The sequence below is a fragment of the Apostichopus japonicus genome, chromosome 23, assembly GCF_037975245.1.
Source record: "Apostichopus japonicus isolate 1M-3 chromosome 23, ASM3797524v1, whole genome shotgun sequence".
Classification (NCBI taxonomy): Eukaryota; Metazoa; Echinodermata; class Holothuroidea; order Aspidochirotida; family Stichopodidae; genus Apostichopus; species Apostichopus japonicus.
Window position 1 is genome coordinate 4,854,175 of NC_092583.1, and position 562,068 is coordinate 5,416,242.

Consider the following 562,068-nt stretch of genomic DNA (forward strand, 5'->3'; position numbering starts at 1 on the left):
AGAGTAAAGGATGCAGTGAATTTACACTATAGTTCTTGTGACGAAGCTGCAACGTCTATTGTTTAGTTTTAACCCCCCAGCCCCCCCCCCCAAAAAAACGAGAGAATTAGAGCATTGGTGAAATAAAAACCTCAATAAAAAAACTGCCACTCGAACTACTTGAGTATGAAATCTGCCTAGAGATCAATATTCTGGTCACATTGCTTTAACATTTACATGGCAGAACAAAATTAAGTTTAATAATAGCTCTTCTTATTACCATCCTAATGTCTTCTTCATGACTAGAGATATCAGTGCTTAAAGTGTAACTGTTTTTTCCCATTCTTTCAACATGTTTAAACTTTCCTTTATAATCTTGCTGACAGTGGTAACTTGAAATGTGAAATATTTGGAAGTGTTTGCTTGAGAACTACCAAGCTTCATCAGAATCCCACCTTTCTGTTTTTTTTTTTGGGCTCTTTTCTGCTTTTTTTGCTTTTTAATATGATGGGATATTATGTGGATAAGCTTGTAAAGTTTTCACTAAATGAGGAAATGAGAAAGCATTCTCAATTCGATTGCTATGATGTATCACTCACTGTGCACGTTGCCATATACATTATTTCATTTCACCAGATTTTAATTTATATTCATGCCTTTTTCAGTAGTCGCTTGTCCAGTTTATCGACATTGCTTCCATGTTAAAGGATGACGTTAGGAAGAATTTAAGTGTAGATATGTCAAAGTCCAAGAAGAGAGTAAACTTTGGGTGCTAGTTTAAAATGTTTCCATAGCTATTCTGGTTTTCAATATATTCACCTATACGAATACGCAACACACCTGGAAAGCTCCTTTAAGGTTAAATCAAGGATGACATTCGCTCCTCAGTGCAATGTTTAATATGTTCTAATTACTCAACCAAATCATGTTCTGTTAACTTCATAATAAACAATGTTGTCCTTGACGAGCCTGTGTAATGCATTGGAAATGTTTTATTCGAGGCCATAAAAGTTGTTTTTTAATCTATTAAGTTTAGTGTTGCATCTAAATCACTGACCAAGTGTGTCAGACTAAGTAGTTTAGATGAGGGTCAGATATTTAAAGGTTCATTCCTCAAAAAATAATACAGAGGTGAAGAAACACAACCTAGACTGATAGCAGTGTGTTAATAATGATCTAGTAATTTATGTGCCTACAGTCATCATTTAATTTATCATAATGTGGAAAAAATGTGTCCGATTTGATTCTGCATGTGTTTAAGGCTTATAGAATGATAAATTATACACAATCATTTTTAAAATGTCATTATGTAAGGTAATCTTGGAGGAAGTCTTAGTTGGTTGATAACAGATAAATTAATAATTAAGGGGTAAGCAGAGCCTGAAATTGGTTATTTATTTTAATTATGGTCAAGTAAGACTATATTCATCATGCAACTGATGCAAAGCTGCTGTACTCTTTTGATCACATGACGTCGACATTTCAAACATTTACTGTAATCATATTGCCAAGGTATGTGTCTTGAGAAAAGATTTTAAATCCCAGTCTTCATCCCCCCCTCCCCACCCCCTTCTTCCTGGCCTTCAACACACTCCCGTGCATTAGATTGTATATGTATCTTCATGGAATCTTTCCACACATTTGTTTGTAAATGGTCACAACACCTTGAAGTAACATCTCTCTCCAGCTCTCCCAACCCCAGACCATCTCTCTACCGGCCATCCTTACCTGTTGGTATAAATACACATGACATTGGGTACATCAACAGTTTCCATCTGCAGTCATCGAGTGTATTGATCAAGTGTTAATGATCAGAACATTGTATGTGTATACAAGGCCTCCATAAGTATTTAAGAGAGACCATTAACCAACTACCGCTGCTCTCCTACACTCTTAAAAAACAGTGCTAGTAGAATGAGTAAGCACAATGTTACCACATGAGTTTAGTATTTTGTTAACTGCTGCAATATAACCGTTATATTCTGTAAAAAGTTTTGTACAAGCACTCGATGGAACGTTCGGGTGCCTTGAGAACGGGGGAGGGGCACCTGATAAGTGCTTGCATTCCTAAATATTAGAATAGAGAGAAAGTGTAGCTTACTGGGGCCCAATGTAGCCCTGTCAAAACAGTCCTCACTTTTTATTTCACCTTGTCATTAGCATAGCACCGATATCATTTAACATTACATGTAAAATTGTGCACTTGTGTTGAATCTTTAGCTCGAAAGAAAGAGAACGAAACGACTATTATCATATTTTGCTTGAGTTTTCTTCTTTCTCATCTTTACGGTCCCGTTTCGCTCTCCTCCAGTTTCAAGAAACACTTTGAAAATGTTATTTTTCAAAGAAATATTATCTTTGAGCTATTTAAGTTACACCCCTTTCAAGCGTTTCTGGCATGCATGGCACATTTTGCATAGAGGAACCAGAGCAAAAATAGTGGTAATTAGCTGGTACGGCTCATTACAAACTCGATGTTTTAGGGAGAATGCATACTTGCACAAGTTAATGCACAAGTTACATTCTACAGTTAATCAGGATGGAAGGTCTCACAGTGGAGAGATGGTTTATCACGTGACTAGATAATAGTATAGGCTATATCAGTGATGATAGGTTCTTCTAAAGAAAAATCATGCAAGATGGATCCTGCAGGCACGAAACCAAACGACCCACCAGATCCACTCTCACGCCAGTCCCCATGAATCGAGACAGTGAATGTGTGATAGGATAATTGGTTTTAACTGAAGGCAGGAGTTGCATGAACTCCAGATTTGACTGCAACTAGGTTTTGCACCAAAACAGTAATCGCAACATGACCACCCCCTCAGTGACCCCCTCAGACTTATCCCCCCCCCCCCGTATAATGAATGACAGGTGTACAGGGTTATATGAACTATTAGGCTACACCTTATTCATAGGTTCATTGCGTGCTGACTCTAAGCCAAATACATCATATATGATAATGTTCATGGAGTAGATGATCTTGCTTCGAAAAAACTGATCGGTAAAAAGTCCATTGTGTTGGTTGTATAAATGTTTGGAACACAGCAATCTGGAGCGTAAATTGGGGATGTGCCCCAAAAGTCCCCCAAGAAAGGCCCCCAAACACTGACTGACAATGAGAAGTGGCCCCCTTTGAACACATCAAAGATTACACCACTCCATACATAACTTGCTCAAAAATGTGAAAAAAGAAGATAAAAAGAAGAGATACATGGTAAAGAAACGAAATGAAGTACAAGTAACTCCTCGCTCAGAAATGTATTCTTGTGCTTGAGTGATAGCTACAAAAAGAAGTAACAGTGGTAGAAAATGTTGCAGCTTCTGGGGTCTTAGGGTGACATACTCCTATTAGAGGAAAAGTGCCAAACAGCATCACGAGAATGTCTTTTTTTAATATTTTATCAATCAGGATCTGGTTTTCTGTGGCTTGCATGTTGAAGAGCATGAAGAACATGCGGTGCAATGAAGTACAGGTGGTGCAATATTTGTGTAAATTGAGGTAATGTCAGACCCCTCTAGGCCTCCTAAGAGCAGGGTACCAAAATTGTTTACTACTGAGTAAAGAGGATTGTTTACAAGTGACGAAAACCTCAGGCTCTCATAGCAATAAAATCTGCATGGTCATGATACAGAAAACTGATGGTGCCATGAATGGCCAACTTGTCAGCTATCCAGTGATGGTTAGGGTTTAGCTAGTGAGAACTTCTATCTAGAATTAGAGACCACATCACTTTTATGATTTAGTTTGTAAGTCAATGGGGATTTTACCAGGCATATGCTACCTTAAACCCCTGTATACCAACCAGGACTGTTTTGTTTCACACTTACTTTTCAAAACCTTATTTAGCAAGACATTGCAGTCGGTCTCAGCAAAGCTGATCGGTATCGAATCGATCTACAACCCATATAGTTATGAGTAATATTGTAGATTATTTATGCATTAAAATAGTTCATAGCTAATTTATTCATATTAGTCATTTTTCTAATTATCCGTTGTCGTTTGAAGTCCAAAAAATATTTCAAAATATTGACAGTCTAAATGTGACACTTATAAAACTCCTATCAATGCTTAATACACATAATATAGTTCTATATAAGTATAAAAGTATTAATATCATGCATAATTGTAAATTCTTTATACTGTACTAATTCACGGACCTAACAATGCCAAACATATAGTCCTATATAAGTATAAAAGTATGAATATCATGCATAATTGTAAATTCTATATACATATTAACGGACCTAAAAATGCCAAAACATCTGCCTTTCGAGGGAGAATATACATATTTTTTTCGGTGTTAGTGTGGAATAGTCTACGACTTATATAGTTTTATGCTTACAGTGACATTCGTTGTTGGATTGTAACGATGTAACACTCTTACCAAATTGTACAGCACGCATACATATCCCTGATGTCCCTACACCAAACGAAGAAAATCAATGACATTTGGCTGTACCTTTATGACGATATCCGTTTAAATACAACACAGGATGTCACTAAATTAGACTAAAATTAGGCCTACCTATGATAAGTGTGCAAAGTTTTACAACTTGCTCAAAAAAAATTGCCCTTTATCATCGGTTGTGAGAAAATCAGTAATACCTTACCTTCAAGGAATGCCATATGGGACTTTATAGAACTTAACATAGTAAACTTTGTTATAAACTTCATACTATAAACTGAAATTAATAATATAAAATAGGCTTCTTCAATTAAAATCACAATATGGAGGTAGAGAAGTTAACATGATTAGTTACTCGACACACAGTTAGCACACAAAACTAAGATGGTGCCCGGGTCATTTTGTCTGGTCCATGATAGAGTGAGGTACGAAGTAGGGTGGTCGTATCTTCTCTCCTGTATTCATCTTGCTGTTCTTGGCCAGCATGGCTACGCCGTCACGGACTCGCTCAAAGTCGTCCCAATCGTTCCATACATGGCAGGAGATTCGACACCAGGTTTCTTCACCGATGCTACTGACTCGCACGGACACCCCCGCCTTCATGAGGTCGTGGTACAGATCCACCGGGGTATTATTCACGTACGCCTCCGTTAGGTCCTTTGGAAGTCCGATCACGGCCATATGAGGTGCCCGTACATCTCGAGTCACTTCAAGGTGGGGAGTGCCCCATGCTTCGGATAGCATCGCAGCCGCCTCTGTTACCATCTTGGCGTTTCTCGCTGCGATAGCCTCCTGGAAAATGGTGCAATTGTGATACAAACGTTAAAGGCGCAAATGAGAAGAACGTCAAGTAAATTTCAATTTGAACAATTATAGTGAAGAACAAAAAAGAATGTTTGTAAGGATTTGATATCTCAGCAATGAAGTTATTATGTTATTAAACCCATTGTCGTATCATGATTGAAATGAATATACGCATGATGAAGTATAAATTTCAATCCTCCCATAATTCATCATTCCCATTCTTATATTTGTACAACATCTTTGAGAACATTGTCCCCCTTTTTACAATGTGATCAACTAATACAGAAGTGTTCTACTGTCCGTATCGGTTAGGCTAACAGCCTACCATGTTATTATGACTATTTTCTAACAACGTTGGAAATTGATTAGTTGTTATTTCAAATGTTCACAATAAATACTTGCTGTATTGCTGTATTCGAATACGAACAACAACATTTTTTGAATGCAATTTTAAATTCAGAAGAGAACATTCAATGTCATGAATGTCTTAACAGGTTCCTTACATTATTGCTGAGTGTGTCTACGGAGAAGGTAGTGTGAGGGGTGGTGTGGGGTGACGGGTGGGGAGGGTTGCGGGCTGGTATACTGCATTAAACTTCTGACAAACTTCAGATTCATATGTTCAAACTCACAACATTTTGGCATCAAACACCATGATACCAGATATAATGATTTCATTAACAACTTTTCAACACATACAGATAGCGATATACACTGACTGACATGACATGCAAAATGAAACATTTAACCAGCGATGAAACATAAAGGCATTTTCACTTTACACTGCATGTGTGTGATGGTATCAGATGGATTATCCTTGCCAGATGTATACATAAATACAAACTTAATTTTTTTTATATAATCGCAAATAAAATTTCTATTATCTAATTTCGTATAGCACCTAGTGTTGTGCTTACCAGGCCTCCTAGTTCCTCGTAAAACTCAATTGCGTCCTTCACCAAGATGTGACAAATACGGTCTTTCGTCATGGGTGGGTAAAAACGGTCTCTAAAATGGGCGGCATAGACCGTATGAGAGGTCACCAAGGGCTTGGTTTCATCTTGATGTTTTGGATGCACCCACAGAAAGGCAGCATTCTGAGGGATCATCATCCATTTACAAAGATTACCTGAATTGGAGAATAACAAAAGCCTCATGCATTTCATTATAAAGACAACCTAACCGATCCCTGACAACAACTACAAAATCATAACGATGTACTTGCTTCAATACGCAGTATTATTATTATTGATGACTGTAGGCAATATTTGGTTTCCCAAACTGGAAAACTATGGAGCCACTCTTAAACCGACCTTGAAAAAATTGTGAGGGGGACTGTGGATTGCAAAGAAGGCACTCACATATTTTTTGTTTCTGTTCTCATTCGACAACACAAAAAACTATATTATATGCCAACCTTATATATTACGTGGAGGAACCCTGTGACAAATCTAACTTGGTACAGGTAGGACCTTTGCAATGTCACCTGCAAGTTAATCAGGTCACACATCAGGTGTCTATGCATGCTAAGTTCTTCAATACCGCCCTCATTCTCTTTTCGGAAACATTTCATACTGTAGTTTTCATTGTTAATTATGTCCTTCAAACCACTCGTTCTGCTACTGAAACGTTTTTTAAGAGACAGGTTGAGACCGGAAGTGTTAAAATCCTTCGGCCAGTGACCGCAGACCGTCATTTCTCAGAATGGTTGCTATTTCTAAAATGGTGGGGTCTGTACTCTTTGTCTATGTTAGAAGAAAACATTCAACAGGTGGAATAAAAATTATCAAAGGAACATTAAAAATGTACAAGTTGGTACAATTAACTTTGTAAATGTTGATAATATTATGTAGTCAACATGTCTTTAAGTGTTAAAATATGTTGCATTTGATACAGAATTTGGTAACCCCCTATACAATAGTCCATGTACTTTGGTTAGTAGCATTATTTGATAGGGGGTCACGTAAGTTGGCTTTTAAATACCAACAAAAATGGAAATATATCTATAATGATAATAACTGCTTGCACGACAGAAGACGTATAAGGAACACACATAATATTTATGTATTCTGAAAATAAAGTTCTCATTCGAATACTCATAAATGTATTTTACATGCCTACCTTACGAGTAGAACCCCTGTGACAAATCTTATGCGGTACAAATGAATCAGGTCAGACATACGCAGTCGATGCATGCTAAGTTCTTCAATGCCGCCCTCATTCCCTTTCGGGGCAACATTTTTATACAGTGTAGTTTTGATTTAGTCTATTTTTGTACACAAACAGGAATGGCTTTGTTTTAATTTTTCATTCGCATTATCTCTGCGGATGGTCATGATTATAAGTAACAACAAGAGATTCATTAGACCGTCAAGAATGCAGAATTAGGCATAAAAATATTTACTTCATACAATCTATAGTCTGCACTGATATGTTGCAAAGTGGTTTGATTAGTAATCAAAAGAATTTTATCTCGAAGGTGAATGGGGTTTGATGGTAAGGGTGGGTGGGCGTGATGGTGGGTAGGGGTGGGTGGGCGTGATGGTGGGTGGGGTGTGTGTAGGGTTTGTGTGGCTTATAGACCTCTAGAACTCACCGACATAATAATCCGCTCCATAATCTTCAAGAGTTAGCTTGATCTGTCCAGGTGTGTGGGCGCCATCTATAACTGCCATGACATCATGTTTGTGACACAGATCGACCAGTGCTTTAATGGGGAAGAGTATCGCTGTATCACTGGAAATGTGATCTATCACGGTTATCTTGATGCCTGGATGTTCCTCCAGTGCCTTACTGTACGCATTTATGATGTCATCTTCGCCTTTTATTGGGAACGGAATTTCAAATAGGACTAGTTCCACACCTGCATATTTATCGATAGGAAAAGTAAAATTCTAAAAATTTAAGAAAAGATAGAAACATTAAAGAGGACATAAACCCAACTATCATATATGGATATTTGTGATACAGGCAAGTGTCATAAATATCTTCTTCCCATAGCTAAGAGATCGCAAATGTTGTCTGATGATCGCTCAAACGCATGAAACTCTGAGTAACAACTACCAGTGTTCCACTGTCTCAACTAAGTCTCGCCTATACTTCGCTGTCCACCGGACATAGAGCACTCTGCGCCAAGATAGACACCAACCAACCAATTGGTAATGTCTATATTTGATTACAGTGTTTATTATCTGTAATGGAGATAACTTTTACAAATGTTGAATCTACAATATTGAAGCTAACTAATGATCATATCATTTGTAACACTTAATTAACACTAGACTGCTAGCGACGCAAGCGATCTCTGCAAACTGTTAGCATTTTTCTTCCTCTGAAAGCCTTTGGAAGACGAGAGTGATCTTAGCCCGTGCACTTGAGTTTATTTAAGAAGTTCTGTACCATGTTACCGCAATTCACACAATTGTAACAAAGAAAAGCAGGGCTTATGTCTTTATATTGGTCGGATAGCCTCTACTCGAACACGCCAAATTGTACCCTGCTTTTGTAGGTGACATTGGGTTTGTGTCCTCTTCAGTAACAGGAAATATCGATACAAATGGTTGAACGCAGTAAATTCATTGTAACAGCGCATTCTTTGACTCTGTCTCGAGTAAGAAGTTGAATATTTGATTAGCAAACACCACAAGCTGCTTTCGGAAATCACATGAGAAAAACACCAAAAATATTTCAATTGGTTAAACTAAACAAATCAAATTCTAAAAAAAGAAAACATTTCAGCAAAGAGTATGTTTCAACACCTCCTTACTCAATCTGGGAGTGACTCGATTAATGTATGTCGTCCAGTTACAGAGTTGTTGACTATAAACAATTCATAATCACGGATGTTAAATATGAATGTAAGAGACTGACTTCGGTCAGCTTGCGGCTTTGATAAGCCGATGAGGCTTCTTCCCGAGTTCCTGCTTGCAGGAGGATCTAAAATACATACATACATACCTTACTCAATACACTCATAATGTAAATACACTGGCCAGTCATGAAGTCCTTACCTGGATTCCCTTGAACCACAGCCTCTGCTTGTTTGATCACCGCTGGATATGCAAAACTACACAGTAAAATCTTATCTCCCGGTGAGTATTTCTGGGATTTGAGAGCAACATTCGTTCCTACGAAATGAAAAACATCAAATCAAGGTTGTAAGAAAGGAAACAATGGTGCACGGCCTGCATTTCAAACGTATTCGTCTTTCGCTACACAAGTACATGAACATACTGTATGGTATAATGTTTGGTTCCAGTAACATATATATGACAGTCACAACAGATGATTGAAACATGTAGGAAAAACAAATATAAAACAGTGGTCTACTCTACTGTAGAACAACACTTCCTTTATTACTCCTCAGCAGGGGCGGACTGGGTCTTAAAACTGGCCGGGGCATTGTTCACCTAGACGGCCCATTATTCATTGATATGTTACTTACATAGTGTTCGCCGTCCAGCTGGGGGAGGGGGTCATTGATATTAAATTGAAGTTAAGGAATGCCTAGATGCAAAATGGTGCTATATTTTTCAATTTTGTAGATTACAATAAATCCTTTATAAAAGACCCAAAAATTATTTTCCAGCAGCACGAACACTTGATTAAACTGAGAAAAGTTAAAAACGTAAACAAAAAAATGAGCTGATTCCCATAGATAAAAATATATTTCTACACAGCCCCTCTGTATTCTATTAACTACTGTGAAAATGGGCTGTAATTTTTACCAGGCTCCCCAGCCCACCGGGCATTGCCCAAATGCCTGTGTGGCCAGTCTGCCACTGCTCCTCAGTCTAGCCTTTCTTTGAATAAAGGTAGACAACTTTCTTAGAAAGGAAAAATCCATAGTGACCCAATCACTATGCCAACAGAATAACATACTGTATATGTATCAACTTTTCTCACTGCCTTTTCCCTGTATTGGTAAAGCTTCTCTCTTTGAAACACAGTTGGCTTTTCTGATTCCTTGCCATACAGTTTGCTCAAAATTCAAATTGACTATCTGACTAATGTAGGGCAGGTGAGTTAAATTTGTCCATGAATTATAAGTGAACCAGAAAAGATCAGAGATTTCTAGCTTATTTGTAACACTCCCTTAAGTGGCATCAACCATTTCACTGGTAAGTGTTTTACAGTATAGAGTTTTTTAATCAAAGTTTTTCAATATCCTGAAGCGACAGTCTGCCTATGTGAAATATTGACACATAGGTGTAAGAATAATGGACATTTTCTTTTACCAATTGTGAGCCAGCAAATAAGCCCTGCCACCTTGCAACCATCCCTTTAATAATTGTTACTGATGAATGAGGGTGCTACATGACATTGTTAATAATGAGAAATATTTGCACAACTGACTGCCAAAGCAATTGGCATCTAGTATATTAACATAGAGACAATGGCCAATTGACCATTGGAAATAACCTGTTGATCCCTTGAAGCTCAGGGTGTGAAAACTGATAAACGGCCACTTGAGTCAGTTTAAAGCTTCCAACACAAGAATATCAATAATTTAAAAGCATATTTCATTTCCTGGATGACAATATATCAGTGGGTGAAAACAGATAAGGGCCTGCCTGAGTGTGTTAAAGCAAGACTATTGATTATTTAAAGCAGCACTTCCTGGATGACTGTATGTTTTGTTGAAGTCTTATAGAGCCTCTTCACAAAACTAAACTGAACTGACTTTGACCTACTGTAACTATGTTCACCAAAAGAAAATCATAGTATTGGAGGATTCTCAGGTCAATTGTAGCTTTAATTTTGAAGTTCTCATGCTGAACAGTTTTTCAAACTTTGACTTCTAAAGCATAGGATTAGCATAAAAAACTCACAATCAATGCTAAAAGCTGCTTAGGTGCCTAAGATGATCACAACAACTGCTATACCTGTGCTTGTATTATCAATTATGGCGATATTTTCCACCTTGGCTCCAACAAATTCAGCCAATAATTCATGTGACTCCCATATCAGGTTTGGTTCTGTCTCTATTGCCCATAGCTGGTTGTTCTTCTCCCGTTGTCGAATTAGTCTGAGAAAACAAAGAGAAAAAATGTATTCAGCTGATTTGGTCAGACACAGGAGAAATAAAATGGCCAAGGATAGTTACCATTCTCAGAGGTCATATTAAAGGGTGTGAAGACTCGCGCACAAAGCAACGTCTCATGCCGGTAATCTGACCTACTGTAGTTTCGAATGAGGTGTAACAGAAGTGTTAGACACCACCATCGATCCCAGAAAATACACACAAAGCTTGCTATGGTCGGTAATGAGACACTAGTGTACAGTCAATACATACAGCTACGGTCAATACCCACAAGTTCACAACACAGTGTACATAGCAGCGATGGACATCTCAGGTCTAGATAAAAGATAACAAGGTATCACGCAGGCTTGGGGTAATCGTAATCAGTAATCGTAATCGATTACAATCGATTACATTTTTTGAAGTAATCGTAATTGTAATCGATTACTTTTGTGAAAATTACAAAGTAATCGTAATCGTAATCGATTACAAGGGCAAAGTAATCGTAATCGTATTACATTTATGATTACAGTGAAATTTGAATGAGAAGGGCAAAATCAGTAGAAATGATTAAAACTAATTCTTACTATTGGCTTTTAGTGTGACCAAAGAAGTGTTCCTTGCTTCTAGAATTCTCTAGCACAATAAACTTACACTAAGAAGTACTGGGGATTTGATCACCATATTCAAGGATTTTTTATCACCTGAATTATTCTGTTCAATGCTGCCTCTCAGCGTTCACATTCCTTTTGCATACACAACTGGTTGACATTAGTTGACATGGTGTGCTGATTATAGAAAATTATTTCATTAGTATATTAAACACTTAACAAACAATAACAGTCAGGCTGACAAAATACACCCTTTAAATTCATTTAAGTAAGGATATTTGATAAATAATTCCATTTGCCATGTTCAGTGGGCCTTAAGGCTCAGGTGTAGCAGCTATTGAAAGCACATTGCTATTTATGTCAGTCTATTGTTCTCATTACCAGAGTTGACCACTTTTTGATGAAAATAATTTACTTTTACTTTGGCCTTCCATGTCCCATGTACTGTGGAATCATTGGAATGCCCCATTTCAAAGCTGTTTAGTTTTATTGGTGTTATAATGTAAAAGAGTTTTTAGTTTTGCTGCTATGCAGAAATTATTAGTTTACAAAATATAGTGTTGCATGAAAATCTTCATTTGTTTTACTTTAGTATTTGTCTGTTTACTCTTTGTCTGTTTAAATTGTATTTTTTACTGGACTTAATGGGTTACACATCTTAAACGTGTTAAGGCATAAATGTGTAATGCCTGGTAGGAATTGTAGATATACTTCCACAATTTTGTCCATATATACTGTAAATGCCCTTCCTTTGCCCTATTTCATTGCCCTATTTCCCGGCAGAGAGTTACAGTATATTAAACAGATATGCAGAGGATTGTGCAAGTAACCACAATGTAATCATGATTGTAATCACGATTACATTACAATGTAATCGTAATCGTAATCGATTACTTCAACTTTAGGCTGTAATCGTAATCGTAATCATACATTCTCAAGTAATCGTAATCGATTACATTCAGATGTAATCGCCCCAAGCCTGGTATCACGTTTCATTACTGTCTGCATTTTGTAGCGACAAGAAGAAAACGTCATTTGCAAGCAACGGAAAGTTAAATTTTTCAGAGCACATTGTCAAATATTTTGCACCCTACAGGTTCACTTACTGAATTCGAAGAGGGTTGATTCAAAGAGTATAGCGTAATGGTGAGAGTAGCCTCCATACAGAAGATGAGGCTACTCCAGGTTTAGGTTACGGATGTCAATTTGAGGAGGGAGAGTGGTATCATGAGAATAAAGGGCATTGATCAATGACCGAAGAGGTTCGCATATAGAGGCGCACAGTGTTGAAAGGTTACCGGTTTGTTCTAGGAACGGTAGAACAAAAGTGCAGTTATTTCTGACTAAACTACAGTAGATACAAATGACATTTAAAAACAGCATCTTAAACCTGTTCCAATTAAGTATAGTGAGAGCATGGGTGTACAGTATATCAAGATAGTACAAGCAATGATATACTACCCAGACAGGGTGTAAATGTTCGGGAATTTACTAATTACGTTCTTAAAAGCACAAATCATTCTCAATTTCATAACAACAATATCAATTAAGTCTGACCAAGTATGTGCTTGTCTGTACACCATGGCCTTGCACAAAATGTCATGCTGAAACCAAAAGCTTATTACTGACCACATCCGTAACTAAAAAGAAAGGTTTTCAGAAATTAAATTCTGCTCTCCTGACACAACCCTTGACTTGAAAGTCTTGAAGCAAATTCAAAGTCTCTCTTGAAAACAAATTTATTCAGCTTAGTGCTTTTAAGGTTTTTTAAATTCCCACTTGTTGCACTCAAATGACCTTTGACCATCATAAAGAATTATTGGGCTCTTGTACTGATTATAGGAAAGTCATATGCCAATATGACATCCGATCAAACTGCCTATCATTTGAAGTCATGTTTAAATTTCCAGAATATCATCTCTGCTGAACCCAAACAATATGTACCATCCACCAAAACAATAGGGTTTTTGTACTCATTATAGAGAAGACATAGCCTTACATAGCAGCTACTGCAGTTTTCTAGCAGTGTTCAAGTTTTCACACCTGATGACCTTAAATGAACTCTGACCTAAATCAAATTGTGTATTTAAGCTATACAATACACAATGCTATCATACCATTGATATATCTCCTTTCATTTTCTTGTTCTGGAGATATAGCACGTTTGATTCATGTTTTGCCCTTTGCTGACCCCAAATAACCTTTGACCTCCACCACAAACAATAGGGTTCGCTGAACTAATTACAGGAAATCTACACGCCACATATAAGAACTGAACAGGCTATCTTCGATCCATCAGATATCATGTTTACAAGATTTGTCACACTTTTTTCACAATTATCACAATTTGACCCCTGGTGACCCCAAATGACCTTTGACCTCTAAAACAATAGGCTTCTCCTACTCAATGTGGTACTCCTACACACGTTATATTAGATTGTTCCAAGCTTCCCTTGAGATATCGTGTATACAAGCAAGGCGTCACACACGAACGCACACCCACATCCGCCTGTATGACTACAATTTATACAAAGATTACGATTATCACTGAAATAAAAAACATGTACATGCTAAAGCATCACGCACGTTCACACATTGATGACACACACACAGCCGTTCAGTTACTGTACTTCCCTGCGTATGAACTCGGAATAACCGGATAGGCTGCAGAACTTGACTGCAGTCCTGTTGTAACCACTAACATGTCAATAGTTCCCCAGCATGACTTTTGACATTCTAATTGAAGTTGGCTTTGTATGATATACAACCAATCCAACAACTCAACTGTAACAAGCTCACTAAATAGGTAAAGTCTGTAGATGTTGTGTTTCTGGATTTCCAGAAGGCCTTTGATAAAGTTCCCCACCAGCGTCTTTTACTTAGGCTGAAGAGTATGGGTGTCAATGGGAATTTACTGTCTTGGATCGAGAATTTGCTTGGTAATAGGAAACAGAGGGTGGTAATTAAAGGCTGTGCTTCTTCTTGGCAGAACGTTACTAGTGGGGTTCCACAAGGGTCTGTTTTGGATCCCTTGTTGTTTGTTGCCTATATAAATGACATTGACAGTGATATTTTGTGTACACAGCTAAGAAGTTTGCTGATGACACCAAACTGTATTCTGAGGTTACTTCCAAAGCGATTCTGAGAAATTTCAAACTGACTTGGATTAGGTTTTACCTGGTCTCATGGATGGCAAATGCTTTCTTAATATTGATAAATGCAAGGTGATGCATATTGGTAGTAGTATACAGTAGTAACCAAAACTATACCTACAATCTTAATGGTGAGGAGTTACAGGTCTTTGTTGAAAGAGACCTCGGTATCTACAATGATTCATCTCTGCAAACTTCTAAACATTGTCTCAAAGCTGCTAAAAGAGGTAATAGGGTTTAAGGAATGAATAAGAGGAACTTTAGTTTTCGGAATGAGGACATACTTGTTAGGCTTTATATGCAGTTGGTTAGGCCTCATCTGGAGTATGCTGTGCAGGCTTGGAACCCATATTTTGCTAAAAGGGTAAGGAAGTACTTGAAAAGGTCCAGAGGAGGGCTACTAGGATGATTAGTTCCTTAAAATGTGTTCCTTATAATAGGCGGTTACAACTGTTGAATCTCACCACACTGGAGCTTAGGAGGTTACATGGGGACTTGATTCAGGTTTTCAAGATTGTGTATGGTTTTGACAATTTATCCTTCACCGACTTTTTCATGTTTGCTAATAGTAGTTGTACCAGAGGTCATTGTCTTAAACTCCAAAAGTCACAAAGTAGGATTAATATTTGGCATTACTTTTTTTCTAGTAGGGTTGTAAATGAGTGGAACGGCCGTTTGTCTGAGAAAGTTGTACTTGCAAGTAGTGTGAATGGGTTAAAGAATGCTTTGGACAATCCTATAGGGTCCTTGATGGGGACTTGAGTGTCCCTCCTGATCCTTTTTTTCTACTTAAGTAAACTAACTCCCAAACACAAAAATACAACGCACGCGTTCTCTGTATTAACTTTACAAATACCTACTCTGTTTGTCGATCGATGAATCTTCGCGGTACACAGGACCACGAACCGCTATTACAAAATGAACATCCTTCATCCAGATCAAATTCTTCTTCTCGTAATTGTTTCCCGACTTTATCAATTCCTCTGCATTGAGATTTTCTCCTTTTCAATATGAACTTCACCAAAGGAATGGAAAGAACAAATACTAGACCTACGGAAGAACATATAACAGCTGATAAACGCACGTTGTCCGGCATTTTGAAGCAAGCATTTCCACATGTAATTGTATACAGTATTGTACCGGACTCTTTGAATCTGAATATTGGTTCGAAGTCCGTTCACAGTCTACCTGCATAAGTTATCATAGTACGTCATCATACTTCAACTTCTATGGCTTACGTGCTGTAACCACTGAACTTTAGAGGTCAGTGGCAGTAACACATCGTATTTCTGAAGGTACGTAATGAATGCAGCATATACAATACTGAATGAATTGTCTTGTAAAATTGTTTCCGCCAGTAGGCTGGGAAAAGAACTTAGCAGGAAAAATTAAAGATTCAGGAGACTGTGATTTTGAAGTTGTTGAAGTTATGGAGGCTGTATAAGCTGGAGAACGTGCTAAGGCGAAAATGTATAGAACGCGAAAAGTATGGAACGCGAAAAAGGGAAACTAATATCGTTGTCTAAACTAAGTTTGCTGTTGCATTGCTACTGTTTTTACCATATTGTTGCTCTGACTCATGTTGATGTGTAAGCTTGAATGCAATCTGAACTTACGTTGTTGTCTAAACTCACGTTGGTGTCTAAACTTTTATTATGTCTAAACATTCTTTGCTATCTAAAGTTACGGTGTTGTCTAAACTTACTTTAATATCTAACCTCACGTTCATATCTAAACGCACGTTGGTGTATAAAGTCACGTTGGTGTCTTAACTCACGTCGATGTCTAAACTCACGTTGATGTCTAAATTCACGTTGATGTCTAAAACTAACGTTGATGCTTAAACTTACGTTGATGTCTAAACCTACGTTGTTGTCGAAACGTTCGGTGCTATCTTAATATCTGTTGTTGTCTAAAACTTACGTTGATGCCTTAACTTTCCTTGCTATGGGCGGCCATTACCTCCAAAAATAATAATAATAATAATTCTGTTTAAATTTCACCAAAAATTACATGAGAATAAATAAATTCCTTCATCAAAAATAAATTTACTAAATCACATAAAAAATTAATTTACTCCAGTAAAGAAACATATTTTCTTCATCAAAAAGTTCACCCCCCACATATTAAATCTACCCGTCCGATAAGTCCAAAATACTGCAAAAATGTTTAATAATTCGAGTACATACTTTGTTTGTCGATTGATGAATCTTTGCGGTACACATCAGGACCACGAACCGCTATTACAAAAGGAACATCCTTCATCCAGATCAAATTCTTCCTCTTGTGGTTGTTTCCCTTAGTTAATCGATTCTAAAAGTGCATACCGGTATTTAGATTTGCCCATCAAACCGTATTTCGTCTGGCAGCAACTTACAATAGTTGATAAATTTGATCAATAACCCATTGCAGTTGTAATTGGCGGTTTAGGGAGGTTGCCCATGATATATTTGCTCCTATACTCAGGGGTGTCACTAAAGGGGTGTACTCCCCCCCCCCCCCAACCCCAGAAATATTTGCCAGGGCGACAGCTGTTGGGCAAACTTTGCGGTTTGTCAGAAAATCATGATGTTTTTCACCGGGAAAGTAGTCTGTTTGTCGGGAAGAAATTGTGAAAGTCGGGTGAATACCAAATAACTAACCAGAATGCAAAATGCATTGAGGTTTCGATGACTTCATTGCACTAGGCGTTTGCTTGTTTGTAACCAGAACTAGCTGTACGATAGAAATGGCCCGAACCAATAGTTTGATACAATTACATAAAGGCATAATAAACACATGTAAGTCTACTGTACGTGGCAATGCACAACTCTACAAACACAATACGGGTGTACTCAATGATATGTATACACACACCAAGTACGAGAAGTACCCACGATTCCCATCGTTGGATATCATGTAAAAGGATTTTCATAGTGAGACCTCTGGTGACCTCAAATGAGATTGGACCTCACAAGCAACAGGATCACAGTACTCAATACGGCAAATCCATACATCATGTACGAAAGGTATCCATGATTTCTACCATGAGAAGTCATGTTTTCAAGGTATTCAGGCCTAGACAAATATTTTTAAAAGTACTCGCTATTTGGGGACCGTGACTACAAATCTATTTGCCAAATTTCACTCGCCACTGGGACTGCACTTAAGCAGATACATGATGCTACGTAATTGCACATTGGAAAATTATGTTTCTGTGCTGTATGACATTTAAACTTTTTTCACCAAAAGTATAAGTGTTGAACAAAGACAAACAAATGTCGTAGAATCATAAATAAGCAGTTATGCCTACTGTAATGTCTCAAACAATTAAAAATAAAACATCTGCAAGAATTCCTCAGTGCGATGCTCGAGTGTATCCGGGAGGTAATGAGCCTGTTCGATACCGGTCTGGCCAAAGTAAGGTGGCATGCTCATCCATGAGAAATCCACCGGTTTGCCGTGAAATGCTCAAACTTGAAAAGAGAAAAACAATTCAAAATGAGCTAAACCTCTAAATTGGTTATTACCAACCGACGTGACTAGTGTTTAAGGTACAAGGCATTCGGCTTCTCCGTCATGTGTGGAGCCGATTATTATTAAACGTTACATATACCACCCCCCCCCCCCATTTCCAACAACGTATATCAAGTAGTAACAACTAAAACATATTGTAACGACACGTCAAAGCTCATTGTTTGTCGTTAGCGTTAACAAGTATTTTCTCCCATCAAATGTTTTAACTTGGGTTGATTCTTTACATTATTAGACGCTTTACGGGAATTGTTTGTTAGATAAAATCTTATAAGGGGGTGTCACTTGCTTGATTTATGAACAACTGTTAAGGGGGAACTCTCTCTTGTTGACCGATTTTGGAGGTCACTGAGTAGGACTTCTAGTTTACGCTCCGGGGGGCCAAAAATGTTAGGTCTGGGTAAATCTTAACCAGCACGCATGTCGTATTTAATTGTGTGTTATTGGTTGATGGTTGTAAACTGGGCGTGGTTTATGTTTCTAATAGGGTTAAGTGCAAGTTTACACATTGTAGGTATAGGAAGTAGTTTCTGCTTAAAAGCAACTGCGGGCTCGGACGAGGGGCGGTTCCCGGCTCGGAATAGGAGGGGTAGAACGATTCTGACCATGAGTTAGGAGACGAATGAGTCATCTATTGACAAAAACAGTGGTGGAACAGCCCAGGAAGTCGGATCGGACGACGAGTACAATAACCTAGAAGACCAGGTTCAACACTTCGGTTCGACTGCGCCGCAGTTCACCAATCCGCCAACTGCGCCGCCGATCACCAATCCGCCGACTGCGCCGCAGTTCACCAATCCGCCAACTGCGCCGCCGATCACCAATCCGCCAACTGCGCCGCCGATCACCAATCCGCCAACTGCTCCGCCGATCACCAATCCGCCAACTGCGCCGCTGTTCACCATTCCGCCAACTGCGCCGCAGTTCACCAATCCGCCAACTGCGCCGCCGTTCACCAATCCGCCAACTGCGCCGCTGTTCACCATTCCGCCAACTGCGCCGCAGTTCATCAATCCGCCAACTGCGCCGCCGTTCACCATAGCCCAATCTTCAGCGCCGAAGTCTATCGTTCTGCCCTCCGTGTCGAGACCCGCCATTAGTAATGTACTGTGTTGTATTTAACTTCATCGACTGTCACATTAGAATAGCATCATTTCGTTAATTTGTATTTGTATGACAGAAGAAGTCAATCTGTCAGCTGTTTATTTTAGAAAGTTTTTTTTTCAGTAACTTTTACTTTAGTCAATCCTGGTTGTTGTTGTTGTTGGAGAGTAGTATCCAGGGATGTAGGACAATTTACACAAACCCTAATCCCTCTATTCACTACAAAAATACAAGGTAGCATAATTGAGTATATATACAAAAGAAACATCACCAGGCCAGGGCATAGTTATATAGTACAAATGTACAGGGTAGCATAGCATAGCTAGTGCACACAAAAGAAACACTACCAGGGCAGGGAATAGTCAAGATGACAATGTATTGTATTGCCAAGTTATGCAAATTGATGCACTAGTAATTATGTGTGACATCACATCCAGCCAGTGAAGTGAGTGTTGGATAAGATTTTTATTCACTCTCCAAAATACCATCATCGGATTGAGTCCTGCTATATCTCTTAGCTGAAAAAGACGGAGCTACAGTAGTGTGATTTTCATATCATGGGGCACAGGATCCTCTATATAGGATACCTGTATTGAAGCCTGGGCTAGTATATTGTAATTTATAACTGGCATTTAACTGTGAAATCTGAAAACACAATTATTTCCTGGAGACTCCAGATTCACTCAATATGTAGTGTTCTGGATAGGGCAGCTTGTCGGCAGAGTTGGGATGGAAGTACATCACCTGACCGGATAAAATATAGCTGTATTGCAGAGCTCGTCTGACAGGTTAAGAACTGGAACCATTGTAAGTAGAAACTTGTTATATTAATCTGTTCTGTATATGTAATATTTGGGATGCAGCCACTTTAAAATTTGTATACTTTTGGAGGTGCACAAAAGTCATTTTAATTTTGTGTAGTAATTTTTCATTATGTTGGATAGTAAAAGTCACGCCTTAATTGACTTTCCTTAAGAAAGTGGATGTTTGCTATGATTGTAATAGTGATGGTGACTTTTATAGCACTACAAATTATTTCAAACTAATTTTGGCAGAGAGTGGTTATATGTTTAGTGTAGTGAACATGAGGTTAGCGCGCATAAAGGAAAGTTATGATGTGCTCACCATAGCTTTGGAGTAGGAATGTATATATGTTTGAGTTTAACCAATTTTTTGTTTGTATGTGGAACAAGCTAAACTTTGTTCAAGATTCATATATGGGTTATTGTTACAAATTTTTTATTATAAATTTATGCAACATATTTAGTATAGTGTGTTTGGACAAAGTATTATAAGAGAATTTGATTGTGTATTTTGTTCCGATACAGTGCCACTCTCCTCACATTGGGTCGAAGACCGGAAGCTTTTGAGGATAGTTTTTTCACCGACTATAACACCTACCACAACCTGATATCAGCAACCACGTGTCAACAAGTATTGTCAACATCTTTAGGCAATATTCGTCATAGTGACAACTCTGAACTCATTTTTTTTAAGATAAATGTTAAATCAGAATTTCATGATGGAAAGGGGGGAAAGCTCTTCAGACTAGAAGAGGTAATCTCATTCTTTTATAGAGAAAAGAATATCCAATTAATATATATTAAGACTAAATTTATACGTACCAGTTTGCTCTCTCGCAATTGAAAAAGATCCAGGGGTATCAAAACTTTGGAAAGTCTCAAACTTTTCAGTAGTCAAGCTAAATCTAGTATATGTCATCCTCTGGTAAAGATTGCGACAAAGCAATCCGTTATCTCTAAGTAGTCAGTAGTCATATGTGTCCTTAAGCAATATTACAGAACGTTGTAACCTTTATTTTCCATATTCTTCTTTTTATTATTTTAAGGAGAAAGTTCCTCCTCGATAAATACATATTCACTTAAGAAGTTGAATTTATAAAACTCGTTTGTATCATTAGTTGGTTGGAGTAATTCTTTTTTGCATTGCATAATGATTTTGGATAGCCGCTAGGCGAATGTGTCGCATTGCCACTTGCATTCTTTTAGGGGGTGACATCGACTTCTGAGCATGTGTTAAAACTTGGTTTCGTATTTAATAATTGCCTCTGTAATGCACGACCACTGTGCACCATCTTGACATGTATATAGATCGTAAATAAACGGGTAAACTTTAATATCTCCTGTCGACAGCCTCATTCCTGTGTTCCCGCATTTCCACTCTTCCTTGCGCTCACCACCGAGGACGGCGCGTTACAATATTTACTTCTTTTTTTTTCTGTATCAACCGGTGTTTCCATTTAACTGCAATAAATCGAGTTAATTCAATTTTCGATATCTCAAATATGTTTTAATTTTTGATATCTGGAAATGAATTAAAGATATCTGGAAATGAATACGATATTTCTGAAAATGAATTAGAGATTTCTGAAAATGAATTAGGGATATCTGTAATTATTGAATAAAATGGCGTTCCATACTGATATATTCACCTCTGTGCTGCGTGCACTGACCTCTACCACCAGGTCAGTGGCTGCGAGCCTGTATTTAGCACCACTGTATTCATTCACTGTTGTATATATCTGTTTAGTGTTTACGCCGCGACAGGAGCAAATTTAAATCATGGCGAATGAAGAAGTGACCATATTTTCCACTGGTGTTTTTGTTATTGCTGTTTATCTGATAAAACTTGTCTTACTTATGAAGAAGGACACCACGTCTAGAAAGGAACCAGAATTAGGGAAGCCGTTAAGAGAGCGTGAATTTGACTTGGACGAGCAATCTGTGTTCTGCAACAGCGGAACTTATAGTTGTGTACCGAGAAGGCTGGTTCACCGACAAATTCAGTGAGTTGACTTTGACCAGTTGAGTTGTGTACCACAGACATTTAAACATGCATAGAACAGTACGCTTTGTAGCTATTTGAAGGGTCGTTCGCGCCATCTTGGTACACTGACTCGCGCAAAGGGTGCCTACGTTATATTTTAACGAGGTTTCAACGAAATCCTGATTTTATCGTCAAAATGTCTTCATTTTTTCATATATAGAACTACTTGATGCACCAGATAAGCTCGAATTTTGTGGGAAATGATATACCAATTGAAATGAGTTACAAATCTGTGGTATTAAGGCCTGGCTTACAAATTGTTCGTACTTTTGATAAAACAAAATCCTAGCAAAGTTCGCAAATGTTGTACAATCTAACTTGTCAGAATATTACCCTGTGCAGGTAAACAATCCCTTGAAGGCTGTCAGTCTCGAATAACGAGTCTTAGAGGGATTTGCATCGGAAATTGGAATAGAAATTCTATACTCAGGGGCGTCGGAAGCTATTTGGGATTGGTACGGCAGATCAGAGTGTGGCCATCTATCATAATTATCGTGGGACGTTTGGTAGGTCAAACTACGCAACGTGCCACCATGGTTGGCGCGTAGCGTAATGGAGAAAATTTTGAAAAAATGCCTCCCAGATTGCAGGAAATGGCACTTCCCGAGCTTGAAAGCAAGACCCCTGCCATGCCAGAGAAGTCACATTTAGCCTACTTGCTTGTTTCATTTTGGTTCTTTATTTTTTTGCCATTTTTTTTTCTTAGTCATACTTTTTTTTTTTCTTTTTTTTTGCGCCGTGAATATTGGTCCGGCGTTCGCCGGACCTGCCGTACCGGCTCCGACGCCCCTGATACTGCAAAATTCTTATCAGGGAATTAAATGGTTAATACGGTTTGTTTGTGGAAAATTAACTTGAGTCCGGCCAAACATCATGTTAGCGTTATTTTGGTCGTATTTTAATGGCCTTCCATAGTAGCTGAAATTGTTGACCCCTCCCCCTCCCCCATAGATTTAAACCATTTCATGTTGTTCAGTCCGACTCAAGATTGCATATGGGCCTACACATCGGTAAAAACATTGGAATTCGTTTAACATTATCCTTCCGTATGTATTGTTCATCTAATAGACCCCAATTCCGTCACATTGCAAACCCACACCATTCCTATCAATATATATGTGGTTAATTGTCAAAAAATAACAGCAAATTCGTATTTGTCGGTTTCCACCCGATTTGGCCACTAATTTGGCTGGTTACGTCACAGCCTGAGAAGCCTGCTTGGGGGCCCGGGTGGCGAAGCTCGCGGAAGCATTTCGTTAGCTTATAATATGACTTTAATGTTGGAAATGTATACATATTTGTACTGTTATCAGTTTTCGATTGGGGCGTTCTGTACATCCGGGGTCTCTGACAAGGTTTTCCTCTGTTTGTCTTCACTGCAATATAATGTGCCAAAACCACACTGTTTAGTTCGCTGCAGCTATTCTTGGATCAAGATATGGCAGTGCTTTAAGCGACTTCTGTCTGTTCATAAACAAAAGGAAGCCCTACCCCAAACTTACAGTTATATTCTTCGTATGTTCCTCCCAATCTGCCCGCTCCCCATGTTGGTTCCCACAAACTAAAGACATTTGTTTTTACAAAATTTCGGATCGTTTAATATTTGTTTCCCCATGCTCATATACACATCCCCATATTGCTCCCTATAATTCTCTATCCAACAAGGGGGTAGGAACGGGGGGGCCGGGGGCGCCAGCCCCCAGTGAAAAATATGGTGGGGCGGAAGTATCATTCCGCCCCCCGCTTCGCAAGTCACAAAACCCCTTTTTCATTTCCAAATGAGAAAAAAATCTCATTTGGAGCACCAAATTGCATCTAAGGCCAGGTGAAAATGCAAAATTATTTACAAAATGGAGTGGGTGTTGAAGTGTGCTATATTGCACCAAATTGCATCTGAGGCCACCTGGAAATGCAAAAAAATTCCAAAGGGGAGGGGGACATCCCCCTCCCCTTAGACCCCTCCCCCAGGCCGGCCATCAGTCTTCAGGCCCCCCACTCAAAAGTACATTCCTACGCCACTGCTATCCAATGATACCGACATTGAGCTTCATATATAGGGTTCTGCCGAATAAACTAAAATTTACAATCAAGGATAATCAGCAGAATTCAGCAGCTTCATACCTCGTGATAAGAACAAGTTGCTGGTATAGGCGTATGCTGCATTATTTTTGTTACTCATGAAGTGACCGTGTTAAGGTTTCTAATGTTTTCTGTTTGTTTTTATGTTTTTAGTTTTTTGTTTTTATTTACGCCGTTCCTTTCTTACCTGTCTCCAGTCTACCTATGCACTTTCCTTTACTACAGTAATTGTTATGTCAAACACTTATAGTGTCGTGAACCCTCATGTTTATTTAATATATGCAGATTTATGTAAATACTCTGTTAACCTTTCCATTAAAAGATTTCCAGGAAATAATCATAATATAGAGTGTGATTGGCTGCTGCTGTCTTGTGACAGAAACGTAAAGTTATGATTGGAGGAAAGTATCATGTCTTTTACCTCGTGTTTGGCAGTTTAGTGTAAGCCAATTCAGTCTTACTGTATACCTCTACCGTGTAAGGTCTCCGTGTGTGAAAGGCACGTTAAACATATTATTACTACTGATCATATAGGGTTCAACGTAATAAGTCTAATCAATCCTGCAAATAAATAGAACGAAATCATTAAATATCTCTGTGGACTGATAATTTTACGTTATTCATGTCGTCCCCGCCACGCGACCATCGAAATCTGCCTTACCGTACCGGGACGGACGCGACACTAACCTATTAACTTGGTAACATTTTGCCACTGCTCCTCATGTAGCAAGGTTCATGTAACATTTTATCACGTGTATCAAACTTCAACAGCACAGTAGTTGCATTAGAAACGAGAAAGGCGGTGGAATTTGCTTCATATTGTAATTAAAACTAAATGAATATTTTATAGTAACTTTTGTGTAATTTATTGTAGATTGATCAAGGAACGCGAATGGAATCCTTTTCGATGGTACAAAACTACACACCATCAATTATTGGAGGGATCCTTGAATGCAGTCGCTCAGCTGGTTGGTGCCAAGAAGGAGAATTTAACGTTAATCGATAATACAACTACAGGTTCGAAATAAAAATAAAATATATAACCTATTAACCGGCATAAGCTCTGACCATAACAAATATTGAGATACTTCTTCAAAGATCACGAAGGGAGTGGGGTGGGGGGGGGGGGGGTGGGGTGGAAGAATGGGTTAGGTGGATTGCATAACTTGCTTTTCCATAAATTTTCGATTGTAACTGTATAAAACCCCATCCCAAGAAGTTGACCAATCACGTTATGACTATGAAATTAACATTCCTTTCACTCAATCAAAGTCTGTCAGCTCCCTAAAGTAAACCCCGTAGACCCTCTGCCAAGCCCACATGGATGTTAGCTCAACCGTCGTTACATAACAAGCGAGCTGAATTTCCGTCATGAAAATTAATAATTCTAGAAATTATTCCTTCATTCTCTGTGTACCCGGGAAGCCTTGCAGCTATCCAGATAAGAGTATGCAAAAGGTAACATTATAAACTTAATTGATTAAAGGACTATTCTAATGTAAAACAGGTTGGATCTGCACCCAACGACAAAAATAATTTCTTACGGTATATTGGCATATTCTGTCTTCAAATACGATCTGACATTATTATATTTTCTAATGTTGTCAAGTCAGTATGTTTGTGTTAAATATATATATATATTTTTTTTAATTGGCAGCAACAAACGTCATCTTAAAAAACCATAAATATTTCCCTGGAGATAAGTTTCTTGTGGTCAATCAACATACGTATCCTGCTGTCTGGAAACAAGTTGAGGTCGTTGCTAGGGAAACCCCAGGTATGGTTCAAGCTATTTATATAAACCAGGGTTGTCCAACCTACGGCCCGCGGGCCACAGTCCGGCCCGCCGCATGGTTGCGTCCGGCCCGCCAGCAAGTTTTGAGCAAATTTATTGATAACAATTTTAAGCTATATAATCAATCATTCGAACCTTCTGGGTCCAAAAAACTGCATACAGGTCAGTTTGTGTGACACTCTCTCAGCGGGGGGGGGGGGGGGGGTCGGCTGGACTTTATTCATGTTTTATCAGGAAGGAAAATAAAACAGTGCGCTCCGCACGCAGTGCTCATATCTTGTTGCCTTTGGGCTTCGGGCAAAAATCGAAAAATCGAGCGTAGAGTTCATGCGGCCCCCTCCTTCATCATAATCATTCCATGCGGCCCTCCTCTGCAAAAGGTTGGACAACACTGATATAAACCGATATGTATAATATTGCTAATAAACACATTATTACTTAAATATTCTTATATTGTGTATTCTTAGAATGTGGGAAGCTTTGAAGTGTACCATTTACAATTGAGCAAGTGCTAATAATGATGTTACATATACGAAGTATAAAGATACCCACCATATTGTTAATCCCCTAATTACCATCGTTTTAACGTATAGACAATTTTCTATAACCATGGAAGTTTATGTTAATCTTGAATACAGAGAATGTAAGACTAAACGGTCTAACATATACACAATTTTATAGTTAATGATGTAACGGATATCTGGGGTTTAGTCTCAGACTCGTCTCCAGCCAATATTCAACTCCAACCCCCCACCCACCCCTAAGCCCCCATGTTTTACTTTTAAAAAAGTTTCTTTTTTCAATAGGCCTACTTTGACCAAACGTATATAGCCTAGTGCATGGTTCTTATTTCCTCAGGAGTGGGAATTGTTGATATTGACATACCATTCCCCATAAGAAGTAAAGATGACATCATTGGGCCCTACGCTAAGGCTCTGAAGGAGAACCCGGGGATTAAGATAGCAATCGTGGACCACATAACCAGTAATACTGTCACACAAATGCCATTACAGGAGTTAATAGATCTATGTCACCTTCATGACGTCATTGTAGTGGTGGATGGTGCGCATGCTCCCGGACAATTACAATTGAGGGTAGAGGAATACGGAGCTGACTATTACGTAGGTTAGTTATTTCTTTCTTTGTCAGCGACAATTAAAAGAAAACAAAATCGAAAAGTGTTGGCCGAGTGAGAAAAAAAATGGGGCGATATTTTCGGGAATGATATGGTTAACTGGGTGTTCCTATAAGCTATCGGTTGTTCCTATCTTGTCGCCGTTTTAAAAAAAAAACTTTCCTAACATAAGTAAGGAAAAAAGAATGGTTATCATTCACATAAGCACATGCTCGCAATTTTTTTTCAATCAAACGAACATTAATTACAAAGAAACTGCTTTTTAAAAAAAGAAAAGATAGAGCCGCGGAGAACGAGAACTAAAGCTCTCAACTCTAAGTCGAATAATAACAACTCCATTCGAAACGGAATAAACACTATATGTTCTTCAACAACTCTTCATACTGGTAGTCACATGCAAAGCGGAATGTATAAATGATGAAAATGTCAAGATTTTGCTAAATGGACATATTTTTCCTGTCAAAGTTTCCTGAAATGACGAATTTGAACTGAAATCTTAATTTTCAGTTTTTTTTAAGTTAACTCCCATAAGAGTTATAACTTAACCGCCGATTACTATAAAGAATGTCGCTGTTTTGATTATATTTTTTTCAGGTAATTTATGCAAATGGCTGATGACTCCAAGAAGCGTGGCGTTTCTCTGGGTCCATCCAAAGCACCAGTCAACTCTTCGTCCTTTAGTGACGTCACACATGGAGTATATGGACAACTTCAGAGAGCGCTTTTACTCTTTCATGACAAGAGATTTGATTCCTCATTTCTTGGTCAAAGATGCTATCGAGTTTCATAAAGAGCTTGGTGGAATTGTAAGTAGCAACCCCAGCCTTTCACGTTCACCCCCCCCCCCCACCCTCACGAACAGCCATCATGCACCACATACAAAAACATATCGTTTGAGGTAAATCATTTGTACAGCATTTGTGCTAGTAAGTATATGATGTGCATGCTGCCTACCGTATATCACTGACTGAAATACTGTAGCAGGTACTTTGTCTATACAGAAAGTGTTTCAACACTATCCTACCACACCTTCAGAAGTAGAATTACCAAGCCTAACCTGCTAAGTATTCAAATATTGCACATTTATGTACGTTTAAGACTCTGTTGGAAGGGAAATCTGGATTATGGACCCTCAGACAGCTGTTTGAAGTGAAACCATATATTGCTGGAACTCACAAGATTGAATATGAAACGAGAAACCAACTTTTGAAGATACTTCTGCTGAAATTAATATTCAAATTAAAAAAAAATAGAGTCATGCAAATATACAGCATCGCTATAAAAGGAATTAACATCTTTACCGTATTTAATAGATCATTTGAAGTCACCCGTTTAATTTCAACTTGTATTATACATATTTTAATATTTAGCCGTATAAAATTAGATGGAGATCAAAGGATCCAAATGTTATGTTTCATCATAAAGTGATATTTCTCTGACTAAAAACACAAAGGTATAGCAAGTTATACTTCTAAGTTTTCATTACAAAGCGTTATCGATAAACCTTACACTTGCACACCTGCCACTGAAGGAAAATAATATATTTCAAAGTTACAAGTGAATGACTAATGTGATTTTTTGCCAAAACCATGCACTTTACTGCTGCCACCACAAATAATGAAGTAAATATTGCCCTCCTGCAGTGCAACACGTGACTGTGCTAAAGCAATTTCCATCCAAATTGGTCACTTGATTGAAAGCTGTGTTGTTTTCATTCTTATGTGGCAAATAATCATATATGGAAGGGCTTCCACTCTGGTTTCAGTATTTATTCATATCATTGGCTGACATCGTGTTCCCTTGAGAATTGGTACACGACATACACAATGCCGTGTACACACTCTGTGCGCGCCTCCATTATCCTGATGTCGGTTTGAGACGGCTTTACATAGTCATTACGGTGAGTGATCGGATATTTGTCCAAAAGGACAATTCATGAAACTATATTCTAATGTTCAAACAGATTACAACAACAAAAATTCAAGAACGATAACTTTCTTTTCAGGACGTCATAGTGCCACGCAGTTCTGGCATATTAACGAAGGCTGTTGACATGCTTTCAAAATCTTGGCAAACTAGAGAATTAGGAATATGTCCAGAATTAAGAGCGCCCTGCATGAGAATGCTCGCCTTCCCATCGGAACTGAATGAGATCTACAAATATTCTGATCCAGGATTTTGCCGCGAGCTTTCCGAGGATTTATGCGAAGAAGGAATTCACGTGAAGTGCTTCTACTTCGATGGAAAGATTTGGTGTAGAATCTCTTGTAACGTATGGAACGATATGGATGATTTCGAGAAAGTTAGAGACGTCATTTTAAAGTTCGTCCGTGAAAAGAAAGAAAGGATTAAGAAAAGGACTTTGACGCAATAGTTTCATGTAAATTGTCAACAAAAAAAAAAGAGCAAAAACTAAGGGAAAAAGAAGAAAATATTTTGCTGCGTGTATTTTCTTTGCAAATTGCAACGTTTTGGCAATTGCGCAGTGAATTTCAGCCGTCCGTGATTTTTTTTTTCAAGTCGTGAATAACCTGCCACCCATCATCATGCACCTGGGAAGAATAAAACTCTGTAAAATGGTGCCTTAAAATATCACTTATTATATATTACACAATATGAAGAAACTTAAAGATTTATAAGGCGTTATCAATGTAAGAGGTAACATTTTTCGTTACAATGTTATATTTCTCTCCGAATAAAATTATTTTATTATATCAGAACAGTTATACATATAGAGATAATTTATTGTTACTGTTAGCTCGCTGAGTAAAAACACCTGTTGTTGCAAGACAAATGTTTCTAACGAAAATGATGAAACTTAATGATAGTTTTAGAACGTGCCGTTTTTGCTATGGAAACAGTTGGAAACACATCGATGCAGAAATTTAATGATAGGAAGTTTTGTTATAATTAAATGCTGTCATTTGAATATTGAAGTAATCAGGAGCTCAGAAATGTGTAGAAATGGGGGAGGGACAAGGGTGCAGCATTTTCATCCAATTCTTGTTTCATTGCTAATTGTATTAATAAATTGTATGTAATCCCCTTGAAGAGTTCAAGTTAGGCGATTCATGCGAGGTAGGCCACAGCATAATTATCATGATTTGTGATATCTGATGCTATTGTACTATCTCAGTTCGTCATATATCGTACGGTAAGTGGCTCAGCAAGCCATGGCCACCTTGTATCATATATGCCTTGGAAAGATCTAATCGTTTCAGTCTAATTAAAATAAACATTCATGTCAAAGTGGTATCCATTGAAATATTCTATATTATATTATGTCACGTCACGACGTCACGTCATGTTGTCTGATGTCGTGTCGCCTGGCGTTAGTTATATCAGTTAGGGAAATGGCGGGATTACAATTTAGTACCGTGTTGACATTCGGATTTAAACCCTATAATCAACTTACAGAATAACCTACATAAGGATGCACAATCTGAATACCTGTAAAATATGCCATGGAGTTTTCGAGCATTCAATATCAAAAGTTTTGATATTTCTTGATATGAACTTGCTTCCATTTTAAGTGTCCATATTTTCTAGCTACTGTATTTATCAATCATTGACTGTACATACTATAGAGTTTATGATTTAGTTTTGCATAATTATATATTCAATTCGAAAGGAAATACCGTGTCTTTATTTCTCATCATTCAGTGCATTCCGCTTTCCTTGCGATTAAAGGGTGTGAAGACTCGCGCATAAAGAAACGTCTCATACCGGTAATCTGACCTAGTTTCGAATGAGGTGTAACAGAAGTGTTAGACACCACCATCGATCCCAGAAAGTATACACACAGCTTGCTACCGTCGGTAATTAGACACTAGTGTACAGTCAATACATACTGCTACGGCAATACCCACAACACAGTGCAGTGGCGTAGGAAGTTACTTTTGAGTGGGGGGGGGGGCTGAAGACTGATGGCCGGCCTGGGGGAGGGGTCTAAGGGGAGGGGGTGCCCCCTCCCCTTTTGGATTTTTTTGCATTTGCAGGTGGCCTCAGATGCAATTTGGTGAAATATAGCACACTTCAACACCCACTCCATTTTGTAAACTAAATTTTGTATTTTCACCTGGCCTTAGATGCAATTTGGTGCTCCAAATGAGATTTTTTTTCTCATTTGGAAATGAAAAAGGGGTTTTTTGACTTGCGAAGTGGGGGGGCGGAATGATACTTCAGCCCCTCCACATTTTTCACTGGGGGGGCTGGCGCCCCCAGCCCCCCGGTTCCTACGCCCTTGACACAGTGTACATACAGCAGCGATGGACATCTCAGGTCTAGATAAAAGATAACAAGGTATCACGTTTCATTACTGTCTGCATTTTGTAGCGACAAGCAGAAAACTTCACTTGCAAGCAACGGAAAGTTAACTTTTTTTTTTCAGAGCGTGGCACTCGGTTTGGGGCGAGTGCAATTTTTAGGCCCTTTGTCTATTTTCACATGATTAATTCCTGTGTGGGCAATTGGGCCTTTGAGGTTGCTACATGGGCCCCGTTACAGTTAAAAACTGAATTCGTTGGTATTTTTGAATAGCGCAATGTCCAATAGAGCCAACACCTTTAAAAGAGTTATCCTGCTTTAAATCATGTGTGGGCCATTGGCCCTTTATGGCTGTTGTGTGGGGCCCGGTAAAGATAAAAGTCGTCGATGGTATTTTTTGGCACTAAGGCATCAACGTGGTCCCTTTGGCTTGAATAACTTATTTCCTTCTCTCAACATGCTGACACAAGTTTTGGACATTCTCATATAAATCTCGACATACTGATACAGTTTTGGGCATTAACGAAACGTTGGCGCGCGCCGATGTTCCAAAATTATAGAACGATGTCAATATTGTATCTAGCAAGCAATGTTGACATGACCAGTGTAGTACGTGTCATGCTGTTACAAGTTTTCGACATGCTGATGTTGAATTTGACATGTTGATAGACGCAATGAAATATTGTATTTTGTTTCGACATGTTCATATGGAATTGTAACATGTTGATATCGAATTGTAACATGTTGATATCGTTTTGGACACTTCACTTTCTTTTTCGACATTTATGGAACGTTTGGCTCTCCGTACGAGTCTTCAGTGCAGAGGTATTGTGAATTAACTGGGCATCAAAGCTTTTTGCTTAGCACGCGTGAACTCTTGCCATCTTATACATTGTATCTTTATTACATTATATTCGTGCTAGCCTCTCACAGAATGGGCAAGTCAAACCGGTTTGGCCAAATTCACGGTAGGACAGTGACACTGAGGTGGAAGGTAGCGCGGATGGGTGTTTTCGTAAAGTTAAAGAGTGACTCCTTACGATTTGATAATTTGCTACTGTGGTTATCAAGATATTAAACTTGTAAAATATACTAATTCTCTGGATTACTCCTTCACGACTAACTTGATTTTATTTGTTTATTTATCAATCGTAAAAACTCGACGAAAACTTCTTCTTTTAACTTACATATCAGAGCCTGAAGTTTTCGTCACTTGTAAACAAATGTCTCCACTCAGTAGTAAACAATTTTCGTACGCTGCTCCTGGGAGGCCTAAAAGGGTCTAGCATTGCCTCAGTTGACCCAATGTTTGCAGCACATATGTACTTCCATTCATGCTCTTCACATTCACGCGACAAAACACCAAATCCTGATTGATAACTTATCCCAAAAGATGTCCTCCTACTGCATTTTGGCACTTTTCCTGCAGAGATTGGAGAACATCCGGGCGGATTGATACGAGTATGTCACCGCATAATCATTCCACAGCGAAAACTAAAAAAATTCTGTTCCACATGCATTAGCTATGATGGCAAAATCCTGTATTGAATGTTGGCCACCCCAAATTAAAACCGATCTGCGCGAAAGCGGCATGCCCATGTGGCTAACATGCCAAAGGTTGCGTACGGATTGCGTTATATTGTACTAACGTTGTAACTGACCTGTTATAGTGTTACAATCCTAACGTAGGGTATTCAGCTTTGCCTAGGCTACAGTGGGCTACATTGTGAAGTGCCTTCTCTCTTCTCGTCAGCTCTTATCCTCTACTGTGTAAGTATTAAGGGCTTAAATCGTCTATACTGACAATCAAATTCCATTTGCTTGTATCAGTGACACTCACTGGTAATGTCCGCCCCGTATCCTAAGAATAACACTGCTTAGCCCACATAAGCCCAGGTCTGTGGTACTACTGGTTAGGCCTAACAATATTTTAATGAACATAGTCTAGCGATAGGCCTAACTTATGCCCGAGTTAGGCCTTCAAGTACTAGTTATGCGAAATTTGGATAGTTTTTTTTTATCAAGAACTCTGCAAATCAAGATTAAATAGGCCCAGCCTGTACATGAAGAAATGGCCTAGCCTTAACTTCTGAAGAGTGAAGGGGTGGGAACGGTGGTGATTGAGTTTGCTAGGTCTAAAATATGGCCTAACAGTAACATTAACAAGTTACACTTACAACTTAGTTACAGTAGCCCTAGGGCTTAGCTGCAGAATACCCCGCAACACAAAGTAGCCACACTGTAGCCACACTGTAGCTACACTGTAGCTTGCTACACCGTTGCATAAAACTAGGTAACCAAATTATCCTTCTGAAATTTCTGATTCACAAAACAGCAAAATAAAAATAAGAAAGAATCTGATTACATTTTGAGTAATAAAATCACAAACGGGCCATAGTATTAATAATTATATGATGTAGGCCTAATGTTGGTCATACTTAAATGGAATGGCAAAAACTGAACTGTCCCAAGGGTGTTAGATGGTGTAGCCACGACAGCATAATACATTGAACTACTTAAGTTTATTTTTGGCACTTTTCTTTATATGAACTCCCTATGCTCCGCAAAATGTAGATGGAAAAGTACACATTTTTTAAATATAACTTCGAAAAAAAAATCCAGAAGGATTGTTTCTAGCATAACAGTTATCCATGTAAGCTTGCACGGTTTCATGAAAACTATAAACAGTTTTTTTTTCTAGCCAAAAAACGAATCTGGCTCAAAAACCGTTTTTTTCCCTCCCGAAGTGCATTGAAAACATCCAAATTTTTGACGGAGGTGTCGCGATCTCTAAGATGTGTATTTTTGAAGCTTTACCAACAGCTGTCCAAGTCTAGTTCGTTCACAGTAAAGGGTAAAATATAAGGAGAATAAATTCAAGAAATGTTACTGTCTTCATGACTCTCTTTTAATTACCCTCTTTAACTTAACTGAAGTAAAAATGTTGAAAAGAAATGTGTTAGTGGAATGTTTTCTTAAAGTTTTAACATCACGTACACGTGTCGTTTTGTCTTGTGTTTACTATACTTCACGAAGTTCAAGTTTGTGTTCAGAACAATAATCACGGTCATCCAAATCACCCGATGGTCTCGTGAGCTAGAAAACTACTCCGATAATCAGGCGCGTATACAGGGGGCGGGTAAGGAAAAGAGGAGAGAAAAAAGGGAAGAAAAAAGGGAAAAAGAGGGGGGAAAAAAGAAAAGGAGGAAAGGAAGGAAGGGAAAAGAAAAAGAAGAAAGAGAGAAAAAGGAGAAAAAGAGGGAGTAGAAGATAAACGCCAAGACCTCGGGAAGAGAAAGAGGAACAGTCATAATTACAGCGCTGATCCCTATTATATACACAGGGTAGCCAGTGACAGATCGAGGATTACGGAGGGGGCGTGCGCCTCACCCTACCTCTTACACCGACAACTCCATTTTTGACGTTCCATTTTTCCTCTCTCACTAATGTATCTGTATATATGGTCTATCATAACGTGTGTGTGTGTATGGACGCCTTAAACAATTGTACAATTGTGCTATAGAACCAACTGTGGCTGGTCTTGAACTCGACCGAGGCGTCGGGGGACATGACGCATTTCGGGAAGGGGGCGACCGCCCCCCCCCCTTAGCAAATTTTCTTTATGATATCGCTAGTAATTTCAAAATAGACAATAATTAGATGCAACTTACAAGGCATGGGAAGTGTCATTTCCAGCGAACTGGGAGGCATTTTCGGCCAAATTTTCTTGTACGCTTCGCGCCAACTCATGGTGGCGCTACGCTTAGTTTGCCTACAGGCTTCGCCCCTCCCTTGGCAAATTACTCGCTACACGCCAGTTCGAATTTGTAAAGCAAAGAGCAGATATCACATCATATCAGTGAGCATGAAAATGCATGTTCCAGGATGAACAGCCTCAAAAATGTCTATTTGTGTAGTCAAAGGCGTAGGAGCCCAATTGGATTTGGGGGCTGTAACGACTTGCCCGAAAAATATTACCAAAATTTTTCGCGCGCGTTCAACATGTTAATGTCAATATCATATAAGCAAGCACTGGTTATTACATCGCATGGCGTCGTGTGCCGTACGGTCCGTGAAAGTTGCGCAGTATACCGCCGGATGCTAATGTAAACAACGAAATGTCTTATGTAGATGGAGAAAAAGCATACAGGTCCAATTATGGATACGCCCCTGATAATGACAGTACAAGGAAATATTACTTACAATCGTCTAAGAATTTCTGTTAACTAAGGAAGGGTTTGCTCGGTCGGTTGCTTACTGTTTAACCTGCTTATGATGATTAAATAGAATTTGTTGATTAACACAAAAGTTTTTTTAGATATTAACATTGTGGCTGCATCCAAGAAGAAACTTAAAGCATCCATATTTAATGCTGTGGCAATTAAGGTAGCTTGCCAAGTAGTTTTAATGTGTTATGGTGCAGATTTGTCTCGTAAATTCTGTTGCTTCACAAAGTGCCCTCCATTTCATTTCATTGCAGAATATCATGCCACCTAAGAAGAAGGCAGAGGAGTCAAAACCTATTCTGTTTGGTCGTCTTGGAACATCACTTAGAATAGGCATTGTGGGTCTTCCAAATGTTGGGTTAGTTCAAACAACTTTTCGTTATTACATTAAACTGAAACCTCATTTTACAATTGTGTTTTTGTTTGGCTTCTAAGGTTCTATCTTTCCATATTAGTAAATATTAGTTATTTTAAAAAACTGAATGATCAATTGTTATGAGTCTAGGTATCTGTAATAATTGTTACCTTTAAAACATTGTATGCTGCTTCCATGTTTATATCAATAGCCCACTTAATGTTGTACCTCATGCATGTAGAGGAAAAAACAAAGATTTTTAGAAAAAATTAAATCTATCCAACTAGTTTAATTTTGCTCTTTACTCAAATTTATTAATGTAAAAGAAAAAACATATGGGACATTCATCAGGTTAATTTTCACACCATACATTACCTCAGTGTGGTCCTCTTTCATCTTACTATATACTTTATTTTATGTGCCTTAACTCTGCAGCAAATCAACTTTCTTCAATGTCTTAACCAAGAGTCAAGCATCTGCAGAAAACTTCCCGTTCTGTACCATCGGTATGTCTATATTTACCTTTATGTGTAGTTGTAGCAGACCAGTGGAGTACGTGAAGACAGGTTTAATGCTCTCTGCCTTCAAGTTGGTCTTCAGTGCGACAGCTAGGTGGATGGCCACCTAGACTTGTAGTAAAATTATTTCTTGAAGCAAATGATAAAAAGACTGTCTAGCAAATTATAAAGTTATGAACACTTTTTAAGAAGTAGATTTAGAAAATATTTGACAAAAACATTCATGTTAATGTTGTTATAATGCAACCATCTTTGTGAACTGATACAGGACAATAGTCAGGTGCTTTCTCTTCATGTATGTACACCATCTGGTTTCAGGTTAACCTAAAGTACCCTTAATATATGATCATCAGATTAGTCTATGGTTATATACGCATATTATCAATAGAACGACTCACATGCAGTGAAGTAGTAAGTACTTGGCACAATTTTAAGAAGTTTCTTCTCAGGTGAGGAGGGTAACAGCATCAAGAACTCATTACAAAACAGTAATGAATCAGTTAGCACTTTGAAACCTGCTGTGAAATTGTTCAAGTGTTATCATGACCTCAGTAGGCTCAGTGCCTTCTTCAGTTCTGTTGGCAAAGTTAAATTTACCAGAGCAACTCTTTTATTGTCATATACCACTGTAAAAATGAGTCACGAGCAAGCATTTGAAATACATTTTGAATAGAACTGAATTGACAGCAAGGGGGGAGGGGGTTGTCTTGTTTTGTGTGTATTATATGACCTTTTCAAAGCAATTCCTTACTTTGTGACCTTTGTACAATTTTGGTGATACATATGATGCAATATTTATATTTTCCTAAATATTCTGATAATTTCTCTTTACCTTTTCTTTCTATGCTTCACTGTGCTTCCTACCAACTTCCAGACCCTAATGAAAATAAGTATTTTTTTATTTGCATTGTTTTTATTTTGTAGTGTTTAAATTAAAGAGATGAATAATAGATTTAAGAAGAAAAGTACAAAATTGATAGAAGATTTTGTTTATGTTTTGTAGGTACGCCGTGTACTAGCTTAAGAATGGTTTATTGAAATTTAGTCTGTAACTTTGTATTTACAATACCTTTAGATACATACGTTTTTATTTGCAAAGATCCAGCTGTTTACCCCCAATTAACAGTTAATAAGTAATATTAATGAAATGTAGTTTAATTAGTTGACAAGAAATTATTACATCATACTTCTGCAAATTGACCATTGAAAACAGGAATAGTACCATACCCACTTCTTCCAAGACCACATGAATTTTTATTTTTTTTATGATTGAATATGCTTAAACATGATATTGGAGGGAAAGTACTACTTAGTAAAGAGTAAAAAAACTTTCAGCTTGGAATAGTTTCTGTAGTGTTGTGTGACAGGTCATCATGTTCATCCACAATTGCAGTTTGATTGATGAAAGATGTTTTTGTTTTTTTGTAGATACGTCGAGTACCAGTACCGGATGAGAGGTTTGACTTCCTGTGTGATTATTTCAAACCAGCAAGGTGAGAAGCACCTAACTTTGAGTTCTCCTAAAACCAGTGCTAGTTTGTTAGGCTTTTAATAGTATGCAGGGATGTGCCCAGGATTTCCTGAGTGCCGGGTATACTGATCGCCGTCCTGGGGGAGGGTTTAAGAGGGAGGGGAGTGCCCCCCTCCCCTTTGAGAAATTTTTCAATTTTTGAAGGTGCTCAGATGCCAAATGCTGGCACTTGTGTAGCTTTTTAAGCACATACACAAGTACTAGTTTTGCTAACAATTGACATTTTGTTTTTAGTGAAATATATTACGTACCTGCCTGGTAAAAGTTATTAGTTGGTTTCAAAGAGATTTTAAGGGACCGATTCAGAGCAGTAAGTAATGTTTCTTGCATGCGTAATTGATGCATTATTAGTCTGTATGGTTTTGGCATATGCTAGGCCCAATTTATGTTGAATGTATTGTCAGGAATGTCGGGATTTAAGATGAAAATAGTGCTGGGCGTTTGTTGTTTTGTGCGACAAGCCTTGAGGCATGCTGGTCATTTAAGGTAATGAAATTGTGTGTGCAAACTACTTCTTTTGAAAGTATATATATATTTCTAAGACATTTTTGTTTTATATACACAGCAAAGTTCCAGCATTCCTTAATGTCACAGACATAGCTGGCTTGGTACAAGGTGCCCATGAAGGGGCAGGACTGGGCAATGCCTTCTTATCTCACATCAGAGCCTGTGATGCCCTTTTCCACCTGATGAGTAAGTACATCTTTCCAGACGTTTTCCAATTTGTTGATAATGGCACATCATTGCTTTTCAGATTTCCAGGGTATATTTTATTGTTAGGCACTTTAAGGATGGGCATCGTTTAAATTCATTCATTCACATCTGCAGTTTGTTGTTTCTTTTCACTTCCATGTTACAATTATGTTTGAGGTAAACACTTCCTTCCAGACCACATTCCAATGGATAAACATTGGTACAGAGGCAGAACGGAATCTATGGGATGGTGATGGCATGTGTTTGTGTGTGTATGTTACACTTCTATGTGACACTCAAAAAGTTCAAGGTGGATTAACTTCATGCTTAGTATGTGGATCCCTCTTATTGAGCACAAGAACCCTATTGGTCATTTGGGGTCAACAGATGTCAAAGTCTGAAAACTTTGTAAACTTCATAACTCAAAAAGTACTTCTTTGGTTAACTTCACACATGGTATGTAGATCCAGCTTGGTGAGTACAAGAACCCAATTGCAATTGGTGGAGGTCAAAGGTCATTCGCAGTCAGCATTTCAAGTCAAAGTCTGAAAATCTTGTAAACATGATAACTCAAGAAGAAGTATATCTTTCTTGAACTTCATACTTAGTATGTAGATCCAGCTTGGTGATTGCATGACCCCTATTGAAATTGGTAACTCTAGGTCAAAGATCAAGTGAGGTCAAAAGAGATCAAAGGCTGAAAACCTTTTAAACATGATAACTCCAAAATTAAAGATACAATTAATCTGTGAATTTTTAATGCTATGGTTGTCTTTTGGTAAACATAGTTTGGTCAAGTCCAATATTAGTTTTGTGAAGGGGCTCTATATATCTTCAACAATAAATTGAGTCATGCAGTTGTGAAATCTGCCTCAACGAGTTGATAGTCTTGCTTTAACACACTTACGGGCCCTTCTCAGTTTTCACCTCTCAAATGGTGAAAAATTGGCTCAGGGGGTCAATAGGTTATCTCAAATAGTGGGAAAATTGGCCATTTTCTCCATGATTTATATTCAAGGACTTTTGCTCTGGCAGTAAGTTGTGCAGATATTTCAGTGTATAAACAATGTCATGTACAACTCACATTCATTAATAACAATTAAGGAATGGTTGCAAGGTGGCAGAGCTGATTTGCTAGCTCACAATTGGTAACAGAAAATGTCTCTTTATTCATACATCCATGTGTCTGTATTTCACCTAGGAAGACTATATTCTTTCTGGATATTGAAACATTTTGGAATAAAAATTCTATGTATACATTCAAATCCTTACCAATGGATTAAATGGTTGATGGCCCACAAGGGAGTGTTACGAATGAGAGCTGAAAATCTCTGATCTTTTCTGGTTTTCACTTTAATCCTTGGACAGATTTGACTCACCTGCTACAGTAGTCAGATACTTATTTTTAGTTTTGAGCAAATTGTATAAGCAAGGAATCACAAAGCCAACTGGCTCTGTGTTTGATTTACAAAGCAATTTCAGTTTTATGCACACTCAAAGGTACAGTGGGGATGAGGGAGTTGGGTTTTTTGTCAGAATATGTCATCTGCTAAGATGAGCATGCAGTGTGTGTCAAATTGACCATTTCTAACGATAAATTTTATATTATTATAATATAAATTTATTTATATTTTATAAATTAATATAAATTTATATTGAAAACTCATATTTCTCTTAGTTTGGATTCTAATCCCAAATGCAAAAATGCTGCATTTTAGCCGCTTTGGTTGTAGTTTGATCTGCTTGTCAAATCCTTAACCACTAGAGATAATAAACAAATAGAAAAACCTTTTTTGCAAGTCCTATTCTTGCTTTAGTTTGGGTAAACCTAGAAAAGTGGAAGTTAGCTTGTTTTTGAATGTGCCAACAGTACTCATTCTTTCGGTTAAAAAAAGCATTTGGCGAGGAGCAGGCAAAGTGTACGTAATTTGAACTCAAATTACCGTACATTCAGGTCTGTTTAATATTATTTTGTGTTAATATTTCCTAATTAGCTGTGGTTTTTTACTATGTTGCTTTTTTGTGATGATAGCAAGAAGTTTTAAAGTTAAAATTGACTTACTTTTTCACCATACCGCTATGTTTCATGGTTTTACTCCAGGAGCTTTCACCGACGGCGACGTCACTCACGTGGAGGGAGAGGTCGATCCGGTCCGCGATCTTGACATCATTTTTGATGAGTTGAGACTCAAAGATATCAACTACTTGGAGAAACAGATCAACGACATCGAGAAGAAGGTCGTGCGAGGCGGAGACAAGAAGGTCAAACCCGAATTTGTGAGTACAATAGCCAAAGTGACCCATCCGGAGGCTCTCACTTTGATTACAAAACCCAAGTCATTTTTCATGGTGATTTAAATTGTAGATATGTGATTTATACACTTGTTGGACATTACTTTTAGGTAAGCTTAGTCTGGTGATCCTCCTCATGGTTAGAAAGCACAGCATCTTGAAACTCAACCCAAGTGATGAATTTTTTCGTAATATAAAGCTTTTTCTTTGCGACAGTTATTAATCTGTAATGTGAGGTATGTGCATCATATTAGCTGCTACTTTTACTCTTCTGAGGGTGCCTCAGTGTCTTGCTGGTCATGATCTTGAGTGCTGTGAGGGGGGAGGGGAGGGAGGGAGGAGAAGTTTTTTTCAACATCAATGCAGTGCAGTAACAACTTCCTACATCTCATTTCTTCAGCAGAATGGTGTGCATAGTTGGAACTGCAGCACACGGTTAGAATTCTTTCTTGAAGAATTGAGAATTAGTAGCCGTCACTTCAAGTTTCAAGTTTATTTTCCACTTTCCATATATATAAACAGTAACAGAGTCAATGAGTAATTTACTCACACTATGATGAAATAACAATAAATAAAGTTCAAAATATGCTATAATGGAAGTGGAGGAACCAGAAGTAAGTAGAGACTTTTCGACTCTGGACCCTTAACAAACAAAAGAAAATTTCAAAATCACATAAGTACAGAGCGAGTAAAGAGATAAGGAAAAACAGAGAAAAAAAATAAGGAGGAAGCGAAGAAAGGTTAAAGCAAATCCATACAAAGAGAAAATGTAACAACTCAGTGTGGGTGGTGTGTACTATTATTTAAAAGGTAATGCTTGAGTTTTCTTTTAAATGAGTTAAGAGTATTTGAGTTTTTGATATCTTGATCAAGTGAGTTCCAGATGTATATACACCAGTACTTCGTACTTGGGTTTGACTGTGGATAGTTTTGGAATATGGTTGACTTAAAGAGTGTTCATTCATACTTAGTAAAGATTCCTAAATCCTATTGGTCCATTCAGGTCAGCTGACCGTGGTTAATCCTGTGAGTAACGCACGGTAAAATTACGGGGCATCACTTTAATAAATCTTTGGTTATATGTAACCAAAAATGTTTTGTTTCATGATTTTTCCCCCACACAAATGGTAGTGTATGAATGAACGGGGTTAATCAACGGTCTAGCGTGTGTTACTCACATTATTAATGCACTCCGGGTGTGATGCAAGCGATGCACTCGGCTCTGCTACGCTCTGCCCTTGTGCATCGCTTGCATTATCCCCGATCGTGCATTAATCCTGTGAGTAACGCACACTAGACCGTTGATTAACCCCTCATTTATAACAATTGTTAAAGGTATGATATTCTGAGTTACTACAACAGAAATTATTGAAAGCTACTGGGAGCGTACCTTTGTGAAATTTATATAAAAAAATCCCAAGTTGATAATGATTTAGGTCAAAGAGAGTAAGAATTTTAAGCTCTTTAAAGTGAGGTGGAGTATTACACCTAAAATGTGTATTACAAATATTACGAATGACACGTTTTTGTAGTCTAACCTTTCAAGTGTTGTTCTGTGAGTACATCCCCACAAAAGGAGACAATAGTTCAAATGAGGGAGCACAAGTGTGTTATACAATGTTAAAAGTGCACTCCGGGGTAAAATGGTTTTTAGTCTATTTATGATGCCATTATATTTTGAAATTTTAATACAGATATTATGAACGTGTTCTTTCCAATTTAAATTTTCATCAATTGTTATTCCTAGAAAATTTGTATGAGGTGATGCTTTTATCTGTTGACCATCTAGTACAACCATTATATTACTTGTGTCATGAATTTTATTGTCAAATATCATAAGTTTTGTTTTCAGTATATTGAGAGATAATTTGTTTCAATTCAGCCAGTTAGATATATGATGAAATTCACATTCGACATCCATTAGAGTATCATTAAGATTTTTATTTTGATAAAACACAGTAGTATCGCCCGCAAATAAGATAAAGTTAGATTTTCTGGACGAATAGTGAATGTCATTCATGTATAGAATAAACAACAAAGGTCCTAAAATGGATCCTTGTGGCACACCAATGTTACAAGTCAAGATTTGGGAGGAACTACTGCCAAACTGGACATAATTGATGATGCTCTCTTCCAGCTTCCTCAGATGATGGCAAAATGATTACTAAGTCCATCTCAGACTTCTGACCTTATCATGGGCCATTTTTTTTGCCATTCTATTTTCAATCAACTTATTTCAAGTCCTGTAGAAGCTTTAAGCCACACTTTTGAGGATTGTGTCCACTCAGCCTTTACCTAAGCCTTAACGTTATGCTAGCTATATTTCTTTGCAAGGTTTAGAATCGGTCAGTTTTACAAATAGTGTATTGTGTTCTCTATTACAGGATTTTCTTCAAAGGATTCATAAGTACTTAACAGAGGAAAAGAAGCCACTCAGACATCAAGAGTACAATGCCGTTGAAGTAAGTTTAACTTTGGACTAGATAAGCACACTTTTCTTCTGTCCCCCCTCCTTCTCCCCTTGTCCCCCCCCCATCATACCTCTTCTCATAGCTCTCTTCCACCCTTTTTTCTCCACACCTTTCTGCCTTTGTCCTTCTCCAGTTAATTCCCTACCCACTTCCCTTAATCCTCTCTTTGCCCTCCACTGTTTATCTCCTACCTCTCCTCTTCCCCTGTTGGTTTCTTTCTTTCTTCTCTCCATCCCTTGTCTACTAATCCCCTTACATCTATCTCTTTGTGTTCACCATGCTCATTTACCTGTCTGTATTCTGTGCATGTCTTTGTCCCTTCTGTTACTGTTACTTGTCATTTAGCTTTGAAGAAGATCCTGCTAGGATCGAAACGTCAGGCCAACTTACTTTTACACATTCTCTTACACAGGCTGGATTAGCAGTTGGCTAACAGTTTTATTTTATTTAGATAAACACATGTATGTACATTCATGTCTGTGTATAGTCCTGTAGAAGCAGGCCAGGTTTACCAAGCTACAGTATGCCTGTGTACAATTTGACAGATATAACAGAATATTCACTGGATATTCTTAAATATTTGATAAGATTTGCCAAAATATAAAATGCAGAAGATTGTGTATTCCAATAAACCATCGCTTGTACATGGTATCAGTTTTTTTTTTACAAAGGAATGACCTTATGGTGACCTTAGGGAACATGAGTGTTTGGTGATCGGTTGGGGCTAAGTCTGTATCCTGTTATAATTATGGGAAAACCAGTAACCAAGAAGTCAGACCCTGAAGTATTAAGGATATTTTACCAGCAGACAAACAAAACAACATCTGTAGAACTGAACTTTTTTTTACTTTATCATTAAGTGAGAAGATTCTGAGATCAGATGAGGTTTTAATGTGTAACTTGATTAATCCTAAGTGGCACCTAGGCTACTCACCATAACACATTCCATGAGATTAGCTTATGTGCATGGGATTACTGCCAGTCGTTAGTTTAATAACTGCTCTATATAGCATCTAGAGAAAATTATACCCTTCATTTATTATAGCCTTAGCTTGAACTCATGACAGGGATTTTCTTGGTAATAAACAATAGGAAACTTATATTGAAGAGAAATATATTCCACACTGCTAGTTGAAATCTCCCATCTCAATACCTTGCCCCTGACTCGAAATATGGTTCATTGAATGTAGTTATCATTTCTGACTGGCTAAACCTTTCAACTATGGCAGGAAGTTGGATCACAGTGGGGGGTCTGTGATTTCATCTGGTCAAATGCTCTTTAAAAGCACTACTAAGGCTATTATTATCTTCTTGTTGATTTATTCTTGAAACCTGATACATTTGGAAGGTTGCATATTTGTCTGTACTAAGAATTTTATCAAATTTTTTTTTTGGTAGAAATATTCCTTTTCCCATGGATAAATGATTGCCAAACAAAGATATTTTCAGCTGAATTGTCCTGATGACATCATCCATTCTACTGTTGCCAGATGCATTATGTGTTAACAATCAACTTCAGCCACCAGAAAATCCTTTGTAATCCCATGCACTTTGTCTGTTAACTGTATCTTTGGGACACATAGGCAAAACAAAGCAAGCTGGAATACTATGTTAACAACTCGTAATAGAAATTTTGCTGTGTAAAGGTACACTTTGATTGTAAAAGACCACTAGTTTAATGTGATGTAATGGTACAAATTAATTTTAAAAACATTTCTTTTTGGACCAACAGATTGAAGTTTTAAACAAGCATCTCCTAATTACAGCCAAACCTATCATTTACCTTGTTAACTTATCAGAGAAAGCTTACATCAAAAAGAAAAATAAGTGGTGAGTTTACAGACTTTACAAAAGTGGTTCTCAACTTTTCTTCAGATGTTCATAACTAAAGTGAATAGTTAAGTGAATAATTAATTAATTAATAGTGATTGTATCCTAACTTCCAATACAGTTGTTGGTTAAGTGCTGGTAAAGGTGGGCATAGATGTTATGATATTGGGTGATGACATATAACACTTTAATATTCTACTAAGTAAGGAATGATAGTGTCCGTTGAGCTCTTGATTTAATATGCAGTCATATGTAATGAAAAAGTGTCTGAAAGAATAGCATGGTGTCATAACATATGTATTGATTAATGCTATTGTTGTTGAATTGTGTTGAAGGGTGGGTGCCTTAGCTATATCAATTGCAATCTTATTTTTGGAATTACTCAAAATGTTTGCTAAAATGACTGAATATTGGCCAACAGACTGACAAAGCTGATTAAGATATTTATGAATAAAGATTAAAATGATGATAAGATTACCCCAAAATCCTCTTTATTTTAATTAATTTTTTAAACTTTATAAACTCTTTCAAATGTGTTAAATGGAGATTTGTCTTCCATATTTTCATTGAGCTTGACAGAATTCAAGTAAAGAAAAGGTGTTTGTTTGATAAAGTTGCTAGGTTAGTGCAGCGTATGCCTCTTAATGAGGTTCATGAAACTCAATGGTCCATAAACTTTGCACTTTGCAGAATAAGTCCTTTCTTCTAGCCTGCCAGAAGCCTTATTACACTACAGAATGGAACCACTGGATGAGAAAGAAAAAAAATCATTTTTGTTGTTCCGTATGAATGCTGGTATTTTCATTGTACCAGTCCATTACGATATAACTATTGCTGTATTTCTAGTGTGCAAAGTATGCTATGGCTGGCTGGGTACATTTTATTGTGGTTAATGTAATTGGTTCTCCAGGATAAGCCTAGATGGGTTTTTGAAAAAAAATAGTTCTTGGTGTAAGCAAAAACCAGGTAAATTCGACCTTATACACAGCCCATGTATAGGTGGGACAGTACAAAGTTGCTGCTGACAAAAGTCTCTCGCTGGGCATGTGCCTGGCAAGTAATGCATCGCTTAATGGAAATTAATGTAGGTTAGCTTATGATGATGATGATGACATAACAGCTAATAATGTTAATAGTCCAGGCATCTCAGTAACATCACCCATCCCATCTTTGCTTACATGAGGAGAAGAAGAAAAAAAATAGATGAGATACCGTGATGCTAGTTGAAAGAGATTAATACAGTACTTGTTGTGTATTTTGATAAAAAGGTTACCGAAGATCAAAGAATGGGTGGACGCCAACGATCCCGGCTCTATGATTATACCATTCAGTGCTTCTTTAGAACTAAAACTCTTTGAGATGGAGACTGATGAGGAGAGGAAGAAATACCTGGAGGAGGCCAGCACTGTCAGGTAAGGTCACATGACACATACTTTTGTCTGTTGAAGCTGCCTCTAATGTGTGATTCAATAGCGAAAATGTTTGTTGGTGGGGAAGCAGTAGGTTTTAGAGATGTAAAGCTCAAAAATAATTACAAAACAATTTTTTGGTATCTTCTGAGATGGAATTCGTTGGAAGTTCATATATAGAAGTCCCTCCCCCCTCAATGTAGAGTACAGGACCCAGGGGCGGACTGGGTCTTAAAACCGGCTGGGCATTTTCCACCTAGACCAGTCCATTATTCAATGATATGCTACTTACATAGTGATCGCCGTCCTGGGGGAGGGGTCTAAGGGGTGTGGGTGTCCCCCTCCCCAGTGAGATCTTTACGAAGTTAAGGAATCCCTAGATGGAAAATGGTGCTATATTTCTCAATTGTGTAGGTTACAATAATCCGTTAAAAATGACCCAAAAATAATTTTCCAGAAGCAACACTTGATTAAACTGAGGAAAGTTAAAAACGTTAACAAAAATAGACAAAAATAAATGTTTCAGACTGGATTTTATTTCGTTTTCCAAGCATTTTGTGAAAACATGCTTGAAAAAAATGGAAAAAACCTAAATAAAATCCATTAGCACGGACAGGTTGCCAATAGCACGTTCTTTTGTTACGAAGTAACATTGTGATTTCATGAGCTGATTCCCACAGAAAATGGGCTGTAATTTTTCCTGGCTCCCCAGCCCACCGGGCATTGCCCAAATGCCAGTGTGGCCAGTCCGCCACTGACAAGACCTCCCCCCCCCTCCTCCCCAATGTTGACTACAGGATGATAGGTGAAAAGTAGAATGTGTTTGTTAAAATTTGGCAAGTGTGATCTACATTTTGGTACTCAGTGTTGAATATACTACTCAGTCTTGGTTATACTGAATTACCTTAGAGTATTGTAGCTTTTTCAATACTCTGTATGTAGGAATAAAATGAAGTAGGAACTGTATCTTCAGAGAGAATGTGTTTTGCTTTTTTGTAGAGAATAACAACTGTAATTGCAGGAATGTACTTTTGTGTTTTTTTTACCAGCAATCTGGACAAAATCATCACGAATGGCTTCAAAGCTCTTTATCTGGAATATTTCTTCACCTCTGGGGAAGATGAAGTTAAAGCATGGACCATACAGGTAAGTATTATTAATTCTATATGTTGAGTGAAAACTGTGGAGAGCTCGGGAATCCCTACATTACTATGGAATACCATTTTTGGAACAAGATGCCAAAAATTAAAGCCTGCAGTCACAGCGCATCCAGTTTAAGATCCTACTTCTCACCTACAAAGCGATCAACGGGCTTGCCCCTCAATATTTCACTGACCTTCTTACTCCTTTGCGTTGGTCAACTTCAGTTATGCTTCGCTCTTCCAATCATGCACATTTGCAATTAACTTCTGGTACACGTACCAGCACTCATTATGGCGATTATGCCTTTTTTTGTTGCTGCGCCTTGTCTTTGGAACAAACTCCCATTTCAAGTTCGTGACTCTCCCTCCCATTGTACTTTCAAGAGACAACTTAAAACATTGCTGTTTGATTCCTAGTTTCTTTTTTTACCCTTGGTTTCCTTTGTCTCTTTCCTACTTTGTAAAGCGCTTTGAAATGCTGTATTAAGCGCTATAGAAGTGTAATTTATTATGATTACAGAGAATTGAGAAAGATTACAGGTGATCGTGGGATTAAATGGGAGTCGAGAGGGATACAAAGGAATGACTTTGGCATTAAAACCAGCAGCGATTTTAGGTGGTAGTAAAATGGATAAAGGCTTTGAGATAAAAGATATCCAATGTCTTTTGTAACTAGAAGCATTGGCTTATGTAGTGTGTTCTGGGCTAACGTAGTTTGTTCTGGGCTAACGTAGTCTGTTCTGGGCTAACGTAGTTTGTTCTGGGCTAACGTAGTTTGTTCTGGGCTAACGTAGTTTGTTCTGGGCTAACGTAGTTTGTTCTGGCCTAGTAAAACATCAAAATCATTCTTTCATTGCACCATTTTCTTCAGAGAGATTCACATGATGTTACAGAAACAATGTTGTAAAATGGCTGTCAGTCATGCATATAGCCGGGCTGGGGGGGGGGGGGGAGGGTGTCAAAAGAACCATCTGTCCACAGCTTCAGGTAGAACCTGTTGGATATAACGTGCTTCTTAAGCACCGGCCAAGAAAAAGAATATGGCTTGCGAAAATGGATTCACAATTATAACCCATTGAACAGGGAAAGTGGTATCACTACTTGCACAAACAACAAACACAAAGAAACGCGAGCTGCAGTATATTATGGTGCATCTGTTAATCCTTAGCCTTATCAAAGAGCTGCAGTATATAATGTACATCTGTTAATTCTTAGCCTTTGTGTGAATTTTTGTTGAACAGAAAGGCACCAAGGCACCCCAAGCAGCTGGAAGGATCCACACAGACTTTGAGAAGGGTTTCATCATGGCAGAGGTCATGAAATTTGATGACTTCAAAGAATTAGGAAGTGAGGGCGCTGTTAAGGTAGGTGGGAGGGGAAAGGGCTTAACATGCTAATTGACTTTTAGAGAATGAAAAGGATTGTCTTTCATTCTGTTCATTTTGTAGAGTTACCTACGAGTGGTGCAATTTGCCAGTCTTCTTACTCGTCAAGCTGTTGTACATCAGTGTGTCATACATCTGAATTTAAGCCAAAGGAAATTACATTGCTTTTGCCCCCCCCCCCCCAATTTATCCGAACCTCATTGTGGTCATTAAAAGTCCTGAAAGGTGTAAGTGAGGTTTTTTAACCATTTCTAACTGTCAAATCCGTTTTTATAGTACTAAACAACCAAGAAACATAACAGAGGAGAAATGCTTTAGGTACATGTTGGGGTTTAGTTTTGAAATTTCTACACTAGATTCTTGATAGTTTGTGGGTTTGTCACAGAGAGTGGGTTTAGCAATTGCTCCTGCAGCATGGAATGGTAGATGGATAGCTAATAGACACAAGTGAGGGGATGGTAGATGGGGAGGGTAGGTGGAGGGGGGGATGACTAGAAGGATACATGTGTATTGTTCATCACATTGGATACTGTTATGCTTTGTTAGATTTGTTTCGTTTAGGCTGAAAATCTAAGGTTGAAAGAGCATCTATCTTTCACTTGCAACCAGTGTTAAGTGAAAATCTTTGCCAAAATCCTAGCAGCAATAACAACAAACTTGTCCCAAAACTCCTTAAATTGTTGTATATTTTGCCAATTATGAGATTCGTCCACGACTCCCTTCTTGAGATATCGTGTTTACAAGGTTTTCACATTTTGACCCCTGGTGACCCAAAATGAATTTGACCTCCTCTAAAAGCAATAGGTTTCTTCTACTCAATGCGGTACACCGACTCACCAATGTGAGATTGGTCCAAGCTTCCATGCTTGAGATATTGTGTTTACAAGCGAGGCGTCACACACACACACACTCATCCACCAGCATGACTGCATAGGTTACGATCATCATCGGTAACTTCTTTGATCAAAAGTTAAACATATTTTGTTTTTGTTTATTTAGTCTGCAGGTAAATATCGACAGCAAGGACGTAACTACACAGTAGAGGATGGAGACATCATCCTGTTCAAGTTCAATGCAGGCGCTGGTCTACAGGACAAAAAGAAATAATCTTAAAAGCATGGCACAGTTTCAGGGATTTCATTTTGTTTGCATGGCTTGAATAATTAACTGACGATGGTTTGAAATTTGATTAATCTTGTGTACATTCTTCGATATCGAAGGGTTCCTGTGGCCTAGTACTACGTCTGCAGAACCACTGTGTCGGTATTAGGATGGAATTCGTCAGCTTGGTACATGGTGTGAACCTTATTAATATGGTTGATCATTGCTGATCAGACATAGTTATGTAACACATATCATGGGATAAAAGTCTTGTATTTTATAATCACTTAATAACATTTGGAATGAATGTACTCCACGAATGCATGGTGGTTGTAAAGTAACAGATACAATTCACTGTTGCTTCTTCTCAATGCTTAGCAAATGCAAAGAATTGAAGTAGTAGCTTCAGGAAAAGCAATATGCAATTTCTTTAGAAGTCTAAAAAGGTAAGCTATGAGCTCACCTTCAATCTGGCCACAAAAAGCCAGAATAATAGTGAATATTTCAAAATAAAACAATACCTATTGATGCAGATGGTTTCCGAAACAATGTTTATAAATCAGTCAGTACTGTTTGAACTTTCTGTATCTGGAGCACCAGCAACTCTTTAAATGTTTCAGTGTTGAATTAGCAAAAAGAATTCCTCAATTCTGTTGATATTATGAACTGGGCAAATTTTAGTCATCAGTTAGACATTTATTTATATTGTTTTATAGGCTACGTTAACACTTTTACATTATTACATCAACTTTGCCATTTCTTTGGGTTCTGTTCATCTTGGTGATGGCGAAACAATGCTTTTTAAACACTTTTATTAAGACTTATCTAAGATGTTGAGAACATGAAAGTACTACATGTACGGTCTTATTTCAATTCAATACCTTGTTTATTTGGGAATAGGATACTAAATTACAAGAATGTTATATTTTTTTCATTTTAGTTCAGTGTGTCGATTTCAATGATTTAAACTGAAGGATGCAATATGTTGGAGGTATGTTGGTGGGTTGGTTTCAAAAGTCTGTTTATCTTCGACTTTGTTGTCAGTTTATCAGGGATGAGCCTGGGGTAAAAAAAAATCACGGAATTTTGCAAAAATTGCGGTATAGGCTCCAGTTTGCGTATGCTACAGTGTGTTAGGATAATAGTTTTTGTCCCCGAGGTAGAAAAGAAATCACGGAAAAAGCTAATGCCTGGTACATGAGTGAAGTACAGTGTCAGCATAGAAAAGACAGTCAGTATTGCAAGGGCTGAAGAAGAAGATTGCCCATGTGAAATGATGAGACTCAAGCTGGTCTGCAAAAGCCAGATGTCTTGTTTCTTTGTTATGATTGGGTTAAATTACATATAGGACATATTGGTTAGCTGGGCTTATGATAAGATTTGGTAAGATGCAGACAGGAATTGCTAGTGTAGGTGTGAGCTGTGTTGTCAGTCTCAGATATGGACAGCTTGATTTGGGAATTGTGGTATGACACAAATATAAATTAATGGTATGACTGACGATTTCTGTAAGATGCAGTATTGGTCTCAGAAACACAGATGTGGCCTGGTTCATTGAAGTGATTTGTTCAGGCATGGTATTATGTAAACTAACATGTATGGTATGATGTGGTATTGGTTTACTGTGCTCTGTGAGATGTGGTTTGACACACACACACACACAGAGGAATTATTCATCTGAATGAGGTAATACCATGGTGTGTGGTATGATGCTGTTTTGATCTGCGAAACACAGGTTTTACAATCTCTGTGAGATGTGGCATTACAGGCTTGGATCATGTGGTAACACATACACTATTTTTGAGTAACATGTGATAAGATGTGATGTCTCTCTCAGAAATACAAATACAAAAAAGTACAAATAATATACATTGTTGTGCATGATGGATTTCCAGACTTCAATGAGTTGTGGTGTGAGATGTGAACCTTCAGTCAATGTAAGATTACTCTCTGCCCTGTACTATGTTGTCACAGTATCATTAAACATGATGTTTGAGATGGTGAGGTTATCATATGATTATTACCTTTATAGAACATGTTTAATTTCACATAGTAGTTTCACATATCCTATGAAATGTGGTGTGACTTGCACATGAATTGTATAATTGGATGCTGTGTGTCACTTTATACAGAGATGCTGAAGTCACACACATAATTAGTTATCTGGAATAGAGCCAGAATGAACTTGTAGCAGGCCAGGTTCACCCTGCTTACTGATGTGATAAAATCACTAGACGAATTGTGATATCTCTGCAAAGGGTTTTACTTGCTTTTTGAGATATGGTGTGATAAACAAACACACAACAGTGGCTAATTGTTCAAAATTTGTATTCCTAATTGGTTATTTGCTGTAGCACATGAATCTGGTTTCGGGATTAGATGCCTTGTCACCTTCACAGGACCAAGAGGGAATACTGTCTCATGTTTTGTTCATTCTTTGCAGAAATTCTATTGATAACATACAATATATCTGCTTACCTCTGAAGATACAATACCAATCTATCACAGGTATGTGAGGTTATTTCATAGTAAATGTCTCGTGACAGTGAAACATGTTAAAAAAATATGGTACTTCACATTCAAAAAGGGCCCATAACTGTTGTTAAAGGCTTTTTTGAGTAGTAAAATCTATTCTGCAGTGTTTATCTTCACGTACACATTTAACCCGCAGACGAGCTGAAATTTAAAAAACCAGTGAGGCATGTTCAATTTCGTTTCGGAAATTAACTGCCCTTAATGAGTACGGTATACCTGATGGGTGAAGTAAACTGCTGATATCTTTAAATGCTCTTTTTCATATTTGATTATGTTCTTTCTATTATGTAAGGTACATTAACGCAAGACGGATAATAAAGATGGAAAGTGACAACAACATTGTATGATTGTCTTTTAGTTCATACATCAGCTGTATCCCCCAAATGTTAGCTTGCTAAATTTACTTACGTTTCTAAATTAGCTTGTCACGACCTTCTACCCCGCTAAATTCTTCGACGACTTTGAAATGGGTCAACTTGAACAAGTAAATAAGCAGGGAGGGAAACTACTTAGAGGGTTGCAGTAAAATGATACCCTCTACCCTACCTACACCCTTCTCCTTAACCTAGACCCCCCTCCCTAACCCTTCTCTACAACTTTACCCCTTTCTACACCCCTTTCCCAAATCCTTACCCTTCTTCCATTCAACACCACCCATCCCAACCTTTCCCAATGAACTCACCCACACAGTTCTTTGGTCCACTTTTTTAATGTTAATCGTGGTTGTTTGAAAAACAACCCAAAAACAAACCTGCAAATGTTGTAGTGAAAATGTAAATATGTGAAAATTAACTCAGACATTTTCGTTTAAGAAATGCTTATGAGGCAAGAACCTCTAGTGTTCTTACTATAGGAAACGCTGGGGGAAATCACTAAATGACAAACTATTAAAGCCACATGCATGAACAATTTTGTTAAGGTACCTTTCAACACCTTGGTACCTTGTAACTCTCATAATGGTGGGATTGAGAAGTGGTATTTCGTAGTATGTAACATCCATTCAGTAACCGAGTTTACCTAGTAGTACGTACTGTAGGTTTGAACTTTAGGGTGTATATCAATCCGCCCGAGTGTTCTTCTATCTCATGAAAAGTGCCAAAAAGGCATGTTATCAATCAGGATCTGGGATTTTGTGGCTTGCATGTTGAAGAGCATGAACTGAAGTACATGTGGTGCAAAAACTGGGTCACTTGAGGTAATTTTAGACCCCTTCAGGCCTCCCAGGAGCAGCATATGAAAATTGTTTACTACTGAGTAAAGAAAAATAAAATAAAAGTGTTAGCAAACTGCGTGTCCACTAAAGAACTTGTGTAAAAGAATGTGTTAAATTAAGTGGGCCTGACGTTTCGATCCTAGCAGGATCTTCTTCAGTTGCTGAATGACAAGTGAGTAAATAGGTAATTTACAAGTGACGAAAACTTCAGGCTCTAATGGCAAAAAACTTCTGCAAGTTCATTAATCCGCAAGTATACGGATAATTGATGTTGCCATGGATGGCCAACTTGTCAGCTATCCAGTGATGGGTAGCGCTTAGCTAGTGAGAACTTCTATTCTAGACTAAAGTGACCACATTACCATGTGATTTAGTTTGTAAGCTAATGGGGCATGTAATAGGCATATGCTACCCCAAGCCCAGAAGAGGAAATTTAGGTAAGTTTTGGTGTCGTAAAGGCCATATGGAATAAATGTAGAAATTTCAAAACGGGAATCCCTGTCCCACACGCCACACCTATTCTTTTCTATATGAAAGATACTGGCAGCAACTCGCCACTACAATTTCTTCATATGTTACCCTTAGACACCTGCTACAGTGGCCCCTGTATATAACATATCAACATATAACCTTTCTCATTCGAGAATATGAATAAGAAAAAGGTGGTTTGGACATGTCAAGCCTGCATACATTTTCATCATTCGTAGCTGAACAACGTACACGATGTTTCATGTGATCATTGCTTCATTTTGTTATAACGGTCCCTCGATGCAGTTTTTCATATTTAATTGCCACGGGAGCTAAAATCCGCCGATAACCACACCCACACGTTCCGCCCTTTTGCCTTTCCGGCGAAAGAGGACAGTGACCCTTGTTGTGATTGCCACACCCTTTCATCTTGCCCCACCCCTGGCCCCACCCTCTACTAGAGGTGGTATAAACATTTCACATCTCAGTCTTTCACCTACTTCTAGAGCATTGAAGTGGGGCTTAATATTACGACCACTGCACTAATAAATAATCAACCTAGATGACATAGTTTTTCTTCAGCGAGAAACATACGTATTTTTAACTTGCAAAAGTATAATGAATATTTTGCTGATACTCGAACGTAGGACAACTTGACAAGATCAAGTAGCTTTTGCAATGCCACGTAAGATTACCGAAAACAAAAAAGTTGTGCCTCGATCTTTAACTGTTGCGGTTATTTACATATTTTCCCATTATGCTTACAAAATATATGTATGACTATGTAATAAAGCAGTAATAGCAATGTTTATTTCGCAATTGCTTCTTCCATCGTAAAGCAGAATTCGCTGCATAGGTACCTGCCAATCACAACAGATAAAAGGAGCCGCCCGCGAAGTTAGTAATTACATACAATGTTATGACACAAAATAAAGTAGATCGTAGGTGAACGCTTTGTATCTTTGTCAATTTTGAGAATCCTTGACAATAAATGAAAAGCTATGTTTTGCTTGAAGAAAGGTTCATTAATTTTGCGAGAGGCTACCTTACGGATACATGTTAACTATTTTAGTTGACATGTTTCTGGAGGTTGCGAATGAATATACCATTGACGTCAGAACGTTCCCTTTCCTTTTGTTGACGCCCTTTCGTAACAGAAACGCATGTGGGAAGAGATACACTCATTTATACATACAACGTAGGAAGCTAGTATCTGGACTCGTGTACGTAAGGGTTTGTAATGTAGTTCGTTTGGCGTCGAGTTCTTTCTCAACGCTGGCTTGTTATGCAGCCTGGAAACTTATGAACGTTTCTTCCCAGATGTAGGGACGATTGTTGGAAATGTCGAAAACAGATGAAAGTAAATCCAGCGGAACGTCTCAGGTAAGATTTTGTTTCTTTTATGTGAAATTTGTGAAGAAATATGGCAAGTATTTGTGTGGCCTGATTTGCGAAGCTCGGCCCCTTTCAACACCCCCAACAGTAACAACCCGCCCATTACCCGAAGGCCTAACTGGATAATCGTCTTTATTGTTTACATTGACAGGGACAAGAAAATAGTGGCTCGCAACCTTCACCATTAGCCCTCCTCGCAGCTACTTGCAGTAAAATAGGATCACCGTCGAAACCAGCAAAAACGCAAGGCAATCAATCCAATCAAGCACAAGCTGTCCAAGTATTGAATCAAGCCCAAAGCCAGGCTATCCTAACAGCTACTGGACAGCCAGGTATAACACTACAACAACAACCTATACAATTACCATCGCTTCCCATACAGCTGGGGTCTTTGGGTGGCACTGTACAGGTACAACTAGACGCTAACACCCTGGCAAGTATACAACAACAGCTGCAACAGCAGCAGTTGGCAACTCCTAAAACTCAGCAGCAACAACAACAACAAGGGGGCCAAAACACATTAGTAACTAACTTGAATCAAACTCCTCAAGTTCTCCAACCTGCACAAATCTTTCAATCGAATGGAATCCAATATAATGTTGTCCCACAGTTAGTAGTGGACGCTGATGGTAATATTATACCACAGAATGCTGGAAATCAAGCAACTTCCACTGCTCAACAACAGGTTGTTCAACAAACCGGGCAATTTACCCAAGCCCAAACTAGTACTGGTAACCAGGTCGTGAATATCCCTGGCTTTGGGAATGTTCTAATACCAACTGGTGGTCAAGTTTTGCAAGGAAACCAAATTGTTCAAAATGTTGGTACTCCAACAAGGTTGTCAATTGGCAATCCACCTATTGCTCTTCAAGTCGCAAACAACTATTCAGGAGTGGTGCCAGTTAGTTCAGCTCAAGTTGTCAGTGGAGGACAACAGTTCACTCTTGGAAATGTATCAAGTCAGAACACTGCCGTGGGGACAACCCAAAAAGGACAACAGAATCTTCAACCAAAGACCATGGTAGATTCAAAGTCATCAGATGTGACGTCAGTGGTCCAGACTCCGCATAAAACATCCAACGTGGTGGGTAGTTTAGGTACCACCGCCAACCCAACAGTATCTTCGCAACAAGTTCAAGTGTTGCCTCAGGTGAGAGTCATTTGTAAGCAATGTCTTGCGACAGTACAAAAGTACAGCAACATTATTACTCAATGGAATCAAGATGTATCTTAACTGATGCAATCATTTCTGTGTTTGTCATGCTATTAAAACTTAACACAAGTCCATCAAATGCATGTAGTTTATGCACCAGTTTATGTGATTGGATAGGTCTGGTAGTGTTTAAAACTGAAAGTAGCCTATGTTGTTCACATTTCTAAACTGCAATTTATACTTTTATGAGTGCCATCGGCAAAGATTACTCTAGTGCAACAAAGTGATCAGGAAAAAAACTTATATGTACAGCTGTTTGTTGTTTAAAGTTGCACGTGAACTGTAGGACTAGGTCATGTACAAAGAGCAAGGGAAACTTGCATGCTACAAGTTTAACTTCCTCCATTTAATACTCCATCACTTGAAAACTGTCATTCATCTTGAGTGCTTCTGGTTAAAATTCACCCCATGTCTTCAACAGAATAAATAAAGCAACATATATACATCCTAATTAAATAGAACTAGATCTTTTTGGACATAATGTCAATGCATTGATCTTTATGTACTCTGGTGTAATTGGGAGCCTACATAATTATACAAGTTCTATCATTGCAATGCCAGACTTTTGGATGTACTTTTGTGCTCTTAAAATCTAAGCAAATTTTATAAGAAAATTAAGGTAACTGTTTAGTAATTATTCATCAACAATGTTACAGAATATTCTACAATGCAGTTTTTGCGATATAAAGTAGTAAATATTGAGTGCTCTATGTCAATGCTCAGCATAACAGTGATGTTCTGTTTGGTCCTAAGACTAGTTCCTTTTACTTCTGATCAAAGAGGGTGGCATATACTTGTGAGTTTTTTTTTGTTCGAAGGACCTGCCATGGCACCATGACAAATTTAATTGGATGCATCTTTTGTGCCTATTGTGCATTGTATCTATCTTGAAAATTTCATGCTACTTAAATAGAAGAAAAGTGTGTCAGACATGTCAGAGCGCTCCTCCCAGTAAAACAAAATCTATTGTGGACTTTAAAAAGAATGGAGTTAGATTTTTGAGATTTTGGTTGTCGTCACATTCAGGGATTGATGTCATGTAATCCAATGAGAGACATATATATTTAAGTTACAGTTTATATTCTGTTGAGGAGATGATAAATAGCTAGTCTGCTAACCATTGTACATTACTCAACAGTGTTTATTGCAACTAGCCCATGCTCAAACAAATTGAGTCAAGGTTAATATAAATTTTTCCTGTATGCCAGATTTGAGACTACGTTCTCAGGTCAACCCACACTGTAGAACAATGTTATAATATAGGTAAAGTAACAATTATTATTATGATTATTATTATCATTTTTCTCTGTAGATTGTAAACAATCAGCAGTTTGTCCAGGTACAATCCCAGAACACACAAAAGCATATACAGAATGTGTTAAACCAGTTACATCAGCAGGTACAGAGTACAGCTAACAACCTACAGACATCACAGAGCAATCAGACACAGCAAGTTACAACAGCACAGCAACAGAATGTGGTTAGCAGTCAGGCTACTCCTGTCACATCCACCGCCACTTCAAAGGTCCAAACGTCCACCGCAGGAACTCAACTTCAAGGACAGACCATACAGTTCGGTCAACAAAATTTACAGATTCAGCAGCTGCCAAATGGACAGATAACGTTGACTCCACAGCCAACCCAACAGCAGGGCATCGTCCTGCAGGCCATTCAGCAGCCGCAGACAATAACGTTACAGACGCTCGGAAACATTCAGGGTGTACCCCAGACAATTACCATACCGATTCAAAGTCAGACAGTTGGACAGCAGTTGGCGGGGGCTAACATTTTTATACAGACACCGCAAGGCCTGCAAGCAGTGCAGCCGGGTCAAGCTCTCTACCAGAATCCTGTCTTCTTAGGAGGTAATAATGGAGGAGTGCAAACATTACAGATACAAGGGCTTAATGTAGCCGGTCAACAGCAGCAGCAGACGGCTACTTCCAATGCCATCACGGCCGTACCGTATGCTACGACTATCGGTGGACAACAGGTACAGATCAGTCAGATGCAAGCAGCAACACTTGGCAACAAAGGTCAAATTGGTGAGTCACCATTTGTGTTACGCAATTTGAGTCATTTTTTAGGACTTTTCAAAAAATGTCTAGTACTAAGAAGTGTAGTCGTGGAGAGGTTTAAGTAAGGATGTGTCGAAGGATGTAATTATCCATTCAAAAGTTAGATCTTGGAAGTAGTATGAAGGAAATGGGTTAACTTTTTGTAGCACTACCACCCTGCATGGAATGTTTTTTTTTGTATTGGTGTACTTCTACCAAAATCATCCTTTTGAGTGTTGGGGGGGGGGGGGTTGTGAGGGGTAGGGGCGGGTAATGTTGCAAATGCTCAAAATATATCTTTGTAGCCGCCACAAACTTTTCAAATTGAACCGTTAAGTTGATGCCAATTATAGAGTATTCAAATGGTTTCAACTGACAGGACACCTTTGCTGAAAACAATAAGAAGATTCCGCTTGTATCAGAACATTGGCCACTCTAAAATGCATAATTTACCTTCACAGGCACTTTGTGCAGTTGGTTCACAGGCATTTTCTCTCTTCCTTTCTTCTTTGCAAGTAGTTACACAAAACAACAGCAATGGGATCACCTTGCCAACCAAATCATGGACTAATCAACAGGCTGTTACCAATACTACACAGTCATCTAATCTGCTCACACCCCAGCAGGTGGTTACTGGGTCCGCCCAATTTATATCTCTGCCTGGTGATGGAGAGATCCCAGATGGGAGCTCTCAAAGGGTCAAGAAGGTGGTCAAGAGAATGGCATGTACCTGTCCGAATTGTTCAGATTCTGAAAAGTGAGTGAGTTGTGTTTATGAAGGCATGTTTGGACGTACAGTGTTTTACTGAAGATCAATGTTAGTGAGGGTACTCATGGTATGATGTTTTAAGGCTATCGGTCCTAATAATGCATCAATACTTTTATTGAAAGGTGCTTTTTAGCTGCATGACACAGAAATTACATTCACCTTATTCCCATGTTTCAGAGAAAGCCAATGTCAATTTAGGGAACAGCATACCCCTCCTCCCCACCCTGACCACCCCTCCCTGCCCTCCTCCAGGAAATTTCAGAAATAGAATACTACTATGTCATGTTCTGGTTTACAGGGTTGTTTACAAAGTTTCCATACCGAATTAACCCAACTGCTATTACACAGATAAATGTACACTACCTCTCAAAATAGTGCAAAACAGGTGCGTTAAGACCTCTGCTTAATATTAACAGTATGCAAGAAAGGTGCTTAGTGAATTACAGGTGCACTCTTAAAAATTTCAGGTAGAGATAAGTCAGTAAATGGGGATAGTTATGGTTATAGCACATGTAATGTTTTTCACATGATGCAGTTAGTGAGATTGTTGATTTGATTAATATTGGCAAGTATTACAACTGTGTGTTGTTGCTTAAAGCAGCATTTTGCATCCTTTTCTATGATTTTTCTCAACCTCACTGATTCCACTTTGCCATAACGACATACATAACTAGCTAATCTATTTATATTTTACTTCAAATGGTGGCATAAAAGTCGAAAAATTTGCAACTTTCAACTTTGTTGTTCTCCAAGATATTTTCCGTTGGGAACCCAATAAACCTCGCCCATAATATGAATATTTAAACACTACGAACGTCATTGACAAATACGTAATATAACACCACGCTTGATTTGTGTACAATCTATATGGCAGTTGTATCAGGGAGTTGCATAACAACTCCCTGGTTCATGTGGTTGTACCAACGCAAAGTCTTGAATCTATTTTTAGCAATGGCTCATAACTAAACCTGCATCTGATTGGTTGCATTCAAACTAGTGGGTTTGGCGGAATTGTATACGATTAATTTTAACTGTGGAATTTGTCGAGGACACTCTTCTCATTATCGACATAAATCGTTAATTACTCGCTAATTAATGATCTTGGCAGGGTGAAACTTGGATGGTATCTAAGTTTGCTGTTTTATGATTGATACATGTAAAAAAATCGATGCACATGATAAAAAGGTGGAAAAAAGTGACCCAACGCAAAATGCTGCTTTAAGTGTGGTATTGATGCTCGTACTGATGTCTAAGATATGTATATGTATCCATTTTAACATAGGATGGGATTCCTGTTTTATTTGACATTGCCTTGCCTTGCATTTGATAGTTTGTGTTGTTTTGACCTTAATTGTAGACATTTTCACTATTTACAATTTTCAAAGGTTTTGGGTGAATGTCACAAGTCAAATGTCTGCATCCAGCAGTAGGACTTCCACATACCATTTATGAACATCTACAGTGATATATATGAGGTTGTGTACAGTGCAGTAGGTAAAGCTGAAATATTTATTATCTATATACACCTAGTGGTAATTGTTTGGTCTCTACATTGCAGGAATCACAGTGGATCTGGTAAAAAGAAGCAGCATATCTGTCACATAGCTGGTTGCAAGAAGGTTTATGGGAAAACTTCACATCTCAGGGCCCACTTGAGGTGGCACACTGGTGAAAGGCCTTTCGTTTGTGACTGGATCTTCTGTGGCAAGAGATTCACACGGTCAGATGAACTTCAGAGACACAAAAGAACACACACAGGTAAACTATGGCGGAGTTAAATGTGGCGGTTAAAATGAAGTTTTTGTTTTATGGATATACTTAGTTGAACACACACAGGTAAAGTCTAATAGAGTAAAATGTGGCGGTTAAAATGAAGTTTGTGTTTTATGGATATACTTAGTTGAACACACACAGGTAAAGTCTAATAGAGTAAAATGTGGCGGTTAAAATGAAGTTTGTGTTTTATGGATATACTTAGTTGAACACACACAGGTAAAGTCTAATAGAGATAAATGTGGCGGTTAAAATGAAGTTTGTGTTTTATGGATATTTAGTTGTTTTAATTTTTAATGTTTACTTGAACGTTGACATCAGTTGGATTTTGCCTACAAGCACTATCACCAAAAACACTGATAAGAACAGATTACAAGCTATGGTAGTTAGTACTGCTATATATACAAAGCATAGCGTATTCCATAGAATGTTCAATGTGTACCTGCTTCGAATTTTACAAGTTTAGCCAATGCCCCCCTCCCCCCCACCCCCATATGAATATATAAATACATGCCAGTGGTTAAGGAGCCTTTTGGGGTAACATCAAGTTCTCACTGGTATTTTCCGGAATTTACAACCCACAATAGTTTACTGCATGTAGGCTTTTGAGAGCAGCTCAATAAAACAACATTTGCTGATAATAAGCAGTAACACAGGGTTTATGATATCAGGGCGTACAGAAATCAAGCCAATTCTTTGACTGATGATTGTTTACTGAATTTATATCGTATATTTAAATTTGTGGTCTCTACTGGCAGAAAATGATCTGACTTGTATACACAACAGGAAGCAAATTCATACTTTTCAGGGGATAAGTGGTTTCTATTTTGTGGAGAAAATATGTAAATTAAGTATCGGCACAAGAAATTAAATTGACATCACTAATGATCTCTCATTATCACTGGTGAATTAACACAAGCTGCCAAACAAGTTAACTATGAGGAGAGTCACTTAGTGTTATGTGCAATAGCTTACAAGTATTAAGATCGTTCATGGGGTCATGACCTTGGGTTTGCCGAGTCGAATTCATTGTTAAGAGATATTGCAGGAGAAATGGACAGAAACATTTAAGAGCCTGTGTTCATGAAGACATATACTCATTAAATTGTTAGTGTGGAAATTTATGCTTGTATATTTCATGAAATCGACGTACACTTCTGAAATCGCATGGCAGTTCTTGAAACAGAATGAAACATCAAGTTTTGCTGATGCTGTCCATGAAATTTTAAAAATCCAATTTGATCACTGTCCATGTATGTACTTAAACATATGTATGTATGTATGTATGTATGAATGTGACACCTTGACTTGTAAAGTCAAAATTGCATAATGGATTAATTTCACACCTGGTACATGGATTCATGTTAGTGCTTACAAGAACACTATTGGTTTGCAGAGAGGTCAAATGTCATGTGGGACCACCAGAGGTGAAAATGTGAACTATAAGATGATAACTCCCCTAAGTAAAGTTTTCATGAGATTCATACTTATTGTAGGTCCACCTTGGTGTGTAGAGCATTTTTCAATTTGTTGTTGTTTTTGTTGCTATTCTTTGCAGGAGAGAAGAAATTTGAGTGCACTGAGTGTGGTAAACGTTTCATGAGAAGTGATCACCTGACGAAACACGTCAGAACTCACATAAATAAACAAAGGAGCAAAGATTCGCCAGATGTTAAACCTGGAGATATGGAGATGGGTGGCATGGAAGCATCCCCTTCAATGGTAGAAGGAGAGGGTCTTCAAAGGACAATAGTCACACCAGCAATGGATTCATCTATGATTACCATGAACAGCAACATTCAAGCCACTCAAGGTATGGTTGGGAAACCTATGGAAGGTACTAACATGGTTGAAGATGGGGAGAATATCACACTTAACTGAGAAACAGCAAGAGGCTGCACCATTGGCAGATGTGTGAATCTGATGGTCATTTACAGAGCGCACCAGCCAAGTCAACCACACCAGACCAGTACTGTTAGAGTTGTCTCTGATGGCCATTAACAGTGTACCAGCCAAGTCAAATATTGGAGGTATAAAAACGGAGTACCTACAACAGTTGAAGGTCTTATCTGATGATCAAAAACCGAGCATACCAGCCAATCAAATGTATTTGAGGTAAAGCTATGGAAGATGCTACATGTGGGAGAATATCAAACAAACTAGGAAACAAGGAAACCAAGCTCAAAAACTAAACTCAAACAAGGAAACTAAGCTCAAGATGTACATCCATTTGGTGGTTGATTCTGCACTGGTTTATACCTACAATACAGTACTCAAGTACCTACAGTGTACCTACATGTACCTACTGTGGCTTTACAGGAAAATCCTGCTCCTACACAAGTCACTTGAAAAACATAAAATCTGCTCCTACTTTGAGTATTCCTTGGACTAGGGAATATGATATAAGTATGTTGATAGCTTGGACAGTAATAAATGCTATTTGCTACCAGGGAGTAAACATGAAGGTAAAGAGGGTGAACTGGTTGCATGTATGGAGGTTGTTTTCTAGATTATTTAGCACTGGTTCATTCTGCGCTGGTAAGGGCATTTAGCACTGGTAAGTGGATGCTACTACAAACAAGTTGCATAGAACTTCCCCACTTAGGTAGCAGATTGGTGTAATATTAGTCTGTTCGTACAAAGTGTCTTCATTATTTCTTTATCTTCATTATTTCTTTATGAATTAGTATGTCGGTCAACATCATTGCCTGCAGTCCTTGCAATCAGGTAAACTTAATACTTGGTTATTGGAAACTGGTTTTTAATTTGTTTCAACATAACTGTATTGCTTTTACTCCGCTGACAGAAATCCAGCAGAGAATGTTTGGTCAGCTGCGTACATACCTGTTGGATCCTCATAGAAAGTGGAGGAAAGCTACATCATACATAATATTGCATCAGCTTAGTGTCAGTAGTGCTGTTTCCAAGTTACCGAAAGTAAATTAATTTTATTTAGCACACTCTCTACGGTAGGTGTACAAGTTTCACTATCGTTAATTTTAAGTTGGATTTTCAAAGCAGGGAACTAAGTTTTAATATCGATGTGGAGCAGGTGGTGTGGGAGAAATACCTCTTCCCACAGCAACATTGCCTGTGCAGTAGAAACTGGTTTCAAATATAAAAAATTATTCCACCATCATACAGTTTTGTTACGTTTCTGATCAATATCCATTCTGAGGCAAACTGGAAGTGCTTTGAAATTATTTTGCAACGATTCTACAATCGTTTACAAAAGGCGGGTGATATCCATCTCTTCTCATCGGATCTTTCGTTTACTGAGACTTTAAAACTTTTACAAACTTTTAATACTGTTGTTGCATCAAAGACAATTTTCTGAAATATTTTAGAGACTTAAAGCGAAAGGTGTTTAAGGGTGTACATACTTTATGAAGGCAGATGCTCAAATTGTTTAAATTTGTTTGTATATTCAGTAAAGTTAAAGACGTGTCTGCATTCATTGTCGTGAAGCAGTTTCATTAATCATGACCATATATCAATTGAAACAGAAAACTGTCATAGGAAGTTCAGGGACACTTGTCAAGTTGATGGGAAAGTATTTTGTACTCATACTGTGAATAAGAATAAATAAATAAAAGGATATCAAACTGAATTGAATGTTTGTTATTTTTCATTATGTATTGGTATTATCAAATTCTTCATGATGTTGGACATCACAAATCAAAGCCTTTTTGTGGTTATTGAAATTTCTGGATAATGAAAGTCCATCCATCCTGGCATGTGCGCATCCATTAAAGTCGGCATTGGCAGTTTTCTCTGCCATGTCATAATTTTCACCAATAGTTTTCACAATTTCGACAATTTTCACCATAGTTTTCACCAAACAAATTGTTCAGTTTCATGGGAGGGTTCCAGACACCAGTCTTTCATCCATGACTACTTGTCAAATTAATGACTCTTTTATACCTAAGTAAGGTACTTAGTAATCTTTTGATTCCTAAGTAATATTACTATTGTTTTATCCAGAGTTTTATCCAGAGTTGTATCCAAAAGATAAGTTTTATTCAAAAACTCTAAAACATTCCACAATTAGTTGATCCAAACAATTTGTTAACTCCCTCAACTAGATTGTCACTGTTACTGCAGTCACAGGTAACTCCAGTCCCGAGGGTCACAATTCACAAACACTACATATTGGTCAAGACACTTGTTTTTCTTCCCAGGAATGATCAATATAGTGGCATGGGATGTGGGCAACAAAAAGTTTTCTTTACTCCATGTGCTGTTCTCAGGTGTAGGACCTCCACCATAGCTCAAAAATCTCCCTTTTGATCTGAAAGAAAAATTGGATCTTTATGAATTGTGGTGCAGCACTGATGTTGATAAACATCAATTCATGAACACTCGACATTAGTTTATTGGTAGTCATTCCACATGGTGCCCAGCAGTGGAGACATGAAGGTAAGGTGTTTTGGATGTTTTCACCGCAAACTATTCCTACCAATTACAAAAAACAAACTAAAATAGTTTTACAGTCTAACAAACATTGCCCAGGGAAATTGATCCCATCTCTCACCGCTCATTGCTAGTCGTTTTTCTTGCCATCCTTTCTCCATTCCAGTCACAAACTGCTCCAATACCTCAATGCTTTGCATCAAGCTAGTCTTCTTGTAGTCTGCAAAGGAGAGAAGATACATTACAGACTCAGATATCAATTAGCTTTAGTAAATTGCAACAGAAATATTAACTGATCAAACATATCAATGCATAAAATATGACTGTCAAAATAATGGCTTGTATTACCAGATTGGTGACTAGCGTTACACTGTTGTAATACTTGGACATAATAATATTGGTAGGTTACCTAAAAATGCACTGTATCTGTGATGGTTACAGTATCTTACATGCAGTTGTATCAGAAAGTAATGTCACATGAGACATGTCTCATGACACAAAGAGATGGAGAGTGTAAACTAACAGGTCTTTGTTCAGCTGTGTCTAATAAAGATCTGTTCATTAACAGGGTATGCGAGACAGATGAGTCTTTAAAGACGAAGGCCTGTTACTTACTAACAATGGCTACTGTCCTAACCTACTGCCTTTTGGACTATTCCAAATCGTTACTAGGGGGTGTATCTTGTACCAAGTATACTTATCATTACAGTTACCTTTCATTCTCCTCTTTGGAGGTGTTGGTTGGTCACCTTCTATGACTTCTGGCTTATTCTTCTTGTCATACTCATCAATTTCCGTACACAATTGACTGCACGGAAAGAAATAACCACAGACAATAAAACACTTACAATTAATACTATGTTAATCATGGACATTTAAACAGGAATTCATCTCAACTTAAAAGTGATTACTGTGAGCATTTGCTATTCAAGGGTTGCTTAAGAAGTTATCATATAGACAATATAAAAGAAATGATCAACTTCAAATAAAAAAGTAGCAAGCTTTCTACAACTATACAATACATGGCCAACTTCCTCTGTACAGCCTCGGTTAACATCTTCTGCATGCCTCTATACAATTTGGATTTGGGACTTAATAACAGACACAACTACAAAGTTAATTCATACCTGATGTCTGGTACAGTGAAAGGATCAAATCTGTCAACATCTTTCACACTGATAGGGACACAGACCTTGCCAGTTTTCGGATGCACGCAGAATGGACTCTTAAGAAGATGGTTGATTCCTTTACTAACGTTCACGTCAAGGCGAGGGTAGCAGTACTGTAGACCGATCTCCTTGCAACAATGGCGAGACTTTCGAATGTTTGCCTGAAATGATCATAAAGTAACAGAGGTTTAACTTTAATTCTTTGTCTAGGTAAGGGTGATAGTTTAATCCTTTGACTTTTAATCCAGTGGATGCTTAATCCTTTCCTCGGGCAAAGTGACATCAATAAGCTCACAAGATTGAAACCAACCTAAGACTTTTGATGGACAAATTGTTAAAAATGTCAATGGCCTGTGTCTTTATTTGAATGTTGTACAGCTTTGGAATATAAATATGTGCAATACAGAATTCCAGAAACAAACATTTGATTGGTGCAATAAGAACTAGGCAAATGCACAAAACTCTCATAATAATATTATAAGGAATTATTATAAAGAATAATTATCCAAGAGGTGTGATGAAACAGGTGTTCATCCACAGCCACCATATATCGTGGGCAGACAGCATAAGTATCACTTCCTACCATGGGGGTGAAGTGGTTGCTATGGATAATTGATTTAATGTCAAGAAACACCTAGATAATGTCACAAATTTACTTACATCACCATCAACTAAGCTCATGTGTCTCATCCTAAATGACTCCCAACGATCTTTAGAGTTCTTTTCCTTCTCCATGAGTTTGAGAACATCCTCCCGTAAATCTGTGCGATTTGTCAAAGAAATCTCTTAAAATCAGACATAAATATGGTGAAAAAATGTATAGTTATTGTTAATAACAACATGAAGTAAGTACACGAGAGAAAACTTGAATAAAAAAAGTGTGTTTTAGTATAGAGGCATTCTAAACCTCCTTCCCCCAGAACCACTCCCCTTCCTGAGCTGAGAGATCAACAGACCTTCAAACAAACATTGCTGATATGTTAACACAATTGTGAAGACAGCAAAAAAAAACCCCCCAAAAACCCAATACCTTAAATGCTAAGTCATAGAGAGAACTTTTGGTCACTGAGCAGTGAAACGTCCAGTGCTGGACATTTTAGCTTTACCCTTCTTGCATACCATATAGCTTTACGCTTATTGCATACAATCAAGATTACAAACTTAATTGTCAGAGTATGCTGGGTAATATCTTGTGACATTGCATGACCTCTAACCCATGCTTTTATTGAAGCCCTAAGCATGCAATGCATTGTACATTCAAGTACTTAAATCTGTCAAAAGCTGTTTTCAGCCTATCAGATTGCTGGACAAATCACAATTGTCAGTTGCTCTTAAGATCTAAAAACATGAAGAACCATTCATCAGTGTGAAAATATTTGAATGTTTTCTTGAAAAGGATACTATCATCAGGAATTATCGCTAGGGCTTTCTGCCAAGACTCCTTGTCGCCGAGGATGTCCTGCTTATCTAGAGCATAGTCGTCGAAATAATCATTGATGATACCAATGGCTCGTCTGTGAATACCAAAAAGAAACTGAATAACTCTTATAGATTCATTTAGAAAAAGGAAAACTATGTATAATCTTAATGCTGTATAGTCAATAATATATTAATTTAAATCTCTCAAGGAAACATATGGAAACTCTTTCACCAAAGTAGAAGATAAAACTATCAAACAAAATCTCGCTTTAGCTATGTAGAGTAATGATCTTTTCTTTTGACTGAGCACACTCTTACATAGATGCCAAAGATGTAAACTAGAATAAGACAAGATCGGTGGAGTCATAATACACAAGTTAATTTTCATTACGAGCAATCTGTTTAGTTGTATTAGCAATAAAACGACTACTGCCAACTTCCATGTCAAGAAAGATCTTATCGTTTGAATACAAAAACAACCACAAGCAGTTGCAAATGTAGTTGTATAATTCTTAACTCACTCTATAGATGGATGGATGTTTTCTGGCAAATGAACTTTCCTCACATTGTTTTCACCTCCCTAGCAACAGAGAGTAAAAATAAAAGATACATATAATCAAACTAAAAGCTGCATTGGCTGAAATTATTATATTTTACTCAAAATTGTTGTACAGTCAGTTTCACTGACCGCTGTAAGGCTGTATTATTCACAGAATTTTGAAAAGGAAATTTTCTCAAGACTTTCAGATTAAAATGCAGTTCTTCCAATTAAGTAGAAATTAGTAGAGGTGTGATGTTAGTCATTAGACATGTGTAACTGTCTATTGGTATCTCAGAATACACTATCAAAATACATGCCAGCTAATATCAGTGTCTGAAGTATACAATCAGAAAATAATGGTGTATCAGAGTATACTAGTATCTAAGAGTTTTACTATCAGACTACATCTCAAAGTAAACTGGTATCTCAAGTATACTATCTGAGCATACTGGTGTCTCAGAGTATACTAATATCTAAGAGTTTACTATCAGACTACACCTCAAAGTAAACTGGTATCTCAAGTATACTATCTGAGCATACTGGTGTCTCAGAGTATACTAATATCTAAGAGTTTACTATCAGACTACATCTCAAAGTAAACTGGTATCTCAAGTATACTATCTGAGCATACTGGTGTCTCAGAGTATACTAGTTTCTAAGAGTTTTACTATCAGACTACATCTCAAAGTAAACTGGTATCTCAAGTATACTATCTGAGCATACTGGTGTCTCAGAGTATACTAATATCTAAGAGTTTACTATCAGACTACATCTCAAAGTAAACTGGTATCTCTAGTATACTATCTGAGCATAGTGGTGTCTTAGAGTATACAAGTATCTAAGAGTTTATTTTCAGATAACATCTCAAGGTAAAGTGGTATCTCAAGTATACTATCTGAGTATACTGGTGTCTCAGAGTATACTAGTATATAAGAGTTTGCTATCAGACTACATTTCAGAGTAAACTGGTAATGTATTGTCTCTGGCAATAGATATTGCATTAGATGTCAACAAGATGACAGAGATCATCTGGTTCATTAGTTAATTAACTAATTAATGAACTTAAGTTACATTTGGAGGTGACGCTGCTGCCCTTTGTATACACTTTACTGCCTCAACATGTCTAACAATAAATAAGCCAAGATGCAAAGGATCATGGGAGCTTAATGTGGAAGAGACAGGGAGAATGATCAAAGTGGACAAGAAGATAGTTGTACCTTCACGAGACTGAGATATTCAGCGACGGCTCCTCTCGCATTTTGAGACAGCTTCCTTGCTGCCTCATCTGCTATCCAGCAATGGACGCCACGACGACCAGAATATACCCACAGTCGATGATCAAAACCAAAGTCCTCTGCAGATAAAGGAATATGAGGATCATTGAAATAATCGGAAGTAGAATCCATACTGAGGCAAATACCCAAAGTTAATAAGATGTCCATGTCTGATGACAAAAAATTGATAAGAATCCCTCCTTGGTACTGAATAGAGCAAAGGGACAAATAAACAGAAGATAGTTTAATATGTGAGTATATTGTGCACTACAGAGATCACTTTTACAATGACATTCACCCTTAATAATATCATAAGTAATATTTATATAGCACATAATCAGCAAAGCTGCTCAAAGAGCTTTACAAATGTAAAACCTAAAAACAAATAGTAACAAAAACCAAAATATATAGAACCAATAAGGCATAAAAATGAGTTATCCTGAGAATGAGTCATCAATGAGTTATAAAATTTATCGTATAAGGCAGCGGTTAGTGTCCACCTCACAATTCGTAGGTTACCGGATCAAAATTCCGCCAGGAGCCAGATTCTCTTGACCTATTCAAAAATCACAGCAGTGCAGTGGTGATGTGCGGAATCTTCCGTGGATCTGGTATTTCTGGTTTGTGAACTTGGGAAAAGGGGTTTGCTTCTGTTCTTCACTTGGTTTTGAAACAACTTTGTTCGTCATGGCTGCACTGCAATTATATTGAATGGGCTGCCTTTGCCTTCCTTGAGCAGTGTTTGAGAAAGTGGTCAGATGGGGTATACACTCTCATCCATCAGATGGAGACGTTAAATGTCGGTCAAGGAAGCAGGGAAGGGAGTGAATTCACACCCCTGCCTCGTTATCTTCTGAACACTTATCGAAAAGAGAAGGCTTGAAATAAGCCGGTGTTCATCCCCGATCTAACACGGTTAGGGTCTCAAAATAAGCTACTGTAAGGCCTTCGGTCTCTAAACTAAATTAAACTATATTTACCATCTAAAGCTCTGTCAACAATTTTTATAGCCATCTTCATCAAAGGCCAGCATTTTGGGCAAATGTCAGCTCCTCTGTTGAAAAACAAACCGAGGAGAAATTAAGTAGCTAAGACCACAAACAGCACCACTGTAAAATGATCGAAAACTAGAAAACATAGGTTGAGGTTGAATGGTTTAACATTACTTAATTTAGTCTCAGAGTGCAAAAGTCCACACTTTCAGGTTATGACCAAACAGCTTCATGGAGACCAGACTTGCATTGCTGTTCTAGTTAGCAGGCTCCTTTATGTGATTTCAGCTCATCTTACTTTTCAATCAGACTTTTCCAGTTGATTCTAAGATTTTCCAAGCAACATAATCTATCTAATTTCAATTTTGTACTCAGTTCTGAAGACATACTTACTTAGCACTACCAAGCAATTAGCAATGATGCGAATAGCTCATATTTGAAAATAGACCCACTATACACTTTGCAAAATCAGTAGCCAATATTGGCTATTTATGGTTCTCGTCTTAAAACCAATTTTGTAGGAGTAATTTGTTCATCAAGTTAATTTGAAATCTTTCTTATGTGTAAGAATGATTTCATGTTGTGACTTGTACCATTTATTCAGCCTACAGTAATAAAGACAACTTTGCTATCAGTTCACATGCCATAAACTAACTTCACTAACTCTCACAGACCAAAAAGAAAAAAAATATGAATTATGGCATAAAAACAGACTGCAAAATATGGACCACCATTTAGAATGCAATAAAGTGATATAAGTTTGGTTTCTACACTGAAACTGACAGCTGACAGGAACTGACAGGACTGACAGGACTGACAGGAACTGACAGCTGAGTAGGTAGAGCACACAGATTGTACTTCCTACATGCATATTTACTTAATAGGCTAGATCTAGAACATCAACAGGTCCCTTAATTATATTGTGCATGCTATTCATGGACTCTGTATGCAAGTTTATATATAAGTTTATTATTTTTGACATGCTTCTACACAATCATATATTACTGCTTTGTTTATATATATATGTTGTTTGTATATATTTAATGTTTTTCAGCCTGACCCTTGACCCTTTGATACTCACTGACAACAGCTTCTGACATCATCGTAATCTGTCATATCTATATCAAAGACCAACTCCTTCTCCAAAGCCTGAAATGCTGTTGGCTTCACTGTCTTGTGTTCCTTTGGCTAAAAATAGAATACAAATTATTAAAATGAATATAACCAAAACCACAAATTTGCCGACAAAATGAAGACAGCATAGCCACAGAATTCTGTTTCTCTTCTTGTTTTTTTTTTTAAATGATAGGACAAACACTGCACCATTTCCATCCTTCTTAACATTTGCTGACCTACTCCTCAAAAGCATGAACATTTTGGACTAAGTGCTCCATTAACATTACAAACCTAATTGCAGTACTGGGTAAGTCCAAAGAATTAGAGAATCACCAGAAGGCAACAGACTTATTGCTTACTTACAATATTTTAATAACAATATTATACTTTCAAATGGGGTGTTACTAAAACGAATGACAATTGCGTTACACATAACGAATGACAATATGTTGTACACACTAAAAACTTGCGTTGACTAAAACGAATGACAGTAATGACAGTACAGACATTTGCTTCAACCGGATATCACAGTTCAGACTTCGTGGGTATATTAAAGCCACGCAAACCGAGTGGACGCGAAGTGCGTGGCTTACAGATCTAGTAAGGTACGGACAAGATATTAACGCACCTTATAGTAAGCGAAATTGTAAGTCTGATTTTAAAAAGTAAATTTAACGTCATTTTTCCGATATTAATTGTTAGAAACTAACAATACTATCATCCTGAAACGGCTTCAGTTATCTTTCTATATACATCTACAGAGGTAAATGTCAAAAGCACAGCACTCAAGCGCATTCTCACAAAAAAAAAAACTTTCCCTGTGGTTTCTATTCGTAAATTACACCAAAACCCTGCAACCACGTAACATGCGATTTTCCTCAAATCATTTTTGCGCAGAAAACCAGTAACCGCATTTACTCCACCCACTCATTCTATCTCTCCTCACCACTGTCCTTCGTTGTCATTCGTTGTCATATTCGTTGTCATTCGTTGTCATTTGTTGACATTCGTTGTCGTTCGCTGTCATTCGCTGTCATTCGCGAATGATATTTAACCCTGTACAAAGTCAATTGTCATTCGGTCATTCGCTGTCATTCGTTTTAGTTTGTCCCTTTCAAATGTAATACTGCACACAATATTTTCCAGTTCTGGCAATTTACTGACAGCAAATTGTGTTTTACAGACAATGACCAATGTTGAACTTGTATGACCTTTAAGCTCCAGCAAAAACATAGGGCTCTTGTACTCACTGAAGTGTATTTATATAGAATGTCTGGAGTTCATTCAAAACTTTTTTGAGTAAATTGAGTTTACAAAGTTTTCAGACTTATTTTCACCAAAAATGACCTTTTCCCAAACACTACAGTTCTTTTATGTTAACAACAAGGTGAATAATAATAATACTCAGGCAGTTATTTTTACGTTGCTTAAGGGACCACGAATGTGCGAGAAGCCCGCAAGAGCTTGTGGATTACAACTTTCGTGTAGGGTGGCTTCCAATTCAACATTATATCTCAAATTTGGAATCTTTTTAATGAAGAGAACCATTTTAGATGCAAAACCGTAGGTTGCTCTTGGATGAGAAACCCACCTTACTATCACCCGGCAGGGAATCACTTTTGGAATTGCCATGCCTACAAATTACATGGTTTCATATTTTATTTAAGTAGCGCTAATGCGCTAGCTTTACAATTGACCCCATCATTCACCCGTTGTCCTAGAGTCTCGTACCTTATGAGAATATACTGCTCCAATGTCAATCTTGTATGGACATTGTCTCTGAATTTGTTTCTCCATCTCTTGCTGATCAGAAAACGACTGGTAACGGATATAGACATCGTCTTTCAGGGTGAAAGAGAACTCTCTGTTGGTAAAGTAGTTCTTCTGGACTGAATTGAAGATAATGAAAGCAAAATAGAATGTAAGATAAGTTAAATTAGTATCATTGTGATGACACTGTAGATCACTCTCATGACCAACATGAAAATGAAGTTGACTGTTCTCTACAAAGATTTTTAACTTGTAGGACAGTTGTAACTTTATGAAGTCAAATGGCAGCTAACAAACAAAGTATTTGCTTAGCATGATTTAAAGACAAATTATTTGCTAAGCATGATTTAAAGACACATTTGTGTCAAGATTGAAAAACAAATTTACGTTTCTTAATGGCAAAATAAATTTGAGCATCAGAAACCATACATCACAGAAAGAGTCTGATTAAAATTGCATCTCTGCAAGTTTTTGTGGCGATGTTTATCTTTTTTTTCTTTTGATAGGCTTAGCCCAAATCTCCAGTAGGCTAGTTCAAGTAGTAGTAGCCTACTGCTGTAGACCTAACCCTAATTGGCTTTTGGCCTAGGAACAAGTCATATGGCTCAGGTTTCTCCAACACAATTGTTCAAAATACAAAAGAAAGTAAAGCCCTCACTTCACTATATAGCTTAAGTGGGCACGGCACTACTGTAGGATTGGTCTTAATACTCTTATACTTAGGCTTAGCCATCTGACACTGTAGCCTTCTACTTTTGTAGGCACCACTATGAGTGATAGAAATTTTACTTCCTCCACCAAATACTTACCACCTCCATAATTCAACCATCTGAAGTACAGACTGTATGGAAATAGCCGTTTATAGTACACTGGTAGGTACTCAGGTAACTCATCCGGTGAGTATGTTGGTTTTGACTTTTCACTTTCAGTCATCCTGATAGTGCTGACTCCTTGAGAATCAAAAAGCAAATTAGTCTAATTGTTGGTACTAAGTTGTGCAAGTTCCAATTCCAACAATAGTGGGAATGGAAGTACAATAACTCGAACGTTATGTGTCTAGCGATCAGACCTACTGCACTGTTGCAGTACCGCAGTGTACCTACACTAACAGTTAACAGTTACACAGTGTTAGTACTACTAGTAGTACTAGTGTACAATTACTATAGTACAAAATAAATGTAATAATGTTACTCGTTTGACAGGAATTCAGGAGTAACACTAACAGCTATAATAGATCAGACTAGGCGGCCAATGACATTTCATAATGCATACTCGATAAGGTCCGCATAGGAGAATCAGTCGTATTATCCTATCAGCACACTTCACTAGCTTTACGCATTTTGTTTTTGATTTTCGCACGTCAGTTTCCCGCGGTTCCAAATTTGATGCATATTCATCATTTCCATGTCAACGAATGTATTTACACATTGCGCCCTCGATCAACTAATGACTGATTGGTTCCGCGAATTGTAAACTTGTGCTTCATCGGTTGAAGACTTCGACTGGACTAGGCCCAGATGGAAGTTTATCTTGCAGAGAACACCTAGCAATTACAGTAATGTTACAACTATTATTACGCCAAGTCAACCTCAGCTGTCTGAAGTTCCTGGTTTTAATGCATATAACTAGCTCATTAAAATTTCAAAGTTGAAATTCCTAGCCTAGAAATAGCATTGCCCGAAAAAATTACCATGATACTGTACATCACATGTATGCTATTCAAAGTTTTCTTTGTTTTTATGGGAACTTCAGTCTGTTTAAAAAATTTGAAAGAATTACAGTATTTACCGTAGGCAGAACTTACGATTTGCAATGGTACCCATAATAGTTAAGACCAAACTGATTGGCTTTAGTCAGCTTGATATAGTTTTGATTAATTTTTTTTTTTTCAGTTTATGGAAAGTATATATATGTATATAAGTTATTGTATCATCGGTATTAAAGTTATGTATATTTGATCTCCATTTTCACTGAGATTTTGTTTACAAAAAAGAGATCAAAACCTTGTAAAGTGAGGAATTGAGGACTCTGTGGAATTTGTACTGCCTACTTTGTACTGCATATTTCTTTAAACAGGCTTTAAATTTCTTAGAACAGTATCATACCAATTTTTATTATCTTTCTTTTGAAGCAACAAAACCAACATAATCATAATAAGTTATCTTCAGAAATTTCTTATTGAAAGAAAGCTCTTTACTTTCATAATCTAAGAATTTCATATCACATCAGTTAGATAGTATGATAGACACTATCTTCACAAACTGGTTGACTGCTGTATCTCTGACATAATCATTTCTAATCATGTTACAATTTAATAATCAATCCTCAGTATTTCCCGAAACACTTTTATTTTATTTGACCTGAAACACTGACTGTGAATCAATGATGTCATTAAGTGAGATAGATTTTTGTTCCTTTGTTACCCCTGTATAACTTCATAAGATTTCATGACTGCTTTGATATGGCCAAATCAACTTCGTACTAATCAGTTGTCTATCTGATTTGGTGGTTAATTATGCCATTTCTGATGGATTTGGCCAGATGAATCATATTTTTATTAATATTTTTCAATACTGATCAATGATTCATAAAACCAGATTAAAGTTTCTGTACTCTAACCTCATTTGTTTTAAATCACTCCAACAACTTGAAATGTATTATAATCAGATAGTCAGTAATTTGATGGTATTCTGTTATAACGATAACTTAAAGGTTTATAAGGAGCTCGACATGGCCAGATAAATCTTTATTTCCACATCTGGTTTGCCTACAGATCAAGGTATATCTAATGTGATACAGAGGAAGGCTAGAAATGGCCAGATGAGAGCACGTACATTGTAAGTTTTAGTAAATAAAGGAAATCACAGATTGCATTTTCGTACTTCCAACAGAACATTGTAACAATGAGCAGTGACATATCTTCTCTCTCCGATGGTAACAACAGAGATCAGGCTGTTCTTGTCAAGAACCGCAACATAGTCCGAGCTGTAACCCCGGACAGTGTGGTCGAAGAAGAAGTGCATTTTCCAGAGGTCACTGTTAAATGTAGAAAGTGCAAGAGCCCTGTGGCAGTGAAGTACCTGCAAGCGCACCGTGCTTATCACAATGCTCTGTCTACGATGGAATATTCATCAAAGAAAGTACCGAAGACTACCGCTCTCTTACTGAAAAGACGAAATGCACTCGTGCAGAAATTGAAGAAAGAAGTAGCGGAGAGTGCGACCGCTTCCAGTCGCCTGCAGGCCATTGATGAAGCTTTTGAGTTGCTTAAGTCCTACATTGAAGATACTCACGATGAAAGATTTATAGGTAAAAACAACGTGGACCTCGACTGCAGAGCGGTCGGCTTGAGCAGCAGTTCTCCCTGTATTTCATCCGTTGGAATTTGCTGGAGTGAAAATTCAAGATGGAAACCCACCATGGAAGATACCCGAGTTTTTCAAGATTATTTTGGTAACGATATGAATAAATGTTTCTTCGCCATCTACGACGGTCACAACGGGCGGTTTGCAGCCGATATGGCAGCCAACGACTTGCATCACCATCTGCTACAAGAGATGTCACAATTCGACCCGTTGACTAAATGTACATGTGCAGTGAACTTAGCAGGAATGAACGATTTGTCCTGCTACCAAATCGAGAGAGTTCGACCGGTGGTGAGGAAGGACAGTATCAGACACATTCTTCACGCAGAGAGTGTCAACATACTTCAGCAGATTATGCACACTTGTTCTGGTCACGTCGAAGATCTAAAAATGGAGAAAGCCGCTGCAGAGAGAGACCGTTCAAAATGTCGAGATCCTTACGCGGAGAACATGAGCCGTGCGTTTAGAAAGACCTTCATGCTGACCGATCACATCTTGTCCTTTGGTGTTCAGGAACAGTCGAGGGTTAGGTGGAGTGGTTGCTCCGCCTTGGCGTGTGTTGTGAAAAGTTCAGGTGTCGACGAGGATCCACATACAGACGCAGGTGAGAGGATGCGAGGAACGCAAACAGAGCCACAAGATGAAACCATAGGGGAGGAGGAGAATAAAGATGAAAACACAGTAACAGAACTTGGAGCAATTTATATCGCAAATGCAGGTGAGATGAATGTTGGCAAGAGAACTGTCCTGTGGGATACTGTTAGAAATGTAACAATCCAAGGACATTTTCAGTATTAGAGAAAGAAAATAAGGGGTTTTAGTTAGTAGCTATGTTGTTCTAAAATATCTATGCAAAGATCATAATACTACAGAGTAAATAATGTTTTAATACTAAGGAGTTGGCATACATTACACAATACTAACCAAATACAAATACTGTAGCAGCTTTAATCGATGTCTTATTAATCAATGTCTTATTAATCAATGTCTTATTAATCGATGTCTTATTAGTTAATGTCTTATTAATTAATTTATCTTTGGTTTTCCAGGTAATGTCCACGCTGTGCTTTCCAGAGGTGGTCAGGTTCATCAACTTACCAGAGATCACTCGCCAGCTAATAACACCGAGAAGCAGAGATTAATAAAGGCCGGTGTCGCCATTCATGCGGGAGGATCTAAGGGTAAAGCTAACGGCGTGCTGGAGGCAACCAGAGGACTAGGTAACCACGGCGATCCCGTCCTGAAAAGTGCCATTTTGTGCGAACCTTACACCATGAGTACGAAGATAGATCAGTTTGCAGAGTTTTTAATCCTAGCCACGAATGGACTCTGGGAAGTAGTCACAAATGAAGAGGCTGTCGAACTAGTACAACAGGTAATTCACGACGAACAGCAGAACAAGGAAGTGGAAGATCGAATACAGCAGAGACGCGACGACTTTGATGAGCTGGTCATTTCTCAGGTAAACATCACTGCTGAGGATGACTTGGATAATTCTTCTCTCCGTGATGGACAAGTGACCTTTAGAAGCCAGGATGATAGTTTGGCGGGAGATGAGATAGTCTGGAGGGAAGATGATGTTATGAGCCAAAGAACAGACTTTGAGAGCATGATCTCCGCTCTTCTCGAAAACGACGACGGAAACGAAGCCGATATAGAGACGGTTACTGAAATGCACACAATCTATGCCAAATCCCAGCTGTCAGAGAAACCCTCTGAAGAAGAGAGGGTGCGTTCCTTGGCCGAGACGGCTAGTAAGAGACTGGTACAGGCAGCCATCTTGGCAGGGGCAAAGGATAATATAACAGTAATGGTCATTCTATTACCTGGCTTTAGCTCTGACAGTACTGATTAAATTCATGTATTGATTTAATTGATATTGTGTCATGTAACTTGAAAAGGTAAATACATGGATTATGATGATTGGAACAATCAGTGAAATAAGAAATTTTGTAGACAGACAATTTCCAAAATAAGAATTCATTAAGAATTTTTCAATAATTTAAACAATATTTATAAGATTTTATCTGCTCTGAACAGTGGACAAGTCACCTGAACATGAAACCCTCTGACTTTAATAACCAAAGTTTTTTTTCCTACTGTACTTGCTGGAATTGTAGATAACAACCAGATTTGTTAACTAATACCTCACAGGTTTGAATTAGATCAGGTTTTAGTCTGTTGATGGTTACTATTAGCCATGGCTCTAGTGCATGAGGATGTGGTGATGACTGGAATTGTGAATTTTATACTAATAAGGAGAGGGGGTGGTGGGGCAGGGGCCTGGGGGATATTCCTGACTAATTTTGTCGTTTGATATTTTATTCCTTGCTGAAGATAATGGCATATGTAGCTGTGTGTGTTTGGAAACTTTGTAATTTGGTTCCACCTCAGTGAAAACAAGAACCCTTGAATGTGGAAAATAAATTTGGGCAAAAGTTTCACTGAGCATTTTGACTTTCTGGTGTCATCATAGTTTATATAAAGTATACATGGGTGATACTGAATGCAAAGCCTCAAGTCCTTTTGTTTGTATTATGTAACAGTTGCTGCCATGTCAATATGTTCTATACAGTATAGGCTTTCAGACCTCAAGTTGTACGCTATCAAACAAGTGATGCATGAATTTGAAACGGATAACTGTCGGTTACAATATAGAGTGTTGGAACAAAATATTTATATAATAAATATATAATATTGGGGTCACAAAACTACTTTTCTTAGTACAAACAAATTTTTGGATAAAAAAATTGCTCAGAATTTTTTCTTTTTGTTGGAACATATCGATGTCAGAACATAGAGATGTAACCGTAAATTCAGCTTTTGGTAGGGTAACATTATCTCTGCATTCTGCTAACCTATGACAACAGCCTGCTGTAGACATCACAATCAAAGAAACCAGCACAGAAGTAGCCCTTTACCTATTGTTTTATTTGGATTTTTTTTCTGGGGTCCACACAGACCCCATATGAACATCTTTAATAGCCAGACCAACTTCAATACATGATTCATTATACTTATAAATTATTACACATGTATAATACAGAGTATTTTCAGGGGAAAATGTTACCTTTGTACAACCTTTTCTGGGCATGTTAACAATAAGTGCTTAGCAAATTGTGCACGCAACACTGCAATGATCAAGAAACGATTAGACCGATGGATAGGATTATTTTACCTTGTTATGAACTCAACCGAGAAAAAAACAAAACAAAAATAAACCACGCAGCTTCTGTGACGTGTTGAACAATTGGCTTAGGGAAGAAGAAAGGTCTTGATGTATAATATAAAGCGGTTAATGGCAAAAGTGTCCTTTATGAAAGAAAAAATTATCTATCTTCACACACATTTACAAATTCACCTTTGATCTGAACAAGGGATTTCTTGATAGTTCTCATTCATTAATCAAAGAATTTGATGCATTAAAGCTATGGGCTCAAAGGATGTATCTACAAAGAAAGTGCTTTTTCTAAAAAAAAAATTCAAAAGCTCCACAGGGAAATGGCAACTGGGTACAGCGAACAAAGGAAAGATTTTTAAGCGGGTAACGATTATGGTTTTGCAACAATTCACCAAGATAACAAACTTATAAGACTTTTGTAACATTCTTAAAATTGTCTGATTAGAAGCAATTGTTACTATTACTCCACACATAAATGCACAGAGAAAGAAGTATGCTGCATATAAATTAAACCTCCAGAACAAGCCATTCCATTTCAAATTGGCTTATCTATGCTTTTCCCTAATCAACATTCCATGAGTGGCACCTTTAAACTGCTTTTAGTCATTCCTTCATGCACTTTGTTACCACCAATTTCATGCCTTATGTTTACTATTTATCTGTAACTAACTTCATACTGCGGTGTAAAGAAGGTAGTAAGCTCTGGATTATGACACATGACATGGTGCTAACAGCCTCAAACTCATACTTGTAAATTAGACGAAGCTATTAATGCTAAAAAATATGAATTTTTAAGGGAAAACATAATTACTTCATCTACATGGATATTATTTTGGTTCAATGTTCATCTTGCCCTCTCCATGGTACATCACTGGTCACTTAAGCCTCGTTAGAGCAGTTTAAAAGATAAATACTAGAACATCACAGGGATTCCTGTAAGATTTGGACAGACAAAAGTCAACACACGATACACAGATCTGAGTTGTAATTTCTTTAATAACAGCAAAACCATGATTACTGAAATTTCAAGTGTACAGTCTTTTCCATTCAATTAATGCTTGTCAATGTTAGAAAACACAACATGTGTTATTCAAAAGTGGCATAGTAAAGTTGGCTCAAAGAAATGTGCAAAGAAGCTTTAAAGTTAGCTAATGGTACACTCAAACTCCTGTACTCAAACTGGACAGATTGATGCAACAGTGAAAATTTTTACATTTTTTTTTCACAGATCATAGCAGTATGATAGGCATGCCTGTGTAAAACCAGAACCAAGAGTACAGGTTTGTACAGGAATAGAGACAGAAAAACCTCTTGAGAAGCTTGAAAAATGTCTCGGCAGATATTTATACCGTGTCTATTTACATTGTGTAGCTATCATTTCATTGCACAGTACCAATTTACAGGGTTCCTGTACAGTGTGTGAGCAACTTGTATGGTCAAGTTTGTCCAACTTTCCTACCAACCTTACCCAGTTAAAATGTGAATACCAGAAGAGATTGCATCTCTTTGCCAGCGGTTCTACAAACTTCACAAACCAATATCTTAAGTGTGCTTTGATTTACCATGCAAACAAGAAAGGTGACATCACCATCCAATTTAAATTTCAAGTTACTGCTACACAGCTTTTGTTGAATTAGGAACATGGGTGAATAATATCAGTAGTTTGCAAATTAGCATAGCATACGAACTACTTCATATAACCAAACAATTCGGCATCACACTAAAATCCACCAAGTGAAATATTAACACAGTCCCTCGTAATAGGGTGTCACATCGATTAAACATTGGTCCTACCAGCTGATCTGCAGACATAAGTAAAAGTTCCTCCTTCACAATATCGTGAAGGAATATATTTCTGGAATCTTCATGTTCCAATAAAGAGGTATTTCCATATTATAGTTTCCCTGTGTAAGTATTACTTCTCACGACCACAACTTTCTTTTTCTCTGTTAAATGAATAAATGATTTTTACTTTACTTTGTTTAAGTATGATACACGGTATACAAAGGAATAATGTTACATTATTTTCGAAGGAGGAGAAAACTGGGCGTTGCACCTACCAGCAGCGTTACTTTGTAAAATACTAAACAATGCAAAAGGAAACAAAAAAGTGAAAATGGAAATGTCATCAACATGAACAGAGTGCCTTGGCAGATCTAGTCCGATATTACAAGGGTTTTAATACCTATTGTCTTATTACTCTATGACCTCTGACATGTAAGGGGGGGTTCTGTAACAAACATATCTTAACAAATAAGTACAACTACTGTATGTCCATGAAACCTGCTACTTGTCATCTTAAAATATTACCATATCCTTGTTACATGATGTACTTATTAAAGTATTCTACCAATATTGCAAGTGTCTCCCATAACACTAGTACAACCATTGTGCCAGCACTAACTGACCTTGAGTTTACTCCATTCAGCAAGGTATGACCCTCTTTTCTGCTGACATGGAACTTAGTGATAACAAACAAATAACTAACATTTGGCTGAAAAGCCTTTATAAAGAAAAGTCACGTTTGCTGCAAGTAGCAAATGTCCTGACATCGTACCACAAAAAATAAGAACCTGTATCGTTTCGTTTTCACCATTTGCGGAATGTATGAAAAATGAAACGAGCTGGTAATGCTTTTCTTCTCAAATCTGGTTGCAATTTGTATCAGGATTATCTGCTAGGTTACAGTATTTATTATGATTTCAATATTTTATATATATGTATTTAAATACTTAATAGCAAACATGTGCTTCCTGACCTTGTACAATAGGATGAAGGATACTTCCTACATATGGTACTCCCTTGTTGTTCAGAATTGTTAACGTTATAGGTCTGTGTTGAAAATGTGACATTACATGGATATAAAAGCACTTGTTGTTGCTTCTTTCAACACTCATCAGAATGTCCAAACCTACGCAACAACGACATGTACAGCCACCTACTATCCTACCCCTTCCCCAATTTGGAAATGCATCAGTTGAATCAAAGTACATCAGAGACAGTTAGGACAGCACATGTTTCTCATTTGTTTACAACGTAACAAGTGGATATGCGGTTAAGGATCACTCCATACACATCTTCAAATTAAGTTAAAAACTCTCAAATCTAATGTCACTTGTATAGTGTGAAAAAATTGAGCCCAGGGGTTAGTTACTGGTTTATAAAAAAAAAACAGGGAAAAAAAAATTAATGATTATCCCTGCTGGCATATTGATTTCATTTATCATCTAATAAGTTAATGATTTAAAGAGGAACTACTTTGTTAGTTACAAATGCAAACACAGAACTATGTAACTGTAAATGTCAATTCATTCGCGATAACTGTTATCCATACCAGTCAGTGGTAAACTGATGTCCGTATCTTTAACGGAAAGCTACATATGACCATCCATGAATCCATGAATCTGCACTTGTCACCAATCCATCTACTGGTAAAATTTGGGTCCTCCTAGTGTTACAGACATGGTCCCCTTCTCTGTCAATCTGTACAACTGGTTTTTCCTCGTATCTCTGCACCAGAACCACAGAAATTAATGTCAGCTTTAAAATACAATTTGTTTAAATTGACCTCTTAGAATAGAAAGTTTTTAAGACCAGGGATTGCAATAGAGTTTGGTTGCCCAGTGGATGTGGAAAACAATGTAAGGCTGAGCATTCTCTGACCTCACTTACAGCAGCTACCACTCTTTTTCTCATCCTGAGCTGGGTCCACTAGTGTATGGCCGCTTCCTCCTTCACCTGATGGCTGTTTCTCATTTCTGGGTAATCTTTTTGCTGAGAGTGAATGAAACATATAATTTACATAAATATACACTGACACAAAAGAAAGTAAACTTTCCAAAAAGAGGTACTATGCTCTGAAATACTTGTAGGCAGAAAGACAGGCTTCAAGATCACATACATCTCTTAACCCTCTCCCTTCCACACACAAACAGCCTGTGTCTCGACAACATCAACAGTTCCTGGATTAATTGATCTAATGCACATGAATGCTGGAAATTAACATATATAATGTCAACCAAATACTTCATCGTTTCATACAGAATCAAAGGTTTTATAACAAACTGCAAGGAAATTGATTTTAAAACCAGCAAACAGCTGCAAATCCTCAAATGCAAAAAAACAATGGCAGTTAAACTTATAGGAATAAAAATACGTAAGGGAACAGCTTCTAGTACATCATCAAAGAAGACACAACTTCCCAGTTTAAAAAGTTACTGAAATTTAATGACAAATGGCACAGTAAGGCATTAATGACAATTGGCCAGTTCACCTGTTTTCAAATACATTTGTAAGTATTTCGTTTGAAGGCTATATTTCACTTCATATGCATTATGCAGCTGTATTAATGTAACACTCCAAATTAATAAAAACATACAATTATGTCAAAATGAATCTTACATTAATACTCACCAATTGCTAAGAATAGATCATTGACATTCATGGCAGTCTTTGCAGATGTTTCCATAAATAGTATGCTTTTCTCTTCAGCATAAGCTTTAGCTTCCTGTAAGATTAAGCATTTCAAACAAGTTAGATGTAGTTACAGACTGTGTACATCTAAAGATGAAATCATATCAATGGCAATGTCCAACATACCACCAACAAGGACCAACTAACCAACTACCTTACCAAGTAGTATTTCATAATCTAAAACTGAAATTCAAATACCACATTGAGGACGTGCCAGTAACAAATGTCATTGGTGCATTATGTAAAATGATATTAATATTAACATGACAGCTTCATGACACCAACATGCATGTATAGATTTGGTAACTGGTTGTTGTTGTTGTTGCAGTAACTACATCAGTGTGTAGCAAGTATTTTGCAAACAAACTTAACATGGCTTGAACCAAGAAGAACATCTTTAGTCATCTGTTTACAAGCAAGGGGTATATCACAGCCACCAATAATTTGCATGGATCATGAGGACCATCAAATCATATTCATGTTACTGTACCTGCTACAGGTAATTTCCGACACCAATGTTTGGTTGACCTTCCTCTCAACAGTGAAATCTATGGGCCTACTTACCTCGGCTTCTACCATTCGTCTGTTTGCCATATCTGCTTTGTTACCAGCCAAAGCTATAACAAGGTTAGGACTCCCTGCTTTCTCTAATTCTCTAACCCATGTCTTTGCTCTTGCAAATGTATCCTGTGAGAGAAAAATGTCAATAGCACTAATAAGTAAACCAGTTGTTCACTTTTAAAATACTTCTCCCTTCATTACTAAACAATGCATACAGCTACGGTATGGATAATAACATTTCTAACACATTTGGGTAACCAACTTCTGAACAAAAGTATCAGCCATCTTTTTCTGAAGTTGTGTTCTTCACACTATTCATTAAGAAATGTCTTTTGGTAGCATTGAAGTTTGTGTGTGTCGTTTCATGACACAAGTCTTTCATATTTAATAATTGGTATTTAGTTCTCCTATTTTTTTAATTTCTCTTTTTGTTCTACTGGTACAACAATGGTAAGGCAAGAGAGGGCAAAGGATTCTTTCAACTGAATGAATCAGTTTACCACGAATATGAGGAAAAACGATTTTATATATCTTCACATCTCTTGAGCTGTTGAGAAAAGCACATATGTAACATGCCAACTGTGCTGCATCGGTACAACAGGGAAGGACATTGGTAATAGATTTTGTTGTTCATAGGATCTTTATGATTACAATAAAAACAAATTTAAGTGAACAAGCAACAGTGCAGGGCTCCAGATGGCAGTGCAGAAAAATATACAGGAAACAGGGGAGTTAACAATAACAAAGGAATATTTAAAGCAGCATGTGAAACAGGATTACTGTGATGGACACAAAATATTAAAGTCAAAGGAGATGGTACCCTATATGAAAACAGAGAACCTTGTAGCACTGTCAGTTACTAGGATTCTAGTCAAAATGGGTGAAATTTTGTGAATGTCTACAACACAAATAGAGGCATCACAAGGACGGCCCACCAGGTTTTAAAATAGTATACTCAAAATGAACGCATGCATGTAAATGAAACTGGTTGCCAACAGGAAGTCTGAGAACCCTACAAGACTTGTAAGGATATCAGGGTTGGAGGAAATTAACATGTTTGTGACATAGGGATCACAGGAGAAGAGATCGAATTGACTATGAACACACCCGGTTCTCTTGCTCCCATTCTACCATTGCAATGTTGGTATCTGCCTTGCTTCCCGGTTCAAACTTACAGAAGGTCAGAAAGTCGAATATTTGATGACAAGTATTGTCAAAGGAGAGTTGTCTTAAAATTGTGTTGATCAGGTTTTCAGCATTTGACCTCTGTTGACCTTGAGCCTCCAGCAAATTTCAGTGGGTTCTTGTACCAATGACTCTGGATGTACAAAATGAAGCTAAACTACATCTAAGTTTCACTTTCAGTTACTGTGTTAACAAAGTTATCAGACTCTGATCTCTGTTTGATTCAAATGATCTTTGACCTAAGTTGCAAAGCTTTAAGCTGTTACAAATTGCGTGACAATATTTCAGCGGTAAAGGAATGGCTTTTTCTCTCTTTTCGTCAACAAAGTTTTAAAGGAAAGCACATTACTTTTAAAGCGAGTTAAAAGATATTTCCCTTCGTTGCAGGAATGTATAAGAGTATTATAACAAAGATGAGAGGAGGTGACAGGCAATTTGGAGCTCCGGTGAAGGATATAGCATTTGCATAGTTCAAGTGCTGATAACTCTAGCTTTTACAATCTTTTGTTACCCTGCCTCGGAGCATCTTCCCAGGCAAGCATCTGTGAGTCTCACTCTTCAAAATCGGATGCACATTCACTTGCTACTTTCAAACAGTCAATCTTCATGCTATAGAGCAATGCACTGTAGGAGTGTGGTATATGTACAGAACAGGATTTCACACAAACCATCCTGCAACGTCTGGTACTGTGAGGTGGGATTTGTCAGTAGTGTTAGTTTGCCACACAAAGAGCAAATCCTTTGGCAGCAACCTACTGCCAACATCCAAGGTGTGACTCAAAATGCTCCATCATAACAAACAAGGTATATTCTAAAGATCCCCAGCAAACTCCTCAAGGGGATGAGCAAGTACTTGCAGCAAATGAGAGAGTGCAAAACTTTCCTAGCTGAATGATCTATGATTTTTCAATTTCATGTTTTGACAGCTACAATGTAAGATGACTCCATCAAAATGACATAGTTCTTTTATGACTGGACCACAGATGTAACTGTTAGAGAAGCTCACACACCGTGTCAAGTCTCAGCCAAACAAATGTGACATTTTGACTTTCTGATTCAGTCAGCTTCAATCAGTGGTATTTAATCTTTGTCATCTCTAACAAAATATTCACGACTACATTTTAATAGCCCCCCCCCCCCCTGCTTCAAGTTAAACCAACCCCAAGCAGACTAAAAAGGAAGTTTCCCTGGTTGTAGTGTCCTCCAGAGCTTGTATATGTTGAAAAAACTGAGGATTGAGTTGTGGACTAATTTTGTAAGGCAAGCCTGAAGTCAGGCCATGATAGCATTTCAAATCAAAGAAATCACTTATATGCTAATACAGCAACAAAGTTCAACAATGATTTGAGAAAAAAAAAAACTCACTTGATTTGTGATGTCATAAACTACAACAGCAGCTTGAGATCCTCTGTAGTACATGGGAGCCAGACTGTGATATCTCTCTTGGCCCGCGGTGTCCCAAATTTCAAATTTAAGCGTTGTGTCGTCTAAAACAACTGTTTGTGTTAGGAATGCAGCTGTAGAATTAATCGTGAAGAGATAACAGAATTATGCCTCAAAAAGAGTCCATTACATGTAAGTAATTACAGTTATTTCCTCATATATGTCACACTTCCCATAACATAAGAATTAAAGGTAATACAAATAACCTCTTAATGGCCATTGATTTCAGATTACTACAAAAAACCCAGATAGTCCAGCATCAACGGGTGGTCATAAACTTTGCTGGTATAAGCCAAAACTCTTTTTGGAAAAACTCTGTCTCCATTATCAGTATAAACATTCTAGAGAATACACCTGATGACTTGGACTTACATTGTACATGTGTTGTAAAGAATGACTGTGTTCAGGGATGCTCTATATACCAACACACTTGACTACTTCTGAACATTTTCAAAGTATTTGATGTTAAGGAATACATCACCAACATGAAATATAGAACTTTAACTTAAAACCAGCTTTATGTCAATGACAAGAGAGGTTAGGTCAATGGTATTTTACTTACCTCCAATTGTACTCTCCTGAAACTCATGAAATTGACCTTTAACAAAACGAAGAACTAGACTAGACTTTCCAACTGCTGATTCTCCCAACAGAACCAATTTAAACTGACACATTCCACCAGCTCCAGCTCCATTCAATCTCGGAGGACCTCGACCAGTCATGATTGTCTCTGATTTTGTTTACTTTGTTTTCTACTTATCGTTCCAAATCATGCACCCAAATGTGCAATGAATAACACAATCCGTCTCTGACAGGGAAGCACCTCATTCACCACCTCCGATAAAAATCCTCTCCATAGACCAATAGCAGATCTACTTGGATACCATCACTTTTGACCAACGTAAAACTGTAAAGAAAGTAGTATATGATAGTATGATAGTGGTTGTAAGCTATTAGGCTGCAAGATTTGGTGACTGACAGTAAAGAAGCAGGTATAACCTACTTGATAATGGCTTTCAATGAATACTTCAAAAGGTGGGTTGACTAAAGATACGAAAGAGGCAAGGGAACAAATTTACTGGTGTCAGCCAACTTCATAGGGTAACTTTTGAACAAATCACAAAGTCATCTTGGACAAAGGCCTGTTAAAATTCAACCTTGTAGATACTCTTGTGAGTCTGAAATGCATTATAACAAATCTGTTGATTCAGCCCTGGCACCTTTTCCAAGAGGTACTTCAGGGGGGTAATCTTGGCACCAGATCTGGTTGAAGGAAGTCACAATAGTACACAAATAAATACAGATATCCTGAGGAAATGCTACGGAGACCTACAGGAAATTGCCTTTTAAAGGTTTTGTTGAAATTTCTAATTCACATATGAAGCCACACCAACTATCTATGTTTGGATACAAGTGTTGAGGGGATGCGGGTTTTGCCATAGCTGGGAGAACCTTAACTTGTGGATTCAGAGAAAAGCAATGCTATAAAATACTGAAATATTTCTGTGTGTCACATTGCCAAACACTGGCACCAGCAAGTAAAACAAATGACAATTGAGTGAAATAACATATAATAAGGTGGGCCTAACGTTTATCTGATCAGTGTGTACTGTCTTACAATGCACTCCAGAATACATTCAGAACATTCCAGACAAACCATCCAAGGTAAGGGATGACAAACAGAAAATGGTATTGACGAGGCCGCAAACTTTATCCACTGTGAAGTTTTGCATAGTGTACTCTATATGCCTTGATTTGCAGTTTGGTTTCTTAGTGCTATACAACCAAGGATTCTCTTGTTACTATTACCTTGTTACATCATTAAGGGCTAGTGATTTGTTGAAATTTTCTGGGTTTAATTGCAGAATACATGCAACACAAAGCTACATGCTGTAGCTGGCTACACCATCGCACTCCTGACGGTGAAGCCACAAGAGTATAATACATCAAGCTTAGTTTATTTTGGGCATTTCTCCTCATATTGAACTTCCCTATGCATAATTTGTAGCCACAACAGTATAATACATTGAATTGAGTTAAGCATTTCTCTGTGCATTACTAGACTCTCAAGGCTATACGCACACCAAAGCCACTGTGTTAAGAGTGTTGCTTCTAAGTTGCGGGGTATTCTGCAAAAACTCCATTTTCCATATGTAACAAATGCTTTAGAAACTTCTGCAACCACAACAAAAGATAGTTTCTTTATCTCGCACTGATGATAGGCTTGTATATATGTTGGGTCAGAAAATAGCACTAGGCTAAGTATTACTATTAGGCCTAACTAGTACTAGGGACCCCCACCCTAACTCTTTATGCCTAGCCTAATACAAATCAATACCAGCATTAACATAACAAAAATAACAATAAATATGTGACATTAGTCTAGTAGGCCTAGGCGGGTCAAGTTTAACTTGGAAAAAACTCTTAGCATTAACACTAGGTTAGATATGACTAAGCAGTCGGCCTAACTTGGGCTAGGCTAGACCTAACCCAAGTTAGCCATTGCTCCTAACCACGGCCCACAGAAATGTTGATATTGTCTTATCCTTGGCTGCAGGGAGGTCAAAAGTCTTGTTAAAACATAGTCTGGTCAAAATTGCATACGATTCTTCATTTCGTAAATGTATTTCTACTGAAGTGAACCTAGGTATGGAGTGGGCAGTATTGGCCTATCCCAAGATACTGTGTCAAAGGCTAGGCTAACTTAACGTTACAATACTTTGTGTAGCACTATGAAAGCAGGCAATGAGAAAGCACTACTTCCTATCGCTCTCCTGTAGCCTAAAGTGCAACGTAATACAACCACTAACAATAATGGCGAGCCTATCATTACGTTATTGGATATTACAATATGATATTCGACAAACTTTATGTATACGAAATGCTCGGGATGATGCATGGAAAGTGCATACATTCGCTCACTTGCTACGAAAGAAGGAGGACGGTAGTTTGTTACAGAACAATAATATCTTGGAATCTATGTTTTGATCAAAATTGAATTACGGAAGATCGCACAGTAGCCCTTACGTTCAGCCTGAGAAACCCGACAGATATGACATCATGGGGGAGGATCCATCAATCCTTACTTCGGAGTTCCCCACAGTAGTTTGCAGGAATCAATGTCGTAGTGAACTTTGAACCACGTACTGTAATTGTTATGAGTGTATTCTTTTTCTCAATTTATTAAAAAATTTCGATTGATAAAATCTTCAAATGAATTTTTATTTAAAGTTTTAAAAATATTTCCATATTTTTATATAGTTTTACAGAGTTTCTTGTTATTTTTCTGTACTATTTGATCTTTCAGCATTGAACCCTTAGCAACCGTACAGCTGGTAAACAATTTCACGAAAGTACGATATTACTAGATGGCGCTGGTATTGGATGCGCTATATATATGATACAGATCCGAAAGTTTGAAATGTAATGAATGATACCTTGTGTATTACTATATTCACCGACTAAACTAAGAAGCTACCTTCGTGTTTAAGTCTCACGCAGTAACGTATGCTAGTCGCAAATTGTTCATTGACCAAATCCCACTTCAGATAGCATATCGTATAAAGCCTAAGGTAACCAAGGCTTAAGTTAAGCTAGTTAGGTTAGGCCCTACCCCTTTGGCAAACAAACCCTGCCCTAGGCCAAGTTAGGTCTGTCCTAAAAAGTATCGTCATCTTTTGTTTAACAGTTAGCCTTATCATACTTCAAGATGACAGAAATTATGTCAAATTCAAAGAATACAGCCTCTTCAGATGGTTCATCATCTCCCAACATTGCAAGTAACTATGGAAAGTACCGTGATCGAAATCAAGATATGGTAGCGGTGAGTAGCCTAACTTAGTAACATAAGGCATGAGTTACATCCTTGACTTGGCTTCTTTCTACTATCCTAATACATTTCTTGGCTATACGTTATGCTGATTGATATTTGCTTCGTTTAACATAGACCTGCTGATGCAATATGATGGTAGGGGCCTAGGCTTATACGTTAAATTCTCGATAGTACGGGCATTAAATTAATGTTCATTTAAAGGATAGGCCTCGGCCTTGCGGTAATTACAATTGAATTTAGTGTCTACCACCATGGTGGATTGGCTCGAAACCTATGGCGGTATCCACCGAATTTTGAAGTCATTCATGCAAAGATAATGATTAATGTTATCTGTTTTTTATAAATGTTGCAAAGGGAAAAACCGGTGTAACTAAAACGAATGACAATTGCGTTACACATAACGAATGACAATATGTTGTACACACTAAAAAAATGCTTTGACTAAAACGAATGACAGTACGTAATGACAACACAGACATTTTGCTTCAACCGGATATCACAGTTCAGACTTCGTGGGTATCTAGATCTAGTAAAGTACGGACAAGATAAAAACGCACCTTATAGTCTGATTTTGAAAAGTAAATTTAGCGTCATTTTTCCGATATTAATTGTTAGAAACTAACAATACTATATATAATCAATTGAAACGGCGTTATATTTAGTTATCTTTCTTTATAAATCTAAAGAGGTAAAAAGCACAGCACTCAAGCGCATTCTCACACAAAACTTTCCCTGTGGTTTCTATCCGTAAATTACACCAAAACCCTGCAACCACGTTATATGCGATTTTCCTCATATCATTTTTGCCCAGAAACCAATTGGTAACCGCATTTACTCCACTCCGTTAATCATTCTATCTCTTCTCAATACTGTCCTTCGTTGTCATTCGGTGTCATTCGCTGTCATTCGCAAATGATAATTAACCCTGTACAAAGTCAATTGTCATTCGGTCATTCGCTGTCATTCGTTTTAGTTTGTCCCGGGAAAAACATGGGATACATTTTGCCCCTAACTCGGGCAACAGGGTTTCAGAGGAATTCAAAGTCATTAACACACTGCAGATATTTTATTTTTGTGTTCAATACATACTATAAATGTCGTAAAAGGAAAACATCGGGTACATTTTACACATAACTCAGGCAAACAAGGCTTCGGAGGAATTTTAAAGCTATCCCCACAGATATTTTATTAATGTAATCAACATATGTTTTAAATGTTGCTAATGGAAAAACATGGGTAACATTTTACATTTATATTTCTAACCTACATACTAACTTTACTCCTTCCCACAATTATGTGCTTTTTCCGCCATAGAATTTTGAAAAAGTACTTTACCACCATGGGAGTAACATAGCGAAAGTTACTCTTTCTATGCCGAAAGAGCACATTATTTATGGCAGAAAATACCGATGGTAGTTCTATACTAAAGCTATTTGACTGTATCATTCAGCTAAATGGGTGAATAACTCACAAAAATTTCTCAAAAGACAAAATCCTTGTTTCACTGTGGAAATTTGGACCTTTCTAAATAAGGTTTTGTAGCTTCAAATTGCATTTGAAATTATGGTTTACAGTTTGACTTACGAACACAGCAACAGTGTCTATTAAGTATTTAGTGCAGTTCTACATATGTATGCCTCGGGGACACGCAAAGTTAACGCATCCCAGCCTTTATCTGTCGGACACCAATTTCTGAGTGTGTGTTAAAACTACATCACAATTATATGTTTTTTTTTCCCCATTTTCTCATCACTAAAACATGGACATGTTTTGAAAGATCTCTTATCCTTGCTTATAATGCTATATAATTACGGATGAACTTGTTTGTCCTATAGGCTAGACCTTTAGTTAGGCAGTAGGATTAGTGGATTACAATTTTGTTACAATTAAGTTACAATTTTGGCATTAAATGTGCAAATATATCATTCCCTTTGTTAGTCGTAATAATCACTATTAGTCTTTGTTTTATATGTATATACGATATGTTTTACAAATTTTATGAAGAGAATTTTCTTTGCAGCCTTGGTAGTCCTAGAACTTACATTAATGTTTGTTTTCATTATGTTCCAGGCCGGTAAATTGATTACAATGCCAGGGGAAACTGCAAGAGACTGTTTGAATGTGCCAAGGGTAAGCATGCAGATGTACATGTATTCATTTGTGTAATATTCTGTTAAATTATCATTTATTTTAAGTAAAGTGTAAAGTGGGCAAAGAAATCTTTAGACTGCTTCAGACTGAAAGCCTTTCAAAAACTTGAACATTTCCATTGTAGGGTAACTTTTAAGCAAACTGTGTACATTTCCATGTCTTAACGTCCTTTGTTATTATTTCTCTTTCTTTAGGTACAGACACCTGATGTTGTGAAGAAGTTTAGAAATTTCACCCAGTCAGAACCCCAGGAGAGAAGAGTCTTTTACGGCCGAGCTGCAGACCCAGATGTAGCTTCTTCTATCTTACATGGAGTCACCACTACTAGTTCACAAAATGTTAGTAATAACTAAGTTTGATGTGTTTATTCGAGCTTTCCTTCTTAGTTCCCAGGTCTTGTGTAAAAGCACACGTCTTTGTAAGAAAAGGCCTTTAGCACCATGTGGCTCAAGGCAAAGCAAACCTTGACTGACTACCATCATTAATTTCATATTTGTTATAGAGCTGAGAAATACAGCTATACATTTTAGAGATATTAAATTTATAGCTTTATTTATTAAGAAAATGAGAATGGAAAAGCAAAGGTGATTACCCTAAAAGATTTGTTTAACCCTGTGACAATGTGTATATATTGGCAGCACTATGATATAACTATCATAGTACTACTGTGGTATTACCCTGTGACAATGTATATATTGACAGCACTATGATATGTTTATCATACTACCACTATATTCCAAAATGGATCCAGGGTTTCCTTAACTTTGTAACTTTTGTTTGTCACAACCATCAGAGTTAAATTAGGTAAATATAATTTGTAAAGGTTGTATACAGGCAAGTATGTCCTTATTTCCTTGTACATGACTCAGTCGAGATGCATTATCACTGAAGCACAAAGGTGTGAAAGCACTCACCGACAGATAATTTTTTATTATTTTCAAGGTTAGGTGTATGAAGTATCATCTTGTTTTTCTTGCAGTTGCTGAACTTAGACGACCTTTTTAATTAAATAGCAATTTCCATTGAGCTATTTCCACTTTAAGCATAGTGTTTAGTCAGGGATGAAGTGAAATTGTTAATCTGTGATAAGTGAATGTCCTGCAAACCTGAAAACATAGTGACCTGATGATAAATGTAGTTTGTAACATCAAATCTTGAACACAAATTTGCATGTGAAATCATTAACAAGTTTGAAAGAGAAAAACACAAACAAGTTAAACCATGCACAATAACTATGATGTCTTTTCATTTCCAAAAAGTTCCATAATTTAATAATTTAATAAAGCCTGTGCAATACAATTGGCTCAGGATGTTCTTATGTAATATAATGAAACCATGCCTTGCTACTTTTGTTTTGACTATTAGGCTGGTGACCTAGTCAATCCTGAACCAAAGTCATTATTCAAGCAAAAGTTAGAAGACAAGAAGGAAGAGAACCTATATGCCAGTAAGAAGAAAGCACCGTTGGGGTCGTCGCACGACCAACGAATTGGTCTCCCTGAGGGAATGGACCCAACAACCACGACTCTTGGAACGAAAAATGTATTTGGTAAGTTTATTTGAACAAAAGTCTGGCTGGCTGCCTAAGTTGCCATATATTGTGTAATTAAAAGTGTCCTGCACATTAATGTAATTGTATGTGTTATTACAAATTTCTCAGGTAATCAGGAAAGTTTATCATCAATGTCCTTTGTCACACTTGCCATAATAGGTTTTTTCATGTAGAAAATGTGTGGAAACCCCAGAAAAATACAGGTTGGCACAACTTTGACACAGGAGGAATCTGTGACAACATGTGGCAAGAAATATGATATGTTAAAATATGAGACACAGAAATTCAAAGATATATGTCTTTTTTTATTCTTTAGTGTCGGTTATGCTGGATTGTCATCTGATTTTCCACAAGTTAGAAAATGCACATTATCAAACTTTGCAACACAGTCCACAGGTTTCACACATTTTCACATGTTTTAGACCAAAGTGAAAACATATGAAAACAAGTGGGTTTACCTGTGAAATTTGGTTATACAAAAAACACTGGTTTACCATGCATGTTTATGTATAATTTTCAGTTGGAAAGTCTATACAGTTAAACATCATAAGATCACAATGTTATCGAGTTATTTAATAATGGTAATTATTCATATTTTATCCATTATAACACCATCATTACATCAATCTGGCAGATTGCACAGCTGGAGAACTGGTCAGTCCACCTAAGACTTATACCGATGTCATGAGAGAAGATCAAGAAGGAAAAGACCTCTATAAATTTACACATCATGAATTTGAAGTAGGAGAGTCATTAGACAGAAACTATGACTGGACCAGATACCCAAAGGATATGGTCTATGGAATACCCACCCCACATAACAATGACGGCAAGCATGTCGCAAAGAGCCTTACATGGTTAAGAAATAATGATCTGTGAGTACATGTACTGCATTATTATCAATCCATCTACACTTTCTCATATTGTATGTATTTTAGATCCTCCTGCAAGCAGGAACTCGCGAAGAAGCCATCGTTGGCTTATCAAAGCCACAAGCTGACTGAAGTCAGTCTCTTAGATTCATATTTAACGTCCATGATTAAGAATTGTCAATTGTCAACAACTCTGTAACTGGACGACATACATTAATCTTGAAGTGACTCGGACCTTATGATTGAAAGGCACCGGCGTTAACCACTGAGCTGACACTCCTCAAGTGTTTTTTTTTTAAATTTTTATTTCCAATATTTTTCCAATATTTCCAATCAATATTTGATCAACATGTAAAGTGGTAACATTCCATGGCATTGCATTCCATTGCTTGATCAGCAGAAGATGAAGAACAGTTGAAATATTATGTCTTAAAGTATACAGAGTAATGCCATGCTGTATATAAATATGTAATCTGGGATCTGAATTGGATCTGATTATGCACTGTAAATATTTGATTAAGCAATGAGAATTATGCCATCATCTTGAGATTATATTATAAAATGTAATAATATGTATGCATTTAAAAAAATTCACAGAGACAAAGGCACCAAGGTGGTCTCCAAGCGGGTGGATGATTTCAGAGAAAGAACCCAGCCACAACTTGGTACAGTCCATGATCCCATCAGGGATACAATGAATGTTACTCCGGATCATTCGTTTGGGATCCTGATCCGCCCCGATGAGTATGGAGCAGGTGACCTGATCCATAGCAGGCTCCCAGGAGAGTATCTCAGAGGCAAGGACCGCCAGAGGGGTCTGTTAGCCGCGGTCAGACAACAGCTCAAGAAGGCTAATTATCATAACTTCAACAACCTACAGGCTGCCTTTAAACATTATGATAAGGTAAAGTCCCAATTGATCTCAATCTGTGGTCATGATTGTCCTATTTACACGGAAACTATGCAATTTTGTTTTGATGTTCTGCCACAAGTTTTTTCTTTTGAAAATGATTTCCACAGTAGTGTATAGATAACACGTTGTAAACATGTGTCATCAGGAACTGTTGTTCAGGGGGTTAACTTTAACAAGGACGTGACGGTCTCTTCCTTGTATACCAAGAGTGCAATTGAGTGTAACAAGTACAAAACTGCATACTATTTCACACCACGTAGGCTACTGTCAATGTCAAATACAATTAGTTTCCCACGTACCACTGTGTAAGCTTTTCCATTATTGTAGTAGTTATTTATAGAACTGAATGTGACAAACAAGGTGATGTCATCAAACATGCGACTGGAAGCAAATAATATGCCCCATTGCTTAGTCCATGACCTTAAATTAACTTATCTTAGTTTGGCTAGTAAACTTTGAACAAATTAGCCAATCTGTAGGTTTTCTAATGCCATTTTCATTCATTTTGAAAGAGTAAACAAAATCACTGTTCAGCTATTAGACAAATATATTAATAGTTACATATCAGTGAGTACACAACCCTACTGTTTTTCAGAGGTCAAACGTCAATAGAGGGCAATACCACATTCATATTTGTATATGTCAAAGGTCATCTGATGTATGGAAATCTTCCAAACACAACTCCAAAAGTAAAGCTTTCTATGAACCACATACTTAATATGTGGTACTGCGGTAAAATATACAGGAATCCTCATGATTTTTGTGCAGGTCCAAATTATAAAAATCTTGTGAGCTTGATTATTTCAAAAGTAAACCTTGGATGAACTCTGTGCTGATATGCATGTATGTATGTATGTATGTATGTATGTATGTATGTATGTATGTATTTTATATCCTCCTGCAAGCAGGAACTCGCAAAGAAGCCTTGTTGGCTTATCAAAGCCGAAAGCTGACCGAAGTCAGTCTCTTACATTCATATTTACATACATTTATTTACATAGGTACAAGAAGTTTGTTGTGTTCTATGGAGATCATAAGTCATTTGAGGTCAAGCAAAGTCAAAAATATATAAACCTTGTAAACAGTTCAACATGAGGGCAAACACTGTACATGCTGATATTATGAATTCAGCAAAAGTCAAAACTTTAAATCTTGTAAGCAATGTTACATTAAATATTCTTCAAAATAAAATAAAACTGTTAGCAAACTGCTTATCCACTAGAGAGCCTGTGTAGGAGAATGTGTAAAAGTAAGTTGGCCTGACGTTTCGATCCTAGCAGGATCTTCTTCAAAGGCTGCATGACAAGTCAAATATTCTTGTAAATATTCTTGTATGAAATGCTGCTTCTGGTTTGAGACAGCATATGCAGTGTTGGAAATAATTCTAAAGTTTGATTTTGAACCTAGCTACAGTTCTCTGGGGCAGCTAAATTTGCATGTGGTGACCAGATTCCAGCATATTTTACCCATTTATTTTTTATTACAAAATATAATATTGCAACTGATCAAACTATGACACCCTCCTAGATTTTATCACTTTGCACAATTTTTTTTGTCACAAGGATGATGAAATAATGATATAATGAAATCTAAATTTGAAAATGTTTCCACTTGTATCATATCATAATGGTATATTATTTTAAGTGAAAATACAAAATTACAGTTGTGATATTAAAAAACATAAAAAATACCTTCTTGAATTAAAGCCTCCATGGGTGAGCATGTCAACTGCATTGTTGTTGGATATTATGTAAAAAAAAATAGGAAAAAAATGGAAAATGTAAAAAAAACAAGCAGTGCAAAGAGTTGCATTTACGGTAGCTTTATATCGTATACTTTTTGTCCATCTTTTACAAAACAGAATGGTGACGGTAAAATTGATGTGATGGAGCTTCGAGAATGCTGTTTACAGTTTAATCTTCCGGTGGAAACAGAATTACTGGAAGAATTAATTCACTACTGTGATGAGAAAGGCGAAGGTGCCATCGATTATACAGAGTTTGCTAACTTCTTAAATTGGAAGGATAAAATGGTTCAGAATCCAGGCTCAGCTGATGGGGCCAATAAATCTGAGGTGGGAACCCCAGAGAGACTTAATAAACAGATTGATGGAGCCGTCGGGCAACATCGGACTTCCTCATCACGCATCAGCGCGGTGGTTGGAGGAGTGTCGACTAAAGGTGTGTATGCCTACAGAATATTTACTCACAAATAACTAGTTTAGAGATGTTAGTCCCATGTAACCAGTCCAGAATTTTGGAGGTACAAACACAACGTCTTGTGTCGTGAACAGTACCTGCATCACAGAAATCCATTACTCTCTCTCACTGAAGTCTGGGAGACTAATTACTTTTCCCTGTGTAATCTGAGAAGACTTGCCATTGAATTGTTTTTTAAGTTATTGTCGTGAAGACATAGGGATGTACGTAATGTTGTATGAACAAGTCAAAATATGTATTATTAATGTGCAATGTGGAGTCAGGTACAAAACTGTACAACACCCAACAATATAGGGTGCACAGTGTTACCCTCAGGTACAAAACTGTGAAACACTAAAACATTATAGGGTGCACAGTGTTACCCTCAGGTACAAAACTGTAACACACCCTACATTGTAGGGTACACAGTGTTACCCTCGGGTACAAAACTGTAAAACACCCAACATTATAGGGTGCACTGTGTTACCCTTAGGTACAAAACTAAATACCCAACATTATAGGGTGCACAGTGTTACCCTCAGGTACAAAAATTGTAAAACACCCTACATTATAGGGTGCACAGTGTTACCCTCAGGTACAAAACTGTATAACACCCTACATTATAGGGTGCACAGTGTTACCCTCAGGTACAAAACTGTACAACACCCTACATTATAGGGTGCACAGTGTTACCCTCAGGTGCAAAACTGTAAAACACCCTACAGTATAGGTGCACACTGCACAGTGTTACCCTCAGGTACAAAAATGTAAAAAAAAACCTACATTATAGGTGCACAGTGTTACCCTCAGGTACAAAACTGTAAAACACCCAACATTATAGGGTGCACAGTGTTACCCTCAGGTACAAAACTAGACACCCAACATTATAGGGTGCACAGTGTTACCCTCAGGTACAAAACTGTACAACACCCTACATTATAGGGTGCACAGTTTTACCCTCAGGTGAAAACTGTAAAACACCCTACAGTATAGGTGCACACTGCACAGTGTTACCCTCAGGTACAAAACTGTATAAAAAACCTACATTATAGGTGCACAGTGTTACCCTCAGGTACAAAACTGTAAAACACCCAACATTATAGGGTGCACAGTGTTACCCTCAGGTACAAAACTAGACACCCAACATTATAGGGTGCACAGTGTTACCCTCAGGTACAAAACTGTAAAACACCCAACATTATAGGTACACAGTGTTACCCTTTAGTATTTTATTTCCCAAATCAAACTTCAATACAAACACTTTTACAAAATGGTGTGTGGGTGTGATTGTCCCTTTCACCATGTCGCTTTCTTTCAAATGCTCTGCAGACTTTCGCAAATATGGAACCCCAACCATTCGCTCTGACCTACCAGCACCAAGGATAAAGAGGATCAGTGACCTCACCAATTATGGAGATGAAGCAGATGCATTAGGTCTTATCAATCCTTCTATTTACAGCAACAGAGGAGTTTATGAGAAAGATTTTTTCCAGCCAAGATCTCAAGAACAGGTAAAGTGCTTTAAAGTATCAGAGGATTAATCAAACAAACCATGGTTTTAAAGGAGATTATTAATTTATGTTAAAGTGATATTAACTGTCATGAAGAACTTCCTCCCCAAACAGCAAAGACAAATATCTTATTCCATCCGAGAGATATTAAATGTTTCTTCACACGCTGATGACTTGAGCACGTCTATCTATGAAATCAATCGACGTGTTCTTCCGTTTGGTTTCCACAGCGTTTATCTTCTGTATAATTGTGATTGGTTTTGTGATTGCTGAATCTAAAATAATTGAAGCTGGTTGCATGAACTAATTACGATGTCGGTTTTAAGGGTAAAAACTATTAACATTCCACCATGAAAATATGAGAAAAGAAAGAGAAGGTTAAAAGGTTTCAGGTGCTATTAGCACTATGACATCACAGATATACATATTGAAATCTCCCAGAGACGGCACTAGGATATCTCCCAAACGGAACAATGTGTTTGTGGGAGTTTTCTACACAAAACATCCCTGTCATATCAGCCAAAGATGATGGCTGGGTTTGTGTCCCTTTTAACCCTTTGAAATGGACCTGCTTGCAGAGTAACTGGGTAACTAAGGTTTCAAATGGTTTCAACTCCTTTACTGGCTGGAATACACAGATAGGATGTCTTACATATTTAGAGCTTTTCTTGGCAATAATGAAGATTTGATGGTCAAGTTGCATTAAAAGTAAGTTACGCTTAGAGAAATTTCTAACTTTACAACCCTGACACTGTTGAATGTTATTTATGACTTTTTGAATGAACTTTTCAAATCTACACTCTTGATGTAATTCCATTTTTATTTTCTGCTTCTTCTTCTTCTGATTCTTCTTTTGAACAGATTCAAACAATTTTCAAGAATGTTGGCACGGAAATGGACAATGAAACATTTCAGAAGATTTGGCAGCTTGCGGCTGAGAATGGCGATGGAAATGTCAGTGTTGAGAGTTTCAGAAATGTCCTTGATGACATCCAAGGTCAAAGATTGGCTGATATGGCATGATTTATTGCAAAATAATCAGTATTTAAAAATGGATTGTTTCATAATATAAAAATATAAAATGCAATAACAGAAGAAGAGAACTAAAACCCTTCCTTTTTTCAATTCTCTCGATTCACCGTTCATATGTTTTACTTGTTTCTGTGGAAGAGTTAAAACAGAAATCACACACAGCATTCAGCCAAACAAATTATGGTTCTATAGATAAATATGATTTTTGGATGAAATAAATGAAACATTTCCATTGGAAATGTTCTTGTTTGCTAAAATCTGTAAATGGTGTTCAAAGTAGTTCAAATTGATCTTGTTGGATCTACTTAAAATTGTCAATTTTAAAATTTTATAATTTCAATTTTTTTTAATTTGATCAAATTAATCCTGATATTGTTGCAGTTAATAACTAACCTGAACAAAACTGCTGTTTCTTCTACAATATTACAAAACCACACATGAATAAAGTGCTTCCAGCTTCAGAGTTTAATATATATACTTCCATTCAGATTTAATTTTTCAATCCCCTTCCACACAAACAATGGTGTCTCTTGTATCTAGCTAGTATTCTATGTTATTATGCATCTATGCCTATATAGCAAAGCACAATACATAATACCTTTGAAAGTCGACATATACATCAAAGAATAAGTTGGCTTGTTTTGTAAAGCATTCTTTTTACCTCACAAAACCTTTGCACATTTTGTAATTTTAGTTCCGTCCAGTTTTTTAGTTAGTACTTTTTTTAAATGTTTTCCAAGAGTATAAGTAATGGTGCAAACTACTATGCTAATGTTACTTCCATCTATTTCTAAATCAGTATAGTGTTTATGCATTTACATTTAATGGTGCAAAAGGTGTAAAGTTTAATTATTGAGTATGACTCCATGTTGGGAGGGGAATGTCGGGGAGGGAAATGTTGGGAGGAGGTATGTTGGGAGGGGTGTTGGGAGGGGGTGTTAGATGGGGGAAGGGTGGTGCACAAACTGAAGAATCATAACTTCCAATAAATGACCCTACCAGCAGTCCAATGTTGAGCCAATGTTGAGATTTTTAACTGGAAAAACTAGAGATTCTTTCCAAACATCATTTTCAAACTCTCCTTAGAGCCTCGTCAAAAGTTTCATGTTATGGTGGGGGGTGCTATCTAATGTAAAAACCTACCTGACCTATAAAATAACACATCGAGAGAGTAACAAAAATAGAAACCGCATGATTGAATTAAAAAAGAAAACATGTTATTCTTGTTCGCTCCTACTTGGCTTACATTCCACTTACATGTACAGTAAAAACCTGGTTTATCCTTGCTTTAATATCAGGACTGGAGATTTTTGTAATTGAGCTTGGTAAGCATTCTTTGACATATAATACATGTAATATCTGCGTATGTGTACACTAACATAACGTAAAACATGATACATGAATTGATCATACAGTATAACACAATTACAAATAGTTGCATGTAAGAATTTTGTAATTGAGCTTGGTAACTGTTCTTTGACATATAATACATGTAATATCTGCATATGTGTACACTAACATAACTTAAAACATGATACATGAATTGATCATACAGTATAACACAATTACAAATAGTTGCATATAAGATGGACAGTCCATCAGCTAGATGGCAGAGGTCCCCATATACCAGGTTAAACTTTCAATTTCATTGTTCTATAGTTTGGCTGAAGTGTTAATATCTATCAACTACACGTTTTATAAATTAAAAAAAGACTACCACTTAATTATTGTTTTAATAAGTTTGAAAAGAAACAAGTCTTTTAATATCTTGATAATTAAAACTGTTAAATAAGTAACGTTGTAATATGTAATTATATCACCTATTTTGTTATTGCTATTAATAGCACCACAGAAGTAAAGTTACTTAAATGACATATTTAAATGTTCTGTATATATACAATAGATGAAGATAATACAGAAAATGTCTAAACCAATCATTTGTCTAAAGATTTATATATATATATATTTTATAACAATAAAATCAGAGATGGTTCTCTCCTTTTTAACAAAAGACATTGGGAGAGCTTTAATATTCTTGTCTATGAAAGAAGAGTTACATATTCCACATCTAACGTTTCAAGAGTGCTTTTATAATTTTACAAATCATTCTTGTGAAGACAAATGCAAAACTTTTGATTTTGTCTTGACTTAGCAGGTCAAATGCATCACAGGGGCACAACCATTGATACTTCTAGGGAGGGGGACCTCGGCTGCCCCAGGAAAGAGAAATGGGGCTCAGCCCCACCCCGCCCAACCCCACCAACAGAGAGAATTTTACTAATAAAATTGTAGTGTACAGTATATAAACAACTACATTAAATGTACAGTACAACCTGAAAGGGGGAAACTTCAATGTTGTTTCAATCCTTCCAAAATATAGCAACATGTTGCAAATTATAGCATCATCCATTTTACCAAAATGTCTCCCTTAGACCATCCCACCATAATACATATTTCAATATATGTTATCCCCAGCCCCCAGCCTCCCCTCCCACCCATTACAAAAAATGTTGGTTGTGCCCCTGATGTATGACTACTTTTCCTTGTGATGTAAAGTTAGTGCCATTCTACAAGAATATACATATAAGTTCCAATGCCCCATTATACCAACACAGTGACCTTTGCACTTTGTTTAATTCTTAGAGCGATATAAATTACAGAACAACATCAGAATACAAACAGAAAACCAAGCATAAAATTATATGGAATGGTTAGCCATTGTTGGACATGTTAGCAGAAATCTGGGTATGATGCAGCTCTCAGAATCACTACAAGTAACTTTGCAACCATGATGGTTATTCACATAACATTGTGTTCTTTCCAGTGACCGAAACAAAGTGAAAAGTTGGAAAGCAAAGTGACAAATTGAAATTTCAGTTGAAGCACTTTCACTAAATTTACACAATGAATCTTGTTTCAAACAAAATAGAACATTTATAATATTTCAGTTGGCATAATACTAATCAGTTACTAATAACCATAGATGAGAAACCATGACGTTAGCTACCTAACTCAACACTGACCAGCTGGGTTGGTATAAACTGTTACATTGGCCTTATTAAACCTTACCACTGCCTCATCACAAATTAAAAGCACATCATCTGCAAGCTGAAGTGAATCCACATGTTACATTTTACCAGATGCTATGTGTAAACCATAAAGATGACCATGTTTCACCACTGAGTTTAGCACAAAACAAAACACATCTTTCATCACGTTTTCATTTTAAATTATTTTTCTATCGTTTTTGCTTTTGCTTCAAAAATTCATTCTATTAAATACACTTGTACACAAATTACTTACATATCTGTATATTCATGGATTTAAAATACAACATTAAGTTTAATACTGGAAAATATAAAAGAAGATGCAGCCAGGTCAAATAAGTTAAGAAATTTAGCAGATTGATAAAAAAACACCTTGGCAAGTTTGTGGCAGAAATTCTAGCAACTACTTTAAAAAAAGCTAACACTTCACACTCTACAGCTGTTAAGATCATTCTATTATTTAAATAATGGTGCTGTAAAACTAGGCCTATAAGCATTACTGTTAACAACCTCCAGCTCAGCTGATTGCTAAGATATAATTTTTCATTTAGTAAACACAATTAGTGGTGATGCCTGTTATTTGTCCCGGGGGGGGGGGGTGTGAGGTGGTAGTGAACAGTAACATCGGGGTAAGAAGTAAAAGCACGCTAAACATTCTCCTGTAAATAAGAATAAATACGAGGGCAATGCATGACTGTATCCTTCTTGAAGTGAGGGTGGGTAGGGTATCGCGGATGGCAAGAGAACCCACTTTTTCATCTCCCAACCCATGGCTCCCCCAAATGATGCACAATGCAATGTTCACCAACAGTATCAATTATATTTCATGCTGAAAATATGTATACTGCAAGGTTTGTAAAACTAGGATGGGTTGTGACTGAAGTTGAGCGTTTAAGTTACTATTTGCAATTTGGTCACTGACTGATTTGGCATGTTGCAATTATCGATTCAAATATGACTACATTTAAATAAACTATTCAGACACCTTGCTATAAACCGATCGTTTCCAATAATATGTCCTAAATATCAAAATAATTAACAGTTCTGTTTGATTCAGACTAATATCACCGCCTGATCAGACACTGTATGAACCATTGGTCTGAATTATAATTACATAAAAGCCCAAACAGGAAATGGCTCATATTTTGAGAGTATGTATGTATAGTGATCTTCCCGCAAGCAGGAACTCGCGAAAGAAGCCATGGAGGCTTATAGACTCGCAAGCTGACCGTAGCCAATCTCTCGGCACACATCCATTTAACTTCCATGTCGGGAAGTTGTTATTGAACAACACCCTTGCCAGACGACACACATTGCTGTTGGCGGGGAATCGAACCGGGGATCTCATGACTGGGAGACGCCGGCGTTAACCACTAGGCGATACACTCCGCCTATAAGTAGCGTTAACCACTAGGCTATACACTCCGCCTATAAGTAGCGTTAACCACTTGGCTATACACTCCGCCTATAAGAGTATAAAGTAGTAGAGTTAAGTTACTGACCTGCACTGGATATGGACTACAGACGAGAAAGTTTGGATGTTTGGATGTCAAATGGTACAGCTACTAAACGTTTACATCTGACTACTTCAATGATATTGACGGGACTACCTTAGTTTAAATAAACTTGACAGATTATTGCATCGCCCTTAAAACAGTTGAAGCAGATATATCGTCCTAGTTGCACCATTTAGTAATGCCTTCCTCACTTATGCAATTTATCTTTCCTTTTCACCCACTAATGCTTTAAATATAAAAATTCAGAATGATAAAAGTACAGAGGCAAGTAAGTGAAACCAAGGAAACCATGAAAGGTTCTTAGTCAACCATTGCCATCCACCCCTCTCTCTCTCTCTCTCTTCCAGAGGTAATCACATGTTTTTAAATTGACTTATATCCCAAATGCATCACCATGTGAACTGGATTGCCACTACTGTGTTTAAGTACAAAACTTTGCTTGGTAAACATCGGTTTTTAAGTTATTTTCAAGAACCATGATAGTCTTTTCCAAGGCCAGTCCACCTGTCGGGGACAAGAACAAAGTACTTATCCATGGCTTCACAGAACCGACTCCTATAGAGCTCCGGAGAAAGAATTGTGGGTGTTTTACCTGGAGAGAGATGCAGATGGTAGTTCAATGTTACACAAAGACCATGAAAAATACCAAAATAATGTTAGAGGTATAACTTTGACGTAACTTTCTCATACGGTGCAAAAATGTCCATGTTCTGTAAAAAACGGATAATTTCTCGAAGAGAAACGAAACAATGTGAACGATATCGAATGAGAAACTACATGACAAGAAGGGCTTAAAGAACAGGAACACAACACCTATAATATAACCTGGCAAGTATTTAAATATAAGAACAGATGTTTTCTATTGAAAATGGAACTGAGAGGAATGATAGCATGACACTACAGAGAGAGAGAGAGAGTTGGAAAGGAAGATATGTATGTATGTAATTTAGATCCTTCTGCAAGCAGGAACTCGCGAAGAAGCCTCATTGGCTTATCAAAGCCGCAAGCTGACCAAAGTCAGTCTCTCAGATTCATATTTTAACGTCCATGATTATGAAATATCAATTGTTAACAACTCTGTAACTGGACGACATACATTAATCTTGGAGTGACTCGAACTCGGAACCTTATGATTGAAAGGCACCGGCGTTAACCACTGAGCTAACACTCCCTGCTAACACTCCCATATATCATATCATGGACTTTGTAACAGGCAACCTTCATACTTTAAGGTTGGAAAGTTATCATCTTTAAGAAAGATTTCAGATTATTACTTCTGGTGACCTAAAATGACCTTTGACCTCCACAGAAAATAATACAGTTCTGGTACTCATTATTGGGGATCTGTATACAAAGTACACACAAAGTTCAACCAAGCTTTATTATTTAGAGCTATCCTGTTTACAAGGTTTTCAATCTTTTGACCTGTGGCGACCTCAAATTACAATGACCTCCATAACAACAAAAACATTGCATATCAAGTATGAATTATATCCAGGCTTTTATTTTAAGAAGTTATTGTATTTTGGAACTGTTTACACAACTGACTACAAATAGAACTTACCATGTCCTCCTACAATACCAGAAGCCTTCACGATCATTTCTAGCTTCTTGTCAAATGTAAACTTGCGAATAAAATCTGCGAAAGGGACAATAAAAATCTATGGACCGCACATTCACAGTTACAGCAATAATCTGTAAGGTTGCTGATAAACTTGTTTCAGATTAAGCTTCTGTACCATATTTGAAACGTATATAACAGTCTGGCAAATAACAGGAGTAAACTTTAACAAAGGACATTTTTTTTGAGATGTGACAACAATATTTCAAGCTGTTTTGAATATATTAACAGTGACATTAGAGCATTCCATGCATTGTGATTTCATCTCTGATGTTCTAAAATTGTCATGTCACAAAAAATTTCATACAAAGTATATTGCCAGATACCTTATTGCTGTCTACAACACATTAACTTGTTATAAAGTATTGAAAACATGAAGAGGTCCCTTAAATAGCTTCCGTTTAAACAACATCATAACGAAAAACAGCCAAGCAACTTTTGTTGCAAAGTAAAGAAATGCATTAAGAATGTAATGTTCTTTGTTATGTTTTTCTACATATATAATATTATTTTACTATGTATTATTATTGTGTTATTACATTTCTCATATAACCTGGAAGATTGTGACTACTATCATATCTTAGAAAGTGCATATGATTAGAAAATGGGGCTTTAATTGCCAGGTGAAATATACGTTGATCTACAAACAAATGGATTATATTTACAGAGGCAACATCAACATGTGGTGTTGTCTAATCCTAGTGTCAGCCTTTTAAATGATGTTAACATCAAACTCACCGATGACTCCAACCACAAGCTCGTCGTGTTCTTCGTCGATTCCTACAAGTAACGAATAATCCATCACAAAGTGGTGAGCCAGGAGGCCGGTGTCACCCTCCAGTGCGTGTGTGAGAACAGATTTACTGTGTAATGGGATGTACAGCGGGGACTTCACCATTTCTAATGGGTAGGGAGAAGGTCATTTATTTGATGTCAGGTAACTTATGTTTGATGAGATAATTAATGACTTGATGTGTGATTGTATGCAGAACAGAGGCATCATCATTCATAAAGGGGGTGGGGGGAGGGTGGGGGATAGGCATACAGTCATTTCTAGATGGGTAGGGGAGAGGGGTTTCTGTGTGGGGAGAGAAGGAAACCTTAATTATTGCATGTTAGTTACGACATCGTTAAATTTTGTAGGGCCATTAAAAATTCCAAAAGGTGCATATATTTCCTACTTTGTTGCACAAAAATTGTCAAAGATTAAAATTAACTTTTCTGCATAATGTTGCATAAGTTATTGGAACATTTTATGCTGCATGTTACAAACCTTTGATGAGATTTTCATCCATAAGTACATGGGTGTTCCGAGTTTCATCACCGGAGGTTTTGACATGTCTGTTTCTGATGGAGCCCTTTAGGTCAAATATTTTGGAAATCTGTCTTTTGTAGAAGAGGTTTTCCATGACGATGACATGTTGTTTTTGGGCAGTGTTTGTAACTGGGTTCTTGCATCCAATTGCATAAAAGCCCAGAATTTTAGTAAGAACAGTTGGTTGCTATGGGCACAAAAAAAAGTAAATGCCACATTTAAATGAAACTTAAACACAGTAGAAAATAACTTGAAAGGATATATATTAATACTAGACAGTTTAAGATTTAAGAAATCTTAGTAGGTTATAATCACTTTTATTTCCAGTTAGCATATTTTAAGTTGATTTTGATTAAAACAAATTGACACTTTCTGACATTCAGATATTTTCCCATTCCACAGCAGCTCATTGATTGAAAAGTCAAAAATCATTTCATATATTGATGAAACTGATGAAACTTCTGAATTTGTTATATGTATGTAAAGTTAATTCTCATGTATACAATATTAACACACTAAACTGTCCGCAAGGCAACATGTTTAATTTTAACCCTTATCAATGTTCATTTCATGAACTAATCTTTAGAACAGGATATTGTAGTTTGATCATTTGGAATCTTTTCCTTAGTGGTAATCAGAAAATCTTATTTTGAAAAGTACTCGGAAAGAAAATATAATGTTCTGTGATAGGTAGCTATTGAAGTGAAACACAAAAATTGCCTTAAATTGCCCTAAAATGCTGGAGTGAGATATGCAATGTACCCAGGAGTCTCACAGGTAATTCAATACTGAACCTCTGCTAAGTAGGGTGGAGTCACAGTGCTACATACATAGCAGAAATTATGTGTCAGGATGTAACCTGGCATCATTCTGACACAGCAATGTAACATGCACGCATGATTTATACAATACCAATCATGGTTACAAACATTCGCCTCCTCCATGTATTGAACATTTTTGTGTCCCACAACTTTACGGTATATTGTGGTAACTATTCCATCTGCAAATTTAAAAAGTCTTTTGAGGATTTACACCTTAATATATTTGTGGCACAATTTTGATCATTTGTGATCATTTAAAATAATTTGTGATCAGTTTAGATCATTTTAGATAATTTGTGATCATTTTATATCATTTGTGATCATTTTAAATAATTTGTGATCATTTTGGATCATTTTAGATAATTTGTGATTATTTTAGATAATTTTAGATAATTTGTGATCATTTTAGATCATTTGTGAACATTTTAGATAATTTGTGATCATTTTAGATCATTTGTGATCATTTTAGATCATTTGTGATCATTTTATATCATTTGTGATCATTTTATATCATTTGTGATCATTTTATATCATTTGTGATCATTTTATATCATTTGTGATCATTTTATATCATTTGTGATCATTTTATATCATTTGTGATCATTTAGATCATTTGTGATCATTTTATATCATTTGTGATCATTTTATATCATTTGTGATCATTTTATATCATTTGTGATCATTTAGATCATTGTGATCATTTGTGATAATTTTAGAACATTTTAGATTTTGAAAGATTGAAGTTACAGATTAGGTTTTCACGTAAATTCCACTTTAAGTTTTTTTTAAATGATGGAGTAGGCACCACATGATTCGGGAAAATGAAACAAAAAATACAAGTTTATATTTGACAGGAATGTACAGGAAACATCATAACCTACATTTGTGAGAGCAGCCTTCTCCATGTACTTAATGTAGTGAGGAGCAAATTGAAGGAATGAATGTGACTCTATGCGCTGAATCTCCTTGAGTACAAACCGATCATCTGTGAATAAAGACAAAAGGAACAGTGAGCAGCTTGGCTTCAGGTTTTGTGATGTTAATGGTTTTAGTACATTTTGAAATGACTAGGAAGAATTAATCCTATGAAAGATTACTAGAGTCATACATAATTATAGGCGGTTACAACTGTTGAATCTCACCACACTGGAGCTTAGGAGGTTACATGGGGACTTGATTCGGGTTTTCAAGATTGTGTATGTGTATGGTTTTGACAATTTATCCTTTACCGACTTTTTCATGTTTGTTAATAGTTGTAGTTGTACCAGAGGTCATTGTCTTAAACTCCAAAAGTCACAAAGTAGCATTAATATTCGGCATAACTTTTTTTCTAATAGAGTTGTGAATGAGTGGAACGGCCGTTTGTCTGAGAAAGTTGTACTTGCAAGTAGTGTCAATGGGTTTAAGAATGCTTTGGACAAGAACTTTAAGCATTGTAATCGGGTCTGAGTGTTTGTGTCTTCAGGTTTTGTTCCTTTCCTATAGGGTCCTTGATGGGGACTTAAGTGTCCCTCCTGATCCTTTTTTTCTACTAAACTAACTATTAAGAGATACATGGACTGCAATTGTTTGTAAACTGGCACAGTATTTGGGGAACGCCTCAGTGGGATCTAGAACAGAAACACTTTGTGCAAGATAGATGGGGACAAAGCAAATTATCCTGTACCTTTGGTTTTTGAGAATTTTGAGCCAGATTTGCCACCAGTCGCCTTCCAATTCTTACATCTCGCAAGAGATCTGATGAAAACGTCTTCCCCAGACGGGAACAAGAGCTGGCGCAGATGGGCAAACTCAGAGGGGAAGTAAACCTGGCACCAGAACTGAGAGTTGCTGGGATCTGTAAACTCTGAAAGGAAAAGAGAAAAACCACAGGCTAATTAAGCTATTTTTTACCAATTCACTTGCCAACACAACACTGCAATGAAGCCATTGAAGATGAAACTGGATATCATGTATGTGCTTATATGTATGATGTTGCTTGTTCATATAATTATGTTAAAGAATTTGGTAGGAAAAACAAGAAACCAAAAGTGGCCATAAACTTGTTGGAGGTTCTCCTTGCTCTTGAAGAAAAAATGTTACTCACGGTAAAGAATGGACGGTGCATTATCGGAATCCTTTACTGACTTAGGCAAGTCCAGATCTCCTTCTTCTGAAAGGAACAGAACATAAAAATCAGTGGCATAGGAAGGTACTTTTGAGTGGGGGGGCTGAAGACTTATGGCAGTCCTGGGGGAGGGGTCTAAGGGGAGGGGGTCTCCCCCTCCCATTTGGAATTTTTTGCATTTCCAGGTAGCCTCAGATGCAATTTGGTGCAATATAGCACACTTCAACAACGACTCCATTTTGTAAACTTAATTTTGTATTTTCACCTGGCCTTAGATGCAATTTGGTGCTCCAAATGAGATTTTTTTCTCTCATTTGGAAATGAAAAAAGGGGTTTTCTGACTTGCGAAGCGGGGGGCGGAATGATACTTCCGCCCCTACACATTTTTCACAGGGGGGGCTGGCGCCCCCAGCCCCCCCCAGTTCCTACGCCCTTGATAAAAATGATCTCAACAGTGAAAAAAAAAGGTAAATAAAATTTTAATAGAGTTTAACAAAATGTATGCCAGATGGATTGTAGGTATATCAAACAAACAGTATCGAGATGGAAAAGTTTGACAGAGAACGTACGCCAAACGGCCAGTAGAAAAGAATCCGAAATGTGGGAACGGTCAATAGCACTCAACTGACAGGTTACCATCTTAATAGTAACAAAACTGGTCAAACGGACGTAGGAATAATCAAGAATGTTTCAGACAAACTCTCTTGGATATGTCTTCCGTTCATTCATTTCTTCTTTTAAGATCATATTTTATACACTAGAGATTTCTGTCTTCAGATGAAGAGATTGTCAGAATATTTTCAAATCACATTATATATCTTTTTATTCTACAATGGATTACGTCTAGAATTGATATAAAAATACTGACATTTTATTTCCAAATGTCTCAACCTATATTTCAATATATCTACAGTTATAATTTAAGTATTATGATATTTTTAATACTTCCTGTAGTTATTGGTATGAAGATATAAACATATAAAGAAATGGGCGCTTGTCCAGTTTTACATCGTTTGTGAAATTGTGCTGTGTGAATGTGTATGTTGGTGCCGTATGTTTTGGCCAGCTGGTTTGTGACGTGTCAAAACAATCAATTTTTCTTACCACCTGCTTTTGATTTAACTTTAATAGGACAATGACACTCATAGAGACCTATCTACACATTTCTTGTTTAAATCACCTTTACTCTCGATGGATTGGCTTTGTCCAAACTCAGTTTCCACCTCTCCTCCCTCATCAGTGACTTCGTCAAGTTTCACCGAGGGAACCGAGGAGCTTCCTTTATTCCAAAGGAAATTCAAAACCCTCTTGCTGTTTTCTTTGGTGAGGAGAAAAAGGATGTGAAAGTTTTCATGTGAGGGTGAGCGATGCAGGCTGAACGTAACCTCTTTATCCTGTCATCGTCAGGCAACGCTTGAATGTTAGCAGCGAAGCAAGACCTAATCATCGGATTAGTTAGAAATAGTTATATCTGGAAATTAAACCCTGAATATGTTGAGTGTACGTTGCTTTCTACCAGTGACATCAAGGATTGCAATTCCTACCAAACTGAGCTATCCCATCTGCAATTGATGCCTAGTATATTTCTTTGCTATCGGTACCATCTCTCAAACATGTCAAATGATTTAGTTTTGTTGCCACCTACAAAAAGCCCAGCTAAAATTGCAAAACATGTAACTGAGGGTAAATTTTGAAATTCCTTGGTCTTTGTGTGATCCAAAGTTGCTTGTGTGATAATAAATGATTCATACACCTGTAAGCACAAGTAGAAATAAAACAAGAGGTAAAACGGAGACAGCTGTTCTTTGCCAATACTGTAGATGCTAAACAAAACAATTATTTTTTTAAATGGAAAGATATTTTAGCTCTTCCACAGTGCCTTTTCCAAAGAATTTTTTAAAGAAGGATTCATATCTCGCTTTTACTGGTGTGTGTACGACAGCTGATGAAACTAGGAACACCAGCACAGAGTGCAAAGAGCATCTTTGAAAGGGACACAAAATGTCAGAATATGAAAGCAACAAGTTATACAATACACTTAGGTGCATTTTCAGTGACAAAAAGAACAAAAAACATGTCAATTTTGCTCAGCTTAAAGGAAATATGGAAAGTTGCATAATTAAAGCTGTTCCCCCCAAAATCTGCTGAAATACTCAAGACTTACTTTCCTTCATATTGGGGATATTTATAACATAGCAATGTATGGGAAAGAAGAAAATAAGAAAGGAGGCATCACTAAAGTTTGGTTTCGTGTCTTACATTGCAGATACAAAAGATAGAAAACCGAGTTGTGACATTTCCATGTTTTATCAGAACTATAAATAGCATTGCCAAATCTTGGTGTAAACGGACTAAAAATGTGCAAAAGAAGGGGGAAATATTGATTTATATAATGAAGGAATCATCATACAACAAATTCAGTTTCTTCAGAGAGCTTAACCATGCTATCGTATATAAATATAGAAAAACGAAAGGATGCCAAAATACGTCATTAAAATTCTATTGGGTGTTTTTTTTATCTGACTAATACTTTAATAGTTTTTACTCACTAATCTTAGAACTCTTGGTTTTTGTACTGTCATTCACAGTTTTTTCCGGCCCTTTGCTGGTAGTCGCTGGACTGGTTCTACCGGACGATGCTTTACTGTTGTAGGATGACACTGACTGAGATCGTCTCTCCTCCTCCATTATCACAAGCTTGTTTTTGTATTCATCGGTACTGAGGATTAAAATCATTCCATACTTAATTAGTATATAAGATATAGAAATGGGTGCACAGGAAATAAGATGGGACACGAGCACATATTACACTGTACATACTGTGAAATATACCATGGAAATGGGTGCACAGGAAATATTAAGAGAGGACACAAGCATGTATTACACTGTACACACTGTACAATATACCATGGAAATGAGTGGACAGGAAATAAGAGAGGGCACAAGCATGTATTACACTGTACACACTGTACAATATACCATAGAAGTGGGTGCACAGGAAATAAGATAGTACTTAAGAGGACTGCCATTCTAACTTCTTGTGTATGATTACACGTTTGATCTGATTTCACATCATTGCGGATATTAGTGCCTTTTACTCTTTACTTCCATATGTCGTGCATTGGAGAGATACAAGCGATCTCGTAACACAATAATAGATGAGTATTTCATGCTTTGTTCAGAACAGTTATCGTAAATAGAGCCTGAGTACGAAAATGAAACAAGTGTCGAGTAGTGCTCTCATATTGGGACGTTAAACTTGTGAACATTATGTTGTTGGTTCTCTGCAATATTAAACGGCCCTTGAAAACTGACATTACACACAATGTTATCCAAGGGACGAGTATTTTGTTAATCTCATTTCACAATTCACTTTTGTAATAGTTCAGTTGCATTTATTCTTGAGCTTGTGTTGAATATCGTCAGTTTAAGTGAGGAATAGCAAGACAGTGCTATAAACTATACAGGGATGAGCCTGGGGTAAAAAAACAAAATCACAGAACTTTGCAAAAATTGCGGTATAGGCTCCAGTTTGCGTATGCTACAGTGTGTTAGGATAATAATTTTTGTCCCCCTGCAGGTTAGATATCCATAGGTAATGAAAAAACATGAGTACGACGGATCAAAGGTTACAACGCTGTTGTTAGAAATTCACCGAAATTGAGCGGTGTAAATGTCGGAGGTAGATATTCCACGAATTCGCGGAAAAACTCATGCCTGACTATAAGCATCTGGAAAGGACAGCCAATAAAAATCAATTTAAATATTGATTTGTGGAATATCAGCAGCATCTCAGAGGAAGACGTCACTGACCGAAGCTGACTGGTTACCCATTGCCATAGCATCAGGAATGTCAGCTATCGAAATCAACTGGAAAACTGAACGAATTGTTATTAACCAAATATGAAAGGTGTGATAAGTAAGAAACATAGGACGGTCTTCAATCCAGTAAGAATGGAGAAGTATTAGTTTATAATCAACTAACTTTCTGAAGTTGAATTAATTTAACTAATTTATACTCTACCTGAGAGTGTACGATATGATAGAGCTTGGTTCCTTATCGAATATAACAATAGAGGAAATATTACATGGAGGCAACATGTAGTGCTGGTCAGGTGGGCTGAAAAGGAATAAAACCAAAGAATGTTATTGCATTACATTATCTGTGTAATGATTTAATTATGTTACACATGATAAATGTAATCATGTAATTATGTCACATTATATATGTAATGATTTAAGCCACATTATAATACATAGGAAATAGCACATACAATTGCACTGAAACATTAAAACATTCCCTTTCTCTGTGGTTCAGTCCATGGTAAGAGACTTCAAAACTAGACAATGATATTCACAGCTCTTGAGTTCAAGTGAACACTATTGTTTCTAGCCAGACGAATTGGTGATGACACTTATCAACATGAAGCACTCAGACTTCAACAGCAAGACGTACTCTATACAAGTAAGTGTCATTATGCAAATAAATTGCTCCTTTAGAAAGAGAGACCTTTTACTCACAAAGGCATATCGAGTTTAATCGGTGCGGTTTGTTCCGTCATGAGACTGTTCCACATGGTTCGAACCCTGCTGTAGGCGGGACGGTTGTCTGTTGAAGAAATACCAAAGTCAGCATTTGTTTGCATACTGAATTGGTCTGGAAATATAAAAAGAATAGACAAAATATTTATTATGCCAGTAAAAATTTCCACACGGACACGGCTGCGAGGCATTTCAACAAATCAAATTCTGGATGCTTTCAAGGCAAAATCATTGTTTAACCGCTTATTATGAAACTGACACACTGATAAGGACGTAATGTTAAGCTACCTATAATAGGCCTAACAATTGTAAGGACAGCGTACATCCAAATTTGACTAATCCAGTAAAAAAGTGCTCGTTTGCCAAAGAGGAAATCTTTTATACATACTCATGAAAGTATGCAGTGCTAAGATAAAGATTTTAAACACTTTTCCAGACCTAACTTCAAAATTCAAATATTTTAAGACCCAGAATACATATTTTTTATTTCCCCTTCTTTTTCCTGACTTTACTGATATTCCAGACTGCACAGGTACTATGACTTTAGATTATTTGGAGTCAAAGATGGGTGTGGGAGGGGTTGGAGGTGGGGTGGTCAGAGGAGAAGTGTAGGCAGCCATTATTGATATGGCTTTTAGTACTGTACCTACCACAGTGACATTACTGTACTGGCCAATGTTTAATATTTTGCTACATTTTTTGGTACAACCAAGTTCACTGTTTGTACAACCAAAATGTATGGCCTGGTCACCCAAGGGACAACCAGAGAAAATCCTTTAAATTTTGCATCGGTGGTTATATCGAGGAAGCCAATTTTGTAAATGCTTAGTTGATACAAGAACATGGCCTGCTTTCTTGTAGATCCTAATGGATTTACATGAAGTTTGAAGTGATTAGAAATAAAGCAAGTTAAAGTACCACTATTATTTTACCTGTTTGATCGAACCCAATCTGTTCCCCTGAGGCAGTTGACGATACTGAGATATTGTCCTTAGAGGTTTGGTCATTACTGACGCCTGGAACCAGACTCTGGGAAGAGGTCTTTGTACTTTTGACATCATTGTTCTCCTCTCCTAGAGCAGAAAACAAGATGTCATCAAGAATAAGTAAAGCAAAAGGAAACAAACATTACAGTTTACATGAAAATCAAGCTAATTTTTTGCAATGTACACTAGTTAAGTCATTTGTTATTATGTAATTGTGGTTGATCCATTGTCATTAAATGTATCTGTAACAGTTGTTAACTCAAGAAACAGGACATGAAAGCAACATTTTGAAGGCAAAACAAAACAAACACATACACATACACTATAAAAAAACTACTAAACACGTACACTACGAACATTAAACACATACACTATAAAAAAATTATTAAACACATATGCTACAAACATTTTAAAACATATTCACTATAAACAAATGATCAAACACATACACTATAAAAAAATTATTAAACACATACACTATAAACATTTTTAAACATATACACTATAAACAAATGATCAAACACTTACACTATAAACAAATTACTAAACACATACACTATAAACAAATTATTAAACACATACACTATAAACAAATTATTAAACACATACGCTATAAAACATTTTAAAACATATACACTATAAACAAATGATCAAACACATACACTATAAACAAATTATTAAACACATAAGCTATAAACATTTTTAAACATATACACTATAAACAAATGATCAAACACTTACACTATAAACAAATTACTAAACACATAAGCTATAAACATTTTAAAACATATACACTATAAACAAATTATTAAACACATACACTATAAACAAATTATTAAACACATAAGCTATAAACATTTTTAAACATATACACTATAAACAAATGATCAAACACTTACACTATAAACAAATTACTAAACACATAAGCTATAAACATTTTAAAACATATACACTATAAACAAATTATTAAACACATACACTATAAACAAATTATTAAACACATACCCTATAAAACATTTTAAAACATATACACTATAAACAAATGATCAAACACATACACTATAAACAAATTATTAAACACATACACTATAAACAAATGATTAAATACATACACTATAAACAAATGATCAAACACGTATGCTAAAAATTATTAAACACATACGCTATAAACATTTAAAACATATACACTATAAAAAAATGATCAAACACATACACTATAAACAAATTATTAAACAGATACACTATAAATAAAAATTAAACATGAGTACACAAAGAGCTACATGGTGATGACTAAATTTTCCGCTTAAAGAGCTATTACCAGAAAAGATTGTTCCATTTGAAAGGGAAGGAACTTTAAAACATTGTTTCACACTAACAATTTGATTAACATGTTGTTTGAAAGGTTGCACATGACACTCAGTAATTGTGGGGATTTTCCCTTTGATTTTCTTTTAACATGGTCATGGTAAATGTACATATGAAAGTCACTCAAATCAATTCACTTTTATTGGTTAAATTTTGACATGTAGACAATGATATCTTAAATAATTCTGTCCGAGAAAAACATGACTTTGTGCTTTTGAATGGGATAGAACATAGAATTTAACCAGGTTTTGATACAGTGAAACCATTGTTTTCAAGGACAGTGACAGTTGTCACTTTGATAAACAGATATTAATTGTAAAACCGGCTGACGTAAAAAGCATACCTCCTGTATTTGTCTGCTGTCTGATCTCTGTGAAGACAGTTTCTGTTAATCCTGTGCTGGATTCAACCGTTAACTGAGGAGGCTTTACTAGTGAGTTGCTACTGCTAACAGACACAGGATGCTGCATAGTAGATGGAGGCTCCTGGTACAAATAAACAAACTTCTGAGGATTCACTAATATCATTGACAGAGAAGTTGATCTATATAAAGGCTGATAATAGGATCAAGGGGTAGTTAATACCACAGACAAAGCAATGACAGAGTAGAATATGGATTCATGAGACATGCTGGGTACATATATATATATGTATATTTATATATATATATATATATATATATCTATATAGATATATATATATATATGTAGGTTGCATGGATTTGAAAGAATGCAGATAACCCAGTTCTATATAACATAGTCTCTCTTCCAGTGTAATTGGTTTTGTGTTGCAAATGTCCACTTGGGGCAAATCCAGGATATTAATAAGGATGTGGGAGGAGGGAGGAGGGGGGAGGGGGGCTGACGTTGTCGAAGCCAATTCCAATGTAGATGGTTGGGGGGGGGGTCATACCCCAGGAAAACATTTAAAAATTTATATTAAAATATTAAGGCTGTATTTAGATTTACGCTCAAAGTTTTGCTAATAACTGCTTTTTGTGTGTGGTTGAAAAGGATGTGGTGTAACCCCACATTGTTTATTTGTAATGGGATATGGGATATTTGTAAATAGTTCACATTACTTACATCTTCATGACTTGTTGATAATCTGAACTTTGGACTAGCCGAGCCATCCTCACCAGCTTTCCTCTTACCCTGCTCTCGCCTCTTCCTTTCTTTCTCTTGGTAAAAAAAATCCTGAAACCTTCGATAGACAAATGGAAAACACCGTTTAGATACAGATACACGCTGGAGGTGAATGATAAAAGGATCAAAGGTAACTTAAAAGTATGTATTTGTGTTATGTGATAAATAATAACTGCCAAGATATGTCTGTCAGAGCCTCTACAGATATCTCATCAATTGACCCTTCCTACGGGATAACGAAAGCATACCAGACACAAAGTGACAGACAGACAGACTGGCTTAATGACTGACTGACAGACTCGCTTAATGACTGACTGATTGACTTAATGACTGACTGACTGGCTTAATGACTGACTGACTGACTGGCTTAATGACTGACTGACTGACTGGCTTATTGACTAACTGACTGACTTAAGGACTGACTGACTGGCTTCATGACTGACTGACTGGCTTTATGACTGACTGACTGACTGACTGGAACATTATCAACAAATATTGGAAGAATAAAACATACTAAAGGATAAACATTGTTACATCTTTGTAACTTTAAAGATGGAGAGTGTGCATTTTACCATAACTGCGAGGATTAAAATATATATTCAAATTAAATCTTCATCAGGAGTCCATAATTATCATCAGTACAGAAAGAAAACTAGATGTAAATCCCTTAACGATATTTGTTTGTTGGTAAGAAATTGTCTCAATGAAAATGGGTCTGCAAATTTAACTATGGCATTTCTTTTCAAAGAGAGACTATATTGCGATATTTTCAACACAAGATATTAGGTATCTGAAGATGGAGGGAGGGATAAACTTGTTGGATTAGTTTGTACTTTACTTATTATAATCTTAATCAAACCTCTCGCTCCAGGCCATTCCAATTTGAGCTAATGCACGTCTAGCACTCACAAAGGCGTCCTGCAATGTTAGAGTCTTGGTTTCCGTTTCTGAGGAAAGAATGTTACTTTCAGAGTCCAAAATACTTCCATAATACAGACTATCTCGATGTTAGCTACTCCTAGTGAAGATGTTGGTCATGTAACATTATCTAAAATGATTGCAGTTTATGGAATAGTGATTGAAATCAATGGTAAGGGAACCCATACAGCAGTTCTATATAGAGGAACCATATAATGAACTACAGGCAGGCATCTCTTGGTAGAATCAAACTTCAGAGAGGAACAATGCTGGTCAGTCTTTATCGCTATGACAACATACAAACTATATGCAAATAACCACCACATGTGTCAATACTGTATCCCTTTCACTGTAACTGACAATTCGAGGATACCTTTCACTATATCTGACAATCCAAGGATCAATTCATAAAGTTTCTTTCCAAGACAAAAATCAGACATCAGAAAGCATCCTGGGACTGATGTGAGGTAGGCACTCCAACTGCAGAAACCAGGGCCTAGAATTTAACTTCACCATCATTTGTCCCTACCTGCCCATACCCCCACCCCCTCCCCATCCCTACCTGACCATCTCTCAAAACATTGTGACATATGCATTCAGATCTTATTGAGCAATTAGCTCATATAAGTGAGTTTTCAAGCTTTAAAGCAGCATTTTGCGTTGATTCTCGAGATTTTCCAATACTATATACTATATCCGATACTATACCAATGACGTAAACTAAGCTAACTGTAAAGTTTCAACTCAAACTATTCCCGAAAAGTGCAAAAATATGACATTTTCTGGTTTTCGTATTTTGAATCTTTGACTTCGATAGACTCCTCCCATATAAAGGAACCTTGTGAATATGTATAACGGAAAAGGTACTTTGAATAGCAAGGTAAACAGTAAACAAAAATCAGTTGAGGAGATGTACGTATTGCGCGAAGGGACAGTTACGGCATATCTCATTGCATACGATGCCCAAAAAACCCAAGAAAATTCGTCGCTCCGCGAAAATAAAACCAGCTTTGTAGCAAGGATACATAAGAGAGAAAGTCATTGAACCAGCAAGAACTCGATCGGTACGTAACATTCTCTAGAACGATATTGTATCACTCTACTCGGTGTTACATAGGCTAGTTACTGTAGTACAATCAGACCTATTAGTGTGTGACTTACACTGGTTAGGCCTGAAGAACGTTATGTACACGCTGTGAATTTTGCACTAAAAGCAATGTAGCTACGAGTGTATCGCAATGGGGGCCTTTTTTTCCGGATCTCTTGAAAAACGTTAGCTTCCTCCTCGTACAACATGGGAGAAAATAACGTTTTTCAGGAGATGAAAGTAACGTTTCTTATAAGGGAATGCAATAAGGCATACTGGCTAGGCCATGTGGAGATTTAAGTAGTGCTTTGTAGCAAGCGCTTTGCAAAACTGTAGTAATTGCCTTGATGATTTAGGCGATTTTTATGATTATGTGTGAGTGTAGTAAGTAACCTTTTTTTTAAGTTTCAATCAACAAGCATATTAGTTTCCTAACCTGAATGCGATACTTTACTACCTTGATGTAGGGGAGGAAAGTAACGTATTTAGTAGAGGAAACTAAAATTTTCAGGGGAGGAACTAACGGGTCGGGAAACTGAAACCTAGGGCAACATGCAATGTCTGCTGTTCTATAAATTTTATAGTAAAGTGTACAACCATTCCATGAAAGTGATAAATAGCATCTTGTCATATGTCACCAGTAAATGAGAGCAATACATTTTAGCAACGGATCCAAAGACATGTTTATAATTTGAAACCTTTTGCTACCTTCTTAGCAACCATCTGGTGATGAAACACCAAGGAGGGCTGGCAGAAGTAGAGGACGGAGAGGTTAGCTCCTGTGTAACACCAGACAACGGGACAACCCGGCTAACAGCAGCTGCAGCTAGGAGGCAGGTAGAAAAACGCCAACAGGAGTGAATGGGAAATATTAGGGTACGTTTCAATATGCAAAATTGTGGGATCTGCAAAGTAACAGCTGGTAATTCTTTAAACAGTTAAACTCAGTGTAATAACAGAATGGCTTGCTCAATTAAAGAATACTAGCAACATAAGTAGCTGGCTAGATTGTCATACTGAAAATAGTTATTTTTAAGTGACATCAATTATCAAAGGGTTATATTTGCTAATCCTTTTTGGAAGCAAAATACTGTTTGTCTGAAAGCAAGTTTTGAAAAACAGAGCACTTCGTAGTACTTGGTGTAGTGTTCAATATATTTTATGTCTATCTTCTTATATCACATGTATATTAAACACCCAAAGCAACACAATCGATAAGTGCTGTCTATCATCAAAAGCAATGATATTATTACTTAAGCAAAATAAATGATACTCTTTTTTCTTCATTTTTCTTCTTAGGCAATGGTTGGTAATGTAGATGTTCAACTTGCTTGAAACCCATCCGGCACTCTTTTTGGATATATGTACACACAACATCTCAAGAAGTAAAAGTTGCTTGAATTCAAACTTGGTATATAGATAGTCTTTGAAGAGTAGATGATCCTTATTGTTTTGCATCAAGTTTAAAGGTCATTTGAGGTCAACATTTGAAATCTGTGTAAAAACAGTATCTCAAGAAGTGCTAGTTGGTTTGACATCCAACTTGCTATATAGATAGCACTTGGTAAGTAGATGAACCCTATTATTTTTCATGGAGGTTAAAGGTCATTTTAGGTCAAGAGATGTTCAACTCTTGAAAACTTATAAACAATATCAAGAAGTGAAAGTTGGTTGAACTTCAAACTAGCTATATAGGTGGCCCTTGGTGAGAAGGTAAAACATTTTGTTAACCATGAAGGTCATTTTGAGGACAATAGTTCATATCCCAAGAAGTGAAAGTTGGTTTCATGGCAAATGTTGATAACACTCGGTGGGTAGATAATCCCATTGTTTTGCTTATGGCCATGAGTGCTAATGCTAATCTCAAGAAGAGAAGTTGGTTAACTGTTACATATGTAGCCCTTGGAGAGTAATTGATTGCTATTGTTTTCCATAAGTCAAAGTGATCTTGGGTCAAAGATATTCTCCATTTCCTTGACTTAATCATTCACTTGTATTCAGTTCTTTATTTCTTGATCAGTTGTATTCCTTGCCAAATATAGACTTGTTTTCACTATCATCTAAGATTATAGACATGTTATTAGTATTACATTTTCTTTTTGTGAAAGATGTGATCATGGGTTTTCTCTATTTTTCTGTGTTCCTTAACTTTACCATTCAGGGCTTTGAATAAACACACAGTTTCTTTCACTGCTGTTCTTACTTCAATCTGAAAAATCTTCCAATTTAACGTGTTAATTTATTCTGAAACATGGACATTAATAAGATTCAATACACATAACAAGTTCAATTAAGTGTTCATTTTTTATTGATGAATGTGCTTAGAATAAGTCTGCTGATCTTTACAACAACAAAAATTGAAAAAAAAAGGAATAGTTCTTCGAGTCCAAACCTGATTCCAAACTAGTACATGCATAATGTTTTAGATCAATTGGCATGACTGATGACTATGAGAAAAGAAGCCCCCAACCCCTGCCACTTTTTAAATTACTGCAAAGTTGTAGGAGACATGCAGGTTGCAATCACTCCAACCTCCACCCACCCCCAAATAATATTACTTGCTGAAGCGAGGAAGATTAATAGATTTGACTTATTACAAAGTAGAACTAGGCCCCATGCTGCTCTGATGGCTTGCAACAAGCTGTGCAACAACTCCATCCCACCCCCCCCCCCCCACCCAAAAAAAATGATATCACTTGCTGATGCAAGGAAGACTTATAGATTTCACTCATTACAACAGTAGAACTTGGTCCCATCCTGCTATGATGGCTTGCAAGAAGCTGTAAAACTGATGGAGGTTGGCTAGGGCGAATTGTACCAGAGATGTGCCTTGAGTCATCCTCAGCAAGAACAACAGGACAACACCTCCTAGTTGAGAATTGTCATCATCAAGCCTCCGTCTAAATATGTCCTTCATCAGTTGCGGAATGTACTTGTAACTATTCTTTTCCATAACAGGAACACAGGTCCATCTGCCTGCAGACTTTGAGAAATTTCTTGTAAACCTGAAAGTAGAATCACAAAAATAAACTATCACTCAGGGAGGAAAGTACTGTTTCTCAGGGGAGGAATTCAAGCAGGAAGACATTTGGCTAGGCTTCGTAGAAAGAGTTAGGTACTGAAGTAACTGTAATTTTTGATTTAGGAGAGAAAATAACGATTTCAATCAAAGAAACATTTTTCAAGGGAATCAAATTGGCTAGGTTATATGGGAAAAGATATTTGTAGAAAAGGTAGAAATGAAAAGAAATTCCTACAGTTATTCCACTTAGGCCCTAGACCGACTAAATTTATTCTTTCCACATAGCCTAGCCAATATGCTTTCATCAGCTTCCTCCCTGGAAAAACGATAATTTCCTCCCCATGATTGAGGAGGTACAGAAGTAAGAAACGTTTTTAGGGGAGGAAACAAACATTATTTAGGGCATGAAACTAACGGGAACCGCCAGAACGTAGGCCTCGTGATTTCGGCTACTGCATATGCAATCACTGCCATCATAGCCCATGCCTTGTAAAGTCTAGTGTAAAGTATCTATGCGTCGGCGTGAACGTTAGTTAGCACTGTATCAAGAACAAAAACTTGTTGCAATTTGATAAGACTATGACTGTGAAGAAAGAGTAAGAAAAGTAAGAGCGTTTAGCCTAACTGGCCTAGGTTGTGCTAGTAAATAATAGGCTAAGTACACTATACTACTAGTACTTGTAGTACTATAGACTTAGTATAGGCCCCTATACTGGCCTAGGCTAAACTAGATACTGTAGTAATAATAGTGGAGGCAGAGGTTCGGTCTCAGTTTCTCTCACCGATAATGAGAAGTAACGTTAAATCATGTAAACAAAAATTGTAACGAACAATTCTATCCTTTGCTTACCTGTCGAGTACAAGTCGAGTGACTTCTGTATCACTCTTCAGATGTACCTCTTCACTTCGCTCCATCTTTCCCATTGATTCCCGAAAGGGACACGGTGTCGTGACACTTTTTCTTCTGGGCTTTCCGCCATTTTCTCTTTTCAGGTGAAGTAAGGTTCTTCAAAAATTTATATTTCCCATTTGAGCGCTTCTCCATTGTTTTATTCTTTTGTCACTTCGTCACCAGGTTATAGTATTGTGTGCATGTAGCAATTATACGACACTAAATACTTTGCTAAGTACTACGTACAGTAGGCTTACGTGCGTGTACACTTTACTCACGGTAAAGACGCTGAGGGATTACCATGCCAATGACTGAGTCTATTTTAAGCTCCAAGTCATACATAAACATCTCTTCACTGATTGGTTGAATTTGAATAGGCGGTTTGTAGAGATGCATGTGATAAATACTAATGTCGATTGTGTCTGGGAGACACAATTCTCAGAATCATATAATATCCTTAATTACTTGCTAATTAACGTTCGATGTGGGGAAAAAAGTATGAGAAAGTCTTAGTTGTGTCTTTTGTGATCGTATTATGATAAAAACTCGATAGACACGGAAAAATTCTGGACAAACGCAAAATGCTGCTTTAAGATTCCAGAAATGTACACTATAATCTCCTAACAGTAACTTTGATGACAAAGAGGTATGAATAAATAAATACACCATAAGACTGTGATTCTTAATCATAAAATCTTTCTTCATATTAGAGTTGATGTAATGACATTTACCTTCAATACTTCCATTTCTCAAATCTGCGATCCTCTCCTGAAGTCCAACCAAATGATTCTTAAAGAGCATTTGATGGTCCTATAGTAAACAAAGATTAAAATATTACAATTCTATGAATTTCTTGGTAATTAAAGGGTAGTTAGCATTCATAATCTACTAGTAACTAAGTATCACTAACACATAAATATAGCTTACAGTTTATTGTGCACTCACCAAGTATAGAGTAGTTAGCATTCATATTCTACTTGTAACTTAGTATCACTAACACATAAATATAGCTTACAGTTTATAGTGCACTCACCAAGTATAGAGTCGTTAGCATTCATATTATACTAGTAACTTAGTATCACTAACACATAAATAAAGCTTACAGTTTATAGTGCACTCACCAAGTATAGTGTAGTTAGCATTCATATTCTAATTGTAACTATGTATCACTAACACATAAATATGTCAGGGTGAGAAAATGTTGACCATCAAATGAAGCTGATCAATGAATCATTCTTAAATGTTCGCTTAGATGACAAATGTTGTCTGCGAGTCATACATCAAATTTTGCAATCTTAAAGTTAAGTAACTCTCAGTTCACTCAATAAAATTGATGGGAAAACACAAAAGATTGCTTTATAAAACACCCAACCTGTTTATTATTATTAAAAGTCTTAACACCAGCTTGAACATAATATGAGTAAAGTGTTAAATTTACAAAAAAAGGTTGGGGTCAAATGGCTGAGCCAATGGGATATAAGGATTACAGGTTCAAGTCCTGGCCAGACCATTACATTGTGTCCTTTCGCATGGCACATAATCTCCAATGCCTCTCTCCACCCAGTTATATAACAAGGGGCCTGTGAGGTGACTTTTAAATAGTTAAGTGCACCGGGTACATGCACCAGGGGACACATGGATGTCGTGCACTTTAATGCCTCAGAAGCAACTGTTTGAATTATGCTTACTTTAGTGTGTGCATGGTTGTGACAGGTTACCAATGACCAGGGGTTAACTGTTTTCAAGTCATGTGCAGGGATGAGACTGAGCCAGGGAAAAAAAATCTGAAATTTATCGATCGCCGTCCTGGGGGAGGGGTTTAAGGGAGGGGGTGTCCCCCTCCCCTTTAGAATTTTTTTGTCAGGTAAGGAGGGCTTAGATGCAAAATGGTGGACTCTAGGTGGAATCTATCACATCACGCAACTCGCCAAAAAAGTGTGGAATTTCTGCTTGTATAATTTATCCATTAGCATTTTTTAACCAAAAAAAGGCTTTTTTGCTTGCTTTGTGCTACTTGATTCCACCACTGGTCAAATTCGGTGTTCCTTCCCTTCACAGTCCAGCATGTTCGGCAAAAAAAAAATAAATAAAAAAAAAATAAAATAAAATAAAAAAATAATATAAAAAAATAAAAAACGCGAATTACAAGAAAAAACGCGAAAATGAAAAAAAATCGGAAATCCGCGTTTCCGCGGAAGAGTCTCATGCCTGCATGTGAGAAGGCCTTGTTCTTAAAGACTGTCAAAGAATTAACTTTACCATAGTCATCTGTGTTCACAAACAACCGACTACATTAGCATAATATGTACAGTTTTGAGTTGGATTTAAATATTATATTTTTGACGTTAATATGTTACAGACTTAAACAAGTAACAATTCTAGACCAAATCATGTTTACCATGTTCTTAAAGCTTAAATTAATTGGTAGTTGTGTGCCAATTTTCACTTTACCTCATACATGCCACAATAATCAGCTCTTTTATCTTCTAGGTAGGTACAAGCCTCCTCCGTCTCTGTTAATATTGTAATGTTTTGTAAGATACTACTCAACAAATTAGTCCCTCTGGAAAATACAAAAAAATACAAAACATTTATATAGAGAAATATGTAGCAAGCAAAATACATAAACAATATATATAGCAAAATATGCAGCGAGCAAAATACATAAACAATATATAGAGCAAAATATGTAGCAAGCAAAATACATAAACACAATAAATATATATAGAGTGGGCAATCACATGCTGTATATGCTGCCACTAAGCTTTTCAAAACTTTACAATGACAATGATGAAACAGATGAATTACAAAATATTTTGGGAATAAAATATGACAATTTTACAGATTGGAACGATTTTGAAACTTTTCAGTCTATTTATGACCAGCCCAACTATTAAGTTAAAACAACATTAAATTAAACCACAGGGATATAAAACAGGTTTATACTGAAGTTGCATATAACTGTCAATTGACAGAAAGGAATAATATAAAAGATGAAAAATATTTTTTTCATAATAGCCATAATATTTCAGAAATATGGAGACTTGTATATTCAGCCTTTCAAATCATGGCACCCATTAAATATTTAGCATTGTTTATAGAAGTATTTCAGATAACTGCTGATACCTGACTGGGAACAGCTTTTAACAAGTTTACCTTTAAGTTGTTCTGTAACATCGAACACAGCCATCATTTTGTGGTTGTCTCTTCAATGTTACTACATTTTCGACATGAACATACTTTGATATATCTTTTGATGTTTCTTAGGTTTACGTTGAAGCTTTAATAGCATCTTGAACAATTCTCTCTTCCATAAGCCTAGAAAATTTACTTTGTGACCGAAAAATGAAAAAAACATTGTTTACTTGTCGTCTATGTTTGTATATTCTTTGTCTGGATCTGGAAACATCAGGAAAGGTTTTTGGTCCGGGAGTGGTAAGAGAGGAAGCACAACCTCTCTTACGTTGATAGGATGATATCTGCAAAAGATGTAGAAAAAACAGATGTTGGCTTCAGAGGAGGCAGGCATTTTATGATTCCATAACATCACTTTATCATGTACACAACATTAACTCTCATCATAATAGCCTGTTGGAAACTAATACCAACAAAAGTCTGCCATCAAGATTTTATTGGAAATTACTTCTGCTTTCTCCGTCGACTATGTGTATAATAAAACGGTAGACATTATGCTGCAAAGGCTTCTACCGATGGTAAAATGATCGAACGTTAAACATCTTGTTGCAAATTTCTAGGAAGATTGAACATATGAACAAGCTATGACATGAATGATTTACTAGAAGAACAAGATGTAACCATCAACATAAAACTTAAAACCGTTCAGTCATCTACAAGCCCAGGCTAATCAAATTCCTGTCTGCAATGTCTGTTACCTAATACACGTACACCTTCGACGGTTCAGCAAGACTACATGCTAATTGAAACACAATCTGTAATGCCTCAGAGTTTCTGTCTATGTAAAAATTACTGTACATGTCTTTAAAAATATAGCAGCATGGAAAGGGTATTAATTTAAAATCTTTTGGCCTAACTGGGGGGGGGGGTGTCAAATTATTTGCACAAATATGAATCAGGCAGGAAAAGAGGTGATTTTTTTTTAAATTTTCTACACTTGAATGTAATAATGATGCTTACTAGTGATGTAATGACATTTCTACAATACTCCAGAAACTAAATAATAGATGGATGGTTTCTGAAATGCTTATTAAACAGACCTTGCTCAAGAGAATAGGAAAAAACACTTACTTGAGAGTAGCAACTATTTTACCACGACTGAAGTACTGGTTGTGTTGCATATGCAGAGAGTGACCGCATTTGGATTGGTTTACCCTGGATTTATAATCTCTGGCGAGGAACCTCAACTCCAAGAATTTACTGAAAGACATTTGCCATGTCTCCTTGGATAATTTCTGATAGGGCAATACCTGGAGGGTCAAAATAAATCGTTGAAATATTTGAGTTTAAATTTCGCATCTTTAATGTGTGACTGATTCCTGGAGATGTTTAAATGACTATTGCCACAAATATGATCCAATATATTACTTTATTGTACAAAAGAGAGATAAAACCAACGTTGGATACCTGGTTCAATAAAATAATAGTTTCTCTAGATCCCCATTATTAATCTTGCTTTTTTACTTTTCTTAGTTGGAATTCTTGATGTCTTTTCAATGTTGTTTATCTGATCATTAACAAAGACAATAAAAATTTGTAATTCCATGAAACAAGAAATGTAAATTTACATCTGGTGTTTAGGGTTTCCCAACTCCCAAAACGATACCAAATTGCTGGCATAAACAATGAGAATTACAAGAATTGGTTATATATCTGAATTTGTAGAAAGTTAACTTAGAATCCCATGTGAAAAAATATATAGTGATTGATAAACCAATCCAATGCATCACCAATTTCTATAAATATATTCTCAGAATTTATTACTATAAATATATTATCACAAAAACATTTAAAAAATGGTTAATTAATGAGAAGATTACATGGGCAACTCAGGTAGCATTCTATAACTTTAGACCTGGAATATGTGACATTTGGCACAGTTTAAAACTATAAATGGAGAGAAATCGATCAAATTGTTAGAAATGAACAGATGCACTGAGGTACTAAGGTACAAACTAAGTTCATGGCTTCTACAAAACATTGAACACATTAGTTTTGCTTACACTCCAAAGGGTTGTACAATTTTTAGTAGAAATCTTGCAAAAATAGCATTTGAAATGCAACTTCACAATACCCTTCTGACTCAGTCTCATGTAATCATGTCTTGCTATACAGACTCTTCAATCAGCATAAAATGTAAGTTAATACAAAATTCTTACTAAGTTACTATGCCAGTTAAGGAAATCACAAAACCGTTTATCAAAGCATGAGATATCGGAACAGGGCAATGGTGCCAAAAATTACTGTTTCAACGTCGTCAATCTTTCTGCCACCAAACTGTTCAATGCAATTATAACACATGTAGAGAGATATGGTATAACTCTTATATATAATAAGATATTATAATTATTATATACTATATATTATGAGATGTACCTCTTGACATCTACGCTGTTCAATGCAATTATAAAACATGTAGAGAGATATGGTATACCTCTTATATATCATAAGATATATATTATAATGATTATATACTTTATATTATAAGATAAACCTCTTGACATCTACGCTGTTCAATGCAATTATAAAACATGTAGAGAGATATGGTATATCTCTTATATATAATAAGATATATATTATAATATTATACTTTATATTATAAGATATACCTCTTGACATCTACGCTGTTCAATGCAATTATAAAACATGTAGAGAGATATGGTATACCTCTTATATATAATAAGATATATATTATAATGATTATATACTATATATTATAAGACATACCTCTTGACATCTACGGCACCAGCTCCAGACGATGATGTCTCCCCAGTTGTCTATGATCGGTTTCTCCATGACACGGAGGATGATCTCTACACAGCCATGACCGTGTACGAATCTACGTATATGCTGCAACATCAGAGTTTCACAGGTTTTACTTCTGCATGTGTAAAGTGTGCTTAATAATGGAAAAGAACGATTTAAAGTGAAAAATGCCAAATTAATGAACCTTTAAGATACATGAAATCAAAGATTGCAACAATAAATGGAAACTATAAAATGATCTCAAATAGGACAAAAACTTGAAATCTGAAGTGATCACATTCTAAAAGAAGTCACACAGTTGGAAGCTTAAGGGAATTCATAGGATAGATAGGTGAGGGGGGGGGGGGGTAGCAGGTTGATCTGGCTAGCAAACTGTAAGGTACCAATAAACTATCACAGAGCTAAAGGTACCTAATAAACTGTCAATCCGGCCAGGAAAATAGCTGTGGACTATCTCTAAACTTGTAGATACTTATCAAACAAACGTATCAAACAAAATATTATGACGTTGAAACTTATAACTGAAACACATTATACAAGTAAATGAATACTGGAAACCTGTTATGGAAAACCCCGTAGGTCGCTGGTTTGAAGAATCCCGTTCCAGCCACAAATTTCTGTGCTCTTTTCCAACTTAAACAGATAAGAAACTTAACTGGTGGAAAATGTCAACAAAATTTAAGAGAAGCAAAGAAATTATGGACTTAAAAGCAGGATTCAAACCTGTTTTAAGTCCCAAAGGTGGTCTATTTAAGGGGTTTAGGACTTACTCGAAACAGAATTTGTCCAAGAAGTGTCCGAGGGTTACATCATGCTTGCCATAATGTTCCATATGGATGGTCCGTGGATGGATGCAGTAGTTTGGCGCGTTGTCTGACATCGCAGAGAAGCTGCTGAACTGCATTTTAAGCTTCTGATGGAAGTACGGATCCAAACAGTCAACCTGATCGTGGTTACCATCGTTGAGATCCTCACTCGAGGTTTGATGACCCGCCACGGTTTCAATCTCTGCACCGTCTCCTCGATAGACTCTGTCCTCACCCTGATCATCGTTGAATTGACTAGGCAGTGTCTGACTTCCCGACGGCGATGTAGAGGGGTTGCTCTGCGTCTTGGAAGGGTTAGCTCCGAGAACCTCTAAGGATTTATGATGTTTGGGAGGTCTGGACACCAAGCGGCCACCTCTGGCCCTAAAGTCAGATACGAGAGCGGGTAGATCGTCCTCATCGGAGAGATGAGGAAAATCTACGAAAGGATGAGGACTCTTGAAGTGTACCAATCTCGACGGCTTTGTGCTCCGGTCGAGACTTCTGTAAAAGAGAGTGTCGCGTTCAATTTCACGTTTGGTAGCACTGGCGTTCACATCGGTCGAAGGTCCTTCTTTACTGGTCCCGTCGGAAAGTTTCGGCGATGAGAATAACTTGTCGCCAAAGAACTTCTTCGAGCTGGACTCTTTGCCTTTGTCAGTCTCAAAGAATGGTGGATTGAGGGTTAAATGTGGAGAAGAAGACAGCTGTACCTTCTTGAGGATATTACTGAAGTGGTTGACTTTGATCGGTGTAGCTAATGGAAGCATACCCGAGGCAGCTAAACTGGCTCCACTGGGTGCCATCAATGCTGTGAATGGAATGATTTTACTTTCAATGGCCATTACATCCAGAGAGATATTCGCACAGCTCACTTTCTCTCGTGAGGCAATTGTTCGGTTATTCTCCTCGGCACTTGGTGCTTCCGTTTCATCATGTTCATCTACCTGGACATCATGACCAGTTAATGCTTCACTTTGGCCATATTCCTCCGAAATATTATCCTCTTGTGAGGCCTCCTTTTCCATATCATTTGTGCTGTTGATACCTGCTCCAAATGTTTCCCCAGCTTCTACCCCTTTCGTATCCTTGGTGGTATGATTTTTCATTAACTTCTGCATGGCACTTCTGATGGATTCCGTGACAGATTTCTGGTTGTCATGGAACCCGTCCTTACTTTGACTTTTCATCGATTGTGTCATTCCTTCGAAGAAACTGCTACTGAGACCTTGAGAGTCGTCGAGACCGGGTGATGCTAAGCACTCCTGATCGTCTACCAGAGGCAGCGCATAGGAATCGCACAGATAGGACGCTTCCAAGAAAGAATGGTAGAGGGAGTGAACCATAAACTGAAGGCAACGCTTAACCTATGGGGAAAAGTATAGCACACACCACAATTAATATACAAATACATAACAAATCTCTGAATAATGTTGTTAAAATTGTAGACAGGGAACGGTTAAATTGTGATTCATAGTATGCCATTCCGTAAGTAGATATTTTTAAGTGGAATATTATTATTATTATAACTAGGATAATAAATCAAGCAATCAGTACACACCGGTTCAAACCTGTGTAAGGTGCACTTTCGGGTAGTGTCATGTGACACTAACAGAAGCACATATCACATCTGCTGAACACACCAGGCGCATAGCCAGGGGGGGGGGCAAAGGGGGCGACCACCCACCCCCTTGAGCATATTTTTTCTTTATGTTTTTATTATATCGCTAGTAATTTCAAAATAGAAAATGCTTAGATGCAACTTACAAGGCCTGGGAAGTGCCATTTCCAGCGATCTGGGAGGCATTTTTGGCCAAAATTTTCTTGTACGCTTCGCGCCAACTAATGGTGGCCCTACACTTCCAATGCCATATCTACGGCTGTGATAGTTTGCCTACAGATCCGCCCCTCCCTTGGCAAATTCCTGGCTACGCGCCTGGACCACACTCAGTAAAAAAAAAGAGAGGGCGCAAGAGGAAACTGATATTTGGTTTCTCAGTTTCAGTGACTGATCTGCCTCTTTTCATATCACCGTTTTGTAGTGAAAGATATCTCTGACTGTGTAATTATTATGTTTCAAAAATAAGGAGAGATTTAACAAAGCTTGTAACAATTTGCTGAAGGTACAGGCGATCAAGTTGCTAGTAAAGCTCATTGTGAACTCACTTTTCGACATAAGTGGCTAGAATTTTGAAATCCCCTTGCACATATCATCTTAAATCTATTCACAAGATACAAAACCTTTATCTTGTTTTTGTGTGGAAGTACTGCAGTGGCTGCATCTTCCATATCACATTTCTTCCGCATGGACATTAAGCACTTGAGTGCTTTGTTCTTTAATTGCCCTAATACTTATCTCGAGACATTCGGAGTGACAAATACTCAGTGCAAAGCACAATGTTAAGATAAACATTGCAATATGAGTCAATGTTTACTTTCTCAACACTTAAAGTCATAAAGAAAACTTGTAGTCAATAAAAGTTTTCCTCAAATTCACTATTAAACTGACATATCAAATGTATATTACATAAATAGACTGCAGTTAACTCCATTTGATGTTAACATTTTATTACTTGCACTTGATGGGAAAATTGTTTGTAATATAATAAACTAAATGAATATTTATCATACAGTTCTTGTCATATTTCTTTTACGGTATTATTTAAAATCTCTAGTTCATGCTACTATTCAAACAGGTTTTCAGTGAAAATAGTATCCACCTCAGAAGGCCTCCATGGAAAGATATACCCCAATTCATCATTATATGCTGTTTACTTAATATCAAATTTGGTGACCTTTGACCTCCTACCATAGCAACATCTACACTGAGGGTGTTCACCTGCCATTAAACCACTGACCTCTTACTATGGGAAGACCATGATGGAGGATCTGGCAGAATTTAACAAGACCAGACAAACTTGGCCATTTCATTAAAATTGTTGATGCATAGAATCCCATTTCAATAAATTAAGTAATGCTTTGGATCAAAACGTTAAGTTTTGTAGACCTTAACAAAACAGAGAAAATTAGCACAGAAGATTAAAATAATCAATCAAACCGAAGAGTGGTTACCTAGGTGATAGGAATGACCAGGAGGATGAGATGAATCCCATCAGTGGGCTGAGGGAGGAGGCAGGGGAGGAGGGGCAGGAGGGGACAAGGGGGAGGAGGAGGAGGCGGGGGAGGAGGAGGAGGCAGGGGAGGAGGGGGAGGAGGGAGAAGCAGCACTTTCAACGACACAACAACATCAGTGATGACACATGCCAGATTATGTTTGGCGTTGCAATATGCCTCTTTCATAGGAGAACTCTAATAGTACAGCCAGTGCTGGAAGCAATGGAACAAACACGTGTGTGACCTGATATTAGTAATTACCTTCTTCAGCTCGATTAGAGAACCTCCTCTGAGTAAGACAGAACATCCAAGCCTCGGAGGGCATCCCGTGATAAACATTAATGTTTTGCTATATCCTGTAGAAGTAGGTCAAGGAATTTATAAACAATCAAACACATATTCCTGTGAAATGTATTAGCCACGTTCTGATTAACTCTTGAAGTTAGTGAATCCATCGGGTAACGTCTCACTTGGTCAGTTATCAAAGATTACAAAACTAATTCTAATCGTGCCTTTATGAAAAATACCCAATATTAACAATGTCTCAGATGGAAACCTTATCAACCAAGGACATCCTAACGACCGAAGAAGATATTAGTCTATGCATCTATCTGTGAGTTATATTTTTGCTTCAAGTCCACTGAGACTTACCATGCCAGAGGTGTTTTTATGTCCTCAAGACAAGCTACAACCCATTGTTCTATTATTATATCTATCTTCTACAGCAATTAAAAACTTGAAGACAACTGAATCTTTTACTAATGATTAAAGAAACACATGTTGATAAGGAATTAAAGACCAATGTATTGTCACTGATTCATGGTCTCCATGTAGAGTAGACTTATTCATATCATATTCAAACTGCTGTATCCATAGCAACCCTGTCTATTAATCCTTTAACACTTTTATGATATTTATGAAGGTTCATCTGCATTTGTAGTGCAATCCTTTTTGAGTGATTTCTTTATTTGGGGGGGGGGGGGGGGTTGGAGGTTGGGTGCTTGGGTTAGAAGTTCTTAGAATTGTGCCTGCGTGTAACTAATAATAAGTCAATTCTAAAATATCTGAAAATGAAATTCCAGGCTACTGTCTCTTGCTAATCTCAGTTTTTGACAATTTGTAGGATTTCTCTATTTTTAAAACTAATTTGTAGGGGTTTCTTCTAACAACATCTTCTTCCAAAGACTTCTTTTGTACCATACAAAATGCTAACATTTATATGAAAATGTTGAATGAATTTTAAATAAACACATACTTATTGTCATTTGCAATGCATGAATAAATCCATGGTGATCAAATCATGAAAAACTTTTCCTACAATAGTAATTTCTCAAAAACAATTTTCTACCCCTTCTCACCCCCCCCCACTCCACCCACCCCCAACCCTTCAAACTCACCTCCTGGGAAATGATAGACTTTAAGGTAAAACTGGTAACAAGAGCCAAAGGTAGCCTGAGCAGCTTGTTCAATTGATTCTTCCAAGCTAGCCCCAGTAGATCTCTTTATCCTCGCCATTACAAGCTGAAAATCAAATCGAAATGCATAACCTAAATGGATGGTTTAGATCAAATTTATCGACCTGTAAAAAGAGGAAAATTGATCCAAACATCCTGGTTTAATTTGATTTCAATCCTTCCAATCGTTGCAAAAAGACGACCCCCCCCCCCCCAAAAAAAAGAAGAAAAAAATGTCAATGTTGTATGATTGGCATTGCACTTGTTTGCTTCAAGTTCACTTCTAGTATATAATCAACAACTTTGAAGGCCAAGTCTCCACACTAAGGAACCTTCAACCAGGACATTAACATTATGAATTTTTTTTTACATTCAATTCTCCTTGATGTTTCATAAAAGTGGCAGATTAACCACAAGGAAGTTTTATAAACATTAAAACCAAGTTCAGCATAATTAAAAATTGAATGTAATATCTACCTGTATAAAGACATATAAACTAAGGTCCGGACAGTTTGATTAACCTCAGCAAAGTATTAAACCATCGATGACATTTGAAATGACACGATTTGATGATAACTGTTGTAAAATCCTGCTTCAGCTATTCGTTAATTAAGTTGGGAACATGTTTTCAGCTACTATTTCAATTCATCAATAGTTAATGTTGATTTTATTTTTATTCTTTGTTTTTTGTGACAGTGATTCCTGGATACAGCCACTTGTGAGACACAAAAGCTTCTACTTGTTCTGTCTCTATTTAATTATTAACTATTAATTAATAACTATTTAATTATTAACTATTGATGCACATCCTTAATGTTTGGTTCTTTGGCCATGATACAGAGAAGAATATCAATGTTTGAGACAGTTCTGTTGAATCAAAACTTTGTATGTACTGCAGTGGTCGTAAATATGTATCACATGCCATGTCAGAAAGTTTGTAATAGTGTTGTGTGCATCATGCAACTTGACAAGACCTCAAGTAAATGTGTAAGTTAGAGAACCTGATATTTCCATCCTAGCCGGAACTTCTTCAAAAGAAAATCCTGCTAGGATGGATATGTGCGGCTCTCTAACTTATGTATTTACCTACACAGTGTTTCTGCAGTAGATAAGGATTGCCTTCTCTTGGAAGACCTCAAGTAAACAGTGAATTGCTGTTAAGAAACACTGATGACAAAAGGTAACTGTAAACAGATGTTTTGCCAAAGACAAGGTAACAATAGACAAAGTATGTAAATTCTTTCTTTGTTAATTCTCTCTTTGAGGTGTTTTTTCCTGATTGTTTCTCCTGCAATCCTTTCATCTATCTTTCTTCTCATTTCCATTGACGTCTGTCCTTCTGTTATCTGACATTTTCCATTGACCTCTGTTTTTGTTATCTGCCATTTTCCATTGACCTCTGTCCTTAATATCTGACATGTCCATTGACCTATTGAATCAATCATGAAACTCCATAGCCTGACTAAACTTTTCATCTCAAGAAACGCTGATCCAACGAATGATAATTTCTAAGAGAGTTATTAACTATATCCAATTTCCCTGAATAGCTATGTACCTCATGGACAGTATAAGCAAACAAATATTGATATAAATCAACTTCAAAATGATCAGCTCTATACACTTCTTTACTGCAATTAAGTGCTTACCAATTGAGATAAAATTCTACCCAATATAAATTTTGTTTTAAATACAAACTACATATTTTCCTTCTCTCTATCTCTGATATCCACATTTTAACACATGAGACCACTACAATTCACTCATATTGACTAATTAAGAAGTGATAGATACTGTGCTGGCTTCTGTGATTGTTGATATCCCAAAAGACATTGCCATGAATCAATTTGCAGAATATTAATATGAGGCACTACTCGTAAACCCTGTAGAAAATTATATCTTTCCCAAAAATCAACGAAAAAACACTGAAGGAGATATTTTTATTCACTGCTATTGTTAATAATATTATATACTGAATTGGATACAACCAGAATAATTGTTGTTGAAATCATCAAATTTGTTACATTTCTTTTATTTTATCATTAAGCTATGTAATCAAAGAAGGTTTGGCAATTTCACACCACCTGAATAATATATTGCCCCTGGGATACGAGAGGTCAGTGGTTTCCGATGCAGTTTATGATACAAATACAAAACACCATGACATTGGCAAATTTCAAAAGCGTTCAGTTCTTGCAAACTGCCCAATTGAATCATCACATCTCAGTGGATATTGAATTGAAGCTTGCAGAATGAAAACACCTTCTTGCCAGATAATTAATAACTTAAAAATCATTCAGTTTTCCCTGGAATACCGACGAGGTCAAAATACTCCCGAGCGTTACTTTGCTAGCAATACCATTGCTTGCTGATGTGTTTTCTTATAACGATATACCAGTCTCTGAGTTCCTTTAATTGAATACTTTTTTGGGGATTATAGTTAAATGTTGAGTAAGGAAATTGGTGGATGTTAGATATCTCATATCTACTTAAGAATGTTTGTTCAGCCATAACTGCTGACCTCATTTATAGTGTACTCAATCATATACATAAACATAAATATAATTAAAATGTAAAATGAAATGTATAAATTGGACTTTAACAATGTCAATGTCTCATACTCTAATTTGCATAAATTAACCGTCCCTGCCTCAAAAACTCACCGGTTTCGTGTTTGATACTAAAGTAATTCCGTGAGCTAGCAGAAATTCTTGAGCTACTCTGGCAACTGACTTCTCAACTATCAGAACATCAGGTTTCTTGGCAATCAACTTGGATACACAATTCTTCAGAAATTCCCTTTCCTGGAAAAAAAGGGGCATGGATGATAAATTCATTTTATTATCAGCAAAGATTGTACTGCAATAATATCTGCACACATGACTCATGGAGGTTTAATATCAATATGTCCTCAAATGCAGAAATACACAATGTTCAGAACGGGACTCTCTGGACACCCTATTACCAACTAGGCTATGGGTGCTGATGACATGTCCAGAGATTCGAAACCGGTAAGGAAGGTTGTAATTTCACTGTAGGAGTTTGCCACCTGTATCGAACAATTATGTCATATTGGTCCTTATGCGCATAATCTGTACTGTTTAATGATCTCTAAATTGCAAAAAAATTATCACATGAAAGCACTCCCAAGCTGCAAAGAGGCCTAATGAATTTGCATACTGACTGGGCTGGTTAATTTACTAGTTGACTAATTGACTAGGTTGATTGACTTTAGTTGACGGTCCCACTCGTGAAGATTTGGCAAATGACAAAAACAGCTGTAGAAAACACAAGGTGCTGAAAACCAGTTAGCTTGAACTTGAAACTTTGGAAATATGGTTCAAAACATCTCTTCTTCAATCATTATAAACAACATTGTAAATATACTGCTATTGATCAACCCAAGGTAATGCTATATGCTCTGCAGTCAAAGAGTGCAGCTCGTCAAAGTTTCGCAGAACTGGATAAGACTGATATGAGAGCGCCCTCTGTTGATATTTGGTTTGGCTGGAGAGTCTTAATGTCCACTAAGAAGATATAATAAATTCATGAGATAATTGATTGGACTACGTACTGTACATGTACTGTACATGTACTGTACATGTACTGTAAATGTGCTGTACATGTACTGTACATGTACTGTACATGTGCTGTACATGTACTGTACATGTACTGTAAATGTGCTGTACATGTGCTGTACATGTACTGTACATGTGCTGTACATGTGCTGTACATGTACTGTACATGTGCTGTACATGTACTGTACATGTGCTGTACATGTACTGTACATGTACTGTACATGGTTGCTCTACTATTCAGACTATATAGAGTACTTGGAGTATTTTAGTGTTGTTTTTACATTCTCTACTAAAGTCCTTGGAATATTTTTTTAAATATAAATTAAAATGGAGTTAGAAACTTTTTATCTCTACAAATCAAGCAGATAATCGTCATTGGGTAACATTAATTGCAAAAATTGTTCAATTGTGGCCTAACTGTTTGAACTGCTAGGCTTCATTAGTTGTTGAACTCACTGAAATATGCATAATGCAATTCAGATCAGATTAGCTGGCAATATAAGTGCTTACAGCATCTCAATATCACAGATATAATAAATGAGGACAATTTTATTTGAAGGGTAAGTGGTATCCAAACCGGTTTGATTATTGAAAAGGAAAACATAGTGTAAGCTTAATATTGATTTTGAAAGTACCTAGATGATGAGATGAATTTTGGAAATGTTTCTTTCGACAAAGTAAGGCTTTGGAACTATCTACTGAACCTTTCAAATTAAAATAGTTCCTGTTTTGAAAAGTCGATACAAATTGAGCCAAACCTGAAGCACCACTGGTTCCAGAGAGACAAATTTGTTTTCAACACGCTGATGCTCTACAGCTGCTGCCAAGAGCAGAATGTTTGGATGCGTCAGGTCACTATCCATCTAGGGAGCAAACAGAAGAAGAAGTGAGATTAAATTTATAGATTCCAATTACTTCTGAGAAATACGACACTAATATAGACAGACAGTCATGTAGGTTAACTGGCACTCAGCCACTCTTCAACTTCAAAAGTTATTGCAATACAAGATGGCTATTTGGACAAGCCAAATAATCAAAAAGTTCACCTCTTCCACCACGAAAAAAAAAAGAAAAAGCCAAAACTAGCAATGGTATTCTACATAGAGAATGGAATAGTCATTATACTAAAAGTGTATTGGATTTCAATGATGGTTACATCATTTGCAATTATATAGTTTCAATTGCATTACACTGAATGCATTATATACTGAGAGTTGCATACTTAACAACATATAGATATGTTTCATAACCTCACTTATGTGCTATATAAACTTCATACAAGAACTATTTGTCAATGTGGCCAACTTCATTAAGCATAAACCATTTGACTGTATTATACTTGGGCTGGAATTTGCATATTGTTATATTATAAATATGCCATAATATATGTACATATGTTATAACTTTCACAGTTGGTAAGTTCTTGACACAACAAGGAGATTTATTACACCTTCGATGACTAAAAAAAAAGAAGTGTACTCTGCTTCATCAGTATACAAGACTTTTGCATCATAGAAAATGTCATGTCTCTTTTGTCTCACTCAACCTCCCCCTACCCCCATCAGCCCCCCATCACCCCCCCCATCGCCCCCCATCACCCCCCCCCCATCCACATCCATCTCTAAGACCCTAAATTGTGAATCAGCAAGTACCCCACAACTATTTGCCATTACTGTACTCCCAAATTGCATTGCGACATTAAATTGTTTTGCATCCATTAATTGATCTTTTACAAAGATGCAGAGAATGTCACCTGTCATTTATAAAAACATAAAATTACGACCTTATCAGTTTACATTTTTATTTAGCGTTCAAGACAAATAAAACATAAGATCACTACTGCCGTACCTTCTTGTTTGTGATGTTCTTAGTACAGACTGTTCCGTGAATAATTTCACATTCTTGTCGGCTCCCTCCCGGAAGCTTCTTGATGTGAACATACTGACGAATATCCATCAAGTCTTTCTCAAAAACATCAACCTTCACCTGATTAATGAAAAAATCATTTCAAATTATTATAAGTCATAACTATGATTTCCATTATCCTGTTTCAAATGATTTCTCTTCTAAAAGTGGTTGATATAAATGTTTCCATGAATTTATTAGAGCATCAAACCGTTAACAGTTTTGGTGCCATAAAGTGGGCTCTTTGCTCATTTCCCTGTTTCTACCTAATGATAATTTGACAAACAACCTCTTATCCGACAATGCAAATTCAAATCCCTTTTCCAAGATGTTTGAAGAACATAATTGGACTCATGGGAGACTAGATTATATTACTGGGAATGCATCATTAGTAAAGACTGTTGCTTTTAGTGCATTTTGCTGATGTTATGAGCAGCTTGGTTTCCCATTGAAGACAGTTTCAATTCCACAAAAGACAGCTTTGGTCACTGAGAGGTCACAACATGTATTGACTTTTTAAGATTTTTGTACAAATGACGTCTTCTTTCTGTATGGGTGGTAAAAATACAGCATACAGCAAATAGAACAACTTCCTGTACCAAAGCAATTGCTCAATGACAAGACGCACATATGACACACATATGACGCACATATGGCGCACATATGACGCACATATGATGCATATATGACACACATATGACGCACATATGACACACATATGATGCATATATGATGCATATATATGACGCACATATGACACACATATGACAAACATATATGACAAACATATATGACACACATATGGCACACATATGACACACATATGCCACACATATGATGCATATATGAAACACATACGACACACAAATGACACACATGATACACTTATGACACACATATGATGCATATATGACAAACACATGATGCAAATATGACACACATGACGCACATATGACGCACTTATGACGCACATATGGCGCACATATGATGCACATATGATGCATATATGACACACATATGACGCACATATGACACACATATGACACACATATGATGCATATATGATGCATATATATGACGCACATATGACACACATATGACAAACATATATGACAAACATATATGACACACATATGACACACATATGACACACATGCCACACATATGATGCATATATGAAACACATACGACACACAAATGACACACATGATACACTTATGACACACATATGATGCAAATATGACACACATGACGCACATATGACGCACTTATGACACATATGACGCACATATGATGCAGATATGATGCACATATGAGGCACATATGATGCAGATATGATGCACATATGAGGCACATATGAAGCACATATGACGCACATATGATGCATATATATGACACACATATGATGCACATATGACACACATATGACACACATATGATGCATATATGATGCATATATATGACGCACATATGACACACATATGACAAACATATATGACAAACATATATGACACACATATGACACACATATGACACACATATGACACACATATGATGCATATATGAAACACATACGACACACAAATGACACACATGATACACTTCTGACACACATATGATGCATATATGACAAACACATGATGCAAATATGACACACATGACGCACATATGACGCACTTATGAAACACATATGACGCACATATGATGCACATATGATGCACATATGACGCACATATGATGCAGATATGATGCACATATGACGCACATATGAAGCACATATGACGCACATATGATGCATATATATGACACACACATGATGCACATATGACACACATATGACACACATATGATGCATATATGATGCATATATATGACGCACATATGACACACATATGACAAACATATATGACACACATATGACACACATATGACACACATATGACACACATATGATGCATATATGAAACACATACGACACACAAATGACACACATGATACACTTATGACACACATATGATGCATATATGACAAACACATGATGCAAATATGACGCACATATGAAGCACATATGACGCACATATGATGCATATATATGACACACACATGATGCACATATGACGCACATATGACGCACTTATGACACACATATGACGCACATATGATGCAGATATGATGCACATATGAGGCACATATGAAGCACATATGACGCACATATGATGCATATATATGACACACATATGATGCACATATGACACACATATGATGCATATATGACACACAAATGACACACACATGACGCACATATGACACACTTATGACACACATATGACACACATATGACACACATATGAAGCACACGACAAAGATATGACACACACGACGCATATGACACATATGACGCACTTATGACACACATATGACACACATATGACACAAGTATGTCAATTAAGCAACACATCTCACAAATCTTGAAGAACATTTTGTTGGGTGACCCATTTAACCTTGGCAGGCTGAAAATGTAAGGGCATTTGGTAAATTCAATGACAGAAAAAAATTTCCAAACAGTGATCAGTTATGGCTTACATAAGTCGATAGCGTAACGATGCATATATCAAATGATTTGGTAATGACCATTACTCTTAGCCCAATTGGGAAAAAAAGAATTTTAGTATGGAAACTAAGAACTCTTTGTGCCTTGTATAGTTCAGTAACAGTGTTTGGGCAAGAAATACAGTCTTGTTTGCTCTAGGCCAGCCAAGAACCTGCAACATTCTCATAAAAGACTCTTTTTTTAATGAGTTTTTTTTTTATTGTTGCAAAGTAATTTTAAAATAGTTGGTATCATAAAGAAAATGGCAAGGCTATGCATATCTATAACAATTAAGGAGTTTGAGATGGTTACATTGCAACTCGACCAATTAGTTTTAGATTTAAGTATTACTTCTCTATCTTAATTCACATGAACCAAATGCTTGGATCTTGGTGCACAGCTCTATGAGACTATGTGACGGGGGAGGGGCATGGGGATGGGGGAAAGGGTGGGGCAGAGAAGAGGATGGTAATGTTTGGGGTAGGGATTAGAGGAAAGGGATGGGATAGTGGCTGGGTTAAGGATCTGTGGAAAGGGATTAACACTTTCTAGGTTATTCATTATTATCTTACCTGATCACATATTGTCTTTGCCAAATTTAAAATGATATCAAACCAGGCTATATCCAGGTTATCTTGCTCCAGGAGCTGAGACAGCATAACCTTGAGATGGTTAAGACTGCTATAGCGGAACTGCTGCTTCCAATCTGCTGCCCTCCTCTCTGACCCGTCCTCTATTATTTCCCCTTGTTTGTCTGGACCGATTGGTATAGCACTGGGTAACAGACCTGGTACCTTTGGAATACTGGAAGGAGGCATCAAACCTGTTGAAAGAAAAACCAGTGACCTTGAAACATCAGCAGGGGGAGAGTGTAGAGGTAGAAGGCACAGAGATGAATCTGTTTGATGTTATAGTGTGAAAGGGCATATATGGAGGGGTACCTTTATCAAGGGCATAGGCATAGGAGCCCAATTTGATTTGGGGGGGGGCTGTAACAACTTGCCCAAAAAATATAAACAAATTTTTTTGCACGCTCCGCACGCGTTCAGTATGTTAATTTACATATCATATAGGCATGCATCGGTTATTACGTTGAATGACAATTACATACAATCATTTGCCGTATTATTACCATTCCATATTGGTTATAATTTTTGGAGTTGTTACAATCATAATGATAATAATAATTATGTTTAACCATTGAAAAACATAATGAAATTTATGTTTCTTTCAGTAGGTGCTGGAAAAATTCTCAGCATATTGCCCGAATTTTCTCAAAAATATTTGGTTGGGGGCTGCAGCCCCCCCCCCCAGCCCCCCGCGTCCTATGCCTCCGATCAAGGGGATGTAGAAAGGAGCAGCAGCAGTAGAAGTAGTCCCATCTGTTAGCTGTATATTAAAAAGTATGTGAAATGTAGACCAAAGGAGCAAAAACAAAAACTACTCTTAATGAGTACTATATGGTTTAAAGGTACAGTCAGTAAGGAAATATTGTTAAAAAATTGTTTAAGTCTTATAAACATATATTTAGCCAGCCTCAATCATTTTTGGCACAAAACAGCTTTGCATAATTGGGGTTATCGATTTAAAGTATTTGATAAGTACTGTAATCATACATGTATTATTCTTGTATTGATTCTGTTACAGTAAACTTGTGAGCATTATAATGATTGTACAAATAGATATCATACTAACTGAATGAACACTTGAAGAATCTAGATTAAATCTTCACTTAATCGATTTAAGCTACTGGCCTAATTAAACCAAATCAATTGTACTTTATGCAGGTTAGGAATAGAAACATGCCATTTTCTCCAAAAAATATTACAATGTGCATAGCAAATTTTGGCCCCTAGAAAATCTGGGGCAAAAGTTAGCCAAGCTAGGTGACACCCAATATCCCTCTCATATCTCCCACTCTGGCACCTGACTGTCACAGTTAATTATTTGATTTTCTCCCTGCTGACCACAAGATTAAATTCCCAGAGCTAAATCTGCTTAGATCTATTGTGTGGAATGGATGAAGAGTACATTAATCGTGACACCTAATTGTGCAACTAACTGGCCTCTCAGCATCTTGATGTATTCCAGTGGAATGTACACGCAGGCCAAACCAAATGTGAAATCATGAATATAAAGGGCGTATCAAGTGAGCTAAGCCTGGCAGGGCCAAAACTTTGTATGTAGCCTACTGCAGTGGTCATAGATCAAACTTTGTAAGTAGCCTACTGCAGTGGTCGTAGATCAAACTTTGTAAGTAGCCTACTGCAGTGGTTGTAGATCAAACTTTGTATGTAGCCTACTGCGGTGGTCGTAGATATGTATCACATACCATGTCAGAAAGTTTGTAATAGTGTTGTGTGTATTATGCAACTTGACAAGACCTCAAGTAAAAGTGTTAGAGAAGTTTGGGAACCTGATATTTCCATCCTAGCCAGAACTTCTTCAAAATAAAATCCTGCTAGCATGGAAATGTGAGGCTCTCTAACTTATACATTTACCTACAAAGCCTTTCTGCAGTAGATAAGGATTGCTTTCTCTTGGAAGATCTCAAGTAAACAGTGAACTGCTGTTCAGAACACTGATGACAAATGGTAACTGTATACAGAGGTTTTGCCAAAGACAAGGTAACAATAGACCAAGTATTCTTTGTAAATTCTTTCTTTGTTAATTCTTTCTTTGTTAATTCTCTCTTTGTTAATTCTCTCTTTGAGGTGTTTTTTCCTGATGGTGTCTCATACAGTCCTTTCACCTTTCTTTCTTCTCACTTTTCATTGACAAATGTCCTTCTGTTGTCTGCCAAAAATTATTCAGAGATTGTATCTAATATGTCAGAACCCGACTGCTAAGGTATATGTGATCGGGTTGGACGGATGCATCATTACTGCAGGGCAAGAAAATACGCTATGTGTATCATAACTTTTGCAAGAAGTTGCTCATGTTAATTATTAATAAAACGGTCTTGACAAATGAGGACATACAAGAGACTGTCAAGGGAAATATAGCATAGAAATGATTTGTATGAATATTATATCCCATAATGATAGATTTATGTTGACGTCGTTGTTACTTTCATCTCAATAAATGCAGTAAAACTCAAAAGGTTTGAAAATGTTTGATTAGCTTCATGCTTTATACTGCTAAATCAAAAAAGTGCCAGGGGATTGAAAAAATAATTGGGTCAGTAACTAATAAATCCCCAAAACATACATTTAGTGAAAAAATATTAAAATTTTAAAGGATGATGTTTAAAACGGTAGTTTGATCAAGTATATGTAACTTTACTTTGAGAATAATTCTTTAAGTTTGCTAGCAGAGACAGCCAAATGTAACCAATAACTTTAAAATGTCTCCATTTGGAAGAATTGATAGTACCTTTGTTTTCAAAAATCAAACTTGTAAACAGAATGTTATATATTTCCCAAAATAAAAATAGAAAGAAAAACACTACAAAGATATTGTATTTCAGGAATCCATTAGAGCTCTGTTTAATTTGATCAGGAGGAGATCAATACAATTTTAATTTCAACTGTCACTATTTATATCTTACAAACACAAATAAATCAAAATGGAAGAATATATGGCACTAAACTTGTTTTCTCATCAGTGATGAGAAGTAACTTTCTTTTTTTTTAATGTTTGTTTTTCTTTTTCCTTTCTGAAAATTGCAAGTTTATGCCTCATGGGTTTAGTTGATTCCTTAGGAAAGCATTATTTGATTTTATTAATTTTATTAATTCAAAGACAATTGAAAAGATCAAAGGAATTTTCGGCTTACAGTGCTCAAGGGGATTCGAACCATGACCTAAGGATTGTTTTGTGGCTATATCGGTAAGCAGTAACTGCCCCCCTCTAGAGGCTGGACACAAGCATATGCAGGGCTAATTGTAATCCTCAATGTTACCCGTTCAAATCGCATTCTAGCCCCTGAAAGGTCTTTGCTTTTAATTTTTTAATTTTTCACATTTGCTTAAAATTTACCAATCAGTTTTGAATGATAATCTGCATATGAACATTGCAAGGTTAAGAGCAATTAAAATTATGCATATCTGTGTTCACTTTCACACATATATGCAATATGCCATACTATACTGGACTAAAGGGAACCTTCATTTGTTTCATTTCACAGTTTTGATCACAAACAACAAACTGTAGACAGCACTTTCGCATACGAACTATCGCATATAGCGTGTGTAGGAATAAGGCGGGAAAACTAGCGTAACTAAGGGTAAACAATACGCGGAATTGCTATAACCGCACTAGTGTTTGCACAGAAAACACGGAGCAAATTCCGCTACACCAAAACAGCCCTAAAAACCTGTCTAATAATAAGAAAATGATACTTATCGGGTTGCAAACTACTTCAAACTCTTCCAAAAACAGTGGATGGGAAAAACTCCTATCCTGGGAATCCAAAAGTGGACGAAATCCGATGGAAAAAATACGCTCGAAAATAACGATCTAGACACTTTGGATGGTAGAATGAGATGGAAGGGCAGTGACTGGAGGAGCCAGTTGTAGAGGGTGCACAGTGTTAAAAGGTTACCAGGACATTCTACAGTAGGCACGGTAGAATGAGGGTGCTAAGGTTGTGGGGAGACAGGTAAGCGAGGAACAAAGTAAATTTCAAATTACCTTCTTTGTTAAATTGCAAACTTCATTGGAAATTAACCTCTCCTTACTGTATTTCCCATCTAACATCTATTAATATAGTAGGAATAAACAGTGCTTAACAATCATTAAGAAAATTATTATAATAACTCAAAGATAGCAATATACAGAATTAATATCAAATAATATACAAGAGTCCAGTGATACTCTGCTATTTCTTTAACATTCTTACTATTTTTTTGTTAACTTAGTAACACCTTTACTATTAGCATTGTTATTTGATTTAAAAAAAAAATATTTCTTGCTTCTTATTTCTTTTTACTGCATTCCAATCCAAACTAACATATACAAAGGTGTTCTCAAAGGTCAAACTTGTCTTCCCGAGACTTTTAAAGACCACTCAAAAACCACCAGTGTTATAATTAGACACGACTAGCTGGTCATGAATAACAACAGGTACTGTAGCCGATATTTACCAGCTTCCTGGTTACACTCTGGTCACAATTAAGTGCAAGGGAACTCATTAATAAATTGCTAGCTGTCCAGGAGTCGGCCATAAATGTCTCTCTCTCTGCAGTTGGTTTCAATCTGCAGGCTGTGATGTTTATGTAATTAAGCTGAGACCGCAGAATTGCAAACACAATAATCCTCTCTTTGATCACATCGGTAATGAATACTAAAGTGTCAGTTTTTGACAGACAGTTAGATAAACACTGTGTTTAATTATAACACTGGATTTAGTTAATGTACATAAGAAGTGATTGCAAAACTTGACGAGATCTTAATACGAGCAATGAAAAGTCAATACAATATTTAATGTTATTTCATGTATGACATAAGTTAAATTTAATATGCTACTGAATAAACGAGGCTTTTGGCAGCCATTAGGTATTATCAAAGTAGCCATCATATAATGAAGTTGACTTTACAATATTTTGATTCAATATGGAGTAATCACATCATGGTTCACTTTATTAGTTTTAATGTCAAGTTTATACATTCCAAAATCATTTAGAACAAATCTGATTTTGAATATGTTTTATATCAATGTAAAAAAGGTTTGTTTATTGGCATTAATATTCAAACAGAACCATTTATTTATAACTTCATATTGGTTTCGGTGAAAATGATCTAATATATTATCTGTGATGATTCCTCTCTATAATTTGGAATAATTCTCTGTAGATTTGCAAATTGGTGACCAAATGTCGTTTTGTGTTGTGACGGTATCTCCCAAACAGAGATCAATTATTGAAGGGGCTCATCAGGATCATATATGGCCACAGTCTCAATGTGGCCAGGGGACCAGTGTGGCCAGGTGAACAGGGCTGTGGATGGATCAGTTAAGTCGTTTGGCTTTCTTGACCAGCTTCTAGCTTGGGTGACTTTTCTATATATTACTTTATATTCTCATCTGTTTTGAGTTAGGTACATGATGTCCAGTTGAAGAAGCATCTTTATCAGATTGATTGTATGTGCTGATGATTGGCATTGCTTCTCTCTATAATATATGGAATACTTCCAAAGCTAGAGGCAGTCCTTAGTCACTGTTTACAACTTACGACTTGTCATAACGACATACCGGTCATAACATTACTTGTGTAGCTTTCACCCGAATGTTCCCTCAAAGATAGCGATACTAAACTCCATATGCAAACTGAAATATCTATTATCATACACAAACACATAATTAATGAGACATTATAGAAGATTATTGGATTGTCACCAGCTTGTCACCAGATTGTCACCTTGCTGGCAGAAATTCATTTTCTAAAAATATATATTAAAATATATATTAAAAAATAGTTCACTGTTTGAAAATATCACTAACTTTTTTTGGGTTTCATTTTTCTCTGATGCTATCACATTTCTATGTCATTTTCTTCCCTTTGATGAAAGCAAATGATGTTTTACTGCTAATGTAAGGTATTAACTACTGTAACCAATTAGGCATAACATAAAAGAGGCTATTGAGAATGCTTTTAACGTTTATCTTATAAATGTAATTGAACACATAGACTTATCTTATTAAAGCAACCTTGAAATGGTCAGCTCTTTCATGATACTGACTAATACATTAATAATGACACTGTGTGACAACTAATTAATTGATTTTCTGTCTCTGAAGATGGATAGAAATCTACTGACCGAGAGACGAAGTACGAGCGCTTCGACCGTTCAGAAGAAATATCTTCAAGCTGAGGTGAAAGCAAACTGATAGCTTTTTAGGTAAAAAAAAAAACTAACTTTAACCTCAAATTTTTTATAAACTCAAAATTCTGCCCCAAAATTCATAATGCAAATTAATTTCGCCTTCTCTGTTTGAACAAATCTTAGAACAAATCTCTGAAAAATATTTGAAAATAATCCACAAATTATTTTGATGTGTATATGATCACATCTAAGTGCTAAAAGCTTAGTAAACACTGTTTCATTGTGCAGGGGTCACATCTATTTATAGTGACATTGCTGACCAAGGAAGGGATGAGTATAGATGCTCTTAAACTTCCGGAAGAATTCTTGGACAGAACGTCTTCATGCTAGGAGTTAGTTTTAAGCTGTCATATGTACTTCCTCTTTTGCTTTCTAAAATTAATTTTGCAAATTCACTAATTAATATACTTATATATTTGAATAAAAATACAGCAATCCATATATATGAAGAAATGAAATGACATACTGTATATTATTAAACGTTATGGTTTGGTACCAATTTTACAAAATTTGTTTAATTTATTTTGTCTATAGCTATAGTTTACTATCATTTTAAGAGAGTTTTGATATTATTCTATATAATCAAAGTGTATATAAGAACATTAGGTTATAAAAATGACTTGTGAGTAATACATGGTATGATTTCACCAGCAGATAAAGATATGATTAAATGTGGCTGAGATGAAATATTGCTAGGAACAGGAAAGGGTGTAGAGGTATTTAAGTGGTGGAACATGAGTGTCCACTTGGTTGCAGAGCAATTGATATTTACTTGGATATCTTACAAATTCAGAGCCCATGAAGTACAATTCTTAATCAATAAATAATACAACATTATTGACATCTGGACGCATGATTTATGAGCTAAGCTTCAACCACTTTAGTAAGGAATTGTTCGTTTTTGTTGCCTGTTATCATAACGATAAAATTAATATTTATGTTTTATGATTTGTTTCTACTTCTGATAAAACAAAAGTTGATCTTAAATCTACTGATGAAAGAGTTTCCTATCTTCACCTCAAATATGAACAACTTTTCTTTAGTAAACTGCAAGTCACAAGTATTCTGCCATGAATAAATAATCAATTTACAATTATAGCTTCAATGTCTCAATGATAATATGATGTTATAAGGGCCATCTGATGTTTTATTCCTAGCAGAATTTTCTTCAAAGGCAAACTGATAATTTGTAAAGTGACAGCATTATGCAAAACACAGTTCCTTAATTAACTACATTTTTATCACATTTGTGATACTTTCCAATTTTAGTGTACTCAAACCAGGTACTTGTTATAGCAAGATGGATTTACACCAACTTTCACCAAGAATTCACTAAGCTTCTCTTCAAAGATAAGTTGTCATAAAGTCATTTAGTTTTTAATCAACTTCAAGTCTCAACAGCTGTTTAATCTTACGTCGGAAGTTTCTGTTGAGGCCGGCGTAGATGAAGGGATTCAGACAAGAGTTGGTGTAGATCAACAAGAAGCAGTAATGATACACCCACGATGCGACCGGTGAATTCCGATTGACGAGGTGGACTATGCAGAGAGGTGTCCAACATATGGTGAACGTACAGTAGACCAGAGCCGAGACCATCGTGTACCTCAGCTCGGCCTTCTTACAGGTTTGTCTGGACCTTTCGTTCGTCTGGTGAGCCAGACTCGCATTGTTGTCGGTGATTCCTGGTCTCACTACGAGATGATTTATCACCTTCCGCTTACTCCTCTTAGCGAAGGCAAAAGTGAGAAAATAAAACAGAGGAATCGCTAAATAGCAGAGGAAAAATGAGACACAAACCAGGAGAGTCCAAAGAAGCCAAGACATTGGGTCTCCTGGTTCCATCAAACAGGTATGGAGGGGTGGTACGGGTACGACGTTACCAAAGCCCATCTCTGGTAGGAGAATGACAAACGTATTCAATACCCAGAGGACCGCCACCGTGACCGCTGTGGCCTTGGCGTTGAAGAGCTTCCGATAGACTGAAATCTTTTTGGTGACGAGACAATAGCGATTGAGAGCGATCACGTTTAACATGACGGCCGATTGGCTGCTGAAGATGGAGGCCAGATAGAACTGGATCTTACAGAGATGCAAGCTCTTAAAGAGATAGTCATTACCCAGCAAGGCTGGGATGAACGTCGGGAAGCAGATGGCACAGTTACCTAGATCGGTGAATGCTAAATGAGCTACTAGAAAATTGGTGGCAGTCTTCAATCGGCTGGTTTGCATGATGGATAACCAGATGAGGATGTTGCCGACGGCACCCACGGTGGTAGCCACGATGGAATAACCGGTGAGGAGGAACGCGACCGAACTGGGAAAGGGGTACGGAAGGATAATGTGGTCGTAGTCATATCTGGAAGAATTATACATCTTAGAAGGAGTCTTGACCACATGTCCAATCAGCGACAGAAATTACTAGTTCTTACAAATGTTCAGTTGCAATGTAACGGCATGAAATGTCTATCAAAAACGACACAAACTATAGCGTCTCTATAGTTCATACAGCTTCTACCACTTTATTATCAGAAATATGGTCCGCTTTCTTTTCTCTGTTTCTTTCAGTTAAGAAATTAAAGTAAATTCTTGTCAATGTCCCAATTATCACTCTATAAACCTGTTTTGATAAATGTTGAAGCACTGATGAATTCTGTCAAAACAAAACCCTTATTCAGTCAGTTAATCCAATAAATTGAAAATGATGTTTCATCAAATATACACCACGGCTCACAGAAGTATGTACACATCTTTCCAGAGTTTCATTGTAATAGCATAACCGTAGAAAAATTCAAATCGTAACTGTTAACATCATCACAACTAAAAACATTTTGCATTGGTTTATGGAAGCAACGTATAGCTGTGATAGATGGCTAAGTTGCATACATCCATTAATTCTCGCAAGATCTTTAGACAGCCGCAGTTAAAATACCTTCTGGTCGGTTAAGTCACAGTAACAAAATAAATACTAAAAGAGTAAAACTGTGTAATACACAAGAAAGCATGAAATTTAAATGAAGTGGGAACCACCATCATATATCATAATCACAGAAAAACAACAAAAATTGCTAAATTCCAAGTCAAAATAATCAATGGTAGATTTCAACATCCAGTCGAAATAAGGAAAGTAGAACTGTAGTTCCATTCATATAGCTGTAGATTCAGTTAAGTAACGGTGCAGTTGTTGTGTGGAGACAGAGAAGTAAGACATCAAGTGAAGTAAGCGTTTCAGCCAAGTACCGGCCGTAAAAATAAATAGTCAGGCACAAGATGACTTTTCAGAAGGAAAATTGATCCTGCAGTTTGTTCAAGCAAGAATAAGTCAGAACCTGGACTTCCCTCAATATTCAATTGCAGAGAAGTAACAAATCTCGCGATTTCGCACAATTCGTGGGAATGTTAGAAAACAATGAGAATTACAATATTGCAAGGTAGTTACTCTCAAGACACAGTGTGTGTATTTAGTAGTTGTCTTGTTATCAGATCTTTGCAGTAGATTTGATCGTTTACGTGCACACTTTGCCGGTTATTCCGTAGAAACGATAGTCTTGATGCAGAAGACTCATATTGGAGATCTAAGATACTTTTAAAATTGAAATATTATTTAAACTGAAAAAACAATAAAAGCAATCAAGCTAAGCAATTTAATAAACGTGGAGAGTTATTTGCACTGCAATTCAAGATTTTCGAAAAATTATTGATAAACTTAAAGGCTAATGAGGCCCCGAAGATAAAAGTCAAGAAATGATTGGGTTCTATTTCCAACAAAGCCGCTATCATCAGGAAATTAATATTAATATTTAACTGTAAATTATAATACAGAAGTGTTGGTGCCAAACGCACGCAAGGCAAAATGTCTTCAAGATTCTTACTAAATTATGGTCCTACTACAATGCATATAAAGTGTATGTGAGTCAAAGGATGAGTTTTGGCAACAAGTTTAAAACTGATATATTATAGTCAGATAGAAAGGAAAAAAGGCTATTTCGACTATTAAAATATGCAACCTTTACAATCTGATTAAACGTGTTAATTGCTATAAAGTGCTTTCATGTTAAACCAATGAGATTGTCAGCAGAATATCTTCAGTCTTAACATCTAATCTTTAGTCTTCAATCAATGATTTATCATTTCTAATAAACCCCCAAAAAAGTGTTCTTTAAATAGCTCAAGTCAAATGAACAACAGGGTACCAATATATAACTAACAATTACCAACACCATATTTGGTTCTTGACAAATTTGTTGCAAAATGAAATGTAGCATTTTGTTATTTGAATTAAGCCATATAACTACTGTTTTCCTTTTTCAAGTTTTGTATTGCTAAATTCTGAGGAGCTGAGCTAATAGACTAGGTATTCCAGTCACTTTGACTGATCAGCCTCTGATGATAAATAGATCTGTGGTATTCAAAATGAGGGACGCTACCCCCCTTTTATGATAGCCAAAATGTTTTTGAGGGTTGCAACTACAAACAAGGAGAAGAAATAAGAAAAAATTTCGAATTAACATTTCTAAAAAAGTTGCAAAATATAACACCATTTTGCAACTACTGTATTAAAGCACCAAAATTTATATGAAAATTTCTCAATTGTGAGGGGCATACCACTTCCCTAGCTTACTCAGGCTACAATATTTCCACTACAGGATCTCTAAAAAATGGTAAAAATTGATGAAAATCAAGCAAAAAAGTTTGAATACCGAGGCTTTAGATGAGCATTCAGACTTTTACTCATTACAATTTCAAGTTTTAAAAAAGGCACTTTTTTTTTCATTTTAAGAATATTAACAGAATATTATTGTAATTAATTTTAATGTCGCTATCAATTTTCACCAGGTATGATGAAAAGCAGACAATGTTTAGACTTGGAAAACTCCAAATGAAAGTACAAAGCATGTAGTACATTAAACTAAAGGACTTATTGTCTATAGAAAGCAAATTGTCACTTAATTATTAAAAGCCGTCATGGTATGGTTGTAACCTAGCGACACTAAAATGTATCTAATAATGTGTCAAAAAACCTATTGATGTCTTACTTATAATGCAAAAACCAAAGTATCTCTAATTGTGTTTACTTCAGTGAGGCACTAGCAATGTACAATTCTGCCCCTGTCTGCCCCTCCCCCATCCCTCCCTTTCACAACACATGGATCCTTTTCTGCATTGAATGCCTATTTGAAGCTTCATTTTCAAATCTGTGGTTTCCTAATTTGACAGCTTTTAATAATTAATTGCCCTCTGATATGGAACTATGGCATATATCTCCAATAAATACATTAAAGCTTTCCATCACATATATGGCTGTAGTAATATGGAACTATGGCATATCTCCAATAAATGCCTTAAAGCTTTCCATCACATATATGGCTGTAGTAATATTTCAGAAGTTTGTAATTAAGAAAGCAATATGGTTTTCCCCAACAATATCAATGCAACTGTAACAATACACAAAGCTAAGACCGTGACATTAGGTTTCCCATCATTACAAAGATGTGTCGATCATAATCTGACAACTAAAAAGCAAAACTATTAAATAAAAATGAGATTTGAAGTTAAATCAATTACTGACTGTAGGCTAGAATAGGATAAGTTGAAGTAGTTCACTCAGGAACTGAAGTTACTATTCCAGAATTTCTTCGGTGGTGACCCCTACTAGTCGGGGAGGGGGCGGGGAAGGGGGGTTGAGAAGACGTCAGGTAGATAAGCCGCATCAGTACCTTGCATACCACGTACAGTACCAGAGATATCATACTGTTTCATTAGATATTTCAAAACCAAATATACCAAATATATATTATTTAAGATCCATAGAACTAGAACATTTCAGTAAGTTAATGCCTGAAAAAGACACAGAGACACCAAGAATATTGTCTTCATTTATGTAATTTTTATGATTTCATCAATCCATGAGAAACAGTATAGACCTTAAATGTAATATTAGTAAACTAGACCCTCTGATAACCATATTTATTAATGTATGCTCTAGAACATTACAGCCATGCACCCATGGCCATATTGCTAAATCTTTCTCTTAATTCTAAACTAAAAACCATTGAAGGACAAGAACATTTACTTCAGTGTGTTTTAACTTGCAAATAAGGCTGTGTCTAATTGGTTATAAGTCCTACAACATGTTTAATAGAGACCAAGGCCAGCTGAATTGGAAAGTTACTTGCATATATATATTGAATCAATAATTCTTCTCTGGTTGTCAGTTTCAGGCATTGTTTATGGTTTGGATCAAAGATTTACTAGATTTTGTAGCAAAATTTACTGTTGATGATATAAATTTTTGATTACATAACAGAAAACAGATCTGCATTTACATGAAACTGGCATAAATTTATATATTAGTGCCAAAGGATATTGAATATTACAACTTTTCCCAATCCCCCTGTCCATTGTATGAAAAACTCTATGGAGCATATCCTTACAAAAACTACTACACAATGTACTAATTATTTGGGTTATAGTGTACATGATGCTCTCCATAATTATCAAACAGAATGCCAATCAAGGTTAATTAATTACTATTGATGGATTCAAAGAGGATGGACAATACCATCAGAATATTAAATCAATAAGTCACATTAACATCCGCAACATTGCAGTAAGAAAATTTTATTTCAAGTTTTTTAAGTTTTAATCTGAAGAACAAAATTTTATAATATGATCGACTCTAAAACAATAGCCTATAGTATAGCCTCTAATATGGAAACTTTCTGTTGTTATACTATAAACTCTTGTATATACAGTATATTACAATTGTGGACAAAATAAAGTTTCATGTACACATGACTTCAATCTGGGTATCCGTATATCACAGAGTTATGAGAATATAAACCTGTACACTATTTCTACTACTCTGGGCCATACATACTAAAATCACAAGAGTTGTGGGCTATAACTGCGCTTATATTTACAATGTCTAAATTTGATCCAAATAGTATTATTAACTGACCAAAACACAAATCCACTGCTCATGTGGACCATGATTTCTAGCAAGTTTTATCAAAGCTATTGAAGTAAGAAATCAGAATAAAATGATAACACAATTCAACAATACACAGATCAAACTATTGAAGCTACTTTCCTTGTTTGGCCAACAATAATTCTGAAAAAAGTACACTCAAAAAGCTGCTTTAAAACACATTACTTTATGAACTTTTGTAGCTATCAAAACATTAATATAGCAGTGTGATGAGGAATTCCAAATGGTTCAAAGCATGTGCTTACAAATGCAGACAACTGTATGTACAGCAATTCAGATATTTTCAAACAAGGTTTTACTTTTTCTTTATTTATATACACTCAGGTGATTGAAGCATAAACCACATTAACATAACATGAACAATACATAGGACAACAGAGGAATTTAATCTAATTTCTGGAATTAAGGACATTTTTGATTGATTTCCTTTTAGTGGATGGCCTTTTGTTATACTGAAAAATTCTGCCATGGGCTATCATTATGTTCTAAGTTTATGTTCGTTAACAGATAAAAGAGGTACAACAAATACAGTTGCAATAGATCTTGTTTGGAAGAAACATTTTTAAGTTTGAAAATTGAATGATTAAACCCTGGTCTGTGCCCAGATTGAGTTCAAATCTGGGTCAAAATTTCACTCGAGACTTGATCGAGAGCTCCATGTTGAACCTGGAGTTGTGTGCTAGAATCAGAATCCAGTGTAGAGAGGCAGCTAGATAGTTATACGTGATGCAAGTAGCTAAGTTTAGTCCTACCTCATTAAATACACCCCTATAGCTAGATCATCCCAGGGGTAACAGAGATCTGAGAAACCTATCCCTCGCAGCCCAAATATCAGAGATAGCACTCAAAATGCCGGGCTGCAAAAACAACTGCAGCCCCTAAAGGCCAGTATTTCTTATTTTGATTTCATGACAATCTTGTCGGCTTCCCAAATTAATTCACCTGCCATATGTCAATCTTTATCGAATTTATAAATGGTCTTGTGTCTAATTATAGCAGGAGCCTAGCTAATCTATTTCAGGAGTAATTAATCTTGATATCCACGTCTGTTCCATAACTTTATTTATTTATAATCAGAATATCCTATTAAATTTTCTGTTACAAGTTTCTAAAATTCTTTTCATAGTCATATATCCAATAATGCATTTAATATACAGTGATCTGCTAAATTAAGTTACTATGATATGAAACGCTTACAGATCAGACCAACATTATATCAATGTCAATATATAGGCTGGCATGTACAAACCTTTGCAATTAACACCATTCAATTGCGGTGAAGTTTGAAGGGATATTCCAGGGACAGAGGAGAAATTTATTCACAAATTCTACATTAGCTAATTAATAAAAGGTTGATGTCATTTGCATATATATGCAGATTTGGCAAGTATTAACAACATGAGTAAAATCACTCCATATACAGTTATCTGAAGCTGATTTTTCTTTTATCTTCATAAAATAAAAGTCGTCCATAAGCGAACAGTTTTTACAACACATTGCCTTTGATGACGGATTAAATTCAGAGTACATTTTGTAGTATTTTAATGTACAGACTTTAATGTATGACATTTCCAGCACCAAACTTGACACAATTATAAAATCAATTTATGTAAGCTTTTGGGGAGTTGCCCTGATGACGTAACAGATTGCATTATCATTTCTATACCAAAGAAATATTTATTTTAACTGATGAAACATTAACTTGTCGACCTTCAAAAAAGATTATCTTAAGATAAATCATGGAACAAACAAAAGGAGGGATGAGCTTTGCAAAGAGCCAATAATTGTGGAATATTTGTTTGTCTCATTATGAGTGTTACATTATATGTAGCCTGCTATATTGATGACAGTATATAGACAACATGCACCTTACATTATACATAGTTTAGTATATATGGTTCAAATTATTCAAGTAGTATAACTACTGATACATCTTGATTTCAGGACAAAGGAACATTTGTTAAGCAGTCATTTTATTGCTATTATTGAAGTAGGCAGGTCTAATCAAGAAAACATAAGGAAAAAAATCCCACAACACCTTGTTTTGGATCAAGACATTTAAAAAACCCAGTAATCCTAATTGATAAACGTCAGCGACTCGAATGGGTACTGACTTAGTTATACAACTAATCCACTGGAATTAAATGCTACAGATTGAATGTGAGAATTTTCTTAAATGAGGCACGAAAGAATCTGTTCGATCCGGCGTATATTAAAGGATTAATGCAAGAATTTGTGAGGATTAATAATATACAAACTTTAAAGAAAAGCGGATAGTGGTAAACCTTATAGCTCAACGCATGATTAATGCAATAAGGTAACATACAAAAACAAAATGCTAGACACACAAACAGCATCATTCTGGTCACCAAAAGTTCTTGTTTGGTTAGAGTATTTCTCTGAGGAGCATCTTGGGAGGTTTGACTCCTCTCGAGCACAATCTGGACACGGTTTCGAACAGATGTGATCTTATAGAACGTTAAGATAGACGAAACGATTATGACTCCGATCACTACACCTATATAGAGAAGTAAGAGTAGGCTACCGTACCACCACGCTATTATACTATCTTCCTTGAAGTGACAGAACTGATTTGCCGGTACGTAGTTAATCAAGTCTAGACCTATCGGTGGTATGAAGACAGTAGCTAGTGATATCACCCATATCAGTATCAGTAAGATGACGATGTTATTCCTTCCACAGTACTGCCGGTAAACGTACCTCGGTTTCGTTATCAAGATGTATCGATTGATCGACGATATTCCCAGAGTCGTGACCGATACGAGCACGACCGTGAGGTTCACTTGAAATACCAACCGACAGAGCTCTGGAGAGTTTTCCATCAGGTTGTCTACGAACAGCCGGACCAGCAGGGTGGGCATCGTGACCAGAGCCACGACGAGGTCCGCGATCGAGAGATTAACGATGAGAGCGTTGGCCCAATTGCGGAGCCGGCTAAAGAACCAGACAGACAGCAGGACCAGGACGTTACCGACGGTTCCGATAATAATGAACGAACAGACTATTAAGACATACACCACTGTGAGGAATGACTTCACAGCCGGCACAGGGGTTTCAGCAGTATTTGATGTAGGGATAGTCGACTTCTCCATGTTGTAATACCTGGCTACCAAACAGGAAAGGGAAGGAAACTTCACTTTATGTCAGATAAAGTCTAGATTGTTCCATTTTACATACCGAAGGATGACTAAAAAGCAGGCTTGTGTTATGCTAGCACTGCAAAATAATAACAGATTCTAATCGACGATGACACAGCTGAAAAAAATCAGAATCATTCTCTCTTGTAAGATATTGTCCTGGCTCCAGGTGTTAAAAGTAAACCTCGCAACATATAATGGAAATGACCACAGCTCGCAATCATTCCAAGATCACATCTGATGAAGAAACGACACTTCATAGGTACACTTTAAGGTGCAAGTCGGTGAAAACATTTGATCTTCTTAAAAACCTGCCTTTGATACTTCCTCGACAATACTCGTCCACGACACAACTTATAATATCGTAATAGACACTTGCTCTCTGCTATCAATCAAACTTAAAATGTCCTCTCAGATATAAACTAGAGGCCTCCAAAGGCATGTCTCTCTCTGTGAGCTATAACAACCTAATTTCAATGACTCGTTGGATGTCTTTAATGTCTTAATAGATGTAAATTACATTCCCGGAGAACAGGTTAAATATGTTTAAAGCAGCATCCGTTCTCACGAACAGAGAATAAAACTCATTCTGTGCTGCAATCATGCAGTCAAGACGATATTTACTGCCACGGACTGTGGAATCACAGATCTGGTGGAAGATGTCAAACACAATGACATACCTTATCACGATCCCGAGTGTAGTCAAGCAAGAATATTAGTTTTTACCTCAGTGGGTTTGATATTATCCCTAAAAGTCAATCTCCTCTCATACGTTTCAAAATTATTACTAAAGACTGGTTTAAAGTAACCACAAGAAATGACCACTAAATTCTTCCGTGAAGATCTCAAAGTGCAGTCCTTTGTCAATTATGAAACATCGGCTCAGGGAAAAAAAGGATTTCACAAAAGTTTGTTTACTCAATTTAGATCAACTTACACTCCATAACACTCTGGTCATAAAAGAAACATCTTTCACAACAAAAAGCTATGGGCAAAGATGCCAATTTGTTCAACTTTGCTTTTAGAATTCTTGGAGAGAATTCACAGGCCACCAGTCGGATATTTCTTTGATGTAAAGAGGAAAATTCAAACAAATCAGTTAAATTGCAGAAACAACAAGTGTTAGCATTCATCCGTGAGAATACTAAATCACTCACTCGATATCACTCGCTTCCTCTTTAGAATTAATCGGCAGCGAATAAGGAAAGGCACAACTTCAACATTTACAGAGTATGATAAGGCATGAATATATCTTAAAGGGCTGCATGCATGAATGAATTCAATAGATTTCACTGATGTCCCATACAACTATTGACATCCAATCTTAATCTCTGCTGATCGACTCAAAATTTTGATCCTTGTCTGCTTCAGAAGAAAAAAACTTCCTTTGGTTGAATATGTAATTATATAATAAATTATTATTATATTAAAGGTACAGCACACGCTCGTGAAGCAAGATTAAGACTTTCCAAGTAAACAAAAGTATTTAACGAGACCAGCTGGTTATTTGCGTAATATCCTGTTCCCATTAAGTGGTTTCTTCTACTCAAAAATGAAATTTGATTCTGTCTGAAAGTAGAAAGTTCTCAATAGCCTTATGTTTTGACACATCTTGAGAAGCACATACAACAAATGTATTTACACTGTTCTATATACGTACAATTTAAACTTTAAATAAAAAACAGAAGTGTGTCACTTTCAGCAGTAAATCAAATTTTTTACTCAATGTAATATCCCGAGAAACAAGAAGTCTATATTTATATTGAAACCTTGTGATTAATATTTGATGAAGTTATTGCTACTACAGTTTGTAAATTGCTTTTAATCAAATGGTTTGATTATTTCCATATTCCAAGATCAATAAAATGTCAAGAATTATCGTCAAATAGTAGCCATCTGTTTAAAGATTAAGCCGAATAATATCATAATGAACACGACAATACGTATATTGAGCCATAAATTTGATATACAGCCTAGCCGGTGTCGTCATTTCTAAGAGAACTTGAATTTGCTTCCTCAAAAAGATTGATTCTTCCATCCAGAATAAATTACATGTCATCAAGAGTGATGTGTTTATAGCAGTTCCATGGTCTATTATTCTCTTGCAACTACATGTGAAACTTCCTTCCTCACAGATATCGAGAATGACAGGGAATCCATAATTATGGAAACGATACTTTAAGTAGCAGAATAAATCTTGGGTTGAAGGGCAGCCGAACTTAACAAACCATCAGTCCCAAGATCCATGTAAAATCACAAACTATATGTCTCAAAAATTTTTAATAAAGTTGGAGGACTGTGGAAGCAAGGTGCTGACGAAATACACTGTACTAGTGACACAAAGGTTGAGTGGAAATTCATTCATGGTTCTATGCTTGTATTAGGTTGTGATTAGGCATACCGGGACTAGCGAGCAGGAAGTCATATACATGGAGGTGATTGCTTGGAATCTCAAAGGACATACAAGAGCAAAGTGAAAATCAATGAGGATTGGGTACTTTATGATATATTTTGTTCTGTAAATTTACCAACCTTAAAGAACACACTATATGCTGGGGCTCAATAAAAGGGAACTATTGAAACAATAAGGTAGTGACATTAATTTCCATGATGTTAACTTCAATAATTATCTATTATCTGTGATTAACACAGTATAAACACAAATGTAGACCTAAAGTTTCTGAGTAAATTGCAAATTGTGGTTTAAATTATTAATTACTGCTGTATTGGACTATCATTCAACAAAATGATTAAGGTTTAAAATAACCTTATATCATAAAAAGAATCATATTGTTTTGGTGTTAGCTAGGATCTCTTTGTGTTATGCATAGACATCACTGAATCTCTTTGAAGCAATTTATTTCTATGTTAAAAACTTTGAAGGACTTCAGAATTGGCCCCAATTATTTGCAAGTTAAAACAGCTAAAAGCTCCCTTTCCTGGGAGCAAATGCTGTGGCCCTCAAAATTGCTTTTAGGCAAAGCAGCGCTAGAAGTAAACAAAAAGTTTCATTGAATGGAAAATACTTTGATGGTTAAAAAACAATGCTTGCTAAAGTTTAGACATAACTAGAGAGACTATTATTTATATTTCTTACACAATTTGGGAAAATACCCAACAATTTAAGACCTTTCAGTAAGTATAAATGCAGCAAGAAATTATAATTCTCTCCTGAGCCTACAAGAAGGAGTATTACTTATCATTTAGTGAAAGACAAAGACTTAATTACAGCAGGAAATGATACTTCTCTCCTTAGCCTACAGAGAAGGAGTGTATTAATTATCATTTAGTGAAATACAAAGCGAACAGCAAATGGTAGTGTTTGATTCACACAGCTTTGGTGTACTCATGTTAGTGTGTTAAACGACTGATAAAATCTATGCATTTTACCACAATGTAAGCAAAATTTACATATATGGCACCTAAACACCTAATGGAATGTTTGAGGGCTCCCTCAATAAAGCATTAAATTCTCTATTCACTTTCAATCAAATCATAACCTAATTTAGACATTAGAGTGTTTCAAATTGTTGGAGTAAAGTTTCTATATGGCTGCAGCGCTTACATTTCGCTCAAGAAACTTAGCGATATATCATACTACAACATGTTTTAGATGCATCAACCCCTAAAAAATAATGGAACGATCTTGGCTTTTATTTACTTTTTGGCTAATTCAAGGTGCAGTCAGTTGTGCAATAATTTTGTCCCTATGGGCATTTTCAGCTATTTAACATTCCCATATTTGACATGTTTAGGAGGACATGTTACTATGCAGGTTCATAACTCTACAGCATACAGGATATTACTGTTTGCTATGGGTTTGATTTTGGACATAGTTAATGTGGTGGGTAGGCCGGTATTTGGATAGCCGCATACCTATTATTAAAGAAAAACAATCAACTGTTGTATAAGACAAGTTAATGTAGGAAGATAGCAGTGATATTAGGATGAAGAGAAACCACACTCAATATTAATTTATAATAATTAACTGCAGTCATTTCAAATTTACCAAATTTTTAAACTAATTTTAACACTACAAGTGCCTTAACAAAGTTATGCAAGCCCATATACTTCTTATTCAAACATATAAAGTGTTATGGTTTTCCTGTAATTTCTGCACAGGTTTGTGTGTGTAGAAATTAAGTACAAGCATAAAAATGATAGAACTATATTTATATGAACCATCAGCCTTTATATAGTGATATTTCTTGCAAATGTCCGTTCTACTTCAGAACATTTTCAGATTTTTACTGCTCTGAACCCAAATGATCCCTGATCACCACACAAAATAACTGGATACATACTTGTTCTCACTATAAGGTGGATCAGCAAACTACATATGCAGTTCATCCTAGCTTGGCCAAGTTAACATGTTTACAGACTTTAACCTATGGTCATCTCAAGTGACCTTTGACCTCCACAAACTTGAACTCATTCACAAAGTACCTGCTTCAATCACCATGCACTTCTGAGTTGTCTTGTTAACCAGTCACATGCCTGCATACACACCATCACAAAATTCCTAAATTTGCTTTCAGCACAATATCATGGCTTAAGTCAATGCCAGCAACATAGAGATGCACTTTAAATGGTTGTGTATTGGTACAACTTTCAGGTTTATGTGGGTTTTTCTAATACACATGACAGACAACATCAAATCAAAAGAATTTTGTAATAAACTAATGATATCAATATCACATTTATATGCATGGGCTCTTATTAATGTTTGACTAGAATCATACAATTATTGGTTTTAATATCGTCTAATTGGAATCTACCCCCTCTTTTTCTTCTCCCCCTCTCGTTCTCCCCCCCCCCCTCTTGTTCTTCTCCTCCCTCTCGTTCTCCTCCCCCCTCTCGTTCTCCTCCCCCCTCTTGTTCTCCTCCCCCTCTCGTTCTCCTCCCCCTCTCGTTCTCCCCCCTGTCGTGTTCTCCCCCCTGTCGTTCTCCTCCCCCACTTGTTCTCCTCCCCCTCTCGTTCTCCTCCCCCTCTCGTTCTCCTCCCCCCTCTCGTTCTCCCCCCTGTCGTTCTTCTCCCCCCTCTCATACTCCTCCCCCTCTTGTTCTCCTACCCCTCTTGTTCTCCTGCCCTCTCGTTCTCATTATCAATTTGTACCTTACTATATTGTTTGTCTTTTAATTAGCATTGCAGGAATGCAGACACCTCTATTACTTCTCAGACAGAAAAAGCACTTCATTGATGAGTGATGACTGTAAAGATCAGATTATTTATGGTTATCAGAATCAAATGATAGCCTTAATAATCATCAACAGCAATATTGCAAACCTACGTGGAGGTTAGGGGGGGGGGGGGAGGACTCTCCATAATTTGTTTTCTTGGCAACAATGGAAAAATAAATTTAGGAGATGGGAAAAGTGTACAATGCAAATATACAGACATACAGATAACTATTTTCGACATGCACAGAACTACAGGGTGATGTACTATAACTGCAGCGTACGGCTTTAATTTCAATTCTAAGTCGAGAAATCAGCTAACCACACCAGAGATTGACAGAAGTAGATCATTTTAGATGTAAACTAGAGCATCAAAATGCACAGTAGCTCTCACATGATTTATCATTTGGACAAGTATGTCTCAATGAATGAATCTATTTTGACACCTTAAATTAGGGCGCCAGCAGTCTTAATAACTTGCCCGCCTCCAGACGCTTCCTGTACAACTGAGTGTTCAGCTGGATAGTGCATTCTGAGTACTATTACTGTGTTCCCCTATTTTTGTGCGACCCATTTTCATGTAAGCACATACAGCATTAAGCCTACATCTAATTAAGGCTAGGCCCTAGCCTAATGAAACTAGTTGTCCATCCTATACCTCCAGACTTGAGTAACCCACACATTTTGGGGACTATGGGAGCGGGGGATGGGGGGGATGGGAATGTTAATACAGAGCCCCTTAATACAAGTAGTAACCTCCACTTTGGAAACAATATCAGTCGACAGTTGGAACAAAGTAGTGATGTATCATATCATACGGCACATACCACATTAGGACAGGGGGACATGCTAACCATATCACTTAACTGAGCTCAACAGAAATTTGATACAGATATAAACAATGGCGTCATGTTTAAATACTATAAACAATTTATTTGTGGAAATACCAAACATGATGATATTGTTTCATCACTTCGCTCCAGCATACAGAAAAAATTTAATTCCACATAAGAAGCTAACAAAATTGCAAATTGAAAGAGTAAAAAACAAAGTTGCTTCAATTTTTTGAAAAAGTTTGACAATTAATATCTGGAACTCCATAATCTCACACACTGTAATGTGTGAGCTAATAATATGCAGAGCTGTAAACAGCTGCTATGAAGTTTTTTACAGAACGTAAACAAAGTTGCTGTTTATTAGTTTCCATTGTAAATACAATGTGCCTTAATGTTAGCCATTCCCTGTGCCTACATATAATGATACAAATAATATTGAGGATTTATAAAATGCAGACATATCCTATGATAATGGTGCTCAAGACGCAATATTCTAAGAATAATACCACACCTTTCTGTATTTGTCCTTCTCCAGTTTATTCCCTACCCCCTTCCCTTAATCCTTCCTTCGCCCTCCACTGTTTATCTCCTATCTCTCCTCTTCCCCTGTTGGTTTCTTTCTTTCTTCTCTCCATCCCTTGTCTACTAATCCCCTTACATCCATCTCTTTGTGTTCACCATGCTCATTAACTTGTCTGTATTCTGTGCATGTTTTTGTCCCTTCTGTTACTGTTACTTGTCATTCAGCCTTTCAAGAAAATCCTGCTAGGATGGAAACGTCAGGCCAACTTACTTTTACACATTCTACTACACAGGCTCTCGAGTGGATAAGCAGTTTGCTAACAGTTTTATTTTATTTTGAAGAATAATAACTGTTAGATATGGAAATAACAAGTTGAGGCATTCCATCTGCTTACTGTACATATCTGCAAAATGCTTGAATGTCCTATCAAGACTGAACAAAATGTTCACAAATGTACATAATACAGCACAAAAAAATCTATTGAAAGGTCTCATGAGTTGATTTTATCAAGACTTTTATTAAAAGTGTGAACCACATTATTATCTTATTTTTAGTTTTAGTTCATATGTTGAAATGTTTTCTGGTAAATTGTTACAGTTTTTACTACTATTAAATATTCAAACTTGAAATACAGACCACCACTTCATACTTGAGTTGCCAGCAAACTTCGCTAAAGACATATATCTTACATCGATCCCCCTAAGATCATTAAAACTATTGAAGTAGCTCAAGGAAGCCAAGGAAATTACAGATGGAGGAGAAAATACAATCATTTTGAACAAGCAAAAAGCTCTCAAGAGGATTCACCATGTCAGATATGAAAATATTTTACCACCCCCACGTTGAAAGAGAGGCATAAGAACAGTGGCGTCACCAGACTTTTCAGTCTGGGGGGGCACAAGCATTTGATGGGGGGCACTTAGGTGGATACGGATCGCTGTCCTGGGGGAGGGGTCTAAGGGGAGGGGGTGCACCCCTCCCCTTTGGAAAATTTTCGCATACGGAGGTGGGCTAGATGCAAAATGGTGCCACATTTGATGCTAAATTCGATCTGAAGATATCTCCGGAAATTGCTATTTTTGAGGTAATGATTTTAACAACGCGCAGAATTTTGCAGAGGATATGAACCACATGCTGTCGATATTATTCCTAACCCTATCAATAGAACCTACATTTGTTGAATTAATGTGTGCATGACCCCGACTCCTTTCTTGTCCTTCTCGTTTTCTCCCATTATCTATTAAGATGTAACAGGTTCCAGCATCGTTATTGGCTCCTATAGGGATCTCACCATGCAATCCAAAGTTGGATCACACATCGAGTATGGCTCAGTATGCAGGTGTGAACATTTGCCATTTGTTCCTACAAGCATCTGACCTCAAATGACCTCTGCACCCCCTACACAACAGGGTTAATATATGGGTCCACAAATATAGGCAAGTATGGTGCCTGCGGACCCTCACATTCTCACATTTCGTCAGCTCCTAACCTGTCAACCTCAGACCAAGGCAACATACTGCAGTACCCTCCCTTCTCACAGCAGGTCCGGATTTTCGGCATTTCACAGGCATCCAATTCACGAGAGGTAAAAGACACACACAGACAGCAGACAAACACTCTCACCCATATGACAAATGCACACAAAGGCCCACACAAAGGCCCTCAAGGTTAGGGTTCAGAGCAACGATATTACTCATCGGTCCAGAAAAAATAAAGCGCGTTCTTTCATATTCTGAGGTCAGAATCATGAGAAAGGTCCAGAAATAGTGTTCTCTGGAGAGTAGGGGTGGCCTACTTTTCAGGAATTTGATTGGACTGCACCTATTGATTTTCTGAATATTCGTCCTACTTCCTAGGAAATAAAAACACGGCTGCAGCACAGCCAGAACAGGGAAATTCATTGTTTTAAACGATGAGTCATGTAGCTCGCGAAGCGGACGTGTATAGCCGCTGGTATGGCGTGAGCACTGACACATTCAATGTAAATATCGACACCTGTTGTGATGGCGCGGGTTACGACTTCGATACCCAACGGTCAAGGATAAACTTTTTCATTTTTTCGCAGCTCATTTGAAGAAAATACGAATTACTGTGCTTCTTTGTCCTTATGAAAAACCAACTCAGATGATGGGAGTTAAATATAAAAAACTATATATATTTTTTTTACCAACCCAAATCTCAGATGGGGGGGCACTCGGGGGGCACTAGGTTTTCCAGGGGGGCACGTGCCCCCCCTGGCCCCCCTTAACAAGGAAGTAAAAACCCATATACAGCACAAAACAAGTATAACAAATACATATTATAACGTGTATATACAAAATAAAGAGAAACAAAATGGCGAAAGCCAACCTGCTACCCCTGCAACAAACAACAAGTAGAAACCTTTGTACAAAAGTCGCTCTCGCAAAACAGCCGCCAAATCCCTCCAACATACCAGAAAAGGATACTTTTAATCAGGCTAGAAAGAACATCTAGAATATCCAGTATCAGATGGAAGGAAAAACTTCCAAAACTTCCTCTACCCTAAGGACGAAATCCGAAGGAAATATCCTGATCAAAAAAAAATGCGTGTAGGCACTTAAAATGGTAGAACGAGAAGGCGGGGCATTGGCCAGGGAGCTGGTCATGAGAGGGCCAACAGTGTTAGAGGGTTACCATGGACATTCTAGGCATGGTAGAAATGGTGCTAAAGTTGTGAGGAGACAGGTAAGCAAAGTAAATACAATCATTTTGAACAAGCAAAAAGCTCTCAAGAGGATTCACCATGTGAGATATGAAGATGTTATACTCGAAAAACATTCCTTTTGGGGGGGGGGGAGGGGGAGAGAGACTGCTATTTGGAATACAGACTAGTGTGGGTAATGATTAGTTATGAGTGATATTATCTGTTTGGGTACATGTTAGTTGTTATCTATAAACTATATACAACAAAATAGTATTTGCAACTTTTAATCCTGTCAAAATATTCAAATTATTTCAAATTTACAAAGCCTTTATAACCTTTGACATGACATAGGCAAGGATACATAAATACGGTATAAATATAAATAAGATGAGTGCATCAATAAGTTCTGTTCAAGACCTAATTTTACAACTACCTCATGAGATTGTTACACTTATGAAGAAGACCATATTTAAAATAAAGAAAAAGGCAAAACCTCTCAAGAGTTTTCAAAACTTTAGACAAGGAGATGTCAATCTCATGGGAAGGTTAAATAAAAAAAATACAGACTTATTGAGGATATAATGATGAGCCACTTTTAATATCAATGTGGGTTATTTGTGTTTAGGTATTACTAGGTATTAAAATTTCTACGCCTCCTGTCAAAATGAACATTATAGAGATTTTATTACAAATTCACCAAGCCTTTATAACTTTTGCCACAACAATAGAGAGTTCTTTTGCTACAGGGATACATTAATAACATGTTAGCATCATTAACTTCTGTTGAGGTCTCAGATCATTAAAACTACCAGGCAGGTCACTAGAGCAAAGCAATGATAGATGGAGAAGAAAATACAATAACTATGAAATAAAACTCTCAAGAGAGTTTACCATGTCAAAAAAGTAGGTAATATTACTCAGAAATGTTATTTTGAAGATAAAAAGTGGTCTCTTGAGAAAAGGATAATTTATGAGCAACATCATTTCTAGTTGCTATATTATGATATCAAACTTTGGTGTTAATGTTTTAGTGGTCCTTTTAGTGTGTTCCATGTTACTGAGAGATTTCTCTTCATTTATTCACTAGATGTTTCACTTGTAAAAGTGTAAATTTTTATATGATGATTAGAGAACCATTTGCATGGTTAATGGATAAATTTAATAGATGTAGGTAAGCATCATTAACTTCTGCTAATTTAAACTTATTACAGCTTTCTAAATCCTAATATCATTAAACTAACGAGGCAGCTCGCTAGAGTCAACATGCACATCAAGAAGAGGATTATGAGTATAAAATTGGAAGAAAACCCTATGAAAAACTTCTAAGCTTCTTGAAATCATACATGCTGTATATGAAAATGAAAGGATGAAAGTGTCTGAGATTAATGGATCATGCTCTTGGCAAGAGTATTATAGCTATATGATATATAGATCATATATGATATATCTGTTATGATATATCATGTTATAATGTATCTTATCTGTTATTATATATCCTATCTATTATGATATATGCTATTATATCTGATATATTCTATCTGTTATTAAATATCCTATCTGTTAAGTACATAAACTGTAATGTATTTTCCATCCTATCTGTTATCTGTTATGATATATCCAATCTTTTATGATGTATCCTATTATTTCTGATATATGATATATTCTATGTTATGATATATTCAATCTTTTATGATGTATCCTATTATATCTGATATATGATATATTCTATGTTATGATATATCCAATCATTTATGATGTATCCCATTATTCTGATATATGATATATTCTATGTTATGATATATCTTATCTTTTATGATGTATCCTATTATTTCTATAGAATAATAATTTTAGAATTCTATATTATGATATATCCTATCTTTTATGATGTATCCTATTATTTCTGATATATGATATATTCTATGTTATGATATATCCAATCACTTATGATGTATCCTATTATTTCTGATATATGATATATTCTATGTTATGATATATCCAATCATTTTTGATGTATCCTATTATTCTGATATATGATATATTCTATGTTATGATATATCCAATCATTTATGATGTATCCTATTATTCTGATATATGATATATTCTATGTTATGATATATCCTATCTTTTATGATGTATCCTATTATTTCTGATATATGATATATTCTATGTTATGATATATCCTATCTTTTATGATGTATCCTATTATTTCTGATATATGATAAATTCTATGTAATGATATATCCTATCTTTTATGATGTATCCTATTATTTCTGATATATGATATATTCTATCTGTTATTATATATCCTATCTGTTATTATATATCCTATATTTTATGATGTATCCTATTATTTCTGATATATGATAAATTCTATGTTATGATATATCCTATCTTTTATGATGTATCCTATTATTTCTGATATATGATATATTCTATCTGTTATTATATATCCTATCTGTTATTATATATCCTATATTTTATGATGTATCCTATTATTTCTGATATATGATATATTCTATGTTATTATATATTCTATCTGTTATTATGTATCCTATCTTTTATGATATATGCTATTATATCTGATATATTCTATCTGTTATTATATATCTGTTAAGTACATATACTGTCATGTATGTTTCTGTCTGTCCTGTCTGTTATCATATATTTTGTTATGGTATATCCTATTATAGATGATATATCCAATCAGTAATGGTATATCCTATCTGTTATGGTATGTATACATCTATGTGTTATATCCTATCTGTTATGATATATCCTATCTGCTGTGTATATCCTATCATTGATGTTAAATTCTAATATATCCTATTTGTTACTATATATATGTTATCATATGTTAGTCATCCTATCTGTTATCGTATCTTCTATCTGTTATGTTATATCCTATTATATCTCATATATCCAATCAGTAATGATATATCCTATCTGTTATTACATATCATATCTGCTGTGTATATCCTATCATTGATGTTAAATTCTAATACATCCTATTTGTTACTATATATATGTTATCATATGTTAGTCATCCTATCTGTTATCGAATCTTCTATCTGTTATGTTATATCCTATTATATCTCATATATCCAATCAGTAATGATATATCCTATCTGTTATGATATATCATATCTGCTGTGTATATCCTATCATTGATGTTACATCCTAATACATCCTATTTGTTACTATATGTTATCATATGTTACATCCTATCTGTTATGATATCTTCTATCTGTTATCATATATATATCCTATCATATAAGCTATATATATATCCTAGCTATATATGACATAAAGTATATTTACATATATATAGGGGCTAAGGAGAGTTTATGGCAGCATGATCACTTGACCTCCTGTCTGGTATTTGCGATATGCCAGGAACTCTTAGCAAATTAGGTTAATTAAGCAGGAAACTGTGTCATAATAATGATCATTAATGTCAAATGAAAATATTCACACATTCATATTACAGATCTATTTATGAAGAGGGTGCACTTAACCGTGGATGGCTACCATCCATACTCATCAAATATAGCTACATATCTATGAGTGGCAAATCTCCATCAACAGCTTCCTTAATTCAAAGAACAAGTTCATTAAATATCACCATTCACTAAATTTGCTGAGGCTTTGTACTTTTTCCAGTTTGAGTTTGTTTCAATTTTTTCAGCTGAATTTTCACTTAAAGAGCTACAATTTATGAAATTATGAAAACTATATATATTGACATGACATGGATAATTTAAAAGGTGGCAGGGTAAGAATATTAATGTCCCAAAGGTGCATCATGGACAACATATATAGTAAAATCCAAACAGCTTTCTAAATCAACTAAAAAAACACTAATTTTCTTGAGTTTTAGTGGATTAGAAACAAATTCCCACTAAATGTTATAAACCCTGTTTCTCCTATGCCTGTGCATGTGTTTATAAACATTAAACCAATTCATCTACATAGGCTGATCCTCTGGATGATTGGGACTGTGATATAAATGAAGTGGAATTTAATAAGTAGATTGATGACAATTTTCCCAATTGATATCGCTCCTTAACTAGGTCAAACAAACTTCTAAAATTTTTTAACTAACTTGTCTGAGTTCTGATTTCAAGGAAGTTTTGGTAGCATTACAAATTATTTCACTAAATGATGTCTACATTAAACTTCATAAACTACTGTAGAGTCAGGACTCCAGGGAATGCAAAGCCATGGCATAAAATAGCAAATTGGACACCACACCTAATGCATCAAGCATTTTTCATCCACAGCTAAACACAATGGGCTGCAACTGGGTTTTTTTCTTTATAGCTAAGTGCATGGTGTAAGTTGTGGAAAAGATTCAGTTTACTGTAACAACTGTGATTAGGTATAAATCATATCAGGCTGTCATATGATTGGAACTCTTTGACCCAAAATTACCTTTGACCTCAGAATAAAGTACAGTTTTTATGACTTACCATCCGCTGCTACAAAATTGTAAGAGAAGACTTTTTTTTACATTGCTGTTTGACCTCTTTTGACCTTTGACTGGAAAGACGTCCACACTTTTTGCGATCCATCATCTGATGATCAGTATGACCCCAAGTTTGATCAAAGCAAACCTAAACTCTAGAAGTAGACTTTTGACATGATTTTTGCTTTTTTGACCATTCCAAATTATCTTTCACCTTAGAATAAAGTACATCTTATTTGACCTATCATACGCTGACCACTATGGCAGGTTTGATGAAAATCAAACATAAACCATAGTAGAAACTTGCATGAGCTTGATGAACAAGCTTCTACAACCCCCTCCCCTTTCTCCCTCCCCCTACCCTCCCCTATTATATGTTATAACTTTACTTTAATAGTTCTACTAAAATGCAATGACTGACTACCAGGCAATAATGTTTCAGGCATTCTTCATGGACATATATACAGACGGAAAGACGAACAGACAGACAGACAAATTACAATGACAAACTCTCAAAACACATAACATGGAACAACTCTTTTGACGATTTTCTGCATTTCATGGTGAAAACCAGAAAGAGAGATAGTATGTCCAGAAACCAGTACGCTGCATGGCAGGACTTATTAATTATTACCCACGCAACAACGAAAAAAATTAGACGAACAAATAAGGATGGATTTAGGTGAATTAAATTCAACTTTTGAAAGCTAAAATTACAGGTTTACCCTTTACCCTGATTTTACTTATGACTGAAATTGACCATTGGTGGAAGCATCAAACTGAGCTTAACGACATATTCTCTGACATAAATTCTTGGGTAAATAGTAATAACGCAGCGGACTTGATAGAATACTACTCCATTTAACCGGTAACTTGAGAGCAGAGGCAAGACAACCACTTACCAACTCCTAGCAACGACGGATATTTGGAGAAAGCCGTCATGATATTGAGCTGACACTTAAATACTTCTCACTTTTGGTCAACGGATTGGAAAAAAGTCAATATTAATAACATTTTACTATCTCCATGCAGAGAGAGATGCTTCGTTCATATATATTGTAAAACAAGGAATAAAGGTCTTTAATACAGAGAAGTGCAATACACTCACGTAACATTTAATCTCCTTTATAGTCACTAAAAGACATTAAAGTTGTCAGGATATCAACTGGTTTGATGTTGCATCATATACAAGTCAGTAGAAAAAAAATAGAGTATTAATGTCAGCACAGAACTACAACTGCAAAAATATGTTTTCTTTTATTTATTAATTCTTATTACTTATCTTCAACCCCCAAAATTTGAATAAAATATTAAGTGAAAACTAAACCATTTGGACCGTAGGCAGCTCTACATCACAAAACACATATATTGGACATGTAGTAATCAGGCAACTGATGTGACTCAGAAATATATATTGTCTTTGATTTTGTGTGAAAAGTTTTCAATAAACTGGATCTCTATCCCCTAAGTATTGGTGATAGAACCCCTAATCATACATCACCCTAAGACAACAATGCAAATTTATGCAAACTAAGCAACCTGTACCGAAAATTGTCTGCTTTATATTCCAAGGTGAAACTCTTGCATCCTGAATCATCCCTGGACAATCAAGGGACTTTTAGGTAACGTCATTAAGACCTCCTGGGCCTCAAGATTATAACTATAAAGCAGAGGTTGGCTGTCAGGTGACGAGTGTATTCTCTTACTAACGTTCTAAGCTTTATTAGACGTTGAAAAGTATCAGAAGAGACACCGGACCTCTGACGAGACTGACGGACAATTCAATCTCGATGTTCTTTAACTTCAATCATCCTGAGTCTACATACTTTCCTTTGATAAATTCACATCCTAGTCCCTCATTTGCTTGGCCATAAATCAGGCTGGAAAATAAACGGTATCTTACTTAACACTTCGGATAATAAATCGTTAATGATGGAAGGTTTGGATTTTTACCTCGGCGTTTACTTCCCCAAATACATCCCAGGGCTGACTTGAAAATTCACTTTCACGCGCATTGTTTACGTGCAACAAGTGATTACTTAATTTTATTGTGTAAATATCTAGTCGGTCACATATTGTTTGGCTTATCTCATTGACAAAAAATGCAGTCACATTATTACAGGAATCAGTTAAAAAGGCATTCTATCCACAAGTAAAAGAATTGTGGGCAATATTAGACCTGTTGCTTGCTTAATGCTGCATTTAGATGTTGGTATTTTTAAGTTTTCAAACGGGGGGGGGGGGCTGGATTTGTGTCCGGTATTGCATCCCAAAATGCTATGCAGGCTTGTTAAGTTGCTATGTAAGTGCACAGATGTACAGTATAGTAGCTTTTGTACACAGAAACAAACCATAGTATTTTATTAGAGACAAAATTCATCGCCTTCAAACCCGCTACAAAAAATATGAATAATAAATTATTCCCTGAATATAGAGAAATGTTTATATCAAGAATCCTGATTAGTTGACTCGATAAAAGGTGAAAAGTTGATTCTCTTTTCCAAATAAGGCAAATTCCTCGTATCATTTCTAGCTAAAAATGAGTTGAAGGTTACCACTAATGGGCATCAATTATATCTTGGCAAAAGTAGTTCACATTTCAGAGATGTATATGATAAAGGTAGGTGGTGATGGGGAATTTTTATTATGAATATTGACTTTGACAATATTTCTTCATTTATAACCTCCTGGCATAATAAAGCCAGTGGCGGCGGAACCGGGGGGGCTTGGGGGGCTCAGCCCCCCCAATGAAAAAGTTGAGGGGGCAAATGCATGATTAGCCCCCCCAATATTTACCAAGGCTCCGAAACGTGCATCTGCCCATTTTTCAATGCATACTTGTCGATCTGTCCGATGCACACGTATACTATATAGGTGTAATAATTTTAGTAAATGCTGGGGGGACCCTCGGCCCGTCCCCTGGCTATAGACCACATTGTCACCCCAACCGCGTCTTCACGCCCCGTGAAAAGTGGAAGCAGTGAGTACCGGTAAGCGCAACACAACTTCGTCTTAGGACAATGACTTGCCTCATTTCAGCCAGTTCTCCAACATCCCCTTACTCAGTGGCGGAGCGTCCATACAGTCAGGGGGCAGATGCCCCCCCCCCACCTGACGGACTCAAATGGACTGCTGGCGCACTTTTCAGCTTTTCAATACTTTTTACTTATTCCGATTATTGACTATTTTATTGCGCTCTCATCTACCAATTGACATTTGTCATATTCTGTTGGTGTAATTTTCCGACAAAATGGCGACTACACCTATCTATTCTCCGTTTATCTACAAATTAGCAAGGCCCGGAAAGGGTCATTTCCTGCAATCTATAAAGTATCTTTACTCAAAAATTTTCTGTACGCTCCGCGCCAGCCTGTTGTGGCGCTCCGCTTAGATAGTGTCGAAAGCGCACTACAGACCATTCTTGCCCCCCCCCCGACCAATACCCCTAGCTCCGCCACTGCTCTTACTACACTCAAAAACGTCTTTGCGAGTACACTACGAGTAACAGCTACTCTCTTAAAACACCATCGAATATACAAATTACAATGTTTTTACAGACTTTCTCGTTCAATCTGAGAAATTGCAGGCTTGAGACCCATATTTTAGGGCTGGGTATTCGCAGCATAAAACACTCGGGAAGTGCCGTTTCCGGCCATCTGGGGGTTTGAAAAAACCCAAAATTTTCTTGTACGCTCCGCGCCAACCGATGGTGGCGCTCCGCTTAGATAGTCTCCACACATTAGCCCCCCCAATAATTTTTCCGTTCCACCGCGCCTGAATAAAGCATTAATATTACCATGTGACTTTTGCCACTAAAATCCACTAAAAGCTGGCCTCAAGCTACAGAACCAAATGAAATCTAAAACAATCATCATAACTATGTCTATTATAGAGACTGTCAAAATTGATGTCCAGTGTTACATCCATCCATCCATATGAAAATAAAACATAAACTGTTAGCAAGCTGCTTATCCACTAAAGAGCCTGTCGTAAGAGAATGTGTAAAAGCATGGAGGTAAAACAGACCTCCATGGTAAAGGTAAGTGACTCTGACGTTTCAATCCTAGCAGGATCTTCTTCAGGGACTGAATGATTCAGCTTATGAAGAAGATCCTGTTAGGATTGAAACGTCAGGTTTCCTTTACTTTTACACATTCTATCAATAAGATTAACAACGTGCAAACTTATTCACTCACCTAAAGTGGCAAGAGGAGAGATTTGATTATATTCTTAATATATTGAGTCTGTTGTATATATATCCTAAGGGTGATATTATTATTATTATTATTATTGTGACGGTACTCACTGTTCAAAAGTAACATTTTATGCTTAATGAAAATGCATGATGCTTGGAAAGTAGGTTGTCTTTAACCTAAAGGAAGGGGAGATGGAAGGGGGAAGAGGGGGGGATCAAGAATTATTACTTCCTTTGGAAACCTTTTAGTAGCTAGGTGTTAAAGGAACTATCATTTTGATACCATACCGTAGCGCTTGTCTAAGGTATAAAAATTAAAGCAATGAGTGTTTTAATCGGTTGAGGTACAGCAGTGAAGGAATGATGAATCACCTTCAGAGGAAGAAATTACTGAATACTTCTATACAATTCAGAGAAAACAAAAAGGAAAAAACTTCTGATTTAACAATTTTTAATAATGATGTGATTTTTTGTCGTTGTGTGATACAGTATTTCTCTGTAAAGGAAAAACATAAAAATTAATCAATAATGTAAGTTATTTACAAAATTTAGATAAATAATAATGTAGCAGCCAGTCACTTTTCCTAATTAAACTATTAACATAACACAAAGTCAGACATTTATTAATTAAATTACAAGACAATGTGAAATTAAGAAATCATTCCATTGAAACCCTATCATATAACATATTATTTGTACCTCACAATTAAACAATTGAAACTCTATTACATGAGACAAGTAATCATTTCGGTCAGAAACCTTCACCAAACTATGTTCGTAATTTAGTTTATTCCTCCACCCCTCCTCCCTTCCTCCCTTATAGCTGTTATATAAAGTTTCTTAGCTTCAAATTTGTAACACCCATTTGGGTCATTAAAGGGAGATGGAATGATCTCACATAGTTTCTTTGTGTTAATAGCTGTTTGCAAGTTCCAATGTTAGCTACATACAGTACTAATGAAATACAGCTATATATACAGTAGTTGTGCACAGCCAATACCCAAAATAGCTCTATATTCTTATTGTAGTTGCAGCCAATAACCAAACTAACTAATACTTATTGTCTTTGTAGCCAGTACCCAAACTAGCTATATACTTGTAGTTGCAGCTAATACCCAAACTAACTAATACTTATTGTAGTTGCAGCTAATATCCAAAGTAGCTACATACTTATTGTAGTTGAAGCCAATATCCAAAGTAGCTATATACTTATTGTAGCTGCAGCCAATACCCAAACTAGCTATATACTTATTGTAGTAGCAGCCAATACCCAAACCAGCTGTATACTTATTGTAGTTGCAGCCAATACCCAAACTATATGTTATGTGAAGTGTGTATAATGTTACTGGCTGCAACACTGATCTATTATTTACAGTCCATCTCTGGCTGTTACTGCTCTATAGAGTGTCATGCCGACATTAATGAACAATCTTGTAACAGTGGAGTTTGCTTCATTAGTTGTATAACTTATGCAAAAATAGCTGATCTATGATACAACATACTTGAAGTGTGCACTTATTGGTTGTTCTGCCGTTGCTACGCAATTAATAGCCTATCACAGTATAACATGAACTGTCACAGATAATTGCAAAACTGAAGAAGAAACTGGCCAAAATTAAAGAAAGTACAGCACAAACAGATACAGATACAGATAAATAATGCCAGGGCTTACTAGGTCTATATCACGGATAGAAAGTGTCACCTACATGTTTTTCAAGGTTCACAAGCTCGAGCATATTATTCTACAGAAATTACTCTCAATAACTTCCAAACAAGAACTGACTAAGTTGTGGAATAGAACAAAATCACTAAATGACACTCTATCTTAAAGACATCCTATCTTATTCTTTAGGGTTACTAGCTTTGATAAACATTTTATGTTTTTCTAGTATCCAGTATATACCATTACTGCACTGTTTTTGTATGTCTATGTATATGCGAAATATATTAACTGAACTGAACTTCTATATTTTACCCTATTCTTATAAATAAACTTCCACTGTATTGTGTGATATTTATATTAATCTTTCAAAATCTTTAAACTTGGTGACTTATTAAGCCTGATGGACAAACATACATAATCCAGAATTTAACCGTGACAATTTTTCAAAACTTACTCTATAATGAATTTAACCAAATCACGACATACAATAAACAGCAGGGCAAATTTGTAGCGGTCATCCAATCATCGAACTTTCTGTTCAGACATACAAAAGCAGCTTTGGAAGTTGTTGTTTACATCAAATTCATATTGCATTATAACCCAAAACAGGTAAATGATCAATTGCAATGATCATCCAACACCACCAATACTTTGTAGATAAAACAACAATAGTGGTAGGCCTATGCACCACCTGAATAAAGATGGTGTTCTATTCACAAAACCTACACATCTCTCCTACAGTGTCCATATTGATCATCCTTTGATAAAAGTGAAACCTGGTTTTTCTGAAGACAACAATGCAGGGGAAAAAAGTTGCCTGAAGTTCCTGAACAGATTTCTCAAAATAAGGTAGAGGCTTTTTTATATGGTCAACTTGAAAATTATAGTTCTCCTTGATATTAATCATGATCTCACATGAAAATAGCTCTTAAAAGATTCACTTGCAAGATAAGACGTTCCGGAAAGCTTCTCTGAATATAGGATTCATTCCTGCATAGATAATAGGATTACAGACCGAATGAGCAACAGCAAATAACGAAGCTACTCTAGAAGCCAAAGGGCCTTTCAAACTACTGTAGCTTAGTAAATGGTTCAGAGTAAATGGCAGCCAACAGATCGTAAACGCCACGCAGGCAATCACCATCATCCGGGTCACGGCTAGCTCCTCCTTTGAGAGATACTGCTCTCTCCGTTTCGAGATCCTGTTTCTCCCGCCGTCGGAACCCTGGTGGCTGTATTCCTTCGTGTCCTGTACCCGTTTACGAGACTTGTGTATTCTTATAAAGATGAGAATGTAAGCAGAGGGTATAATGACCACGCAGGATAAGACACCCAGGAGGAGAAGTAACGTCATGTACCACCACGAGAGACTATCGTCTTCCTTTATGTGACAACCGTTAAGAGCATAAAAATACTCGATGGTACCAAATCCCAGCAGTGGTAGAAAGGTCAGAGAGGTTGTACTAGTCCAGACCCAAACCAGTATTAGAATGGTACCTGTCTGTGTACAGAACTTCAGGTACACATGCTTAGGTTTTGTGATTAGTACGTATCTAGTGAATGAAATGCAATACAGGGTGCCCAGAGAGACCCCACAAAATATGATGTTGAGATAGAAAGCTGTCCGACACCAGAACAAACTCACGTGGGGAACGGCGTTGGGTAGATTCCTTCGTAACATTGTCGGTATGACCATAATGCACACACCGAGATCGGCTAGAGCCATGTTAACTAACAGTGCATTTGGCCAGATGCGTAGTTTCTTTGTTTTACATATTGCCGTAATGACTAAGACGTTACCGATCGTTCCTGAGACCATCATCACGACCAGTGCAATTTCAAATGATATCAATAACGGTGGTGAGAAGTTATCAGTCATAGATGTATTCTTGTGATCAGAAATGACTTCAGTCGACATCTGCTGCTGCTGAGTTGTCAACTTCAGCCATTCCGGCACAAACTTTGTAGCATTCTCAGCCATTTTGACAGCAACTGTTCCAGACTTGAACAATAAAATAAAATAAAATAAATATCCTGATGTGCGATATTAGGTGGTTTCCATGGACAAATAGAACAAATATTCAAATAAACTCCTCTACAAAAACTTTACCTACATCTGTTTCAATCTTTATCTCCTGATCTTCATACTATTTGAAGAAAAAGCCAAGTTTGACATCTCACTGTTCATTGAACCATGATGGAATTGGCATTCACATACAGTACCTATGATAAATAGATCTGTCCTAGAAATCCATGCAGTTCTTACTTTCCACACAATGGCATCCAAAAAAGGCTCTTGCTGATAAACAATTAAGGCTGAAATTATTCCTGAAACTGTCACACTTAGAATGATGAATTTCAGATTTAATCACATACGGTACTTCAGTTCTTCGGCCTGATCCGAACCGGACGTATAATTAAACTATGATCCTCAATTGACATCATATAAGTGTCACTTGCAGGAGAAAGTCATAGCCACTGTGTCTCGGTCTTAATTAGCATTGAAACTGTAGACTACCACTATAAACAGTCCTATAGTGTACACATGTGGGAATTTAGAACATGACAAAATGAAATGACTGAATCTCTCACTATAGTATCACATATGGATGAGAGCATAAACTATATTACTTGCTTCTTCTTGTGTGTTTATACTTTGCAAGAGTTTGGTAGATCACGCAAACAAGCGCACATTGCTGCGTTGCCATGGACACTGCAGAATGGGTCCATATGAACAGATTATAATATCCTGACGATTCATTTTTGCATTTTATGTCCTATTAAATTGGTCACCCACTAATCAAAGATGCATGTATAGTTTGTTTGACCCCTGATCAAATCCTCTTTCTTTGTGATGGACTTGATCAAGCAGTAAATGTCCTCAGCGAATGAGTAAGAAATCATGTCACGTCAACAAGGAAAGTAGGAAAGGTCAAGATATCCACCATTAACAGATAAATCTCACGGACGTACACACTGCCCTAATGACCATCAGTGTATCCTAAACAGGTCATTTCAGGAATTCCATATATTTTCGTAACTTTTTTGTGGAAAGTCGTTGAACTTTCCTCTAAGCATAGTATTTTATTAGTGACAGTCAATTGTTTATCTTTGATTGGAATGAAGAATGATTCTTTATTTTGACTGGTATATATCATCTGCCATCGATTGCAGGAAATCAAATCCAAAAGCCAATGAAAACCGGGTATATTACGGTACCTGTTTTTACAAAAAGTTTTTTTTTTATTCAACAACAACAAAAACTTTTTGATGATGAAAGGCAAATAAGGACGATTGTCAGAAAACCAAGAATTCACTCCAGCGAAAATTCTTTTCTCCAGAAAATATGTTCAATTTTCCATGAACGCTTCTGTCACTATTCTCAGAGCTCTGTTTAATAGTACATGGTTGCTAACATATAGCATCTCCACTGAAAGATAACACAGCAAAGTTAATTGTATCACATAGTATTATCTCCACCAGCACAGTATATCAAATTCTCACAAAGTTTAACTGCGAATATAAAGTAATAATCTTGGAGTCAGACACTCTTATAGACTAGCTATATTCCCTCTCAGTTCCTTAGATACTTCTCTCTGTATCAAATGGATCTATAACTTTCCTTCACTAGGCTGCATGGATGATCGGGAATGTTAACTTTATGAGAATCCTGCATGAGTAGGCACCATAAATGGTGCTTGACAAGCTTATTTACTGTCCAATATATATATCAACATAATGAAGAACATTTGTGGCTCTAATAATTACATAATTTCCTGGAAATTTTCTAACATTTGGATCACATTAAACAGCATTAAGTTTTTACAGTTTTAACCAGCTTCATTAGCCAAACCAGACTGAAAATGATTTGAAAATTGGTGTGTGCTGGATGTTACTCGGTGATAGAGCTACAAATCATCTTCTTCTGACAAGACTGATCTAGTATTTGTTGTGGTTTAATAAAAAGAGCATCAGCACGAGAGGAAATTTATAGTTTATGAAATACCTCCGATGCAATCCTGACTGGCTGTAGACAAACTGTTATTATCCAAAGAACATTATCACAACAAATGATACCATCAAATGATCCTCAAATAGTACAGAAATTTATCACCAAAGATTACATATTTTGATATTAAATTCTGTTCTCGTTTTAGGGTTTCTTCCAGATCCACGTACAGATTAACGAAAGTCGAGTTTTATTTCATGTTGGAAGCGAAAAATTTACATGACGAGGAGGAAATCAATTTTGCTCTTGAGATTAATTGGTTTGTTCTTGCAAGGATATATAGTATCCAGATAAATGGCTGTTACACAATGTAAAGACCATGTCACCATCTAAACCAGCATCTCAATCCTTATAACTCCTCTCACAGAGGAGGAGGAGGAGATGAGAAGACACAAAGAGCGCCCTTCACATCCAATACTATCAATGACTTGTAGAGTCTGCTTTACATTAACATTTACCATTTCTTGAAGCTTTTTAAGATTGTTCACTATAAAGACAGATCTGAGAGTTAAACGGATATTTGCAGTCCAGACGTCTCCATCTGTATAAAGCAAAACATTTAAATTGTCTTACAAAGTCAATGACATCCTCACAATCCACATACAAAGGTGCATGACCAATTAATTGAAGAAAAAAAAACTGTAGTATTTAAAGAAGAGCTTTTCCAAGTTTAGACGAATTTCTCCTGTCGTCGAAATTTTCTTAAACTTAAAAAACTAAATCACTTTGAAGGATAAAATTTGTCAGAAAAAAGATTTAATCGTGATTACAGCCTCCCGTGGCCAGACATATATCGCTGCTCACACACAGCCAGAGAAAGATTAAATGAAACCATTCTGAAGGGTCTGAACCTCTCCAGTATCCGTCTCTCAACTAGACAGGCTTCGTCATCATCGGAATTCAATTGATTAGGTCTAATTGAAAGACAAAGACACTGTGTAAACCTAACCTCCATGATAGACAAACAGCAAGATCAATGTACTTCACATTATGTTACAGTTCATTATTTGCAGATCGACCGGAATTGGTCTTAAATTTTATGGGAAGATATTATACTATCTCATGTAATCAGATAATAAATTAGGCTAAAGTTCAAGGAATAAGGAAGTACTGAAAGTAAACAATACTGTGACTATAAACAATTAAGTTTCATCCCGAATTCACTGGGTCGTAAGCCAAAGAACTTTTTGTACTTCCTTATTGCAGAAGATACTAACAATTAAACAAAAACTTCATGATGTAGAATGTTATTGATAATAGCTGTGACAAAGCTCAATGAAAAATAGTATTTAAACAAAAATTCTGCTTCTATAAGCAAAGTTCAATTCCAAATTCACCTCAGGGTTAAAAGTCAAAGAACTTTTCTGATACTTCCAAGAAAAATAAGCAAAAGTGCATTACAAACAATTCAATAGGATTTTATAATTATTACTATATTTTAAAGAGGACAACAAACTCAAAGTAAAAGATACTGCTAAGATAAGAACAAAAACGGTTTAGTTAACCTGGTCAAGAGTTAATGAACTTTTCGTACTTCCACAGAAAACAAGCATGAGTGGGTTGCAACCATTTAAATGAGACTTTCGCAATGGTAACGCATGGTGAATATGGAGAGGAAAATGAAATGCTTGTTAAAAACAAGCAAACTGACACTATTTGCCAATCAAAAGGGAAATTTTAATTAATTGCTCCTTTCTGAAGCATTCTGCTTCAGCCTTATAATATTAGCATATTTAGCTATTCAACCCTCACACCATCTAAGTCTGGGGTGGGCAAATTACGGCCCGCAGGCCACATGCGGCACGCCAGTGATTTTTTTTGCGACCTGTGAGATATCTCAAGAAAAAGAAAAAAATCAATCTATTTTACATCATCACAAAAAACGAGCTAGCTGCTTAGAATTTATCGGCAGTAATAATGCTGTCAGGTAGGCCTATTATCCCCATTAATTATCAACTGTACTGTATTGACATTATGTTTTTGTAACTTCAGATTAAGTACACACACCTATTGCTTGAAAGTCCTCGCAATCAAAGGTCTGAAATCAACAGCAGGTCGTAGGTTAGGTGCGGCCCAGTCAAGTTTTCACTCCTGATATCTGGCCCATTCATTCAAAAAGGTTGCCCACCCTTGATCTAAGAGATCAATGTTTACGACAATATCTGGCTGACTTTAAATTACTGAACGGATATTCAGTGGCAGACAATTATGTAACACTTACATTGAAAAGAAAAAATGTTCATCTCTGTTAGTTTGAAAACCCTGTCTCAATATCTTGTCCCTTACTCAAGATATGGATGATTGAATGGTACATATTTTGGCAGGCTTAACCCTGGATTCTGGGATGGAACCCAGTTGACGTACTGTGCTGTCATGACAGCAAATTTTCTTCAAAAACGTCCTTTTCTATTAATATAATCTTGTTGATTTATCCTTGAAACCTGATACATTTGGAAATGTTTGCTCAGCTGTCAAGATTCTCTGACATAGTTAGAATTTCATCAAAATGAAACTGGTTTGTAGAAATATTCTTCTTTGTGAATAAGTGAGTAAATATATTATTATTATAAAGCAAATAAATCTTCAGCTGAACTAGCCATGAAGACATCTGTTCACTCAGTTGTTGCCAGATACATTAATTAAGTACCACAAAATTTGATAAGTTCAAAGCTTTGCCAGACAATATTCTATAAGAATGTGGTTTGAACCTATAGATGTAGAAAATAAATTTCCAGAACTGATTAAGCGATAAATTTCAGCTCTTGGAATGTCCCTTTTGAACATTCAAGCCAATCCTAAAACATTTTGTGTCATGCAAATACAATGTAATTTAAATAGTTTCATGATGTTATAAACCTTCCACGCTTTATTATGTGCCTGATTTCATCATCATTCCTTTTGCAATTTATGAATATTCATGAAGTAAATGAACAAATCATGTTTCTAGGTATCTTAAAAAAAACTATCAGATGGTGACAAAGTCAATGCCTTTATGTAATATCTGCAATGTAAGAGGATCGTGTACTTGAAGCCTGTAACATCATTTCTGATAATAGATCTTTGTTGAAATGTGAATGAGACATGATTTAGAGGAGACAATAATTTACTGACATTGTGACGTCTGCATAAAGGTTTTAGTCTAGCTGATCGTGTGCTCAGCTCACGACTGTCATCTCCATTCCCTAAGCTGTACTTGTTACTGAAGTATTAAAGTGTTACAAGTCACACATCTAGATGCAATAAAATATAGCCATGAATCCCATGATATCATCTGGATCAATTTATCTTGACAAGGTGTGAAAACAGGTGAAAGTTAACCTGGTATAAATTTTCTTCATCAGTGAAGAATGCGAAAAATATATGACCGATCTCGGGCCTTGGGAATATGTTAAATATTTGAGTCTGCTAGACTCGAAGCCTGAACCTGTAGTAAGTGTATTTGGAATGGCAAATGTATTCAGCAAGATCATTCGGAAGTATGATATTTCTTCTTGTATAACCTGACATCTTCTCCTTAACCCCTACTCATCCATCCATGCATATTCCTGATATTAACAATAAATTATTCAAAATGAACGTTATTTCTGCTCATAGGTCCCTCAAGGTACAGTATATTTTTGTTACTTTCTAAAGTCACCATAATTACAGACTGTCCCAATGACTCCACAATAATGAGGTAAAAAATATGGATAAAACCCCAACTGCCCTCCCCAATGCATTATTTTTTACTATCTTGATCCATGACAATTCATTCAGAATTCATACAAAGTGATTACATAATTTATGTTTCAAGGCATGAAGTATATATGCATGGTACATTACTTCATCCATTCAATAGTGAGTGAAATCAACTTCTAAGGAAGTATGAATCTCTCTACTTAGTGATATTGGAACATATTCATCTAGAAAAAAAAGAAAAAAAATCAGAATTGGATTCAAGATTCAAGAAATAGAAGGATATGGGATGATTAGTTAATGACAACACTATAATACATTATACATATCTACTACTGATTGTGTATGCTGAATCAAATTTACTCTACATTTTAATTTGAATAAGCAATCTTGATGTAGGTTTCCAATCAAAATGGTGCTCATGCACATCAAACATCTGAAGCGGGGTAGACCATTGGGTCGGTCAATGCGAGAGTATACAGTAAGTGTGCTATAAAGTTTAATACCAGGTGCTCTAGACACAGTAGCAAGGGCGTAGGAACCGGGGGGTGAAAAATATCATTCTGCCCCCCCGCTTCGCAAGTCAGAAAATCCCTTTTTCATTTCCAAATGTGAAAAAAAAATCTCATTTGGAGCACCAAATTGCATCTAAGGCCAGGTGAAAATGCAAAATTATTTACAAAATGGAGTGGGTGTTGAAGTGTGCTATATTGCACCAAATTGCATCTGAGGCCACCTGGAAATGTAAAAAAAATCCACCCCCTCCCCTTAAACCCCTCCCCGAGGCCGGCCATCAGTCTTCAGTCCCCACTCAAAAGTACCTTCCTACGCCACTGCACAGTAGAGTGAGTGTGTACATTTGTTGTGAGGAGATATGTAAGTGAGGAAGTTTTATAAATATTCTTCATTTGAATAAGCAATCTTGATGTAGATTTTCAATCAAAATGGTGTTCATGCACATCAAACATCTAAAGAGGGGTAGACCATTGGGTCGGTCAATGCGAGGGTATACTGTGCTATAAAGTTTAATACCAGGTGCTCTAGTAACGGTAAAGAGAATGTGCATTTGTTGTGAGGAGATATGTAAGTTAGGAAGTTTTATAAATATTCTACTTTTTAATTTGTCAGAAAGATTTAATCGTGATTACAGCCTCCGTGGCCAGACATATCGCTGCTCAAACAGGCAGAGATGATTAAATGAAACCATTCTAATTTTAATTTCAAAATGGTGCTCACGCATATCAAACATGATCTTAATCCATCACAGCTAAACTGTAGTAAAGAGATCCTTGTAACAATACCTGTCATTGACATATCCTACTCTCAAAATGATATTGCCTTGCACTTTTTTAATTAACCTGTTAACTTGTTAATTTGTCTGTTTAAGCTTCCTATTGAAAGTAATATAGATGTGGATCCTCCAAAGTACTTGTTTATCTCGTCTAAACAATATTAATTGCTAATTAGTGAAGAGTTTCATCTCATTAGTGTTCTAATATACTTAATGGCCTATCTGAGATTTTAACTGCAGTTGAGGACGTTATCAGAAATAACGAAAGCAATATTCTCTCAAACCTATTGAATTTATTTCTAATTAATGAAAGATGTGGAAAGATGAGAACATCAAAGAAACACAATGTAATTTGTGATTCTAGACCGCTGAGTGGAGTATTTTGGGATATGACATGCATGTTTGATGTAAAACTGTTACTTAAATGACTCTCTCATCAAGACAAGCTGACAAACTTTTAGGACAAAAAAATGTGGAATTTTATCACAAGTACAATAACATTAAAATATGTTTTATCATCATTAATAATTTGCATACTGCTCAGTTTTGCTAAATTGAAAGTACTGGTATGCCTACATATTATTTTGTCATAGTATTAGGAATAGGTGAGAGGTGGAAAATTTTACTTTGCAAATTATGAGACAAGTATTTTGTAGGAGAATTTGATACAAAATGAACCAAGTCTGCCACAATTCAGTTATTCTGCAGAAAAGCGAGAAGTTGTTCTAATCTGCTTATAATTTTTTTTTTTTTTTGATTTATCTGTATAAATATATATAATTCAGGTTCCAACTTTGAAGCAGGATACCTCTGCTCTCACAACCTCCTTCCCTTCCTGACTGCAGTTTACCATTTTCCCTCCTGGCTTCCTACTTCCTCACCCCATCCCCACCCCATCCCACCAATTTTCTTCAACTGCTGCTATAAAGTGTTTCAGGTGTGATATTCTGTTCTGACTCCTTCAAAGTAAAATTATACAGCAAATGTTTTCCTATGTGCAATCTTCTTTGGTTTGACCAAGAAGAATTTATACAAATGGAAATATCCGTGGAACCATCTTTCAAGTAGAGCTGGTAAAAGTCAAGCAATATAAATGAGTCTAACCATCCTATGCATGCATCAATAAACCAGAGCTGAGAGATCGGTGACCAGAACCAATTAACTTCACTCCATTGAGCACAAAAAGGCAGATAATCACTTATTCTATACACATGACTGATTTAATTGTAAGAAGTTGCGCAAAGAAAGGACAAACTGGCAATATTAACATTTAGTTTAATGGGAGTTAGAACTGTAGCACATAATTTATCTACATTTGTGTCAAGTTCACAATGATTTCCTGAACAAGAATACAATATATACTGGTGTCAGTAACTACAACTGTATGGCAAAATTACCTTCTTCCTCCTAACTGACCCTCCCCTCCTCCCAACTGACCCTCTCCTCCTCCCAACCGACCCTCCCCTCCTCCCAACTGACCCTCCCCTCCTCCTCCCAACTGACCCTCCCCTCCTCCTCCCAAAAATCACAGATAAATTACATTCATGCATTGTCCGTGTCCTGCTTTTCTTCCCATGCAGATAAAACCATTTTTAATTCTTCAAAAAAACATTTAAATATTCATCTCCATTGATGACTGCCAATATAAAGGTCATTTATCTGAATATTATTAAACTGTTCATAAAGTTGATCCAAAAGCATTCTCTTCTCTGTTCGATAAGAGGTCAAACCCCTTCAAATCTATTAACTCGTACATGACAACAACCACACTTTGCATATATATTAAACATACACGAGCTAGACATATAATGCCATTGACCAATTAGCAGTTCTAAGCTAGTACAAGCAGGCATATTTATTTCAGAGAAAAGTCCTTTCCGTTGATGTTACATTTCTGGTTATGTTCAAGTCTCATTTGTTTACTGACAGATGCATTATAACAATCTCTTGAGAGCCTTAAAGTATTAGTAGAATGGAACCGCTTCACAAGGTTTTGAGGCTAGAAGCCATTTATTATACCTTCAGTAAATTTACATACATAAGGTGTTAATCTAAACAACGTGATTACCAGAGATCCCCGGTGCTTATGTATCTCGAGTGATAGATCATTTATTCCTGACAACAGCCAATCCCTGTTCGCTGGAATAATAGCAATTAGAACAATTAGGGAAAGAGAAACTTAAATCAACAATGTCCACCACCATGGACCAATACTTCAATAGGCCATTATAGCTCTAGATTGACTCAAAGAGGAATAGGGATTTATAAGGCAGTACTTAGTGTACTACAGAGAGAGAGGTCAGCTGAAGAAGAACATCTTAGCTTCATATTTCAGTGTTTTGGTGAAGGTTTTTGAGACATTACGCATTCACCCCAAGTACAGTATTAAGGCTGGTTTACATCAATCTTAAAGTCTTTGTTGCCAGTAGAGAGATACGTTAGACTGATGTTACTTGTCTAAATATGTCAAAATTATAAATACTGGAAGGGTCAGTACCATATATAATCATTATTTTGGAAGTTTTCCATCCTATAATTATAGGTTTCACTTAAACTTTAAGGTCTACAATTAATAAATTGGAAACTTTTCTGCAACCAACTGGGAAGTCATTCATGTAATCATTAGAGCCTTAAGATTTTGTCACTCAAAATCTTTCCAAATTGGTATTAATAACATATAGAAAATCAAACCAGAAATAACTTAAAAACCCTTTGGTTGTTTCTGTATTTATTTTTCCTTCTTCTTTGTAAATATAATCAAACTAATGGCTATAAGATTTTAGTCATTGAAATAGCATCAGAAAATTTATAATAGCCAACTCACAAACCGGCAAAATATAGAATAAAGCAAAAAGAAGCATCACTTGATGGTCCAAAGTCATAGTAAGACAAATAGCTTTGCTTAGCCTCACTAGAATGATGTTTGTAATAAACTTTTCCGACGGTTATAAAATATCGCAGAATGAAATATTCCAAGCCAACTTATTGATGTCCTCTGACGGGTTTGACCTTTAGAGAAGCTCAAAGAAAGCGATATATTGACAAACATATTGCAAATATTAAATTTTGAATGCGCTTTACCAAACCCCACAAAGGTTTGGCTAAATTATTTGAAAGAAATATTAATTTACTTTCATAGAGGAAGATAACAGAGTCCAGTCAGTGAATGCAATATCGATGCTATTAGCCGTAACGGAAGGGTCATAAAAAGTTGCAGCGGCGAGACATAAAACAGAGGTAATTTGCAAACTCCCTCTTAACGAGATACTTGACATGCGGGCTCCTCTCCGTAGATACAATCCACAAATACCGTTGTCATGAAACATAATTTACCAAATTTTCACACTCAGAAGTTATTTGTCTCTCAAGCTGTCGATTTTGAACTGACCGCTACATACGGGATCTGGTTCTGCATTGCATATAAACAAAGTGTGAACAGCTTTATATCAAGGTGACAATTAACGTTTGTACAAATTTAGCCAAAACAAGACAGTTTGACAACAGAGCACACATGATTACTAATTTGATTTCAAACTTCATTATTAAAGAAAATTTTTAAGTGACCAATATACAATCGTTTGATTTCTAGAGCATTATTTGACCCTAACATTAAGAAAGTGAGACACAGAGCACAGAGCACACTAGGATATGTTCAATACTATTTGCCCTTGAAAAACATAACTAGAGCACCAAAAGGTGCAGTATATACTTGCTCACACCAGATTTAATCATTTGGACAAGTGTGTCTCAAGGAATGAACCTATTTGACCCCTAAATTTAGATGCCAACAGTTTTCATAACTCGCCCAACTATTTTTTTTTACGGCTCTGACAGAGGGCGCTCTCTTATAGGTCCTAATTTGTCAATGGTGTTCACAGAGTTCTGAATCAAAGTAACACGATCGTGTGACAAAGACTCACATGAAGAAAAAAAAAGACATTAGAAAACACAAGTTAAGTAAACTGTTAGTTTGACTTGAAACTTCCAACAATTATTGCAAGAGATCCCTTCTTACATATTACCAGACAAACTTGTATAAACTTCTAGTGATCAATTCACCATACTCCAATGTTACTGCTGGTGATTCCAATACTTGAACTAATAGCAACAGCTTGTCAATTTTCACATAACTTCAAAGATAGGACAATATGATAATGCCCTCTATTGGTTCTGTTCACCGTTGGGGAGCCCCATTGCATGAAACAGTATCAAGCAATGTAATTCTTGTACAATGTTATATTATTATTTGTTTGTTGTGTAATGTTTATCTATACTTCTCCCTATTTTGTACAAATGGTTGCACACTAAGCACAGGTAATTAAAACTTCATATATTTCTTTGACATCTCTGAAAAACAAGTGGGAATTAATCTGGCAACCAGTAGATATACATCTGTGTGTGCAACCATACATACCATAATCATATACCTTCCATAAAAGCAAAAAGAGTTCTTAAGTAAACAGGAAACAACAATGTAGCTAGTGATGTGAAAAAGATTTAATATTTACTTTTGCCTCTGAGGAGCAATGTTTGCCTCTGAAGAGCAATGTTTGCCTCTGAAGAGCAATGTCTGAAGATTGAAACATAATTAAGGCACTAGCTGCAACTTCATAAATATCTTGAAAATTCTGGCAATTTTATGATCTCAAAACATGACCTACATATAGGTACCTTTAGAATTTGAAAACATCTTTCCAACCTGCAAATTATTAAATCTCAAAATAGTGTAGCAGCATTTGCAACCAGTTGTGTGAGCTCTTTGAAACCACTTGGAAGCATTCAAGTTTGATATATGAGGGCAGTCTTTCAAAATCCTGTTTACCGTCACCCTGCTTCTACAGACAGGATGTCAGATTTAAACTGCTCAGCAACTTTGTGATGTTGTTATCAATTATTCAAAATAGATCCTTGAGAAGAACAAACCCTTCAAACAGCTTGCGCCCATACGTGTTTTCAACTCTTGTACTTTGAAAATCAACTATCAATTGTATTAAATTTAACCTAATTTAAGTAATAAAGTATCATTACCTTTGTGTATTCAGTTGTTGACTTGTTAATAATTGCATTCGTGTGGCATTTCTTCTTTATAAAAAAAAAAATAGACACTATAATGTTTTATGCTGTTCAATGGTTTTCCCTTCCTTGTTTGGTTTAGATTTACAGTTTCATTTGATGAATAGTAAGGTTCATGTGTATTGAATCATGCATTGGAGTAGCAAGAGGTATTGAATCATGCATTGGAGTAGCAATAGGTATTGATCATATATTGGAATCATAGGCGTAGGAGGCGGGGGGGCTGGGGGGGCTGCAGCCCCCCAACCATATTTTTTGGTGAAAATTCGGGCAATATGCTGAGAATTATTCGGGCATCTACTGAAAGAATTATAATTTACAGTGTGTTTTTCTTTTTTTTTGGTGAAAATTCGGCAATATGCTGAGAATTTTTCGGGCATCTACTGAAAGAATAATAATTTGCAATGTGTTTTTCAATTTCTGGTGAAAATTCGGGCAATATGCTGAGAATTTTTCGAGCACCTACTGAAAGAAGAATAATTTGCAATGTGTTTTTCAAGTTTTTTTGATGAAAATTCGGGCAATCCGCTAAGAATTTTTCGGGCACCTACCAGTGGTGGAGCGTCCATACAGTCAGAGAGAGCGGATGCCCCCATGACCAACTCAAATGGACTGCTGGCGCCCTTTTCAGCTTTTTACCACTCTTTACTTATTCGCGATTATTGACTTTATTATTGGGCTCTCAAATACCTATTGACATTTGTCACATTTTGTTGGTGCAATTTTCTGACAAATGGTGATGACACCTATTTGTTCTTCGTTTATCTGCAAATCAGCAAGGCCCGGAAAGGGTCATTTCCTGCAATCTAGGGAGTATGTTTACTCAAAAAATTTCTGTACGCTCCGCGCCAACCTGTGGTGGCACTCCGCTTAGATAGTGTCGAAAGCGCCCCTACAGACCATTCTCTCCCCCCTGACCAATACCCCAATAGCTTCGCCACTGGCACCTTCTGAAAGAAGAAGAATTTGCAATGTGTTTTTCAATGGTTAAACTTATATTATTATTATGATCATTATTGTTGCAACGACTTCCCCAATAATTATAACCAATATGGAAGGGTAAAAACACGGGAAATGATTGTATGTTATTGACATGTGATGTAATAACCGTTGAATGCCTATATGATATGCACATTAACATGTGGAACGCGCGCAAAGTGCGCGAAAAATTTTGGTTATATTTTTCGGGCAAGTCGTTACAGCCCCCCCAAATCAAATGAGGCTCCTACGCCCATGATTGGAATGGCAATGTGCATTGATCATGCATTGAAATGGCAAAGTGTATTGATCATGCATTGCAGTAGCGAAGTGTTAAGCTTTAGGAATTGCTTAGGAAATACTCACACCAGCGTTATAGCTACGGTGGTCGGCACTGGGCGGGCCCGACCAGCACAGAGGATTTCCGCCAACCACTCCTGATGAAAAACACTGCTTCCGACCGGCACTAATTTCACATTAAAAACTGCTTTAAACGTGACTATTTGTGAATAAAAGTAGTACTTACATTCATATTTCCATCCTTAATCTTGTTTTATTTGCAATTGTACAGTTTCCTGAATTTTTAAAATCTAAAAAACTGAAACCAAATCAGAATCTAACTTCTTGTACACGTGCACATTAGCATGAACCAGAACCTAACATACAGGAAGGCTTTAGCATGATCCTACTTGTGAAGAACAGGACCTAAACTCCCTAGCTAGGTAGAAAAAAATCAGTTGACTGTAGGGCAATTTTTGCAGTCCAGCGAATCTGTACTTTTTTTTAAGCCAGCTAGACATCCCTTTTCAATATCATGTATCACTGGATTGGGTGTGTAGAGCAATTGGTCATGTTTTCTCGGAAGGGTGTATTACAATTACGTTTCTGGAAAAATTGTCGAGTACGCGTGTCATGATCATACCGGGGCTGAGCTATACTGCAGCTTAAAGGTTCTCAGCTTCATACAATGCAATGCGATGTGGAGAAATCAACTGAAACTGTATCGCAAATAAGCTTGCAAAAAATTTTCACCGAATATTCACTTATATCTCTAACCACATGGCAGCCTAACAACACAGCCTTACAATTTCCTCAGTTGTCTGTTAATATAAAATTGTTAGCATTTGTCTGACATAAAAGTAGTTATCCTAACTCTATTGTATTTGCATCAATGCCATGAATTTGTTCTACCAACTTTGAGGGAAATCATGTCTTAGACAGTAAAATTTATAATATCTTGCTTCTGTCAAGAAATACAAGGGGGGGGGGGGGGGGAGTTTAAGGAGAAATAAAACATGATTAAAACCTGTCCGGCAATGAAGGCTTCCTATATCCCAATTTTTTCTTATTCAAGTATTAATGCAATATACCACAAAAGCTATTTACAATACACTATTTAACATGTCTATTGAACATTAATTACATAAACCCCATATTCAAAATGGTCCGACCAAACTGCTAATTTAATATCCCGATCTGCCTAAGATACAAATTTCTTTTCTGATCTTTTTTATGAATTTCCTGGAGGAAATGGCTTACTTATAGCAGGAAAAAAAATATTCACCGTGATACAAAAGTCAAATGCTTCACACAGCCATCACATAAGTACTGCAGTTTCTGGACTTCGGGCATGCTCAGGAGATTTTTAACGACTTTCCTGTAGGAAACGTACTGGCTTTAATATTATTATGACAAGTTTCAACATAGTATCACATTACAATACTTAGTGCTTGCTTGTACTATAGTTCAGACAAATAAGACAATTTAATGAGACAAGGAATAAACTAATGAACACAATACAATCACCCTGGTCACATGACTATCCTCTCCACAGGCAGGACAATGCCATTACCAAAGGAATAACCGTATGAACACAAGACAACCACCCTGGTCACATGACTATCCTCTCCACAGGCAGGACAATGCCATTACCAAAGGAATAACCGTATGAACACAAGACAACCACCCTGGTCACATGACTATCCTATCCACAAGCATGCAGGACAATGCCATTACCAAAGGAATAACCGTATGAACACAAGACAACCACCCTGGTCACATGACTATCCTATCCACAAGCATGCAGGACAATGCCATTACCAAAGGAATAAAGTTATGAACACAATACAACCACCCTGGTCACATGACCATCCTCTCCACAAGCAGGACAATGCCATTACCAAAGGAATAAACTTAACAACACAAGACAAGACAACCACCCTGGTCACATGACTATCCTATCCACAAGCCGGACAATGCCTTTCCAAATTTAGGTCTCAAACAGAAGTGACTACTTCCCATAGTTTAAAACTACATAAAATAAGCATATAAACAGTACATGTTATTCACATCCAGTGAACTATGCACTTTTACCCTGGATGTATAAATACTAAGACCAAACTATACTTTGCATAAGAAGCATCCTGAGACACAGTGACATACCCAATAAAGAAAAGAAAAACTACAGTCTGCACGAGACGTTCATTATATTTACAGATTACATTTCACATGAATTCTTCAACTTGTTTGTATCTTATTTTGCATATTATTATTTTTTATTTAAATAATTTGACATGTATTATTAGTCTCCCAACTCAATTGCAATAAAAGATGTTACTTTAAAATGCACATATCTGACAGATCTGATACTACGTTGTTGTTAGTGTATTAACTTTAAATACCAACGTTCCGTGCTATTCTCCTAATATTTAATATCTATACAATTGATACTCCCTTTTCTCTCCAATTACACTAATTTCAACACCGATCCTGTTTCATAATTATTTTCAGCACTGTGGTATAGTTAAGACATAGATATAACACATAACCTGTCAACAACAGTTTATAACCTAATGACCAAAACCTAATCCAAGGTTAAAAGTCTCAAAATAGGAAAACTATGTTTAAAACATGTCTAAGTGCTTTCAAATTTATTACCACACACTTAAATCATATAAATTCTTGAGCACAACTATTAAACATATTGAAACCATGTCAACTTAAAGCTATGCATTTACCACAGGGCAAATTTTCCCACTATGATAACCTAAACGTTTTACTGCCGATTTTAGTGATTCAAACAGTATTTGGCAGACAAAATTGTCTCCATATAAAATCAGTTTTTTTGCCGAAATTATATTTCAACCCAATTGGACTTGGGGTGGGGGTGGTCAAAGATACACACTTGGGAAAGTTCGAGTCCAAACACACCATTGAAAATGTGCACGGTAGATACTACAACAAATGCTTTTGAAAAGCCCTCCTATATACCGTTACAATTTCCACTTCTGATCCCTTCTGTTCTAGTGGCACTATAAAGGGCATAAACTGAACTTTCCATTGATATAAAACTGATGTTCATTCATCAATTCTTTCTATCAGACCTGATACCAACCAATTGAAAACCTTGTAAGAAAACCTTCAGATTTGTCATCTTCAAGTGCACACAATGCTGTATTTCAATCGAAACGGTACACAACAAACAGCATGAAATGAGGTCCATTTGAAGCCTATATTTCTTTCTATTTTAGCCAAATTATTTTGCCAAGGGCATTATTACATGTTAAATCAAGTACGAGTTATTGATTTTATTATCATCATAATGTATCTTTCCATAGAAAAAGCAAGAAGTTTTCATGGGCCTAGCTCTCTGGGTTAAGCGTAAGTGTCCAAGGAAAGTTCAATTTTCACTAATAGGGGTGGTTTAAATAAAATATACATAAAACTAATTATTAATATTGATTAATGGTGTTGCACCAAATTATTTCAAATAACAGTGGTTGTAGATATTTTTAATTTCGTTTTCTGTTGTAATTCAGTTTTAATGATTCATGCATTGCATTTGGTTAACCGTTAACCCACTTCAAAACCAAACAGTCAGTCTCACATATATGCACATTGGTCGTATTTATTTAGGCTTTTAAGTGTGCATTTTATGGGCAAAGGAACAGATATATGTTTATATCCATTTTCACACATATAAGGATGAGAAAGGGATGTATCTACCTAGAATTTCTCTCTCTTAGAGCCTACAGATATGCCATGGTTCACCAATTAATTATGCTTGCCTGCTATTAAAAATAACAAAATGATGTGATATCCTTCTTGAGCTGGCAGTAACTGCAGCACCAGAACTACCACCAAAAATGAGAATTTTGAGAAATTTAATATGGTTCAAATTAATGATACATTTTTTTGTGGAAAAAAATAAATGTCTGATGTAGACTATCTATGTACTTGACTCAGAGACAATTTCATCATAAACAGTAATCATTTATAGACAGTTTGGTTGGTTAACGAGTTACACAAAGTTACAACCTGAGACAGTTTAACCTTTCCATATGGCTAGTAAGGCAGCAACAATAACCTAACCATTCTGAGGTTAATGATATGTAGTGTATGTGTGTATGCGTGTATTTACATTGATCATCATTGCATGTACAGTATATCAAGGAACTGTTTCTCACATAGGCCTACAGCAGGGTTGTCCAACCTACGGCCCGCGGGCCACAGTCCGGCCCGCCAGAGATGCTCTACGGTGCGAAATGTTAGTGAGCAGATTTATTGATAACAATTTAAGCTATATAAACAATCAATCGAACCTTCTGGGTCCAAAAAACTGCATACAGGTCAGTTTGTGTGACACTCTCTCAGCGGAGGGGGGGCGTCTTGACTTTATTCATGTTTTATCAGGAAGGAAAATAAATCAGTGCGCTCCGCGCGCAGTGCTCGTATCTTGTTGCCTTCATGGGCTTCGGCAAAAATCGAAAAATCGAGCGTAGGGTTCATGCGGCCCCCTCCTTCATCATAATCATTCCATGCGGCCCTCCTCTACAAAAGGTTGGACAACCCTGGCCTACAGTATATATTCTATACCTTTCAAGACAAAAGTTTTTCAAAATTGGTGTGTGTTTGTGCATACCTATTAAAGTTCAGTATGTGTGGCCCAGCTGTACCTCTGTTAATTATAATTACAACTAAAGGTAAAACAATCTGTCTTAAAGGATGGCTTTATTTACAAAATTAAAGGATTATCCATCACATGTCAATATGTGCCTAAAATACCAGTCCATCTATGAAGAATGAGGCTGCAAGTGTTAGGTTAGTCCCTAGCAATTTTGAAGTGTCTGATAAATGGTCACATAATACTTTCAACAAATGGAATACAGTCGATGTTTATCAGGCAATATCTCACAAAGTCAAGTGAGAAATACAAATTGATTTTCTCGACAGGAAGAAATATGGTATTCAGAACTATTCATGCTTTTCCAGAAGCTAAACTAATTTGGCAAACCACAAAACAGTTTTCCTTTTCCTCTTCGTTATATTCAACTACTCTAGCGAACTTAACCTGAGCGGCATCTTCCTATCTTCGATAATTGCATAAAGTATTTAAAGTTTCCGCTACCGCCCTTACTTATAACTTAATATTCTCATTTTCGCACACCAAATGACGACTTAATTTCATATAACCTAGCAGATGACACGTAGCAAGTATATCTTAATATATATTAGTTGATATCAGTAAACAAAAAAGTTGCAGCCTACTTCAGAGATGGAAGAAGTGTACATCATTATACTCATGAAGCTGGGTAACGAGGCTGGTCACGATCCAATCAGAATAATTCCAGTTTTTAAGTGTTCATGCAATTATGAGCTTGAGTTAAAGTTGGTTATTTTATGTACTTATACTTTTTATAAGTCATTCTCATTCCCACTCACGTTTTGTGGGGTAATATCCATATTATTATTCCTGTTGAAACTGGATGACTCATCACCTTTTCACTAAAATATGGAAAAGATTGTCAACATTTCCAATTGAAAAACTTGATGGTTGACTGTTCACTGTAAAAGCAGATTTTACAATTTAAGTAGAAGAACTAGGTTGCCTTTATCCATCATCCATACCACAAATGATTCGGGTTAATTCAGTAGCAAACTGATATACTGAGAGCTTCCAAGAGCTAGAAATAATTAAATGTATGCATGCAAAACGACACTGACTTGCCATATGCACCAGCTGGAAACATGATATTTGCACAATAAAATATGTAAAGGGGCCAGTACACAATGAAATGTGTTGTTCTCAGGAGGAAATATATATAAACATACACCATTTTACAGGTGGGAAGGGGGGGGGTGGAAGGGAAGTGTTGACAGATTTTGAAACGTAGCTGTATCAAGACTGACTGCAGTTACTGGCCAAGCAAAGTTCTGTAAACAAGCTAACAATAGCAATAAATACACTCAGAGTTGTAGGATGGTATTTCCAATGGTGCACAATGTTATTGGGTGGCGATCCAGGGGTAGGGAATCGAGCCCTGGGAAGCTGTAGTGTGTTCAGATAGTTTTAAACTGTTCTCTTGACATCATAGCAACTTTTGCAGGGAAAAAAGCATGTCAGAAAGAGTATACTGTAAATTTCTCTGGAATGTATTTCACAGCTCCAGTGGTGATCAAGGAGGATAAATTTATTCCCCAAGAGGCTACAGTTGTCTTCCGATATTTATTATTCTCTCATAGCAATTTTAAACTTGTGCAAAAACACATGTCAGAGAGATGAATTTAATTCCACTGGAAATGCATCTATCATCAGAACCAATGTATTACAGTGATCTTGTCCCTGTGAGGTTAAATATCAAAATGATGATCATCCTGACAGGGTGGTGATAATTTTCAACTTCAAGTTGCCATAAATGTCATCAAGATTTATCAATTCATTCCAATATATTATGGCATGCCCCATGATTCTTCTGGTAATTCTATACCGTACATTGTATTGCATAATGGAGTAATGGAGGACAAACAATTAAACACAGGACGAACTGTAAAGCTAGTATGCCAGTGACAGAGTACAGAGAAGAATTAATTCTAATTTAAATAATCTGCTCACTTTCATAACAACACATTTATTTAACTGCATAGTGACAAAATATGATCTCATCAGTTTGAGATTCTTTCATGACAGCTGTTTGTACCATGCATAAATTACAAATAACTAAAATCTTGATTTGAGAATATTTAGTTCAAGTTAAGATGCTATAATCAAGCTTCCCATATTACTACATATGGAGGTATTATATATCAACTACAATAACCACTGAGATTCCACAATTACTTATTAAGCTGCTTACAAGTCTTACCATACATACAAATATCACAAAATTCTGCCAATAACTACAGTATGAACTCGCTCAAATCTAATGTATTATTTTATCAACATTCTGAATTGTTCCTTAATATCAAGTTATAACTCTAACATAAATAGTTAGATCACGATAACTTTCTGCCTTGTTCTTTGCAGTGAATAAGATTGACATGCATCTAGAGCACACTGTTTAGACAAACCCTTGAGGTTAGGCAGCATTAATATACTTGTGGACATATAACTTGAGATCGAGTACTTACTAATACTTTTTATGATATTGAAGACAATGTACATATAGCTTTCTGATCATTATATTTAAAATTAAATAAAATAGATGACGTATTTGTCTTGTTATACTGTAACTCTTACTCTCCTTTCTGCAAATCGCAGGTTTCAGAGCTACTTCTCTAACTGAAAGGTGATCGATATAAACACCAAAGTGACCTTTAATGAAATTTACCAGTTCTTTTCATAACAACCTTGTTTGGACTTTTATTTCCTTCCCAGCAAAAAGGTTGAATATTATTACACAGATTTGACACAAATATGAAAATCTTTTATTGGACAATTCAAGTAGATAAAATGAGAGATATTTCCTCTGCTAGCACAAAACAAGATTTTAGAAAAGAAGTCAAAACCTCTGCCTGATGAATATTCAATAGGGAAAAGCAACCCAACAAGAAAAGTCTCGACTTCAACTATGGTATATGGATATGGCTATATTATATACAGAACAAAGTGATGAATACGCTCAGTACACACTGAGACTGAGATGCTGTTTAGATCAAAGAAACTTACTAGAAATTGTAACCAGTCCTTTTGGATTGATTTTATTTTCACGTTTTGAAGAAAATCCCAAATAATTTAAATCATCAGCTGCAGTAGTTTTCCTTCATCACAAATATATGAAGGAAATGTAGAGAGAACGGCCTATTTCCTTTATACAAATACACCACAAAGGCAAAGCAATGAAACATTTGGATTTGAATGGCTCTATGAGTTACTACATATTAAATAAACATACTGTACAGTCAGTGAAAAAACTAACCATCTTTCCAGTTACTCATGTTTGTGTTGGTAAAATTATTCACAAACTATCGAGGCAAAGACCTAAACGCTATAAACGCTTAATTCTACCAGTGAATATTTACACTTTGCTTTACAGAGAGGTACAGTAATCTTCGCTTTTAACACAGTTCTAACATAACAAAGCAAACTTTATAGCATTTTATGTATTTGTCAATGCATAGTATTGTACCAGTGAACATTTACACTTTGCTGTACAGCAAGGTAATCTTCGCTTTTACACAATCCTAACATAACAAAGCAATCTCTATGGCATTTTATGTATTTGTCAATACATGGCAACATCTGGGACTCAGATTTGCTATCATGAGCCCACAATAAACATTTCACAAATCAGTATATCATTCTGTTACTCTGAAAGTAAATGTCTAATGGCATACCACAAACAGGGAGAGATTTGAATGATGATGGATGTTGGAGGACAGGTTGATAAGCTCTTATCATTTGTAGTGGTCACTAAGTTTACTACTCAGTGGCATAACCAGACTTTTTCATCTGCAGGTGCTGAGGGTGAGGGGGTGTCATTATACATACTTTTGCAATATTTCCTATTCCTCAACATTTGTATCCATAGTAACGGTACTGTTATCAATATTTCTTTACCCAAATTGAAGTTTATTTCTGAGTGTCCTCTGCGAAATTATGAAAGGGGTAGTCCAACTAAAAATATGAACTTAATTTATTGTACAGAAAGTCACTATCCTTTTGACTGATAAACCCTGTGTGCTCTGTTCTCAAATTGTTTACAGTACATAAATAAATGTATTGTTCACAATTTGTCTAAAAAAAACTGATGCATTTCTAATTTACAATTGGATGATTCATTTTAGCAGTAAAACTTGTTATTTGCCGAATCAAATTTAGAATTTGGATAAAATTTAAAAAATTAAATATGCTGTAGCGATGTGATTTTGACAATTGGGTTCAGTTTCTTGTCCTTTCAATTATTTTGTCTGAAGTTCTCATTTTGATCGGGACTATTCTTTCAACAGTACAGGTTAATTAAGCATTGTCTATGATTTACTATAATTTTGATTTAAATTAATTTGTATATGAAGCTTAATCGAGTTAGGCTTCATTCATTCAGCCACTACAAAACTGTTTGTCCAGCGCGATAGACCATCAGTTTTATTACATTAATCGGCTTAAGTCTCTACAGTCGTCGGAAACAATAACTTAGTTAGGCCTATTCTAACGACTGATCAGTCTGTGTGAGTTTCATGTGTGCGATGTTGAAATTACACAATATGTAATTTTGCTGAATATCTAAGCCTTTTGTCCCACAGACTTTTGAATCGCCATCAGTAGCCTACACAGAGTTACCCTATCGAAAAGGAATGCAAACCACCAAATTGTAGGCTACCTATGTATAGGGGCAGAAATCGAACAAAAATGTTTTTGGCCTTTATTCACTTGATTTGGCCGGTAAATTCTCTAAATTTGACCGGTTGTGTTACAGAAAAGCCTGGCAACCCTGATGTAGGCTGTAAACTAAGTACAACTACAAACTGGTGTCACACTGTGACACCATCGTATTGTTTGTTTTGTATTACTGAGTACTGCCACAGTGCCACGGATTTGACTTGCTAGGTCACCCTAGAATTAGCTTCTATTTTGAGTGAGTTATTACCTGCTTGACTAATTTCTACCCAAAACATCAATATCAGGCTAATCATATCCAGTATTTTGAACATTTTAATACAATTTTATATGGCTAAAATCTTGGCCAATTTGATAAATCGTGAAAGCTCTGAAGCCTCTAAAGTCTACCATTTCCTATAGCTTCCAGGGGCATTGACCCTGGACCTCACCCGGGGCCCTATGATGGACCCCTGTGTCCCACGCAGATAGCTTCAAAGCATGCTTGTTGACAGGTCAATAAATTGAATCCGTCCACCCCCCCCCCCAATTTGAAATCCTGGCTATGCGCTTGCGGACGTTAGTTATAACAATGGTATTAAGCTATAAACATACACATGATATTACAAGCATGGTAGCAGGTTATCTTGTTGCATAGCTTGTGTGGCAAGGGGAGAGCGATTGCAGGCCACCTAGAAATGACAGAAAGCAATAGGATAATATTTAATGTCAGGTGCAATTGACTGGCATTAGTTTGGGAATTCCTGTCAATTACGGATAAATGCCCCCTGCCCCCCCCCCCCCCGCTGGTTATGTCACTGTTACTACTATATTACAAACACTTCAATCAAGTTCAAGGTATGAATATTTCAGAATTTATTTTGCAGAGTGCTAACACTTTTGAGAGCATAACGAATACTGTATCTGGCATAAAACATATCAAAATATATTTCCAGCTGTTAATCCCTGTGAGCGAAAGCTTTCAGATGATTAAAGTCAACTGAAAAGGGAAAAAAAACTATGATGGTAATTTTAAGCAGTCTTAGATTTATTAAAGTTGTTTTTTCTTTGGAGTCATTTACCATCCCATCATACCATTCTATAATTAGCCAATAGAAGCTACTACTACCGTGGTGGTGTTAGCCGGCAGTCTTTCGGGGTGACATATGTACTTGAGACTAAAAGCTCTACGGAAATTTTTGTTCATTCCAGCATAAATTAAAGGGTTGAAGACTGAATTAGAGAAAGCAAAAATCAAGCAGAAAGCAGTGAGTCCACCGGGTTTCACCTTTCCGATTGTAGAAAGATGTAGGATGAAGGAAGGAGACCAACAGAGGAGGAAACAGAAGAAGACCAAAGCAGTCATTTTGGTGACAGCTATCTCCTCCCGTGAGAAACCTTTCGGTTTGCTCTGCGTGTTCAGCATATTCGCTGCACTTCGAGTACTCTGAAGACGGAGCTTGGCGGAACGGATCTTCTTGAAAGTGAGGATGAAAAATATGGGCGTGGCGATCCCACAAGATTCAAAGACAGTTAGTAGGAGTAGGGTCTTATACCACCACGATTGTCTGTTAGTCTCGACGATACCGCAGCCTCCCAACTCGGGGATGAAATCAATCTCACCGAATCCGAAGAAAGGAAGGCAGACAAGAAATATAGAGTACACCCAAACAAAACCAAGGATGATTCCTGTACCAAACCGTCCCCAGTACTTCAGGTAGGTGTGGCGAGGCTGGGTGATGATGAAATAACGATTTGCAGCGATGACTTGTAGACTGTTAACGGATATAGTGATGAATGTCACCAGAGAGAAGAAGGATGCCTTGCATATGGTACGGTGTTCCTCGTGGAACTCCATGAAACGGAAACGAGAGAAAAGCAGAGGTATGCTGATCAGGACGGTGCCTGTGTCGGTCAGAGCTAAGCTGGCGACCAGGGCATTGGCCGTGGTCTGCAGCCGTTTGACACGCAGTATGGTGTAGACAGTGAGCAGGTTACCGACAGATCCGATCACGACTACCAAAGCTACAAACACAGTCATAAGGCTGACGACGAATGGATTATCACTGCCATTGGTGATATCCTTTTCACTTAGGGAGATGTTCAGCGACGCTTCCATGACGGTCGTCACGATATAAGGAAGCCGACAGACGTAGTCCTAAATGAAACAAACACTATAGTGATATAATTCATCTACGACTAGTTATAATCAGTCTGAATAAAATTCATCCCTTTCATAAAGTCCACATACAGAGTAGTAATAATCAACTCAAGGCTGTAGGTCATCAAAATGCAAAATTTCCAGTGCACAAGGTCTGAGAAAAAGGTTCCTGAAAACACTACATCTTGACCCAAATAAAGTACAAATAGGTTCAAAATTGTCCCAAGTTTTCCTTAAAACAAATTTGTTGCATGTTCCAAAACTTATGTCACAAAATTCCAACTTGGACTACTTTGTTCGGGTGAAACTAAGCTTCTTCCAAGGTAACGTTAATTAAAGGGTTCGATAAAAGTCACACAGAACTAGGATACTTTAAACTCATCATATATAAACTGTCTGACCATTTATGTGAGGAAAGACAAGCTGGCAACATTCCAACAGGAACTGCTAAAATGTATTAAATAGCTGTTATTTTTTAAAATAAACTTAAAATTGTCCCTACCAGTTGTATATATATTTATACATATATATATCTACATATATTCTTGTTGAAAAATAATTCAGCCAAAGCAAAACATCATCTACAGTATGAGTTGCAAAGTATTTTTTTATGATTCAATTCAGCAAAACATTGGTTTCTTGTTTCATACTCTCGTTGCGACAGTTAAACTCACTCTCATTTTTGCGCTTTTCACAACTTTGTATTTCTGCTTTCCTCTTGTAATTGTTATCCACGGTTCTACACACAGGAAATAAGTAGTAACGGCTGAATATAGCTGGTTCTAGATTGAATGAAACCTTTGTTTAGCCATCCATTAACTTCTCCGTCACCATGGCTATGCAAATGTAAATGGTTAAAACATCACTTCCATAGCTGCAGTAAACGCAACTCAGATATCCTTAACTCGTAAACAGCGCAAATCCAAACAACACATCGACTGTTTGTACAGCTAAACAAACAAAGTCAGAATGATCGCAGAAGTATCTTCATATCGTTCTCATGTTTTATTGTTTGTTAAGTGCGGAAGAAATTGTGGGCTTTCTCTTAGGGAAAGGTAACAATCACAAGATGATGTTTCCTCCAGTTAATTTCAAATTTGCGCAAAACTGCTCGTATGTGAATCATCTTCCTATCTTCGATAATTGCATAAAGTATTTAAAGTTTCTGCTACCGCCCTATAACTTAATATTCTCATTTTCGCACACCAAATGATGACTTAATTTCATAAAACCTAGCAGATAACACGTAGCGAGTATATCTTAATATATTTAGTTGATATCAGTAAACAAAAAAGTTGCAGCCTACTTCAGAGATGGAAGAAGTCTACATCATTATACTCATGAAGCTGCGTAACGAGAATGGTCACGATGCAATCAGAATTATTCCAGTTTTTAAGTGTTTTGTGCAATCATGATCTTGATTTAAAGTTGACAATTTTATGTACTTCAATTTTTATATATCATTCTCATTCCCACTCACGTTTGTGGAGTAATATCCATATTATTATTCCTGATTAAAATGGATGACTCATCACCTTTTCACTAAAAAATGGAAGAGATTGTCAGCATTTCCCATTGAAAAATTTGATGGTTGAACTGTTCATTGTTAAAGCAGATTTTACAATTTAAGTAGAAGAGCTAGGTTGCTTTTATCCATCAATCCATATGACAAATGATTCGGGTTAATTCAGTAGCAAACTGATATACTGAGAGCTTCCAAGAGCTAGAAATAATTAAATGTATGCATGCAAAACGACACTGACTTGCCATATGCACCAGCTGGAAACATGATATTTGCACAATAAAATATGTAAAGGGGCCAGTACACAATGAAATGTGTTGTTCTCAGCACCATTTTACAGGTGGGAAGGGAGGGGGGGGTGGAAGGGATGTGTATACAGATTTTGAAACGTAGCTGTATCAAGACTGACTGCAGTTACTGGCCAAGCAAAGTTCTGTAAACAAGCTAACAATAGCAATAAATATACTCAGACTCATAGGATGGTATTTCCAATGGTGCACAATGTTATCGGCTGTCGATCCAGGGGTAGGGAATCAAGCCCTGGGAAGCTGTAGTGTGTTCAGATAGTTTTAAACTGTTCTCTTGACGTCATAGCAACTTTTGCAGGGAAAAAAGCATGTCAGAAAGAGTATACTGTAAATTTCTCTGGAATGTATTTCACAGCTCCAGTGGTGATCAAGGAGGATAAATTTATTCCCCAAGAGGCTACAGTTGTCTTCCGATATTTATTATTCTCTCATAGCAATTTTAAACTTGTGCAAAAACACATGTCAGAGAGATGAATTTAATTCCACTGGAAATGCATCTATCATCAGAACCAATGTATTACAGTGATCTTGTCCCTGTGAGGTTAAATATCAAAATGATGATCATCCTGACAGGGTGGTGATAATTTTCAACTTCAAGTTGCCATAAATGTCATCAAGATTTATCAATTCATTCCAATATATTATGGCATGCCCCATGATTCTTCTGGTAATTCTATACCGTACATTGTATTGCATAATGGAGTAATGGAGGACAAACAATTAAACACAGGACGAACTGTAAAGCTAGTATGCCAGTGACAGAGTACAGAGAAGAATTAATTCTAATTTAAATAATCTGCTCACTTTTATAACAACACATTTATTTAACTGCATAGTGACAAAATATGATCTCATCAGTTTGAGATTCTTTCATGACAGCTGTTTGTACCATGCATAAATTACAAATAACTAAAATCTTGATTTGAGAATATTTAGTTCAAGTTAAGATGCTATATCAAGCTTCCCATATTAGTACATATGGAGGTATTATAAAACAACAACAACTAAGATTCCACAATTTATTATTAAACTGCTTACAAGTCTTACCATACATACAAATATCACAAAATTCTGCCAATAACTATGAACTCGCTCAAATCTAATGTATTATTTTATCAACATTCTGAATTGTTCCTTAATATCAAGTTATAACTCTAACATAAATAGTTAGATCACGATAACTTTCTGCCTTGTTCAGATTTGCAGTGAATAAGATTGACATGCATCTAGAGCACACTGTTTAGACAAACCCTTGAGGTTAGGCAGCATAAATATACTTGTGGACATATAACTTGAGATCGAGTACTTACTAATACTTTTTATGATATTGAAGACAATGTACATATAGCTTTCTGATCATTATATTTAAAGTTAAATAAAATGGATGACGTATTTGTCTTGTTATACTGTAACTCTTACTCTCTTTTCTGCAAATCGCAGGTTTCAGAGCTACTTCTCTAACTGAAAGGTGATCGATATAAACACCAAAGTGACCTTTAATGAAATTTACCAGTTCTTTTCATAACAACCTTGTTTGGACTTTTATTTCCTTCCCAGCAAAAAGGTTGAATATTATTACACAGATTTGACACAAATATGAAAATCTTTTATTGGACAATTCAAGTAGATAAAATGAGAAATATTTCCTCTGCTATCACAAAACAAGATTTTAGAAAAGAAGTCAAAACCTCTGTCTGATGAATATTCAATAGGGAAAAGCAACCCACCAAGAATAGTCTTGACTTCAAATATGGTATATGGATCTGGCAATATTATATACAGAACAAAGAGATGAATAAGCTCAGTACACACTGAGACTGAGATGCTGTTTAGTTCAAAGGAAACTTACTAGAAATTTAAATGAGTCCTTTTTGATTGATTTTATTTTCATGTTTCTTATGAAAATCCCCATATAATGTTAATCATCAGCTGCAGTAGTTTTCCTTCATCACAAATATATGAAGGAAATGTTAAGAGAACGGCATATTTCCTTTATACAAATACACCACAAAGGCAAAGCAATGAAACATTTGGAATTGAATGGCTTTATGAGTTACTACATATTAAATGAACATATATTCGGTGAAAAAACTAACCATCTTGCCAGTTACTCATGTTTGTGTCGGTAAAATTATTCACAAACTATCGAGGCAAAGATCTAAACGCTATTAACGCTTAATTCTACCAGTGAACATTTACACTTTGCTGTACAGAGAGGCAATCTTCGCTTTTAACACAGTCCTAACAGAACAAAGCAATCTCTATGGCATTTTATGTATTTGTCAATGCATAGTATTGTACCAGTGAACAGTAACACTTTGCTGTACAGAGAGGTAATCTTCGCTTTTAACACAGTCCTAACATAACAAAGCAATCTCTATGGCATTTTATGTATTTGTCAATGCATAGTATTGTACCAGTGAACAGTAACACTTTGCTGTACAGAGAGGTAATCTTCGCTTTTAACACAGTCCTAACATAACAAAGCAATCTTTATGGCATTTTATATATTTGTGGATGCATGGTATTGTACCAGTGAACAGTAACACTTTGCTGTACAGAGAGGTAATCTTCGCTTTTAACACAGTCCTAACATAACAAAGCAATCTCTATGGCATTTTATGTATTTGTCAATACATGGCAACATCTGGGACTCAGATTTGCTATCATGAGCCCACAATAAACATTTCACAAATCAGTATATCATTCTGTTACTCTGAAAGTAAATGTCTAATGGCAGACACAAACAAGGAGAGGTTTGAATGATTATGGATGTTGGAGGACAGGTTGATAAGCTCTCATTGTATGTAACGGTCACTAAGGTTACTACTCAGTGGCATCACCAGACGTTTTCATCTGTGGTTGCTGAAGGTGGGGGGGGGGTCATTTTACATACTTTTGCACTATTTCCTATTCCTTAACATTTGTAACCATAGTAACGGTACTGTTATCAATATCTCTCAACCCAAATCGAACAGTTTATTCCAGAGTTTCCTCTGCTAACTTTAATATGGAAGGGATAGTCCAACCAAAAAATATAAACTTGATATATTTTAGAGAAAGTCACTATTCTTTTGAATGATAACCCTGTGTGCTCTGTTCTCAAATTGCTTTACAGTACAGTACATAAATAAATGTATTGTTCACAATTTGTCTAACAAAAACCAATGCATTTCTAATTTAAAATTGGACGATTTTTTTTCAGTAAAACTTGTTATTTGCCGAATTAAATTTAGAATTTTGGATAAAATTTAAAAAAATTAAATATGCTATAGCGATGGGATTTTGACAATTGGGTTCAGTTTCTTGTCCTTTCAATTATTTTGTCTGAAGTTCTCATTTTGATCGGGACTATTCTTTCAACAGTACAGGTTAATTAAGCATTGTATATGATTTACTATAATTATGATTTAAATAAATTTGTATATGAAGCTCAGTATCATCGACTTAGGCTTCATTCATTCAGTCACTACAAAACTGTTTGTCCAGCACCATAGTCCATCAGTTTTATTACATTAATCGGCTTAAGTCTCTACAGTCGTCGGAAACAATATTTTAGTTAGGCCTATTCTGATGAATGATCAGTCTGTGTGAGTTCACGCGTGTGATGTTGAAGTTACATGATATATAATTATGCTGAATATCTAAGCCTTTTGTCCCACACACTTTTGAAACACTATCAGTGGCCTACATAGAGTCACCCTATCGAAAAGGAATGCAAACCACCAAATTGTAGGCTACCTATGTTATAGGGGCAGAAATCAAACACAAATGTTTTTGGCCTTTATTCACTCGATTTGGCCGGTAAATTCTCTTAATTTGGCCAGTTGTGTTACAGAAAAGCCTGGCAACCCTGTTGTAGGCTGTAAATTAAGTACAACTTCAAACTGGTATCACACTGTGACACCATCATATTGTTTGTTTTGTGTTACTGGCTATACTGCCACAGTGCCACAGGTTTGACTATAGGTCACCCTAGAATTAGCTTCTATTTTGAGTAAGTAATTACCTGCTTCAATAATTTATACCCAACGAATCAATATTACGCTCATCATATCCAGTATTTAGAACATTTTAATATAATTTTCCATGGCTAAAATCTTGGCCAATAGGATAAATCTTGAATGCCACGAAGCCTCTTAAGTCCACCATATCCTATAGCTTCCAGGGGCATTGACCCTGGACCTCACCCGGGCCCTATGATGGACCCCTGTATCCCACGCAGATAGCTCAAAGCGTGCTTATTGACAGGGCAATAAATTGAATCTGTCCACCTCCCCCAATTTGAAATCCTGGCTATGCGCTTGTGGACGTTCCATATAACAATTGTATTAAGCTATAAACATACACATGATATTTCAAGCACGGTAGCAGGTTATCTTGTTGCATAGCTTGTGTGGCAAGGGGAGAGCGATTGCAGGCCACCTAGAAATGACAGAAAGCAATAGGATAATATTTAATGTCAGGTGCAATTGACTGGCATTAGTTTGGGAATTCCTGTCAATTACGGATAAATGCCCCCTGCCCCCCCCCCCCCCGCTGGTTATGCCACTGTTACTACTATATTACAAACACTTCAATCAAGTTCAAGGTATGAATATTTCAGAATTTATTTTGCAGAGTGCTAACACTTTTGAGAGCTTAACGAATACTGTATCTGGCATAAAACATATCAAAATATATTTCCAGCTGTTAATCCCTGTGAGCGAAAGCTCTCAGATGATTAAAGTCGACTGAAAAGGGAAAAAAACTATGATGGTAATTTTAAGCAGTCTTAGATTTATTAAAGTAATTTTTTTTGGGGGGGGGGGAGTCATTTACCATCCCATCATACAATTCTATAATTAACCAATAGAAGCTACTACTACCGTGGTGGTATTAGCCGGCAGTCTTTCGGGGTGACATACGTACTTGAGACTAAAAGCTCTACGGAAATTCTTGTTCATTCCAGCATAAATTAAAGGGTTGAAGACTGAATTAGAGAAAGCAAAAATCAAGCAGAAAGCAGTGAGTCCACCGGGTTTCACCTTTCCAATCGTAGAAAGATGAAGGATGAAGTAAGGTGACCAGCAGAGGAGGAAACAGAAGAAGACCAAAGCAGTCATTTTGGTGACGGCTATCTCCTCCCGTGAGAAACCTTTCGGTTTGCTCTGCGTGTTCAGCATATTCGCTGCACTTCGAGTACTCTGAAGACGGAGCTTGGCGGAACGGATCTTCTTGAAAGTGAGGATGAAAAATATGGGCGTGGCGATCCCACAAGATTCAAAGACAGTTAGTAGGAGTAGGGTCTTATACCACCACGATTGTCTGTTAGTCTCGACGATACCGCAGCCTCCCAACTCGGGGATGAAATCAATCTCACCGAATCCGAAGAAAGGAAGGCAGACAAGAAATATAGAGTACACCCAAACAAAAGCAATGATGATTCCTGTACCAAACCGTCCCCAGTACTTCAGGTAGGTGTGGCGAGGCTGGGTGATGATGAAATAACGATTTGCAGCGATGACTTGTAGACTGTTAACGGATATAGCGATGAATGTCACCAGAGAGTAGAATGATGCCTTACATATGGTACGGTGTTCCTCATGGAACTCCATGAAACGGAAACGAGAAAAAAGCAGAGGTATGCTGATCAGGACAGTGCAAGTGTCTGTCAGAGCTAAGCTGGCGACCAGGGCATTGGCCGTAGTCTGCAGCCGTTTGACACGTAGTATGGTGTAGACCGTTAGCAGATTACCGACAGATCCGATCACGACAACCAAAGCAACAAACACAGTCATAAGGCTGACGACGAATGGATTATCACTGCCATTGGTGATATCCTTTTCACCTAGGGAGATGTTCAGCGACGCTTCCATGACGGTCGTCACGATATAAGGAAGCCGACAGATGAAGTCCTAAATGAAACAAACACTATAGTGATATAATTCATCTACAACTAGTTATAACCAGTCTGAACAAAATTCATCCCTTTCATAAAGTCCACATACAGAGTAGTAATAATCAACTCAAGGCTGTAGGCCATCAAAATGCAAAATTTCCAGTGCATAAGGTCTGAGAAAAAGGTTCCTGAAAACAATACATCTTCACTCAAATAAAGTACAAATAGGTTCAAAACTGTCCCCCGTTTTCCTTAAAACAAATTTGTTGCATGTTCCAAAACTTATGTCACAAAATTCCAACTTGGACTACTTTGTTCGGGTGAAACTAAGCTTCTTCCAAGGTAACGTTAATTAAAGGGTTCGATAAAAGTCACACAGAACTAGGATACTTTAAACTCATCATATATAAACTGTCTGACCATTTATGTGAGGAAAGACAAGCTGGCAACATTCCAACAGGAACTGCTAAAATGTATTAAATAGCTGTTATTTTTTTCAACTTAAAATTGTCCCTACCAGTTGTAAATATATTTATACATATATATATCTACATATATTCTTTTTGAAAAATAATTCAGCCAAAGCAAAACATTATCTACAGTATGACTTGCAAAGTATTTTTTTATGATTCAATTCAGCAAAACATTGGTTTCTTGTTTCATACTCTCGTTGCGACAGTTAAACTCACTCTCATTTTTGCGCTTTTCACAACTTTGTATTTCTGCTTTCCTCTTGTAATTGTTATCCACGGTTCTACACACAGGAAATAAGTAGTAACGGCTGAATATAGCTGGTTCAAGATTGAATGAAACCTTTGTTTAGCCATCCATTAACTTCTCCGTCACCATGGCTATGCAAATGTAAATGGTTAAAACATCACTTCCATAGCTGCAGTAAACGCAACTCAGATATCCTTAACTCGTAAACAGCGCAAATCAAAACAACACATCGACTGTTTGTACAGCTAAACAAACAAAGTCAGAATGATCGCAGAAGTATCTTCATATCGTTCTCATGTTTTATTGTTTGTTAAGTGCGGAAGAAATTGTGGGCTTTCTCTTAGGGAAAGGTAACAATCACAAGATGATGTCTCCTCCAGTTAATTTCAAATTTGCGCAAAACTGCTCGTATGTGAATCATCCATGCAAATATCAAACTAAAACACCTGTTTACCATCCATAGTAAAAAGTAAATATTTCCAAGTATCAGAAACAGTTTATATATCATCCGGACCGTTAATTTAAAAATCAATAATTTACTAACGTCAAAGATAAAGATGTGAGATATATATGTAATATGTCCAATAGCTCTTATCCAGTAACTTCTTCAGATTTTGTCAGGATTCCTAGCATCCTTGAATTCCAAGGGTGATGAATTTAGTTTAAGTCAGTGCGGAACATTAGTCAGAATCGATCTGATCTCACTCTAAACTTGGCCTTGATACAATACACAGGAATGTGTACAAACTTTGCGTCAGCTGTGATTAAAAACAATCTGAACAACATATTATGAAGAAAACAGATTTAGGGAATTCTTGAACGAATTTGCAACTTCACCAAGAAATTTCCAGTAAATCGCTGTTTTACTTTCAGAAATTTGAACTTTCCTCGCTACAGTGTAGCTTGCTAATGATAGCGTCCCTGCAGCCCCCGAAACGACGTGCGGTGGATGATGTCACAGCCACTCATCGTTCTCCACTGTTCAAAATATATTAGATTAAGTTGGCGCGAGGTTCAAAAATTCACTTCTCCTGAATCATACGATGAAAAATCCCCGAACTAGGGCCGAGGCAATGAAAATATTTTGGAGTTTTTTTCATATACCCAATAGATTGCCACTAAAAAATTCCTTTAAATCTGTTGATACAACTATCACAAGAACTTTCAAAATCCATACAAATGAGAAGAAGGAAAAAAACTCCTTTCACAGCATTCCACCTTAACAAAAATAATTGATATGTGATCTAGACGCCAACTTTAACTTCCATCCAATTTTAAATTGAATTTAAAAATGGCAAATACTGTTCAAATTGTATCACAGTGAAAATCTAATAAACAAGGCTTAAATTGGGGTTAACTTTAAGCCTGAAATTTTCCACTTCTTGCATATTTAATCATTGACCTTATCATCAACTTTACACCAGCATGGGAAATTTCTTCCATTGGTTAACTGGTTGGTAAGCATAATTCCAGGTTTTGTTCAAATATCACAGCAAGGTGTGTGATTGGTCGATCACAAATTCCAACTGTGATTGCTGCCATCCCATGGCATAAGAATTATTTGACCAAACTTAAACATATAAACTGAAATTTGTTTTGATGCCATGCTGAGAAAATACTAAAAGCATGATAAAAGTTTGACCCATTTTCATTCACATCTAAGGCAAAAATTCATTTCATGATTATTTTTTTGTTTTTGATTACTCAGTCTAAATAGTTTTTGAATGAAATTCTCTACACGACCTTGTTCTATTCCTGATACGTGTGTTTCCTTCGCATATGCACTTTTGTAAGTAATATACGAGGCTCAATAACTGACCTTCACTTAAGGGTTTAAATGAGTAGTTGATTGACTTTATATGCAAAGAACACTCGACCGACTATTAACCAAGCTGTGGAAAGATCTTTACAAGGATAGAATGATTTATATACACCATTATGTAGAAGTAGAAATGTAATTTAACTGTAAAACAACCTGTTAAATATAGAAGGAACCATTGCTCATTGATCTGGTAGAATCTATTGGACAGTTCAACATCATGGAAACAAAACTGGCCTTGAGTTTGGTTTATAATGACCATGATCTAAGAACCAATGGGATGATGAATTGAATGTGATGCAATCGATGCAGGAAGTGGCTAATAGAGAGAAACATGTAATTTTGATGCAGTCATCCTTGATTTTACTCAGGAAATTTACTCACGAGTAAGATTCATTAGTCTTGCTAACTTCACCATTGACTCATGAGAACTAATGAGAAATTTATGTAGTGTTTTTTTTTTATCTGTTTGATATGAATAGTTCTGTTCTGAACAATATTAATCAATACATTTCATGAAATTCATAGGCTGAATCAGTATAAAAGGTAAGGTGGGTATCTTGGTAGAAACGGAGAAATTCAAAGGAATATGTTCTCTTTGCAAGATTATGTTGGGGGATTATGTTTTTTCTAATATTTTGACAATGACATTAGTGCTTGAGTTTATGATGAGAGTGGAACAGTATGTAGATGTAGGTACAGTGTAATGTGATTAGTATGTATATACCAGAGCATGTTAATACGCAATTGTCATTACATAAATGGATATGAATTTCAGCAGGAACAAAGAGGTCACAACTTAGCACCTGCTTTTAAAAAAAACCTTTAAAAATTTGCATATAATTTTTAATATTAATCAATAATGTGAGACAGTTTACAGTATATTTTGCAGACCAAAACTTTCTAACGAGAAAGTTACGGCACTTATACGGCACCTCAAAGCATACTTGCACTAGACGTAGCCAACCTGTTGTTCATTGCTGTGCAATACGACTAGTGCTCCAGGAGATGCCGGCTATTTATAGATTAGTTGAAAAGTCTGGAGAAGCTACTTCAATGAATCCTTATTGTTAAATGGTGATGTCTGATGTGTAATTATGGACTAATAACATGTTGCTTGATTGTTTTCAAATATGGAAAAGTTCTGTTCATCTTTAATAGCGACCGTTCCACCAAATTCGATGTGGGGGTGGTCAACTTATGAGCTGCCTAAGAGTACAAAGGTTTGTTGCATTGAAAGTGTGCAAGTACATACACTGTGGAGAGATTGCTTAGGCCATACAGTACAGTGTGCACATGTAAAGGTAAATCGAACGCAGTGGTTCAAACCTGCTTGGGCATTAACAGTTACAACTTTTCACCAAATTTTACACTTAAACACATGAAAATAGAAGGGAAAATTACCAAATGATGAAATTAAGGAAGAATGCACATGAATTTTTTCATCCTTATCATTAATTTGAATAAAAATGTAACTGAGAGTGGAGAACGTTGTTAGTGATTTTTTAAGGATTTCTGGACCGGGTAATGACGGCTTTGACCCGGTTAGTAATTTTTCGATCAGTCCTCTGCATTCCTGGTACCTGTTCCCATCATTCACAGATATGTTTTATACAAAGATGGGAAGAGGTACGTCCTATAGAAGTCAAAGGAAAGCTCAGGCCTAAGTTAGTCAAGAATATTGCAAATATGCTGAGCACTGCATTTGCAATCAATGTCATTTTTCCAAGAAATGATGACAGAAATATTTCTGACAAAGGTGAGATGTAAACTATCTTGTGGTTAGCAAGTTTGTTTATTGAAGTTTGGTGGTAACCGAGTAAACCAGATAATTTAGGTTGAATCAATTAAAGTTCCATTTTGAGTTGAAATTTAAAAATTAGTTGCAAATGTAACAATGAAATAATCATAAAAAGTATATGAGACAGACGACTTTGTGCGTTGAATTAGTTGTAAATAATTCTCAACAATAGGTATATAGCCAAATATTTGTTAGCAATTTAGATTTCTTTGTTAAGAACGAGCAGTATCCAATAATGTGTGATTATTATATGCCTTGGACAGGCTGATACACAGACACAATCTAATGCAGAATAGATGAACTCAACCAGATACTTTAGGTGGTTGAATGGGAAACGTAAATGTACACCCTGGGAAAACAGTACTAACAAGCAGATAACATGCTCGATGCATGGGAAAGGGGGAGTGTTACCATTATGAGGAAGGAGGCAGGTATGTGACAAAGCCAAGAAAATCAAGCACTTTAAACCACAATAACCTATTATTAATACGGTAAAAGAGCAAACATCTCTTTGTTGAATAACTTGAAGAAAGAATAGCACAGACAATAGAAAACAAACAAGCGCTGTGATCTTTTGTAGAGCGCTCTATCAAATACATAGTAATAATCATAAATATCCAATTTTCCTAACAACCTTTTTAAATAGCCAAACAGAAGTCCTTTAACTTTGTTTGAAGTAATAGTGGAAAAACAGTAAAACATGACTACTGGTAATACAACCACTCTAGGTAAGACAATTTCCAAAGAGGAGGTACAAAACAGTAAATAAAGGCTGAATATATACTCCTCCTCCTATGCTGAGAGATTCTTACCATTCATAGCAAGAAGAGATGTGATAAAGTTAACAGTAATTATCAACTTCACTGATGCAGGTTACAACCAATCAGTATCACCCTGATCATTTTACACTACTTTTTCGGCGGCGAGATGTACAAGGAGGGTGGGGTCAATCTTGTCCCTACAGAAAAGCAGTCTCTTTATGCTTAATGCTGATGGCAGCATATCATAATGAAGGGATAAGACCCAACCGTGTAGGCTATAGGTATTAAGCCATATTTACATATGTCTTACTTGAAAATGTAAAGTTAAAAAAAGAAAAGACTTGAAAAATACTGTAAATTTAGCAAAAACTATGAATGAACTTACAGTCCAGTTAGTGACTTACCGATTTTTCTTACAGCACCTCTGTTAGTAATGTTATGATGACTCCACACAGTGATTCTCATAATCATTGTAAATTCAATGTGTCAATTCATTGCGATAATAAAGGGGGGGAGATGATGGGGGCGTGAAAATGAGGGGGGGAGATGGGGGGGAGAATTTACCATGAAGATGAACAATACTCAGCATCTCAAATATTTTGTTACCAAATTTGTTAAGAAGGCAAATCGTAATTATCAAAATGTTACACATTTTGTATACTTTTCAGTAACACAAGAAAAACAAATCCCATTGGAGAGTAATTCTGTAGAAACATTCGAACAAGCTTAGAGCGTATGTCTTGCAATTTATAAAGTTGGAGATCCTTTCTACTACTTACTGATCTTCCTGAATGAATGTAACATTTCTGTCATGCAAGTTGATTATATAATCACTGAGGGGTAGGTAGGGGTACACGTTCCCTTTCAGAATTTTCTGCTTTGTATGTATCTTAATTTCTGTGTATATGCACCAAGTTAAATCCTCAACAACTTGCATCATAATAATCAGTAGTTATTTTTAGCGACCACAAATGGGGGAGAAGCACGCTAGGGCTTATGTATTACAACTTACACGTCGAGGGGCTTCCAATTCAACATTTTTCAAATCAAACTTGGAATATTTTCAATTTTGAAAGTAATTTCAGATGGGAAAACCGCAGATTGCTCTTGGATGAAAAATCCACCTTACTATGACCCGGCCGGGTGTCGAGCCCCGAACCTCCCGATTGCTAGGCCTCATTGCTTCAATTGCCTCCGCCTTTATCCACTCGGCCACAGCACCAGCATACACTCAATGAAGCTATAAAGAGGAATTCAGTGAGCATGATAATGAATGAATGAATCATTAATCTTACCGGTCTGGCTATCGGTATCTGTATCCAACTGGATCTTGCCTCTCGATGTTTCACTGGTAGAATCAACACCAATCCCAAGCTGACCAACAGGGCCTGACCTGAAAATCTTATCAGTATCCACATTATCTGGAAAAAAATATAAATATTAAAATAATACAAAAACTAATCATGAATGTCACAAACTCAAAATGATGTATAAAATCAGACCTCACGATCCTCCAATATGGGTTATTAAAATTGTAATATGATTGTTCATTTTTTTCTGTTGTTCCAATCCTATAGTATCCCCGGCTTGTATTTCTAAAAATATGATTGATATGAAAAACAATTGGACACCCCTTCCTCAGTTCTTCAACAATGAATATATAGAAGGAATTAAACAATCGGGTAGTTTTGATATGAAATTGTCCATACCGATATATCATTCTTCTTGTTCTCCCCCACAGACCATGTCGAGATATGTCTTACAATAAGCCACGCCCATTTTCATCTCTGAAATCCAGGTTGATTTTTTTCCCCTTTTTATTCATATTAAAATATAAATGATTAAGTTTAACTGCTGAACAGTTCTGTTACTTGAGTTTAGCACTGAATAGAATTTATCAAAAATTAGATGGTGAGCATTCTTAAAGATAAACGATTGTCCAATAAACCATTGGTTACCATGGAGCATGTCATTATCTATACACACTATTAAATGAGATACACACCCAACCATCATTATAGGTCTGTGTGATAGAGATAACAGACAAGAACAAGTCACCCCACCCCCCCTCCCCCTGCTTCAGCCCCACCACTCCACCAGTCTCCACAGCTGTGAGATACAAGTCCAACCATCATTGTTGGTCTATGTGAAAGAGATAACTAACAAGAACAAGTCTACCCCCCCCCCGCCTCCCTCCTGCTTCAGCCCCACCACTCCACCAGTCTCCACAGCTGTGAGATACAAGTCCAACCATCATTGTTGGTCTATGTGAAAGAGATAACTAACAAGAACAAGTCTACCCCCCCCCCGCCTCCCTCCTGCCTTATCCCCACCACTCCACAGCTATGAGATACAAACCCAACCATCATTGTTGGTGTATGTGATAAAGATAACTGGCAAGAACAAGTCACCCCAAGGTTTTAGGTCCTAGTGGCTCTATGACATCACAGATTTACAAACTGACAACTCCCACAGCCCCAATTAATTTAAAGTAGCATATCTCCCACAACCAAACACGATTTATTTATAGATTTTTGGAGGAGTTGTTCTTCAGAAAGATCTCTGTCATGGAATTCAAAGATATTGATTGGGTTTGTGTCCCTTTTCTTGTTTGATCAAAATCACCATCCAGTTCTCCATTTTTGTCTGATACCAGTTGGCTGAAGGTTAAGTTAAACTTCATACATATATTTTGTTGATCACACAATATGAAAGACAATCAACATTTTAAACAATCACAGCATTCTATCATTATTAATATTTTTCTTGTTTCATTGCCTGTCCTACATACTCATAAGGAGATTTTAGCTGACATAAGTCATAACAAGAAATAGAAAAAAAAATTATACTTAAATTTATGAAACATAGTGTCGACAAATTCATATTAAGCTATAACCATAGATTTTCATCCTTGTCTGTCGACTTACAATTTGCCTAGCTTCTCACGCAAAATCGACCCACAAAATAAGACTAATCGGATCAGAAGTGGTTAGTGATGTCATGAATGTAAGCAGAGAAGAAATTATAAAAAAAATCCGATCATAAGATTATGAATGATAACTATCTCAAGATTAAGATAACTGAAGACAACCCTGCAAATGTTCTTTTTTGGGCACAGAGCAGATTTAATGTCACGAAGGTTTGCATATTTCATGCGTTTCTATGACAACAGCCTAACAACATAACATGGGATAGGGAATAAAATTTAAAAAAAAAACTTACAATGATTAACATCCATTTCCTATTTCCGTTACTTACAGCATCCAGTATACAAAATTGCTATGTAGTACCGTAATAAGTCTTGTCTCCATGACAGGCTAGTATCCTTAAAACTTAGACATAAGACTGGATGTTGATATTAATTATTTATTCGTTTTAGTAACAATGACTCCCAACTGCTGATTTGGTTTAACACTCATTATAAGTTTAGTTATAATATAACTAAGTTCAAATAATTTATGCTTTCTTAATATTTAGAGATTCAAACATTCAGCAACACATCAAATGCAATTTAACATTTTCAAGCAGCAAGGTATTTCTGTACAAAAAAAAATTCTATAGCAATGCTTATAAAACAGATGGTGTACAGAGTGAAGGTATTATGATATGGACATGATATGCTATTGCATATTCATGAGATTCTTCTTCATTGTTACTAACCCACTCCATCTATGTCAGCCATGCTGCCTCTTTCCTCATCTCCATCTATTTCCTGGAACCAGTTTGGTTCAGTCAGATCTTCCTTGTGAGCAATTTCTCCTTCCTCTGTGAGAGTTACCTCACTACTTGTTTCTGGTCTTGTCCTCTGCAAGAAAGTAAGAGTAAGGGTAAGCATAACCTTTTTTTTTTTTATCCTTAAAAGGAATCACATTGCTCGCAGGGCAATAAAACATAACAGAATAAGAAAACTAAAAAGAAAGAAAACATGAAAAGCAGCAGGCTGTAAATAATAGGCAATAAAATAAACAACCTAACGATGAAAATTAATATTATGAGTTTTTATAGCCTGAGGAATGAAAGATAAACGATAGCGGGTTATGGTAACAGAAGAAGGCTGCCTGAGCCAACCCCTGTGCGAGATTACAAGTCTAATACAATGTGGACATGGAGGGGGTGATCACTGTCGGTCCAAAGGGACACCAGCTTGGTAGGTACAAGGCAGTGGTGAACACAGTCCACATCCTCCGGTACCTCACCGATCACCCGCCCGCCCTGCTAATACATTAATGAATATTACGCTCCTTTCCAGTAATTGTAGCATTGCTTCGCCAGCAAATAAGACAATACTGCCAAACCCTACACAAAACAGAATTATAAAAATGTTGTAATAACTTGCTATCTACATGGAAAGAATTCTATTTCCTTTAAGCAATACAATCTAGAGTTTTTATTAATGACACTATTGACATGAACAGACCAATCCAGTTTGTGATCTATATAAACACCTAAATACTCTAAACTATCCAATATGACGACCAAAGTCTATTAATATCTCCTTTGTCTTATCTTCATTCAGCTCTAGGAAATTATCAACACGGTGCTTAACAAAATTACCAATTTGAGTACGATATTTCCAGCTATTTATATTTTTCGATCAAGTCGAGGTATAGACGGAAAACAGGAACGGCACTAAAACAATGCACTGTGGAGCCACCGTATTAGAAACTGAAATATTAGAATTAGTATTACGAGACAAACGAACTGACTGTGATCTGTTGGTAAGATAATCCAATACCCAATATATGTGAGAATGAGGGATAACCTCCCATCTAAGAAGTATTTCAGAAAGCACATGCAGGCTGGATTGTGTTGAATGCAGAGGAAAAGTCGAAAAAAACATTACTCGAGCAGAGTTGCCAAAGTTAGCTTGTTCCATGTGACTATATAAATTATCGAGAACCACTAAAATTGCATCTCTGTACTACGATTACTTTGTTATGCAAACTGCAAGGGATCTAGGCATGATGTAAGAGTTGCTTAAGTTCTTTTGACATTTTTGTTCACAAACTTTCATAGCTACTGGAGTCAATGCTACAGGTTTTAAGTCATTCGTACAATTTATCACTGACCTTTTTGGAACAGGATTACTACAAGCAACAACAAACTAAGAGATGCATACCTGACATAGTTAATGAAACCATTATGTAACAAGCTTTAGCTACAAGCAAAAGGTAAGGCTTCGTACTTAAAAGCTATTTCCAGAAGGTGTAACCAAAGAGAACCTTGCAACTTATGTTCATTTTTTCTGTCTCTGGAGTAAAGACGTGGTCATGGAAACGGTCATAAGGACAAAGAGAAAGAGTCACTTTCACTAGAAGAATAACAAACCAATTATTACTGGTCAAGAGTTTAAACATCATCTTTATTGTGGTGTGTATGGGTTATGGTTGGCTGAAGCAAAGAAATTTATCTGTGACTGAAGCTACATATTTATTAAGTATTGAGGATGTATGGGGACTGACTTACTGAATATTAATGTTACTTTTACTCAAGGTAAAATACTTATAATCATTCAAGTATGTCTGAGATAGAGTGGTCATGATTGAAAATACTGGAAAAACACATTACCTGCCACAGACTATAAAACAAGTTTTCATCCTTAAAGACATCATCACTGTTTCCAGGAACAGCTCTCAGCCATCTGGCTTTTAGTAACGCTTGACCCATTGCCGTTGCCTGTACCCTGTGGAAGAGACCATCAAAATGAAATGATTGTAAATGTTTACCAGAAGTCTGTGAGGAACAGTATGTTATCATGAACTTTGCATGGCAGTAATAGTTAACAGATACAAAGTACCCAAGTATTTGAAGAGACATTCCAGAGCCAAACAGTGTAAGATTAAGGTTTTCTTCAAAGGGAAAAATATTCCACACTGTCAGTTGAGAGACGCCATGGTATTATCTTGTCCCTCGCTGAAGATACGTTTGTGCGACCTATATGGGCGGGCTAAACCTTCAATTACTCCAGACAAGGCCAGAAGGTGGTTCACAGTAGTTGGTCTGTAATATCTCCTCTAAATTGTCATCAACAGTAGCAGAGCAATGGCTGCTAATACATGTGTGTATATCACAAAACTGTATACATTAATGTACATAGTGTATGGCACAGGAAGGATGTGCTTATTCAGTATAAACAATATGCAGAGAGATCATAGACAATGCTAGATAAATAACATAATAACTAATATCACTTATTCAAAATGTGTAATTATTAAATACCATGCGTATATATATTAGCATCATACTACTGCACTATTTCTAGCACATGATAATCTTTCAATGTCAGGTACGATATGTGGCAATCGTGTGAAAGTTTTAAATCAATCATACACAGAGTTAGCTACTCAACCAGTATGGACATGTTAAAAACCTCTCACATTTCATGTATAAACATGCCAGACAGAAAAAGTGTAATATCATTAAAAATATTGCAAGCCGTCATCCTTTTGCAATTCCAGTTGCTCATAAATCTTTCAGCTGAATAAAAACTGCTCCAAGGAGTTAAAACAACTGAACCAAAAATAGAAATTCCTGTGATCAGAATTTGACACAGTACTGACCATAATCACATGGCTAGTAATATTAAACCAAACCTGGTGATATGTATGTATGCAACACTCAGCCAACAACAAAATGTTTCCCTCTCTTACAAAAGCTTGTTCAAATTTGTGTCAAGTATTAATTATTCAAAAAGTGCTATCTTCACTTTCAACTCCTTGTATTAGAAACAATTTGTGCTGATACTAGCTGATAACCTATTTTTAATTCAGACCACTTCAGCCATCTTAAATTTCTGATTGATTCACATCGCACAGTTTTCTGAAAGTCAACTACCTATATATTTTTTACAACATCATAGAAATAGCAAAATCTTAGTTCATGGCGATTGTATAGCTTCGACGCCGGCGACTCCAGTCATGAGATCCCCGGTTCGATTCCCCGCCGACAGCAATGTGTGTCGTCTGGCAAGGGTGTTGTTCAATAACAACTTCCTGACATGGACGTTAAATGGATGTGTGCCGGGAGATTGGCTTCGGTCAGCTTGCGAGTCTACAAGCCTCCATGGCTTCTTTCGCGAGTTCCTGCTTGCGGGAAGATCACATATACATACATACATACATATTTCAAGCAAAAACCACAAGCTATTCAAACAATGATTGCTTTTATTGCCATTTTACAGTTTTCATGTAAAAACAAAGTCAATCTAATAACCGATCATGAAAACAGCACTTGAAACAAAGTAATTATAAATGCCTGGATACAGAGACTTCATAGAGAAAAGGCAATATTTAGCTATGGCTGCACAGTTAAGCGGTTTTGTAACTAAAACCGGCTTTGGAAACAGGGTTTCAATTGGTTTGTTTACCAAACGGTGCAGCCTTTCTAGTGTAGTGAAGTGAAATTTTGTTGTTTGCACCCTTTGAATATTTAAATGTTATTATGTAATAGCTTTTGTGCACATAGCTTTTGCACGTGTTTGTGCCAGTTCTGTACACGCTGTGATAATGGCCAGCAGCGTCTCTGCAGAGCTCCGGGGTTCGCCTCGTAAACCCCTTAGTATTTCATAATTTTATTGCCCATATATATAATAATACCCATATCTGGACTGTCTGGTGGTCAGTGAGGAGATGTCCCCCTTCTTAGAGGCAGGATGCCTCAGGTTTTTCTGGTTTTCGGCTTCAGGCTTGAAGCCACTGGTATCCAAGATGGCGGTCCTACCAACATACAGCAAGCTGGCGTTAATGGAGTTTCTCGATGTCCGCGATCTTACGCGCCGCGAGCGTAGAGTCTTCTTCTTTTCCCCGAGCGAGCTGACCCCAGTTTAGTAAGAGATTATGTCATAAATATTGTTTATAAATGCTGTATGTACCCTATTGTTAATTAATTGAATTGTAGTTTTAAGTGTTGCCCTAGGTTGTGCTTTACTGTACAAAGTACATATGTAAGGTTATGTTTTTGGACCTTGGTCCTACGGGTCCATAGCGTGTCTTTATCGTTAAGCATGTGGGTGTTATCCATTTCATTTATTGTGTACTATTAAACTGTAGTGTAATTGACAGTTAAGTGTATTGATAGTTGATTATTGTACCTGTCAAGTATTGTACTGCTCGCCGTTTAAAGAGTATATACTGATTTTGTATTCTGAACATTATTTGTTTACTGTTGTTTATGTCTCAGAGATTGTCCTTGAATCTTAGCCATTTTGGATAGCTGTAGAGTGACAAGACTCTTGAGAGTTTGTGGGTTCAGGAGGTGAAAATTCCTACTGTCTAGGAACAGTTAGGTGAAAATTCCTATAATGGTTGCAGCTGGCATGTGCTGCCCTGACTATTATTGAGGTGTTAAAAGTCCTCGCCTGTTGGCAAACGTATTGTATTATTTCAAAGTGCAGATTATTTCATCATGTTCATTTTACATTTTGTACAGTATTGCGGGTATTCATTCTTTAATTGTATTTGTGTTGATGTTGTATTGGTATTTCATTAGTATTGAGTATAGGTTTTCCCTGAGTTTTAATTAGGTTAAAGAGTTTATTAAGCCATTTATATTGTCATGTATCATGATTTATTCGTATGTATTATATCATTTTGTAGAGTTGTAATAAATTGTCAGCCGTTGTTTCAACGCAAGAACACTCTTGCATCCTCATTGATAGCTTGTGAGTTTGAAGCGAAGGACCCTAAATCCGGTAATTTCCCCCGCCATCCGCGGTGCGCTTCACTAGCAACTGCAGTTTTGTATTGGGTTGTAACTTTCTATTTTATTTGACTAAGACATGTAATATGTACAAATAACTGGATTGTCTGTGGTTAATACATTTCACTGCTCCATGTAAGAGTTACAAACTGGTTTAATCCAATACAAACACTGTGTGCTTCATACACTCTCAACGCAACTTAATGGAACATAATGTAACTGAATGTAAAACTGTGTGCTCCACACACTTAATGTAACATAAGCCTGTATCATTTGCAAACCTTTGAACTATTGCTTATTTCCTTGTTCCTGACACAACTTTGGTGTTAAAAAACAGCTAATTCTTTTCGGAAATCTAAACTTGAATGGTTGAAGATAGTGAACCTGCCAGACACTGCAGATTATAAATGTGATATACAGCTCACACTTTCGGCGCGTAGCGAGGAATTTGCCAAGGGAGGGGCGAAGCTTGTAGGCACAGTATCTAAGCATAGCACCACCATGAGCTGGCGCGGAGCGCACAAGAAAATCTTGGCCGAAGATGCCTCCCAGATCGCTAGAAATGGCACTTCCCAGGCCTTGTAAGTTGCATCTAAGCAGTTTCTATTTTGAAATAGCGATATCATAAAAACATACAAACAATATGCTCAAGGAGGGCGGTCACCCTCTTTGCCCCACCCCCCTCACTTGGCTATGCGCCTGTCACACTTTCAGTAATCTATACTTGAATGGTTGAAGATAGTGAACCTGCCAGACACTGCAGAGATTATTAATGTGATATACAGCTGTAGGTACCTGTTGGTTGCTTTGTCCTTTAACATCAACCAGTCAACCAGTTCACTACCCACAATGCAGTTGGGGTAAGTTCTCAGACGATGACGATGAGTCTGAGGAGCGATGCCATTGGATGGGTGTTGAACCAAACGCCAAAGAAGTCGTAACTGAGCAGAATCCTAAGCAGAAATAGAAAAACAGAATTTTATTTTTCCAAGTACCCAAAAAGGCTTAAGGCAGGAAAATGGCTTCCATTATACATGAATATGAAAGAAAATTTGATTTGACAATTTACAAGTGCTATCATTTGTAGTGACTTTATTGCAACCAGCTCATGTTTAATAGCAAATTGTGCTCATGTACTGAATTTATTGCACGTAGCTCATGTTATTACCTGTGCTCACGTACTTGCAAAGCGGGATAATACTTCTGTATTATGCAAACACTTCCACTGATCAAATTAGCCTTTATTTCATTTGTCAACAAACCTTCTGAGTAATACTTAAAATAATATTGCAATAGATCAAGTAAGACAATTTTTTAATTAATTAGGTTAGTTAGTGTGTAAATTTAATTACTTTTGGTATGAGCAGTTTGTCATGTTGACACTTCTTCATAAGAGAACAAACTACAACTGAAAAGTGAAAAGTCAAGGATTTCAAAAGGTTTAACTTTTCCTTCATTATTTCAAATGAACTTGACTGGTCAAGGTAATGAACTCAACCTGTTATGACCTTAATTTAGGTATCAAACAGCATTAAGCAAAAACAAAACAACAATCAAAATCCTTTCCATATAGCAAGCAGCATTAAGAAAAAACACACAAAGAAAAAAAAATTATTCCATAAAGCAAGCAGCATTAAGGAAAAAAAAGAAATATCCATTCCATTCCATAAAAGATAGTGTTAATGTTCACCTTGAACATCTCTGATTAAAATCTAACATAAGCATAAAATTCTTACATCATATCTCTCTCTGACAGGAAAGAGACTACCGCAAACTGCCATTTAATTATGCAAATTAGAGCAGCCCTACTTAGATTTGAAAACAGCAAAAATGGAAATGGTTAACTTTCAATATATCTCACTATTTTCCCAATTTCTTGTAACTTTCTGTATCATTGAGTAATGCTTCACATAAAATGATATAATAATCCTTTTATCTACATCATTTGTTTAATTCTCTGTATCCAAGTTCTTCCTTTGAAAAATTAAGCAAATATAATGGACAGGCAAGCTGATTAGTTTCACAAGAAAGTCTAATCTTTGAAGACCATTCTGTTCACCATATTCTGTTTCAGAGCCTGTATTATCCTGATTTGCTGACAAAATGAGCCTGAAGTTCTTAATTAATTAAATTAACTGTCCTATACTTTTATTGTGATTGGATCAACTTGACAATTGGCGCTGCTATTGATGTATTATTTTGTGTTGGAACCACATTGAGCCCTAATTGCCTTAATACAATACCTTTACCATTAGATTACACCAACATTTATTTGTCATCTATTCTGTTCGAGCCCTGTGTCCTATTCCTTGCAAGTTCCCTTGGCAACAGTATTTTTTAAGTCCTTCACAGACTATGGATGTTATATTCTGTCTTGATATTCTAGGCCTGTGCCATCCCTCGGTTAATCAATTCTGTTGCGACTGAAAGAGTACATTTTTAGTACCACCACACTCTGGTTACAGTTGCATACAACGGATCATGAAATCTGTCATATATACCAAATGAGATGCTTCTTAGCTGTTTCGGGAAGGTGTTAATGACAGTTATCTCTAGCACACAGACCTATAATGATGGTTGAGTTTGTGTCTCATGGCTGAGGAGGCTGGTGGGGATGAGGTGGGATGGAGGGGGAGGGGTGACTTGTTAATGACAGTTATCTCTAGCACACAGACCTATAATGATGGTTGAGTTTGTGTCTCATGGCTGAGGAGGCTGGTGGGGATGAGGTGGGATGGAGGGGGGAGGGGTGACTTGTTAATGACAGTTATCTCTAGCACACAGAGCTATAATAAATGGTTGGGTTTGTGTCTCATGGCTGAGGAGGCTGGTGGGGATGAGGTGGGATGGAGAGGGGAGGGGTGACTTATTCTTGTCAGTTCTCTCTAGCACATAGACCTATAATGATGGTTGAGTTTTTGTCTCATGGATGAGGGGGCTGGTGGAGATGAGGTGGGATGGAGGGGGGGGGGGTAACTTGTTCTTGTCTGTTATCTCTAGCACATAGACCTATAACAAATGGTTGGGTTTGTGTCTCATGGCTGAGGAGGCTGGTGGGGATGAGGCATGAGGGAGGGGGAGGGTGACTTATTAATGACAGTCACCTCTATCCCAAAGATCAATAACGATGGTTGGGTTGATGTCTCATGATACATTTTTAACTTTCTACCTATGGCAATTTGCATATATCATTCCCACTTCCCTCTTACATCTAGACAGTCTCAATTTCCAAGATGGAACTTTACCGCAGAAATTCTCATCTTCCATGGAAGCATAGCGCAAGCCCACCATGTCCACAACTTACCTGCACCAACAGTTGCCACTCACTGTCCAAGGTATCTGGGATACCATTGTAAGAAGTACCGGTGGCTTCAAATGGATTGGGGTCAGATGGATCCAGCTCCAACAAACTTCCTGTTCTAAAATTGGGAAAGATTTGAATGAAAGTGTGAGAAAAAGCTATTGGAAGTTAATGTAGCACACGATATCATTACAGACGAGTTCAGTAATATTTCCATTTATGTACAAAACAAGGAGGATAGAACAAGTACTGATAGAAAAAGTGGACGGAAGCTGAAGAAAGTTTGATGCTTCTACTGTCAGCCCCGCTTTACAGTATTAAGTGTAAAAGATAAAGCAATACACACAAGGGGAACAGAAAAGAATAAAACAAATAATGAACAAAAGAAGAGTGTTAGGAGTGTTAGCATTCTAGGCACAGTAGAATGAGGTTGTGGGGAGACAGGTAAGCGAGGAACAAAGTAAATCTAAAATCTAATACATGTATGACAAAGTAACAAATTTTGTTCTTTCAATTGTTTACGGAAAGTAGTATTAGTCTTACAGATTTTAATATGATTTGAGGCCATTTTATAATTTTTACACCAACTGAACAAATCGATAGATTAAAAGGTTTGAGGGGGAAAGCAGATTAACAAAACTATTATTAATCTGAAAAGTGACTGACAAGGGAAGACAAGGGACATAATGTGAATTAGTATGCCAAACTTAAGGTCAAGTCCCCACTTTTCTTTTGTGCCAACTATTTACTTTTGAGTCAGTATTACACTCTATTAGAATTTATGATAAACTAGCCTTCCTCCATTTTGTTTTAATCAATGCAGGTGAGCTAATTTTAAGCAATATGTAACCAATATTTGTAAAAGGTTGACACAATTTCAAGCTTTGCCCACACATGTTGGAATTTGTGTCCAAATGCACAGATGCTAATATGGGTGGCAGCATTTCTAAACTATCAGCTGTACTCTGAAGACAGATATGCAAAGCAATTGCAACATGGAATGGTAAGGAAGTGAGGATATCCTTAAGTTATGAACAAGTCTTTAGGAATAATGTAACGATGCATTGTTCAATCAAGAAACCCCAAGCCATATAAAGTTCATTATTGTGAGGGGAGAGGGGGGGGTGGCAGTATATCAGTACTTTCAAATGAAGTATCAAGCCAAAAATTATCATGAATTTGTACACTGCAACATATAAATCAGTCTTTAACAAAATCTATTGCTTGATAGATAATGTAGAAAAGCAAACAGAAAGTAGAAAATGCCAAAAGTGGAAACGCTTTATAAACAACAGGGGATGCATATATGTAGATGTGACATACCTTTGTCTCCGTTCTTCGTCGGTAATACCTGTCAGGGACTTCCTCAGAGTCACCTCGGTCTGACTAGAACTTTCACTCTGATTAACCGAATTTAGATCCTCTTGAAGAGCATTGAGATCTTCCGAGGCATCCTCTGGGTTGGTATAGCTCCTTAGAACCTTGTCACAGTAACTGCAGACTCGCTCGCCCTCTGTCAATGAATAAAATTAAGACTATCAACATGATTTACTGTACATAACAAAATCAAATTCTTCTGAAGTAGCAGGTTGTCTTACGACCATAGTTTAGTTCCAACCGATCATCTCTTCACATTTCAAGGGAATCATGATTCTGCACTAGACAACACGGTCATTATATCATGGTTTACAACAATCCCAATGTATCATTGGGATTGGATCTTATATTACATCAGACTCACTCACAGTGAATGATACTGCACTAGACACCACACATTCATTATATCATGGTGTACAACAGTCTCAATGTATCATTGGGACTGGATCTTATATTACATCAGACTTACTCACAGTGAATGATACTGAGACAACACAAAGTCATTATATCATGGAGTACAACAGTCTCAATGTATCATTGGGACTGGATCTTATATTACATCAGACTTACTCACAATGAATGATACGCACTAGACACCACAACATTGGGACTGGATCTTATATTATATCAGACTCACTCACAGTGAATGATACTGCACTAGACACCACACAGTCATTATATCATGGTGTACAACAGTCTCAATGTATCATTGGGACTCGATCTTATATTATATCAGACTCACTCACAGTGAATGATACTGCACTAGACACCACACATTCATTATATCATGGTATACAACAGACTGGATCTCATATTATATCAGACTCACTCACAGTGAATGATATTGTACTAGACACCACACAGTCATTATATCATGGTGTACAACAATCCCAATGTATCATTGGGACTGGATCTTATATTATATCAGATTCACTCACAGTGAATGATACTGCACTAGACACCACAACATTGGGACTGGATCTTATATTATATCGGACTCACTCACAGTGAATGATACTGCACTAGACACCACACATTCATTATATCATGGTGTACAACAGTCTCAATGTATCATTGGGACTGGATCTTATATTATATCAGACTCACTCACAGTGAATGATACTGCACTAGACACCACAACATTGGGACTGGATCTTATATTATATTGGACTCACAGTGAATGATACTGCACTAGACACCACACATTCATTATATCATGGTATACAACAGACTGGATCTCATATTATATCAGACTCACTCACAGTGAATGATATTGTACTAGACACCACACAGTCATTATATCATGGTGTACAACAATCCCAATGTATCATTGGGACTGGATCTTATATTATATCAGATTCACTCACAGTGAATGATACTGCACTAGACACCACACATTCATTATATCATGGTATACAACAGACTGGATCTCATATTATATCAGACTCACTCACAGTGAATGATATTGTACTAGACACCACACAGTCATTATATCATGGTGTACAACAATCCCAATGTATCATTGGGACTGGATCTTATATTATATCAGATTCACTCACAGTGAATGATACTGCACTAGACACCACAACATTGGGACTGGATCTTATATTATATCGGACTCACTCACAGTGAATGATACTGCACTAGACACCACACATTCATTATATCATGGTGTACAACAGTCTCAATGTATCATTGGGACTGGATCTTATATTATATCAGACTCACTCACAGTGAATGATACTGCACTAGACACCACAACATTGGGACTGGATCTTATATTATATTGGACTCACAGTGAATGATACTGCACTAGACACCACACATTCATTATATCATGGTATACAACAGACTGGATCTCATATTATATCAGACTCACTCACAGTGAATGATATTGTACTAGACACCACACAGTCATTATATCATGGTGTACAACAATCCCAATGTATCATTGGGACTGGATCTTATATTATATCAGATTCACTCACAGTGAATGATACTGCACTAGACACCACAACATTGGGACTGGATCTTATATTATATCAGACTCACTCACAGTGAATGATACTGCACTAGACACCACAACATTGGGACTGGATCTTATATTATATCGGACTCACTCACAGTATGATACTGCACTAGACACCACACAGTCATTATATCATGGTATACAACAGACTGGATCTCATATTATATCAGACTCACTCACAGTGAATGATATTGTACTAGACACCACACAGTCATTATATCATGGTAGCAGTCCCAATGTATCATTGGGACTGGAACAGATTTTATATCAGACTCACTCACAGTGAATGATACTGCACTAGACAACACACATTCATTATATCATGGTATACAACAGACTGGATCTTATATTACATCAGACTCACTCACAGTGAATGATATTGTACTAGACACCACACAAGTCATTATATCATGGTAACAGTCCCAATGTATCATTGGGACTGGAACTTATTTTATATCAGACTCACTCACAGTGAATGATACTGAGACAACACAAAGTCATTATATCATGGTTTACAACAGTCCCAATGTATCATTGGGAATGGATCTTATATTATATCAGATTCACTCACAGTGAATGGGTTTGTGTCCAGGGGTCTACCTTGCTGACACATGTTCTAAAGTGTTTTAGTTTATATTGTAGAAAGTCATGAAATTATTTAAATATCTACCATCTGCTATATTTATGGGCATTTCTTAGCAACGTTTTTTTGTGAGACTGATATATGGCCACACAATGGCTAGGTAGCTTAGGACTGATCAAATATATGGAGCACTTACTCTCTGCATACACATAATCTATTTATTGTCATCATTACAACTTAACAAATAGGTAGGTTTTTTGGACATACATCGGCTACATGTCCAGGATGCAGAAGTATTAACTGACTAATACATAATTATATCTCAGATACCTTGGCCAAAATTTCCAGAAAATGATTTTACAATATTTAGGTCATTTTTCACAATACTCAGCACACAGCTTTATTCAATTAGTAATATAAATTAGATTAATTCAAGTAGATGTATTACAGGCTTGTACATAACACTGAATAAGCAGAACTAATGATAAACTCATTTAAAGGAGTATTTCAGGTTTCATTAATATTCAAAAATCACACTAAGAAGCATGTAGTACACCTGAAGGAGAACTACAGTATACAACATTGACATAACAAGAACTAATTCATTTAGTTCAACCATCACACTTACAATGCTTGTACACAATTGACCATTTCAAGCAAAAACCTTCCTTACAACATTCCAATGGTTTCATTTAATTTTCAATTGCAGGTTTTTTGTTGGAAATTTAAAAGCAATCACACTGTGGAACATACGGTATGCTCATGTTATAATATAGATAACTGTACAACATTAACTATAACAAAAATATGACCTGAGCTACTTTAAAGCAGCATTCCAGCTTTCATTTAGTTCCACTTACAATGCTTGTAAACTTTTGACCATTTAATGTGAAAATGTACATTTTGTCCTAATGTTTTTCATTTTGTTTTCAATAAAAAGACCAAAGCTGAGCTTCTTTGAAAAACAACCACTGTTGTATTAAGACTATTTGCAATCAAGTGACAAAGCGACACAACAAAATCACTGAAAACAAAATACTGAAAGGAAAACTTGGCCAAGTCATAAAAAGCTGGGATTTAACTTCAATCCTGCAATTGAAACTAATTTAGTGAAAGCTCTAATGAACCAGATAATGATGTTCAGCCATCTCACACAGGGAAGTTCCACTAAACAAAGCGTAGTTTGAACAGTCATCGATGAAACAGTTTACATTTAAAAAATGTCTGTGCACAAAACAAAGGCTTCAACGGGCATTTAATAATGATAAAGTTCAACACATGATTGAAATGCATCTGGTAACACTTTGAGACCAGCACATTCAGCAGAATCATGTAATTAAAGCAGCTTGTTCAATTTGCAGCATAATTCTAATCTCCAACAAAATGGCTAGAATCGTGCGTGCATGCTTGTTTAAGTCTCTTGAACTTACATTACATTAATAATGAAAGTCTCTAGGGAGTGTAAGCTCAGGGATTGCCGGTGCCTTTCAATCAAAGGGTCCCGAGTTTGAGTCACCCCAAAGTTAATGTATGTCGTCCAGTTACAGAGTTGCTGACAATTGACAATTCAATCATGGACGTTAAAATATGAATCTAAGAGACTGACTTCGGTCAGCTTGCGGCTTTGATAAGCTAATGATGGCTTCTTCATGAGTTCCTGCTTGCAGGAGGATCAAAAATACATACATACATACATACTGTACATTACATTCATAATGAAAGTCTTGACAGTGTGATAGTTTTCAAAGGAAACATCAACACTGTCCAAACCCCATACTAGTAACTTAGCAGATAAACATAGCCTAGCCTATTTTGCATATCAGAATCCGGTCAGAAGCAATTTTTTACAATAAGGGGAAAATCAGCCAATTTGCAGAGAAAAGTAGTTACTGTAGTGATAAAAGCAAACCTTGTGAGAAGTAAGATGAGATTATGAATAGCAACCAGCTACTTTAAACTAGACATGTAGTTTCAGATAAATTCTGAGAATAATTTGTACTAAATTTCCATTTCTCCGTGTCAAGAAAACCTAGCAGATCAAGTGATTTTAGAGGCAGAATTATTTAGCAACCAATTCTTCCTTGTTTTAGTAATATTAACCTCATTGATGAAAGCATCCAAAAACCAGAATGCAAATATGCATTGTGGTTTCGATGATGTAACATGAGCAGTTTTCTTCGTGAATCTGACGTAATGTAAAGTGAGGGTGTACATGTTTACGAGGTTTCTCGATTTGACCTCTAATGACCCCAAATGACCTTTGACCGCCACCAAAAACAATCAGCTTCTTTAACTCAATGTGGTACATTTACACCCTAAATTAGAGGTCAGCCCAAAGCTCCTAGTGTTGAGATATCGTGATTACAAGGTTTTTCACAATTTGACCCCTGGTGAAGCCAAATGACCTTTGCCCTCCACCAAAAAACAATAGGCTTCTTTTACACAATGCGGTACTCCTACACACCATGGAGATAGCTCATAAAGCAGGCTGGATATATCCTTGTGTGCTTTCAGCCGACAGTAAACAAAGTTTTACTATTCAATTTCCTTGTTTACTTAACACATTTCCTGTCAGTCTGGAAACAACACTGTGTGGGCACATCAGTACAGTTAACATATTTACTATAGCAAAATTCAGTCACAATTTCCCTGTTTCTGTTTCTGATAACTTTCTTATACATGTGTTGGAATTTATATTACAATATATTTCCCCGGGTTCCTGGTTCGAGTAACTCCAAGATTAATGTATGTCGTCCAGTTACAGAGTTGTTGACAATTCATAATCATGGACGTTAAAATATGAATCTAAGCCTGACTTCGGTCAGCTTGCGGCTTTGATAAGCCAATGAGGCGCAAGTTCCAGCTTGCAGGAGGATCTAAAATACATTTATAAATGTTTTTACAAAACCATCAAGCTAGTTGGAAGCCATTTCTGGAGAAAATGTTGAGGGAATTAGGTGTTGTATTTTATACGTTGTATTTTATAGGAAATATTCAGTCTGTGTATTGCTATGAAAAATCACGTACTTTTTGTGGGGCATGTTTTATAATGTATACACTATATCATATCATACCATTATCAAATCAAATTATGTTTTTGTTTCCCTTCTGAAAAGATTTTTTTGAAGGAAAAGAAAATCTAAACTTTCAATGTTTGTGATGAAATTAAGGTTTTCAAGAACGAGAGCTACTTACTGTTAAGGTGAATCCAGAGGCCACTCTATTACACCAGTGCTATTTGGCATTTTCTAGTCTACTTGTTAAGATATCAAGCAGCAACAAGGTTGCAGACCGTATTATTTACATAATTATGTTCACTTTTGTCTTGATTAAAAATACTGGGTCCAAGAGTTGTGGATTGTCTGGGCACAATAGCTCAGGACTGGTAAATAGTTCACAGTGTTCCAAAGTGAGCACTTTGGTAAGTTACGGATCCCTGGCCCAAGATTCTTTCGCCCGTGATTACAGTATCTTACAAAGTTTGTTTTGGTTCAAGACATAAGAATTTGGCACTTAAAAAAGATACAGCAATGTGAAAGTGCTATTTGTGGGAGGCACTACACCTTTAAATCTGAGTTATACCTTCTCATAAAGCAATCTAAACATGTAAATTGCACTAGTTTTGTACACTCTATGCATGTAAGGTGTCATAAAGTTTATATAATGAAATTCTCTTTTCAAAGGCACTCAATATGACATAGTCACTTCCAGACTCTGTTCTGTACTATGTTGCAGGTATGGAGTTATGCGTTGCCACATTCCTTTGTATAAGAAAAAGTCATTATTCTCAAATTTCAGCTTCCAATGAAACTACAAATTCTATTCATGGAATGTGCTATACAATCAATTTTTAGGACTTTATCAATACCCTATTTCATGTTTCTTGCAATTCTTAATTCAGACCCATAGTATCCTGTGGTTGAGAAGGATTGACCAAGTTTGACAGCTTGTTGTTTTCAAATTCTATTTTCATATCACACCAAAATCACAAGTCACTGTTTTGGTTTGTTATTAAACCACCATGATTCATAGAGTTTTAAAACGAAAGAGAGGAAAGACTTGTGATTGCAGGTGGAACAGTCACAGATCACATAAATCAAGTATGTACACTATTATGCTCAAGGAAGCATGTATGACTCAAAAACATGGACTTTTATGACATCTTAGAAACATTATGTTAAGTTCAGGCCTTGATCAACAGAATTCCATTAAGTTTGTTTGTGTTTGTGATTGTCTGTTTGTTTGTTTACATTCAGCACAGAATTGTGTACCAAAACCATAATAAGGTAAACAACATCTTAGCTCATTTCCTTACTAACTAAAACCTTGTAAATATCCAATTTGGCTAAATCACTGTGATAAGCAGTTTCTGAATAATCAGAGTAAACAGTCATCAAAATTACTACAAAATATGCAAGAAAGGCTACTGATTATCAAATAATGCTCCACCTTAAACAAGCATTCACTCAACGACTTAACTCTGACAAAAGTATGTTTATTTTGAAAAATCGATACAGGTTGGGACCTATCGATTAATGGCACAAACTTTACTGATGCCAATATCAGACTGATATCACTGTTTCCGCCCGACACGGATAATGCATGCAATACTAATTTCACTGACCCTGACACAGTTTCTTCTGTTACTCCCAGCCCTCCCCTTTACCCTCCTTCTCCTGCTCCACCCTGAAGTGTTTTTACTCATTTTAAGCTGTTACTTAAAATTCCAAGAAAAACCTGCATGGTAAGAACAGTAGGAAGAGCTCAGCTAGTATTTAAAAATTTGACGGCAATTTCTTGTTGCATATTTAATTCATAAATACTGTACTTCAGATTATGGACTCTATTGACACTAGTATTTGTCTCTACAACTCAAAAGTGGGTGTTATGTGCCGAACACATACGAGAATATTTCCTTACCGTTAAGGCCGATGGTATTTGAAGCGACCTCCTGGTTGCAGCATGAATGACAAAAGACTTGTCCGCATACTCTGCAGTGATGTCTTCTTCTAAAAGTGGTAAATTTCTCTCCACATTCATAGCACTCCTTGCACTGGCTGTCTGGCATCCAGTGCCATCGCACACCGCTTCCATCGTGTTCCTATTGGCAAGCAAGAATACGGCAACACCCGGTTTATGAGCAAGATCATGAATATTCAATAGCTATTAATGTATGCACCAAGACCTCAAATTGTTTTCATCTCTCAAGACAAGTTATAATGTGTCAAGTTGCATTGCCTCAAGAAGTACGGTATTGTGTGATACTACATGTGATGTAGTATTTCTCGGGTTAGGGTTAACCCTTGGGATGAATCCTAACCAAAGGATTTTCCCGGTCCACAAGATACGTCATTCCTTGGGCTGTATCATGTATGATGACATTGCTCGACATATTAAACTGTGTTCAAAACGGTTCTCTGAGAAATACTGTCACGTGAGGACTGGCTGAAGTATGACATCTCTATTTACATACATGAATACATGTAAATATCAAATGTAAATTGAACCAGCTTCATTGAGTGTTCTGACTGCTGATGATGGAATGTTAATCTTCTCTCCTGTCACAGTTACTTCAGACTTAAAGGGATATTCTGGTGGCTGAAATTGATTGTTTGATAGAAATGCTGGAATTCTTTTCCAAATTCATGTGAAACCTACATGCCCATATCATTTTGTATGGCGAAGATACAGTATAAAGTTTTCATATTTTGTGAATGCATGCATATGGCAACAGCAGAACAGATGATGTCATTATGACAATTCAGCTGAAAATATTTTAGTTTGTCTTAAATATATAATGTCTAACTCAATTAGTCACAATATCACTACAGAAGATTTCATTATGATGAAATTCCAATTACAGAGAACCTTGTCAACTGTAAGAAATGTACCAAGTATAACAGGTTTCAAGGAACATCCCCATTGTAGTGACCACCATCACTCCCAAGATACCTACCAACAACAAAGTCAGCCAACTGGAGGTATCAAAGTTTTCATGAACAATTGTACAGCTATTTGAAATTTGTATCTTTAAAGCATGAAAGAAGAAAGACATTTAGTGGTGATTTAACAAATTATTTATTGCAGGGAATGTTTGTGTAATTCTTTGTTTTTCAAGAAATCCAATATTGAACTATGTTTCATGTCTGGAATGTATTTAATAATGGTGTCAAACCTTCAGCCAAAAATAATTTTTACCATTATTCCATGTGTGGTGGAGCACTGGCGTTCCATGCACAGTGGAGCTAATTACTCATATCCACACCAAACACAATGGTCTCATTCGTTTAGGGAAGTCACAGACTGAGATATAACACAGTTATAGTGTGCCACTCCTTATTTTCTACAGTAATTGCATGACACCAAACCAGTTCTAGTATTTGTTCAACTTTGCAAATCCGAAGATCAGATGTCCTAAAAAAAATCTTGCCGTAGAGCAGGATTTCCCTAACTTTACCAGAGTTGTCCACACACCCCCACCTTTTCGAGACACGATCTGAGTCATTATTTTATTATAATAGGCATAACAGTGCTTCGTCAAAGATCAAGTATTACATGCACAGTACGGTACTCCTATGGCAACATATGCGTATGGAATGCGAAAGAGTCTGTCGATAGGTACGGCTTTTGTACATTACTAAATGATATGATATATCAGATTTTAGTTCAACAAAAAGTACTCTAGTTTTGACTTTCAGAAACGTCTCACAAACCCCTGGGATGGACTCTCGCACCCCCTGGGGGTTCATGCACCCCAATTAGGGAACCCCTGGCGTAGAGGATATGAGTCGATAGAGGATAGAGACATAAAGTCCAGTGATTTATTCATAACCCACCACCCTCTTGATCTCTGTTTTTACTCTGTAGAAAAATTAACATGTTTAAAAACATGAGGCCACCGAAAAAAGTGGCGAATTATAAGATATTGCCTCTTCATGCATTTGACATTGACAATTTGCATAGAGAATCTTTATACTTTAAACTATAAAAGCCTTCCAATCATTTTTTTTCCCCAGTAATTCTGAGATGCTGACCACAGGTCCACAGGTCTCAGTGTTATACTATATAGTCCAGCCATTTTGATTGATGAGCCTCTGGTTCTTGAAAGTTGAAGGATCATTAAAAGTTCAAGAGGTATAGAAATATGATCAGAGCTTAGAACTGCAGGCTTTAAAGCTCTACAGTATATCAAACTTAAATTTGTTTCTGCAGTCAAAAAAAGAAGCTATATATTGGGATGATTAGTTTTTCGAAACTACATTTTTTTTTCTTTTCTGGTGAAAACTGAATTACTTTTAAAGTAATTACTGATTGCACATTTACATATTTGCCACAGATATTGAACTCAAAGTTTAATCTGTACAAAGACTCTAATATGTACTTTTGTTTTAAATCACACATGGTGCTTTCTATTTCATGACACTATGATAAACCAGTTTCATTTTTGTTCCAATGTCCAATTTACCCTGTTGTTAAATGAGTTAAAATGAACAATAACAACTTTTTTTTAGATGGAATATCAATTTAGTTCTGAAAAAAAGGACAGATTAATTCCCCCCTGGGAATAATAAGGAACTGTTTCATCGAAGGTTAAAACTACATGGTGCGTAAATGTAAAAGAGGAAGTTTAACAAATATCAGAACTGAAGATAATGGAGGCATCTAACAATTTAAACCCTTCAGAAACATAAATGTTTTTGTCACGTTCCTAAGTTGATCACTTTCAATCGATCTACTTTCACTTTCCAAGCCTGACCCTAATCCGAGAAACGTAACATCATATCCTGTTCAAACAGGACTACTAATTTAAGATAAATTCTTTACTTCAGGAAAGGTTTGTCAGAAATCAAAAGGTGTATTTAACAGCTCTTTGTGTGAAATCATGAAAGCTACAATATTCCTATATTTGCAGAGCACAGGTGGACAAAGTGCAGCACACAGAAAAGCTTTACAAACCCTATTAATCCATCCAGCAGAACCGTATGGGAAGAAACACATGAAAAATGACTGTGTATATTTTTGGAAGTTCGCATGGAAGTTCTTTGGGCTACTTCTAACAAAGGCAAAATGTTCATTTTGAACTTTCTGATCCTTTTTTTTTAACCATTTAATGCAATATTCCCATTTCACAGGAGTAAATTTATATACCCTTTATTATTATTATTATTATTATTATATTATTACAAAATCTCTGTGTGACCGTCAGATCAATATCATGCCCACTCCTGCTAAAGAGTAAAACTGAAATATATGGAGACAACAGAATTAGAGGTTTTCCAGTATGTAGGAAGTCTGTACAAACGTGTGTCCTCTCCTATAATCTAGTTTGCTATTGAAATGGACTCTTCAACCACAACATGACTACACAGTGTATTGAAATTCAATACCCTCTGCATTTGTGTCTCGTGTAACTTTGCAGAAGTACACAAAATACTTAGCATAAGACTGTTTGTGTGATGGTACAGTATTCCAGAATTAAAAGGATAAATGTCATTTGAGATCAAAGCAGGATAATAGTTATTCAGCTGATGCAGGTTTTACTGTACAGTTAAATTTGCATATTTGCAATGTGAAATGTTAAGTCATTGAAGTAAAAACAAGAGGATATGAAATTATAAATTGGTATCACCCCCCCCCCACCCTCCCATCAAAGTTCTATTTACTCAATTGACACATTTATCCTACAGTGAACATATATATAGGTCATCTTTATTATGCTACATTTCTCAGACAGCCAAACTTGCTGTTTGGACAACCAAAAAGTTAAGCCAACCATTAAAAATCCTTCGAAATTTTCTCTGGATGTACAACTTTCCCACTAAAGATTAAACTTTGAAGCCTCTGCCACCACAGTATAACTATAAATAGTAACATTGGTGACAACAGCCACTTCAGAACCAAACAATCATTTGACTAGAAGTTGTGTCAAATGATATATCAGGCTTAATAGTGCTACAAACCAGACTGTACTTAATGCTAACACTTTCTTTGTATTATGTTGCTTTCCTTGAATGAAACTCACCTGTCCTTTTCGAATATTGCTGATCTGTTTCATCACCAATGATAAGCTTCTAGGAGGTCGTACATATTCATGAGTCTCGCTAGCAGCTTCATCTCTGGTATTGGCCGTCGGTAATAAGTCATTGGCAGATTTCAATGCTGAACCAGCTTCTTTGCTTCTCTGTTTGTACTCCAAACGACCTTTAACCCCACTACTGATTGACCTTGAGTCATTATTGGAGGATCTGGGTTCATGGCTGACATAAAATGTACTCTTTGATAATAAAGATGACTCTTCCTTTGCTTTCACCTCAAGATCTGACTTTAAAATTACATCCGTCCCAATCTCTGCTGTCAGTTTTTCTTTAATGAAGGAGAGAATAAAAAAAGGTGTATTGGAAGTTAGGAGAGAAAGACGATCTGATCTGCCTCTACAAGACATGATTCTACTAGAGAGCATGTCTGACAATCAAAAACATAAAATAGTCAGATCTATCTACTCACGTTTCTAAACTTATCTGCGGCTGAGGGGTGGCCATTGTTAGATGCACACACACATATATCAACCGGATAATCCAAATTGTTCTTTGATAGTTCTATGAAGGATACCACATCATTGAAACAAATCAGTTAATCATTTGATATGTGTAAAAATTGTTTGAAATGTTGTATGAATATTTATTACATGTTTATAACTTACCAAAAGCCAAAGACGTAATGGTTAGATGCCTCAGTGTGGTAAGTTAATTGATGCCCAAAATGTATCACAAGTTTTGCAAATTAAAGTAATACAGAATGATATTTAAAAAGTATAAATGTCATTACCACCACTCCTATTTAATGTTGTGGACTACTCAGATATTCATATTCAGTGCCGTAGCAAATAGGGCCCTAAATAAAACTCCACAACCACCCATGCCCAACCACTTTTTGGGACTTGGGTGATTAATTTTTATATTTGGTTCCTCTAGACATCCCAGATATGGCTCTTTCATGCCCAAACATTACATGGGAATGATGGGACCCATTTGGTTTACATACTATGCAATTCATACAAATACTGGTCTCTTTGCTGGCCTATGGCTGACAGCCGGCTTCAGTAGACGAATGGAAAGTTTTTTTGCTCCTTGACACTGGGCTCCTTTGATGCCCAGGCCCAAGGAGTCTGGACCCGCTGCAAAGACCTAGTTACTGTGCATAGTTTACACTAGGAACCTCCATGTACAATCAGTGGACAAAATGAGACAACAGTTGCATCTGGGGGAGCATTTCTCTGAACTATATGTTTAGTTATGAACAGTACTTAGGTGTTTGATGAATTGTTCATCTTTCCTAGCGATAAGAACTCTAAAGGGCATTGTCTGAAGTTATAAGAAATAGTACATGGAATATTTGAAAGACTTTTTTATTTTGTCTTTAAAGGACTTTAAATGAATGGTATGGTTTGTCTGACTTGGTTGATATGTCACAAACTATGATAGGTTTAAAGATGGCTACAGACAAATATGTCAAGCAATATGGTAGAACATTTATACCTCTTCAATATTAAATTTAGTCTCCTAATTAAGAGCTACTTTGAACTTGCACTGCATACTGTAGTTTGTAAAAAGTGTTTTGCAAAGTGTTTATCATTTAAAGATTTGGGAAGGAAACAAATTTCGATATTGTTCCCCAAAGTAATGTTTTAGGTACAAACTAGAAATTGTAGACAATTTAAAGTACTACTTTTATTGTTTCTCCCTACCTTTAGGTCTTTTAAATATACCAAATAAAGACGGCTTCCTCTCTGTGCTTTTGACATCTGTTGGTAAAGGAGGGAAAAATGTCAACGAGTTTCCTTGTTCCGAAATTCCTCCAGTGCTGGCCATTTCATCTCGTAGCTCTCGTTGTAATTCTGCAAATAATTTAGGACAATAAAATTGGACACTTGATGACAGCAATATCACACACAAAACACAGTTAAATGAGAAAAGTAGAGTAGGCCTATCTCTCACCCAGGCTTATAAAATAATAATGAAAATGATTCACCATTAAATTCTTGTTTCTACTTTGGATTGGAAGACATTTGCATCGTATGCAAGAGTTCTGTCGTTTTGTCAACATGTTGTTCTGATGATACAGACAGCTTGGTCTTTCAAATTACGATATACAAACATCACATTTAAAGCCTAAGTTGCCACATTTCCTAGACAGTCTTCTTTGGATATATGGTGTCCCATGATTTGGTCATTTGTTTGCTTTATAACTGGATTAATTTTAAACTTTCATATTCAACTTTTTATATTTCCAAACATATAAATTAACTAATAAAAATTAATTAATTAAAATTATTCTGTGTCCTATCCATTACTACTCTTGAGTATACACTGAACATTTTCTACTGATATTTTTTTTTCATATCAAGACAATGATTCAGGATAATCCTGGTTTTATTGTAAAGTACATTTGTTGTATACCAGTGTATAACACAAAGTATATTGTATCATAGAACTGGAGATAAAAGGTTTCTTTTAGAATGAGTATTTTGAATGGGCTACGACAGGTCATCTTTGACAAACACAATATAGTACTGTAGGTAGTGAGAAGTTATTCAGACTTGAAGTGGGTATATATTCTGGTTAAAATCATACAACCTGTTTGTTTACATAATTTGCATTGTAAAGGCAACTTTTTTTATCAATGAACAGAAAGTTGAGCACAGCATGGTTCTTGACAAACTGTTTGACACTAAGCTGCACTTTTCTTTTTAAGGTCTCCACAAGACTGAAAACTTTACCTCAGCTTCTGTCAGCAATTATTTCAGTTTCTATAAATCCTGTTCACATGTTCAATGTTTGTGAGGAGTCTTCCCAAGTACAGGTAGCTGAAACTGAAATGATACCTTACTTTCCCCTATGAACTTCTTGTTTGCTTACAAGTGTTTCCAGCATATGAAACCCCATACAGTCTAGGGTTTGGCCATGCATGTATTATCTGTACACATATTTCAAAAGCTATATTCATTCGTGATATATAATGCCACTTTTCAGTTCAAAGTCAACAGTGTTTCAATTTGCTTTAGAATAAAACACAGATGACCAAACAAAGACAGTAAAATCTGGCAACATGTAGTCTCATAACATCTGCAACATCATTCAAACATTTCTAATGTACATATTATAAGGTGACAGGATTTCAAAAGAAAAACAGGAAGTACTTCATCTCAATGGCAATGTTGCTATATATACATACCGCATAGGCATGAAGTGGAATTACTGTTAGCCCCAACCTAACCTTTGAGGCTATAGACTATAGTTAATAACGTTTATGAAATTCTGCGTGAAGAGTGTTAAAACGTATAACTATATGAATTAGACCATTGAAAAATCATCTGATTTTGAGACAGATATTGAACGACAGTGCTCATAGCTTAGGCTAGTACTAGTAGTAATAGCAAATGCCTACTTGTTATTATTCTCGATACCCAGACATTACGAAATTCGCATTGCAACATAACTTAGGTCTAAGCTAGGCTAGATCAGTGCATGAAACTCCTACCAATGTGAAGTATTCGTACTTTGATTAGAAAATGTTTTCAAGAGAATAAATACTACAAAGCTTACTTACTAAGTGTCACAATGTTTAAGATGCCGACTCAACTAATGACGAAGCTCTTGTATGCCCTTCATGGTCTGCCTGCTTGTCATTGCGAAATTACCTATTGTAGGCCTATGTATACACGGTAACTGGTTTCCGAATTTATAAACACCGCACACCTCACTCAGCTGATCGAAAGATTCATAACACTGCACCAGGATCTACACAGCAACGATATATAACATTCTAGACACGTGTGGCTTCGAGCTCAAGTAACGGATGTATTGCACAGTGAAGCAGTTCCAGCCACACCTGACCGTGTACTATTGTATTGGAAATTAATGGACGAGACAACTTGCATCCGTTTCATTTTTAAATAAACTTAATTTATCTCTCTAGTCACAGGTGTCTATGGTTATTTAGTTTCCGAGATATTAGATTAGAGGGCGTAACAAAACGAGGGGCGTAATATAAAAAGTGAGGTACACCACGAAACTCGAATGTGGAAGCCTCAACTGAAATTGTGAGCACTCTACCTTATCAGTGGCGTAACCATACGTTTTCATCTGGGGCAGTGGCGGAGAAACAGGACGGGGGGGGGGGGGGGGTTTACCCCCCACTTTTGGAAGAGGGGGGTTGGCCCACACAATCAACCCCCCTAGTTTTTGCCAGTAATGTTCTGTTATAGCCTATGTTATGTGCTCCAAATGGCATAATAAATCAAATTATTAAATTTAAAATTGTTAAAGTCATTTCAACCTTTTACCTGGTAGGCTACATCAACAATTAACGACCGAAAACCGAGTTAGAATTGACCTACACATTATTTCTAGCCCCTTTCCCCACCTTGCGCATTGGAACTTGTAGCTCATAGCGCTAACTTCACCCCACAACAGACATACACAAAATAACGTTTTGTTGCTGTTGAATAGCTTTGGAACTGTATACACTTGCCAACTTCAACGAGGTGAAGGAAGGAAAAGAAAAAGAAGAAAGAGAAAAGGAGAAAAGGATGGAGTAGAAAATACGGCAAGAAAACGGGAAGAGAAAGAGGAACAGTGACAAAATTATTCGAATTTGTAAAACAAACATCAGATATCACATCATATCAGTGAGCATGAAAATGGCGTTCCACGATAAGCAGCCTCCAAACCATGGGCGCAGATCCTGGTGAGGACAGCGGGACGCGTCCCCACCAACTTTTTCAGTAGTGGGGACATGATATACCGTGTCCCCACCAATTTGTCTTGACCAATAGCTGCATTTCAAGTTCCCCTGTATTGAACTTTGGCGCATTTTGATCCAGCATTGTGCAAATGACATGCAGCAGTTCTCATTTTATTGTATTTTATCCACAGTTGTTAAATGTAGGACGGAAATCGCATTTGCGGCAGTCTATATTTGTTTTCTGGGAGAGGACCCCAGACCCATCGTATATACAAAAGTCTTCTTGGATTATTTGTCCCCTGATTTTCTTTCTGCAGACGCCCATGTATTTCTCCAAACTAAATTTCTAAGCCATGAGATCTAAAACTTAAGGAGGTTTAGGAGCATCATTAGGTCTGGGAAGTGTTATTTCCGGCGATCTGGAGGTATATTTGCCCAAAAAAATCGTACGCTATGCGCGAACCCATGGTTGCGCTCAGCTTAGATAGTGTCATAGAACAGACACGCGTCCCCACCATTATCCAAGACTGATCTGCGCCCATGCTCAAAACTGTCGATGTGTGTAGTGTTCGGTTTCGGAAATATCTGGTATATTTTTTATTTCCTTCAACGAAAGTTTTTAGTAGCCGTCTGAATTTTTGAAAATACCCTAACCAACATTCTTCATCATACTTCATCATACTCGTGCAATTTTGACCCGTCTGTTAGGGTTGAAGGAGGTTTTTCTATATCGGTTGTCCATAGATGATATTTTTTGCAACATTATGGGTATGTTTTGAAGTGAATTTATGCACGAGAATTGTGAATTTTCAAATTCTGAACAGTGGGGCTGACGGATATTGTGGGCCGCGATGAAGAATCACCTACAAAAGCAATGATCCACAGGATATGTGATGAAGTCGAACATGATGTGTGACTGGTGACAATCTTCAAAAAGGTTATAGATGAGAAAAAAAAGTATTTGTAAAAAACTTGGTTCTCAGGCAAAAGTGTACATATGGTTGGTCAGTTTCAAGCCCGAGAAGTGCCATTTCCGGTGATCTGGGGGTACCAAAACCAGAAATTTGCTTGTACGCTGCGCGCCAACCAATGGTGGCGCTCCGCTTAGATAGTAATACGTGCCCCCAGGTTAGAAGATCCTGCATACGCCCCTGGTTAAATGCAGCTTTTCAAGGCCTGGGCAGTGCAATTTACTGCAATCTGGAAGGCAATATTTGCCAAAAAATTCTTGTGCACTTCGCGCCAACTCATGGTGGCGCTCCACTTAGATAGTGAGCCAGCAGTTATGACTTTTTATTTCATCAATGGCCTGTAACCCCCCCCCCCCCCCCACTTCTGACAAGAAATCTCCGCCACTGATCTGGGGAATGAGGGGGCGTAGGGCTGAGGAGCAAAGAGCTCGAGTAATTGCGCGCGCGACCAGTAGCCTCTTCAGCCACTGCAAAACTGTTCATAGTCCATCGGATTTAATAATAAATTGGAAATAACTGAATATCATAGGAACGATTTTCATATCTAGCTGCCAAAGAGTGAAATGAATTACCGTAAAGTTTAAGAAAAAGCAAATCTTTGAACACTTTAAGGATACAACTATACAAGTTTTATGCTAATTGTAACTAAGATCTTTCTGCATGAATTTCGAATATTTAAAACTCTCTGTTAATGCTTTTTTCATTTCTTTTATTCACTTTACGGTCTCTTCACTTTTCTCTTTTCTTCAAGTTCAGTCCCTCATCTGAATTTTTTATTAAGCCATCGTTTCATTTTAGGTTGTTTTTTCTGCTCCTTTTCCTCCATCTTTTAATCCTGTACGTTGTTTCTTAAATTTTTGCTTATTGCATGTTTACACTCGTTTTACTTGTAAGAACCGCGGGAGAGATTAGCATTCTTGCTAAACGAGTTTTACTCTTCTGTCAAAAGTTTAATAAATAATAATCAATATTTCGGTTAGGACTATATTCTATAACGACTGATCAGTCTGTGATAGTTCATACGTGCGATGGTGAAAGTGAAATATCATGCTAGAGCTTCCAAGTAACAATATCGTATTGACTTCGGACGGTCGATAAATGGATGGTATAAAGTTATAAACATACACAGGCCGTAGCAGGTTATCTCGTTGGTTAGCGTGTGTGGCGAGGGCAGGGGTTGGAGACCGCGTAGCGATGACAGCAACATGATAGGATTATACTTAAATTGAGACGCAATTCGCTGGTATTAACATGAGAATTCCCATCAATTACCGATTAACGTCAACCGCAAATGAATTTTGTAATTTTCGTCCAATATTTTTGAGCCCATCAATGTCATTTGTAGGGGGGGGGGGGTAGCGGGGGCAATGTATTTGACTGGGGATCCCACCCCTGCCCCCTTCCCCGCTGGTTACGCCACGGTACGTACCTTATCAATGAGTTGGAACATATACGATAAATTCGTGAAAACATAGTGAAGTATCCAGGGGTGTTACTAAAACGAATGACAATTACGTTACACATAACGAACGACAATATGTTGTACACACTAAAAAAATGCGTTGACTAAAACGAATGACAGTAATGACAGCACAGACATTTGCTTCAACCGGATATCACAGTTCAGACTTCGTGGGTATCTAGATCTAGTAAAGTACGGACAAGATAAAAACGCACCTTATAGTAAGCGAAATTGTAAGTCTGATTTTAAAAAGTAAATTTAACGTCATTTTTCCGATATTAATTGTTAGAAACTAACAATAGTATGATCTTGAAACGGCTTCAGTTATCTTTCTATATAAATCTACAGAGGTAAAAAGCACAGCACTCAAGCGCATTCTCACACAAAAACTTTCCCTGTGGTTTCTATCCGTAAATTACACCAAAACCCTGCAACCACGTTATATGTGATTTTCCTCAAATCATTTTTGCGCAAAAAACCAATAACCGCATTTACTCCACTCCGTTAATCATTCTATCTCTTCTCAATACTGTCCTTCGTTGTCATTCGGTGTCATTCGTTGTCATTCGCCTTCATTCGCTGTCATTCGCAAATGATAATTAACCCTGTACAAAGTCAATTGTCATTCGGTCATTCGCTGTCATTCGTTTTAGTTTGTCCCGTATCCAGTGCTGAAAAACAACTGCATTATTTAAAGGGAGGTGCTTGTTCTCCACATTTCAAGTACTAAACATATGGCGACCAAATAACCTTATGTAACCGAAAAATATGGCATTGCATATTACAGCAGCATATATGGTGGGACAACCATAGAGTATAGTTCGCCAGTTCATCTTCAGTTGAAAGTCAGTAGTAGAGTCCAAAATAACTAGAATGCCACTCACAGTCACACTAACTTGCGTGCCACCTCTCCACCCCCCCCCCCCCACCAATCTGCCAAAAAGTCATCACAATTGCCCTTTACATCAGTTGGAAGTGAATACTAATGAAAAGTACCGTTTGTAGATTCAAAATTTGGTTATAATCAGGAAGTTTTGCTGATGCAATAAGAACGATATAATTCAGAAGTATCCTGTTCAAATTTAAAGACAGGTACTGTATAATTGTTATAAAACATACAAAATACTGGAATTTTGCAATAAATTAACTGAGCACAATTAGTTGATATGTGATTTGTGTGGTAGTTTGTCCTCTGCAATGAACTGTGTATTCGAAAGCACTTCATTTAAGTTTTGACAACTGTTATTGCTTAAAGCAATATGTAATTAGAAAGTTTAATGAAAGTTGTCAATATTAAAATTTAAATCTTATGAACAAACAGCTGTACGTTCGGAATGATTCAATATGCATTGAGGATAAAATTACTATAGGGGTCAAATTAGGGGGACTGGGAGAACTTTTGACCATCTCATAGATCTTCGCCTGTACATGGAATCTTCTATAATCAGGGTCATGGCAGCCTGGAGGGAATGACGGAAGTATTTGCCTCCAAAAATTTGTAAAATAACAAGAAGAAAGATCCACTGAAGGGGTTTCAGATCCCACACGTTCCTATATAGAAAACTCTTATTGTACTTTTTTACTTTCAAACGAAACTATGTTTAATTGGCGTTCCATAGTCCAGAAAGGCGCGTTTGCATCATACTGTTCAGAGCCACAGAAATTCACATCAGCGTTTCCTAAACCGTTGAAGGTATTGCTGTTGAGACAAAACATAGACATAGAAATTTTGCTAGTCTTAAAAAGTTTGGTAGGCCAACAAGTAATCATTGTAGAAAGCCAGCCTATGGTAGACCTACCCTAACTATACCCTATCCTAACAGTAACAGTAACACTAGTAACACAAACAAGTAACACTAGTACTAGTACTGTAGGCTAGCAGTAGGCCATAGCCTAGACTGGATATTCATAGGCTAGGCCTGTAAAATCTAGCTATCGAACTAAACAAAGCGATCAAACAAAGTCAATGCGTTTGGCCTACAGAATGGGTATCGAAAACGCAAAAAGATCATAAGACAAAAAGTTCTACTTCATTTTCGGTCAAAATTGTTAGCGAAAAGCAACATTGATACATTTATCCAAACCACCGACCTAAAGTTAAACAAAAGCCTAGGCCTAGGCAATTATATTGATTCTTTTTGGCAAGTAACCATCAGCAGGTCTCAAATTCGAGGGCCATCCGATCGCCCAAATATCAAGTTGGACAACCTTAAACCCTGCTTAAGTTGTTCGACAGACGACTAGCTTAATTGCCCCAGGCTAAATGTTCAACACTTCGAAGAAAACTTGGAAAGTCCCTATGAAATTTGATACATATCCAAACCACCAACCAAAAGCCTATGCCCAGTGTTAAAAAACCTTGTTTAATTTCCCGCGAACACACTAAATCGACTGCCGATTTCCCGCAGGTGTTCTCGCAGCGTTTACACCAAGCACATATAGTGTGCGTGCGAGCCTAATGGCGTGGGGTCCAGGGGCCTGCCTTAGGGCCCCGGTGGGTCAAGGAGTGGAACCCTTGTGGGGTGCAGGGAGCGAAGGTCCCCTGAAAATTTTGGTATATTTGCTTGTCTGGCGATAAAAAAAAATTGCAGTTGCGGATGCAAAATACTGACTCCTTTTTGAATTAACATTGTCACAAAACTGATGAAAATTGTTCTTTGCTTTGTTCTTATAGCCATGAAAAAAATGCAAACTTTAGATATGCAATGCATTGTACAATGTGCTATGAGTTCTGTCTGGCTGACTTTTGATGACTTTTTTGGTAGAAAACAAATCTCAGTCTATGCAGCCTAGGTGTATACTGCTGTGAGCAGTATAACTAGGGCTGTATACAAATGTGTGCGTCAGTAATGGGAATCCCTGGATGGGTGATCCCAATACCAACATTACAACAGTGTCAGTACATTACAGTATAGTATAGTAGGCAGAAGTAACACATTGCATTATTTTTAGTTTCTCAATACATAAAATACCAACAGCGGGAATCGACTGTTAGCACTGATAAATACCCTGTGAGCAAATATTTGGCGGAGTTTCAGCAGGTAACCCACTTGCAAAACATCCGGGGGCTTGACAGCGGCCAACTCTGACAATCTCCGGGACGCCATTTTTCAGACCTTTTGGTGGAAGGCCCATGAACTAACTATATATTAGTGCTCAGCAAATATACAGTTGATGGCTGCCCATGTCTATTGGATAGGTCGCCGTTTCCAGTGTTCAATTCCGTTGTTGACACGCAGCCTGGAAAAACAAATTTAAGTAGCTTCATTGTACAATGCACCACACCCAATAGGTGAAGTAGACTAACCTGGATTTGTTTTGCTACAAAATATAAAATGTTCTACCTGACTCAACCCATAATACCAATTACCAATTCCAAACTGACAAAGTCACTCAACTAGACTTGCATTCAAAATGACAAGTTGTTTCTTCAATTGTTTTTAATATGCCAGGTAGTACTTTGAGTTAGGGAATTTCCCAGTCTGCAAATTCCAAGTCAGTCTACAAATTAGCACAACCGATTAAAAATTTGCCCATTTATCCATTATAAGCTCAATATAATGCCAGTGCAAAATAAAAAAATATCAGATGCTAAACTTACAAACCTCTTGCAGTATAGTTGTTCTTAGAATGTGTTAATGTCTCAGCTATCCTTCACCTGTTTTGCAAGTACTGTAGGACACCGTGTGTTACAGCAAGTTGTGTATTCCGACTACAATTCAGTATACATACTACGATAATGAAACTGCAAGGTTTCCTATGTAAACATGTACAGTAGGGTTTATGCAGATATGTTTGCAGGATGTCCCATCCCTCAAACATTATGTTCTGCTAACAACACAACTTTTGTTATGTTTTGGTGTCAAAAAGATGACAGATAGTCAAAAGTCTTACGACTAAATAACTAGTCTTTTTAAGAACAACACGTAGGCTATGAAACTGGTAGTATTTAGCACAGTATGCCACTTTTGAAAGATTCAAAGAAGTTTACCATCGTTTCCATTGTACATTTGTTGGGACAAAGCCTACCATTAGTTGTTTAATTCGTGCATATTGTACACGGCCTACCATCAAGGTTTGTAAACTTTGTGTGGATGTCCACTGTGCTAGTACATAATCCCTATTCTGAGATTAAATACTCAGTAGGTATTGGTTTATAGTTCATTGTAAAAACCAATTTACAAACCCTAATGGCGTTATCGATGCCAGGTACTGTAGCATTTGACTGATTGCCAAACAAAGAAAGTGGTTTGCTTAGTACTAAGATTCACTGTCACAATGGGTTGAATAGCTCTGAATGCAACAGAGTACTCACAGGACTTGTATTGTACTTGATATTCTACTTTACAGTATGTCTAATTGATGCAAATCACTTTCTACTCATTTACTCATTATTCCTTCAAACTTTAACTGTAATTTCTCAGTCAGTTTTTTCTGCATGACTGCTTATATTATAAATACATTTAATTTTGTACTACGATAGTTGTCATTCATGCCTAGGGGAGTTTACTTGGGGGATGGAGGCGGGATTGTATGAGGTCAACATCTTGAAGCCTTCATGTGCTTAACCTGTACTACTGTGGAACTGGAAGTGAAAGGTGTTACAATCATCAGGTGGCTGGTCAATATTCAGGAGGTTGACTAATCTAGTTAATTTCACCCTATCAATATGCCTGCCAAAAGTTTCACCTCTTTGAGTATTTTGCATTGCTTTCAACAGTCCAAGACAGCTTGGGTTTTTTACTGCGCAAGTGCTTCACAATACATTTGCAGTGCTTACTATATTTCTTTCATGTTTTCCAATTATTTTTTTTTTTTTTTTCAATTGCTTTCAGAGTTTTAAGAATAGACCATGGAAGCAACTGCAGTTGAGGAAGTTAAAGATGTTAAGGAAGTAAAGGAAGTTAATGAGGTCACGACTGTGGACCCAGATAAAGGCCGTAAACTGTCAAGCACTACCCAGACGGCAGTCTTGAATGTATTGTACAATAACTTGCAGAAAGCCATCATTGATTGTGTGGCCAAAGGATCATCTCTGTTGTTGTCTGTGTCCGACACTGCTCCCAAGCTTCAGTCCCTGCCTGGGAGGGCTGTGATCAATATCCCAGGGGATGTACAAGTTGTGAATCTGTCCAAGGATATTCGAAACATTCTCATGAACGAGGATGTGTATCTGAAGCAAGCGGCCGCCCCTCCAGCAGCCACCCCATCCCAAAATGAGGAAGAAAACGAAGGAGTTGAGTTTCGTAAAGAAATCAACTTAGAGCCTCTGGCCAAACCGCAGAATGATGATGGGGGTATTTGGAATTGTATCTGCATGCACTGTAGTGCATCCTTCTCTAGACTCTGCCCTGTCTTCAAGGCTCAAATCGATGAATTAATCCAGAAGCGAAGGCAAGCTCGGAAAAAGCGGCCTTACCGACCGGATCCGAGGAGAAGCCTAAGAGTGAAATGCAAGTACTGCGACAAAGTCGTCACCAACCAGTCCATCAAATTCCATCTGCAAGCCCACGAGGGTATGAATTATCCGTGTAACTTCTGCTCAAAGACGTTCAAGACACCGTTCAGTCAGGTGCGACATGAGAAGCTGCATTTCACCGCAAAGAAAGAAATACAATGTCCACACTGTCCAAAGGCATTCCCAACTCGAGGGTCCTTCAACGTGCACTTAAACATAAAGCACAGGAGTTTGCAGCGCCACTTCTGTGATATCTGCGGTAAGGGTTGGTATTTCGCTCATCAGGTGACTCTACATAGGAGGGTCCATACCGGTGAACTGCCCTTCGTCTGTGAACATTGCGGGCGGGGCTTCCGCCTCAAACATCAGCTGAGTTTACACATGAAACAGCATGACCCAAATAAACCAACAAAGAGAAAGAGCCCCACAAAGAGACCGAAGCCCAAGAAGTAAAGAGATGGTAATTGTGTATCAATTGTGCATTGACATACTTTATGATCTCACAAACAAGCAAAATTTGATCTGCGTCATGGGGAATGAGTGTTATACTCATACAAAATTTTACCTTCCAGTTGAATCCTCAGAAACAGTGTAATTTCTCTGTTCCAGTGAAGGGAGTCATTTTTATCCTACAAAGACACATGTTAGTGTAATTTTCCTTTTAATATATGTGTCCATTCCTTACACTCTTTGTTTATAAGTTACTAAAATGATAAAAGCATCACACAAGCAGAATGTAATTGTTACTTGAAAGACACAACCCAGAAAATAAGGTGTATGAAAATGTATAAATGAGTGAAAACTTCAGAAATTTGCAGAATAATACTTTCTCTGGTTCAGTGGAAGATAATGTACAGAGCTGTCGGTTTGGTAGAAGACTACAGGAGCACACAGTACAGATTGTGTTAGAGACACATATCATTTGTTGTAAAGAAAGTAAAGAATAATTTTTGTTTGCAAAGTTGAGACAGCATAAGCCTGTTTGAATGTAGGAAGACATTTTACATGGGTAGATATTTTGTTTGATATTTCAACCCATTATGCAACTGTTTGTAATAATAACGAAGTAAAGTTTGTTTCTCTGATAAGAAAAGTTGCTAAATTGCATTTTGCAACAGTCAGAGATTTGTTGTTTTGTTTTATTTGTCAAATTAAGGGTAGTTTGGCTGGGTACTGCAGTATCAATACTGTGTGTTGGATTTGTACCCATTTATGTGGTTTACTACACCATGTGCAGTAGAGTGATCTGAAAAATAAGCCGTAAGCTATTTAAAAACAAACTTTAATTCACCTAATCACAAATAAGTCCAATTCCTGCTCACCAATGAAATGTCCATTTCCAATTGACATTTTAATAAAATAAAATGTTGTGGTTAGTTGAGTTCAATATGCCATAGTGGCCTTACACACAATTTAAACTTTTATCAATTGAGTTTGTTTGGGGTCTCTCTCTCTTTAAGTTTAGTTATTTAACGATTACAATTCTTCTTTTCTATTTCATTTTCAAAAGTTTATACTATGAAAAAAGTTTAATCTTGTCCCTGAAGAAAGCTTTATTTGGATGGTACTCAGAGTATTACACATTGCGGCTCTTGAAAGGAAGGCATGGTTGTTTGAAAAGTTAATTATTTTTGCCAGTTAATTCATTCATTACTCCAGGAAATGGATTACAGCAGATGGCCTGTGATGTCATTCATTGTGGCAAATTTGCTTTCACAAGCTTTTATTTTTATAACATCATAATTGCTTTGTCCCTGAAATGTGATTTGAGTATTAAACTGATATTCTTATCTGAATTCAAGATCTCATCAAAATTGCAATTTATTTGTATGCAAGCCATACGTTAACGTTGTTGATTGATTAATAGAAAAAATGATACATCAAATGATAATGTCACTCCATGTTTTGTTGCCAGATCTTAAAAATACCCCAAAATGTTAATATTAATTTTATGCTGTGAAAGTGCAAATCAGGGTGTGGTTTTGGTTTTACCAGAGGAATGTACCTGTAATTTAGCTCTCGGAAGATTTGAACAATTCAGAATGGCCCAGGCTGTCCCATTGACTCCCCAATTATAATTGACCACCTACAAAGGGAAACATTAAAAGTAATTCCTCTATCTTTTTCCTGTTTCCTTTCTGGAATGCACTTGTAATACGGCTCGATTATGATGCGGTCTCTTGGGTCCAGAGGTAATTGACAATATTAATCTTGTTCTGTTACTTCTTAGTTCTTACTCTTAACAGAGTTAGCACGCAACAGAGCACCCATGATAAATTCGAATATAATTAGTGTTCCACAATTTTGTAATAAAACTCAAAACTTCCTACGTTGTCATGTTTCATTTTGTTAATGTTTCTATCCTACTTGTCTGTGTACAAGAAGTAGGTGTAGTACAGCTACTGTGAGCCATAAACCAGGATCAGTTCTTAGAAGTTAAAAGTGTTATTTAAGAATAACCTGCACTTATTGAAAATTGACAATTTAGTGGTTTGTGACATCTTAATTAATTGTGAGACTAGCATAGTGTGCCATTTATTTGCCTCGTTTATAGAAGCATTGTATTCGTTATTGTGGTGTACAGACCCTATCGCCTACATTTGCATGGCCAGTTGGATTCTAGATTAGCTCTTGGCAGAATACACAGCCGAATATTCAGGTGGGACGAATCAAGGAGGAGTGTATACCTCTTGATATGGAATACATCCTATATTAGAGTTCCCTACATGAGAGGAGCGCGCCCTCTGTTTTTAATATCCTGGATAATGTTTGATAAATGATCTACCTTTCTTTTCGCCATTAAACCCTTTTGGATTAAACAAACTCGTATTTTAATGAAATTGGTTTTATATTTTCCTGTATTTCCAATGCCCTACGATAGCGAACTTTAGTTTTCCAGTGACTGGCCTGAGTTTGCTGGTCTCGACATTTTCCAAGCTATGCCCTTAAGATATAAGTACACACTATGCCCTGAATTGAGTAAATTAATCCAGCCAAATTTCAAACCAATCCAAAAAGCACAGCATATGGAGAGATATGAAGGCAGTGGCGGACTGGCCACACGGGCATTTGGGCAATGCCCGGTGGGCCGGTTAGGCTGGGGAGCCTGGTAAAAATTACAGCCCATTTTCACAGTAGTTAATAGAATACATACATACAATACAGACGAGCTGCATAGAAATAACTGTGTGAATCAGCTCATGAAATCACCATGTTAGTTAGTCGGTGAGTTCGTAACAAAAGAACGTGCTATTGGCAACCCGTCCGTGTTAATGGATTTTATTTAGGATTTTTTCAAGCATGTTGTCACAAAATGCTTGATAAACTAAATAAAATCAAGTCTTAAACATATATTTTTGTTTACGTTATTAACTTTCCTCAGTTTAATCAAGTGTTGCTTCAGGAAAATTATTTTTGGGTCATTTTTAAAGGATTATTGTAACCTACAAAATAGAGAAATATAGCACCATTTTGTATCTAGGCATTCCTTAACTTCATAAAAATCTCAATGGCGAGGGGGACACCCAAATCCTCTTGGACCCCTCCCCCAGGACGGCGATCACTATGTAAGTAGCATATCAATGAATAATGGGCCGGTCTAGGTGGAAAATGCCCGGGCTGGTTTTAAGACCCAGTCCGCCCCTGTATAAAGGGGTGAATTCATCTCCAAAATATTCGTTCATTGCACCATGACAGTAATAAAATAAGCCTTTTCAAACTATTCCTCAATTGTTTTATTTATTTTATAGCTGTTGTCTCTACAAGCTCCTTGACAGTTTTATTCAGCTCATCTCAAGGTTCCTTTGACTTGCTCCTCAGTGAATAAATTCAAGTGTCCTGTAAAATCGATAGATGTCTTAGGAACCATTGTAACTCCAAACAGTCTCCATAACAAGAAAATAATGTGCACCGCCCGGTATAACAGCGACAAGTAAAACTGGTCGAAGATTCGGACATATGGTTCGTCACGGTGATGTGAGTTTTGTTTTCACTATAGTGAATAACACTATACTGCCTGGTATATCAGGTGTATAGGCTATGTAGTGGAGCCCGCAGAAGGAGACGGGTTTGGAACCAAGGTATCCAACTTTGAACAGAACGAACTATAAAGGTTCAGATTTAAGGCTGAGGTGAGTATTTGAGTTATATCACTCGAAACAAAAACGATATTTATACTGGTGAAAGCACACGGGATTACAACAGAAATCTATTGCACTGCGGGTGGGATAAGAGATACGAAAGGCCCGTGGTGGAGTCAGATATGAAGGGTTTGGGAACGTACGCTTTAAATATCGTCTTTTTGTTGTTTATTTTCCTTTTTTTTTATTGTGTGTTGTGACTAAGATTAGAACATTCAATAGCCTGATCACGAGGACTTTTCGTAGGAATTGCGATAAATGACTGCTAAGTTTATGACATTGTAGTCTGCTAAAACAATGAATTAAGAGAGTGGTCTGTAACTATTACCACAAACAAATGTGATGACTATTTCATTCTTTGTCGCGGTTTAACATTGTATGTATGTATATTAGATCCACCTGCAAGCAGGAACTCGCGAAGAAGCCTCATTGGCTTATCAAAGCCGCAAGTGACCGAAGTCAGTCTCTTATATTCATAACATCCATGATTATGAATTGTTAATTGTCAACAACTCTGTAACTGGACGACATACATTAATCTGGGAGTGACTCGAACCGGGGACCTTATGGTTGAAAGGCACTGGCCGTTAATCACTGAGCTAACACTCCTAGCTAACATTTCCACGGCTGTGGATAGCAGCAGACGACGAGACCGATTACAATCTGATACAAGGCAAAACAAAACAGCTGTATTCAGAACCAGTTGTAGGAATATAGCTAACGAACTACACTAGGGAAGGAGCCAGGTAACAATGTGTCCCACAGGGATCTCATCACATCTGTTCGAAATACCTAAATCTACAGTATTTAGTTATTTGAGTTGCAATTGGGTCTTTCCGTATTAGCGAACCTCCTCTCACCGCTGTCCTTACTTCTAGGCTCCTCCCTTCTCTCATAACTCTCCGCGAAGCAGATATTTCATTTCCATGTTCACCCATAGCACGCTTCAAATCTCTGTATATGTAATATTCCAATACAAGCAAACATATGAGCTGAAATTGTCTCGTTGCTCATTTGAAGAACGAGGCTGATTAGAAACGGCAAAGGAGCTGAGGTTATTTGGGGGTGGGTGGGGAGGGGCAGTCTTCAGGGGGGGGGGTTATGTGAGTTAGCTTTAACGGAGCAAACCATAAGTCCTTCCAAGGAAATGGATCCCGTGTGAATTCCGTATATACCACAAGTCCTAATATTTAAATATTTCTTCAACGGGTATTTTTTCAACAACATGACACTTTTTAATTACAAAAACAGGAAAGGGTACGTTTCTTTCGTAATTATGCATATAGAGACACTGAGGTTTTTCTCAAAGCTTACGGGAACGTTCCGTTGTGTCCCTCTCCCCTGGCTCCGCCGCCGGTGACGATAATGGTTTGCGAGCATATTAGCGTGCCTAGAAACGTCAACCCTTGGTAAATTCGCTTCGCTTTCTTAAAAGTCGAAATATCGTAACGCAAAATTCGAAATCTCAAAACGTCCCAATTCCGGGCCATGATAGAAAACAACGCGGTTTCAACATTTTGTTCCCGGGGATCAATGAAGGTCGAAGATAATGGAGTTACCGATATTTGCATTGATGAATGGTGGATTGTTTGCACTTTTAAACATTTAAATACCGAAACAATTCGACCTTTAGGCTCACCGTTGTTTGATCATCGGCGAGTTGCTTAGTGCCGTAAAGCTTTGTAAATATATACTGAATGCAACAGAAGAGAAGCTCCAGTGAACTATAGATGATTGTCACAATCATTCGAGAAAAAATATAAAACCCATCTGGTTCCATCGTGACCGGTAACTGGTAGCTGCAGATGTGGTGTTTTTCTCATATTTTACATACATTTCGTAACAGGACAATAAACAACATCAATTTGTGACACGTGGAGACGATGGTTGTCAGAAAAAGGTAATATAGTATATAGTAATAAACTGTATTTGGTAGAAAATATATATATGTATTTTATAGCATCTGCCACTAACTATATGTTTTAACACAGTTGTATCCAACCAATGAGTTTTTAGAGTTCGGGGGAGGACCACCAAACCCCACAACATAGGCGTCGGTTTCAATGATCATCACAGTGCAGTCCCCTCCATTATTAAATACTTCATTTCGCCCTCTGGCCCTTCCACTAAAATTGATCCTCCTATCTTACGAAATTAAGAATTCCCTACCCCTCCCCAAAGTTCCACACCCCTCCCCATCCACAATTGAATCCTGTGCACGCTGCTTTTATCAGTATCTTAGCTTCGTGATCAGTTACGGTACGTGATTGAAAGCGCAAACATAAACACTTGAAACTAAATTGTGTACTATACGCAACGTAATAGTGAAGTAGTTTATAGGCCTAGTCAATTTGTAAATGAATTTAATATGCACCCAAAATATTGTTTTATAGCCTACGTGACCTTTACATACGAGAAACATTAAGTAATCCGTTAACTTATTATTTCCCGGTGTTGTTTCCATGGACCAATTAATCCAGTCGAACCATATATTAACTCGATGCAATCATATAAATATCAAATATTGATATAGCGATGGATTGCTGTCTCAAGGGTAAGACTAATTGCTACTCATTGAAAAAAGAGAATCTAATTAGAAAAAGCCATTAATAACTATCTTGACAATACAGTTTAATGCATATAATTAAAGTCGGGTCCTGAGTAAAAGGAGTAAATTAATCTAACCTTCACAGCCGATAATTATTCAAAACGCACACCGTCCATATTTGATGCGCTTGCGCATTGTAAGGAAAATACAACCAAGCCAGAGTTTGAAAGATAACTTGAGAGTATGATCTATACAATATTGTTAGCACATACATATACCAGAGATGGTGCATTACATGCAAGTAAGGCTAGTTCTGTAGAAAATATTCCCAGAATGAGTGGACGGATGGAAAATCTTGAATATTTGACGTATATATGTGTGTGACGTCACCGCCGGAATCATGCTTCCCCGATGTTTTGTACATTATAAGTAGGCCTATACTGGATATACATCTTAAATATTTATGACGCCTTGTTACGTAGAACCGTTAATGTTTTGTTTTATTATGTGACAAAAAGACAGTTGCAGAATTATTCAATATTGCAAATATTGTAACCTGCAGGCAAGATATGAATTCGCAGCTTTGAATATTGATATACCATGGCATAAAACGTATGTAATCACTTGAAATACTCGTTCGCATTGTTAGCAGGTGTGTCTATACGCTTCAATCCAAAGATGCGTTTAGAATATGAGACATTTAAGAAACCTTTAACTTGCTCCGGAATGCTCTCCATGCATGCATGTGATAATTGCGACTAATTTCTCGATATAGCTTCACATTCCTACGTCATTAAAAATTTAACATCGTGTCTTCAATTTACACGTTATTCATTCCACCGTCTTACATATTGTTTGTATTCAATTTAACTCAGAGCTTTATCGTATGCAACCGAGCCAACATATATAGCAATGGCCAAACAATAATGCTCGCAGCCACGTTCACAATGCACTTAGTATAAATTTGACAATAGTGCTAAGAGTCACGTTGAGTGTTCTTACTGGAGACAAAAAAAGAGCTATTTTTAATTTTCACAGCATTCTTGAGCCAAGCAAAGAAAGGAAATTAAAAGTGAATAAATTAACAGCATATGAACTGAAGACATTTACCGCAAAGATGGAGGAATGGAGTGTGAAACAGAGCCTACGAGAGGTAAGTTGCAGACGGTTATACATATCAAGAAATTCAGATTTTCTAATGTTTAATTTTGTAAATTAAAAGATCATTAACCGTACAGCTGCAGGAAGTCTTTAAACATTATTTCAAACAATTCATTCGTCTAAATTCTTCGTCTGTGTCAGTGATAAGTTATTAACGTATAGGTTCTAAGAGCTGGAAGGCTGAATTATTGTAAATTCCGGAGTTTTCTTTCCTTTAATGAAATGGTCATTTTCTTAAAATGTTTTTCCTTGCGAATAATGTGATGCTATATGAAGGTTTGTTCGTTACATTATTTGATTAAAACAAAACGCCCGAGCTATTGTGTGTTCTCGAAGAGATCCTGCTTCTCATTTTGTGTGTGGGTGTGTGGGTGTGTGTGTGTCACATCATACGAAAATATTCTCCGAACAGTGTTCAAAATTTGATATGATTGTCGCATTATTTCATGTTGAAATATCGAGAACTACAATATTTGATATGTGGGTCTGTATTAATAGGGTGAAATATTGGTGTGACAACGTGCACAAAATATTCCTGTCAAAATTAAAACAGTTCATTTGAGTCAAGCTTCCTCTTCAAATTGAACAATGATTTGACAAATTACGATTGACTGCCTTTGAAAGCCAATTTTGCTCACAGATGCATTAAAGCAGCATTTTGCGTTGGGTCCCTTTTTTTCCACCTTTTTAACATGTGCATCGATTTTTTTACATGTACACTGTAAAACACTTGGGTCATTTTTTGACCCAAATTTGACCCAGCAACTTAGTGGAATCTCCACCAGCCCAGGTTTGGGTCAATTTGACCAAGGATCTGTGTCATTTGACATCTGACCTAAAACTGGGTTATTTTGACCCATACGCTACTTTGACCCATATGCTACTTTGACCCAGCTTTTGACCCAGTGGTTAGTGCAATCTCCACCAGCCCAGCAGATTGGGTCAAAAAAATTGACCACGTAAATGGGTCAAAGCTGAATTTACATTTGCAGTTGCATGAAGGCTATAAAAGAAATGACATAAGACTTCGATTCCTAAAGATAAATTAATTTATTCAAATCACAAAGTGGTGTTACAATAAAGCATGCAACTTCTTCTATTTCACATATAATTATCGATATTCATTTTGTTTTATTCCAACTAGAACATCATAGTAACACTAAAAATCAGAGTAATGTGATACCCATAAAACTAAACAAACAATGAACACAAGAACATAGGCTAAGTCTAATGTACCAACTGAGAATCATTGGAAACTAAGCAATGTTCCTTAAAATCCTGACATACTTAACTAAAACAACTGATCATTTATTCATGTGCACAAATTTTAGTTCACTGAGGAATATGTTCTGTACTACTTGAAAGACTTTAATTGTTGATCTCACAGCTAGGTTTGCTGCAGTGTTTGTAATATTAAGTTAATCAAGACTGGAGCATGCACTCACTCTCTACTTGTATCCTTAGTCACTGTAGTAATTTGATTATTAGCTAGCATTTCTAATTGTTTTTAAAGAATACAAATAAACAACATTCCATAGTTATCAATTGTATAAAATGTTAGGTATACAAAGAAGACATGTAGTACATCAATGGTGGCTGTAAGAAATCAAATATTTTGGAAAGCTCAATGTTTGGTGGGGGCTTTGTCAATGTCAAAAGTCAAAGACAATATCAAACATATTTTGCAGTGGGTTGGTGGGGCAAGACAAACCCTATGGCCAGCTGCCAATTAATAAAATCTTGCAAGCATATCCCAAAGGTGATAATTTCCTCAGTAGTTCTTGTACCAAAACAGCATTAGATTTGAATGAGGAAAAGCTGTTTATAACATACAGTACAAGAGTTATAATCACTCAAAAGTCATCAATAAATGGAAACACTGTGAATAAATATTTTTGCACCACCAATATGTTACAATATGTATTAAATTTTCAGTTGCTCAGGCAAAAAATGTACATCAGTCATGCTTTTGGCTAGTTGTGCATGTATGATGTATGGTTGGAACACTAGTTTTGCACCACTGTTTGTGAGGCAGTTCTGCTTCTCTAGTCCCTCTAAACTTAACAATAACAAATACCAAATAAACCTTGTTCAAGGTAATATAACATGCAGACATAAATAGAAAACAACTTTGTCACATTATGTAAATTAAAAACCTCATGTAATCATCCCATCATGTTAATGACCATGAACTAAGTGTTAACCTAATGTTGCACTGCCCAAGGTTTACAGGAGATATGTTCATATCCCTTATATGTGTTTTGAGAAAATTATACGATAAAAGGTTACAATGTATAAAAAAATAAATAAATAAATCATATTAAACACTACTTTTGACAAAGTTGTTTACATACCTTTTTTTCTCTTACTGACTACTTAAAAAAGCACGTAGGCTTCTTACTGAAGGGGATGTCGAAACCTTTCCTTTCCCTTCACTAAGCTTAAAGAGGAATTTGTGTATAAATTCCCAGGTTGTTTGACACTGGCAGGGGTAGGATATGTCAAACAAGTACAATGATTTGAAACAAATATCAAAAGCTGCAATCAAATCTGTTGCTGGCAGAGCAACCCCTTCGATGATCACAAATGACTGAGTCGGATACCTTCTATCACCAAATGCAAGGACGAATGGCTGCTTTCGAGTTCTATCTTGCTTAAGCTCATCTTCCATAAATTGAGAAAGATTGGTCCCAACCTTTGGAAGAAAGAAAATAAATTGCTGCTTTCAATGCACACTTAATTCTGTTGTCACTAATTTAAATAATTAGCAAATCTTTTCACTTGAATCATTACCATAGCAGATTTAAGATTCTGTTGACCTCAAATGACCTTGGACCACCATGAAAAAATAGAAGGATCATCTACTCACAAAGGGCTACCTACATACTAAGTTTAAGGTTCAAGCAACTTAACTTGGCACCTGACTGTTATAAGTGAAAAATCATCATGACATTTTATGCGATTTAATTACATACCAGTAGGAATGACTCAGGATGTAGGAATATCAGTTACTTAGCCTACACAGTTAAAAAAAATTGACCCTTATCCCTTACTGAGTATATTGTATGTAGACTGTTCAAGATAATGGTATTAGTACCTTTTGGATCTGTTTTTATGTTGCACTTTACAGGTGTAGGCTTCTTTACTTCTTTCGGTGTTGCTTCTTGTTTCTTAAAGGCATGGGATCGTTTTCGGGCAATCTTTCCTCAAGATAGTCTGTAGCAGGATGTTTCCAATGGGCTTTTGTGTACCATGCTACCTATAGTCCACAGATAAAAATAGGACATATATAGTTAACTTCAATTGTTCAATTACACCGACTATAGTCTTGGCAAAGACTGTTTGTTGGAGTATATCATATTTTACTGCAGTGGCATAACCAGTAGGGGAAAAGCCCCCAATTGGTCACCCCCATCCGCCCCAAATTGACATACAAGTAAATTAGTAAGATAGAAATGATGAACCATTTTACATCTTGTCCACCCCTTAAATACAAGAATGTTATCCCTCCCCTTACACCCCTTCCCTATATCTTGTCCCCCTCCCATTGCACAGACTCCTTGCTACCCTTCAGCTCTCCCCCACCCCACCCCCACTAAAAAGTCTGATTATGCTACTGTTTTACTACATTTAATAGCACACTGTTAACTCTCTGTTCAGCAAGATAGCTATTAACAAGTAACATTATACTAGTCTTAGCCTCTAACGTTATATTTAGTTAAACTTACGTAGTGAGGTTAGGCCTATGCTTTATCAAAGACCAAACGTTAGGTCTAACATTACAGCTATCTATGTATCACTATCAGTATCACTGTATCAGGGTAATTATGGCCTGTCTGAACCACGGCGCTCGCAGCACTAATAACATGTTACTTAGGCCTAGCCTATCATCATATCTACAATGGCATACTATAATATAGTATTTAACTAATAAACGTTGCGAGCACCTGTGGCCTGAACTAGTCAGCATACTTTGGCGTATATTTACCTTTGAATATTGGTATTTACATTGGCAAACCCCAGTCATCAAGGGTGGAACTAACAAACGTGTCCATTTTCAGAGCCCATCAAAGTTTTTGATTCAACTTAGACTGCCTTCTTGGTCCTGAATTTACGTATGGTTTGTAGATTTGTGTGACGGTGTTCAGCTGTCGTCTACGAAAGGCGTCATGCAAAAACGCTGATAGTGGTCACATGACATAACTTATCCAATGAGAAAAGTCTTTGAGAGTGACCCAGTGCAAAAAGTCAAACTTTCATCGAGCTATTTCACAATTTCAAACAATATTGCGTAATAACTCAACCAATACGACCCATTTCTGGGTAAAGTATGGCTGACTCAGCAGATGGGTCACACAAAATGACCCAGGTGTTTTTACAGTGTATCAATCATTAAGCAGCAAACTAAGATACCATCCAAGTTTCACCCTACCAAGAGCGTTAATTAGCGAGTAAATAACGATTGATATCGATAACGAGTAAAAGTGTCCTCGACAAAGTTTTCATATCTCCAAATCCACTAGTTTGAATTCTACCAATCAGTGAATAGTATGTTTATTCATGAGCATTTTGCGTTTGGTCGCCGTTTTCTACTTTTTTTTGACATGTCCATCGAGTTTTTTACATACATCAAATCACAAAACAGCAAATTAAGATATTAGCCAAGTTTTTCCCTGCCAAAAACGTTAATTGGCGAGTATTCCACATACAAAATTAAATCGCATTCAGTTCCCAAACCCACTAGTTTGAATTCAACCAATCAGAGATGCAGGTTTAGTTATGAGCCGTTGCTAAAAATAGATTCAAGACTTTGCGTTGGGAGTTGTTATGCAACTCCCTGGTACAACTGCCATATAGACTGTACACAAATCAAGCGTGGTGTTATATTACGTATCTGTCAATGACTTTCGTAGTGTTTAAGTATTCATATTATGGGCGAGGTTTATTGGGATCCCAACGGAAAATATCTTGGAGAACAACAGTTGAAAGTTGCAATTTTTTTCGACTTTTATGCCACCATTTGAAGTAAAATATAAATAGATAAGCTAGTTATGTATGTCGTTATGGCATGGTGGAGTCAGTGAGTTTGAGAAATATCATAGTCGAGGACGCAAAATGCTGCTTTAACAATCCAAACAACCAGAAAGGTTTTCAATATTCCATCCTCATTTAAGTGTGTACACAGTACGGTACCGCGTGGGCTTGGTCTCTTATTACACAACTTCCAATCTCAGTAAAACGGCTCTGATTTTTATCTGATTATATATGTTGATATACAGCTATAGTCCCGAAAAGTGTAAAAGATGATGAGTAGAGAGAGGGGAAGGGGTGGGAAAGGGACGGGGAAGGGGACGGGAAATTAATTAATTTTTGCAATGAAACCAGCCCTTTAAGGTTTTCCACTTTGTTGTATATATGACTAGATATATATGACTATATATATATATGACTATGACTATATATATGACTATATATATAAATATATATTTATATATATATATATTTATATTTATATATATATATGACTATATAATGACTATATATATGACTATATATATATAGTATATATATATATATATATATATATATATACATATATATATATATATATATATATATATATATATATATATATATATATATATATATATATATGTTGAGACTAGTGGAACACTAGTAGTTGTAACTCAGAGTTTCACGCGTTGAGCGATCAATCAGACAACTGATCCGCTCTGTCCACCGGACATAGAGCACTCTGCGCCAAGATAGACGCCAACTAACCAACTCTCTCTCTCTCTATATATGTATATTATTATTATTATCATCATCATCATCTATTGGCCCTTAAAAGGGTGAGAGGATGATATAAAGCTTCATGATATCTCATAGTAACACATTTCTACTTTTCAGGACATATTAGAAGCTGTAGAGACGGGACACTGCCGGAGGGTGGAAGAATTGTTAGATAAAGGTGCCGATGTGGATGAAAGTGTGGTGAGTAAAAACAAGAATGACGGTAACAACAATAGTCTACCGAACCGTGTAATGTAAGGCAGTTTCGGTTACCGTTGGCTATTTTGTCATTTTGACAATGAACGTCACCATCCTGAAATTTGATCACCAGATTTAAATCACGATTCACAAATACCTGTTTGGTTTTTACTTTAAGTGAAAGACTCAATAAAGTACGATTAATCGTGAATTTGTCTAAACAGGCAACTGTGTGGTTAGTATGTCATGTGACCTGTATTAGTATATAAGATTATTATGTAATCATTTCTACGTTGAAGACATAAACAAAGAGAAAATAAAAGAGTTTGAATCCCCGTGGTACCAGGGCAACACAGAGTTACACATTACAGCTGCAAGACAAGGCTTTTAAATATGATATCTCCAATACGCATGCAGTGATATTCTGCTTAGCTATTTAGACGTCTTGTTTTTCACAAAGATCTCTGTCATGTAAGCATCATCTCTGTCATGTAAGCATCATCTCTGTCATGTAAGCATAATCTCTGTCATGCAAGCATCATCTCTGTCATGTAAGCATCATCTCTGTCATGTCAGCACCATCTCTGTCATGTAAGCATCATCTCTGTAATGCAAGCACCATCTCTGTCATGTTAGCATCATCTCTGTCATGTAAGCATCATCTCTGTCATGTAAGCATCATCTCTGTCATGTCAGCATCATCTCTGTCATGTAAGCATCATCTCTGTCATGTTAGCATCATCTCTGTCATGTCAGCATCATCTCTGTCATGTAAGCATCATCTCTGTCATGTCAGCACCATCTCTGTCATGCAAGCATCATCTCTGTCATGTAAGCATCATCTCTGTCATGCAAGCACCATCTCTGTCATGTAAGCATCATCTCTGTCATGTTAGCATCATCTCTGTCATGCTAGCATCATCTCTGTCATGTAAGCATCATCTCTGTCATGCAAGCATCATCTCTGTCATGCAAGCATCATCTCTGTCATGTAAGCATCATCTCTGTCATGCAAGCATCATCTCTGTCATGCAAGCATCATCTCTGTCATGCAAGCATCATCTCTGTCATGGTAGCATCATCTCTGTCATGTAAGCATCATCTCTGTCATGCAAGCATCATCTCTGTCATGTCAGCATCATCTCTGTCATGCAAGCATCATCTCTGTCATGTCAGCATCATCTCTGTCATGCAAGCATCATCTCTGTCATGTAAGCATCATCTCTGTCATGCAAGCATCATCTCTGTCATGCAAGCATCATCTCTGTCATGTTAGCATCATCTCTGTCATGTAAGCATCATCTCTGTCATGTTAGCATCATTTCTGCCATGTAAGCATCATCTCTGTCATGTAAGTTTCATCTCTGTCATGTAAGCATCATCTCTGTCATGTAAGCATCATCTCTGTCATGTTAGCATCATCTCTGTCATGTAAGCATCATCTCTGTCATGTAAGTTTCATCTCTGTCATGTAAGCATCATCTCTGTCATGTAAGCATCATCTCTGTCATGTTAGCATCATCTCTGTCATGTAAGCATCATCTCTGTCATGTAAGTTTCATCTCTGTCATGTAAGCATCATCTTGATGGTTGGGTTTGTGTCCCCCTTTAATACTCTCATCGGTTTTTTATTTTACTTCAAGGAATAATATTATTGTTTCTGACAGTGTGGTGTCTTGCTATTCCTACAATTTCCTATTCTATATCATTTTATGAATTTATTTAACAGGGAGCTTACCTATCTGGGAACACTTTACTCACTCTGGCAGCCGAGAAGGGCTACGAGGATATCGCAAAGCTGTTAATAGACCGAGGGGCTAATTTCGATGTCAAGGTGAGTTGTTGTGATTTAGTCTCAAGATCACGAAGAACAGAAACAGCTATACATGTTGGTGTCGATATGAAAATACATGTAAAACTAAATGTGAAAATTGACCTCGCAGACATAAAAGATGTGAATATATCGTGCTGTGCGAGAAAAGAAGTGTTGTCTATGGTGCAGCATTCGCGGTACTTTTGTGAACATTTGCTTTTGGTAGTAAACAGTTAAACGTGTCATGCTTCCAACTGAGCATGCGTAGACGTAGTTCAGGGTAGGGCATCATCCTTGCCAGTGTGCGGACCTAGTTGCGTATATAGGAAGCGAGTGTTGTCTTTTATCATATAATCCAACTTCCATCAAACTTGACTGAAATATAAGTGAAATTGTCGACTAAGTAACTTACTTTGCGCACATGCAGTTAGCAGTAATGTGTAGTTAGCAGGGGCCAAGGGGTGGGGGAGGGGCTATGGACAGTCGACGGACTTTGTGACATTTTCCACGACAATTACTTTAACAGCCAGGTAACTTAGTGTTTGTACATTTACCAATATACTTTCAGGATTATGATAAGTACCATTTGATTGCCTGACACTCTTGGTTGCCTATTCAAAGAATCCAACTGAATGATCTATGAAAGCCACGGATTGCATCAATAATGAGGAAAATGCGAGGGTGGTGTGGGGGAAGGGGAGGGAGGGGATAGGAACATACTTCCGAGGTCCCTTCCTCTTGTTCCTATACGCCAGTGCATTCGTCATCAGTAACTTAAAATGACGTCATATAAAATCATGATAGATAACCCTTTTCTATTCCTCATTGGTCTTGTATTCAGAAATATCTATTCTTTAATTTTAGGTAAATAACAATACGGATATTGAACAATATGCCAGTGATAATGAGATGACTGCACTTGTTTCTTACATCAAAAGAAAAAGGGAATTAAACATGGTAAGTTGACGTCTAAGACTGCCCCCATCAGTGTGTTGGGGTGTGTCCCTGTACTGGGTAATTCCGACTCTCCTGTATAGGAGGTCTGGGGTACTCCCCAAGACAAAGTAATTAGACGTTAAACTGTACATTCTGAGGCATATTTACGCTATAAATTAAGTCGAAATTTAAGCCTGGTAACACCCCCCTCCCAGCACCCTCACCCTCGAAAGAAAAGGCATTCGAATGTTTTGTTCTTCTATACTGCGAATATATGAATATGTACATATATATATATATATATATATATATATATATATATATATATATATATATATATATATATATATATACATATATATATATAAATATATATATATATATATATATATAGCCTATATATAGCCTATATATATATAAATAGCCTATATATAGCCTATATATATATATATATATATATATATATATATATATATATATATAGTGGGATGTTTGTCACAACGTATACAAGATTCCAGGAATTCAACCCGCGGAAACGATAATCCGTGTATTTGTTATTCTTTTACCATTCGTCAGCGCCTCCAGGTCAGTGTTAAGTCTGGTGACGTAGTTGGTGTGACGTCATCTCTGACGGAGGGTGCCCACGTAAATCTGGTGATAACAGTACGTCGACTTACATCACTTTATGATATTGCTTTTTGTGCAATTTACACTAACAATAACGATTCCAAATGCATCACACGGATCACTGAGTAGTATTGCAGTATTACGTATTGTAGTATTACATAGCTATGAACCTACGTCATGGTTTTATATTCGCTTCTGTCATAGCAGACGATTTTCGAGTGAAAAACATAGACCTTTTTGAAAGTTTTACAAGTAAGGGTAAGAGTAGGAATAACTTCATTTAAACCTTAAAAGGAAACTAAAGTGCTCGCAAGGCAATAACACACTAAGGCAAATAAAGAAGGCAATATAACATTCAAACTAACAAAAACGATAAATTCAACCCTTTTCGAAAAGATTCCTGTAAACTTTCGAGAAAAAAAATCACAAGCTAGCCGAACGATATCACAAAATTCCTCAACCTATTCTTCATATGGAGTTTACATGCTGTATATGAGAGACTTGGTCGGATTTGAATATTCGTCAGGTTTTCTTCTGATCATTTATTTAAAAGCAGCTCTAATGGGAATATAAGAATCACGTGTTTGAGCTACGAAGGACTGAGAAAATTCATTTGCGTACAGAATACATGCATGTGATGATATGTAGTTCGGGATTATGATCATGGTTGCTATAGAAACATACGGTACTTCTCGAGCTGTCGAGTGTGTTGAATACTGCATAAAGGTATACAGATTATCAGCACAGTTTTCACTTTTACATTCTGATAGTTGGCAGCCAGCCTTTCACTGGGAATTACAGGATTGCCGTGGATCATCAATACCTTAGTAAAATGTATTCAGAATCGGTCATAATTAGGGCCTATATATAACGTAGAAACGTTTTTTTTTTGCATTTCCAGGTAGCCTCAGATGCAATTTGGTGCAATATAGCACACTTCAACACCCACTCCATTTTTGTAAACTTAATTTTGTATTTTCATCAGGCCTTAGATGCAATTTGGTGCTCCAAATGAGATTTTTTTCTCATTTGGAAATGAAAAAGGGGTTTTCTGACTTGCGAAGCGGCGGGGGGGGGGGGGGGGGGGGCGGAATGATACTTCCGCCCCTCCACATTTTTCACTGGGGGGGGGCTGGCGCCCCCAGCCCCCCCGGTTCCTACGCCCTTGCATGTTTTAGTTTAAATTGTCACAAGGCTGTAGGGTTGTCGAATACGCAATTGTAAAAAGAAGCGCATTCATAATATGTCATTTAGTCCATTTGCAGGACTGATACAATTAAACGAAAACATGAAAGGTTTGCAAATGAGTTATTCTAAAGCATTAAGTTGTGGGACACAAATTTTTCTGTATAGGAGTAAGCTGTTAATAAATCACTTATTAGGGAGACCCAAATGGTGATGACCACAGAGATCTGTTAGTTATATTGAGAGGTATTGAATGACATTCACCGGCGCAGCCACGTATATCTTCTGTCCTCAGAACAATATTACGGTGGACTTAGACCACCCCTCCTATCCCCTCCCCTCCCCACCTGCGGACAGATTATTACCAAAACCATCCTAACGTAGATCATTAAAATATAACATGTATGTCAGCTAAAACCTAACATGCTTCAACATGCATTGTTTCAAAACACTATAGCACCATTCTGAATCCAAGCACACTCCATGTTACCAAAATTTCCCAAAAGGGGACATCCCCTCCCTCGACGACCTAACATATTAGCCCCTCCCCCTACCAGAACACGGATGGTGTTTGTGCCACTCTCTTCAAGAAATATTAAGGCATGGCTGAATAAAAATAGTGTTAAGTTACAACTTTAAACATAAAATTTAGTATGAGACGTCGCAGACGACATTGCACATAATTATTTATTTTGTTGGACCGTAGCAAATCGAGACGAAAGTCTGTCAAAATCATCCTTAATAGGGCAAATATTGACACATGCGCTACTAATTATCTGGATTTTTCTTTTCACAGGATGAAAAGACGACAATGAATTTATTATTTTTGGCTATGACCGAAGGACACATTGGCATTGCTAAAGTACTGATTGAGAACAACATTAATTTGCATTACGTTGTCAAGGTAAGCGAATCATAATTCGTTCAATGTAGCTATGAATTGTAGAAACGAGTAAGGGGTAACTGCTTGATATTCAAACGGAGAGTGGTGGGGGAAGTAAGAAGCTAAAACCGATAGTATAATAGTAACATCTTTGCTTGCGTTAATTTTAAGCTACCGTTCGTCTTACACATATGCAGTTTCCGGATTTGAGGTGGAAGGGGAAGGGGAAGAAGGGGGGGGGGGGGAGGATGGGAAGAGGGACCGAAAGATGATCCCTTGTTGCGCTGCTTTTCATAAACAAAATATGTTTGACCGTCATGATGTTACACTTGCCAGTTTTGTCCAAGTAAAGTTTATCTCAGAGGATGTAATTTAAAGTAACCATATTTTCTTCAGAAAATGCGAGGACATGATATTGATGTTCACCCCACCCCTACCCCATGGTAACTACGAGAGTTAGTTAATTGCACGCTGTTCATTTAAAAGGAGAGGTGGCATTTAGAGGGCCTCTCAGAGTTTGGTCGGTTATATGTTTTAATGATAATGGTTAAATGCCTCAGTTTATAACATCTCATTGACAAACAAGGGATATGTCCAAGATAAAAGTCCAATGTAAAGAAACATGTAGGTTCCTGGAAGGTTCTTTATTTATCACTGAGTGCAAATAGTAGTTTTTCGTGTGATATATTTAATGATATGGGTTGCATTTACGTTTATATAGGCTAGTTGTAAACAATTCGTGAGACGGTGTCCGACTCGATCTTCAAAGGTCTCGTGAAAACATATTTATTTACTGCGCAGTAATGTTTGTATTTTTTTGCTTGTGTTTAGGATTGGTGTTTGTTTTTATTATGTAGTTTAATTTTGTGTCTGTAAAGCGCTGTGATCTTTTGTAGAGCGCTCTACCAAATACATAGTAATAATAATAATAATAAAAGCTGAAGTTCAATGTGTTTCTATACTAACAAAGCAAAATTGACCTTCTTCGGTGATCTTCTGGGGACAGTTCATAAAATCCGGATACATTTCCGGGGACTATCTTCATCAGGGGACGGCAAATTAAATCCAGGGGCTATTCCCAGAATCGGGAATGGTTATAGTCACCTTAGCATTGTAATTAGAGGCTACATACGGGGCAATATACGGGGCTAATTTCAGGTAACTTTGTTTTATGTTTTGACTAGTGGGAAGACGACATAGAAGATACGGCGATGACCTACGCTGAGAGGATGGGCCAGCCGGAGATTGTACAACTCATAAAGATGAAACAAGACGGTGGAACGATTAATATGGAAGAAAAGACGGACACCGAACCAGCCACACAACCAAACGGCGTAAGTAATGTTTAATAATGAACAGCGTTGTACCAAGAGACAAATCGACAGACAGACATAATTAATGTCGTTTAAGCAGTGTTAAATAGTGATTTTATGGAAGTGAGTTCTACGTACTGCTTAATTAAAATAAGTAGTAAATGAGTACACTTGTATCCCGTAATAACTAGTTAAAAAGAAGAGTATGCACCTTAAGAACTCGGTGATCGTCTTTGCAACAGTTGGGTACGGTACCGCAAATACATGTAATATGTGTATATACTGAACGCTAGAAATTATGAAATATTGTGTGCAAGTGGGGGGGGGGGGGGGGTTGATCCCGGCCTTGATTTAATCCTGGTCAGGCTGGTCTTAAGCTCATTCCCAAGGATACATGGTTGCGCCCCATGCTAAGAGTCCATGTTTCGATTGATTAAGGGTCACTGAAGTTCCCGTTCCCGTTCAAACATGTTGCTCAAGTCAATGTATGTACAGTGAAACTATACGATTACCCGAGCCTCTTTTATCCGAACCCCCGATTTCCGAACAGGACTTCCGTTCATTGATGAAAGGTTTGGAGGCATAGTGGTTCCAAGTTCCATATACAGTACTCATTTTAGTGTATGCATCATTTTTACATTTTTTAAGTTTTAGAAATCCCCTAATCCGCGATTGTGGCTAGAAAGTTTATGATAAATGAGGTCATTAAATTAAACGATGATGATTAGGGAACCAGTCAATTTTAAATTGCTTAAAACTGAATACAACTTAAAAGACGGTCTAAGGCTGAGTGGTTTTAGCGGGAATTGTGGTAGGTGGTTTTAATTAAAATAGAAAGACTACTTGCCGGTAACGTATCGAAAGATCAGATTATGGGGCGGTGCAATAATTCATAGGGAACGCTAAATATGTCTGCCAAAAATTTAATCCGAAATTATTTAAACTAAAAATACATAATTGTATCGTAGTAATAGCCGAAGCCAAAATTCTTCCTTGTCACAATTGCAATTAGGAATTCCCTTATAACATTTTTTCCTGCTATTGGAACAAGTAAACTTAATGAATGACCAAATCACTTAGTTACCATTTAAAACAAAATTACGCTCCAGAAAAGTCAGCCGGCCACGCACATGTGTGTTCTTACAACACTGCAGTGAAGTAAAGATGATGTCAATGATTTTACTCACTGAATCTTACGCTATTAATATATACTACATGGCCAGCGACGTAACGATTAACCTGGGGACCCGGGGCCAAGCATTAGACGGGGCCCCGTTTAAACAAGCAAAATATATACAAGCAGATGTGATACGGCATTCGTACAATGAACCTTCTTGATGGTACTGAACCTATGCTTTTAAACGCAATGTGCTGTGAACTTTCTTAGGCTCGGGGATTAACCCCCCTTTCAACCCCTGGGTGGCTCCGCTGATACTGTCCAAATTCCAAAATGTATTGGTCTGTGTATAGAACGTTTAAGTTACGTCGTGACGTTTTCAAAAAAAAAAAAAACTATGTAAATTTAATTGTAATTTGAGTTGGGGGTATATGGGGTATATATATTCGTTTTAACAAACGAAGGCAAAGTGTCTTTCTTTATAGTAAAGTTATTATACCTGTATCGCCAAATATCTCCGACCAATACGTTGCTCCAGGATGCAAACTGCGTATCAGAGTCATAAGACTTTAAATTTTCTTGCCATGAAGACCAGTCGGGCAATTCTTTCCAACTTCAACGGAAACGTCCAACCGATGAAAGTTTCCTTTCGGAAAGTCCCTTGATATATCAAGATGAAACTATAACCAAAATAGGCAAGCCTTTCTTGGAATGACCCTGTATACCGTAAATATTAGGTGATGATCGTGGCACTGTAATAGAGGAACTTACATCAATGAATCGCCTGGATTCAAATTTTAAAAAATTCTAAGGATTGTTTGAACATCTTTGAGGTTAATTTTCATGAAGAATAATCCACACTCCAATAGCATAACCCTCACTCACTAAACCGTTCATTTTGTGAAAACAGACATTGGAGAATGTCTCTAACTTGACAAATTGCAATTTATCATTCTGATTAATACCCGCTGATTGGCTAACCTCTTGACCAAACACGAACGGATGCTTTTTTAGTAAAGTTGCCTGTACTTAATTTCTTGGCAATATAAGACATTCATACCATTAAACAATTTTGCTTTGTGTTCTAAAACGTTTCTCTTGAAAAAAGGAAGATGTAACACTATTTAATTTGTCTATATTTTGTACCAATTCGCTATATTTTTCTTATTTCTTAGACATCTAATCCTGTTAACAACGAGATAGTCATGGATGACGTGGACGCTGAGAAGGAATTTGAGGTAAAGTGAACAACCTTTCTTTAATTTCAAGTGTATAGGGCTATATCATTTATATTATAGGTCTTACGTGCAAAGATTTCTTAACATATGTATGTGTATATCATACAAATGTATAAACTTAGATATCAAAATGAGACACAAACTCAGCCTTCATCATTAGCTTCTATAAGTTCTATGACAGTCAGATTGTTCATAAAGTGGTTTGTAAAGAGCGCCACTCTCTCGTACACCGGAGATACAATAAAGATCAAGAGATAAGACAGACCTTTGTGAAGAACAATACCCCAAACAGATAATTAAAATCTTGCTCCGTTTGGGAAACATCCCAGTCAGTGAAAAGTCATCATTTTATAAATCTATGATTTCATAGTGCCACTAGCTGTAGGAACTGGAACCTGTTGTTTTTACCTTTTTGTTTGTTTTTATTTTAAGGAAGAATGTTAAACAGCTTTGAAACTAAAACCAATACCTATCATTAGGTCACGTTATAAAGCCTCAATATTGCAGATTCGGCATTTGTAAGACTACTTTCCATTAAATCAAATATACATTGAAATAAATTAAAAAAAATTAAAACATAAAAAATTGAGACTCGATGATATCATCTTTAGACTTGCTCAAGTCCTGGCCTTGGGTGAAGAAAAAATAAGCCAATGATATATCTTCCCAAATGGAAGAAGAATTTTCTAAACAATTTACCAACATACCAATGATGATGGCCGCGTGGGTTCGTGTCTCCTTAAAAACGGGTGTTTATGGCCGGTAAATTTTGGTTAAACGTGGAAATGGTAAAAAACGGAATTGCCTTTCTTTAACATGACAGTCACAATGATGATTATCCTCTGTGCTGTAAATTATTGACAAAGGTAAGTGATTTCGACGCAGGTTTGTTAAATTCCCGCCAAAATGCCGTGATTCATATATCGTCGTACCATATTATTCGTTAACCCGAAATCGCACTAAGCAGGCACTTCTATAAATCAATTCATACATATTCATGCAGATTTGGCAGTTAGATGTATATTTATTAGTTTGTAAGTAAATTCAGCCTTGCTGTATAACAAACGTGAAACTTTGTTCCTGGTCCCACATACAATGCATTGTGTTTCTATTGTGTTTTATGTTTCTATTGTGTTCTATTGTATTTCTATTGTGTTTTGTGTTTCTATTGTGTTCTATTGTGTTTCTATAGATGGATTTTACTGCCAACTTCAATGCTTCACTTCTTATTTTGCTTTCTTTTTACACAGAGAGAGGCACAATCACAGCAAATAGCACCTATGACCAATGGCCAAAGAAAACGGGGTGTTAAATCTACTTCATGCATCATAACGTAACAGAGCTTTATAAATGGACTAAACAAACGCCTCAACGATGTAGAAGCTCAGCTAAGCTTCTACTGTATTTGAGAAATTTGTTTTCAATATAGCACTGCACCATACTTGACCATGACGTCACCACGCTGATTCAATGGACAGTCATTGTTTTACAAGGGAGTAACGCATGTGCGACACATGATCATGGCATGATCAATAACCACTGTTTCCATATTTCAGAAATGTATTTCCCTGAATTGCGCCGATGCATATCCACAAGTCCGGTGACATGATCACCCGAAATCGACTGATTTCAACTGTTATTAGCCCTTATTACTGAAAGGTGTATGCGAAACGTCCCTTAGTTTTTAGTCCCTGGAAATTTTCCCGATATGATCGTATTCCAGGAAATAACCTTATTAAAGGAAACACTGTCACGAACTTATTTTATGCAATGGATCGTTGTAGTTATTACTATGGATAAACTATGCCATTGAAAGAGGCCAGCAGTAAATGCACTTGGTAGCTTTCTTTCATGCAATAATAGAACGGGAAACATAAAAATAGTATTCCTCTGCTAAATCTGCGAAAATGTTCTGGATATCACGTTTGGATTATGCGGACCCAAAATTGCTCACGAAAAATTGCTCCCATAAAATAATAGAACGACCTGCAACTTGTTTACAATCGACGTACCACAGAGAAACGTTAAAGAGCAGAAATCGAAATCGGCTCCAACAATATAGGTCAATCTCACATGTCGTATTAAAACATACAAACTGTTGAAAAGTTCAAATCGCAGAACTACCAAGTGTCCTTTTACAGAGAATGACATCGAACTAGATCGGATATTAAATATTAGACTTGATCAAGTCTCCCATGGGTGGAATTATTTCCGAAAATGATGGGGAAATTAAGATGGAAGACATTTTGCTACTCACACCAAAACACATACTGGTCATGAATACTACAAAGTTGCAAAACATGATCATAATCATTGCATATGACCTGTGGCCTACATTTCATCATAACTGAAAAGTTAAGAAAGGCCTTGTAGTGGGCCAATCAAATGTTATAGGCCTATCCACAACATTGCATCAAATCTGGACAAACGCTCAATAGGAGTCGCATATTTTATGTTTTCATAAAATGATCTCTGGTGACGTCAAATGACCTTCAATTTTATAAAATATGATCGCATGTATGAAAACTTACCTCACCGAAACGAAATTTCAGCCCAAATCCCATTAAAAATGGTAGGCAATCAAACACGGTGCAGAAAAGTGACAGAATTTCCTCAGAATCGCTATATCACTGCTGAAAGCTTTCAGCTTAGCTAAAACACGAGACTTATGGAGTTAAACTATAGGACTGACGACAAGTATCGAAGGAGGGGAAACTGCAGAATTGATGTGTTATGCTTTTTTAAGCTTGTTTGGTAGACAGGTTTCTGTTTTACACAGGGTAAGCAACTCAGTATTTTGTACATATCTGTAAGACAATTAAACATGTATTGAAACAATGTTACGAATGTACTGTTTTGTGTTACTGTTAAAGCGAGAAGCAATAGCAACTTGAATCCGGTTCACGTCTAAAGTGCGCGTAAGGTGTAAAAAGTCCTGAAATCGACCATCGAAGAAGTAAATTGGCATATGTCAATTTCTCATGTTGGACAAAATCGTAATATGTACGAGAAATCGGCATCTGAAGATTTCCCCACGAATGGTAATTTCTCGTGTTTCCATTGGCTAATTCAGATACTCAAGTTCTGATTGGAAGAAATCGGTTTATGCCAAATTAAATTGGCACAACGTCAAGTTAAATTGGCACCTGTCAGTTTCTTGTAATCTCATTGGAGGAATTTGTCACATGTCAATCCATAACGCTCTTGGTTGAAAAAAAGAACTGTCATGATGTGAAAGAAATTGACATTTGTCAAATTAAATTGGCAACTGTCAGTTTTTAAAACGTCATTGGAGAACTTTCTGGTTTGATCTTGTCAGTTAAATTGAGTCAGCATGCAAATGCCAGCCACCGTTCCCAGTGATTGAAGTCAACAAAGGCAACATAATGAAAAGATCACACATATAGTCAATACTAAACTGAGAACCTTTTTAATGCAATTTCATTCATAAAGGAGAATTTATTCCATGAGTATAATAATGGCGGAATAGTTAAAGAGCATAAATACATTTTGAAGCATAAATAAAGTACATCTTCATAAAGCTATAAACTAAAATTTTCAAACTGCTGGTAGAAGATTTTTCTCTCTTCAAGAGTAAAGTTGGCATGTGAAGGGGGCATTAGTGTCCTGTTCACAGAACTGTTATTTTAGAGATTGATCCATTATTATCTGCTCCCACCTTGATGCAACCTTTATTTCACATCCCCACCCACATCTCCACCCACATGTCACATCCCCATCCACACAAGCTTCTACTACAAGGTGACTACCAATCTCTTTTTTAAAGACAAATGAAATAACACATAATAGTCTTTCTATCTTCCTCTCTTTACAAAACCAGTGAGCTGCTCACCATACAGTTTCACAAATGTTATCACATTATTAATTAATTTATAATCCCAGCTAAAATACACCCCAATTTAATAAAGTTTATCATCTGTAATGGCTCCCCTTCATCAACAACTTCTAGGCTTTCTGAACTAACTTTTTTGCCATGGTAACTTCGAATTGCATCTTTTTGGCAGTATATCATAAGCATCAATCCAGCTTTGCTAACTGAGTAGATAAAATAAATTGTAGGCTGAGTTAAAATCAGAAGAAGAAGCACAAGTAGCTATATATCAACATATGCATTTACTAAAGAGAAACAGTAGCAGAAGATAAAAGAAGCCAATAGAGGGCGCTTTACTAATATCTTACACTTTAAAAAAAAAACACAAACAATTAAAAAAATCTTCCAAATAAACCCCAAAGTTATCATATCACCACCCTTAGCACCATAAAAGATTTAAAAACTAACAACACGAAAAAAAAAATCCTTGGAAATATTGACCTAATAAGATTTGAAAATAGATGTCTGAGATGACCATTGCAGTTTGTAGTTATGGTCACATTGGAATTTATATTGACAGCAATCTTTCCATCTTCTAACAACAGCTACATGTATGTGTATTTTACACACACACATATAAAGAATTAAACCTGGAAGATTATGACACTATAAATATTCTATACAGCATAAGAGTCTGATAGTTTAATATTTGAATGGATAAATAATACTTTTCAAGTTGTCCTTTGACAAGAGACAAAACTTGTTGCTATAGCAACAGTGGTATCACAGAACATCTAAAGTAACTACCTAGTCAATGTCTACAGCTGAATTCTTGAACTACACACTGTATATCTAATAATATTAAAATACTTCTCTGAAGTACTGATCAATACAGTGATGAATACAGAAATAATATGTCACTTTCTGTAAATATGAAAACATGCATATTAATCTCAAAAACTTTCAATTATGGTTAAAAGTAATACTTTCTTTCTATTCCGCTGGAAATATACTAAGGCTAAGAATTATAAGGGGTTAGTAGTTATGGAAACTTTAAATTCCCTGGAGAGATGGACTGACTCAAACACTATTTTCCTTTCATATTGCTCATTACACTGGACGTTACATTCCAGTAGCTGTGGTTTGAACACAAACCACTGAAATATATATTATCAGTTATTGCACAATTATTTGATTAATATTGTATACTAGTGATTACACAGTTATTGAATATCATAGAAGAGAATACACACACTGGCTTACTAGAAGAGAGTATAGATCACACATAGATTACATTATGAAATAGTGAACACACTGTAATATCATGCAAAATACCAGCAATCATGGAATACATAGTATGTTGGGGGAGATCGGGTGGGCTGGGGAGTATGCCTCACAAAAATTGATTTATCACATAGGATAAACAAAACACTTGCACAGAATAACTTTGAAGAGTTGTGAGGGGAGGGGCAGAAGGAGAGCATGGGGGGGGGGAGAATTGCCAGCCTTATTTCTTCGATTATCTTCTTTGCATTTTTTATTAATAATTTTTGTTGTATATATATATAACTTTAAGACCTACAGTAACTGTAACTGAGCCACCTTGTTCTATAGGGTCTGACACAATAATTATTTTCATGGTCAGGTCTGTTAGGCTGTTTTCAAAAATTATTTTTAGTCTTTCAAGATAATTTTCTGATAGATCCTTTTTCTCAAAGTCCTGTGAGACTTTGTTAAGCTGCTTTTTAAGAGCAAACAAACAAAAAAATCCTGATAATACAACTCTATTTGATAGGATAAATAAAGCAGTTGGGCTCTTTTGCGGTTTCCACCTCAAGAGCATCCTTAAGAGACAATTAAAAGGAAAGATTGTATTTACAAGAGAAGCATTCCTCAACCAGACCTTTTAGCATGCTGCTTGTAGTCCAGCCCAGTATACAAGAGCATGTCCAAGGTAACTTGGCTCCTAACTGTGAGTTTATCTTCTGTGACGTCTTGGTCCTTCATGATGCCTTTCCTTGCCAGTCAGTCTTATAATTTCTAGATTATTTTCCCGTCTTAAAAGAAAACAAATTTCATTATTTGACCAGCCACCATACCTCACAACTAGACCTCACCATTAGCCTTATTTTTTGGAAGCATTTCGCCACTTTCGGCCAGTCCTCACAATCAACAAACCATCGTTCAGTAAGGACCTGACCAAATTCCAAGCTTCACAAGAAGCTAGAGTTCACGATCAGCTGTCGCTAACAACAAGCCCTGACTATCTCCGAGTCCTCACAAGCAGGTACGACCTATAACAGGAAACCAACAGAGCATGTTGAATTCAGAGAAGAACTTACTTCTTGATAAGACCTCACAAAATTTCTTACTGGGAGCTCAGCTAGGCGTAACTATTTAACAACAATCGCAGACAGACCATCGATGTCAGAAAGACAATCCAGACCTTGTACAGCCTAGACACTCAATGGACAATACATAAATATGAGCAGAAAACACCTTTGAGTATAATGTCTATATCTGTGACTGATGTAAAATGGCTCATGATTGATTGATTATTTTTAGCTAGATCAATAGCCTCTTAACCATCTCTAACTCCAACCAAAAGAAAGAAAAATCCAACGATAGAAATGGAAAAAAAGCATGCATATACCAAAGACTGTTACACCATGGATAAGATTATAGTAAGGTTTTACAAGACATACCTAATACACATATTTGTACATACTAAATTGTTGAATCAAATGTACCCACCTGACAAATTCATAAAATATTCCCAAAGTTGCTTTCTTAAGTTATAGGTAAACAAGGCCATTCATATAGAATGTCCACTTAGATATTGACACAAATTAACCTTATGCACAGACTAAAAGTACATTTGTTCACATGACCTTATCGACAAGCCAAATTGTATAAAATGTTATGAAACTTTGTGTTCATGCAAACGGACAAATTAAATACGTACACTTCTCTTATAGAATAAACTTATGAGTAAAGCGCCCTCTATTTGAGAAAGATAACAAATTTGTTTGTAGTTCATTGTCCAACACTTACTTACCACTTATATAGGACTGAGGCGAGACGAGCAACAAAAATTGATTCAAGTGAATACCCATGGCTCTTAAAATGTGTTTTACGAACCCTGCAGAATCTTAACATGTACCTATTAGGAACTGAAGGAGGTATGAACTAAATCATGTGTATTTCGTTAGGTCTTGATCTCCAAACAAAAACAAAATAAAGAAAATATATCTATTTTTTTAATTTAGCTTTTGATATCAAACTTCAGAATTTAAAGTGATATAACAATGATTTGATATGTAATAAATATTTATCTGACATGTACCTTTAACATTTTGTTTATGAAAATATTCGTAAATTGTACATTTTGTGTGTTGTACCTTCTAAAGAAAATTGCAAATATGGATATCACTGAAAATATGCCTGTAATGTGTGTCATCAGGTAGAACCACTCAGAGGTAAGTGAGATTTGGCACATTGCAAGAAGATGTTAATAAATATCCATTTTAATAATAAAGATGGTTTTTTCTAGAATAATATATTGGAAGAATTTTCTTGAGGATAATGTATCTGGCAACACACCCATAAATAATATGAGTCACACTTTTCTCAGCCTTCTTCAGAATATAAAAGAATTTACATTTAAATTTAACAACAGAATATCCTTTCTGGTATCCTTTTCTCTTTGAAAGAAAAGGAGTAGGGAGAGTATTTTCAATTGTCAATGTAACAAAACATCTTCCCCGGTTTCCTTCTTAACTTCAAATGTTGGCATGGAAACTGGATTTTTCACGGTAATAATCTACAATGTCATGGGATCATTAATAGCGAAGGATTGAAAGCATTGAAACATTTTATATCCAACTCAAATAGGTTGCTTCAACAACACAGTTAGATAGTACCAATAGAGTGGTCAATGGAATACAAACAAAATTATTCAGTTCGAAGGACACAGAGAGAGAAAAAGACAAGAATAGAAAAATATCTATTGCATTTCATGAAAGTTTCCCTTTTTGTAAAGTTACTCGTCCTGTTTTCTAAAATTGGCTTCCACCGTAGCGGGTTCCTTCCAGCCATCGGGGTCAACCACCAAAATGAATGTACTCCGGTATTTCTGGGGATAGAAATAAGAAAACCCAAAATGTATTACATGCTGAGAGTAGGTAATGACATTGAGGTATACTGGTACTATATAAACAATATACTTATCCAATCAAACCAGAAAAAATAACAAAATAAAACAATTTCAGAGGAAGAAAATAATAGAAAGAATTGTCACTGTAAGACATGTAATTAGTCCTTCATTATTGAAAGTTGACTATTTTAGCTTTAACACCCTAATGACTTTGCTCCCTGTATGTGTTATCTTTAACTCAATGAAATTTCTGAACATGAATTATTTATATAACAAACCTCACATTCTAATTCCCTAGAGCAAAATTGATCTGAAAGTCAAATGAATTTCCACTGTGGTCGAGAAATTAAATCTTGTGAAGAGTAAGATATTCAAATAAGCCAGATCCTTGAAGTGAATGGGGATGGTGTATCTAAATAGATATTGCAACATCATACACTTTACAATGACAACAAAGTGCTAAGGAATATCAGAGAAACTCAAGGTGCCCACAAACCAGTATCTTCAAATGAATTGTGCTTATGAATACTCTAGGGTTGCTAAACAATTTTGTTCATATGTAATGTTTGGATGTATCAAATGAAAGTAGAAATGACCAAACTGTAAGATTCTTTCAATTTTGGGTTTGGTTGGTTTTAAGCGCCACCCATTTTGAGTTGCTAACCAGGAAGGCCAGTGTGAGAATGTTTCTCTCCTCTCGGTCATGGAAATTGGTCTGTTTATTGCTAACCAGTTGAAATGCTAACCAGGCGATGATAAATAATTGAATGGAGAGGTGTGCAAAACTTCACAAACTTATTAAGGGCGTATGCTACATTATTACTCGTGCAGATGTTTGAACACTCTTCTACAATTCAATTTTCTGTGAACCAAGCTGGGAAAGGTATCAGACTTCTACAACATGGACAAGCTGAATATAACAAGACAAAACCGTAAAGGTAATCTAACTAGAGTATTAAGGGAACTAACATGTTGTCAGAGAACTTGAGAAAGTGTTTAAAATGAGAAACAGCACATTGAAGAGACGAGGTGGCCCTATTGATATTCTTATAAGCATAGACCATGCTCACTTACTCACAGGCGAAATGATCAAGTCGGATGGACTTGTCACACAAGTCTCCGTTAGTATGGACTATCTTTGGTGGTGGAGAAAATGACCAAACAGAGAGTAGGGTGATGCATATCGAGATCAGCAAGCCAGTAGATTTGACATGAATACAGAACTGCAGCAAAAATTAGCCACACAGCAAGTTGAGTTTAAGTTTAACCCGCCACAAGCGCCACATTTTGGAGGTATTTGGGAAAGGGAAATAAAATCATTAAAGAATGCTCTCAGGTGCTGTCTGAATGATCGAGTTCCTAATGAAGCAGGTCTCCAAACCCTAATTACTGAAGTTGAAGGAATGATTAACTTAAAGCCTTTAGGATATGTCTCTACGGATGTTGCCGATGTGGATCTGATAACACCGAATCTTTTGCTCATGGGTCGGCGAGACCCTACGTTGCCTCCCGAAGGAGGAGACCAGAAGTAGGAAACTTGGAGACAAAGTCAACTGATCATACAAATATTTTGGAAGAGATTTATAACTAAATATCTCCCGAGTTTACAAATAAGGCAGAATTGGTCAAAGGAATCAGAAAACTTGAGGAAAGGAGATAGAGTTTTGGTCTTTGACAATCAAGTTCAGAGGGGTGATTGGCTTGTAGGGGATGTGGTTGAGGCTTATCCTAGTCAGGATGATAGTGTTAGGGTTGCAAATGTAAGGATCAAAGACAAACCTTACAAGCACCCTGTAGTGAAGCTCATCAAATTAGATCAGTGGAGATAAGTGGACGAATATTGTTTAAACTCAGGGAGATTTACATAATATTTGTTTTTTTTAAGATTTACAGATTTTTTAATATTTTTTTAATATTTTTTTAAGATTTTAAGATTTATTTAAGATTTACATAACATTTGTTAAAGTCACCTGATCTGATTCACATGAAGGATCCAGATAATTGCACAAGTTTGTACTTAATGTTATCATAGATTTGGTAACTTATGCTGATATTTGAATAATGATGGCCAATCCCAATGAAGGAAAAAATGCCTTGATGTGTGGCAGTAACTGGGGCAAAAATGGACATTAAGAAAAAGGAATTTGTGTTTATATTCTTGGAATGCAGCAAAACAATACGTTCATTTATCATAATGTGACACTTGAGTATAAAACCTGTGCAAATCCACCCCACCAGAAATAGAAAAATATGATACAGAACAAATTGGTATAGTATTTTTCTAATTAAACCACTGAAAATATACAGTTGTCATTCCAAGGCAAAACAAGAAAACTCAGTCTTTGGTTCAAACCTCTTAGAAGTTTCCAAAGTATTAAGTGCAAATGTCCTTTCAGTTAATTTGTTAAGACACAATGCAATTAACATTATGCCTACTAACTGAAGACATTAGAGTCAAGACGCCTTATTGTAATCATTCATTAAGCTTGAATGGTTTACAGAACTGACTAGGAGTGTCATTACTCTGATTAATAATAACATTGTGTATTATCAAACTGAAACACTTGTAAATGAGTACTACTGTGATTAGAAATAGTTAATATTTCAGATAATTATTCAAGGTTAAGCTGCATGATTAGTAGCAAAGGGGTCAACCAAGTGATGGAAATAGGTACGAACTTAAACAAAATGTTGGAATCACTTGTGTTTTCAATGAAATAAGAAGATTAAATTTCTGTATCACTTCAAATGATATCCTAGACAGTGTGTGAGATTTATGGCTCCTGTCAATGGTTTTCCAGCTCAGTGCAGACACTTGCCGTTATTTACAGAATGTACCAAGGATGAATAAATCAAGTTTGGTCTGTAATGTTCAAAAAGGAACTACGATGATCCAGCATTGAGATGATACAAGACAAAGAACATACTGGTTTGTATTGGGAATTTGCTTCAAAATGGAGGATAAACAAAATGGATGTTTGAAAGCACATCAAATATCTTTTCCTCTAATGTTATTTACCCTTTGGCTCTCTCAAATTCAGATTTTCTGGAAAGAATTTTTACTCCTTTTTTATGACTATCATATTTTGACAAAAACATTCATATTGCTAACATTTAAAAGTAAAGCAGAGCAAAAGCTATTGTGTTTGTTTCCATTTCACAATGGCTGAATATAAGCAACTAAATTCACACATGAAACAATGTAAAATGCAACTTTGTCACGAAAAAAAAAGTTTTGGGAGAATGCAACAAGAGCAGCAATTTTTCTTGCAAATTTCTTTCCATTCCTTTTGTGGCAGTATTTGATTCCTTGTGATGCAATCCAAGTTATATGGTTCTGTAACATGCAATATTTATATTAATGCATAATAGAGCACACAATGCAGTCTATGCTGATGCTAATACAATTCTAAGCAGTCAGCAAATCTCTGAACACTAATGCAAGCAATTACAGTATTTCATGGCTACAAGAAAGCACATACCACTCCTCGTTTTCTGAATATTTTGTAATTTCATAAGGTTCTGATATTAATGTCAGATAAACTACAGTTTACCATAGGTTTATTCATGCATGCAACAACACTCAACACATAATTGCTCAACATTAAGTGTACTTCCATCCCATCTACCTTCCTCCCAGGAAATTTGGACCACTTCTCACCCCTAACTTAGGACATGTATTGAAGCACATTCAGTATATTTTAAATCTTCTTATTTAAATGTAGCCTACAGTGTTGATTACTTAGGATGTAAAGTATTCACAAAGCTTTGTACAACATACCGGAACAAAACGTCCTATTGCAAGCTATTACCTTGCCTCTACGAAATACAGAGGTATGTACAAAGTGCAGGTGGCTCATATCAACTGCATTCATAATCCATTTTTGTAGAATAAACAATCACTTTATCATGCAGTAATTATTCCTGTGCAACTGAATGTATAACTTGGTATTAGACAAAGTCAACCAGTTATTCCATATAACATAAAATTGTATGTGCAGTATGTAATGTGAACAATACAATACAAATACACAATCAAAACACACATTGACACGAGCATGCTACATGATGATATGATTTAGTACTTACATGTCATGAATATTCATGATTCAATGGTTGAATCAAACATGGCATCTGGGGTGACATCTACACTGCTGTACTGTGGCAAGGATGTAAGATGCTTTTTTGGAGGAAGTTTGCAAGAGGCAAGCAAAATGCATAGATAGAGTGATTACAATGGTTAGTGCAGGCCAGAGACCAGGCAGATGGAGGGATACACCTAATTACTTTTCAAACATGACATTAATTCATTTACTTTTCAACCAATGAGCTTTTATATCTTCCAAGTGACTGTTCAATACTACAACAGTTGCTTCCATTAAGTAACTGTATAAATTATTAAATCATGTTATATGACACTAATAATAAAGGGAGCAACTTGCTCAAGGCTTCCCCGGGTCACCACATCACATGAATTCATAACCCAATACTTCTCTGTCACAAAACATAACTATATTCTCAAAATTCCTTCTTATTACTTTCATGTCAAATTAAACCACCAAAATTTGCAATATTGATAACATTGCTACTGTTCATCCTACTTGGCTTGTAACATCAACTGCCAAACTTGTGACACTTCACTTGAGGTCACACTGTCATGATCATATGGTTTACAGTCTCAGTTTAAGGGAAATGGGCTTGAGAGTTATTTTAACATAACTTGAGGAAGTTATAGCTTAAGGTGCAGAGAAAATGATAGGAACATGATGACCCATGAAAAAAAAGCTTCAATGGCAGATATTGGATGACTGGCATGGTATACATGAAGATCCTATGTCCCAAAGTAAATGTTGAAAGAAATATTGGTCCTTGTGAGTTCTGTCAATTTGACATTAAGAACCTCTTGATTTTAAACATTTCAGATTCCTTTCTAGTGCATAATTTACTTTTGACTCTATTAATATTGTTTCTACCACAAAGAAGCAGTAGTTATAGCTGGTTCCATTGAAAAACTTAGTTAGTTGAAAATAAATTTCTAAACCAACGAAATGGAAGCTAAATAATCCAATTGTCTACATCTCATGCTTCAAATACATTATCTAAATGACAAGGCATGAAAATAGTTGAAACTGTAGATCATACATCTCTAAAATGACAATGGTATTAATTTCAAAGAAATGACAAATATGATGCATGTGTGTACCTAGAATACAGAGTACAGCTAGGCTTATATCTTTAATATAGCTAATATGTTAGGCAAAGCAACCATCTGGATGGAGAAAGCACAAATATGATGCATGACAAATATGATGCATGTGTGTACCTAGAATACAGAGTACAGCTAGGCTTATATCTTTAATATAGCTAATATGTTAGGCAAAGCAACCATCTGGATGGAGAAAGCATTCACATGATCCAATCACCAAATACCTTACATATGAGACATAACTTTTACCAGATGTTAGTACTTTTTTAATAGGGTATGCGATCTATCATTTTACTGGGAAGTCTTTACTACAAGTCTGAACAAAAATGTGTTGATCAAGGAATACTCTAGATGCATTCTCTCATTATTTGAGTTAAATAAATGCAAGGAGAGCTTTGCAACCTCTGTCACATTGACATTCTAGTACTTATGAAAGCCACTTTATTTATTGCTATTTACAGTAACAATTAAGAACTTACTTAAAATCCTAGTCCACTTTTACCTTGTATCTGTTTAATGATCAACAAAATTTTTTGCAAGAGCGAACATTCCTAAATTTACATGCAGTGAATCAAACAGACCGCTTTCCCAATAAAGCATGTTATGAACCCAATGTAACTTGCTGAAAGAATGTAATGATTGATCGTTGAAAAAGGTGAAGATTTTATACCAAAAACAAAAGAAATATTTAAATTCTTTACCAACAAAACAGGCCTTAGAAATGAATAGTTACCTCTGAAGCTTCTGATACATCAGAATCTATGCTCTCATTCTCTGGTCTCTCCAATCCATTTTCATTTTCATCGGTCTCCGAGTTTCCTCCTCTGTTCTCAATCAAATCACCTGATTTCAAGAAACAAGTGTCAAAAGATGTTGATAAGCTACACCTTAAATAAATGAGCATACGTAGACATTGATCAGTTAAACCTTTTTTCTTACTTTTTGAAAAAAAGAAAACATCAGAGGCTGATGATATAAGAGATTTGTGATTCTTTGAATCCTAGGTCAATTGCAGGTTGTTGCTGGAGGCAATTACAGTGATTTATCTATGTCTGTTTTTTTCTGATAGATTTATGCACGTTCACACTTGACTCAAGTGGCCCACAGGGTTTGGCTTTTTTCTCTATGTATAGTTTTGCATTGAAATTCACTCATTTCACACATTTTGACATTTTATTGAGATTTGGTCGATGTCAAGAATTATTTTCCTTGCATGAGGCAGCTAGCAGCCTTGATGGTGCAGTATATAGTGTTACCATGTTACATGATGTATTGAACCCTTGTGCTATAAGCAAGTTGATGGCATAATTCTGCAAGAATTGGAAAGAAAATCTTTCCATTTTTGGCATTTTACAAGACTCTATGAGGTCTTAAGTTGCCATTATTGACAGACAGACAGTTTTTCTGAAGTCTTAGAAATACACTGGAACAAGGGAATGTTCATCCAGCCAGTAAATCTTTGTGCAAAGTTTTAATTAAACAGGTTTTTAGGTATGAGACAACATGTATATATAGCTATTTGCATTTCCACTGTCATCATAAAGATGAGTGAAAAACACAGAATAAAAAATAATCAAGTTAAATAAATCATTTTTAGCAAGACAATTAGTAATGAGAACCCATATATTGTAGAAAGAAAATCTGGTTACAGGTTGTGTGAGTAGAGTATAGAGCGATTAATCAAGTAGTTGGAGAAAGTATTGATATTGATATTATAAAAATTTCATTATTAAAAAGTAAATGAAAGAAATACTGTAACACCAATGACAGATACAAGGTGAAGGAGTCAACTGTAACTCATTGTAATATGTAGCCTAGCTTTGTTAGTAAGGCAGCAAGGAATTTGAAAGAGCAATATATGTCAATGTGTTGCTAGGAGTTTAGTTAAATATGTTAAAGTATATGTAACCTGTTTATGTAAAACAAACAAAATTTGTGTTAGAGTATAAATAACCTGTAAGAGCCTGCCTGTACAGTAAGTTGAAACAGATATAACATGTTTGGGTATATGAGCAAAAGAGTCATTAGTGTTGGCCAGATTGCTTAGCATTGCTAAAAGTGCTACAAGGTTTGTAAACTACTTTCAAGAAGCTGTTGACATTGTTTTTCAGACAGAGGAGTGTTGGACTAGACAGTTAAATGTTGTACTGAGGAGAAAAGCTCAAGAGTGGTAGCAAAATGAATGTTGAAGATTTGGAACGAGCCACCATTATTTCACTATCTAGCATATTTGTTAGTGATACTGATCACCTTTTCAAAAGGACAATCCACTGGAAAATTATTTTTGACCAATGAAAAAGGAACCAATTCTAACATCCTAGTGAAATTGCAATTCCATCATGTATCATTCTCTTTGAGATAACAACCTTTTGAAATTGACATGCTTTGTACCAAAAGTGTACTTAGAGCAAACAGGTGTTATGTCATAGATGCAAACTGACAACTTTTCCCCCCTTAAAATTGTAAATCAAATCTTCTATTTAAAAAGAGGGAGGTATTAACATATAAATAAACTGCAGTCATTGAGGACATTCCCTTAATTTGAAACCCATCCAATCCAAATCAACAAAAACAAAACAGTTTGTTGCAATCACTGTGTATTCTATGACATCACACCTGTTTGCTTCAGGTTCACCTATGGTATCAACTGTGACAGTTTCAACTATCAATATCTCAGAAATACTATGCAGGAATTGTATGCAAATTTTGCCAGGATGTTTTATTGTTAATGTTCTTCTGTCATTAGTCCATAAAATAATACATTTCTCTCTGCACTATCCTTTGAAGAGTGAAATTTACGTAAGTAAAGCATCAGTGGTATGCAAAATCATATATGTGTCGTGGTAGAGTACATATGTAACGTAGGATGTTGCATAATGAAGAGATACATATATGAGAGAAATAATAAATGACAATCACCATGTAAGAATGTTTTAGTTTACAAGTGACTCATACACTGATTGTACATGGCATGCATACAACATGTCGGAGGGTGGGTACCTGTATAATAGTAATAGGTATTGAATATATGGTGAAGTATATATGCAGCATGTTGGCAGATAATACTTTGGCAAGAATAAGAACTGATGGCATGTAATTGCTGTAGAAGTGACAGGAATTATAGAAGGAACATTAATTGCTTTCAATTTAGTAAAGGTTTGCTATGTATGATACTAAACAACAAGAGGATTGGTTGTCTAAACTATTTGATTTCTAAAAGACGTGGTAACAAAGTTTTAATACCAAAAACGCAGGGCTATCTGTAGGTGGGTACCCTCACAGATAGCTGCAGGGCAATGTGTAGGTGGCTACCCTCACATATAGCTGCAGGGCAATTTGTAGATAAGTACCCTCACAGATAGCTACAGGGCAATGTGTAGGTGGGTACCCTCACAGATAGCTACAGGGCAATTTGTAGGTGGGTACCCTCACAGATAGCTGCAGGGCAATGTGTAGGTGGGTACCCCCACAGATAGCTACAGGGTAATGTGTAGAAGGGTACCCTCACAGATAGCTGCAGGGCAATGTGTAAGTGGGTACCCTCACAGATAGCTGCAGGGCAATGTGTAGGTTGGTACCCTCACAGATAGCTGCAGGGCAATTTGTAGATAAGTACCCCCACAGATAGCTACAAGGCAATGTGTAGGTGGGTACCCTCACAGATAGCTACAGGGCAATGTGTAGGTGGGTACCCTCACAGATAGCTGCAGGGCAATGTGTAGGTGGGTACCCTCACAGATAGCTGCAGGGCAATGTGTGAGTTAATGTTATAAATGCTATATCCACCCATCTCCATTCTACAGTATAAACCAGAGGAGTTTACTCTCAAGTAAAAAGAAGAAATAAGTTATGCCACAGAATGTTCAAAGGTGAACACAGAATCCCTATTCAATCTGAAAGTAAGAAAATATGGAGAAAGAGAAAGGGTAAGGAGGGAGGGAGAGGAAGAAGAGTTGAAAGCTGATGGAAGAAGAATTATAATCAGAGATGGTAATAGGTTTATATGCAGAGTTGTAATATATGTGATGATCAATGTGCTCCTTCACTGAAAGAGCTAAGCACACTGATTGTACTTTAGTATATCCCAAGAGGTTAGGAGAGTAAAAGAAGTTAGCTTGAAATCCGTATCCATGTTAGTATTGGGTGACGAAAATGCATGCCTTGTGAAAGCTTGTTAAAACTGATGACTTCTTCAGAGAGGATGTTAATGATGTAAATGCTGCTCATGGGGTGCGCTCAAAATAAAGAAAAGAATTGCTTGATTACTCCAGTGAAACTCTGCCTTGCCATCGTCATCGTTGCTGTCTGTTTGACCGATTCGACGGACTACGACAGTCCCCCAATCCGAGTCGAGTCCCTTGTAATTGTCGGGGTCGGCTGCTTTCATGGACTCAATGAGACCATCACTGGGTATTCTAACTTCTATCAAACCACCAGCATATTGGTCTAAGTCTGTGTAGAAGATGACGTTAGCAAAACACAATTGAAACACGGACGGACAGAAGCTATGAGAAAAAACTTGGAAATTTGCCAAATAACAAAAAATAAATCATTTGGGGCATTAGGTGCCGATTTTATAATACAAATAGTTGCTAGACTTAATTCTTTGTTTTGACTTTGCTCCCGTGGTGTTCATTCTGAAATTGTAAAGTATGGAAATATCAATACAGATTAATTAACCCGATTACACAAAACCCTGTATCCGACCTGTTTACATATAAAAAACACTCAACAAATTTCACGATATTTACTCTGCAATTAAACATTTTACATTAAACAAGCTAGCATTGTCAGGATATCCCAACCAGAATGTCATGGATTTGAAAATGACCCTTTCAAAACTAGGGCTCAAATTTCACAAGTCAGAGAAGCTTGAACTTTAATTGGTGGCGATGATGACATTAATCTCTTAATTGATGTATCCCTAAGATATGTAATCATGTGATTGGTTCTTTATATAGTAACAAGCTTACCAGGCTGATTGAAGTAGTATGTTGCCGTGGAAACACGAAATGGAAGTGTGTTGTCCAATGAGTAGACGGAGGACATGACCTTTCCTGCACCTGATGATTCCAACCCTGCAATTTCATTTTCAACTGATGACACCTGCATGGGGTCAAAGGTCAATATAAAAGTTGAGTAACCTAGATAAAGTTAACTGTCAAAGAGGAGGGGAGAAGTGGGTGAGAGGATGGGAGAGGAGATGAGAAGGGATAAAGTTTGCCAGATATAAACTGTTGATATTAGTGGCTTTCAGAAATGATAGAATTTTATTTTACATTTCTGTTGCTTTTATTGTTTTAACAGGATAAATGATGGCTGGATGTAGATATAAATATGGCGAGAATAAGAGCTTATAATATAATAGAGGGAAACAGAGAATATGTCTAGGAGTTTTAACATTATATTCTGACCATGTTGTTAGTTATGTATTATCTTTTCAAACATGCATGTCTACTCACCCATACGCTTCAACTGAAGGTATGCTGCCAGACATTGCCATACTACATAGCTCATATGTACAAACACTGAACTCAGATTAACATCAAACTGTGACATAATATCAAAACTTTGAATAGGTTCCTTATGGCATCAGACATTATTTAGTCTTCTCTGGGAATGAAATTTATCCTCAAAGCTTTAAAGGAGTATCCTTCAACATAAAGCTACATAAAATCCTATCAGCTCTTTACCGCTTTAGGTGACTTCAAACCTTCTTTCATCTTCTGAAAATGTCAAAGAGATTAACTGCAAGCCAATGTTATCACTGACACACAAAATATATATTGTGTGTCATCACTGACACACAAAACAACTCTTTCACATCAAACCAATAAAGAGACAACTAAATGTAAGATACAATCAGCAATATAACAAAGTTAAACATAACAAAAACACAAATATAAAAAATTCACATCAAATTAAACTATGCAGTCAGGAAATATATTTGCACATTTTACACAAAGAGGCAGACACACAAATTGTGATTACATGTCAGGTTATACACAAAATAAATATGAAGGGTATCACTTTGTAACACAAAATAATGGCTTACAACAGTTTAAGAAAATAAAGATTTTAATGTAAATAGTCTTAAAATCGTACAACGGTGACTGAAAGGGACTTGTAATGATCAATGAACAATTCCTTCATTTCTACATTAGTTTGTAGTTCTGATTCATGTTAAAATAAACAGTTATGAATATCATTTCTAAAATTACTTTATACTCCCAAATCAGTACAATATGTCTTTTTAGGACATTTTATTGGTAACATTTTTCTCTGTTGTAATAGTTTATAGACTTATTAAGCAGTCTTTTTAGGACTAGAGTTACCTGATTCAAACCCAAATTAATTTTAATTAATAATACTTATTGAAACAACTGAATTTCTAGAAATACAGTTCAAGTATAAGCTACATTCAAATAATTTGATAAAGAATGGCAGTAAAGTAACAATTTGTTTTGGATACATTAAATTGACATTCAATGCACAAGAATGAAATGGAAACTTCATATGTTGAGTTAATATTTTCTTAAAATGGCACAAAGCAATGCAAAAATCAAAGTGAATACCTCACTTTATAATCACCTTTAAACCTAAAGTAGAGAAAACTGAACAGTCATGAAGGATCCATTTATTAAAGAGGGTTACTTGCAACAGATAACAACTCCCCTGCCCCCCCTCCCCCACTTGTTCTGCTACCTCCCTCCTTCCGAAATTGTACAATAGACCATAGTCAAGAGCTTAAGAACTGGTGAGCTTAGCAAAATCATTTCCATACCCTGACATCATTTTAACGATGATATAACTGCATCTTCACCACAAACATCTCTAACACACGCCTCTTCTTCAAAACTCCATCAAATTTTCAAGTGTCCTTTGTCACATGAGAATGAAATCAAGAAATGTTTTCCAATTCCATCTTTTTCTTTGACATTTGCCCATTTCCCTGGATCAGAACAAACATTCATTCAAGGATGACGATTAACTTAGTTTAATATATGCATATGTACATATATACTATTTATTAACGACTTAGTTTAACATATTATACGTATAGGTTAATATATTATATATGTTCTTATACTATTTGTTGCTTTCTTCTCTCCATCCCTTGTCTAATCATCCCCTTATATCTATCTCATTGTGTTCACCATGCTCATTAACCTGTCTGTATTCTGTGTTTGTTTTTGTCCCTTCTGTTACTTGTCATTTAGCCTCTGAAGAAGATCCTGCTAGGATCGAAACGTCAGGACGTCAGGCCAACTTACTTTTACAAATTCTATTACACAGGCTCTCTAGTGGATAAGCAGTTTGCTAACAGTTTTATTTTATTTATAATAAGGTTAATATATTATACATACATATGCTATATATAATAAGGCTAACATATGGTATGTACATATACTATTTATAATAAAGGTAATTATATATTATATATACATTATATATATTATATATACATATACTATTTATAATAAGGTTAATATATCATATGTACAAATACTATTTATATTAAGGTTAATCTATTATACGTACATATTAACATATACTATTTATACTGAAGTTTGACATATTATATGTACATATACAGTACTATTTATAACATAGTTTAATATATTATATATACATACTATTGATAATAAAGCTTCTTTGTCCTTTCAAATTTTCAGAGGTTACATGTGTGCTATCCAAGGATGGAACTTTAATCAATTAAATAATGGAATCAAGGAGGAGCTTGCTCTGATTATGAAGTTCTGATCAGGAAAGGGAAGTTGCAGGGGGGCAGAGATGGCAGTTTGGTCTTGGTGCTCAAGACTTATTTAAGAGAATTGCCCATAAATTGAGATGATATGCATCTAAGCTCTGCCTTACATCCCTTAATGTTGCTATTAGTAATTCATCAAATGTAGTTACTTGCATTCAATCAATATAAGTAGATAACTTATATTATGATTAAACATTCAAAAATAATACCAAATATTGCACATAATGGAAAAAAGGTAAACAGCATGACATATTGCACACAAGTAACCTATAAAGATTCATGCCATAGAAATCATGCAAAGTACAACCAGGTGGTCGTCAACCAAATAAAACTCAGGAGAATACAGAAATCTCGATATGCAGGCAATACTGAGTACTAGGATATACATGGAGAACAATCAACTCAGGAAATGGATATGTTATGCAGGCGATAACGAATCATTCGAGACACCGAACATTCAACTCTCTCTACCTCCACTTCATTCTGAGATACTTGTGCGACAGTCAGAGCTAATTTGTCTTCGAGAGCAGCCAAGATCTCCTCGGCTATATTGTCATCGATGGTTTCTACCTCCTGCTCTAGCTGGAGCAACCTCTCCTCTAGGGTGTAAACCTTACCAGCTGAGAGGTAGACCTGAGAAAAGAAAACAACACATGTGTTAATAGCTAGGTTAATGAACTGTGCTCATTAATAATACATTTCTAATTTGTATTCACCATGCTCATTAACCTGTCTGTATTCTGTGCATGTTTGTGTCCCTTATGTTACTGTTACTTGTCATTTAGCCTCTGAAGAAGATCCTGCTAGGATCGAAACGTCAGGCCAACTTACTTTAACACATTCTCTTACACAGGCTCTCTAGTGGATAAGCAGTTTGCTAACAGTTTTATTTTATTTACATTTCTAATTAAGATACAAAAGACAATTAATTGCATCGTCTCCAAATAATCCAACCCATCCCTGATCAGATATCGACGATCATGTGTCATGGTCTCAATTATATTATACCGGATAACATTGAAAAGCGAAAACTGCAAATCTTCATGTGCTTTAAAGATATTATTTCACTGCACATATCCAGAAGGTCAGTAAGCCTTTATCCTCTTAATAATATCACCCCACTGCACTAAGATATCCTTCTAAATTTTAACATCAACTGAACTCAAGTTAGCCTGTAAATTATTCCTTTTCATTTTGAAAAGTTTGTCCATTAAATAGTTATCAAACACAAAAGGAAATTACTTCTCCAAGGTTGTTCAAACTTTCAACATGACTCTGCTCAAGTTAATGAACTGGACTGCCATGGAATTTTTTATATGGGTTATTATTATCAAAGATGAACAATATCATCACAAAATCACCATTTCAATGAACGGTCGAACATGACATGCTGTTTAATAGTTCATAACATGTTTACAGACATATGTCAAATGATCCAAACATATTAAAACCGAATCAATTGGAAAGTCCATTCACAAGCTCAAAGCCTTGAATAAATCATTTATACACACAGTTGACGTAATATCTAGAACCTTGATTAGTGACAAGAGACAGAAGAAAAAAAATCACCCACACACACAGAACCATGTTGGTATTACATTCAGACCGAGGACCCCATTGTATTTTCCATTGTTCAAATCCACGTACCCTAACCTTAACAATACCCCATACAATAGAATTCTTCTGAGGACGTGGTGATTCTTTACTAATCACAACCGAGGACCTGGAATTCTTTTGTTCAAGTCCTTGGTCAGATAGAAAAACATACGCACAGACATACACACAAAGTGAATGCTATTTCTTAAGTGGTAAAAACCCAAAGCACTAGACATTTTGTCTAACACACGTATCCTTAATTTTGCTTATAGACTGCAGAAGCCAATAATAAAGGCATTAATTTTTTTACAATCATGGATTATCATCTTCTCAGGCAACAGAGAGCCTTGATAATTGATCCAACCTCTCAGAAACTCCTCTTTGTTCATATTATGTAGTGATTTGGATTGGAGCAAACTTTTAGGCTCTTACATGTCAGACAAAGTCAGTTGATTAAATTCAAAGCGGATTAAGCATGGATCCAGAATATCTTCGGGCAAAGCTTTCACTTTGACGGTGAGAGAGTCACATCTTGCCGATGCTTTTAGAGGTTGGCATATGACATCATACCCAAATACTTATAAGTCATCAGTTTATTGCAAAGTAGAGCAAGGATGGCATGCAAGCCATCAAACGGTGATATTAAATGAAGAAACACTAGTACAGAGAGAGCCCTTGAAGAATCTTTTGCCTTTTTTTACAGGTCTGTTTTTTAAATTTGATCTGATTTGTTTCCTTATAGCAACTGTGGCAAGATTTTCCTTTCCAAATTAACTTATATAACTAGGCTGAAAAAACATTGAGGAAAGCTTTCGAGATGCGGCGGTAAAAAGAATGTTATAGAGGGGAAATAAACCAAAGGGAGAGTGACATTGCATGTCTGCCAAGATATTGATAGGAAACAGCCCTAGGATTCACAATTTGGACAAAAGAATCCAGTAGATTAAACCTCGACAATATTCAGAATTATAATTGACACTGGAATGGCACAAGGCGACTAAAATGATCCATTAATCCCACCTCGAAAGGTCATCTGCTGCTAAGTAGAGCCCCATGAGAGGAGTCGGGGAATATTTTCATTTGAGCAAGTTTCAAGAAAAAACAACAACTTAAAGATGTGAAGCATCATCAGAGGGACTTAAACCAATGACAGCTAGCTTTATCTCCCTCTGTGAGATGGAATTTAATCCTAGCATTCATGGACTGGGTTCTTTCCATCCTTGGGTGAAGATGATTTCTTTAAGATTTTTCAGATGCAGAGAAGTGAGGTGCTTGATACAGAGATCTAACTCTCCAAGGTAGTTTACAAACAACAAGTATGACTGTTTATATGTTGTACAAACTCATAGGGAGAATTGAAATACATTCAAATTGTCAGAATTCTTGTTTACTATTGGTGAAAATTCTACAGGGTGATAACACATGTTGTGATTTACAGTTATGTTTAACACTACCCATTCAGCATTGAAGTTTTACTATGAAGAATTGGGTACCTACCCACCCAGCCTACCATTATAAAATTACATTGAAAGGGAACATTAACCAGTGGCGTAGGAAGGTACTTTTGAGTGGGGGGCTGAAGACTGATGGCCGACCTGGGGGAGGGGTCTAAGGGGAGGGGGTGTCCCCCTCCCCTTTGGAAATTTTTGCATTTCCAGGTGGTCTCAGATGCAATTTGGTGCAATATAGCACACTTCAACACCCACTCCATTTTGTAAACTGAATTTTGTATTTTCACCTGGCCTTAGATGCAATTTGGTGCTCCAAATAAGATTTTTTTTCTCATTTGGAAATATAAAAGGGGTTTTCTGACTTGCGAAGCGGGGGGGCGGAATGATACTTCCGTCCCTCCACATTGGCGCCCCCCCCGGTTCCTACGCCCTTGACATTAACCCACTATTAAACCACGCACCTGTTAGAACCATATGAAAATAACTTATTGCGACATTCTGAAGTGTCTGACGAATCAAATGTCTCATTTATTATATATAATTCTATTACTACTCATACAACTATTTACTGGTCAATTTTAGTCGAGAATAGCTCCCAGTTCGATATTAAAATTGTAGTAAAATTTCTCTTATGTTGAGAGCTTTTCTTAGCTGGAGTAACTAATGCATCGTATATTACTCCCCAATGGACAACTAATAATAGAGAACTGTGTTTCCGCTCCTACGACTTTATCAAAATGATAGATTACTGCGTATATTTATGACTGTAAATTAGACAGGCTCTACGTCTCAATGTCTGGAGAATGTTAGAAGAGAATGAAACAAAACTATTGTGTTGATATACACAAGATTAACTACATCTCATGATGCTTAAAGGAGAGGCTTTTAGAAGGGGTAGTAGGGTGTGGGGGGAAGGGACATAGGAAGGCTTTCAGTACCAACAATGTATGCATGTTTTCTACACTCTTAAAATCAATCCATATCACACATTTCTAAGTCTTATGTAAATATTTCTCATTTATTACCTTTTCTTCCAGCTCGGTGACCTGGTTGTAGAGTAAGGTCAAAGGGTCAACAATGCCGTTCTTGACACTGAAGTGATGGTCAAAGACAGACACCTCGAGATCCCCACCGAGATCTTCTCTGTCACTACTCATAATGACATCATCGGCAAACAAGTTGTCATCCTCCAGCACCATGACTGTCGTCTCCTCCTTCTCTAAATCATCATCATCATCACCCTTTAAATCCTGAGGAGGACCCTCAGAATCAAGACACTCTGGTTTCTCCACCGCCTCTTTCATATCATCATAACTGAAGAGGAGAGTGGCAGTCGGGGGCGAATCTTTGCCCGATGTTACTCTAAAGATCATGCTACCAGTGCTGGATGGACTGGCCGAGGTTTGTGACTGTGGGCTAGTAAGGTCCATTGGGCCACTCTCATAGCCATCTAGTCCTGTAGCTGGGCTGATCTGGTCATCTGGCTTGGGTGCGTCCTCATCCAGATGTGCATCCATTACATCTTCTGTTGTGCTAAGGACTTTAAGAGCAGTGGCTGTTATCATTCTAACAGCACTGGCCATGTTTATCTATTGAAGAATATCGGAAGGATTGTCGGATAAAAGAACAAGAATATAAAAGAGATACATATAACTGTTTAATAGTGTGAACAAGCATGATGCAATAATTGCATTGAAACTTTTTCTATTTTACATGGTGTTAATTATACTGTTGAGATGATAGGAGGTGGGGGGGGGTGGGTAGGAACATGGCAAGTTTGCATCTGTACTAGTATAAGTCAGAATAAACAAATTATTTTCTCAAAAACTTAAAAACTAATATTTTCCACGTTTTTTTAACCATATCATTCCAGATGAAGCATGTCAGTTTAACAAAATACAAATTGTCTTCCTAGTTTTTAATTGTTTTGGAATAACATAACATAACAAAATTGATTGATATGAACTGATTAAACAACAATATTTTTTCAAAACTTCTTAATAAGATCATGCTTCTGTTTCTTGTTAACGCTAATTAGGATTCAATGTTTTAATTTTATTTATATGCTACAAGATCTCTATAACTACCTGCCATCGCATTCCTACATACAGTATCTGCAACATTCTAAATTTTTAGTATAAATAAGTAATTACAGAACTATCTTACCAATGAGCCAAAAACTTAGTGTTATTAGTATTTATTCATAGCATGATACATTCAGCGAAATCATAGATCTGAACAACTATCAAGTATTGAACTTACCTGTTTGTGATATAATATATATATATAATAATAAATAATATATATATGTAATAATATCCTTATAAGTATTGTCCTGGACGTAAGTTTGTGTATATTGAATGCAACCTTATGAATATAAATTACTTGTTTAGTACTTTTCAACCAAGTGCCTTCCCATCAGCCTAACTTGTTGGCTTATATTTATTATACATGTATAAATATATATATTTATATAATATATTGATTATACATAGTCTGTACAGCACACACCTCAGATGGTGAGGTAACTTCGGCAGGGAACTGTACCAGATCTCTATGAAGACACTCAACGTCCTCTGAGACCAAACTCTGAAAAAACAAACATATTAGGCAAACATTAGAAAACTAACATGTGAAATGTGTAAGGGAGCATATATTGCATTAAACTAACGAGCAATACATCGCCTTGCAAGTTTAATACAGTATATTGAGAAAACTGTCAATTTCCTTCTTCTGTTTACATTGTAATCTCTAATTACTAAGCAGAATTGAGGCTTAACGAAACTGCAGGAATGGTGAACGATATAATTGTTACCAATAAGTTGCATACAAATTTGTGGAAACAGAGGTTAACAGCAGCTCCTTGGAGAAGAATTTAAACAATTCCAGCTGAATATTACTCTATGTTATTGAACTGATGTTGTACTTATGCGGACAAAACACTCTGACCGTAAAGTGTCTCGACAGAATCCTACAGCTATACCAAGACATTTTGACAGCAACATATTTATGCCACTTTGAAATATTCAAAGAAGTGTTTGCCTTGACAAAATATTCTAACGATTGATGTTTATGTCAGCTTTTGCCCAGCAGTGTTCTGGGATGTACATGTGAAATATCACATGAGTGGGGCTGGGATTTGATTAAGAGCTTGAAAAGCGAATACAAGTCGGCGTACTTGTTAATAAGTAACATTAAAAATATCTGAGGATCCCTTGCAGGTTCCATGAGATGAAACCTGTCAATGTGTTTAGCCCCCCAAATAAAAGACGGTTTTCTGCTGTTAGTTACTGGAAATAAGGCACTTAGAAAATCCTACAGTGAATCAAGCAGGCCTGTAGCTTCAATCAATAGTGATATCCTGTTACATTGATTTAATGATGTCTGTTGCTCAGACTAAAGTCATTACTTTGTCTCCCAGCAGGAGCATAAATCTAAGAAATGTAGGGTGTTTGATCTCGACAAAATCAGGTCCAAAACTGCAGACACTACGAAACTTGACAGAGTAAAACAACTCAAAACATAGAAACTGCCACAAATGATTGAGTATTCGACATTTATAAAATTAAGAATATGAATTATTAAAAATATTAAATGTGTGGCATTCCTCATGTCTATTAGAGTCCTCACTTCTCATTTTATTACAGCATATTACTGTTTAAATGCTAAGAAGCATGTGTCTCTGTCCCAGGAGTGCTTACAGTCATCAGTTGTTAAATAACCTAATCACTTCATGGTAATAACAACATCTACCAAGACTATGATATGCAAATGAGGCTAGGTCTCAGTACATCTGTTATGTAAGTGCTTACAGCTTAACGGTAGGCTATAAACATAAAGACCATTAAGTCTAGTAGAAACATTAAAGAGAATTTCTGAACGGTGACACATCTGTTGGATACCAATCCCACAAAATAACTTTTATTTAGATATTCATCTAAGTTCATTCTGACAATCCTGACACAGAGGTGTACATACATCAATGGGGGGGGGGGGGTAAATTCATTTCAAGACCAACTATAGCATTTCAAGATCAACTGAAGTGATTGGCTGAACTAACTTTTGAAAAATTAGGGGTTTAACATTGGGATCCCTAAAGCATTATATAACTTAAAATTACAGCTGTATACTCAAAGGAAGATGAGGATATATTACATTGTGTACATTGTTATTTTTTTGGGAGTGATAGCAAATCACCAGGGACATAACCAACTTGGATCTTTCATTTAGCTGTAGCATTTTTATTTCATATCCCCAGCCCCCCTGCCCCCCAGCCCCCTGCCCCCCAACTGAAAACATCAATAGAAAGCAGGGAGTATGTATACTTTCTGCATTTACACCATCACCTACACCCCTGACCCCTGACCTACACCTCCTGACTACTCTACTCTTTACTATCAACAAACCAATGGATTATGTTAGGTGGTCAGAATACTGCCCATTTTTTAGCTGAATCTGGCAGATCTGCAATCCAGCCTGATTTAAAATTCCAATAGGTGTATCACCCTCTTAATTTTGATGTGGATCAAGAACCATATAATATTGGAGCAAGTTTTGTCTTCCAAACCATGAGGCAGCTGACGTAATGACTGCATCGAATGACCACAAGGAAATAAATGTATGTAGTTTAGATCCTCCTGTGAGCAGGAACTCGTGAAGAAGCCATCATTGGCTTATCAAAGCCGCAAGCTGACCGAAGTCAGTCTCTTAGATTCATATTGAACGTCCATGATTATGAATTGTCAATTGTCAATAACTCTGTAACTGGACGACATACATTAATCTTGGAGCGACTCAAACTAAATGAATGTTTAGTGGAGTCGATATATTTGGATTGGCTGTGATATATTTCAATATGTAGAACTTTCTCTGTTGAATATTTATTCTTTTGGTTATATAATGTAATATCTCTGATTCTGTTGTGAGAGTTATTGCAGTGTGCTGACTGGATCAAATATTAATATGTGGCTCACGCGCATGATTATTTCCTGTTACTCACAGCTGATCTAAACAGATCAAATGTTCATCGCATAATGAAGGGCACTTGCAAACATGAGAAATTTTAGAAGTGACCAGATAACTACTGGGTATTAATTCCTAGAAGTAACATCAAGAGACCTTTACTTAAAGCTAAATATATCCCATATTGCCAGCAAAAAACTTGAACAGAATTACTGGAAGCATTAAAACTTTAATATTGAAATCTTAGATGGTTTCGAAGACAGGTGCTATAAGCAAATGATCCTACAAAAAACACAATGATTCCATTAGCCAGCGATTAGACAGGTTATTTGTCATATGGTTGATATGACCAAACATTCACTTCTTTGTTACACTAGGTAAGTAAGATTTCAATTTTGAGATTGATTTGTGTAAAACCTGACAAAACATTTCCTAGAAAAGCAATTACATGTCACAAGTTGAAAAAGGTACATATTTCACTTTAACTAGACAGTCTACAAGATTGTTAAAGAACTAGATCCTTGCCCATTTATATCTAAATAATATAAAATTTCCAGATACCACAAATCGTGCCATTACTACTTTGTATCCATGGAACGATCACACATATTTATTTGGCTGGCCCGACTAGCTATAAATTTTGTCACTTTTAAGTTATCAAATTGAACATTTGTGACACACCAAATAGATTACAGTTAGATATGAATGGATACTTTTAATCAGTATTAATACTCACACTAGCAGTATTAGGTGAAGGTGGCGGTGTGTAGATCTCGTCAGACTCAAAGCTACTCATGCTGCTCCCCTCCCCTGCTACCTTTCTTTCCAGAGAATTGAGGACCTGTTCAAGTTTGTCAATGTGGTTTTGTATTTCAGAGAGCTGTGAGTGAAGAGATAAGTTAAGAGTGTTTTAAAATAGTTGTACACTAGTCAGGGACTAAGACATGAATATCTATTCCATTTGCACAATGTTGGCCAATGATACATCATATATACAGAGTATTGTCATGCACCAATACTCTAACATTCTGAAGATATACTGATACAGAGAATTGTTTTAAACAAATTCTCTAAAATATTAAATATATAGAATTTGTCATATTCGAAGGGGCTAATATACTAACTGCATAGCGTCTCTAAATATACTGTATAGTATTATCATATTCGAATAATCTGATATACTAAATATATAGTCTTGTCATTTATGAATACTCTACTATACTAAATATGGAATCTTGTCATATATAAATACTCTAATATACTAAATATATAGTCTTGTCATATACAAATACTCTAATATACTAGATATATAGTCTTGTCATGAATACTCTACTTTACTTAATATAGGCCAGTCATATATGAATACTCTAATGTACTAAATATAAGTCTTGTCATATATGAATACTCTAATATACTAAATATATAGTCTTGTCAAATATGAATACTCTAATATACTAATATATAGTCCTGTCATATACAAATACTCTAATATACTAATATATAGTCTTGTGATCTTGTCATATATGAACACTCTACTACACTAAGTATATAGTCTTGTCATATATGAGTACTCTGATATACTAAATATATAGTCTTGTCATATACAAATACTCTACTATACTAAATATATAGTCTTGTCACATATGAGTACTCTACTATACTAAATATATAGTATTGTCATATTTGAATACTCTTATATACTAAATATATAGTCTTGTCATATATGAATACTCTACTATACTAAATATATAGTCTTGTTATATACAAATACTCTACTATACTAAATATATAGTCTTGTCATATACAAATACTCTACTATACTAAATATATAGTCTTGTCACATATGAGTACTCTACTATACTAAATATATAGTATTGTCATATTTGAATACTCTAATATACTAAATATATAGTCTTGTCATATACAAATACTCTACTATACTAAATATATAGTCTTGTCACATATGAGTACTCTACTATACTAAATATATAGTATTGTCATATTTGAATACTCTTATATACTAAATATATAGTCTTGTCATATATGAATACTCTACTATACTAAATATATAGTCTTGTTATATACAAATACTCTACTATACTAAATATATAGTCTTGTCATATACAAATACTCTACTATACTAAATATATAGTCTTGTCACATATGAGTACTCTACTATACTAAATATATAGTATTGTCATATTTGAATACTCTAATATACTAAATATATAGTCTTGTCATATACAAATACTCTACTATACTAAATATATAGTCTTGTCACATATGAGTACTCTACTATACTAAATATATAGTCTTGTCATATTTGAATACTCTACTATACTAAATATATAGTCTTGTCATATATGAATAATCCAATATAGTCTTGTCATATACCAATACTCTTATATAACTATATATTTACAAAGCCTCGTCATATTTGATTTATCTAATACATTAAATATATATACATTCTTGTTCTGTTTATATTACCAATATCATACATAAGATTGAACAATATATCTAAAATATATTTAAATATTTATAAATTCAACATAATTTAGTTCATAGCTTGACCAGTGAAGCCATATTTCACATAATGATGAAGCAGCTCAAACTTTTGTCCTAAAATGTCTTATTCTGCTTTTTACATTTAATACTACAACAATAAAAAGTGCCAGTTGACAAAGGCTTTTAATCTTGAAGGAGTTATAAGCAACATGTCAACTAATGATAAGCTTAACGACAACATCCCTAAGATGGTGTCTTATACGGTGTGATTAGTTGCAACCTCATTTTGGGTAATACTTGCTTGGGTTAGTATAAAACTTGCTGGATATTGTCAACAAAATTTAAAAAGCAAGGCAAGACCATGTACTCATTTGCTCATTGTAAACAATACCACAGTGATGTCAAACAGACCAGCAAAGGTAGCATTGTATCTCAAAAGTGTACAGATGTAATTTTAAAAGTATTGGTTGGGGGTAGAGATGGAGGGAAAAAGAAAAAACAACCATTATACATATCCCAACCCACATTAATGCTATGTTTGCTGTTAGTTTCATACAGTGTAGTCATCAATTCGTGCTTTGAAGTAAACTCAACTCGATAAGGACAGATCTGTCTTACCTGGCTGGCTGACGATAGGACTTCCTCGGCTGATTTCAAGACTTCTTCTTGCTTCATGCAAAACTTCTTGGTCAAGTTTGCTATCTCGATGCTTTCCTTGTTCTTTCTTGGGGTGGACATTTGTGCAGCACTCAGTGAACCCTCTGGATTCTCCTCCTCCAATTCAGTTCCTTTATCACCTGTTGAATCGATGCTTGTGTTCTCTGTCGTGTCATTGCAGTCGGCTAATTCCTCTTCTGTCTGTGTTTTGGGTGTTCCACTTCTCTCCTCCTTCTTCTCACCGCAGTTTGACTCGTATTCCTCGGGTACTTGATCCTGCTTCACCAGCGAGAGCTGTCGTCTGTCTCCCATGTTGCCATGGGGAGCATCCTCTGAGCAGTCTTCTGGGCTGCCTTTACTGTCTCCCTCCCCAGGTTTATCTCCATCTGTTCTGCGGCCGGGAGGACTGCAAAGTTTCATCACAGAATGGTTCGGTGAGTTGATCAGATCATAATCCGAATCGAAAGATGATTTGAGGGCCACGGAATCGGCACTCCGTCTTCGGTCACCGTCGGTCGTACTCGACAACGATGAGATTGAAGTGCTCTTTGGGAATGTCCCTTCTGTCGTTCCAGACTCCACAGATGCTTGCCTGGATTTCGAGTGGCTTTCTTCTGAAGACCCTGACGTTGCTGAGAGGCCTTGATCATTCTGTTCTGGTGTTGCCTCAATTTCTGGACTGCCGTCGTAGACAAACCTCTGTTTTCTCGGTGAATCTTTAAACGACGGACTAGGGCTACCGGCGTCAGCCTCGTAAACTTCGACGACTAAGGGTAAAGAGTCGTATCGTATAAACCTATTAGATGCTGACCGTGATAATTTGACCGGTTTCTTTTCTTTCTTTTGATCCTCTGGGCGTGCCCTGAAGTCTCCAGCTGAGTGGGACCGCTTACTGAATGCTTTCCTCTTAGGAGATGAGCAAGAGTCATCTTTCACTTTCCTGTCATGTTTACTTTCCATATCCTTGCTCTTTTTACTTTTGGAGCCTTTCTTGTGAGGGCTTCCTTCTCTCGCTTTTGACGTCCCTGTATCTTGAATCTGTTTCATAAACTCTTCAAAGTTCATCGCACAATGCTCTTCTTGATCGATATCATCATCAAAGTCATCCTCGTCTGAACTACAGCTCAGTTCGACTGGCTCAATTTCGACAAGGTTCCCATTCCTGTCACTGGCCTCATACTTCTGTGTAAACATAGCTTTTCCCTTTGGGGCAACATCGGACATGTTTTTACGCGGCGAGCATACATTAGTTTCAAGACTGTTTGGTTGTTCTTCATGTATAATGTCTCTAAAGACTCCAGCTGCAAATGCTTCCATAGATTCAGACATCTCATCCAAGGCCCTGATTGGCTGTCTGAGAGGGGTATCTTGATTACCCTGTTCTTGCCGGTCCTCAGACGAAAAGGACATATGGATCCCAGAATCTGCTTCTCCAGGTGAAGTGGTTTCTCCATCTTCATCATTTCTTAAAAACTCTTCTACTCTTTCTTCCTGACGTCCTGTTCCTCCAGCCCGTCCCTCGTCTAAAGTTTCACCGTCTCTCTTGCCTTCCTCTGACTGCGGAAACCGAAACACTGACCCATCCGCCCCAGTTCTTTTGGAAACACTATCTGCATCTTGAGTCTCTGAACTCTCCGGAGAGGAGACTTCTTGAATAGGTGAGAGCATACAAACACCATCTCTGGCCTTATCGGGAGGTTGGAGGGTATTCTGGGAGGAGGAAGATGAGGTGGAGGAAGAACCACTATCTCTTTTGGTATTTGATTGTGAGGTTTTGTTTGCTTTAGGTTTAGTCTGTTGATTGTCAGGGGTGACAACCTTTGGGTGAAGCCTCGCATGACATCTCCTTGCATAGAGCTGTAAGAAAACAAGCACAATTGAAATGTGTTGTCATATAATATCTTAAAATAGAAATTACTACCTACATGTCAGAAAATAGTCTGCAGCCACTTGAGTGGTTTAGACTGGTTTGGCCTTCTGCCAAAAGACGTCAAACTGAATTGCCTTTCTTATTGTGCACCTTTACTTCTACAAGCTACTCTGTGGCAACTATATATGACTGAACATAAGTGTATAAGGAGCTATGTAATTGTTACTCAGAAATGGATGTAAAGCTCTCAAACAATATATGTATGCATTAAACACTGTTTATGACCTAACTTGTTCATGTATCTGAGAAAAAGTGGAAGATAATTTTTACAACCAAAAATAAAAAGGTAGTAATCAACATGTTAACAAAGTGTTGTTTACATAGTAAATCAATTGCTCATTTATGTAGTACAAAGTGCAACATTCTATTTTTAAATAAAACAAAACGAGCTTGTTGTTCTTGCAAACACCTCTAACACTAATCAAAAGATTCATATTTCAGTTAAAACACGACATGACAACAGCAAAACAACAAGCATTCCATCTATGGTAATTGAAAACTATAGAACTTAGCATAAGCACATCTACTACATAGCTATTGTTCACATTGTAACAACAATAGTTAACAACAAAGGGAACATTACATATAAATGTAGCAAAGTATTCTAATGGCCACAAATCGTGCTACTGAATAAAAAACAGCTACATACAACAGCCAGTAGTGTCTCGTCTGTTATTAAGCAAAGAATGATTGGTATAGTAGCATGCATGGGTTGGTTAATATTTGTCAGAGATAATAGACATGTCATATATTGTATTATGCAGTAACATTGCTTAGAATTATTCAACCAAAATTTGGACTGTCACTGAAGCCAAAATATTTTCACAGGTCGTCTTCTGATCTTATCTCTTTGGGATATTTAAGTGATGATCATATTTTTTTACATTTATACTACCTAGAATATTTAAGTCCATTTTACTTTTGTCATTACGAAAGAAGAAAGACATGGTACATTGAAAGTAGTTGCCATAGCTACAACAAAGAAAGGTGCTATTTCTTGCAGTTTATGCAAAGAGAGACTATTCTTTCTTGATGGTGGATAGGTTAAAGACAAACAGTAGGGGGTGGCTGGGTGTAGTTTGGAAGGAGGTGGGCGGGGGTTACTTGGGGGGCAGTGTGTGAGGGTGTGTGGAGAAAACATGTTTGCTGTTAAAGTATGCTCTAAACATATTGGAGATAATGTGTTGTTTGCACACTTCTCAGTATTTACTTTTTTAATAATTTGCAACAAAGGAACATTTCCTATAAGCTAGCAACTTTATTTGGTCAATACTGCCATGATATTCATTATTTTTACATTAGTTTTTTAATGACATATAGTGTAACAATCTTAATAAACATATTGACTACTGTAGCTAATAAAATTATAAGTTTAAATTTAAACTATCTTCCAAAGCTACAATAGATCCATCCAGCTTGAGAGCAATTTCAATGACAGCTAGTTGCCATTTTGTCCCTTGTTTTAGACAAATGCTGATATGATGGTTTAAAACAAACAATGATACGTTCTCGAACAAAGGTTTTAACAATACAGAATAACAATCTTTCCCAGAAGGTTTGACAAAAGATCTATTAGAAAGAAATGTGTTGCGACAGATTACTACATTTATTTATTGGGACTGAACTGCTGCATATGCATATGCATACCGATACATAACATTATGTAGTACACAGTGTCTCAATGCCAAGGGAACAATGCTATTGTTAAAATGCCTACATGAGGTGCAATCAGCCCCAGCCATCTATCAACAAAGTCTGTAGCTATTTTCTCTAGCAGACAAATGGAAGTTCAAAATGTAATATTTACCTAAATATCTGCCTCCAGAAGCTATCAATTCCTGTTTCTCTCTTCAACATTTATCGGAGTACGTGCTGGATAAGACGAGGTGCGATTCACAAACACAACACAACACTTTGACACAGAATATAGAGAGGTAAATGCAACATGACCACAACACACTTCACAGCATTACAAACAATACATCATGAAGTCTGGACATATTTCTACAAAGAAACATAATTCTCTTTCTAAAGTGTTGAGCATTGCAGAAAAGGTCTGAGCAGCCCTTCAAAGGTCACTACTAAACGGAATGGTTAATATGAAGAAATATCACTTGATAAAAGACTATGCAATTTCTTCTTTCAACAAGAGATTTGCAATAACTGGCAAAGCAGAGGAAACATAATGCAACACAGTAATCAATAATTCAGGAATTTTGAACTTTTTATGATTCAACTAAGAGGATACAAATTATAGGCCTTACTCAAAGTTGAAATTAAGACACAAATTTCAGGAGTATATGGAATATAAAATTTGCATATTTTGATCTTTCTTATTTTGACATTGAATGCAACAAGATGTAAACAAAACACTGAAATGTGTACTAAAGTTAACCAGGAGTCATTAATGCTGCTTACTTGAGAAAACTGAACATGTATGTGCTCTCTACAAAGAAGTGAAATGCATGTACAGTATACAGCCTATGTTGTGATTAACACAAGTTAAAGATATCTAGTGATCTTTGCCCTGAAGATATTTATTTTGTACACATTTTTAACACTCATTTTCCCCATAAAATCTACGTCAACAAGACAAGACAAAACAATACCATTGTCTTTGTGCTGACAGGGATGAAATTTGAAATGAAAATATCAGATGATGCAACAGAAGAAAAGGAAAGCTTAGGGACAGAAAGCCAGCTGTGGTAACCCCTAGTGTATTCTAGCAATGAGCAGAAGGAATATTAGAAAGCAAAATATCAAAAAGGGTTCAAGAAGCTTGGAAAAAAATTAAATTTGATACACATCTGTATAAATAAACGACAAAATGAGAATAGAGGAGTACACATATGCTTGACAATGTTCCTCTGATATCAGAAATAGGCATTATTTGTAGTGAGCTTTCAACTGATTCCAAACCTTCTGTAAATGGTAGTATGTGGATAAATCAACAGTCTTCAGCAACAACTGAATTTAGAATGAAAAAATAGATTCTCTGATGACATCTCAGTCTTGCACGACGCCTCATAATGAAGTGGATAGCGCTTTATTCATTTTCTTATATGTCTCTTTATGTTTGGTCCTTTTTTTCTCGTCACTGACCTAAATAATTAGCTTTGGCTTTACAGCAATCCTGGGGACAAACTTGGGAGGTTTTGATTGGTCGTCTGGAGCAACTTGCTTTGACAAGTTTAAATGTGTACTTAATGTGCTTTTCATTTCACCTAGTGCTGCAGAAAATTTATGGCAAAGTTTTGACATGCTCAACATTTGCCACTGGAATAACCCTGTAAAAGGCTTACTTAAAGCAAGATGCTTTGGAGAGGGGAAGTGATAAGAAGTTGTAATTTTACTATCACCTTCACAGAGTATGAATACAAATAAGATGTTTGAAGCTTAGATAATTAACACCATGATGCTATAGTGATTGGATGCTTTATACATCATACAGATAATTAAACCATTACAGGCAAGCAGGTCTATTGTTGATGAAGGTAGAAATAAAGATATTGGGAAATCTGATTTGCGCTATGAACATGATAAACGGACAGAGCTAATGCAGGTTATGTTTGTGACTATTAATGACATCCACAAACTGAGGTGATAAACAGTTTAAGTAGTTTTGGTGCTATTAATAGATCCTGTCAAGGAAAAAAAGTTGAAACTATTCCCAGAGCTTGACATGAATAACTTATAATCTGGGGTTTTATCCTACCTGGCTGGACTACAAATAAATTTATGCAGCAGCAGTTAGATGACACCAAAAATTGTACAAAGTACATGTAATATGAACAGAAGTGAGACGCTACTGCTTCCACGTAGATTATGCAGTTGGTTAGTTGCTATAACTACCAGGTTGAGCTATCAAACAGCCGTACATCTAATAAACATATCCATGTTGTATTATACAGAATGCAACTGACAATGCAGACACTCAAATCATTAGCTTAAACATGAAGAAACAAGTCAACCTTGAACGTTCTTAACTGAGATATTTAAGTTTCCTAGGTTAACGCTCCTGAATATCTGGGAATGAAATGAAAGTCAGAACTTCTAGGAAGGTATTTTGGGGAATGGGCGACAATATGGACGACCTGTGTGGTTATGTAATTACTTTTAATTAGATAGTAGTAATGAGTGAAAGAAGAATGTCATTTTCTGCACACAAGTCACTAATGATGTTTGATATAAATTTCAAAATGTAAACTCAATGAAAAGTGCCAACCATGCATACATTGAAAGTATTGGAAAACACAATAAATTACATGCATGGGTAATAAAGACTTGTTAAATCAATCTTACAGATCAATCTAAGATGCAGAAGTTGATAAAAGATGTGACAATGGACACAGGTTGACATATCTTTCTAATATATAGATATCATATAAAAAAATATGTTGAAGCTTACATCTGAGTCTGTGTCATCACCATCGTTGTCTTGCAGTCTCTCTCCTCCATCAGCACGGTCTTCTCCCAAAAGGTCAAAGTAGTCCTTTCCACTTCGATCTATCAAACATAACCAAGAAATGATAGGTAGCTTTGTTTCCTACTTATCAGATATATGCACAGATCATGGTTTTAAATGATTCCAATGTCTCTATAGAAAACATAAAAATATATATTGCAATCATTCAAACTAAATAACATCTGTAGAAGAATATCATGGATGAGGCAACAGTAGGGGGACATCTTTATGAATATAGTCACCAACGCCCTCTGCCTAACCCTCCCCCATCCCTTCTCCACTATCCCATGCTGGATAAAAGTTTAAACTTAGATCTTCCAGTTGCTCGATCGTAAAAGAATAATTTTACATCACTTCTGTCACAGGCAGACTCACGCACTGTGAGTTAATAGATGTCACAATGGCACTAATTTCCACGAACTGGCCAATACTTCAGTTTTGGAATATTGATATGTCTTTCCCAACAGCATATTCACATCTAACACTTTTTCTTTGATCTAATAAACTCATTAATTGTGGAACAAAATCATTCAGCTAAAGGAAAAGCTCTTTCTTGAACCCCGTAAGATATAATCTGTTTAACAGGAAACTGAAATATATATTTGTAAACTAAATTAAACAGGAAGAAAACACGACAATGAGGATAATAATTATTCGAAAGTGTTCATATATATTACTGCTAAGGACTGTTTCTTGTCAACAAGCATATTTGTACATCTGTCTCGTTTTGGAACAAAGTATATAGGCATAAGGCTGATTTTAGCTGTGTTGGAGAAGAGATGGTAACATCTCGAATGAGTCTTCACTGAGCACAGTGAGTGTTTGTCGAAGCAACTTTTTTCTGTTATATGTATATATATCCCGGTGGAGGCTGGAAATTTTTACACTGTCTTGGATTTTCCAACTCATTACAATTTCAAATATATATATATATATTTAAATATATATTAATTTGCCTTTGCCGTTTATTTCCATTTCACTTAACAGCGTCTGTTCAAAGTATCTCTTCCGAGATCCGGCTTTAGGAATCACAAATGATTTTCGGATTGGTTAGCATAATGATTGATCTCTAGAGTATAGGCAAACTTTGTCACCAAAACAGAACTAGCATTGTTTGATACAGGTGACAAATGCCTAACGTGGAATTATGACCTTCTTTACGGGTTTCAAACCTCTGAACATACAGTACAGTATCATTAGCACTCATAGCTTAGTTGGTTAGGGTGTCCGCATATAAAGCGAGAGGCCCAGGTTCGAATCCCGGTGAAGGCTGTAAATTTTTTCACTGATTTGGATTTTCCAACTTTCAACAATTTCAAATATATATATATATCAAATATGATTTGAACTCAGTGAAATTTTCATCTTATCCCCTTTATGTTTATTGAGTTGATAAGAAGTTCAGCCTTGATTCTTGTAAACAAAGTAAATGTGAGTGAGTAGGTTGACTAGCTATGAAACTATGGTAGACTTGTAGGATAACGTTTAATGAATTTTATTTTACTTTATTTTTTCAAAATTGGAAAGTTTCTTAAGATTCTATGCATCTGCTAGGACAGTGCAGCAAATTATACTGTTTTGTTTTGCTGTCTACACTGCACTACAAACACAACCAGCACTTTGAAACACTTGTATAAAGAATGCTTATAGTGTCTATATGATCATTAACTGTAATGGGGTCTATATCTGAACATAATTATAGAGATGCAGGTAGGCTACTGTTAGCAATGTGGATGAAGTGTACAGCAATCTTTAGCTAGGAGTGAGTCGACTAGTGAATCTACTGCTGATCTTACAGGTATAAAACTACAGCAGTGATCATATACTGATTAATGTATATTTATACACTTGTATAAAGAATGCTTATAGTGTCTATATGATCAATACTTGTAGATGGGATGTATCTCTGACCATAATTATAGAGATGCAGGTAGGCTACTGTTTAGCAATGTGGATGAAGTGTACAGCAATCTTTAGCTAGGAGTAACTCTACTAGTGAATCTACTGTTGATCTCCATAGTAACCACAGCAGTGATCATTTACTGGTGAGTCCACTGATCCAGCCGATGGAAATACATCAAAAAGATTCTACCAATTTACTTTTATGAGCAGTCTAAAATAAAGATAATTATGCACCCTTCCACTTTTAGTAACCATCCCCCAAATCAATCCCCATGCTGTAAATTAACACTGTACTCTCGTTGAAAACTCTACTGGTTTGAATTTTATCTCCATTCATGGTGGTCTTACCAACATCATCATCAGGAAATTGAACTCCAATAGACTCCGAGGGAGGTTTGTAGTTTTTCAGCCAATCAGGATCTGAAAAATAATTACAAATCACACCAATTAAAATACAGACGGGCAAAAGAAAGCACAGAGGTCAAACTGACAGTTAGATGACTCTGGATGCTTTTCACAAAACATTTTAATTATTAAATGAAAGAAGCTATTACATTTGCATAATAAACAAGACCACAAGTTGGATCTGAAATGGACACACTATGTTGACCAAAGACGCTCACAAGAAAAGCTTCAATTCCATTCATCCTTAAAGGAGCATATCTCCTTTAAGTATCACCCCAAAGTAAGTAATGCCTGCATGCCAGAAGGTGATCCTTACACTACTCCAAACATGTACCAAACACATTTTGCACGTAAATGTCTCAAATGTTACAAAATTGAGCAAACAGGATGAACATTTTTGTCAGCAAAATGGTTAATTATCAAACGATAAGCCACGCCTGTAAACATTCTCTCTATATATATGCATTGCATGCATAAATGTCACATCGGGTTCCCCGTACTGAGCAATGCCTATGTATTTCTGGATTACTGACCATTCCATATACTGTACAAGTGTGCAAACAATATATATATGTACCAGTACAGTGCATTATAGTCCTATACGCATATTGCACTGAAAATCTGTTTATTTAGCAACACCTACCAGGTATCCAATTAGAAATTAAACCCTTTAAAATGTAAAATGAAACTTAACTGTACAAAATTGACAACATAACCAAAGAAATCATGACTAAAACAATCATTAGTTGACGGAAAATCCAAGGTCAAAGTTGGCAATACCTGACTATGCTATAACCTGTTGTCAAGCACGAATCGGACTTGACAGAAAATACCCACATGGACACTGATTGGTCAATTTGAACAACATGTTAAACTAAAATTTTGAAAGCGAAATTTTCGGAACATACCATGGATTATAACGAAGGCCTAATGCCTCAGCAATATAGTGTAAGTCTAGTCTATTATTAATTGCCATGATTAATTCATTTCACGAATGTCTAATACACCAACTATAACGTTACTGGTTAGTATTAATACACTAATAGTATGTACAGGCTGCAACTAATATACAGGTATATGATTTGCCCACATTAGGCTAGCTAGCTCATTCATGTTTACAAAAGCTTCAATACACATAATGAATATTTGTATACGTCTATTGAGAGCTGATTTTCTTCATTATGGAAGTAATGATTGGTAGTTATGTGTAAAGGAGATTGCTAACACGCATGGCTCAGTAACATCTAGTAGTATAGAGGCCTAGTACATCAATGTACGTATAAAATGAGTGAAACATGCGGTTTGTTATTGTCTGACGCCCGTGAGAGAGATGATTTGATTGGTTGATTTTAAAATATGAATAAAAAAGGTTGTGGTGTGCATACATAATTGGTTGGGGCAACAAAATTGTCAATTTTTTGGAAAAGGTTAATTACAGGTTAATTTGGGTTTGCCAAGTTAAAATTCCATCACATTAATCTCTCTTTCATCAACCACTAGTTGCTGATATGTAAATGAATGTGATTGACAATGGAATGCTCGATCTTTCAGATAAATGCATTATGGACCTTTATTATCCAAACTTTGATACCAATATGTATGGATTGAGAGTGACTTAAATCAAGCATCAAACTGTTGGATCAAGTGTTATCTTACATTCCCTGGACACTGCAAACATTGCTTACTAATATCTATCATAGAGACATGAAATTTCAATCCCTGAATTGTGTTTTTCTTTACATGTTTTACTTTTGGAGTGTTAGCTCAGTGGTTAACGCTGGTGCCTTTCAATCATAAGGTCCCTAGTTCGAGTCACTCCAAGATTAATGTATGTCGTCCAGTTACAGAGTTGTTGACAATTGACAATTCATAATCATGGACGTTAAATATGAATGTAAGAGACTGACTTCGGTCAGCTTGCGGCTTTGATAAGCCAATGATGGCTTCTTCGCGAGTTCCTGCTTGCAGGAGGATCTATTATACATACAAATATATACACACATACATACAACCACAAATCCTCCTTTAAAGGGGTAGTATGACTGAAGAAATCTCACTTTCAAGACAGCTGTACATTATTAGTTAAAACTCTCTTCTCAATATTTTATGTTTCAAGTCTACAACAGATATGATACGTTACTTCAAATGGATTTTCCAGGGCTAGAACATGTAACAACTATCGAAAAAAAAAAACTTTTCCCTATTAGTGAGATATAAAGGCCCTTTTGTTATCACAAAAATAAATGAATCATGATAGGTGGTCTCATAATTTGGCATGGTAAGCTTTACTTTACTGTAATAAATTTGTTGTTATTTCTCCTTGAAAAGTGACTTTTGGAACACTTGATTATCTGTGAAGGTACTCTGAATGCAATGACTCATCAATATGCATATTTGTGGGGGGGGGGTTGGCAAAAATTATTTCTTCAGTCTGTGGAAAAATGATGAACATACTCAATTTAATTGCTTTTTAATTTCATCTTACATTTCTTTAAAACAAATAAATATTTCATATTTTTAATATTATAACATATGGGTCATGATGTGGTTTCAACTGATAATACAGAAAATTGACAGCAAGCAGTCAACTTTTGACACTGTATCATCCCTTTAAAAGTGACAAAATTCCTTGTTTTATACAAGACAATTGCTGTTATTACTGTTTTAATCATATGAGCCAATGTCCAATCAGAATTACAATGTCTTCAATTTTGGAGCAAATCTCCCCCACAAGCTTTTCTTTAGCGGTAAAATCTTCTGCAACCAGAGGAAATTGTCTGTAATGTTGGGAGTGATTAGACTTTATCAGACATAATCTTAGCGCTTGTTTGGACCAAGAAGGAATTCTTTGCTTGGCTGCCTCTAAAATGAACTCGTTCAGCTACGACAAATCTGGCGCAATTTCAGAGCCGATTCCCGTGGGATGCCCAGTACGTAACCGATTGCTGAGATGAAGTCTGTCTCGTTGGCATAACACAACCCACAATTACTCACAGAAGACTGACAAGCTGCAGACACCAGATATGAAGATTTCACACTGTAGTCTTTGTACATGCTCAATTCCTAATTAGAAATATTCCTAGCTCTCTCATACGTGTAAGGAGCATATTATACGTCGCAGACAAATTGCATCATACGTACATATATGATGCAAAGGGATCAAAACTAGGCTATGCGCAGACAGGGTAGCGCATGATTAAAATTTAGTAAAACAACCACTGCAACTGAATCATATGTAGGAAATATCTTTACAACATTAGTAGAAGGGTATCCATGACGACTTACAATTGAAATAGAATACTATATGGCAACGTTTTGTTTCAATTTCAACATGAAATATCTTATGAAGGAAAGAAACGTAAATAATGTTAAATTTAAACTAACTTCAGCATCAATCAGAATCCTTGGTTACTTGTTGTCAAACAAAATCTTCCATTCATAGGATATTCATAGAATATCATATTCAAAATCTTCCATTCATAAGCGCTGTGATATTTTGTAGAGCGCTCTATCAAATACATAGTAATAATAATAAATAATAGAGAATGAAGATTCCAACTTAATGTAACCCGAAAAAAAAGGAAAGATTTAATGAAAAGTCAATATTATAGAATTAAAATCACATCAAAATTAATAAAGGGAGACTAAGATATCAAAATATAAAGCATTCAGAGCATGCCAAGGAATACTTACTTTGCAGAAGCAGAGAGGAATAAACTTTAGCAGAGCCGGATTCATCAAGATCTGCAGTGCAACAAAGGAGTTTTGACATACAGTAGGATATAAACAGAGTAGTAATAAACACAAAGCAATTACAATGCAACAGCATAGCAGAGATGCACGGGATCAGAGACATTGTACAAAGTAGCACAGTATAAATGAAACAGTCAAGTTGGCAAAGTTTTGGACATAAAAGGATAATACGCTAGACAAACCTTTAGCAAAAGTGATATGTCTGTCAGTCCATGAAACAAATTCAGTGCTTTCTACAGTAGTTTATTCTGGGCTTTTAAATCATTCAGCTTCAAAATGCAAAATTTCTGGAAGGCTTTTTTAAGGCTAACTATGATGATGTCAGCTCCTAAATGCTGATATTAGTACATTATATTGTAAATTCAAATGACTCTTGAAACCAAAATATGTTATTTTAACTTCACATTAACAACAGAGGATCATCTGTCTTGGATGATATTCAAAACCATTTGTTATTGCAAAAGTTGTAATGTTTGTTATTTTGGAGACATCAAAATGTGTCTTTACTGACTTTGGTGAATCACCTGAGATAATCCCTGATTTAATGATCTGTGTGTTAATCTGTTATATGAAGTAGTCCCAGCAACTTTCTAAGATGTATCTCTACTGACTTTGGCGGTTCACCTGAGATAATCCCTGATTTATTGATCTGTGTGTTAATCTGTTAGATGAAGTATAGTCCCAGCAACTTTTAAGATGTGTCTCTACTGAATTTGCTGGTTCACCTGAGATAATCCCTGATTTATTGATATGTGTGTTAATCTGTTAGACGAAGTAGTCCCAGCAACTTTTAGTGATGAGCCTCAGATGTGTTGAGGGTTATTTCCCAAAATTAAGAAATGGTGTACAAATACAACTACACTCACAGTAGTGTTTGTTAACAGTCTAAAACATATCAGAACTAAATTTTCTCCCTGAAGTCATTGTCACATGATCGAAAACATTTAGCATGCGAGACAGAGACAGAGGGGGAAATCTGCAGCCCCATTTAGAAAAGAAAGAGTGGTCCAGACTCTTTCAGCACTTTTTACAACTTGCACATATTTCCAGTACTTTCTCCATCAAGAGCTAAGGTTTTGAAGAGACACATATGCAAGGAAGAAAAATAAATAAGGAGGAAAGTTCTATTTTCAGGCTCTTTCAATTATAACCGTGTCATGTTGTATATTACATTGATGACACTAGAAAAATATACTTGTTTCCAAAAACCAGTTCTTGTGATAACCTTGGTAACAGGACAATGGATTTTATGCAGAAAGTATGTAGCTATGGAGGGATATAAAATAAGGAACACTGTACAATTCCCTTGTAATATGAAATTGGGTGGGGTGGGGGGGGGGTAAGAACATAATTTTCAAATATGAATGCTTTCTGCATTTTAGATATGCCTAGCTGATTCAGTTATTATACACAACCTGCCAGAATGCACCAGTATGCTTACTTATATTGTAATAGCATTCACTGTGTTAAATTATATCACACTAAGGATGTCCAGACCACACCCCTCTATCTGCCTAAGAATGTTGTCAAGAGAGTTCTCCATTTGCTAGTGCAAGTCATTCCAGTTTTAATTAAATCTTAGTATTCAAGCTGTGACAGATGACTACACACATTTTACTTCTAAAAAGTTAATTATGATAGATTCATCAAGTAAAATAACTCATGATGCTAACTTGACATAGTACATTAGCCAGATCAGTCAGGTGCCATCTAGATGATACAGTGCAGTACTCACTATTATGTACGTTTGTTTGTAGCTTTGTATGTTGGTTTGTTTGTTTATTCTGAATTGTGTGTAAAAGTAAGTTGGCCTGACGTTTCGATCCTAGCAGGATCTTCTTCAGAGGCTAAATTTTCTGATATAAAATAAATATTCTGAATTGTCTCAACACAGATAGGATAACAAAATTAAAAGTCATGTCATGCTTGCAACTACTTCACAAATGGGAGCAAGGGATGGGAAGGGAAAGGGATTAAGAAAAACTTGATGCACTTGATAATTTACAGTTATGCATAGTTGCAAGATATGATACTTGTTGTACACATTTCTAACTACTATGAACATTTCACATGCAATGAACAAAAAGAGAGCTAACCTGCCTACATGAGCAAATTATTTTCAGAATATTGAATAAAAACAATTAGTCAATCACTGAGGTAACTTATTGGGACAAAACTGAATGTGATCTGAAGCACAAAAGCTGAGATGACACAGAACTGAAGAACAGTGACTGAGATGACACAGATCAGAAACACAGAGACTGAGATGACACAGATCTGAACCACAGAGACTGAGATGACACAGATCTGAACCACAGAGACTGAGATGACACAGATCTGAACCACAGAGACTGAGATGACACAGATCTGAACCACAGAGACTGAGATGACACAGATCTGAACCACAGAGACTGAGATGACACAGATCTGAACCACAGAGACTGAGATGACACAGATCTGAACCACAGAGACTGAGATGACACAGATCTGAAGCACAGAGACTGAGATGACACGGATGTAGTACGTACCTGTGTTGGTCTCCTCGTCAATGGTATCTGCTGATCCGTCTCTCTTGAAGGCGCCACCCTTCTTCAACAGTGGACTGAATGGATGGTCTACTCCACTGTCACTGTTATGTTCAGATTCAGAAGTACCAGCTGCAGGAGGACAAAGAGTTTGTGAAGAGAAAATGTCACGATCCTTCCATATACATATAGCAACATCAAATTTAACATGACCTGGAGGGATCAATTCACAGTACAAAAACGTACCAACCATGGAGGGTCATGTGACATGCTACCAGGTGCTTCTACCATATTATTTAACCCTTTGTCAGTTCAAAATGATAAGCGTTCTGAAGACACAGAATGCCAATATTACGGGCATTTATGAAAAATTTGAGTTTAATAACTTAGGTTTGGATGATAACATGGTTTCGATTTACCTTCCTCCTCACCAATAAGCTTGATTTGTATGGACCCTGGCTACCATCGGACATGTACTGTCAGAGTCTTATATAGATTCTTTACGTCAATCATATCATACGGGCTTGTTTATGTGCAAAAATGGCAAGGAGCCTTTATGTTGCTAAGGAGCAATGAATCCTGTCGTCTGCTTCTGTGTCTATGTACATTTGTGTACAGTCTTAATGAGCTATGTGCGTTCCCGATGCAGTGCGCTATTTTGAAAGAAAATGCTCAAAATAGCAAGTTTGGAATTGAAAATTGCGGTAAACATTGGAAAAGTGTACCACTGAGCTAGACTCTTTGTGTCTGTAGCTTCACTACGAATGTGGTTTTTATGAGATCATGACATTAGTTGTTGTAGAATATACATTCATGGATTACTATAATAGTTGCGTGCTACTTGATCCAGGTTAATGTATACGGCGATGTACAGTAAAACTATGTAAACCTTTATATTAAGCAAAGAACTAGAAGGAGAGACAACAAGTTCTGCATTTTCTGGTGATTGGAACAATATTGCCGTACTTGTTTGTGATTGTAATCATTGAAAATTTGTACACTGAGGACCTTTATTGATAACATTGATTGATTGATTAAGATTTGAAAAGTGAAGAAGATAAATGATGAGGATATTAAACAAAAATAATCCTCTCTGGTATTGTAATTAGTTCATTTATTGTATATGATGGTAAGGAAAGTAACAAATTGTTCTATAGAGAATATAAGCACAAAAAGGTGTAAATTGAATGAAAATGCCCAAAAATCTTAGAAGATACTAGCAAAGGACTTCAATTTCTTAACAATTATGAATAAGTACACTTTGAATATGCTACGTACAAGCATATTTCCAGAGTTATTTCCCATTCCACATCCAGTTAGTTTATGTTATATTGAAACCAGACATCTGCAGTCATTTTGCAATTAATTCAATGTTAGAAATGTTATCCATCTCTTCCATAATGAACATTAAGTAGTCACGTTTTTGCTATTACAAATTTCGTACGCCAGTGCACTATGACAGGGATAAAATTTTGGACCAGCTAAGAAAATTGAGGCACCTTAAAGTCTAACGCCATGCTTATAACTAAAAGTATTTTAAATCAGGATTAATTATGACCGAGCACAATTGTTTAAGCCCTCAGAAGGTTGAGGTACTTCAAATTTGTAGGGTCATATACCAAGAAAACTGCATACTTATATCAGCAAGCCACAGGATTAAATCTCATCTTATGAAAACCCAGCAAAACCGAAGAAATGACAAAGTACATGATCCACAGCAGCGAGCTTGGCTGCATCCTTCCCTCCAGGGATTCCCAAAAGATCAGAAGAAACACTTCACAACCTTCTCTCCAAGGAAAACTGCCAAGTCAGTAGCCTTGACTAGTTCCCATTTTATTTCCTGCACAATGGTTTGTTTTTGCAAATACTTTATGAAAATGAGGCATACAGAGGGGCTTAAGGGGCATCAGGGACATCATTCATCTGACTTTGATATCCAAATCTGATATGAAATATGGATTTAAGCTGTAAGCATTGACGGAGTTATCTACGTGCTATGATTGAGATATGAACTAGCAGATACAGTATTGGCATATAAAAGTATTCTAAGGTTAAAGCTCAAATTGGTGATATGTTTAAGTCTAATCTATAATATATATATGAATGCACAAATGACTGTTAAAGTGATGTTGTCATGGAGATATATTTGCCTTCTTCATTGTGCTGTGCTTGGTTTGAAAACTGTTGGCAGTTTGATAGCCAATACAGAGTAGCTAGATGTTTATATCTGAGATAACATCACAGAACGAGAAAATAACAATGGTTTGCTCCAAGAGAAAACAAACAAACAGGGTGATAACAAATGTTAAGTTGTATATAATATGTAAAATGCTTTAAAATGCTCTCTGCCTTTGTCTGTATCTTTGAATATATACTTATACCTTACTTTATGGAAGAAATGTTCAATAATATAACTGCATGCTAATATGACAGAAGAGTTTGGAGGTAGAACATACAACCATCTCTAGTAGAAAGAAAAAAAACATGGTTGTACTAACGAAAAATATGTGTGCACTACTCCAGGAGTATCATATATATGAAGACAGTTGTATGGTATTGTATAGCATCTACAGTTGTTGTGAACACTACAAGAAAGTACCAGTGTAATAAAATCCAAGATATGAGATGGCAGATGTTATATAATATGAACACTAAGAATGAAACTGCGCAATTTCAAACATTTAAGAAAGGTTATCTCTGCCTTTGTCTGTATCTTTGAATATATACTTGAAGTTTTACAATATTTAAAGTGAAGTTAAAAAAACTCTCCATCCAAAGTAAATTTAAGTGTACTTGTGAATACAGTATATTCAAAGCTGTTGAATTTCCTCGAGGACAAAGTTGCAAATGAAGGGGGCCATTAAAAAGGGTATAGAGGCCATGGAGAGTACTAAAGATGTTCTTGTATTTAATGAGGGTAACATTAGGTAAAGTGTTAAAAGCTTTTGAAGGTACTGTACTGTAAGAGGACAATTGGCACCATTACCTTGACGATGAATGACAGAAATTAGACATGTTTAAGTAGACTTAAAAGGAAGTCTGTCTGAACTGAAGAAGACTTTAGGGTTAAAAGGGAGCAGCTTTAGGGCCATGTGCAGAAGCATCTGGAGTTATTGACATTTAGGATTTATCCAGACAGTGATTCACATGGTTTATAGGATGACATCACAAAAATTGGCAAGAGTTGCTATGAGTTCGTGGAATTCTTGAACCTGATCTTTACCCCCGGAAAGCCAATAAACTATTTAAATTTCTGTCAATAGAATTTGAAAAAAAAGCAAACTTTATAGACCTGTGTCAATTTGCTCTGTTTGTAGATATATAGCATGTAGTCACAACTTGTTTCACAAGTTTTTGTGTGTCGTTTTCTTGTAATTTGCATGAGCGAGATCTCATCTCACATTTTATAGTTTCTCATTTAAAAATATAGTTTCAAAACAACAACCATTTGACAATAACAGTCTGTAAGTATAATAACTGTGTGAAGTGGATCATATTAATGTATATTCCAAAACTTACTGGTTTGGATATTTACTTTGTTCCTCGCTTACCTGTCTCCCCACAACCTTAGCACTCTCGTTCTACCGTGCCTTGAATGAACTGGCAACCTTTCAAAACACTGTGTGCCCTTTATGACTGGCCCCTCCGGTCAATGTCCTTCCTTCTCATTCTATAGAACAAGAGTGCTAAGGTTATGGGGAGACAGGTAAGTGAGAAGCAAAGTAAATACTCTGAGACTCTGAAATAGATCCTTTACGCAGGAATATTTTACGGTGGAATCCTCCATTTAATCATTGTGGCTATGATTCTCTAATCAAATCCTTGAAATATGAAGTTTGAAGTGCCATGACAAATGTATGTGTCAATATTACATTAAAAAAGTGGTTCAAATCTCCTGTTGATTTTAAAATTCTTTACTTCAGTTGCCCCCTCTTAAGTTTAGAATAAATTAATCTACATGGCTTCTGGGATGCTGATGGGATCTCTGAACATTTGCACTTATCAGGAAGTTAAAAAACTGTTTCTTATAGTTTTTATGCTCAGCAAACATGCTGAGACCATCACGCATAGTAAAGTCCTCGAAGTGCATATATAGCCAAGCAAAGTTTATTCAAGGGTTAAAAATTTGCATGATATGTTTACCAGTGGAAATGTCTGTTAAACAACTTGTCTTGATGCAGAAACACAACCTCTCGGGAAATCAAGATGTGAGCAAAGGCAAACGTTTGTAAGGTATAAGTGAAGTGACATTTGATAACATTAATTGTCAACAGAGGGGCACTAGTGGGGTAAACGAGATAGGTAGTGGGCATTAAAGCACTAAGTCAATCATAAATGAGAAATAATATATGTTTTGCCCTTTCAGGTAAATAAGCAAATATGTTTGACTCTTACAATAATCATCTTTATTGCAATATATATAGTGAGTATGAATTGGTTTGCTTTGCCAGATATGTGAGTATGTTTATGTGATGGGTAGTAGCATACTATTGTCTTCCATGTTATGAGTAATGATATAGGGTGTGCCCATCCAGCTAATGAGTATTAATGTATGTTATACTATTCCAGTTAAGTAGTGAGTATGAATTGGTTTGCTCTGCCAGATATGTGAGTATGTGTATGTGATGGGTTGTAGCATACTTTTGTCTTCCATGTAATGAGTAATGATAAAGTGTTTGTCCATCCAGGTAATGAGTATTAATGTATGTTATACTATTCCAGTTAAGTAGTGAGTATGAATTGGTTTGCTCTGCCAGATATGTGAGTATGTGTATGTGATGGGTTGTAGCATACTTTTGTCTTCCATGTAATGAGTAATGATAAAGTGTTTGTCCATCCAGGTAATGAGTATTAATGTATGTTATCATAAGATCATAAGGATTAGCATATGTTTTGCCTTCGCATGCAATAAGCATTAACATAGTTGCAAGATATAAATTGCACTGAGTTTTCATTCAACTGGCTGTGCACCACAGTAACTTTGCAGCTTTACAAAGTGCACCAAGCAAATTTGAAAGGAAAACGAAGTAGTTTTACCCAAAGTGAGAGTAAACACACACACATATATGACAGACAATAGGAACTGTGTTATCAGCGTTCATAACATGGTACGTGTAGATCTCTGTTTCCGGCAGATGCTTTAAAACTGTTTCCTAGTGCAAATATAATTGATGAGGTTGTGGACAATTTTTTTAAGCCCTTATCAGTTTTATGACATTTTTCACGTAAGTTATAAGCTTGGGCACCTACAGTAATTTCCTTGATCATGAGGCACTGCAGTTGTTGCCATGTAGGAAAGGATAATATTTAAGGGCATGTATTATACAGCACCCAGGTAGATTAGGTGTCAACATATCATTCCAGCCTTGCTCTATTACACCTGCAGCAGTATTAACAATGTTTAATTTACCTATTAATAATTCCAGGTAATCAGTACTAATAAACTTTTTGCTCATCCAGGTATAGAGACAAGCCTCTGTGGATTCCACGAATTGACCTTCACACCTCTAATATTCTTGACACATAGATCACCTTGTCACCTAGCAGATCATGAGCACATAACATTTGAATTCAAGAGGTACTTTCAATAACAAATCCAACCTGGGGCTAATATTTCTATTCTTTCTGTAGTATAGATTGGATTCTAAAAGCAGTCTGAATGATAGCATGTGAAGAGACTTTAAAAGTCAGGTACTGGAATATAGAGGGAGGTGCTTTATCATATCAATACTGGACATGAATAATTCCTATACCAATGATTGGTCTGTCAAATTATCCACCTTTTAGATGCTGGAAGCTAGGGGATAGGAGAGGGGGCTTAAGATGTTAAAACCACCAAGGGAGTAGTAATCGTGGAGGGACATCCCCTCCCAGGTGACAAAATTCTGGTAAAACGCAAAGAGCTTAGATGTAAAATAGTGTTATATTTTGCAACTTTTGAAACCATGTTGTTCAGGTTGTACCCATATACAAAGTTATACATATGTACATTTACACTAGGAATTTATGTAATATTCTGCCTGCCAGGGGGAGGGGGGAGAGAGGGGGGGAGAAGGAGGGTTGAGCATCTGGATATTTTTCTGGGTGATTAGGCCTCCCCACCCAAAAGTATACTTGTTTGGACCCCTGATATCATTGTAGAGAATTATTCCTGTTGTGTTATTTTGTGTACTTTGTATCATTACACTGACAAAGCATTGTCCAACATCACTGCAGGCTGTTACCATAGTTACCAAGCCCAGGTGTATACTAATTATCCTACCTTATGGAAGGTTACCTTTTATGAACAAAATCAAGAATCTATAGTGCTACTGTAGTTTGCAAAAAACGGTGTGAAATATTATAAACTTGCATGCTGTAAATACATTTGAAATTGCTAATAACAGGGAGGATAGGATTAATTAACATACCAAAGGAAAAATGTTTGCTTAATTGTCAAAGGAAAGATAGTAGATTAATCTACAAACAGTCAAACACCACACCCAGCAATAGAATCTGAACAACTAAATAAACTTCAACATTTTTCATTCTGAAAACACTATAAGCAAAAAAAGGTTAAATGCATGATCATAATGTGTTTTATTTATAAAAGATATTTGTGTTAAGTATTCCAAAGTGAACAAACGTTCCACTTCATTAAACTGCTTACATTCACTTTGTCTCTTGTAGAGTGATCGGACAACCTTTGCACTTCCGAATCGTCTGAATTTGGCTTTCATCTCATCGTAGTACCATTGACAAGCACGCTCTTGTAGCTCTCTGAGAAATCGGAAAGAAAAGACAGGACATCGTCACTTGAAGCTTAAACCACGACAAAGAAAGATGAGAGAGACTTGAGAGGAGAGAATGCAGGGGACAATGTCCTCTGAATGAATCAATGCAACATTACTTCAATGTCCTCTGAATGAATCAATGCAACATATTACTTCTCTGCTACTTTTGTTACAGCAATTCTGCATGTTAGCAAGGCAAGGGCATAATTTAATGTTCAAATTTTAAAGTTTTGAAGTCTCTGAATTCTGTCTCATATAATGATACCATATGGTTCTTATGTACAAAAACTGCTATACATTATTACATTTGTATAGTAACTTGTGCATTATGCAATATACTGTTACTGTAATATCAGATAAATTTTTCCCTGGCAGGCCTTCAAGGTGTAACCAAATCAAAGGATAAACAATGTGTTACACAGAACAGGTAAAACACATTGAACAAGATAAACACATTGGTCTCACTTCCTCTTCTCAATGATGTTTGCTTTGCCGGGATGCGATTTTTTGGGAATTTACATATTTTAATTGGATAAACAAATAAGTATTATAATCTGTATATACACATGGAAAAAAACATTAAAACTGTCTTTATTTCATTGTTTTGCACTGATTAAACTGATATAACTGAAATCATCTCTGATGAAGTCTTTCATTTAATCGCACCATATAGTATGCCAACATACATCAAACATGTGAATTATTTTTCATATATATATATATATAACATCACAGATTTTTGTTGTTCTCTTCCAAAATAAACCATTACAACAATTAATATCTCAACAACAAAAGAAAGTATGAAGCTGGATGTTGCAATGTCCAATGTGCATTAATAATTTCACAGGTTCTGTATACATTTACTGTTTTTAATGCATACTGTACAATACAAATTCCAAAACTTTCGCGTTTTCTACCGGAGGCTCTAGTCTTCCTCTCTGTGCTAAGGTTGTGACAAGACAGGTAAACGAGGAACAAAATAATCTTACCGGGGGAGAGGGTGAGGGAGAGGGAGGGGGAGAGGGAGGGGGAGGGAGAAGGGGTTTGATATTGATGCATGACCTGTCTCCTCATAACTGGAGCACTTAGCTAAGATTTCATTCAGATGAAACTCCAAATGGAAAATACACTTTCCTAGGCTCTTTAGGTGAATGAGAAGGAAGGTAGTCAATGAGTTGCTGGATGGAGGAAGATATAGTGCTGAGGTTTTGAGGAGACAGGTAAGCAAGGAAGCAAAGTAACTTTTTGTTATTTACTTTAAAACAATGATGACTGACAAACCCAGCAGCATTTACAAACAATAATTGCAAAAGAGAAATTCCATGTAAAGTACAATGATCATTGGAATAGGTCAAAATAAAGTTAAAAGAAAAATGTCATATAACTGCCTGTTTTTGTATTACCTTGTATTAAAAGGTACAAGTTTAAAACTAACTCTACTGTCTGGAAAGTTGATTCTATATCCTTGATGAAAAGTCTCGGATTACATATCTTTCTAGAATCCAGAGTGTGGGGCAGTACTTAAGTACAATGAAATGGCCTAGAGAATCGAGCAGTACTCCATCATGTCTGATTGGTCTGGTACTGTTGATGTAATTAACACCAAGTACAAAAATACTCAGGAAGAACCTGATCGACAGCTGATCAAGAACCTTTTAAATGAACTAACTGTTAAAGAGATGAAACTGTTCATATCATTCTCCTCGGTTTACTAAGAGGAGGAAATGGTAAGTGGTCAATTTGTCATTTGAAAGAGGAAGGCTGTGCACAGGTTAAACGTTCACTATTCAACGCCATAGGTAACGGCTGAATGTATCTTACCAGTAGGAATATGATAAACTCAGCATGGCAACTCAATCTGCAGTTTATCATGCACAACAATATCTACGCTCTTGCCATAAAAATTGAAGGAGAAAAAAATACGGGTGGCTCATTGGCATATTAAAATGAGATGCATTTATAATAATACATACACATAAGATTATTGGGCTCAAAAAGGTGATTTCTCACTCTTGAATTTTAGTGAAGTTTCCTAACTTACTATTATTGTATTTACAACATTTTTTCAAACTGGACCGTAAATGCCCTTTGACCTCTACAGAATACATTTCTTGGAACTCAATAAGGAATTTTATTGATTCCTTCAAAATTCTCAGTTCATTCAAGCTTGACCTTTGTAGTTATTGTGGATGCAAAGATTTCAGGCTATCCCCTGTTGACTTAACATGACCTTTGACCTTCACAAAAAGAATAGAGTTATTGTATTCAATAAAGAGGATTTACATATCGAGTATGAAGTTCATCCACAGTGTAAAGATTGTTACATGTAACTCTTTGAGAAGGGCTATAGTCTTTATTTATTTTTCCATATAAAGCCAGAGTAACTTTCCACGTCCAAAACTGACATCACAAAGCTAGTGGTATCAGTCAGAAGCCATACCGTAGTTATGTAAATAATGTACGCAATGAAAGTTGGTAACTGTAAACCTGTATTCTTGATGAATACCTACTCGTAAATATACAAATATATGTATACATATGTACATATATTTATAAATATATATATACTGTATATATATATATATATACACAAGTCAAGGTAAGTGCAGGTGTTCTTTCCTAACATATTTCCATTGCTTGAAAGGTATGTGCTAATCGCTAATCGTGAAGGACGTATTCTTTGAAGCATATCATCTATCAAATGCCGCGTCTGATAAAGAATGTTTGGAAGAAATGATCTGGTCGGAACTAAGTTGGTGACCAGCTCAGAACCTCAATATATTCTTTATCATTCTGACTTAGAAAGCACTTTCAAATTCAACAATATCGAGTTATGTAATATCTTCTCTGTCATAGCAAGAATAAGAATGAAAAAAAATTGTCAATTGAAATTAAGTCACAAGGACATATTTCCCTATGAACTATGTCCTCCTCCTATACACTCATTGCAATTGTCCCATGTACATAGTACTACAATTACTGCATAGAGCAGCTGCTTCATACATTTGCAACATTATAAGTACTGTTGGGCCTCTGCAGTGACTACTTGCTATGGTTTAAGTGTATGCATTCTACTGCAGTGGATGTGCTGCATATGATATGAATTATTTATAGTTTTTTTTTCTCTCTTCTTCTGCTGATGAAACACAGCGTCAAGCAACATTGACTATTGTGTAGTCTATACTTCTTTCATGTGTGGAATATTTATTGTTGAAAGTTGGAAATTAGAAAAGCTGAGAACACTATCAATAATTCATGTCATGTAGTCAGTACACCTAAAGGACACAATTATTGGATGCAGACTGGCAACTGGCAAACATCAACGCTGCAACGATCAAGACATTTACTGTACCTTCTTAATGTCTTTTTTTCAGTCTCTTCATAATATTAGTATGTTAATTACTAGATTTAAGATATTAAATAGAAGCATGAAAGCATCCAAATATTGAATTTACTATCAGTAGTGTGGATGTGTAATCATTTGCTGTTTACCTTATGTATCCATCAAAGGAAGGATCTATTGAGTTATATATATATATATATTTATTTTTTTATCTCTGTTTAACCTACTCAATCATTCTCCAACTACAGTGTACATGTATATATTATGAAGGTTTAATCATCATAATGTATTGACTGCTGTATGTTTCAAGTTGAATGAAACATTAATATCTATTGCTTCTCAGAAATGAAAAATCTTACTGCATATATAATTAGTTATCAATATTGTCTGAAAAAGAGTACAAATTTGGCTTTTGTCAATCATATTCCCTGCAAAAGTTTACCAATTTTATGAAACATAGTCATTCCTGCTTTGTTTTTACTTCTGTGCTACATAGCTGCACTCAGTTTATTATTTATCATTAACAGCAAACTTATCAATGTATCATATTTCAAGGATAAATCTTGAAAGGATTAGTTTTAGTGAAGAAAGAAAAAAAGCCTGTGGAGAACATTTTCCCTGATGTGACAGACCACTATAATAACTCTTCTGTATGTCATAGACTAATGAATGCTTCATCTGGCAAATATGAATCATCCTAGATAGTCTATGGATAGTCTATAGATAGTCTTTGGATATTCTATGGATAGTCTGTTGAGTCTATGGATAGTCTATGAATAGTCTATAGATAGTCTATGGATAGTCTATAGATAGTCTTTGGATATTCTATGGATAGTCTGTTGAGTCTATGGATAGTCTATGAATAGTCTATAGATAGTCTATGGATAGTCTATAGAGCACACAAACACATTAATGAGATAAGGTTTCCAACTATAACAGTGTCAAACATTTTAGTCTTCTTTAAAGTATCATACTCTTTGCCCCCAGAATTATTGCTGATGCGTTTGGTTATAAATGCTTCAAAAGGATGCCTACATCATAGCTGTTTTGAAGAAAATATGGCAAATGCCACTGTAGTACTTAAGTTAGGATTTCTGATAGGACTCTCAATTAAAGTTAAATTCTGTTTAAGTATGGCCGATCTGGCTATCCATGCTTACTGTTTTGCCTTACTGGGTTTGTTGGGATTCAGTGTATGTATGTATATATTAGCAGTAATAGTGAGATCCCCACAAAGACAGACCAGATATTAACTTTTTTTTCCAATGAAACCTTGCCCTTCAATCAAGTGTTTAGAATGGCAAAGCTAGCTCTACTTAATGTATGGCAACAAGTTATGTGGAACAAGTGAAGGATATCAGTGGCCATAAAGATGTCAGATATCCCGCCACGATACTCCAGATGTCAGATAGCCAGCCACAATACTCCAGTTATTTCCCCAACCTGTCATTTCATTGGTTTAATATGAATAACTCATGGCTAGGCATTAAGTGCTAAATTGGAAACAAGCGAACTATTTGTGTTTATAGCATGACACAACAAATCCTGATTGATCTAATGGCAGATGCTAGGGAAAGATAATATTTTCTATACTTAGTTCATAATAAATTTATAACCATGTTGGGTTCAGTTATTTCAAGTTGTGACAGTTTACAGTAGTTTTAATACAATAGATCTGTTTTAACATCCTTGAAGACTATATGAACAACGAAATACTACTTTCCTTGTTGTATTCGTAGTCTACATCAAGCTTGTACAGTGACTGCACAATTAATTGTCATTCATGTTTCGCTTTGGTTTATTAGCTGTGCATTGCTTGACCCTCTATTTTAGCTATAACAGCTCTAGTACTGTATGTTCCTAGTTCTGTAAAGACTTTAATATTTGATTAGTAAAACAGTACTTTGCCTTTTGTATTTGACTGTACATCCGACAGTTCAGTGATTGCACATTTGTCACGTTACAGTCCATGTTTAGTCTTTTCTTTTGGTTTTGGTATATAACCCCTGGCAGCAGTTGCACAGCAACATGTTGTTGAGCTGAACACCCACCCACAGGGAGTCACATCCAGCTATGACGTAGTCTAGCCTATCTTGCTTCCTAGCTTTATGTTTTGCCAATTTCAAATCAATACATGTCATCGCTCTGTCTCATTACTGCGGCTGTCTGGCATCTTCCTGCGGCTAAGTTTTGATTAAGTGCCTTTATAAGCATCCCTTAAATATGATTGAACATTGATTTATTGTATGTTAATATGTGCTGTGTATATAGATATCTAACCATGATTCGGTGTACACTGTGAACTTATCATATACAAGGAAGGATGCAGTCTTGACAAAAAGTAATTTCAAAATAATTAAAAATTTTGAGTAATATATTGCACATTAATTTCAGAGTTAGAATTTACTAACATCCTTCTGGTTTCTACTCAAATTTAATTTGATAGCATGTTGATGACCACTAGCTACCATGGCTATATTCCTTGGAAGGGAATGAGTTAATCCTAAGATGCGGCTGGCATATATTGAGCATGTCATCGTGATAGTCCTGTTATAAATTGCAGTGCTGTACGGTAGAATGTAATAAATGTCCATATTATCTGTGCAAAACAAGTTTTAAGCTGGACGTAAACTATGTAGTTTACACACTGTCACATTGACAGAAATGTTAAGGTCGAAGTAAAATATGTCCTTTGTTTGGCATATCTGCCCTCCCTTAAATACCTCCAAAATTTATATTTTGTGTTTGATTTCTGGCTCTAGGTAAAGGAATCTACACCATGAAAATGATGTTTTATGATGATTTAGGAGTGTTAGCTCAGCGGTTAACGCCGGTATACCTTTAATTCAATCATAAGGTTCCGAGTTTGAGTCACTGCAAGATTAGTGTATGTCGTCCAGTTACAGAGTTGTTGACAATTGACAATTCATAATCATGGACGTTAAATATGAATCAAAGAGACTGACTTCGGTTAGCTTGCGGCTTTGATAAGCCAATGAGGCTTCTTTGCGAGTTCCTGCTTGCAGGAGGATCTAACATAAAATACATACATGACACGTGTGTGAGTGCATGTGCACATGCCACATGTGCACTTGCCACATGTGCACATGCCACATGTGCACATGCCACATGTGTATGTGCGTGCGTGTGCATATGATGCCTTGGCTAATCTAACAAGATTTTACTTAGCTGTTTGGAAGAGATTCATGTTGATCATATTTCTATTACTGTACATAACTACTGTAAGAGATTATGATGGCTGGTTTCACCTTTAAATTGAAATAGCTTTAACCAGTGGTCCAGTGTAGTGCAATTTTGCATTCCATGTAATTGTTTACCACTTATATATACCAATGATATGATATGAACACAGTAATTAGTTGCCACAATGCAAACTACAGTATGAAACTTTACATCAATCAGTATCTTATATCACTGGCCTCTATAATGAAACAAACCAATAAAATAATGCCTCTATTTATCTAGAATTATTTGCCAATATGCTGTAAAGCTCATATTACCCATTTGTACTGGAGGAGAGCCTCATGGTAATACAGGTAGATATCTTTATTACCATGAGGCCCACCCCCACTTTAGGGTTAATCTCAAGTTTATTAAGAATTGATTACAAGGCAACCCAGGGAATAATTTAATTTTCAAAGTTTTTGCACCGTTTTTTGCTTTCTATGGTTTCTTTTCACAAAACTGATGTACTGTACAACTTTGAATCTGTGTACCACTTCGAACATTTGCGCATAACATTTAGTTATTCCATATCATACAAGCCTCTCTTGGATTTGGTATATCTGGTTTGTAAATTGGGAATGGTTCTGTTCTTTCACAGGTTTCCAAACAACCTTGTTTGCCGCAGCGAAGTGATGATGAATGGGATGCCTTCACCTTTCTTAGTATTTGAAACATCATTGGTCAGATCCTGAGGTATACTCTCTTCCATCAGATGGGAACAACAAAGTGACATTCCTGGGAGCACAACAGTCTGATGATATTAGGAATCCCCCCCCCTTGTGTGATAGTCTTCTATGCCCCTAACTTAAATCAGTCTGATGATATTAGGAATCCCCCACCCCCCCCCCATTGCATGATAGTCTTCCATGCCCCTTACCTATATCAGTCGGATGATATTAAGAATCCCCTTCCGCCACCTTTGAAATCCTGTAAAAGCCATTGATCATCTCTTACTCCGGCTCTTTACTATAACATTATCAATTTTAATCTTTGCAATGCTCCATCAACATGGCACTGGGCCAAAATTAACAATATTTCATAACAAAGATATTGCCTTGACTTGTCAAGATGATTTAAACAATTTAAGGTTCACTTTCTCCTCATTGGTGTTTAAATGTAAGGAAGAATCATTTCTATGAAATCCAAATAACTATTGATTTATTGCTAGCCAGGGTAGGCTATTGCTGTGATATATAGACCTATGTGATAAATATGTGATATAACCAATCACAGATATATTACTCATCAAACAAATCCATAATTAAGGTATTTACCTTATCCAAACACAGCTGCATCATAGCCCCTCGCTGTATTGATCAATGCTCAGCTGTTTAATAAATGTCAATGATTTTGTCACCTCTCCAACGAAAGGAGTATGATTTGTCACGATTCTACAGCAGTTTTACCAACGGTAATACGTTTGAGTTAAGTATTATACATGTTGCATATACTGTGATCCAGTTGAACACTACCCTTGTAAAGTGTCAGTTAAGGTTGCTGAAGCGGACATTTTCAGGTTAAACATCAGCATTAATCAGACTGAGATTTCTGAAAGTAAACATGAAATTCTAGTGACTTCACAGCGAATGACGGGGAAGCATTTTCTGATTCACTTCTCTATAGTGGCTTTAAATCTAAATGACCTTACATTAATTCCATGTAACTGCTCACACAATAGTAATATGATTATCTATGAATGACGTGACAAGCCTCTTTGCAATATATAAACCTCAGAGCACACACTGGTGACTTAGACCTTCAAAAGTCCAGTGTGGTATGCTTTTACTTTATTGATAAATATTCAATTTATGTATATTTACTGAGTTGTATACTGTGTACAGTATGGTGTGTTCTTGTTGAAGTATGGATAGCATCACAGTCCAAACCCCCAGGTCAAATGCTGTATTGTGCTGTACATATCTTTCTTATTTGGAATTTTGTTTTGTTTTTGCTACTGTAATCTGAATAAATGTGATCAACTAAGATACAAAGAGATTGGTATCATTTACAGATTGGGAAGGATTAGTAAGTTGGGGCGAGTAAGCTGGGAGTGGGGGTGACCTGGGAGTGGGCCAGGGAGGACTCAAGTTTTATAGGTTTATAGGTAGATGCATGGGGAAGGTGCCCAAACAATTTTGTTTGAGACAGCTAAGAGAGGAGTGAAATAAATCCTGAAAGACATAGAATACTTATGCAGCACTCAAACAGCGTGTTGAGTAACAAGAAATCGTCCATATAATGAAGCCCAAAACAGCTGAAAGTTGGGCTGTAGAATGAGAGGGAAGGGCATTGACCGGAGAGGTCTGGGCATAGAGGGCGGACAGTGTTGAAAGGTTACCAGTTTGTTCTAGGCACGTTAGAACGAGAGTGCTAAGATTGTGGGGAGACAGGTAAGCGTGGAGCGAAATAAATGTGTGATTCCTAACAAAGGAAACTGCACCAGAATTAGGCTTCTTTACTTTGCGAATAGTTGATTCAGAAGAAAGCAGAAATGAGTGTTGGACCTGAGGGGGGGATTCATAATGTTACCAGTCAATAGGCTAGGTAGCTGGGGAAGTGCAATAATAGGGTCAGGGATGATTAGAGAGGAGGGTTCTCAATCCTGTGAAAGTTCATAGGTTATCAGCTTAAAACCTTCTATGAGATGAAATGCCATTTAGAACATTCAGACTCAGTGGCCAACAATCATCACCAGCAGAATTGGGACACTACAAAATGTCAATGTTCCCACAACTGTCTGTAGATCAGAATTCACAAGCAAGATTTCAACTCAGCTGAGGTGATATATAATTCAATTGAAACATGATATGCTATAAATATATTTATAATGTAAAAATAACACGTGTGCTTGCAAAATTTCTGTATTTGTAATCAATAAAGCATTCTTTGCAGACAGAAATGAAACCGACTTTGATGTCAAAATAATTTACACCCGATACAAGGTGTGGCTTTCCTTTTGTCTGCGACAGCCATCTGTCCCTCTGAATGTGCATTATTTCTACAATAGATTATGAATAGCGAGAAAAGTGTGAGAATATTAACCTATTATATTACATACCCATTCTAATTGATGGGGCAGTTGGAATTAAGGACTCATTGCAAATTTAATTTTTTTTTTGTATTTACACAATATAATTTACAAATAACAACAACTATTACTACATGGGAAAACCCCCCAATAATGAATTAAAAAAAATTATGTATCCATAATATTGTTGAGATCTTTGGTCAACAATGGAAGCATTTTACCACGGTTCAAATGCAATGAATGGAACCATATGAAAACCGTAACTGTCCAACTCATTACAAATGTGCACTGTTAGTATGCGAACAGCAGTACGTATCGATTCACCTTTGTATGGTGTCATTCATACAATACCTCGACAGCAGAGAATACAAGAGGGAAAAATAATATAGACCTGTTTTCAGTTTAAAATGTGATGCCACTGGAGAGCTTGTATGTGTATACTGTGCATAGAAACCCAAAACACTACCAATTGTACAGTTACCTTTCATAGTGTTGTGTAATGTCCACAGCTGCACTGGAGAGTCAATGAAAGTCACAGGATTAAACTCAAAAACTTCACAGATTTCTGGTCAATTAATTTTTCAACAGGACTGTCTTTCTGCCTGTTTTGTCACCTTAATTTTCTTACAATAGGTTTATTATCGTTCAGTCTTCACATTCTCCACAATTTGATTTTGCAGAAGTTTATCTCACTAAGTGGTTGACTGCTTACCTGTTCTTTTCCTTTGTTGCATTATTGTTCACAACCTTGTATTTTTTTTTAATGCTTTCCATGATACAAAAGACAAAACCTTTAATCTATCAAAAGTGAGAACCGATAAATTGAAGATAACTTACAAAGGAGTGTAATGGATGAGTTTTACCCTCTAGCCTAAGACCCAAGAAAGCCAAAAATATACCATGATGAATCTCCACGGTTACAGACACTGTATCAGTTCATCCAATAATGGAGAAAGAAATCCCTAACAGTGGTGAAGTTGATCAATATAAGGCCATGGGTGGTAGTCAAAAATGTTGAAGCAAATATCAAAGTTCGATGTTTATTAAAGTTTTGGTTTTAATCAGAACAAACATCAATACTGCAGCAGGACACTGACTCTGAAGAAAGTAAGAAGTTGAATGGAATGCTACATAATATAATCTGTTGTGAATTTTGTGCTAACAACTGTACAAGTTGGAAAACCCATTTTAGTACACTAAAGGATATTTATAGCTACCTATGACAACTTGTATGTAACAATAAGAGAACCGATTGTTTTGAAATAGTTTTATTCGTCCTTTTCTTGTGTCATGAGGGAAGGGAGGGGATAGAGAAAGAGAGAGGAGACACTAAATAATCATTTACAATTGATGAATTACAAGAACCAATCAATTATTCAGCCCACCCACTTCTTGCCAATATCCATAGGCGTAGGAGCCTAATTTGATTTGGGGGAGCTGTAACGACTTGCCCGAAAAATATAACCAAAGTTTTTCGCGCGCTCCGCGTGCGTTCAACATATTCATGTGCACATCATATAGGCATGCATCGGTTATTACATCGCATGCCAATAACATACAATCATTTGCCATGTTATTACCCTTCCATATGGGTTATAATTATTGGGCAAGTTGTTACAATAATCATGATCATAATAATATCAGTTTAACCATTGAAAAACACATTGCAAATTATTTTTCTTTCAGTCGGTGCCCAAAAAATTCTCACAAAAAATTGGTTGAGGGGCTGCAGCCCCCCCCCCCCCCCGCCTCCTACACCAATGCCAATATCGGACTGATGTAAGAACAATAAATCCAGGCTTTATATCTCTTGGAGTTTATTCATCTGTACTAAGGTAGACAGTCAAGAAAATCAAGGATGGAGCAGAGAAGGCAAAGGGAGCGAGAGGAAAAAGGGGGGAGGAGAAGGGGGAGCAAGGGAGGGGGAGAAGACAAATTTGTGTATGTTTACTGTTTGCATTAATGGCTGCCCAAGTTCAGAGAAGAGTTGTCATCCAAAAGACAATTACATCATTGATCAGCTTAATTAAAGTGATTAACTAATATAACTATATGACTTTATAAAATACTCCCTATTAACCCAGGGTGTCACCAGACATCTTGAAGTGATGGAGCAATTAGCAAATGAGGGTACAATTGTGGGGGCACAGGATGTGGGTAATGCAAACCCAATGTAATGTTGTGTTGTGTAGGGCCTTGGTGGAGTTGTGGAACTAAATTCAGCTACAAATCAGCAGAATTTTGGAGGTGAACATAAATAAAATAAAATTAGTAGAAGTCAAAGAGTTGTGTATCTTCCAGTTCTTCCTGCATGACTTACTTTATTTTTAATTTTAATTTTAATTTTTTATTTATTTTTCTTACCGGGACACCCGGGGGACACCAAAGATTTGGGGGGATGTACCCCCTAATTCCCTCCCCCTTTGGCAACACCACTGTATAAATCAATGTTAATGTTTTACACCTACAAAGAATATTTGTTCCATTAATAATGTGTCCGATTCTTTGTATGATGTGTCAGATTCTTTGCATTACTCAGACTCATATTTAATATCAATACTCAGCTGTACAAATCTACATAGCTAAGGTTCCCGAGGCAGCTCATATCAGAAGGCGAAGAACTTAGGATTACAGACATTCTATCAGCCCAATCGTTTCTGCCCGTTCAACACAAGTACAATGGCTAGATGACCTGATGGTTCTATTCTAGGGGGTTCTCTCAAGGTAGAAACATATCATGACCACTACCTGTAATAGCTTTAGTTACACAGGCATTTTGTAATACAACAAATAAATATATGAGGTAACAGACTTCTCTTTCTCCAAAATAGAACGTAATTCTTTGGAAATAGGTACATTTGACCAGAGACGACCAACTGAAGTAAAAGTGATATTAATGGGGTTTTCTTTGTCACATATCAAGTAATATAACAGTTAATGACCACCTGGGTAATGGGAAGGGGAATGGGAAGGGGGATACATGAACATAACAGTATCTATATCATGATCACAAGTTATAATTCCTCTCAAGTATTAAGATAGGACTATATATCATTCTTACATGTCAAACACATTATATTATCCTGTGCAGAGACCTTCAGTGGTCTACGTTCCAGATTGTTTGCTCAAATCTTAGATTTAAATGTCAAAGGTACAAGCCATGCATAGATTGCATGATGAATATACTACCAGCACTAAAGATATTGTAGTAGATTAGGTGATTGTATGGATCTCTCATTCATTTCATTAAACATGAAATTCTTTAAAAAATTTATATCAAATTATACTTCATGCAAAGAAATTCATAATATCTGGTTTAATATTAACTCGTACTATTTGTTTGTCAGTCCATTTGGCTTTGATTTTCGAATCAGCAATAAAGATGTGAATCCCTTTAGTCAATGCACCTACTGTAGATTAGGTAATAAAGTCAGAGTTTTGTTTGGGTTTTAAATTTGTGATAGTTTTTACGAAACCTGTATTCCAGATAAGATTTCCATTATTAACCAAACTAAGTGACCATCTTAGATACATTCAGTCAAGGAAATTGCTCAAATTAAAACCTGCCAAAAAAAAAAAAAAATTGAAAGGGATACACGCTCTGGCCGTTCAGTTCAGCTAGGACAACATGGTGAACAAATGAACAATGTTTGGAAGGTTTACCCAATATGTGACATCAAAAAGGAAACAAAGTCTGCAATAAAATACACTTCTACTGTAGGCACTTTTGGCCAATGAATGAGAAGACATGTGATATTGGCCATTGCTAGTAAATGGTGGCTGAGGGCGTATACAGTGTTGTAAACATTACCAGTTCATGCTAGGCATAGTGAAGCAAGAGTGCTGATGTTGTGGGCAGCCAGGTAAGCCAGGAAGCGATGTAAACCTAATGTTTCCATCGCCTGGATATCTTTCATACAAGTATAATTGTATGAAGAAGGCCTGTTCATTTGTATTGTCAGTTTGTTGAATTTGTGTCAAGGTTTGTTTTAATTTGTTGAACAAATATCAGACCTACAAGCAATTATGCTTAATAAACCTGCAGATATCTAGCATTTACTATACCTTAAATATACTTAAGAATTGGAGCAGAAGCTGTTACTGCCATAAAGCTTTTACATTAATGACTGAATTCTTCTATATAGCAGTATAATTAATGGACCAATTATAGAGTCCTATCATTTTGACACACATATTAAAAGACACAGGACAGGTACCCATATGTTACCTGGTCTCTCTATAGCCTACATACATTATATTAAGAGTGCTGTAGTCTTGGAGCATGTCAGGTAAGTGAGATAGAGCAATGTACAGTAACTGCCATTCAATTTGGAAATCTTATGATCATACAGTAAGTGTGTCAATTATATTCAAGTACAAAATGTTTAAAAGTTTGCAAGCAATTAGATCATGAAATTTTGCCACACATGTTATCAGTTTATTGATACAACTTCCTCATTATCATGATAGAACCTTTTGTATAGATCAGTGATCAAATTTCATGCACACCCTCATTGTGTCATGGACATATCCATTCATCATTTTAACTTTGTTGAAGATAAACATTCAGCTTTGATGATTCCAATGTCACACACATACATGTAGCCAAAGATTATGATTACAAATATTAATTAATAATCATATTGGTACTCATAGAACCTTTTGTTTAGATCAGTGATCAAATTTCATGCACACCCTCATTGTGTCATGGATATATCCATTCATCATTTTAAACTTTGTTGAAGATAAACTTTCAGAGCTTTGATGATTTCAATGTCACTCACATACATGTACCAAAGATTATGATTACAAATATTAATTAATAATCATACTGGTACTGGTACATGTTTTATATCTCAACACAGCACCTGATCAACTGCGAAGAAGTGTCAACATCATGCACAATCTTGCAGTGCATGTGCAATTTACACCATTGAAAAGATTGTACTGTACAGTACAGTACATATAAACATGCATGTGTCAATACCAATATAAAGATCAGTATATCAGTGTATATAGATCTCATTTCAAGTGATTACGGTATCGTCAAGGTGAAAGACAGATCTATAGTTCAGGTGATGAGAAGGTCAAGAGCAATATTAGTTCAAGAGACAGTTTATTAAGAATAATGAGATATATGAAAAACTATTTACTGTTGCCAGCATAAAACTCCTGGACTTTGTGTTAAGTTTATTTACTGCTAGTTTGATTTAAGATATCTTACAATTTGTTTCTCTGTAATTTGTTTAAGATTTCTCTGGATTGGATCAACCTTGAATGTAGACACTTTTTGAACTGGTATCAATGATACAATATACTGAATATTGCCAAATTTTAGATTTAAAATCAAATATAACTGAATTGTTTGAAAACAAGCTCCCCAGTTAACTTCATAGCTACATTGTACATAAACACTGTACCATGATGCATAGTCTTTTAGAGTTAATACAAAATTACGTTGGATATTCCAGAATGAACACTGCCCTCTATATGGCATGAGTTGCTGATGCACACATTTACTGAATGTACTGTATTTCTATTAGAAGGAATTGCAAAACTTAAGCAACTAAATTGCTGTTTGATATTTTAAGGAATCCAGTCTTTATGAATTTTCATTTTACTACATGTATGTGTACTGTACTGGCTGCAATATCTAAATGAATTATAGGCACCACTATACACATGTATGCATTGACCACTGTGCAAACAACCAGCCATGTTTGTGCATGACTGTATTCATTCTTCTCAAAGTTCCAGCAGGAAGAATATCACTTTCATCTCTCTCTCTGCTATGTACATTAAAATTTCCATAAATTTGATATCATCTTTCCCAGCTCCATATTAATATCGAAATTGGACTTGTTAATTGTATACATTAATTTAAACCAGAAACTATTTCATTCCTTTGTTAGAAGAACTGAAAGACAATTTCTGAAAAGCTTTTAGATCTGCTCTGAAGCATAAGAACATTTTTACATATATAAATATATAAGTGAATATGATCAAGCTTAAGATCTGCTCTGAAGCATATGAACATTTTTACAAATATAAATATATAAGTATATATGTATATACATGTAAATATATACTTTCATGGTGGTAAATTCATAAATTTGCTTCGATGTTGAAAATGAGTGAGATAATAACTGATGATTAATGGCTAATTTATGAGAATATTTCAGTTTAGGGGAAAACCCTACATCATGCCTGCATTGGAAATTCATCAGACCATTTAATAGAAATTGGATTGCGTGTGAAAGAGTGTGAAATCCAAGAATAGATAGTGCTAATTAAGTTATTACCAAGGTATGAATAACAAATGAGCGAAGAAAGGAGATTTCTTGATATTGACAAAAGCCAGACTTCCCAATTATTATATTACTAATATTATTACTTTTTGATGAATCATTCATCTTCTTTGCCTTGACTTATTTATTTTTCTTTATCAAATGGGTTATCAGCTAGATATACCTTACTCAATATCAGATATGAAATGTTCAAAAGTTAGTCTCCTCAATTAAGTCATATTTTTCCTGCACATTTATAATAATAGAGATCAATTTGGCCTGTGTTTCATTAAAAACAGACTATTTATGTATAATCCTTTTTGGCCAGATTCTTTTTAAGCAGAAACTGAATACCAAGAGAGCTGACCTGAGATAGTTTTCACATAATTTAAAACATTAATTTCATGCCTTAAACTTTCTGACTGTTATTGGTTCCTTGTTTAATACATGAACTGTCTTTAGATCCCAGTCGAATGACGTCACAGCTTTAATTGAATGCAACTCAAACCTCTCAGAGGTTACTTCAAATTTTTAAAATTGTTGTTTCTCTTTCATCTTTTCCCGTCCTACATCAGAATGACCTTCCAATTATGTCTTCAGAATGGGTCAAAAGTGCCATGAGCTTCTCGCTCACCTTAACTGTGACATCTTTTCTTCATCGATTTGTTAATTGAGACCAGTTTTATTTCACGACTTGAAGTACTAAGAGTTGCTGCTGTAATGAGACCGACTCAAGAAGTATTCAACTATCATCATAGCCATTGATTTATTTCATTTTAGTCATTTCTGGTCTGCGGTTGCCAACCATTTCGTCTACCGTTGACTCAATATGAAACATAAGATGAAGAGTCACTTGACAATCAAATCCGAAGAGGTACACTGCCATGAATTTATACATCTAGAAGTTACATACTAAGTATACTAGAGCAGTAAGTGAATACTGCATACATGTATGAGCAGCTCAGTACAAAGAGAATGAATACTAGATAATCAAACCCAAGGAGGTATCAACACTATGAATACATACATCTAGAAGTTACATACTAAGTATACTAGAGCAGTAAGTGAATACTGCATACATGTATGAGCAGCTCAGTACAAAGAGAATGAATACTAGATAATCAAACCCAAGGAGGTATCAACACTATGAATACATACATCTAGAAGTTACATACTAAGTATACTAGAGCAGTTAGTGAATACTGCATACATGTATGAGCAGCTCAGTACAAAGAGAGTATGAATACTAGATAATCAAACCCAAGGAGGTATCAACACTATGAATACATACATCTAGAAGTTACATACTAAGTATACTAGAGCAATGAGTGAATACTGCATACATGTATGAGCAGCTCAAGAGAGTATGAATACTAGATAATCAAACCCAAGGAGGTATCAACACCATGAATACATCTTGTTACTATACTAAGTAAACTAGAGCAGTGAGTGTGTATTGTATTTATCGTATAGGCAGTGTATTACAGTAGGAGTGTATTAAAGCAGTATTCTGCATTGGTTTGTAACTTTGTGTTACTCTCATCAGGCCATATTTTATTCAGACAAACATTAGCTTATACAGTATGCTTCATACATATACTCCACTGCAGAGAACTTATTTCCCACACATTAAATATTGTTTCAAAATTTGCTTCATTATTGGTAGGTCATATACATGGGACATAGCTAGTAGCCACCTGGCCTAGGTGGAGAAATAGAAATGGGTCCACATTCCCCTTAGCCCAACCATGGTTTGGACTAATTGAGTTAGAAAGTTTGGATATTTGGCACTTCTAAATGCACAGATATATGGCACACACTGTTCAGGACAGGGTGTTTGTTTGAATTCCCTAATTTCTGCTGGTTATTGGGAGGGATCTTTAAAGGGAGTGAAGACTTGCGCACAAGGAAACGTCTGATGCCGGTAATCTGACCTAGTTTCGAATGGGGTGTAACAGAAGTGTCAGACACCACCATCGATCCCAGAAAATACACACACAGCTTGCTACCATTGGTAATTAGACACTAGTGTACAGTCAATACATGCAGCTACGGTCAATACCCACAACACAGTGTACATAGCAGCGATGGACATCACAGGTCCAGATAAAAGATAACAAGGTAACACGTTTCAAATACTTTCTGCATTTTGTAGCGACAAGAAGAAACCCTTCACAACGGAAAGTTAACTTTTTTCAGAGGGCGACACATGGTTTGGGCAAGTCTTCAATGCCTTTAAGACCTGTATTTAAGACATTAAATCTAAATTAAATCTTTGTATTTTAATATATTTGGTCCTTGACACGGACGTTCGCACCTGCCTAGTTACGCCCATTGGTCATTGGCAAATACATTGGCAAGTACAGCACAACACACAGCTTTATTATTGTCCCTTGATTTGAGATTACAATTTTACATGTAGGGAGTCAATTTCTCTTTTCAGAAATTCCCCTAACTGTAACTGTACAATTACAAGTCTTCATCTTAAATACCAAATAATAGAACACAAAACACAACTTGCATATATATACCAGGTTAACTTATTCCATTTGTAACTTTGTAATTTTAATAAATTCAAAATGAACAACAAATTAAATATTCTGCTTTCATGAGGAGGTGCTGCACTGCATATGTCTACTGTCTGTCAATGTAATCACGACACCCATGCATGTTTCATATTATTTGACGGTCAATTCTTCCAAACGAATGTCTAGAGCAAATGATGGCTGAGATGTACAGAGGTCTCTGTAATATCTCTGGAGAATCTTCAGACATTAAATGTAGCTGTAGGTAGTACACAAAGAAATAAGACTAAAAATTTGAAGTACATCGATGTGCTTATTTTACACAGGGGACAGACTGTTAGACTGACACACACACACTGACCTAAAACGTCTTTGTTTTAGTACTAATTTATTTAAGTAACGATTCAATTCTTACTTTTGTAGATTACTTTTTTAAATCAGAGAAACATATATGTAAAGAAGAGATAAGTGAGAGTCTTGAGTGAAGTATTCAACACATTCATTTGTTGAGCTATTTAATAATTTTGTGGTTGACATCTCAGTACATACCACACTCATTTCTTATTCCTATCACGGAACATTAAACTTTTTCTTATTTTTCTTTAGATTTATTTCAGATTTCAGGTACTGTGAAACTGATTCAATGTGAGATAAGAAATCAAATCCATGCAGCTCCATATTATCTGTAATAAGGAGATATCAAGGCTGATAAGTACTATAATTTAATACACAAGAATGTTCATAATAGATAATTGGGATTCTTGTTCTACGACGAGAAACGCTCAGCTCTACAATTCATATTTTGCTGTCTTTTCAATTTTTATATTGCATTTTAGGAAATTATTTCCTCTGTTATATACCGTTAAATTTCATCATAAAGATTAACAAGATAAATTTCTAGGAGGTTTTCCAGATTAAGTAGCCTTTCAATAGTTTATCCAAGACTTGCGACATGTATTAGTAATAAAACATGGTTATGTGTTTTTGAGGTAACAGTAAAGTAGAAATGGAAAACATTCCTGTAGTATAACATTGGACACAAACATCCTTAGGACTAAGTAGAGAGGCACACATGTGTTGACAACAAATTTCTTAGAATTTTAACTTCAGTGTTTTAAATTGCAATGTTAAGGAAACAACATCAAAAGAAATTCTTTAAGTGCTTTGATTGCCTTAGGCCATCAAACTGATATATTCTACATTTCCTAAAGCTTTCAAAACAAATAATGCCTAAACTTTCCTTTTAACCATAATTTGATATGCTGGTGGTTAGAGCAGGTTCATCCTGTTACTGCTACATTTATTTGCATGTTCACCACATGCTTACATCACAGGCACATCATGACATATCATCTTCCAATAGACATGGTCAATTTGTGCCAATATTACACAGGAGTTACAAGGTGACCACAATGTCTGCTGAGAAAACTCTGGTTTTTTATAAGAAACATATTACTATGAACCAGACGATGCCCAGTCTTCAGTCTGAGTTCAAAAGCTTTGCACTATGCATGGTTTGAAAACAACACTTCAAAACTGCACTTCTGTTTTGTCAAGCAGTTCTGATGTACCAAGGGCATGGCCAAGGGCCCTAAGGATTCATAGGTGTTTGTAGTGATCAAACAGTATGAAGCTTATAAATGCTATCATTATCAATTTGATATCAAGTTTGCACCAAATTCACCAAATAAAGAAGTTTACTGCTTGCAATTTCCATATCCAGGAACATCTACATCTAATTAGTAATCTAATTAGTATAGACTAATTAGTGAGTAATTATTGTTTCCATTCATTCAAATAAGTCACATAATAATACAGGCACTTCTTTTACAATATTATTCATCATACAAAGGAACACTAATAACTCAAACACAGATAAATTTCATGATATTTATAACAAAATTTGAACCATTTCAGTTCAAAATTTGTTACATTGAATTGTGATTATTAAACTTCAATACTATACACTTGCAATAATACTTAAAGTAGCTGAGCAGTGATATTATTAGCCATGTTTTCATTATATGCCACAAAATATTGAATTTTTGTTTCAACTGATATAAATCACATTTTGCTGAATCTTACACTTCACTCATTCATACCAAAGTTACAGTACATTTTTCATTTTTATAAACTTTTTCTTAGCTTATATCTGTGTTAATGAAAAGTATTTCACATATTGGTGAAAGTTTGATAGTTCAGTTCCCTGCAGCTGTTGTTAAAATCATAAGAACTAATAAACTGCAAAGAAATGTCAGTTATCATTTTATCATTTTCATTAATGGCTAGAGAAAGATGAGGCTGAAATATAGAAATTCAATTAAACCACTTGCCAAGAACACAAAAATTTGGCAATAATTTATAAATAGAAACGCTCAGCCAGGCTGATGACGTTGAATTGCTCATTGAATACACATATTAATACCAATCGATACTGTAGAGACTAAAAATGACTCACGGTACCAGCTTTCATCAAATATATACCGCATTTGAAGCAAAGATCGGCTGCCGTACGTTGAAATGTGAATCACTCGTCTAACCATGCATGATTATTTAGAAGATAATCGACTGGTGAGGAGGACATGCTGCCACATGCCTTCAATTACTTCTGTAGGGCTGAGGATCACTCAGTTACCATAGCAACAGAAGCATAAAAACAGCTGCAAGTTGCTTTTCAAATGTGGTCAAGAACTAGAGATGAAAGGAATCTAGATCTGGGTGATGATAATCAAGGAGACTTGTCATGTAGCCAGAGAATTTAGACAAGAACAAGAGAAGCACCATTTTCTCCTTCAGATACCGAAACTTAAACATTGGGTTTGTCAATTTTAAAAGGCATATCTTAAGATTTCATAGTTTCAGATTATTTGATATTTGATAACAAAGAAAGAGACAATATGCATGTTTCACCATACTGCTGTGTTATATGTCACTTTTGACAATAGAACCACAGAAAATGTTCTCATATCCTATAGTTTATTAGTATCATGGATGACAAAATTTATTTCAGAGATTCAAGAATGGCAGCTCAAGGAAGGAAGAGGTGATGGTTGTTGACCCTGAAGATGGTCAGCAGTGGCCTAGTGGTAAAATGTTACCAGTTATTAGGCTAGGTAGATGGTTAGGCTAGGGTAGATGGGAAAGTGCAATAGTAGAGTCGAGACAGGTAAGAGAGGAGCACAGTCATTTGGGATATTTAAAGTTACAAAATTGTACTCACAATGTTTGATACAATGAAGTTTATAACACTGTGGTAGACTGACATGTCAGTACAAAAAAGCTCTACTTCCTTCAATATCTACAACAGGATCAAGTGATCCACAACAGGATCGAGTGATCCACAACATGATCGAGTGATCTCCAACATGATCGAGTGATCCACAACAGGATCGAGTGATCCACAAGAGGAGTGATCCCTAACAGGCGTGATCCACAACAGGAGTGATCCCTAACAGGATCAGTGATCCACAACAGGATCAGTGATCCACAACATGAGTGATCCACACAGGTGCAATCTACAAATTCGTCGGTTGAATAAGAACTGAAGCATTCTCTTCTTCTGAATTTTGCTTTCTGTTACAAATTTTATTCCTTCTATACCACTCACTGAACATTCCAGTCGCCATAGAAACAGTTGCTTGGATTCCATTGATGACTGCAGCCTTAAACTATTTCAAAGATTAATATTACAAGGTGACATTTTCTATGCAAACAAGTTCAATAGCTCAATGCTTTTATTTCACAATGTAAATGCATTTGGATCAGCCTATTAGTGCTATAATGTTTGATTTGTGCAAACACTTCCTTGTTAATGTTTAATGGATTACAAAGTTTAACAGCATATAGCTAGGTGCATGACAATGACAAACCAACTTGACTTGTAACATACTGTAGCAATTACTTCCAAACTTGATCGTTCTCTCATTTGTCATATTGGTATATAAAGTTAATGTGCACTAAACACCTGGAGGATTTCTACAGTATCAGCATGTATTAGCTTTACTTAATCGAGAATATCTTTACATCCCGTGGAGCTGGTAAATTGCTTCACACATACAAGTACAATTTTACAGCCCCTCTAAAAGCCTTTAAAGATGCATTTGCTTTTACAGCAGTCAACGTCCTATTTTACTTGGGAGACATTTGGCTGGTTGATTCATGACAGCTGAGTCATCATACATACAGACACTTACTGTGGAGGAGGAGCAGGTTGTTGTACAAACTTGAACGTTCACCTTCTACAGAGGCAATAGGCTGCAGTGTATAGGTTCAAGTATTCCATTGCCAGCTATATATACTATCATCAATTGGTAACTAAACAAAAAGAATTCAAATGTCAAGAGCTAAAAAAAATCAGTCACGACCTCTGAAATACTGAAAAGCTATAGAAGTTGAATCGATGAACTGAGGCCATACATTCAATAAGCTGCTGAACATGGCCACTAATTGTTTTGGTAGAGATATGTGTTGCTTGGACTGAACCAAAATTTGAGAGAACAATTTTATACAGTCTGAATATAAATGTGTGATGTTAGGCTATATGTATAGGGTCAGCCATGGATCATAAATCTCTTTCTTGAAATAGGTACTACACTATATATACCTACCGCTAGACCTCAATGATGTAGCCTCACTAGAAGAAGACACTAAACTGGAAGACCTGTGGAAAAGCCAGATGAACTGACTAAAGTTCCCTCTTGTTTAGCCTGCTTGAGTTAAACTTGTATTGACTTGCTAGTAATCTATGGTCTTTTGCATTACCTTATTCTACAGAGTGACTACACATAATAAAGTATTTTTGAGCCATTTTTCGTAAATTTTCCATATAATATTACTAAATACCTAAAGGAGTTCAGTTCAATGACATATTAAGTAGCCAGCTTTCATTTGAGAACATAACAAATTTTCAAAAAAGTTTTAAAACTGCTTAGCTGGTGATAACAATTTTCATTTCCTGTTAATTTGGTACGTGTCATACATCTAAGAGGATGGGTAATTCTATGATCAGTGGCACAATTTTAATCAGTATGCTTTGCAAATTTTGGAAAATTGAAGAACAAACCTAAAAAGAAGCTTTACCAAGATCTGAATATCTTAATGTATTAGTTTGTTTTATATTTTTTTAATCCATACATGTATGCTACTGATGTACTTTGATTTGAACAGTTTTACAGTTACCTTGTGTAGGAGTATACATCTCAGCAAATATAACAGCACTCAAAGAAAACTGTAGCTTCGTCAATGAAACATTGTTATCATTATTAGGTACCATATGTTAAATCGAGATCATTTAACAGAGAAAATTTGAAATACAAAATTATACATGTCCAGTCTGAGTTAGAGTACATAGATGGTTGCATGACTGCTATTTTTTCACTTTGATGATAAAAATTTGTTACATTTAAAGCATCCTTATAACTTTTTGATCTTCGTCCTAAACTATTTTCTGAAAACAATGGGAGACAAGGCTTTAATTTACAACTAATTTTTGCACAAGTTGAAATTTTTTATTACCAGTGAAATATACAATTTCCTCTTATGTTCATAGTAGGTCATTTTCATTACCGTTCTTGCTTGTTCTTACTGAACTAATTAATGCTTTTCATTCGGGTTCTTACTTGTTCTTTTTCAAGAAATGCTTTCCATTTGGGTTCTTGCTTGTTCTTACTCTACTAATGCTTTTCATTCGGGTTCTTGATTGTTATTTAAGTTATGTCAGTTTTTCATTTTTTTTGTAAGTTTTGTTCGTACATGTACAAATGCTATGCAAAGATGATTTCAATAAAGATGAGTAGGGGAATTCAAATATCTGAATCAAAGAAAAGATGTTACAAAATGCTACATAAAGTACAGTACAATTTGCATATCTATAGTCAAGAGGTCTGTCATAATAAAGATTGCAAACAGTAAAACTGTAAGTATAAACTTCAGCATCTGGCAAATTAGACTTGTGATGTACTTCACTATGGACCCTGTTGCCTCATGAAATTTAGAGAAGTGTGCGAGAAATTAGTAGATTATCTGTCTTTTTATACAGATACCACCAGTTATGGAAAGGGTTCATGCATGATGAACATTGTTTCAACAGCTTGCAATGAATATATATCAACCACTCAACATGGGAGATGTTCTCTGCCTGAGAGGATTCAGACATCAGGAATAAAGAGATAACACAGCAGTGTAGACGGAGACGTCTGTCGCAAGGAATATCAGATGCCCAGTGAAGTCTATCACGTTGCCGGGGAGACTTATAAAACTAGCACCTTAAATGAAATGCAGATCAGCAAACCACTTAACCAGGCAGCTGAGATGACTATGAGATATATGAGAGTTATACACAAGAGAAAAGGAGAACTGTTGTAATAAAAAGAGAAACTGTGACATATTAAGCAGCATGGCAATTATCTGGCAGGTATCTTGGTTAGAATGTTGTTCAACTTCTCGTTGCCAAGTTGTAATGATAAGCAATGGTTACCAATTGTTTGCTAAGAAGTTTCCTGGAATTCATTTTCATAGAATACACTTTCCTAATGTTTAAAGGTTTGTCTCAATAAATGTACCAAATGATCTGACAATTTCAATTCCAGAGTGAAAGCAGAACTTTCAAATGTTACTTCAATTGATTGAGACTCAAGAGAGGGAAAGTAATTAGTAAAGCCAATCCAAATACACAGTGCTCACTCTAATAGCCCTGAGCTATATGACTATGCAAATTAGAAGGGATTAGCATATCAACAGCAAAATAAGCAGTAACAGATTATAGTATTTTTAATCTAAATTTTGAAAACAGTACAAATTGTGTTATCGCAAACTGCATGGCCTCAAACTTATTTATGAGTGTCATTATTGTCAATCATTTCTTATCATCTCAAAATTGATTTCTTGCTTGTCTAGAGAGACAACCTGTGATAGAGGTACAGTACTTTAAGAAGTATTGCCATCTGGTTTCAGACTAAATAGACATTTTACTATGACAAAAAGGAATGTTACCAGTTGTTATGAGCTAGGTAGATAGGGGTGCTTGCATATCGATAGGAGATAGGAAAGAAGGGAATTATTTCAATTTTTGTCTAATATAGGCTTTCACTTAAATCAATTTCTTTTTTTACCTGGGCTGAATCGGTTCATTTCAAAAGGAACATGCCTTAGAACTATAGATGACCTTTAACACTTAATTAGAATACTTCAGGTTCTGATATATGATTTGGATATGAAACTGACTTCATGATATATATTTTTTTATCAGGAGAGCCAGTGTATAAACCACTGTAGTTTAAATATTGGTAGCAATTTTTTTCGAACAAGGGAAATGTTACGTACACAGCGTGACTTTTGGAATGACAGCGTTCATAGATTTTCTCTCCAAATCAATTTCTATGTCTGCTTGATCTGTCATCTACAAGATACAACAGCCTATCAAGTGAAACTGATAGAAGGAAATGACTCTGTCCTTTCATCCAAGAAAAGCAAATGTGAACATCTACAGACATGAACCTAGGAAGAGATTTCATGTCATGTGTATTGAATTGCCAGAAATTACGATGCGAAAATATGATTTTCGAGACCCTTAAATTGTCTACATGAACTACTGTACACAAATGTCTTCAATACCATATATAGGGATGGTACACTGGTTCTTCTACATGAACTACTGCACACATGTCTTAATTCACAAAGTGAGTAACCAATTAATGACAGTGTCTGAGTACAAGAATAGGGAGTTGAGTAATATGAGATATTGCGATGCAAAAAGGTAACTATTTGTGATCAGAATTCTTGGCTCCATCTTGACTTCAATTAATTTCATTTTCATTGTGAATCACTACTTGCTAGGTTCTGTAACCATGGCTGCTCCAAGCAATGATAACACATGTGTACAATTGTCACATATTGCTATCATCTGCTCTCCCGTTGCTATGTGACATACCAACTGCATTACATTACACTTAGCGTTCACTTCCCGAAAACTCTCACATAATCATGTTCTGTTCGACCACTGCCTCCATTTTAATATTCTATTCCTGTTCCTAATTTACAAAATGTTGACAGGAAAAAAGCTGCAATATTGATAGATTTACAAGCTTCTCCAGCCATATGTGTATACACATACAAGCAATTTGTCACCCATACAGTATATGATTAATAACCTTGGCTCATGTGATTACAGAACCAAATAAACTTTATGATGAAATATTACAGCTTTCATGAATCATGGGAATATGTATTAACCTTAGTAAACAAAATGACAAGAAATACAAAAACAAACCCATATAGGACAGGAATGAAACCCAGGATAGGTATTACAGCATTCATGACGTATTGATAATGTTGTCAGAAACTGTTGGTATATATAATACATACTGCTAGTTCATCATTCACCACTGTGTTCTACAAGCTCTTCTGCTTGATGGAGCGCTAACCATTAGCAAGACTTCCAAGATAGATACTGTACATGTTTAATTGAGACTAGCTGTGTATTCAGGAAGTTTACACATTGACAGGTTGCAGGAAATCAAAATTTCACTATATACAAGGACATTGCTTTTTGCAACATAAATATGAATATGTACAAGGAAGGGAACACGCACATGTATGAAGAAAATGTTACAAATAACATTGATCGGTAATTAAAAAGGGATACTTTTAATTAATTTTATCCGTAAAGGAGATCATTTAAGAAATTTGGTGTAACTCTTATCAATATACTGTGATGATTATCATATGGAATGTACTGATAGCATTTATTCTTCTACCTATGTATCATCTTTGATCTTTTCATCCTGTTTCTCTTTGTAAGTTCCAGAAGATATATAAAAAGTTAACTACCTTGGTGCATGAAATTATTTTTCTTGATTATTACTTACCTTTGTTGGTCGCAGGGCAAGCAGATTACTTCCTTATTATCATCTTGTTGCTTCTTACAGTCTTTACAGATGAAGAAGTTGCATTTCTGGAGTTAATGACAAAAAAATCTATAAAATGAGGAAATGTTCATAATATGCATACTGTATATGATATCACAAACAAGGTTATGAAACTAGGTTATTTATCTGGCATAGTTACTTTTTCTGTTGTTGTTGTTTTGCATTTTTTTAAAGAGTAAAAATAGATTGTTAAAAAGTTTTTTTTTTTCTTTTTTCTTTTTTGTGTGTGTAAAAGTTACTAAAGGATGATATTAAACCAACTAAGAAATTGAACTATATATATGCTTTCAAAATTGGAATTGAACAAGACACAGATCACGCAGCAGTCTATAACACTAAAGCTGTCTACATATGGAACACTCATTACTCTCCACTGTGTGGGAAGTCTAATGAACAACCTGCATGTGGGAGTAATGCCTAAGTTGTGGCAACATTTTATTCATAAATTAGTAACTAAACTTTGGAGGACATTGACTTGTCTGGTGATTTCTTACTTTATCATATTTGATTTAAGTAATGACATTTCAGAATATTTACAAGCTATGCCAGAAGTGTGTTGTTTGTTTTTAATGAGTGTGTTTTTGAGTTTTGCAAATAGACCTTGTTATCAATATGTGTAGTAGAATATTTGAATATTAGAGAGTCAATTAATTTCAGTCAATTCCTACTACTGTATCATGACAGTGTTGTCATGGAGAGGATGAGTTCAATCCAGACATGTCATGTGAGTACAAAGCCCTGCATAGGAGTACAGAAGATTGTAGGCTACTCAGGTACAGACTTGAGTACCAGTACATACTTGAGTACTACAAGTCTGTTTTCATTATATCTTCCATATGCTGGACATTAAAACTCATTAGTATGGCCACATCATTTAGCTTAAACTGCTTAAAAAATTCACAGCTTCCGAAACCAACCAAGATAATCAGAGACACAGAGTACTCACTTACCCAATTACGTGTCCCCCTAGAGGAAAAGTACTGTGATGAAATCTGTAGGAGGCTTCTTTAAATTTTAATAAAGGTTGACCATTATTTGATTTGAGGGAAATAACGGAAAATCTTCCAGCATATCTTTGTTAATTTAGATGTTGTGTAATTTGTTTCTTCAAGGGTAGGAATAGCAAGACAGCCATAAAAGTAACTGAGGCACTGAATTTAGAATTCTCTTGAGATTCTTTTCCTCTGGTGAGATTGCCAACTTTGAGAGGACATATTGCCAACTTTGAGAGGACATATTGCTAACTTTGAGAGGACATATTGCCAACTTTGAGAGGACATATTGCCAACTTTGAGAGGACATATTGCCAACTTTGAGAGGACATATTGCCAACTTTGAGAGGACATGACTGAAATGATCCTGCATCAACTTGTCATCATTACTGACATTTGGATATTCTGTCAGGGGTATCAACATTTGTTGGTCTTGTAGACAGCAGTTCATAGAAATTCACGCACTTGTGAATGTAAAATGTAAAACATCCAGAATAGTTCATGTTCAGAGTTGACTTTCTTTGACTTGAAAGTTGTATGCACAGCACCAGGTCAGGAGAAATGTTACAGGCTACAGTAATCCAACATGTTTTGTTGCTTTCTCTCAAACTATGTTTACATATTATATTGACATAGGAAATTTCTTTGTATCTTATGATGCTTATACAACCACTGATGGTAAATCTGAAAGAAAGGCCACTGTCATTATATTACATGGTAATAGAGCTACCATACATTCATACCAAATGCCCTTAGCAGAGATCCACCATGCCCTCCATACCAGCTGCAGTTAGCCCAAAGCTACAATAATGTCCTTCATAACAAGTCACTAACAGTAACCTACAGTAGTACCTAACATACATTCTGTTCTACTTTGTATACTATTTCATTATTATCTGCACTCAAGAGGAGTGTGAGATTTGCTGGTTATTAATCCTTCAATTCAATCACCATAAACTTCCAATCATAGTTTAGTTGAAAGAGTAAACATCTCAGTTTAATCAATCAATTAAGAGAAGCAACCTGAGCATGGCAGAAAAATAACATTTATCTCCAACAGACTGCTGGAATCTAGAAATTATAATTAACCAAAGATTGATGGTAGGATTCTGAAGTATTAAAGTTTGCAGAAGCTATATATCGATTTTGTCTACAGTTCTGAATGTTTCTCCATGAAGATACCTCATAATACTAACTTAAAATATTAACTTGGTCCCAGTATATGCTTCAAAGAAAACTGTTGCGGTTATAATAAATTTTTGGCTTTTTGCAGACAGAAACCATTCTGACAGTTTCTATGAAAGCAAAGACTGTAGCGCCAGAGCAAACACAAGAACCATTGAGGGCTGCCATGTCTGACTGTAAAGTTGTTTTGGCTGGTGAAACAAGACAGATTCCTTACTGAAGAAGGGAAACTCAACGAATGTAAACTTTGTCTACCTGCAAACTGTATGAGTTGTCTAAGATTGACGTATTGTTTATAGTAAAACTGGCTCTAGTTAAACAGCTTTCGCTTGAGTGCTGCGTACATTACATTACATTAGTTATTAGTCACTTGGCGGGCAGGCTGAGAATCAACAGTGCAGTCTATATGACAAATCATGGCCAAAGACGAAAATACTCCAAATGTTTCAACAAAGTAGCAAAGAAAACAGCTTAGAAAATGTTAATTAAAGCACAGTAGATGTTTACAATGAAACAACTTTGATGTTTTCAGATCATCTATTTTAGAACAACTTGTTCAGGGAAATGTTTGAAGGATAGGTGTATATCGAAATGTTTTTGCAGATATTTGGAACACATACTGAATTCGTCACGGGCACGACCATGTATATTTCTGGGTGGGCTTTAGCCAGCCAACCCCCCCCCCACCCCCATGGCAGCAAACAGTACATTAATATACAATACAACCTAAACAGTTAGAAATATTTCAACATTTCTTCAGAAGCTGCAATTTGTCCACCTGACTGATAAATTTAGAATTCCTGCTTGACAAGAAAAAGACCACTTCATGAGATAAGGTCTGCCTAGATCATCTTTGCATTTATTTGGGTGAATTTTCATTTTCAACACTTAACAATCTCATGCAACTCACAAGATATAGTTAAATGTAATAACTAAGGTCATAAAAAAAAGGAAGTATCTTGAACATTTCCATGAATAATGCTAGGCCAAACAGGGTCTGGATGCAAAAATATTCAGAATCAAATTGAGTTGCATATAAATATCTAGGTGGTAATAGTCTAAACTGATAAGTTGTAACCTGATTTTGAAGAATACTTTGTAAACTGTTTGATAAAATTGCCAGAATTGATGACTGGCTGCTTCTTTAAGACCAAAGTATCTCACTATGTCTCGTTATCAACTTTCAATCCAGGCAAAACCGCAATAAAAAACAAGTTGCAGGTACAACAATTCATGCATACCCTATATTAATTAAAGGCTGTATGCTTCTCTTATTGATAATACTTCAAGGTAGTTCTTTAATTAAGTTTGTAATTAGTTAATCAAAGATACCACTTAAAGGAGACACAAACTCAGTCAGCATTATTGGTGTATGTGAGAGAGGTCACTGTTATGAAACAATTGTTTATTTTAATGAAGATGGTTTTGCCAATGTCTTCTAAAATATTGATCCTCTCAACATGACCGAATGAATGCACTGGTTGTAGATTCAAATAAGTTAACATTCTACCTTGAAAATATGAATGAAAATCCAAGGGTATGTAAACGGTTTCATATCTGAGGGGCACTACATTAATTAAATTAATTGCACCAGATTTTTCTTAACTGTTTGAGGGAGCTGCTCTTCACAATGATTGGCTATCTGTTTCTCTGTAATATTGATTAAAATGTCAAAGGTGATGATTGAGTTTCTCCAAATTTAAATTTAGTTTGTGTAATAACTTACTGTATGCTTTAATAATCTACTAAAAGTATCTTGAGTGCTTAAAAAGTAGTAGGCCTATTTGAAGTATGTTTTGAAGAAGATTTCATTAATATAATCCAAGTATCTTTCAGTGTATGCGATGATGCGCTCCTGAGTCGATAAATAATAGCAGTTATCTGCCCTCCCTGACAGGCCTACTGATTGTATGCAATGATACATAGTCTCTGAGAAAGAGATAACCTATTTCCAGATTCCTTCTGTGATCCTTGCAAAAACACGCAAGACCCAATTATCAAGAGTGATTCATTTTACTTCAGTTCTACTCTCTTTCCAAACGCAGGTGCTATTAAACAGAATGGAAAAATCATTAAATGGTCAACTGTTTGCAATCTTCTCCTCGCGCTTCCTTACGCCGCACTAATAAACAACTCGTACCACTCCTTCATTTGGAATAGTAATGTGATTAGCCACAGGCTGTTACAATAATTTCTTGTGTTCAGCGACAAAGCACATTTTACCCTTCATGGGGAAGAACCAACGACGTGTAAGATTTATATTTTATCTAAGACGTTTGACTTTCATCATTTAGCGAAGGTACGGTGATGTAAAAAGGTGGCTAAAACTGCAAAAGCTGGAGGGGGAAAAAAAGACACCTAATATTCAACACTGGGTTAAACTAATATTATTTGCAAAGGTTACAAAGTATTGATAAGGTTTCTATTTCTGCAAAACAGGTGTCATTTCGGTAGGATCTGTAGGGAACTAATGGCAAATGAAATCCAATTGGAAAAGGGACAAAAAGCAAACACACACAATCGTTAAATAGTCTGGATTTCTTGTTTTTTTCAGGAAATAACTTATCAGGGAAAGAAAACTTTAGCAAAGTGCTAATATGCAAGATGGTCAAACTGTGATACAATTAGAACGTGTAAATCACACTACAAAAACCAACTGGATTCCACAGGATGAAAACAAACTAAAACAGACAAGGTGTATGTATGACTTTGGAATGGTTTCCTAAAATCTTGGAAGTTAAGGGATTTGGTTGGAGATAGAAGTGGGTTGTGACCCAAAGGTGGGTCATAGGGGATGATACCGCTGAAAAGAGGGTGAACAATTTTGTAGGTTAGCTATCTGATCAGAATGCACATCAAGAGGAGATTGGAGAAGTAAATCCTTATCAGTTTAGCTAATTTATGATTAATGAAATTTCGTAATCTCCCAATAGCCATGCTGCAAACTTTAACTTTGCACCTGTGGCAGAAGATATCACTGGACGGAACTAAACTGATACGACCGCTCCTGCACGATGCATTTATCATCCTTTAGATCAGCGTTGGAGGTCAATCTGGACTAAAATATCTTACCTCACATTTCACTTTTTTGTTGAAAATAAGTCCAAAGGTTGAAAAGCAGCAGATACAGTGTTTCTTGTTGAATTCCAGCTGTCGAGATAAAACCAGCCTCTTTTGAGCTTCGTTCTCTACTGCACCTTGGATTTTGCTGCAAAACAAAGGTATCAGTTTCAGAGTTGTTTGCAACATTCAGCTGGACTTTACAGAAAGCCAAATGACGTTTCAGAAATGTCATTGATCTGAACTTTACAGACACTGTGATGCACAGTATATCATAAAACTTACTGGTTTAGAAATTTACTCGTTCCTGGCTTACCTGTCTCCTCACAACCTGTGAGGAGACAGGTAAGCGAGGAACGAAGTTAATATGTTAAAACTATACAGTGTGTTTTTATATGCTATGAGAATAATAAACACCACGGTAATAATGCGCCATAAAATTTCTGAACTTAGATATAATTTCTTGATCAACTAACTAATAAACTTCCCCGTCAAAATCCTGAAATAGACATTAAACTCAGAAGAGCTTTCTCATGGCTTTTACCATCTGCACAGTTTGCAATTAGCTGTGCAATTTAAGAGAAAATAAAAGTTCTAAGAACCATATTTGGACAGAGTGCAAAGTACTGCATAAGGTCATCTTATTAATATTGTTATGTAAATTTATTTCGATACTTACATAATTCGGTCTTTTTCATTCTGACGAACATTGAAATCCCTTTGAATGACCGCCAAAACTTGTTTGCATTCTTCATCGGATAAGTGAGAGAGGTTTAGCTTGCGACCCATCCTGATTGGCTAATTTGTTGAATATTATAACTGAAATAAAAGTAGTAATTGTAAAAAGATCACATCACCATTAAACTCTAGGTTTCCTATTAGTTTGACCTAATATATATACTGTAATGCTAGTCATGAAGGTGTGAGTATTAGCACTAGTGCTAACCCCAAGTATTAAAGGCAAACGTCAGAGAACTGGTAACTTTAATTGAATTCAAGCATATTCTAATCATATACAACTTCCCCAATTTTCCATTAAATTTCTGAACTTGCACGGTCAACTTGACATGTAATAATATATTAATTATATTACACAATAGAATAGGGAAATATATAATTTCCATAGCCTTTAAGAATTGTCAGTCCAATTCGTCAGTTCAAATGGAAATGATTTGAGATTATTGCGAAGGAGGGATGACTAAATATGCATCACCATGAAGATCTACTCTTGCTGGGATACTTCAAATGCTGGTATATATTCTTAGCCATTTTTAAATGAAGTGTATGCCTCTTATTCATCATCACTAGAATTAATTGAATTTTCTTTCCTGCAGCGAAATTCCCGAGTGCTCCTCATGGGTCCTCCACCCACACCATTAGACTTAGAATTAAAAACACCTCATCCACTCAGAGCCCCAAGGTTTCCAGCAAGACCTGTTGCAATCTGCAACTCATAATATAAGATTGTATGCTGTTGAGTCAACACAGAAATGAAGTCAATTTTGCGCTGCAAGTGAGGAAGAACCAACTGATGGAAGGACTGTATATTCTGCTACACTTGCCTGAAAGTACTCTAGTACAGCCATGACAACATCACAATAGTCAGACAATAATCAACTAGGTCTTATATTGATAAACTTAAAGCAATATGCTGAACGTACTCTGTAACTACAGCCCTATGACAACATCATAATAGGTTAGGGAAGAGTGAACTACGTCTTATATTGATAAACTTTAAGCAATAGGCTAAATATGCTCTGCAACTACAGCCATGACAACATCGCAATAGGCAGACAAGAATCAACTAGGTCTTATATTGATGAACTTAAAGCAATATGCTGAACGTACTCTGTAACTAGAGCCATGACAACATCATAATAGGCAGTCAAGAATCAACTTGGTCTTATATTGATAAACTTCAAGCAATATGCTGAGCGTACTCTGTAACTAGAGCGATGACAACATCATAATAGGTTAGGGAAGAGTGAACTAGGTCTTATATTGATGAACTGAAATCAATATGTTGAACTTACTCTGTAACTATAGAGCCATGACAACATGGTAATATATGTTAGGGAAGAGAGAACTAGGTCTTCTTATATTGATAAACTTAAAGCAATATGCTGACCATTCTGTGATACTATAGTTCAGCCATGACAACATTCCAAATGGTAGAGGAAAATTCAACTAGGATTAAGAGTGAAAATGTTCTGTAACAACAGTCATGACACCATTGCAATAGGGGGAAAGATTAATCAATAAAAATTTATCAACTTATCAATTGATGAACTTATATAGCAATTTGCTGGATATTTATGACTTTATATTTATCAATTAAAGCAACATGCTCAATAATAGAAATTAATTCTATAGGCAGAGGAATGACAATGTAACAACCAGGAGTACTTTGTATTGACAATAATTACATCATCTGATAATATAGTAAAATTTTCTTCATTGTTTAAAACAAATATTACATTTTTAACCAACAGCTGTGCTGGTTTGCATCAGACAAGGCAGTATATTGTATACAATTACCAATTACAATCTTTTAGAAAGTATTATTCTTATAAGGTCTTGCATAGAAGCAACATGAAACATCTTTTCCATTATGTAGTAGTTTGGCTGTTTTGCAGAATTCTACTTTATAATCTGTTTATATTAACTCAATAATACTATTAATTAAACTGGACATAGAAGTAGAGATACATTTTGCATCACTCATTCATTCACTGTGTTAAGTATTAAAAGTGTTCCAGTGAGTACAGTTTCCCTATATATATAAACCCATATCTATGGATTCCATTATTATATATACAAAATTTAAGTTGCTATGTCTACACACACAGAAGTATTGTATTTGAACCTCTATAATGTAATGTAAGAAAAAAAGTTGCTTTCTCAGACATGTATCAGATCAATTTTATACAAAACCACAACATTTTGTGCACTACATAATGAACTCTATGAAATATGATAAAATTATACCACATGCTTAAAACATTTAATACAGCAGTAATATCTGCCAAGTTCCGGCTAAATTTCTCTACCTAAGAATTATCGCTACTGGCAACCCACACAGTGGATCATATGACAAGGCTGGGACACACTCCAAAGCACAAATATATGCATGCATAATTAATGAAGCACAAAGCATAGCTTTCCCATCTGTGAACTGCATCTCCAGATGAACATGTTTGCAGGGCTAGTGATATTATTGAGAAGGTTGTATACTGTACATCTGTTTTCTGCAATTTTGACCTTTAAATGATGCAATCTTAGAAATTATTAATATTAATACATGAATATGTACTAACTGTATGTATACATGTAATTTATACATGCACTAAAATATTTCTTTTACCAAAAAGGAAAACAACAAACTTGAAGAAAATTCTTCAGAATAATTGCTATTAAATCAATCGTTTATTTCTAGTAGCTAAGAGCATTAAGGGTATAGGCACACAAATATGAGAACCTTTGCTGCAATGCTATTTAAGAGCCTTTACATGTATTAGATGGACATACTCTTTAATACAGCAATGTACACATATTTTCCCATAGACTGTGTGATATTTATGTGGAATTTAGCTGTCCTTAAACTGATGTAAAGAACTATTATAATCTCCTTTTGTCATACTTTTACACAAATTATCTTATCTTGGTGCAAGTCAGCAGACGTAACATCCTCTTTTTGATGAAATATGCAAATTGTTCATGAATAATGCAAGTATTTTTAGAAAACAAATGTTTTAGGTTCTTTGTTTCTCTCAAAGGTGACAGTTAGACGAGTTAGGCATGAAGAAAATGCAGCACAGTAGCACACTATACAGTGATGTCGTGTTTTAACAGAAAGACTATTATAAATTATGCAAAATCCATTCTGTGCTTCCTTGTTTGTAAAGTGACATATCAGTGTTCTGGGGATTATTATTGTACATTATAGAACGAAAATGATGTGCTGTAGTAAACACATAACAACAATCTTATTTCTTAGAATACAAAGTAGCAAATTCCAATTTTAGGTAGCTATTGCTGACCAAACACAAATTAACATCATATTACGTAAACGATAAATCATTGGATAGCTGAATTGAACTGCACACTTGAGTCTTGACGTCAATTAGCCTATTATTGTGTTTAAAAAGTATTGCAGGTACATAAGACAATAAAGGCCAGCAAGCATCATTTTTACCTAAAAAGAAATGTCACTGTTAAGGACCATTTTAAACCAAGTGAAGTCTGCCTTTTCTTCTCACTCCCTTTGTCTTTCTAATTAATTACACTTGAGGGATGTAAGTGGTGCATTTTAGAATTGGACTGTCAGAAACTTGTCTCCATGATTATACGCTTGTGGAAGATTTGTTCTCTTTTGTAGTTTCATTCTGAATTTCTGGTAAACTTAAATTATCCAACGTTCTCTATAAAAGGTTATTCCTCCATTGGTACTTAATTTATATATCAAGAAGCATAAGATTTTTCAAACTAATTTAACAATGATTATAAGTCTCTTCCTATTGTTTGACAAAACACAATTAAAGCAGCAAGTTTGAATCAACTGAGTTCAGCTGGTAGATAAAATAACTGTAAGTGTAATGTAAACATTTGCTTAGTAGAGATCAGAGGAAATATGGATATATTTAACAATTTCTATGAATATAGATGTGCAGCTTATTTCACTCTGATCTGCAAATTTACTTCATAGATTTGCCAAATATTACTCCAAATAAGTCTTTTACTGACCGAGCTATTGTTAAACAGTCTGCATGTAGATTGCTTTCACAAAAGAATGTTAATGATAAGTTTAAAGTAATTTAAAATTCCAATAACTTGTCAACATTTCCTCACCCAGGCATTTCCTAAAGTATTAGTACTGTAGCTCTACACGTACAAATATGTATATCCATTCACCTACAAATAAGTACAAGTAATGTAGATCCATACACGTACAAATAAGTAGTGTAGATCCATACACGTACAAATAAGTAATGAAATAAGTAACCCACGAGATATTAAGCAAAGTATATTGCAATTTATAAATAATTTAACCATTAATTGAGGTGAATATGTCTGAACTATAAGTCAACAAGCAGATTAAGACTATTTCAGGACATAATAGTACAAGTACTGCATATTTCAAAACTTGAAAACTAACTGGGTGTGATATTCCCACGGAAGAAAAACCATGCATTATTACATCCTTAACATTGCTAGTTGTACATGTATAGTACATTGCATAATGTAGGCTGTATATTGTAGACATACCATTAAGTTCATACATTGTTTACAGTAACTAGTATACCATATTCTACAGTAGGCCTACATTGCACATACTGTATAGTAAGCATACAGTATACTTATAATGTATTCACATTATTTGAGCGTTTATTATATATTATCATATAAATTGACTTTTCCAAGCAAACCAATCATTGATTTTTTTTTACAATTTGTAAAGATGAAAAGACTGTTACAGAAAGCAATGAAGTATACTTGCTTAGTATGAATGGTCTCAAACCTTGGCTGAGATATACAGTTCAAACAACAATCCAAAGAAAACGATGTACAAGAAAAACAGTTGCAGCTGAGGTTCTTAAAGATGAATTATCAAAGATACGTTTCGAGAAAAAGAGCTCTTTCAAATAAAATATTTCTGAGGAAAAATTTAGTATTAATTGGAAGGATATTCTTGTGTTGAACTCAACAGGGGAGGAATGAGGGGTGGGGAAAATGTGAGGAAGGCATGGGGTCTAGTTGGAGATGCAGTTGGTAATGTCAACAATTATTTGAGTTACATATTAACATAACAGCAGCCATTAAATCATGTTTTATTGTGTCAAAAGGAGTTGTCAACATTGATTGACATTTGAAGCATTACCAGGAAAATATAAAATTGTCTTAAAGAGAATGTTTTCTCATTCACTTAGCTTGTCAATTTTGAGAGTTAAAGTTTTGGTCAATTTGAGGAGATCTGAGAACTGTTCAGCATATTATAACAACATAGTATTAAACATGTGAGAGCTAGTCTTGAGTGAGTCACAATTTTGAGCATGCACCACATTTTCTTAAAGAAACTTTGTCTTCAGGCGCGTAGCCAGGAATTTGCCAAGGGAGGGGCGAAACTGTAGATTTGGCATTGCAAACTATCTAAGCGTAGCGCCACCATGGTTGGCACGAAGCGTAAAAGAAAATTTTGGCTGAAAATGCCTCCTAGATCGCTGGAAATGGCACTTCCCAGGCCTTGTAAATTGCATCTTAGCACTTTCTCTTTTGAAAATACTAGTGATATCATAAAAACATTAAAAAAAATTTTTTTTAAATATGCTCAAGAGGGGGCGGCTGCCCCCTTCGTCCCCCCCCCCTTGGCTACGCGACTGTTTGTCTTGCAGCACTGACCAATATCTTATGCCATGAATTCACTCACAACTGATACATTCTAAATTATCACACATTGTCTGCTGTTCAAAGTATTGCATTAAACATGATTTTAGCATCCTTCACAATGATACAACACACTACGGTATGATACAATGACAATATTTATGTTTCACAATGTATACAACAAACTAATGTGATGAATGCATCACCCAAATAGTAATACCATGGAGGGTATGTTTGTTGTTTCCTCTCTAGCACATGAACAATCATTAATTAATGAACTACTGCAGGCTATGAGTTTATCTCCAGTGTCTCATTACTAAATCAGTAGCAAATGGCTTCCAAACATCCATTTTATTTCTTTTTTTCTAACTTTTGCATGACCAGCTGCTGATCTCCATTCCACAATTTAGAGTGACATTAACTAGTTCCAATGCCTTCTTCAAAAGAAGTCATCATTCCGTTGGCAACAAATTGTTCAGTGCTCACCTTACACTGTGCTTGTATTAGAACAACATAGATATGCTTACAGTATGTGCACTCAGTCTATGCTCCACTGCATGATTCTGATAGGGAAATGAAAAAACATTGCAATCCGACACTTTTAATGTACCACAAATTTGCAATTACTAAACTTTTTTATGGTAGGCAATCGTATTGTAACCGTGTCACATGTAATATGCAACAGTCTCATATAAAAACAGTCATTTTACACAGTTTGTTTTTGGGGTTAAGTTTCAGTTTTATACATGTATACTAAACTTATATTTAAGTTGTGTATTAACTACCCGCAGTAAGGTTTTATTTCAAATACTGAATGAAATATCAAAACTTGATTTATTTGCTGCATAATAATTGTTGGTAATATTATAGGGATGATACAACTTATAGAATAAGAAAGAATTACAGGTATTGCTCACATGTATGCAGAACTACTGTACTACATCTAGGTCTGGAGAGAAAATACACAATGATTATTCTGGCTAATACTCAGGTGGCTTTGTAGAATTTGCGGCCAGACACGCCCTAAAAAACGCATTTAAGTTGTTATATTTAAGACGTGTAAAATACAGCATTGTAAGTACAATTTTTGCATATTATTCAATTCAGTGCTGCACAACATGGTGCACAGATGTGTCATCCATGATCACTTGCTAACATTATTTATGATACTTAAATTAAGTTCTAAATTGAATCCTCACAGGCATGCTGAGAGGTACAGTACTATAGTGGGAATTATTTAAGGATGTTGCAGAGAGGTACAGTACTATAGTGGAATTATTTAAGGATGTTGCAGAGAGGTACAGTACTAAAGTGGAATTATTTAGGATGTTGCAGAAAGGTACAGTTCTATTGTGGAATTATTTATGGATGTTGCAGAGAGGTATGGTACTATAGTGGAATTATTTAAGGATGTTGCAGAGAGGTACAGTCCTATAGTGGAATTATTTAAGGATGTTGCAGAGAGGTGCAGTACTATATAGTGGAATTATTTAAGGATGTTGCAGAGAGGGTACAGTACTATATAGTGGAATTATTTAAGGATGTTGCAGAGAGGTACAGTACTATTGTAGAATTATTTAAGGATGTTGCAGAGAGGTACAGTGCTATAGTGGAATTATTTAAGGATGTTGCAGAGAGGTACAGTACTATTGTGGAATTATTTAAGGATGTTGCAGAGAGGTACAGTGCTATAGTGGAATTATTTAAGGATGTTGCAGAGAGGTACAGTACTATTGTGGAATTATTTAAGGATGTTGCAGAGAGGTACAGTGCTATAGTGGAATTATTTAAGGATGTTGCAGAGAGGTACAGTACTATAGTGGAATTATTTACTGACACATATAGTGTACTGGGAACGATAAAATACCTGGGTTTGAATTCAACCAAGGCTGCAAGATTCCTTGTTGGTCTGGATCCAAGATGATTCCTTAGCCTATAAATTTCTCACAATTATTATAAACAGTGGCCTGACCTTTTGTATACCTGTATGCAGGAGCTCTTTTCCAGACTTAGAGTACATTGTAAAATTATGATATTCACATTACCCGCATCAAGGGATGATAAAAATGAATACAGACATGGATACTCCAGCAAATTAAAGCAAGATGGTTTATAGTATCATATTGTACATTGGGTTCAATTATATACTGTTTCAAATTCTATGCATCACGTAATAAAATGCATTCAGAAAGAAATTTGCAGCATGTTTCGTAATTTATATCACACACCTACAGTAGAAATAATATTTAATAAACACCGGGACAGTACTTCACGGATAGGCGCCCAATTTGATTTGGGGGGGGGGGGTGGGGGGCTGTAACGACTTGCCCGAAAAATGAACCAAAATTTTTCGCGCTCCCCGCGCATTTATCATGTTACTGTACATTTATATAGGCTTTAACAGTAGTATGGCAAATAAGTTGGGCAAGCTAAGAACTTTATTTTAATAACCTAGGAGATTTTTTTTAAACTATTAATTTTCTTTAGCTACATCATTTCAATTTATTTTCTTTCAGTAGGTCCCCGAACAATTCTCAGCATATTGTCCGAATTTTCACAAAAATATTTGGTTGGGAGGCTGCAGCGCCCCCCCCCCCACTGCCTCCTACGCCTATGTTCACATGTAAACCTGACAAGTTCACTAGATATGGTGAACTCACATATGGTGAACTCACATATACAGTGCATACCAAAGGCAAGGGTATAGCTTACAAGAAAGAAAATATTGAATAAGTAATCATGTGGTAATCAGTTATTTCTACATTAAAAATTAAGCAAATCTACACCTTAGTTAGGTTACATTTCATATGCATATGCTTTCACTTACTTCAACACTATGTAATTTACCTGAATTAGTCAAGAAGCAAAGATTTCAGTCCAGTAGTATGGTTAATCAGACTGACATGTATCTTGTAGTACTTAGTGAGGTGATAAGCCACCTTTTACACAGTTGATGAGTTGTAAGTGATCCTATTAAAGCTTGCTTTACAAAGGTCAGGCCAGTTGATATTTACACCAACTGTTTGATTAAACCCATGATATGCATTCATTATTGACGAAGGCTCTTCAACTACTACAGTAGGTTCAGTAAGCCTAGAAGATCAAATTCTTCTACAATGCCAGATTCTGCACTACTAGAAACCCTTAATTCAGTAAGAATATTCATGTCATTTAAACCATCAGGATAATGAAGGAAACTAGTTTGCCAGATATGAGTTCATAGTTCATACATAATCATTTGACTGTATTACAGGGTCATACAGATACAGAGCAGCAAAGTTTTAAGGACCTACTGTATGGGTGGAACAGTTTTTGTTCAGTGTTTGCATTGTGACAGAGGACAGAGTAATTTATATGAATTACAAAGCAATATGAATTTTGAATTTTTGATTTACTCACACAACCAGTCATCCATCAGACCGCAACCACCCAAGCTGACTTTTGAACAGTAATTTGGTCGTCTGGGACCACTATTTCAAATTTGCCTTACGATACAGTATGATGTTAAGTCACTGTAATTGATATAAGTAACAGTACAGTGCACAAATTGCAGAATCTTTAAGCAATATTGTTAAGAAACATACAGTGTGACCTACACATCATCATGCAGATGTACTAATTCATTTTACAGTTCATCCAAATTTAAGTTACTTCTACCATTGCATATGTATAACCGAAATCTCAGCACTTTCTGAAAATCCTTCCTGTGGCCGTACCCTTGCTGACGATGTAGTCTACACTTTCCACCCAATATACCGTACTGTATGTACATGCATATAGTGAATGAATAGCAGCCTCATTAACCTATTGCTACTGAACAGCCTACAGTTCTAAAATCTACATACAATTACTGTACACGTTTGTATGTTGCAGTAATTCCTCTCACAATGTATTTATCGAATTTTGCAGATACCAGCAAAAACAGTCTAAGTTGCAAATTTGGCTGTTTAAAGCAGCTGATAATGAAGGTTGACTGTCACTAATGTTTCACAGTTGAACCAAACTTTATGTAGAAGTATTATTTACATAAAAGAACAATAAAACCAACAAAAGAGAATCTCCATAATATCTTGGCAACAAACAAATGCGAATTCTGTGCATTTAGGCCCCCCCACTTAGGCAGGCGCGTAGCCAAGGGGGGGCGAAGGAGGCAGCCGCCCCCCTTGAGCATATTTTTTATATATTTTTTTAATGTTTTTATGATATCGCTTGTAATTTCAAAAGAGAAAATGCTAAGATGCAAACATACAAGGCCTGGGAAGTGCCATTTCCAGCGATCTGGGAGGCATTTTCAGCCAAAATTTTCTTGTACGCTTCGCGCCAACCATGGTGGCGCTACGCTTAGATAGTTTGCAATGCCGTTTCTATATAGCTCTGATAGTTTGCCTACATTTTCGCCCCTCCCTTGGCAAATTCCTGGCTACGCGCCTGCCCACAGGCTCTTCATTTTAAAAAGGTGTCACTTACATACTCAACAAAAGAACTCATCAGAAATGTTCACACTTTTGAAAAAGTTATTGTACTCACTCATGTGGAATTCATATAGACATCAGCTTCATCACAGTTTTAATTTACTCTTGTGTTTTACAATGTTTAGGACTTTTGACTTCTGATAACCCTCAAATTACCTTTTGAATTCACAGTTCAAAAAGGTGCATTTCCATATGATGCCTGTCCAAGCTTTACCTTTGAATTTATCATGTTAACAAGTTTTTCCAGCCATTCACCTCTCTTTCACCTCAAGTGGGCTTTGAAATAGAACAAAAAGCTTCTTCATTACTAAAAGTGGATGCACATACCAAGGTTGATGATCATCCAAGCTTTACCTTTGGCATTATCATGTACACAATGATTTGAGATTTTACCTCTGTTGACCTCATCTAAGGACCTCATCTAAGGACCTCATTTAAGGAACTCATCTAAGGACACTGTGTTCTTTTTCTTACTATGTAAGTTCATAGCTTTACTTTTGGATGTCTACCTTTACCACAATTTCCAATTTGACACCTGTTGACCTCAAATGACCTTTGACCTGTTTAACAGGAGTAACCAAGAATAACCAGATATTTATCATCACGAATGGCTTTTAAAACTTATTGTTAATTTCAATGAATTCGCTCAGTATGATATGCATTTGTTTGAAACCTATCCATCCACACTAACATTATCAGCATTAATACAGCACAATAGTTATGTTAATAGCTTGGCCATTAATTTTACAATCAAACTGCTATTGACATACTAGTAAAATACACAAATAATTCAATGGAAGATCACACCATTAGTAGTCCACTGTGGCATCATACTGTATATTGTTGTTGAGAGTCTTCACAATAGATACAGCTTTGTTTCATATTGTAAAGGACTGTTCTAAGACTATTTGGTTCAAGGTTGTCACATACCAAACAGATTATATCCATTCATAGAGTTATTTGTAGTGCAGTAGTTATAATAAACAAGGCACATAATTAGAATAAAAACTTTAGTACCATGTAGACCAAGTTCAAATCGAGCATTAGTAAAATGCATTTCACATGCCCAGATGTTAAAGAGAGAGAAATTCCAAGAGCAAATCTAATGCCACACAATATGGTTGTGCAGAATGGCAAATTTCCTCCATGCAGCCACTGAAACAAAAGGATAGCTTTAAAGACCAGTTCCAATATTACAGCGACTAAGAATAAGCATTCTTATCCGGGTGACTTTAAATTGACTTCAACTTTGGAAGCCAATGCTTAGAATATGGATACCCTACAGTTTGTATGGATACCCTACAGTTTGTATGGATACCCTATGTATGCATACCCTATGTATGAATACCCTATGTATGAATACCCTATGTATGGATACCCTATGTATGAATACCCTATGTATGAATACCTTATGTATGGAGACCCTGTGTATGGATACCCTATGTATGGATACACTATGTATGGATACACTATGTATGAATACCCTATGTATGGATACACTATGTATGGATACACTATGTATGGATACACTATGTATGGATACCCTATGTATGGATACACTATGTATGAATACCCAATGTATGGATACACTATGTATGGATACACTATGTATGGATACCCTGTGTATGGATACACTATGTATGGATACACTATGTATGAATACCCAATGTATGGATACACTATGTATGGATACCCTGTGTATGGATACACTATGTATGGATACACTATGTATGAATACCCTATGTATGAATACCCAATGTATGGATACACTATGTATGGATACACTATGTATGAATACCCTATGTATGGATACACTATGTCTGAATACCCTATGTATGGATACACTATGTATGAATACCCTATGTATGGATACCCTGAGTATGGATACCCTATGTATGGATACCCAATGTATGGATACCCTATGTATGAATACCCTATGTATGGATACCCAATGTATGGATACCCAATGTATGGATACACTATGTATGGATACACTATGTATGAATACCCAATGTATGGATACCCAATGTATGAATACCCTATGTATGGATACACTATGTATGGATGCACTATGTATGAATACCCTATGTATGGATACCCAATGTATGGATACACTATGTATGGATACACTATGTATGAATACCCTATGTATGAATACCCTATGTATGGATACCCTATGTATGAATACCCTATGTATGAATACCCTATGTATGGATACCCTATGTATGGATACCCTATGTATGAATACACTATGTATGGATACCCTATGTATGAATACCCTATGTATGGATACCCAATGTATGGATACACTATGTATGGATACCCTGTGTATGGATACACTATGTATGGATACACTATGTATGAATACACTATGTATGAATACCCTATGTATGGATACACTATGTATGAATACCCTATGTATGAATACCCTATGTATGGATACCCAATGTATGGATACACTATGTATGGATACCCTATGTATGAATACACTATGTATGGCTACCCTATGTATGAATACCCTATGTATGGATACCCAATGTATGGATACACTATGTATGGATACCCTGTGTATGGATACACTATGTATGGATACACTATGTATGAATACACTATGTATGAATACCCTATGTATGGATACACTATGTATGGATACACTATGTATGGATTCCCTATGTATGGACACCCTATGTATGGATAACCTATGCATGGATGTTTCTCATTTTCATCAGTACTGCCCTCAAATATTCTAGAAAAGTTTAAATTGGTCACCGATAAGCCAACTTGTCTCCTTCTTTTATTGAACATATTTTCTTAAAGATTACGTATCACAGTATACTACTGGTCTCAAGGAGAGAGTTTATAAACTAATGACTATATTCACCTTACCATATCATTCCCTCTGAAAGCATTTTGAACATTCCATAATCTCTGGAAACCATTTTAAGCAGTGCAACTTCCAAACATTCAGCAACTTTTAACTTGCAAGTAACATCTGAAGGCAATACTGAATTACTGCCAGATGTGATCACATTCAAGAATCTATTGGAAAAAGTGGGAAGCTAGAACATCCACTTATATACTGTCAGAAACTTGAGGCATTTTAAGCTGCCAAATTTGGAACACTGTATTATAAAAGTAAAGAATAGAGTACTATATCTTTCCATCCAAAATACACAGTCACCAAGTTTTCTGCAATTTGATTCACATCTGTGAACAGCAAACGATTGACTGTAGGACAAAGCAGGACTGTTTACTTCAATTCCACTGAAGCATACAATACACAATTATGCCAAGTTTCAGGGCATTGACTCAGTAGTCAGACTATAGCTTCCCCCTTAACGCTTATGCAAGATTTACAAATACTAGTTGAAGTTCGTAGGTACAAAATAGTACAATATCACTAGAACTGAATGCAACTGACTCTACTACATACTGTGTGTTACAATTAATATCAATGGCTTGGTATACTACAATACAAAGAATTAGATAATTAGCCTCAAAAAGATTACAGATTTTATGAAATTGATTCAAATAGCTATATGAAGTTAAAAGTTTCACAAAATGAAAACTAACAATTAAAAGACAAAGAACGATGTAACACTGGATTAAATGTGAATCAGTAATAAGGAAAACTGACATGGATATATTGAAGGTATGGCATTGTTTACCATGGCGCATACAAATGCTGCTCAAAATTACTTTCTTCATTGCAATGTTTTGGGACTAATAAATTCAGCGAACAATATTCAGCTTAGTTATGTCACAAACAACAAGTAAAATGCAATGTTCCACACGAAAAACAATTGGTAACCAATGAAATAAATGAAGAGTACGTATATATACATGACACGTCCAAAGCTCATTTCTAACAAGCAAGCTGATCGTGACTAAAAAAAAAAATAAGTTGCTGCTTCAAGAAACATTCATCGTCACAAATTTGAACCATTATTGTTTTTTTCAGCTGGAGATAAGAGAGAAATATCCCACTTTTAGGGTGAAAAAGAGGGTTCCAACCATAAACATACATTTGTTGCAATTCTAAGGATTATCATGGCAAGCTGCCAAATTTGTACATGACACTGTAATGTGATGCTGTTAACATACAACACGCAAATGACGCTTCACTTATATTATCTTATTTAAATAGCATCCACAAAAAAACAGCAATCGTAATCTTTTTTGTGGAAGAAAGAAGTTGTCCCAGTTGAACAGTTCAAAAAGATGACAAACAAACTAGAAATCAATACTAAATCACACACAGAATTTTATATGTAAAGAACATGATCATACACTAGCCTGCTGATAACATGATGTGAAAATCTTGTGATTAAAATTCAGACCCTTCACACTCTTCATGTAGAAATTAACTGCAACTGTTACCTTGGGAATAGCCCATCCTTACAACTACCATTTGAATCTTCTTTTTGCATGTCTAGCTGATTACTATAAACGGAACATAGTCACTCAACAAGCTTAAAGTGCTTCAGCTATATGTAAACAATATGGACAAAAGTACACTTTCTGGAGACAAAATATGCAGTGCAACAAAGGGTCAATTACCATCTGTCAATGCACGCTCGGTTAACCAGTCAAATTAATCTGCTCTTAGCAAGAAACATCAGACTGTATTTCCTATGATACATATATGGGATGCTGTCACTGAAGTATTTTCAGTGTTTTCTTCTATGAGCTTCACCTTAACCATGGCCTTTTCCTGTTCACTATAGACATTGCTGTATATGATCGGCATCAACACTTTTTTATCAATTTACTGTATGCATACTTGTATATTTAATTCTAAAATACACAAATGTGTACACTCCCTAGGTAGCTACAGGCTATATATACTTTATGTTATTGTTAACGTACTAAAGTATCAAAATGAATGACTATCGCTATTTGAACAGATCTAGACAAGTGAAAATGAAGCTGACAGAAACCTCATGCCTAGCTTAGGCCTACAACTAGTACAACCTTCTGTCGTAAGCTGCTTTCAGTAAGGTTTTAACTGACAATATCACTGTCTGAGCAGAAACTGCGAGGGCCGTCTTCCAGCTCCCTGCTACACAATGTAGGCTGAAAGCATGCGCCCTAAGTAACGGACCAACTTTACAATAGGAACGATGTAAAAATGAAAATCGAAAGTATCCAAAAATATTTCAACAGTTTTACAATTGATGGTAAACTACAAGAACTGACCTGACAAAACTTACCATAAATCACATTTCACACTCAAACAGACTCTTCATGAAGATTTGTACAATATCACTATGGACGTCGCCTCCTAAGTTAACTTACTAATACTACTTTCCGCTGATTGAGTTTGTTGGACATCTGTTGCTCAATGTACTGTTTACGTTTTACAATACTCGCCGCTGTTGTAGAACGAAAGACACGCCCCTTTTACAAAATGGTGGCGCCTGTCATAATCAGTTTTAGATATGTTATTTGGAAATTCCTCCCTTCTGAACGTTGATCCATATGCACGTATCACATATCTGTGGTACATATAACATGTCAACAAAAATGCTCACATATTCGAAGCCATAAAACATGCGAGATGTCGAGATATGGTGTTAGAAATTTTGATTTTTGTGAGAGCATGGAGCTATTTCGGTAATAGTTCCATGGTGAGAGTTACCGACTTATGCTAATTTTGACATCTCAACAAAAAATGGAGTTTTGTCGAGGTACCGAATAAGGGGAACTTACTGTTTTACGGAGGTGTGTGTGTGGGGGGACATGTCAATTGACGTTTTGATGAAATGAAAAAAAATGACGTTTTCATGAGATGATACATCTCGACAAGCATACATTTTCATATCTTGGACATTTTGACGATTTGGTATGATCTTGTCAAAATGTGAATTTTCTGAGGTTTGTCATTTTGACGAGTTCATGCATTTCAACGAAATTTTGACGATTTGGTATGATGTTTCGGCAAAACGTCAACTTCATATTTTTGTCACGGCAATTCATGTCCAACAAAACAATAACACGACAGTTCGATAAGCTAGCGACTTTTCGTATGTCGGCAATTCGACAAAACTCCATTTTGTTGTGGAGTTGTCAAGTTATCAAAAGTCGGTAACTTGAAAAAAAAAAAAAAAAATTTTGTCGAGATGTCAAGTTAAGACGCTGACTCGACAAAAATCAAATTTTGTCGTCTAGTGCATAAGTCCACAACTCGACAAAAATCTTCTTTTTTTGTGGAGATGCCAAGTAATTGTAAGTCGGTAACTCGACAAAAACCCTTTTTTGTCGAGGTTAGCATAAGTCGGTAACAAAACTCTTGTTGTTTTCCGTCTTGTCGAGTTAAATATTTGTCCTGTTGTTGAGTTATTGCAAGTCGGTAACTTGGCAAGAAACGTATTTTGTCGAGATATGGTATTCTAACACGGTATCCGACATGTCCCTTTATGGCTTCTGTACACATATTATCAAATCATCAACTTCCCGAGTACCAGTTTCAAAAATCCCCCTACTGATCAAGTGGGGGGACTGAGTTATTATGGAAAGGCCAGAGGCGAATGAAGGATGTTGTAAAAGATAGCGAATGCCCTAGTGTCATTGAAACTATTACCCGTCAAATGTCGCATATAAGACTTTAATTTCGATCCAAATAAGTAACTCTAAAAGCAAGATTTTGCTAATAGATAATAATGAACTCAAAAATTTCCCTGAGACTGATTTAGGTATAGGGGCTGAATCTTTATGGATTGGCCAGGTGCGAATGAAGTATTTGATAAAGGAGGAGTGTGCCGTGAGGTCTAAATCTGCAACAAAAACAGTATCTGTTTTAGAAGTCAAATGGCGGCATTCTGAGGCATACTTAGGCCATAACTTAGGTCTACATAGGCAGCTGAAGCGGACGTTTGTATTTAAAACTAGTAATAAATTACAATTTTCCAGGACTGATGTAGGTAGGGACCTGAGCCTTTATGGGAGGGGCCAGAGGGGAATCAATGATTCTATAAGGGAGGGAGTGTTGCCATGGTGACACTGATGCCGCCGCCTATATGTAGAGTGATTGGGGGTTATTCCCAAGACAAAAAAAAAAAAAAAACACATTTCGAGTTATTTTAGACGTCAAATGGTACATTCTGACGCATATTTAGAATATATAGTAGGTCTATAACTTAAGATCTAAACGCAAGGTTGCGCTAATAAATACTTACCCCTTGAAGTGATAAGCGTTGGAGCCATGTCGTGTGCCGCCTCCCCGTGAAGTGATGGGCATTAAGGACCATGTCGTGTGCCGCCTCCCCTTGAAGTGATGGGGCGTAGGGGCCATGTCCCATGCCGCCTCCCTTTGTGGTATCACCGTGTATACATTTCCTTGTGATTTTCTTATATTTCTATGTTTTTTCCAAAGTGGTGTTGTACGATTGGAGAGCAATTAGCTTTCTTGAGACCGCCCTCAATAACTGCCCGACCAACGTTTCCAAAAGTAAACCAACCAAAAGCGGTAATTTGTCTTATAATTACAACTGCACACTGTTATTGACTGGGAGTATGTATACAAGGGTGGCGTAAAGTCCCCGGAAGCTGCAACGTTTTTAGAATACAAAGACATGGCAGATAGAGGATTTACTGTAAGTTGATATGGAAAGTATTTCAGGGGACTAGAAAAGCCGGGCAGCAAAGCTCTCGGAAGCTGCAGCGTTTTTTTTTCAGATATTTCATGTTCTCTCGTAGAGAGTTCGAAACACAAAATTACATCAGAGAAGAGAGGAAAATAATTTCTCTCGAATGTATTTCAAAGCCTTATTGGGGATCAAGGTGGCCAGTCTCCGAAGCTGCAACCGTTTAAGATATTTCGTGTTCCCTCTTAGCGATCTTTAAGTACAAAAATACACGTGAGAGAGAGGAATTTAATTGCTGTATGGTGGACGGGCGGTCCAAGGGGCGAAGTCCCGGAAGCTTGAAAACCCAAAAATACACGAGAGAGAAAGAGGAATTACAGTTCTACGGAATAAATGTTAAGCAATGGTGTTGATCATGAGGACTTCAGGTGCAGATTGTTCAGATATTTCTTGTTCTCTAAAGGTACAGAAATACATATCTGAGAGGAATTCAATTTAGCATATTAAAAAACTTAACAGCGTCAGCTAGAAGTTTATGAAGTTGAAAACTCGCTATTTTGTTTTGACAATAAAAGTTAATTTCCAGAGAAACGAATTTCCATTCAGAGATTCTTGAAATTGCGTTTGTTGGTTTCTTATTATTTTTATTATTTAACCTATACTTACATATAAAAAAAAAACGATTGCCCTATTGTCATGATTTGATATCATCAAAGAAGTAACTACTGTAACATGAAGTTTTTCATTGTTGGGAAAAGTGAAATACTGCCCTCTTCAAACATTTCCTGTTGATCTATTTATTCATTTGATTCCCTATCGAAATTAAAGATTGAAGAATGCGTTCAGAAAATTTACCTTTTCGTATTAATTATAAGCTGACCTCAATTGTCCTCTAACCTCTTTAACATAATTATTAAGCGTTGACTCGTTTTGATTAGGCAAACAGGGCATCCCAGAAAAGAATTGATCCAAATTTTCCTTGATGTTTAGGTGTTTGTTTTTTCGATATCTTTTGACTGCAAATGACAGTTTTTCACCACTTAAAAGTAATATCCTTTATCCAGTTAATGTCCCAATATCCACTTCTTGATGTACAGTGTTTACAAGGTTTTTACAGTTTCACGAACTGTGACAGATATGTATCCCGCTACGAGAAGACGGGGAATGGAAACAATTTGTCAGGGTTTCTGATGAAAGCAGGGGTAGGAGCCGAGGGGGGGGGGAGGGGTACAAGGGGCACGTTCCCCCTCCATTTTTTCCCTTCAAAATAGCAAAGCCCTACTGGCAAATAAAATGTGCCCCTTTGATGAAGAACTGTCTTTTGGATATCTTAAGCCTTTGTTAATTTTAATATTTTATTTTAATTATTCACGTGCATCATAATACACCATAACACATCATATATATATTTAAGTAATATGGCCGGCCGGCTGTGTATCGGTTTATAGCAGAACGAGTGGTGGTTGTGGAATGAGAAAGTGCCCCTCTGATGTTTTTCCCCCTCCCCCCACTTTTTGGAAGCTTCCTACCCCCTGGATGAAAGCCTTCATATTTCGTCATTCTACAGCTGTTCGTTACGTAGATGACCAATCTAATCTTACACCGTTTTTCGTAGCACAGATACTCGCACATCGTGCTATTGTGTTAACCCCCCCCCCCCCCCTCCCCACTACTAAAGCTCACCAATGTTTATCCCAATCCCACAACAGGTGAAAATCAAACCTTAATTTGAGTACCTATATTGCACACATGCATGGTCAATGAAGAAGTACCACGTTGCATGTAGTGATGAGAAAATGAAACACGGAAACATGTCTAACGACACACGTAAAATCTGATTTCTGAGTGATTTTAATCTCTGTTCCTGTTTGATATTCTCTGTTTATAACATAGTGATAATGCCGTGCTCTGTGTAGTAAATATATCTGAATGACAGGAAGGGGGAGGGAGGGGGCATGAAGGAGGCCGTTGGTTTGCATAGTACGTTATTAACTCCTGATAGGTTAAGTGTATATATCTAGTATCTACACATTTATTCAGTAAATTAATGAAATCACCGAACGAGAGATTGAGAAATTTTTGAACATTTGAAGGTCCTTAGATGCGATTTGGTGCAATGTTTTGCCAGTTTCATCATTATCATATCATATCATATCATATCATCAGCGATTTTGTTTCCGGTTTGAATTATTCCTTTAAATGTTCTTTTACATATTATATCAGAAAGACAAACATAATGCTCTTTTACAATTTTATCCAGTAGGATGATTCTTGTTTATTGTCCAATGTCTGGACTTTAAACCATTTGACGAACTTAACTGATGGACATATTTAGCAATGTAATAATTATTTATAGGAAGCGCGTATCACGTACGATTGCTAGTTTAGCTTCATAACATGCTGTTCGTGCAACAACTTATGACGAAACGCACGTTGTCGTCGTCGTTGTGCATACGGTTCGTGACACTCCATCGAGTGCGGTTAGGTAGGCTATATCTATTTTATTACGCAGTGGCAAACTGTATGGCTGGTAATAGACTATAGGTTAAATTTAGCTAATTGCATCTGCCAAACTAAGTAGCTGAATCAGTAGGCCTGAATGTTAATACGATTATAATCGAGTTAACGGAGCACTGACAAAATACCATGCCAAAAACCCAACAGTTTAAATAAAAAACTCGACACTGTGAAAGGGGAGCAGTTTCACCCACTGCCCCCCCCCCCCTTTGGCTACGTCCCTAATATATACTGAACTTACTTGAAGCTAGCGAACAGGGTCAACCCACCCAATAGCAAAATGAGTATATAAATGAACCGAATTGAAGCTGGCGAACGTTGTACGGTAGTTCTATTAGGAGTATTCAAAATCATACGAAGTTTTGTATGGTGGGGTATAAGGATCGTGAGATACAATTTCTCAATGTGGCAATTTTTAGGTCATTCACAATCACAGGAATATATGTATAGGCCTAGGTAAATAAGAGTTCGACAGTCGGAAATTCCGACTGTCGCCCTCCAATTTTCCATTTATCGTAAGTTTACCAAGTTTGAGGGGTGATACACCCACACACACACCCTCTAGCAACGTCCCTGACTGTGACAAACGTTCTAAAAATACTTATTATTCCATCGGTAGAACACCGGTTGCGTCAAGACATTCCAGGAAATAACCAACGAAACGCTCACAATTGTCTCGTAACCCAATTTTATTATTATAACGTCTTATAGCATCATGCACTATATATACACATAACATTAAGGACGCTTGTGAATTTAGCAAGAAATACATGTAAACACGCAAGTCCAATGAGAATTGGCTAATGTGACATGTCACCGAACCCATGGGCGGCGATCATGGGGGGGGGACGGGGTGGCATGTCCCCCCAAATATTTTAGGTGGGGGGATATAGTATCTAATATCCCCCCAATATTTGGTGGCATAGTTTTTTTTTGTGGCTATAAGAGCATACTTTTTTATGATATCGCTAGTAATTTTAAAATAGAAAATGCTTAGATGCAACTTACAAGGCCTGGGATGTGCCATTTCCAGCGATCTGGGAGACATTTTCGGCCAAAATTTTCTTTTACGCTTCGCGCCAACATGGTGGCGCTACGCTTAGATAGTTTGCCTACAAGCTTCGCCCCTTCCTTGGCAAATTCCTCGCTATGCGCATGTCTAACCGTGTCACAATTTGTTACTAAATATCACCACAAAACGACACAGACTTTCACCGAGAGTAGTTTTACTGATTTTCGAACTGAATTAGCTAGACGGACCATGGGCGCAGATCCTGGTGGGGACAGCGGGACGCGTCCCCACCAACTTTTTCAGTGGTGGGGACATGATATACCGTGTCCCCACCAATTTGTCTTGACCAAACGCTGCATTGCAAATTTCCCTGTATTGAACTTTGGCGCAGTTTGATCCAGCATTGTGCAAATGACATGCAGCAGTTCTCACTTTATTAGGCTACATTTATCCACAGTTGTTAAATTTTGGAAGGAAATCGCATTTGCGGCAGTCTATAATTTTTTTCTGGGAGAGGACCCAGACCCATCGTAAACAAAAGTCTACTTGGATTATTTGTCCCCTGATTTATTTTTCTGCAGACGCCCATGTGTTTCCCCCAACTTAAATTTCTAAGCCATGAGATCTCAAATTTAAGGAGGTTTTGGAGCATTATTGGGTCTGGGAAGTGTTATTTCCGGCGATCTGGGAGGTATATTCGCCCAAAAAATTCTTGTACGCTTACGCGCGAACCAATGGTCGCGCTCCGCTTAGATAGTATCAGAGAACAAATACGCGTCCCCACCATTATCCAAGACTGATCTGCGCCCATGAGACGGACCGCATCCGTAATGAAATTTGGTATATATACAAAATATCACGAAGCGCGCGAACAATTTTGGGGATGTAGTTGCTACGCGCCTGCACCCAAGCAAATGCCCCCCCCCCCCAATATTTGAAACAAATCGCCGCCCCTGACCGTACCACCGTGTGGAAAGAAGCCTGCGGGTGGCATGGTATACTGTAGCTTTAAATTAACTTATAGCGGTACCTCCTATAGTGCGATACTAAACATTTACCCAGAACAAGGAGGTATATATGACCTCCGTCAAAAGTAAAATAAGAGAGAGGTGCATGGGAGGATAGGAGTGGGGGGGGGGGGAGGGGAGGTGCGGATAAAGAGAAGAGAAAATGAACGATGATCGGTGTCATTTCATGCAGGAACAAGGGGAAAGGTATCGTACTTTCATGTCTCACTGCAAGAATAAAATTAATGACGGCGGTAGGTCATCTCGAGAGTAATTAATTAAGCATAGAAAATGACACATGTGTTCAAAACAGAAGTAGTCGTAAACATGACGAACCCTATATACCTAATTCATATTGAAAGGAGGATGTGGTGCTGCATAGGGTTGTTGAATCCCACTCCCATATAAGGGGGTCTGACAACATCATCCTAACCCGGAAAAGGAAGTAAAATGATAAAGGTGTCACATGGTGCATTTTGAGGCACAGTTAGACTGTAATCAAATATAGAAGGAGATATAAGGTTGTGCTAATAGCTACTTTTAAAGTTTTGTGTGAGGTTGGAAACGGGGTGTGCTCTACACCCCACACTACTGGATCTGCTCCTATGCATCATTGAACTGTGACTACGTACCATAATATGTAGCCTACGGTTGTGCCATTTGGAGCATGAAGCAAATGTTTAGCGTTTCGATAACTGATGCAATATATATATTATATCCATACGCTGTTGCAACTTGTGTTGGAGTCGGACCTCGGAATCCGCGTGAAGTATAAAATAAAACAAAATTCCCACATACTGTCTCGAAAGATAATACCAAAGCTATGTTTGTTTCTTAGAATGTGTTTCCACAACTTCCGCACGTCTTGTTTTCGACGTAAGCGTCGTACGACCTTTCTGGTATTCCATCAATCTCCGATATTGAAATGCTGAGTCAGCAATTAAATGGAAGTTAAAGAAATGTCAAACCTATATTAAATCACTTGTTCATCTTTCTAACAGGCTGTAATTCCTTTGATCAAAGATCTTTGACCGTTGTATATGTCACATACTAACAGAAACACGGCTTTGAAAAGCATGGTCGCCTTAAAAACTACAACTTCTCATGGTTTGGTATCCGGAAGGAAAAAATAACTTCCTGCTCTTAGGAAATCCCGCCACAAGGGAGTAATATGGGATAACCCCCAATGCAAGTATTTCGCGTTAAAGTTGATTAGTAATGGTACCAATATTTGTTATTAAAATTATGGTATTGGTTTCAGTGACATTCACCTTGAGTATAGAAAGAAACCAAAGGGAAGTAAAATCACACATTTATATAAAATGATATTCAATATCTTCGATAAATATAAATTTTAAATATTTCGCGGTATCTCACAAACAGAGCAAGTTATTTGGCGTTCTTCGTCATAAAGTTTGCTATATGGTATCAGATAAAGATAAGCTCCTCCTTAAACGTAAGCATCATCCAATCGTTCATTTGATATATGAATACATGGGATAGTATTGCGTCCTGTGTGGATTTAGGAACAGTTCCGTTCGATCCAGAATTGTCCCCCTCCCCCTTCCACATGCCCTTCCCTTGTTTGTGATTCTGGAAGGCGAGCCACCTGTTAAGTTATAAGAGCTGTTCCTCGTTAAAACAGATCCGAATCGACCTAAGTTTCCTTTCACTGATCGTCTTAATTAACTGCAAACAATTCAAATTGGCTACCAACAGACATATTCTCTGAACAAACTGTTGAAAATGTGCGTTGTGACTGTTTGAAGCAAGCATATGCTAACAGCTTTCTCTTTGTATGGGTGTGTGTGCGTGTGTGTATGTCTGTGTGTATCACTAAATTGTTAAAATATTAAAGGGGACACCTCTTATATCTTATGGTTCCTCCCCCTTTCTGTATGCACGAACTTGTTGCTATACATTTTTACATGTATGATTGCTACATGTATGATTACTACATACATAACACGTGAAGTTGCAGCGCAAACACCGAATGGTTCTTCGCTGTCATTTCAGTTAAATATCTGTGGTTTGTGCTGTAACATCATTCTAGTTTGAAGCTGCGACGAACCTTTCCAAAATTAGAATTCCGTGAATGTCTTTACTTCTTTGTATGTTTTGTTTTATGTGAGTCACTGGTAGGGGTGTCAAATTTTGAAGGAGCATGAAAGATTTCACGTAAGCCATATAAGTTCAACCTTCTATAGGTAAATCTCAATAATTTCCCCCTTAGTTTACACGAATTTTAGTGCATGTTATCATTTCATAATACCGCCCTCCCTTTCAAGTTCAACATGTAGCCTCCCGCACAGAGATCAATGATGCTAACTGCTAGAATAAACATGATCATTTACATCGGAAATTTGTCCGATGCATAACAAATGTTAAATCAAGAGGGCAATCCCTGGAGTTGTATATATCATCTCCTCCATGACTTTACTATTGGCATCCTAATTTTGCAAAAAGTATGTCATTTGTTCACACAGCTAATTTGAACTTGATCGGACTTACGGTGTAGGAGGAGTTCGTGGCACACTTCATCGCACAATTTAGGCCATATTGACCTTTGATCTCAATTGACCTTTGTCTTCCACCCTAAACACCAAAATCTGCACTATATTAAATTCGTCTTATCATTCTCTACATGAGTGTGGTTTAATGTCAATCTCTTACATGTTGACAAGCAGAAATTGGATAAAAAACAACTTTTTGGTTTTGGTTTCTTGACCTCTGACTTTGACCTTTAATGTCATCAATCACTCGGGCACAAGTTTACATGGCCAGGAACATACCCACCAAACTTAAACTTGATCCGACTTTAGGTCTAGGCGGAGGAGTTGGCGACACACATTTTCGCACAATTTAGGCCAATTTGACCTTTGACCTCGACCCTAAACAACCACATCGGTACTATTTCGAAATTTGTCCCACTATTCTCTACATATCTTGTGGTTTCATGACTTTTCCAACATACTGACCAGCAGGTTATGGCTAAGAAACAGGTTTGGGGGAATTTGACATTTCACCTATGACGTAACCACTCACGCAGGTACGAGATAACATGGTTAGGCACCTGCCCATCAAGCTTGAATTTGATCGAACCTTACGGTGTAGGAGGAGTTCGCGACACACAATTTAGGACAATTTGACCTTTGAACTCGATCGACTTTTGACTCCAGCCTACAAACCTAAATCTGTACTATTTTAAACTTCATCACATCAATCTCTACATATCGTGGGGGTTAAAGCCTTTTCATTAATGTTGACACGCAAAAATTATTATATTTATTATTTTAGGTTAAGTCTTGTACAGGGCCAAGGCCCTTTCACACGACTTTTACAACTTAACCCTGGTCATTGGTAACTTGTCACACCTACACACCAAAGTGTGCACAATTCAATCAATCTCTCCTGGGGCACCACAGTGCACCACAGCCACGTGTCCCCCGGGGGACTTCCCATAGGGTGCAGCCACAAACCGGAGCACGCAACTATATTTACAAGTTACCTCGCAAGTCCCGATTTATACACCTGGGTGAAGAGAGGCAGTGGAGATAAAGCGCCTTTCCCAAGGACACAACGCAATGATCTGGCCAGGGCTCGAACCTGTAACCCTTAGATCACAAGTCCACTGCCTTAACCACTTGACCACAACCAAGGGCGTAGGAACCGGGGGGGCTGGGGGGGCGCCAGCCCCCCCCCAGTGAAAAATATGGGGGGCGGAAGTATCGTTCCGCCCCCCCGCCCCGCAAGTCAGAAAACCCCTTTTTCATTTCCAAATGAGAAAAAAATCTCATTTGAAGCACCAAATTGCATCTAAGGCCAGGTGAAAATGTAAAATTCTTTACAAAATGGAGTGGGTGTTGAAGTGTGCTATATTGCACCAAATTACATCTGAGGCCACCTGGAAATGCAAAAAAATTCACCCCCTCCCCTTAGACCCCTCCCCCAGGCCAGCCATCAGTCTTCAGCCCCCCACTCAAAAGTACCTTCCTACGCCACTGACCACAACGCCCTCGCAGAAATGGCTAAAAACCAATGTTAAGCCTTCTTGACCTTTGATCTTTAACGTCATCAATCACGCAGGCACGAGTTTGCATGGTCTGGCACTTACCCACCAGTAAACAAGTTTGAACTTAATCGGACTTACGGCGTAGGAAGAGTTCGCGACGAACTTTTTCGCTCACTTTATATCTCTCCACCTCTCACACACACGCGAGCGCGCGCACAGGTGTGTTTTACATCCACACAGAAACGTCATTGTTTTGTTCACTGTTCAAATCCACTTACCCTTCACAAAACCCTATAAGATAAGAATTTCCCTGATTCTTTTCAAATGACGTCTGAGGAAGTCTATGTCTTCAGTCAGAATGCAAAACTCGTTGTTGTTATACACAGACACGTACAATATCTCAAGGCACTACTAGTGATATTCCAAGAAAATGAGATAATTCGTATGGGTATGAAACATGTAACTTACGTCATGTATCGATATAGATGTGTTTTTAACATGTGGACTTCTTATGAATTAGTACGTAGACTGTTTCTACGATTAAGGGAAGCGGAGGAAACGATTACTCGTGCAAAGCAAATACTATGGACGCAAACGAACTGCTTCTATTATCAGGGTATATATATAGTGCCCAGCCAGGAAATAGCCATGTACTTCAGCTTATTGATACTAACGGTATGTTAAAGAACGATTGATATGAACATATTTAGAGTTAATGTTTTGTGTCATTTAGGACTCACAATCAGGTGTTATTTTGAGGACGTGTGATAATTTAGGGTAATTAAATGATACAATACTCTAGTACTCTCTGTAGAACAGATATATCCTATCGTTGTACTACTATATCCCAATAGATTGTTGCTTACCTAGCAGTATTCATAGGCAGGGGAGGGGGGGGGGGGAGGAGGGGAGCTCCTCATGGAAAATCATAATAGGTACCAAACAGAAGAAGTAAACTATGCTCTCTCCTTGAATATAGGGTTAACCTAATTTTGAATAATTAAATTGTGACTGATACCTGGTTAACCTCAAAATAAAAATTAAAATAAAATAAAAATGTTAGCAATCTGCTTATCCACTAGAGAGCCTGTGTAGGAGAGTGTGTACAAGTAAGTTGGCTTGACGTTTCGATCCTAGCAGGATCTTCTTCAAGAGCTAAATGACAAGTAACAGTAATTAACAGGTTAACCTGTTAATTCTTGTACGGAAAGCCATAGCCTGTTAACTATTTGGACCGTTAACCCGGTTATAGAAAACCCGACGTTTGCTTGCCCCGACCCGTCCCCCCACCCCCTTGGTATTTTAGTGCTGACGTCCATTTTAGTATGTTGTCATAATTGCTGTAGTACAATATGTTATACTGATCTATATAATGTTGCGATGATCGCTATAGAAATCGCGTAACTCGTCTTTAATAAGTTCCCTTAGTAGCATGTTCCTCTTTTATACTAATAATGATGACTGCCTTAGTAAAGAAAATATTATCGGCTGCCATGAAATCTTGAAATATTCTTTTCTATTATAGATGAATGATTGACAAATGGTTTTGAAGAGCAACAAAGACACTTTCAGCTGAAGTGCCATGATGACATCGTCCATTCAGCTGTTGTCAGATTCGTTTAAAAAATATCACCAAATTTGAAGAAAAAATAATATCTTCGCAATACAAAATGCTATGAGGATGAAGTTTCACTTAAAGATTCAGAAGATTTTCACCAAAATTCGAAAGCATCAACTTCAGCCACTAGAAGATCGCCATAATACATGGCAGTCCCATGTTTGTATTTGTCGGGGGAGTAGTTTATTAGACAGTTATCTGTCACATAAGCCAATGAAGATGGTTGGGTTTCCTTTCCTGTTTCAGGTGTAATGTCAATACTTGGTTAACAGTCACGAGAGTAAATCATGCCATACGTTTGATTATTATTGCTATAAGTAAAAAATAACGTTTCAGTGTTTGTGTGCTACGTTAACATCAACCTTGCAGACAATGATGAGCTTTGTCCAGGATGATAATAATCTCGGAGAATTACTTCACATCTGAGACTTTGAACCAGCTTAAGTGGTCATAATATGTATTAGCAACCACTAGTATTTGCCCAAAGTAAAGTTGATTTAGTTTCTGACGTCAATATCCAACCCCCACAATCAGATAGGCTTCTTGTAAACGTTTTTCGCTTGATTAAATTCGTGTACACCAAGATGTTAAATGAAGTTAACTAAAACTCCTAGCAACGAAATGGTCCTTTGAAAAGATTGGAAATATAAAACATAAAATTGATTCCTATAAGTCACACATTGCACTCAATAAATCACGAAAGCAGCTAATACACGAAATGACGAAATAAATGTGATTCGTGGAACATAAAGCACAGATCGTTACGTTACATATAACCTTAAGATAATTATCTTGATTTAGGGTAAGGCGGTCGGGGAGGGGCAGGGGAGGGGGGGGTGAGGGGTTGGGATGAGGAGGGAAAGGTAGTTTGGATTAGTGTTCGGCTGTTCTCGTGTAAGATGTCACGGACTTACATGTTTATAGTACAGTATGGTATGTACAGGTTTTATTTCGTATTGAGTTATGGGGTGTAGAATGAAGCACGTAATCAAGCCTATACAGTGGCAAAATAGCCCCCAAAGTCTGAAACAGCAACAGAAAAGGTGCTGCTTGTAAGGAAGTGGTACTTTACAGTAAGCAGTAGAAGCTACTACGCCAATCACAGACACGATACTACTGAGGGGTAGATGCTACTACGCCAACCAAATACACGCTACTATACATTGAGCGGTAGAAGCTACTACAACCGAGAGTAACGTGGATAATGCATAAAGGGTCATGGTATGTTTACCATGTGCCTAAATCCAGGATATCAGTGAAAGCGTAAACAAAATTGTGTCAAATGAAGCGGTATTTGTGGTCCAGGTAGGGACCAATAATGTGCAGAAAGAGTCACTCGATATAATTCAGTCCAAGTATCACGAATTGTTGTGTTGCCTTGTGCTAAAATTGTCATCTGCGGTCTATTGCCTAGGTTCAGTCACATAAGTTGGTAAGTTTGAATGGTTTCCTGAGTAGACGGTGTTCTGACTACTTCACATTTGTTGACATGTGGTCATGTTCCCAGGGTAGAAGGGATTTGTTTGTCAGGGATGGGTTGTACTTAGCTAATGCTGGGCATCGTTGTTTGGTAGGATGGTAAATTATTCTGTTGAACAGCTATATTTAAACTAAATTGGGGGGGGGGTCGGCGATGGGGGCAAGTATAACTTTTGATAAGGATCATGTTTCTAGTGGAGGTGCTTTTGGGCGTTTTGATCGCGAGGAAAGTGATAGCAATAGTTTTAACATTATCAGGAGACATGCTAACTTACAGAGTTTCAGGGATAAGCTGAAAATTGTCGTTACCTATGCTAGAAGTATTCGTAAATTGTTTGCTGAATTTACTGTTCTTCTTGAGGATCTGAAGTGCTGAGGTTTCTTACCCAGAGTATGTTTTGTATCGTCGGGGCAGGAGGTATACTCATAATGGTATTTGTGGGAGAGGTTTACTGCATGTTAGGGATGATATTGTAAGTGTTGAGAAGTCTCAGTTGCAAGGTTCTTTTGTGAATTCTGTCTGGTGTGAGTTATCCACACACAACTCCAAGAGGTCCAGTACAGTGTTATTACTATAGTTGGTGTTGTTTACCGTTCTCCTAACAGGGGTGAAGATAACGATGGCGTGCTGTTTGAATCAATTAGAAAGGCTGCTAAAGGTGATGCTGTTATAATGGGCGACTTTAATTTTCCTGACATTAATTGGATAGATGGTCCCAGTAGTAGGAAGGGTAATAACTTTCTAGATGTTGTGTAAGATTGCTTTTTAGATCAGCATGTTACTTTCCCTACTAGAGGGATAACATCCTGGATGTTGTCTTGATTTTTGATCGAAGTAATGTTGTTGATTCGACGGGTCTAGGAAAACTAGGAACTAGATATCATGATATGCTAGCTATTGATGTTGTTTGCAAGGTCGTGAATTCTGTTAGCAAGGGAAAAGTCCCTAATATTTCGAGATCAGTTACAGAGGCAATTGAAACTTTACTTAAGGATAAAGATTGGATTAATTTGTTTAGAGACATTATTGCTTCCCAGTCTTGGATCTGTTAAGCTGATAAGTTAAAGGTCATTATGGAAAATCATGTTCCGTGGAAGAATCGTCGTCGTAAAAGCAGTATGCCTTTCTGAATGAATAAGAAAGTTAGATGTGCAATTATAGGCAAAAACGTAGATTGTGGAAGTTGTTAATGAGGACTAATTCCGAATCTCTTTTGGCCCACTTCAAGAAACATCAGCTGAAGGTAGAACGCTTCGTCTCAGAAGCAAAACTGAATTTCGAAAATTACTTTGCCTTAAATATTAAGGATTACCCAAAGGCCTTCTTTTCTTATGTCATAGGTCAAAGCATAAAGTTAGGATGCGGTTGTTTCTCTTAGAGTACCAAAGACAGATAATATAGCTACTGATAGTCAGGATCTTGCAGATCTTTTGAACAACTATTTTGTGTCGGTTTTTACAAGGAAGAAGATATGAGTAGTATTCCAGATTTTCAGACGGGAAGTGATGGTCCTAAACTGGATACGGTCTTATTTTCGGATGAGGTTGTCTTAATGGAGCTGCTTTGCCTAAATGTTTATTAAGCTCCAGGGCCTGATGCAATCCATCCGTATTCATTCAAGACTTTTGCACACCATTTCTGCGTTCCATTCTCATTGGTTTGCAGTAAATTTATGAATGAAGGTTATGTTCCTCAGGACTGGAAATGTGCTAATATTAACCCAATTTTCAAGAAGGGTGATAAGTCTAAAGCCCTGTTATTACATGCCTGTTAGTCTCACAAGTGTTGTTTGTAAGGTCATGGAGTACATTGTTAAAAAGTTTATGGTCAGTCACTTCAGTAGTCAGTCTTTGATCAGAAAGTCTCAACATGGCTTTTGTCATAAAGGTCGTGTCTCACTAATATCCTTGAGTTTATGGAAGATGTAGCAAGCTCACTAAATAAGCAAAAGTCTGTAGATGTTGTGTTCCTGGATTTCCAGAAGGCCTTTGATAAAGTTCCCCATCAGCGTCTTTTACTTAGGCTGAAGAGTATGGGTGACAATGGGAATTTACTGTCTTGGATCGAGAATTGGCTTGGTAATAGGAAACAGAGGGTGGTAATTAAAGATTGTGCTTCTTCTTGGCAGGACGTTACTAGTGGGGTTCCACAAGGGTCTGTTTTGGGTCCCTTGTTGTTTGTTGCATACATAAATGACATTGACGGAGATATATTGTTTGCTGACGACACCAAACTGTATTCTGAGGTCACTTCCAAAAGCGATTCTGAGAAATTTCAACTGAATTTTGGATAAGATTTTCCTGGTCTCAGGGATGGCAAATGCTTTTAATATTGATAAATGCAAGGTGATGCATTTTAGTAATAACCAAAAGTATACCTACACTCTTAATGTTGAGGAGTTGCAGGAGGTTTTGTTGAAAGAGCCCTAGGTACCTACATGACTCATCTCTGCAACCTTCTACACATTGTCTCGAAGCTGCTAAAAGAGATAATAGGGTTTTAGGTATGATCAAGAGGAACTTCAGTTTTCTTAAAGAGGACATCGTTGTTAGGCTTTATATGCAGTTGATTAGGCCTCATCTGGAGTATGCTGTTCACGCTTGGAACCAATATTTTGCTAAGGATAAGGAAGTACTCGAGAAGGTCCAGAGAAGTGCTACTAGGATGATTAGTTCCTTAAAGGGTGTTACTTATTATAGGCGGTTACAGCTGCTGAATCTCACCACAGTGGAGCTTAGGAGGTTACGTGGTGACTTGATTCAGGTTTCAAGATTGTGTTTGGTTTTGACAATTTATCCTTCACTGACTTTTTCATGTTTGTTAATAGTAGTTGTACCAGAGGTCATTGTCTTAAACTCCAGGAGTTACAAAGTAGGATTAATAGTCGGCATACCTTTTTTCTAACAGGGTTGTGAATGAGTGGAATAGTTTGCCTGAGAAAGTTGTACTTGCAAGTAGTGTGAATGGGTTTAAGAAAGCTTTGGACAAACACTTTAAGCATTGTAGTCGGGTCTGACTTTTTGTGTCTTCTGTTTTTTCTCTACTATAGGGTCCTTGATGCGGGACTTCTGTGTCCTTCCTGATCCTTGTTTTCTACTTAACTAAACTGTACTGGAAACCTTCCAATGCTTACAAATTTATTTTGTTGACTAACTATAAACTATAAACTATCACTCATATCCTCGTTCTACATTAAACCACTATATGGGGAATACAATCTACGAAGACAAACTTAAACAAAACATGAAGTAAAATTATGCCATTCAAACTGATTGTCATAGCAACGGGTAATTCATCGAGTCTTCCTTCAATTTCCATCTACGTAGATAAACACAAGCTATGATATGATAATCAATTCAACGCTAATGACGTCATTGCATGTCTCCGAAGCACGGTCTCAATACAGATCGATTTGCGTGTTCGTTACCTCAATGCTTACGTCAACTGCTGCATACAGCGTTATTGGACTTCTCCGAAGTGGTGAATCAGTTTGACACAACTATAGTCATCAATGCGTACTTTCACCCGTTGATGCTGTTCTTTGATGAAGATTGAAATTTAAAACAGGAAAATAAAAATATACTATCGTGTGAGGATTTCAAGATGGCAGTTTGTATTACCCAGGTTTGTCTGCATGGGAACTCTTTCGTTAGTAGGACAAACCCATACACATATGTGAAGAAGGCTTTATATTTGTGTAAACCAGGTTCATGCTTAATTTAATGAAACATCATCGCAATTTTCTAAGATTCAGTGACATTATTTGACATGATTAACACGTACATGCCATGTTAATTTTACGCCCCCCCCCCCCAACCCCACAACTTAACCTGAAGCACTTGCTAAGACATTGGAACCACTGTTAGATGCCTTGAGTGTCCGTCTTCTTTGAAGGGGACGTAAACCAAACAAATTACGTTTAGCTTCAATGACACAGATCCATAAGATGAGCAATCCCCCTCCCCCATCCGCAACAGCTAAGTAAAATCTTGCTTCCTTTTGTTTGGTGAGACATCCTAGTAATACACGTTGATAAGGTCACGCTGAGAGCTTCAAAGTACTCGCAAACCCCACCTCCATGTAATATCAGTACGGTCGAAACCCATGTAGTACTTCGTATAGGTCAGCTATCCACAGCAATGTGTAGCTTTTACCTTGTGAATTTTCTACAAGAGTTAAGATACCAAAAATTACTTTGACGATTAAGTGTGTCAGTCAATGGGACATTGATATAAAAATATGCTACATATGTAAAATCATGTTGTCAAGGCATAGAATGACTACTCGTGTTGAAGTAGTGGGATCAACTCATGCAGGTATCGTACCACAATCAATTGCTCCATTGACTTACACACTAAATAATTCGTCACTTCCAAGACCGCTGGAGCATAGATAAAAGTTATCAACTGACCTGTCCTTCCCACCTTATTATAGCACAGTTTTGACCATCAAGAACGTTTAGATTTTGAGAAAGAAGAGGTCAAAGTTCAGCCGTAGTACTCCCCAACTCAACTTCCAGCTTTCGCCGCGGAATCTTCCTGTTTCACCCAGGCCTTAAAATCATCTTTAAACTTCCTGATTTTTAGACCATTATACAGTAGTTTGTCCTATCTTCAACATCCAAGCATCATAAGAACTATAGTTGTGAGTGGCAACATGCCAAACGTCATTATAGGATGTCCGTTTAGGACTTTTTCGCGAGCGCGTGGTTAGCCTTTTAGGCAGGCGGGAGTGCACTACTCAAACCGTGGTATGGTACCTGCAATTTCAATAAGCCAGAGGGCACATTATGGGATAAAATAAAAAAAATGTCATTATGTAACACTGAATGGGAATGTGATTCTGTCTCACAAGAATGATTTCCTTTCTATTGTGGTCGTTTTGACCAAAAATAGGGAAATTGGACAATCAATGGCATGAAATCAGTGGCATATAAGGATGTAGAAACAAATGACATAGCGAATAACTGCATAATGAGTTACAATGAGTTGAGCTGCAATATTGTCCCTTTCGGCTTTCAAAATATTTGCCGTTTTCCATTACACACAAGCGTGGGTGAAAATATTTCAAAGCTCAATCGGATATTCTTCTTCTTGTTTACCACTTGCAGGTGCGGGGTTTATTCACACAATATTCGCAGAAGAGTTTTATAGATAAAGGTTATTAAGTTTTTTGATTATACCTTCTAAGACCACGTACTGAAAGTAAACAGATCTCTCACTCCTTCAGAAATGGTAAGCTTGCAAATATTTACACAATCTTCAAAGCAGATTAACTAGATAGGCTATATAGGTCTCATATCATAAATTTCATGAATCGACTTTTTCGGTTTCGTCCAAAACAGACAATATTTATATAGAATGGTATTTTTTCATAAACTTGCGAAGGTTATTGCCAAAGACAGAAGAAAAACAGTAGGTCAAAATAGAATAAAGTATCTACGGAATGAGAAGCTAAAACCTCAAACTCTGCACCCTTACGAGGTAACTAAGCACGGGAACTATTCCATGATGTCATCTGACTGCCGCAGGTAACAAAAAAAATATTAAAAAAAAACCGGGGGGGGGGGGAATCCGTGGGGTGTGGGATACACAATTTTTCTTTTCTCAAATTTTTGCTCAAAATTTCCAACTTTTCTACTGCACACAAAAAATGAATTATTTATTAGCGCAACCTTGCTAGTAGACGAAATTATAAAGATATAGACTTAATTTAGAAACCTAAATATGCATCAGAAAGTACCAGTTCACGTTTATTCTTTTTTTCTGGGGGAAAACCCCCGGACCATCACCTACTTGGGAATCGGCTTCAATAACGCAAGGGCCACATCCCCTCCTTTTTGAAATCCTGGATGAGCCATAAATCACAACAAGTGGTTTTAACATTTACATTTCACTGCAATGTAATACATTTACCCGTGACTGTATGCTTACATTTCACTGCAATGTAATACATTTACCCGTGACTGTATGCTAGGACTTTTCGCAATGCAGCTCAAATGCTATCCACGGAAGTTTAACTGTATTTTCTTGCAGTAAAATACATTTCCATTGCGGTGTAGTACTGTTTTAGGGGAGCATAATTACAACACTGAAAATCATTTCGAGCTGCAGAGAAATACAATTTAATGCAATCGAATAAACTATTTATTTGTGCTCAGACCCATTGCCTGGTCCGAGTACAGAAGGCGTGTAGTATTCTCCGAAGTTATACCTATTCCAGCCCCCCCCCCACCTTCCCCCACGCCCCTTACCATACTAATTACATTAAACTATTTAAGTCCATATCAATCCGTCAATTACACCCTCAACGCACAAACCGTGGTGTTAAGCTTACCCTGACCCTACCTTCATGCATTAACCCCCTAATCCCACCCTCAACCCCTAGCCCTATCCCCTGAACTAGACGGAAACATCAAAAGACACCTTTGGTATTATCATATCATATGATTTGGTTTGCGTTGGTGATATGTGCCTGAAATTGCGGCACACAAACGCAGTTTCTTTCGTATATATCTATGTTAAAGTCCGGTCCACGCAAAGATCTAACTCAATCTTGCATAGGGTACTAGCCAATCAGGTTTGAGCAACCTAACGCCTTCCCATGCACAGTGTTCAATATAGATATTGTGGGATCATGTCTCCTTTACCCTCCTAGAAACGAATTGTGAACCCTGGTCTAGAGCCCTGGTATTCAAAGTGGGTGGGGTCGCGACCCGTCTTGTAGTCCCCAGAGAAAAACTGAGGGTCGCCAAACAATTCGGATAAAAGGAAATTATGAATATTTCAAGGAAAAGTGGAAAATCTTCATCATTAAGTACTTCGATCAAAACTACAGTATGAAATGTTTCCCGTTAAAATGAGGGCGGTATTGAAGAATTTAGCATGCGTAGACTCCGGATGTGTGACCTGACTAATTCGTACCTAGTAAGATTTGTCACATGGTTCTAATCGTAATGCGTAAGGTTAGCTTGTAAAAAACACTTTTGAGTAGTCGAATGAGAAATTATATTTATATTTACATTATCAACATTTACTAATTTTATAGAACCAAGTACAACTTTAATGTTTCATTGATAAGTATAGATAATATAATGACACATTTGTTCAAACCTTCAAGTCGAGTCATTGCTTGGTTTGACAGTCTTTCCGTATGAATTCCATTCAATTTTCCGGTTTTCGTATTTGGTATATGCAGCGATAGCACGTGTATGTCAGTTAATCCATTGCCTCTACACGAGTCTATAGCATCGTGTCACCCTATACGTAATTTGAACAATTTCTGAGAATTATTTGTGCGTCAACTGGCGTACGTATGCCTGAACTAACGCTCACACAAACTGCAAATGTCATAATAACTTCCTGGCGGTGTCAAAATCACCGTAAAAACTCTAATAAGGAAAACAATTTGGAAACTTCACAAAAGAAGGCGCATTAAGGCTTGGGTTATCACTACTGTATCGATTATATTTTGTAGACAAGTTTATTTACATTTTTCTCTGTGTATGACTAATTTCATCTTTTTTTACTTGTACCCAGCCTTTGTGGTGTGAGGGGCAGTCAAATTCTTGTCTCATTTTAAGAGTCGGGGAATTTAAGTTTAACAACGACGACCCTTGTATTGATATGACTTTTAATAACACCGTGTAGGCTCTACCCTCCCTTACGAGTTAGAATTTTGGGAGGGAGGGGGGGGGGCAAAATTTGGCTGACGTCCGATCTGGGGTGGGTCAGGGAGAACATTTTGTTGCAAATCACTTCAATCTCCCAAATCATTCGATTGAGAATTTGCGTGTTATTGCCGTTGACCCAAACGATTCTTGGACAGATAAATCAATGCCGTAAAAGTAAGTTGGCTTGACGTTTCGATCCTGGCAGGATCTTCTTCAGAGGCTAAATGACAAGCATGGGCGGGATTACGGGGGGGGGGCAAGAGGGGGCATTTGCCCCCCTAATTTTTCCCAGACCTTAGTTCACTTTTTGTCGTTTTTGCAGACAAATGTGCACAACCCTAATCGAAATTATTCCCCCACAACAGCTCTATCAAATAGGCCCTTTTGTTTCGAATCTAAGTCGAATTTGTGTTTAACATCGTAACATGAAGCATGCAGAATAACTGGAGCTGAAGCTAGCACATGGTTCGCAGCACAGGTTACGAATCCTGGAGCTAACAAACTAGCGATTCAATTCTGCATGTGATAAATCCGCGGCATGTGCTACAGTGCCAGCTTCAGGAATTGATTTTCAACGTTGCTGCTCTACTGAATGCGTTGAATAACTAAATCCAGAGAAACGATTTACGAAAGCCAGATTTGCATATTGGGTATATCAATTCAATACACTGACACATGACACCCCCCCCCCCCCCGTGTCATTCAATAATATGCAATGGCAATGCCGATGTAACTTCTTTACTCGAAGTGGGTGCTGAACAGGCGCGGCGGAACGGAAAAATTATTGGGGGGGCTAATGTGTGGAGACTATCTAAGCGGAGCGCCACCATCGGTTGGCGCGGAGCGTACAAGAATATTTTGGGTTTTTTCGAAGCCCCAGATGGCCGGAAACGGCACTTCCCGAGAGTTTTATGCTGCGAATAACTAGTCCTAAAATACGGGTCTCAAGCCTGCAATTTCTCAGATTGCACGTAAAAAGTCTGTAAAAACATTGTAATTTGTATATTCGATGGTGTTTTAAGAGAGTAGCTATTACTCGCAGTGTACTCGCAAAGACGTTTTTGAGTGTAGTAAGCGCAGTGGCGGAGCTAGGGGTATTGGTCAGGGGGGAGGGCAGGAATGGTCTGTAGGGGCTCTTTCGACAATATCTAAGCGGAGCGCCACCACAGGTTGGCGCGGAGCGTACAGAAAATTTTTGAGTAAAGATACTCCCTAGATTGCAGGAAATGACCCTTTCCGGGCCTTGTTAATTTGCAGATAAACGGAGAATAAATAGGTTTCGTCGCCATTTTGTCGGAAAATTACACCAACAGAATATGACAAATGTCAATAGGTATATGAGAGCGCAATAAAATAGTCAATAATCGCGAATAAGTGAAAGTAGTGAAAAGCTGAAAATGGCGCCAGCAGTCCATTTGAGTCCGTCAGGGGGGGGGGGGCATCCGCCCCCTGACTGTATATATGGACGCTCCGCCACTACGTAAGGGGATGTTGGAGAACTGGTTGAAATGAGGCAAGTCATTTGCCTAAGACGAAGTTGTGTTACGCTTACCGGTACTCACACTCACTGCTTCTACTTTTCACGGGGCGTGAAGACGCGGTTGGGGTGACAATGTGGTCTATAGCCAGGGGACGGGCCGAGGGTCCCCCAGCAATTACTTAAATTATTACACCTATATAGTATACGTGTGCATCGGACAGATCGACAAGTATACATTGAAAAATGGGCAGATGCACGTTTCGGAGCCTTGATAAATATTGGGGGGGGCTTATCATGCATTTGCCCCCTCAGCTTTTTCATTGGGGGGGCTGAGCCCCCCCAAGCCCCCCCCGGTTCCGCCGCCACTGGTGCTGAACATATTTTTGATCGGTCCAATGCACAAAATACTAATAATTTTAGGGGGAAAGAACTGTCTAGATGCGATTTATTGTTACCAGAGGTCATATCTGCTGGTCTAGGATTTCCTTTTTGCTTAAATTTCGACGCGCCAACTGATGGTGGTGCACCGCCTAAATAGTGACGTATAAGCTTCAGTTGTACATCACTATATAAGTTCCTCTATCCGTCCTCCCTAAATTTACACACGTTCATTAATTGTTTAGATGCAATTTAAAGCTTATTATATGGGTGTTAATTTTACCGATCTAAGGGTACCTTTCATCGAAAATTTCGACGTTCCTTGCCAACTGATTATGGCGCTCCGCTTAGATAGTGACGTATAACAAAAGTTGTACATCACCATCTGACCATATGTTCTACTATCAATCCTCTTCAAATTTTTAAACGATAATTAACTATCTAGATACAATTGCAGACATGAGATCCATATTTCAAGGATGGGTATGATGCAGCTTATAGCACTCGGGAAGTGCCCTTTCCGGCCATCTGGAGGGTTTGTAAAGCCAAAAAATTTCTTGTACGCTACGCGCCAACCGATGGTGGCGCTCCGCTTAGATAGTCTTGCTGGCAGGTTTGCCCCCCCCCCCCACTTTCACAACTCAAATCCCGCCCCTGATGACAAGTAACAGTAACAGAAGGGACAAAAACACGCACAGAATACAGACAGGTTAATGAGCACGGTGAACACAATGAGATAGATGTAAGGGGATTAGTAGTAGACAAGGGATGGTGAGAAGAAAGCAACAGGGGAAGAGGAGAGGTAGGAGATAAACAGTGGAGGGACAAAGGGAGGATTAAAGGAACGGGGTAGGGAATAAACTGGAGAAGGACAAAGACAGAAAGGTGTGGAGAGAAAAAAAAGAGAAAGAAGAAGAAAGAAGAATAGATAAATCAAGTAAGGGAAAAGAAAATTTCTGGGCACTAAACCTAAAGACCACGGCACCATTCGGTTTAAAAATCAGAAACAATTTGCCATCCCAGATAAACCAAAGAAATTCCTTTGAAATTACGAAGGGATCTGATTAAAATAATCCGACACGGATTAAAATAATCCGATTTCCCAAAACATCTGCTAAATCCAGCAGAAAACAGTAAGTCGCATTGACCCCACTGCCATGCCGACACTCTTCTCTATACATAGTTTCAATTCCTGCTTCTCCTTGTCAACCTGCAGGAGCCGAACAACTCCTTGTAACTTTCGGTGATCATGCACTGAAGAAGAGCTAGTTTTATATATTTCTTGTTCCACTGTTCCACTCTTTGAGACCGAAACAAGAAAAGAAGGATCAGCAAACGTCACACTATAGGCTGTGAGTTTTGAGTAATATTAAATTTGATGAAGAGGTTGAGGATCTAAGCTTTCTGCGTAAAGGTTGTAGCAGAAGTAGGTCCGAGATATAAGTTTGGCGATTGATTATGGTAAGCTTTGCACATTAGAACAAGTACTTTGAATTTGATACGCTGTGGTACAGGAAGCCAACGGAGAGCAATGAGTTCTTTTGTGACCGAGTCATACTTCTTGCGCTTGACACAAACTCATGCTGGCTGCCGCTTGTTGAAGGTAAAATTTGGGGGCGGGCTACAAGAAAACTGCTCTATGAGCTCATTAACTCGCTCGTTGGGGACTGACTGCGTCAATAAGTACTCCCATGCTATAATGTTGCTTTCCGCACAGCCTACTTGGAAATCTTCCGGAAACGATAATGAGCACTAAATAAAACCGAAAGTTTGGCCAATAAATTTCTCAGAATGTCACAAATAACATCCGATCTCTAAGGTCAGCTATACCCAAATGTCATATTATTTCGCGAGCATTGAAAATTAACTACCATACTAAAATTACCTGACCACTAGAACAATCACACTGGCAGATGCGACTTACCAGTAAGAACAGCATTCGGGAAATGTGCTTATTTTTTTAGCAATTGTAGTTTGAGATGTGCAGGCAACATCTCTAGCAGAAGCATTATCAACAGACAAAAAGGCCCGGTCCCTTCCTCTCCCACATGTTCTCTCTCGGTTAAATAATTGTTATGTAATAACATGTAAATCAAACATACGATTAAGTTCGGCATGGCTTCACCAGGTACGGGGCTACAGAGGGGCCGGGTTTAGGGTCGGTTTGGAAGCTTCAATCGCTTGGCTACTTATGCGTGGAAGGAGTGAAACAGAAGACATTTTGTTTGACTGGACCATCAGTAAACTACGTGAATATGATCCTAAACCATGAACTGATCCTTGGAGAGAATAATATAAATATTAAGAAACCACTGCAGGAACCAGAAATGTATTGATTAAATCCGCAACTTCTCTGGTCAATGCAGAGAGTAGAGAAGAAAACCCGTGTAATTGTAGATATTGTCGAGCTTAAAACATGTAAGGCTACATTGGGATACGGCATTATAAATATCAACCATGTGGAGCCTGAACGTAAGGCATGTCTGGTTGGAACGTGACCTTGACTGACTTTAGGCACAATTATTTTAATATGTCGCAGGCCGTTAAATAAAAACATTTGTATCACTCCAGGCAGTGGTACTTTGCCGTTAAAAGAACAATTGTATCACTCCAGGCTGTGGTACTTTTGCCATTAAAAGAACAATTGTATCACTCCAGACTGTGGTATACTTTGCCATTTTTTTTTAAAAGAACAATTGTATCACTCCAGGCTGTGGTACTTTGCCATTAAAAGAACAATTGTATCACTCCAGGCTGTGGTACTTTGCCATTAAAAGAACAATTGTATCACTCCAGGCTGTGGTACTTTGCCATTAAAAGAACAATTGCATCACAGGCTCCAGGCTGTGATACTTTGCCATTAAAAGAACAATTGTATCACTCCAAACTGTAATACTTTGCCATTAAAAGAACAATTGTATCACTCCAGGCTGTGGTACTTTGCCATTAAAAGAACAATTGTTTCACTCCAGGCTGTGGTATACTTTGCCATTAAAAGAACAATTGTATCACTCCAGACTGTGGTACTTTGCCATTAAAAGAACAATTGTATCACTCCAGGCTGTGGTACTTTGCCATTAAAAGAACAATTGCATCACAGGCTCCAGGCTGTGATACTTTGCTATTAAAAGAACAGTTGTATCACTCCAGACTGTAATACTTTGCCATTAAAAGAACAATTGTATCACTCCAGACTGTGGTACTTTGCCATTAAAAGAACAATTGTATCACTCCAGACTGTGGTACTTTGCCATTAAAAGAACAATTGTATCACTCCAGATAGTGGTACCTTTTTCTTTAACATCACAGCTGTATCACTCCAGGCTGTGTTGATTCGTTATATGTCAAATTCAAATTTCTCCCGGCTGATTTTTATAGGGCAGGAACCTTTGTGGAACGGCCAATCCAGGATGTTCAAAAAGGAGGGAGTATAGCCCTTGGGTCATTAATGACGATTCCCATATGGGGCAATCTGGCGGTCGTCCGCCACCCCACCCCCCCCCGCCCACAAATGAAACGTTTATAAATAAAGTCGTTATAAGAAGCTCTTAACGCAAGGTTGTGCTAATAAGTACTTTGTGTGAGGCGTGAGGTTGAAAAAATAGGGATGAGGGGTGTATACCGTAGCTGCATGCGGTCTAATTCCCGCCCCGCCCCCCCCCCCGCCCCTGCTGAACCATATGCCCCAGCTGAATCGTGTCCTCAGTCTGACGATGAGAGGTGGGGACAGGGTTAACTGTTTTGAGGCAGGAGAAGTTAGTTGCAATGTAGTTTACGGTCACACAAATTTAAAGCTCCCTTGCCTCTACTCATTTTCAGAATTTGAGTACTGTTGTACTGAAAACACAAATATAACAGAGTATCATTAAGTAGGGCCGTGGAAAGGGTTACATTAAAACTGTTCCTACAGAAATGGATTGAAGTCGCAAGTGCGGCGAACACGCAGGTAGTCTTAAAGTGGACTAGTTGTACGCATGTTTACAACTACATTTTCATGTTGTTTGTGCCTTCCTCCCTGTTTGAGGGGGTTTGTGTGTGTGGGGGGGGGGGGGTGGGTGGGAGGGTATACGATTTGATGATTTAATTCTGTCATTGCCATCTAAACAGGTTATCTACATGGTTATCTATCCACCGTCCAGGGTATAAACGACTTTTAAGGAAATCATAAAGAGACCATACAAATACAGGTGCAACGATAAAAGTCGCCGTTAAACACATGTGAGTTAATAGTGTGCTTTTACAATCATATATATGTGGTCACCGTGTTTGACGGCTTTTAATTACTGTGCAGGCCTCCTGAGTTATGAGCTCCCGTATTGCGTCATAACCAGTCTTGTATCTGTCTTTCTCTCTGTTTTTCCAGCATGTTTTAAATTATCCAAGTCCTAAGATTCATTCGTGGGAGTATATACAGTTGAGAGCGGATGGATCAAACCATTTAAACATGAGATAAAATGCAGACAAATTCATGCAGCTTGTTGCTGGGTGATGATGCAGCCTGGTTATCTTTTTAGGTAGTCTGGAATCAGGTCAGTAAATTTGACTACTATTGAACAGACTCCTGCAATTCCGCCGACGTTACATGTTGGTAAACATTGCACAGCTCGTTGTGAGTCTGCCACTAACATTAATACAGACCTAATTACTTCGCAACGGTACCTATTGACAGAACCCCGCACTTAGGCGTGCAAAGGTCGGCTGAATAAATGAAACATTGATCACAGAATATCTTGTTTTCCTGTTGGCATCATCAATGACGTCAGATGTACGTCATACGACGGGCGTTTATTTTGGTAAGCTCATCAGTATATGTAGAAGATATATGATACTTTATCACGAAAGCATCATTTGTGTTTGCATTCTGTGATTATATGAGACCGCTGCCCGAGTATAAAACTTTCCCGCTACATGAGTGCCCATTAAAGTGTTCATAAAAGCAGGAAGCTTCCATGTGATATCGCAATACATTATACTTATATATGTATCTAGATATACGTGTATGTATATATATACGTATATCTATTGGAACACTAGTAGTTGTTACTCAGAGTTTCACGCACTGAGCGATCATCAAACAATCAGTTGTCTGAATTGTTTAAACATATAAAGCGGGGGGAGGGGGGGGGGTTCAGAGGTTATTTTCCACCTCCACTACTCCTACACGACTTGCCTGCCGCAACCATGGATTTTTCCGATAATGCTAAGTAGTTTTTAAGTGCCGTATATGTAAGTAAAACGAAAAAAATAGGAATTTCTTTAAAGATGTATGCAGTGTTCATTGCGTATTGATTCGCAAATGATATAGTTTAAATCTACTGTAAATCCATGGCCAAGAGACTGCTACCCGCACAGTATAATTTGTTGTCTCTGGTATTGTACCTCTAGATGTTAACATACCGTTCTACCCATGGGCCCCCTGCCACAGATGTTATATCTTCAGACTGTGTGGGTTCCAGACACACCAGGTGCGCCAGGAATTTCTATCACGTTGTTCAATACGACTTCGTCATCTGCGTTGGGTTGTTTAGTAACGCTAAGGGGAAAAGTTTAATCTCTTCATCCTACATCGTTAGGACACTATAGTAAATATCAATAATAAAAATGTCCCCGACGAATCCTGGGGGTTGGGGAGGGGCAGCTCTCCCCGACGTAGTTATCTATACTGATATGGGAAAGCAAAATACAGAATCCTAGTTAACTGTAACAGTACCGTTACTTTGACTGTAACGTTGCTACACATACATGCATTAACCATTGGTCTACAGTTACTACACTATATTGTTCATATGTACCAGTTTGGGCCTTTGTCAAATACTTTACAATTTAAAGACTAACGATGCATGCAACTGGAGCAGTGCTGGGGTAATATGCGTTGTTTCTCACAGTTCTCTGTTGGTTTACGGTTTTACCTTATTCCCTAAGTAATTTGCAGACAGGGTTCGGGTAAAATAAGGTCTAAACGCAAGCTGGTGCTAATAAACTACTTCAGAAGTTTTGTGAGGTTGAAGGCACGGGTGTACACCCGTGTTCCTCACCCTTCTGGTCAGGGGGTAGGAAGCTTCCAAAAAGTGGGGGCACTTTCTCATTCCACAACCACCACTCGTTATGCTATAAACCGATACAGACCGGCCATATATAAGGTTCAATATATATGATGTGTTAGTATACTATCAATACTATTATGGTACACGTGAATAATTAAAATAAAAAATTAAAATTAACAAAGGCTTAAGATATCCAAAAGACAGTTCTTCATCAAAGGGGCACATTTTATTTGCCAGTAGGGCACATTTGCTATTTTGAAAAAAAAAGGTGGGGGCCCCCGGTGAACCACCCGGCTCCAACCCCCTGAACCCCCTGCTTCTGGTTCCACGTCTGTTTGTGATATCTTGGTTTCAATTTACAAGGATTCTTTTCTTTAAGAAATTATCTACGCATTTTACTGTAGAAAGTCCAATGGAATATGATGTCAGATAAGGCGTTGGGATTACTGACTGATACGGTACATTTACGGTATCTAACACAACCAAAAAGTTCACCAATATTTCTTTACTAGCTCTTTATTGGTTTTCCCGCTGAATGGCTGTGGGTAGACTAACGATCACAACTGTAAATGGTTTTAACAGTTTTAACCATTGTAAACAAATAAATTCTCAGGTATTTTAGGATACAATAAGGTTTAAAACGCCAGCTTGTGCTAATATCTATTTGGGGTGGGGTATACGCACCCCCACACCTCAAGATGTCCTTTTCTTTAATGGATTATCTAAACACTTTATATGCAGGAAGCCCACTGTTATATGCTGTCAGACAAAGTGATTAGAGTTATGTTACATAGCCTATGTCTAACACGACAAGATTCGCACAACCAAAATATCAGTAGTTTATCTTCATCAATGACCAAATTTCGTTAAAACTGTCCTTTCACAAATACAGCAGATATATATTATTATCTATTATTGGAACAACTTTAAAGTTTCAAATGTGTTCAGTATTTTAGAGTTACAACTTCTCACTGCGGCAACATATGTCATAGATGGCGTGTGGTTTAGAAACACACTGGGTTTCGTATGATACGTGTTGATTTCAAGACATCGACTAGGATTGCTTCTCGGCCTAAGGCTAGGATCATCTATATAGTATATTTTCTTTTCAGAGACACAGTACAATGTATATCGCTCATTACCCTCCAATCTTGATAATGTGTAGTATTGTCATTCGGAGTGACTCGTGATATCGTCACATGGTTTACAGCCTCAGTGTCATGGGATTGCGGGTTTTATTTTTCTAAAACATGTCAGAAAGTATAACACTCGTTCGACGTTTTAACATTTATGATTTATGCACCAACTTTAAATTGATATAGACGTAATATTTCTGGCCAAGACTGTTGAGACAATTTAAAACAATAAGATGGTTGTAAATAATATCTGAATGAAAACAAAACAACTTTCATATCATTGAAATGGGCAAGACATGACCTTTTAGGAAACGTCACCAATGACATGCGTGGGCATGACAACCAGCTTCATCCAGACACAGCTCCCCCCAGACCCCTCACACGGCGAGTTTAACTAAACTACCAGAGTGAGTTAAACATCAGTGAGCGACAGATAATATGTTCATTTGAAGCAAAGATAAACACGTATACAGATCCAGATGCAAATATTTTTATGGATTCATCGTGACGCTATAACGATGTACCCTCTTGCCAACTAGCTAGCATAAAGACGACCGTGAAGCTATTGGAAATATTACCCTGACGGAGACATATGTGATGTGTAACGGATGGCTATTATAAAACAATGAAGAGAGATAATCATGAATTAGTTGAATAAAAATATTTATGTTTCAATGATGTTTCGAATTGAACAGTATGTGACTGTCTTGTATGATTGATTGGTGGGGTAAGGTGTAAAAGTATTCTGATTGGTGGGGAAAGACTGTGACAGTTAGGTATTTAGGAGCTCTGTACATTCGAGTGATCATACGTTCCGCGTGTTCTGTAAGTTAAACATAAAATATTATATTTATAATATAATCCAATATCGGCAACTTGTTGACTGTTGAGCTTTTGTGATTGAATATAGTAGTTGTCAACAGACCCATGTCAGGCTCACCAAAACATCATCAAAATCAAAGGAGAAACCAAGCCAGCTACTATCAATACAAGTAATGAGCTATTTGGAAGTTATTATAGTTTCATGTTCTTTCACACACAAGAGTGATGACTGAAGCCTTAAGTAAGTCGAAATATGATATTATGGAATTTGCAATCTTTTTCTTTGTTAATTAAAATAGTTGGAATGCTGAACTAAAATACTGAAGATTTGACAATGATCTAATATTGGCAATATGAAGAGAATAAATAGCATTATGACATCACACATTGATAAAATGATACCCCATCCCGGCAAGACATTGACGTCACTGACTACTCCCAGGGCAGCGACGTGGACAGGAGTTCAGGATTTTCAAACCGTGTGTTCTGATTTCTAAGCAAATTTAGATTATTAGTTAGATCTGTTCTTAGGTCTAAACGCAAGGTTGTGTTGATAAATACGTTCGAAAAGTAATAGGAAAAAACCGACCGAACGTCTCCCCCCCCCCCCATCCGACTGACGATTGAACTGGACGGAGGGGCGAAGGGGTGCACTTCCGCACGCCACTGCTCCCAGATGGAACATGAATTCCTTGGGACAGTTGGGAAATTGTTTATGACAAAGATCTCTGTTAAGTGAGTTAAAAGATGGTGGCTTTTTTTTGTCCTTTAATCTATATTATACTGGAGTTGAGGAGACACAACACAGGGGTAATGCTTCCAATGTAAAGCAAGTTTAATCCGCTACAATTGTGTTACAGGCACAAATCCCAGTGTAAGTTCTGTTTGTTTTGTGGAGATCATTGCTACTAAAGTCGAAGGTAAACGTTGGCACCGATAAAAACAAGTTAGAGTGTTTGTGTGGGTGCGTTCTTGTTTGTATTTTCGACAACAAGGGGCCGTGGGCGTGTCTCAATATTATACATATCAACTTATAAATGTCAGCCATAACGATTTTAAATGACTTTGAGATGGTCTTTACTGTATGTTTGAGTAGCTAACGTGAGAAACACACAATTTAACACATCACGAATATTGTACGAGTTTAGTAACATTAAGAATGTACAAGTCAGTCTACTTCGTAATGATTCCTACATCGGGCTCAACTTACTTACGAAGAGACAGGGGTGTCAATCATGAGTGGGGGGGGGGGGATACGCCCACTTTCTGAAGGGTGGGGGAATCAATGTCAAAGCCCCCCCCCCCCGATTTAGGCCTATCAGGCTCATAATGACGGAGTTTATTATAGCGTAAATAAGATAAGGAAAGGCGCACGTATGCCCCTGAGGCAATATCATAAGCCAAGTTATATAATGAAAGCCCGCATCATTCGCTAATCTCCTTTCCAGAACATTTTTTATATATATATTTTATAGTGTGTTGTATTGTCGCAGACAAGAAAAAAATAACACTAAATTTAAATTATATTGTGCCTTCAGTTTGGTTTACAATGTCACTTGTAAAATTCTTACATTTTTTTGAGATAATTATAAATTCAATAGTTTTTGAGACATACCGGTATATATATATGGTGTTAAGCTTCGGTGCTAAGCTGCTAGTCATGTTGTTATAACCATGTTACTCAATATACCTCAAGTTTTATTGTAGTAGATAGTACATATGTTCAAATTTCTTTCATATGTGATTTAGTTAACTAAAGCTAAGCACAGGGCGGTAGCCTTCGGGGGGGGGGGGGGGGGCAGAGCATAGCTCTCCCCGAGAAACTGTTCCACTTCCCATGGAAGTAGGCCTACGATAATGTGAACGCCTGGACATTATGCGCTAGTTCAGTAAGTTTTAGCAAAATGATCATATCATTTCTTCTGATTTCATTAGTCAGTATAGTGTGCAACCTCAAGATTCAAGGCACGTATTGGCATGTAAAACAAATAATAATAACACAAGCCTAACAATTAATTTACACATAACTCCCCAATATGGCTTCCCCTCAGCATATATAGGCATGGTGGCGCTCTGCTTAGATAGTGACATGATGGTCCCTTTTGGGAAATGTCCCATAAACTAAGCATTATTTATAAAGGCCCTGGTATACACGCACATCGCAAAACAGCACTATGTGTAACATTTGGACGATACATGTTTTCGATGTTCCTCAGCTGCCCCCCCCCCCCCTTAGAGATTCTACCCAGGCTACGGCCCTGAAGTATCTTTATGTTATAGGTTTTTATCTTTACGATAAAGTTAATGTGTCCGGAAAACCAATAGTGTTTATTAAATGTACTAATAATACCGTACCATATATGTGCATGTTACATGGACATCTGTATAACAAGATGATTCTATTCTTTGTGTGCAAAGTTTAAGAATGTTTCCGATTTTGGTTAAAGTTTCAACTTTATTAATCATGATCAAGGCCCTAGGTTACACCGGGATGTTAAAAAGATGAGTCTTTCTTAATTAAAGTCTAGTTACTTGTCAGATGTGACTTTAATTAAAATAAAGTTATGACTGACATATCAATTCAGGGACTAACATAAGCAGACTAGAAGATTTCTAGAGTTGACTCTGCCCCTGGTCTCCCGCCTGGGCTTCGCCCATGGACCACATCAGGGCCCTTCCCGATAAAGGCTTTGCGCCAAGGCGCTCGCGGTGTGCGCTACGCACACATTCCTTCAGTTTTATCCATGTTTAATTATTTATGTCCCATTCTCCCCTCCACTTTTCAATCGGGATTGACGCCCCTGCCAAGAGATATTGTTAGTTGTTCATTTCATATACAGAAAATGGAAACAACATATTGGAATTATCCCAGCAAACTTCCTTACGGTATTTATGTTTCCCTTATTTCCCCCCGAACTAAGTAAGAGGATGTATAGGTTCCCTCCTCACATTACATCGAGACTCATTCAGGTGTATCTGCAAGCCTGGAAGACACTGGTGTGAGGATAGGATAGGATATATATATATATATATATATATATATATATATATACATACATACATATATATATATATATATATATATATATATATATATATATATATATATATATATATATATATATATATATATATATATATATATATATATATGTGTGTGTATGTATGATATTGTTGAACATATGGGGTGGTAACTTTTTCGTTATTCGCCTTTGTAAGTTTGATTTCCTTAATTCTGTTAGATTTCATCGTGTGTAATGTCAGTCGGTAACATCATTCGAAAATATTGTCTACGATATACTCACTGCAACCAGATGCCGAAGCCATGAATCTTGATAAAATATATGAAAGGGCTGAGACTACAATATATCGATTGATTCGAATCACTGGTTAGCAATAAATAATAAGGAAGCAAACAACTTAGGCAAGCAAGACAACAGGCAGGAATGCCAACAGGAAGCAAGCCAATTAACTAGAAAATACTTTATTATTTTAATAATTCAGGATATACAGATAGGTTGCTTGTGCCTAACACAATGAACACCGTGAGTTGCTGTTTTCGTGCTTGCCATATAGATATTATCGTCTTAGTTTTACCAAAGAGACCTTGCAATTTCCTTCCGTACACCAACTTTCTTTGGTCCCAAAATGAATATTAGACCTACATCTGTAAAATATATGAGGATAATAAAATATGGCGCCGTGGCCCTGAAGACAGTCCCACTTGGTCCCGCACAATCACATCTTTCTACTTAGTTGACCTCGCGACGGTCTCCTTTAACCTTACTTTATAACAGGAATAAGTCCTCACGAAATAGTAAACTTACTTTCATTACATGTTGCATCTTTTAGGAGAACAGTCGTTAGTTTATTATAGTGAACTAGCCGGGGTGTCAGTTGGGGGTGAGGGGCGGTAGAGCTTACCAAGCAACGCAAGTATTTACCTTTTTTGGGGGTAAATGTATGGTCCTGTAGATAACGTTGCACACACACACACAACAGGAACGGCAAATACAGGTAGACCTCCCCCCCCCCCCCCTCCTTTCCCTTCTCACACCCCTCTACTGCTACTTGAACTTTCGGTTCGTATATAGACGTCATAAATTACGAAATGACAATAAAACAGAAGAAAGGTTTCTGGATGATTTACTGATTGTTAGCTTTTATAACAATATTTGACATATTAATATATAAACCTTACTTTCAAAAAACGTAAACAAAATACTCAATGTAGCCTACATTTGATTAAAATAATTAGTGAGATATACGTACTTCAAAGGATAAAAATGTACTACAAACAAAAAACATCAGATTATATGTGTGTGTGTGTGTGTGTTTGATAATCTAATGTCATGACAATGTAGTTCATCTTACAATCACATTCGAACACACTGCTGTATAATTCAAAATGAAGCTTCTGTTTTTTATTTGGCCTGTTAAGTATCTCTTCCTCCAAGTAGTATTGATTACCTTAATCAAATAAGCATATATGTTAGTGATGTCCTTATATCAATTTCAAACATGGCGAAGTTGTGGGGGCTAAAATTATTACGCAAATTAAACTGATAAATATTAACCGTCGGGCCTAGATTATGGTTCCCTACTGAACATCCTGTCATGAAAAGAGATGTTCATCAAAGTCTGGACAGTAATTCACTTTTGACAGAAAATTTGATTTGAATTACATTTTACTTTTCTCTGTGGTTTCCAAATAAATTTAACATTAGTGATTGTCTCTTCTTCCTTAATCTATTGTTGAAACACATTCACAAATTAAAAATCTATGACAGTCTAGTTCACTCCTTATCGCATGAATGAATGATAATATTCTTCGGAAAGAGCGTAAATAAGTAACATTTTACATTAGCTCGCTTCACTATATTTTTTATTTTATATCACTTAATGGATGGTCCAGGAGATCAATAAAGACACAAGAACTGTATAGCATTTAACATTTTCGAAGATGTATTAATAACATAGAAAATGACGAAAGTTGGTATCCTCTACTGCACGGGTTGATCCAAGCTTCGTTTGGTGAGGATAATTCATCCACAGTAGATTATAAATAAAGAAATATATCAAAACCACTTTATCTCCTTATTGAATATTTTCTCCTCTCCATAATTCACCTATTTTCCAGGTGAAAAAAAAACTCCAAATGAAAGAAAATATTATCGATGCTTGTAAAGAAGTATTTCTTAAAAAATGTCCGTTAAAATCTCCTAATCCATACCTGCCTTCATCGATTATGTTGGGCTGAGTTATAACATTCTATTAAACATGATTTCATATATATCAGAGGTAATACGCTAATCTCTCTCAAGCAGTGAGATTCCAGGTTTAACTGAGTTCAGCAACTTCCAAACTGAAGCACTTCATCCTCATCAATGGTGCGATTCAGAGGCAGTTACCATGGAGACGACGTATGATAATGAATAGCTCCGTGCGTCACGAACTACGTTGGTAGATTTCGTATTACCTACGACGATCGTTCGCTCGTAAGTTCTAAATTGATCTCGTACGTCAGCAGCTGACGTCACGAGCTCCAGGCGACAATTCTAGATAGCTTTATTGTTGGAGTGCATTGACGCAGGCACTGACGTACGCAAAAAGCAATGCTTGCGACAGCGGTGTAGTGCTGGCTAATCGCTAACGTCAGATATCTCGTAACTGTGGGCATGTGCTAATGTATGGAGATAGTTTTCCTTGTTTTTATGGCCAAACTCTTCAAATTACTGTATTACTTTGTTGAACAGTCGCTGATATTTCCTCTCTTGCTTGGGACTTAACATTGGTATTTTAAATCTTGTTGCAGAAGGGACCGCATAAACCTTCCTCAAGATTCCCTGGGATTCATACGAACAATATTTGGACCTAACTCACACCTTCCAAAGATCGTAAGTACAAGAGCATCTTCTTTAGATGCATGATTTACAAATTTATATAAAAGAACCTCATTTTCATTGTTGTTGAATACAATTTTTCACTTTGCATTGTGTAACTGTATGTAGTTTGGTTGGTACTTTCATGGCATTATCGTCCACATGTTTAAATTTGGTGAAGAATTTCTTTGTCTTCAGATTTCCAGTACACAGAAGGTGAGCAGTTTACTAAGTGGTTTCTCTTTGTCCTTGAAACCCCCAGTGTCATTAAGTTCTCCAACAAACATTGTGGAAAGGTAGAATGGGTCAAGTCAAGTAATTCAGGGTTTGACTGTTTCGTTTATTTTCAGGTTGTTGTTGTTTCTACTCGCATGTACATGTGTAATCGTTTGTATCAAATTATCCACATTAGATGAATCGATAAAAGTTTGGAGAGACACAAAGGAAATTACCCCAAAGTAAAAATGTACGCAAAGCATACATAGCTATCAGGAGTAATGACAGAAATGACTTAGCAAAGCTGATCGAATTTAACATTAGAGGATGAGTTGAATGTTAGTTAGTATGTACCACGAAAATTGCATACTTTTGGCAAACTTTATAGGAAGCATAAAGTTTTAATGACTAAACTTATTATTTATAACAGTTATTCTTTATACACATATCAAATATTGTGTTTTAATATATTAAGGTAAAAAATAAAGGAATTCTTATTTTAAGTGAAAATGATACGAAAGTGTTCAATAACGTGAGTATGCAAGTCCTTTAACCAAAAGACGTTAGTTGGTTTCCATGACAACTACGAAGTCACTGCCAATAAAGTATTTGCTTCTGAAATACAACCACTGTAAAGTATTGGATACGACATTATGCGCGATTTCCTTAGCAACTTAGTCTGGGTTGCCATGGTAATAATGACTTCTGTAATGATTTATGGAAATTTCAGGGTATAACTGACGCAAATTGCACGTCATGCAATTTAAATTGTGCCGCTATATGAGTTATAATTCTAATGTAAAATGACTTAAACATGAGGTTTTTAATTATTTTCCTTTCTTTCAAACTTCTTCAAATTTATTATTCGTATATGAAGTTTACTTTGCAATATTATTAATTACAATCTAATAATTTATTTTTTCCCATTATTCACACACTAAATTAATACATGCACGTTAGAATATATTTATACATTACAGTTCAAAAATGATGTTTGTTTTGTACATAATATTCTAGCTCACATTTTCCTATTAAAAAGTCAAAATTAGAGTTGGTAGATGATCATAAGGACTTTAAAGCCAACGCCTCATTCGTGATGACTCTTACCAAACCAGGGCAACTCTCCGTTTTTGCATAAACTATATTCATCGCCAAAGAAACGCAATCCCCTTTAAGTGTATCTACGTCCAATTGGTACAAGTATTGAAAAAAATATGCAAATTAGAGAATACTCGTACTTTTATCTCATTACCCACTCGCAGAACAATGACGGAAGCCACGTTGCCATGGTAATTCTCCATGGCAACTACGTCAGGGTGATGGGCGTTTAAAGGCTTTGCATAGGAAGAAATATAGCCTTGGCGCAGTTACATTCACTTGTTAGTATACGAAGAGTCTTTTAATAAAGAGCAACAACTATTTATGTGAATGGAATGGTTTTTTGTATGGTTCCTGTAGCTTATGCCTATTTATCATACACTTGGAACAAGTTTACTTGGAATAATACATCTACTGCGGATAGTTATACTAAATCAAAGGTAGGTTTAAATCTTAGCACAGCTCAGTATCTTTCTTGCTTGTTAGTCTACTTGATTTGCTGGAATGTTAAAAAAAAACATGTTAAGGAAACTTGAACACCAAAACGGAACAAAAACCATGTGGAGGGAGAGCCTTGCAAAGACTTATGATGTAGAAAATATATCTACAAAGCTTGATTAAGTTTTCACTGTCAGGAAAAGTATCATTCTACTTCTAATGCTTATTTGTATAAATTGTCAAATAGTGCTTTTTTACAAGGAGATTAGACAAACAAAATCACCAGGAGTAAACTCAGTTTTTTACCTCCATTGCGTAGAAGACTAACAGAAAAATCGTGGTAAATTGGAAAGAAGAAAGTGTTGAGGAGAATCAAATAAATTCGCTTGTGTAAGCAAATTTTAGTCGAAGATTATTGAAAAAATGAAAAGCAGATACTGGTTGTCTTTATTTATCTTTCATTAACTAATTATTCTTTGAAGAGGGTCAAGATTGATTACTTAGGTACCTAGACGTCTGATGCAGCTTTCTGCTTATAATTCTGCATAAGGGAGGTATTTATGTATATAATGCTGCTGGGATGCTATACAACCAAACGAAACTATGGTTTGCACCTTTATATGACAATATACATTTACATCGTGTAAACGGTTAGGTATTACCAAGGGAAGTGAGGTGTTTGGCATTGCATCATGTACATAACAGTATTACAGGTATATAACAAACGTAGAGAACCGAAGTAGATTAATACTTTGGTATTTTTGTTTTAAATATATGAAAGAAGTTTGAGGATTCTTGGGAGTTTGAAAAAGGTCTGTGTTAAGCGTCTAAGATTTTCACTTGACAGAGTAACGTTAATTAGATCTTTAATGTCGTATATAGTGATAGACCACTTCAACTTAGACGGTTTATCTAGTATGAGACAGAAGGAGTGCGAATGACAAATATGATGGTACTATTACGTCATAATGCTATGTGAATGTCAAGACAGACAAGACACAAGTCAATTCTCGCTTTAAGAAGAAGAAAGAAAACTAATGGAATGGAAGGGGTGATTCAAGAGAGAGAAATCATATACCGATATTTACTATCTGTATTTATTGTCATCAAACATATTCTAAATTTTATATTTTATATTTTCACAGCAACCATGGACACGTGTCAGTTGAGAGCACGTGACATTGCGTACAACCTGCCGTACAAAGAGTGCTGTTTGTTTATTGCAACACACCATAGGATTGTTAAACCTATACCCTGCGGATGAATACATTGCTTATGTTTCCGTAACTGATGACTGAGTGATATTCTTCCACTGTGGAATATAGGACACAACCGATGAAACAATGAGGTGAGTACATTACGCCTATACAATGCAAAATAATAAACAAAAGTTGTAAGGTACGTTAAGTGTCATTGGAGAAAACAGCGCACCTTAAATTTATGTCACACTTATTATGTATCACATGATATCTGCCACAAGAGCAATCAATTAAGCTGAAGATTTCGAAACATTAGGACACACAGCAATATAAATCCTACAAGCAAAACAATGTAAGTTGAAATTGACTTTACCTATGCATTTCAGTTTTTCATAGAACGAGTGCAAAAATATATTACGAGCTTTGCATGGATACTTTGTTACTTTTGACCAAAAGCAGGGAAAAAACAGACAAAGAAACAAAGATAAATGAAATACACCAAAGATCCATTAAAAACCTTGCGAACAATAAAAGAAAGTTTATGTATTACAAGAAACAAAATATCAAAGAAGAACTAATATAAGCTTCATACCTTGTTACTAAAACAAGCAACAAAAAACTGGCGATTAAAAAATAAACAAGTCAAGAACAGAAAACAAACATTGATTGAGAAGCCAAAAATTAGTACCAATTGACATATCAATAACTTACATTCGTAAAATTCCCTGGGTGGATCGTGAATAACTATTGCATGGTTACAAACAAGAGTGGGCGCAATGTAATTGAAAAACCTGAAAGCATTATATCTCCCTTCTCATCTTAAATAACTCAATAATCACCGGCAAAGCTACCGTAGTGCTATTTGCATATGTATATGTGGTCATTAGCCTAACCAGGTAATGTTACATACAAGTATATAGCTAGGTTATATGCAAAGTAAAGGCGTGGTTAAATACAAAGTGTAGGTTCGGTTAAGGATATCTTGGGAATTGTTTGCATTCTTGGCTTAGTGAATTAATATCTGTTGGTGCTTTATTCAAAATGTTGCTTTTAGGCAAACGTATTATGGTCTCAATTAACATCGGCTAGTTAAACACAAATGGGACACTAACGTATCAAACGGAATAGAATTATCATGTTATTAAGTTATTATTGGATTTAGGTCAACTTGTGAGATCTACATAGGCTATAGGCTGACGTCAGATTGAAAACCGCTTTTCTTCTTATCGACTGGAAGTAACTTTGTTTTGGGAGGTTTTATTTCAATAATGACGTCATACTTTCGAAGATTGTTTCAAGCGTGTTATTATATCTTCCAGTCACGGTGGCGTTGAGGTATGAATAATTGAGTTAAAATCCGATTGAGGCGCTATGACGTCAGTCATCTTCATTAAATGTACAATTGAGTATGTCAGTTATTTTTATTGTGCTGCCTCAATGACGTCATTGGAGTGAAGGTACCTGGGGATTTTGAGCGTATCATCTCAGGACTTCCCACTGCGGTTGCGTTTAAGCCCTTACAAGTTTAATTGAAACAAGATTCAGGTAACATCGAATCTTGCTGGGAAAGACTTTATTTAATTCTTTTGATGGCTGGTTACGACTTGATGGAATTACCCAATTTATTATCATGCCAATTGGTCTACCTTGTTCGATCTGCAAACTTGGTGTTTTGTGAAGGAACTCTTTTAGTGGAAGATTTGCAGTGAATATTCTAATAAAAAAATAATTAAAAACAAATCTTAAAACTAACCAGAACATTTATACTTAACGCATGCATTAGAAAAATTGGTTGAAATGTTGAAATATGAACTAAATATGTATCCTGTTTAGGCATCCAAATTTCCAAACTTTCAAAGCGATAAAAAAATTGTAGAAAGATTAAATATAAGTTCTAAAATAATTTCAGTCCGATAAATTAATGTTTACTGTATAGCATCATATGTTCAGTTAATTTAAGTAAATTAAGTTCGTTTTGAATATATTTTCATACTAGTTATATAGGTGGAAGCGATGTAGACACAAACTAATGTTAGTTTAAAATCATCTTCGTCGTGAATATTAACATCTTCACCGGAAGATAAAAAAAAACGTATTTGTGACAGAGTTCTAAATTATGCAAACTGCTTCCGTCAAAAAATCTGCAAATAACACGAATAGAGATAAACGAACAGAGAGAGAACAGTGTGCTAAAAATATCCTGCAATCTCACAGATATCTTTTTTGTCTAGAGAATGACGTCACGACTTCGCAGCAGCAATTTCTTCTGCTCTTGGTGTATTTGATTGTGTGCTATCGTCTGAGCGCTGTATAGCTCACCAACCCAATTAAGTAAGCTCGATTTTGATTGGTCTATTGGGCTGAATGACGCTCGTTGGATATCTTTTGACGTACTTGGTTGGGGATTAACTCGAACGCGGCCTGTTGTATATACACATATAGCATTTACCTTGAGAAAGGGAAATTTACTTTGTGTCTCTGCCGTGGTCGTGTAGTGTCGGCTGTTTGGTGGGAATATTTGCCACAATTCTGAATCGGAAAGGAGGATACTTCTCGCATCCGATAAGATATTTTCCCGCGCATAGCCTAAACCTGAGAAGGCAAGAGTGTTTATTCGTCCAATTTGGATGCAGCATTGTGCCATTCGATCACACTTCTAAAATCTACGTGTGTTATATGCATGGCGGCTCCTTCATTGGATGTTTACGTACCATCTCATAATTTCTTGGATTCTGAATTTTGGTACGAACACACTCAAGTGGACCGACAGATGTCTCACAAATTTGGTAAGCATCGGAATTTTAGACTATATTCTGTCTAACTTTCATGTTAACTGTTTTGTTTGAAAGTCACGAATTGCAAATTATTCAGTGTTGAATTGCACACAAAAAGCAAGAAAGAAATTTTGAAAATTTCCCCCCAAAAACAAAAACAAAATACAGCGAAAAGTATCCTCCCAATTAAAGAAATTTTAGAAAATTGTCAATTCTAGACAATATTCTGTCTAAATTTCATGTTTACTATTTGGTTTGAAAGTCACGAATTGCAAATTATTCAGTGTTTGATCATTGCAGCAACCATAAAAAAAAAGTACAGCGAAAGTGTCCTCCCAATTAAAGAGCTATTGGAAAATTGTCAAGTTGATCTATGAAAAATAAGTAAAAAACTCGTCTTGTATGTTTCAAATATCGCCCTTGCGTATATTCCAAAATATCTGTACCCACGCATTCTGTCAATAGAGCCATCAGTGCCTCTAGGGCACTGCTGCAGTACAGTGCAATTCGTTCTTTCGTTATTGTAAGTCTCTCGTTTTGCATGTATCCTTTCTTCAATATAACCTATGGTGCATTTTTGTACGGTTGTTTTGTAGCACACAGTCAAATATTCTTGACACGCGTAGGTGTACTCTTATTTTTATCAAGGTATATGCGTAAGCAAATTTCCTATTTTATTATTTACTCCATTCTGGGTTTGTGCATTGTGCCCTTCCTACAAAAGCATATACAAGTTATGGCCTTTGTTAGGGTATCCGCTTTCTGGGAATCATTTACACTGCGTAACATTGTGTGGTTAAATAAGCACTGGCACTTCTAATATAGGATAGCCATACATCATTATTCTGACTGAATTTAATCAAACACAGTCATACAGACAACTAGACGGAAATATTTGTATTGTACAAGATCAGCACAAATATAGCTGAAGAGTTGTTACTGAGTGCAGTTACTGATCGACTGCCTTATGTTATCTGCGGAAGGTAAGATTAAAGCATACACTGAGCTGACCTGAGATAACGTTACTATGGAAGGAATGATTGGGGGCATTAAGTTCGTAACAAAGTTGATTAGGATTAGGTTGTAGGATAGGTAAACAGGTTATTTAAAATATTATCAAAATTAAAGAGTTTTCCTTAACACAAACAAATATTGTAAGTCAACTGAAGATTCTGAAGCCACTTTAAGTGATTGATGAGATTGTGATTGCTGGGTAAGTACTCACAACCTTATCACATTTCCAGGATAATTCTAGAAAAGCAAATTCAAAATAGAAAACAACAGAACTAACTTGGTAAACGCGAATTTAAAAACTAAACTCATTCTGACTTCCAGAAATATTTCTTCTTGAAATCAAGTTTAAGAAACCCAGTAATCTAGTTTAGTATGCTAACTTCAAACAGAAAATTGAAAGGAGATATTTAACGTACAAAAAATAAATAGCACCATTTAGTGATGTCGTATGACGTCACGACATAATGAACAAACAAGAGTGACTTTAACGTGTTACCCAACGAGCTTATTGTTATTCGAAAATTACAAAGAATAATCATATTAATCACAGTAATCATACCAATAATTATATTCAAGAAAAGGATTCGGAAACAATAAGTTTGACGTAATACGATTCAACACATTGCACAGTTAGCCGCTGTCTGCATATACCAGTGTATCATGCTGCCTTTTTGATGTGTACACTATAGGCCGTACAAATATACCTTACCTTGTTGTTCAAAGCCGTATTCGAATAGGTCATTATGTCAGATGTAAAAAACAAAATAAACAAAAAATAGAAAATTACTAAATTAATGTAACGTTGGCCGTTTGAATTAAGCGACCAGTCACAGCTTGCATTAATGAGATCACGGGGAGAAGGATTATTCTCTGTGCAGGGTGTGCCTGTGTTACTGTGAATTACAATCCATGTGGAATACACGTCAAGTTAGTTTGTATGTTCTTATTACTAAGGTGCTGGCTACACTTGCTTTGAGAGTCACTTAACCGTTGAGATAACTGTTTGTTCACTAAGTGTTTCGTGCTAGGGCGTCCATGGGTTTCTCAATGTACTATATGTGACCCATCATATCTAATCTGATCATGTCTGAGTGCGATACAAAGGCATGATCTCAGCCAGATATTTTGCAGAAGTTTTACATTTCGTATTTCATGTACGTTTCTGCTGTTGTAGTTACATATGAATCCCTGTATTTGGGACACTTGCCTAAAGGCGCAAGTCATACCTCCGTCAGAAATCCTTCAGTGATGTAATAAAAGTTAGAAATACGATATTGCCTAGACCTCTGACGCACACATATTTAAATGATAATTAATCCGACAAGAGCTAGTAGACACATTCCATTTTTCCCTCTAAAAGTTTGTTTAATATGGGATTTATTGTTAGGGGAAAACAGGAGGACAATTGTGTACCAAAAAATAATACCCTTAGAGTAACCACAACCCGGTAAATTTACCGGAATTGGTTCAAGTTTGGCACCCCTTGTGTGCAGTGTTTTCGTACTTGCTGACATCAATCACACAATGTTATTGGAACGCACACACACTGAAGCATGCGAATACTTCATTGGCTGTCTATAAACAGTTGGAAGTCTGACCTCAATATATGACCGTTACTAGCAAATTTTCGAGCACAGCTACTTGACCCGGAAGTAATTGTTTCGCGCAAATCCGGTTCTACGGACTTCGGTTCGCTACTTCCATGTATGGATGTAATCGGTAAAATTCGCAAACATCCCAATGTCATTCGGGTTTACGAGTATCGTAGCTCGATAAAGGATACTTTAGAGACTCAAATACGATCATTTCCGGAAAGAAACGAAGATTTTACCAATAGAACAGTGCATTTTCTTATCGACGACCAACGCAAAAACATAAAGGTAAGTCAAATCGAGTCGACGTCTATCGTTATGTGACTTTCGCGTCTTAGACAACTTTTAACCGTAAAAATAGCATTTTTGTAATATATAAGCTTGAATCTTACTCATATTTTTCAGAAAAGTTGTAACTCCCCCGAAAAGTGTGATTTTTTGGTCAACGAAAATGGTGCTCCTATGTGCTTTTGGTTGCCCCTAATACATGTATCCTAACGTACATAATACACATATACACGAAAGCACCGTATCCTATAACGTGCAGCCTAGCGCTATATGTCGACTATGATGTAGCTAGTGCTAGATTTGCAACGTCCCGTATTTTTCGTAATCTTTCTATTCGGCATAGATTCCCTTCATTTTTTTGCGTTAATATGGAAAAATCAGGGAGTTGATAAGTCACGGTACTACTTATGGCTACTAAATAGTTAAAATTTAAAATTTCGAGGGCATAGCGGACAGTAATATTACTGTACTAGGCCCCTAGTACAAGCCTAGGCTAGCCTATAGGCCTAGTACTTTTGTATTTACTAAAGTAATATACTACGACAAGTTTTTACTACAGGTAGGCCCTAGCCTAGTTTTAGTAATACTAGAATACCTGCATAGTTTAGTCCAATTTTAATAATGGACTAGGCCTAAGGCCTATAACCTTTAGTTCTTAGCCTACGCCTTCTCGTCCTTGTGTAATAATTCTAAGGGGTCTGTTCTTGAAAAGATTTGGACTGCATAAGATACAATTTAGTATTATTATTATTTTACAAAAATTATTAGTAGTACAAGTAGACTGCCTTTGTACTATGTATAAGTTAAGATCATGGCTTATGATGAGTTTTATTAAAGCTGGACTGGGTGAAAATTTCCGCCATCCTGGGATCGGGATCCATTTCAATGTCACTTTGATACAAGTGTTCAAGACCGGTATTAGATCCATGACTTAAGTCTAGGCCCAATTCCCTATGCTTAATATGTAGAGCAAGATACGTAACACAGAAATAAAACTAGCTTGCTTTATACTGCTTACACTTTATACTTATTGCTATTACAGTTAGACCTACTGCTGGTACTTGAGAACAATTGCACCTCATAGAGCCATGTAGTTGTACATAGCTACTTATAATTCCAGGTGACTTAAAACAATATCAGGGATCATTTTGTGACAACATGTTTTGCTGTTAACGAGAGTTTACGATCTTTTTATTGTTATGTTGTTTTCTATGATAGGTACAGTAGTAGAAGTACTTAGTTAGTCATTCACGTACAGTCTTCCCTATGTGTGTGTGTGTCACACACAGATTTCTCTAAGGTGCTTTCCCATGTATATATGACCAAAAAAAAGTTATTCCCAAAAAGAAGAAAAGTTTCATTCACTATTAGATTTGTTTTGTTATGTATAATGACTAACATTGCAAAATGCAGTTCCACTGGTATTAAGTATTAGCTCAGAGAGCTTCCAGAGTTTATTACATCCTCATGTTTATTATCCTCATATCTGAAGTCTTCATATAAGAGTTTATTTATAGAAATCTGTTAATAAATGTAGTCTCACATTCTATTTAATACTATATATCTTTAAGTTCCTAGCTCTCTTATATGTACCCGTAGTAAGAAGGAATGCAGCCTGTGGATCAGTTAAGTGCCTGTTGTTACAACTCTGCTCCAAACTATTGTTTGTTTAATCAGGTTGTATTATAAGTGTGCTACCTTTAAGCAATTTTGTTTTCTATATATGTGTAATTTACATTTTTCCTCAGTTTCTGTTATACTCTTATAGAAAGAACAAGTTGTGTGCAGCAACAGGCTGTAATATACTCAGCAGTCTCATGCATATTCTCTAGCTAACTCGAACAGGTTATTGGCCCAGACACATACACTGGAAGTTAACTGTGTAGAATAGATTGTTGTTTGGAATTTATGTGCTGATTTTGGAACCATTTCTTGGGAATTGTCGGTACTTAAATTGGTTAATTTAGTCGTGACAACTGACCAATATGGCTGGAACAACAGAAAATATGACGTGGAAAATTAACAAAATGGATGGCTCGAACTGGCTGACATGGAATTTCCAGATGAGACATTTGTTTCTTGCAAAAGGCCTGTGGGCTATGAGGATGGCTCAGGAAAGTTGGGGGTTACTGTATGTGAGAAGTAGAAGAGTGCAAACTTGAAAAAGACACAACTGGCATTTTTCACCATTGTGCTTGCAATAGCATCTAGTCAGCTGGAATTAATTACAACAAGTGAGAAACCTAGTGATGCTTAGGATGCCTTGCGTACTCTGTTCGAAAAGGATTCTCTAACCAACAAAATTCAGCTCAAGAAAAAGTACCTCAGAACTGAAATGGCAGAGGGCAAGTCAGTTGGAAATAATTTGAATTATATGAAAGGAAGTATGGATCGTTGGGATGCTATTGGTGCTCCTATTTCTGAAGAAGACCAGGTTGTTAAAGTTATATGTCAAGTTTGGACTTATTTATTTACTTTCTACTCTTACCTTTTACTTTTATATATTTGTCTTTTAATTTTAATCTTATGCTATATGTCACAGGTATATCTCACCATTTCAAAGTTACAAAATTATCCATCCTGCCACCTGAACTGTTTTTGCTATGTCATGCCTTCACTATGCCACCTTGAAATACCCCTTCCAGTCATAATGCACTTGACATTGTGTGTGATTTTTTTTCAGACAACATTATTGTATGAAGTCTTCACAGTATGAAGTGTGTTTCATTTCAAGAAGTATTCAAATTTTGTTAAGCTATTCCTTCCATTTGAACAAAGTATTTCACTTTGAAGTGATCGAAGTAATTTATATTTCATGCCCATATTTTCACAGGACATTAAAACATGTTCTTTCATGGAGAGTGTCACACAAATGTTTTTTGTTTTCTTTTTTCTGTTGCTTAAAGTGCCTTATTGTTACAGTTATAAAATCAATAAAAGACCAGGCAACTGTATTTCCACTGTTGACTTATGTTCTACTATGCATGTGCAAAAGAAAAAGAAAACAGCCCTACTCAAAATATTTGGTCAGAGTATCCATAGAACGTAATGTATCCAAACACGTCCTGTGTACTGAAAGTCAGCTTTTAATTAAAGTCCCCATATGTGGCAAAACCACCTCATCCCTCCAAAATACCCTAACTCTTCCCAAAGCTGGTGAACACCACACCCATCCCAAAGCTGGGAAACTCCAAACCCTTCCCCAAATCCGCTAAGCACCACATTCCCTCCCCAAAACCCCTAAAAACACCACACCCCTCCCCTAAACAACACACCCCTACCCAAGCCACAGTACTTAACTTCAATATTGGCAAGCAGTTATGTAGTGTGATACATGAACCAAACAAGGATTGGTATTGACTGGAAAACTGTTAACTGATATTTATTGATGAATATAAGCAACAGATGAGTACCCAGCTTTGCAGAATCTCACTGAGTAAGGGCTACTGTGGAATTATGGTAAGTGGGTAAGTATAAATCATTTGGTATTGTAGGTATAAATCATTCGGAATTGTTGGAAGTTCCTTAGAAAGCAACTAGAAATAAGGTTTGGCCTAGGTCATGTTACCTTTGTATATTCAATGTGGTATGACCCCTTCAGTTTTGACAACAGACTCAGGAAAATTTGTGTTACCTTAATAGTTACCACCATTAATTTAGCTAGAAAGGAAACACCATCTCCCTTGCCCCCTCCCCCATTTTGTCTCTCTTACCCCTCCCATACGCAGCTCTCAGTAATTTCACATTTTACCTAATCATATATTAGAACTTGGGACAAAATTTCTTCCAAACCTTAGCACAACTTAAAGTACTTAATTTCACGCCACAAAACCTAACATTCCTAATAGACCGTACACTAAAGGAATGGGTTCCACTACATTGAAAACGATTTGAATGAAGTCTTGTCGGTAGTAGCCCATAGCATGAAAACGGCTTGGCGAAAGTCTACCTAATTTCAAAATGGCGGCGACAGCAACAAAATCGCCGAGTCGAGGTAATCGTTTTGTGACTGGCCGTCTTAGACAACCATTTCACCGAAACTTTACAGCATCATGTAGGAGAGTACAAGATCCACAAATGGGAGAACTTTTTTGCTGTAACTCTCTTTCGTTGGTTCGTTTTGGCCTATTTTGTGTCAGTTAGGAATACATGTGTGAGGACGAAGTTGGATTGCAATCGTTGTTTCATAGGTTTTCGTTGATTTTTTCTCGGGTATCTTTGCCCTACCATACATTGGAATTACTTTTAATCCATTCTGTGAGGTTCCGGTAAGTTGTAAACTATCAATGTCTGTAAATTCTGTGAGTGAAACGTAGGACCGACTTTACGTTAAATGCGGGCAAATTCAAATTTAATGATATGCGTGATCGTTGATCATTCTTCGAGGTCACGGGGTCAGACTTCCAACTGTAAATAGCTGCCTATTTGAAGCAACACGGAACGCAGCGAAGCGGCTCCTGACGTAAGCAACGGTGTAACCCTCGAATTTGATGACGTCAGAAGACGGTCTCTTACGCTCACTGCTAAACTAGTAATACATAAGCAATATTCCCAGGTACGTGGCTGTGTAGCGTCAATTACGGGTGTATACGATGCGACTATTGATGTCATAGCCTGCTGGCATGCGTACGGCTTTACAGATTGTTCGGCGAATCAGTCACTACGGTGGTGATACATATTTAGGATAAAGCTTCAGTTGGATGTATTCGTTGCTTCAGAACAGTAGTGTTTTCCATTCTGAAGCAAATCGTTAGAAATAGACAACTATTTTGTAACCATTTAATAAGTGATCAGCCTGTATTTTGATACAGTTTATTTCCCCATTGGATTATATATTTTTTTCAAAAAGGATAGCACTTTAATTTGCAATAATTGTGATGTTTCTTGATTTGGGAAGGAAGAACATTGGTAAGCTATGTTAATCTACTTGTAATTCTTTCTTTATTTTTTCCATCTTAGTAAGAATTTTGGGTCTAATTTAATTCATGTTACTTGGTTTCAAACTTTTAAATGTTGAATACATTTTGATATGTGTATACTTTTGATTTACATGTCTGGTGCTATATCTATATATTTTTTATATCCGTCGGGTATTAATAACACTGGTATTCTCAAACTAAGAAGGAATTTATATATTAATTGGACAAGCTGTCAACAAGACTTCCACTAATTAATGAGGCTAAATCAACAATGTTTACTGCAGTACAGGAGACATGCATACTCTTAATGTATTACGGCGGGTTTTCATGTTGAAAGTGCACAGACCTACTGATGTGAGCGTACTGATATCGTTTGTTTTTTTAAATGTCTCTGTTTGGTTACCTTTAGTGATGGATTATTAGTTATTAGTTTTTTTTCAATTTATTTTTCAATTCATCAAAGTGATAATTAAGGTGGTTCTGTCTCGATTCTTAACTTTATTGAGTATTTTTTTCTTCGGCAACGGTCTGTGGTGATTAGGGTTGATAACATAACACAGCTGATGTAGCCTATTGGTGAAAGATCCGCGGGAGCCAACTCGTTTTCTCAGTTCAGACCAAGCAGCCCTAAGTTGTTAACCGTCTGTGATTGCGATATAAGGCAAACATTTAATGTATGAATATTCGCACCAATATATCATAGAATCTTGAATCTTTGGATTTCCGACATGAATTTATTAGCAAGGTACAACACACTATCAGATATTAAAACAAAAACTTGTGCAGCCAGTTCAGTACATCGAATGCCAAGTTAAGTCCCTTACTACAAAGTAATTCATATAGTTGGGCAGATAAGCCCATACAACGCACGTGACCCTACATAGAGATAGGCTATATTTAGTTATGTATATGTTCGATGATCCTATCGACAGCGATATATGTTCTTGACTCTGAGTAAACCATGTAATGTGTTACTGTATTAACATGAGTACGTGGCTCCATCACGAGTTGGTGGTATGTAAACCTGCGTAACGTACGTGGGAGTTTATTTAATGTTTCTATCATTTATTGAGGTTCACACTGATAGCACAACCACACAACTGTCTTTCATATTCATATTCTTCGCATTCTTTGCATTGTACACAAACATTGTATACGAAATTAACTATGTAGTGTTCACGAAAGGAATGAGGTGAAGAAGATAGGCTTTAAATATCGCACCATTTTTCAGACACCGTTACTAATATATATGTAGCTTATATATTACATTTTATTATATTTTAAATCTTTGTGAACAGTGAATTCTTGAACAGTGAATATATATATATATATATATATATATATATATATATATATAAATATATATATATATATATATATATATATAAATATATATATATATATATATATATATATATATATTTACGAGTAGAGCGTGCACTGATGCATTCAAGCACCAATACTTAACTTCATATTTGTTGTAGTGTTTGTTTAGCGGTTGCTTACGATCCGATATCACTTCTCCACATCACAATTGGTACACATTTTTGCTGCTAGCATAAAGTAATTGACCAAATTTGAGTTTATCTGCCCGCCCACAAACGAGTTGGACGGATGAGGCTTATCCATTGTAATTCAGTGTCTCAGCTATTTACCTTCCTCTCGAGACTTGATACGATGTTAACTCAACACTTGAACTTTAGTTTTGTACTAATAATTATTTAATCTTTCAAGAAGCATCATTACTATTTGAACAATCCCTTGTTGAAGCTATTTATTGGCAGAGATTTATCATAATATAAAATCTAAACTTATAGACTATGTGGTTGACGTAATATCGAGTGTCAAATATTTACTGGCCAGGGTTCATCCTGATTTGGTGTTGTCTTCATATGAATTCCCTCCACTCCTTAATTAGGCTCAATGTCCATAACTTTGACGTCTCGTGGGCATGTAATAAAAAGTCAATCAGGGCGGCGAAATAAAGCGAACAAATGACAAACATACTTGCATGTGAATAATTATATGCCAACTTATCTATCTATCTAGCTAACTAGCTAGTTATATAGCAAGCTAGCTAACTAGCTAGCTATATTCATACATTAAATTTAATACAAATAACCCTCCCTTGAGGTTGTTAACCGTTATAACCAGTTGCTTTATTCATTCTGTGTTTAAACTGCAGTATGCGTGGATTATTACAATTTCAATTGCATTTTGACGCATTATTAAGGGAAAACGAAGGAGAACAAAGCAAAGAAAAGCTAAAAAAAAAATAATAATGATAATAATAATAAACAGTTCAAAATGCCAATGTTCGATCAGTCGCTACAAGAGCAGGCAATTAATCAATGTTAAGTGAAACTGAAGTTAAGTTTTAACGAAGCACTTATTCGTCGACTTGTGATTCACGTTAAGTGATTAATAGATTACAAGTGCGCATAAAGAAAATTACTAATTATTATTAATTGTCTTAATTAAAACAATAACATCAGCTAACAATCCAAGAAAAGGAAATGCTTGAATATGGTAAATCAGTCACATCCATAATCGAGCTTAACAGAGTCATCATTAACACATTAAAAACCCGCCGCTTAAAGCCATTTCAGCGAGAACAGTAAAATACAGACGAGAGTTAACTACGCTAATTAGTTACTCAAAGAAATATGTACATGAGTCAACGAGATGTCAACGTATGTTTATTAAAAAATATATAATTAAAATGTAAAGCTATGAAGACAGTCTAAAATGTCTTATGCTGTTTCCGAAGAGTCATATTTATGTTAATATTTTTAATAATTAACCTGGTTTGCTTATTGATATTTAAACATTGTAGCTCGGCTTTTATATTATTGAAGATCATAGATAGTTGTTATTACAGAAATTTAATAGTCGGTATGCTAAACATCGTATTTCCTGTGTGAATGTGCGGTTATCTTTTGAAATGTTTGTTTACGTAATATTGTTTGACTAGCCAGTGTTATGTTTCTGTTTCTTACGTTTTAATTTGCATGCGCTTTTCTCCGCTTCCCGCTTTTTGCAGATAGGAGACATCATTAAAACGCAAGCCTGCCCTCTATCATACCTGCCTGTGCCCATTGCTGTGTGTACCCTCTTGCAGTAGTGGCGTTGACACACAAGGTGAACTTTTTAACCATGGTACACGGCCCAGCCGACCAGTATCAAGACTTCCATCATGGAGGTGCAACCGCCGCCCTCAACTACAGCGATTTTCCGGACATATTTGAGCTCAATGCAGGTGCATGCCCATTGCTATTTGTTCTGTTTTCTACAACAAGTTGATCACTGCCTTCTTCTATTTCACGCTTTTTGTGCATGTCAAGAAGATTTTCATAAATCTGATCTCAACGTTGACGTGTAGACTTAATCAAATAATATCTGCCAGCCAGAAATGTAATAGTCTAAAGCAAATCTGATTTACCAGTTGTAAGGTTCAAGTTAATCCAACCTATGGAATGATTATGAACTGTTTGGTTTTATTTATCGACAACGTTTTCATTTGTCAGAGACGATCGTCAGTTTTCGCCACTTACATGCCAAAGGAAAACACACAGACTACGTAAAAAAACAATCTAATAAGTTATAAGTTTACTAAAAATATTATCATTACCTCTTCTATAGATAAACTCTCCAATAGAAACCTTAAATACTTACGATTTAAGTAATACATGAAGCAAAAAAACAATACAAAAACAACAAGAATCGTTCTGCCCTGTCAAATTTTGATATACACCAAGTCAATATCTTTATTTTTTTGGTAAATTATTCATATTTTCCCCTCTCTTTTTCAGATATTTGTCAATCCATCGGTTTTAACACGAGCTTTGGCGCCTTCACGACCAACGGCACGAGTCATGGAATAGGAGAGAGCGCTCCTTATATCTCCTCGCCATCTTCGTCCATTTGTGAGACGTCGTACGTACCGTCACCTGGTTCCGTTGCTTCTTCACCTACTTCGGTGTCCTCATCTCCAGGTCTCGGCCAACATCATTCACACGCTATTTCTGATCGCCGCCATATTCCGATGCCAGTTACCGAGGCAACGAAGATGCACGAGTCTGCGACGATTGGCAGCATATGTTTCACTCCACTCCCCTCCGAACCATTCCGTTATCCTAGTAATAGTCCGACTGCGGCTATTAACTTGAGTTCCTTGCCAAGTTTTCAAGAGACCTACGGCTTAACTCACCGAATTGACTCACGTGTAGAGTATGAAGAACAATCTCCTGACTATCCTCTCACAAATCTTGGAGGAAGTCCAGGTTTAGAAATGCAGCAACCACTCTTGCCAGAGAGCACTCATTCGTCATCTTTTAAAAACACTTCGACATACGTTCCGTCACTGCCTAATTTAGCAGATCCAGAGGTGACACACTTTCAGCCTTACAGCAGTGTACCCGCTCCTGTCAGTACAAATCATCACACCTTTACAACCATGGCCCACGGTCACCTTAATTTTAGTCCCTGTGAAGCCGAGCCCGACTTCAATCTTTGCCCGTCGGACAATTCGCCTCACTTTGTTACCAATCATCTCCCCACCACTCAGTCTCAACCACCATCTTACTCTCAAGGTTTTGGGAGACAAAATGGATGGCCCATGCCACATACAACCCTTCAAAATGCAGTGACGTCAGTATTCTGCCCTACGTCTACAAATCTCGGATTTGATCTGATTGATACGAAACCAATTCCAGGTTCCTTAGTGACGTCTTTAACTCAATCACATGTTTTGGGGACTAACACAGGTGTCATGAGGAAATCGATACCAATGCCAAGTGGACCGGCATGTACCTCACCGCCACTTCCATCAAGAAATATGTGTAACCAGGAGGGGATGTGCGCAGTCTGTGGAGACAGTGCTGCTTGCCAACATTACGGGGTCCGTACCTGCGAAGGATGCAAAGGCTTCTTTAAGGTGAGTTATTGCAATATGTTTGATACGACAAAAGTACGTTTTTTGTGTCTCTAATATAGAAGACGCTAGGCTAGATAGGAAGAAAAAAATTGTTCATTAATGCATTTCAATTTGCAAGCGTAAGTTCAGAAGCATGCTTTTGTGGTTTATTATATCTATCTTGCAATTCCACTCACCGGTCAGTCATAAATACATGTAGTTGGTATAGTCTGGTAAAAACCTGATACTTCCTTTTAAGTTAACAGTAACGGAATCGTATTTTTAATGAAGCTTTTTCTATCCATTTTCAGCGAACGGTCCAGAAGAGTGCTAAATATGTTTGTCTAGCGAACAGAAACTGTACTGTTGATAAACGAAGGCGGAACCGCTGCCAGTACTGCCGATTCCAGAAGTGTTTGGCAGTCGGAATGGTCAAAGAAGGTAAACAAAAACGCAATGTCTCTACAATGTCTCCGAGTTATTTCAGCCGTCAAAAAATTGGTGGTAACTTATCAAAAATGAATGTGTCAGAGTCAGACGCATACTGCATATAGGGAATTGTTCGATTGAAACGCAGAAAGAAAGAGTAATTCTCTGCCTAAACCAGACTTCTGTAATAGTATGTGTTAATAATGCTAATCAAACTATATTTAGCTTGCTATAACCGTGGCTTCAATCTTATTTCTTGTTACTCACAGTTGTTCGCAGGGACAGCCTCAAGGGCCGTCGAGGAAGGCTACCGACAAAACAGCGAAATCCCCAAGACCTATCTCCCCCGTCTCCACCTGTGAGTCTTATTACAGCCCTTGTGCGAGCTCATCTTGATGCTTCGCCAGCAAAGCCTAATAGGAACTATAACCAGGTAATTATAATTAAACTATAAACAAAATTAATGAAAAGAGAAAAGTTAGGAATTATCAAATATGACGGCCGTTTGTATAAACTCTTTGGCAACAATACTCAATGGTGACTGACGGTTTGTGTAATTTTAGTCAGGACGGTCCTGTTAACGGTTTTCATCTAGTTTAAGATCAATTTTATGCAAAATTTTAATGAAAACCAAACTACACATGAAAATGGGATGTAGCCTATACAGACATTGTACACTAGGCATCTCATTATTCACATTTCTTATTTAGTTTCGGCTGCCCGGTGATAATGAGTCTTGTCTGTCGGAAGAAGAACAGCTTAAGCAATTTTATGACAACCTATCCTCATCGCTTGAAGTCATCAAAACGTGGGCAGAGAAGATTCCCGGATTCAGTGACCTCTGCAAAGAGGACCAGCTGCTGTTGCTGCAGTCGGCTTGCTTGGAGTTGTTCGTGTTAAAAATGGCATACAGGTGAGTAACATCCCACGGATGGATTGGTGATAGTTTTATTTTGTGATTTGTGCAAACATTCCCTGGAAAGAATAAATATTTCTTGAAAATTCAGACATTTATCGTTCCAACGGAACACACTGATTGCTGGTTGTGGACTGACCTCGAAACCCCTAATTATATGTTTGTTTATTTGAATTTTATTTCTCTGTAGGATGGACCCCAATGATGAACTAGTTACCTTCTGTAATGGAAACGTGTTCCACAAAGAACAATGCGAACAAGCATTTGGTGATTGGTTGGCTGACATTCATGGGCTTGGACGAGTCTTGACAACCCTAAAGGTTGACCTATCATCCTTCGCTTGCCTCTCAGCACTAGTTCTTATCACAGGTAAGTTGTACATACTGACATTCTACTTTTCTTACTATGTCGTTATTACTTACTTTTGTTTGATTGAGGCAAAGATAATTTACAAATCGTTCTCCGTGATGATCAATTGATCGATGTAGCTTATCATTCACTTTTGTTATCCATCCCACAGTGAGACATGGTCTACAAGAGCCACAGAAAGTCACCGATCTTGAAAATAAGATCATTACATGTTTCAACGATCACGTGACATTCAATTCATCAGCATCGAACCAATCAAAGTTTCTCTCGGAGATGTTGCTACAATTGAGGGAGCTTCGTGTGTTCAGCAAGAATGGCCTCCAAAGACTACATCAACTGAAAGGTCAAGGAAACGTTCCGCTTCCTCGAGTACTTGAAAAGCTATTGGAAAGTAATTAAACTTGCCTTACCTCACATATAGTTCTTGAATTTTGGCATATCTCATATAGCACCTCACCAAACATACATACCTAATTCTCCATTTAGAAACTTTAACTTGACTAGGTTTTAGTTTGCATCCTATATAGTAAATTAAAGCAGCTAACAGAACCGAATAATACGTGCTTTAAGAACTAGTGAGAGATCGACATGTTTAGAGCATGGTATGGATTAACATGGTGTTCTACTTAACCTAGCGCTTTGAGATTTTCCATTGAGTTAGCTCGGGTGCATAGGATTCGTGAAATTACTATTGTTATGATAACTAAGTATAGATACAGATGGTTAATGGTTACGTCTATGAATGGCTAATAATCCCAATAGCCTGGTGCCTTGAATAACCATTACTCAGGGTTGCGATTGTTATGATTTTATAAAGTAAGTTAGTGTACTGGTGCTCTCTGGGTTTAAGAGGAGAGATATGCCTGAGTACATGCATCCGCATAAGTCCGCTGAAGTAGACAATGATGGGGAGACGACATGGTACGTCTGATTTGAGCCTGCATAATTGGAGTCACCATAATTGATACGTCAAAAAGTGCTTCTTTGTAGGGCTACACATTATATATACTCGCATATATTAGCATTAAATTAAGCATTATACTTGTAAGTAGCTTTGTCAGTTTCTCCCTTTTGGTACTAAGCTTCAAGCGAGCATAAGATAATCCCAAGCTTGCGATTTTCAAATGCATATTAATAGTTGTGACTGTGCATTCACTAACAGTTTAAGTAGGGGAGGGAAGGGTACATTCAAGACGTTTTGAGAAAATAGTAAATGTTATCGTAAATATTACAGCTTAACTGTTTTTATATGAAATGAGCCATTGGTTGTAATAAGAGTATAGTGTACTATTTGAAGATGAAAGATTGTATATGGTTCACTGTGGTTTAATATTCATCTCATTCTAACTTTGAATTAATCGATATTTATCGGGGCACTCTAAGTGTAGTCAAAGTCACAACAAGATGCAGTGCAAACTTATTATTATTTTGAACTTTTAAACTTTTGGTGTTTTGATATTGTTTTGTACATTTTCACACCTTTCACATATTGTACTAACATGTAACAACGTTATCGTATCTTACAAGTTGACACACTTGCCTCTTTGTGAAACTGTTATAAGGAGCACATTATCAGTAATATAAAAATAAGTTATAACTTTTGTACTTAAATTTGCTACCGACAGTTCCAAATATAATTCTGCACCTGCTACTATTTTGATAATTAGAGTACTGACTTGGTCTTCTCTACGTTTTCGTGAATAAAAGTTGTATTTATGATTATATGGCGGTGTCCTGGACACTCTTTTTTAAGTTGAAAGGATGTCATACTTTAGTATAAGGTCAATATTAACATTTGTGTAGTGTGGTTTGTGCCAAAGTGTAATATATGAAGATAGACATTTTTATACAAACTTCCAAGTCCAGTATTTTAATCACAATGTTCGCTTTAAGTTTCTATCAATCTGTAATTAACCCGTAGTCAGAGCATCATAGCATGTAAACTTCACACCGCCATGAAAACGGAGTCACAAAAAATAACAGAAACAGTGATAGAATTCCAGATTTCTATAAAAAAAAATTATAAAAAAAAAAGTGACAGGATAGGGTCTAGTATGAAGTACTAGTTTTTATTTATCAAAAGCCAGAGAATTATTATGAATTGAATTCAACAGAAATATAACAATGAAAAAGTTATCGTAACTATTAGTTTTGCTAATTCAAGCCTTGATTACTCATTAGTCATGTATACAGTAAAAGAAGAGAGAAGATATTTAGGCATACTGCTGACTTCAGTATTAAAGATCATAAATTTGGACTGAGATGAGTTCATGTTATGAAAGATAATCACTTACATTGGCATTCTCAATTATTACTTATACCTTTTATAAGATTTATCGTCCCTTCGATCACATGTTACCGAAAATAGTTCTAATTATTAGAGTATTTTACTTGATTTCGTTTTTGTTGTGAGCCAAGGAACACGCTTACCTTCTTAATATGCACATTGTTTACTATTGCTACTATGGATTGAAATGTATATCGTAACTGCACTAATAATTATGTGGTTCTCGTTGTACATAGTTGTTATATACACACAATTTGTTGTAACTGTTCAGTTTTTTTACAAATATTTAAAAACTTAGATTTGGTACTAGAATTCTTTTTTAACAAGCTTTTTTTTCTTGAAAACTATTTCTTTAAACTTCAGAATGGCCTCAGATAAATATCTAGCGTGTCAAGCCTTTTGAGCTATACGGCTAATAATTCTCACGGATTCGTTATTATGAAAGACATTCTCAAACGATACCGAACTACTTAATTATTATTATTAATAATAATAATAATATATATATATATATATTTATATATACATATATATATATAAATATATATATATATATAAATATATATATATATATATATGTATATATATATATATATATATAGGAATCACAAATGACTTCGAGTTGGTTAGCACCATGTTTGATCTCTAGAGTAAGGCAAATATGTCACCAATACAGAACTAGTATTGTTCGATACAGGTGACAAACGCCTACAGTGGAATTACGACCTTCCTTACCGGTTTCGAACCTCTGGACAAACAATCAGCGTTCATAGCCTAGTGGTTAGGGTGTCCGCATATAAAGTGGGAGGCCCGGGTTCGAATCCCGGTGGAGGCTGGAAGTTTTTTCACTGTTCTGGATTTTCCAACTCACTACAATTTCAATTATATATATATCATGATATATATATCATGACAAGGTCCTACACAAAATGATTTAAGCACACGCATGGATATAACAACCGGAGTTATTTCCACATCGTATTCACCGAACTGCAGTTATTTTAATTAACATACGTTTCATTGCGTTGATCGCACCTCATTTGATTGCCACGAGAAAGAATAAAGTAATTATGTGAAAATACATATTATTTGCTGATTTTGTTTATTTGTTATTTCCTTTTGCAAATTGTAAAGTGCAATGTGCTGGACATGTTCTAATTGATTTAATGAAAGAGATTTTACTTTATTGATGTTACACACACTAAATGTTAATTTTTTATTGCCTTCTAAGCATATATCAAAATAAAGGAATTATAGAAGTGAGTTGTTTTATTGTTATTATTTGACCTATTATTAGGCTTGATAAAATGAGACTGGGGTGGGGGGGGGGCGGGGAGTCAGAGGGGAGCCCGGGAAAATATGAAATAATGAACAAGGTATTTTCATTTCCATAATTTACTTAAAGATCTGCTTTATTGGGTCCAATTATAGCACACTATAGCTAGGAAAGTGTTGTGATTACGTCATCGACCTGCCACGGTCGTAAATCGACCTCAGGCTCTACAATTAGCCTACAGAGCTTCTTAACACCACATGACTCTTTCTGTTAACACTGTGTGGAAATATATTCATGTCTACAGTGTAGTTAATCATACAGCGTTTACACAAAGAGACTCATACAAGAAAAATATGTGGCAGGCGTTGCAGACTAATTGGTAAAATGAGGTCATTTTACGACGAAGGCAGGTCGATTATACGTAGTCTCAAGGAACTTTTCCATGATAGCGTGAAATAATTGGGGTATATACAGCAGACCTTTGAGGAAAGAAATGGTCCGTTGTCCCCGAGTCCTGACCTAGCTATTGAGGCTGCTTTCTGCCATTGTCTTGTATATCATTGTCTTTCTATATCATTGACTTTTGATATCATTGTCTTTGTATATAGATTGTATATAGATTTGTATATAGTACATATTATAATTCTTTGGAACACAACTATTCTTATAAACTAATCCAAGTGATGATAAAATGGACCATTAAATTCCCATACCATGAACTGTTTCAAGCTGGGAGCAAGGGTGGTCGGGAAGACAGATACATCAACCAGCCTTATGGCTTATCATGTTATATGCATTCTACGTCTGGAGGGTGACGTGCTATACTTTTCGCAATGCCTGCCATTGCGTTCAACTTAAATGAATTGTGAGTAATAAATACCCGCAATATTGCGTAAACTGACAAAAAAATCTATGACTACCAAGTTACTGTGGCCAAATTTCAGCGCGTGCTTCCATATACACGCACGCAACGAGCAAGCGTCCATTTCTGTAATCAAATTGATATAACCACCAGTTGCATCGACATGAAATCCCTTACGGGAACCTTGACCAAATCACGAACCCTGTGAACATATCGACCAAGTTATGATGTACGCTCCCAGATATACGTGGTCAATTTGAATAATTGTTTTGCTTTACTCTAAGGTGTAGAGATAGACGCATATGATTGCCGTTCGATTTGAATTGCTGTTAAAACAAATATGCACGTACAATTATTATGGCATTATCTATCGCAAGGAATAACATGTGAAGTATACACAAAGTATAACTTGCAACTTAACGATCTTGTGATATATTTTCAGCAGTCATCATTAGCTGCCTGTCTTTACTAAAGAAACGAGGTAGGCATATGCGGTGGCATACTAAACGGGGCGGGGGATGGGCGACCCCCCGGGTTCCAGTCAGGGGGTGCCATGCCACAGCCCTTCCCCAAATATAGCCAGTTCAAAGCTTTGCCAAAGATAGCACCATTTTGCAGCTATAAGCCATCTTACAAAAACAAAAACACCCCTCCCCTTAGAACCCTCTCCCATGACGAAGTGACAAAGGAAGGATCGCCCCGGGTGCCATCTATTCAAGGTACGCCACTGGGTATTCATTGTATGGTGATGATTGGCATGAGGTACGCCATCATTAATCCGTCGCCGATGTAATGGGATCCATGCAAAACTCTCGAATGTTTGATCAATAAGTAACAGCGCGCCCTCTTTATGCCCTCCCTACTGAAAGTTTGAAGACGTGCGCGATGATTAACACATCAAAATAAACATAAATTAATGTATACCGTCGATGGAATAACACTGATAATTGAGCAAACTCTATATAATTGTCGCATTGACTTACAAACTAAATCGTTGAAGTAACGTGGTAAGTCCTTGTAGAAGTTATCACTAGCTAATCCACCCCTAACTGGATGAACATGTTTACCATTCACAGCCTTCAATTTTCCGTATCAAATACCATGTTAATTTTGAGCTATGAGGGCTCTAAGTTTTGGTCACTTGTTAACAAGCCTCTTTATTCACTAGTGACCTTCGTATGTTGCTCTCGGTAGGCGAGTCGTCTAAAAGTTCCTCAGTTGACCTAATTTTGCACCACATGTACTTCTGTTCGTGTTCCACTGACATTCAAACAAATAAACAAAATGTCCTATTTGATAACATATCGAAAAAGATGCTGTCCTGCTGTTTTCCTGTACATTTCCTGAACACTTCGGCGGATCGATATCGACTCTAATTGAGAAGGCATTTGTCACCATAATAATTGCAGCTAGATGAAGCATACTAAATAGGAGAGATGCACTTCCAGAAAGAGTTATCGTACCCGTACTCCACCCCACCCCCACCCCTACTTGCAAAAAGTCACATGTTATACGCACTCATCGCTGATTCACCGAATTCTTGTCAACAGAAAGTTCTTGAAATTTTTCAACAGTACGAAAACATGCATGGGCGTGTTACTTGCCAAGTAGAATTCTACTGAACGATAATGAACACAGGACCGCCGTACTAGGCCGGGAAAAAATGAGTCGTACCCTTCCATGCAGGCTATTGCGCTCCCCTTTCCCACCCCCATATCTTGCTACAATGCCCCTCCCCCCCCCCCATATCTTTGCCACCATCATGTGTACAAAACGTCCCAAGTCTGGGCAAAAGTATTGTGCCCCTCTTTACATTGTTGGTGTTGACAAAAGTACTGTGACCCTCTTTACATTGTAGGTGCGGCATCCAACTCAGAATACCTGGCTAATGGCTTGACTAAATTTTTAACCATCATTTCTATAATCACCATCATTTTTCAAAGAAATATCAATCAAGAACATTTAAAAGATCTACAAGAAAAATGAAAGAATTTAGACACCAGCAATATCTTGACAATGCAAGCCTTCGAATATCCCATATTTCTTATCAAAAAGCAGACTTGGTGAATCTTGTATAAATAAAAAATATTGTCTGTAATGTTAGAGACTGCGGTCGTGAGTTATCGTTACAATCAGACGCGTAAGTATACGTGTTTGAAGAAGGGAGGGCGTGGTGTACCCTCCTGATGAGAAAATCTTAAGTCGGTCATACCGATACCAAGTTGCTCTCAGATTGGAACCGAAATAACTGGTTTACACCCACGTATAATTCATAGAACAATACTGATTGAATCAACATTACCAAACCGGTGATCAAACAACATTATCTGACTTTTGTTTTGATGAAAAGCACATTCATGAAATGATATTGCTATCTATGACGCTAGAAAGCGGAATATATGACGTACACAAATACATATATGCTTTGCTTGCGATATAGATACATGGTGTACTTCAAAAATACATTTTTGACATATTTATATAGTTTGTTCGACCCCTCTTTGATAAACTAGACTCGAAAGCTGGGAGGAGACCTCGCCTCTGACAGAGGGAGGAGGACCCCAGTGGCTAGAACGCCATCATTAAACTTCACTTTTGTGGAACAGCCCGACCTCCGCGGAGTTTAATTACGTCTCCCAGGAGGGAGGTTATGTCAGGTCTGGGCGGCCACACCCCCCCCCCCCCAGTGAAGTCAACTTCCTTTTCCTCCGGATGGTTCTTGTCTTCTGATGAAAATGCTTGCCTAAATACCATTTACTTACTCATTTCTTACCATTTTGTAAATTTAATTTCGCTATCCTACATGAGCTCCATACAACTCCTGAAGACGATTATGAAGGTTCGAAACGTCAGGCCCTCTCACTATTAAATATCTACATACACAGTCTTTTTGAAGTTGACGCAAAGTTTGATGCTATTTGTTCTCAACAATGGCCTAACCAGACTTTTTCATCGGAAGGGTGAGGGGGGGGGGGGGGTAAAGAGTTCGAATCGGGGGAAAGTTTCGCGCGCCACTAATTCGGTCATTTTAGATACTTTTGCAATATGCTCCATTCCCAAACACTTGTAAACATTGTATTGGTACTGTTAATAATGATTCTATACCCAATTGAACAGTATATTTCTGAGCTACATCCGCTAAATTGTTGAAGGTATATATTGTCCAACTAAAAATGTGAGCTTGATATATTTGACCGAGTGGTTATGGAAGTCTGGTGGTGACATCCATGTGGGGGGGGGGGGGGTAGGGGGTGGGGGTGGGAATAAAGTACGGCTTGAGAAGACAGAAACTATGTTAGTTTCTTTAAGTGCTTGTATTGTGTTCCCACTAGCAAGCTCAAAAATAAAAAAGGGGAAGGTATATACAAAAACAAACGCATAAAAAGCAATGCCTGATAAAATCACAAACAGTTTTAAATGTTGGAACACTCCTTTAACGCTCAGGAAGTATGAAACAGTGAACAGCTCCTTTAATGTTAAGAAATTATTAAAATGTGGATGGCTCCATAATGCTTATGAGATATTAAAAAATCGAAAGCTCCTTTAAATGCTTATGAAATGCAACCCACTATGTTTCCCATCTTGACAAAATAATATGAAAATGGCACAGCATTGCAGCCTTTGTACATGAACTAAAATTTGTCCGGATTGCACAACCAACTATAAAAGGATTTGCATTTTCAATATATGGTAGCTAAAGAGAAAAAATACAGCTTATTATTTTTTACAACTCACCTGTTCAACTAAACCAAAAGCAACGGACATTATTATTTATCAACGACAGCAACAGTTACATTTAACAGCCACATGGGCGCGGCCATCTTATAATACAAAGACTTGTGAAAAAACTAAGGGCGCTCTTGGCAAATACCACAGAGTTCTATCAAGGGCACAGAAATTTATACATAGAAGCTACTTCCGGCTTGTCGCTTGATCAACAGCTGAGGATAGTTTCAAGGTGTTTCGGTAACACAGCTAGACCTCTAACGTCACTTCCGTTTCAGATTAAAAAGTCCAATTTTTTTGGATAAAAAGTCCAAAAAGTTGACTTGATTTAATGAATTTGGTTTTCAAAATACTTTTAAGGTAACTGGTATCTTCATCTCTATCAACAACACACCCAAAAGCTCCACAACGGATACATAGGGGGGGGGGGGGGGCAAGTGTCCCCAAATCTCAAAATGTTGACCTCTGCCCTTGATCAACTGCTCACCCAAAAGTGTCAACCTACACTCCTATTTTACGTAAAGTCTTAACGTTAGGCAAGGAAGTGCCCAATTAATTTCCAGATTGTAAGAAATTCTTAACATAAAATATGAACAAATTACACAGAATATTCATCGATCCGTATTAGATTACCGCTAGACTGCGTCTGTCCTTTTGGTATTTCACTGACAGTAACACAACGGGCGATAGCACATTGATTGCCTAACCTAGGCCTAGCTACAAGTTAACTAGTAGTGCTACTAGTACATCTATAAAGTTATCGTTGTATTAAAGTGAAAGGAGACGCGCCCAAGGGGGGGGGGGTCGTGGAACGGGGTCCTAGCAGTACGAAATACGACACAACGCAATAGTATCCAGTTTCATCAGTGTATTACAGCACAAGTTCAGAAGTGTTACTGAGAACAGCCTCTGCAAACAAAAACATAAAAGCAAATCATAATGACATAAAACATATCGACTAGTAGAAATACACCGTATGGAAAACTATCCTGAAATGGAAACTGGAGGATAAGAATACAAAAGATAATTACTAACATATAGCAACCGACCACAGAATTGCAACTGGTTAAAACAAATCAAGGTTCCTTTACGATAAACTGAAACGACAGAGATGACAAGTTACCGTAATTTAACCTTATACAACTACTAGACAATAGGAAACTGAAAAATGAGAAATAGAGTACCAGCATATCAGTTAAATTATCTCTTAAGACAGTAAGAGCAACAACAACTTAGTCAATTACAAGAATGGTAAAATGTCCCTTTAACCTTCCTCTTAAAACTCTTGTCTTAAACTCTTAAATTTACCGGCCCAGTATTAATTGAAGATGATAGCCAGCGTCCTTCAAATGGAAGCAGTGTCTATAGGATAAGAATCAACATAGTATTACCCTTAAATACAATTCAGCAAGAATGAATTATGAACCATAAAAGAGGGCGCTATCCTCCTTTCACTACCGAGGCTCGAACAACACAGTATGGCAACATATTACAACTGGTACACTAACAGAACCTAGCTTATGTAACATAACTTGGAAAAAATACTTAGAACATAACTCAGTACCATGCACACTAAACCCACAGTTGTAAAGAGGCTATATGCAAATAGTTAGCCCACTGCTACATCCTGTTTCTAGAAATTGAGTGTACAAAGGAAGGTGAACATGAGGACGAAGAAGATGACAGAGTTCACCCATGGAGAGCCAAACAGCCAAAATTTCACTTTACCACAAAAGCTACAGTAGTTTATAGGCCTAAACTATATCTAATTGCTGGGATAAGAAAGTAGAATTCAACACAAGTATTGGTGATAACAAGTTTTGTTGGGACTGAGATGACAGTCTGCTCTTGCTGTTAGTGTCTGTCTGGCAGGTCTAATTGATTTGAAATTGCCAATTAAGAAGCCTAAGATGCAACACGACGGAGTCCTTGTACCTTCCAAGGAAATGACGATGACGATTAAATGCTTATGGTGAATGTATCCATCCTTAGTGATAAATTGTATTTCATAACATCTTAAAGTATGCACATGTGAGTCACCATGCATCACCGAAGGCATCTGAGAGACAACGATGCGCTGTGGCAGATTCCTAAACATGCTGCAATACACGTTTATAACAATTTTTTGGGGGTGGGGGCTGCGGGTAGGGGGGGTGGTTGATAGTATTAGATAGGTTAGCTAGGCCTATTTATTTTTTCCATCTTGACTTTTATTTTGCAAGTATGTATATACCTGTATCCACTTGGACAAACTGATAAGTCCATTGAAAATAGTCAAACAGTACAGAGACATCTATTTTGGGAAGTTCTATCAAAATTCGTTTTGCGTTTCGATCCATTTTCCAAGCACCTGCATCATAAACTTATATACAGATCTTTCACTGAGCTTCAGCTTTTGTACACTTAAATTGCAATAAACATTTTCAATATTTTTTTGTACCTGAACATGACTTTGCAATGTGTAGCAGGTTATTATTCACTGAGCATTTGTCAAATGTGGCTACATGGCCCACTTGAATATAATCCCCTCCCCAGCAGTCTGGGCCCAAATCGAGGGGTATACCCCTCCACTTTCAGACTAGTCTTCTTCCACCCTTTGTCCCACCATCGTTTTAACAAAAACTTCGCAAGTAACAGTACATGAGCATTGGGGCCCTCCTTTAATTATTGGTTGCCCTCCTTTAATTATTGGTGCCCTTGCATAAATTGTTGGTGCCTCTCCAATTCGGAGTACCTGCTCCCCAGGGGCTCAAACATTTAAGTAAGCCGTCTCCCAACGGTCTACGGTGAACGATATAGACGGCTGGGCTTTGTGCCCTATGTATATAGTTAAGGGCCTAAAGTAAGATTGTATATTTGCGAACATGCTAGGATATTTATATTTCAAAAAGTAAGAACAACTGTGTAAGCATCGACTGAATACACCGTGAGTTGTAATTCATTTTAACTAGTATATTTTTTCCACAGATATTCGAGCTAATCTGGTGCATCAAGTGTTCCTAAATGTGAAAATGAAAGATATTTTGATGATGTGATCCGGATTTCGTCTAAAGCTTGGTGCTGTAACGTAGACAGCCTTTGCGCGACTAATTATTTTGGGTGTATCAAGATGGCGCGAGCGACCTTCAAATAGCTGCAAAGCGTATTGTTGTCAGCAGGTGCGATATGTATTAATTTCTGTGTGCTGCAACTGTTAAGTACGGAAGCTTAAAAATGCCATCAACATAAGAACAACTTTGCCCCATAAGGTTGACATTTTTCAGTAAATTGTTTAGATAACAAGATAATATCTTATCAAAAATCTGAAAAATGTTGGATTGCTCATTTGCTTTAACTGAGCAATTGAACAATTTTCTGCAAAATGTTTAAGTGACAACTTATCATATCTCGTCAATTCAACATTCTTCTGCAAAATGTTTAATTGTTCACTTCATTCCATCTGAGAAATTGAACAATTTTCTAAAAAATGTTTATTGACAACTTATCGTATCTCGTCAATTCAATATTTTCCTGCAAAATGTTCAATTGTTCACTTCATTCCAACCGAGATTGAACAATTTTGTGCAAAATTTTTGAAGCTTCCGTACAACAACGGTACAACAACGAAGATGGCTGCCCCCTATGCAGGTACATGCTTTTAAAATTTAATAAGAAATTATTGTTAGGAGGCCTTTTAATACAACTTAAGTAATAGACAGACGCAAATTTGACGTAGGCCTTACAAACACTGTAGAAAATTGTATTTGTACAGATTTTGTTTTTCAGTGGCATTTGTAAATGGACGGTTAATTAAGGTTACTTCTGAAACACCATGGAAATTTCCCTACCATTTAAAGAGTACAGCGTAGGGACAGTTTTGCGACGAGTTCCGTTTGCGATAGTTAGCTATATCAAATAGGGCCGAGGCTAGGAGTGAAGTAAGATATAATGTAATTGTTTAAACCTAGGTCCAAATCCTCAATGTCACTTTGGATCTATTAGTCTTAGTTTAAAGTTGTCAGCTTCCCTTACAATTTTCACTTCGTTTCAAATTAGTTCGCACATGTACGTAACGTCAGCACTGTAGCCTAACTACACACAAATAACATGCATCAAGTACAGTAGGCTTGCTATAGCATGGTGGGCTCATAATTGACGCACTAAGTAAAGGATTTTATTAACTATCTCTATGAACGAAAAATCAAAATCACTGAACTTTATTCGATTTTTCATATGTGTAGTTCCTCAGAAATGTAATGATCTCAACCTATTTATTGTTCTTTACCTACACAACATACAATTGAGCAGAATTTCACCACAAAATGTCTGCCGTGTCAAGTTCTTTCAATTACAGGTCCTAAATTGACACATTCGTTGATAAGCTAACTGTAGTGTAGGCCTAAGTATACATCCATTGACGTTGGATGCTGTTTGCTCTGAGCCTCTTAAGCTATGATAGGTCAGGTCCCAGAAAGTAGTGGTATTATATTGTGGTAATTTTGGTTATTTTAAGGGCATAAGATTTCCGGCTTAGTTGCAGAATACCCCGCAACACAAAGTTTCACGCCGTAGCTTGCTAAACCGTCGCACTCTAGACTGTGTAGACACAACAGCATAACACATTGAACTTAATTGGCATTTCTCTGACGATCGTATTCCCTAGACTATACACACGCTGAAGCCAACCTCTTATAAGGGTGATGCTTCGAAGTTGCGCAGTATTCTGCAATTACTCCAGATTTCCAAATGCCAAAAAAATGTGAAAAACTGGGGGTAGGGTGTTAAAAGCTTAAGAAAACCACAATTTAATCAGCATGCACGTGAAATGGATTAAAACTCATCAAATATGTAACTGAGTGCTTGTCTGCAAAAAGGTTAAGGTTGCCTGCTGTATCGTTGCTAATTAATGATATTTGGAGGTGCGTCAATTATGAAGGTGCATCAATTACCAACTAGGCTACAGGTATCAACTATTTGGTTATGCATAGCGGGCCATCGCACATGATAACTCTGTACAGAACGGTGTAGGTAGCTTACACCTGATACATACATGATGAAAGAAGAAAACAAAGTTTATCAAAGCTAGTGTCTACAAGATAAACATGTGTTGGGAAAGACAACAAAGTTAAGAAAGTCAGAAGTTTCAGCAAATTATGTAATATATATTGGCGTACTGTATAATTGCTAAATACTATTCATTATTCACTATTCATTAAGAATAAAAATTACCTTTTGATCACCTCCTCTTTTGTAGGGATTAGACGTTTCTTGAAGGATAGCACTGCTTCCTGGGACGATAAATTGAAACTAGCCAAATATTCCTGGGTGACTGATTCTTGTTACATTCCAAACAAATATCAAGTTTTGGTGGACTGGTGTTGCCATGCTGTGTCTGCTGATGAAAGGTATAGAGGTCATACTGTACTGATATGACATTGTTCTTTCATGAATGAGAACCATTGTTTTCTACTTTTCTACGTAGTAATTTACTGTATAATACTCACATTAATGTAGTTTTCTCAGAGACTCAACAATTTTGGCACACGGTAGAAGAAAAGTGAATGAAGCATTAACCGTACTGTCCGACTAAACCATGGTACAGATAAGTTGTGATTGCTTACAAAATGCAGTCATGTCAGTCATTGTTACTGAAAGATGAGACAAACGAACTCTCAACATCAGAGAATGTAATGTATATATGCTTTTGAAGAGCACCAAGGCAATTGAGTAGAATTAGAATTTGCAAAACCAAATACTGTAGGCTACATACAGTAGCTAGCTACTTGAGCAAGTCAAAATATATCATCGCAGAGACACATGAGAGGAATTTTTCCTATTTTTCTTTTTCCATTAGTTACAGTATCTTATTTGGGTTAATGATACCTCTCTTGGCAAATTCCAAAAGCTCTCATAGTAGTTTCCAAGATTTACAATCTAAAACTTTTAATGGTATCAATATTAATATTTTGATTTACTTTGAAAGTGGAAGAGAAAGATAAAACAATGAAAAACTATGAGGTTTTACTTTTTGGAGGCTGTGTTATATGATAAAGCAACTGGAAATAGAGATGGCAGTTGTAAACTATAAATACTTTAAAATGCTGTATTATGTACAGTATAGAGTTCAAAGCAACTGGATGTTTTTCACTACAAATACTTTACTTCATAACCTTATTCCACATTCTGCCAACTTCACTGAATTGCTTATTTGCATGTGAATGCAATGAAGTACATATATACAGTACATGTATGCTATATGAACAGCTGGTGATTAGGTTCACTTATTAATGACAATAACAAATGGTGGCAGTATTGTGGTCCTGTGGGGAATATTGGTTTTTCTTTGAAACTTCAAAAAGCAATCTTGATGTGTCCAGTATTTAGTGCAATTCTGATTTGACCTGTCTCCAATTAGCATTAGCACTGCAATTGTATTCTAGCGCTTTGTCAATACTGTGCCATTTTCGGATCAATGTTCACTTTCTCTTCCTTCGAAAACATTCTGAAGACCTACAGTATACCTGTTGATATTGTTCGACAAGAGGGTAATGGGGTATTATATAACATGTTTTGCACTGATGTGTCTGCTGGAGGTTCGTTGAAAGAATCAAATACGTATGTTTGAAGTTAACATTTAAATAAAGTAGTCTGATAGGTTTACTATTGTAAAAAAAAAGATGACAAAGCAAAACTGGCCAATGTAATAGCAATCTCGTCGTTTTTTATGACACATTTTACTTTCACGCCATCATTGATTGTGGGCTGTGATAGGCTTGCACGGTAAACCGGTTTTAGTACCGAAACCGGTTTTTTCCAACCGAATTTCGGTACTATTTTTTATTTTAAGAAAACCGAAAAACCGAAAAAACCGGAAAAACCGAAATGTGAATTGCAAATACTGGAAAAAACAAAGTTTGTTGACTTTGGTTTCTCCTATTTACTGTTCTTTTTGCAATATGAAAGTAAATTGCAACTAGAGAAAGGTTTTCTGAAAGACGACATTGTCAGCTACGATCGGCACACGCCATAACCAGTGCTTGAGGGTGGATAGCTAGGCCTAACATTAGGCTATGCAGCCCTTATATGCGTGCATCAGTTAGGTACCGTGTAGTATTGAACTGACCTTGGTGGCCAACGTTAGTAGTTGTGAGAAGTACACACTCAAATGACGAGATGCAGTTCAAAATAAATTATATCCGACGTGTTTGTCCTCTTTGTTTTGTTCTTATTATTCAACTTCAATTTACTAGTAGAGGATATGGAGAAAATCTTTTCAAACACATTGATCACAGTTCGTGTTCAAAAAATGAACTTTAAAACTTGAAAGGTACATTGCGCAATCCACAATACCATACGACATGTACAGTCGCAGGAGGGGGGGGGGGGCTCTGGGAGTTTAACAACTAAGATGCAACAAGTAACATTAGAACAATCACGGGGGGTCTCTGAGTTTAACAACTAAGATGCAACAAGTAACTTTAGAACAATCACGGGGGGGGGGGCTCTGGGAGTTTAACAACTGAGATGCAACAAGTAACATTAGAACAATGAACAATCACAGGGGGGCTCTGAGTTTAACAACTAAGATGCAACAAGTAACTTTAGAACAATCACGGGGGGGGGGGGCTCTGAGTTTAGCAACTAAGATGCAACAAGTAACATTAGAACAATCACAGTCCATTATTCACAAGACACACCTGGCGTCAGGCTTGAGTCAAGGAATATTAAAGGAGTAAAACTGTTGCATACATGACTGGAAATTACAGATGTTGCTGTTGGGACAATTCTCCTTTGTACGCTAATAGATTTTATTTTCTTTGTAAGTTTCCTTTAAACATTTCTTCTTATCAGTTATCAGACAAGGCGTCTCTCAGTTGGTTTTTCGTTTGCGTTGAAGAACACATGTTTCCAACTTTAAACGTTAACAATTTATATTCTTTGCCGACCTAATCCCCGCTTTTGCCAGGGATATTTTTCAACTTGTACTTGAAAGTGTAGACGGTAAATTCTCTTCACTCCTTGAAGAGAAATTTATTTTACCGCCAAGATACCACCCGCGAACATGGCTAGAGCCTCGTGCAATTTGGTACCTTCATTGGACCAATCATATTGTAAGGCATTTTTGTTTACGATCTCCAATTGGTCATAATGGGGTTTACGCTCGGCCCTCATCTCCGAAAATATAACATATAATATAACATTTAACATGAACGTGATATTTTTTTTCTGAACACGAATTTGCAAGTACAGTAAACACAAGACAAACGATACGTGTACGGTGTACGTGATGTTAAAACTTTAAGAAAAATTTTTACTAACACATTTCTTTTCGACATATTTACTTCAGTTTAGTTAACGTGGGTTATAAAATGAGAGTCATGAAGGCAGTAACATTTCTTGAATATATTCTTCTTATTTTTAACAATTTACTGCGAACGAACATACTTGAACACGCTGTTGGTAAAGCTTCAAAAATACACATCTTAGCGATCGAGATTTGGATGTTTTCAATGCAATTCGGGAGGGAGAAAAAACCGGTTTTTGAGCCAGATTCGGTTTTTTGCTAGAGAAAAACCGGTTGTAAGTTTTCACGAAACCGTGCAAGCTTAGGCTGTGACATAGTGAGCAACATTGAATGTTATTCACACAATGCCAGAGCAATCTGAGAGGATATTGTGTTGAGGTCATCATCATTCCAGTCTCCTTCAAACTCACAAGCAAGAATAGTGGTGAGAATATGATGTATAATACAAACCTTTGAGAGAAAATTGGAAGTATCACACATATGAAGGAAAAATAGAAGACAATTAAAATTTTGAAGGACATCTGTCAGGATGCCATCACAGACCGCTCCACTGTGACCAACATCCTGGAGTCTTGAAAAAATATATCATCTTTAAAGAGAAACATCTTGATTCAGTAAAAGACATTGAAGCAGTGATTTCAACTATTTGTCAGCAACATTTGTCTCCGACCAGAATGTCCCGTTCACAAATGAGGTTTCTCTTCTTTCATTAATCCTCAGACATCCAATATCTGAATCTGATGTTGCTCCTCTTTGGCTGTTTCTGAAAGAAATTTTACAAAGTAAACAATTTGCCATTGTAGGAAAACCCATTACCATACCAGCGGCATTCTATAATGTAAGTATACCCAGGAGGAGCTCATTGAAGCTGTGATTTCATTCTGGTCTTGTTAATTAATAAGATACATTTCAGAAATGTACTGATTATTTGATTCTTCAAATACATTAAAAGTTTGAGAACATCATAGTGAAGAAATTGATGGAGACCCTTAGGGGGGGGGGGGGTTCTGGAATGCAAGGTACTTACTATGTTCTGTTTGAAAAGTTTATTTTGGAATCCAGTGGGAGTCATCATTGGTAATTGGGTTCAACATAAGGATCTTAAAATTATTGAGGATGATCAACTGGAAAACAGGAAAATGGCAACATAAATGGCATTTGTTCTGATTGCTGATACCTTGATTTTCAGGCCTGCAGCTCAGTAATTTGTTATGTGGGTCTGGTAATGATCAGTGGATACTGGAAAGGACCAGAGAGAAGTGTTCAAAGTCATCTTTGTCACCACACATATGTTTGATACTGTACATAGACACAATGGGGATCTTCAGAGTTTCGACATAGGACAGTCTCATATCAGACCTAACAGTGCCGTAAATACGGCTCTGGGTCCAAACCAGCGGGATCTATACTGTTTTAAGATCTCCAAAATTTTGTAAAGGGCTGAAACATAACTCAATTCTACCGTATGTGCTTGTTCTGAAAATATGTTTAAAAAGATCTCGTCTTTTCGAGAAGAATGGCAGTATTCCAGTATTTTCCATTTCGGTGACTTGGATACAATTTTACTGACTCTCAAAGCTTAAAGTGATAGTGAGAGCCTTCCACGTAAGCTCTGTCTACGTGCTGACAACAATATTAAGATTCCGGAGACGTTTCTATGGTTATTAAAATATTGTTTTAAATATGAGGTAATATTATTGATGTTGCTGAGGTAAATCACATCAAAGTTTGATATCATTTCTAGTGTGAAAAAAACATTATAATTATCATGGAGATCACTCATTGTACGGTACCATCATTTGTGATATTATATAAATTATAAATTATAAATATATGTATATTATATTAAATAAACCTTCCATCATCTCAGTTCTCTTTGATATTATTGACATTCTTCCTCTACAAAAATGTGAAATTTTCAAAATTGATTTCTTTTTCCTCATGTAAGGCCTTACACAGTACACTGCAAAAGGAACCACAGTACCTTAATGATGTTGTACAGGTTACGAAGGAAATCTTCAAGCGACCACAACTTTCTGAACAATGTTTGGCCAAAGTAGCAGCTTCAGTAAGTAACTGATCGATACCACCTCAGAATGAGTGGGACAAGTGGGGGTTCAAAATGAAAAAGTATGTTTTGCATAGTGTATGATAGTTAACTAAGTGACCCAAGATAAGAGTATTGCATGCTTTGAGCATGCACAACCTTAGTAATACTGTGTGTTTACTCTTGTTACACTTATTCTAGGTGTTGTGGAGATGTTGTGTGTGTATGATATGGAATATGAAGTTAGTTCAGGAGGAGATGTTGTGAATTACTCAATCTATGCACAGAAACAATAAAAGTGTTTGCTCAGTCTCAGGTATTTCTTCATCCTCTTTATTTTCTGCCTCATCTTGTTGTTTTGGAGCATTGTTTATTTCTGTTTTCTTTCCAAGCTTTTAACATAAATGTGGAGATTTATATCTTCACTATTGAAGATTATACTATATCCTTTTTGACATCATTAGCCTGTCTTCTTAAATTCTCTTCCTGTGTCTTGGTAAGAATACAATTAATTTTCTAAAGGTTACACCATCAACACCTTCATGTGAGCTTGTTACACACGTGACTGACTGCTTATTTCTTTCAATACCTCTATAAACTTGACTGATTGTCTCTTTCATTCCTTATTTATCTCTGACTGGTTGTGTTTTTCAATTCCTTAATTGCTGACTGCTTGTTTCTTTCCATCTCTTATATTTTTGGAATGGTCGTTGCATTCAATCCATTTACAACTGTTTTATTGTACTTTTTTCTATGTATATATCTTCCTCTCTTACTCGATAGGTTGAAGTTCTTTCTTGCTTACTGCATTTGTTGAGAAGAGAATTAGAAACTGTGAACAACACCGAAACAGAACTGACAGCTTTGGTGAAGAATGCTTTGCAGGTTTTCGCTGATAAATACAGATTCAGACTAATTCAGAAGAAGGTGAGTGAGATTGGAGGCTCACAAAATGATGGTCCTCATGAACATAATTTAAGAGTCACCAAACTTATCAAGTCATCAATTTCATTTGTTCTCATATCACTGGCCATAGCTCAGTGGGTAATTGTTATGATGGTGATGATTATATTTAAAAGCTGTTTATTATACATCACTACCTGACTATCATGTTGTGGGAATAAGTCCACAAAGCAAACACATTTGCTGATTTTTTGTTTTTATTTTGTTTGTTTTTTGGATTGCTATTTTTTCTATGCATTGAGAGAGTTTTCTAGAGGAGGTTTCCTTGCATCTCAATAGATAGTGCTTAAATAGTTTTCATCTTCTTATGTAAACAGTGAGCTGATCCATGACCATCAACCAACCATCCCCCCCCCCCAACACCCATCCCAAATCAGTTTCTACTGGTCAGACATAGTTTCTTTTATTGTGCATAACCATCATAAGCTTTCATTTTGGTTTAATGACTTTCATTTCATTTTTGTAACCTTTGTTTTAGGTTTTTGAGGATCTATCAAGGAAGACTCTTGCTTCCTGTCTTAGTCTCCACAGACAAGTAGAACCGCCTGGTTTCAAATCAACTATCGAGAGATTCCTCTCTGAGACTATTTTTAGCACGTGAGACATTTGTTTTATCATTTACTGATGCTGTTTATCAAAGATTTGTTGTGAACCATAGTAGTGAAATCTATTTATCTGTTGCAGTGCTTTGCCATCCATGGTGAAAAAAGACAAATTGTCACCCACAGAGGTTCAAGTGAATTTCAAATTGAGGTGGTCAAACATTTATTGTGGTACTACACAAAGCTGGTATATATTAAACAAAATTTTTTTTTAAGTAGACAGATGCCAATGAATATATATGAATGTATCTTAACAAGTAAGACTGTATTTTAGCTTGTACTTATACTGTGATCTGCATATTCCATGACCAGTGCGGTCCTAAACACTCTCATATTTGTTATGTTTGTTGCGACGTTTACAGATTTCTAACAATGTTTATAATATTTGGAGTTACTGTTATTTTAACTTATGTCCCTCACTGTATGGGTCCAGTACAATTCTGCTGAAAACTATAGTTTGATACACTTGTCAAATTCTATGGAAATCCCAAAATCAAATTTTATGATACAAGTTTCCCACACGGTCTAGAAAATGGGGAAAGTGTGGAAAGAGTAGGAAAAATATCTTTTCTATGTCTTTTGAAGTTTAGTCTGGAAATAAAAATAAAAATCCTCATTTGAACACTTCTTCTTATATGGCATGACCTATACCAACAAGGTTTTAAAGAAGTGTTACTGTTATGTGAACTTATATCCCTCACTGTATGGGTCCAGTACAATTCTTCTGAAACGTTAGTTTGATACACTTGTCAAATTCTACAGAAATCCCCAAATCAAATTTTATTAAAAAGTTTTCCACACAGTCTGGAAAATAGGGAAAGTGTGGACAAATAAGGAAAAGTGAGATAAAGTTAACTCCATATATCAAACTGTGGAGAAAACTAATGTCTACAGCATGTTATGTTTGGGGTGTATGGCTCTTTGAATGTCCACCTCAACCAAAATTAATGAAAGGGATAAAGCACATATATTGTAAGAGTAACAATTGTCAGGGTTACCATAGCTAGCCTAACATTAGTTCATCATTAGTGTGTACAGTAGGCTATACAGTCAACTGTACAAAGTGCTTTGGTCTTTAAACAAGCCTGGAGTTTCATTTCTTTAAAAGTGTGGCAACCATGATCATACTGGGTGATGATGATGATTTATTAGCCTGCCTGGATTCCAGAATTTGAAAATGCCAGATATGAAGATTTCTCTTTGTACAATTTTTCAATGTAATGATAATTTTAAGCTTTGCCGATATTTATTTCTAATAAATTCTTCCTTTCTCAGGGATTTGCTGTCTCTCTATGTTGACTTTCTGAAAAGGAAACCAGAGACAACCCCATCAGAGAAAAAACAGCCACAATATGTTTCTGTTGCTATGGATACACTGCAAGAGATACTTAATGACAGTGAAAAGGTATTAGACCAGATGTTATAGCTGTGAATTACAGAAAATTAACCTTAATTCTGATGCACAGTGCCTTTGAAAATTGAAAGATTTTTGCAAATATCAATAGTTTATAGAAGCAGTGTGACTGAGCACTCAACATTTTATCTCTTGAAATATAAATAACTTCTTACACAGATGTTACATGCGATCTGCGTTAAGTTTTCATTGAGGAAAGTACAAAACCTGATTTTTCTTGTTCGTCATAGGCATAAGTATGTCCCGCCCAGCATATTAAACCAAACAAAGTAAAGGCTGCACAGATTGTGATTGAGCAACTGCTTGTGGTATACCCCAATTACACTCTGCCATATTTCTTTTAAACATCAAATGTCAGAATCAAGCCAATCATAGTTTGCTTGGTACATAAACTTGGGTTGTTATTGTTTTTAAAACATTTTTTTTATAATTCAATAAATGGTATATTTGTGCAATTTTGATATAGTCATTACCTGAGTTTTATATCAATACCAATGACAATACCAATACATACGGAAGAAGTATTGATGTCTTTCTTTATATATTAATAAGTTCTATCTGCAAAAAGAAATGAATTGATACCCATCTTGTTTTCAGCCCTGCAACTGGAATTTCTGCCTCTGTTAATATTCATTGAATGATATATGTAGTGATTACAACACATTTAAGTTTGCTAACCCCTCTGTGACTTTCCTTTTCAGCATAAACATGAATTCAAAGATGTGATTGATGGAATACCATTGATGTTTAATCTGTTTGTAACATCCTTAAGGTAAGTTAGCTTTATAAAGCATTAAAATATTCAGTAAGTTACAAAGCAATGGTTTTCACCAAATAGAATTAGTGTTAAAAGATACTACAATCCAAACACTGCATGTGTAAGGCTGCATGAAGGAAAATAAAAAAAATATTAAATAATTCAACCTTGGAAAATGGATTAAAAGGAATGCTCCTGCCATTAAGTTCTGTTGTTGATTTCAATCAGTTACTATATTTTAATATGATGAACTTAATGTTTCTCAAATACTGTTGCTTTCTGTTTTCTTTCATTATAAGCTAAAAGTATTGCTTACTTCTGAGCTTTTTCTTTGCAAATAAGGAACAGCCTTGTTTTCTTGTATTTGGATAATTTAAGCTTTTATGTATCTTATTTATTAAGAAAGATGAATGCTTTAACAAATTGATTATAAATATATAATCATACAGAATACATTTACATTTATCATAAGTTTCTCACTCATAAACTCTATCAAACTTAATGACAAATTTAAGTCTTTTCACTACATCTTGTTTCTGCTGCAATAGTGGATACTGGACAATTCCTGATACTTTTGGGTACAAGAACTATGAGACATGTGCTTTACTTGAAGTAGGTCAGAATAATGTGAGCTGATATGATTGTACTGACAGTAACTTCAAAGAGTTACATGTTAACAATTATATGATATTAACCTACTTCTTTTCAGACCTAAAGTGGATACAAGCTTTTTGATGTTGAAGAAGTTACTGCATCTGCTGGGATTTTCAGAGACAAAGGCATTGTGGGATAGTTCTGATGACCTAAGACCATCTGTGATGGGCAGTGTACATCTTCTTCTCAAAGCAGTGATTCAACATGATATTTACAAGGTACAGTGCCATTCCTCTTAGATACCAGCTGCATTGTACATTTATGAAAGACAAATGGTGGAAATGTTGTAACTTAAGTAACAGTCAGTGATTAATTAGCTATGTTTTAACTCATATTAATGAATATGAACAAATAATAACCACATATGTTTGTTGAAAGGGTCATATGTAAAGAAATTTAAGAGTGATATGGAAGTACAACCTGGGCCGATAGCAGTTGTTTTTTAATGGTCTACAACATATCAAAATTAGTTTTGTGCTTAAAGTTATCCTGCAAGAGATACAGTGAATGTAAACAATTATGCTGAAAATAATGGCAACTAGAGAGCCATCAGAAATCTGGTAACAGTATTGTATGACTGAATCACTGGTTGCTGTGACTCTCATGTGCCTTACCAACCCCCCCCCCTTCCCCCTCCTTTCTTTCTCCCACCTCTACCTCCTCTCAAACACATTTGTGGGCAAAGGTTGTCTTGTAACATTCTCTCCTCAAACACAGGTCACAGACGATGAAGCAGAAAATGGGAAGCAACAGGTTTACCTCAAACATCTGACAAGTCAGGTGATCGCCTTTAACCAATGGTAAGCTACCATTGCTTCTGTTTACATTATTACAAGTACTTTATAGTGATCTATGCAGCTAGGAGGTGTACCATGTACAAACATCATGTCTTCTGGCTTTAGCTTGAGTTGACTGTTTCCTACATTTGTCCAGCCACTGATGGGATTTACCAAAATGTAACTTTGTGTCATGCTCTGTCTTTGAGTATTTCTGCTTCTCTTGTGAAAATGAAAAAATGGAAATAGCTTTGTTTCTCTCTGTAACTTTGACAAATAGTATGACAGTGAACCAAACATTTGAGGATCGTTACAAGTATAGCTATTTAATGAATTCACATGTAATGGTTTACTGTGGTCTTTGCTACAAGAGAGTAGAGCTGAACCTGCAGGTAGTGTGTTTTAGAGTAGTACCTATAAGTATTGATAAATACATAGTACATGCAGGTAATATGTAGTGGAGTAGCACCTGCAGGTAATGTCTAGTGAAGTAGCACCTGCGGGTATGTGTAGTAAGTAGCACCTACAGGTAATGTGTAGTGGAGTTGTACATGCAGGTAATATGTAGTGGAGTAGCACCTGCAGGTAATGTAGTGGAGTAGCACCTTCAGGTAATATGTAGTAAAGTAGCACCTTCAGGTAATGTAAAGTGGAGTAGTACATGCAGGTATGTGCATGTAGTAAGTAGCTCCTGCAGTTAATGTGTAGTGGAGTAGTACATGCAGGTAAGATGTAGTGGAGTAGCATCTTCATGTAATTTGTAGTGGATTAGTACATGCAGGTAATATGTAGTGGAATAGCACCTGCAGATATACATGCAGGTAATATGTAGTGGAGTAGTACCTGCAGGTAATATGTAGTGGAGTAGTACCTGCAGGTAATATAGTATGTAGTGGAGTATGTTAAGTGGAGTAGTACATGCAGGTAATACTGTATGTAGTGCAGTAGCACCTGCAGGTAACATGTAGTGGAGTAGTACCTGCAGATAATGGACATTCTGCTCATTTCTTTTTTTTCTTTCAATATCAGCTATTTTACATTCTAATTGTAATTTTACTCCTCATTTTTTTTTAGGAGTCAGCCATCTTGGTTTTCCTGTCTTCGTCTTCTCTTCTCCATCGATCATAAACTTTTGGAGATCCATCAAGTCATTGCTTTGAGGGCTGTTCTCACAGAAGATAGCAACGAAACCAAGGAACTTGCAGAATCTAAACTGGAATTCTTTCGTGAAGTTTGTGATACATATCTCAAATTAAGACAGGTCAGTCATGACATTATAAAGTGACCTCTTCTGAGTATTTGGCCTACTCGTATAAAGGTGTACTGTACTGTATGTAGACAGCCATGTGAGATCCTGGCTGAAGAAGCATTTGTTTGAAATCTTTAAATGGTGGGGAATCAGCATCAAGATTGCATCTCCACAAATAATAAACTATTTGTAGTAAACCACCAAATATAGAAAGGATGAAAAGAATGGGAGCTTGTTACTAGCAAGGTTGGTAATTAATACAGATTAAATATAAATGTTAGAAATAATGTTGTTTCAAGTGTTGAATAAAACTAAATGTGAATTGGTATTAGCAAAGGAGTGTTAATTGATTTGTTTGTCGATAAATTTGAAAATTGAAAGACAATTTTTTGAACGACACTTGGGCCAATGAGTAGGCCAAAGTCTTCTTCCTGACCCTTTAACAGTGGTGTTGGGATGCGGTGTGAGACTACAATATTATGTCTACTGAAGTAGCAGGGCAATAAGCTAGCCAAATGCTTCATAAAGCTCTTAATAAAGGACTGGGAGTATGAGGCATGAACCCAAGATTGGTGATGTGATAAGTAAACTGACCTCTGATGTTGCTCACGTAATTTTCTGAATAGTGCAGTCATGAGTTTTCTATGTTGTGTTACTTTGGGAAGCATTCCTCATTGACTAAATTTTCTCTATTTAATGGCGAGATTTTCTGCCATATTTGTTGGCAATCAAAAAGATGTCTGATGTATTTCAAGCAAGCATATTCAACCCGTCCTGAATAATTTAATGATGATTTATAGCTTCTTACAGAATAATGTTGTCAAAGTGAGAAGTCATCAGTTAGTCATCAACATTAAAAATTAAAATCTAAATAATCTTTACTTTGCATGTATCAAAATTATTTAATGGAAGTTGGGGGACAGGGTGTTAAAGATGTTTTCCTTTTCATAAGTTGAATGACAAACCACCAAATTTAGTGTCATCCATGTTTTTTATCTTTTCAGTTTCCTAAATTTTGTGACTTCTTGATTAAGTGTTGCTCACTGGAATCACCAAGAGGAAAACTGATGTTTCCTGCAAGGTATCTGGCAGAGTAAGTTGAAGCATTGGTCTGTATGAAGCATTTATAGTTGTTTGTGAGAATGATTGATATTATTTGTATGCTCTTGAAGCATTGGTCTGTATGAAGCATTTATAGTTGTTTGTGAGAATGATTAATGTTATTTGTATGCTCTTGAAGCATTGGTCGATATGAGGCATTTATAGTTGTTTGTGAGAACGATTGATATTATGTTTATGCACTTGAAGCATTGGTCTGTATGAAGCATTTATAGTTGTTTGTGAGAATGATTGATATTATTTGTATGCACTTGAAGCATTGGTCTGTATGAAGCATTTATAGTTGTTTGTGAGAATGATTGATATTATTTGTATGTTCTTGTCAAATTTAATGAGACAACAATTCCTGTGTTTTATTCAATCATCAAAGTAGTGAATAGTAGCCTAGGGTTGCTTTACTGAACAGACTGTTTCTTTTGCATTGAATTATTCTGTCGGTAATGTTACCTTTTTTTGGCTTAGTTGCTATCTTTTCAACTTCATGGGCTATATTTTCAGCCGATTTTTTTTAAATTCAATATTCAAATAGATTCTTTAATAACCCCATAATTAACATTCATCTAATGAGAAAAGTGTGTAGTCTATCTAAAGTAATCAATTATAATCTAATTGTTTTCTTTGCTTATAACTTCATGTGTTGCTTGTGTTGTTGTCTTTTGAAGGACAAGGAACAAGTTCACATATAATTTCTTTTAATATCTTAGCAATATATGGCTTGAACAGCGTAGAATGATTTTACATGATGAATGAATGAGTACTTTACAGTAGGAATGTAATTATCCTGATATATATATATATATATATATGGCTTTAACAGTATAGAATGATTTCACATGATGAATGAATACTTTATAGTAGGAATGTAATTATCATTAATTATTAAATTAATTATATATATATATATATATATATATAATCCCGGTGGAGGCTGAAAGTTTTTTCACTGTTCTTGATTTTCCAACTCATTACGATTTTCATTTATATATATTCATTTGCCTTTGTCGTTTACCTCCATTGCATTAACATAAAGTCTGTTCAAAGTATCTCTTTCGAGATCCGGCTTTAGGAATCACAAATGATTTTCGAGTTGGTTAGCATCATGTTTGATCTCTAGAGTAAGGCAAAATATGTCACCAAAAACAGAACTAGTATTGTTCGATACAGGTGACAAACGCCTACAGTGGAATTACGATCTTCCTTACCGGTTTCGAACCTCTGGACATACAATCAGCGTCCATAGCCTAGTGGTTAGGGTGTCCGCGTACAGAGCGGGAGGCCCGTGGTTCGAATCCCGGTGGAGGCTGAAAGTTTTTTCACTGTTCTTGATTTTCCAACTCATTACGATTTTCATTTATATATATATATATAAATCAATAAAGAATAACACACCAGAATTTCTTGATATTCTTCATTGATTTATATATTTAAGTTACTAGTTTTCGCCGACAAATCTAGGAACATGTACAAAATGGACCCAAACGCATACAACAAGATCCTCAGCGAAAATATAACGACAAAGTACAAGCATGCAGACCCCGGTACTTCGGACAGCATATCCACTGAGTTCGTCAAAATATCAAATGAGCTGGATATCTCTGACAGAATCGGCAAGTCGGTTGAAACTCCTGCATACATCACACTGAAAGACCACAAAGACGACTTCACCAGCCGCCCAACCTGCAGACTAATCAACCCATCAAAAAGCGAGATGGGCAGAGTGAGTAAGCACATGTTAGACCGCATTAACACCAACCTAAGGAAACGACTACAGGTCAACCAATGGCGCAGCACCCCTGCTGTTTTAGAATGGTTCTCAGCTCTGAAGGATAAAGCGCACCTCTCATTCATGATCTTCGACATCGTTGACTTTTATCCTTCCATCACCAAAGAGCTACTCAGCAAATCACTATCATAGGCCCGCCAGTATACCCCTATCCAGGACACCATCATGCACGCCAGAAAGTCCCTCTTATACGATCTCGTGGGACGCCCTTGGGTAAAAAAGGCCACCACAGATGCCTTTGACGTCACTATGGGCGGTTACGACGGAGCTGAAGTCTGTGAGCTGGTGGGCTTGTACATCCTTCATAAGTTAGGTGATCTCATCGACTCGCACGATATTGGCCTCTACAGAGACGATGGTCTAGCTGTACTCAGGAACCACTCGGGCAGCCAAGCGGATAGAATGCGGAAACGTATCGTAGCAGCCTTTCATACCTTCGGTCTAAAGATAACCACCCAAGCCAACATTAAGACCGTTAACTACCTCGACGCTACGCTGGACCTATGCACCGGCACACATCGCCCATTCCGTAAGCCTAATGACCAACCCATATATGTTCACTGCCTCTCCAACCACCCCCCAGAAGTCACCAAACGTATTCCAGAGAGTATCAGCAACAGGATCTCCACTCTTTCATCTAACGAAGAGATCTTTGACAACGCTGCCCCCATATACAATGATGCGCTCCGAGATAGCGGCTATATCGACCACCTAGTATACAACAACAGTACGGAGAGCAGCAGGAAGCAACCCAGAAAGAAACCCCGTACCAGGAACATAATATGGTTTAACCCACCTTACAGCCGTAATGTCAAATCTAATGTGGGGAAATTGTTTTTCAGACTACTCGCCAAGCACTTCCCGAAAGGAAATAAGCTCCACAAAATTTTCAACAAAAACAACGTGAAATTGAGTTACAGTTGTGTGGGCAACATGCGATCAATCATCAACAGCCACAATAACCGGCTTTTAACACAAAACAAGCTTAGACCGCAACAGGCTCAACGCATATGCAATTGTAGAGAAAAACTTAATTGCCCCCTCAACGGGAATTGCTTGGTGAGCAGTGTAATATATAGGGCCGATGTTACCACTGGTGATGACACCAAATCATACATAGGGCTATCGAGTGGCCCCTTTAAGCAAAGGTACAGTAACCACAGTAAGTCCTTCCGCCATGAGCGTTACGAGAAAGAAACAGAGCTTTCCAAACATATATGGGACCTGAAGCGTAAGGGTGCCCCCTTCGTTATTGAGTGGAGCGTACTTAAGCATTCCAATACACGCATGCGTAGATCCGGTCAATGTAACCTTTGTATTGATGAGAAGCTTTGTATCCTCCTGTCCAAAAACCCGCATTTACTCAATAAGAGATCTGAATTCATCTCCAAGTGTGGCCACAATAGGCTCAAACCAATGAACCGTGCACGTAAGAAATAGGGTTCGTGTTTCCCATAGAATATATCCGCGCAGCGAGTATTTGTTCAGTTGTCTGACGATCGCCACCCTAAGGGCGTGAAACTCCGAGTAACAGCTGTACTTACCAAGGCATCTACTTATATATATATATATATATATATATATAGGTTTAACAGTGTAGAATGTTTTCACATGATGAATGAATGAATACTTTACAGTAGGAATGTAATTACCCTTCCCTTTTCTTTTTCGTTTGTGTTTTTTTAAGTTTGATGACATCGAATGACAAGTAACTAACTTTTCTTGATCAATTAGATTTGGCAAAAATATACAGGAGCTGCCTCAACAGACATCTCTTGGGATTTGGACAAGTTTGAGAAAAGCACTGGCCAACCTGATCAGTGACCTAATTGTAAGACTTAAAGAGGAACAGATGTCGGAACCGCCTTCGAAGAAGAAGAAAAAGCGACAACTTGTTGCTGACATTGAATCTTTAGATGATTTTGAAGGCTTAGCTGCTCTCTTTGGATGTGTACTGAGGAACTGTAAAGTGATTGAATTTACATCGATACCACAAGGGGCACAGACAGTCAGAGTTGAGCTACAGCAGATAGTGGATGATATGATACTGCCCTCATTAAATGCTGTGGTGGCGATGGACACTGAAGACTACATGCCAAAGGTAAACATCTATATACTGAAGGTAGCACTACAAATGTATCCAGAAATTAGAGGGAGGCAGGAGGGAAGGGAATGTGTTTCTGAAAAGTCTACCCATCATGTCAACCAAACAAATTCCTAAATTTTATTGATGTCTCATTCCAAACAAATTGTTCATGCTGAGAGTCAACTTTCATGTTCTGTCTGACAATATTTTCAAGTTAATAACAAGTTTAAGTTTGTTTTAGATGGCATTTTGTAATTTTTTATATATAAAAGCACCTCTGGAAATGAATATTCAAATGGTTTTCTTTTAAAGAGCAACATTTCAACAAACTGCTACATGTTTCTAAGCAATGATTTAAATGAAATTCTGCATGAGCAATAAATGAACAGGTTTTACACTTGTTTGCTGCAATGAAAAACTGAATGTCATTCTTCAACAATGATGCATGACTATATGGCTACATTATGAAGGGATTTATTTTATAAAATTAGGTATCCCAAATTTCTGCAGTTGTAACTGTTTTGGCGTTTGTGTTGCAACTGAGATGTTATCTACCTAAAGTTATTAATAAATATCTTTCAGGGAAGCCATGGAAAGTAAAGTTGTAATTACATTTCTCTTTCTTGTGACTTTTCATCATCTCTCTGTAGGGTCTGGTTTCTTTCTTGTCTGGTATTCTGTATGTAGCATGTTGCTATGGTGATGTTCAGCTCTTACTGTATAACTACATGAACAGGGAAGACTCCTCGTATCAGAGTTTGGAAGGACCTTTGAAGAGTCGGGAGTTCCATCATCTTCACAACTATGCCACTCAAGATACTTGGAAGTTGGTTGTTACAGCCTGTGATCAAGCTAAAAATGAGAGACTAACATTTCATCTGGTCAGTGAAAAGTTTATACTTTTGGTTTTAATTCTTCCAAGAAATAATTCATGAAATGCAATATATTGGAGGTGTTTTTAATTTTTACAACGTTTGAAGGTAAAACAAAGAAATTTAATTTTCGTTGCACACCTCCATTTCCTGTAGTCTCTGTGAAAATCACCATTGTTTTTCCCTAACAGTAGCAATGAATTCAATTTCATTATTGGGTATATTTGTAGATAAGTATAAAATAAGTTGTATTGAGCATATGTGATTGTTTTGTTTAATTCATGCTGAATAATTTGTTCTCTTCTGCAGAATAATCTGGTCATTCAGCAGATAAAGTTGTTAGTGTTAGCTACGGAGCCAATAATCGGAGTTATCAAGGACAGTCTCGTGAATCTCACATCAGGGCTGTTCACTGACTGCAGAGCATCCCTTAGCAATTTGAGTCCTTCCGGTACTTCTATAAGCAAATCCAAGTACCCAGCAGCTCACTTGCAGCGACTTACCAGCAATTATGCCATTCTAAGACATTACATGTCAGAGGTGGACAGAATTAACTTTGCAACTCTCCTCTCACAACTTCTCTTTGTCCATGAGCCCTTATTGGACTCTGGTGGGCAACATACCATGCTGCAACATGACACCTCTGGCTCTGAGCTTGCAATCAATTTCCTTGAAAGTGATCTTTGCATGGAGGCAAGAGATCTTCAAAGTCACTTGTTAGCCAAAGCAGTTGAGGTCTTTTCCTCCTTGATGACTTCAAGGTATGTTTCATACAAGACATGTGGATGTTCCTATGCAATTTTTGGAATGTCATTTAAGGTCAAGAGGGGTCAAACATGTTTTAAAATATAACTCAAACATTACATTTAAAGTGGAGATCTAGGTTCACTTGAGGATTAATAAAGTAAAAAAAAATTAGGATCCTTAGTAACATTAAATCTCAAAATTAAAACCAAGTTTATACTTCCTCTCATATATTCAGCTGATAGGTCATATTCTCCTCCCTGTTGATCTGCCTGTTGTTCTCATACACAAGGTACTCTCAGCCAGGGTATGTCAAATCAAAAAGTGGTGTTATTATCATCTTGAGAAGCAAAGGGAGTTGTAGTTTCATCACATGATCATCCCTGTCACTGTATGAAATCAAAGTGGTTTTGACATTTCATGTACACAACTACTGTACTGTATGGATTTCAGAGGTTGCTTTCTTCCAACACAACAAAGAATTCTTGTTTCAAATGGAAAATCATTGGGATGTATTATGTCATTTCAACCATAGCTTGCTGGTGCAATAATGTATCTTTGATTTTAAACACACTGGAAGGAATAAGAGAAAAGTCTTGAATCTTGGAATTATTTCAATGTTTTACAGACCATCTCTACAAAAAGGCCAACATGTTCCAGAGCTACTGACAATATTGGACAACCCTAAAGACCTGCACCTTGTAATGAAAGTGATGAGTTCAGGAGATATGAATGTTCTACAAGATTCTCATCATCATTACATTGAAGTCTTTACTAAGGTATGGACTGTGTTAGTTTAGTTTATTGGATCGATAAAGTAAGAGGCAAGACTATGCAACATATTCTTGCACTTCTCATTTTACAGAAGGATATACTCTTGAGCTTCATAATTGAAACATTGGTTAAAGTACAAAATGACTGTCAACAGACTTATTCTTGGAAATGTTGAGAATGAATTATATGATGTGTCTGTTGTGAAATCAGTGGTTAAACTGTTTGTAGCCACTGTGATTTGAAAATGTCATATGTGTCTTGAAACAGTACCAGACTAATGTTTTAACAAGGAAAATCCAGGAGAAAATATTGTCACTGATCATGTTTAGGCAAGGTGTACTTTGGTGGTTTAATGATATTATTTCAACAGGCGTCATACTATTCTTGTTTTATCTGCAGTAATCTATCACCTGGGATAACAGTTACATCGTCTGAATTAATTCATCTAGAAAGGCTAATGTCATGCATGTTATTCATCCTTCAACTTCACATGGTCAAAAGAGCCATGTTTGTTAATAATATTTTTTGATCCAAGGCTGTTGCACTTTCACTAAAATGCAGAAGTTGAGTAGATCAAACAATCGGTCTCAAATTCTCTACAGACGAGGTATTTGTGAGAATATGTGAGATTGTGTTTGGTCATTCTTCTGTTATCTTAATGTTGATTGTAATCCTTTTCTGTCTGTATTACATTAAGTATTCATACATGAAATATTACTGTTTTGGTCATTTGCAGTTTCCAAGTGCACTGCCAGTTGCTGTCTGTATTGCATAAAGTATTCATACATGAAATATTACTGTTTTGGTCATTTTCAGTTTCTAAGTGCGCTGCCAATGGCTTTACTCCCACCGAATGACCAGGCCTGCTGTTTGGTGTCTCTAACATACCTTGACTCCTTGTTAACCAAGAGAAGTGAGCTTCCAACTGATGACCAACTTGTCTGTTTGTCTGGTATTAGGAGACTAGCAATGGAATGTGTGAAAGAACTTCCAAAGTCAGATGCCATTTCGCAGATCGACATGAAGGCCATTATTCTTGAACTTGCTGCAAGTCATGTACAATTAAGTCAACAGGTGGGCATTTTATGTTCCTATTGCATTAATTGATGTATGTTATTTATGAACCAATTTGTTTTGGTACTAAAAAGAGTTTGGTGCAGGATGGATGTTAATGGTAAAACAAATCCAGAGATTATCTTGAATGACTCCCTCAAATATCTAAGGAAAATTTTGCTCTGTTTTGGAGATATTTAGGATAAAGTTGTGTCAGTTGGCTGGCATGTTGCCAATTTGTGATATTCATAATGCCAGTAGGATGTGAAACTTTCCCTTTGTGTTTCTTTTCATATTTTTGAGGTGAATTTAAATTGTGGAAACACTTCTAAAGTTTTTTATGATTGCCGTTACGTTAGATTCAGCATATGCAAAACCCAACTCCATTACGAAAGAAACACATTGTAAGGCATAAAAAAAACCATGAAAATTCAATGTTATGTTGGTTGATGGTGGTATCATCCAACTGCCCAAGTCTTACCACTTTTCTGTGAAGGAAAATTACACTGGTGAAATCTCACAACTTATAAAAGATTTATTTTAGCTTTCTTGGATAGTTGTTCATCAATGATGTTGGTCAGGATTTGCTTCTTCTTCAAAGATACAAGTGTTGTAGTAAACAAAACTATTGAAATTATCTCATTATGTGTTTAAAATTAAAACCAGTCAAGGGATCTAGGTAAAAGGCAGAGTATGATTGGAAAAGAACATTATTCTCAAGCTGTGCACAATGCGGTTAGACTCAGCCCATGAGTGGTTTAGTTTGGGACATTACTTTTCTTTGTAATACATTTTCACTATCTTTAGTGTAAACTATTAATATCATTATTATATCCCATGAAACAAAGTTGCTCAATGAATTAAATGGATTGACCTTCAACTTGAGTACCTATGTCATCGATGTCATTTCAAACATACCCTTTATCGTGCAATGTGAGACAGACTTGGCTTTTAATATCACTTCAAATTGAAAGGCACAATTTCTCCACATGTTTTCTTGATTAGGTCTTGAGCAGCCAATCAGCGGAGAGTGTGGTGGCATTGCTTGAAATCACTCAATACACGACTGAGTTGATCTTCCATTGGCTGAGGAGAGAAAGGGTCTGGACTGAGGGGAGTGGCTCTATCAAGGGTCTCATTAAGAAGGTCAGATAACTGCCTCATGCTTTCATTTATTATCTCATCTCCCTACATGTAATGTATAGGGAGATGAGATATTCTACTGCACATCAGAAATGTGAGGATGTGTGTGTGTGTGAGTAAGCAAAAAAGGCCATAAGGCCAACCAAAATCAAATGTGGTTGGTAGGTGCCTGACCAAGTAACCTTGTGCCTGCATGATTGATGACATCATAGGTTTAAGGTCAGAGGTCAGTTAAGATAAAAATTGGTTTTCAGCCTTTTTCTGCTTATCAACATGTAGGAAAAATTCATTAAACCAAAGATATGCAGAGAAAAGATGTTGGTGTTTAGGGTCAAGGACAATGGTCAGTTGAGGTCAAAGGTAAATTTGGCCTAATTTGTGAGAAAAAGTGTTTCGCAAACTCCTCCCACACTGTAAGTGTGTTCAAGTTTAAGCTAACTGTGTGAAGATATGGCATACATTGTAGCAAAATTACAATGCCAAGAGTAAAGTCATGAAGAAGGTGAGATGTGCAACTCCATGGATTGATTGCCATCTTGTTGTTCTTGTGCCATGGAATTGATTGCCATCTTGTTGTTCTTGTGCCATGAAATTGATTGCCATCTTGTTGTTCTTGTGCCATGGAATTGATTAAATTGCCAGTGCCTGCTTAGACTGCTGGTTGTAAGAGTGTATATTGGATTAAACTACAGGAGCATCCAACCCTTTTTAATTACGGTCGCCATGGTCGCATTGGCGACCAAAATTCTCGGCTGGCGATGAGAATTTCTGGAAAAATTAATGCTAGTCGCCAGCCCTATAAATACTGTGGCGACCAGATTTTGCAACTGAAAATTTCACCAATGCTTTACAAAAATCTGAAATGTACTTACTGACTAAACGCACGTTGCTATAAAATTAATATTGAATGGATTTCCCGTTCCAAAAAATCGCAAAGTACAAAGCAACAATAATTTCCTAAGACCGCTGTACACACATGTCGTAGTTGTCTACGTACCATACCGTTGTAACATGCATCTAATTCCCATTGACATTAGTCACAGATTATAAGTAGGTCATCGACATTCGAACTTGGCAACTTGCCCAAGTTCATCGCACCGTGGGAACGACACTACACATTGAACACGCTGATACATTTTCTCGCCATCTGGACGCCTGTAGTGTAAATTTTGGTGTAATATGCAAATTATTGTACTGCGCGGTTAAAACTTAACCTTATTGCTACACAAATATTTTGGGAAGCTGTTGTAGAAGTTACTTTTGTATCAAATGTTAAGTACTGTAAGGTACTATAATTTATAAAAAGAGGGTTTTCTTCAGGTGGTAAGGAAAAGGGATTTTCGGTGAACTGAATCTCTTTGTATAGTATTTGGATACTTAAAATGACAATGTACATGCAATTTCTATTTGTCTTTAAGTAAGCTCTACTTAGCATTTTTAACCTTTGTGGATCTTTATTGGAATAAATACGAAATGTATTGTTTTACGCCAGTATTTAACGGTAAGCATTTTTAAATTGTTGTACGTGTTTATACGTATTAATACGATTCTGTGCGCGTAAACGTGTCCAGTTATACGTGAGCGGTACTGTAGCTATCATTTACGTTACGGTATTGTCCCATACATGTGTGTACACATGGGTCTTATGTTGCCACGACTATCAAAACGCGGGAATTAGAACTTAATCGTACCATAATTAAGGCCCGTGTGTACACACATGTATGGGACAATACCGTAACGTAAAACGATAGCTACAGTACAGCTACATGACAAGAATTAGTTCATTAGCCATATGTTGCATTTTTCAGCTCTCTTGACTTCAACTTAGTGAAACTTTATCTCTTCTGCAAACAAACTGATTAGTTTGGAAGAGTTGATTTGATCGCACCTTGACATTCTACCTTGATCTGATAGTGATTTGGCTACTAGTTTTGTGAAGAGTTGCGTAATAGGCAGCTCAACTGAGGTGTGAAAAGATGAGAAAAAGATGGGAAAAACCTGCCGTTCAGTACAAACGGCAGGTTTTTCGATGCAACCTAAAGCTAATGTACAATTTCGTGGCATGTATAATTTATAGCACAACTTAAGTCATTTGAAGTTCGGGTATAGCGGTATAGTGCGGTTTTAAAACTAGAGTCACTCACTTTGCCTTTCTTCACTGGATTAATTTAGACGTAGTTCATAAAATGTCTCGGCAACTTTCTTTAGCGAATTGTTTGGGAAAAAAGAGAAAAGTAGACGATGGGGGGCTCTCAAGTTCGTCGTTTGAATGTGCTGAGGATTCTGAGGAAATAGAAACTTTCCCAAGTACGTCAAGCAAGACAAAACCACTTCAAGCAAAAAAAGTTCAAAAGGTGGCAAGGAAGTTTAACGAAAGTTGGTTAAAAGACTTTCCATGGGTGAAATACATGAAAGAATCTGGACAGATGTTTTGTAGTGTTTGTGAGCAGTACCCTCATCTGGCAGATAAAAAAACCAAACTTGTTCAAGGCACGGATATCCTTAAGAGAGAAACGCTTGTGCTTCATTCAAAATCGAAAGCTCATTTTAAATGTGAAGAGCACAAGAAAGTAGTCGAGAATCCTTGTCAGCAACCACTGGCGCATGCAGCTCGCAGGATGCAAGCATCTAAGTATAAACATTTAACAGTACTTTTCAACACCTCATACTACGTTGCCAAGCAGAACTTAAGTTTTATGAGCTTCTCAGGTTTGTGTGGGTTGCAGGAAAAAAATGGTATTCCTGTCGAGGATCAGTATGTTCATAATCAAAAATGTGGGGAGTTTATCGAGCACATTGCTGCTGTTCTACGGGATGAAACACAATCGAGCATGAATGCTGATTCATCGACACGGGCCCGGCCTTTCTCCATCATTTGCGATAGTTCCACCGACAGGGCCATGCTTGAGAACTGTAACATTTACGTCAAATTCACCGACGAAGATTCCCCAAAGACAATGTTATGGAAGGTTATCCCATTGGAACAAGCAAATGCAGATGGGTATTTCGCAAAAATTAAAGAAAGTTTTGGCGTTGAAAACTGGGACGGAATAAAAGATTCCATTTTAGCTTTAGGGGCAGATGGGGCAAGTGTTATGAGTGGCTGTGAGGGAGGGTTGTTTGGCAAGATAAAGCAAGAAATCCCAAAGGTGATTTATGTTCATTGTAGTGCACATCGACTACAGCTCGCACTGCAAGATGCTTGGAAGAAGATACCGTACATGTCGACTTTTGACACAACCATTTGCAGCATTTATGCATTGTACCATAGATCGCCCAAGAAAACAACTCAGCTTGAAGAAATAGCCGCCATTTGTAACCAGACAGTCAATAAATTCCACACTATTCACGCGGTTCGATGGGTGGCCAGTAAGCACAGAGCTACCAAAGCATTGGTCAAAAACTTGAAGCCAACTATCTTACATCTCCAAAACATGGGGGCAGCGGACACAACAGATGCGGCAACTGCACGAGGGCTGCTTAAAACCATATCATCATACAAGTTTGTTTCCTTTCTACATTTTGTAACTGACTATTTAAACCCCCTGTAGCAACTGTCTGTTACTCTTCAGAAGGACACCATAGTCGCGGCACAACTACCCCACGTCATAAATTCAACCATCATCAGCTTGGATAACTTGAAAGAAAGTCCGAAGTCGGGAAGTTTTTCCGAAATGTTTTTCAACGAAGTTGGAGAGACAAATTTGTACCATGGTATTGTTTTGAGCGGCATTGGGGCGAAAGATTGCTTTGTCGAGCATTCTCAAAAACTTGTAGCAGAAACGAAAACTGCCATACAAAAGCGCCTAGTAGAGGACGAAGATACAACAATACGCGCTTGCAGAATTTTCGACCCACGTACATGGAGCAAGTCCAGTGACAAACTAGCCCTCATCAACCAACTTGTCCATAGATTCGAACGCTTTCTACCCCTCGACGCAGCAAATGCAATACTCAAAGCTCACCAAGAATGGAACTCGAAGCGCACATAACCTCACTACAAACTGAAAAAAATATATATTCAGAGGTACATGATTACATCGTTGCCAGCTACACTGAATACCCTGTTATGCACAGTCTCCTCAACTTGATGGTTTCTTTACCCATTTCATCTGCTTGCTGTGAAAGGGGATTCTCGGCAGTCACTAGAATTAAAAGTGTCTACAGAACCTCACTCCTTCCCAAAACTCTGGACAATTTAATGCAAATCACTGTCAATGGCCCCCCACTTGCAGATTTTGATCCGATTCCAGCAATAGAACACTGGTACTGGGAAAACGATGGTCGAAAACATGTTCATGGACATCGAGTACCTGCACGCAAAAGTCGCTAAACAGAAACAGAAAATGCCGCAGAAGAAAGTAACAGTGGAGAAAAGTAATAACTATGTCATGGATCTATTTATTGAGACTATACAGAACTTATCAGTTTGCCCGTTTTACAATCAATTCATGCTAGGCACGCATGCTGTTTACTTTATTTACTAGTTAAAACTACAACTTACTGTTGTAGGCGTGGCTTTCGTATTTTGCGCTGACATCTTTGAGAGTTTGAACTCAGAAAATTACATTATTTGGCAGTACGCCAGCCAGTCAGGGCCTGTACATGTGTTAACGTTATTAAATTTAGTGGTGTTTACGTTTATAAATTGTTTGACTGATATTTGTGTACGGACGGTCGGGACCTAGTATTTATACATTACGACCCTTTTTGAATTTGGGAATAACTTTAAAGTCAGGACTTGGCAAATCTGAACAGGTAAAATATTTTTCACCGTACCATTTTGTTAGAAAATAATATACATTAGCCTATGTCATTATTTTAAAATCAAAATGTACTACTAGCCACTGTCATCAGTATAACTACTAGCTTTCAAGTTCAACGTTAGTGTAGTAAGTACTGACAGTAGTGCTACTCGATGTTGAGCCTAAGCCTAGTGTTTTTTGTACTAATATTTAGCATATCAAAGTGGCGATCACATTTTCATTCTTGGCGACCAGAATTTGGGAAAATTAAAGATCTAGTCGCCACAGGATTTTCCTCCTGGCGACCTCATTCACTGGGGAATTAAAAAGGGTTGGGAGCATCATACTCAACTTTCACAACTTGGTGTTTGTAACTTACAGTACCTGATGATAGACCTTTAGCAGGCATGTGTAGATGGTTTCAAAGAGTTCTTGAATGAGAGGTATGGATCCATAAGAAGGCATACAAATTTAAATTGATTGTTCATATGAACACCATGAATGTATTTCAATAAGGATAATTGCAGCAGGAGCAGCCCTGTGTAGTGTTACAACATATTAAAGATACAACCTGATCATATCTTGTCATTACATTCAACTATATAATAAGGTTTCAATATTAAGAACAGCACTTTTTCAATCTGCTACAAATATTATGCTAATGCAAAATTAGATATTCAACATTTCAAATGAATCACATTTCATATTATATATGCAAGCAATTAGGTGTACTGAGATTCTCTTATTTTTCTATTCCAGGTGAAATCTCTTACAAAAGAATTTGTGTCCGGAGAAAGTGATGAAAATGGTTTCGGTCAAAGATCATCAGTCATTGATCTTACAGCTATCGTTTTTAGATTCTGCGAGAGGCATACTGAAAGTGTGCCATCCAATTTCCATGAATTTTCACAAACATTTTTCCAGTTTTTGAATGAATTCATCATCAGCATTGATTTCTCAAACTGTTCTCCAGCTATTGTCTACACAGTTTCATCAATATCTAACTTCTTTGTGAGTCTAAATGAATGGAAGCCGACCAAAGAGAAAGAGGTTAGCCAAAATGCAAGCATACAGTCTCTGCAGAGTGCTTGGCTGAAAGCAGTGTTGCAGTGGTTGCCTAAATGGAAACCATTAACCAAAGACAACAACTTGTCCAAGTTACTTCAAATGGCTACAGATAAATGCCTGAAGTTGGTATCAACAATGAATGAGGAACAACTAAGAGATGCATGGAGCTGTTTGTATCTTCTACTGGGATACCAAGAACATCATTTATCAACAGGTAGTTAAGAGACCCTTATTTGAATTTTTATTTTTATTTGCTTATAAAATGGACTCTATGTTGCTGTCCTTGTCAATACTTGCCCATGCATACACAAACATGCAAAGCATGATATTAGTTTGCAGTGTGTGAGTCTGACTGTTGTAATGTGCTTATAAACTTTGGAACATTAACCAGATAATGTGATATGTTAATCATTTCCTCCTTGTTAGTGGGGTAAGGAGGACACGAGGGAGGTGAGTAGGATACTTCATGTAAATGGGTGTGAAACGATGATTGTTTTTACTTTTGTTGAGATGTTAGTCGAAACATGCCTTTTTTTCGGAAAATTGGCTCAGAAGTATGAAGAAACTATTAAGTACTTGTTTCACAAAAGCTCAATTATTCTAATCTTTGTTTTCATCCTCCTCCCATAAAAGAAACTCTCAGAACTTTCTTGTTTTTGTTGAAAGATATGCTAGGAACTTTCAAGGCAGCTGTACCTTTGATGGCCATCACAGAAATTGAGCAGTATCTAATAGAATCTATCAAATCATTGGTAAGTGGCTTAACATCATAACATGTTTCGAGTTTTTATTGGTATGCAGACATCTAAGGTTAGAATTATATAATAATTTCAATTTACATTTGTTCAATGAAGAAGTAATTTAATTTTGATCAGTGTTCATGATAGTGGTGCAAGCAACATGGTAAATAGCTCGATTCTACATTCTCTACTTTAGCTATTATGTTTAAGTTATCAGGCTGTGTGGTTCTCAAAAGGAGTATTAGGGTAGCATATGCCCATTAAAAGCTCCATTGACTTACACACTAAATCACAAAAGTAATGTGGTCTCTAAGTCTAGATAGAAGTTCTCACTAGCTAAACGCTACCCATCACCGGATAGCTGACAAGTTGGCCTTTCATGGCACCATCAATTTTCCGTATCATGACCATGTAGACTTTTTGCTATCCGAGCCGGAAGTTTTCGTCACTTGTAAACAAATCTCTTCACTGAGTAGTAAACAATTTTCATACGCTGCTCCTGGGAGGCCTAAATGGGTCTAAAATTGACCCAATTTTTTCACCACATGTACTTCCATTCATGCTCTTCAACATGCAAGCCACAAAAAAAACTAGATCATGATTGATAACAGGTCAAAAAAGATGTTCTCCTGCTGCTTTTCGGCACTTTTCCTGAAGGAGAACAATCGGGCGGATGGATATAGACTCTAATAGGAGTATGCCACCTTAGGCATTGCATTGTATCTGTGCATTGTTCAACATCCACAATACTGCTGTGTTTAGACTTATACATAGCTACAAACAATGATGAGATCAAACGCCAGTGTTGGTGTAGTACATACTGTAGTCTGTCCAGTGGAACACATGTATGATATATGTTATACAAATCCTTTGGAAAGAATTACCTACACCTTGACAAATGAATGTTGCCTTGTTTTGGTTCTAGACAATTAATGGAGGCAACAGAATCAATCTAATGGCAGGACTTTGGCTGTGGCAGGTGATTCCATACAGTCAACTTGAGGAATCAAAGCTTGCTGTTGTTTCTAACCTGATTCCAGAGCTAATCAGCCAGTCGATGCATCTCATGCAAGAAACATCACTGGTCAGAGAACTAGATGGTAGCATGATTGCCTTGTTGTTTAACAGCTTAGCTTATATCATCAGTCAAGGAAAGGTAAGGATATCCTAATAATTATTATGGTTTTGTACTTTCACTGTAGCCTTCCTCTAAAGTAGAGCATTGAGTTTAATAAATATGTTTTTTATACAATGTTAACTCTTCATTGATTCACCTGCCAAACCTCATACTTTATTTAATCACAAACATTTTTGGCAGTAAATGTCACAGATTTAATATGTAATTATTACCACTCATTCCTGATTCATGTTCTACTGATTAAGTTTAAACAGTTATGACAATGCGGTGAACAAACTCAAGGGATTTGCTGTAAACCAAACTCTATGAGCTGCACTAACATTGATGATCGGGCCTAGAAATCACAATTTTAACCAATTGCTATAAAAGGCTAGTGCTTAAAGAGTTCACTGACTTGCAGCACACATTAGTTTTGTACAGGCTTATTGGAACAACTCAACCATAGTTTTCGATAATAAGCAATAATGCAGGGTTTACTTTGGTATGGAAATCATGCGAATGTTTTACTGAGGACTGTTACCCAACTTACACGTGTTTATGTATTTAATGTCTATTGCCAGAAAAGTACAGGTGCCTTTTTTATCTATTGGCAAACAGCAAACAACACTGGCACTTAAAATGAGTTGAAATATGCAAATTGAGAGATAACTTACATGGTTCACATCAGTGTAAGGACCATCAAGCTTGATGTCTTGGAACTAATTACTATCGTTTAATTACTATCATTTAATTACTATGTTTTGTTGTTGGCTTTGGTTTCAGGACTTGTTGGTGGAAGAAACTGCTGTGTCATCTCTGACTCTCTGCCTACTCCTTCCTTTAGAGCTTGTCCCCGCAGTTTGCTTCCCAGCTGTAGTCCAATCTGCTTGTAGGTTGGTGAATGACATGATGCTAGCATTTCCACAGAGTATCTTACGGTCATCTCACAGCTACCTGGCATGTCTGCAATATATCCTTTTGTTGAACCTCTTTAATTATCTTCGTTGAAATAAGCTGTATTCTGCTTATTCACTGACTCCCTGAGTCAGATCTTCAGTTAATGTTACTGATAGTGCTATAGTAGAGTGTTTCTATCATGTTACTTTTCTTTATTATTTTTTGTATTTGAGTAATACATCTCTGTGGGGTGTTGTCTGGTTGAGAATACTTACAATGATGTGACTCTAAATCTGTTGTTATTCTTGAGTGATAACTCCAGTTGACATTGGTAGTTTCATGTCCACATAACACACATACAACAACACTGTATAAGTGTATTACTTCACTTCTTATATTTAACTTCTATGTTTGACCTTGATAATCTAAAACCTTGACAATTCTAGCACATCTTCTTAAGCATGTAATGAAGCGAGGGCAACAAACTCCTGCAAGTCCAATTCCAGATGAGATGCTGATTGCATGTGCCGAAGATATGGAAAGGTAAAGTGGCTCTTCAAGGTTTTTTTTTTTGCTGTTTTGATTTATCAGTTTAGTTTGCAGCAGCGTCACAGAACTTAAGTCTATAAACTTTAGGATAATTTGTTATTACAAGGCAATATAAACTGTCTGTACATGGCTTAAGGAACTTGTTAAAGCTAAAGTAGTCTCTGAATTGCAAAGCTAGGAATTATTTAAAATCTGAATGTATTGTTCAAGCTTTATTACTACTTCAACAAAAGCACTACCAATATATAATGTGCATCGAAACATGGATGGAGGCATAGTCGAGTTTGTAGGCAACATAATTAAAAATGTCAGCATTCATAAATCTGATATTAAAGGTTTATGCAACCATTTGTCATTGACCTCTTACCTTCCCCTTCCTCTTTACAGATATGCATACTTTGATCTGGTTTCAGAGAATACTTTATCCATCACTATACTATTCACTTATCTTTCTTTCCACCAGGTTGTTGACTTTGTTTGCCTCTCACAAGGAAGCCAAACAGGTGACCTGTTTCTTGGTGGCATCCTTCTTCCAGGAGATGCAGCAAGGCACACTCTTACCTGCTTTCAAAGTAAGCAACTCATTCCTCAAATGTGTGAAATCTTGTTAAAATTCCAACACAATGCATTTGATAAGCTTCATTAGTCTTTACTATAGGCTTTACATGGAACTTTCATAACATTCGCCATACCATTGGTGTATCCTTCAGAATAGAATACTTGACTATAATTGTTATATACTGGACAAGGAGGGGGAGCATTGAGCTACGAATGAATCCATACCATTGGTGGGTCCTTCAGAATAGAATACTTGACTGTTATTGTTATATACTGGACAATGTGTGTTGAGGGGGAGCATCGAGCTACCAATGAATCCATACCATTAGTGTATCCTTCAGAAAAGAATACTTGACTGCAATAGTTATATACTGGACAAGGTGTGTTGAGGGGGAGCATTGAGATACCAATGAATCCATGCCATTGGTGGATCCTTCAGAATAGAATACTTGACTGTAATTGTTATATACTGAACAAGGTGTGTTGAGGGGGAGCATTGAGCTACCAATGAATCCATACCATTGGTGTATCCTTCAGAATAGAATACTTGACTGCAATAGTTATATACTGGACAAGGTGTGTTGAGGGGGAGCATTGAGATACCAATGAATCCATACCATTGGTGTATCCTTCAGAATAGAATACTTGACTGCAATAGTTATATACTGGACAAGGTGTGTTGAGGGGGAGCATTGAGATACCAATGAATCCATGCCATTGGTGGATCCTTCAGAATAGAATACTTGACTGCAATAGTTATATACTGGACAAGGTGTGTTGAGGGGGAGCATTGAGATACCAATGAATCCATGCCATTGGTGGATCCTTCAGAATAGAATACTTGACTGTAATTGTTATATACTGAACAAGGTGTGTTGAGGGGGAGCATTGAGCTACCAATGAATCCATACCATTGGTGTATCCTTCAGAATAGAATACTTGACTGTTATTGTTATATACTGGACAATGTGTGTTGAGGGGGAGCATCGAGCTACCAATGAATCCATACCATTGGTGTATCCTTCAGAATAGAATACTTGACTGCAATAGTTATATACTGGACAAGGTGTGTTGAGGGGGAGCATTGAGATACCAATGAATCCATGCCATTGGTGGATCCTTCAGAATAGAATACTTGACTGTAATTGTTATATACTGAACAAGGTGTGTTGAGGGGGAGCATTGAGCTACCAATGAATCCATACCATTGGTGTATCCTTCAGAATAGAATACTTGACTGTTATTGTTATATACTGGACAATGTGTGTTGAGGGGGAGCATCGAGCTACCAATGAATCCATACCATTGGTGTATCCTTCAGAATAGAATACTTGACTGTTATTGTTATATACTGGACAATGTGTGTTGAGGGGGAGCATCGAGCTACCAATGAATCCATACCATTGGTGTATCCTTCAGAATAGAATACTTGACTGTAATAGTTATATACTGGACAGGGTGTGTTGAGGGGGAGCATTGAGATACCAATGAATCCATACCATTGGTGGATCCTTCAGAATAGAATACTTGACTGTAATTGTTATATACTGGACAAGGTGTGTTGAGGGGGAGCATTGAGCTAGCTACCAGTGAAATCATATCATTGGTGTATCCTTCAGAATAGAATACTTGACTGTTATTGTTATATACTGGACAATGTGTGTTGAGGGGGAGCATCGAGCTACCAATGAATCCATACCATTGGTGTATCCTTCAGAATAGAATACTTGACTGCAATAGTTATATACTGGACAAGGTGTGTTGAGGGGGAGCATTGAGATACCAATGAATCCATGCCATTGGTGGATCCTTCAGAATAGAATACTTGACTGTAATTGTTATATACTGGACAAGGTGTGTTGATAGGGAGCATTGAGCTACCAGTGAATCCATACCATAAGTGTATCCTTCAGAATAGAATACTTGACTGTTATTGTTATATACTGGACAATGTGTGTTGAGGGGGAGCATCGAGCTACCAATGAATCCATACCATTGGTGTATCCTTCAGAATAGAATACTTGACTGCAATAGTTATATACTGGACAAGGTGTGTTGAGGGGGAGCATTGAGATACCAATGAATCCATGCCATTGGTGGATCCTTCAGAATAGAATACTTGACTGTAATTGTTATATACTGAACAAGGTGTGTTGAGGGGGAGCATTGAGCTACCAATGAATCCATACCATTGGTGTATCCTTCAGAATAGAATACTTGACTGTTATTGTTATATACTGGACAATGTGTGTTGAGGGGGAGCATCGAGCTACCAATGAATCCATACCATTGGTGTATCCTTCAGAATAGAATACTTGACTGTTATTGTTATATACTGGACAATGTGTGTTGAGGGGGAGCATCGAGCTACCAATGAATCCATACCATTGGTGTATCCTTCAGAATAGAATACTTGACTGTAATAGTTATATACTGGACAGGGTGTGTTGAGGGGGAGCATTGAGATACCAATGAATCCATACCATTGGTGGATCCTTCAGAATAGAATACTTGACTGTAATTGTTATATACTGGACAAGGTGTGTTGAGGGGGAGCATTGAGCTAGCTACCAGTGAAATCATATCATTGGTGTATCCTTCAGAATAGAATACTTAACCGTAATTGTTATATACTGAACAAGGTGTGTTGAGGGGGAGCATTGAGCTACCAATGAATCCATACCATTGGTGTATCCTTCAGAATAGAATACTTGACTGTAATTGTTTTATACTGGGCAAGGTGTGTTGATGGGGAGCATTGAGCTACCAATGAATCCATACCATTGGTGTATCCTTCAGAATAGAATACTTAACTGTAATTGTTATATACTGGACAAGGTGTGTTGATAGGGAGCATTGAGCTACCAGTGAATCCATACCATTGGTGTATCCTTCAGAATAGAATACTTGACTTTAATTGTTATAAACTGGACAAGGTGTGTTGATGGGGAGCATTGAGCTACCAGGGAATCCATACCATTGGTGGATCCTTCAAATAGAATACCTGACTAATTGTTATAAACTTGACAAGGTGTGTTGAGGGGGAGCATTGAGTTACCAGGGAATCAATATTCATCACTTGTACATTCAACTTGAACTAAGATGTCTGCACAAATACAAATTGTAATTATGTGAAGTTTCAGTACTCACGTAGAAAGTAAGAACTATTAAAGATCCTTTCACAGGTGCTATTTGAAATTAACCAGCTTCCTAAACCTCCATGTTCAGATGTGCCTCTTCTGTCAAAAATATTTCTGTAAAATATTGCCTGTTTGGACTCTATTCATTATTAACACCTAACTTTATTCATTATTAACACCTAACTTTCTGTTTCTTAATTTCTTCTCAGAAACCTCTCATCCTTGGCATTTACAATCTGGTAGATTCCAGTGACTTTAAAAGTCTTTCTCTAGTTCAGAGAACCATGCCAACTGATTTGCAAGAAGTTTACAAATCTTTTATGGGCGATTACTACAAGTACCATCGGTTTAAAGGAAATATTTAAATGTAGAAAAGAACTAGTTGTGACTCTGTAAGGCTATATGAAGGTGTACTCCTCTAGGTTATAAACAGATATTGTATTTTCTAGGGAGTTTTCCATTTGGCTACAGTGGTCTATTGACAGTTGTACATTAACAGAATACATAAATCAAATTCAATAATGAATAAAGTGTATTTGACACCAAAAGAAGTTAGCTATTCTGGTACTGTATAACATCAATTATAAAAAAAAGAAAGAGTGAAACTTAAAGGAATGTAAATCTTCCCACAATGCATACAGTACGTCCATTAGGCTTGTTAATCTACAAACAATTACACCATTTCTTGTTATCATGAATTAAACCCATGACAACATTAACCCAATCTTGATCAACAACTTTATATTTGTCACTATTAACTTTGATACTAGACCCAGTCTTTTGTCTACATTAAGAAAATCCAATACTAAAAACAGCATTTTGCCCAGAATATGTTAAGCACTCACCCTATTTAACAGTTTAGTTCTCCAAATTAACTCAAGGAGCAAGTAATTATTGCATAAATATAATATTACTTTGTCTTGGATAAAACCATTAGAGTATGATGGTAAAGGGTGTTCAAAACAAGGCTGTTCAATAGAGCTTTAAAGCTTAAATATTTGTAGAAGATACTACCTTTTAATCCCATGTGACCTTGAATGTTTTGTGATCATACTGTAGGTACAGCTGATGTCTTTAACTGTCCTTAACTTGGTCAAAGTACACTCAAACATTAAAAATGATGTTAAGTTTTAAGATACTCTATTACACAAGTTTGCAATAATAGCATGGCCAGACAGTGTTGGGTTCTCAGTGTTGTGAAAAGCAATGAAATTTATGACAGTATATAGATCCTCCTAATATGAAAACAACTTATGGCAGCTATCAAGTTTATCAGTTATTACTAGTGATTTGGTGGGACACTTGTGAACTTAAGTATACAAGATATACATTAAAATTAGTTATATACTATTTAATTAGAATTAGTAATTACACATTAATATTACAACCTTTTCCTGAACATCAGTGGAAATAAGATGTATTACTCAACATTCCCTTTAAGATAAATACTCCTCTGGACTGAAATGTGAATGCCAATCAAATTCTGTACTCATTGTATGAAGCAAGGCATCATGTCTTTGGTATTTATTTCAATAAACATGAAAAAGAAAGAAAACAGTGCTTGTCTGTGCTTTATACCAATTCTTTTTATGGTATGATTATTTTGAGAGCAAGGATCTGTTTCTGAGGAAGTTCACAGCACCAGCCATCAGCCGCAGTTAACATTGAATTACAATTGTAAGTACCTGTGTTGGTGTGACCTCCCAACACCTTAAATAATGACAAGACCAACTTGAGTATCATTTCATATGTAGATTAATTGCTGATATGAAATTATGGTTGATCTTGATCAAGTTTGTAAAAGTTTTGTAAACGTATCTTTAATTTCTTCAGATTTTTTATAACCCTGCCCCAAGATTAATACAACAAACTAGTACTATCGGCTTTGTTCAAATGGCTCTGATAGAAGGAGAAGTTTCATTTTCATAAATGCAAAACAGTTGTTTTACACAGCATTTCACAGTTTGTTAAGTCTAAACAATATGCTGTTTCTGATAGCCCTCCTCACAGCATGATATTACTGTACTTGTATGGATCACTATCACAACATCTTTCACAAAGTTTTCTAATCCTCTTGGGAAACAGCATAATGTCAGTCACATGATCATCCCAGCAGACAAATAAGACTGCTATGCAGCTGCTCAGATCACAAAGTCAATTGTTCAAAAAAAAGGTCACTTAGACTTGCTCCACAAGAAATTGTTCCCTTTCCTATAGAAACTGTTTTTTACAAAGTTTCTATTAAGTAAGATTTCATCAGCCTTCCAAGCTGGTCATGATTGTAAACACATTTTTTTAGATATTTCTATATTTATGGCAGATATTAAATTACACAATGAAGTTGAAATTGGCAGTGCCTTATTCTAGAAATAAGCATTACATGGACACAGAATAGCAACATCCCATAAATACCATTTCCTACAACATGTGATTTGTTAAGAAAGATCAACATCACAAGATTTTCTTCCCAATATGCTGATACAAATCGTAAAGATAGTAAACATTCACTTAACACATAACTTTTTGTATGATATTTTGCAGTCTGAGTGACTCCACATGATCAACTATAGGATAAAGTAACAAGTGAACATTTAGATGATAATACAAATGATTGAAATGGCTCCTTTTGTTTAGTTCACTCTTTTTCTGCTGCTGTGCTTATGAGGTGAGATGAAACGGTATAACTTCAATAAAGGCTACCATTCTGTAGCTAACAAGAACTGTTAGAGCTACTCCTAACGCTCTGTATTATGTCTTTGTTTTCTTCATGTTGCAATCAGTGTTGTTTGCAGCCGGTATACCTTTGATATATTTCTCTTTTCCCTGTATGGGTATAATAACCTCAGCAGCTCAGTCTCCTATGGCAAGAATATAAGCATATTCTATATGTATTTGCTGACTAAGTAAGCTTGACAGCTAATTTTGAGCTTCCTCTCTGACTATTTCTTTGGGCTTCCCGCTCGGCTTTCTTTCTCTGTTGTTCGGCTAATCTTCTCTGTCTTTCTGCTTCTTTCTTCTCTTTTAAAAAACTGTCAGCATCTATTCCCAAATCATCATCTTCTGCCTCATCCTCCCAGCCACCTGTAGATTCTGTCCAAGCTGCCAACTCTCCCTGTAGATAGAGAAGAGATGAGACTAGTTAATAACATCAATCACTTTCAGCTGCAGACAATCTTCTTTAAGTACATCACTTTTTCATGCTCAATATTGCAACACAAATGCCACCTTTCTGTCAGCTTTTATCTGCAGCACCAAAACCTTGGTCATATATTTAAATGAGCCCATCACTTCTGTCTAGCTCACAGCATAGCAAAGAGTCTTCATGAGGTTATGATATGATCACTCATTTGATTTTGAATTTGAATGAACCACTGTTCAAGGTGATTTTTATGTAACAAGACATTCTGTGACTCACAGACCCTGAAACTTTACTTAATAATACTCACAGACAAGTTTGCTGTGTCATCAACTCCCAAAGAATATTTGGTTTGCAATCCAGTTGAGGAGGATGGATATCTTGCTGCAGATGTAGCAGTTTTCTTCCGTATGAGGGCCTATGAAGGGAAGTAAATGATGGTACTGTACTGTATGTTAAAACACTAATTGCGTTAAGCATGTTTAAAGCTCACTTTTCCTAGCTATGAAAGATCCTGATGATGTTTCTGATCAGTGATTATATTAGCCAATGTATGGTCAGATTATACTTAATCTGTATTACTATGTTAATAAGACTTCCTTAGCTTTAAATAAATACAACACAGGCTGATTTTAACTCATATATAATTTAAAGCCAAACAAGATTTGTACACACACATATTACATCTTATTAGGGTCATTAGTTGCCCAAACAGTTGAAAGTTAAATAAAGCTGCCCTTTGACTGGCTACATACTGCTTTCTTAAAACTGGGAGTCATGTCTGCAAAAAAGTCTGGTTCCATCTCTGTTTCCTGTTGAGAATCTTGGGCAGGGTCTACTCTTACCCCAGTAAGGCCACCTCCGTCATCATCCCATGTTTCCCAGTTCTGAAGCTCTTCCTAAAAATGAACAAATCAATGCTACTGTAGTTAGCTGACAACCGTGAAGGTCCATGCAAATGCCATTCTTAACAACAGTTCCTCTTCATAAAATTATCAATTGAACTTATCATGGGAGAAGCACTTTACTTTTCAATTCCAAATTCACAAGGTATTAAGGTTAAATATTTTCAAGGGTGGCCAGTGTGTTTCTTCAAGAATTAAGTTGCTTTAGAAAGGTTAGGGCAGGGGTGACAGAGGCTAAGGGATTTCCTTTTGTGATGATTAGACAATCAGGTTTGAAGTTAGGTGGTGCAAATGTCTTGCATCAACAGTACACTGGGATTAAAAATGTAAATAATGAAGCCAATTACTCAATATTCAGTGCACTGCAAATTGTTGTCAGATACAGCTATATAGTTAGGAGTTAATTAACAGTTAACATCATATTTGGGCAAATATTTGGACAATATCTGTCACTAAATATACTTGTTGTAATAACAAGCACTAATAACGGCAACTGTAGTAGGTTAAAGTCAAGTGTTTTGTGTCAAAGTAAATCCTGAGGTCTTTAACATTGAGAATTCAGAGCAGTTTAAGATATTGTGCAGTAATTTCTGATTAAACTTAGATACATATGACATCTTAAACAACATCTTAAACCTGTACCAATTAAGTATGGTGAGAGCATGGATGTATAACAAGATAGTGAGAGCAATGAAAGATTACCCTGACATGGTGTAAACTTTTAGGAAGTACTAATTAGGCTCTTAAAAATGCTAATCATTTTCAATTCCATAACAACAATATCAATTCAGATCTGACCAATTAGCTGCTTTTCTGTACACTATATCCTTGCACAAAATGTCAGAGATTGCATTCTGCTAGCCTTAAACAACCATTGACTTGAAGCAAATTAGAAGTCTTGAAAACAAAATGTATCCAGCTACAGTGCTTTTAATGTTTTAACCCCTTGCTGACCTCACATGACCTTTGACCTTCACAAAGGATTACTGGGCTCTTGTACTCATTATAGGAAATTTATATATGCCAATATGACATCTGATGAAACTGACTATCTTATGATGTCATGTTTAAAGTATCCAAGTGTATCTTCTGCTGAACCCAAACGACCTTTACCCTCCACCAAAAACAATAGGGTTCTTACACTCATTATAGAGAAGCCATAGCTATATATACCAGCTACTACAGATTTCTACCTGGAAATATCATATTTACATAGCGCTCAAGCTTTGACACCTGACACCTTTGACACCTGACACCAAGCTTTGACCTTAAATGAACTCTGACCTAAATCAAATTGTGTACAAACTGCGTATAAATTACACAATGTATCATACCTTGCATACGACCTCCTTTCATGTTCTGGTTCTGGAGATATAGCACTTTTGGTATATTCACATTTTGCTCTCTACTGACCACAAGTGACCTTTAACCTCCCACAAACAATAGGGTTTACTGAACTAACTACAAGAAATCCACATGACAAATATAAGAACTGCCTATGGGACCTTCTTTGAGATATTGTTTACACACTTTTTTCCCTCTGTTGACCTCAAATGACCTTTGACATTCATGAACCAGAATGCAAAAATGCATTGTGGTTTCGATGATGTAACATTGGCAGTTTTCTTCATGAATCTGACGTAATGTATAGTGAGGGTGTACAACATACTTGATTTTAGTAATTAATACAGCACTTGAAAAGCAGTGTGCTGTGACAAGCAATAAATTCACAATGACACAGGCTGTCCTGAAATGACCATTGACCTCAACAACATGCTTCTTGTACTAAATCTGATAGATACATCAACATACTAAATATGACATCTGTATATACTTGGTGAAATACTATGTGAAACATGGTTTTTCACCATGTGACCTCTGGTGAACTCAAACTACCATTGACCTCCGCCCACAACTTTAGTCTTGTACTCAATGTGATACAATTACATACCAAATATGCCATATGTCCAAGCTTCCCAAGTTGCGATATGTTTAGGAAGCTGTGTTAGTGTAGAGAGACAGGTAAGAGGGGAGTGAAGTAAATGTTTTTGCATTTGTTGACTTCAAATGACATTTGACCTCCACCAAAAGCAATAATAGGCTCGTTAATTGTGATATGGTACATCTACATATATTGAGATAATGTGTTTACAAGGTTTTCACAATTTGACATCTGATGACCCCAAATGACCTTTGACTCCACCAAAAACAAAAGGCTTTTTGTACTCAATATGGTACTTCTACACACTTAATATGAAATTGGTCTGACCTTCCCTTCTTGAGATATCATGTTTACAAGCTGGGGGTCACAAATGCACTCACAAGCACACATACACATAAGCCATCATGAATGCATAGGTTACGATTATCATCGAACCAAAAACTGAGTAGTCTAGTCCAAATTAACACAGAAATATACAAAGATGCATGTTGATAAGTTGATAAACAATACAGCACTTGAACACACAGATATACTCTACCTCTTGTTCTGTAGAATCCTCCTGGCCATCTGGTCCTTGTCTTTTAGTGATGGGTAAATCAAGTTTTTCCTTACTTGATTTTCTAAATATAATGCTTTTCAGTAAACCTAAGAAGGCTGCTAGACAACTGCACAAGATCCATTTGTTGAAACGCATGGCCATTCTTCAGAATCTATGGAAATAAGCAAACCAGAAAAGCCAATTAGTTCAGTGATTTCTTGCCACATTTTATATGAGAACAATCAAGAGTAACACTGCACTTGGGCTTTTAAGTGCTGACTATAATTGACTTCAAGTGATTAGTACTAATGAGAACCAATATATGAATGTTATATCAACATCATTAATTGTTTATGTTTAATAGTTTGTGTATTTATAAAGTTAATCCAACCTATTGATTCTGCAGTTATCCTGTTGACAAGCCGGTTTCGAGACTTTTAGTGCTTCCTCGAACCTTTGACCTTACCAATTTGACTGGGATCTTGTACTTATTAGGGAGTATCTACTACTTACTGTAGTATAAAGTTCAAATGAGTTGCACATCTTGCGTCAATTCAGGTTTAATAGGTTTTCAGAGTTGACCTCATATGACCTTGATCTCCACCAATTTCAAAACATTCCTCGTTATTACTGAGGTGAATCTACATGTACCAAGTATGAGGTTCAAACAAGTTTTGAGTTAGCATTTATCGTGATTAGAAGATGTTAAGAGTCAGTTGACCTCAAATCACATGTGCGTGTTGGTTTCTTGCATTTTACCTTTGTGACTTTTTACAGGAAATTTGGACTTCAGTGCAGACATAGATATGGCCCCCCCCCCCCAAAAAAAAACCCTTGCCAATGACCTTGTCTGACCGTTATATATTATTTATTGAGGAAACCTACTGCATGGTGTGAAAGTGGTCTCTCTTTATGCAGACAGATATGTACATGACTTGGATGTTTTGTGTATGTTTTATATTAAAGGGAGACAATGTAAAACTTATGTTGAAGAGAAAAATATTGTACTGTTAATTGAAAATCCTATCTCAATATCTGGTCCCTAAGTGGTAATTGTTGATTGAATGTACAGCTAGTTTTTTTGGCAAAATCTTCCCTTATTACGTGCATTGATCATACAGTAGTTGGTGGTTTGTGCTTCAAATGCTTTTAGACTACTTTAATTGCTTCTTGCTTTATCCTTGAAACCTGAACATTTGAAAGTTCTGCTTTTACCATCCATGTTATTTATTAAACAATTATTATCTGTGGATCGATGATTCAGATATTATCAGCAAAAACACACTTCAGCTCAATTGGCCGGATAACATTAATAGTAAGTCTGATATTGACACAAGAATTTACAAACTATCACTGCTTTTTTAACAGTTATAGTTTGCAATACAAATTACTAAGAGGTTATGGGTTTGCTAAGCAATCCACGTCAGCCACTGGAATATCCCTGACATTGGTTTGAATTTTGTTCAGCCTGTATGGATAAAACATATTATTCAAACAATAACTAATTCCACTTTAGACATACTAGAACTATTCCAGGTTAAGGTTTGCTTATAACATATTTTTTTACTTCTTTTCAAAAGTGTTTCATTGAGAGTGGTTTTTCAAATGTGAATGTACATTACTTGATGTAGCTCAGGGCTTCTCTAAAAGGCATATCTTTTGTAAGAAAGACACCCCCTTTATAGATAAACACTTTGTGCATTGAACAACAAAACAAAGACAGGTTCTGATCATTTCTTCACAAAAAAGATGAGGGTCTCATCTAGACATTTTCCTTCTGGTGAGAGCTATTTACCCATTTGTATGTTAACAAGGATGGCGTTCTTCGGCAGAAGCGGTGTAAAAACGGTATATTTTGACATTTTTGAAAAAACTATTCTCATTTTAAGAGCTATATACCATGCCTAGATGTAAGCTTAGTAATGTATATGCAAAATAAACAGCGTTTGTGTCACCCATGTAACACATGCATGATATTCAAGTTTTTTTTTAGATTCCAAGTGTGAGATAAAATGTTGAATTGGAAGCCACCAGACCTGATGATGTAATCCATAAGCCCTTCTCCAATATTTGTGGAAAATAAAATAACTAAAATAGGCTTAAAAGAACACTTCTACTCTTTGGGATTCGTAAGTTCAACCGGTGATATAACCCTGTGTGCGTCATGAAGAGAGGAACCAGTTGTTACTGAGGGTGCGTGCGTCTGTTGTAGAGGGAATCTCACCGAGGGTGCGTGCTATGGTCACAAAGAGAGGAACCTGCTCTTACTGGGGTTGCGTTCTTCTGTCGTAGAGGGAATCCAGACACTGAGGGTGCATGCAATCGTCACATAGAGAGGAACCTGTTCTTACTGAGTGTGTGTGCGTCCGTTGTAGAGGGAATCTCACTGAGGGTGCATGCAATCGTCACATAGAGAGGAACCTGTTCTTACTGAGTGTGTGTGCGTCTGTTGAAGAGGGAATCTCACCAAGGGTGCAGGCATGCGTCACGTAGATAGGAACCTGTTCTTACTGTGGGTGTGTGCGTCTGTTGTAGAGGGAATCTCACCAAGGGTGCAGGCATGCGTCACGTAGAGAGGAACCTGTTCTTACTGAGGGTGCGTGCGTCTGTTGTAAAGGTAATTTCACCGAGGGTGCAGGCATGCGTCACGTAGAGAGGAACCTGTTCTTACTGAGGGTGTGTGCGTTTGTTGTAGAGGGAATCTCACCAAGGGTGCAGGCATGCGTCACGTAAAGAGGAACCTGTTCTTACTGAGGTTGCGCTCGTCTGTCGTAGAGGGAATCTTACTGAGGGTGCGTGTCACTTCGAGAGGACTCTGTCTTACTGAGGGTGCATGCTTCCATCGTAGAGGGAATCTCACCGAGGGTGCTTGCGTCGGCTCTGGCAGGAATCACATAGAGGGTGCGTGCGTCGGTGACGACCAGCTTCCATATATATTTATATATGTAATAGGGGAGTTCTGACTTACATTGTTATGTTGAATTTGATCCGGTATGTAATCTACAAAATCGGTCATTTAATTCAACAATCAGAATCTTTTTAATTAACAATCAACTTTAGTTAACTCGATTTATTCAACTATATTATATATTTGAAAACAGTGTATCAACTCTTACGAACTTTCAATTAAAAACTATTCAATCAACAAGTACATTAAAATATTAAGGACTGTGTATCTATTCCCCAATCTTGTCAAGTAACGGTAACTACAATTCAGTCTATAACCTATGGCGGAATGGTATGGCGGTATGTACCTATGGCGGAATGGCACTACAACCGGCGTCCATACACCTAACTTCATTCGGATACTTAGGCTAGGCTTAGGCCTAGTCTACAACGTTTGATCTTCCTTTAAAAAAGGGATAGAGAATTTCGACCAAAAGTCAAACTGCATATGCTGCACCTGGAGTTTTTTTTTTTTCTTTTTCTCTGGTTTGGACAGTTCTCTCTCACCAGCTGGGGATCGTAATCTGAAATCACAAAAAAATGCCAGTGTCCAGAAATTGCATGGCAAAACTATCGCCTACACGTTTACACAGGTTGTGTCTTGTGTTCGTACGTATTATACTGTAGCATATGTTGAGTTATTTTGGTTTGGCTAGTTAATAGCATGTTCGATAGTGGGTTGTGGTCAGTCAAAGATTACGATTTCCGTCACACAGTGAACCTGTTTGAAGGTAGCAGCCACTAACAGCAGCCAATAGTGTATACATCAACGTTACGCGCCGTTGGCCATTGATGTTTGTACATTGTGACGAGCGCTGGGTACGGTTTGGTGGGAAAGTGGATCCCCAGCAGCCACTGAAGGGCAGACTCAATTAGCTGACATTAAAGGCATTGAAGACTCGCCCAAACCGCATGCTGCGCTCTGAAAAATTTCCGTTGCTTGCAAATGACGTGTTTTCTTGTCGCTACAAAATGCAGACAGTAATGAAACGCGATACCTTGTTATCTTTTATCTAGACCTGAGATGTCCACGCTGCTATATACACTGTGATGTGGGTATATTGACCGTAGCTGTATGTATTGACTGTAGGCCTACACTAGTTAGTGTCTAATTACCGACGGTAGCAAGCTGTGTGTGTATTTTCTGGGATCGATGGTGATGTCTAACACTTCTGTTACACCTCATTCGAAACTAGGTCAGATTACCGGTATGAGACGTTTCTTTGTTCGCGAGTCTTCACACCCTTTAACAAGACGGTTCCTTTTTCTGACCTGTTTTAAAGCGATAATAATTCACGCTATGCATAGCCTACTGTAAAAAGCCAAAAATGGCACCATAATGGAGATGAGATGTTGTTCTTTCATATTATATATATATATATATATATATATATATATATATATATATATATATATATATATATATATATATATATTATATATTCGAATTCTGCATCCATAGTCAACTTAAACTTGTGATCCTGCCCAAACTTGTGGAGAAAGGCGTAAATTGCGGCAATTTTTAAACCAAACGTTTACCCCTCCCCCCCCCCCCCCAATGTCTAAACAATTAATTTATGAGAATATGCAACAGTCACGTTTGGTACAATGACGTGGTGTGAAAAAAACAGTCAGTAGTACTCTGATTTATTGAATACCGATGGCTACAAACCGTTCGATCCTAGTATGGGAAGGGGATGCAAATATGAAACGCGCCGTAATGTGCATGTTACGATCTAAAAGAATTATTATTTCAAAATCGATTTAGTTGAGTTATCGACCTAGTTGAGATGTCCGGCTTGCACCACATTAAAGTAGAAAGATTTTTCTTTCACGTTGTATATCTCTACTATCGGTAACAAAACCGATTTCTTTACCAAAAGCAGGGGCGGATGCAGGATTTGTGACAGGGGGGGGGGGGGGTCTGACTGGTCCAGCCGCGCCTCGGAACGTAAGACTATCTAAGCGGAGCGCCACTATCGGTTGGCGCGGAGCGTACCATAACATTTTTGGCTCTGCAAACCCCCCCCCCCCCCCAGATGGCCGGAAACGGCACTTCCCGAGTATTCTAAGCTGCATGTACCTAGCCTGAAAATATGGATCTCATGTCTGCAATTTCTCAATTGATGAGAAAAAAACAATCTATGAAATATGGTAATACATATCAGATGAGTTGAGATGATACAAAAATCATAATGCCTTTAGCCCCCCCCCCCCCCTCTTTACTCAAAAAAAATCTGTACGCTCCGCGCCAACCTGTGGTGGCTCTCCGCTTAGATAGTGTCAAAAGCGCCCCTACAGACAATTCTCGCCCCCTCTGACCAATACCCCTAGCTCCGCCACTGGTTAGCACCACATTAAAGTAGAAAGGTTCCTCTTTCACGTGGCATATCTCTACTATCGGTAACAAAAGTTTTAACCCCGACGTAATGAATGATCCCCAAAAAATATTTTTTAAATCGATTAATTTGAATTTTCGACGTAGTTGAGACGTGGTACTAAATGCGGTGCTAACCGGACATCTCAACTAGGTCCATATCTCAAATTAATCGATTTAGATAAAACGAAAACAAAAAACAATACCTTTCTTATTTATGCACTAAATTGAACAACACACTCGACCGCAGTGTCGTTATAACACACACACACACGGCGGCAGTACTGTGTGTCATGGCTTTTAGTGTCTGCTCTTAGTGGCTGCTACCTTCAATGAGGCCACTATTAAACATCTGCTGCCATAGGACAAACAGTTCAGTTAAATGTCAGAGAAAATAGGCCTAGATAACGTTCAAGTTTTAAAGAATTAAACTGGTTGTCTCACCCTCTAGGTTAGTCTCCGTCGAACATGAGTTCAGAAGGAGCTGATGTCGCGGCTGAAGTCGTGGATGTTCAAGGAGACAGAAGATGGATGGATCTTGTAAACATTTTTTTGTCATTGCATAGACTAGACTTGTTTAGCGTCAACAGGGCTACATAATACTGTAGGCTAGGCTAGGCTAGCATATATTTCAACTTTGGGTTGGCCCAACTCAGTAACCAACTGAACTGTTATAATAATAATGTTACATGGAATTCATGAAAACTTGAGTTAGCATAAAATAAAATCGCAATCAATAACACAATGTATCTGGGCTTTCATACATAAAATGGCATGCTAATGTAGGCCTAGCTGATAGGCTTGTATGGCATTTGTTGTGGTGATATGATGTTGGATGTACTTAGACCTAGGCCTACTGTAGCATAGCCTTTGTTGATGTGACTGCTTCTCCCAATATTGTTAGCCAGACCAGTTAGGCCTAAGGGTGGTCATAATACCCCATAACTCTACCATCTTTGTTGGTACTATTGTGTAGTAGCATATGCTAAATAATAACACAATCATGACCATGTAAATTTTGGGTCATTCCGTGTCAACTCACGGATGGCTGTGGTTCGACCTCTTCTTAAAAGTACCAAATTTATTGTGTCATTCATTGGACCACAACATACTGCAAAATCTGATGATTTGATATGGAATGACCCTTTTAGTCAATGATTGAAAAAAAAAATCAATCAAAGGCAGGGGTTTCATTAATGTTTGCATAAAAAGTTAGGTTAAAGTTTTTATCAGGGAGGGGCGAAGATTGATATCAATCTTCACCCCTCCCTGATAAAGAAAAACATATCATAACAACCCGTAAATATGTAAAAACATGAGATCTACTGTTAGAATGAAGTTGTAGAAAACTGCAATATGTTACATTTAGTGTGTACATTTTATTGTAATCTAATTTCAGCATGAGCAATTTGTGAAAGATTCAAAGAATAAGGAACCAGATGTTCTATTTATTGGTGATTCCTTGATCGCACGATTGCAGCAGAGTATTGTTTGGTCAGAGCTTTTCGAACCTCTTCATTGCCTTAACTTTGGCATAGGAAGTGATACCACACAGAATGTGCTCTGGAGGCTTGAAAATGGAGAGATTGAGGATATCAAACCAAAGGTACAGTGGCATGTTTTACTTTTTGCTCTTCCGATCTGTTCAATTACAACTTTGAGCTAAAGTTGTTCAATTGATAACTGTATATCATGGTTACTTCTAACTGGTTACTTTCAAAACTGTTGACAAACTGCAGTTGACTGTGGGGATAATTGATCACTGTGAAAACGTTTGTGAATATATGGATGAAGTAAACATGGTTTATGCATGAAAACATACAATACCATTTTTGATTCCTTGCCAGAGGAAAAAGGTGACTGTGATGGCTTGTTTACTTGTGTACATGTATGATGCCTTCGCATGTAAAACACACTGGAAAAGTAGATCCATAGTGTATGAACTTCATATTTGGCATGCATCCTATTGAGCACTTAGAGCCCTATTGAATTTGCTGAAGATAAAGGTCATTTGAGGTCAACAGCGGTCAAAGTCTGAAACTGATAAATTTTGAAAACTTGCATGCATAATAAAGCATGGATGAAGTTCATACTTTATATGTTGAGCCACCTGGTAAGGCAAAAAACTCCAATGAAATAGGTCATTTAAGGTCAACATATGTCAAATTGTGAAAAGCTTTAACTACAATAACTTCAAAAGGAAATATTGGATGTGCCTATTACCACTGGTGTTCAAAGTGGAGGGTTGCCGAAAATGTTGACATGTTGTAGTTGACCATGTGGATAATTGTTGATCTATGATGACTGAGAAAACATGTATCAGTATGGATGAAGTAAACGGTTTAGGTATGAAAAGATACAATTCCAGTTTTGATTCCTTGCCAAAGGCAAAATGTTACCATTTTGCCAAAACTTATGGCGGTCAGAGGACATTTGAGGTCAACAGTGCCTGCTCAAAATATGAGAACCTAGGAAGCACTATAACTCCTAAAGCACAGCATGGTTGAACTTCGTACTTTGTATGTAGATTGTCCTTGGTGAGTGTAATAACACTAATTGAAATTTGTGGTGGCAAAATAACTTTTTGAGGTCAACATAGTGAAAAGTCTGAATAGCTTTTTAGCATGACAATTCTAAAGGTAAAAAAGCTTGGATAAATATACTGGTTGTGTAAATCAACCAATAAGAGTGTGCAACAATCCTATCGAGTAGAAAATTCAGCATTGTGAAAGATTTAGTGGGATTTCATTCCCTTTGATCATTTTCATTGACCGATTGTACTACTCATACCTCAGGAACTTATATTTTCAGGTGTTTAATATAAAGATTTAACATTTCATTTGACCAATGTTTTTGCTGATTTGCCCTACTGCATAGAAGTTACCTTTGTAGATAAATAAAGGGTTTCTTTTTTCTATGTATAGCCAACACTTATCATCTTGGAATGTTGTTCTACCGGTGGTCTTTTGCATACATATTTCACCGTTTTCCCCACACCAGGTAGTGGTCTTACTCATTGGTACCAACAACCATGCGCACACCGCTGAGGCAGTAGCTAAAGGAATCCAAGCTATTTCATTGTACATTCGATCAAAGCAGCCAACGGCACATTTATTAGTACTAGTAAGTTCTTCTCATTTTCATTTGGCAGAAAGACAAATTTCTTCATTAAGTTGATACATGTTGCTTGTCATAAAGATCTGTTTATATCTAGGCTGAGTACATTCATAAAGCAAAATGGCAGTCCCAAAAGGAAAAAGGCTGCAAGGACTACACAAAGGACAATGCCTTAGCTTTAATAGATTTGATTTTCATTGTCAAAGGTAATTGTTTTGCAAGTATGTTGTTGCCCGAGATTGTCAGAGATTTTAATGCTGGCTAAATAGCATAGTTGATCATTCAACAACAGTAATGTACTCAGTTGTTTTACTGTAAAGTTGTTCTCCTGATGACTTCACTGAGCATTGAAACCTGATAATAGTTTAGATCCCAGTGCCTGGGTATTGGCTGTTGTCTCACTGACTTACTCATAAAAGAGATGATCACATCTTGCCACTGTCTTGTGTGTGTTTTTCCCTGACAGGCCATTCCACCCAGAGGCAAGAATGACAACCCATTGCGAGCCAAGATGAAAAAAATCAACCAGCTGTTAGCTGAAGCGATACCAACCATCCCCAAAGCAGAGTATTTTGATCCGAAAATTGAATTTATTCAAGCAGATGGCTCATTAGATAGGTCAGACTTCTGTGATTTCCTTCACTTTACTTCAAAAGGCTACAGAAAATATTGTAAACCATTAGCGGACAGGCTAAGCCAACTGTTAGTAGTAGAAGATTGATGTCAGCAGAGTAGTTACGTCAATCAAATCTGGTAAATGTCGTTTGAGCCGTAGATACTGTACATAATGTGCATACTTGCTATAATGAGCTGAGATCACCTGGTGGTTGGTGGTAGCTTTCAAACAAGTTTCTGTTTTAAGTGTTTCGATATTGCAATGTTTAGTGTCTTCATTGTCAAAGATAAGGAGGCACAAATGTTGAACCACTGAACTAAGCAGTTTGAAGTCATAAAAGAATTGAAAAAGTTGAAATGATTCTTATTTCTGTATATAGTGGTAATAAAGGTAGAGGTAGCTTCATAGATGTTCTTGTGGGATAGTTTAATATTACAATGGTGTTATATGCCCAATAGTCCAAGCAAATGTCAGATAGGTGTAGCAATTAATTGTTCCAGTGCGATGTGTCCAGTTAGCCTTGGTCAGGTGTGTTGAAAAGTATAAAACTCAGTCAAATATGTGATTTCCTGTGGCTTATCAAAGAGAAAAAAGTGTTAAGTATTTCAAAGCAGTGTCTTAATTAGCCTTGTGAAAACAATCAACTTAAGCTGCCATCTTTTCTGATTTTCTTGCCGTAAACGTTGCGAAGGGATTTTTTATTTTTCTTGAAATGTTTAATTTCAGTAGGATTGTGTTGTGTAATTATGTATGAAATATTTTCAAGTAAGAGATTTAAGATGGTCTCCCCTTAAACTTTGTTCTAGTTTATCTAAAGTAGCTTATGAATTATGTATATTAAACTCTCAAAAAGACCAATTTTTGCAGCATTTCAGTAGCATGGGTTTATCCATGCCTACTGTAGGGAAGTTTTGGCAAAGTCAAGAAATTCGAACAGTTCATAAAATAAGTAGTTGTTTGTGATCAATTGGTAATTTAGCCCTAGTGTTCAAGTCTTGACTGATTCATGTGTAATAGATTATTAGTTTGAGCACTGAAAGGAGGTTAACTGAACCAGCAATCATCAGAAAGAGCCATTTCTATTTATTGGGAGAGTAGGTTCACCTGGTATAAGTAATGATAAGGATAAAGATAGCAGTTCTATTTGCTTTTTGCAAACAGAGAAGTATTAATATCATGCTTTTTTGTATCAAATGTAAAAGATTTTCCTCATTCATATGAGGTGCCAGAATATTGTGAAGTTTTTGCAAACTTAGGTTTGGCAGAAAAGCTGTGGACAGTGAATATTGTTCTGTTTAGAGTTGTTATGAAGGTTCCAAAAATGTAAATAAAATTGTACAGTTCAACTATTGCAAATGGTCAGCTTAGTTGAATAAGGAACTTATTCTAATGTAGCACTTGTAAGCAGGGATTCCATGTTACGTCAAATAAACTATGTTGTGTTTATTTTTTATTTTAGCCAAATCAGAAATGTAGCAATTTATCATTGTTTAATACCAGACCAAGTAATGTTTCTGTAATAATATTTTGAAAGAAGCTCGATGGGAGTTTGTGACATGGATCAACAATTTGTGATGGAATTGTTAGCTCAATTGGCATAGCAAATGATGCTTTTGCCATAGCAAAGTGTCTATGTGTCTCTCAACAACAGTTCAAATGCAGGAATTCCATTAATGTTTGCACAAAAAGTAGGTTAAAGGTCATACAGGGTCATGGTTATTGTCTAGTTGATAACATGAAACAATTGGTAGTTTAGTAAAAGAAAGAGCACTGGAATATGAAGACGAAGTATTTTAGTGACTAACAAGAAGAATGATTTAAGCCTGCATCTGTCAAACAGACCTGCTCAGGTAGTCAGCAACTATTGGTCAAGGGGCACAGCAAACTGTACAGAAAAATAGGTCAAAGGTCATCTTGAGCATTTTATAGAATGAAAAATATGGAGTAAGTTTCACAACATAGGTTTTCTGAAAGTGTTTGAACGCTCTCTTTAACCAACCATCACTTTATAGAGTAGGCCTCAAGCATGGTAAATTAGTTTATGACAACTTCTATTGAGTAGGAGTGGCCCTTTTATTTTTAGTGTGCAGTTCAAAGATCAGCAGAGGTGAAATTCTTTAAAGTCTTACACCTTCAGAGCCTTTCCACCTGAACAAAGTTTGTATTGCACAGAACATTCCTTGTGAGTATTGATATGTAACTACTGTAGTTATCAGTTAAGCTGCATTAAGCAATTCAGCTTTTTTGTTATAGGTAGCAGCGACTCAGAGTGTAGTTAATATGCTTTTATTTCTTCTTTCTCTAAAGTCTGTCTGGTAAGATATAAGCGTTACACAAAATGCCTAAAAGTAGACAAGCTTTGTGCATTGTGAAAGAAAAGGTTGTTCCTAGAATGATTACTGTAGTCCATAAATCATTTGGCTTCGTCTGCTTCAAATACGCTCAATCACATCAAATGGACAATTTTTTCAATCTCCACCCCTACCCCACCCAAGAATTATCATACATATTTATTCAGTTCTGTGTATGGTACATACCTTGCAATTATGGGAGTTGTGCAGTGTTAACTGAAAGTTAGCAATTTAGAAGCAGGACTGGCATTCAAAAAGGTGTTGTCATTTTGAGCAACTATTTGTCAGGAATGTACATTTAATGTCAGCTTGCAAGGCTCCAGCATGTGTTAGATTTGCAACATTTTTGAAGTAAACATGCTGTTGATAAGTTTGAAATGCACTTCAAACAATCCATTTAGATATAATTGTGATGTTGTGAGGAGTATATTGACATTGTTGTAGCTATAAATTAACAGGTGTGGCAATATCGTGCATTCTACTGTAGCTGTGGTGGCAGAATGTTGGCATTTCAACATCGTAAAGGTAAATCAATGTTATTATCTACTTTAGTTCTCACTTCTCATCCACCTTCTTTGCTGTCTGGTTTAATATACAATATGACCAGAGAGATCTGTACAGAAACTCTATGACAAAGGGATTGCTACCATACCCTTTATCACAGAGTAGAGTTTATATAGCAATTACTGATCATGCTTTTAAAAACTACCAGTAGGTTCTGTAAATGTCAACAAAAAATTTAATGACAGTATGTAAACTGCCAAATATCATACTATAAAGTGATTAGGTACTTTTTATGACAGCATTTTGTAGATATGAGGCTCATTTTCTTTTCTTTTTTTGCTTCTTCCAATCTTAGTCTAGCTAAGAATGTTCATGTACATTAAATTTACTCTGGTCATTCCAACTGCTGATAGCAACTGTCAGTACTTGAAAAAAAATAGTACTTTTATTATTGAAGCTCCATTTAAAATATGATTATTTTTAGCAATTATGTACCACACGGTTAGGTGGCCAGTCCAGATCTTACACCAATGAATAGATCGGTGGGTGTCTGACAAGGGATGGGTTCTCCAGCTTGTATAATTTCTAAAGTCAAAATCAATGTAATCCCTGTGACCACAATCATGAATTTAACCAGTATGTAGGTGAATGGTCAGGATGGTGGTGCTATCATAATGTGTTTCTGATGACAACATACACATGATGGATGTACAGTATGGACACGATTCTACTCATATTCATGTGACAACTGCTGCACACAATCATCTCCTCTCTATATTAGCCTGTGACATCTAAGGCTATGAAAAGTTTAGCGAAATTGTCTCATTTGTAATACAAAAATGCTAGGATGTCAGTGATAGATTGATATAGTACCCTCATCAACATTTGGAAGATGCTACTTGCGTTTGTCAAAATGTCACAATGCTCTGAGGAGATGGTATCCTTGTTTAAATTTTGAGGTAACATATTGTGTTGCTTTCTATGCAGCAATCTGTGATCTAAAAGCCATTATTTCATCACCAAACTGCCCACATATTTTCATGTAGTTTAATCTTCTGTACTGTTTAGTGTTAATTTTGTAGGCTTATTATCTGTATATGCCACGTTCTCTGCATGCGTTAGTAACTTCTTTGTCACCGTGGTCTGTGATGCAGTAACACAGCCCTCTGTCATGTAAAATACATTGATTTGTGGCAATGGAATGTACCATATCCGCCAATTAATATATAATTGTTTGTTCTCATCTTTCTACTCTATCATGGCTTATTTGATTACCTTTTATTTCAGTGCTCTGGTACAAGACTATGTCATCAGGCATCATCAGCAATAGTTACTCAGAGACATACCAAACCTTTGAGTTCAGTCACTGTTTACAATGATTCTCCTCTACCCAATCATTAAGTTTCCATGATCAGTAAATGACCACAAATCTAAGAAGGAAACCTGCCTTTAATCTTTGGTTACACTCTCAATGGTACACCTCCTTAAGGTAGCTATGCTGTGTTCATCTAGTCAACGATTTGATGGTTTTGATGATAAAGCATCTTTGTTTTTCAGCTCTCAGCACATATGACAAACACCAAATGAGTTTATAAATATTTCCAATCACTCCACTTTCAAACACTCATGCTTATGAATCAAGGTTACCATGACTATCTTATCACATGGTACATGAATTGCTTCTCTATGTTGACTCTTCTCCTAAATATACCGGGAGCCTGTATTAAAAGTTTCCAACTGTAACATCTATGACATTGCTATGACAGTTAATTTAAGGAAGGAAAATGTCATATCCATATTTAAGGGCACTGTATAAGTGGCTCGAAATCTACTACAGTGGGCAGGCCTTAACAGAAAATTCTTCTAAGGGCAATATCTTCAACTGTATGTCCGATTAAGTTCATTCTTGGTATGGTAATGTAGATACAGTAGTCAGTACACGTTCTTTTCAATAACCATTTTTACCTCATTTATTACTAATAAGTGGGTGGGGCTAAATTGGAAATTGTCAAATGACTTGTAACAGGATATCTCAACAAACACAAGTTGAATCAATGTCATACTTGGTAGATAGATTACCTACAGTATTATGAGTAGATGTGCCCTATTGGTTTTGGTTCCTATCTCATAAATATTAATAAGTGAGTTGGGGCTGCACCATAAAAGTGTTAAACTCAATATCTCTGCAACGATATGTCCGATTTCGTTTATACTGGTATTTTGATGTAACCACATATAAAGTACATGTTCCTTTCAACAAGAGCTTTTACCTTATTAATTTTCATGCATGGGTGGGGCTTAATGGGAATTCATAGCAAATGGCTTGTGAACACAACATCTCAACATGCACAGGTTGAATCAATGTCATACTTGGTAGGTAGATGAGTAGATGTGCCCTATTGTTTTTGGTTCCATATCTTGAATATTAATGAGTGGGCAGGACTTAACAGAAATTCTTAAAATGTCAATATCTCTTCAACTGTATGTGTGCGATTTAGTTTATAGTTGGTATGGTGATGTACATAGTAAAGTACATGTTCTTTGCAACAACAATGTTACCTCATTAAGATTTATAGGTGGCTTGGGTTTAAACAGGAAATCTTCACAAACATCTTGTAAACACAAAATCTCAACCAACACAGGTTGAATCAATGTCGTACTTGGTAGGTAGATCCAGATTGGTGAATGTAAGAATGTAATTGAAATTGGTAGAGGTCAAATGTCACATGAGGTTGACAGACTGTATCAAAGTCTGAAAACCTTTTAAACATGAGAACTCCAAATTACAAATTAGCTACAATTTATCTGTGAATTCTCCAATGCTATGATTATTTTTGGGGGGAACATAGTTTGGTCAGTTCAGATTATTGAAGGGTCTCTATATGAGATTGAGCATCCGCATTGAGTTTGACAATATTTAGTCCATTTATAAAGAGGTAGTACAAAGTTTACTCTGACACTCTCATGAACTGTGCGATGATAGTGATCGTTCATTAATTGTTGCAAACAAGCCATATTTTCTGAACAAAAAAGAAAAGTAAACACAAATATCTGTGCCAAAATAACTTTTATCTGGATCAAAATTCACCAGGAAAACCATTTGAATATTGACACACTTAACAAAACCAACAAGGTTACTTAATTTAATTTAAAAACCACAGTGACCCATTCAACATATCAATAGTATCTTTATTCACAGTTTTACAACCAGCATCTGCGGTTTAGTGTTCAACATACTTGTGGCTACAAATGTTAGCATTATCTTCAGTATTCCTTTGCTGTTGTCTAAATCAGGTTGTGGGTCTCTTGAAGACATCTGTAATAACATTAATCAAATAATATTAGGTGAGACATAATTTAGGCAAACAACTGATTCAGCATAGCCATGGTACAGGCTGTTTTTTATTCAGCAAAAATAACCATATTCCCTTTTTAATGTCAAAGACCTCTATTATTTCCCTTCAATGTACTGTATTTGAATGGAAACTGAAGTTACAGAATATACATTGTTGTTAACATGCAACTCATAAGCCATTGCTGCTTGATTTCATTTTTATCTGTATCATTGCAAAACCCAATAAAGAACCTTTTACAATTACCTTCTGTGACCTCCATTTGATTTTATTCATCCATTAATAGACTCTTTGATGATCATCTTAGCTAAACTGAATTAACCATTGTGTTTGCCTATCTTTGAGCTTGTTTCATCGACCACTTCTCTCCTTTGATTCCAATTACTAAACTTGTCCTTGTTACATCATATGCAGCAGATAATATTTGAAAAGATGTAAATCAAACTTCTTTTCTGAAAATTTCTTTGCAAGTTATACCAACCTGAGCTAAGGTTTCCTTTGATAGCCTAACTCTTTTGGCTTGATATTTCAGATGATCTCTGTTCTCTGAGCTGTGCATACTCTGTCTCAACTTGTGCAAGTACCCCATTCTTTACCACAGGATCCAAGCCTGTTTCTGTAGCATAAACACAAAACACATAGTATCAATCCACTAAATGGTTACATCATACATGTCTCAACATTTGGCTTTCATATGAATGTGTTATCATGCTAGTCACAAAAGGAATTTTTTTTATTGAAATGCCCTGACTAACCAACTTTTGCTCGATTCTCTACAATAAAAAATGCTGTGTTGAAAAAGGATGACGAAACACTAAATGAAAACAATTTTTATTATGTAATTGGAACTACTTAAAATTGAATACTGTACCATTTCCTTGTTCTTAATCGCTGCAGTTATACTGTAGAAGGAATAATCATTTGGGCTATTAAAGCGGTTATACTTTGCATACCAATTTTGAGCCTTCTAAGTTTTATACAATCAGAAATTCTGGGTTCAAACAGCTTTACATCTTAGCATTTGTGTAGCAGTTTTGTATTTTGCATGGCATTTTGCTAAATGACACCAGCTGAGTAATATCATGACATAAAAATAATATGTTTTAAGCCACAGATTTTATGCTTTGGAATACATGTGCAATGTTTGACTTAATAACTTATAACTGGGACAGCATCTGTGTTTAAAGATCAAAGTGTGCAACTCAGAAATAATAGCTGACATATATTTACCATTAGCTGAAGAAGTAAATATTGACTGTAAGCAAAGCCTGAACTTTCTCATCCCATTAAAGTTTTACCTGTTTAACCATGTAGTTTAGTTTATAAATACAGATCTTACTTTCTCTGATATTCACTAAGTCATCAAGGAAACCAGAAATGAACTGCAACAAGTTATCTGGATTTGCCCTCATAGCTTCTTGGGAAATCAACCACAAGATATTTCCAAACCCTGATGGTATTTCTAGTCTGGAAGCACCATATCTCATAGATGTATCAGCAGACATTGGAAATCTGAAATATCAAGTCAGTTTTCCAGAGGTTATGAAGAAAATTGTAGAAACATGTAAATATCTGTAGGTATTAAAAATAATAAAAGATGAATTAAAAAGAAAAAAATGGACAGGTTAAAACATGCCACAATGCTTATGTAAGTTCAGATTTCCACAGTAAAGAGTAAAATCTGGAATTTGGAAATAGCACATGTAGGCTAATTTTTCTAAAAAAATATTATTTATTCATCGTTATTGTGAAATGTAGCAGGCTGTGGAGCAGATGTTCTTCAGCAAAGTACAGTGGATAGGTAGTTAATTTATGCTACATGCATTGGAATGGTTAAGGTCATACATCTAAAGGTTTTGTCATTTTCTGTATGTACCAATCTGATGCATGGTTGGCACTTTTTTATCATAGTAGAATTTTTATTTATTAACTTTATTCGTAACCAGGGGTCCTGTCACTGGTAAACCAGTGTTCTCCCCAGGATCCCTGCACATATAAAACATACAAAATATAACAAACAGAACACATAAATAAATACAGAATATAGATATAAAAATATAAAAAATAAATAAATAAATAAATAAATAAAAAAAATATATATATAAAAATAAAAATCTAATTCGATTTCAAAGATTCCAGAAAGCCAGGCCATTTCTAATTGCACATTTTAGTTTATTTTTAAAGGTATCAGTGTTATTGCACATACGAATATGCCAAAGCAGTGCATTCCATTGATTAACCCCATGGCAAGTTTGACGACGTCTCCCCCAAATAGTGTTGGAATGTGAAAGGCAGAAACCACCAGAGGTAGAGGCTCTTGTGGCAGATTCACTCGAGGAGACATGGGCATACTTGTCACAGAGATAGTCAGGAGCAGCTGCTATGTGGATTTTATGCATAAAAACCTGACGGTGATAATTCCATCTTTGCTCTATAGGGATCCAGGATAGAGCTGAGAGAACATCAGCTGTAGGTGCAGTCCTAGGAAGATCTAGAATAATCCGACCAGCTCTTCCTTGCAGAGATACCAGACATTTTTTATACTTGGCACAGGTGTTAGACCAGGTACAACTAGCATAATCAAAGTGGGGGCTTATCAAACTATTGTACACCATAATCCTGTATTTGTGTTGAAGATACTTCTTAACCCTCCCAAGTATCCCAAGACGGCAGGATATTTTCTTGCAAATCATAGATAAATGGTCTTTGAAAGTTAAGGTACTGTCCAAAAGCACCCCAAGGTACCTAAAAACATGAACCTGTTCTATATCATGTGAGTCATAATGGAGAATGAGAGGGTCAGCTCTCTTCATCATGGTTGGTGTGCCAAAAAGCATACTTTTGGTCTTTTTTACATTCAAAGTCAATTTGTTTTTGACCAGCCACTTGCCAATCAGAATAAGATCTGTAGAGAGAACCTGCTGTATTTCACATATTTTCTCAGAGCTATAAATAACAGCTGTGTCATCTGCATATAAAATTGCCTGGCTTTCACTTGTGGCAGATGGAAGATCATTTATGTATATAGAGAATAGTAATGGCCCAATGATAGATCCCTGTGGAACGCCAAATGCAATTCCCATCATATCTGAATACTGGTTCTCAATCTGAACAATTTGGTATCTGCCCGCAAGATAAGAGCCGAACCAATCCAATGCAGAGTCAACAACTCCATATGACCGAAGTTTGTCAAGCAAGATGTCATGATCAACTGTATCAAAAGCTTTTTTAAAGTCAAGGAACAAGATGCCAGTGTAGTTCTTTCTTCCACAGGCACCGTCCATGTTTGACAAAATATCATCAACCACATAGCTGAGAGCCGTAGTAGTGGAGTAACCAGGTCTGAAGCCTGATTGCCATTTGTTAAGGATCTTGTTACTAGTTAGATACTGATACAGTTGATCATGAACAACTCTTTCCAAGATTTTTGACACAACTGGCAGAACTGAAATAGGTCTATAATTGTCGACCTGACTGCGTGTCCCATCTTTGAAAACTGGTGAGACCTTGGCAGTCTTCCAGTCAGAAGGGAAAACCCCATGAGAGAGTGAGAAGTTGATAATATAAGTAAGAGAAGGAGCAATGTGGGAGGCAGATAGCCTCAACAAACGAGCACTTATGTTGTCAAGGCCAGTGGCTTTCCCGGCAGACAGGCCCTTTAATTGCTTCTCAATCGAGTCAATGCTAACTGTCTGGAACCGGAAATTACATAAAGTATCATTTGTGGAAGGAGTGTGGGGTCTAGAATCGAATTTACTAGCTAGCTCACTTCCAATGTTAGCGAAAAAATTGTTGAAGACATTAGCAATTTCACACTTGTCATTAACAACAATACCATTATCAACTATGCTAGCAATGTTATGGTGTTTGCTACTATGCATTGCTTCTTTAAGGGTAGACCATAATTTAGAGGAGTCATTTTTAGTGTCCTCAATTTTGGTTTTGAAGTACTCACATTTTAGTTGGGAAGCCAGATTATTGAGTTTGTTTCTACATTTTTTGTACCTGGCCCAAATGTCCAGTGAACCATGTTTCTCAGCGACCTTCTTCAGGTGATCCCTCTCCCAGGTCATCGAGATGAACTCATCAGTGACCCAGGGAGTGTGCTCACCTTTAACAGTCACAGTTTTCAGAGGTACATGGGCATCAGACACTTCATTAAAGAGAGTTTTCCAAGTATACCACATGAGGTCAATATCATCCAGACCTTCAATACAGGAAAATGGGATTTTGGAGATATCATCAATAAAAGCTTCCTGATGGAACCGTTTGAAAGATCTAGTAGTGATCTTTCTGGGAATATGTTTGGGTTTGTTAGCCCTTCTAACAGCATAAATCAGCCTATGATCACTCAGACCAGTGGGTATCACTCCTGACTGAGTGACATAATTTTTACGGTTCACATAAATGTGATCTAAGAGGGTTCGTGAGTGAAGAGTCACACGGGTGGGCTCGGAAATCATTTGACTGAGTTCATTCCGACGTGTATAATCATGCATATCCTTAGTAAGACCTTTCTTGCAAGTGGGAAGAAGATCTAAATTGAAATCACCTAAAATCAAAGTTTCATAATTACAATCCAATGCATTTGATATATTGTTCAATATGTCATTCAGGTAAACAAAATCTGAGTTGGGAGACCGATACACCGAGCCAATCAAAATTGGTCTGGTCTTCGGTAAAATAATTTCAGTCCATAGACAATCGAGGTGGTCTACCTCAAGGTCCAGACGTCTACGTCCCACCAAAGTGTTGGAGATGAATGTCGCTATACCATGAGATTTGGAGGTGGTACCATCTTTCCGTTCACAGGTGAAGCCAGGTAGGGTTATGCTTTCATCCGGTACACTATCATTCAGGTTAGTCTCTGATAGTGTGATGACATCAAATGGCTTACTAGCCATACTCAGTTTCAGTGTATCATAAGATGAGCGGATTCCCTGAATGTTCAAATGGCAGATTTTGAGTCCCCTTGGTAGGTCTATATCGAAGGGATTACCGTTGGTAATGTTGGTGCTAGTAGCTGTATCTGTGGAAGCAGAGTCCAGGCTAGTGTCAGATAATGACTGATCTGAGTCAAAGAAGGAATCTGCAAACTGGAATGGCACTTGGCACTGATTACACAACCAATCCTCGTCAGTTCCGGAAAGTCGGTCGTAAGTGGCAACAGATACATCAGTACACTTAATATGGTACCATATATTGCAGTTGTCACACTGGATACCACGTTGGTTGATTCGGACTGGTTTACTGCACAGCCCGCAGGGGAACTTGTAGTTTGGGCCTGGATTTGTGTGGATATCCCCTGCCATCAGCAATAGGTAGATAAAAGCAAGTTTATAAAATTTGAGTGGACGCTCCTGGTGCCGTCTGGAGCTAGCTGCTAACGCTCGTTTATGACGGCGATTCAGAGACGCATCACATCTTTCTTTGATAAGGTTAGACAAGGCATAGATGGAAAACGAAGTTCCCCCTCTGGATCCTTTAGTTGGTGACTCTAATTCCAGCTCCAATGACAGATTAGGCATATAAATGGCCTTAGTTATTGCAATGAATGCCAGCAAAATAGGTAGGCAGAAATGTATAAATCTTACCGCCATGATTTATACTAGGGCACAGAGAGGGCCTAGTTCCACGAAATAATAGTAGGCCAAGGTTGGTTACCGCGTCAATGCACCTAGGCAACGGTATACACATGTATACCAATGTGAAGCCTACTTGTCAATATCACTTTCTCACTTGTCTCTGCCTTTCTTTTCATCAAGAGTAACGAACGTCGAACATCAGCAATAGAAACGATCATAAGAAAAAATAAGTATCTTGATCCCGTAGTATTTTCTGTTCCAGAACCATGTTTTCCAGTAAACTGATCAGCGCAGCTCAATCTCAAGTCGGATAACATGCACGACGTAATACCTGTTCTAGAAGTAATTTTACTGCTATTTATGAGGTGATTGATGGTTTAGTTTTGTAGAAACCAATAATAACGCTTTTGATGACGTAAATTCCGGACAGAACTAAATGGCAATGAAAACGGCACATATTTTGTACATCATTACGTGATAAGTCTTCAGTGTTAGCTACAGGGTTATAACACATTCCTCCTCTTTCATAAACGCACCCCTAGAAAATGAATGAAATATTAAAGTTCATATGAGGAAGAACCAATAGATTTATGCATAATTTTTATGTGTGCAGTAATTTCAAGCATCTTACATAGCATTCTACTATGAGTTATCAGATAAAATATTTCCTGAACAATCCATACTGACCACGAAGACTTATGTGCCAAAGGTCGCTATTTTGTCAGCAATAGTCTGACCAACACATCAAAGTGCCCTTGCTATTTATCTGGATGAATGTCTAACAACATGACCCATTTTCTTATTCATCTGGCAGCTTGACAAAGTGCAGTTTGCTGCTGAAAGCATGTAGTCTACATAAAGGAAGTAGGCCTAGGCATATTTCAGAACTGTTAACCAGATATAGCCTAGCTATATCTGCAAACATGTGCAGCCACAGTGATGGTTTTGTGAAAGGATAGGCCCAGCTGGTGGTGCAGCAGTAGGCTATAGCCTATATGAACATTGCTTATCCAGATCTATTCTGGGGACATACATTTGACAGATGCTCAAAACTAATGATATAAGACATCAGCTCAGAAAGCAAAAAATGCATTCTACAACCTTAATTTGGGGCTCAGCTACTCTATTCCTATCTTAGTACAAAGTAGTATAGGGTAAATAGTAATTAGTATAGCTTAGGCCTAGGCTATAGACTTAGCCTAAGTAACTATGCAGAATTATTCCATCAAATGTTAGAAGCTTTACGGTTTGCATGCATCATCTAAAATTTTAACCGCGCTGCAGCCATTAGGCCTAACTTGGCCTGTTTTCATTCATCAGCTCCTGATTAATTGTACTTTATTGTTAATGTTATGATAGGGTAGTCTAGGCATAACATCATTCAGCTGCTAACGTTAGGCTTGGCATCACCTTTGCTTGTTATCGTGCTAAACGATAAGTAGGCTATATTTCTTCCCAATCATCTGAAATATTGACCGAAAAAGGAAGCGTGGCTTCTCTTAAATATTTCTATGTTACATCCTTCATGAAGCTGTAGCTTGTCATAATTTACATTTGTCAGGCTAAGATTATACTACTAATTACTAGTAGTAACACTTGGCCTCGGCTAGGGCCTAAGCCTACGGGAGGTCTATTTTAACTGTTCGCCTACACTGTATCAACTGTTCAAAATACATTTTCGTTCGTTCTCTAATCTCCCTGTAAGTGTAAAGTGTAAGCACGAATAAGTCTCTAACGCTCACTTCGGACATCAAGGCCTAGGGTTTTACCGAAATAACGAAAACGATACCTGTTTCTTATCCTTTTTTATCACAATTAATTGTAACTTAGTTTCACTGAATTGCTTAAATGCCTTGTCCGTCCAACTGAGATGACCAAAAGCCCAAACAAATTGACTGAAGTAGGCTAATGGGTACGCAACAATTACGGATATACAAAGTGTACCTAGCGTAGATGTTCTTTTGTGTTCATAACACAATTTTTACAACAACAAAAAATATACTGTGGTACATAAGTACGTCATTGGTTGTAGGCGGGACTAGTTACCTTTGGAGATGAAAGATTGCAAGTCACTCCACGTAAACGTAATTGCGATCAAATTCAAACTTTAAACTTGGTTGGTAAGTGTCTGACCCACATAATTCTGTCGTCCGACCATGTAATTTCGTGCCTGCATGATTTATGACTTTATGTTAGATGTCAAAGATCAAGAAACCTAAAAATTGGGTTTTAACCAGTTTCTGCTTGTCAACATGTAGGGGAAATTCATCATACAATACGATATGTAAATAATAATGACCCGAATTCTAAAGTTGAACAGATTGAGGTGTTAAGGGTCAAAGGTCAATTGAGGTTAATTTGGCCTAAATTTTAAGAAAAAATGTGTTGCGAGCTCCTCCTACACTGTAAGTCCATTCAAATTCTAACTAATTGTGTGCACAAACGGCATATGAATGCCAAGAGTAATTTTGCCATGAAGAGGTGAGATCTGCAACTCCATGGATTGCCCTCTTCTTTGTATGATGTTTGTAGCCTTGTCCTGACTTACTTAATTGCAAAGCAATTGCTAATTGTCACACGGCATTACTATTTTTGTATATATAAATTTCAATAACAAGTGATAATAAGTTTGATTAATAAATGAATAACTTGCAATAAAAACTTAAAGGATTTGCAAGAACCGATTAAGGATTTGCATTAACAAATTGACAATTGCAATAGCAAATTAGTACTTTGAAATTACACAATATTTATTTGCATGACCCACAATGACAACAATTAAGATGATCAGCCCACACAGTTCACTGACCTTGTGAAGCACGGTGCAGCGTGGTTGGACAGAAATGTCGTGCATACAAAATATCGTAATACATTTGGTAATATAACACGGTCAAGGAAACCAAAACAGCAGCATCTGTCCTTTTAGTTCATAGGCGTTCGTTTGTTTCGCGTGAACGTTCGTTTTTATTTCGTGCGAATGTCCATTTGATTATGTTACATCTTCGTTTTAATGGTGGCGCTTGTTATTTTGTTCTGAGCACTCGTTCGTTTCGCGTGAGAGCGTTCGTTATGATTTCGAGCGAATGTTCTTTTGCTTACAATACATCTTCGTTTGTATGGTGGCGATTGATCTTTTTGTTCTGACAAGTGGGTCAGTTTTGACTTTCCCGTGCTCCTTGTTTATCCTTCGGTTGCATGTGTTTGATATGTTTCACATGCAATATGATTGTCTTTTTATATTTATTTCCCTTTTAAAGTGTGCCTTTCACAATTTTTTACATTGGTATTATATATGTTTGTTTCATTTTGCATATTTTTTCGTTTCACTGAATTTCTTTCTTGTTTATTTGTTTCGTCGTTGTATGTTTTTTCCCAAATGGCCGCCCATTGTTATGAAACAATTATGATCGCAGCATTTGCGTGTGTCGCAGTCCGTGATTTTTCATTAGTATAGCCTGCCAGCGCACCGGCGCAGGGAGCTCCTCGTGTGAGCGATGGGGGGGGGGGGGGGAGGTAACTGACACATTTGAAAGCATTACAGGATCCGATTGTAATAATTCCCTAAGTGGCGTACCGGGGTATACCGATATGGCGCTGACCATCAAATCACCCCATGGGTAAATTGCCGATGATGTCGATTCACATATACAATTGGCCCAATGAACCAAACTCCCGAAATTCTGTCAGAGAAAAGTCAGTGGTGTACACATGATTTCACAGGTGATGGGGGGGGGGGGGGGTAATTCAACATTTTTTTCAGGTTACAGGTTTTAAAACTTAGCTTCCTGGTGGTCTTGAATCTCATAACTATTTTCAGATAACAAAAAGTGGTAAAGTTGAAGCACGCGTGAGAGCATTATTTGACTTCCAAGCTGGTATATATAATAAGTGAGTCAAGCATTATTAAGAAAAATTAAGTTGGATTTGCCGTTATTGTTAACCAGATACCATTCACAAAATACCACAATATTTCAAAAATTGGTATCTTCGCCATACATAATGCTATATGAGGATGTGGTTTGATCGCTTAGATGCAGAACATTTCAGCTACTGGACTAAACCTTCCGAGAACACCCATTTATATTCACGTTAACCCCTTAAATATCCAGAAATCGTTTATATGCTGGTTTGACTGCGAACATTTAGAGACGTTCACGTGGGTACCAGATAGTAAAGTCAATGTGGATACAAAATTACTTGTCCCTTTATGGCTTCCATTAAAAAGGGATTCGTAACTCATACATTTCATGGTACAGCGTCACTACGAACGTGTAAAATTGTGCGTTTGACTCCACATGCTATTCTGCGATAAGAGAAAGAGTGTGGAATGATATCCCTTTGGCGTTCCATATGCAAAGACCGACGAGAAAATTGATCTTGCAAGAATGCTGACAACAGTGTATCGCCGTGTGTGCGCAAGCAATGAAGCCCTTCAAAAAAGTTGTACGCAAAAAGCAGACCATTTGTACGTCTTCATACATACATACATTGTGCATTCGACTTTGAAAATGAGTTTTATTTTACCGGCTTTTTGTACTTTACACAATAGAGATATGTTATGGCGACCAGATTGTTAAGTACTATACTCCTGTCTTAAGAACCAACTTTGAAAACTTTGCCTCTAATGACTTGAGTAAGTGGAGTGTTTTGTGCAACTTTTCAATGGCTGGAATGTGTCACTTCCGGTATCTGAGAGGCACAATGCAAACATTTTTCTTGCTTTTATTATTTTAGTGCTCCACTCTAATAGTGTTATAGTTGTCCCTTGAAAATGCCTTGAAAAAGCAACTCTCTCTCCTCCCAACCCCCTTCCCACACACCTACTTTTGTGCAATACTTCCATATTAGTCTCTGCATGCAGTTCTCAGTTTAATGTTAATGTTTCAAAGTGGGTTGTAGCCTATTTTCCTGGTATTGAATTGTTAGTGATAGCCCAGGACATCATAACCGTCATCCCATGTTATTATGGTATGTGGATCTATCGTTAGGGATATATTACAGTTTTAAGTAAAATGAGGTGGTGATAATTTTTGTCATTATAGGCTTTAGTCATATCGCATCCGGAAGGACAGCCGTAGCCGCTCTATAGGTCTAGCCTAACTATATCAAGGGTCAACTGAATAACAATACAGCAGCTGGGCAGACGAGTAAAGTAATTAATTTCCTATGTAATTGCTTCTACTATCACTTCCTTAGAATTACCTGTAAAACTGCAGTCCACTGCCACATATTGACGATTTTGTCACTCAAAGGCGGCAAACACGGTATCACCATATCGAGTGATTTATGTCAACTTTATAACTTGAGTTATGTCACAGACATAGTGTTTGTATTACGTACCGTATTACTTTCTTGCTTGTATTACTTTGTATTTGTATTACTTTATACTTTGTACTTTGTACTTTGTATTACTTTCTTGCCGTACAAGCAAAGCGCCACCAGTCAGATGGATGGCTTCAGTATATGTTCGTGACGTCATTCTTCTTACATCAATTTCTATGGGATTTTCCAAGTTTCCGCTAAGGCTAAAGTGGAAGTAACATTGGTATGAACCCGGTATGTACAAGATTTTAAACACAGAGCTGAGTTCGTCGAAGAACGTAGTCCGGTACATTACTGTATTGTGGGAGTTCCTCTTTTGGGAATTCATGACCTAAAAATGTGCCTTCATTTGCGCGAACGTTGACCATCATCTACTTAAAGAAAGAAGCTTCGTCTGCCACAGGCATCACCTGTCTATCTCACTTCCATGGCGTAATGGTAAGCTTCAGATCGTGTGTCTTCAAACGAAGCAATGTTGCCATGGTTCTCATGTAAACAGCGACTTGGTCAGAGCATGGAGCTATAAACAGAATAGCTCCATGGTCAGAGCGTATCATCAGTGTTGCTTACACGACAATACAACCTTTGCTGGGGTTCAGACTTTGCAATTTTTTGGTTTCTATGACTCGTAAGGTTCACTTCACAGTTCCCGATAGCCTTGCAGGTTGTATACCAAGCCTTACAGTTGTTACAGTACTGTTGTTACTGTTCGTAATATGTACACAATTCTTGATATGCCAGATGGGGTCATTGTTTATGTTGGCTAACATTGGCTAGGCCTAGGCTAAATATTGTTCAAGGACCTTGTGTGGTTCAGGTTTCTATTCCTCTTTACTTTAAGGAAGGGCTTTGCTTACATTTCTCGGAATAATTGCAGAATACCCAGCAACTCTCACACTTCCGGCTTGTTAAGAATGGTAATACATTGTTTACAGTTTAGCCTTGAATATCACTTTCAGTTTCGGTCATAATCTGTGAGATTCAAGACTTACAGGGTATTCTGCAATCAAGCACATTTCTCTAAAGGTGTGTTTCACAAAACTGTTGTGAAATGATGATATAAATTTGCATGTTTGTCCAGCATATCTAGCCAAACAAAAGGTTTAGACGCAAAAATAATTGGTGTTGAACAAGCTTAGGTATGTATACACTTTGATATCGCAAAAGTCAAAGAATCAGTACCAAGTATCTGCAAATTTTGTACATGGAAGTAGAACCTACTGCTATTAGAAATACAGCATGTACCCTATTGGGTTTATCACAAGCTTCTAAACTTGACCAGTTCATGTCTAGTAGTTGTGTGTGTGTGCTACTGGCATGACATCAACATGGAGTGGCCTCCATGTTGATGTCATTCCAGTAGCCACCATTATAGGTCAAGATAAGGTCAAGTAATCATTCCTGGTATTTCTAGCCTGCAACTATGTTTTTACGTAGTTTGGTAACATGGCAATTTCTACAGTATTTAGTCAATAATGCATATATTCCATTAGCATTGTAAAATCACAGTGCATCAAGGTAATTTAGAACCAAATGTGTCGAATACTTGGGTGGGATCGCTGTATATCTTACTCTGTGATCTGTTTTTTTCATATATGAAACTTCAAATACAGTACTTGATCTAAGTACAGTATTACATTTAAAGGAGATGCCTCCTGGTTGTCAAACTATATTCCTGGCAAAGATGTCTGTTAATTGTATACAATTTGTACTTGCGTGCTAAGACTGTGTGACTCTTTATCAACAGTATTTTACATATATGTTTTAGGACATCAGCGGTACTTACATGTACTTTTACACTGTTGTGCAGTTGTACAGGATAAATTGCTTTCTGCAAAGTGTATTTGAGGATTACTTGGGCAGGAAGACTTTAATTAATACAGGATATGAGCAAAACTACAGTATAGAAAAAAAATTAACGAACACTAGGAAGAGATGTATACTCTCAGTACTGAAAGATTAAAATAATATTGAGAGTACTGAGTCTGAGGGAAATATTCATATTTTTGATGCTCTAATAAACTTTACAGAGGATGATACTGTTTTCATAGTCATTCCATGACTTTGATTTGCATGATAATGCAATTACTACAACTGGTACTTTTCTGTAATCTGGCCAGCAAGCCCAACATTGAAGTTCATGCGAATTTGAATTTTTTTATTTATTATCCCATTAACAGAATTTTGTTAGTCATCATGGACGATTTCATGCAGACTGTATAATTTGAAGACGGATAATCCTAAAATGGATATTGATGAAGCAAAGAGGTTACCGGGATTTGCTGATCTCCTCAAAGGATTTTGTAATGATATTCCATCGCAAAAGTCCACCACAGTTCGTGTTTTCTTAAGCTCAACATTCACAGGTGATTATTCTTTTGAACTTTGTAATGTGTCTGTCAGTCTGAAGGTCCATCTACAGTAAGGGTAATTGTGTAAGTTCATTCGTAAAATTCATTTCAGAATTTAACATCAAAAGAAGAGCGTTGAATAAAGAAGGCCTGTGTCACTGAAAAACTTTTGAAACGCTTTTATGGTGAAAGTTTAAAGTATGAAGAACATATTATTTGGTTAGAATTTCAAACTGAGTGTTGGGGAACAGGTTAGTTTGACTGATGCATGTTGCAGATAAATGTCATGAACAAGACCAGTGCATTTTGATGAAAGTACCGTCTATTTTTCAAAGTTTTACAAATCGAAAGATAGATAAGATTTGACTAGATGGAGAAATTTTATAATATGGGACGTAGAATTGTTCAAATGGATTGTAATGGTGACATGACTGGTTTGGTATTACAGTCAGTCACATCTGTGTATTACAAAATAATAAATGTTGACAGTAAATCATTTAAGGATGCAAAACACTATTAATGATTCCTTAACCATCAGGATTCATGAGTACTCTTGGACGTACTTTGAACGTACTGTTGTATATTTATCAAACGATTGTATTTTTGTTTTATACTAGATATGATTCATGAACGAAACAAGCTTCTGAGGGAAGTTTATCCAAAACTACAGCGCTACTGTCAAGAGAGAGGTCTGGACTTTGAAGTAGTTGATATGCGATGGGGCGTTCATGATAATGTTACTACTGATCATAAGACAACTCATTTATGCATGGTGGAAATTGACAACTGTAGAAACCTATCTCAAGGTCCCTGTTTTGTGGTAAGAATGGTTATATGCATTGTTTCATGTCCTATCTCCTCTTGGAGTTAGGTCTTACAATTTTATGATAACCTTGTAGTTTTTTCTCACATACTTTCTTTGCATGTGACTGATATATCAGTGTTGGTCTTTTTTCCCCATAACAGTATGTCTGTTTGCAACACTTATCAAAAGGAGCAAGTTCAAAAACAGATGATCAATCACCAATAAACAAATCTCAACACTTCTTTGCTATTCAAACTTTGTTCCTTATTCGTTTTTATTTCTGACATGATATATTATCATATCTTGCATTTATCCATCAAAATGTTGGTTCTCTCATCTTTAGTTTTTGGTTACGATGCTAAAGGTACAGTAACCTTTATACCTTTGTATGTACATATATCTTTGGTTCTGCTAAAGAGAACTAAGTCATGCAGGGCCTATTGTGTATAGCAATCTACTCCTTTCTAACATGATCTTTCTTCCTGCACCAATGGGGTAAATCACGGCTGAAGTTAAACAATTAAGTATGCACCTTAGAATAACAGGGCAAATGTGGCTATTATGAGTTTAGGCATATATCAAAATAAGGGAGACTTTACCTTTAGAGGGCCTCTGCATAGACAATACTGCCTAAACTATGTGTTTGTGTCGAAGTGTGCTGAACACATCTTCGCCTTCAGATGGTTAGAAACCTGGGAGCAAGAAAGTCTTTGCAGGTGCTCTTTACAAAATTAATCCAAAGCCTGAGACTTTTTCGTCAGTTTGATGACTGGGAAACGTAAAGAAACTTAAAATTTCGGTTTTCAGAAGTATTTTTGCAACCTCCTAAGTACACAATTTGTTGGTATTGATATTAACAGTATATGACAGAGTGTCGTATCTGCCTAGTATTAGTGCTGAAGTGAATAGCTTTTCCTCAACCGACTCCTTACATGTACATCACAGGGTGAACTGCAGCCACATGAGCTCTTTTTGCAAAAAGAGCAAATTCCTTTTCCAAGTGATTTGATCAAGTTTTACCCAGTCCCATAAGAAAATAATGCAATGTGCCATACATCAATGGAAAGGTACAAGTATAATGATTCAAGGTAACATAAATTTAAATGGATTACAAGATGTCGAAAAAACCACCAGTTTTGCAGTTTAACTAAATGACTGCATTAAGTGTATGCACTTACGTCATCTGTTCATATATTTCATCCATATGTAATTTGATCAGATTTAGCTACTCCCAGGTTACCCATACATGCCAGAGTTATATCAGATATTGAATACAACAGACCTATACTCTCGTACTCACGCAAATTGAATGTGTTATTTATCTTGTCTCCCTCCTGTACTGAAGCGGGAATACGACACCATGATATGCAGATGTTCCCTATTATTTGTGGTACCCATCTCATGAATATTAATGAGGTCTTAACATAATGTTCATCTAATGGCAATATCTCTCCAACAGTATGTTAAATTTAATTCTTTTTTGGTATGGTAATGTAACTACATACTGTAGTAAGTACATATTCATGTCAACAAAATTTTACCTCATTAATATTCATGAGTAGGTGGAGCTTAGCCTGGGATATCATTGAAAAAGACTTGTAAGCACAATATCTCAACAATGCTGAGTCCAAACAAGTTGAAACAAATGTCATACTTGGTAGATTGTTGACCTATGATGAGTAGATGTGCCCTATGGGTTTTCGTTCCCACCTCATGTATATTAATAAGTGGGTGGGGCTTACCATGAACTTATTAAACTCAGTATCTATGCAACCTGACTATACTTGGTATAGTGATGTAACTACATAGTATGTACATATTCTTTACAACAACAATTAGGTCTAAATTTGTTGGGACCATCTGGGCCCAAAAATATTCCGGGTGCAGCTTTGGATCATGTGGTCCTAAATTTTATTTCCACCTCAAAAAAGTTTTCCATTACAGGATTGTTAGATTACATCAGAATGATTTGAATCTTTTTTCAAATTCTTCATTTAAAAAATAAATTGATAGAAGTTATTTGTTTGTTTGTAAGTGGAATCAATGAAAATATAAGCAGTTTTAACTTTCCTAAGCCTTTCATTTAATGTGAAATTTTCTTTCAATTACTATAACTACCAGCGTATCACCAGTTATGAAACTACACCAAAATATGCATTGTTACTGTATTGCATTAGTATTACAAAAAATACAATAAAAGTTTCATTCTTTGAGGAAGAGTGTTGTACTTGGCATACTAACATCATAATTTAGCATAGGCCACACTTACACTTTCAGAACAGATACTGTAGCAATAGTAAACCTATTCTATAGAAAACAGTCCATAACATCACATGCAATGTTCATTGAACTAGTTTTCTTAGGTGAATCAGGTGGTAAGTGAAATATGAAGAGTGCAGTAATTGTGGCCAATTTAAGTTGGATAGCTGACCTACAGTACTGTATAATTACTATTGCATGTTTTTCTTACATTTTTCAGGCATTTCTTGGTAACAAGTATGGCTACAGACCATTAAGGGCCACTATAGCTGCTGAAATGTTTGACAAGCTCTGTGATTTACTTGAAAATGAGGTTGATTCTTCTAAGTTACATCTTTTGAAAGACTGGTACTGTAAGGATGATAATGCAGTACCACCAGTGTACCACCTGCAGTCGATCTCTCGCAAGCTTCACCACTATGATGATGTTGAAAAGCAAGACTTACAGAAAGAAGCAAGAGACAAATGGTGGCAGATCAGTAATGTTATGAGAGAAACTTTGCAGAAAGGTGCCCAGATAGCTGTCACAGCAGGAGTGTTCACTCAAGATGAGGTTCAAGTTTTCTTCAGTTCAGGTGAGCAAAGTTTTTCAAATACTCTAGTCAGGAGTATTGTTGTCAAGTCCAGCACAACCATGTCTGAATCCAAGTCCAATGGCATCTGATCTGAGTCCTATATGCAGATTTATCATTGCCTGATTGTATCTTTTAGCTTTTAGTAGCATTATAAAGGTTTGTTGCATTTGCTGACTAGAGCAACATTGCATGATTTTTTTTGTGATTTGTCTAAGGAAACTTTGTTTCAGGAGTAGAATTGATATAATGACCATTACAATGAATCATTTAAAGAACAATGTCAAAAGTGTTAAAGTAATCAGTAACTTATGAAAGGTGGTGAATAAAGGTGTAACCCTTGCAGAATGCAGTAAAAATGGTTGTCATGAAGGATATTTAATTTCAAAGTTTCAAAGTATGTTACTGAACAGTCTTCTTACATGAATAAGTTAATACAGTTATTATATATATATATTTACATCTCTTTAGTGACAGAGCAAGAAGTAATGCAAGCTTTCAAAGACAACAACAATCCTGAAAGTAATGTTTTAGTCTTCTTAAGACACATGAATGGTATTGAAAGCTGTGAAGGACCAATGAAAAGGAAATTTATTGACTGCACTGATGATGGGTAAGTGTTCAAAGTAACTACCCATATTAATTTACAGCTTACAATTTGACACTTAAGAAGGTTACTGTAGGTTTATACTAGTTGTAGGAAAGAATGAAATGCAAGTTTACTTTGCATAGAACTGATACAAACTTAACTTATTAAACCACCTTTTGCAGAGCCTCTCCTGCCCCTGCACCCCTGCTTTAGATCCTTGTATATCAACTGCACAGTGGAATATTGTTTAATTACAGTATGTCAAGAAAGAGTAAACAAGCACAGTAGTAAATTCATGATTATAACAAAGTCATGAAGTAATTGGTTTACAAATAAGTTTAAGTGTGTTTGGCTGTCCAAATAAAATTTACTACACCGTGGATTGTTTCTGATTCAAGATCGATTACCTTCTGACTACAAGCAATATATAGTTATGATCAATGAAATGGATAACATTTCTGTTGGCTGCCTATCTGAGAAAGCTTCTGTAATTCCTCGATGACTAGTTTTGTTGTAAGGAATGTAAATTTATTTGTTTCATTCAGGAGTGTAAATATGGAAGCTCAGGGACTTCTAAAGAGACTTAAGGAGGAGGTCCTACCATCTATGCTACCTGCTTCATCAATCCATGAATACACTATTCCATGGAAAGAGAGTGGGGTGGATCCATCCAGTACGGACCACAAAGAATATCTCAGTGACATCACACAACAGTTTTATCACAGTATGATGGCAATGATAAACAATAAACTGCATGAGAAGTCAAAGATTGTATCGACTGAACTCAGTGCCTTCTACGAAGAACTAATTCATCAACACACTTTTCAAGCTGTGAAATGCAAGTAAGTACACAGTTTCCTTCTTTTTTTTTGTTTTTGGTGAGGGATCATCAAATTTAAAATGACCTGGAAGTTCTGGAACTCTAAACTCCACAGTGGGAAAGCGTACAAACCATTGAGGGTCATGTGATGTGCTCTTAGGTGCTACTAACGTATTATTTAAACCTTTGATAGTTCAAAGAGATAAGCCTTGCAAACAACAGAATGCTACTATAACTGGCATTTACTAAAAATTTGAGAGTAATTGCTTACTTAGGATTGGATGATAACGTTGTTGAGGTTTACTTTCCATCTTGTAAAATGCTTGATATGCATGGAACCTGGGTTACTATTTGAACATCTACTGTCAAGGTCTTATAGATTGATTTCGATGGTACCTCCTATCATATCATACACGCTTGTTTATATGCAAAAATGGCAAGGAGCCTTGTGTAGCTAAGGAACAACGAATCCTGTTGTTTGCTTCTATGTATGTGTATAAGCTGCATGCGTTCCAGGTGCAGTTCGACTGTTTGAAAGAAAATACTAAAAATGGCAATTTTGGAATTGAAAATGGTGGTAAACATTGGAACATTGGAGTCTAGCCCAGTGGTACATTTTTCCAATGTTTACCTCTATTTTTAATTCGAAAATTGCCATTTTGAGTATTTTCTTTCAAACAGTCAAACTGCACCTGGAACGCACACAGCTTATCACGTACCACTAAGCTAGACTCCATTGTTCTCGTAGCTTCACAAGGAATGTGGTAGAGCTATGAGATCGTGACATTAGTTGTTGTAGAACACACATCTATAGAGTACTATAGGAGTTGAGTGCTACAAGGGAGCGTGTCACATGACCGTACATGGTTGGTATTTGCACATCTCCTCATTGACATAGTAGGTCTGTGTTAATGTATATGCTGATGTGAGGTGAGAGGTGTATATAAAAGATTGTCATGTTGCAACTGTTCACATGTGGATACCAACAAGACTGTATTTTGATGGTAAAACTCAAATTATAACTTTAGGTATTTTGATGGTAACACTCAGTATATGTAATGATCATTTTACAAAGATGATATCTGTTGTAAGTTGATATCTTCACTGTTATATTTTTCTTTCAGATCCTTCAAAGGTCGAGAGGATGTATTTGCTGCTCTCCATACCGTCCTTGAGGTTAAATCTGACAAACCATGTATTCTCCATGGCATATCTGGATCAGGCAAAACCTCAGTAATGGCAATGCTGGCAACAAATGCAAAAAGTATCTTCACTGGGGATCTGGTGTGTGTCTTGAGGTTTTTGGGAACTTCATCGCTCAGTTCAACTATTCGTGACACCTTACTCAGTGTTTGTCGACAGGTAATCAAACCATTTGAACTCAATTGCGAGAAAACACAACTTTCTTTGTACTACTGTGAAGGTGTAGGCATGTGTGCATGCGTGTGTGGGTGTGTATGCGGTGCCTGGTCTTGTAAACACGATAACTCAAATGGGCATGGATTATTTTTTTTATTATACTTAGTGTGTCAATCTATGTAATATAGGTCTCACATAGCAGTCAAAACTCATCCTACCGCAGCATAGGTCAAAGTATTAAAATGTGTTTGAGATGATGTGTACCTTTTTGTGGCAGGTGAAAAGTCTAAAGACTTTGCAAGCATGATGATCCAAATGTAAAGCTTGCATGAACTTTACACATATGTAGATCCTCCTTAGCATGAGAATCGTGGAGTCCACTAATGTAACAACTTGAAAGTCTTAAATGCCCTGTCCTATATTAAATGTTCTCATATTAAATATGGTAACAAATAACTTATTCTGTTGGCTTGCCGCTATTGAAACAGACTTCCTTTTCATATTTTGTTCTTCTTTATCTAGATTTGTTTTGCATATGACATGGAACAACCAAAGGATGATGAAGTTGAAGATTTTCATAAATTGGATATATTTTTCAAGTCACTTCTGATGAATGCTCCCACTAAAGAGAAGCCATTGTTTTTATTGTTAGACAGCATTGACCAGCTGTCATCTAAAAACAATGCTTACTCAATGAACTGGCTGCCTCTTAGTTTCTCTAAGTATGCCCATATAGTTGTTTCCATGCTACCAGTCGTCAATAACTGCCTGCATAGCATGCAAAAACTTCTGAAGGACCAAGACTGTTACGTGGAAATGACACCTGTAAAGCAAAACCTAGGTCTACAGATTGTAGATGGATGGTTGCAGCATCTCGGGAGAACAATAACAGAAGAACAAAGAAACATCATTTCCACTGCCATGATCAACTGCCCGCAACCTCTGTACTTGAAAATCGTGTTTGAGCAATTTTCAAAGTGGCCATCTTACAAGTCAGTGAAGGATGTGCAGCTGCCTGCTACAGTAAGAGCTGCTATAACAGAGCTGTTTGAGGAACTGGAGCGCAAGCATGGGCAACTGTTGGTGTCCCATACCTTGGGGTATCTTACAGCAGGTCGTCAGGGACTAACAGGTAGTGAATTGAGTGATGTTCTCTCATGTGATGATGAAGTGTTGAATGTGGTCTATCAGTACTGGGACCCACCAGAGGAAACTGTAATTCGAATTCCATCCTCAGTCTTAAAGCGGATCAGATATGATATGATAGAATTTCAAACTGAACGCCAAGCAGGAGGAAAAACTGTCACAGGTTGGTACCACAGACAGTTTATAGAGGCTGCCTTTGATCGTTACTTGTCAGATTCATCTGTGTTTCGCAAACGGCACAAGCTGATTAGTGACATGTACCTGGACGTGTACTGTGAAGGTAAAGTAAACCCCATTGAACTTTCACTGAGAGGAAAGGTCTTTCCAAAGGCAGATCGTCAGGTGGCCCCTCAACCCTTGGAGTTTGACAAGGCTCTCTTCAATCTTCGTAAATTGCAGGAGTTACCTTACCACTTATCTTGCTGTAAGGACTCTCAGAGACTAACTGAAGATGTCATTTACAACTTTGAATGGCTCTTTGCAAAACTGAGGTCCTGCTCTTTCATAGAGTTAATTGGAGACCTGGAGATGATGGACATAGACTGCAGTGTCCTGAAAGATTCTCTACTCATGTCCAGAAGTAGTATTCAATCTGACCCTAGTGCTTTAGCTGGTCAGCTGATTGCAAGGATAGGAGATCTACGAGGTCAGTCTTCTCACTTGAATCACCTTCTGGAACAGTGTGAACAATGGATTGCCACTAGTAGTCTTCCTGTCTTTGTGCCTAGGTCTGCTTTTCTGAAGCCTCCAGGAGGACCCCTGGTAACAACATTTGCTGGTCATCCATCTAGGGTCCTGAAGGTGGCTGCCTCTGAGATTCACCAGGTAATGATTTCTGCCTGTGAAGATGGTAATGGCCACCCTCTGGCTTATGTATGGGATATAGAAACATATGAACTAATCCAGGATGTTCGTGTTCCAAACAATACTGAAGGAGGGTTTGGAAGTATTATTCTGGAAGTGAGCCCTAGTGGAAACCATTTTGCATTTGGTTCTGAACAGCTCAAGTTGTTTAAGACGTCAAGTGGTGATGAAATCTTTGCATTTGAATGTGACAGGGGAGACAGTGCTTCAGCATTTAAAGTTCTGAAGTTTATTGACAACAGTTGTGTTGCTGGTCTACAAGAGAATGGACATGAGATTCTGATGTGGAACGTGACAGATGGTACCTTAATGTATAAGCTCAAACACCCTGCAGTTGTGACTCATCTGGATGTAAGCAATCCCTCAGTGATGGTGACTGCATCTCAGGATGGTATTTTAAGTTGGTGGTCCTTGAAGACCATGTCTATTACTCACTCATTTCAAGTTTTCAGGGACAGCAAGTTTACAGCCCTTGCTGCCTCTGATGATTTGGTTTTCCTCAGTGGTGGTGATGGATCTTTGCAGCTCTGGGCATCTAAAGGGTCCCCTGTTGAGCCAACCCACACATTTCCTCCTCACCAAAAGCCAGTTTCATGTATGTTTCTGTTAAACCAAGATACCTTAGTAGCTGGTTATTTTGATGGTTCTCTTAAATTTTGGAGTTTATCAACCAAAGAATGTCTGAGATCTTCTAAAATACATCGGAAAGAGATGACATGTTTTGCAGCTGTTGGTGATTTGCTTATCGCTGGATCATTAGATGATACCTTAAGTGTTTGGCTTCCCAATCAAAGCGGTTGTGTCAACATTCTAGAGGGTCACTCCTCGTGGATTGCAGATGTTGCAGCAATACCTGCCAAAGGTAGTCAAGTCATGATATTCTCAGCCTCCAATGACAAGAGTGTTACTTTGTGGGACCCTGAGGATCACCTGGTAAGTATCATGATAAATTCAGTTTGATATAGCTGCTTCAGCTCAACATGAAATTTCTGCATTCTCAACATTGAATTCCTTACAATTATAACTACAGTATTAGGCATGTTTTGTATATGACGTCTAAATGGTATGATCAATTAATCATAGAAAAGAAGTAATATCTGTACGTAAGCCACACTGTTATCTTCATAGTCACATTAATGATCAATAAATTCTTGCCTAATCTGCTAACTTGTGTCTCACTTGCAACCATTCTAGTAACTTCTGATAAACATTTTTGTCTTTCTATGTAATAACAGTTACTAGCATTTTACTGAATATTTGTATTAAAAATGGTTTCTTATTATATCTTGTTATGCTGTAGGTAAATGACAGAGAGCGGCATAACAAACAACCACATTGCATGGCAGGGACTAAGGATGGAGAGTTGTTATTTACAGGCTCATCAGATGGAACTACTAAGTTGTGGGACTTTACTTCAGGAAAATGTCTGCATACTTGGGAGGATGCTGCCACCAGCTGCTTACTCCTCATCGATGATGATAGATGGCTAATTGGAGGGTTTGGAGATGGTCAGCTGAAGATGTGGGATGCAAATAAATTAGACGATTATGAAATGACCACTTGTCACACTGATGCTGTTGTATTTCTCAGCAGTTGCTTGCAACTCTGTTTGTTCCTGTCTGGTTCAAAGGACAGACTTGTCAAGCTCTGGGATGGAAGTGATTGTATCATGACATTCCAAGGGCATACGGACACTGTCATGGACGGGAAATGTACACAGGATGGGAGAGACATCTATGTGACTGGTGCGACGAATGGAGAAGTCAAATTTTGGAACAATTGTGGGGAATGCTTAGAGACTACAATGCATTGTAAAGGACTAGAGCTGGTTGTGATCTCCTACAATAGTCAATACGTTGTGACAGGTGCTAGAGGACAAACAATGATTGTGTGGTCCTTATCTGAAGGGAGTATCGGTTCCAAACTGAAGGCTGTCTCTATTAGTGTTGATTCAGTCAAGGGTCTAGCATTCTCTCACAATGATGAGTTCATCCTCTGTGGAATGCATATTGGCAAGAAACAGCTCTACAGATGGAAGTTTCTAGATGAGAGCAACACTGAACAAATGTAAGTCATGGCTTAGGTTGGCTTCATGTTTTACATCTGTAGATTTCCAAGTTATGGTAAGGTTCATGTCACCATGATCTCGGATATTATTTGCGGTTAACTTAAAAATCAAATATTAGATAGTTTTGAGGTTACTGAACAATATAAGTTGTCTTGATCCCTGCCTTCATTTTTCCTTTAACATAACATGTTCCATCAGTTGTGTGACAGACAGTGAGACCAGATCAATGCTACTCTTGCTTCCTGTGGTGTTGTTGTTGTAATTCATTCTTTTTTTTCCTTCTACTTCCTAACCGTTTGGAACAACATTGTTTGGTTTCAGGTATTTTGAAGGTCACACACATGCTGTAATGTGGCTGTACATTACAAGTAATGACAAATACCTTTTCACCGGATCTAGAGATTGTACCATGAAGGCTTGGGATCTGATGTCAGGCAAGGTTCTTGCTTCATTTAACTGTGCTTCTCAAATCAAATACTTCCAAGTTGCAGAAATGACTGACAGCCACTACAGGATAATGGCAGCTAACAAAACTGGAGAAATGGCATTGTTTGACTTCTACCTTGGTGAAGCTGAAAGAGTTCCAAATTATTCTAGGTAATAAATATTTTTTAATTCCTTGATTGCCTGGTTCAAGAGTTTCAAATTATTCTAGGTAATAAATATTTTATATTCCTTGTTTGCCTGAATAAAGCTGCATTTTTCTTAAACTTGCCACAATCTAGTGATACCATACATTGAGATTAGAGGAAAATAGAGTCCACCAAAATTATCCCAAGAATTATGATGCAATGTTAAAACCCAACACATAATGCTGCTTTAAGTTTGAGATGCAGGTGCTGAGGTTGGTGGGGTGACAAATTCTAGCCATTCAGTTAAAATGCTACAAAATATCTCTATTCATGTACTGTGGCATATGTCTGGTCAATGTTGGAAATTGCTCCTCTTCTCTTATTCATTATATAAGCACATGTTTGTCAATTGTAAAGATTTAAAGTTGTAGCATGTGTAACTAGGTATTTTGAATATGTGCTAATATTAAATTTTACTGTATGGCAACAGTATTTTGTATTCATTTAACACATTCACAGTTTTCAAATGTCTAAATTGACTCCTGAATCTAGGGAGGGTGGCTTTTGGAAAATAAAGAGTAATTTGAACTTACTGGTTTATATAGTTTAGCTGTGTTGTTCACTTATGATTATTTTAATTTTGTGTTGATTTGATGCTATCGTATTTGGTTTGGATACTTTCCTCCTATACAGAGATGCAGACGATGCTGAGGCTACTGCCAGGCTGAATGAACCCATCCAAATAACTGACGAAACACCCAAACTACGTACAAAGTACATGAAGAGATCAAAGCTCTGCCAGGTTGTTTGAAGCTCCAAAGTATAGACAGGAGATCTCAAGGAATCAGATCCAGTGTTTGTTTTTATCTGTATGAAGCTGTAAGCCTCAACACCATTGGTTGAAACATGAAAACATTCACTTCTGTGTTCATGTTGACAACCTGTCAATTCAAAGGGAGTTTATAGTCTGTAATCTAAATTCAGTTTGATATAAACACTGAATTAAGTAAAGTTGTCAACTTGCTTGTTATGGTTGATGGCTAAACAAGAGCAGGACCTCCAAATACCCTCTATAATCGAACCTGTTTATGAAACTTGAAGAGAATAGGTTTTATTTTTACATTAACAATTTGTTTTACACAGCTAACAACAACAATCTGGAAATCTAACAGCAAGTTGATAAAATAGTGTTTGATGTCTTTCCTTGTTAGGACAATAATGTTTTAACTTAGGTTACTTTTTATTTCATTTTCCTAGTTTATAACAAAAAGTTTACATTTGCTATGTGAGGTAATTTACTGTACATTGTAATGGTAGTCATACGCTGAAATAGTTGTAAAGGTATTTTATAGATGTTTGAAATCATGAAGAGCTTATGTTACTTAATTTTACATAAAGAAATCACCTGATGGCTGGAGATGCTGCTCGTTGCATTGTTCCTAAGTATATGTACACAAGTTTTCATCTCTGTATACTTGCTTATTACACAAATCTATTTTTCTGTAAGTTGGTAGTAACCATGTCACTACAATGTAAATTTTTTGTATTTGATACTAAAAATTTTATTTTCACAAAACTGGACAAGCATTCCATAAATATTTGCAATTAACTGAAACTGTAGATCATGTCATACAGTAGATGTGTCTATTGGCCATATCTTAAACACTTTTATATAAAAATCTTCAGTAAATTTGGTCTTTCAATATGTAACAAGCAATAGCTAAAAGTTTTAAGTTTCTATTTGATAAATACGATCAAAGATATTATGCAATAGCTGTAATACAGTTAAAATGAACACAGCAGGTCATAGTAGCAGCTTGTATGCAACATCAGGTAGTTTTGAATTATGCTTAGCATTGTTGGAGTCTATATAACAGAGTTTACCTGAATGGATCAATACTTGTATTGAACATTGCATTACATAGATTATTTCACTTGTTGCTCTATTTAAAAGAATCTGTCTATAAAAGAGTCTCTATTTAAAAGAGAACATGTCTTGAGACAATTTGTACATTTCTCTATCCGGTGGTTCACCATAGAATAGATATTTGATGTTGTTTGGTGTTTGATCTCAGTAATACTGCTTCCAACACTCACCCTAACTTACTATTTACTACTCTTGTTCTTTCTCTTTCATGCAAAACTTACCATGGCCCTGATTGAATCAATTCATGTGCCTGGTCATAACAGTTTGAGTTTTGTTGTGCAATAACCTTTAGTATTTATTAGATAACCAATTTCATTAGATTGACATCTACATATTTCAATCCAAGTGCCATATTTACAATTTTAATTTTGTTTATCACAAAATAATTAGAACATTGTATCAGGTCAGTCAATATAGCTTCTGCTAAGTTTGTATCATTTTGCTTTTTTTTTCTGTTTTTTTACCTTGTGAAAACAAAAAACAATGTAGTATCACTTTAATGACCACAGTGGACCTCAAAACACCCCAAGAGATGTAATACATGGGTCATGGTTCAATAATTTCTTAAATGGCTACAACAGACCTCAGAACACCCCCCCCCCCTACACACACACACAAAGAGATGTAATACTTGGGTCATGGTTCAATAATTCCTTTAATGGCTACACCGGACCTCGGAACACCCCCCCCCCAAGAGATGTAATACATGGGTCATGGTTCATTAACTCTTTAAATGGCTACAACAGACCTCAGAACCCCATCCCCCCCACAAAGATGTAATACATTGTTCAATAATTCATTTAATGGATACACCGGGCTTCGGAACACCCTCACCCCCCACAATATGAGATGTAATAAATTGGTCATTGTTCAATAATTCCTTTAATGGATACACCAGACTTCGGAACACCCTCACCCCCACACACACACAATGAGATGTAGTACATCGGTAAATCAACACCATACGTGTCTTGAAGAGGACATTTGAGATCAACAGGGTGCAAATTCTGAAACCTCATAGTCATATTAACTCCAAAAGTAAACTTGGGTTAAGTTATATTTGGTATGTGGATTCACCATATGGTTATAAGAACCCTGCTGTTTCAGCAATGGTCAACAGTCCTTAGTTAGGTCAACAGGCTAAGAATCAGTCTAAAAAACTATGTTATCTCTTTGATTCCAGATAGAAAGCTTGGATGAACTGTATGCATTTATGTATATCCGCTTAATAGTAACTACAAGAAGCATATTGCCTAGTGTAGAGGTAAAAGATCATTTGAGATGAACAGAAGAAGACATAGTAACTCCATACATGGGATGTGCATCCATACTTGGGATATGGATCCATCAAAACAGATACGACTAGTAAGCAGTGGCGTAGCCAAGGGGGGGGGGTCTGGAGGGCGACAGCCCCCTACGAAAGCTTGTCGCCCTCCACTGGGATTTGGGGTGTCGAAAATTACATGTGCGAAAAATATATCATTGGTCTGAATGTCTCGAATCTCCACTATGACCACTCATGAACGACCCTTCGACCGCGGGCGGCAGTAGGCTATAGTTGCTGAAAAACCGGCAGTGACATAGCGCATAGGCCGGGTTTTCACTTCTGGGACGTACCCTGATGCTCTTATAACCGCTAATAAAAAAAATCAAGAAGGAGACAATACTATCGCTGAGAATCAGTCTATCACCCTAATAATGTTTCAGACGCATTCTTTGATGTCAGTTTGACATACAGTTCGGTCATTTCAGTATGTTACTTGGCTGAAAGCCCAGTCAATCTTTCCTTATCATTCCGCGCGCAATTTGCAGATTTGTCGAAAATGTCAATGCCGGTTTCAAACTCACAAAAGATATGTCATGATATTTCAAAGTAACTTACAAGACCGTTTTTTTCCCTCTCTATTTCACTAAACTATTTGATAACCATATATCAAGACATGTGATCTCAAAATAAAGGATGGTGAGAAAACTTTACAGCAACTTACAAGCATGGGCGTCAATCCTGGGGGGGGGGGCAGGGGGACACACCCCCCACATTTAGATGGGTGGGGACACACTATCAAATGCCCCCCCCCCCCACATATTTAGTGTCGTTGCTCTACTTGGTTAGGGCTTACACATCTCAGGATTCATATCATCGAATACTAGAAGTTCATTTCTATGAAAAGTGACCGAGATTTTTCACATCGGTATGACCTGCAACTTTGTCTGTTTGTCGCGACGAGCGAAACTTGAGACTGAAACCACGAGCTGTGTGTGGATAACGGTGCGACCGGAGCCTACAACTAGTTCAAGAAGTCATGGCACTTCATAGCTAGAGCCAAAGCCTGTACATATTTGTTGTTAAGTTTGTAGATGGTGTTTCAAAGACGGTGCCCGTTCCCTAATATTGGGAAAATGAAATAGGGAGCATATTCCGTGGCAGCGCTTCCCATGTTACCTAGTTGTTGAGTGATACCGGAGTTTACCCCACAGTGAGAACACTGGGTACGCGGTGGTTACATAGTACGCTCCAACCAGAATTCACCCGATTACCAGATGCAGATCCACCTAGCATTATTTTGATGCCATCATCACTTTAGCCACCACTCACATGGGACCTATTCTAAGTCCGACAATACATGCGCATGTATGAGGTCCTGAAAATATAATTAAAGTGGTTTGTCTTGCCATCCTTGTTTCAAATTTCATAGAAATGTATTTTCGTAGACCTAGCAAAACATTCAAACTGACACAGTCCCATTGGAAGTGTGTCACGGGTGGCATTAAAAGTCATTGGTGGTTTAACATGCTGGCGTATGACGACTTTTGGCCAAATTTGCGCTAAGCTCACTATACGAACTCGGATCTGGGACTGTGCCTTAGTAGTTAGTTATTTAAATTGTTAATAATGGCGTATGAGGAAATCTGGAAATGCACTATTTTGTGGTATGACTCTCAGGACGGCAAGTCGAGAAACTCACATGCAGTCGCGGCGAATAGCTTCCTTCGCCTGTATGTCCGGGACATTTTGGGACATCGTTCCTATAGGCCAATATCTGAGGCCCTGGGGTCATTCCTTGACCAACTTGGTGCAATATAATGTGCCCATTTCGAAGTAAATTTATTCACAGATTGTTAGTTGTCATGGATTCGAACAAATGAGTGACGAATTTGTAATTTTCTCCCGAAATCACGCAACTAGATGGCTGCTATCCAGCCTAGCAAGTGCCATCTCGGGCGATCTGGCAGGTATTGAAATCTGAAATTTTCTTGGTGCGCTGCGCGCCAACTGATGGTGCGCTGCGCGCCAACTGATGGTGGCGCTCCGCTTAGATAGTACTTACGGCCGAAATACTAAAATCGATTACGTCCCCCTCCCCCCCCCCCAATGTTTCAAATCGGATTGACACTCCTGGTTGTGACCAGGCAGCGTTTACGAAAGTTAACAGTTCGTCTAGTTTTGTGAGCAATTTTATGTTGTCTAGGCCAGCAACGGTTGGGTAGAATAGGGTTCGTTAACACAAGAACGTGAAGAATACCAGTCAGAATAACAATACAATTAAGATGGCAAACATCTCCTAGATTTAATATTCCTACTGGCTATCAGTCATTATTCGCAAAGTATAGAACAATTTAAGGAGTCTTGAGACAACTTTGCTGTTGTTGCTGCTATGATTTTTGGAAGATAGATGCTCTTACAACCTCTGATTTTCATTGCGTAAAAGATCGCTTTGATTTAGGCGGTGTAATGGAATAAACACGTTTTTTTTTCGCGCATTAATCTGCAGCTAAAAGACAAGATACATAATTGGGAAAATGTACGAAGTCGCTCTAATCGAGCAGCGGTTCAAAGTAGCAGTGAGGTACTGTATAGGCTTAGGACTCCAGCACACCTAGTATCTGTATAGTATATGCCTAGTAAAATATAGGAGCCCTAATGTAACAGAAGACAAGCTATCTTCGTAGGTATTTTTTTACAGTGTTTTTTTTTTTTGTGGTAATTTTAATTGTTTGAGACGCTACAGTAGGCCTGGCTGCTTGTTAATGATTCTGCGTCATATTTTGCTCTGTTCATCATTTACTTTTGGTGGAAAATGGTTAAATTTCATACTGCACAGAAATATGATTTTCCAATGTGCAATTACGTAGCACCATAAACCTGTCTAAGTGCGTTATCTTTTTTTCACAGAAAGTATTGATGTTGTATTTCTGTACTATGGAGACTTGAACAACAATCATAGGCCTAGTGGCGAGTGGAATTTGGCGATTAGATTTTTAGTCACGGTCGCCAAGTAGCGAGTACTTTAAAATATATTTGTCGAGGCCTGTAAACCTTAAAAACATGATTTCTCATGGTAGAAATTATGGATACTTTTCATATATACATGGTATATGGATTTGCCATATTGAGTACAAGAATCCTGTTGCTTGTGAGGTCAAATCTCATATAGGTCACCAGAGGTCAAACTCTGAAAAACCTCTTACATGATATCTAACGATGGGAATCGTGGATACCTCTAATATTTGGTGTGTGTATTCATAACATTGAGCACAAGGACCCCTATTGCTTTTGATGGACGTGTGCAGTGCCAGACTGACCTGTCTTATCATGCCATAGTGTTATTGTAACAGCTAGTTCTGGTTATACTAACAAGCAGAAGTCTAGTGCATTGAAGTCATCGAAACCTCATTGCATTTTGCATTCTGGTTATTGTAGGGTGCCGCAATCGGCAATGTGGTGCCTCGTGATGCTATATGAACATATGCAACATTAAGGTCTTCTTCCTTTGCTGAATTATTGTTTATTGAAGGAAACTAATCCACCAAAATGAGAGGAAATTTCAAGAAATGCAAAACGGAAGCAAGCCATTATCACCGCTAGGCTAATACATCATTTCCAAGCACTGTTAAGAAGAAACCAACGATGCATTCTATGCTAAGCTCTGTGTATGACTTCATTTCTGCCAAGCTTTGACCGCCTCTGAACTAACATCACCCTCATTGTATGGAGAGTGTCGCACGTGCAGCTGTTCCCATCGCAAGTGAGATTATCCGCTCAAACAAGTAGTTAAACTTTAAGAGAAACTCAGATAATGCCACGAACAGAGAGTGACTTTCAACTACGTTCACATAATGTATTATGAAATCTGCCGGATGAACCATAGAGAATTTGAGTGTGTGTGTGTGAGAACTGTTCTTGTCTTAGAAGCACGTCCAATGTTGTCAGATAGTCATGTTGTTTATTGGTAACCTGCAGCCCCCCCCTCCCCCTTCACATATATATATATATATATAGCCATAAACTCGACGGCAAGGAAGTTCGTTTATACTTCCTTGCTCGAAGTGTACGTACTCCCATAAACACAGCCACAACGCATGGAACGACAATTAACGGACCACAAGTGATTATAATAATATGAAGTTGCATGAATATACATATCTTAGTTTTCTCGATTATCTGTGGCCCTTGTGAAACGCCAAAAGGACCGCAGAGTACGTAATCGCTATTGTCATCCTGTACTGTAAAGTTTTCATAGTGCACTTTTATATAATCATCGTGAACCTTCATGTAATGTTACATTATGATTATCATTTGTAGTCCTTTTGACGTTCTTTATTACTGGAGATTGCATAAAGATGTCATATCCCAGTTAATTACTCTTAATTCTGCATGTTTCAAGGCCGCTAGAGCATAGGGAAAAGTTTCCAACTGACATGTCCTTCCTACCAAATGACAGCTGATAGCTTGAGTGATTGTCTCATTTAAATTATCCCACAATGACCTTTTATATTTGAACCTAAAAGAGGTTGAAGTCTAGCAAAGTACTCCCCAACCCATCTGACAACTCCATCTGCCAGCTGAGGAATCTTTCTGTTTCACCCAGGAATTCTAAACGCCTTAAATCACATCCAATCCTCCCGATGTTAGACCATCAGTAGTTTATTTCATCCTTTTGAAAACATGACAAAAAGTCACTCTTTAGGTCTAGTTAGCACTATTTATAGACAATAGTTAACCTTTCAGGTTTATAAAGGCCTTCACTACACCTTATTGCGGTATCAATTGTTTTTCACACGCATATAAGGAAGACATCCTTTGATATGTTCAGTCGCTATAGGTGAGTTAGTGATTTTTATATAATTTGATGTGGAATAAGTAATGTTGCGTTTCATACAACTAATTTTCATTGGGATCCAGAGTTGTCCTTGATATTTACACTAGGCATTGAGGCAGACCAGGTTGTTTTTGCAAGTGTGGGTCATTCAAAAGCTGTTGCATCTGTCAAGATAAGGAGGCTTAATGAGGGCTCGATCTGATAAGACAGTAAGAAGGATTCAATATTGAAGTATTCACTTGCTTCCTTTTTGTTGAAAAGTTTTGAATCACCATTACGTTAGTTGAGTCAAAGATACAAAGATGTATTATATTTTCCTTATCCTCGCGAGTCTGCTAGGAGCGTTCGCTGCAAAGGACTACACTGGGTAAGTATATGGAAGTAATATTAACATGATGTATATTACATGCTATCATGACAAGGATATACTACACTGGGTAAGTATGTAAGTAATATTAACATTATAAATACATCAACCAAGTTTCACCGAGACTCAAACGAATTCCAAGGATGGCAAGTTTACAGCGTATAGTATTTATCATTAAAAGTTTCTTGATATATTTAAGATATAGCTTCATATGCTTTCTATAGTCACTTCGCCCAACAACCATTTCGCCCAACTGCCATTTCGCCCAATCAGCCTGGTCATTTCGCCCAACCAGCCTGGTCATTTCGCCCAACCAGCATGGTCATTTCGCCCAACCATCATAGTCATTTCGCCCAACCAGCATGGTCATTTCGCCCAACCATCATAGTCATTTCGCCCAACCAGCATGGTCATTTCGCCCAACCGTGTTGGTCATTTCGCCCAACCTTATTTTTACTAATATTCAGTCAGAACAATATTACTTTTTCTATTCCACTAGTTCAATTTGATTTATTTTGGATTAGGTTACTTCGTAATAGGTAAATAAAAACGTGAGGTTCGCTCGATAACGATCGGAGTCTGAGCAGTTATTTCGGGTATAATGGGAGGATTACACTACTTTAGGCGTTTACGCATACAATGGAAGTGCTTGCGAGTCACTTCGCCCAACAACCATTTCGCCCAACTGCCATTTCGCCCAACCAGCCTGGTCATTTCGCCCAACCGCGTTGGTCATTTCGCCCAACCAGCATGGTCAGTTCGCCCAACCGTGTTGGTCATTTCGCCCAACCGTGTTGGTCATTTCGCCCAACCGTGTTGGTCATTTCGCCCAACCTTATTTTTACTAATATTCAGTCAGAATAATATTACTTTTTCTATTCCACCAGTTCAATTTGATTTATTTTGGGTAAGGTTACTTCGTAATAGGTAAATAAAGTGAGGTCCTCTCGATAGCGATCGGAGTCTGAGCAGTTATTTCGGGTATAATGGGAGGATTACACTACTTAAGGCGTTTACGCATACATGGAAGTTATATTATTATACAAACAAAGGGGAATCGGTGTGGAATAATATAACCGTTTCTATTTCACTAGTTCAATTTGATTTATTTTGGGTTATATTATTGGTAGTTATATTATTATTATTATTATATGGAAGTTATGTTATTATAAAAACAAAGGAGAATCGGCATGTTTGAGGAACTGAATAGTTGTCTTTTTCTGGAGCATTAAGTGGCCCTAAGAAGAGCCGTTTGCATATTTGAGGAACTGTAGTTTTCATCTTTCTGGAGGATAGTTCAGGAGCTGTGTAACCTCACATCGTTGGGGCAGGGCTTTTATCCATCCTTTGGGTTTATCCCATGTGATTGACAGGCTGATGTCAATAATTGATGTTATTGCATTTGTGAGTCAGTAATCCGCAGTTATTGGTTTGGTCAGCCAAGCGTTAATCCGGTCAACCAGACGTTTATCGGAGGCCTATTGTTTGTGGTTTATTAATCCACACCTATTGTTCTGCTTGATGACTTCGGTCAAGGTTTATCAAGTCCGCCAGGCATTAATCAAGGGTATTGTTCACAGCAGTTATGTGTTTATCTAGTTCTACATAGTGTTAATCTAATGTTATACAAACACAGGGGAATCGGTCTTCATAAAAACCTATCAAACCTAACCCGTAAAATACTGGTCCATCCTACTGACTAACAATTCCGGAACGTTAAGTGAAAAACAATATATATATAAAACCCGTCCGTAATATTTATCAATGTAACCACATATGTAATCACATATGTAGGCCTAATCAATTTAACCACGACTTCAAGTTTCCTTAATACTCGGTTCGTATCCCGTAACGTTAACAATTCCCGACCGTTTACTATCAAACCTAACCCCTAAAACACTGATCCATCCTCAAGATTCCTTAATATTCGGTTCGTATTCTGTAACGTTTCCTTACTAAAGTTATACAAAGAAAAGGACTTCAAGTTTCCTTAATATTCCTTAATATTCGAACGTTTACTATCAAACCTAACCCCCAACACACTGATCGGTCCTCAAGTTTCCTTAATATTCGGTTCGTATCCTGTAACTTTAACAATTCCCGAACGTTTACTTTTCAAGTATCAAGGTTGGGCGAAATGACCAGGCTGGTTGGGCGAAATGACCAGGCTGGTTGGGCGAAATGACCAGGCTGGTTGGGCGAAATGACCAGGCTGGTTGGGCGAAATGGTAAGGTTGGGCGAAATGGCAGTTGGGCGAAATGGTTGTTGGGCGAAGTGTCCTGCTTCCATGGAAGTTATATTATTATACAAACACGGGGAATCGGTCTTCATAAAAACCTATCAAACCTAACCCCTAATACACTGATCGATCCTCAAGTTTCCTCAATATTCGGTTCGTATATCCTGTAACGTTAACAATTCCCGAACGTTTCCTTTCCAAGTATCATATTTAATCAAGGTTGGGCGAAATGACCAGGCTGGTTGGGCGAAATGACCAGGCTGGTTGGGCGAAATGGTAAGGTTGGGCGAAATGGCAGTTGGGCGAAATGGTTGTTGGGCGAAGTGTCCTGCTTCCCTTCATATAATGAGGTTATTAGTAGTCTTTGTGAATAGAGATCAAAGGATATCTTACGGTAAGTACAAATTTATAAAGTACTTTAATACTACATTTGTTCTGGGTTTCGTACTGACAGTTTCGAACTCCTTGACACGAATCAGAAACTGGACTATGGGAAAGAACATCAGCTTTCTAGTCACTTCGCCCAACAACCATTTCGCCCAACTGCCATTTCGCCCAACCAGCCTGGTCATTTCGCCCAACCAGCCTGGTCATTTCGCCCAACCAGCATGGTCATTTCGCCCAACCATCATAGTCATTTCGCCCAACCAGCATGGTCATTTCGCCCAACCGTGTTGGTCATTTCGCCCAACCTAATTTTTACTAATATTCAGTCAGAATAATATTACTTTTTATATTCCACTAGTTCAATTTGATTAATTTGGGGTTAGGTTACTTCGTAATAGGTAAATAAAAACGTGAGGTCCGCTCGATATCGAGCGGAGTCTGAGCAGTTATTTCGGGTATAATGGGAGGATTACACTACTTTAGGCGTTTACGCATACAATGGAAGTTATATTATTATACAAACACAGGGGAATCGGTCTTCATAAAAACCTATCAAACCTAACCCCTAAACACTGATCCATCCTACTGACTAACAATTCCCGAACGTTTCCTTATTAAATTGAAAAAAAATATATATAACCCGTCCGTAATATTGAAGTACTATATTTAATCAATGTAACCACTTTATCAATGTAACCACATATGTAATCACATATGTAATCAATTTAACCACGACTTCAAGTTTCCTTAATACTCGGTTCGTATCCCGTTACGTTAACAATTCCCGAACTTTTACTATATCAAACCTATCAAACCTAACCCCTAAAACACTGATCCATCCTCAAGATTCCTTAATATTCGGTTCGTATCCTGTAACGTTAAAAATTCCCGAACGTTTCCTTACTAAAGTTATACAAAGTAAAGGACTTCAAGTTTCCTTAATATCCCTTAATATTCGAACGTTTACTATCAAACCTAACCCCTATCACACTGATCAATCCTCAAGTTTCCTTAATATTCGGTTCGTATCTTGTAACGTTAACAATTCCCGAACGTTTCCTTTTGACATATCATATTTAATCAAGGTTGGGCGAAATGACCAGACTGGTTGGGCGAAATGACCAGGCTGGTTGGGCGAAATGACCAGGCTGGTTGGGCGAAATGACCAGGCTGGTTGGGCGAAATGACCAGGCTGGTTGGGCGAAATGACCAGGCTGGTTGGGCGAAATGGTAAGGTTGGGCGAAATGGCAGTTGGGCGAAATGGTTGTTGGGCGAAGTGTCCTGCTTCCGAACATGCTTTCTAGTCACTTCGCCCAACAACCATCACATAAACGCTTTCTGGTCACTTTCGCCCAACTGCCATTTCGCCCAACTAGCATGGTCATTTCGCCCAACCAGCCTGGTCATTTCGCCCAACCAGCATGGTCATTTCGCCCAACCAGCCTGGTCATTTCGCCCAACCAGCATGGTCATTTCGCCCAACCAGCATGGTCATTTCGCCCAACCATTTTTTTTAACTCATATTCAAGCCTGTCAGAATAATATCCCTTTGAATATTTCACTAGTTCAATTTGATTTATTTTGATATATGTTTTATATATTACTTCATAGTAGGTAAATCAAGTGATGTCCGTTCGATATCGATCGGAGTCTGAGCAGTTATTTCGGTTATAATGGGAGGATTACACTACTTTAGGCGGTTAACTACGCATACAATGTAAGTTATATTATTATACAAACAAAGGAGAATCTATTTCACTGTTTTCTAAATTCACTGATCCATCCTACCGACTGTAACCACGACTTCAAGTTTCCTTAATATTCGGTTCGTATCCCGTAACGTTAACAATTCCCGAACGTTTCCTTATTAAATTGACCAATATTGAAGTATAATATTTAATCAATGTTGGTCGAAATGACCAGCAAGGTTGGGCGAAATGACCATGCTGGTTGGGCAAAATAACCAACAAGGTTGGGCGAAATGGTAAGATTGGGCGAAATGGCAGTTGGGCGAAATGGTTGTTGGGCGAAGTGACCAGCTGGCACATAAACAGTTTGCAATGTCGAGGCTAAAGATATTTGCAATTGTACTCTCTTGCAGGCTCAACTAAGATGATACTTTCTCTAATGGTCTTAATTTCAGGTATAAAGTCTTGCGGGTTACTCCTCCGGACGAATCCTCTTTTAACTACCTACATGTATTGGAATCTCAGGTAGGAGAGTAGTAATGTATATCCCGATTTGTGATGCAACTTATCCTTGTTCTTAGGAGATAGACCTGTCTTGGTGCTCAATATCCATACCTATCGAACACTCTATAAAGAAGTTGGACGAAATATTTAACTCAAGTACACTCGGTACGTATGTATCCAACAAAATGTGGGTACAGTTTTACCCCTAAAGAAGTAAAATGCAGACAATTTTGACAAATTGATCACTTTTTGGTAATTAATTTGGTTACATTATCGCATGTTTACTTGTTTTGGGGCAAACATTGCTTAGATGTAGTTGGATACATACGCCATCCAGAGTTGGTTTAAATATTTTCCCCGGCTTCCTGACAGAATTAACCCTTTCCTTGTTCTTGTAGATATTTGTACGTACATAAGTGCATATCTATCGAATTGACCTTTAATCTTGGAATATATGCTAGTGGTGTGTTCGTTTAAATTCTTAATCTTTATTTAAATTTCATTTGTGTTTCTGGGGGAGGTGGGAGGGGGGGGGGACGGCCTGACTTCCAATCTATATTTCTCATTGTACTGACGATCTTCACAACCGATATGGTGTTTGTATTTTATCTGGGAGGTGGGTGGGGGGGGGGGGGGCAGACGGCCTGACTTCCAATCTATATTTCTCATTGTACTGACTATCTTCACAACCGATATGGTTTTTGTATTTTATCTGGGAGGTGGGTGGGTGGGGGGAAAGACGGCCTGACTTCCAATCTATATTTCTCATTGTACTGACGACCTTCACAACCGATATGGTGTTTGTATTTTATCTGGGAGGTGGGAGAGGGCGGGGGGGGGGGGACGGCCTGACTGCCAATCTATATTTCTCATTGTACTGACTATCTTCACAACCGATATGGTTTTTGTATTTTATCTGGGAGGTGGGTGGGTGGGGGGAAAGACGGCCTGACTTCCAATCTATATTTCTCATTGTACTGACGATCTTCACAACCGATATGGTGTTTGTATTTTATCTGGGAGGTGGGAGAGGGCGGGGGGGGGGGGAGACGGCCTGACTTCCAATCTATATTTCTCATTGTACTGACGATCTTCACAACCTATATGGTGTTTGTATTTTATCTGGGAGGTGGGTGGGGGGGGGGGGAGAGACGGCCTGACTTCCAATCTATATTTCTCATTGTACTGACGATCTTCACAACCTATATGGTGTTTGTATTTTATCTGGGAGGTGGGTGGGGGGGGGGGGGGAGACGGCCTGACTTCCAATCTATATTTCTCATTGTACTGACTATCTTCACAACCGATATGGTGTTTGTATTTTATCTGGGAGGTGGGAGAGGGGGGGGGGGGAGACGGCCTGACTTCCAATCTATATTTCTCATTGTACTGACGATCTTCACAACCGATATGGTGTTTGTATTTAATCTGTCAGCATTCGAAATGATTTTATATATTTAATATCTTCCTTTTTTGTGTCTATCGAATGTGATTATACCTAAGAACTCTTTGTTCTTCATTTTCCATTTCTCAGTATGACTTCTGGAGTGAGTCCCGAGGTGTCGGCTATTCAGCTGATATTATGGTATCAGAAGATTATCGAGGGATCTTGGTTTCAAAGTTGGAGGAAAGAGGTTTCAACATTGAAACAATGATCGATGATATCCAACCATTAATTGATGGACAGATGAATACAAGAGCTCAATCTGGATTTAGTTATGATGATTATCATACTCTTGATGAGGTAACTATTTTCTTTTGAATAAATATGTCATTGTTTAGCTTTAATGTCATCACTCTCACATTTATATGATAACAAGATATATTTCACTCAAACCGCCCCAAATGTCACACAAACCTCATATTTGGATACCTTACAATATACATATAAAGGAATTGGCTTTGTTATTACATCCATTCGTTGATATGACGTTTGGTTTTTCGAGTCCAGGCATTATCTTGGCTCCTATTTGTAAAAATTATAACTACGTCACATTCATAACCAATATCGTGTGCAGAAACAGGCAAGCAATGAAATGATTAATATATCCTGTTCAGATTCGCCAATGGATGCTTGATTTCACGGCAGAGAACTCTGATTTGGTTCAGATGGAACAAGTGGGAACAACATATGAAGGTCGAGATATTCAGAAAATTAAAGTGAGTGTCTATAGTAGTGAAGTCATATTTGTAGTCCATATATTATAGAATTTATCATTTCAATCGCTACGTAATCCCCCCAAAAATTCTGGGATGATGGTTGATTTTCCTTTCTTCGGACACATATATGATTAATCCATGCGTCTATATGAGTATATACTATAAGTCAATAACCCAGGTTATGAGAAATTGGGGGAAATCAATTTTCAATATTTCTCATGGTCCCACTCAAGTACAAATGCAAGCCACTGGAATCATATGAATTGTAACAGGGAGTTTACACGGATTGCAACACCTGAATACAAGTATACGACTATAGTGTGTTAGATATCACCGTTCTCACGGGTAGCGTTTGTTTGTTGGTTTTAGATTCTAATGCAACTTGTCATATACCAACAATTTGTTTATACTAGCCAGCATGGGCATCACTTACATACTCTTAAACGTTTGTTTAAATTGTTTGAACTAACATCTCTATTTCTCTTGCAGATTTCCTCAGACTTCAGTGACACCACCAGGCCAATATTCTTCATGATCGGAGGGACACATTCTCGGGAATGGGTTACTCCTGCGACAATGATGGCAGTGGCAAAACGCGTAATGTATCCAATACACGAACTAGCGTGAATGGCGTCAGCATTTCATGCTATGCGACACATGAAACAATCTGAAATAAATCAAAAGTTGACTGCCAGCTCACCTGCCGTTATCAACTTATTCAAGTTTTCAGAACTCTTCTTAATGTTATAACATAGAACATTGTTTGAACGTTTTACACTGACCTTATCTTTAGAGCATTACTTTATAATATAATATAACATAGTACAGGGTTTGAACGTTATATGGTGACCTTATCTTTAGAGCATTACCGGTACTTTATAATATAATATAACATAGTACAGTGTTTGAACGTTTTACACTGACTTTATCTTTAGAGCATTACTTTAAAATATAACATAACATAGTACAGTGTTTGAACGTTATACAGTGACCTTATCTTTAGAGCATTACTTTATAATATAATATAACATAGTACAGTGTTTGAACGTTATACAGTGACCTTATCTTTAGAGCAATACTTTATAATATAATATAACATAGTACAGTGTTTGAACGTTATACAGTGACCTTATCTTTAGAGCATTACTTTATAATATAATATAACATAGTACAGGGTTTGAACGTTATATTATCTTTAGAGCATTACCGGTACTTTATAATATAATATAACATAGTACAGTGTTTGAACGTTTTACACTGACTTTATCTTTAGAGCATTACTTTAAAATATAACATAACATAGTACAGTGTTTGAACGTTATACAGTGACCTTATCTTTAGAGCATTACTTTATAATATAATATAACATAGTACAGTGTTTGAACGTTATACAGTGACCTTATCTTTAGAGCATTACTTTATAATATAATATAACATAGTACAGTGTTTGAACGTTATACAGTGACCTTATCTTTAGAGCAATACTTTATAATATAATATAACATAGTACAGTGTTTGAACGTTATACAGTGACCTTATCTTTAGAGCAATACTTTATAATATAATATAACATAGTACAGTGTTTGAACGTTATACAGTGACCTTATCTTTAGAGCATTACTTTATAATATAATATAACATAGTACAGTGTTTGAACGTTATACAGTGACCTTATCTTTAGAGCAATACTTTATAATATAATATAACATAGTACAGTGTTTGAACGTTATACAGTGACCTTATCTTTAGAGCATTACTTTATCTAGAATATAACATAGTACAGTGTTTGAACGTTATACAATGACCTTATCTTCAGAGCATTACTTTATAATATAATATAACATAGTACAGTGTTTGAACGTTTTACACTGACTTTATCTTTAGAGCATTACTTTAAAATATAACATAACATAGTACAGTGTTTGAACGTTATACAGTGACCTTATCTTTAGAGCATTACTTTATCTAGAATATAACATAGTACAGTGTTTGAACGTTATACAGTGACCTTATCTTCAGAGCATTACTTTATAATATAATATAACATAGCACACTTGGACCATATTTACAGTGACCAACTCGTTAGAGCATAAGTATATCAAAGAATATAACATAGATATTACAGTGTTTGGACGTTAATTATACAGTGACCTTATCTTTAGAGCATTACTTTATCATAGAATATTACATAGTGCAGTGTTTGGACGTTTTACAGTGACCTTATCAATATAGCATAACTATACCATAGGATATAACATAGTTCAATGTCTTTAGAGCATGACTATATCATAGAATTGTGATATTAGAAGGCAACGTCGTTAAACTTTTGTCAGACTTCTAAATTGGCGTCAGCTTAAGTCGATGTGCTTTCCTACATTCTCTGTTATACAGGTCCTAACGTCATAGATTGCAAACCATGATTTTTTTCCAATCATTTGTCATTGCGTTTGGAGCTCATTTCGTTTCTAATACATTTTGCAACAGTTTTTAAATCAAACCTGCCAACCATTTGATAGTGTTGCCAAAACACAGCAAGCTTTATGAATAAACTACCTCTAGTACCGCTGAAGAATCCAAGCCGGTGAGGAATGTTATCGAAATTAGATTATTATAGGATTTGCTTTTCTTCTCATTGCCTTATATTATTTCAAGTAATTGAAAGCTAAGTGTGAAAAGCAGCTTTAATTCCACTTTGCTTCGCATTTCAATTTTTAGTTGGTCGATGAAAGTGGCACGGAAGGGAATCTATTGGAATTGATGGATTTTCATATTGTTCCTGTCTTCAACCAAGACGGTTACCATTTCACGTGGACCGATGTAAGTATACTGCTGAACTTACCATATAAATGGGGAACGTAATCCACTTATAACGTGAGCGGGAAATAAATAATAATAAAAATAATAATAAATACAAACACACCTGACACAAAAACTTGGAGAACTTGCATGGACGCTGTACGTGCACCCTTCCATGGCCGTCATGTAAATTTACATGATGGTATGCACAATGTATACCGACTGTACCATGCGTTTACTGAGCCTGGCTCACTATGTGCCCGTGAAGCAACCTATACTTTAATTGTTTAACAGTTTAACGTAGTATGGGAATACATTACATTTTCGACCACAATTAGCACACCATTAATTCTTTCTACTGATGGATAGTCTATTTTTCAAATTTTGTATACGCCGAAAATTCCATTATCTCACTTTAAGGTCATATTGTGCATGCACATGCATGATGATTCTCTCTGTACATCTCTCATAAGGTAATAATTTGCTTTTTGTGTCCTAAGGATCGAATGTGGCGTAAGACCCGAAGTCCAAACGATGCATCGCCCTGCGTTGGAACAGACCCAAACAGGAACTGGGACTGCCAATGGGGAAGTAAGTAATATACGTCTGTGTAAACACAGTGTATAAACATAGTCCAGACGGTCGAAGAGACGCCTTAGAAGTTGGAACTTTTTCCAGCAGTATTGTTAGTCAATGGGAGATATAATAACCAATCACATGTGTAGTATTTTCCGTGACGTAGTGCAAAGTATTTGTTGTAAAGCATTTATGTTTCCAAATTGTGAAAGAAGCGAAACAGAAATGTTTATTTCTTCTATAAAGCTCGTGTAGTTCACCTGGACTTGTTTTATCTGCTATCCCTTTAAATGTATTTCCTCTTTACATTGAGGCTACAATTTTTAACAGTCACAATAACATATAACAAGGACAATTCTTTAAGTGTGACATATCTAATTATTATTTCAGCTGGCGGGTCCAGCAACTTTGAATGCAGTGCAACATATATGGGATCCAAACCTGCCTCCGAGATCGAAATCAAAAATATGCAGGATCATGTCTCCGCTATTAGAGATCGAGTGAAAGTCTTTATGGATGTCCACGCATACAGCCAGTACTGGATGTATCCCTATGGTCATTCAGATGTACTACTACCCGCCGATGACGATGAACTGGTAAGAGTCTTTAAGTATGAAGTCAATTAGAGTACACAGATATCATGTAAGGAATTATGTTCTTTTCTGTTTTCCCTTCTTCTTGAGGAGGTTCTTGAACTTCTTGACATGAGATCGGGAAGCAAGGGCGGCGGAAGCACTTTTAATCTGGGGGGGGGGGGGCACCGACATCAAAGGGCACTTTGCAGAAATTCGATTGGACTGATGCAGCCTTATATTTAGTACCCTTTATAACTCTTATTGTATTAACTTATTTGCGTATACACATCACTCCATCAACGTCCCCCCCCCCCCCTTCAAGGAAAATATGCATACTAGCACTGCAATATCCAATATGCAAATTGGGAAACAAGTTTTCTTTTGAGACAAAATGAGGTGAAAACATGCTAGTTGCTAATGTAGGAATCTTCCGAATTAGAGTTTATTTCTTGTTAATATCTTAACAATTTTTTTCCATTCGGAAATAGCATTGACTTTGACCCACAGAAATTCATTAAAAGTCAGGGGCGTAGCCAGGATTTGCAAAGTTGTATGCACGACTATCTGAGCGGAGCGCCACCATCGGTTGGCGCGGAGCGTACAAGAAAATTTTTGGTTTTACAAACCCCTCAGATGGCCGGAAACGGGCCTTCCCGAGTGTTCATTCTGGTTCCCTGGCCTCAAGTTGCTAACTTGAGACACCTCAATTCTTATGTAGAAAAAGGGCACATTTTTAACCTGAGGAAAAGTGGGGGGGGGGGGGCACGTGCCCCCCCGGTTCCGCCGCCCTTGTCGGAAAGGGTGGAAGCTCATGGAAGGTGAACTTTTTTGTAGAGCCACATTTAGTGTATCTACTGTGTGTGTATTATAAAGAAGACAAATCGTTTTTAGACATCAAGTTTTTCCACACTTTTTTGCCTTTCTGTCGCAATTATAATTGTGCTGATTAACTTGTGATACAGTGGTTTTCAATTCCCTCATTCCACCGCCCTTTACAAATGGTGAATGAAGGATGTTTTAAAGGATGAACCAAGGAGTGAACCTTTGGTCGTTGAAACCGACTCCCATGCGAGGGGGGTCAGTGGACCCACCCCATTGTTTAATTACATGTCAAATGGTGCATTCTGAGGCATTATTAGATTATAAATTAGGTCTACTCGCAAGGCTGTGCTAATAAATACATTTGATATTTCTGTGCAATGGTTGAAAAAGGGGCTGTGCACCCTAGCTGTAGTCTATTTCTTTCCTAGATGTAAAATACCCCCCCACCCCCTATCTGAGGTTGGGGGAGGCATGGCGCAAACCACTGTTATGAGGAAGCTTAATAGGAAAAATATACCTTGGTAATTTCAAAAAATACAGAAACTTATTGATTGTTCGATACTTCCATCTTTTAGAGAGAGGCATCAAAAGCCGCTGTCGATGCTGTGTTTTCTGTTCATGGTAAAGTTTACGAGAATGGACCCATAGCAACTGTCATATGTAAGTACTGCGCCTCAATTGAGTATTTGTTGAGATCGTGTTGTGGAGAATAGCTGCAGAGAACACTCATACAGTACACCAAATAAACAAAACAGAATATAAATAAACACCTTTTTAATTTTAACAATCTACGATATGTTATACAAATGATAATACATGTTTAATCGGCTATTCTTTTGTTTTACTTTTCATGGTAATCTTGTTTGACCGAAATCTTACACAAAATTATAACAGTATAACACAAGAGAATCTGCTCTGAATCTGCACATTTGTTGGGTCTAGTATAATTTGGATCGATAATTTATTCATCCGTGCTGCAACTACGTTTCTCCATAAAATTTCTGATTGTATTTGACGCCATAATAGTTGAGTTTGATGCTATGGCTGCGATGGATGCTATCAAATGTTTAACACTACGATTAAGTTGTTGATGCTATAAGAATGTTTTAATGCTGTCAAGTATTGTTGATATGATTGTACATGCATTTTGACTGTGTTTGATGCCGGTGCAGCTGCGATCATCCAGGTTTGTTATTTTGGCGCTCCGTTTAATGTTTTCTTTGAGCTTTACAGGATTACAAGACTTATCATCAATAAGGATCGTGCATTATGTTATCTTTCCTTTACTTAGACGTGGCTAGTGGATCATCAGCAGATTGGGGCTACGACGTAGCTGGGATTAAACATTCCTATGCTCTTGAATTGAGGGATACTGGCGAATGGGGCTTCCTTCTTCCACCTTCACAGATCAGTGACACAGCAGAAGAGTTCTTTGCGGGTTGTGCAGCATTGACACATTATCTCAGAGATCACAGCGGTCTATAAGAGATTTATGGTATTGATTCACGGACATGCACACTCATCTTTAACGTGAATTATATCTAATTGTTAATTACTTGCTATTGATTCTGATCGCACCATAATATGATTCGACGATAGACTTAAGTGTAAATCATGTCCTCTGAACTAGTAAACAATGGCTCACTAAACATTGAAAATGACTTTGATTTCTGTGTTTTATTGTAAGGTGACGGTTATATGCTTCTTTTTATCATTTCAGACAGTTGTAAAGAATAACATTAATTTACATTTACAACCCTCAGTCATTAAATGCAAATGACTGCATGAACACAATACCATCAGCCTGGTCCTTGGCTAATGTTAAAGCATCATTATGCATTCAATTCGTAAACATGAACTGATCGATCCCACAATCTAAAATCCTTTATGGTAATATTTTATAGTATATACTCACACAATCTTGACGATGTTCTTTTCCAAAAGACAAAATTGGCCCCTTCACAGAGATCAATGAAAAATTCCAACCAAGTACTTAAAACTTGAAGGTGTCCCATTGTGATATATGCATCTTATTAATTGTTCGCCTCAACAAAAACAAAAAACACACAACCGGACACCTTTAAGTGCTTCGCATTTTTCATTCCTTCAACCCCTGCAAAGTGACCAAAATTTTGCAAGAAATGGACATTATCATAATTGTGTAATTATTTACTACACAAAGTAGCAGTGGCGTTCACAAAGGGAAGGGCCATTGCCCCACGTCTGATCATCAGACCGGTAAATTGTGGGGGAACTTTAACCAGGAAAGAAGTGGACCATTCCTATGGGTGCCCCCCTCCCTCCCCCCACTGCATTTTTTCAACTTCACTTCACTTATATTTACAGTAACTTATATAGACTTTATAACCCAAATATGCCTCAGAATGCACCATTTGGCATCTAAATTATTTTAATATTTCTTTACAAAATCCTTCATTCACCTCTGGCCTTTCCACAAAGGTCAACCGCTGCCTTAATCAGTCGTGAAAAATTTGCACCCAATCATCCACCAACCCCCCCCAACCCCGCCCCACCTTTCAAATCCTTTGCACATCATGAAAATATATCTCCCAAAAATTGATCTGATTATATATTTCAGTTGGTATAATATATATACTTGCCTAGAAGTCCTTACAGTATGCACAACTGAAAGAAATTGCCGCAAAAAACAGATTTAAAAAAATAAAACATTAAAATTGAACTCAATGTGTTTAATTTTGAACAGCTTCTCAAAGTGCTAAGAAATCTGAAACAGCAAAATATATTGCTTCACTTTCAAATTAAAAACTTTGTTTTCATCAGACTGGCTATGAGTACTTACACAATAAGTGTAGTATGATGTACTAAATAAACAATTCATGATAGAAAACATAAAAACTTTAGTATAAACTATTTCTAGAAAAATATTAATAGCTTAAATTTGAGGAAATATACCTTCTAACCAACACTAGCTAACAATAGATACATGATAGGTAAGCAAATTTGTGCAGTTATACAGATTAATTAGAAATATACTAGCTATGATCTTTGGAACAATTGTTATGACAGAACACCTAGTTAACCTGAAATATCATGTTAACTAGAAGTAGTATGTATATTTATGAACAATATAAGACAAAGTTATTTCAGAGATATAAATATTACTCCAGTCTCATTCCATCTTAATACTAATATGTATAAACAGTACAATTTGTTGTAACATGTGTTTGATACATGATTCTGTAGGAGAAACCCCTCATCTGTGAAGAAGAGTGTAAGTACAACTAACAAGCATTGATGGATGGGAAACTATATTGAGGGTATAAATTGACACTCAAAGTGGAAACTTTCAAGGATGGAAAATAAATATGCCTGTTTATCATGTATCACATTCCATTTAAATTGAGTCTACTGGTCAATATTATGTACAAACACAGTAAATATGTCAATATGAGTTTGAAGATCATATGAGAAATGGTACATGTGATTCAACCAACTCTAAAAGCTCTCAAGGTTAATTTCTCAAGTGTAAAATAAAAACCCTAAAACTTGGATCATCAGTCTTGCTCAAAGGTTCATAAACCTTTTCCATATTAAAATAATATCAAAATATCAATATGATTTCATATTGCACATATATTGCATATGACATCCCAAAATATTCATTTGAATAATTTCATAAAAAACAGAGTAAATCCACTTCACAGACAGAATGGACATCAAGCCTCACACTAAAGGTAACATGTTAGCTCTATCTTGTGCAGACAGAATGGACATCGAGCCTCACACTAAAGGTAACATGTTAGCTCTATCTTGTGCAGACAGAATGGACATCGAGCCTCACACTAAAGGTAACATGTTAGCTCTATCTTGTGCAGACAGAATGGACATCGAGCCTCACACTAAAGGTAACATGTTAGCTCTATCTTGTGCAGACAGATTGGACATCGAGCCTCACACTAAAGTAACATGTTAGCTCTATCTTGTGCAGACAGAATGGACATCGAGCCTCACACTAAAGTAACATGTTAGCTCTATCTTGTGCAGACAGAATGGACATCGAGCCTCACACTAAAGGTAACATGTTAGCTCTATCTTGTGCAGACAGATTGGACATCGAGCCTCACACTAAAGGTAACATGTTAGCTCTATCTTGTGCAGACAGATTGGACATCGAGCCTCACACTAAAGGTAACGTGTTAGCTCTATCTTGTGCAGACAGAATGGACATCGAGCCTCACACTAAAGGTAACGTGTTAGCTCTATCTTGTGCAGACAGATTGGACATCGAGCCTCACACTAAAGGTAACATGTTAGCTCTATCTTGTGCAGACAGATTGGACATCGAGCCTCACACTAAAGGTAACGTGTTAGCTCTATCTTGTGCAGACAGATTGGACATCGAGCCTCACACTAAAGGTAACGTGTTAGCTCTATCTTGTGCAGACAGATTGGACATCGAGCCTCACACTAAAGTAACGTGTTAGCTCTATCTTGTGCAGACAGAATGGACATCGAGCCTCACACTAAAGTAACGTGTTAGCTCTATCTTGTGCAGACAGAATGGACATCGAGCCTCACACTAAAGGTAACATGTTAGCTCTATCTTGTGCAGACAGAATGGACATCGAGCCTCACACTAAAGTTAACGTGTTAGCTCTATCTTGTGCAGACAGAATGGACATCGAGCCTCACACTAAAGTTAACGTGTTAGCTCTATCTTGTGCAGACAGAATGGACATCGAGCCTCACACTAAAGGTAACGTGTTAGCTCTATCTTGTGCAGACAGAATGGACATCGAGCCTCACACTAAAGGTAACGTGTTAGCTCTATCTTGTGCAGACAGAATGGACATCGAGCCTCACACTAAAGGTAACGTGTTAGCTCTATCTTGTGCAGACAGAATGGAC

The 562,068-nt window shown here is 36.8% G+C and overlaps 24 protein-coding genes and 4 long non-coding RNA genes across 56 annotated transcripts; 14 read left to right on the forward strand and 14 right to left on the reverse strand.

Moving 5' to 3' along the window:
- Positions 1–3,210: 3,210 nt before the first annotated feature.
- Positions 3,211–16,355, reverse strand: LOC139964703 (uncharacterized). The gene is made up of 6 exons (XM_071966560.1): positions 15,838–16,355; positions 11,078–11,220; positions 9,203–9,319; positions 7,789–8,055; positions 6,110–6,321; positions 3,211–5,180 (listed from the first exon to the last, which is right to left on the reverse strand). The coding sequence occupies exons 1-6, from the start codon at positions 16,071–16,073 to the stop codon at positions 4,785–4,787; spliced, it is 1,371 nt and encodes a 456-aa protein (XP_071822661.1). The 5' UTR covers positions 16,074–16,355; the 3' UTR covers positions 3,211–4,784.
- A 5,696-nt stretch (positions 16,356–22,051) lies between these two features.
- LOC139964704 (uncharacterized) lies at positions 22,052–31,083 on the forward strand. The gene is made up of 6 exons (XM_071966561.1): positions 22,052–22,400; positions 25,395–25,537; positions 26,178–26,297; positions 27,174–27,440; positions 28,045–28,256; positions 29,456–31,083. Exons 1-6 carry the CDS (start codon positions 22,177–22,179, stop codon positions 29,822–29,824), a joined length of 1,335 nt encoding a protein of 444 aa, XP_071822662.1. The 5' UTR covers positions 22,052–22,176; the 3' UTR covers positions 29,825–31,083.
- Positions 31,084–33,336: 2,253 nt separating this feature from the next.
- On the forward strand, positions 33,337–53,541 carry LOC139964706 (obg-like ATPase 1). The gene is made up of 13 exons (XM_071966563.1): positions 33,337–33,486; positions 36,197–36,300; positions 36,733–36,803; positions 37,690–37,701; positions 38,248–38,308; positions 38,912–39,039; positions 41,141–41,316; positions 43,716–43,793; positions 45,535–45,632; positions 46,901–47,044; positions 48,091–48,187; positions 49,425–49,547; positions 50,568–53,541. The coding sequence occupies exons 2-13, from the start codon at positions 36,203–36,205 to the stop codon at positions 50,673–50,675; spliced, it is 1,194 nt and encodes a 397-aa protein (XP_071822664.1). The 5' UTR covers positions 33,337–33,486; positions 36,197–36,202; the 3' UTR covers positions 50,676–53,541.
- A 2,490-nt stretch (positions 53,542–56,031) lies between these two features.
- On the forward strand, positions 56,032–65,702 carry LOC139964692 (uncharacterized). Of its 2 annotated transcripts, none has more exons than XM_071966531.1 (6): positions 56,032–56,268; positions 56,432–57,430; positions 58,806–59,538; positions 60,067–60,307; positions 61,878–62,077; positions 63,651–65,702. In XM_071966531.1, the coding sequence occupies exons 1-6, from the start codon at positions 56,227–56,229 to the stop codon at positions 63,971–63,973; spliced, it is 2,538 nt and encodes an 845-aa protein (XP_071822632.1). In that variant the 5' UTR covers positions 56,032–56,226; the 3' UTR covers positions 63,974–65,702. The 2 variants fall into 2 exon arrangements, with proteins under 2 accessions (XP_071822632.1, XP_071822633.1); XM_071966532.1 differs by having other exon boundaries at positions 56,037–56,268; positions 60,070–60,307.
- LOC139964705 (DNA primase small subunit-like) lies at positions 65,703–76,121 on the reverse strand. Its single transcript, XM_071966562.1, has 12 exons — positions 75,596–76,121; positions 74,748–74,905; positions 72,982–73,088; positions 71,889–71,962; positions 70,852–70,988; positions 69,615–69,673; positions 69,076–69,188; positions 68,335–68,435; positions 67,633–67,835; positions 67,219–67,313; positions 66,627–66,725; positions 65,703–66,383 (listed from the first exon to the last, which is right to left on the reverse strand). The coding sequence occupies exons 1-12, from the start codon at positions 75,717–75,719 to the stop codon at positions 66,364–66,366; spliced, it is 1,290 nt and encodes a 429-aa protein (XP_071822663.1). The 5' UTR covers positions 75,720–76,121; the 3' UTR covers positions 65,703–66,363.
- Positions 76,122–76,198: 77 nt separating this feature from the next.
- LOC139964699 (protein phosphatase 2C-like domain-containing protein 1) lies at positions 76,199–81,654 on the forward strand. Of its 3 annotated transcripts, none has more exons than XM_071966549.1 (3): positions 76,199–76,341; positions 77,678–78,869; positions 79,201–81,654. In XM_071966549.1, the coding sequence occupies exons 2-3, from the start codon at positions 77,690–77,692 to the stop codon at positions 80,004–80,006; spliced, it is 1,986 nt and encodes a 661-aa protein (XP_071822650.1). In that variant the 5' UTR covers positions 76,199–76,341; positions 77,678–77,689; the 3' UTR covers positions 80,007–81,654. The 3 variants fall into 3 exon arrangements, with proteins under 3 accessions (XP_071822650.1, XP_071822651.1, XP_071822652.1); XM_071966550.1 differs by having other exon boundaries at positions 76,229–76,341; positions 77,560–78,869; XM_071966551.1 differs by lacking the exon at positions 76,199–76,341 and adding an exon at positions 76,351–76,496.
- Positions 81,655–82,310: 656 nt separating this feature from the next.
- On the reverse strand, positions 82,311–92,125 carry LOC139964718 (ras-related protein Rab-5B-like). Of its 4 annotated transcripts, none has more exons than XM_071966581.1 (6): positions 92,022–92,125; positions 89,557–89,901; positions 88,917–89,068; positions 86,370–86,492; positions 85,746–85,839; positions 82,311–85,106 (listed from the first exon to the last, which is right to left on the reverse strand). In XM_071966581.1, the coding sequence occupies exons 2-6, from the start codon at positions 89,714–89,716 to the stop codon at positions 84,997–84,999; spliced, it is 639 nt and encodes a 212-aa protein (XP_071822682.1). In that variant the 5' UTR covers positions 89,717–89,901; positions 92,022–92,125; the 3' UTR covers positions 82,311–84,996. The 4 variants fall into 4 exon arrangements, with proteins under 4 accessions (XP_071822682.1, XP_071822678.1, XP_071822681.1 ...); XM_071966577.1 differs by having other exon boundaries at positions 91,917–92,056; XM_071966580.1 differs by having other exon boundaries at positions 91,907–92,042.
- A 185-nt stretch (positions 92,126–92,310) lies between these two features.
- LOC139964702 (EF-hand domain-containing family member B-like) lies at positions 92,311–103,118 on the forward strand. The gene is made up of 10 exons (XM_071966559.1): positions 92,311–92,417; positions 92,683–92,817; positions 94,897–94,956; positions 95,172–95,315; positions 96,343–96,526; positions 97,164–97,404; positions 97,999–98,305; positions 100,176–100,494; positions 101,842–102,023; positions 102,885–103,118. Exons 2-10 carry the CDS (start codon positions 92,704–92,706, stop codon positions 103,044–103,046), a joined length of 1,713 nt encoding a protein of 570 aa, XP_071822660.1. The 5' UTR covers positions 92,311–92,417; positions 92,683–92,703; the 3' UTR covers positions 103,047–103,118.
- A 1,132-nt stretch (positions 103,119–104,250) lies between these two features.
- LOC139964689 (1-phosphatidylinositol 3-phosphate 5-kinase-like) lies at positions 104,251–251,836 on the reverse strand. Of its 3 annotated transcripts, none has more exons than XM_071966520.1 (37): positions 251,526–251,836; positions 249,664–249,813; positions 247,942–248,282; positions 243,840–244,020; positions 236,254–236,443; positions 234,934–235,048; positions 232,425–232,582; positions 228,501–228,615; positions 226,593–226,737; positions 224,228–224,353; positions 147,418–147,668; positions 144,199–144,336; positions 143,109–143,213; positions 141,436–141,576; positions 138,719–138,842; positions 137,583–137,677; positions 134,172–135,574; positions 133,363–133,534; positions 131,707–131,885; positions 130,806–130,919; positions 129,892–130,003; positions 128,172–128,250; positions 122,381–122,468; positions 121,462–121,579; positions 120,720–120,861; positions 118,958–119,098; positions 118,005–118,092; positions 117,508–117,603; positions 116,033–116,202; positions 114,664–114,801; positions 113,463–113,528; positions 113,043–113,222; positions 112,258–112,361; positions 110,514–110,742; positions 109,979–110,140; positions 109,184–109,258; positions 104,251–108,211 (listed from the first exon to the last, which is right to left on the reverse strand). In XM_071966520.1, exons 2-37 carry the CDS (start codon positions 249,785–249,787, stop codon positions 108,087–108,089), a joined length of 6,330 nt encoding a protein of 2,109 aa, XP_071822621.1. In that variant the 5' UTR covers positions 249,788–249,813; positions 251,526–251,836; the 3' UTR covers positions 104,251–108,086. The 3 variants fall into 3 exon arrangements, with proteins under 3 accessions (XP_071822621.1, XP_071822619.1, XP_071822620.1); XM_071966518.1 differs by having other exon boundaries at positions 118,005–118,140; XM_071966519.1 differs by having other exon boundaries at positions 118,005–118,140; positions 251,522–251,836.
- LOC139964721 (uncharacterized) lies at positions 123,070–125,633 on the forward strand. Its single transcript, XR_011792071.1, has 3 exons — positions 123,070–123,503; positions 124,243–124,402; positions 124,826–125,633. It is a non-coding gene; the product is annotated as an uncharacterized lncRNA (long non-coding RNA).
- On the reverse strand, positions 153,865–156,923 carry LOC139964713 (melatonin receptor type 1C-like). Its single transcript, XM_071966571.1, has one exon. The coding sequence runs from the start codon at positions 156,041–156,043 to the stop codon at positions 155,048–155,050; it is 996 nt and encodes a 331-aa protein (XP_071822672.1). The 5' UTR covers positions 156,044–156,923; the 3' UTR covers positions 153,865–155,047.
- On the reverse strand, positions 159,324–168,592 carry LOC139964714 (melatonin receptor type 1C-like). Its single transcript, XM_071966572.1, has one exon. It carries the CDS (start codon positions 163,769–163,771, stop codon positions 162,806–162,808), a length of 966 nt encoding a protein of 321 aa, XP_071822673.1. The 5' UTR covers positions 163,772–168,592; the 3' UTR covers positions 159,324–162,805.
- On the reverse strand, positions 181,621–188,659 carry LOC139964710 (melanopsin-B-like). The gene has a single exon (XM_071966568.1). It carries the CDS (start codon positions 185,320–185,322, stop codon positions 184,279–184,281), a length of 1,044 nt encoding a protein of 347 aa, XP_071822669.1. The 5' UTR covers positions 185,323–188,659; the 3' UTR covers positions 181,621–184,278.
- On the reverse strand, positions 204,858–211,431 carry LOC139964712 (melatonin receptor type 1B-A-like). Its single transcript, XM_071966570.1, has one exon. It carries the CDS (start codon positions 210,076–210,078, stop codon positions 209,065–209,067), a length of 1,014 nt encoding a protein of 337 aa, XP_071822671.1. The 5' UTR covers positions 210,079–211,431; the 3' UTR covers positions 204,858–209,064.
- On the reverse strand, positions 212,353–224,221 carry LOC139964711 (melatonin receptor type 1B-like). Its single transcript, XM_071966569.1, has one exon. It carries the CDS (start codon positions 217,806–217,808, stop codon positions 216,795–216,797), a length of 1,014 nt encoding a protein of 337 aa, XP_071822670.1. The 5' UTR covers positions 217,809–224,221; the 3' UTR covers positions 212,353–216,794.
- A 4,811-nt stretch (positions 251,837–256,647) lies between the features above and the next one.
- Positions 256,648–262,882, forward strand: LOC139965077 (uncharacterized). Of its 2 annotated transcripts, none has more exons than XM_071967274.1 (2): positions 256,648–256,788; positions 259,931–262,882. In XM_071967274.1, exon 2 carries the CDS (start codon positions 259,948–259,950, stop codon positions 261,004–261,006), a length of 1,059 nt encoding a protein of 352 aa, XP_071823375.1. In that variant the 5' UTR covers positions 256,648–256,788; positions 259,931–259,947; the 3' UTR covers positions 261,007–262,882. The 2 variants fall into 2 exon arrangements, with proteins under 2 accessions (XP_071823375.1, XP_071823376.1); XM_071967275.1 differs by having other exon boundaries at positions 256,710–256,845.
- A 525-nt stretch (positions 262,883–263,407) lies between these two features.
- Positions 263,408–386,210, reverse strand: LOC139965076 (uncharacterized). Of its 10 annotated transcripts, none has more exons than XM_071967267.1 (19): positions 386,053–386,210; positions 370,666–370,805; positions 369,999–370,134; positions 364,690–364,775; positions 337,273–337,382; positions 330,627–330,755; positions 328,039–328,089; positions 324,289–324,360; positions 321,982–322,079; positions 315,605–317,500; positions 313,215–313,358; positions 310,028–310,105; positions 308,542–309,105; positions 304,941–305,102; positions 301,672–301,804; positions 300,965–301,150; positions 297,432–297,541; positions 295,582–295,672; positions 263,408–263,417 (listed from the first exon to the last, which is right to left on the reverse strand). In XM_071967267.1, exons 2-18 carry the CDS (start codon positions 370,773–370,775, stop codon positions 295,595–295,597), a joined length of 4,143 nt encoding a protein of 1,380 aa, XP_071823368.1. In that variant the 5' UTR covers positions 370,776–370,805; positions 386,053–386,210; the 3' UTR covers positions 263,408–263,417; positions 295,582–295,594. The 10 variants fall into 10 exon arrangements, with proteins under 10 accessions (XP_071823368.1, XP_071823370.1, XP_071823367.1 ...); XM_071967269.1 differs by lacking the exon at positions 263,408–263,417 and adding an exon at positions 286,919–291,471 and having other exon boundaries at positions 295,582–295,651; XM_071967266.1 differs by lacking the exon at positions 263,408–263,417 and adding an exon at positions 286,919–291,471.
- LOC139965078 (uncharacterized) lies at positions 264,437–287,721 on the forward strand. 3 transcript variants are annotated; one of them, XM_071967278.1, is made up of 10 exons: positions 264,437–264,683; positions 268,279–268,393; positions 274,312–274,395; positions 276,122–276,226; positions 277,070–277,162; positions 277,718–277,804; positions 279,750–279,857; positions 281,021–281,170; positions 283,442–283,504; positions 284,755–287,721. In XM_071967278.1, exons 2-10 carry the CDS (start codon positions 268,358–268,360, stop codon positions 284,839–284,841), a joined length of 813 nt encoding a protein of 270 aa, XP_071823379.1. In that variant the 5' UTR covers positions 264,437–264,683; positions 268,279–268,357; the 3' UTR covers positions 284,842–287,721. The 3 variants fall into 3 exon arrangements, with proteins under 3 accessions (XP_071823379.1, XP_071823378.1, XP_071823377.1); XM_071967276.1 differs by lacking the exon at positions 264,437–264,683 and adding an exon at positions 266,252–266,592; XM_071967277.1 differs by lacking the exons at positions 264,437–264,683; positions 277,718–277,804 and adding an exon at positions 266,238–266,592.
- LOC139964660 (uncharacterized) lies at positions 269,433–272,689 on the reverse strand. Its single transcript, XR_011792050.1, has 3 exons — positions 272,390–272,689; positions 271,499–271,660; positions 269,433–271,096 (listed from the first exon to the last, which is right to left on the reverse strand). It is a non-coding gene; the product is annotated as an uncharacterized lncRNA (long non-coding RNA).
- Positions 386,211–423,289: 37,079 nt separating the features above from the next.
- LOC139964529 (nuclear receptor subfamily 4 group A member 1-like) lies at positions 423,290–447,198 on the forward strand. Of its 5 annotated transcripts, XM_071966156.1 has the most exons (9): positions 423,290–423,500; positions 426,383–426,585; positions 440,067–440,282; positions 440,836–441,959; positions 442,250–442,379; positions 442,637–442,800; positions 443,078–443,280; positions 443,474–443,652; positions 443,804–447,198. In XM_071966156.1, exons 3-9 carry the CDS (start codon positions 440,180–440,182, stop codon positions 444,049–444,051), a joined length of 2,151 nt encoding a protein of 716 aa, XP_071822257.1. In that variant the 5' UTR covers positions 423,290–423,500; positions 426,383–426,585; positions 440,067–440,179; the 3' UTR covers positions 444,052–447,198. The 5 variants fall into 5 exon arrangements, with proteins under 5 accessions (XP_071822257.1, XP_071822254.1, XP_071822256.1 ...); XM_071966155.1 differs by lacking the exons at positions 423,290–423,500; positions 426,383–426,585 and adding an exon at positions 428,896–429,222; XM_071966154.1 differs by lacking the exons at positions 423,290–423,500; positions 426,383–426,585 and adding an exon at positions 436,594–437,012.
- An 8,101-nt stretch (positions 447,199–455,299) lies between these two features.
- Positions 455,300–491,867, forward strand: LOC139964962 (unhealthy ribosome biogenesis protein 2 homolog). Its single transcript, XM_071967078.1, has 25 exons — positions 455,300–455,430; positions 457,037–457,187; positions 460,808–460,925; positions 462,036–462,155; positions 462,918–463,061; positions 463,576–463,694; positions 464,975–465,104; positions 465,815–465,885; positions 466,580–466,742; positions 467,242–467,324; positions 468,375–468,561; positions 469,554–469,642; positions 473,186–473,552; positions 474,188–474,418; positions 474,719–475,170; positions 475,782–475,932; positions 476,744–477,001; positions 477,986–478,126; positions 483,628–484,150; positions 484,603–484,688; positions 485,602–485,832; positions 486,577–486,763; positions 487,140–487,233; positions 487,703–487,811; positions 491,147–491,867. The coding sequence occupies exons 1-25, from the start codon at positions 455,412–455,414 to the stop codon at positions 491,300–491,302; spliced, it is 4,380 nt and encodes a 1,459-aa protein (XP_071823179.1). The 5' UTR covers positions 455,300–455,411; the 3' UTR covers positions 491,303–491,867.
- Positions 478,136–482,096, forward strand: LOC139964963 (zinc finger protein 862-like). The gene has a single exon (XM_071967079.1). The coding sequence runs from the start codon at positions 480,310–480,312 to the stop codon at positions 481,672–481,674; it is 1,365 nt and encodes a 454-aa protein (XP_071823180.1). The 5' UTR covers positions 478,136–480,309; the 3' UTR covers positions 481,675–482,096.
- LOC139964964 (receptor-binding cancer antigen expressed on SiSo cells-like) lies at positions 491,452–501,021 on the reverse strand. Of its 2 annotated transcripts, none has more exons than XM_071967080.1 (5): positions 500,862–501,021; positions 497,459–497,630; positions 494,829–494,972; positions 494,384–494,491; positions 491,452–494,049 (listed from the first exon to the last, which is right to left on the reverse strand). In XM_071967080.1, the coding sequence occupies exons 2-5, from the start codon at positions 497,618–497,620 to the stop codon at positions 493,837–493,839; spliced, it is 627 nt and encodes a 208-aa protein (XP_071823181.1). In that variant the 5' UTR covers positions 497,621–497,630; positions 500,862–501,021; the 3' UTR covers positions 491,452–493,836. The 2 variants fall into 2 exon arrangements, with proteins under 2 accessions (XP_071823181.1, XP_071823182.1); XM_071967081.1 differs by lacking the exon at positions 500,862–501,021 and adding an exon at positions 500,713–500,855.
- Positions 501,022–503,112: 2,091 nt separating this feature from the next.
- On the forward strand, positions 503,113–510,592 carry LOC139964968 (platelet-activating factor acetylhydrolase IB subunit alpha2-like). The gene is made up of 4 exons (XM_071967086.1): positions 503,113–503,321; positions 504,181–504,387; positions 505,782–505,904; positions 506,365–510,592. Exons 1-4 carry the CDS (start codon positions 503,250–503,252, stop codon positions 506,617–506,619), a joined length of 657 nt encoding a protein of 218 aa, XP_071823187.1. The 5' UTR covers positions 503,113–503,249; the 3' UTR covers positions 506,620–510,592.
- Positions 510,593–512,419: 1,827 nt separating this feature from the next.
- On the reverse strand, positions 512,420–520,247 carry LOC139964969 (uncharacterized). Its single transcript, XR_011792134.1, has 4 exons — positions 520,097–520,247; positions 514,062–514,234; positions 513,204–513,338; positions 512,420–512,685 (listed from the first exon to the last, which is right to left on the reverse strand). It is a non-coding gene; the product is annotated as an uncharacterized lncRNA (long non-coding RNA).
- Positions 520,248–523,835: 3,588 nt separating this feature from the next.
- On the forward strand, positions 523,836–539,301 carry LOC139964791 (NACHT domain- and WD repeat-containing protein 1-like). 4 transcript variants are annotated; one of them, XM_071966755.1, is made up of 11 exons: positions 523,836–524,067; positions 525,810–525,995; positions 526,598–526,800; positions 529,265–529,619; positions 530,088–530,229; positions 530,751–531,047; positions 532,150–532,387; positions 532,907–535,327; positions 535,695–536,461; positions 536,784–537,059; positions 537,728–539,301. In XM_071966755.1, the coding sequence occupies exons 2-11, from the start codon at positions 525,875–525,877 to the stop codon at positions 537,843–537,845; spliced, it is 4,938 nt and encodes a 1,645-aa protein (XP_071822856.1). In that variant the 5' UTR covers positions 523,836–524,067; positions 525,810–525,874; the 3' UTR covers positions 537,846–539,301. The 4 variants fall into 4 exon arrangements, with proteins under 4 accessions (XP_071822856.1, XP_071822859.1, XP_071822857.1 ...); XM_071966758.1 differs by lacking the exon at positions 523,836–524,067 and adding an exon at positions 524,122–524,257; XM_071966756.1 differs by lacking the exon at positions 523,836–524,067 and adding an exon at positions 524,135–524,293.
- A 5,970-nt stretch (positions 539,302–545,271) lies between these two features.
- LOC139964770 (carboxypeptidase B-like) lies at positions 545,272–558,839 on the forward strand. The gene is made up of 10 exons (XM_071966720.1): positions 545,272–545,429; positions 550,201–550,270; positions 551,784–551,993; positions 552,308–552,409; positions 552,899–553,006; positions 555,125–555,226; positions 555,706–555,796; positions 556,172–556,377; positions 557,754–557,838; positions 558,470–558,839. The coding sequence occupies exons 1-10, from the start codon at positions 545,365–545,367 to the stop codon at positions 558,661–558,663; spliced, it is 1,233 nt and encodes a 410-aa protein (XP_071822821.1). The 5' UTR covers positions 545,272–545,364; the 3' UTR covers positions 558,664–558,839.
- Positions 547,214–547,894, reverse strand: LOC139964772 (uncharacterized). Its single transcript, XR_011792085.1, has 2 exons — positions 547,768–547,894; positions 547,214–547,313 (listed from the first exon to the last, which is right to left on the reverse strand). It is a non-coding gene; the product is annotated as an uncharacterized lncRNA (long non-coding RNA).
- Positions 558,840–562,068: the final 3,229 nt, after the last annotated feature.

What these genes read in the sequence shown, in the direction of transcription:
- LOC139964703 (XM_071966560.1), bottom strand. Translation starts at nt 16,073, where the DNA reads ATGCCGGACAACGTGCGTTTATCAGCTGTTATATGTTCTTCCGTAGGT. An exon ending in TGTGGTTCAAGGGAATCCAG is followed by an intron (nt 8,056 to 9,202) that starts GTAAGGACTTCA and finishes ATAAATATGCAG; the next exon opens with GTGTGGAACTAGTCCTATTT. An exon ending in TGGAGCGGATTATTATGTCG is followed by an intron (nt 6,322 to 7,788) that starts GTGAGTTCTAGA and finishes TCTCCAATTCAG; the next exon opens with GTAATCTTTGTAAATGGATG.
- LOC139964704 (XM_071966561.1), top strand. Translation starts at nt 22,177, where the DNA reads ATGGCGAATGAAGAAGTGACCATATTTTCCACTGGTGTTTTTGTTATT. An exon ending in CGTTGCTAGGGAAACCCCAG is followed by an intron (nt 26,298 to 27,173) that starts GTATGGTTCAAG and finishes TTATTTCCTCAG; the next exon opens with GAGTGGGAATTGTTGATATT. An exon ending in ATAAAGAGCTTGGTGGAATT is followed by an intron (nt 28,257 to 29,455) that starts GTAAGTAGCAAC and finishes CTTTCTTTTCAG; the next exon opens with GACGTCATAGTGCCACGCAG.
- LOC139964706 (XM_071966563.1), top strand. Translation starts at nt 36,203, where the DNA reads ATGCCACCTAAGAAGAAGGCAGAGGAGTCAAAACCTATTCTGTTTGGT. An exon ending in AAGAGTACAATGCCGTTGAA is followed by an intron (nt 43,794 to 45,534) that starts GTAAGTTTAACT and finishes TTGGACCAACAG; the next exon opens with ATTGAAGTTTTAAACAAGCA. An exon ending in GAAGTGAGGGCGCTGTTAAG is followed by an intron (nt 49,548 to 50,567) that starts GTAGGTGGGAGG and finishes TTGTTTATTTAG; the next exon opens with TCTGCAGGTAAATATCGACA.
- LOC139964692 (XM_071966531.1), top strand. Translation starts at nt 56,227, where the DNA reads ATGTCGAAAACAGATGAAAGTAAATCCAGCGGAACGTCTCAG. An exon ending in AATCCAGCGGAACGTCTCAG is followed by an intron (nt 56,269 to 56,431) that starts GTAAGATTTTGT and finishes TTACATTGACAG; the next exon opens with GGACAAGAAAATAGTGGCTC. An exon ending in AAGTTCAAGTGTTGCCTCAG is followed by an intron (nt 57,431 to 58,805) that starts GTGAGAGTCATT and finishes TTTTCTCTGTAG; the next exon opens with ATTGTAAACAATCAGCAGTT.
- LOC139964705 (XM_071966562.1), bottom strand. Translation starts at nt 75,719, where the DNA reads ATGACTGAAAGTGAAAAGTCAAAACCAACATACTCACCGGATGAGTTA. An exon ending in AGCGATAATTCCTGATGATA is followed by an intron (nt 68,436 to 69,075) that starts GTATCCTTTTCA and finishes CAAATCGCACAG; the next exon opens with ATTTACGGGAGGATGTTCTC. An exon ending in TCCAAAGAGGAGAATGAAAG is followed by an intron (nt 66,726 to 67,218) that starts GTAACTGTAATG and finishes TCTCCTTTGCAG; the next exon opens with ACTACAAGAAGACTAGCTTG.
- LOC139964699 (XM_071966549.1), top strand. Translation starts at nt 77,690, where the DNA reads ATGAGCAGTGACATATCTTCTCTCTCCGATGGTAACAACAGAGATCAG. An exon ending in AATTTATATCGCAAATGCAG is followed by an intron (nt 78,870 to 79,200) that starts GTGAGATGAATG and finishes TTGGTTTTCCAG; the next exon opens with GTAATGTCCACGCTGTGCTT.
- LOC139964718 (XM_071966581.1), bottom strand. Translation starts at nt 89,716, where the DNA reads ATGACTGGTCGAGGTCCTCCGAGATTGAATGGAGCTGGAGCTGGTGGA. An exon ending in TCAGGAGAGTACAATTGGAG is followed by an intron (nt 89,069 to 89,556) that starts GTAAGTAAAATA and finishes TTAATTCTACAG; the next exon opens with CTGCATTCCTAACACAAACA. An exon ending in GACGAATGGTAGAAGCCGAG is followed by an intron (nt 85,840 to 86,369) that starts GTAAGTAGGCCC and finishes TTAATCTTACAG; the next exon opens with GAAGCTAAAGCTTATGCTGA.
- LOC139964702 (XM_071966559.1), top strand. Translation starts at nt 92,704, where the DNA reads ATGACAGAAATTATGTCAAATTCAAAGAATACAGCCTCTTCAGATGGT. An exon ending in TGGAGGAGTGTCGACTAAAG is followed by an intron (nt 100,495 to 101,841) that starts GTGTGTATGCCT and finishes AATGCTCTGCAG; the next exon opens with ACTTTCGCAAATATGGAACC. An exon ending in AGCCAAGATCTCAAGAACAG is followed by an intron (nt 102,024 to 102,884) that starts GTAAAGTGCTTT and finishes TCTTTTGAACAG; the next exon opens with ATTCAAACAATTTTCAAGAA.
- LOC139964713 (XM_071966571.1), bottom strand. Translation starts at nt 156,043, where the DNA reads ATGTATAATTCTTCCAGATATGACTACGACCACATTATCCTTCCGTAC.
- LOC139964714 (XM_071966572.1), bottom strand. Translation starts at nt 163,771, where the DNA reads ATGGAGAAGTCGACTATCCCTACATCAAATACTGCTGAAACCCCTGTG.
- LOC139964710 (XM_071966568.1), bottom strand. Translation starts at nt 185,322, where the DNA reads ATGGCTGAGAATGCTACAAAGTTTGTGCCGGAATGGCTGAAGTTGACA.
- LOC139964712 (XM_071966570.1), bottom strand. Translation starts at nt 210,078, where the DNA reads ATGGAAGCGTCGCTGAACATCTCCCTAAGTGAAAAGGATATCACCAAT.
- LOC139964711 (XM_071966569.1), bottom strand. Translation starts at nt 217,808, where the DNA reads ATGGAAGCGTCGCTGAACATCTCCCTAGGTGAAAAGGATATCACCAAT.
- LOC139964689 (XM_071966518.1), bottom strand. Translation starts at nt 249,787, where the DNA reads ATGGCCAGCACTGGAGGAATTTCGGAACAAGGAAACTCGTTGACATTT. An exon ending in GGCTGACATAGATGGAGTGG is followed by an intron (nt 224,354 to 226,592) that starts GTTAGTAACAAT and finishes ATTTTTTTCCAG; the next exon opens with ATAATGTGGATACTGATAAG. An exon ending in ATTAAACTCGATATGCCTTT is followed by an intron (nt 117,604 to 118,004) that starts GTGAGTAAAAGG and finishes ATTCCTTTTCAG; the next exon opens with CCCACCTGACCAGCACTACA.
- LOC139965077 (XM_071967274.1), top strand. Translation starts at nt 259,948, where the DNA reads ATGGAAGCAACTGCAGTTGAGGAAGTTAAAGATGTTAAGGAAGTAAAG.
- LOC139965078 (XM_071967276.1), top strand. An exon ending in GAAAAAGGGAATTAAACATG is followed by an intron (nt 277,163 to 277,717) that starts GTAAGTTGACGT and finishes ACCATTCGTCAG; the next exon opens with CGCCTCCAGGTCAGTGTTAA. An exon ending in CAGCCACACAACCAAACGGC is followed by an intron (nt 281,171 to 283,441) that starts GTAAGTAATGTT and finishes CTTATTTCTTAG; the next exon opens with ACATCTAATCCTGTTAACAA.
- LOC139965076 (XM_071967263.1), bottom strand. Translation starts at nt 370,775, where the DNA reads ATGGGTCGCAAGCTAAACCTCTCTCACTTATCCGATGAAGAATGCAAA. An exon ending in ACAAAAAAGTGAAATGTGAG is followed by an intron (nt 364,776 to 369,998) that starts GTAAGATATTTT and finishes CATTAACTCCAG; the next exon opens with AAATGCAACTTCTTCATCTG. An exon ending in CTACAAGAGACAAAGTGAAT is followed by an intron (nt 330,756 to 337,272) that starts GTAAGCAGTTTA and finishes GTCCTCCTGCAG; the next exon opens with CTGGTACTTCTGAATCTGAA.
- LOC139964529 (XM_071966153.1), top strand. Translation starts at nt 429,117, where the DNA reads ATGGCGGCTCCTTCATTGGATGTTTACGTACCATCTCATAATTTCTTG. An exon ending in GATGCAAAGGCTTCTTTAAG is followed by an intron (nt 441,960 to 442,249) that starts GTGAGTTATTGC and finishes ATCCATTTTCAG; the next exon opens with CGAACGGTCCAGAAGAGTGC. An exon ending in GTGTTAAAAATGGCATACAG is followed by an intron (nt 443,281 to 443,473) that starts GTGAGTAACATC and finishes ATTTCTCTGTAG; the next exon opens with GATGGACCCCAATGATGAAC.
- LOC139964962 (XM_071967078.1), top strand. An exon ending in TTCAACATGATATTTACAAG is followed by an intron (nt 466,743 to 467,241) that starts GTACAGTGCCAT and finishes CCTCAAACACAG; the next exon opens with GTCACAGACGATGAAGCAGA. An exon ending in CTGAAGACTACATGCCAAAG is followed by an intron (nt 473,553 to 474,187) that starts GTAAACATCTAT and finishes ATCTCTCTGTAG; the next exon opens with GGTCTGGTTTCTTTCTTGTC.
- LOC139964963 (XM_071967079.1), top strand. Translation starts at nt 480,310, where the DNA reads ATGTCTCGGCAACTTTCTTTAGCGAATTGTTTGGGAAAAAAGAGAAAA.
- LOC139964964 (XM_071967080.1), bottom strand. Translation starts at nt 497,620, where the DNA reads ATGGCCATGCGTTTCAACAAATGGATCTTGTGCAGTTGTCTAGCAGCC. An exon ending in AGGATTCTACAGAACAAGAG is followed by an intron (nt 494,973 to 497,458) that starts GTAGAGTATATC and finishes GTTCATTTTTAG; the next exon opens with GAAGAGCTTCAGAACTGGGA. An exon ending in CTCCCAGTTTTAAGAAAGCA is followed by an intron (nt 494,492 to 494,828) that starts GTATGTAGCCAG and finishes TTCCCTTCATAG; the next exon opens with GCCCTCATACGGAAGAAAAC.
- LOC139964968 (XM_071967086.1), top strand. Translation starts at nt 503,250, where the DNA reads ATGAGTTCAGAAGGAGCTGATGTCGCGGCTGAAGTCGTGGATGTTCAA. An exon ending in ACAGAAGATGGATGGATCTT is followed by an intron (nt 503,322 to 504,180) that starts GTAAACATTTTT and finishes ATCTAATTTCAG; the next exon opens with CATGAGCAATTTGTGAAAGA. An exon ending in CGGCACATTTATTAGTACTA is followed by an intron (nt 505,905 to 506,364) that starts GTAAGTTCTTCT and finishes TTTCCCTGACAG; the next exon opens with GCCATTCCACCCAGAGGCAA.
- LOC139964791 (XM_071966755.1), top strand. Translation starts at nt 525,875, where the DNA reads ATGGATATTGATGAAGCAAAGAGGTTACCGGGATTTGCTGATCTCCTC. An exon ending in TCAAGTTTTCTTCAGTTCAG is followed by an intron (nt 529,620 to 530,087) that starts GTGAGCAAAGTT and finishes ACATCTCTTTAG; the next exon opens with TGACAGAGCAAGAAGTAATG. An exon ending in TACTCAGTGTTTGTCGACAG is followed by an intron (nt 532,388 to 532,906) that starts GTAATCAAACCA and finishes TTCTTTATCTAG; the next exon opens with ATTTGTTTTGCATATGACAT.
- LOC139964770 (XM_071966720.1), top strand. Translation starts at nt 545,365, where the DNA reads ATGTATTATATTTTCCTTATCCTCGCGAGTCTGCTAGGAGCGTTCGCT. An exon ending in ACCATTTCACGTGGACCGAT is followed by an intron (nt 555,227 to 555,705) that starts GTAAGTATACTG and finishes TTGTGTCCTAAG; the next exon opens with GATCGAATGTGGCGTAAGAC. An exon ending in ACCCATAGCAACTGTCATAT is followed by an intron (nt 557,839 to 558,469) that starts GTAAGTACTGCG and finishes TCCTTTACTTAG; the next exon opens with ACGTGGCTAGTGGATCATCA.